The following is a 455,000-nucleotide window of genomic DNA, read 5'->3' on the forward strand; positions in this document are numbered from 1 at the left end:
ATTGACAGGAGGTAGGGACTCACACACCCACAAAAGGCTCAGCTCAATAGGCAACGGTGATAAGCACTCAGATTCGCTTAACAGAGAAAAGAGAAATAAGACAGCGCAGCCCAGCGTGCAGGTAGCCATGACTGGTAGTCACCAGTGACAGTGGCAAACGGGAAAGCAGTGGCAAGTGGCCTCAGGGGCCAGGTGAGGACAATTGCGTCGCTGTCTCAGGCCCAGGGATTCCTGTTCCTCAGGCTGCTGTAGCCCTCAGAGACATACGCACCAAAGTGGTGAAATAAAGAACTGTAATATTAAAAGTATCTGGTGGCTGTGGTGACCGTCTTCCCTCCAAGGACCCTGGAGTTATCCGGGCCCACTGTTTCACTATGAATGCAAAGAGTCGGGGTGAGGAGGGAAGTGGGTCCACAAATGCTGTAGATAGAAGTTGGGAATACACTCAAAACAGACTGCATGCCTTGCATGTGGGAGGAATCCAAAAAAAAAAAAAAAAAGCTGTAGAAACTGGAAGCTTGAAAACTAGGGACACAAAGGAAATCTGGGTCTTTGATTTTTGCCACGGGTCACTGCTAGTGGACTAGATATATTCATAGGCCCTGGGCTGCCATCTTTGCCAGTCTCGCCCCATCCACGTTGCGTGGCTGGTCGCTGTCGAGTGCAAGGCCACTGCCTCTGAAGGGTTGGACTCCTGCGGGCAGTGCCTTTCTGAGATAATGCCTGGACACAGGTCGGTTTCTCTCTAGGAAGCCCTGATGTTTACATTCCTCAGGGTCTTTCACTCAGCAAGGGCAAGCCATTCTATTTTAACTGGTCACCACTCAAGTCTGTTATTCTCGTCATCTAAATAGAATTTTAGAAAGGTCAACTGTATTTTGTTTTGGGGCCATACCCAATGGTGCTCAGGGACTACTCCTAGCTCTGAAATGTATTTTCAAGCATCAGCACAGAATTCAAGTTTAGTAATTATTTGTTCAGAGTAATATTTGCCATGAAATGTAGCCAGGGGGGCTGAAGCGATAGCGCAGCAGGTAGGGCGTTTGCCTTGCACGCGCCCGACCCGGGTTCGATTCCCAGCATCCCATATGGTCCCCTGAGCACCGCCAGGAGTAATTCCTGAGTGCAGAGCCAGGAGTAACCCCTGTGCATCGCCAGGTGTGACCCAAAAAGCAAAAAAAAAAAAAAAAAAAGAAATGTAGCCAGGGGAGGAGGGAACTGTAAAACTCCCTGCTAAAATTTAAAATCCTACTTAAATTATGATTATTTGGTTAATCCATTGTCTTGCTTGTCTTCATTATATTCTAAAATTTCAGCATAAAACTTGGCACACAGTAGGCATTCAATAAATATTTTTCCTCATAAAAGTCATTAATTCTGACCAGTTATATAAATCACAGAAAGTCAAATTGCAAACAATTAAAAGGATCATATCCTTATGGTCGCACTAAGTTAAAACTTTTGAGAATCTAGAATTCCTGAAAACTGAGTGGTAATTAGATGTAATTTGAATAGCTATTTTACATCTATGTCAAACGTTTAAGAGTCCCAAGTGATGTCAGCAAGCTGACAAAAGACACCGAATCCAAAGAATTTCACATTGCTATTACATACCTCTGGTCAGTTTGTTCTCAGAAATACATCTTTAAAAACTGCACATACTCAACCTAAAATGATGATTTATTTTTCAGGTTTAAAAAGCTTCAAGATATGTATATACAAGCCAAATAAAAAAATAATATTCAAAATCAAAGTAGAGCAGAATATATAATAAAGATGCTTTATAGGATACAAAAATTGTGGCATCAAAGAAAAACATTCAAGAAAGGTAGGCAAATCAGCCCACCTCGGGCTTGCCTGGTATACTATTGATCGAGTTTCAATTCTTGGCATGGCATTCAATCCCACAGTTCAATTCCTCTAGGCACCACCACAAGTGACCCCTGAGCACAGGGTCAGGAGTAAGACTCGAGTAACACTGAGTAGGAACCAGAGAAACAAAATCTAAATCCAAATAAACAAACAAACAAAAAACTGCCTTGACCCAAAAAAAAAAAATCTATTAACCAAGACCAGTCCTAAACATCAGGGCAAAATTTCTTTTCTGTGCTTCCAAGTTGTGTGGCTTTCCTTTTCAGTGCTGGGTTGTGTCCGCTGGAGCCATCGGTCTCTGACTCTGAGGGATGACCAGGCACCTCTTCCTCATCAACCTAAAAAAGAACAGAGCGTGCACAGTGCACCGGGACTCACGGAAGCCAGGACGGGGAGTAATAACGCACACTGTTATTCCCAAGTACTTCTTTGCCACTCTTGCAAATGATATCGCCTCCATAAACATCTTCTTCATGTTTTGTTTCAATTTTGAAATTTCTTTTCATGAATAGCATGTGACGAATTTAACTGGATGTTCTAACTCAGTGCGAGCCAGAATGTGCTAATCTCCATGTTACTGCAATTTGTATTATGTTACGCGAGGAAATTCTGTTAACTTCAAACTGGGGAAGTGTCTTCTTCACCCTTTTGCCAAGAACGTTCCCATAAGAAATGTCCGAGTCCCCCTCCCCTTCCTGTTTCCTATAAATAGTCATTCCAAATACAGTTCTTCTCAAATATAGTTCCTCCTCAGGGTTAAAAAAGAAATCTTAGGGAAAAAAAGAATCTGAGTCATCTCTTATATCCCCGTGCTCCCCTCAAGAACAAGAAAACTCAACCAGAGGCTGCCTGCCCTCTAGTGTTGACAACGGAGAACAACAGCCAGGAAAGCCCAGTTGCCTGAGTCACTAGGATATTTTGCTGGAGAGTTATTCAGCATGTTACGATAGGAGAAAAAGGTGTACATAAACTTGACAAGACGAATAAAAATACTTATACATACACAGAAAAGAGCACATTTAATAAACAACAGGATAAAAACCAGAGCTGCATAAACATACCTTCTGTCTCGCATGCTTCTCTGTCCACTCCCTGGCATTCTTGAGGAAGACTGGTTTATTATATTTAAATTCTGCAGACTAGACAAAATCAAAGAGTCAGTGGGAGAGAAAAACTGCCAGAGTAAGCTCCAGCTGCGAGAGCTCTCTTCACAGCCGGGGAGTCAGAGTTACAGAGAAAGCAGAACCTGTGTTGCAGGGGAAATAAGGTAACTTACTATATCAGCCATGAGTGGGTCATCAGGGTTGGGTTCTGACATGAGCAGCTGGATAGAAGTCAACAGAGTTGAAATGTTGAGGGACGGTCTCCAGGCACCCTACACACAGGCAGAAAGGCATTTTACAACAATGAGAATGTGATGCTTAATGAACGTTTTAGACAGGAGCTTAAGGACGGTGGAGAGGGTGTTTGCCCTGCATGCGGCTGACCCGGATTCAATCCCAGGCATCCTACATGGTCGCCTGAGCCCACCAGGAATGATGCATGAGTGCAGAGTCAGGAGAAAAGTCCTGAGCACTACCGAGTGTGATTCAAACAACAAAGAAAGAAAGAATATAAATTTACGCAGTCGTGCGACCTTTCCTGACATCCAAAGAAAACGCTCAGAAATGGCTCCGCCACCCCCGAGCCGCCATTATACCAGAGGTACAGAAACCCAGAGGCTGCTGGCAGCTACACTCGTGGACTTTGAACTAATCTACGGTCCCGTGCAGGCCTGGGAGGGAAAGGGTTTTGGTCCTGTCCTTTTCCCCTCTCGACAGCATGGCGACCGCCACCGTTTAGTGCCAATTGGACAGAGAGGTAGGAGCTTGCAATGATGGGACGCACGGGTATCTCATGATGGGGAGGGGCGCAGAATCAGCCCTGCTTCCTGTCCAAATGAGACCCCAACGGCCTCCCACGAAACAGCTCCCCCACTCCTGAACAGCCATGATCCCAGCGGCACACAAACCAATCTCGGAATGCAGCGGCTGCTGGCAGAAATACCTCTGGTCTTAATACCAGAATCCCAAAATTGGGCAGCCACTTTCACGACCATGCAACATCATATGCTCATTGTTATCAACAATAGAAAACGTACGATCTAATGATGCCATTCTGACAGGTCTGACTGTTGGGGGGAAAACTCCAAATAATGATAGTGAGTTTTCTGTCAAAAATTGAATGTTATCAAAGCTATGAGAGAGTTAACTGAAAATCATCTGCCACACAGGCAGAGGGGGAGAGGGAGGGGAGGGTGTCTCTGGGGTTCTTGGTAGAGGAACATGTGCACTGGTGAAGGGATGGGTGTTTGATCATTTATCAGACTGAGACTGGATCCTGAAAGCCCTGTAACTGTTCTTACGGTGTCTCAATTAAAAAGCATAAGATAAAATTTAAAAAATAAATGAATGTAATTAATGTCTTTTTTTTTTTTTTTTTTTTGCTTTTTGGGTCACACCCAGAGATGCTCAGGGGTTACTCCTGGCTTTGCACTCAGGAATTACTCCTGGTGGTGCTTGGGGGACCATATGGGATGCCGGGGATTGAACCCGGGTCGGCCGCGTGCAAGGCGAATGCCCTACTCACTGTGCTATCTCTCCGGCCCCCCTGACTGTAATTAATGTCTTATAGATGAAGACAGGGTATAGTTATTCCTTAACCCATGACTCACTTTTGGCGGCAACTTGAGAACATCAAGACAAATCCTTCCAGCAGAATCAATATTTGGATGGTAGATTGGAGTCAGAAATCGGATCTGAGGTGGTTCAAATGGATACCTTTGAAAGCACAGAACAACACAGAATTTTTATTATGTATTGCGTAATATATTATGTGCAGCCTCCGAGTGTGTAGCGGGGAAGAAAGCCTTTGGGAAAACAAGCTTCCTATTAATCCCAATTTTCATTATGAAAATTTACAAACAAAAGAAACATTCAAATAACACACCCATAAGCCCACCATCTAACGGGTGAAGTCACTTAACCCTCTAAATGTCGGCATGGCTCCTGAGAACACAGTCTGTTCCCTGTCAACTGCAGTATTATCAGAATACCTATTAAAGAAAAACTTGAATGACTCCTCAATATCATCTGCTACTGATATTTCCTCAATTGTTCCATGTCTTTTAGATGGGTTTTTCAAACTAGTCTCCGATGGAGACTTATACATTACTATTGATTATTAGATCTCTTGACTGAGACACAAGCCCTGGAAAACATCCAGTGTATTTGCAGAACTGACCTACTACTACGTTTCTCAAGAATTAAACAGTTTGAGTAAGTCAATTATCACATATTCATCTCTTCCCTTGCCCATTCTGCACAAAACTACTAGTATAACTCATTTGATATAAGCTTCAACAGAGCTGAGGATTTAAAGGGGCCATCACAGAGACAGGAGAATTGTAGTGGCCCAGGTACTGGAGGAAGGAAAACTGGAAGTTATAGTATAACAGGCATGGGGTTTCAGTTTGGGAAGATGAAAAATTCTGGGGATGATGGTGATGATTGTACAAATCGTGTGAGTATATTTAATGTCACTGAACCATAACATAGAGATTGTCAATTTGGGACTGGGAAGATCACTTTAAGGGCTAGAGCACATGTCTTGCATGCATGCCTAATAACCTGAGCACTATATTGTACCCCAAACACCTCCAAAAAGGGGCTTTAGGTATGATTCAACTAAATTTTTAGAGAATAAAACTGAACTTCAGAGAAAGAAAGTAACTGGCCCCAAACCACATTAAATCGAATTAAGACTAGAATTAAAACCCAGACCCTTTAACTCCCATATTTGATACTCTATTACATTATTGTCTTCCAATAACTGCTTTACCCTGTAGCTTAAAATCTAATTCATACTAACCTCTCAGGAACGTTGACTTCCAACTTGAAAACACCTTTTTCATAAGGTGTATTGATCCCACCTATTATTTCTTAAAAGAAAAATAAGAAAAATTAAAAGGGAATGGAATTATTTAAATTATCATTCTATATGTACCCAAGGAGGTCTATGCTCTTAACAGAGAAGCTGTATCTAAAGCAAGAATTCTCTCAGGGTTTTAATACGTCCTTATGCATGTTGCAATATACCCCAAAAGTTGATGGAGGCACATCAAAAACTGAAGTTGGAAAATTCTGGTCATAGATCAAATAAAACCAGCAGATTTTCCTTGCTTGAACTGCAGTATTCTAGTGTTCTAGTGTCCTAATGTCTGGTCTCAGATACTTGACAAGGTAATCTTTGGTTTAATAACTACTTCAGACCTTGGGCCAAAGTGACAGTACAACATTTACTTGCACGCAGCAGACCCAGTTCGATCCCTGGCATTCCACACTTTCCCAAGCACTGCCAGGAGTAATTCCTGAGATCAGAGCCAGAAGTAACCTGGGCATTGTCGCCAGGTGTAGCCCAAATACAAACAAAAACACCCCACTATTTCAGAGCTAATACCCAAATCTTTTTTATTTTGTTCTGTTGATACCCAGCTATGCTCAGGGGTTACTCCTGTGTGCACTTACTCCTGTCTGCACTCAAGAATTACTACTGATAGTGCTTGGAGGACCATATTCGATGCTAGAGAGTAAGCCCAGGTCAGCTGCATGCAAAGCCGGTGCCCTACCTGCTATACCATCTCTCTAGCCCCTAATAGCCAAATCTTGACTATAAATCCACACAGGTATAACAGAAGGTCAAAGAAAGGAAGTTAAAACTTTTATAAATTGGAACAAGTTTGGATAATAAGGACAGCATACTTTGACCATGAAAATGTTCCTAATTGAGCAGAATTGGAGCATTTAAAAAATGCTCAAGTTCCAACACAACCGCGAATAAGGTCAAAGCTCATCATGAGCATAATGTGCTACCTACGGGCTTGCAGATCATCCATCCGGTCCTTATTCTGCCAGCATGTGATGCCCGGGGGCGGCTCTGTGGCTAACAGGTTCAGCTCTCTCTTCAAACGTGACGCTCTCTGCATGATTCCCACGTGAATAAAACCACACACAGTTCACAAGAAAAGCTGGTGGGATGCGCTAGGGAGAAAAGGACAACCGTTAAATAGCAACAGTGACTTGAGTTTCAGCAGATGGCTTAAATTCAGTAAAGAACAAACGGATGCCCTGTATTAATTCATAGTAACAAGAGTCCAGGGGGTTTTCCATTTCCTTCTTTATCTAATCAAGCAAATAAAATTTTTAAAGTGTAAAAAATTCAGAAAGTTCTCTGAGCAACAGAAAACACACCATGTTTTAAATTAATTCTGTTTCCACTGATAAATTATAAAGTCATAAGGCACAGTCTGGGTTTAGTTTTGCTCTCCACACCATTCTTGGCCTGCCAGGCATGGAGAAGGGACTGACAAACATCAGCTGTGGGAGGAAGTCTACAGACAGTTCTCAAGGAGAGCAGATGAATGAGAGACACTGTCAGTACTGAGACATTTACACGCTAATGCCTAAAGCTTTCGTTTCCTCCATGCACAGATTCCACATTTCAGTTTTTCCAGGTCAATTATTAAAACCCTCTCCAGCATTTCTCAATTTTTTTCTTTTCTCCACCAACATTAAAATATACTCACACACCTCTCATTTATTTATTGATTTGGGGGCCACCTCCAGTAGGGCCCAGGGTTTACTCCTTGCTCTGTGCTCAGGGATCATTTCTGGCAGGGCTCAGAGGACCACACGGGGTGCTGGGAATCAAACCCGCAAGTTGGCTGCACGCAACACAGGTGCCTTACCCATCGTTTTACCCCTCTGACCTAAAACGTTATAATGTTTTAAAATATTTGCACTCCTATACGGATTACACCGTGTGGCCCTACAGTGCCAGTGTGGGGTAAGTGCACGGCTGGGGTTCGGCTCTGGGTTAGGGCCTGGCTCTGAAGGGTGGTGCTTAGGCGAATTGGCACGTGCTCGGGGGTGGCCAGTCACCCCTGGTGGTGCTAGGGAGTGCAGAGGACAATGCAGTCCCCAAACCGGACTCCGGGTCCCACAGAGCTAAGCACGTTCTTTACCTCTTCAGCTTTCTTCTTGGTCAAGCTTAAAAGGGTTTTGAAACATCACTGTATCACTGTCATCCCGTCGTTCATCGATTTGCTCGAACGGGCACCAGTAACGTTTCCATTGTGAGACTTGTTGTTGCTGTTTCTGGCGTATCGAATACACCACAGGTAGCTTGCCAGGCTCTGCTGTATGGGCAGGATACTCTCGGTAGCTTGCCGGGCTCTCCGAGAGGGGCAGAGGAATCCAACCCGGGTTGGCTGCGTGCAAGGCAAACGCCCTACCGCTATGCTATCGCTCCAGCCCTATTTGAAACATATTCTGAAATATTTTACAAAAAATTTGATTTTTACATTGAAGTCCTTTACATACTAAAAAATTTTATTTTTATAGGTACTGTTAAGTAGGACTTCAATTTTGAAAATTCTCCTGTAGCAACTCATCCAGTACCACTAATTGAAAAATCCATTCTTTCTTTACTATTGTCTTTAATTAAATTTTCCAATATATGTGGAGCTGTTTTGGGATTCTGTTCCATAGATTTGTTCCATAGACTTCTCCTTAAGTCAATACCCCACTGTTTTCATTGCTGTAGTTTATTAATAACACACAATAGATGGTGAATTCCTTCACCCTTACTTTTTTTCTTTAATAATGCCTTGGTTGAGGCTGGAGCAGTAGTATAGCAGGTAAGGCACTCGCCTTGCACATGACCAACCTGGGTTCAGTCCTCAGCACCCCATAAAGTCCCGAGAAGCACAAAGCCAGGAGTAAGCCTGAGTACTGTTGGATGTGCCTTCTCTACACACCACACAGAGAAAGGAATGTCGTGGTTATTGTATGTCCTCTACTATTCCATCTATTTTAGAACCACTTCATAAAAGTTTACAGTTACAGCTATACAAAAAAAAAAGTTTACAGTTACATCTATACAAAATCTATACACAGAGAATCTAAGTGTGAGCTTATAACTGCAGTGATTCTATAGATAAATCTGGTGATGAATGACATCTCTATTTAGATCCTATGGGAAAAAAATTTTTAAATTGGGTCAGAGGGATAGTCCAGCGAAGAGGGCATTTGCCCTGCATGCGGCTGATCCGGGTTCGATCCTCAGCATCCCTTATGGTCCCCCTGAGCACCACCAGGAGTAATTCTTGAGTGCAGAGCCAGTAGTAACCCCTGAGCATCAACAATGACCCCAAAAGCTAATAACAATAATAATTTAGTTTCTATGATCCGAGTTCTTTTTATTTTTTTTTTTGCTTTTTGGGGTCACACCCGGCGATGCACAGGGGTCACTCCTGGCTCATGCACTCAGGAATCACCCTGGCGGTGCTCAGGGGACCATATGGGATGTTGGGATTCGAACTCGGGTCGGCCTCGTGCAAGGCAAACGCCCTACCCGCTGTGCTATCACTCCAGCCCCCCGAGTTCTTTTTTAAATAGCTTTCAATTTTTCTCTACAAAGGCTTTATCTGACTTTTGTTAAGTTTATTCCTAGGCATTTTGGTTTTCTTATAACTATTTTCTATTTTTCCTATTATTGTATAAAATATAATGAGAGAAAAATTTTTTTAGGTGGCACAGTGGTACTTGGGCTTGTGACTATGCTTAGGAATCATTCCTGATGGTCTTTGGGGGAATTGGAGACTGAACTGGGGTGAGTGCACTAGCTCATCAGCCCCTGCATGTCTTTCTTTATCCCTTTATTTTTCCATTTTTCTAGAAGTACTTCTTCAATATATTAGAATTTTTAAATTCTCCAAGACTTTATCCTTGAATTGGCACATTTGCGTTTATCAATATATCAGTTATCTATGGCCCAAAAACCATTTATTTTGTGGGCCAGTAATTGGAGTTGGGTTCAACCAGAGCGCCCTCCTGTGGACCTGGCTGTGGTCAATGACAAGGTCACAGTCATCTGGAGGCATTACTAGCAGTAAGAGGCAACTTTAGGGTGCCTCAGCTCTCCTCTCTTTAATGGGGAGACTGGCAGAAATCACACTGCAAAGGGCCATACTGAGTTGAGAGAAAATATGGCCATCTTTGCATAATCATAAATTACATATTTAGCTGCATTCCTGCATTATTTTAAATTTTCCATCTAATACTATTTTTCCATTGTTTCTTTTCTTTTGGATTTTCTCATTTAATTTTCCTCCTTTACTAATCTGAGAGCTACAGTCATATTTATAATTGTCTTAAGAAAGTACCGTATATTGGGGCTGGAGCGATAGCACAGTGGGTAGGGTGTTTGCCTTGCACGCGGCCGACCCGGGTTCAATTCCCAGCATCCCATATGGTCCCCTGAGCACCGCCAGGAGTAATTCCTGAGTGCAAAGCCAGGAGTAACCCCTGAGCATTGCTGAGTGTGACCCAAAAAGAAAAAAAAAAAGTACCTTATAGAAACTGGGGGTTGGCACGGGTGCTAGATTCAAGCTTTGCACGCAGGAGCCCAGGGTTTGATCCCCTGCATGGCATGGCCCCCTAAACAGAGCCAGCAATGGCCTGCCCTCAGTATCTAATTGCTACCAGTATCTTTACCTTTCCCAACAATATACAGAGGTTAGTGATTTAACTCTAACCGTGACCCTCACACTTTTAACTCATAAGACTTCATATGTTTATTGTATTTCTTTAAACCTAATGAGGCATTGTTATTAAAAGTATAAGAAAATCTGGGTGGGTAGAGATGTGGCTCAGTGATAGAGTGTTTTTTTTCCCCAATTGTTTTTGGTTTGGGGGCCACACCCGCTGATGCTCAGGGCTCACTCTTAGCTCTGCACTCAGGAACCACTCCTGGTGGGCTCTGGGAACCATATGGGATGCCAGGGATTGAACCTGGGCAGGCCACATACAAAGCCAAGTACCCAGCCTGCTGTTCTACTGCTCTGGCCCCTACAATGTATGTTTTAGAGATATGAAGCTTTAGGTTTGATGACAAGTATAAACACACACAAAAAAGTAAAATTTACCAAATATAAAAAATTGGCGAGCGGCAAAGGAGGGGGCGGCTCCCATGTGGTTCTCGGGAGCTTCCAGCCCCTCCACCAGGGATTCCCGAGCAACCATGCGGGTGGTTCAGCGGAAGGGCCAAGGATGCTGCCATTCAGCAACGTAGAGACACAGGGGGTTCAGATAAAAAGCAGCAGGACACAAACAAGAAAACCCATACCTATGCATGTCAAACTAAAACTGTTAAAAAACAAAAATAAAGAAAATCACAAAGCAGCTAAAGGAAGGAAAAAATTTACTCAAGGTCCAGGGAGAGAGCTCAAAGGAGAAGCCTATGGTGTCCGATTATCAGGCTGGAAGCTGCCTTTGGGCACCAGAGGATGTGGCGGCAAAAGGAAACGAGGGCGGTATGTGCAGAGAGGTAGCTCATAGGCTCGGACACATGCTCTGCGTGGGGGACGCCTGAATTCAATCCCTGGCACGGCGAGGGTCCCTGAGCACTGCCTGGAACAACACCCCCCAAAACTCTTCCCACCACCCACCCACCTGGGAGCAGGCTGAGCAGAACCAGCGTGGCTCAAAAACAAAAACAAAACCAAAGAAACGTGGTTTCAGGGTTTTTAAGCTAAGAAGGCCCAGCATTTACCAATGAGTTTAAAGACCTAGGTAAACCAGATGCACATTCAGCTGGGGCTCAGAACTATAACTATAACATGGACTATAACAAAGATTTCTCAGACCTTTAAGCTTTCTCATCCTAAGCAATGTGGAAGACTTTAAAATGTTAAAATATCCAAAATTGGGGGGCCGAGGCAGCACAGTGGCTAGGGCACAAGCCTAGCGTGCACCCAACCCAGGTTCTCCGGCACCGCTTGGTACCACATTGTCCTCTCAGCGCACTGCTGGGTGCAGCACCTTCAGGAACAGCATCCTCGGCCGTTCCGCTGAACCACCAGCACGGCTGGTTAAGAACCCCCGGTGGAGGGGCTGGAATCTCCAGAGAAACACTAGAGAGTAGCCTCCCCCCTTTACCCCTCCCTCGCCAAAAAATATATATATATATATTTTGGCTATGGGAGCATCTGCTTCTACAAGTCAAATAGTGTATTTATATTTCTTTTATTACAGATCTGTGCAACAAGAATAAAGACGTGGGGGGCGGGAGCAGTAGTACAGCGGGGAGGGCGCTTGCACATCCTGGCCCGTGGGGGTTCCGATCCCGGGCGCCCCCTTCGGTGGGACCGCCAGGAGTAATCCCTGAGTGCAGCGCCAGGAGGAAGCGCTGAGCATCGCCGGGGGTGGCCCCCAAACAAACAAACAATAATAAAACTAACAACAACAACAACAAAACAATGACGTATAAAACGAAAACAAGTATGCGGTGGGCGGGGAATATAACGCAACCAGACTACACAAACAAGAAAACCGGAAAAAAGTTGCCCTCACTTTTTCACACCGATTGGGAAAAAAGGAAAAACTCAAAAAGAATGAACTGGCTCGATCTTGCTATTGACTCACTCTATCCTTTTTTTTTTTTTTTGCTTTTCGGGTCACATCCTGGCTCTGCACTCAGGAATTACCCCTGGCGGTGCTCAGGGGACCATATGGGATGCTGGGAATCGAACCCGGGTCGGCCGCCGCGTGCAAGGCAAATGCCCTACCCGCTGTGCTATCGCTCCAGCCCCTGACTCTATCCTTTTTTACACTAGGTTTTGGGCCAGTCCCGGCGGGGCGTGGGGGCCGAGGGAGATGCGGGGATGGCCGCGGGTGGGCGCCGGCAGGGGGACCACCCTCCCGCCGCGCGCTCTCCCGCCGGGACCACCCTCCCCGCGACCGGGGCCCCCTCGCCTTCCCGGTAAAAGCCCGAATTCCGCGCTGGGCAGCCCGCAGCGGGGGCGCATCAAGAACGCCGCCCGGGATCCGGGGCGGAGGGAGAAGGTCCAGGGCGTGCCGGGCACGCCCCCCGGGTACCCGGCCCTCGGGACTCGTCAGCAACGCCCCTGGCCAGGGCAGGGGGTGGCGGGGCGCCGGCCACTGACGGGGGGCCGGGAGGAGCCTCGCGGCGCCCAGCTCCGAGCCGAGGCTGACCCGCCGCGCTCCGAAATCCCCAACGCCCACGTGCGGCGCAAGCGGAAGCCCGACGCGCCGAGACCCACCGCGACGCCCGCCGGGAACGCGGGTCTCGGCCGGGCAGCCCCGACGCCCCGTCCCTTACCCGCGCCGCCGGCCTCAGCGCGCCGCGGCGTGCGCAGCAGCTGCTCCCCGCGTTTGAATACGCGCCTGGCGCGCGCCCACGCGACGGGCTTTGTTCCGCTTCCTGTTTCGGGAGGGCTTTGATTGGCTCGCAGCCCCACCCCCAGGAAGGAACGCGGCGCCTATTGGTCAGCGTTCCGAGCCCGGCTTCCGCGGGCGCCGCTTTCAAAAGGAGCGCGCGCCGGGCGCCGCCTCCTTCACTCATTCCGCGTTCGGAGTGGTTTGGGCCGCTTGGCCCGGGCGGCGGGGTGTGGCTGTAGGCGACCCGGCGGCTCGGGAGGACCGCTTGGTGGAAATCAGTTTATAGGAGGAATAGTGAAGTGAACCAGAAATATTTGATCTGAGAAGTCAAAAATACACGAGACTTGATTTGTTTTCAATATTGTTGCCGTCGGAAGTGGATGAAATCGACCTGGAAAGTTCTATCAACCCTTATGTATATTTGCATTAGCTCCAGTAACTGAGTTATGGAAATAACTAAAGTGCTCGTCAGTAGATAATTAGATAAAGATGTATGTTATTAACCTTTGGGAAAAAAATGAGAATTAGTCATTGGCAGCAAATTGGAAGAAACCAGAAGGGCGAGTATGTGCAGTAAAGCCAGGAGGAAAAGAAATAGCAGGTGATCTCACCTATGAGTACAATATAAAACTGATTAACAGAACAAAATAAAAATCAGTGGACATTGACATCAAAATTGAAGATTTGGGGGCCGGAGCGATAGTACAGTGGGTAGGGCGTTTGCCTTGCACTCGGCCGATCCCGGGCATCCCATATGGTTCCCTAAGCACTGCCAGGAGTAATTCCTGAGTGCAGAGCCAGGAGTAACCCCTGAGCATCGCTGGGTGTGACCCAAAAAACAAAGATGAAAAAAATTAAAGATTTGGTAATTTGAGAAGGTCTGAGAGAAAAAGTAGCTTATGGGAGGTTAGGATAGAGGGTCCTCCACGAAAGGGACGAATGGATACGTTACTGGCACCCACTCGAGGAAATAGAAGATCAACAGGATGACAAGTGATATAAGGATAGAGGGTTTTAATTTTTTCTTTTGCAAATATATGTATAGATACAGATACATAAAATTTCAAACAAAGATATTGCTGTTCAGAGGACAGTCTAAGACCAATGGAAGAAAGTAAACAGCATGCAAAGTTAGCTCAAAGCATTTTAATCACTAAAGAACAAAGTAGGTAAATTTGGAAGGTAGTCAATTCCTTCATCAGTGAAGTGTTCAAGTGAAGTAATCATTTATTAGAGATACGTAAATAGAATCCTTTCATTGGATAGACATTTAAAATACGTGACTTCCATTTTTCACAGACTTAAATATTCTATTTATTTTTTGGTTTGGGAGCCACACTGAGTTGTGTTCCGGGCTGACTCCTGACTCCCTGCTCAGGGATCACTCCTGGTGGGCTTACAGGACCTTATGAGGTGCCAGGGATCAAATCTAGGTTAGGTGTGTGCAAGGCAAGCGTCCCTCCTGCTGTACCAAAATACATGACTTTTAAGCATTCTTCTGAAGCTAAAGATAAGTTTCCACCCAAGAAAAGAGGGACTAGTTTATAAAGAAGCATCTTGATTTCTCAGAGATGTCAGTTCCAGAGGTGCATACTCCTTAAGAGCTTGTGGACCGCTCAGATGTCTATTGAATCTTAAAAATGTGGATGAAAATGGACTATTTTGGTGGAATAGTTTATGTGGGAGAGAACCCAAAAGCTAACCAAATCCTCTTGTCATTGCTCTCAATTCACTGGAAGGTTGTGAAATAGAGGTGGCTTAGGAGGAATGGTCAGTCTCTTTCTGAACTTATAAACCCACATAATTTAGATTTTTTGGGGGCCCCACCTGGAAAGGTTCAAAGGCTATTCCTGTATCCATGCTAGGGAACCAGGTGGTGCCAGGTATTGAACTGAGCCCACAGCATGCAAAAGCATACTTCAACCCACTTAGCTGTCTTTCTGCTTTCTGCCCATCCCCCACAGAAAATTTTGACCCTTGTAGTGAATTCTACATTTAATCCAAAGGGGGAGGCATGTGGTATGGGTGATTGAACTCAAAACTCAAAATATACAAGGTTTATGCTTTATATCTCAAACTAACCTGTTTCTGAGGTTTGGACTTTATTGTTCACATTTGCTCATTGTAATGAAATATTTTCTCTCATAAACCTGGAATTTGCTATTTAACTTACTGCAACATTGTAATCCCTTTATATCTTTTCTCTTCTACTCTAGCTGTAATTGTGTCTCATTAACAGTTCTGTCTTAAGAACTGAAATTGATTATTTCCTCTAGTGATTCTTTAAGACCTATGACCTTTAGGAAAAACAGTAACAACTGAATCTGGGGAAAGGAGAAAATGATACAGCAAGCAAATATACAATGGAATACCACTGAGCTGTAAGAAAAGGTTAAACCTTTCCTTTTGCTATATACATGTTGAAATGAGTCAGAGGGAGAAGCACAAATACAAGATTATCTCTCTCATTTGTGCCATAAAAAGATACAGTAACCAGTGATTACAAACGTTTGAGTATTGACTCCAAACTGAGATTGCTAAACCATTGAAGGATAGAAATGGAGAGATGGGAGTGAGGTAAGGGGAGGAAAAGGCAAACTTGAAGTGACGCAAGAACCACGGTGAGGAGACTTTGGCACTTTGCTGGTGGTACTGAGGCACTTTGTTGGTGATTCTGAAGTATACTTCATACACCCAAAGCATTAACATTGACACTATCGTAACTGTGGTACATCGGATACAAATAAATAACCCAGGAGTGATCCCTGAGCGCAGAGTCAAGAGTAAGTCCTGTGCACTACTGGGTGTGACCCAAAATTAAAAATAAATAAAATCTGGATTCTTATAGGAACTGGAATACTGATAATTTTTGTAGCATCAAGAGCCTATACTAGGTCTAGAGATAGCATCATCCCTTCTCCCAATCTAACCAGACTATTCCCAGAAGTCATCTTCAACCATTGAAAAGAATCACCTTTATGGGGCTGAGTGATAGAACAGTAAGTAGATGGGGGCTGGAGCGATAGCACAGCGGGTAGGGCGTTTGCCTTGCACGCGGCCGACCCGGGTTCAAATCCCAGCATCCCATATGGTCCCCTGAGCATGGCCAGGGGTAATTCCTGAGTGTAGAGCCAGGAGTAACCCCTGTGCATCACCGGGTGTGACCCAAAAAGCAAAACAAAAACAAAAACAGTAATAAGTCTCACAATGGAGACGTTAGTGGTGTCCGCACCCCCCACCCTGCCCTCGGTGGCAGGCACATCCCCTCTTACTCTCTCTCTCTCCTTCTGTATACCTGTTAACTCTTAAAGTACCTATCCACGGAAACAATGGCTCACCTGTGTGGAGGCTGGGAGCTAGCTGGGAGAGCAGAAACTGTATGTTCAAGAAATGGTGCAGACGGTTGAGACCGGCTCCCAACCTGCACAAGCCACAAAGTGTCTCATTCTTTGCGGCCGACCCTACCTGAACAGAGGTAGAATGAAGTGCCAATCTGACTGGCTTTACTGTGGCAAACTTTGGACAACCAAAATGAAATCAAGCTGAAAAGATTGGATAAAAAGGAAAATTAATTAATACCATGTGCTAAATGTACACCATTTGTCCACCAGAGGGGGTTATGGTAACCTGTAGGAAGAGAGACCAGGCAGGCGGAAAGATTGATGTGAAATGTATATAGTTGTCATTGCTTTTATTCATTTTTATTTATTCATTTTTTTGGGTCACACCTGTGATGCTCAGGACTTACTCCTGGCTCTTCACTCAGAAAGTACTCCTGACGGTGCTCAGGGGTCCATATAGGGTGTTGGGGATCGAACCCAGATCAACTGTGAGCAAAGCGAGCACCCTCCCCACTGTACTATGGCTCTGGTCCCGCCTTTAGGTTCTTAAGGAAGCATTTCCAAAATGCTTCCATCAATTTACATCCCAACTAACAGAACATGAGAAATTATTTTCTCTATATCTCTTATTAATTAAAATTACTTATTAATAAGTACTTATTATTGATGCTTTTGATGCAAGTCATTCTCATAAGGAATGAGATACTATTTCATTGTGATCTTAGTTTGAAGTTTTTTGCTAATCAATGATAAACATTTTAAAATATGCTTGCATTGGCCAAAATATTTTCTTTGATATAAAGTATTTATTAGTAAATACAAAACATCTACATATATTTTTTATTTTGCTTTTTTGATGCTTGGACTCAAACTTGGGACTTTACAAATGCAAGATACACTTACTACTACATTTCTAGTTTCATCATATAGTTAATGAGCTGATTGTTTAAGTTTATTATCAGATAACCTGATTAGGGAAGGATATTTTAGAAAAAAATGTTATTTTAAATGACTTTTTATAGTTTGGTTTTGGGTCATACCTACTGGTGCTTGGGGGCCCCAGCTTGGTGATCTTCGGGAGGGGGGGCTGCTCCAGGTAGTGTCGGGGGGTTGGGCGGCATGCGGTGCTGAGAATCAAATAAAATATTTTAAACCATTACACATAGATTGATTTTATTTTATTTTTTTGTGACATGACTGCTTTTGTCTGAGTCCAGTTTAGTTAAGTTATACTAATTGATTGCTCTCTATAAGCATATAGCAGACAGAGACATTCTTTGCCTTTCAAGTATACATTTATGGAAGAAGCTTCACTCATTTTATTTTTCTTTTAAAATTCCAGTAAAATAAAATATCTAAAGAAGGGATCTCTTGCCCGCACACCTGGTTGTCTTCCCCGGGGCCCCTCGGAGGGGGTGGGCTTCAGCTTCCCTCCCCACCCCGAGCAGAGCTCCCGGTGGCTGAAGACTTCCGGAGCCTAGCCACAGTCATGCTCAAGGCCCCTCTCTACACGTTCAGATGAGCCTCACGCATGAAGGAACCAGTAGAGGAACCCAGGTGTTTGGGACCCGGGGCTGAGACCTCCAAGCCTGCTCGGATCGGGACTCGGCCTCTTCTGCCCAGATTTCCCATTTTCCAGTAGCTAGGCGGTCACACCCAGGGACTGCCCCCAGCGCTGTGTAATCCTGTCAATGGCCAGCATCCAGAGATTTAAAAGCAAGCTCCCAGAAGCTTACAGTCTACTTCTCCCTCTGGGAGAACCTGGCAAACTACTGGGAGTTTCCTGCCCACATGGGAGAGCTTGGCAAGGTCCCCATGATGTATTAATATGCCAAAACCAGTAACAAGCTGGATCTCATTCCCCTGACCCTAAAAGAGCATCATTGGAAGGACAAGTAGAGAGAGGCTTCTAAAATCTCAGGGCTTGGACGAATGGAGATATTACTGAGACTGCTCGAGAAATTCGATGATCAACAGGATGATGATGATGAAGAAAGAAGGGATTAGACACTATCTCAAGAGAGGGGAATAAAGCAGGAGACCCAGGTTCAACCCCCAGCACTGCACTGTCCCCTCTGCATGCCTGGGAGCCTCTGGCCACCTATGTGGAAGGTCCAAAAGCAAATGAAAAACACAGGTGTTGGGGGTAGAGCACTAGTACAGCGGGCAGGGTGCTTGCCTTGCACACGACCGACCCAGGTTCCATCCCCACACCCTATATGGGCCCCCAGCCCACACCACTGGGTATAGCTCCAAAACAAACAAACAAACAAAACCCTTTTTTGTTTTAACCGTACAAGTTGGCACACATGCATACTATTTTATATTGAATTCAGCACAGTGTCATCTTAATCTTTTGCCTCCCTTTGAATATAAATTTCTTTCTCTCCTCTCCTCCCTTCATCTGCCCTCATTTCTCTTTTCTAGAGTAATTTACTGGTGCTGGGTACAAAAATCACAAGAGTGTAACAACAGATAAAAGAGCTGGACTGACATTAGCATCCTAGGACTAAAACTATATTCTGAAGGAAAAACCAGACATGTATTTCCATGCATCCTGTAAGGTTTACTTTCTAAAGTAAGCACTTGCTTCTTAGAATAGCCCAATAATTGGCTATTAGATTCACTTTAAGAGCTTGTATCTAGATTTAGAACATCCAAAATCATAACATAAGCACACCAAGATATATGCTAATAAGTAACCTTGCAAAATCAATAGAAGAAAGAACATTACAAACTTTTTAAAAGATTGAATTACAGTGAGATACACAGTTACAAAGTTGTCCACCATTGGGTTTCAATCATACAATGTTCCAACACCTGTCCCTTCAGCAGTGTACATTTCCCACTACCAATGTCTCCAGTTACTTCCCACCCCAAAACATGCTTTTTTGTTGTTCGGGTCACATGTGGAAATTCTCAGAGGCTATTCCTGGCTCAGAATCAGGGGTCACTCCCAGCAGTTCTAGAGAGACCTTAACTACTGCCGGGGATTAAATCCTGGCATCCAACTTGCAAAACATGCATATGCACTCGGCACATTTAGCAATCTCTCCTGCCCAAAATTAAAGTTTTAAAATATCACCTCCCCTCCCAGCCCCCCTCTCTAGTTTCTGGGTCACAGGTCCTGGCAGTGTTCAAGGGACCATATCCGGTGTAGGGGATCGAATCCTGGTGGGCTGTATTCAAGACAAGCGCCCTATTAGCTGTACTATTCCTCTGACATCTATGTTCCTTTTCATTACAAATAACACTATGTTTTGTCCATAACAAAGACCCTCCAGGGGAAAAGTTGATAAAAATTTTATTATCAATCTCACAGTGATTATGAAAATCTCTTTATTTGTATATTTATTTCTGGTGCTTGGGATTGAACACAAATACAAAAATGTCTCACTGCCATAGGAGTTAAATGCACTCCATAGTAGCTTTCCGTAGCTCTGGAGGGAAGAATCATGAAAGAGAAGACATCTGTCTTGTCTGCAAAGAATTTAACATTCAAGAAAGTAGAGGAGCAAGATGCAGAGAGTAGTTTATTCTGAGCTGATACGTGCCAGGGATAAGCAATAAGTATCTTGCATCCTTATTTAATTCCACCACTCCTTGTGAACTATTATTATTCCCATTTTCCACATAAGAAAATAGGCTCTGAGAAGCTAGGTGTGAATTACATTTGAATTCAAAGCTTTTACTTTCCCATTGTACCTGGAGTTCTTCAGAGTCTAGAAAAAAGAAAGTGTGATAATTGAGTTATTTGGATAAAATATATAATACTGTATGTCTATATGCATGCTCATCTTCATCATACACATTAATAATTACGGTAATTAATACATGTTACTATTTGTTATAATGTTAAGACTCAGAGTAGAACCGTGTATTTGAGTCAGTTACTTTATGTCTTGTATCCTCCAATAGAAAAACAGTGATAATTTCCGTCTTTTTTCCACTTGAAAAAACTTACATGGTTATCAGGGAGCCAAGATTAGTTGGGAGTCACAGAAAGAATGAACTACGACTCCCAACATGCCCAAGGGGCTAATGCCAGTCCGAGAAACACTTCCAGCTTTAGGGCAAAGGTGACCTCGCAGGGTCGGGCGGCCAAGTAGGGAGCCAGCGGTCCGCCTCTCTCTTCTGGTACCTTCTGGGATTTGTAGTTCTTTTGACGGCAGAGCGCGCGCGCCAGGGCAGCTCTCGAACTACGACTCCCGTGAACCCCCGGGGCGCGGGCAGCGCCTGCGTGCCGAAGCCGCACGAGCGTGCGGGCGGTGCTAGGGGCGGGAGGAGTAAAGATGGCGGCTCGGGGGTCTCCGCCTTCTGCTCCCGGCTGAGGCTCCGCGAGGGAGGCGGCGGCGGCGACCCGAGCGGCGACAGCGAGCGAGCGAGCGGCGGTAGTGCGTGCAGCTGCGTGCCGAGGCCGGAGCGATGGCGGAGTTGGAGCACATCGGCGGGAAGCGGGCAGAGTCGGCGCGGATGCGGCGGGCTGAGCAGCTGCGGCGCTGGCGGGGCTCGCTGACGGAACAGGAGCCCGCCGAGCGCCGGGGCGCGGGGCGGCAGTCGCCGTCGCGGCGCGGGAGCCCCCGGGTCCGCTTCGAGGACGGCGCCGTCTTCCTGGCCGCCTGCTCCAGCGGGGACACGGACGAGGTGAAGAAGCTGCTGAGCCGCGGCGCCGACATCAACACGGTCAACGTGGACGGCTTGACAGCCCTGCACCAGGTAACGGTCCTCGGCGGCGCCCCGGCCCCCGCGGCTCGGCCCCGGCCCCCCGCACGTCGCCGCACCCGGGGCCGCGGGCGTCGCGGCCAGCCCGTGCCGGGCACGCCGCTCCCGCGGGGCTCGTCCGCGTCCTCCCCGGGCGGCCGCTCCCGCCCCCCGGGGTCGCCGCCTGCAGGGAGAGTGTCCCCGTCCGCCGGGTCGGGGTTTGTATTTCCCTCCACCTCCCCGGGTTGTCATGGTTACCAGGGATCTGGTCCCCGGGGTGGTGCGTGCCGCGGAGCCTGTGCCCCGGGGTGCGCGCGCGCGCACGGACAGTGACCCCCCCTGCCCGGGCCCGTTCCGGAGAGCCCGTCAGTTCTGTGCGGGGGCCCGGTTCTGGAACGGGTCAGCCCTCCGCGAGGGCCGAGTTTTCCCAAGCCACATCGCTCCACACAAACGTCAGTGACTTGTCCGGACAGGAGCTCCTAGAACACCCCTGAGCCCGCTGTCTGGGGGCGGGGGGCTTCCGTTCATAGCAGGGGTGTCCCCACCCCTGCCCCCCATATGGACTCTTCCTCTAGAGAACCCAACCACGTTCGTTGGATGCCAGTGGTGTGGCCCTTTTCTCCAGCCGGCAGCCGTGGCTTTCTCTCTAACATCCTTGCTCCCCCCTAACTTATCCCCTCTCCCCCAACCCCGGTGTCTACAGCCAAGCGTGGGGGTCTGTGCACGAGCGGACAGCTCTGTCCTGGCCATCACAGCTGGCCTTCCCTCACCTTATGTAACGAGATTCTGTACAGACTGACTGTCCTAACTCTGCATCCTCCTCCCCAAATGGGAACTTCAGATATTTTGGTAAGCTGGGAGCTGGACACCCACTCTTAATCTTTCTTGTTTTGCTTGTGCCGTCTGTGCGAAGTGAATGTGTTGGCACGAGAATCCCCTTTTAAATATTAATTTGATGTCAAACCACTTTCCCGAATGTATCAGCCAAATCATTTGAGTTACTCCTCCGTTGTGATCGAAACCTTCTCCTTCAGATGGAAGGAACTTCCTCTGCTTTTCACCCTGTTTGTGTATCCATTTTCTTTTCTCTTTGTAACTTCCCTGCACCCGAGATAGCAGTCAGCACTGCTGGTTATTTTGTTTTCACCTCATGTAAATTTCAGCTGGGAGATGTGACAAGTGATTATTCCCATTTTACAGAGATCTAGAAGTCAGAAATTGTTGCCTGTGCAAAGTTGGAAAGGATTGAGAAGTTTCTCTTAGGCATAACTTTATCCAGATTTAAATTCCAGAGCTTTATATCCCATCTAATAAGGAGCTGAATGTAAACAAGATAGAAGCTAAGAGGGCCACCTTCATTATTTAAACGCTTTGAACGATCTGAGAGGTAACTTCTTATTTTTCAGATGTATTTGGGATGGAAAGGAGGTTGCAATTTGGATAGTAGAAGAAATCATTTAATGCTTCATTGAGGATAAAAGTATAGTAGAATGCAGCTAGTTTTCTTGTCTGTGTGTTGTTTCATTGATTCATTATTTCATTAAAGCACATTAAAGAGTTTTCTTACTCTCTTACTAGCGCTCTTTCTTTTAAGGTTGATTCTGGTCCTTAACATATATAATAACACTCCAAGGAAAGTAACTGCTCTGAGCTGACTCTAGGTAGATCTCCTTCCTTTAACTACTGTCTGATCCCTTCTCTGAGATTGATTGTATTTGTACTGTTTAGTCTCACTCCATTATTGTGAAATACAACTTCTCCTAGTTAACATACTTTTCACAGTTAGCAATCTCTTGAAATAGGAGAGGAAGGAGAGGAGAGCTATGGAGTTAAAAAAAAAAAGTCCTACAAATGCTTTGGGTATGCTTACTTTATACTTACAGGGTGTCAGTGAGTTGAGCTGACGAGGTACACTCAATACTAGATAAATTCAGGAAAAAAATCAAAGATTTGAACTTCAACAGCCTTCTGTTGAGAAACTGTCTTTGAATCAAGACTTTCATTGAGTCAGAAACTCCCACTTCATTTTCCTGAGTTAATATGTGTGGCCCGAAAGACTCAAAGTACACACAAGGTTATTTTCAAGATGTGAGCTGGAGCTGCTAATAAGCATGGCAGTGAGTCTCCTGTATAACTGATGTGTCTTTTGTGCAATGGAGATCTAAATTACTTAGTTTAAATACCTATCTGTTAGACAAGCATGATATAAATTGTCAGGGTAATTGCCCCTTTCTTTTGTTTTGGTCTCTTGACCAAACTCTTTTTTTTTTTTTTTGGGTCACACCTGGCGATGCACAGGGGTTACTCCTGGCTCTGCACTCAGGAATTATACCTGGCGGTGCTCAGGGGACCATATAGGATGCCGGGAATTGAACCCGGGTCGGCCTACCCGCTGTGCTATCACTCTAGCCCTTGACCAAACTCTTGACCAACTCTAGGTGATCATCTTGGCATGTAGAATGCCCCCTCCCGCCCCCCGCCCCCAGTCTTAGATCTTTCCCCCTGTTCTCCCCTATCCCTCTCTACCTCCATGAATTTTCTCCTCTTCCTACAAGGTCACAGTAGATGATTCGAGCTTCAGGTTGGGGTGCCTTGATGCTTCTTTTGACGTAGAGATCTTCCTTTCTTGGTTGCTTTTACTTAGACCACGAGGTCTTAAATCAAAGATAACATGCTCCAGGGAGTCTATTTATACTTGAAATAGACTGGAATAAGAAATACAAGTTAGACCAACTCTGATCAGTCTTGGAGAGTAAGTAAATTTGGGTGACTAAACTAAGATTTAGGGAGCATGCACTCAGCCTCCTAGAACCTTCAATGGAAACAATGTTGGTCTGTTTATCCTCCAAATCACTTGTTTGCTCACAAAGAAACTCTTGTTTAATTTATCTACATTATAGGGAATCAACTGGATTCATAATTCTTTGTGGATGATGCTGTACTTTTTTTTTTCCTCTTGGGTGGGAGAGATAGGCCAATGGGCTGAGTGCATGCTTTGCAGGTAGGAAGCAGGTTTCATACCTGGCAATCCATATGGTCCTCCCTAGCCAGAAATAGCCTCTGAGAACTTATATGTGTGACCCCCAAAGCAAGAATATTTAAGAAAATTCTTTCCTGTATTTGTTTTGCAAGTTGCTTATTAGCACCTATCTTGGTATGTTTGCATTATGATATTGGGGTTCTAAATCTAGATACAAGTTCTTAAAACATTCTACACAGTTATTGAACTACTATAAGAGACAAATGCTTGCTTTCGAAAGTAAACTTTTTGGGATGTTTATAAATGAATGTCTGCTTTTTCCTTCAGAATATATTGTTTTAGTGCCTGTGTCTGTGCTGGGTGTACTGTAGGATATTACTGTCAGCCCAGTTCTTTTATCTGTTGTTACTCCTGTGATTCTTGCACCTGCACCCAAAGGATTTTTCTGGAAAAGCAAAATAGGGACCAATGAGAGGAGGAGACAAAGAAATTTATATTCAAAGGAAGGCAAAAGATTAAGATTACACTGTGTTCAAGTCAATATCAAATATAGGAAAGAATTTTCTTAAATATTCTTGTTTTGGGGGGGTCACATATGTAAGTTCTCAGAGGCTATTTCTGGCTAGGGAGATGGAACTTGGATTGACTGTGTGCGAGGCATGTGCTACATTCTTTTTTGTCTGTTTTTTTTTTTCCACATTTTTATTGCATCATTGTGAGATCGACCCTTACAAATCTAACCCTGTTCATGATTAGATTTCGTATGGTATTCCAACACCGATCCCTCCAATAGTGCTCATTTTCCACCTGCTGTTCAGAGGCTCCCAGTGATGCTGAAGGGACCGTGCAGTGATGGGGTTGAACTTGGGCCTCCTGCATGCAGAGTATGAGCTCAGCCCTTTGAGCTATATCAGATCCACAACTTTTTTTTTTTTTGCATTTTGGGTCACACCCAGTGATGCTCAGGGGCTACTCCTGGCTCTGCATTCAGGAATTACTCTTGGCAGTGCTTGGGGAACCGTATGAGACTCTGGGGATTGAACCTGGGTTGGCCTCGTGCAAGACAAATGCCCTACCCACTGTACTGTATTTCTGGCACCCATAATTTGTTCTTAACCCATTTCCCTACACCAGTGAATTACTTACTACTCTTAAAGTTTTGTCTGTGAAATGGCTCTTGTGTTACCTATGTGTCAGTGAATTCTGTGTAGTGACAGGTCCCAAGGAAAATGGGATTTACGAGTGAAGAAAATCCTCTTGGTTTCTTCCTTACTGCAGAGCTGGGTAGTCATCTGGACTTATTTTAGTAGTTTGCCTCTTCAGACGGTTAATATGATGCATCAGACTATGTTGAGCACCTGGCTTCTTGCCTTATGGATATTACTCCCAAGTTTCCATGCCTTAGTGGGCCTCAAAGTCATATTTAGAAATTAGGCTTATTTTTATGATGTTTTTTGAAGTCCAGATACAAGTGACATTTTTATATATCTCCTGGCCAAATTTATCTCCCTCTTTCTTAAAGTCTTGTAGAATAGACATATGCCACCATTAGGGCTTTTAAAGTTTCGAGGGAGTTTTTTAAATAGGCAAGCTGAGTTATAAGTGTAGCAAGTTCTTGGGATGTGATTACAGCATAGTGTCTATATTTAACAATACTGTGTGGTATATCTGAAAGCTGTTAAGAGAATAGACCATAAAAGTTCTTATCACTGGGGAAAATTGACCAGTTTTTCTTTATGTTAACTGTGTAGTAATGGGGGTAAATAAAACTTATCACTTTGTAATCTATACATATGTAAAAATAATTATGATGTACATCCAAAATGAGTACAGTGTTATTTATCAATTATAACTCAATAAAAATTATGAAAAAGCAATAAAAAATTTTGAAAAATTTAGCTAAGTTGTCTGTGTTTGTATATTAAATAAAGTATTACTAAAGCTAGTTTACTGGCCAGGCCTTGTTGGGAAATTAAAATTAAGATGTCATTTTCATTTAATTAATTAATTAATTTATTGTTTGTTTGTATGTTTTTGGATCACACCCGACAGTGCTTGGAGGATACTCCTGGCTCTGCACTCGGGAATCACTCCTGGTAGGCTGGGGTCCATATGGGAGTGCGGGGCTTGAATCCAGTTCAGACTCGTGCAAGACAAGCGCCCTGTCCACTGTGCTTTCGCTTAGGCCCTTATTTTTATTTTAGAATATTTTGAATCTGGAGCCAGAGTGATAGTAAAGTGGGTAAGGTGCTGCCTTGCCACACAGCCTACCCAAGTTTGATCTCTGGCATCCCAAATAGTTCCCCAAGCCCGTCAGAGTGACGGGTGCACAGCCCGAGCACTGCTGGGTATGATCCAAAACAAAACAAAAAATTAAAAAAAATTAAGGCATATGATATATGCAGTAAAATTCACTTTTTAAAATGTAGAGTTTTCTGAATTTTGACAAATGCATAAATTGTTATTAAAATCAAGACAAATAACATTACCCTCAAGATTTGTGTTCCTTTGTAACCAAATCCTCTTCCCACTACTATTCCATCCCTTTCATGTTACCAGGTTTTTGTTTTTTTCCCCTATGTTCACTTTGCAAAATAGATGAATCATACAGTATGAAAAATTTGAATTTAGCTCTTTTCACTTGCTATGTTGCATTGAAATTTAATCATACTGTTACATTTGCCATTGGTTCATTGGTGGTATTTTGGGGGGCCCACAGTTGGTGGTGCTCAAAGGTGAGTGCTTGGGAGACCATACAGAGTGCGGGGGATCAAATCTGGCTTGGCTGCATGCAAAAAACTGTCCCACTGTTTCCCAGTATTTCCATTTTGTATTCTGTTGTTTCCATTTTGTGTTCTAGTTACTCATTTTCATCAGCACTTGGTATTATCTCTCTCTCAAAAATTTTTGGGCCATCCCGGGCAATACTCAGGGCTTATTCCTGCCTCTGCACTCAGGAATCACTCCTGGCAGTGCACCGGGGACCATATGGGATGCCGGGGATCAAACCCAGGTCTGCTGCATGCAAGAAAAGCACTTATCCACTGTACTATTGCTCCAATCCTTAACTTTTTGGTTTTTTCTTTTTTCTTTCTTTTTCTTTTGTTTTTGGGTCACACCCGGCGATGCACAGGAGTTACTCCTGGCTCTTCACTCAGGAATTATCCCTGGCGGTGCTCAGGGGACCATATGGGATGCTGGGATTAGAACCCGGCTCGGCCGCGTGCAAGGCAAACGCCCTACCCGCTGTGCCATCGCTCCAGCCCCCATTTTTTATTTTTTCTTGGGAGGCACTCAGGCTGTGCTCAGGGTTTAGGGGTGACTCTTGGTTAATGTAGCCAGCCGGGCCAGGTAGTTCAATGATAGGGCCCCTGAATGTGGTGTTGCTTGTGGCCTGTGGGCCAGGGACCACCAGGGCCATCCTGGCAGTACTGGGGTAGGGTATCAGAATAGTACTCAGCAGTGCTGGGGGGCCACAGGTTACACCTGGTCATGCTCTGGGGTCATACAGTTCCGGAGTTGACTGGGGGTCCTTTGCCCTGACTCCTGTGCATTCTCCCTGACCCTTTTTCTTCTTAGAGCTGTTTAAAAAATTTGTTTAGGTTTTGGGCCCACCCCCGGCAGTGCTTAGGGGATACTCCCAGCTTGGTGTTGCTCCTGAGAATGCTCGGGAGACCATGTATTCCTGGGGATTGCATGCAGCAGGTATGTTGAGCTATTCCTCCTGCCCTGTAAAGCCATTTAAACAGTTACTTTGTGGTAAGTTATTTTTTTTTAAATGACAGCAATAATACTAGTTAGCAATAGTAGCAGCAAGAGTAGTGGGTATAAGTAGTAATAGTAGCTGCTGCTTCCAGAGTGAGCCAAGCACTGTTTTAAGTTCTTTTTATTGTATTAACTTGTACGCAGTATCCAAAAGAACCATGAGTAGGTGCTTTTGTTATTGTGAGCATTCACAGAGTTGGGAAACCTGAGACACTGCCAGTCACACAGATATAGATCTCAGAGCTAAAATTTATCTAAGCCCAATGGTCTGTTAGGGAGGTCCATGTTCTTAACTTTCTTTTTTTTCTTTTTGCTTTCTGGGTTCGATTCCTCTGTCCTTCTTATATTTTTTATATATTATATATAAAATATATAGAATATATATTATATATATTCTTATATATTCCTCTGTCCTTCTTATATTTTCTTATATTGGAGAGCCTGGCAAACTACCGAGAGTATCCTGCCCTCACGGCAGAGCCTGGCAAACTACCCTTGGCATATTCGATATGCCAAAAACAGTAACAACAAGTCTCACAATGGAGATGTTACTGGTGCCTCCTTGAGCAAATCGATGAACAGGACAACAGTGCAACAGTGCTTTTTGTACACCCAGCACCCAGCGATGCTTAGGGGTTACTCCTGACTCTGCACTCCAGAATTACTCCTGGCAGTGCTTGGGGGACCATATGGGATGCCAGGGATTGAACCCGGGTCGGCTGCATGCAAGACAAACGCCCTACTCTCTGTGCTATCACTACGGCCCCATGTTCTTAACTTTCTGTTACCTCTTATAAGACTATTTCACCTCTCATCGTTAAAAAATTTTTTTAAAAGAAGAAGTTGAAAAGCATTTAAAAATCAAGCTGCTCAGATAATACCACTCGCATTTTATTTTATTTATTTATTTATTTTGGATCACACCTGGTGATGAAAAAGGGTTACTCCTGGTTCTGCACTCAGGAATTACCCCTGGTGGTGCTTAGGGGACCATGTGGGATGCTGGGAATTGAACCCGGTCGGTTATGTGCAAGGCAAACGCCCTACCCGCTGTGCTATCACTCCAACCCCACTACTCACATTTTAGTGTGCGTTCCTTTCAGATATTTCCCCCCCGTGGAAGTTCATCATATGAAGTTTTTTTTCATCTGTTCATCATTTTGTTCTCTGAAGATGTTCAGGTAGAAATATTCTGTTTTTTAAAAAACATGATTCAAATCTTATCATTTCCTTAAGTTGGTTCTGTTTTTCTCTTATTTATTTATTTAGGGTTTTTTTTTTTTTTTTTAGCCACATCTGGCAATTGTGGGGTTACTCCTGACTCTGCACTCAGGAATTACTCCTGTTAATGCTTCGGGCATCAAATGGGATGCTAGGGATGGAACCTGGGTTGGTCAGGAGCAAGGCAAGTGCCCTACGTGCTGTGTTATAGCTCTAGACCCCTGTTTTTCTTATATCTAAAATGAGAAACTTGATTGTCAGCATAAAAGTGAAAATTGAAGCAGTGAATATGGGAGGAAGGGAGCAAATATAAAAGAGGAGCAAAATCTCAGATAGGCTGAGGAAGAAGTTCAAATGAGAGTTACAGGTGTCTGTGGTATACTGAGTATTGTTTCAGAGTTGGCCACATCCTTATTCCTGGAACCTGTGAATATTACCTTACACAATAGAAAGGACTTTGCGATGTTGATTAATTTAAGATCTTGAGAAGAGTGGCCTGGATTACCCAGGTGAACACAGTATAGTCATATGAATTGTTATAGAAGGGAGGGAGGCTGGAGGAGAACAGAGTCGGCCTGTGATGGGATGATAAAAGCAAAATATTAGAACAATAGTGGAGGAAGGGGTCATGTGTGTGCCAAAGACTGTAGCCGATCCTTAAAAGCTAAAAAAGAGAGAGGAAATGAATTTGACCTTGTGAGCCTTGCTACACAACTTTAGCCCAGTGAGACGTGAGACTGATTTTAGACTTTTTTTCCGTGGGGCCACTGCCAGTGCACTGGGGGTGGGGATGCCCGGGGGCCACACTTTAGCAGTGCTCTGCCTGACTGTGACTGGAGTCCTGATGGGCTGCTTGGTGCCTGGGTCTGGTACTTGCTTAGGCCTGGGGTAAGCATCACCATGGTGCTTAGGGTGATTTCAGACTTCGAATTTTTAGATCTGTTAAATAATAAATATGTAGGGTTTGTTGTTGTTGTTGCTATTTGCTTTTGTTTTGTAGCCCTAGCAATGTTCAGGGGTCACTCCTGGCTCTGCACTCAGGAATTACACCTGGCGGAGCTTGGGGGACCATATAGGATGCTGGGAATCAAACCCAGGAGGGCTGCATGCAAGGCAAGTACCTTAGCTGCTGTACTAGCACTATAACTCCAAATGGTGTTTTTTTAAAAATTTGTTTCCAGTGCCACAGGTCAAACCAAGGGCTGAGCTACCACCGAATAAATGTACTGTTTTAAGCCACTAAGATTGTGGTAGTAAATTTTAGAGGAAGAGGAAACTAATATCTGTGACGAGAACTAAGCACAGCCATACTAGTCAGAACTGTGAAAATAAATGGAGGAGAAGGCCTTAAATAAAACTGCTGGTTTTTGGAATGGACTTAGAGGCAGTGTTTGCCTTGCATGTGTGATATCCTGGGTTTGATCCCTGGCACTGGATACACAAAATAAACAAAGGACTGTTGGATTCGATCCCTTATCACTTTCAAAGCAGCAGTTTTAGTAGGGAGAGGTTTTTTTTTTTTTGAGTTTCATGAATATGATGAGACTTTTTTCCAATTAAAAAAACTGTGCTATAGCTCACATAACATAGGTATATTCATGTTAATGTTTATGGTTTTGTTATACAAATTTATTGCACCTTCACCACCGCTAAAATACCCAAGACCCTCGTCTCTGCCCTCCAGTCACTTGATGTCTACCTCTTCCTTTTCTCCCCACCACCTCCACTGTTTGGTAACCTATTTTGTAATCAAAGTCCACGGGTTTGTTACCATCTGATAACTGTCTACTCCCTTTCTGTATACCACAGATGAGTGAGATAATTGGTATTTGTCCTTCTCCCTCTGACTGACTTTGCTTCATGGGCTGCCCTACGGCTCCATCCCAAGTTGTAGTCAGCTGTGAGATTTCATCTTTTCTTAAGGCTGAGTAGTTTTTCATTGTGTATATGCACCATAACTTCTTTATCTAGTCATCTGTTACACATTTGGATGATTTCCGTAGCCTGGCTATCATACTAAGCACTACAAAAAACATAGGTGTGCTTACATCTTCTTGAATTAATGTTTTTGTGTCTTGAGGGTAGAAGTTGAATCACTGTATCATATGGAAGCTTTATTCTTACTTTTGGAAGAAATGTCCATTCTGCCTTTCATGAATAACATTCTCACCAATTATGAATGAGGGTTTTTATCTCACTACATTCTCACCAACACTGCTTGCTTCTACTGTGTGTTTTCTTTAAAAATCTGTTTTTTTTTTTTCTTTTTGGGTCATACCCGGCAATGCACAGGGGTCACTCCTGGCTCTGCATTCAGGAATCACTCCTGGCGGTGCTCAGGGGACCATATGGGATTCTGGGAATTGAACCCGGGTCAGCCGTGTGCAAGGCAAACACCCTACCTGCTGTGCTATTGCTACAGCCCCCCCCATCTTAATTTGTATTAAAATTAAAAAAATTATATCACCATGATTTACCAAGTTGTTCAGTTGTTTCAGGCATTCAGTGTTTCATTACTAATCCCACCACTGGTATAACCTTCCCTCTACCTATGTGCCCAGTTTCCCGCCGAACTCCCAAGTCTGCCTCCTTAGCAGGCACAAACAAATTTACTTCATATTGTTTATTATGACATAAAGGCAAGTAGAATTTAAAAGAAGGTCAAAAAAAGTCAATTTGTGATAATTATTGTTATATCTCACTGTGGTATTACAAAATTCATTGAAGATTACTGGGCTGGTTGTTGCTAGTTGAGCCTTTTGTGTTACTGTTTTTGCTCTTTGAGGTTGGTGGACTTCTACCAACTTTCCCATCAGGTTTGATGTGGCCCTACTGGGTACTGTGAAATTGCCTCTAGTGTGTCTAATATATGCCATTCTCAGTGGTGTGAGATATCTCATTGTTGTTTTGATTTGCATTTCCCTGATATGATGATGGACACTGTTGCATATGTCTGTGTGCCTTCTTTGGGGAAATGTCTGTCCATTTCCTCTCCCTATTTTTCATGGAGTTAATTGGATTTTTGTTGTTTAGCTTTGTGTTTTTATGTACTTAGAATATGAGCCCTATGATGTAATATTTTCTTCCATTCAGTCGAGTGTCTTTATTTTTTTATTTTATTTTATTTTTTTTTTTGGTTTTTGGGTCACACCCAGCGATGCACAGGGGTTACTCCTGGCTCTGCACTCAGGAATTACCCCTGGCGGTGCTCAGGGGACCATATGGGATGCTGGGATTAGAACCCGGGTCGGCCGCGTGCAAGGCAAACGCCCTACCCGCTGTGCTATCGCTCCAGCCCCGAGTGTCTTTATATTTTAACCTAAATTTCTTTCACCATGTACAACAGTTTTAATTTGATTTAGTCCCATTTGTTTATTTTAGCTTTGTTATCTTTACCAGAAGAGGCAGATCATTGAAGAGAACGATGAGGTCCATGTACTGGAGAGTCCTGCTTATGTTTTCCAGACTGTGTTTTGTGTATTCTGGCTTCATCTCAAGGTCGTTCATCTACTTTTATTTAGCTTCTTGTGTATGGTACGAGACCGGGACCCAGTTTAGTTTTCTGCATGTGGCCATCCAGTTTTCCCAGCATCATTTGTTGAAGAAACTTTTCTTTCTCCATTTCATGAACCAGGCTTATTTGTCATAGATGAACTGAGGGGTTGTTTCTTGGCATTCAGTTTTGTTTATTTTTGTTTCTGGGCCACATTCAGTGGTGCTTAGGGGTTACTCCATGCCTGGTGGTGTTCAGGAGACCATAGGGAGTGTCGGGGATCAAACATGGGTTGGGCACATGCAAGGCAAATTCCCTGTCTATCTATCTCTCTAGCCCCATTGGCACTCAACTTTATACCATTGGCATGAGAGTCTGCCACACAGCTTTGATTACTTTAGCTTTGTAGTACATTTAAAGTCAGGAAATGCAATGCCTTCCGTTTTTCCTTTTTTTTCTTTTCGGAATAGCTTTGACTATTAGAAAGTTTTATAATTCCTTGCAAAGTTCAGTAGCATTTGTTTAAAGTCTTTCAAGAATTTCACCAGAATTTTGAGAGGGGTTGCGTGGGATCTGTTACTCCTTTGGGTAGAACAGGCATTTTGACCATGTTAATTATTTCAATCCATGAACAAAGATATTTTTCCATTTCTGGTGTTCTCTCTTTATTTCTATTGTGACTAATAGATCTTGATGTATGTCTTTCACATCTGACTTTACCCATTCCTGGTTACTTGATGTTTTTTGGACACTTATTCTAATATAAATATTAGATACACTTAAATATTATTAGAATTATTCCTGGTGGTGCTCAGGGGATCATATGGGATGCCAGGGATTGAACCCCAGTTGACAGTGTGCAAGGCAAATGCCCTGGACCCTCTTCCTTTCTTTCTTTTTCTTTTGATTTTTAGGCCCTGCTAGGCAGTGCTTAGGGCTTACTCCTGGCTCTGTGCTCATGGAACCATATAGGTGGAACTCAGAGACCTTATGTGTATTGAACCTTTGTCAGCTGGGTGCAAGGCAAGTGCCCTGCCTACAGTTCTGTCTCTCAAGCCCAGAGTCTAGTTTAGGATCTTCTATGTATATTATTTTGTTATCTGCAAATAGTGATGTTTAACTTCTTTTCAAATTTGGGTGCATTTTATTTCTTTTTATTTAGTACAGCAGAGAAAGTGAGCATACTTGCCTTGTGCCTAATCTTAGAGGAAAGGCTTTTGCTGTTGAGTAGATGTTGCTGTGGATTCAGTGTATTTGGCCATCTACCTTTTTTTTTTTTTTTTTTTTTTTTGCTTTTGCTTTTTGGGTCACACCGAGCAATGCACAGGGGTTATTCCTGGCTCATGCACTCAGGAATTACTCCTGGTGGTGCTTGGGGGACCATATGGGCTGGGAATTGAATCTGGGAATTGAACCTGCGTGGGCTGCATGCAAGGCAAACACCCTACCCGCTGTGCTGTCCCTCCAGCCCCTGGCCATCTATCTTGAGACATGCTCCTTCTGTACAGGCCTATTATGTTGAGGTTTTTTTTTTTCCCCCACGAATGGTGTGAAGCAAGAAAGTTTTTACTGAAACTTACTTGGAAGGATGTTAGGGAAGAGAAAGCGACAAGTACATGTTTGAGAGAACACAGGCTTCTCCAGTGTGGGAATAAGCAAACAAAGAAATAGGCAAGTTGGCAAAATACATGTGCAAGGGAGAACACTGGGCTTGAAGAGCAAGATCACTTGAGTTTTATCTTTGCTTTTGTTGATACATTGTATTACATTAATTGATATATATATATGTTGAGCCATCTTTGCATCCCTTTGTATCTTTTTGTTTGTTTGGTTTTTTTGTTTTTGGCCACACCCTGTGGGGCTTAGGGTTGCTCCTGGCTCTGCACTCAGGAATTACTCGGAATTACTCTTGGCGGTGCTTGAGGGACCATGTGAGATGCTGGGACTTAAACCTGTGTTGGTTACGTGTCAGGCAGGCACCCTACACACTGTACTATCTCACTGGGCCCCTTTGTATTTTTTTCTTCATGAGTCTATAAAGTTTTGTCAGGTTTTTTTTTTTTTTTTTTTTTGGTTTTTGGGTCACACCTGGCGATGCACAGGGGTTACTCCTGGCTCTGCACTCAGGAACCACTCCTGGCGGTGCTCAGGGGACCATATGGGATGCTGGGATTTGAACCCGGGTCGGCCGCGTGCAAGGCAAACTCCCTACCCTCTATGCTATCACTCCAGCCCAAGTTTTGTCAGTTTTATTATTATTACTATTTTTAAAAAGGGCTCCCAGTTTTATTTAACTTGTATTATTTTTTTGGTTTTCTATGTCATTGTCTTATGTACTAATTTTTATTATTTACTTCCTTCTACTTTGGGATTTATTTATTCTTTTTCTAGTTTCTCAGACTGTGAGGTTATTGACATGAACTTTTTTTCTTGTGTTCTTACATAAGTCTGTGTTCTTTCCCATAGACCTGATAAGTTTGTTTTCTTTAACATTTGTTTTAAGGAATATCTTTATATCTTATTTGATCTTTACTCTTTGACTCAGTAGTTATTTACCAAATTGTTGTTCCATTTCCAGATGTTGGAACTTTTTCTAACTTTCATTGTATGGTTAATTATCACTTTCATGCCATTCTTCTATGAAAAGATAACTTGATATGATTTCTATTTTTATATCCTTATGGACACAAGTTTTGCCACAGCATGTGCCTTATCCTGGAAAATGTTCTATGTGCATTGGAGAAGACTGTTTATTCCATTTTGTGGAGATGGGAGGTCCTCCACATGTCTTTAGTTAATTAATTCAAATTCTTAGAATTTTTCATTTCTTACTGTGGTTCTGTCGAATTGATCTGTCCAGAGACAAGAATGGGTTTGTTAAAGTCTCACTACTACTATGTTGCTCTTGATGTATCTCCTCAGATCTATTAGAAGTTGCTTGATAAACTTTTTTGACCCTTTGTTTGGTGCAAATTGTTGATAAGAATTAAGTTCTCATGTTCAGTTAATCCCTTATCCTCTATGAAATATTCTATCTCTTATTATTTTCTTTGTCTTAAATACTGTTTGATCAGATACAAGTGTGGCTAGCCCTGATTTTTATTTTATTTTATTTTATTTATTTATTTATTTATTTTTTGGTTTTTGGGTCACACTCGACGATGCACAGGGGTTATTCCTGGCTCTTCACTCAGGAATTACCCCTGGCGGTGCTCAGGGGACCATATGGGATGCTGGGATTAGAACCCGGGTCAGCCGCGTGCAAGGCGTTTAAACGCCCTACCCGCTGTGCTATCGCTCCAGCCCCTGATTTTTATTTTTATTATTTTGGCTTTTTGAGTCAAGCCTGGCGATGCTCAGGGTGTTCACTCAGGAATTACTCCTGGCATGTGTGGGGGGACCACAAGAGATGCTGGGAATTGAACCCAGGTCAGCTGTGTGCAAGGCAAACGCCCTACACACTGTACTGTTGCTCCAGCCCCCCCCCCCATCCCTGATTTTTTTTTAATGTACTGTTAACCTGATGATTGCTTTTTTATTTGTTTTGGGGTCATACCCAAATGTTTCAGCTGTTGTTTGAGAATGATACCATCAATCCTTCAAATCTTACTAATAGTCATGCAGGGTAGAGGATTATTGGTTGGAGATTCTTTTCATTTATTACTTTGATTATATCATTTCATTCCCTTCTTGTTCATAGACTTTCATTTTAGATATCTGTTATTAGTTTTATGTTGCTTCTCCCTTGTATTTGAGGCTTTGCTTCCCTTTTTTTTTTTTTTTAGGTGGTTTATCTCTCTTTGGTTCTTGTCATTCTGATTGTAGTATATCTTGGTGTATTTCTGTGTGCGGTATTTATTTCACTTATTTATTTAGGCCTTCCGGGTTAATGCACATTGTCTCTCCTTAAGGGGGGAGTTCTCAACTATTATCTCTTCTGCCAGCCACTCAGCACATTTCTTCTCCTTCTAGAATTCCTGTTTGGAAGTTGTTCCTTCTTCTGTTGCCCACTAAATATCTTAAATTATCTTCATTAAATTTGCACATAGTGGATTAGCATGTTAAGTGAAATGAGTCAGAAAGAGAGGAACAGACATAGAAAGATTGTACTCATATGTGAAATATAGAGTAACAGAATGGGAGACTAACACCCAAGAATAGTAGAGATAAGTACCAGGAAGATAAAGGGTGCTAGGAGGGCCCGCTCGGGATGGGAGATGCAGGCTGAAAGTAGACGATAGACCGAACATGATGGCCACTTAATGCTTCTCTTGCAAACCACAACACCCAAAAGGAGAGAGAGAGAGAGAGCGAGCAAAAGGGAATGCCCTGCCACAGAGGCAGGGTGGGGTGGAGGGGACGGGGTGGGGGTGGTGGGAGGGATGCTGGGACCATTGGTGGTGGAAAATGGGCACTGGGGGAGGGATGGGTATTCGATCATTGTATGACTGAAATGCAAACACGAAAGTTTGTGAGTCTGTAACTGTACCTCACAGTGATTCACTAATAAAAAATTAAAAAAATTGTCTTCATTAAATTATCTTCATTAAAAAATCTCTTCCATTTCCTGTCTTTATTGCTGATGTGTGTGCCTTGTCTTTGAGGTTACTCATTAGATTTTCTACTGCTTCCATTTTGCTGCTGAGTCTACTCCTATATTCTCTAGGTCCTTAGTTTCTGCTTAAATAAGTTAATTTAATTTTTTTTCATCAATCTTTCTTTGAGTTTACTGACTCTACCTTCCAATGGTTTTCTCACCCTTGAGAGAATCATTGTCCTGAAATTATCCTTGAGCAGTGTAAAAAGTTCTGATGTACTTGAGTTTCCTGGGCTTCTATCTCTATCTGTTAATGTAGATGAATTTCATTTAAAAATTATTCTGATGCTTTTTGCATACTAAGGGTGGAGCTCTGAGTTCTAAGTGGCTCGAGCAGTGACCACTGTGGTCGTATTTACAATACCAGGCTAATGCCTATAACTACTGATTTCTAGCAGTGTGAATCTTGTGAAGATTTCTTTTTCTTTTTTGGGGGAGGTAGCAGGGGAGGGGGGATGGGCGGTGAGGTCCACACCCGGTGGTGCTCAGGGTTTACTCCTGGTGAACTCGGGACCATTTAAGATGCTGGGGGTCAAATCCAGGTTGGCTGCATGCAAAGCAGCGGCCTCTCCTCTGTGCTGTCGCTCGGGCCCTGGTGAAGATTTCTTCAATGCTTACAAGATCAAACTGGTGCACCAGGTTGACAAGAGGGGATTTGTGGTATCCTGTAGCTGTTATAGCACCAGGTCTAGCTGGCCTGGGCCCTTCAATTGATGTAATGTCACAGTCTTCCTTGCTTGGGCAGTGATGAAGATTGCGGTCACTTCCACCCAATTACGGCTATTCAGGGAGCTGATATTTGTAGCTGTGAGGGGATCCTTGAGTTTGTCAGGTCTAGTTTGGGGAAAATTGCTCCGAATCATAGCCTGATGGGCGGACCTCACCTCTGCAGTATCTGCTGCCAGGGCCAACAGCTCCCCGTGCTTCCTTGGGAACAGCTGCTCGCAGCTGTGTCCTGGAGACAGCTGTGGTGTGTCTGTGCTGGGGACTGCCAGTTCCCAGTCTCTTCTGACAAATGGGCACAGGCACAAAACAGAACCTTCTGGAACCTTTGCACTCAGTGTCCTATGACTTAGGTGTTGGACTTGATATGCCCAGAGCTAGTTTTTGCTTTGGTGAGTGCTTGTGTATAATCGATGTTCTATAAGTCCTTTGCATTCAGCACCCCGCCTCACTCCCTCCTACTAGCTTGGTGTTTCCTGCCAGTCTCTGGGCTTCCCAGTTCCATTTTCCTTTTGGCCTCTCCTTAAATTCCCCCTGCCAGAGAACAGGTTCCTTTGCTCCGGATTGGCCTACAGTTCTTCCTTCTGCAGAGCTGAGGCTCCTAATGGTGATGGTGTTTTCTCCATTGAATTTTCTTAGCAGACGGGTTTGGGTGCAGTGCTCTGTTTAGTTTTTATGTAGATGAGGCTTGGTGTTGAAGCTGCATGAACGCTCAGCACTCTTTCTTCTTAGCCATATTGGCCCGACCTGGAGCTATTGCTTGTATTTCTTTTTGTTGGTATCATTTCTTTTGTTTTGGGGTCATATCCAACTTTGCTCAGGATTTACTCCTGGCTCTGTGCTCAGGAATCATTCATGGCAGGGTTCAGGGGACCCTATGTGATAATGAATATTGAACTCTAGTCGACTGCATGCAAGGCAAGTGCCCTCCTCACTGTACTATCACTCTGGCCCCTGTGGCTTATATACTTATATATCTATGTATTTATTTAAAGCTTTCATGTTTGAGTTTCAGTCATACAATGATCAAACACCCATCCCTCCCCCAGTGCACATTTTCCACCACCGATTTCCTCAGTATTGCCCCCCCCCCAGCTCTCCCCTGCCTCTATGGCAGACAATTTCCCCCATATTCTCTCTCTCTGCTTTTGGGCAATATGATTTGCAATATAGGTACTGAGAGGCTATCACGTTTGGTCCTTTATCTACTTTCAGCACACATCTCCCATCCTGAATGATTACTCTAACCATCTGAACAGTCAGAGCAAACACAGATTCAAAGCCAAAGGCAGGAAAACAATTCTACAGGCAAACAACTCCCTGATATATATTAACGTTAGATCTAAGAAATCATTGCCTTATCCAGAGTCATAAAACTTATCCATTTTCTTATAAGGGTTTCATAATTTTAGCTATTACATTTGGGTCTTTGATCAATTGTGAGTCAATTTTCATATTGCATGAGGTAGAGAGTCAACAAAAAAGAAATTTCCCTATCCCTAGTTTTTAAAAAGTTTTATATTTATTTTATCTTTCGAGACTGTCCCCAGCAGTGCTCAGGGGCCTGTGAGCTGCTTCCGGGAATACTCTACCCGTGGGTCTGACGGATTGGTGCTTGGGTAGTGATGTGACGCTCCTGGGTGCAGTGGGGCACATGGTGGTGCTTGGAGGCCAGGAAGTACTGTGGATTGAAGTTGGGGTCTTAAATATGCAAGGCATGCATTCCAGTACTTTGAACTTTAAAAATATTTTTTAATATTGAAATTTTTTTGGCAGCCTGGTTCGGCACTGAGATTTTAGCAACCCCTCCTTGCTCATCCTTCTCAACGCAGCTGTGTTGGGGGCTCTTCCAGGGTCAGGGGAATGAGGCCCATTTTGTTACTTTTTTTGGCATATCGAATACTCCACGGGTAGCTTGCCAGGCTCTGCCATGCGGGTGGCATGTTGTAACGATCAGCATGCCACACACCTTGTGCATGAATGTGCTGCTCATGTACAAAAAGTACTGGCCGGGTAGACACAGCGGATGCAAGGAGTCCAGCCCTGCATCTCTGGGCAGCACCTGTTGGTTCACTCTTCACTGGTTGGCACCGTTGCCACCCCCTCGACACGCTGAGGTGGTGAACCACCGAGGGGGAGGTTCACTGAGCAAGGAGAGGCTGCTAAAATCTCAGGGTCGAACTAGCCTGCCAAAAAAAAGAAGGACTAAAATGACTGTCTGCACTTTTAACGCACATACACTGGCATCAGAAGCATCCATAGAGGACCTGATGGTGCAAGCGCAGATCAAGTATGATGTCATTGGATTGACTGAGACGAGAAGGCACCGATCACGTCACGCCATTTCCAACATTGGGGAGGAACTGTTCCTCGGAACATGCAACAGTAGAAGCATCAATGGTGTCGGTATCCTTGTCAACATGAACTTGGCCATGAGCATTGATTTATTCGAATGCCTAACAACCCGAATTGGACATTTCCATTTGAATAGATGTGGCTCACTGCTGGCAGTTTCTATCTTCGTTGTCTGTGCACCAACATCCAACTATGACGAAGAAGAAATTGAGAAGTTCTACATGGAGCTGGAGAAGTTCTATAAAGAAGACCACATCTTCTGCAAGGTCATTGTTGGTGATTTTAATGCCAAGATAGGACCAAGAAGGTCACCCAAAGAACTTCACATCGGGACCCATGGCTTAGAATGGAGCGAACAGGGTGAGAGACTCATCATGTTGACCAAGACCATCCATGGTAACTCGAAGTTCCAAAAGGCCGAATCTAAATGTTGAACCTGGGAGTCTCCTGGTGGACAGTTCCACATGAAATTGACCACATCATATTCAGTCGATGGTTTTGCCTGACCGATGTTGCTGTTGTCCCGAAATTCTAAACAGGATCAGACCACGGTCTTCTTCATATGAAATTCTACTTCACGGAGTGGGGACAAAGGGCTGCAAAGTTTAAGAAGAGAACTCCCAGAACGACTACCAACTGGGAGCTCTTTGTCACTATTGTGACAATATGGAAAGATGCTGTCATTGACAAGATCAGCGAGGAATACAATCGACTGGTTCAGCACCTCCATGTGAGGAACGCCTAGAGAGAGAAAGCCACAAAAAGATGCCTGTCTTTGGAAACTTTCGAGCTCATTCGTCAACATGGTTTGGTGTGAGCCTCAGGCAATCACAAACTAACGTCCAAGCTCGCAAAGCTGTGCAGAGAAGCGATAAAGAAGGAACTTTATTCCTTCTTTAAAAAAAGAGAAGAGTAGCAGGTTTGGCTGATGTGGCAGAAGCCAGGAAAAATATTTGCAACGCCCGCCTGTTCTTCGCCAACTATAAGACCAAGATGACTGTCCTCCGACATCCTGATGGATCTATCACATCTTCCAGAAGGGCAATGGAAAAGGTTATCCACGACTTTTACACGGACCTCTTTGATAGCCACGTCAGCCTGCCCACATACCAAATTCCACAGGATGGATATGTCTTCCCAGTGTTCTCCCTTCCAAAATTCAACCCGCCATTTTGTCGGTAAAGACGCGTACAGCACTGGGTGGAGACAAGGTCAGACCTGAACGCCTGAAGAATCTGCCGCCAGTACTCGTCAATACACTGGATCGGCTCTTCACACACTACCTGTCTGAATGCAAGGTTCCGTCCCAATGGAAAACCAGCAGGACCATTGGTTATGTAATGTTCATTGATATAAAGAAGGCCTTTGATTCCCTTGAGACTGAAGCGATCATCAAAGCCCTAGCCAAACAGGGAGTTCAAACTCAGTACATCGGGATCCTCCTCAAGCTGTATTATGGGTTCACCACCAGGATCTCACCATTCTACAAGGAAGTGATCATCGACGTAAAGAGAGGGGTTTGGCAGGGTGATACCATTTCACTGAAACTCTTCAGTGCCACCCTTGAACATCATGCAATGACTGGAGTGGGAAGGAATGGGAGTGAAGATAGATGTCGGCAACTACACCACCTCCGATTCACTGATGGCATCATTCTAATAAGACCAAACATTAGCCAAATGGCATGAATGTTGGCTGACTTCGACCATGAGTATGGAAAGATCAGACTGAAGTTGAATCTCAGAAAGACAATGTTCATGATAAATGGACTAGTTCCTGACGTTCCATTTGCTCTCAATGGAACGAACATCTCCGAATGCAGCAATTATGTGTACCTGGGTCGAGAACTCAACGTGATGAACAACCTGGCACCTGAGCTGTGCAGGAGGAGGAGAGCAGCGTGAAATGCCTTCAAGAGCACTGAAGAAGTTGTTAAGAGGATGAAGAACCTCTAGTTCCGGGCACATCTTTTCGACTCTGCCGTTCTTCCTGCACTAACATATGCTTCAGAAACCTGGACCCTATGAAAATAGGATGAGAACGCTATTCAGGTCTCCCAAAGAGGAGTTGAAAGAGCTATGCTTGGAATATCATGTTTCACTCAAGTGAGAGAAGGAATCCGGAGTTCCAACCTCCGTCATGATCGAGAATCAGGGACACTATCTCATTTGCTAAGGCGTCAAAAGTCAGATGGGCTGGACACATAATGCGATTTAGAAATGACCACTGGACTAGAGCCATTACTGGATGAATTCTATGGGACATCAAAAGAATGCCTGGCTGCCCACCTATGAAATGGTCAGACTTCTTCGTCAAGACAAGACCCTGAACAAATGGTTTGAGGCTTTTTGTGTTTCTGGAGTGAGCATACACCATTGGGCTACACTAGCACAAGACAGGGACAAACGGAGATGTTATTGGCACCCACTCGAGTAAATCGATGAGCAATGGGATGACAGGTGATAACAAGGGATACAAGTGATTGAAATTTTTGATAAGCATTGAGTAAAGTGCAGAAATGTACAGATTTTTTTTAAAATGAACTAAAGACCTAGGTTACTATTGCTTTGATCACTGTAGCACTGTAGCACTGTCATTCCATTGTTAATCGACTTGCTCAAGCGGGCACCAGTAACATCTTCATTGTGAGACTTGTTACTGTTTTTGGCATATCGAATACACCACGGGTAGCTTGCCAGGCTCTGTTGTTCAGGAAGGATACTCTTGGTAGCTTGCTTTGATCAACAAATAAAAAATTATTTACTGTTATTATATCTCAAATAGTATGCCACTTAATAACCCTGGAAAGTTTAAAGGAATTAATGGCATGATTTTTCATATAAAGGACCTTAAATGTGCTAGTTATAGCTTGAACTGGGCAGTGAATCTGTTATTTTGTATTTCTAGGTAGATCTGTGACTTCTTGCAGGGGATGTTGGGCTACATCCAGCTGTGCCCACGTGTTAATTCCAGCTCTGTGCTGGGGTTAGATTATTTCTCCCAATAGTTCTCTGGGGGAATCATTTGGTGCTGGGGATCGAACCAGGATTGGCCGCATGCAAGGCAGGCACCCTACCCTTCTGTATTATCTCTCCAATCCTGGGAGATCTGTGTGTATCTTGAGTTTTAAAACTAGTGTACATCTGCATTATTGTGATCTGGCCTGGGGTGGCTCACAGACACCTCAAATTCAATGTGTTTCAGGGACAGAGAGATAGTTCATCTGGCTGAGTAAAGGCTTTGCATCCGGGAAGCCTGGGCTTGGTCCCTGGCACTGCATGGTCCCCTGACTACCACTGGCAGCTTCACTCAGGCACCACCAGTTGTGACATGATGCCCCCAGCCCCTGAAACAAACAAGCAAGCATTCAACATATTTTATATGAGTAACTTCATCTTGTGTGTGTGCTTTTCAACAAAGGACACCTTCTTCTCTCTAGTTATCATGTCAAACCTGGCTTGCATCTGTGATTCTATATTTTATGATTTTTTCAGTGGTGTTCTCCACATCCTCCACACCCTTTGTTGTTTGTTGACTTGAGTCTCACACTTGTTGCTTGTTTGCAGTGCTCACATGCTTGGCTGTGGTGCTTACACAGTTGGTTGTAGAGTTTACACACTTGCTTGTGGAGCTTGGGCCCTTGGTTGTGACACTCCTGAGAGACTATACTTAGGGGCTGCTGGGGGTCTCCTTGGCAGTGTCCACATCCCTGGGCTTTGGTCAGCAATACTGTTCAACACTGATTAGCACTGAGGAGGCAGGAGGGATCCAAACAGCAGTGGTCATTTTGTGGGATCACAGTCGCCAAATTTTGTGGATTCTACCTCCTGTCTCTCGAATCTGTTCTACTTTGATTTTTCCTTCGTCACCAGTCCTGTCATTCTCTCTCATGTAGTTCACAGAAGCAGTCAGTTGAGTAGCGTGCTTGCATCTGCTCTTGTCTTCTCCAGCCATTTCCCACATATTGGCCTACAAGATCTGAATATTACACTTTCCTTTAAAGATTTTCAGTGGTCTTCACTGCACTGCTCTCCAGTCTTGCATTTTGCCATTCCCAACTTCAAATTCTCTGCTTCACCTGTATCCATCAGTCTTTTATTTTCTCAGCTATGTCACATTTATTTCCAAGCTTTAGGACATTTTCTTTCTACCCCCACCCTTATTGGCTCTCTTCTTTGTCTGTTCATCTTTCTTTTGTTTGTTTGTTTGTTTGTTTTTTTTTTGGGGTCACACCCGGCGATGCACAGGGGTTATTCCTGGCTCTTTCACTCAGGAATTACCCCTGGCGGTGCTCAGGGGACCATATGGGATGCTGGGATTAGAACCTGGGTCGGCCGAGTGCAAGGCAAACGCCCTACCTGCTGTGCTATCGCTCCAGCCCCTGCCTGTTCATCTTTCATGCATCCCAGATTATTCTAATGTAGCTTTGCAATTTGGCACCTCTGACAGGCAAAGTGAAAAGTCCTTACCTGGCATCTAGGAAGCTTTCATCTTTGCCAGATGCTCTACCCCACTTCAAACACATTCACATTTCTGTATATTTGTTCCTTTTCATTTTGGAACACTCTTTGCCCACTCTAATCTTTCTGTCTAGGTTGACTCTTCTGCTCTGTTGTACCTGGTACAAACCCTCCCATTCTGGGCCGGCAAGGTAACCAGTGGGCTGGCGCGCAGCTGTGCACGTCAGAGGCCGGGGTAGATCTCCCACACTGCGTTTAGTCCCCCGAGCACTGCAAGAATGTCCCAGGAGCACTGAGCCAGATGTAGCCTCAGCACTGCCCTGTGTGGCCCACAGAGGCAAAGAAAGCAAAAAGAGAGCTCGTCCCTCTCCGAGGAGGCCCGAGGTCTCTCTGGCCAGAATTTCTTCATCCTTCCTTTCTCTCCTTGCTGCTTGTTTAGCAACTGCACATGCCAGTAAGTCACAGATTCACATTTTCGGAGAGTGTGTGGTTTCTCTTTCCTTGCTTTTTTTTTTTCTTTTTCTTTTAGCTTAGGTGGTAAAAGTTATGGAATGCCACCACCACCAAAATGCCCACAACCCTGCACCTCTGTCCCTGTGTCACTTCTTGCCCACCTTTTTGCCGTCTTCTCTCCTTCCCCGTGCTACTGTGCAAATTCTGTTTTAACTTCTTATTCTAGACTGTGGGTTCCTGTTAGCGGGAAGTAGGTCTCGGTTGTCTGTTTTCTCCTTAGTGCCCGGTGCACTGCTCGGATGTGTGTCAGTGCTCAGCCAAGTTCTGAAAGAAGATGGACTCTGTTCAGGAAGAGCAGGAGTCTGCAGTCTGACCCTTGAGGACTGTGCATATTTAGGAAGAGGAAGAGTTAACGTGATTAGACAGGAGAACTGAAGAACTAGTGTCTCAGGAAGGAGAGTTTGTACTTCATTTATCCCTCCATTTACCTGTGTAAATATTTATCGAGCATTTATTTTGTGTGAAACACTGTTAGGTATCAGAGAATGGTATATGTTGCAGAGTTTGGATGTGCATTTGGTTTTGGCTTTTGTTTCTTCTGGGGCCACACCCAGCTGTGCTCAGGGCTTACTTCTGGCTCTGTGTTCAGGGGACCATACATGGTGCCAGGATCAAACTTGGGTCAGGCAAGGTAAGCGGCCTGCCCGCTGTTGTTGCTCTGGTCCCTGGATGTGTATTTGTATCAAAAATGCACGGTAGCACTGTCCTCCCATTGCTCATCTATTTGCTCAAGCAAATAGTAACGTCTCCATTGTGAAACTTGTTGTTACTATTTTTGGCATATAGAATTTGCCATGGGTAGCTTGCCAGGCTCAGCCATGCGGGTGGGATATTCTCGGTAGCTTGCTGGGCTCTCCGAGAGGGGTGGAGGAATCAAACCCAGGTCGGCTGTGTGCAAGGCAAACGCCCTACCCACTGTGCTATCGCATCTAAAATAAATAAACAAAAAAATTATTTTTAAGTTTATTTTGTTTCTGGTGAGGGTTAGAATTGAGGTACATTCCTGTTTGGTTAGATATCTCCATCTCTTTGGGGAAAGAATACAATACATGATTGTCACTGTACCCAGTACAAGTTCTCAATAGAGCCTGCTCTGATGTTTTTTATCATTACCTAAGGATGTAAAGTCCATTAGTTATATGTTAAATAAAACTAGACCCCAGTTTTCTAAACAGCATAAAAAAAGATCATTAGTAGAATGTTCTTAAGTATTTGGAATAGCAAAATTACATGAAGTTAGGGGGATAAAGTCTGCTAAGATTCTTTAATCTGAAAAATGAAGAAAAAAATTTTGATGGGTACTTGAGAAAGAAACTAAATTGTGTGACAAAAGTTTAATTAGTCTGAGATGAGCATCTCATTCAGATTTTCTGGATATAGTTGCCAGTAATCAGACCAAAGTAATTATCTTTCTGTGGCATCTGTGTCTTAAGAGCACATCGATGAAACGTTTTCTCCTTTTCCAGATCCAGTAGTACTTGGAGAACGTTTGACTATGTCTGTTTTTTTTTTAACCCCCACCTACTATGTCTTGATAGAAAATTTTGACTGACATTGTTATGTTTTCTTGATTAATTGTTGTTGGATAAAGGTGAGGAATTCTACGCTTTCCTATGATTTATGATTTATGATTTTTATTTTTCATATTTCATGGTATTTAAGGCTATTCCTTATGGTTCTGTGCTCAGGGATCACTCCTGGTGGTGCTTGGGGGACCTTATGTGGTGCTCGGGACTGAACCAGGGATGACTGTGCTCAAGGCGGGTGCTTTAACTCCAGTACTATCTCTTTGGCCCTGACTGTTTCCTCCTTCTCCTCTCCCCCCTCTTCTTCCTCCTCCTCCTCCTCCTCCTCCTCCTCCTCCTCTTCATCTTCTTTTTCTTCCCTCTTCCTCTTTCTCTCCCTCTCTTTTCCTTCTTCTCCTTCTCCTTCTTCTTGTTTTGGGGCCACACCTGGCAGTGCTTAGAACTTCTGGCTCTGCTCAGGGATCACTCCCGGAGAAGTTTGGGAGCCAGATGGGATGCTGGGGACCTTGGTTGGCTAATACAAGACAAATGTCCTACCTGCTGTATTATATTTATCTAGCCCATGATTTAAACTTCTAGTGAGTTTTTTGTAATGTTTCTATAAAATTCCTATTTTGTGTCTGTTTATTTCCATTTTAAGGCAGTTTTATTAGGTTTTGTTTGTCCCGTGGTGCCATTGAGCCTCTTTTCTCCATGTGACTTTCTTAGATTTTATGTTATAAAATGAAAATGTGTTATATTTTAAATATTGGGGGAAATTTAGCAGTGGACTCTAAGTCAGCATTCAAGTGCACAAGTTTCTAAAATACTCAGTATGCTACTAGCAAGTTCAATTTAATAGTACATTAAAAGGATCATATACTATAACCAAGTGGAATTTACTCTGGGTTTTAGGGTAGTTCAACATGCACAAATCAATTACTATGATACGTTATACCAACAAAAGGAAGGACAAAAATAATGATCTCATTAATAAAAGCATTGAATCATACCAACTGAAAGCATTTGACAGCACTCAGCTCCCATTTATGATAAGTCTGGATAAAAGGAACATACTGTAACATAAATAGTATTGGGGAAACCTGGACTGCTACATGCAAAATGATGGAACTCGACCCCTTCTACACTACACATAGAAATTAATTTACAAATGATTAAAGACTAGAATGTAAGACCTAAGACCATAAAATCCCATGAGGGAAACAAAGATGATAAACTCAATAGCATTGGTCTTAGGGACTTTTTTTTTTGAATCTGACTCAAAGCTAAAGAAAAGAAAAACAAAAATAGGGGCTGGAGCAATAGCACAGCAGATAGGGCGTTTGCCTTGCACGTGGCTGACCCGAGTTCGATTCCCAGCATCCCATATGGTCCCCTGAGCACTGCCAGGAGTAGTTCTTGAATGCAGAGCCAGTAGTAACCCCTGTGCATCGCCAGGTGTGACCCTCCCCCCCAAAAAAAAGAAAAACAAAAATAAATGGAACTGCCACTGCATAATCCTTCTTATGTTTTATTATTTATTTATATTTTAAAATTTTAATGAATCTCTGTGAGGTATAGTTACAGACTTACAAGCTTTCGTGATTACATTTCAATCAAGTAGTGTTCGAGTACCCCTCCCTCCACCAGTGCCCATTCTCCACCACCAATGTTCCCAGTGCCCCTCCCGCCACCCCCACCCCTCTTCCTATATTTTAAACATGTATACATAAGTATTCTGTTCATCCCAGTGTTGCACCTAAAGCAGTTTAATATCAATGATTTTTGGGCCAGAGCAATAGTACAGTGGGTAGGGCACTTTCTTTGTATGCAGCTGACCTGGGTTCGGTCCCTGACATCCCATATTTGCCCTCGAGCACTGCCAGGAGTAATTCCTGAGTGCAGAGCCTCAGGAATAAGCCCTGAGCATCACCGGACGTGGCCCAGAAACAAAATGTAAAACAGAAAGATCCTAAAATAATACTGGTACAATTCTTTAATTTTTATTTTTTGGGGAGGGGCTCACCTGGCTGTGCTCAGGGCTTACTCCTGGTCTGTGCTTAGGGGTCACTCCTGTCAGCTAAATGCGAAGCGTCACCTAAGCCCTGTAATATATAACTTGCACAGTTCTTTTTGTTAAAAAGTTTTGTGTGTGTGTGTTTAAACTTTAAAAAACACTGTGATTTACGAAGTTGTTGATGATATACTTGTTGTGGATACTCATGTTCCACACCAGTTCCACACCAGAGTCACTTTTTCTCCACCACTGTTCCCATTTCCCCAACCACCCCCCAAGCCTGCCCTCTTAACAGGCACATGAGAATGTTTTTTATATTGTTTGTTACAACGAGTGGCTATGAAATTCTTAAAAATACTTCAGTAAAAGAAAATTTGTGAAAATTTTTCTATTTTCTATTACTGCTAAATCTTGCCTAAGGATTTACTAAGCTGTTTGCTGCAAGTTGAGCCTTTCATGTAGTTGTTTTTCTTTCCTTTTCCTTCTGTCTTACTTTCCCCCTCTAATTTGGTGTGCTCCTATTGGGATGTCAGTATTGTGGAAGTTGGAGGTATTAAAGAAAAACACCAAAAACAACATTTCTATGCAACAAACTTTGGTTTTACAATCAAGTTATAAACATGGACTGGAGTGATAGGGCAGCGGGGAGGGTGTTTGCCTTGCATGCAGACGACCCTGGTTCGATTCCTCCGTCCCTCTCAGAGAGCCTGGCAAGTTACCAGGAGTATCCTGCCTGCATGGCAGAGCCTGGCAAGCTATCTGTGGCGTATTTGATATGTCAAAAACAGTAACAAGTCTCACAATGGAGATGTTACTGGTGCAAATCGATGAACAACAGGGATGACAGTGCTATAGTGCTACAGTTATAAACACAGAAGTTGAAAAGCTCCCACTTTATATTATCATGTTAGTGTCAACCCTCACACTGTGATCAGAATCTGTCTTCATAGTCACGAGCTTTTATTTTGATAATTTGAAATTGCTTTGGAGAAATGCCGTTAAGTTACTTTGCAGTCTTTTCTGCCTCTAGCCTGTTTTTTCCAAGGGAAATACTTGGAAATACTCATTTTTGAGTATTTGTGAGACAGAATGCCAATACTGATTTAGCATTGCAGACGCAAGGGGACTTCTGTCTGGCACAGGGTCAGTTAAGCAGAGTGTCATAGCTTTCCTGGCAGAGGTCTAAGCAGGGGGGCAAAATACTCTGCCAGGCAGAGTGGCAAGAGTGGCATCAAGGGCTGCCTAGGTAACTTTGTTTTAGGTAGGATCCTAAATGGTTGAAAAACACAGACAGGCAGACAGACAGACAGACCCCCTCCCTGACACACACACACACTTCAACTGACTTGGTGAAATTCTTTGATGACTATTTCCTTCAGACAGACACCCGCACATACACACACATGCACATGCACACATATATACATACATATACACTTTTCAGTGGTGAATGCCTTTGGTCACTGCTTTCTTTTTTAAATTTGTTATTATTATTATTATTATTATTATTATTATTATTTTTATGGAATCACAGTTGCAAAGTTGTTCATGATTGGGTCTCAGTCAGTCAGATATCCGTCCCTTCACCAGTGTACATTTCCCATCCCCAATGTCCCCAGTTACCTTCCCGCCCCCGTCCTGTCCCCCTCCTGACTCTATGGTAGATACTTTCATCTCTCTCTCTCTCTCTCTGTCTCTCTCTCTCTCTGTCTCTTTCTCTCTCTCTGTCTCTCTGTCTCTCTCTCTCTCCCCTTTTGGGCATTATGATTTGCAGTACAGATATTGAAAAGTTAACATGAAATCCCTTTACCTACTTTTAGCACACTGACTGCTTTCTTCCCCCCCCAAGATTTTAAATATCTTTAATTTAATTTTTTTTAATGATATAGAAGCACTGCTATTTATTCAGCCATTGATTAAGCCCTGATTGAATTGGACATGAACTCTACAAACTGACTGCCTTCTTAAGACAGACAGACCCAGACAGATAGAAACATACACACATATACACACATCCATCTCTTTCCCCGTCCCTCCCCACCTCTCTTTAGTGGACTTGTTGAACCCCTTTGATCACTGACTCTTAAGAGGATCAGAGCGATAGTACAGGAGGTAGAGTTTTTTGACTTGCATGCGGCTGACCCTGGTTCAGTCCCTGGCATGACATATAGTTACTTGAGTTGCTAGGTGTGATACCTGAGCACAAAGCCAGGAGTAAACCCTGAGCATCGCTGGGTGTGACCCCCGGCTCCCCAAAGAAAATTGTCTAAGAGCAGAATGAGAAAAGGGCTCCTGTCCTATTAGCACATTGCTTTTTACCACATACGGTGTTATGTTGGTATAAATTTCAGATTTCAGTTTTAGTGCCCTCTTTTCCTTCTGACAGACACAGATTATTTTAAGTCAGTTAGGGAGTACTGGCTTTTAAATTATTAAAAGTGTGTGTTATTGTGATTATTGTTGTGTGCATTCTGAGACAAACTCTGACTGGTCACTGAATATTTCTATTGACAAATAATGACATTATTAATTATTTAAGGATAAGATATTAGAATTAAAAACATTTACAGTCACGTTTCTAATATAGCTGGGAGATTTCAATCCTAATTGTGCTTAATGTATTAGGTTATGTGCTGTCTTGTTAATAAAGCACGAGACAAATACATATTGAGTTCTTTCTGTATATAGTACACTATTCTAGGCCTGGGAATATCATTTGCAGCTCATAGTCTCTGTAAGGAGTTCAAAGTCTTATTAGGGAATGGAACTATTAAAAATAGCTGCAGTAAAATGCACTGCACTATAATTAATCCTTAGAAACACAGGTGGTGTTGGGATGGGAAGGACAGTCAAGGCAAGCTTCACAGAGGAGGTGATGTTTAAATAAAGTCATGGTGGCTGCACAGAAGCTCTCAGGAGGGAAGAGTAGATAAATGGTGTGTGTAAATGGATAGGAGTGTATGAAGGTGTGACCCATCTGGAGCATTGTTATGGGATTTATGGTGTATCTAGTAATAACAAATAGTAGACTCAACAGCGCAAAGACAAGCAAATGTTCTCTGTTAAGAGTCAGAAGGATTTGCAGTTTGGTTCCTGCGCTTACTCCATTTGGCCACTGTAGTGTGAAAAGCCTGTAGTGTGAAAAACTAGTGGAGCTTTGTTATAGGCATTATGGTGTATCTAGTAATAACACACATGAGCGGTCGTGCCAGTAACTGTCTCAACTGCCATATGCACATTAAGTCATATAATCTCTAGGACAACACCACCAGAAAAGTATTCTTGTTGTTCTCCTTGTAAAGATGACATAACTGAAGCAGAAAAAAACAATTAGCGATTTATCTAAAGCCATGTCGCCATTAAAGTTCCCCGCAACCTTTTGAACTCAGACTTTCTGCACAGTGCCGTGTGTAACGTGGGTGTCAGCAAACTAGATTTACCCACTCGAATCCAACCCATAGCTTGTTTTTGTACCACTTACAAACTTCAAATGATTTTCTAAAAAATTAGTTGATAAAAGAATATTTTGTGACATGTGGAGCTTATTCAAAGTCAGACGTCAGGTGCTGATGAGGTAAGTCAAGAGATCACTCATGCTTTGCATGTTGATACCTGGTCCTGTCCTCAGAGCTACATGGTCCCCAAGCACTGCCAGAAGTGACCCCTCTGCACACCGGGAGTGGCCCTAAGCACCTCTAGGTGTGGCACCACAGTAGCAACATTGAAACAGCCCAGTTTAATTGTACCTAATATTTTATTGGCACATAGCTGCATTCATTGTTTTCGTGTTCTCTTCGGTTTTTCACACTGCAGTGGCCAAGTGGAATAATTGCAGGGAACTGACCTGCAAATCTGTCTGACTCTTGACAGAGAATGTTTGCTTGTCTTTGCTCTGCCTAGTCTATTCGACTGCCTCATAGAGATGCTTCCTATTGTAGAAGAGCACAAAGAAGATCACATGTCAGCAACAGTACTTGGGCTATGCATTATTTATTTCTTTTGCGGGGTGGGGCGGGGAGAGGGGAATCAGAGGGGCATGGCACACCTAGCTGTGCTTAGGGCTTACTCCTGGCTCTGTGCTCAGGGACCACTCCTGGCTCTGCTCCAGAGATCATATGTGGTAGACTGGGGTTTGAACCGTGATTGGTGGCATGTGAGGCAGGTCCCTTATCTGCCGTGGTATCTCTTGACCCAGCATTACTTATTTTTTATAAAGTGTGTCTTCTTGAAATCTCTGGGCTCTCACTGAGTAGGGGATGGGCGACCTCCCCTCATCTCCCTGTGCTTCCCAGAGCCTGGCAGTCATGTCCATGAACTACCACTTAAGCTCATGAATGGCCATGATTCATAGACTCACAAATAAATCTCAGAAGAGATCAACAAGCTTCAGAGATGCCTCCATACCCCATGACAGACTGAGTCTCATTCAGGGCACCCCAGAGGGGGACAGGTGAACCCACTACCTGCCCAAACAGAGCCCTGGCAGCCCAAAACCTCCAGAACCCAGTTACCACCATGCTCACAGCCGATCTCTAGACGAGCCTCATCCATGAGTGAATCTATTGAAAAACTCAACTCCAGCTGTATCACCTTACTTAAAATTTTAGAATTCCTGGAACATGCAACTGTGACATCTCTTACTCTACGTTACTGGTGTACCAGGAGTAGCACACCACAAGGGATGGGGTGTAAAGTAGAAGGCAACCGATCTTGATCAGAAACAGAAATATTAGCACACAAGGCTGTAACAACATGTTTGTAGTCTTTTATTCAAGGGCTTAATGGCTCCCAGGTGATATAGATATATCTATATATCTTCACACACTTTCCTCTAAGGAAACTTTTTGCTAATTTTTAGCAGATTATTCATAACAAGCAATATAAAATAAATTATTTAGGGCCTGCTCTTGGGTCAGGCTTGGGTGGTGGTTGGGAAAATTCAGAATAATGGAGTTGGGAAGATATGATGGTAGTGGGGTTGGTGTTGGAATATTCAATGTAATGAATTATTGTGAACAACTTTATAAAAATAAAATAACATTTGGAAAACGTGTCTTCAGGTTAGTTATTGCACACGTTCTTAGCTCAAACCTGGAGTAAAAGGACATTGCACATGGTGTTCTCCGTCGCGTGGCTAGGAATCCTTCTGGTGGAAACACTGACTGGCCTGTGCTGTCGTATTAGAGTGAGACTCCTTTGAGCTCATGCAGTCACCCATAATGTCCCCCCTCTGTCCTGAAATTTGCCCTCTACCTCTGTCCTAGTGTCTCAGAGCTTGGGCCAAGGCCACTTCGTAAACGCGACAGTTGAGATAGATTGAAAAAGCAAGATAATACGTTTCCCTTAACCTTCAGCATCTCTGCTGCAGCAGTGTCTGAACTTCTCCGCCTTGGCACACTGCTCCCCGGTACACTGCGCATACTGCCAGAACAGGCTCCAGGAGGCTTGGACTTGATCACAGCAAGTAAGCACTTGTAATCAAAGGAGACACGGACCTCTCTCATTCTCATTTTGTAAAGGATGCCATTGCACTATCATGCTCTGTGTAAAGTCTTTTGATTTAACAGTCCTTTTTTTTTTTTTTTTTTTGCTCACACTCGGCTGGGCCAGACCTTACTCTTGTTTCTCTGCTCAGGAATCACACCTGGTGACACCTAGTGACACCATATGCGCTGGGGATTGAACCCAGGTTGGCCGCATGCGAGGCAAATGCCTTAACCCCTGTACTCTCTCTCTGGCCTCGAGAATGTCTTCTCTTAACAAGTAAATCGCAAGTGCTTTTTGCTTCTCTCGGCACTACCATTAAGTTGTTCAGGGAGAGTGAAGTCTAATTTTCTACATGTGACCTCAAGGGATGTTTGTATTATTTATTGTTTTGTAGTATTAATTCCACATCCTTACCTCTTGCACAAAGCAATCAGGCAGAATTCTAAGCCATTTTATGAGAAAAAAAAAAGAAAAAAAAGAACATTGGGTATAAATATACGTATTTCCTACGTATATGTGTTTATGTGTTATGAGGTCAAACTCAGGGCTTCCAAAGTGAGCAGGTAAGCATGCATTTGACTACTGAGCCACATCCCAGTCTTGGCAACATCTATATCTATATCTATATCTATATCTATATCTGTATCTATACACACATACATATGTGTGTATATATATATACATACATACATATCTTTTTTCTTTTCAAGTTAAATCACCATGAATTACAAAGTTTTTCATGATTGAGTTTCTTTTTTTGTTCAGTGCGCCAACACCAATTCCTCTGCCAATGTCCACTTCTCTCCACTGATGCCCCCAGTTTCCCTCCCGCTCCCAGCCTGCCTCCATGGCAGACACTTTTTTCTCTTCTGTTTGCTTTTTTTTTTTTTTCTATTGTGGGCAATACCCAATGATGCTCAGAGGTTGCTCCTGGCTCTCCACACAGGAATTACTCCTGGCAGTGCTTGGATGAATGTGTGGGGTGCCAGGGACCAAACCTGGGTTGACTGTGTGTAAGGCAGATTCCCGACCCACTTACTATCACTGTGGCCCAGCACTTTTTTTTTTTTTCAGGCACAGTACTGTTACTGATAGGGCACTTTACATACCATCTTACTGCCTTTCAGCACCCAGTCCTCATCCAGAGTCACCATTTCCCTCTCTCATTCTCTTAGTGGCTCCTTCCTGACCTGTTCCCCTCACCCACATGAAGAACTGCTCGTCATTGCTTTTGCCTTTGGGCATTAGTTATTCCCCTAGTATGTTTCTTTATATCCTAGAATGAGATCATAGAATAGAAGTCATAGAGTGAGATCATTCTGTGCCTGCTCCTTTCCCTCTGACTCATTTCACTCAGTATGATACTCTTCAGATTCATCCAGGTATCAACAAATTACATGACTTCATCCTTTCTCATGACTGAGTAGTATTCTATTGTGCCATCTGTTCCTGGGCACTTGGGTTGTTTCCAGATTTTGGCTATTGAGAATAATGCTGCAATGAGCATAGAAGTGTAGAGGTCTTTTCTGCATTTTGATTTTGAGCCCTTAGGATATATTCCCAGGAGTGGGATTGCTGGGTCATGTGGAAGTTCAGTTTCTAGTTTCTTGAGGAATGGTGGAAAGTTGGACCAGTCAACATTCCCACCAGCAGTGAATGAGGGTCCCTTATTCCCCACATCCACATCAGTACTGTTGGTTGTTCTTTTTGTTGTGTGCCAGTTCCTCTGGTATGATGACATCTCTTTGTTGTTTTGATTTGCATCTTCCTGATGATCAGTGATATAGATATAGAGCATGTTTTTACATATGCCGTTTGGCCATTTGTATTTCTTTGAGCAAGTTTCTGTTCATCTCATCTCCCCATTTTTTGATGGGGCTGGAATTTTCTTCTTGTAAAATTCTATTGGTGCCTTATATATCTTGGATATTAACTGCATCAGATGAGTGGTGGGCAAATACTTTCTTTCAATCTGTGAGCTGTCTTTGTATTCTGGTCAGCATATCCTGTGAGAGGTAGAAGCTTCTTAATAAAGTCCCATTTGTTTGTCTTTTCTCCCATTTGCTTGGTCAGTGTCAACCATATTTCTTAATGTTTTTGAAGTTGATATTTTCATCTTAACTACCAGTGTCTTCTCTTTCAGATTCACAGATTATAGTTGATAGGGAAAGTAAGTTGTCTCTGCACTTGGTCTGTTAGGCCTAGCAGTAATAAGGTGCTATCTTAAGAGAGGTCATCCCCGTTTCTGCTCATCGCCAGCATTTCCTGGACCACTGACAGTGCTGAGATCAGAGCAATGTAGGAAAACATTTCTCTGTCCCAGGGGTCAGATCAGGGACACAATTCAAATGTCTACAGCAATGGGTAACACAAGTGCGTCAAAACTCCGTTACTTTTCACCTCACTGGATGTAAAAGAATGTTGTGGACAAGTGTTAAATTCATGTTGCTGGTACACATAGGGAAATATTTGGGGAAATTATTTTTAATATCTGAAATGGGGTGGGTGGGCAAAGTGATGACTGTATGATCACTGTATCACTGTATCACTGTCATCCTGTTGCTCATTGATTTGCTCAAGCGGGCACCAGTAATGTCTCCATTGTGAGACTTGTTACTGTTTTTGGCATATCGAATATGCCATGGGTGGCTAGCAGGCGCTGCTGTGTGGGCCGATACTTTCGGTAGTTTTTGATGGGCTCTCCAAGAGGGATGGAAGGATCAAACCCGGGTTGGCCGCGTGCAAGGCAAATGCCAATACCTGCTATATTATCGCACCAGCCCGACTGTATGATAAGTAGGTATGTTGTTTAGATGGATTACATGTTCATGTGGGATTTTGGTATTCACTGGGAAATTCTTTCAACTTTTCTGTATGTTGGGATGTTTTCATAGAGGACTATTTGGGGGAAATAGCCAGAGGGGTTGGGTGGATAATATAAGATAGTGAAGCAGACGAGGTGGAGCAGTCGAGAATGTTGGCTGGGAGCATGGGGAATTGAGGGTCTCATGGTCTATAACTTACTGCTTATCTCTCACCAATGGTTATGTTTCAGGCAAGTGACCTTAGAGAAACCAGATATTCTACTTTTTTTATCAGCATATGAAATTTCCTAATATGAATAGTGTCTTAGCTTATTTTGAAAACTCCACACAAATCAAACAAGATGCTTTTGATTTGTCAATTGTTTTTCTCTCTGCAAACTTTGTATTTTGGAGGAAAGTGGGGGGGGGGTGTCCTTCTGAGTTGTAGTCACTGCGGTGATGATTGACAGAGATCTGAAAGCAATCGGAGTGTGGCTGAGACCTTACCCTATAACCTCAAGTCCCCTTCTCTGTGGGCTGCCGGACAGTGAGGCTTTGCCAGGGCTGTGCTCCAGTATTCATGACATGGACATGACCAGGGCTTTGCTCTGGGACAGGGAGCAGCTGGGAGGTTGGGCGGCTTGGCACACATTTTCCCGGACTCACGTTGGGATTGTTTCATGTAAAAAAGACAGCGGTGCCGGCAAGCTTGCTGCTCAGATATAGCTGCTGCATGTAAGTCACTCAGGCATTAAACAGAATTAGGAATAGATAGGATCGGAAGCAGATAAGACTTCTACAACATCCCCTGGATTCCCTGTTTGGCCTCAGGGGTGGCACACAGGCCATCCGGGGGCCGAAGCTCTTGTCCACGCCCCCCTCTGCCTCAGGAACACTTTTCAGATCCTATCCCTCCCCCCAAGACTTCATTTCCTCTAGTTCTAGTGGTGTTGCTGTCCTGAGTGTGCTCCACACCAGCTCATTACAGTTGTCATTGTGAGACACGCATTTAGTGGAACCACTCTCCGGTTTAAAAACCTCAGTTCCTGTCGTGCTGCCTTCAGGATTAGACTCATTGTCATGGACTTTTGGGGACCTCTCTGCTGTCAGTCCCAGCTAGCTTCTCTTCTTTCTGTTTCCTGTTAGCTTATGTAATCTTTTCATTCTTTCTTCCTTTTGGGCCACACCTGGCAATGCTCAAAGATTACTCATGGCTCTGCACTCAGGAATCACTCCTGGCAAGGTTCAGGGGACTACATGGGATGCTGGGCATCAGACCTTGGTCAGCCGTGTGCAAAGCAAGCATCCTACCCACTGTCCTGTGTATCCTATTCTGGCCACATCTGCCACACCTGAATTTGAGTAGAAGTGTGCAGAATTTCTCGTAACTTGAAACAACTCAGCTCTTCTTTTTCTCTCCTTCAGACTTTCGTTTATACATTTCCTCTTTTCTACAAATTCTCTTTAGCTTACTTTTTCTTTCTCTTCTTTTTTTAACCCACTGTAACTACTATCTTTCTAGCCCCCATCCCTAATTGTTCAACTAGTTATCTCTTTTCTCCTTTTAACTGAGGCTAGTCGTACCCATTCTGTGTAAATATTCCCTGTCATCCTCAGAGTTGGAGATTTCTTATTTTGTTCATTCTCTTCTTGCATGTTCAGTATGATTTCTGGTGTAGGCAGGATTTCTTTCTCTGCTTTTTTTCTTTCTGCTGCTAAATGGTTGTCATTTCTAAAAATTGAAGTAAAATTGGTTTAGAATACTGTATAAATATTATGAGTAGGTGCTCACACCTCTTCAGGTGTCCAAATTATCACACCACACCCACCAGCAAAGTACCAATAACCCTCTCCACCGTGCACTGGGGCCTCCTCTACCTTTTGCTCCCTCACCTCCTTTTCTGATACTTTCAGTTCAGTACTCAGGATCTAAGAGTTGATTTTGTTCTGTCAGTTCTTTTGCTTTGCTTCTTTAGATTCCTTAATGCAAGTGAAATCATCCTATATTTGCCTTTCTTCTTTTGATTTAGTTTTTGACGTCTTCCTTTTCTTTTCCCACCCACATTGTTGTAAATGGCAAAATTTCATCTTCTGGCCGAGTAGTATTCCATTGTATTTATGCATATGTGCGTATCTTCCTGCCTCTCCTCCTCTTGACCCATTCATCCTCGTGAGACACAGTTTGTTCCCCTACGTTGGCTGTTATAAGCTGTACATAGGAATATGCCTTTTTGAATGAGTGTTGCTAGTTTTTGGAGTCCTACCTAGGAGTGGAATTGCTGAATCATATGGTAGATCTATTTTCAATATTTTGAGGTCGTTATTAATACCGTTTTCCATAGCGCCTGCTCCAGTTTACATTTCCACCAACAGCGTACAAGGTTTTCTTTTTCCCCACACTGCTGCCAATACTTATTTCTGGTCTTTCTTGAGATTTTCACAGGTGGAAGGTGATAATCTTATTGGAGTTTTGGTTTTCATTTCCCTGGTAATAGTAACAATGAACTTTTTTTTTTTTCATCTTTTCCATCTGTACATCTTTTAAGGAGGAAGTGTCTGTTCAGATTTCATGCCCATGTTTGAATTAGGTTGTATTACGTGTGTGTTTCTCTGTTTGTGTGTGTGATGTGTGTGTTTTATATTGTTGTTGAGTTGTATGGATTCTTTATATATCTTAGATACAACTCCTGACTGTCAGAGATGTAGTGCAAATATTTTTTTCCCTATTTTGTAGACTGTCTTTTTGTTTTAATGAAGTGTCTTTCATTGTAAGATGCTTTTCAGTTTGATATAATCCCACTTATTTATTTTTGTTTTTGTTTTTCTTCTTGGGGTTAAATCCCCAAAGCATCATGGAAGCTAGTATTGTGGAGTGTACATTTTCTTCTATATATCTTATGGTTTCAGATATAACATCTAACTCTTTAATCCTAAACTACAAAGTGTGATTGTGTATGTGCATGCATGCTGGGGACTGAACCTTTGGCTTCACATGTTGATGGAAAATATTGACCCTGGGCTCCATGTATATTTGTTTTCTTCTATTTTTGATTTTGGGGCCACACTGAGCAGTCCTCAGGGGCTGCTCCTGGCAGTGCTCAGGAGGTTATGTGAAGGTAGGGATTAAACTGGCAAAGGCTGTATCCCAGCCCTTGGAGCCATCTTCTTGGCCCAGTGGCCCCAAGTCTTATTTATTTTTGATTCCTACAACTGAAGAATAGAAAATTAAATGTTTGGCAGTAGTATACTATTGCCTCAGTGAGTGTCTCCTACATGAATAAATGGAAAAGCACTTTACAGTCAAAGAACATATTACTAAGAGAAATTCTTAACCTTCTCTTTGGTAATGTGAGTCAGTGTCAGATCCGGAACTTAAATCTGCCTTCTCAGATTTTCTCCCTGTGCTAACAATAGACTTGACGGACCCTGATGCAGTCGGGGCCTCTGTTACGGTAAAACTTAGCCTGCAGCCCCTGGACTTCCTTTTCCAGTCACAGGAGTCATTCTTCCAGCCCTTCCATTTTGTCTCACCTTTCTTCTAATCTTAACTTTTAATTTCTTCTCATTCATAGAAAATGTAATCTGGAACTTGCATGGGTGTTTCAAATGTTTATTTAAAATACATAAAGTTTACTGTTTTGTGGAAAGAAGTGTTTCTGCTAGAGACCAATAGAGATATAATGATGATGATGATAATAATAATAAGAATAATAACAGTTGCTGTTTACATAGCATTTAACTATAAGCTAGGAACTAAGTGTTTTTATATATATGTTAAGGTTATGTGAAGGTTCAGTCTTAATCACTACTGAAACCCCATGAAGTAGGGTTTCTAAGACAGTGATACAGTGATACATCCTGTTGCTCATCAATTTGCTCGAGCGGGCACCAGTAACGTCTCCATTGTAAGACTTCTTATTACTGTTTTTGACATATCGAATATGCCACGGGTGGCTTGCCAGGCTCTGCCATGCAGATGGGATACTCTCAGTAGCTTGCCGGACTCTCCGAGAGGGATGGAAGAATCGAATCCGGGTTGGCCACATGCAAGGCTAATGCCCTACCCGCTGTGCTACTGCTCCAGTCCCATATAAATATATACTCACTCAAATAAGTATATATTTTTTCTAATTTTTGGTATCAAGTTTCCTCTATATACATGCCAGTAAGTGATATATATTAATCAATATTACTGGTTTTGCCTATGCAAAAAAATTGAGAAAAATTGCTGGGAAAATAATAGTCTTATGAGATTTCCTCTTACGGATAAAGTGTGGCATAATGATTGATACCTTCTGAGAACTGAATCGTCCATGATTTCTTTGTGACTTTTACTCCTTACCTAACCCACGTTTCAGAATTGCTTTTCTCTTTCCATGAGGCTTTCTTGACCGCCATGGAGTGTTGCCCAAGCCTTAACTTTCAGGCTGTACTCTTGTGGCTTGTGAAACACTTGTTTATGGGCACAGAGTGATCCTGAATTAAATAGAAAATCCCTCTCCATGGGACAGCAATTTATTCTACATGCCAAGTTGGCAGCAGAGTAGACCTATGGGGGGCTGTGGTTAAGACAGGTAGCCAAGAGATGAGAGCGGTTTCTAATCCAGTCTCATGCTAAGAAGCAGGGGTGGCCAAAACACTTTAATGGAATCCTTGTGTTTTGCATCTAGTGTGAGCAGAGGTGACCAACTCCATTCCACCAACTGGCCACATTTCACATGCAAGATTATTAGAGGGTGAGATTAATATCAGTTTGCCTTATATATGCTAAAGCAAAGTTATATTTAGGAAGATAGTATCAGGTATTAAAAATGTTCCATGAGCCAAGTGGTATCTTGAGCCTGGTCCATGGACTCTATTTTGGATACCTCTTAATTAGTAGGTAGAAAACACTCAGGTGGTTCTGTAACCTAACATGACCTCGACTAAGGCTCCGTAACTTTTCTAGGCCTACTTCTCCATCTGTAAAATGAAGACTCCTAGTATTTATTGCTATCGCTATAGCTTCCTTTCCTTTTCCCTTCCCTTTATCTTTCTGTTCCCTCCCCTCCCCTTCTCTCCTTTTCCTCCCCTAGTTAAAGAAATTTAGGCCCTCAATCCTGGAGGTCCTTGGGGGCTATTCCTGGCTTTGCTCTTGGGGATCACTCCCAGTAGTGCTGGGAGCACCATGAGGTGCTGGGCCTCCTGCATATTCTGCATATTCATTTTTTTCTGTTTTGGGCCATACCCAGCGGTGCACATCTGGCTCTGTGCTCGGCATCATCCCTGGTGGGGCTCAGGGGACCATATATGGTGCTGAATTTGAAATGAAGTTTGCCACATGAAAGCTGAGTGCCTTAACAAAAAACCCAGTACTTACCTCTCTGATCCCCTGTTTTTTAAAAGCAGTGTTAATGAGTCCAGGTCGACAGCATAAAGGGCTAGTGTCAGCGAAGCCTGGAAGACACCACAGCACTGGAGATCTCTCCAGGCCCCCATACTAGGCCAGTTTCACTGGGACACCCCAGATGGAGCGGGTGCAGTCTCCCCACCTACTCCAGATGGAATCACGGTGACCAAGAGCTTCCACAAGCAAGGCCCTTGGTATGCGGGTTCCAGGACTAAATTTCCATGACACCTGGTGGCAGAGGACCTGGGCTGTCCCTCCCCGGGTCTCCGCCTGCCCTGCAGACTGGTTGTCATGCCCACAATTTGCCTCTGGGCTCCATCTTAGTGCACCAATAGCCCTGGCCCAGAGACTCACAATCGAATCCCAAAATGGATTGGTGCCATACAGAGATGCCTCTGGAACCCAATCATTTACAGCTTAGAAATCTACATTTACAGTCGCGGCCATGCAAGCTCTCATGATAGTTAAAATGAGTAATGGAAAATAAATTATGTAGCGTATGCCCCTGGCAGGTAGGCTTGAATGGTGGTGGGAAATTCCAAGCAAAACATAATGCCTAAAGGGGCTGGAGAGATAGCACAGCGGGTAGGGCGTTTGCCTTGCACGAGGCCGACCCGGGTTCTAATCCCAGCATCCCATATGGTCCCCTGAGCAACGCCAGGGGTAATTCCTGAGTGAAGAGCCAGGAGTAACCCCTGTGCATCGCCGGGTGTGACCCAAAAACAAACAACAATAACAACAACAACAAAAACATAATGCCTAAAATTAGAGAGTATTGGGGAAATTGTCTGCCATAGAGGCAGGGTGAGGACTGGGATGTCGGTGGTGGAAAATGTGCACTGGTGGAGGGATGGGTGTTCCATCATTGTATGGCTGAATCTCAAACATGAAAGCTTTGTAACTTTATCTCATGGTGATACAATAAAAAATAAAAAGTAATAATGGAGTTCATGTCCAATTCAATCAGCTTAATCAATGGTTGAACAAATAGCAGTACTCCTATTGTACTGTAAAAAAACATAAAATTGAAGAAATAAAGGGCTAGTGTGCATACTTTACATGCAAGGAGATCCAGGTTTGATCCCTGGCACCACATTGTCCCCCAAGCAATGTGCTGCTAGTGCCCCATGGACCTCTGCACTACCCCCTGAACTGGTCCTCTTCCCACCCTTGGTCCCCTCAGTTCGGTTGTCAGACTTGAGGGGTTTGTTTTCATTTTTCATTCCCTGTCTTGGTTTTATTATATTCCTCTTAAAAGTGAGACCATCTGGCATTTGTCCTTCCTCAGACTTACTTCATTTACCATCAAATCCTCTAGTTCCATCCAAGTTGTAACGAAAGGCAGGCAGGGTTTCATCTTTCCTTGTAGATGAGTAGTGTATACATGTCAAAAATTATTTACGCACTCATCTAGTGTTGGGCACTTGGGTTCTTTCTAGTTCCTGGCTATTCTAAATAGTGGTTGAAATAATCTCAGGTGTGTTTACATCTTTTCAAAATAGCGTTTTTATATTCATAGGGTAGATGCCAAGGTGTGGAATTACTGAGTCATATGGTAGTTCTATTTTTAAATTTTTGAGAAGTCTCCATACTGTTTTCCCTGGCAGCCAAGCTTGATGACAGTGCCACCAATCATGAATATGGTTCCTTTTCCACCACATCCTTGCCAGCACTGGTCACTTCTGGACTTTTTTGATATAGGTCACTCTCACTGGTGTGAGATGATATTTCTTTGTCACTTTAATTTGCATTGCACTGATAATCACTGATGATGTACACTTTCAAATGCCTATTGAACATCTGGATATCTTTTTTTAATTATTAAAATTATAGTTTAGGTAATATGGTTATATTAGTGTTAAAGTTTATAGTATTGATGCACATTACTGCATGCTTCTATCACCCTTTGAGAAAGTGTCTGTTTGTCTCATTTTTGAATGGGTTGTTTGGGTTTTTATTGTCGTTGAGCTTTGTGAATTCCTTAGGTATGTCTTACCTATTATATTAGCCCAGATGTATGTTGTGTGACTATTTCTCATGTACATTACAGTATCTTTTTATTTAGCTATAATTTCTTTTTCAGTAAGAAGCCTTTCACTTTGATGTAGTCCCACATTTTTTATTTTTGCTCATTTTATTTGCCAATTGAATCACGTCATTAATGACAGCTCTGAAGTCAGTATTATGAAAAATTTTGTCAACATTTTTCTCAAGGTATTTTATGGATTTGGTTCTAGTATAGATTTTCAATCTCCTTTAAAATAACTTTTATATATGATAGGAGATAGGGATCCAATTTTATTTTGTTGTTGTTGTTTGTGGCTAAACAGTTTTTCTAACACCATTTGTTACAGAATCTTCCTTGTTCCACCTAATGCTGCTAACTCTGTTGTAAAAAACTCCTTATGCTTCTTTAATTCTCTTCCATTGGGTTGAGGGTCTGTTTTATTTATTTATTTATTTCCCAGGCAAGGGGTGTCCCACACCTGGCAATACTCAGGGGTTATTCCTGGCTCTGCACTCAGAAATTGCTCCTGACAGGGCTTGGGGGACCATATGGGATGCCAGGGCCTGAACCTGGGTCCATTGCATGCCAGGCAAGTGCTGTACTATCTCTCCAGCCCCAAGAGTGTGTTTTTATTCTAATACGGCACTACTCTGATACGATTGTTGGATAGTACATTGAAGTACAGGGAATTCAGGGACTCTCATCTTCTTTTTTTCTCATAATTACTTTGACTATTTAAATATTTTTTTTTTGTTCCTTAAAAATCTTAGCAGTATTTGTTATATATCACTGAAGAATGTCTTTGGAATTTGGTAGGGATTGCAGTGAATATGTATAATATTTTGGATAAGGAAGGACATTTTAACAATTAATTCTTCTAAGCCATTCACAAGGAATAGTTTTTATTTCCTTGTGTCCTCTTCCATTTCTTGTAATAGAGAAATAGTTTTCACTATGATTCTTAACTTTAACATCCTTTTTGAGCCATTCAGTTCAGGCAGCTGGTGGGCAGCTAGTAAGCTGTGTGTGTCTGTCCCATCATGTATCAAGCTGGACCACGTGATTTCATGGTCTTCAGGCCCAGACATTCTACAGGGGAAAAATAACTTGCTAATTGAATATATTGGCTTATGGTTTTTAAAACGTTTTTGGTGAAGTCTTTACAGTTTTCTATGTATAATATATTATTTGCAATTAGTGATTGTTGGCTTCTGTTTTTACAAGTATCATTTTTTATTTTGTTTCGAGGTTAGGAGGTAGGTGTTCTGGTGATGCACAGAAGACCAGGCAGTGCCAGAGATTGAACTGGAGCTGCCACATGTTAAGCATACACCCTAGCCCTTCAAGCCTACCCCCCTATCAGTTAGCATGCTCATCTTTAGCTGCAGGGTTCGTAAGAAGAATTTCTTATGTCCCTACAAGTATCAGAGGAGTGACTCAGCTATGTACAGTCTTTTGACCAGAGAGAAACTCCTAGTTTAGATTTTTGCCATTTATTATTTCTCAAAATCGGGATTGCCAATATGTAACAAAGTAGAGATGTAGAGTTATAACTGTAGAACTTCTCTTTGAAGTCTGACTGTAGACTTGGAGGAGCTGCGGCTTTTATTTCCTGAGCCCTTCTGCTTTGGTGACTGAAGTTAGATCAGATGTGTATAAACTTATACAGAATAAAAATGGATAGGAGAGTAGCTGTAAGACAGTGTAAAGGGCTTTCTTCATTTATGTGTATACATTCATGGAGAATAGAGAAAGGTGAGGGAAATATTATTTGAAGACTCAGGACTTGAGGTGTTTAGAGGAGTTCTTGATAGACCCAGACTATACATTTGTGAAATCTAAATATTGTCAGCCCACTATGATACTTGTTCCTAATGCAAAGAAGATGCGTTTATTTATTTATTTATTTTTGGCTCCAAATCATGGACATTTATAGTGTTGGATGTAATACCCTGAATCCAAAAATCTTAGCGAGTCACTCTATGGAAAATTCTTTACTTCTGCTGTCCCTCTTGGCTGTCCCTCCTGCAGGGCTACAGATCTGTGTCCAGAGCCTGCCTGAGCACTGAGGACATAATCAGATATAGTTGTCACCACGTGGGTGCCAAGTCTTCAGTGCCAGCAAGCTGTGAGTCTTTCACACAGGGCTAAAAGTTGCCGCAGTCACCTGTCGCGTTGGAGCAGACTGCTGGGATGCTTCTCCCTTGAGTGGTGGCTGTGCTCTCCTGACAGGAATGAAGAGGCAAGAACTTGGAAAGACTGACTAAGCATCAGATCGCAACTCTTATTATGTTTGCAACCTGACCTGAGACCAAGCTCTTCAAATGTGAGGGATCCTTTGTCGACCGTGATTGATTAGTATGAACTCTTGAGATGAGCAGGCTACCTTGTTGGAGCACGGAGTCTTGAGAGCTTAAGAATGTTGGGTTTTAAGAAAACCTGCTAGGTTTCCCAGCAGACTCACCAGTCAGTCCTGCCACCCTGGGTTTTCAGTTTCTGTCCTCAGCCGGAATACCTAATATACATTTGTGAACTATTGTCAGTCCTTATTCAATATAATACTTGTTCCTAACTCAAAGAAGATTTTTTTTTGTTTGTTTCAAGTTGTAGACATTTATAGTGTTGGATGTAATGTGCAGAATTTCAAAAATCTAATGTGAGACAATGGTCAAACCTTTCCACGCATTTGTTGTTTGGGCAAAAGGTTTGTTAAACCTTTTAAAAACTTTGCATTAAATGTCTTTTAAGGGACTGGAGCAATAGCACAGTGGGTAGGGCATTTGCCTTGCATGGGGCCGACCCGGGTTTGATTCCCAGCATCCCATATGGTCCCCTGAGCATCGCCAGGAGTAACTCCTGAGTGCAAAGCCAGGAGGTAACCCCTGTGCATTGCCGGGTGTGATCCAAAAAGCCAAAAAAAAAAAAAGTCTTTTAAAAGTGACACAGTATTGTTGTCTCTTTTAATCTGGCAAATATGAGATTAATCACTGATGGATTTTAATACCAAAGAGTAGAGGGCTCCAGTTTCTGACTTCCTGTTCTATGCTAGTTGCCTTTGTTTTCTGTTTTTTCCTTTTTCTTTATTTCCTTATTTCTCCCTTCTTCCTCTTCCTCCTCTTCTCTCCTTCTTTTCCTCCATCTCCTCCTTCTCCTCCTTTTCCTTTTCCTCCTTCTGCTTCTCCCTTCCTTCCCCTCCCCTTTTCTCCTTTCCCCTCCCCTCCTCTCCCCTCCCCTGCCTGTCCCTTTTCTTTTCTAAGAGGAGAACGTCTTCAATTATCTGAGTGAGACCTAAGGCCAGTGACCAGTGTCATATGGGCTGCTGGAGATTGAATGCACACAAAGCAGACATCTTGCTGTACTAGTGCTTCAGCCCTGTTTCCTGTATTTTCAGTAACAAATTACTCTAAGTGTGCTTTAAGACAGCAGAACTTTATTATCTCACTATGCATGAGGCTAAAAGTCTGAAATCAAGGTGCTGGGAAAGACGTACCCCCTTTGGAGACTGAGGTAAAAAGTTGTTGTTTTGACTTCTCCAACCTCCAGTGAGTACTGACATTCCTTGCCTTGTGGCTTCAAATATATTCTCCTCTTCTAGTGCCTGCTTCAATCTCCTCCTGTCCTTTCTCTTACGAGGACACTGGTCACTGGCTTGAGTTCTCGCTTGGATAATTGAGGATGTTCTCCTCTTAAAATCCTTATCTGTATCTGCAGAGATCTTCTTTTTCAAGTAAAGTACCTTCCCAGGTTCTGAGGGATTGGGTCCAACACTCTGTGCCATTGGAAAGGAAATGCACGGACAAAATTACAAAATGGACGGGAGGCAATGCACTGTTACAATGCCTTTGACCTGGCCCTGCCCCTGATCGTAATGCCTTCATGATTTGGATGGGATCAGTTACAAAGCTTGGAGAGAGGTCTTCGGCTGATTCTAGATAACTGAGAATCAAATGAATATCCAGAAAATAGTCCTTTCCATGTTTTTAAGTCTTCTTTTTAAACTTAACAAATATTTATCGACAAGTGTTGTTATAGGTGTTTGAGATTTGTCAATGAACAGATTAGCTCTAGTGGAATGTATTTCTTGCTTTGCCAGGAATGACTTGAGAAACCCATATAGGTGATTTAGGGATTAGGTATTTGTTTGATGAATGTTTGCCAAAAAGAAATTCTGTTCTTTGCTGTCATCAACAAGCTTTTTGGATATTCAACAGAGTTGAAAGGGTATATATTTTGAAGAATGTGTTTTTAATGAGAAGTCTCACAGTGGAGACGTTACTGGTGCCCACTCAAGCAAATCGATGAGCAACGGGATGACAGTGATACAGTGATGTTTTTAATGATAGTTTATATAAAATTATTCTTATTGAATTATGTAAGGGAAGGAAAAAGAACAAAATAATAAAAGCATAGCATGGGGATATTCCACAAACCTCTTTATATGCAGATACTTTTGTCAGCATGATTTGTTAAAATCCAGCCAAGCATGAGCTAAAAAATCCAAACAAGTTGGTGTTATGCTGTGCAAAACTCAGTTAGTTGTGTGTCATCTTCCTGCCCTGGGATTTGTGGGAGAGAGAGTTGATCTGGCCAGTGCAGGTAGCTTGAACGATATTCTGAGACCCAGCAGGAAGGTCAGCTCTTGCAGCCAGCCGCACTTGGTGGTGGTGACAGTTGCGGGCTATTTTGGGAGTGGAGGAGGCTTTGTTTTGTAAGGCCTTCTCTGTAACTCCCAGATTTAACTCTGGCACAGATCAGCTATCAGCTCCTTTTGCCTTTGATATGGTACAGTAGAGAGCATTTCATTGCTGTCTCCCCATTTCGTTGGTAAAATAAAGCATTTTGCTTTGGAAATTGCTTGTCATCGTCACACCGATTTTCAGAAGTTTTAGATGATTACCTGGCAGTTTTTCCAAATAGCTTTATAGAGTAATTAAGTCATACCACTTCTGCTTGAGGACCATTGTTACCACACTAGGAGTCCATGCTTCTGCGGCAATGCAGAACCAGAAGGAAATGGCAGAGCCGACTGCAGAAGGAGTTTGTGTGGGAGACAAAGAAGGAGAGTTTTTCCCTTGATGTCACAAGTGACATCAGAAACTTGTTTATGTTCCTTGGCCTGCTGAGAAAAAGGAAAGACCCTTCTCCCTGGAAGGTTCAGTACAGCAGGCTGGGCGGTGCTCATGACCTCAGACAGGTTTTATAAATGGGTGAATCTGCGCATTTTTGATGCTTCTGTTGTGAATAAGCCAGCAGTGCAACTGCAGAGGAGCATCTCATTTTAGTTGTTATTACTTGGGGTGTTAAGTCTCTCAGTGAGAGACGTTACTGGTGCCTGCTCGAGCAAATCGATGAGCAACGGGATGACAGTGACAGTGACATTACTTGAGGTGATTTTTCAGGGATGACAGTGACAGTGACATTACTTGAAGTGATTTTTCAGGGACAGCTTCTCCTCCATAGCTTTAGTCATGTTCCATCCTCTGGAAGAAAAAAGCAAAACAAGGAGTGAGACTGAGGGTCCCACAGCCCTGCTGATTGGTCTCCAAGGATGATTCCTTTCAAACCTTACCTGCAGTGCATTTCATTTCATTCACACAGTTCCCGACCTTAGAAATCCAGCAGATTCTGGACATTAGGTACTATTCTGAAGTCAGCCTGCATAACCTCCTGTCTCTTGCTTCACTATTGGCAGAGCTTTGTGCAAATCCAAGTCACCTGACTTCAAAACTGATGCTTTTAACACAATATTATCTTTCACTTCGTGGACAGTATAGGGAATAATTCTCACGGTCAGCCTCCTTTATTTTCTCTTTGATTTTTTCGTTTTGTTTTGTCTTTTGATTGATGCTGTGCCAAGTTACATTGCAGATTAGCTCATATTTTTATTGTCTCCTCAAACATATTCACAATGTCATTCTCATGAAAATACCGCACCAAGGGTGTGAGATTTATAGATGGTAGTGTCACAGGGCTGAAGATAAGAAGGTTTTGTTGGGGTGAAGGAGACTTTGAAGAGGAATGAATAAAAGTAAGATGGAAGGAAGAGTAAAGATGTTTTTCCACTGTGATACCTGTGCTAGCTGGGCTTATTTTAGTCTCTTTGGAATTTGGCTGCTGTCATCTTGAAAGGGCAAAGAATGATCTTGGGAATGTTGGCTTCCAAAAAGTCTGCCTCATGGTGGCATGGTTCTGGGAGCTAAGTTTTTAAACTGTTCTTTCAGAGCCAGAGAAATTTTGCAGCCACACAGGAAGGAGTTGACCAAGCCGTTCTGGCTCACACAGGTTAAGATGGCACATTTGACCTTCTTGATAAATGAGTTTATTGTTACATGGCAAAGGGTGTGTCTAACCTTCAAAATACTTTTGCCTTGAAATTGCAGTACCATTTTTGGTGGTGTTGTGGGGGGGGGGGCGCATGCCAAACAGTGCTCAGGACTTCCTCCTGGCTTTGTGCTCAGGGATCACTCTGGGCAGTGTTCAGGGTGCAAGCGATCAAACCTGGGTCAGCTGCGTGCACAGCAAGTGCTCTGCCTATTGTGCAATCACTTGCTTCTGGACTTGAATACTATATTGAAAAGAGTATTTTATTTTTTCACATAAAAAGTCTTTGTTAATTGTTTTTAGCAAGACACTGCACTGGGCTCAACCTTGTCATAGGTGATACAGACTTAAGTAAAAAATTTTTTTTTTCTTAAGAAAAAATTTTAAATGAGAAGGTTTTTTTTTTTGATAAACCTAAGAAGCATTATAGAGTAAATGCAGGGAGCTACTTGTTGGAAGAGACTGTTAGGAATACAAAAGTCACCTGACATCCAAGGGTAGTTTGGAGGAATATGTTATTAAATACGTCTAGGTTGATAATTTCAGTAACTGTGAATTTCAAGTTATTTGAATACAATTAACAACAATGCTTTTTTAGAATCAGAGTCACCTATTTTTTTCCTAATTAAATTTTTATCTAAATTGTGTAAATATACATATATACATATATATATATATATATATATATGTATTATCTATTTCCCTGCTTTTAGGCAGGATTCACTCAAGGTTATCTGGTTATCTGTAGAGGAAGTTCCCCTAAGTTCTCTAAACTTTGTGCTTGCTAAGTCCCATAGTTACCATGGTGAGTCCTCTGGAGTTCTACCTTGGATTCCCCCCCCCATAATCTTTTATTTTAACAGCTGCTTATTATTATTCCTTAGTATGCTTTGCCTATGTTCCACATGAGTAGAATTACAACAGTATTTATCTTTTTCCATCTGGCTTATTTCACAGACCATAAAACCTTCTAGTCCATCAGTACTGTGGCGAAGAGCAGAATTTTGTGCTTTCTTGCTAGTTGAATAATGTTCCTGCATGTATATGAGTGGCTGCATTGTGTGAACACGTTGTAGCCTCTTTCTCAAGTCTCTCAATTGGGAGGATTCTCAGTTCTCTCTCTCTCTAGATGCACACAGTTCTTGGCTGCTGTAATAATAAACAATGCTGCTGTCAACTTGGCAGTGTACTTATTTGCTCAAGGCAGGGTTTGAAAGAAAAATTCAAGTGGGGTAACTGGGTTTTGTAGAATTTTATTTTGTTTTATTTTATTTTTTGGTGGGCAACACATGCAGTGGTCCTCAGAAGTTGTACTAGGCTTGGTTGTTTGGGGTTTGTTCCTGGTGGCGCTCAGAGGACCGTGTGGTACCAGGGATTGAACCTGGGCCTCCTACATTCGAAGTATGCATTCAGCCCATTGAGCTATCTCTCTGGTCCCTATTTTTAATGTTTTGAGGAATCTCCATACGTCTTTCTGTAATGTCTGTGCCAATTTACACTCCACCCCCCAGTAGTATATAAGGGTTAGGAGCCCTAGAATCTCAGACTTACACATCCGACTGGAAAAATTATATTCACTCTTACGTGACTTTTATTTCCCAATTCATGAGCAAATCCATGTTTTCTAACATGCCCTGTTTTAAAAATAACAATAAAACAGGTCACCCATTTATGGTATGGTATAATCAATCACTTTTTCAGTTGATTGTAATGGTCTAAATAAGATTATATTATGACTGTTTCAGAGCTGATATAGAGAGGCATGTTCATTGAGAGGCCTGCACCGGATCTCAGAGCTTAATAGAAATGAACATCTCATTTCAACTGCTCTGTTGTTCGTGCCCAGAGAAGTCTAGCTTGTAGTAGAAATTAGTCCGGACTTGTTGAGTGAATGATTGGGCTTTTCATTTCAGGCCTGTATCGATGAAAATCTGGACATGGTGAAGTTCCTGGTGGAGAACAAAGCCAATATCAACCAGCAGGACAACGAGGGCTGGACCCCCCTCCACGCAGCTGCTTCCTGCGGCTACCTCAACATAGCAGAGTGAGTCTCTCTGGGGCTGGGTGATTTCTTGGAAGCCTTTGTGTCTCTTCAGCTCCCAAGGGCCTACACTTCACAGTATAATCTCTCTTTGTTACAAATGATAATGAATTATTATTTGGGGGGAGGCACACCTGGTGGTGCTAGGGGGGGTTACTCCGTCGTGGCTCTGCACTCAGGAATCACTCCTGATGATGCTCGGGGGACCATATGGGAAGTTGGGGATTGAACTACAGTCGGCTGCATGCACCACAAATGTCCTAGCCGCTGTACTATTGCTCTGGCCCCATGGAGGTGGAATTATTTTATGGGGAGTAACTTATGCTATCTTTTATGTGGTAGTTAACTGTAATCAGAAAACCAAACTTTTCACCCCTTCTATTCCCTGCTTTTTCTGTTGTGCTGACAGAATTCCCCCTCCCCTTTGGTTCTTGGACTCCTTCAGTTGTAATGTTTGTAGGGGGTTGCACTCCTGAGTTGTGAATTCTGGAGTTCCCACACATATGTCTGTGGTGCAGCTGGAAACTGTGTGGTACCAGGGATTTCAGTCAGCAGAGCCACATGGATAGCTCTGGGTACACATGGTGGCCTTGGGCATTGAACTGATAACTGGATGTTTGCAAGGCAAGTGTCCTAAGCCACTGGACCTCCCCCTGGGCCCTCGTTAGTGGTTTTAGTTGAAAAGTTTCATTTGTTTCTATTTCCCAATAATGCATATTCCTTGGGACATGCTGAGGTGTTTGCCATCTGCTGTACTGGGTTCACTTTTTGAGGAACCATTGGTAAGCACACATATGAGTAGGCCTAGGGATTTTTGTAAACTGATCCTATTGCTTTAAAAATCACTGGGGTACATCTGCACAATGGAATACTGTACAGCTGTTAGGGAAAAATGAGGTTGTGAAATTTGTCTCATACACAGCTGACTTGGATTCGAGACCCAGAACCCCATTTTGTCCCCTGAATCCTACCAGAAATGATCCCTGAGCACTGTCAGGTATGGCCCCCAAACCAAAACCAACCAACAACAACAACAACAACAACAACAACAAAATGAGGCCATTGAGTATTTCCTAGAAGAGGGTCAATTTTGACTGATAAGGCAAATTCCGTAAATAAAATGATGATATTGTAGGATCCTTTGAAAACCAGATTGCTTACTTCAGAGCACTTCTGTATATTTCTCTCTCAGCTACTGGCAGGGAAAATTGTTGGCAACTGTGCCCGGGCCTGGGATTGGATTTGTAGTTGGATTTGTACAGATTCCCTACAAATCTCCCTACAGGGAGAGCCTGTGCCACTGGTTTGCTCTAGAGCTGGGGATGTTCTGTCCCCAGGGACGGTCGGCAGGAGTCCTGGGGTTGATTGGCTGCTTGCTCTGAGACAGGGTCGACTGACAGGATGGGTCCTGAGGCCAGCAGAACCAGAACAGTGCAGTTTCCTTTGCTCTGGCACTCCTCTCCTGTAGTCTAGTAAGTCAGTTCCCGCTTCCTCCTAGGAAGGCTCTGATTCTCCTGCACCCACCAGTGCCGAGACATTCTGACGTCCGACAGATCAGGAGATTTCCATGGACTTCTGTTTTGCCTTTAAAACTAGTTTCATGTTTACAGACGTTGTTAGTCCCATTATATTTATATTTTACTGTCTGTCTCTGGTTTTTGTGCTGCCAAAGGATTTCAAGGATTTCCCTTTTTGTTTTTTTTTGTTTTTTTAACTATTGGAAAGCAACAAATAGAGCTCATGCTTAGAATGAGGATTGCTTATGTTGGCATTATCCACAAATGCTTCTTTTTTTTCTCCTTTTGTGAAGCTGAGTACAGAGAATGATTGTAAATGTGTTTTTACAGTGGTTTCTTTATTTCGCCTCACACTCCATTTTTGTGTGTGTGTGTGTGTGTGTGGAGGGGTGCATGGTGCGGGGATCAAATCCAGGGCTGCTCTACTGCTGAGCTGCATCCCTGCCTACATGGTTTCTTTTTGGCTTTTTAGGTCACACCCAGTGATGCTCAGGGGTTACTCCTGGCTCTGCACTCAGGAATCATTCCTGGTGCTGCTCAGTGGACCATATGGGATGCTGGGGGTTGACCCGGGTCAGTCACATGTAAGGCAAATGCTCTACCCACTGTACTATCGCTCCAACCCCCTACATAACATAGCAGAACACTTCATGACATTGAAACCAGAGATATTATCAGTGATTCAAAACCTTTGGCCAAGCAAACTGAAATAAGGATAAATAAATGCTTTTCTTCAGGGTTGCAAATAACATTTTAGAAGTTTGGTCCTTGGTCATTTCCTCCTTTTTCTTTTTGTAGCTTAAATATATATATATATATATATATATATATATATATATATATTTTCGGTCACCCGGTGACATTCAGAGGTTACTTCAGGCTCTGCACTCAAGAATTACTCCCGGCAGTGCTCAGGGGACCATATGGGATGCTAGGGATCAAACCCTGATTGACTGCATGCAGGGTAAATGCCCGACCCACTGTATATCACTCCAGCACCTGTAGCTTAAATATCTTAAACTCTATATTCTCATTCTCAGAATCATTAGGAACTCTGTATTTCTTTTTTTTTAAACTTTTTATTAAATCACCATGTGGAAAGTTACAAAGTTCTCAGCTTTATGTCTCAGTTATACAATATTCAAACACCCATCCCTTCACCAGTGCCCATATTCCACCACCAAAAACCCTGGTATACCCCCGCCCCCACCCCTTACCCCCTACTGTATAACTAATGAATTTCACTTCATTTTCTCTTTACCTTGATTACATTCCATATTTCAACACACAACTCACTATAGTTGTTGGAGTTTCCACCCAAGAGAGACAGACCTACTACCAAGGAAGCATTTGATAATTAGTTTTCCATTGCTGGGAATCAAGAGATATGGAGCCCCACTGCTACAAGTACATAACTCTTCTTTTTTTTTTTTCCTTTTTCCTTTTTCCTTTTTTTTTTTTTTTCACCCTCATCCCCCATCCCGCGCCTGGATGCCATGCCGCAATGGCCGGCGTGGGGCTTTTGCTTAGTTCACAGTCCAGAGAGCTGGCTGCTACATTAATAACCTTCAATATTTCAACAAAAACTTACTGTTATTATTTGGAGTTTCCCCCCCAAGTCAGACCTGTTCAAAAGGAACCGTTTCACGTAGCTGACAATAATAGATGTTAAGTCACGCGGACGCTACTGCGTCCACGTGGTTTTGGATTTCTGTCTAAAGTCCAGGGAAAATTCTACCAGAAATTGCATAGCCCAGTTCGCAGTCCCAGGGCATTGTTATTAGAAGCTGCGCTGGATGCCCGAAAGTGTTAGGTCTCTGGAATCTAAGTCTTTAGGCGCAGAGGGTCTGCTTCCCACTCAGCAGCTCCGAATTTATCTGGGCCGAGGGCGTGCCGGTTACACCCCCTTCCCATGAGTCCCTGGGAGCCCCAAGTGTAGAAATTGAGTACCTCTGGCTTAGGATTCTTAAGGATGGCGCCTGCCATGCGGTTGCCGCCGCCGCCGTTTTCCGTGAAGGAAGACAGGGTTGGGAGGATAAAAATCCACCCCCGGGCAGCACAGAGTTGAAGCCCAGTTCGCAGTCCCAGTGCATTGTTATTAGAAGCTGCACTGGATGCCCGAAAGTGTTAGGTCTCTGGAATCCAAGTCTTTAGGCGCAGAGGATCCCAGGAACTCTGTATTTCTTTATCTTTTTTTTTTTTAATTAGTAAATCACCGTGAGACAAAGTTACAGACTTACAGGTTTTCATGCTTACGTTTTAGTCATACAATGATCGAGTACCCATCCCTCCACCAGTGCCCATTTTCTACCACCAATGGTCCCAGCATCCCTCCCACCACCCTCACCCTGTCCTCTTCACCCCACCTTGCCTCTGTGGCAGGTAGGATTTTTTTATAAGTGAGTTTTCTTGATCATGGACTTGCTCGCTCTCTCTTTTTGGGTGTTGTGGTTTCCTACAGAGGTATTAAGTAGGCATCATGTTCGGTCTATAGTCTGTGTTCAGCCTGTATCTCCCATCCGTAGTGCGCCCGCCTAGCACCCTTTGCTTGGTTATCCCTTCTCTATCAGAGGAACTCTGTATTTCTAAGGAGTGGAAAGGAACAAAGAAAGACAAACTGTTTTTCTAGGAGTTCTAAGTATAATTTGACCTTCACATTTGAACTCAGTATGCCATATATATATATATATATATATATTTTTTTTTTTTTTTTTTTTTGCTTTTTGGGTCACACCCGGCAATGCACAGGGGTCATTCCTGGCTCATGCACTCAGGAATTACCCCTGGTGGTGCTCAGGGGACCATATGGGATGCTGGGATTCGAACCCCAGTCGGCCGCGTGCAAGGCAAACGCCCTACCCGCTGTGCTATCACTCCAGCCCCTCAGTATGACATTTTTTAAAAGAGGTTTGAGGTTATTTTCCCCCTCCCTTGAGTTTTTGCTTCATGCTAGCTATCTGAGTGTTTTGCGTTCTCTTTACCAATACATACTTGCCTTGTAAGCATCAGAGTGGTGCCAGGCTGCAGCATTTCATTTGGCTTTATTGTTTATTGGGAGGCTAATTTTCAAACACATTCCACTTTCTTCAGCCCTCCCTTAGAATAGTAACAAACCACAAAACAAGCACCATTTTTCTCAGATGCACAATAAGCTTAAAAGCTTTGACTTCTCCCCCTTCCCTTCCGTTGCTGTGATGACTGGAGGTTGTACGTGTGTGTGCTTTGTCATGGTGTTCGCACTCTTGGTTGTGGTGTGTACGCTCCAGGGCTCACATATCTGGGGCCTGTGCTCAATCATGGTGTGGGCCAGAGACCGCACACTTCACTTGCAGTGCTTGTTTGTTTTTTCAGTTGTGATGCTCCCAGCCATCCCGGCTATAGTGCTCCCCAGAGTCGCTGCCTCTCTCACTCCTTGGGAGGTCCCATTCCTGACTGCAGTACTTGGATGCCTTTCGTTGCATTGCGTGTTGGTGTCACACCCTTTAGTCACAGCGATGCACACGTTGGCTGGTGCCAGAGGTCGCCTGCTCGGTTGTGGTGCGGGCGCTCAGAGAGCAGGGCCACTGCTGTGCTTGGCACACCTGGATGGCACCAGGGACCCAGCTCCAGCCTCACGTTTTCAAGGCAGGTGCTTTTCGTTGGTAACCCACCCGGCCCCCACCCCTTTTTTAGTTTGTTGTTCATGTGTCAGGGCTCACACCCTGGGTTGTGGTGCTTGCACGCTCGACCATAGTGTGCTGGGGGTTGCCATGGTGGTGCCAGTGTCAATCAGCTGTGAGGGTTGGTGCCAGGATCAAACATGAGCCTCACCCTCGCAATGCAGTGGAACCCGAGTCTCAAAGGCTTTATACTTGGAAAGGACCTGATTATTGAGCAAGTAGGTATTGCTGAGTCGCTAGAGGTAAAACTGATATTAATTCAGAGGTGATGTTTATTATTGTCCAGGTAAAAGAATCAGACTAAAGAAAATTTATCTTTTGTTCTGTTTTTGGGCCACACCTGGTGATATTCAGGGCTTATTCCTGGCTCTGCACTCAAGAAGAGCTCCTGGCGGTACTCAGGGGTCCATATGGGATGCTGGGGGTCAGCTGCATGCAAGGCAAATGCCTTACCTGCTGTGTTTTTCACTCCAGCCCTCAGACTAAAGGAAACTAGACTTTCCCCCACTAATATGGTTTATGAAGGCAGTCTTCATTAGCAGTAATCTCCTTCTGATTCATGAAAAGCCAGATTATTTTAGAAAATGATTTTTTATAAGTGAGCTTTCTTGATCATGGACTTAAAAACATACTAGAAAAGGAATTCTAGGGGTCTCTGTAATCAAGTGGCATGACAGTTAGGATGGCCTAGATGGCAGAGTGGAGTGGTTGTTTAATTGATTCGCAGCAATATTTATGGAGTGCGGGAGAAAAGAGAAAGTGTCAGCTATCATGGCAGGGGTTGTGCTGAGAGAGACACACTTGTCCTCAGCTGGCCTTCAGCCTGGTTGCATAATGATACAGTGTGTATTATGATACAGTACATACTTCTGAGGTGCCCAGAATCAGTGTTGGTGAGGCATGGGGGTAGGGAAGGGAGAGGAAAAGGGGAGAGAAAAATCAGTTGGTGAAAACAAGTTAAGTCTTCTTCAAGGCAAATGTGTTTGAAATGAACCTTGACAGATAGGAGAGCTCTTGAAAGAAAAACGGGAAGGAAAGGGTGTTTCATCCAGTTCAAGGAAACAGTTGAGCTGGGAAACAGAGCTGAGAGTGGGAGGTGTGGGAACAGTGGTTCTGGTGCAGGATTTACAGTTCAAATCCACCAGATATTCACTGAGGATTAATGACATATATTACTTGTATTTTGATTTTTCAGGGCCGGGGAGTTGAATGTGAATTTGGCCTAAATAAGTATAGAGGATCTAGTGAATATGTGGAAATAGAGGGCTAACTGATGAATAGAAAACCCATATTTGGTAACATTAAGAGGACAGGGCTGGGGGCTGGAGAGATAGCACAGCGGGTAGGGCATTTGCCTTGCACATAGCCAACCTGGTTCGATTCCCAGCATCCCATATGGTTCCCTGAGCACCGCCAGGAGTAATTCCTGAGTGCAAAGCCAGGAATAACCCTTGTGCATCGCCAGGTGTGACCCAAAAAGCAAAAAAAAAAAAAAAGAGGACAGGGCTGGAGAGAGAGCACAGTGGGTAGGAATACCTGCCTTGCATGTTTCTGTTCCCAACACTGCATCCAGTACCCCAAGCACCTCCAAGAGTGATCCCCGAGCACAGAGCCAGGAGCAATCTCTGACACCTCCAGTTGTAGCCAAACAAACAAATAAGAATACAGATTAATAGGAGATTAAAAATAGGCTTGGAAACTACAATCAAAATTGACAGAAATTAACAATGTGGTAGGTAGGTAATATTTTAAAAAAAAAACTCAATTGAAGGTCTGAGCAGCAGAATAACAGGAAAAGATCAAGGAGCTCCAAGTTAAGATGCAGGAAACCTCTTTTTTTTTTTTTTTTAAAAAAAAAAGGACGATGAAAAAATATCTAAAAAGATATAAGCAGAACACCAGAGAAATATGGAATGGATTCAAGAGAGACAATATGCAAATTATTAAGAGTCTAGGTGACAGAGAGAATACTTCTGGCTCTGCACTCAGAGGTCACTTCTGGCAGAGCTTGGGGGAACCATATATAGTGACAGGGATCAAACCTGGGTCATCAGCTACATCTAAGGCAAGCACCCTACCCATTGTTCTATCACTCCTTCCAAAGAGTTTTTGGGAAAAAAATTTTTTTTGGTTAACTTATCATTGATTTACAATTTTGTGGAATTTCAGTAGTTTAGCTTTTTGCTTTGTTTTGTTTGGGCCACACCCAGCAGTGCTCAGGCCTTACTCTTGATTCTGTGCTCAGGGATCATGCCTGGTAGTGCGCAGGGGACCAATCAGGGATGCGGGGGACTGAACCTGGTTTGGCTGTGTGCAAGGCAAGTGCCCTGCCTGCTGTACTATGTCTTTGGACCGAGGTGTTTAGCTTTATTCATTTCTGTGTACATAGGAGTCACCACCTCCACAATAAATTTAAAAAATGCTTTCATATGTGGAATATAGAGTTCATAATAAGGGAACAGCAGGTAGCCAAAGTCATTGGAACTGGAGTTTTTGTCTATGGTTATATGGGATGAATGTGGCTGGGAAGGTCCCTTGGGACCCTGGTCGGGGATGTGGCACTCTGATGCTGTGCTGTGGGAATGATGTATGCAGGAGTGGTGGGTGAAAAGCATAATGGACAGTACTGTGGATCTCGATACCTCAATCAAATGGTTAAAAAATAAAATTAAAAAAGCCTTAGGATGAAAAGTGTCTCATCTTCCTCTGAGATTGTGAGGAAAGTTGAAAATTAGGTGAGTTATAAATGCCATTGCACTTGATATTGATATATAGAGAATTGATCTGTAAATCAAAAGCATTTATTAAGGCCCTATTTTTTTTTAACCAGGTTATTAGGCACTGAGAAAGCAGAACTTATGGTCTTAATCTAATGCTGGTTTACTTTTTTCTTCTGTGCCGATCCTTTGAATATAGTGGCCATTTATTATCTTTCAAAAAATCGCCTACAGTGTCTAAAATGTGTCACTTTGGGACTAGGAAGATAGCTCCAAGTGCTCTAGTACATGTCTGTCATGCATGAGGTCCCAAGTTTGATTCCCAGCACTTCATGTCTCATACACAAATACACACACACACACACATATTGCATTGAGTGGTCCCTAAACATGCTGGGGAAGTAAAATAAAATAATAGTATGTATCTTAAACATAATAGAGGACCAAAAAATACCTGTTGTATTGTTGAATGTTTGAATTCTAATTGAAATATTTTTTCTTCTTTGATACATATATTTGGTAGAATGCCCAGCATTATTGGGAAGTGATATTACACATTGATTACCCTATAAAATTATCTTATTTTGTTATTTTATATGAAAGCCCTTTGGGAAAAAAAATCCATGGAGCATAGTTGAGTGATCAAATATTTTTTTTCAGAGTCAAATGTTGTATTTAGATATAGAATCACTATCTGTAATTATTTCTTTAATAATTTAGTTTTATCCAACATCTGCACATGTATGTTCATCGCAGCACTGTTTACAATAGCCAGAATCTGGAAAAAACCCGAATGCCCCAGAACGGATGACTGGTTGAGGAAACTTTGGTACATCTATACAATGGAATACTATGCAGCTGTTAGAAAAAAGGAGGTCAAGAATTTTGTAGTCAAGTGGATGGGCATGAAAAGTTTCATGCTGAGTGAAATGAGTCAGAAAGAGAGAGACAGACATAGAAAGATTGCACTCATCTATGGTATATAGAATAACAGAGTGGGAGACTAACACCCAAGAACTGTAGAAATAAGTACCAGGAGGTTGACTCCATGGCTTCGAGGCTGGCCTCACGTTCTGGGGAAAGGTCAACTCAGAGAAGCGATCACCAACTACATTGTAGTCGAAGGCCATGTGGGGGAAGGGAGTTGCGGGCTGAATGAGGGCTAGAGACTGAGCACAGCGGCCACTCAACACCTTTATTGCAAACCACAACAGCTAATTAGAGAGAGAAAACAGAAGGGAATGCCTTGCCACAGTGGCAGGGTGGGGTGGGGGGGAGATGGGATTGGGGAGGGTGGGAGGGACACTGGGTTTACGGGTGGTGGAGAATGGGCACTGGTGAAGGGATGGGTTCCAAACTTTGTATGAGGGAAGTATAAGCACAAAAGTGTATAAATCTGTAACTGTACCCTCACGGTGATTCTCTAATTAAAAATAAATAAATTAAAAAAAATAATTTAGTTTTATCTAAGGGTACAGAATATTTCATGTAGATGGTGGGTTAGAGGGAGAGTTTGTTGGCATGATTTTGGCGGATCTGTGCAAATGTAACTCTAGTTTTATTCTCCTAATTTCATATCCCAGAACTATTTAACAATCTTTTATGGCACTGAGAATATTTTTGTGAGACTTAATCTCTTACTTATTCTCAATATTGTAGCATAGTGAGTCCTTTTGGGAATTGGGAATTCATGTTTTGCCCTGAGTGTGGGTGTGAGCTTTTCTGACTGCCTGCCTGCCTCCCTTGCTGTATTAAAAAAATCTCTGCTATCCACTGAGCATGAGTGACTTAGTAGTTAGAAATAATGAGTATAAGAAAAGGAACCACCATGTGATAGTTGGAAATGATCACTCTGGGTAAGAACTGAGTGCTGAAAGGAGGTAAAGGGATATACATGATAATCTCTCAGTACCTGTACCATAATGCCCGGGTGTCGGGGGTGGGGGTGGGAGGGGGGATGGAGAGACAAACAGCAAACAGACAGAGAAACAGAGAAAGAGGGGGAGGAGAGAGAGAGAGAGAGAGAGGAGAGAGAAGAAAAATGTCTGCTATAGAGGCAGGCTGGTGGTAGGTGGGAGGGAAACTGGGGACATTGATGGCGGGAAATGTAGGCTGGAAGGATGGTGTTGGAACATTATATGACAGAAACCAATCATGAACAATTTTGTAGCTATGTTTCTCATGGGGATTCAATTTTAAAAAAGGAATAAAGAAATTATGAACATAAAAGAAATCTAGTTTGTTGTTGTCACTGCTCTTTTTAGGAACTAGAGAAGCCTCCAGTCCTAATTTTTGAGGACTGATTAATGGAATTATAAATTAGCAGTGGATACTTTACCTGGGAGCATATCTTAACCTTTGCTTGCGTTGAGCCTCAGATGCATTAGTGTGGGTTGATTTTTGCCTGGTAGAGGCCGTGTTAATCCTGGATTTTTTCTGCACAGGTATTTCATTAACCAGGGAGCCAGCGTGGGCATGGTGAATAGTGAAGGGGAAGCCCCTTCTGACCTTGCGGAAGAGCCTGCCATGAAAGATCTTCTTCTGGAGCAAGTAAAGAAGCAAGGTAACTGAGGGATCGGAGAGGGTCAGGAGAGGCTCTTGAACACTGTCACTCAAGAATTGCTGTGTGTAGAATTTTTCATTGTCACATGGTAAGCGATTGGATCTGTCTGTGCAGCAGTAGCCAACCATATCAGTTACCACCGAGTATCCTCTTAATAACTCTCCCAGGTAGGTCAGATACCAGAGGGATGACCATTCCTGGTTTTTGACTCCCTAAGCTTGTATGGTTTTCATATCCTGTTGAAAAGCTTTGTGCTTAGTTTACTGTCTAGTTCTTTTCAGCAGTATCTCCCACAATTTGCATTGTAATATTTAAAAAATAACTTTTCAAACTAAGTTTAAAAAAATAGACTAGATTTGAGAAACAATCTTTCTGTGTTGAGTACTGACTCTTCAGCAAAGAAGTCCGCTTACGCGTCTGCTTAATTTTGCAATGCTGTTCACTCTTTGTGTGTGAAGTTTTGGTCTGTTCTAAATCATTTAGAGTTCTCATCCACTGCTGGTAGGAATGTTGTCTGGCACAACCCCTGTGGAAAATGATATGGAGAGTTTTCAGCAAACTTAGACTTGAACTGCCATATGAACCAGTAATTCCCCTTTGGGTGTCTACCTCCAGGACCTAAAAGCTCTCTGAAAAGAGAATCAACCTAGGTGTCCAGTGACAGATGAATGGATTCTGCGGATGTGGTGTGTATATACACAATGGAATATTATGCAGCTGCAAGGAATGATGAAATCATGCAGTTTGCTACATGGTGGGGACCGGAAGATATGTTGTGTGAAGTAAGCCAGAAGAAGAAAGACAAACACAGAATGTTCTCAATTGTCTGTGATATATCGAATACTGGACAAGTAAATATACTGAAATAAAAGGGGGATGCCTTGATCACCCTTGACCCCAATGTTTAGAAAGGAGAAGGACAGAGAAGGAAAGAAATCAAAGGGGGATGAAGAGAATGGGAAGGAATGGGTGAACAGGCATCCGGGCTTCAGTTATCCTGGTGATGTGGTGAGTGGTGTAGCCATATATCCAAAACACAGACTCAACAGAACTGAAAACAGGAGATCTAGGCTATAACCACTGAAAGTTTGTAGTGTGCCTGTCTAGTTGACAGGCAGGAATGGGATGGAGGCTGGGGTGGGGAGGAATATGGGAGCACTGGTGGAGGGAAGTTGACACAGGTGGTGGCATTGGTGTTGCAGTATTATATGCCTAAAACTCAACTGTCAATAACTCTGTAAATCACAGTTCTTTAATTTAAAAAAATGAAAAAAATTATTCTTTAAATTCATCAAAGGGATAATAGCAGTTGTAAATGTAGCACTGTAGCACTGTCGGCCCATTGTTCATCGATTTGCTTGAGTGGGCACCAGTACCTTCTCCATTGTGAGACTTGTTGTTACTGTTGTTGGCATATTGAATACACCACGGGGAGCTTGCCAGGCTCTGCTGTGCGGGCGGGATACTCTCGGTAGCTTGCCGGGCTCTCCGAGATGGGCGGAGGAATCGAACCCGGGTTGGCCGTGTGCAAGGCCCTATCTGCTGTGCTATTGCTCCACCAATTGTAAATGTATATGCAACAAACATCAAAATATCAACCATATCAAGTAAACACTAATAGGTAAGAATGGGAAAACAGACAACAACATAATAATAGGGAACTTAATTCCTCACTTTCAATAATGACTAGATCATTCAATTTTCTTATTAATAAAAAATTAATAAGAAAACTACTTTAGAGCAGACAGACCTGTTATACATTTGTAGATCAATTTGTCCAGTAACAGTAGAATTCACACTGGAGTGTTCATGAAAAATTGTAGATGCTAGATTGAATTTTATGGAACAAAAACAAATTTTATAAAACATACAAAGATTAAAATTATGCCATGTATCTTTCCTGACCACAGTTATATGAAACTAGAATTTTGTAACAAATAATGTGAAATTAAACAACATAGTGTAGAATAACCAAACAATATAGTGTAGAATAACCAATTTGGGTCAAAAGAAATTTAAAGAATCTTAAAACAAATGAAAATGAAGAATAGCTTACTAAAACTAATGGGTCACAATAAAAAAGTCCCAAGAGACAATTTTTATACCCAAAATACTTATGTTAAGGAAAAAGAATGGAGTCAGAGAGGTAGCTCAGCTGGCTAGAGCATTAAATGCAGGGGATCTGGTTTTATCCCTGAGACCTGCATAGTCCCCTGAATATCTTCAGGAGTGACACCAAACCTGGATTAGCTCCTGAGTACTGCTGCATGTGACCCCAAAACAAACAAAAAGAAAAAGAGTTATCTTAAATTAAAAACTTTATAACACAAGGAACTAGAAAAATGAAACCAAACTAAGTCCAAAGTTACCAAAAGGAAAGAAACAAAGAGTAGAGGAGAGATAATCGAAACTCTTACCCACCTCAATCCTAGTAAACTATAGAAGATAATACCTTTTCTAAAAAGATGCACAAGGATGGAGAGATAGTACAGTGAGTAGAGCACTTGCCTTGCAGTGGCCGACCTGGGTTGGACCCCTGGCATCCCATATAGTCCCTTATGCACCGCCAGGAGTGATTCCTGCATGCAGAGCCAGAAGTTACCCCTGAGCATCAGAAGGTGTGGCCCAAAAACCAAACTATAAGTAAATAAAAAAGATATGCATATTGATGTATCTTTAGTCAGAATAAGAATAACCCAAGATTCAAATACAGTTCAAATAAATAAAATGAGATTTGAAGGAGGAGAGTTTATAACTGATGACACAGAAATGAACCATAAGGAACTATCGTGAATAATGCCAACAAGTTATATAATCTAGGAAAAATGGATCAGTTCCCAGAAATATGCAACCTACCAATGTTGAATCAGGAAGGAATTAAAGATCTGAGGAAACTGATAAAAAGTTAGGAGATTGAATCAGTTGTCTGTCGAGAAAAGTCCAGGACCTGATGGTTTCACTGGGAAACTCTACCAAGTTTTTTTTTATTTTGTTTTTTTGGGGGGTCTGTATCCCATGGTGTTCAGGGGCTACTCCCAGCTCTGTGTTTGGGAGTTATTTCTTAACAGCGTTGGAGGAACAAGGGGTGAGAATCAAACCCACATCTTCCAAACTGTACACTCAATCCACTGAGCTCTGTCTCTGGCCCCTCTACAAAATATTTAAAGATGAATTAACAACAATCCTTCTCAGATGCATCCCAAAAAAATTAAAGAAGAGAAAATATTCCTTAGCTCATTTTATGAGTCAAGCATTTCCTTGATATCAAGCAAGATAAAAATTCTATAAGAAAACAAAGCTACAGGCTAATAGTTCTGATGACTATAGACACGAAACTTATCAGCAAAATATCAGCAAGCCATATTTTCTAGTAGATTAAAAAAGGATCATTTTATCATGATAAAATAGGATTTATGTGTGGGAGGCAAGGATGGGTTAAAATCAATACATGTGACACACCACATCATTAGACTGAAAGGGAAAAATCATGAGATCTTGGGATGCAGAAAAAGTATTTGACTATACAGAACATATTTTCATGAAAATAGTTAATAACAAGTTGGATTAAAACAGCCTCAACATAATGAAATCAAATTGGACAGGCCAACAGATAACATTTTGCTCAGTGCTGAAAGATGAAAACGCTTTTCTCTAAGATCAGGAACACAACAAAGTTACCTACTATTAACAGTTATATTCAGCATTGGACTGCATGTGGTCCCTCAAGCACTGCCGGCCGTGATTTTGAGCACAGAACCAGGAGTAAGCCCTGAGCACAAAACAAAACAAAAACATCAATATTAAAGGGAGTTAGAAGTTGATAACAACCCTCCAGAATGACTTTGAGGGGTTAGAGACTTTCTTGGAGGAGGTACCCACACATGTGGAAGTAGCAAGAGGACTAAAAGGGAAACCCGAGGAAGATGAGTCTAGTTGCTGTAATATCTTAGTAAAATAGCATGTGAGTACTTGCTTCTCAAGGATGAGCACAGAGAGCAGTTTCCTGAGGTGACATCTGTTTCTGCTGGAGACGCTGTGAACACTGGCAGTAACAGCAGGGAAAAAGTCACATAAACTTGGTGGATGAAGCAGTAGCAGGGTGGAGAGGATTGACTTCCGTTTGAAAGAAGTTCTCCTCTGGGTAAATGCAGTACTACAGAGAAAGGAAGAGTCGGCTAATGCAGCAAACTTGATCATGGCCAACTCCAGCTTTCAACCACCACCACCCTTGTCAGTCAGCAACCCTCAGCCTCGGAACAGCATCCTTCACCAGCAAAAGATTCTGGCTAGCTGAAGGCTCAGGTGATGGTTTGTGTTTCCTTTAGCAGTAAAATATTATTATTATTATTATTTTGCTTTTTGGGTCACACCTGGCGATGCACAGGGGTTACTCCTGGCTCTGCACTCAGGAATCACCCCTGGTGGTGCTCAGGGGACCATATGGGATGCTAGGAATCGAACCCGGGTCGCCCGCTTGCAAGGCAAACGCCCTACCCGCTGTGCTATGGCTCCAGCCCTAGCAGTAAAATATTTTTGATTAAAATTAAAATATTTAAAATTATTTGTTAAGTCATACATTTTTAGACATAGACTATCACATACTTAATAGACTTTGGTATAGTACAAATATAACTTTTATGTTTTGAGAAAGCAAAAAATTAGTATGACTTGCATTATTGCAATTTCATTTGATTGCAGTGGTTTGGAATTGTGCCTGCAATCTCTCTACTTATAGACTGTAGTCAATTGTATTTTTATACGCTGACAAATGGTCTGCACAAGAAATATAAAGAATTACATAATCAATAACATCGAAACCAGTAAGCATGTAGGAATAAATTTAACCAAGAAGGTGAAAGACGCATAAAGTGAAAACTCTAAGCTTTGATATAAGAATTTTGGGGAGAGGTTGTCACATCTGGAGTTCCTCTGGGGCTGTCCTGTCTCTGTGCTCAGGAGTGATGATTGGGGATTCAGGAAACCACCTGTGGTTCCAGGAATTGAACCAGGGTGGGCTTCTTGCAAGGCAAAGGTCTTCCCCGCTATATCTCCAGCCCTAAAAAGAGAATTTTTTAAATTTTTTTTTGTTTTTTATTAGTCACTGTGATGTATAGTTACAAACTTATGAACTTTTATGTTTGCATTTCACTCATACAGTGATCGATTACCCATCCCTCCACCAGTGCCCATTCACCTCCACCAATGATCCCAGTATCCCTCTCACCACCCCCACCCCATCCCCCCACCCTGCCTCCTAAAAAGAGAATTTTAAGGAGACAAATACAAGTAAGGTACTCTGTCTTCATGGATCAGAATACTCTTGTTAAATGTACGTTAGTCAGTGCAGTTCTCTCTGAGGTAGGAAAAGCCAATTCTAAAACTTGTATAGAACCACAAAGTACCCTGAAAATAGCCAAAACAGTCCTGAGCAAGAACAAATCTAGAGACATCACATTTTTGATTACAGATTTTACTAATTAAAGTAGCAGGGCACTGGCAGAAACGAACTTAAAATGAAATAAAGACTCAGACATAAAGCTTGGGGCTGGAGCGATAGCACAGCAGGTAGGGCGTTTGCCTTGCATGCGGCCGACCTGGGTTCGATCCCCAGCATCCCATATGGTCCCCTGAGCACTGCCAGGGGTGATTCCTGAGTGCATGAGCCAGGAGTAACCCCTGTGCATCGCCAGGTGTGACCCAAAAAGAAAAAAAAAAAGACTTAGGCGTAAAGCTTGAACTGAGAAACTCCTCAGAGAACCCATTGGGGACAGGCTGCGTGACTGATCTCAGCATAGACCTTTTGTATGTGACACTAAAAGCACAACCACAAAAACGAAAACAAGAAAATACACGAAGCTCTGAAACTACAGAGCAGAAGAAACTACACAAACTGAAAAGGCATCCTACTGAAAGGAGAAGGTAAATTTTCAGAACATATATCTAGTTAGGGGTCAGTTTCTAAAATAGAGCATAAAAGGAGCTAATTAAAAAATGGGAAGAGATTCATAAGTGGGGTTATTACTATCATACTGAAATTGCCACTGCAAAATTTCCCTCAAATACAGTTAGAGTCTGCTTATTCACTTTGAATTTGCTTATTCAAAAACAAAGTTTTGGGCTTTGTTTTCAAAAACTACCTTGAGATATTTCAAAGATATCCCAGCCCTTCTCCAGTGGCTTCTCAAAATAATTACTGGCTTCCCAATGGCAACTAGAAGTAAACCGCTTTTGGGGAAAAAAAATACTTTTCGAGAGAGAAGAGATGCAGAGGAACTAACTAAACAGATGTTTCTCTGATATAAATGACCACATGATACAGGGAGAGATGTATAACTTATTTAATCATCAGGCAGATGCAAATCAAAACCAACATTGAGTTCACATTTGTTGACTGCTCATGTGCCAAAAAGAAGGAATATGTTTATTGTAAAGATGTTGGGGCTGGAGCGATAGCACAGCGGGTAGGGCGTTTGCCTTGCACGCGGCCGACCCGGGTTCAAATTCCAGCATCCCATATGGTCCCCTGAGCACAGCCAGGGGTAATTCCTGAGTGCAGAGCCAGGAGTAACCCCTGTGCATCGCCAGGTGTGACCCAAAAAAAAAAGCAAAAAAAAAAAAAGATGTAGAGATAAGGGAGCCTTTGTCTGATGTTCGGATTATAAATGGTATAGCCACTATTGAAGACAATCTAGAGATTCCTCCCAAAATTACAGAACTGCAAAATGATCTAGCTGTTCAACTTCTGGGCATAAAATCCAAATGGAGGGGCCGGAGCGATAGCACAGCGGGTAGGGCGTTTGCCTTGCGCGCGGCCGACCCGGGTTCGATCCCCGGCATCCCATGTGGTCCCCCAAGCATCGCCAGGAGTAATTCCTGAGTGCAAAGCCAGGAGTAACCCCTGAGCATTGCTGGGTGTGACCCAAAAAGCAAAAAAAAAAAAAAAAATCCAAATGGAAAGAAATCAGAATCTCAACTGTAGCATAATTTACAATAGCTAAGAGAGGAAAACAGTATAACTATTAGTTTGTAGCTAATCTAAATGCGGATCTATGTAAATATTAAATATGTAAGAATCTATAACGATATTTTACATATATTGACATAACAAGGTAAAATCTATTATACTTAATTATGTATGATTATATATATTTTGCCTCATAAAGCCTTCCAAGGAATATAAAACCCCTGGAACAGGTATGCATGTTCTGGAGACACTCTGTTGTTCCATCTCACGGGGAACGCCCCACCTCCACTCCTTCTCATTGGCACAGATGGTGGAGCACTGTAGGCTGCAGGAAGGAGTCTTTGGAATTTCTCTAGGGTGCTTTCATTTCGAGGATGGGTGGGGGCAGTGTTTAAAAAATTATTATCGTAGTATAGGTAACATGTTGCCAGTAGTATTGACATTTCTGATCTCTTTCAATTAAAAAAAAAAATTTAGTCACCAAATTTGCAGTCCTGTTAATGTGTACAGTGTTCTAACCCTCCGCCCTCCACCAGAGTCTCCTGTTCCCGCCATTATTGTCTCGGGCCCCCCTTTCAGCCACTTCTCTTCTGCCACCCCCCACCTTGACGTCATGTATTTCAGTTGTTCTCAACACATGACATAAGGGTTACAGCCACAGACCAATCATATTTCTCATAGACTCTAGGATTTTTATCATTCTTATTTAAAAAATATTTATTTATGGGGGCCCAAGTGATATTACAGCAAGGAGGGCACTTGTCTTGCATGTGGATGATCCAGGTTCGATCGCCGGCACCCTATATGGTCCTCTGAGCATCGCCAGAAGTGGTTCCTGAGCACCGAGCCAGGAGTTGCCCCTGAGCATCTTTGGGTGTGGCCCCAAAGCAACAACAACAAAATTAAGAATATTTACTAAGAAATTGATTTATAGGATGTTAAGTTCTCAAGAACTTGCAATGATCTTTATTTTCATGTCAAGCAAATATTCGTTGTTGACCCATCGTGTGCAGTCACCAGGGATAAAGTAATGTGGACAAAGTCCCTGCTTAATGAGTAGTCACTTTCCTCATTTTTCATTTTAAATCTCCTTGATTTATAATAGTGTCCTTAGGACAGGGTGTCGTGCATAGTGTTCCAGCCCCTCACTCTCCGCAACCATACTCATGTGCTCTTGATTTGTTTGTTTGTTTGTTGTCTCCTGACCACTTCTAGTGGGGCTCCGGAGCGATACAGGGTGCCAGGAATCTAATCCAGGTCAGCCACACGCAAGGCAGACACCCTTGTGCGCTCTCTCCAGCCCCGTGGGCTTGACCTTGATGCCTCGTTGCCACACATGATTTTTTTAGAGCTCTGTTTTAATCATTGGGTTCATAATAGTCATTGAAAGCTCGTAGAACCTGTTTTCCAAAATAGCGACAGTTTGAGAGTATTTTTAAGAGTTGTTGTTACTGTTGTTCTTTTTAGATTTCAGCTGCTGGTGCTTGGGGTCAGCTTTCTCTTTAGTGCTCAGCATTGCATCCAGCGGTGCTCCGGGATCATGCAGGTGCCGGGATCAAACCCGGAACTCCCGCATGCAAAGCATACACTCTGCCTCCTACTGGGAGCCACCTTCCTCGTCCCCAGAATTGTTTTGCTGTTTTGTTTTAAAAATTAAATGTGAAGAAAACAGTCTAAAACATTTCCCAAATCATCTGCTGTTGTAAATGTATCAGGCATCCTCACCGGTGATTCCTAGCATCTGGAAAAATATTTTTTATGGACTTAATGGAATTTAACTAACACTGGAAGTGTTTCAGAAATATCTAAAATAAAACGATTTGTTTTTATATAATAATAAAGTATGTATACAATAATAAATATAAATAATAAAGAAGTATTATCTGTTATAGATGACAGTGTATGTATATTAAATAAATCTTATTAAAATGAGTCAAATTCTCTTGGAGAGAAATAAAAATTTTGGTGATTTTCCTCTTCAAGCTTATTCCCCTTAGTGTTTTGTTTCCTTCTGTTTCTATTTTTAAACTATAGTTTAGGTTACGTGTTTATAGTAATGTTGGTGTGTGTGTTCTTGGTGTACACACCTCACCTCACAGCCACTAGAGTGTCACTAGCCCCCACCCGTGCCCCCGAGTCGCCTCCTGCCCTGCTCCGCCCGGCACCTCCACCTGGTGCTTTCGTTTTGTTCTCTGTACCCGGGATCTGTAGTTGGTTGATGTTGTCAGTATCCTCCCTCGTCTTCTTTCCTTCCCTATAGTGCTTTAAAGAGAAAGTATCTACATTCCTTTGAAAATTTTAACTACACACCATCTCCTCACCTGCTGTAGATTATTTAGCTGCAAATCAGTGTTTCCATTAAAATTCACTTAAATCACTTAGAGGTTTTTTTTTTTAGTTTATGCAAGGTTTTGATAGCAGTCTATCATAAAGCGAGTTGAAAAGAGAGATGGAAAGACGGCTCAGAGTCATAGTACAGCGGGTAAGGTGTTTGCCTTGCGTATGGCTGACTCAGGTTCGATCCCCGGCATCCCAAATGGTTCCCCAGGCACCACCAGGAGTAATTTCTGAGTGCAGAGCCAGGAGTAACCATTGAGCATCACTGCCCTCTCCCCCAAAGGAAAAACAGAAAGAGACCTAGAATATCAGAGTTCTGGTAACCAGAACTAATTTTTTTTTTGTGATCTTGAGCATGATTTTTAACCTTCCTGTATTTTTTTCTCATCCATTCAGTGAGGATAGTAATGCCTATCTTATTTACCTCCAAAGGTAAATGAAAATGATATATGATATATTAAAAAAAAACCTTCAAAATGAATATTTTAAAACACATAACATAAAAAAAATCATCTTTGGTCTCTGTATTCTATTGAAAACAATGTTAGGTATGTTTCGTTAATGGATCTGCCGTCACATAATATTTAACACTGGTAAGATTATTAATATGGATAGAAATATCATTGCTCTTCTAAATGAGGAGTGTAGTTGATGACTATCCGGTGTGATGACTAATCTGTTGTTTGCGACTATTTTTATGTTTTGAATCTAAGGAAAATATACTGTCAGATATAAATGGACCTTTAGTAATGCTGCCTCTCTGGTATCTGGCTCCCGTAGGAGTTGATCTGGAGCAGTCAAGAAAAGAAGAAGAACAACAGATGTTGCAAGATGCCCGCCAGTGGCTCAACAGTGGGAAAATAGAGGATGTCAGGCAGGCGCGCTCAGGGGCCACAGCCCTCCATGTGGCTGCTGCCAAGGGCTACTCTGAGGTCCTCAGGTATTGTCCATTTACATCAATCAGGAGTTTGGTTGATTGGGTTGGGGAAAAAAGATGAATTGGGGGTTGAATTAAATTTCCAGCTATGGCATGTTTCTTATTGTTGGTTTCTTCTCTGGTTCTGTATAGTCTTTTCTCACCCTTTGCTAGTATTCATCCATGGATGGCTTCTCTCCCTTGTACAAACTCTCAGTGACATTTATGATCTACAACAGAGTTGAGATAGACTGACCTAGAAGCTGATGGCACTCAAGCCTTCCGGCTCTGTGATGATCATGAGTAGCCCTGCAGTCTCTCCTGGTGACGTAGAGTGCAGGGCAAACTTGTGGTCACTTTCATCTTCTTTGCACATAGTATCTTTGGACTTTTTGAATTGTGTAGATCTTGAGTGTACAGGGCCTAGCTAAGTAGGGCAGATAATAGGATATTATTCTAATCTCGATCTCTTTTGTTTTTATCCTTATGGTTGTCCATGATTTATATTTGCTTTTTTCTTTTTTTTCTTTATATTTTTTTTATTTTATTTTTAAACTTTTTATTAAATCACCATGTGGAAAGTTACAAAGTTCTCAGGTTTATGTCTCAGTTATACAATATTCATACACCCATCCCTTCACCAGTGCCCATATTCCACCACCAAAAACCCCAGTATACCCCCCGCCCCCACCCCCTACCCCCTACTGTATAACTAATGAATTTCACTTCATTTTCTCTTTACCTTGATTACATTCATAATTCAACACAAATTATGTTTGCTTTTTTCTGTTTTATTTTTGCGTGGGGGATCATACCCCGCAGTGGCGGGGGTGGGTGGGTAGTGTTGGGTGGCCACTCTGGGTGGTGCTTAGGGAACCATGCAGTGCTTGGGATCAAGCCTGGGAGATTCCAGTATCCGAAGCATGCAGTGTAAGCTTTTTGATCTGTCTCCCCACCTCCAAACATGGTTTCTGTAGGTCTTGCTACCTAATGTTGGTGGGCCCTCCACCAGTGCATGGGTCCTTAAAAGCACTTTATGTTTAGTTGTTGCTAGACCCTTTCAGTGCTTTATAGTCTACCTAGTAGGTATGACAGCATGTGCTGTTCTATTTCTGCCTGTGTGACATTCATACTCTCTTCACTTCTTGGAAGATGTCATGGAAACCCATGGAAATTGATCCAGCCCAGTGCCGTAGGGAGGCCCTAGGCTGGGGTGTGGGGTGGGGGTGGCAATGTCAGGGGCAGGGGGCCAGCGGAGGGCATACACTTCATTCTTCATGCAAAACACAGTAAGACCATAGCTTTATTGGTTACATAAATTCCCTACAGATGGTTTTAAAGAGTTGGACATATAAAAGTCTACATGAAGTAGATGATTTTCTAGAGAAACCAGATCAGAAAGCTTTTAAGTAAAATACTGGAAGAAAACCGAGTTATTTTATATATTATTTTCTCCTTACACTGGAAAATGGAAAGCACACTTTGTAACAGAGTTCTTTGATTCAGATAACTCAATTAGCCTTTGACTAATCTTAGACATCTTTCCTTACCCCTTCTTGTGTGGTGTAACATGCGTATTCCTATAGATACCATGTGGTCGTGTGGTATTGAGTGTAATTGGCTTTCCATGTAATAACTAAAACTGAGCTGTGCACTAGAGGTCAGAAATCACCTTAGGACCCTTGTGGTGCAGGTCCCAAATCTGACTTTATTGGGTGATCATGTACTTGGCAGGTAGCAGTAATGCAGAGGAAGTAAGGGTCTTGTTTGTGGCTTTCCCCCTAGACTTCTGATTCAGGCTGGGTATGAACTCAATGTTCAGGATCTTGATGGCTGGACCCCCCTCCATGCTGCTGCACACTGGGGCGTGAAAGAGGCTTGCTCCATCCTTGCAGAAGCACTCTGTGACATGGACATCAGAAACAAGCTGGTTAGTAAGCCCGGCCCTCTTAAGGGACGCTGAGTTTGGTGGCTGAGTGTGTAGAAGAAGAGGCTTAACTCTGTTGCTTGGCAAGGCAACAGCTGCCAGGGGAAACGACTCTGCTCATGGCCCAGACAGAGATGTTTGCTATGTCAAGTAGACTGCACTGTCATCACCTTCCTGATTTCATTCATGTTGAAGCCCCTTAAACCAGCTAGAAAAAAATTTGCCTTTGGAAAAATGAACACTAGGGAAGCCTAAGATGTCTGTGTTTATGGTAAAATACAAAATATTTTACCTGATGTACTTTAAATCAAGAACTTTCAATAGCAGAACTCATCACTGCTAGTAATTTAAAAATGACAGTTTCTTTCCTGTGAAGATAGTGGTAGTCAACCTCAGTCAAGCCACTCAGAAGCTCTTTCACATACATTTACTATATACATCTGCTGATTTCCAGGAATCCTCAGGCATGACTTTTTGCCAGAAAATGGAAACACAGAGACCAGTGATCTTAATCTGCCTCATATCTCTTCTGAACTTAGGTTACATTCTTAAATTATGGGCCAGGCTTTGCTGATGTTTCCTCCCTAAGGAAGATGACCTTTCTCTCACTTATAGGGAGATGACTCCTGTAACATCATCTTTAGAGCCTATGTGCCACCCACCTCTTTGTGAAAATTCTTTTTGAAAATTCAGACCCCTTATTGAATTTTCGTAGCAATTAAGCTCATTTAGAGCTCACAAATAGAGCTTTCAGTTACCATCATCATTACCATCATGGTTATTGTGACTTCCTTAATAATATTTTACCTAGCATAAAACTATATAATAAAAATTTTGCCTTTTTTCGGGTTTATGTTTCCTTGTAATTGATGAAGTTGTGGTGATAAAGCAGGGTAGATCATTTAGGAAAGCAAATGTGTTGTGTGGATCAAAAGTTTAAGTGGAATATTGATAGTGCTCTGGTAGGGTCAGGTAATCAATCACTGCTTCTGTTTTCTCTTGGTCATGGTATCCTTTTTCACTGCTAGGGCCAAACACCATTTGATGTTGCTGATGAGGGTCTTGTAGAACACTTGGAGATGCTCCAGAAGAAGCAGGATGTGGTAAGTCGCCAGTTGATGTTTTGCAAGCGTTTGTAGCAGTCCACACCTGGTGTCTTAATCACTTGCTTTAATTATATCTGCTGAGGGCTAAAATGGGCATATTTCCATTCCAGAGGTGATAATTGTTCCTTTTAGGCACTACTAATAGTCTGCTAGAAGAAAACAGCCCAGAAACTGTCATTTGTTCAAAGTTTCTCATTTCAGTCTCCAGGCAGCTGAAAGCTTAAAAGGACAACAAGCTAATAATTACCTGTGAGTTTTAGAAAATAAAATGTCATAGATTCAGATCAGTTATTTTTTTCCCCAATTAGGAACAATGACATCTCACAACATTTTTTTACCTTATTGACTAAAAGGGCATCTTTATTTAAAGTAAATTAATTGTAAAAAGGAATATGTGACTTTCTTAAAAAGCAAACATACCCACAAACTAAAACTGTCACTTGGCGCTGAAATTGGACTCAGTGGGTGAGTCACACTTATTCCAGATCTAGCAGCCATCCCGAATTTAGCCTCCACTCCCTCCTCCTTCATCTAAATCTTCTGTTGTTGGGTTGCAAGTGCCATTCTTCTTAGTGCTATGTATAGGAGGCTCACATAGGCATAGCGCCCATGTACACAGTGAAGAATGGAGAAAACTCCCCACTATTAGATAAGCAGTAAATACTTGAGTTTTCTACTTATAAGGTGGGTAAGTAGATTGGACATGGAGAATAAAAATGAGTTTGTGTTAGGGGTTAGAGAGTTTCCCATTTGAATAGGGTGGGAGAGGAAAAAATAACTGGCTTTGGGCCTGAGATGTGGTTCAAGTAGTAGAGAACATATGTAGTATGTGTGAAGCCCTGGGCTCAATCCCTAGCATGAACCCTGAGTACTGTCATGTTGTTGCCCCCACAAAAATCACTAGCTGTGTTGGTTTTGGTTTCTGGGTCACAGCCAGTGGTGCTCAGGGCTTACTCCTGGCTCTGTGCTATGGGTGCTCAGGGCTCTCCCATGGCAGGACTCTCCGAACTGTATAGGATGCTGGGGATTGAACCCAGGTCAGCCACACGCAAGGTAAATACCCTACCCCTGTACTATCTCTCCAGCTCCTAAGAAAAATCATTAGTTTTGGTTTTCCATTTGCGCAGACTATGAACTGTGCTGAGGACATGTGAGCTGAACTTTAGGACTAATATGAGAAATAGTAGTTGTGAATATAAGAACTATATATAGCTCAATACTGAGTACAAGCCAGCCATATCTATATCTAACCTCCTGGGTATATTCAGCGTCACATCTCGATGGGGAAAGTGAAGATACGCCTCAATTCAAGTGGGCAAGTCGCCTCTCTGAGCTCAGACAAACATTGCCTTCACTTTGTTTTCTTCAACAAACAGTTGGAACCACCAACCCCTGGAACTTTCTGATAGGGCATCAGTGCTATGTTTAGCAGTGACAGTCTCCCCAATGGCAGATGAACACTTTGCGTAGTTAGGGTTGCGTTTTTAAATTCCAAAATGGTTTTTAGACTCCTGTGGAAGTGCGTAAGTTTGAGCTTAGGGTCTATAAATAAGTTTTGTCTAAATACTGGACAAATTTTTCTAAGGGCCAATTTCCATTTGCTGCCTGTTCTTAATTTCTTTTTCTTTAGACCTACTGCCAACTAAATTCATATATGGATCATAAAGGCTTCTTTCAAAGTTTTTTTTTTATGACTATATGTACTATGTACCTATACGTGTGTATCTATAGCCATAGCTATCACTGTGCCTGTCTGTGTTTCTGTCTTGGTCATAGGCAACAGAGCTGGTTCTGTGGTGCATAGGCCAGTGGTGCTTGGGACCCTTAGGGCCATACCCCGTGGTATTGGGATCCAACAGACTCTGCCGGGGGCCGACTCAGGGCCTTACCGTGCTAGGTGTGTGTTCAGACACTGTCGTTCCAGAGACTACCCGACCACACCTGGTGATGTGCCAGGGTCTTCTTGATGCTGCTGGGGAAGCCGTGTGATTCTGGAGTTCAAACCCTGATCAGGCGCATGTCAGATCTGCACCCTCCCCGCTGGACTGTCTCCCCACCCGGATAGGACGGCTCTTCCCTTGCAGCTCGAAGACCAGGGTTTTTGTCTCTCACCTGGGATGGGGATTTTTCCTCGTCCTTGTCTCCTAAGGCAATCCATTTGCGGTTTCCGGTTTTGTCAGTTCTCTTCTTCCCTTCCAGTAGTGGTGCTGTCTGCCTTCTTTGGAGTGACAGAACCCTTTCCCGCCTTCCCTTCATGCTGGTTCCCGCCACGGTGGTGACCAGGGATCACATGCTCACTTGGCCTCGGTGCTTACACACTCGGCTGCCTCGGTGGCTGGGGGTTCTGCACGTTTTAGTTGAGATGTTTACAGGGACCACACTCTCTTCATTGTGCTACTTGCACGCATTCTGGCTCTTAGGCTTGCAGGGGGCCACTGTGGTGCTCACATTCGTGGTCCCAGGGGAGTCAACTCCTGGCCAGGCTTGCACACCCTTGAAGTGTGGTGTTGGCTGGGCCCCCCAGTTCAGGTGCAGTGCTTGTATTGCCCCTGGCTGTGGTGGGCGGGAGATTGCACACTCAGTCGCAGTCGCAGCTCTGGGGTCCCGGCTAGCAGAGCGCGACTGCCACTCAGCACATGTGGGTGGCACATTGAACTCGGGACCTCATTTTTGTGAGGCGGGGCCTATGTTTGTTTGGTTTTGGGGCCACACTGTGTGGTGCTCAGGGATTTCTCCCGGGACTGTGGTCAGGGATCACTCCTGGCGGGGTGTCGGAGGATGGAGCCCCGTTGACCATGTGTAGGCAAGCACCGTACCACTGGACTACTGCTCAGTCCCCTTGAGGCCCAGGAGGCCACCAAGTGACCTCCTCAGCCCCAGCAGTACCATTTTGAGTTCTTCTCATTGCTGCTGATTTTTACCAAACACCAACCCCCCCCCCCGTTCTTTTTTTTTTTTTGTCTCTTCAGCTTCGAAGTGAAAAGGAGACCCGGAATAAGCTCATTGAATCCGACCTGAACAGCAAGCTGCAGAGCGGACTCTTTAAGAAGTAAGATATTTGGGGCTTGAGAGATGTGATGAGCTCTGCTGTGTATGTGTATGCCACATATCTAGCCTGGGAATTTATAGTAAAGAAACTCCCGTTTTAGCCAAACGATCTTCAAACATATGGGAGTGCGTGAGGTGTGAGGAGGTGGCATAGACTGTGCGGGGGAGATTCCGAGGGTAGATGGACACGTTTTTAAACTTAGAAATCGACCGAGATGGCAACACTTCTATTTTTCCTAGCTTAGGGTTAAAAATTAGTTTTTGTTTTATTTAAACGCCCTGGTTTACAAAGTGGTTCATAATATAGTTGTTACGAGCATTCAGTGTTCCAGCACCAGTCCCCCCACCGGGCTGACCTTCCCGCCACCATGTTCCCATTTTCCCAGTCACTTCCCACACCTGTCCCCTTTGCTGGCACAAAGTCATTTACTTTCTGTTGCTTGTTGCAACTGAATGGCTAATAGAATTATATAAAAAAAAATACTATAGTAAAAGAAAATTTGTGGCAATTGTTATATCTCACCTTGGGGTCATTAAGTCCTCAGGGGAGGGTTTACTAAGCTGTTTGTTGTTAGTTGAGTCTTCTGTTTGTTTCAGTTTATTGGGCTTAGTTGGCCACTATGTTACTTTCTTATCTCACTTGTGCCCTCCTGCTGGGTTGTCAGTATTGTGGAAACTGGAGGATCTGTAGAGCTGAGCCCATGAGTTTACATGACAGTGGCTGGGGGGTGTGGGTGTGGCCGCCAGGGCTTCCTGAACTATCCGGTGAGTGGGGGTGGGAAAGGGAGAGATTGCTCTGCCCCACTGGAGACTCTAGAGTTCTTGCTAGCTTAGAGGCTCTTAATTAGCTAATAGTTAATATAACTTTCCTAAGGGACAACGCTGTACCTTACCATTGTGCTAGTACCTAACTTGATTTCTGGCATATATAATAAATACAGTTCATACTTATTAAATGATTGAAAACATACTTACTTTAGCATCATGAGACTTATAGCCATTCTTTTTTTTTTTTTTTTTGCTTTTTGGGTCACACCCAGCGATGCTCAGGGGTTACTCCTGGCTTTGCACTCAGGAATTACTCCTGGCAGTGCTTGGGGGACCATATGGGATGCCGGGGATCGAACCCGGGTCGGCCGCGTGCAAGGCGAACGCCCTACCCGCTGTGCTATGGCTCCGGCTCCCCATTCTTTTTCTTATGTGTTGAACAGGCCGATTGCTATAAATACTAAAGTCTAAAGCCTTAATCTTCAGAAACCTCAGATACAGAGACATGCCTCTGTAAAGGTTTACTTGAGTATATTTCTACCGTTAGTTCTACATGGATGCCTTTAGATTCATTTGTATTTTACCTCATTCTCACTGAACTTAAGAAGTGGTTTGTCATTTCTGAGTTGTACTTTATCATCTTTAATTTAGCAAAGAGAAGATGCTCTATGAGGAAGAGACACCAAAGTCCCAAGAAACGGAGGAAGAAAACAAAGAATCCAGCAGCTCCAGCTCTGAGGAAGAAGAAGGTGAAGATGAGGCTTCTGAGTCAGAAACTGAGAAGGATGCAGGTAAAGCACAGATGTTCAGCGCAGTGGTCTGTCCTTCCTTCCTTCCTTCCTTCCTTCCTTCCTTCCTTCCTTCCTTCCTTCCTTCCTTCCTTCCTTCCTTCCTTCCTTCCTTCCTTCCTCCCTCCCTCCCTCCCTCCCTCCCTCCCTCCCTCCCCCCTCTTTTTTCACTCTTTTTTCTTTCTTTCTTTCTTTCTTTCTTTCTTTCTTTCTTTCTTTCTTTCTTTCTTTCTTTCTTTCTTTCTTTCTTTCTTTCTTTCTTCCTTTTCTTTCTCTCTCTCTCTTTCTTTCCCTCTCTCTTTCTTTCTCTCTCTCTTTCTTTCTTGAAAGAAATTTAGAGCTGTAGTTGGGAAGAGAAGAGACAGACACAGAGACAGAGAGACAGACAGATATATTTAACAGAGAGCGCAGACTTCTTTAGAGCAGAAATATTAAAATGCACATATATAAGAAAGTCCACATCTCAGGCAGATGCAGGCCGAAGAGCCAAGGCAAGGCTAAGAAAGTATACACCTCTTGGGCCCGAGCTATATACATTACAGAGGGGGGGGCTTTAGCATTTCATTTGGCCGACCTGGGTTTGTTCCTTGGCACCCCATATAGTCTCCTGAGCACTGCCAGGAGTGATCTCTGAGTGTAGAGCCAGATGTATGTCCTGAGCTACTAAATGTGGTCCCAAACAAACAAACTCCAAAACCAGAAACCTCAGCCAACCAAAAAGACAGAAAGCACACACCTCAAGAGGAGATGTGGGCACGTGCCCCCTTGTTTCTGTTAAGGGAGGAGATCATTGCTTGTCAGAGAAGGTTTCCGAGTATCCTTGAAATATCAGTGAGTTTCATTTTCAAAGATACCAACCCCCTGGAGAATTTGACTGTAAAAGCTTGGAGATCATTAGAAAGTGTTCACTAGTTCCTATATTGCTGTGTGATAAGGCGCCCAAAGAATTCTTGTCGTAGGTAGGTGGTATAAAGATCAGACTCCAGAATTCTGTGTGTTAATAGTCAAGGGAGGTTAGATCCTGCAGAGGCAGTTTTGGTTAAGTACCTCTACAGCAGTAGAATAGTGGGTAGGGCGTTTGCCTTGCAGAGGCCGACCCGGATTTGATTCCTCCCTTCCTCTCAGAGAGCCCAGCAAGCTACTGAGAGTATCCTGCCCGCACAGCAGAGCCTGGCAAGCTACCTGTGGCATATTTGATATGCCAAAAACAGTAACAACAAGTCTCACAATGGAGACGTTACTGGTGCCTGCTCGAGCAAATCGATGAAGAACGGGATGACAGTGCTACAGTGCTACCTCTAGTCAAATGGTGAAAATCTGCATTGCTTTTTGAACAGAATCTCTAAAATCTTTTTTTAAAAAATACTTTCTTACTATGTCTAAGCTTCTTTTATTACTGAGTCAGAGATAGATGAAGAATTGAAGTCCTATAACTTTTATGGTTCCTACATCTAATATATACGTCATATGGGGCCTTGAATTTATTACAGGGCAAGATAGTTGCCCCACTGTCTGAGAGTAAGATATTCAGTATGGTCACACCAACTATAAACTATGCCATAGGTTTTTATATTTTGGCAGTGCTCAGGGCTTACTCCTACCTCTGCACTGAGATCGCTCCTGATGGGTTGGGGAGACCATATAGGGTGCCAGGGACAATCAGCCGTGTGCAAGGCAAATGCCCTTCCTGCTGTGCTCTCGCTGTGGCCCCAGTACAGCATCCCATAGACTTTGATATGTTACTTGACAAACACTGAGAAAAGAAATTCTGGGTTTTACTGAATAGAGGTTCAATACAGTTTCTCATGAATAATTGGGAATTCATGATAAATTAAGGCTTTAAAATATTGGTCTTGCATTCACTGGCGTATTTTCTCTCTAGATTTGAGTCTATAAAAAATGACACATTCTAACTGGAAGATTGTGTTAGAGGGGAGTGCATTATGTTCATAATGGAGTCTGTGTTTTTCTCTGAACTCTATCATGGCTGACAATATACAATGAAGATATTTAGTGGAAGATATTTAGTTCTTTCTGTGTCTCTCCCTCCCCCATATCTAGTGAGGTTTGGTGTTGTTGGTATGGTCTCATTCAGTTATAGGAGAACATTGCCTTTCTTCATGCCTAGATCTCTGAGGGTTATTGAGTATCCATAAAGGGGTTAGATACCATTGGTTCTATAGAGAACCCAGGCAATAGCTAAGTGTGTAGTACAAGAGGGAACCATTCTTTCATTGAAACTTGAATTTCTATGATTAAGTATGCACAGTTTGCTCTGGAAATGCTGACATAGTGAAGCTATCAAAATATAGAAATGTCTCTTTTAAAAATCTTCTCGTTAATTCCACTTGTTGTCTGGAATTAATATTTGAACTTGTTGCACACCAGATCACTTTGTTAGTTACCAAGTTTTGAAGAATTGAAGAGAGCTGCCTGAACTACTTTTAATTGCTTTATGACATGCACCTATGCTTTGAGTCTCTTGTTCCACAAAGCCCATTGCTACTGGTGTAAACTATCCATTGCACCTTATTTCCCATGCTGCGCCCTTGTTCAGAAATCTTTGATGACCACCTTCTCTGCTCTGTCTTTTCCTTCAGAGTAAATCTCAAGTGCTCTAGCTTGGCCTTCCAGTGCTATCCATAGGTAATGACATAAGTCACATACATAAAGTCTGTATCCTCAAACATGTCTGAAACTTTTCCTGTCCTTAAATATTTCTTTGTGTTTTAGAATTAATTTCTTTTTTATTTATTTATTTTTTTTTAAATTTTTTATTGAGTCACCATGTGGAAAGTTACAAAGTTTTCAGGTTTAAATCTCAGTTATACAATGCTCGAATACCCATCCCTTCACCAGTGCTCATATTCCACCACCAAGAATCCCAGTATAGCTCCACCCCGCCCCCTCACACCCCAAACCCCCCCACACCCCTAGCCCCCCACCCTTAGCCCCCCCCCCCGCCTGTGTAACTAATAAATTTCACTTTACTTTCACTTTGATTGCATACAATATTTCAACAAAACTCACTATTATTGTTTGGAGAGTCTCTCTAGAATTAATTTCTATCAAATGCTCAGTTGATGGATTTCTGCTAGAAGCAATGTGATCTAATTTACTGGATAGAAGAAGTCTTTCTTTTTTTAAATTGAATCAGAGTGAGATAAACAGTTACAAAGTTGTTATGATTGGGTTTCAGTCATACAATGTTCCAGATCCATCCGAAAGATGTCTTTCTTAAAGGTATTTTTATGTACAAGAAATTGAAAAATAATGGATCAGTTCACAGTTCTCGCACCCTGTGGTAGTTGTCTCCACATTTTCTCTCTCTCCAGTTCTGCATACTTATCTCTGTTGGAACAGGTATCATTTTGGCTGGGAACCCAAGGTTTATCCTTGTACTCAAATCTCAACACAATATTTGGCATATGACAAGCCCTTTATTTAGTAAATGCTTTTGGTTGTGTATTTCTAGAGAAAATATGGGATAGGAAAGGCATATACATGTGACTAAAATACATTTCACATGAGAAAGAAAAATGAAGTTCATGTTGTTCACTAGTAAAATTTACCTTGAATTCAAAGTATTAGTTTGAACTAATACTGTATGTATCCCTCTAGTCCTGGAGTGATAGCACAGTGGGAAGGGCGTTTACCTTGCATGGCCCGACCCGGGTTTGATTCCTCCGCCCCTCTTGGAGAGCCTGGCAAGCTACCAAGAGTATCCCACCTGCATGGCAGAGCCTGGCAAGCTCCCTGTGACGTATTCGATATGCCAACAACAGTAACAACAAGTCTCACAATGGAGACATTACTGGTGCCCACTCGAGCAAATAGATGAACAACGGGATGACAGTGCTACGGTGCTGTATGTTGAGTCCTTTGTATTGTACTATACGCTGAAACATTTTATTTAATCCTTATATTCCCATTCTGAGATACATAGTGTTATTCCCACTTTTCAGAAATGGCCGTGGCACAGTATGGGCTGAGGTGAATTAGGTTTTATAGCTGTTGATAGGTGTCTGTAGTGGCTTGTCTGAAATCCTGACCTTGGATTCCTCAGAGCAGCAGAGGAAGAGTGAAATTTGGAAATTTTCTGCCTAAGAAGTCAACGCTAAGGCTTTGTAAAGGATGAGATGTCCCATGGAAGAGATTTCCCATCGTAGAGCAAAGAGATACAAGGAAAGAGTCTTGGGGCACACAGATACTCAGGAAGTAAGTGGAATTAGTGAAGTCATTAAAGAAGGTGTGGCCAGAGAGGTAGAATGTGGGGAAAGCTTGGGTGTATATTTCTGCATCAGAAAACCGAAGCAGGATTAAGTGGGAGAATCAGCTAATATCCACATCTCACCGTGTTCCTGCTGCTTCGAGGACTCTGGTGTCAGGACTTCAGCTAGTGATAAGATAGCAGAGAGGCCATCAGCAGCAGCGCCGGCAGCCTGGAGTCCAGTGGAGATTTTATCCATGTGCCAGGGCCCAGCTCAGATCAGCTTCCTTTAGAAAATTTTACCGTCATAGGTACGAGTTCTTTTCTAGCTCTGACACTTACGGCTATTTGAGCCATGTTTGTATTAACGTATGCTGCTTGGTGGTAGTGTCATTTCTGTGTTGCTTCTTTCTTATCTCTGCTCATCACAAGCTTCAGAAGCACTGAAATATGATGCACCTCTTATTTATCTTTCTGCCTTTCATGATATCTAGCCAAAGGGCCTTTGACCAGCGAGGTGAAAGTAGATACATGTTGGAGAAATGGAAAAATGGGTCATATTTAAACCTCAGTGGTGCTCACCAGATATATGTGTGCTGAACGAATGTTTGTTAAATACAGGTGTCATATTTTTAAAGATACACAATACAACCTTATAGAATGATAGCTTTGATGTATGAATGTTGTGACAATTACTAATTATATTTGGAGGTGAATGTTAGCAGTTTGACTTAGATTTTTTTTTTCCATTTGTTTTATTCAGTGACCAAAACATTTGGTATGTTAGTGACCTTTTGCTACATTATAAGTCATCTTAAAATCAAGTGGGTCCAAAAAACAAGGTTATAGTTGTGTGAGTTGGCAATTGGGAAGGGCCCAACTTAACTGACTTCTCTCTCCTTCCTTAGGGTAATACACATACAGCAACAAACTCGTGTGTTGAGTCAGTTGGTAAGACAGCTAGAAGACAGATGATCTTACTTATATTTCTAACGTTTGGCAGGATGCTTGGTGCGAGGGGACTGTTTGCCCCTTGTTACCACAAGGTAGCTGGATTCCAGCATAGTTAGGGAAGACCCAGTCCATAGCTTTTTCCTAGTCTCAGCTTGTATTGTATTGGCTAGTGTTCTAGCAACTGTAGAAAGTCACGAGTTTAAGGTTGGGGATGGTGATGCCTCCCATCGTCTTTTTCCCAAGAATTGCTTTAGCTATCCGTGGGCGTTTGTGGTTCCATATGAATTTCAGGATTGCTTGATCCATTTCTTTGAAGAATGTCATGGGTATCCTTATAGGGATTGCGTTGAATCTGTATAATGCTTTGGGGAGTATCGCCATTTTGACAATGTTGATTCTCCCTATCCATGAGCAGGGGATGTTTCCATTTCCTCATGTCCTCTTTTATTTCATGGAGTAGTGTTTTATAGTTTTCTTTGTAGAGGTCCTTTATTTCCTTTGTTATATGTTCATCACAGCACTGTTTACAGTAGCCAGAATCTGGAAAAAACCCGAGTGCCCGAGAACAGATGACTGGTTAAAGAAACTTTGGTACATCTTCACAATGGAATACTATGCAGCTGTTAGAAAAGATAAAGTTATGAACTTTGCTTATAAGTGGATCAACATGGAAAGTATCATGCTAAGTGAAATGAGTCAGAAAGAGAGAGACAGACATAGAAAGATTGCACACATCTGTGGAATATAAAATAACAGAATAGGAGACTAACACCCAAGAATAGTAGAAATAAGTACCAGGAGGTTGGCTCTATGGCTTAGAAGCTGATCCCACATGCTGGGGGAAAAGGCAGCTCAGATAGAGAAGGGAATACCAAGTAAAGTGTGGTTAGAGGACCTGCTCAGGATGGGAGATGAGTGCCCAAAGTAGACTATAGATCAAACACAATGGCCACTCAGTACCCCTATTGCAAACCACAACACCCAAAAGCAGAGAGAGAACAAAAGGAAATGCCCTGCCACAGAGGCAGGGTGGGGTGGGGGGGATGGTATTGGGGGGTGGGAGGGATGTTGGGATTATCGGTGGTGGAGAATGGGCACTGGTGAAGGGATGAGTTCTCGGGCATTGTATGACTGAAACATAAGCACGAAAATATGTAAATCTGTAACTGTACCCTCACTATGATTCACTAATTAAAAAAAAGAAGAAAAAACTGTAGGAAGTCACACAGCCAAGTCCAGAGTCAGTATGTGCAAACCCCCCTCAGGGTGTGGTTCACTGGGAGTTACAACAGTCTGTCACATTTGGCAAGGCCGATTTCTTGTGGCTGGAGATACTCAGATAGTATTTAAAGAATGTGGTCAAGAGGATCTGGAGAGGTCGTAGAGGGGTTAAGGTAGTTAATGCTGATCCCTGGTACCACACAGAGAACCCTGCATAAGCAGGTTCCTGGGGGTTCCGAGAACTGATTGCCATGACCCTGGAGACCCCCTGCACTGCACCACAGGGTCTCAGCAGCACTCTGCCTTCGGGCACATTGTATATAATGTGAAAATTTTCTAGTCCTATATTTAGGAATTAGGGGTAAAGCTGGCATACCAGGACAAGAATTCCATTGCGTTAATTTTCTTATGGCTGTGGGTGTAGAGAGTCATCTTAGTTTGAGTAGAAGCATCACATGACGTTATTAAGGACTGGATTGACAATAAACTTTTTAGCAAAGGCATCTGTACATATAAAGATAAAAGTCTCATATTTATATTTGTGCTTCTCTTGTCTTAGCAGATAAGAAGTCAGAAGCGACTGTCAACCATTCCAGCTCTGAAAGCAAGAGGAGTGTTTCAGAGCAGACATCAACACCAGCTCAAAATACCTTCTCTGCCTCTTCTAGGAGAGTGAGTACTTGGAGTCCATTTGAACATTATATGTGCCCTGATCCACAGACAAACAATGAAAGCCTGAAAGAAACACTTTCGGGGTTTTGTGCGATAGTACAGGCTGTAAGACACTTTCCCTGCATGTGGCCAGTTTTGACCCAGTCCCCAGCACTATATATGGTCAAATACTTGAAAAACAATAAAGTAACATTTTCACTTGCCCAGTCTGCTCTGATGCTAAACAAAATACCACAGATTGGGTGGGCATAGGCGAAAGATACTTTTTGGAGGGAGGTGGTTCTATGCCACCCTGGGCAGTGCTCAGGGATTAATCCTGGCTCTCTGCTCAGGAATCACTTCTGCTGGTGCTCAGGGCAACATGTTCGGTGCCAGAGATCAAACCTGAGTTAGTTGCATGCAAGCCAAGCACCTTCATCCCTGTACTATAGAAAGATGCTTGAATCAAAAAAGCCGCCAAACTTCCTTGGGCATCTTTCAATAATAGAGAATGAGTTTTTCATAAGAACTCCGAGATCATGGGCCTCGCTGACCCGTATCTTGGTGAAGGCTCTTCTGGCTTGAAGGCAGCCTCCTCTCACATGTTTTCGCATTGTGAGAGAATAAACTTCCATGTTTGCTCCTCTTCTTGTAAGGGCAGTAGCCCTGTGGAGTAGGAGGCCCACAGAATGACTTAATTTAACTTTTATCACCTCCACATATAGCCATTCTGGGAGATAGACTATGAATGTGGACAGGAAAGGCACACACAAACATAGCATCTTTGACATTGTCCACCAAAGCCGTGGAACCATTCCTCACCAGGAAAAGGTGCCTAAAGTAAGTCTAGATGGCATAGGGGATAGTAGTCTGGGACCAAGAAATTTTGTCAGTTGCCTGTTTTCTTCGTATCTGAGGTTAAGTATGTGTCTTCCTGGGTTAGGAAGATACCTCACATCCAGGATTGCCTTGATGTGTACTGTCCTTCATGTTTAAAATTTTACTATTATGAATAAAGTCCTTACACCTTGTGATAGGTAGAAAGCAGAGAGGGAAGGAACTTGCTGAAATACCAGCCGAACCCCCTCCTGTAACGTTATTCAGGCCTCTTAGGGAGTTGTAGAGTTCAACTGTGTGAAGTTGAATGATAACCCGGTTGGCGAAAAGTCTAAAATTGAGGTTTAAGTTGATCTAAGTTCTTTGGAATGTAACTGTTGAAAAAGCCCTTCGGTCTGATAGATTTTAAGTTCGTGATCTAAGTGCCGTGACTTAGAAAGCCAGGCTTAGGATGTCATTGGGGAAGAAAGCAAAGAGGACCTGGCCACGTGTTTATTTCTAGGAACACTGGTAGGAATTCGTTAGGAGCAAATACAGTAGCCAGGCTTTTAGTTATATCCAAACACTCCCACGGCTTCTAGGTGTGATGAAATGTCTTCATTTAAAAATTAAATGCACATTTCTTTGTCTTTGCTGCAGTAATGTTGGGAAAGGCATTTGCCCCCTCAGAATCAGGGCTGAAAATAAAGAGCTGATATGACTGAATATCTAAAGCCAATAGAAATACATAAAAATTATGTACATTCAGGTGAGTGAGTAAAGATGAAAATCAGAATATCGGCTGGAGATAAGTGGTTTAATGTTTCTATTGCATTTCTGTTATCCAAGATAGTAAAAGTAGCCTGGTGCCTGGTGAAAGACCAAACCTTTCTTATAGAGTCCCCTCCCTCACCACCCCCCCCCAACCCTAGACCCCAGAAAGAGACTGTTGATTGATGTTCTGTACATTAGTTAACCCACTGACTGGTCTTTGGGCCAATTCTAGTCTATAATGGTTTCCATGATTTATGGCAAAATGAGTTCATTAAAGACAATGGAAGTTTCCCCTAAAACTTTTATTTTCTGGTGTTAGGATTTTCTAATATTAACTTAATCAGCTTGCCACTGCAAGTCTTATTATAGCACCTTAACTACTCTTAAGGACCAATTAAGCTCGTCACATGTTAAGACCTGGAGAAGTGAAGTTACCTTTTCATTACACAGTGAATCAAGAAAAAATATACATATCATTAGAACTCAGATAGTAAGTTCAGTCACTTACTTAGGTCAGTACACATTACACAGGGAAAGAAAAAGGTGTTTAATTTTTAACTTTAACTCTGCCAGATAGGAGCGTTGCATTAAGAATCCGAGGCTAAGGGAAAACAAGGGCTAGGGGAACTGGTCAGTGGTTGGAATCCACCACAAGTTTGTATGGGACGGAGGGTAGGAAAGATAGAGAAGGGACCAGTGTGACAATAATAGGTTGAAGTGGTCACTACTCTGGATAAGAACTGGGTGTTAAAAGTAGGTAAAGGGATATACATGACAATCTTTCAGTATCTGTAATTGCAAACCACAAAGCCCAAACCTGGGGTGGGGGAGGGGGAGGGAGAGACAGAGAGAGAGACAGAGAGAGACAGAGAGAGAGAGAGAGAGAGAGAGAGAGAGAGAGAGAGAGCTCTGCTATAGACACAGGGTGGGGTGGGAGTGATGGGAGGGGACCTGGGGACACTGGTGCTGCGAAAGGTGCACTGGTGGAAGAGAGATGGGTGTTGGAACACTGTATGACTGAAACCTAATCAGGAACAGCTTTGTAAGGGTCTGTCTCATCGTGATTCAGTTAAAAAAAATTGAGGCTGGGGGCTGAAGAAATAGAAGAGCAGGGAAGGCGCTTGCCTAGCATGCGACCGACCTGGGTTTGATCCCTGGCACCACATACAGTCCCCTGAGTCCTGCCAGGAGTGATCCCTGAGCACAGAGCTAGGGATAAGTCCTGAGCATTGCCAGGGGTGGCCCCCAAACCAGTCATAACAACAGTAATGATAATCTGAGGCTATTTCTGACGTAGGGAGAGAGGAAGCCTGGTGGCCGTTGGCATCTGCCAGGTGGGGAAGGGAACACGGGCAGAGAGTCTTGCCGTATGTTGCTTCACTGAACCTAAGGTGCAGAAAAGGCAAACAGGCTGGAGAAAGAATCACGAGGACCTGTCTTGGGTGTGTCCCTGTAGTACTCCTCCAGCCTTTTTAACAAGCCCGAAGAGCCCAAAGACGAATCTCCTGCTTCCTGGAGACTGGGCCTCAGGAAGACTGGCAGCCACAGCGCGCTGAGCGAGGCCGCCAACTCCAGAGACGCCCTGAGGGACCGAGGCTCCTCCATCTACCGCTCCTCGTCAAGCCCTCGGATTTCTGCTCTGCTGGACAACAAAGATAAGGTACGGTGTGGGCTGGCACGGGCGAGTTCCAAGGCGGATTCTAGTCATGAAAGTTTAATTTCAGGAACAAAACAAAATTTATATATATATATTTTTAAATTAAAAAAAATTATTTACTCACTGCGAGATAGTTACAAGCTTTCATGTTTGGGTTACAATTAGCTCCCTCCCTCCCTTCCTCCCTCCCTCCATCCCTCCCTCCCTTCCCTTCTTCCCGTCTTCCCCTCCCTCCCTCCCTCCCTTCCCTTCTTCCCATCTTCCCCTCCCTCCCTTCCTCCCTCCCTCCCTTCCTTCCTTCCTTCCTTCCTTCCTTCCTTCCTTCCTTCCTTCCTTCCTTCCTTCCTTCCTTCCTTCCTTCCTTCCTTCCTTCCTTCCTTCCTTCCTTCCTTCCTTCCTTCCTTCCTTCCTTCCTTCCTTCCCGGTCAAGAATCAAACCCAGGGCCTCTTACATGCAAGATAAAAGCTCTACTACTGGGCTGTATACCTGACCCACTGCCAAGTATTTAAAGGAAAATAGATATGTTGATAGTTAATCAAATAATTATTTGCCCTTTATTATTTGCTTGGCAGATGACCCACAAAACAAATCTTTTAAGAGGCCTTAGTTTATCCTTCCTATCATACTCCTTCTGTAAGGCAGAGAGCAGGAGCCAGCAACATGAAGTCTAAACCTGGCTGTAATTTATCCTTTTGCCAATCATGAGCACAGTTCATTAGTGGGTAGTTAGTCCTAGTGAAACTCACTTAGAAAAAAATTTAGTATCTTTTTTCTTTTTGTAGTAGTTTTGAGAGCAGATTAGCTTCATGGTTAGAATTTATCTACTCATTCATTCAGGATGATTTAGTTTTTCATTTCTTCACTTTGGCTCCAGATTTTATAGGCTTCTATTATTGCTCTTTTCTGGGATCAGGTCTTCCTTGCAATTTAGTACCCTTGCTTGATAAATGTGTTTCTTTAGACTATTCAAGTGGACACAGTGTTTTGGTTGGATCAACCCTCTGTGTGCGTATTCCTAAAGAAGCTGCATTTCAAGGAAAAGTTAGGTGGGACAAGAAGTGGTTAGTTTTTTTGCAGGGGTTGGGGGGAGGTTTATTTTTGTTTTTTGGTTTTGGGGCCACACCTGGCATGCTCAGGGGTTACTCCTGGATCTGCACTCAGGAATTACCACTGGCAGTGCTCAGGGGACCGTGTGGGATGACAGAGATGACCCTGGGCTGCACGCCTGCTATACTGTCACTCCAGCCCCAAATATGTTTTATTTTATTAAAATCTTGAGAGTGGAGCTTTCGATTTATGAGGCTCCCTCTCAGCAGCGCCACTGCCTTATATGTGTCTGTAGCTGTTTTATTTGATCAACCTGACATCTCTGTGAAAACCATTCCCCAGCTATTTTTTTCTCTTGTATGAAAAAATGTTCAGAATTAGTCTGTGAAAGCTCACCCCTTGTAATACCACTCAAATTGGAATTGCTATTGAATCTAGAGATAAGATTATCCAAGCATATTAAGTTCTGCTCTTTCACCCCAGGTGTTTCACACTGTGTCAGTATGGAACCTTCCCTATACTATATGTGTTTTGATTTTACAGGAGAAAGAAAACAAAAGCTATTTTAGTTCACTAGGACCCCGAAGGCTGAACAGCACAAGTGACATTGAAGAGAAGGAGAACAGGTAATCCTAATGCAGACCCAAAGGCGGTTCCCTTCCACACTGCTGGGAACTGTGATGTGGCCCTTTCTGGATCTCCCACAGAGAACTAGTGAGGACTGTAGAATGACCTCAGCACCTCAGTGTGAGTGGTGGGCCCTGTGTTTTCAGAGCTCCACCCAGCAAAGCAAAACTCCCTTGCTTTGCCCATTCCTTGCCCTTGGGATCTTAGTGATAGCTGTCTTAAGGCCTTCCTCTCTGGCTTGATTCAGTATGGGTTTATTTCTTCTTCTTTTTTATTATAATGTAGGGGTACTGCTGTTTAGTCAGCCATTGATTAAGCTGATTGCATTGGGCGTGAACTCCACATTACTTTTTTTAAAATTCAGAATGTTAATTTTATTTTATTATTATTCTCTCTCCCCACATTTTTTTTCATTCACCATGAGATACAGTTACAAAGCTTTCATGTTTGAGCTCCAGTCATACTATCATCAAACACCCATCCCCTCACCTCAGTGCACATTTTCCACCACCAAAATCCCCAATATTCCCCACCCCACCCCCATTCCAACCCTTCCCCTGCCTGTGTGGCAGACAATTTTCCCCATGCTCGCTCTCTACTTTGGTTACATTCGATATTTCAACACCAGTTCCACCACCACTCAAACCTGCTGAATAGGCAATGCTAGACGATTTGTTTCGTATTACTTGTTATGGGTAGAATATAATGTCAAGGATATTCTGTGTCGTTCTCTTCTGGGAATTTTAGTTTATAGTCTCTGGGCCTTGGCCGTTGATGAGATTACATGGTGCCAGGGGCAGTTTGTGGGTGTGACTGCCAAGATACTGGAAAACTGGGGACCTGGGGGGAGGAGACCCAGTTCCGATCCAATGGGCTTGGAAATCTCAGTCACAGGTTCCTGCATATCTGGGTTTTCCTGCCCATCCGCTCTCAGGTGAAGTTCATCCTGTCTTGGGTGAGGGTTTATTTCTTTATTTTGGAGGCTTGTACCACACATGGCAGTGATCAGGGGTTACTCCTAATTCTGTACTCAGGTATCCTTATTGGTAGGGATTGAGGGACTATATGGGGTGCTGGGGAATGAACCCAGCTCAGCCACGCGCAAGGTAAATACCTCACCAGTTGTACTGTTGCTCCAATATGTAAGGGTTTATTTTAGTCCACCAGGAAACTCTAAAAGAGAGTTTTATGACTGACTGGTTTCCCAGATCCTACCACATGGCAGGCATGAAAATTGTTTAATTGTATCAATCAATTTAAACTTTTAGGTGGATAAATTTCAGATCTTCTCAGTTCAAAATGAGTACACAGATTTTGAAGCATTACTGTATCTCACAGTAGAATCTGATATAGAACTTTGCTTTTTTGGGGGGGAGGGGAGGAGGGTCATACCTGGCGATGCTCAGGGGTTACTCCTGGCTCTGCACGTAGGAATTACTCCTGCTGGTCCCCTGGGGGACCATTTGGGGTGCTGGAGACCAAACCTGGGTCAGCTGCCTACAAGGCAAACGTCCTACCTGCTGTACATACTATCGCTCTGAAAAGCATTGCTTTTCAAGGTGTGATCCTGCAGCCGGTAGCATTGGTATCACCTAGGAGTCATTAGAAGCGCAGACTCACAAGCCCCATACCATATTTTATATATTTTTTAAAAATGTATTTATTTTATAAAGAAGTTCACAATATTTGATTACATTTAATATCCAAACACCAATCCCACCACCATGACACCTTCCCACCACCATACTTCCGGTGTTTCCATCCCAAACCCCAATCCCTGCCCCAAAGCAGAACCAAAATAATACATTTCCCTCTGAGGTTGGTAGCCTCCTACTTTGAATCCCGTGAAATGTTGTGCGGTACCCTTGGAGTGTGGGTACAGCGTGTGTTTCCTACGAAGTGTCCAGGGAAAGGTTCACTCGTGGGTGAGGCTCAGCCCGAGCACGTGGAGAGCGGCCGTGAGCATGGTGGTGGTTGAGTTCTGGAGGTTTTCGGCTGCCAGGGCTGGATCCGTTGGGGTGGGGAGGGGTCTCACCCACCCCCCTCTGGGGTGCCCTGGCGTGGGGTCCACAGGGGGGTTATGGTGAGTGTCATGTGGCTCCTTTCTGGGAGAGAAGGATGTGTGATCTGGTGACCGATGATGAGACTATCTGGCTCCGGTGAGGCACACTCGTATTTTAATTCACATTAAGCAGTTCCCTAGGATTTGTGACTCAATTAATTTTTTTTAATGTAGGAGTACTGCTATTTATTCAGCCACTGATTAAGCTGATTGAAGTGGGCATGAACTCCACATTACTTTTTCTTAAAATTTTTTTTTAAATTGAATATTTGTGAGATAGACCATTACAAAGCTGTTCATAATTGGGTGGGTTTCAGTCACACAATGATCTGGCATCCATCCTTCCACCAGTTACATTTCCCACAACCAGTGTCCCCTGGTTCCCCTCCCACCATCCCCCCAACACCCCACCCCCCACCCCTAGCCTCCCTCTATGGGAGGCACTTTCCTTCTTGTTCTCTCTTTCCTTTTCCTTTTGTGCATTATGGTTTTCAGTGCAAGTGCTAAGAGGTCATGGTGCTTGTTCAGGGCATTCAGTGTTTTTATCAGGACGGTAAGGCTGGAGTAGCTTTTAAACTGGGTGGCACTTTGGGGTGTGAATGTAACTGCTGAGGCTTCCAGAAGTACAGGGAGGTGGCGGGAGGCAGCCCATCCCAACCTTGAGAAAGCCTAGAGCTTTCAGTCACAAAAACCGCAGACCCAAAAATGTTCTATTTTCAGATTAGATCTTGGTGAGGTCCTTCCCAAGACAGTGGAGTCTGGACAGGGCCATGGCAGTGATTTTTTGGATTGTGGAAGCAAGTGGCTGCCAGGGGCTCTGTTTGGGTGGGCACCAGGCTGACCCGCCTCCCCCTTCGATTTACTCTGGTCTGTTCAGCCTTGCATGGTCCAAGATTAACTGGGGTTTTCGATCTCTTTTTTTTTTAAATTTATTTATTTTTTAAATTTTATTGAATCACTGTGAGATAGTTACAAGCTTTCGTGTTTGGGTTACAATCTCACAATGATCAAACACCCATCCCTCCAACAGTGCACATTCCCCACCACCAATATCCCAGGTATACCCTCCCTTTCCCATCCTCCCCTTGCCTCTAAGGCAGACAATATTCCCCATACTCTCTCTCTACTTTTGGGCATTATAGCTTGCAACACAGACACTGAGAGGTCATCATATTTGGTCCATTATCTACTTTTGGCATGCATCTCCCATCCCATCTGGTTCCTCCAGCTATCATTTTCTAGTGATCCCTTCTCTATTCCATCTGCTTCCTCCCGTCCACTCATGAAGCAGGCTTCCAGCTATGGGGAAATCCTCCTGGCCCTTGTATCTACCGTCCTTGGGGTTTTTGATCTCTTTCAAGATTTATTTATGGGTCTCTGAAATAAGGCCGGTAAATGAGCTTGTATAGCTGAGCCAGAGGTGGTTTGTGGGTGTGGCTCCCACATACCTAACTTTTGGCCATTTAACTTCTTGGTAAACTTGGTCCCAAGTTGCTGGGGTCTGGCCAAAGGCACAGTGGCAGTTTTGGGGTATCAGGAAGCCTGAAGGCCCCATCAGGCTGCTGATGCACTTGCCCCGCAGGAACAGGTTGACCTGATGGTGGCACCATACCCCCAGACTCAATTAGTTTTAAAAGAACAAAAAAAGGGTGGAGAGGTGGTGCATGGAGTAACCTAGCTTTAATCCTTGACACCTCGAGCCTACCAGGTGTGATCCAAGGAGTAAGCCCTGAGTTCTGTTGGGTGTGGTAAACAAGCAAACAAACAGGATCAGAAGTGATGTCTTAGTGTTACAAACTTTTAAGGCTTAGATTCCTAATAAATTGGCTTTAATATTTTTCTTCTTTTGTTTGGGAGACCTTGTCCTGGCAGTAGTTAGCAGCCGCTGGTGGTGTTGTGGGGAAAGAACCAAAAGCACCCTGCGGTTCCAGGGATCCATCTCGGAGTCTTTCATGTATTCGGGGCATATACATTCTGCCTCTTTGAGACATCTTCCCAGTTTACACAGCTTTGGAGTTGGTAAAAGCAAGCAGGTAGTAATACTCTCCCTCTCCATAGAAATCAGGCATATGAAACAGAGAATTACTTGGAAAATATGCCTTGAGGCTGGAGAGATAGGACAGCAGGTAGGGAGCTTGCCCTGCATGCAGCCGACCTGGGTTCAGTCCTCAGCACCCCATCTGGTTCCCTGAGACCCACCAGGAGTGATCCCTGAGCACAGAACCAGGAGCAAGCCTGAGCACTGCTGCCTGTGGCCTCCCTAAGAGCCCCCTTCCAAAACAAACATAAAAAGTCAATCTATCTTATTTCTTTAACCCTTAACCATATTTACAGCTTTCCTTATTGACTCTTCTCTCCCAGTTCGCATTGCATCAGGAAGATCAGCTAATGATAACCACTGCTGTTTTGTTTGTTTCTTCCCCATGCCTACACAGAGAATCAGCTGTTAATCTGGTGAGGAGCGGCTCCTATAACCGGCAGCTGTGGCGGGATGAAGCGAAGGGGAAGGAAACTCCGCAGACCGTCACTCCTTCCAGCTATGTATCAAGCTACTTGAAAAGGTACGTGTCCAGAGGGGTGGGAAATGATTTTCTTTCTCTCTGGCCATGGGGATTGGGTAATAAATGCATGCTCTGTTATATCCAGTTAGCGCCACAAAAATGAACCCAACTGGAATTCCTTTTAGATTTCTTGGGGTAAATGTACTGCCTAATCTCAAATTGAAATATAATTTTCTTAGCTGAATAAAGTGAGTTGATTTTAAATTCTCACGACAGATAGGAATTTTCCACCCTCGGTCCTCGTAACATCTTCACCTCAAAGTGATTTCTAATATTCTCTGAACAGGACTGAGTTGAACCTCCTGTGTCCAACTAGCTCTCCTCTTGTAGCTGTCTTCTCCCCACGTTTTCTTTTTTTGCGGGGGAGGAGGGTTGGGGTTCCTCTAGGGTGGTGAGTGGGAAGGGAAACGGGAATAGAGTTGTATTACATTGAAGTAGTTTTGTTTTGAGCCTGTTGTTAATTTAGGGACTTGAGTCTTGTTTTGTTTTTTTTATGACTTTAATGGCCCTCAGATTCATCAAGATGTGAAACTCGCAAGTTTGGTGCAGAGAAGGTACTTGGGTTTCCTCCCTTTTCTCATCTGTATTCTTCCTTTCCTGAAGTTATTTTCTTTGCCATGTGCCAGCCAGCAAACACAGCACCTTTGCCCAAGCCGTAAAGCTATAGAGTGTACTTGTTTCGTATTTGAATTCAATCTTTGCTTCTGATGTGGAAGAATCTGATTCTATCACTTACTGTGAATTCTCTCCTTCCAACTGTCTCTTTATGCTGTCATTAGACTTTTTGACAATTGATTGGCTACCCTTGAATCACACTTGGCCATGATCAACATGTTTGGGATCAAAACTTCATTTCTGCCTGCAAGGAACAATCTAATTAGCTAGTAAATGTAAAAATACAGAAAATAAAATAGCCGTTTTGCCTTTTAATGTGCTTAGAAAGGTCTCAACCTTGAGAGCAAGTGAAGTTCAGTGATGACACAAAAGTTTTCTTATACAAACCTGGTGTTTTTTTGATTAATTAGGCCTTCATCTGTTTTCAAGTCTAAAGCCTTTAGTCTCTCTCTAAACACACAAATGTTCCTTATGGGTGGATATAAGAATATGTTTCTAAGTAAACAGTGTTGTATCTCTAAGAAGTAGAGAAGTCTTCCAGTTAATTTTTAGGCATGTTGTTGTTTTGTGGCGGGGTTGTGATTTTTCATGATCGAAATCATCCACATGTGGGCTGACAGATGCTGATAGACCTCATTATGGTGAGCAGAGTGTAAAGGAACGGCTTCTGTCCCAGTGGAGCATACGTAACATTTTTTGAGCACATTTTTTGAGGAAAATGCTGAAACTTGCTTCAAGCTGCTCTTCTCTAATCCTAATGTACTTTTTGATTTCACAAAATCTCATGTTAATGACCTTTTGAAGAGAAATTTCTCATGGGCTGGAAAGAAAATATAGGGGTGAAGCTCATACCTTGTATGATCCAACCCTGATTTGATTCCTGATGCCAAATGGCCCCTGCAGCATTGCCAAATATAGCCCTGGACAGCCCCTGAGCACTGCCAGGGCTGTGGGCACAGTCCCCGGCAGCACAAGGCCACGCAGCACTGCACCCTCGGACCCTCATATTAAATTGCTGACTCAGCAGGCCATGAGTCTCTGAGAAGGATCCCTGTACCTCCTGATCACTGTTTGGGAGTCCCTCACTCCCCAAAGAAGATTTTTTTTTTCTTTTTGAGTCACACACAGCAATACACAGGGGTTACTCCTGGCTCATGCACTCAGGAATTACTCCTGGCGGTGCGTGGGGGACCATATGGGATGTTGGGAATCGAACCCGGGTCGGCCACGTGCAAGGCAAACACCCGACCCGCTATGCTATCGCTCCAGCCCCCCAAAGAAGATTTTAAGAGATGAATTATATGCCATCACTACTAAATAAAACAAGGTATGAATAGGTATTTGTTATTCTTGGGTCATGCCAAACCTCAGCATACTTCCCATATTCCGGCTCATCACTTCCCTATAGGCAAAAGTTTCTTTCAAGTAGTCCAATAGAATGTGTCTTTTCAGAAGACACTTCAGAGCTTCTTTAGGTAACAACACAGCTCCTACCCCCCAACACCATATGTCTTATTAGTATTATAGACAAGGGTGTCTTATACTCTAACCCTAATGATTTTTACTGCAATTCAGTTAGTTCTTATGTGTCCTTCATTGAATCAAAATATAAGTTGCTTTCTGATTCTCTCATACATTATTGCTTTCTTGACTTAAGACATAAATCCTCCCAAAGACGTTTTTGCTTTGGATTAAACCATTGTACTTCTCAAAGTAATTTTTTTCAGAATTTATTTTATACTCTTTTCTTCTTTTTCTCAATTTCTATTCCCAAATCTTTCTAAATTCTTGATCTCACCTTAGCTTTTGCTACTTCTGCATCAGATAGACATTTGAGGTTGCATGATTATTATTATTTTTTTTGCCTTGGGCTTTACTAGGAATTATTTTTTATATTTAGATTATTCTGTTCCAAGCATTTCCCTCTCTTGGGTTCTACTCACGCATTCACTCTTTCGCTTTCTCTTGCTATGTATCATTGCTCCTTTCTCCTATTCCTTCTCTCTTTCGGATGATTGACTCACGCCTGCTTGCTGCCAGTGACCCAGCTCCGGCTGGGTTTGGTCACCCCACTTCCCAGTTGTCATACCCTCTCTGTGGGCTCCATTCCTTTTAGGTGCACAATTTTGGTGGGAAGGTGGTGCTGGGAAGTGGTGGGTGGCACCATGTCCTGAAGAAAGTGACTGTGTGCTGTTTTGCAGTGCTTCATTTGGTAGACGTAGTGACCCCACAAGTCCCTACATTTCAGCCAATCGCATTCATCTTCTGCTACCTCACCCATTACCATTGGTTCATCCACCTCTCGGGGCAGCGAGTGGCAGCCTGCCTCTTCTTGCCCTGCACCAGTCAGTGCAGACACTACTGCATCTCTGCACCATGGCAGGTAAGGCTTCTTGGAGCCAGTATGAGTTCCAGTCACCAAAGCTAATGCCTCTGGAAACACATGGGAATGCTAACGCCAAGAGACTTTGTCACTGTAGACGTAGCTTGAATGACTATGAAGATTTTTTAACTTAGAGGGTATGCATTTGGTTTGACTTGTGTTAGATAGTCACCAGTTGCTTTCTGATTAATCATGAGGGATGTACCGCTGGGCTTGCTACTTAGGTGTCAAGTTAAGATGATGGCTTTGATCTTGCAAGAATCTTGCCAACTGAGTTACAGTTTAAGGGGCATTTTATTACGAAATGCCACCTGTGATACATACCCCACATATCACTTACTAACTTTTCAGTAGTTACAAAGATTAGGAAGAGTTTATATTGAGCCCTTAGGGAGGATGGCACAAAATCAAATCCAAAGGAAAATAAATTCTTGTTTCAAAAGCCTCCAGGAGCCTTTCTGAGGTTCCTAGCCAATAAGAACATTCTGCTGGATACGGCATGTTTTTACCAGTGTCGATGCAGGGGAAGGAGAGATCTGTGTCTGTCTGAATTCTGTACTGGGCATCATTGTCTTGGCTTACGGGTGTATCTCAGGAGTAGCACTGGCAAAGTGTGATATGAAAGTGCTGCAGGACGTTGGCTGGGATTTTAACATGTGGGCGTTTCTGGTGGGGCTCAGGTGCTCCCAGCCCATGGTTGGGGGCCGGGGCATTACCTACCAGTGATACTCAGCCAGCTGGGCTGGAGGGTTTAATTCTCTAGACTAGAGGCTGCAAGCACAGCTTGGCCTTTCCGATACCCCGAGAGCCACCAGGGCCACATACAGCAGTGCCAGGGGGCCATGCAGAGCTGGCATCAAGCAGGGAATTCTGTGCCCCTGACCCTTTCAGCGCCCTCATCCCCTGTATTTTTTTTTTTGAATAGGTTTCTCTTTATTTAATTTTTTTCTCCTTCCCCTCTCGCTATTTTTAGTATTTTGAGAAACATGGTTGCACATGTTTGATTATGGACACTGGGGATGGTCCATTTTTTGTGGTGCTAAGGATTGCAGACAGCAGTGCCACCCCGAGCACACTGAGCATGTGGGAGTGATGCAGGGATTGAACTCATAACCCGGTCCCTACAAGGCAGGCACTCTGCCATGGAGTTTAACTGTGTTTTAAAATTCTTTGCCTGTGGTCACACCAAGTTTGTCTGGGGCAATGGCAATAACAAGCTTTCTTTAATCTTGTTTTTTAGAAACAATATACCCCCCCAAAAAATAAAGGTTATTGTTGTAAGAACACCACTGGTAATGGTGCTTGATTAATATTTGTCAGTGTATTAAATTTTTTTTCCCTAAAATAAATGATCATGTATTTGACTAGGAGGGATAGACTTAGGATGGATTATTTATACTAATACCATGTAATTGTATAGCAATATACCATGTAACAGTCCAATTGCTTATGCAGAAGGACAGGTTTTTGATATATTATCAATAATAATTCAGTGTAATTGTATATAAATGTATTACATCTTCATAATAATCCATTTAGATAGGGAAAATATATCCTCAAATGGAAGAGTGGTTATGTGATTGACTATTCAGAGTTAAAACTGGGGGAAAGTATTGATTGCTCTCTCTCTCTTTCTCTCTCTCTCTCTCTCTCTGGCAATGCTTAGGGGTTATTCCTGGCTCTTCACTCAGGAATTACTCCTGGTGGACTCAGGGGATCATATAGAGTGTCAGGGATCAAAACCTGGCTCAGCTGCATGCAAGACAAATGTTCCACCCGCTGTACTGCTGCTCCAGCTCTGTTTTTTTTCTCTCTTTTAAGAAAATCCAGATTTTGGTTTTGTTTGTTTGTTTGTTTGTTTGTTTGGGGGCCACATCAGGCAATGCTCAAGACTTACTCCTGTCTCTGCGCTCAGTAATCACTCCTGGTGAGGCTGGTGAGCTGGACCATATGGGATGTCAGGGATTGAACCCAGGTCAGCCGTGTGCAAGGCAAGCTGTCCTATTTCTCTAGCCCCCAAAAGTCCAGAGTTAGGCAGACCAGATACACAGTTCAAAAGCACTGAAGGATACAGATTCCTTATGCTTTTCTGCTCATTACTTCCATTCCTTAGGTTTCTTTGGTTGAGAATAGCCGCTGAGGCACTGGCCACGGTGGCTGCAGTCATGGCAAGAAAGAAGAGGAGAGGGGGGCAATTTTCAGAGGGAATTTGAGCTGAGAGTTTTCTCAAAAGCTCTGATTTTCTTCTTTTATATTCCTGGCTACCACTAGTCAGCCAGGAAGACTTTGCAAAGTGGGGATTTTATTTTATTTTTTTATTATAAAATGTTATTTAGAGTCACTCCTAGCAGTGCTGGGGAACCATGCCGTGCTGGGGATTGGACATGATTTGACCCATGCAAAGGGCCTTAACCTTTTATCGCTCCAGTTCAGAGATTTTGTTTTTTTCAAATAGGTAAATTACTGTCGTCAGTGTAGCTGGGGTTTGTTAGGAGGGTAGAGAAGGAGATGAGTATAAATTAGACCGTTAACTATCTCAGCATGCATGCATAATACCCGGCCTCATGAAGAGCCATCCAGTGTATGAATTGTGACTCTCATTTTGTAGGTGAAGAAATTGAGACCAAAAGCTTAATTACCTCCCCCAAAGCCACACAGCTGGTGTAGAATCGCAGCAGACCAGAACCTAGATTTGTAGATGTAAAGGTCTTGTCTGTTTCATTATTTTATTGCCACTGTGTTCTTATGTTATCCTGGGCATTTTAGTTTGTGTCCTACATACGTTATTTTACCTGTCACCCTGAATTTTAAGTGTTATTATCCCCAGTTTACAAAAAAAAAAAAAAAAAAAAAACCAACCAAAAACAAACCAGATCAGAGAGGTGAAGCTGGCTTCTTCTTCTTTTTTTTTTTTCTTTTTGGGTCACACCCGGTGATGCACAGGGGTTACTCCTGGCTCATGCACTCAGGAATTACTCCTGGCGGTGCTGGGGAGACCATATGGGATGCCGGGGATTGAACCCAGGTCAATCAACGCAGGCGTGCAAGGCAAATGCCCTACCTGCTGTGCTATTGCTCCAGCCCCCAAAGCTGGCTTAGCTTCATCTGTTTCTGAAGACTCTAAGCCTAATTCTGGAACCTTTTCTGCTTCTAACAATCTACTTATAAAACCATACCACCCTTCAGAATAATAGTAAAAGTCCTCTTATGTATTACTGTATCACTGCCATCGATTTGTTCAAGCGGGCACCAGTAACATCTCCATTGTGAGGCTTGTTGTTACTGTTTTTGGCATATCAAATACGACATGGGTAGCTTACCGGGCTCTGCCATGGGGGTGAGAGACTCTCACTAGCTTGCCAGGCTCTCCGAGAAGGGCAGAAGAATCAAACCCAGGTTGGCTGCGTGCAAGACGAACACCCTACCCGCTGTGCTATGCACCAGCCCTCTTATGTAATTTAATAAGATAAAATCCCTGGCATACAGAGATCAAAATATGTTATTAACCCCCCAAAAAATTGGGGGGTAAGATTTTGATGTATTTTTTTTGTAGTTTATTTCTGGCTAATTTTATTATGACTCTGAGACTCATATATCTTGCATGTTTTGGGATTCACTCACCTTCATTTTTTAAAATTAAAGAATGAGTGTAAAAGTCACTCTTTAATGAATTAAGATTTATATCTTTTATGTGAGTCATTAATTGCTTCTTGAGATGTGGCTGTAATTTTTAGATCACATTTCAAACTGTTCTACTTATATATTTACTTCTAGGTACCATATTTAGACTTGTATGATCTGATTATTTCTTGCTGCTTTTGACAATATTATTATTTGGAAGTGACTTTATGATTAATTGTAAACAATTGTGAATATGTGAAAAACCCATATTTCCAGCAGTACTATTCATTGCCTTTCCCATCTCTGCAAGCATCAATTTTGGATCTCTGTTACCCCAGCAACAAACTGTGACGTCACGAGCGATAGCTTTTTGGGTGGAGAGCCAATGGTTGTTCTCAGGTCTCTGTTAAGAAACAAAGATCTTGTTTTCATGTAAAGGAGTCTGATCATCCACTAATTATCCAGCCTGCTGTCAGAAAGCCTGTGATTAAGCTTACATATATAAGTCTGCAAGTTTCATTTTTGTAGTTAGAAGTATAGACAATTGGGCATGTGGCCTAGGTGAGGGAGAACCAGACAGACTGAGGCTGCGTGTTTTTTATCAAATGTTTCTGGGTTACCCAAGAAGACGGACATCCAGTCTAGGCTGAGGATGACCCCAGAGCCTCAGAATTAAGGGGCAGGTGAAATCCAGCATCGTAAGTAACTTTAGTGTTGTTTTCATGTGTGGAGAGTCCTGCCTCTGTGTGCATGCGTGGAGACCAGATGGTATTTCAGAGTCACTTAAAGAACTCTCACATATGTCACTAGTAAATTTGCTTTGTGTAACAGCTTTTATTTGATTAAAAAAAAAAAAAAGCCCAGAGGAAAAAAAAATTTTCCTTGTAAATGTAACTCCTTAGCCAGAGTATGTTAGATTGAATGCTTAATTGTACTAGTCTATAAATTAAGGACTCTTTTTTTTTTCTTTCCTTTTTTTAAAATAAAAACTAGAACCTGCTAAAGAGAGAGCTAAGTGCATTTTTCCCCGTGCCAGAGACTCGGCTTCAGTCCCATGTTCTACCTGGTTCCCAGAGCCCTGCCAAAGGCAATCCCTGAAGCCCAGCTGTCGACCCCGCCCCAAATAAGAATAAAAACCCCAAACCAACCAATTCGGAATAAGCCAGGGCTCCAGTTAAATTTCTCCCGAGCGGTCTGCCGCTGCACCAGGGCTCTGTGGTATGGCTTGCCTGATCGTTCTCTTGCTTGTATCTTCCCCACCCCCGCCCCACCCCCTTCAGGACTCCTTACAAATCTCAGGCTGACTCAACTGCAGAAAGAACCGCAGACAATGTCTCTTCGAGCACCCCGCTCTGTGTGATCACCAATCGCCCTTCACCCAGCACTGCCAATGGGGTCACCACTGCCACCGCGCTCTCCACTCCTGGGACGGACTCTGCGGAGGCCAGGGAGAGGAGGAGGTATGTTCTGTGCTGATTTCACAGTCTGGTTTTGCTCTCAGGGTAGCAAAAAAAAAAAGGATGTGAAGTCTTTTCCTCCATCTCGAGTAAATTGCTGGAAAATGTCTTTACTCTTATGGTTTTGTACTTTTGGCAGAAATCTTCATTGCTCCTGGTTATTTTGACATAGACAGAACATTACCTTATGGATATAGGCAAGGACATTCATTTACCTTAGGGATATAGCTCTTTTCTCTTTGTCTCTTATCTGGCCTTTCCGAGGCACATTTCTCATCCGCAGTATTTGAATGAAATGACTGAAAGATGTTCATTTTGTTCTTGGTGGTCAGTGGCTTTCCCAGCAGTAAAGAAAGGCAATAGTGTGACAAAAAGTGCAGAGCGCCAGAACGAGGCAACACACCGCAGTTGATTTGAGAAGAATACCAGACAAGAAAGTGAACCGTAGGAGATGGTATGGTAGAGGAACAGGGACGGACTCTTCTGCAGGGTCTTTAAAGGGAGGTTGTGAGAGAGCACTCGGGACTTGATAAAGAAGAGACGGAAGGTAGAATCTAAGTTGGTTCTTTTTCATCGTCAGGGTTAAAAATCTTGGGAGATGTGACCAAGCCAAATGGGCCTTTTAATTTTTTTTTCTTCTTAAAGAATAGAGTAAATAGGATAGAAAAATAGAATATACTTCATTTGGGAGCTTTCAGTTTGTCTTAAAACCTGGACTGCTGAAACTTTGTGTTGTGCCTGTCAAGTTGACAGGTGGGATGGTGGGGGAGGGAATATGGGAACACTGATGGGGGGAGTTGATACTGCAGGTGGGACAGAGGTTGAAATGGTGCATGCCTAGAACTCCAATAACTTGTAAATCACAGCTCTTCAATTAAAAAAAAAAACAAAGAAAGAAACCAGGGCTATTGTTATCCTTCCCCGTACCTCACTTGTTTTTTTTTTAACAGTGTTTTTGAGCCTCATGGAGTGGTGCTCAGGGACTATTCCTTGAACAGTGTTAATATAACACAATAAATCTGCAAGATGCAGTGAGTCAAACCTTTTAGATCTTTGTTTATTGGGACCAGCTCTAAAACTTGCATTTGTGAAGAAATTGAAGGGAAATGTTATCAGCTGAAAATAGAATTTTCCCCTTTCTTTTTTTCCTTTCCTTTTCCCTCTTTTCACCTCTCTCTCTCTCTCTCTCTCTCTCTCTCTCTCTTTTGGGAGAAGGGGTTCTTGGGCCATACCTGGCTGTGCTTAGGGCTTACTCCTGGCTTTGTGCTCAGGAATCAGTCCTGGGGGACCATATGTGGTGACAGAAATCAAATCAGTCTCATGCAAGGCAAGCACCCTACCCCCTATACTATATACTATCTCTCTAGCCCTCTTTTTCATTTCTTTACCTAAGCATGGGCGGGGTGGGGGGAAACGACTGATTTCTAGGCAAACAGATCACAGAAACATTAGTTGTCACACTTCTTTTTTTTTAATTAAAAAATTTAAACTTATAACACTGTGATTTACCGGGTTGTTCATAATACAGTTGTTTCAGGCATTCACTATTCCAACATCAAGTTGTTACACTCTTTTAATTGGCTGTTACCCAAGAACAATTTTTTAAAATTCATCTTGTATATATGTTAATGCTAATACATTTAATTGCTCACAAGCCATTTAGGTTGTATTGGTTTTATCTAAAAGCTAAATGTAAAAGTAATCTTTTCATTAGCTGAATATATTCCCTTCGAAAAATCCTTCGCTCTGAGCTAAGTAAGACAAGTAAAATGAAATTTATCACTAAGAGGTGCAGGATCGTGACTCAGGGGGAGAACATGTCCCGGTGGGTGCAGGACCTGGGTTACACACCCAGGACCACATGCAGCCACACAGCACCCCTGGGTGTGGCCCCTATCACTGTAGCACTGTATCACTGTCATCTCATTGATCACCAATAACGTCTCCATTGTGAGACTTGTTCTTACTGTTTTTTGGCATATCGAATACGTCATGGGTAGCTTGCCAGGCTCTGCCATGTGGGCAGGATACTCTCAGTAGTTTGCCAGGCTCTCTGAGAGGGATGGAGGAATAGAACCTGGGTTGGCGGCACGCAAGGCAAACGCCCTACCCGCTGTGTTTAAAGAAAAAAATTCAAATAAGTTTATCATTAAGATTATGACCCCTGAAAGGATCAATAACTCAGGTAAGTCAGTATTTAACCAGACTGTATTATTATGTGCATAATTTCATGAATCATTAAAGAATACTATCAAGCCATTTACTATCTCCCTGGAGTTTTAGAACCCATGGTTAATAAGATGTCACTTTTCATAGATTTTGATTTTGTTCTGAAGTTTGATTTATTCCACAAGTGTTTATTGAGTACCTGCTATTCACCACGTACTTTATAAGGAGGCCCTATTTTCTCGGGGGACAGCAATAAATGAAGGTATTAAATCAGGATATTAATCACAATATGAGAGTTTTTTTTATCAGGATACATGCGTTTGGGGGGTGGCACAAGATAGAGTGATGTTAAATATTTATTGTATGATTAAACAAGGAGATGGCACAAGATATCAAAGAGCTGTTAGGCTGACTGACTTGTTCTGTACTATGATAAGCCCAGATCACACACCAGGCAAATACAATCGCATTTCTTGGGAAGTGAAGATAAAAAACAGAAAATCTCTGCTAGTAAAGGTGACAAAAAGAAAATCAATAATTGTATTTGTGATATATGCTAGGTGATATTATATATACATATCTGTATGTATGTATATGTGTGTGTGTATATATATCCATCTCCTGATGAGGTGTGTGCGTTATGGTCCTGTATTACAGGAGGCCTCCTTACAGCCTTCCCTTCCTCCTGGGGAATCGCTAAGAGGGTGATGCTAAAGCTGAGATCCGTAGAATAAATAATGGCTTCGTTAAAGAGAAAAGTGTGAGTGTTTCAGGCATAACATATGGCAATTAAAAAACACTGTGAAGGCAAGTTGTTTGATCCTTTGGAGAAACTGAAAGATGATATTGTGACTTCAGTTTTGAGGGTTAGGGTTAGAGTAGTTTAAGATGAGGCTCGCAAAATCGGTAGGAGCTGTGTAATGCAGGGTCTGAAAGCCAATGATAAGGCTTTTGAACTTATATGCTAAATTATATATAATGATGATCCATTGATAAATATTATGGTACTATCTTTATAGAGCTGTATGTCATATAATTCATATATGTGCCATATTACATTTTTATGTTGGGGGCCACACCCAGCGGTACTCAGGGGTAACTCCAGTCTCAATTCTCAGGAGGGAGTTACTCCTGGCAGTGCTCAGGGGAGCCATATGGGATGATGGGGATTGAACCAAGGTCAGCCTATATGCAAGGCAAACATCCTACCCACTGTACTATCACTCTGGTCTTAAGGGTAAAATTCAGTACGTTTTTTTCCTTAAGTCTCCCTGACAGTGCGCAGGGAGGCTGGGGGCCATTTCCAAATGCTTGTCAAATTCAGTGTTGGGACTTGGCAGTGCTGGAGGCCACGAAAGATCTGCCTGGCTGTGCTTCGGGCCCCCGTGTGGTCTGGGGCTCAGACTCAGAGAGAGGCATGCGCTCTGGTTACTGAACTAGCTCCCCAGCCCTACAGTTCAGTATTTTCAGGATTTCCAAAAATGTAAGCCTTTAACAAATGTCAGTTTTAGATAATCTCATCACCTTGAAAAGAAATTCCATACCCTTTAACTGCTTTCTTTCCCATTTCCCCATCCCCTTAGACCTGGCCAGCCGTGATCTTTCTGTCTCTGTAGAGGTGCCAGTTTTGGACCTGGTCGACAAATGAAACCAGCACGTGGCCTTTCACAACTGGCTCTTTGTCTTAATATAATGTTGTTACGATTCACTCATGCCTGCTGTAGTGTGTCTTAGTACTTCATCCTTTTTCATGGCCAAGTGCTATTCTGTTGTGTGGGCATCACTCATTTTGTTTGCCATTCTTAAATTGGTGGACACTTGAGTTTTCTCCCACCTTTGGACTACGATGAGTGACATTACTATACACATTTACATATGCGTTTTAGTGTAGAAATGTTTCTCTCTAGGTGAACATATCTGTTTCTCTAGGTAAACATACCTATTTCTCTTGGTTTATACCTACATACTGAGAGTACAATTGTTGGGCGATGTGCCACTGAAAGGTTTTTTGTTTGTTTGTTTTATTTGTTTGTTTGCTTGCTTGGACCATTCACCTGTGCCAGAGGCTTACTCCAGGCTCTGCACTCAGGGGTCACTCCTCGAAGTACTCAGAGGACCATATGTGGTTCTGGGGATTGAACTAATGATACCCATTCACAAGGCCAACTTTTCAAGTTGCAAGAGAGTAGTATCTTACCCTCTGTATTATCTCACTGGAAAACCTCTGGAAGATTTTAATCATAAGGTCTGAGTTACTTCATTAAAAAAAAATCTGGCTATTAAATTCCAGTTACAGCATTGCATATAAATTGACAGGTAAAAAACAGATACAAATGGGTATCACATGACCAGGACGGAGTCTGTTGCAGAAGGATGGCATATAGGAGAGAACTGGGGCTTGCACTGAGATATTGGTACTGGAGATGGACAAAATCAGGCTGTTATGTTTTTCAGAATGGTGGCCATGTGGTAGATGGAATTTACAAGAATCTCTTTCCCAATTTAAATGTATGAAAGTATAGTCGAGCTTAGAAAAAATAAAAGGGAATTTCTAGGTTACTCCCAAGAATAAAGATAACCCAAAGCCAAATTAGGCTGAGTTGCCAGCATTGGTATAAAACCTACACAATAGACATTAGAGTCCAGAAACACTCATTTTAATGCCATATGTGAGTGTAGGAAGCATGGTTGGGGACCGACCAAACTGGGAACTGTAACCAAGAATCTGCATAACATTGGAATTCTTGAAGGTCTTCTTAAAGTATCCAGCCATGAACAGGATACTTTGTCCAAAGAGGAGCTAAAGAAGTGGTGTTTGTCAAGAATTTGGTCAGGGACAGAGAAAACTCTTGTGGGAAGTTTTTATAGTATAGTTTGAGTATCCAAGGCAAACGTTTAACATAGAAAGTGGCTCTGTGCCCTTGAAACCCTGGAGCTAGAGCACAGCAAGTTCAGAATCCCCTTAATGAAAGTTATTCATGGATGCAAGCTAACATATAATAGAATTCTTATTTTTGTATTTTGGGCCCATCCCTAGCATAGCCCAGGGGGCCTGGGGCCTACTCCCAGTGATTCCCGGCCTAGCTGTGCAGACTGGGCCCTTCATTGTTTGGACTTGGTGATGCAGTGCTCCAGGACCCACAGGGCCACACCAGGCAGTGCCTGGGGATTATTAATTTGGTGCCAGGAACTGGTCCCAGGGCTTCCACATGATATCCATGTGCCCCATCCCGGAGTTATTTCCTTGGTCCCTTAAATGATCTTTTTTTAAAAAATGAGTTACCATTAGTTTACACTATTGTAGAATTTTAGGTGTAATATAACTTTTGAATGCATCACAAACCCCAAACTATTTAAATTGGTAACAGCAGTTAGAAGTAGTGAGCTATTCTAAATATAGGCCCGTCTATAGGATCATGTGAATTAATGAGGAATGGTCCTTAATTCATAAAATTTTGCAAATATAATATTGTAGCTAATGTGTAGAATCCTGCTTAAATGGGAACTCACATACATCGACCACCTAATAAGTCTTTTGAGACTGCTGTGTGCCAGACACAGAGGGTTTAAGGATAAAAGATCAAAGAAAAGCATTCTCTAGACCCTATAGAAGTTCTAGTGTATATGTTGTCGGAAGATGGACAAAGTAAATGTTAAAATTTTTATAAATTGAAAATTAACAATGAAGTGCAAATTGTTAAGGCTGGGCTGTAGCTCGGTGACCAGCCACTTGCCTTGCACGAGTGTCTTCCTAACTTTGATTCCCAGCACCACAAAAAAAATAGTAATTGCTTTGATAATTGTTAAGTGCCATGATAAATATTTGTATAGGTTGCTATGGGAGCGCAGAGGATAATCTAAACTCGACTGAGTAGGGTGACAGAGGGTGTACCACAGGCAGGGGCAGTGTTGGATTTTGAAAGGTAGCCAGAGGTTTTCTGTGAATATTAATACGGTGGTATTTTAGAGGTAGGGAACATAAGAGACAAGTTCCATATGCCCGAAGCTGGGAGGGGATATGGCGCTGGAGCACTTCTGCCGGCATCTTATGTGAAGTCAATTTAAATAAAGAAAAAGAAATAGATTAACTGTGGCCAGATGAGTTTGTGAAACTTCAGCCACTGGTCCCCAGATCATTGCTGGTCTGCAGAGAGCTTGAGAACCACTTTGTATAGCTGAAAGGACTACTAGGGTGCATACCTTGGTAAAAAAAAAAAAAAATTGTTGATCCATGGACCATTGTGCAGGCGAGGTGTTGGTGTGCAGGTGTAAAAAAAAAAGGCTGAAGAGGGCCGGAGCGATAGCACAGCCGGTGGGGCGTTTGCCTTGCATGCGGCCGACCCGGGTTCGATCCCCGGCATCCCATATGGTCCCCCAAGCACCGCCAGGAGTAATTCCTGAGTGCAAAGCCAGGAGTAACCCCTGAGCATCATTGGGTGTGACCCAAAAAGCAAAAAAAAAAAAAAAAAAAGGCTGAAGAATATTGAATCAAATTTAAATTATATGGGGTCATTCAAAAGCCTTTTCAGAGTCGTTTCTCAGAAGCTGGGGGTGGAGAGCCAGACGTGGGCCGTTCAAACTGACAGCATTTTTCAAATGTCTCTGTCCATGAAAAAGTTTTGCTTTGTTTTTATTTGTCACAGAAGACTCCTATTCCTCTAGGTATGCTTTGGAACTAATGGAGCGTGAGAATAGGGAGCTACGTAGTTGTGTGTCTGTGCTGTCTTCAGAAATGTGAGCTTCTGTGCTCTGAAGTACTTTCAGCTGGGGAATGACTTGATCAAATCAAATCTATCATTTAAGGCTTACAGAATGCAAACCATTTAGTTCTCTCTAGACAAACTTAAGCTGAAAGGGGGGGAAAATCACATGTTTTGCAAATAGCTGAATTTTCCTTCTGAAAGAGCAGCACTGGCTGCTAATTCTCTGGGAGCTAGAACTTTCGCTGTAACCAGCTGATTGTGGAAGCATTTCACTCCAGCTGGGAAATGGTGCTCGAGGTTTTAGGCCTCTGTTCACCTGGACCCTTGGGGTAAATGAGTCTTTGAGAATGGCCACAGGCACACCTCACCCAAAGGAAAGGCACCTCAGAAGCCAGCTCCGTTGACAGTGTCAGTCGAGCCTGTGGACTGACTGGTCAAGCACTTTCCTTTCCTGAGAACGTCTCATCCTGGGAGGGGATGAGTGGATGGGTGCATACCAGCTGGCCAGTGACTGGCCTCAGGCTTACACCCTGTGCTGCTAGTTCTTTCATTTTCTAGAGTTCTTGATTAGGGAAGAGGGCTTGATACAAAAGGAAACGTGTGACTCTAAATCATAAACAGGGACACATTGACACTTGATTTTTTGGGTGATTATGGAACATCTTCCCCGCCCCCTCTTTATTTTACAAAGTTCCAGGGTGATCAAGGATTAGCATCGGAATGGGGGTGTAGGAGATCTTGATTTAAAAAAACGTAAGTAGGGATCAACAGTCTCTTAGGATGTCTGTCTGTGAAGGCAGCCAGTCACTGAAGAGTCAAGTGAGCTTTTTAAGTAGGTCACAATCTTGGATTTGCAAAATTCCTTTTTATTCTTTGGGGGTGGGGGTGGGGGGTGCCACACCCAGTGATGCCCAAGGGCTTATTCCTGGTTCTGTGCAGCAGGATCCCTCCTGGCAGGTTCAGGGGCCCATATGGGGTGTTTGATTGAACCCGGGTCAGCTGCATGCAGGGCAAGTGCCTTGCCTGCTATAGTATATTTTAAAAAATTACTCTTTTTGTTCAGTTTTTGGGCCATGTATGGTGGTGCTGGGTTGGGGGACTGTCAGACTCTGTGCCCAGGGTCACTCCAGTACTACTCAGGAAGCAAGAACAGGCTTCTTGCATGCAAAGCATGCTTTGCACATGCCAGGTCCATTGGACTATCTTTCCAGCCCTTAAGTTCTTTACACGTTGGAAAGAAATAAGAGTTATTCTCCCTGTTTTACAAATGAAAGTGCTGAAGCCCTGAGAATAGATTTAGATTTGCTTAATATTACCTGGTGAGTGCATCGTGAAGCCGTCACCTAGGTCTCTCTTTTTTTTTTTTTTGCTTTTTGGGTCACACCTGGCGATGCACAGGGGTTACTCCTGGCTTTGCACTCAGGAATTACCCCTGGCGGTGCTCAGGGGACCATATGGGATGCTGGGATTCGAACTCGGGTCGGCCGCGTGCAAGGCAAACGCCCTACCCACTGTGCTCCAGTCCCCCCAGGTCTCTTTTTCCTCCTGGATTGAATTTACTAGTCCTTTTTTCTTTTGGACTTAAACTTATTTTTAAATCACATCACCTTGAGATACACAGTTACAAAGTTGTTCCCAGCTGGGTTTCAGTCGTCCAGTGGACCAACACCCATCCCTTCACCGATGTACACTTCCCGCCACCAGTGTCCCATTTCCCACTGGATTTAAACTTAAAGGTTTTCATTCAGGGGCCATTTCATCTTGATCGTGGCAGTCTCTGCCTTCCTGACACTCCAATCACTGCCGTCCTGTGGACTTCTCCTGAGGGCTGCAGAAGCCAGCAGGCTCAGCTGCCTGTAAAGGAGTGGGTCTGACTGGCAGACAGCAGAATGGCAATGGCAAGTGGCACGCAGTTGGCAGAGAGCTCCTCGGAGATATCAGAGCCGGGCAGCAGCTGTCACAATAAGGTGGTGGTCGGGCTCCTTTTCCAAAGCTTAGGTTTTCCTTAGCAACCAACTGGAAACAATTCTCTTGGCTAATAATAGAGTCTGGTAGTGGCTGCCTTTGATCCTCCTGCTCTCTTCTCTATGTTTCCCCCTTCCTGAAACCTGAAGTTTACATCTTAATTGTAGGGGGTGCCCTTTCACTTCTTTATAGTTCATTTGTTTTTCACCAGAAGCTAAAATTGTTTGTCTTTTCTCAGCAGTCCATATGCGACTGGTCGGGATGTAGGCAGCCCTGACGGTCTTATATTCTGTATACATCCGCCTTCTTTTACAAGAGAGACCGTTATTCCTGCTAGTGGGAAGCTGTTAGCAGATGAATTTGGCGTCATCTCTAGAATGTTGGAAATTAACTTTATTGATTGAAGTATGGTGATTACAGTATTGTTAGTGATGGCTCCCCTGTGCTTGTTCCAGCTGCACACATCACCAGTGTATCCACCTCCCTCCTGCCAGAATCACAATGCTCTTCCTTTTCAGGCGCCCCCCTACTGAGGCCCCCAGACTCAGTTGTGTGGATCCGTTCTCTTACTGTGCTGCCTCTGGCCCTTGTTGCTACCTCATGGTGTGTCTTTAAGCCCCACATGTGAGAGAGATCATTCTGATTCAACCCCTTTCATTCTAACCAACTTCACTCAGCATGATCTCTAGAATGTGGGACATTTATTTATGTAGAAGTATTGCTATTTTTTTCAGCCACTGATTAAGCTGATTTAAGCAGGTATGAACTCCGCATTACCTTTTTTTAATTTTTAAAAATTTTAAAAACTTTTCATAAATTTAACAATAATTATTTACATTCAATATTTCAACACCAATCCCACCACCATTACTTTGAATCTTACCACCACCACCCCAGCCTGGCCCTTAGGCAGATGCTAAATAATTTATTTTGCATTGCTTGCCATGAATAGTACGAGGTGTCATGTGGCCGCAAAAGTGGCCACATGCTCCTGGGATTCTGAAATTTTAAAATATTTGGGGTCTGGAGGCATCTCTGTGGCATGCTGCTCCCTTCCGAGATTCCCTTGTGAATCTCTGAATCATGGCCATTAATGCCCTTACACGATGCCCAGAGGCAGGGGACTGCCAGGAAACCAGAAGGGCAGGGAAATGGGGGAGGTCATCCATCCCCAACTCCATGAAGCCTGGAGTTTTCAGTCTCTGGTTCCGTGTACCTGGGCATTTTAGTGGATTCATTCTCACTTGTGGGGGGCTCAGGATGAGTCTGTGAAGGTTGGCCATGAACGTGGCTGTGATTGGGTTTTGGAGGTTTGCAACTGCTGGGGTTCATTTGGGGCAGGTGGAGGGACACATCTGGTCCCATCCAAGGTGCCCCAGTGAAATCAGCCTGGCGCAGGTGGGGAGACATCTCTGTGGTGTGTTGCTCTCCTCTAGGATTCATTTGTGAGTCTCTGAACTGTGGCCATTAATGCACTAAAATGGCCTGCTTTTGATTTCTTTCGAGATTTATCTATGGGTCTCTGAAGCAAGGCTGATAAATGAGCTTGTATAGCTGAGCTGGAGGTGGTTTGTGTGTGGGCCTGACTCCCACATACCTAACCTGCTGTTTAATTTCTCTGGACTCTTGGTCCCAAATTGTTGGGGTCCAACCAGAGGCACAGCAGCAGTTTGGGAGTGTCAGGAAGCCTGAAGGCCCCATCAGGTTGCTGATGCAATCTCCCCACAGGGACAGGTTGACCTGCTGGATGGTACTGTACCTCCGTGGAATGTGGGACATTTAAGCCAAGTATAAAACTCTTGAGTCATGGTTTTAAAAACTCACTTGACTCATCTTTCTTAAGCTAAAGGGGCTCTTGAGAAAAGTACGGCACAAGCTCCTCTAGTCTCTCAAATTTTGTTCAAAAATGAGTATTTTCTTCCCCTATCCAAAAGACCTAGCAATGCTGAACTTACCAAGTTTTTTTTTTTTCTCGATCTATATAAATAATGATCTTCCTAACATGGATATTGAACCAAGAATATTAAGCAGGAAAAGAGTGAACAATATCTAGGAGTAGGCATGTTTTCTAAGATACTGCAATTTCCGAGGCCTCTGGGTTACTTGCGTGACTAATTATTGCATTAACTTACTAGCTTATCTGACTCCTTTTATGCCTTCCGTAGTGCAGTCAGTTTCTGTCGTTTTGTAACCAGCGTACTCCACGCCGTGTGCAGTAGTGGATGTTGAATGCAGGGTGAATACTTTTCACATTTTAATATCTGGTGTATTGCTCATTGTGACTCCTACACCTGTGAATTTGGTTGTAGGTGTACATGTTGTTACTTCTGTTGAGTCATGCATATTGCTGGTACTCGGTGTGTCTTTAGTAAGGTGTAAACAGTCCCTTTCAGTAGCTGCAACCCTAGCTCAAATCCTGGTACCACATTTGGTCCCTCGGTGACTGCCAGGAGTGGCCCCTGAACATAGAGCCAGGAGTAACTCCTGAGCACTGTCATGTGTGGCTCCAAATAAATAAGCTATTAAATCAAGTGAGAAGGTGGGAGGGGGGGAGTGTGATTGGTAGTTTTCTTTTTTCAGCTTGGGTGAGGGGGGTACACCTGGTGGTGCTCGGGGCTTTCTCATGGTTGGGGGGCCACATGTGGTGCGAGGGATTGGATCCAGGTTGTCCATGTGCAAGTCAAGTGACTCACCGGCTCTATTCTCTCTTCTCTGGCCACAGTATAGCATTTTTCTTTTCTTGTGATAAGCAAAGTGGTGGTGCCCCTTACACTAGCAGGGCTTCAGAGTTGATAAATGTAATTGGTACTAATTAGACAGTGGGAACAATGCTATTAATATACATCTCAAAATGTGACTTGGGGCCAGAGCAATAGTATAGCAGGTAGGGCATTTAACTGACCTGGGTTCAAGCCCCAGCATCCCGTATGGTCCCCTGAGCACTGCCAGGAGTGATTCTTGAGTTTGGAGCCAGGAATAACTCCTAGGCACTCCTGAGTGTGGCCCCAAAAGAAAAAAAAAACAGCCACAAACAAAGAAAGGTGATGGAAATGTTTTAAAATAGCTTGTGATGATTGCATAATTTAGTAAATATATTAAAACCATTGAATGATACATGTGAGTGGGCATATGAATTAAATCTCAGGAAAGCTGTTTAAAAATACTACTACTGCTGGGGCTGGAGAGATAGTACAGCGGGTGGGACATTTGCCTTGCACATGACTGACATGGGTTCTATCGCCCACCACCCCATAGGGTTCCCTGAGCCACCAGGTATAATTCCTGAGTGCAGAGCCAGAAGTAAGCCCTGAGTATCGCTGGGTGTGGCCCCCAAACAACACAGAACAAAATCCTAGTACCATTTAGCCCCACTAAATAGCTTTGGGAGACAGTCTGAGTGATCCCTCTGTAGTACATTGTTATAATCAAATTTCAGGACCCTTCTCCAGAAAATCTAGTATCTTTCTTCTGTCCTGATGTCCAGCATGGCTACAGTGGTGCCAGTTAGTTCCTTTCCCACAGACAGGGCTCCTGTCACCCAAACACTTACCGGTGCAGAAGTGGGGCTTAGAACGTTTCCCTCTCTCCCTCTGGGCACACACTCCCAAAGCTCGGGCGGGAAGCCTGCTTCCCAGGCCTCTGGCGCTCTGTCCTCATTCCCCGGCTACTTCAGAGGGAAGCGAGCAGTCAGCCGACACCTGCCAGGCCATGTTTTTGTTGTTAATCTCCTTCTGATAAAGTGCTGCTTTTTTCAGAGCTGTGAGTGTTGGTGACCTGTGGGAGGGACAAAGATTCTGTGCCCTCACTCAGCATACTCCCCCCCCTCCACCATTCTATGTTCCCAAGTTAGCAAACGCCGGTTGCTTCCAGCAGCCTCAATCAATGATGGGCTGGGGCATTTCCTAAGGAAGAACAACCAGAGGAGGGGCCGCCTGTGGCGGGAGACCGGGCTCCTGGGAGAGCGGCTGTGCCTGCGGAGCAAGGTGTGTCCGAGGTAGCGTGCCCTGCTCTCATCCGGAATGGTTTGCTCTGGCCGTGCCCCTTCCGCTCTTCCTGCTTCTTTGGAAATCGGAGGCCCAGGAAGTCACCGTGTGTGTGCCGTGAGCCCAGCCTCTAAGCTGGCTCGGGGCTTTGGTGTTTGGGGGCTGACGGCGGGGTTCTGAGCTGAGACAGCAGCATGTTCTGGGCGTGCGGGAGCAGGGGCGGCAGGTAACGTTCCTCTGCCTGACGGCTCGGTAGACGCTGCTCCTCGAAGCCCTCTTCCCTTCTTGCTGGTTCACCTTGTTTGCATGGCGGTGTGGATCGGGGAGGGGGCGAAGGCGGTGTGGACCGAAGGGGGTGAAGGCGTATGAGTCATAGAAGGTTCTGAATGACCGGCTGGGAGCTTCCCTGGGAGTTCTGCATGTTCCTAATGGGTTTAAACCTGTGCTCAGACTTGAGGGTCGGTGCCGAGAGGTGAGCCCGGCCGGGGATGATTTGGAAGAGGAATTAGGAACGAGGTTTCTCTTTCAAGGGGAAACGTGTCGGCAGTGTTACTGGAAGTTGGATGCTAGTATACTGGTGGTGGTTGTATTCTCTCCCCATGCCATCTTTCTTTTCTTTTTTTCTTTTTTGCTGCGGTGCCTGAGATCAAACCCAGGGCCTTACCCAAATGGGCTGTTTTCTTTGTATTTTTTATCTTGTTTTATAAATTTTGAAGTAAATATGTCAGAAAAAAAAATTGTGCTTGTTTAGGAATTCAGGCAGAAGGAAAAGTAGCTTCTCTCTGAATTGATCTTTGGACAGGAAATTTTTATTTATATTTCTATTTGGGGGGTCTTTTAAGGGGCCACTTAGGAGGTCTGGGGGCCCCATCTGTGATTCTTGGCCAACCAGGCTAGAGGTTGCATCCAGGACCTGAGGATGTAGCAATGCCCTGGCTATCCGGGGCCAGGACTGCTGATGACCGGAGCCGCCCTGCCAGCGCTCAAGGGGGCTCCAGGGCTGCACCAGAGATGCTCAGGGACCATGTGGTACCAGGGAATTGAACCTGGGTTGGCCACTTGCAATACAGCATGTACCTTCATCCTTATAATTGTTTTTCCAGCATTAAACAGAAAATTTAAAAATCAACCCTCTTCATTGAGGCCTGGGTGGAAGTGGTTTGTTTACTCACTACAAACTGTATCATCAGATTGAGCCTTGATAGACGTCAGCAGTATTTTCTAATGCTTACAAAACACAGCAGTAGGGCGTTTGCCTTGCACGCAGCCAACCCAGGTTCGATTCTTCCACCTCTCTTGGAGAGCCTGGCAAGCTACGAAAGTATCTCGCCCGCACAGCAGAGCCTGGCAAGCTACCCGTGGCATATTTGACATGCCAAGAACACTTACAACAAGTATCACAATGTACACGTTACTGGTGCCCGCTTGAGCAAATCAATGAACAATGGGACAGCAGTGTTAAAATGTTACAAATGGCAAAATTTCTTAATTTATCTTGTGTGCTAAGAGGACCCATGTCTAGACAAAATTCACAATCTCGCTGAGTCAGTCAGTATAGAAAATCCCCCTGGTAGGTAAGGCCTTTTGGCCCCGTGGAGTAGCACTCTGTTAGAATCTTTAATTTGCTTTCTCTAGAACCTTCCTTTTTTTTCTACTCTTCAGTGTTTTCTGTATTTGGTCATTGCATCACTGGATCCCAGGTAGAAAAAAACCTTACATTTCCCGAATCTGGCTTACTTTCCTGCCTCTGTCTACACATGATGAATCTTTGAAGTCACATTGGACAAAATCCAGTTTATATTCTAAGAATCGCTGCTATTACCCCTCGCTGCCAGCTCCTTTCCCAGTGCCAGGCTCAAACCAGTAAGTTGTCATTAGCAATCTTTTAGGTCCTGTGCTTAGGACGGGTTTAAATCACGCAGCGATGTGGTCTTTATCACTGCGCTGTGAGCTGCCACTTTGTGGGCCTGCTGTACACACACAGAGCATGTGTACATGTGTACATGCCCTTGGTGCACGTGTACATGTTCATGTGTACATGCACGTTACATGCCCTTTGACTTTCTAGCAGGTGAGCTGCTTCTTTGATTGTTTTTGGTTTTTATTTTGTTTTGGGGCCACACCTGGCGATGCTTAGGGCTTACTCCTGGCTCTGCGCTCAGGAATCACTGCTAGTGGTGCTCAGGTGACCATATGGGATGCCGGAGATCGAACCCAGGCCAGCTGTCTGCAAGACAAATAATGCCCTACCAGCTAGCTGTAAAACAAAATGCTGTGCTTATTTCCCACCTGCCCTTCCTATTGCTGCTGTCGCTGTGGGGGCTCGAACACTTAGATCACACCCTTTGCTGTGCCGGGAACCCAGAGGGCCCCCATGCAGCTCACGTGGCCATGCCGGGCAGCCTGTGGCCTTCCCTGGGCCCCCATTAGGAATGTCTTGGTGGTCTTTCCTATCGGATTTTCTTCACACCACCGAGCCTGATGGTGTGGAGTCAGTGTTGGCTAAAATGTTTCTCAGGCACCGGAAGCCCCGATGTAGTGGCGCTCTGGGTCCAGGAGATGGCAGCAGAGGAATGCCGGTTGGTTGGCTTGCCGGCAGGCCCAGCCCTGCGATCCCCTCCCCAAAAAGCTTCTGTTTGATGTTTGGATCCGTTTGCAGATACGCATGTCTGCGCCATTCCGTTTTCTAAGTGTTCTAGCAGAGGGGGTGCAGGTGGTGTCTGGCGTGTGGAGGTGCTTTGTGAACGTCTACTCTGGTGATTCTTCACACGAGAACAGTCGCCCCGAGGTAAAAAGCTCTGGGTGGCAAGACAAGAGACACATTTCACCCTTCAGAGGAGCACGGTTTGTTCTCAGGCAAGCCATTTACCTTCTTTTACTCTCAGATTCTTCATTGGAGAATCAGGGGCATAGGGGATTTGCAGGTGATATTGTCTTCTGAAATCACAGGATTCTAACATCTCCAAAGGATTGTCTTACATTCCACGTGCTCGGTATTCGGCTACAAACTGTGTGTATCATAGGGCATGCGCCCTCAAGATGGAGGATGCTTCGTGAATGCACATATAGGCCATGCTTTTGGGTGGAAGCAGCGTAACTATGGGCGCAAAATTGTGTTCCGGTAAGTAGGTCAGGATTTCGGAGGTGTAGGAGGGTGCCATTAGGAAGAGCTTCCTGAAGCCAGTGGAAGTAGAATTTGAACTGACTTTTAAACCTATGAAAGGTCTTTCTTTCCTTCTTTCTTTGTTTTAAAAAACAGGTTGTGGGGCATAGCAACTAATGGTGCGAGGGCGGGGAGCGTGTGTGCCAGGGACAGAACCCAGGTTGTAGCACATGCCACATACCTGCCCTAAACACACAAGGGTTAAGTGGGTAAGAGAATTAATATCTTTGAAAGCTTATTAAAGTACCCTATATAGTTAACCCTCCAATGTTGTGAGCAAATAATATTTTTTGATGCATCTATGGAAAATAAGATTCTGATAGATTAGGTCACTGTCACTGTCATCCCATTGCTCATTGATTTGCTCGAGCAGGCACCAGTAACGTCTCCATGTGAGACTTGTTGTTACTGTTTTCGGCATATCGAATACGCCACGGGGAGCTTGCCAGGCTCTGCTGTGTGGGTGGAATACACTCGGTAGCTTGCTGGGCTCTCTGAGATGGATGGTGGAATCAATCCTGGGTCGGCTGCATGCAAGGCAAACGCCCTACCCGCTGTGCTATCGCTCCAGCCCAATAGATTAGATGTGAGTTTTAATTTCTAAATTAGCGGACCTGCCAGCAATTGCAGAACTAATAAATACAGAGGCAAGGAATTAAAACAAGGCCTGTAGACTGAGTACATAGCCAGGATATGGGACAAACTCATCTGTCAAATGACGGGGGCCGGAGCAATAGTATAGCAGGTAGGGCATTTGCCTTGCACGCGGCCGACCCCATTCAATCCCTGGCATCCCATATGGTCCCCCAAGAACCGCCAGGAGTAATTCCTGAGTGCAGAGCCAGAAGTAACCCCTGAACATTGCTGGGTGTGACCCAAAAAGCAAAAACAAAAACAAACAAACAAACCGACAGATGAATATATAAAGTCAGGGCAGCCCAGCGCAGTGGACTTACTATGCAGCTGTAAGAAAAGATGAAATCTTGCAGGTTTGCTGCAACTCAGGTGGAGTTGGAGGGTATCACATTAAATGAAATAAGTTGGAGGGGGAAGGACAAATGTCGAATGATCTCACTCATCCGGTATATGTAGAAACAAAATACGGGAGCAGACAGTATTGAAGTATTGGGTGATGACAGCCCCTTGGCCTTGGATCACAAAACTCAGGTCACTCAGTGTCGGAGAGACCAGCGAGGGGAGTGAAGGACGGGCTGGAGGACCTAAAGACGGTGGTGGAGGGTCTTGGAGACTGGCGGGGAGGCTGTGGCTGCGGTGAGGTACAGTAACTTTGTGCATGAAACCCTAAACGGCAACACTGTTGTAACCAGGTTACCTAAACTATGATAAAAATTTCTTTAAAAAAAATTATTTTAAACCAGACCTTTGGAACTTTACATTTCGTGCTTGCCTATAGATACCACTTAGACCACTTAGGTGTGCCCATGGTCCCCATGGTCAGTTCGAGACTTACTCCTCTGTGCCCTGCCTGCTTAAATGGTAGGCGTCTTTAAAACATTGCTTTACAGGAAAATTTCCTTATGATTCACTCAGTAAATGTTTTATTTGTCTACTTGTTTTCTTATTTTCTGGAGCGATAGCACAGTGGGTAGGGTGTTTACCTTGCACACAGACGACCCGGGTTTGATTCCTCCATCCCTCTTGGAGAGCCCGGCGAGCTACCGAGAGTATCCCACCCGCACAGCAGAGCCTGGCAAGCTACCTGTGGCGTACTTGATATGCCCAAAACAGTAACAACAAGTCTCACAATGGAGACATGACTGGTGCCCGCGCGAGCAGATGGATGAAAAATGGGCCGACAGTGCTACAGTGCTACTTATTTTCTATACCCATATACCCAGGGTCCCAAAAAAGTTTCTCAGGCCAAAAGAGGCTGCGAGTAGAATAAAGCATAAGAAGCCCAGATTTATACCATTGCACAGTAGTTAGTCTCTTTTTTGTTTGTTTTGTGTTTTTATTTTTTTGGAGGGTGGCATACCTGGTGGTGCTCAGGGCTTAGTCCTAACTGTGCTCAGGGATCACTCCTGATGGGTTGAGGGAGGGGGGGGGGACATGTGGGATCAATCCCGGGTCTGCCACATCCTAGGAAATGCCCTATCTGCTGTACTGTCACTCCAGCCCTGAGAATCTCTTGATACTTCTTTAAAGAGAAGATGAAATGCCTGGGAGGCTAGGATTTGTTTTGGGAGATACCACATCTGAAAACAAAGTAAATTAAAAACCTTCTATCCTGTCTGAAATTTAAATGGGAAATAAGGGTTTTTGGAAAACCAAATGAGAAGTTGTCTCCTCAAAAGGTTTGTACACTGTTTTATGAGGACACTGGGTATAAGTGTTTTACCTTTGGAGAATTCCAGGGCCAGGGCAGTCATATTTCTATTTTCAGAAGTACTTTTTAAAAATGGAATTGGCTGACAGCAGTTGCTTAAATGAGTCCTTGTTCCTGATCCTTCTTGAAGACTGTTTCTCCCTCTTTGTCAGAATCTCTTAGATAACCTTGGGTAGTGTACTGACCTAGATCATTTCTTAAACAAAACAAAATCTTAGACTTCTAACTTGAAAGGTGGAAACAGTGTAATTCACATTTTCCGTGCACCTATGCTGAAAATGGCTCCTTGACATGTAAATAAAATAGAGTGATAGCTCCAGGACCCATCAGGAACTAACTACATTGCTTTATAACAAAGCTATGTGTCTAGAAGAAACAGTACTTGGCACAAAAATTCATAAGATTGGGGAGCAGGACTGCAAGGTAAGCTCTATGACAAAAACGCATCTGCACGAAAGTCCATTTGTCCTTGACGGGTCTGTGTCTTTCCCGCTGGAATAGAACACGCCATTGGCACTGCAGCGTCCTTTAGAGTCGCCCCAGCTCACTGGAGTTTGCCTAGTACTCGTGAGAAACTTCTCATTTCCCTTTTTCATTTTTTTTTTTTTGAGTCACTCTTTACCTATTAAAGTAGAAATTCTGCCCCACTTTCTGGCCAGTGAATTTGCACTGGCAAAGTGCTTTATAGCTTTGCTAAGTATTGCTCAGTCGCTTCATCATTTACCTTGCTCTCTTGAGAGCGTTTTTACCGGCTGCCTGCTGCCGCCTTAGGTCTGTACTCTCTCTCTGCAATGCTGTAATTTCTCTTTGTTTGCTTGTGGGTCATACCGGGCAGTGCTCAAGGGACCATGAGGTATTAAGGATTGGCCCCGGGGCCCCTGTGTGCAGTTTGCTCCGAGCTCGGGTCTGTCTCTTCAGCCGTGACACCGTTCTTTCCCGCTCACTTCTGTGCTTTCACATTGATCCTTCCTTGTCTCCCTGGCTGCCCCTTTCTTCAGCAGGCCTCTTAAGTACTGTTCCTCAGACTGCTTTTCTCTTCCTAGCATCTGCAGAGTTGATACTGGTGTACCCCTTTTGTGCCAGCCATCACTTGGTCCTCTGTTCCCAGCCCCCACTTCTCTGCCTAGCTGCAGAAGGCCACAAGTATGACAGGTCTTTCTCAGAACCAGGCCTGGCTGCGACTGCCACCCGGAACCTAGTTCCCTTCCCCTCTTCATGTTTTAAAAGTGCTGTTACAGGTCTTTCTTTAAGTTCTCAAATCCTCTTCAGTCTAAACCAGCCCAACTACTCCCTCCCTTCTGACGTCCCAAAACAGACTAGAGAGGCCTGTTCTCATTTGTGATAGGGGGGCACACCAGTGGAACTCAGTCACTGCTCCTGGCTCTGTGCTCAGGATCGAGCCCATGGTGGACCATGTGTGAAGCAAGAGCCTTACTCCCCACCCCGTACTCTCTCCCTAGCTTCTTCATATTAGTAAGAAAAGTTAAAGTTGTCCTGCCTAAATATCACCCAATTTCACTATCATCCCGTTGCTCATCGATTTGTTCGAGCGGGCACCAGTAACGTCCCTCATTGTGAGACTTATTGTTACTGTTTTTGGCGTATCCAATACACCACGGGTAGCTTGCCAGGCTCTGCCGTGGGGGCACGATACTCTCGGTAGCTTGCCAGGCTCTCCGAGAGGGGAGGAGGAATCGAACATGGGTCGGCCTCATGAAAGGCGAACGCCCTTTGCTATCCACTATGCTAGCCATTACGCTATCGCTCCAGCCCATCACCCAATTTAGAACTTGAAATCAAACTCACTGCCGTCTCCTACAGTTTGCACCAGGTAATGACCAGCCTTCCCCTAAGACCTGTTGTTCCCTCAGGCCCTCTTGGGCCTTCCTCCCCTTGCACCCCCTCACCCAGCCCACCTCCCTCCTCTGCCTCGGTCATCTTCCTACTATGCAGACCTGCCGTCTCACTCTCCAGCTTTCAGTCCTAGAATGGCACCTTGAGCAATGCCGGCAGCCCCGCGTTTGCAGGAAGCTTCCCGTTCTCTTTAAATCTGCTCCAGTCACATTTCCCTAATTACTTTCGCTGACCTTCTTCAGCAGTACTCTGTCCCACCTCCTACCCAGAGTTCTTTATATATTAAGTTATCCCAGTAAACATGGTGCACCATTCCCACAAGAGCCTGCTGGAGATAGGCCTCATTCACTTGGGGGCAGCAGTGTGTTTTGGGGGGGTGGTGGAGGAGTGGAGGGAGAGACACTCCATAGTGCCTGGGGGGCTATTCCCAGTGGGGCTGGGGGGACCGAGAGGTGTTGGGGATCCCAGCCCAGCCCCCGGAGGTATCTCCCCAGCCCAGGCCCGTATTCATTTTGCTCTGCGTATCTGACACAGGTTCAGAAAAAGACCATGGTTGATTGAATGGAATGAAAAATACACGAGTCTTGACCAAACTATCAAGATAGTAAATAAATTATTGGGGAATTAAAGCCAGCCCGAAGAGAAAACTACGGTAATCCTAAGTCTGAATTTCATCCATTAATTGAATATAGTAATTTTAGAACACTTACAGGCTAGTCACAGGGCTAAATGTAGAAGACGTAAGAAAAATAAATAAACCCCATTTTTCTAAACCTTAGGGACTGAGTGGTTGTTAGCAGTGGTTAAAAATATAAGGCATCAGCTCACTTAGATCTTAAGCTCATTTCTTACTATAATCTGTAATGTGTGACTAACTTAATGACAAAGATGGTTTTTAATTACAAGGTGGGCAAAGTTGGCTAACATATTTCTTTTCAATATGCATTAAAAGGCCACTGTGGACTGGAGGGCTAGTACAGGGTTCAGGCACCTGTTGTTGTCTTCCTAATGCCTGGCCTGGGTTTGACGCCTGGGCACAGAGCCAGTTGTGGGTTCCCCTCTTCCTCCCCCCACCGAAAAGAACCCATGTGTCATTTCAGAAATGAGTTTTAGTGCTTTCTCTGTAATTAAAAGTAAAACCCTTTATTTTAATAAAGAGAAACTTCCCTTAGACTAGGCTGGTGTCGAGTTTGACCCCCCGGGGCTCCTCGATCATCGGGGAGTGCTGGAATTGTTCTCTGCCTTGGCTTCTCTGATGCTCCGCCATAGACCCGTGTGCTTCCAAGGGCAGATTTTACTGTGAATTTTACCTCAGGAAATCTGGCATTTTAGAAGTGCCCCCTGCGTCAAATTCCTGAAAGGAATTTGAGTCATCAGAAAAAGTGGGTAATTGATCTAGAAGAAAATAGATCTGTTTTATAGGCCTTCTCTCGGAAGTAAACCTAATTTTGGTTCTTTAAAGAGCTCCTTCATTGTAATCTTTCTCCCTCCCCTCCCTTTCCTGTGCTCCAGGGGTCACTCTTGGCTCTGTGCTCAGGAGTCACTCCCGGTGATGCTCAGGGGACCAGAGGTGTTGGGGCTGGAATCTGAGGCCTCCTGCATGCAGAGCCTGCTCTCAGCCCATTGACCTGTCTATCTGGCTGGTCCTGGCTCTTTTTTTTTTTGGTGGGGGGTAGATCACACCCAACAATGCACAAGGGTTATTCCTGGTTCATGCACTCAGGAATTGCTTCTGGCGGGGCTTGGGGAACCATATGGGATGCTGGGAGTCGAACCCAGGTCAGCCTCGTGCAAGGCAAACGTCCTACCCGCTGTGCTATCGCTCCAGCCCCTGGTCCTGGCTTTTCCTGAGCTTCGGGAAAGACCTTAAATTGTTAGTAAAGTTTTGTTATATGTAAGTGCTTTTATTTGGGGGAAGAGATTACAGTTTCCCTCTGATTGTGCAAGATCAGCGTGTAGACTAGAGGCTAAAAAGCATGGATCTGGTCCTCCCCAGATGAGCTCCCTCCCCCCACACAGGGCAGTGCCAGTGGTCATGGCAGTCACAGACCAGCTTCTAGAAGCAGTGAGAGGAGCGGGGGCTGTGAAGGCTCCACTCTCAGTGCTCAGGGCCCACCTGATGCTGACGTAGGCCTGTTCCTGGTTCCCTGAACAGCTTCAGGCCCCCTTTATGCCCCCCCCAAGGACCCTTATCCCACCCTCTCAGGGCTGGCGGGAAGTTCAGTGAGTTGGAATGCATGCTTTGCGGGCCGGCGGCCCAGGTCTCATCTCATGGCGCGACCCCCGAGCACTAGTCCCGACATATCCCTGAATGCCACCAGGGTGTGGTGCCCTGCCTCAACCCCGCAAGGAAAAAGAATAAAGCTCCCACACCTCTCAGGCCCAGGCTGATCAGAGGACATCGCTGCCCCCGCGCATTTAATCTCTTCAATATTAGCGCAGCCTAGAGAGTACCTGTACTTCTGTATCAGTGCTCTCCAGACTGTGGGAGAGGGATCTCTCTTTTGCGTCTTTTCTGGTTTAAGGCAGTACTTTCAGTATTACTTGCCTGTACCTAGACTTCACCCCCGCCCCTGACACCATGGTGCTTGTGGCGGACCTGAGTCCACTATTCCTGGATATATGTTATCTGTCTGGCCGTGCAAACCTGACTCTTTGGTACTTGGGGGGGGACTCTGGTACAGTGCCCTGACTCAGGCACTACTAAGGCCACTCTCAGCAATCACCAGGGGGCCATACGGAGCCAGGGATTACTCAGGGCCTCAGACATGCTTAGATGCGCCCTGCCACTTGCGCTATCTTCCAAATCCTGAACTTTATAAAGTTTGCCTTTGAAAAAAATGAAGATTGATTGGGGAGATGACTCGGAAGGACAGACTGGAAGTCCAGGACTTGGTCCCCAGTACCATAGGGTTCTCCAGCCCTGCTGGGAGTAGACCCCAAGTACCACTAGCTCTCAAAGAATCAAAACAAAATCACCTAAAAGCACTTCAAGTTTATAATTTTTATGCAGTAGACATATTTTAAGTAGAAAATGAGTTACACATAATCACACCAGTTAGTAATAGCCACTAACATTTTTATTCTATGTGTCTTGATACTCTGTATACTGTTTTCTCTGTAGAGTATTGCCGTGATGATAGAGGCAGGCTGGGTGGCAGGTGGGAAAGTGGGGACATTGGTGGAGGGAAGTAGGCACTGGTGAAGGGTTTGGTGTTGGAATATTGTGCGCCTGAAACTCCCTCATGAATAACTTCATGACTTTGTGATTCATGCTGATTAAATACTAATTTTTAGAATATTGCTGTTATAAGTATTTGCATTAAATATTACGAACAGCCAATATATGTTTCCCAGCTTGATTAAATCATTGCATTTTTGCAGATTGGCTTCAATTAAAAATATAGTTTAAACTCCTGTACGTGCCTCAGATCCATAGTTTGATTCCTTCTCTAGAGGTCATCACTCTCCTACTTGGTATTTGTCAATCTCAGCTTTTTATTAATGATGATTGCATGTTTGCCTATATATAATACATGTTCATATTTTTGTTCTTTATATGCATTCTGTGCACATTATTACAAAAGCTGCTGTTTTTACTCTGTGTTCTGTTCCTTCATTTAAAATGCCCATTTTTTGTGCATATACCATATATATATATATATATATATATATACATATTTTTCTTTTTGGGTCACTCCTGGCATTGCACAGGAGTTACTCCTGGCTCATGCACTCAGGAATTACTCCTGGCGGTGCTCGGGGGACCATATGGGTTGCTGGAAATCAAACCCGGGTTGACCTACCCGCTGTGCTATTGCTCCAGACACCCCCCCCTTTTTTTTTTTGCTGCCATATATATATATATATATTTTTTTTCTTTTTGGGTCACATCCGGCAATGCACAAGGGTTACTCCTGGCTCTTCACTCAGGAATTATTCCTGGCGGTGCTCAGGGGACCATATGGGATGCTGGTATTCGAACCCAGGTCGACCGCGTGCAAGGCAAAACGCCCTAACCGCTGTGCTATCACCCCAGCCCCCACATATATATTTTTTAACTAATGGGTCATGTCCTTTTGTTATTGATACAGTTGATGCTGCTATGTACATTCTTGTTCATGTTTCTGTATGTAAATGTCACGAGTGTACTTGTTGTAGAATGAATTTTGATACCTGGAGGTGAATGCGTCTCCACCTGAGCATGCCAGTCTGCTCTCCTGTCAGCCCCACTGTGTATGTGCGGGAGTTCAGTTCTTCATAGCCAGTGTGACACTTTGTGTATCACTGTGTGTTTGTTTTTGTGTGGAATCTTAAAATGATGAAATTGTTTTCCGTATTTTACTTTGCATTTTCTGGAAGATTAGTGACAAAAAAAAAAAGAATGTGTAGTTTTTTGGGGGGCTTTCTTTTTTCTAAATTCCTTCATCATAAGCTTTGTGAATATTTTTTTCAGCTGCATTTTTTGGTCCTATTTTTTGTTTGTTTAATGATTTCATCTCTTTACACATCTATCTATGGACAGACATCATTCTATTGACCAGTGGTTGAAAACCTTTGTTTTCAAGTTATGTGTCTTTTGCAAGTTATGTGTCTGTTGTAGTTTGTTTGTTTCCTAATGTCCACCTATTATTCTGTCACCTCTCAGCAGCGGTGTTCCATATTTTATTTAATCATTTTCCCTATTTGAGATTGAGATTTTTCCATCAATATTTTTGTGTTGATTTTCTTGAGTTTTCTTGCTTAAGGAAAAAACATCAGAGGTGGTACCGAGTTTGACCTTCTCCATCTTAAAGTCAGTGATAAATACTTGAGGCCATCGGCCAGGTCCAGTTGGTGCGGCATCTGGGTCTGAAATAAAGCGTCATTTGGCTTTACTGCTTGAGACCTCCAGCACCTGCGCTGATCGGTGCATTAACTGCATACCTGTGTAAATAAACCACTTGTGGAAGTGACTTTAGTCCTTTGTCTGGAGTATTTTTAAAGGATCAAGTGTTCAGGAGAGCAAGGATTCAAGATGATACAGCCCTTATTTAAAGCTGGTCATGGGAGCATCAGATTCATAAGTCTCAAACAGTGGCTTTAGACACCACCCATGGACCACTGCCAGTCTTCAGGTACAGGAAGGTTGGAATCCACTGGACCCTGATGCCAGAGCAGTTATCTGGGCCATTCGCCACGTAACTGGATCTAGATGCCTGATCCTCAGACCTTTTTCCGGCCATGATCCCCTTCCTCACTTGCTTCCTTCTTGTGTCCTACCAGGGAACCCATAGTCTTGTGCCATGGCCTCCGTATGTAATTTTTACCTGTGCCCCCCTTTGAATATCCTGGGGACTCGCAGGAGGCTGTATGGCCCCTGGTTGAGAAACAGTGGTCTGGCGTCAGGATCAGCATGCTTTTCCTCTCCTGTAGTTTGCAGGGGTTGGGGCGGGGTGGTGGGGTATTCAGAGCCCTGGTCAACTTTTGGCTCTGAGGAACTCGGGGTGCATACAGACACCCGGGGGCTGTGCCATGCTTGGACTGAACCCCGAACTTCAAACATGCCGGTGCACTGTCACTTGGCCCAGTTCCAGTTCCACCAAACTTTCACTAAATGGCCACGTCGCTAAGACTTGGTGGGTCCGTACTGCTTCTGTTGCATCTGCTCAGTTCTGCTGCTCTAGCATGGCCAACCCCAGCCTCCAGCCTGGCCTGTCGGCTTGCCCTGGTCTGTGACTGCTCTGGCATTACAGTAGAGTTGGTGAGGAGCCCTGCAAAGGCCCGGGAGATTCACTGTCTGTCCCTTAACAGCCAAGCTCTGCAAGCCCCCTTGCATTTTGGGACGGATAACTCGTTGTTGCCCCAGGGACATTTGATCCTATTGAGAACTAATCTGAAGGGTAGAGGAAATGATTCTTTTAATTAAGGACCTCCGCCCCCCCACACACACATATACACACTGCCCATTTGCTTTAAATAATTTTTTTTAGTGGAGTTGTAAGTTTGGCTCCTTGCTAAAACTTCGGCTCTTCTGTCAGTGTTGAATTAGAGGAGTTCGTAGGAAGCTGGAGCATTTGAATATTCTTCCTTGACGATAAGTTCAGGCCATATTCTGGTAGGTGACATAGTAAATCTTGAAATCTTCCAGATCTGTACTTAGCTTACCAGATGACACAATGCCACTCTCCCTTTAACTTTAACCCATTTGCACCAGGTCTGAAGTTTGTCCTTGCCTTTATGTCATGGATTCCTCGTTCGCTCTTCACGACAGTTGATGTAGCCGGTTGGCCGGTCCTCAGCTTCTCGGAAGCAGAATTTACAGCTCAGTCAGATGGATGCAGCAATTAGGGTAGCCCAAGGGCAAATGAAATAATATCCAAAAAAAAAAAAAAAACCCCACACCAAAACCTACCCCCAGAGTGCTGCCTCTCTCTGACGCTCTCTTCTTTCCCAGGAAGGAGAATCCCCCCTCCCCTACCACTCCCCATCTTCTGTGAAATGAGAGATAGTATTGATCAGTTTAGTACAGTGTATAAAATATGCATCTAATGGAATGGTATTTTGGGAGCTCAGCATTGGCTCTGTCGAGCCCCAAGATTTTGCCTTCCTCCCCTTTTCTCCTCCCCTTCCTTCTCCTCCTCCTTAGCAGCAGCTCCTTAGCAAATTACAAGCTTTGCCTGTGGCTCGCTGGATAGTAGTGGCAGTGGAAGCCTTTCCTAGTTTCCAAGGGAGACGGCTGCTGAGACTGCAGTCTTTCCCAGCAGCCTCTTACCTTTCTTGCTATTCTTCTCCACACATCCCTTGACCTTCATTCTGCTATGCAGGCCTGCGCAAGGAGGTAACGGTCGGTTTTCTCGGAGCTCTCTTTGTCACAGGGGGCAGAGGGAGAGCAGGGTGGGACGGGCGAGGTGTGGGGGGACAGCAGTGTGCAAATGCCGTGATTGGGAGGAAAGTAGTTCTGGAGTGCGCTGCGCGCGGCTCGCTTGTTCCTATTTGCTCTGTCTATAAATATCGCAGAGGTGGGGGCCCCCTCCCCATTGCCTCATACGACTCAGAGGTGCCACATGCGAAAATGCAGATTCACTGATAGTGCCTTCGAGAAGCGTAGAAAAGGGATGCATTTCTCTCGGAGAAAATAAAATCAGTTGTTTTTCAACTTAGTTGACTCACTGTATTCTTGGACAAAATTTGGTTAAGTTTGTTATACTAGCTGGATCTGGTTTTGGGGTTTAAGGACAAGGCTTGATCATATAATAATGAAAGTCATTGGTTCTCAGGACTGGTGCCGTCCAATATGATAGTTGGTCTTCGTTTGTGGCAACTTAGTCAAGTTATAAAATAATAAATTTTAAAAATTCAATTTCCTTCTTGTGTTAGCCATTTGGAGGTGGTGGGCGGGATGTTTGGACCACACGCATTGTTGCTGAGGGTCTGCTCCTGACTTGGTGCACGTGGGTCACACCCCCTGGTGCTGGGGAACTGTGTAAGGCTGAGAATCAATCCCAGGCCGCCTGTGTACAGAGCAGGTGATCCAGCCCTTTGAGCTATCTCTCCGTGTTTAAATACGCAAGTCACAAGTGACTAGTTACTACCCATATTAGATTGTGAAGGTGAATAACTTTTCCATATTTTACAAAATTCTGTAGAGGTGTGCAAAGGAAAGTGTCTAGGGGATATGGGAAATTTAGTATTTGACCAGAACCAATAAGTAGGCATTTTATCAAGAAGACTTAGTGGTCATTTGTACCAGATCAGCATAAATATGGATTGGCTATGGTTGGGCTAAAGCCAGATGGGACTTAAAAATACAGGCTGACTGCCCTTGTTTTATAAATGAAGAAAATAGATGCACACGAAATGACATGATTTTGTCAAACAAATAATGTCAAATGAGCTGAAATTAGACTCCTTGTGTGTGTTCTTTCCACTCTGCTACACTGTCACTCTCACACATACCAAGGAAAATGGGTGCTAATAACTGCCTGATACAGCCTGGTAACTGTAGAGAACTAGATCTCTCACAGAATATAGTCACGCGTTTTATGTCACTGTTGAGTTTGTTCATTATTGATGGCAGCCTCTCGGAAATTTAAGCCATTCTTTCCAGGGTAAAGAGTTGGTTATGGCAAATCTTGGGAAATGTCAGAGGCTGTGAGGAGTATTCTAATAGAAGGCACTTTTATCCACAAGTTTCTGTTACTGTTAGAGAAAGAAATTTCTTCCTCTGAAAATCCACAGTCAGGAAAGCCTGATTCTTGGTGGAAGGAAGTTTTCATCGTGGAACATGTGAGAAAAACTGCATGAAAGCAGAATGTTCAGAGGGCAAGTTGAGTGAAATAAATCTATTTTAAGTAGAAGGGTACGAGAGAAATGATTGTAACTTCCAAGGAGAGAACAAAGTTGTGTTCCCTAGAATAATGAGAGAATAAAATTTTTATATGGAATCACAGTAGGAAATTGACTTTTGAAATAGCTTTAAGGAGACCTTCATTTGATATATATGTATACTGGAGAGAAGGAGCTTAAATGATTAGCTTCAAACAGGGAAATAATTTTTAAAGATGGTTGTCTTATATTGCACTCAGTGCAAAAAAAAAATGCAATGCAGTAGTCATTAATTACCAAGCATCTAATGATCTGATTAAATGGTTTTTCTTTCTTTGAACTATGTGCTCTCATAAGGATGACTTATTCTTTGGTTTCAAGGAAACCAAAGAGAGCTTGATTTTAATTTAGAAGCATTTGTGAATCTCTGTGGGGAAGGGAAGAAACTTAGAAGAATACTAAAAACCATAGACCTATGATGAAAGACTTAATAACTTGAGGAACACACTTGAGATCAAATTCTGAGACTCCAATAGAGATAGTAAGATTATTTTTGTTTTACAGACAAGTTGGTCAAGGCCTACAGAAATATTCAAATACTTACCCAGCGTCTCAGTGATATTCTGCCACAGACCTGAAAGAACTAGTACGGTGGCGTCCTGTGTCACTACAGTCATTCTTAGCTGGTGGCACTCACTGCCGATGACAGCCAGAGCAGCTCATCGTCCAAGTGCATGCAGCAAAGGTTTCCCACTGGGTACTGCATTTCTGTCTCCGCAGGTCGTATCTGACCCCTGTCCGGGATGAGGAAGCCGAGTCTTTGCGGAAAGCGCGCTCCAGACAAGCTCGGCAGACCCGACGGTCTACTCAAGTAAGTGAGAACTCTTCTGATGCCAGTCATCTACCTTCCATTGGGGGGGGGGGGGAATACAGAAAGGAGGAAAAGAAGAGAGTTTCTTATTCAAACAGTGGTAGTGAAAGCTTTCGATCTTGTTCAACATAGAATCAAATTAATTTCTCCTTACCTTTACTCATTCTCAGTTCTGTTCCTCCTGATTCAGAGCTAATTTGTCTTCTTTTCTTTACATGGCTTATTCCACTTGTTTCAAGGAACCACATCATTGCGGGGGGGGGCAGGTGAGGGAGAGGGAGGGCACTCACTTAGCTGTGCTCAGGGCTTTCTTCTGGCTCTGTGCTCAGAGATCTCCCCTGGCAGTGCTCAGGGGACCATATGCAGAGATCAGTCAGGGTTCGGTCACGTCCTGTACCGTCTCTCCAGTCCCTAAGGGACCGCATCTTTGTTTTCCAGAGAAAATTTTGGTAGTTTGTCAGACATAGTGGGTAGCCCAGCACAGCTACTTTGGGATATATTCTCAGAGAAATGAAGACTTGTCTACAAGAAAAATAAGAAGTATTAATCACAGTCACCCAAACCACAAATTCATTGTCATCTCTGGGCAGAGTGTACTGATTATATAGACCTCTATTCTCCAACCCGTGATCAGGAACTTCCTAGTAGTCCCCTAAAAATGTTCCCCAGTTGGGACTGGAGAGACAGTCACAGTAGGGAGGGCCTGTGGCTTACAGGCAGCCAAGCCAGGTTTGACCCCCTGGACCCCATATGGTGCCTCCAAGTGTCCCCCTCACCCCCTACCAGGAGCAAACCCTGAGTACAGAGCCAGGAGTAAGCCCTCAGCACTGTTTTGTTTTGCCCCAAAACAAAACACACCCAAGACAACAAATTTTTGCTAGTCACATAGCAGCTACATGATTCAAGTGCCACATTGTTGCAGGGCCCAGGGGATTGTTTTTGCCTTCACTGCCAGCTTGTCTGAGAAATACTTCTCGTATTTTCCCTAGTCCGCAGGTGTGAAAATGTTGAAGGGTGCTGATATAGACCATACTGATGTGTAGAGCTGACAGACCTTCGGTGGTGTTGAGCTCGGGGCCTCGGAAGCAGCGTGGCTTAATGTGGGGATGGCTTTGTACCTCCACCATCCTCGACATGTCAGCGACTGCTAGCCTGTATGGCGTGGGAGGCCTGACGGTTTAGATCTGTGTGATCACGCTCACTGGGTTTGTACAGCTTCACACAGAAACCACCCAGCATCACACCCCGAGGAACAGATGCCATCTTTAAGCTCTCCTGGGCTCTCACCACGTCATGTTTATCCTTTGGGGGCAGTTGAACTGCTTCTGCCCTTTGGCTGGTATGAATCTTGCTGCTGTGAGTGAACATGGGATATAAATTCTCTTTCTAAGACCATGCTTTGAGTTCTTTGGGGTGTATATTTGGAAGTAGAATTTGCTGGATTTTTTTGTTTCTATATTCTTAGTTACATTTGTTTTCTTTTTTACTGTTACCTTTTTACTTAGTTTTTTTTTTTTACTTTTTACTTACTTTTTTACTTAGTTACTTTACTTAGTTACTTAGTTACTTTTACTGAGTTACTCTGTTTTGGCTCTGCACTCAGGAATCACTCCTAGTGGTGCTCTGGGGACCATATGGGACGCCAGGGATCGAACCCTGGCAAATGCCCTCTCCGCTGTACTGTTGTTCTGGCCCCACCTGTTTTTTTTTTTTTTAATCTTTTCCATGGGCTGGAATAATAGCACAGTGGGTAGGGAGTTTGCCTTGCATGCAGCCGACCCAGGTTTAATTCCACCGCCCCTCTTGGAGAACCCGGCAAGCTACTGAGAGTATCTTGCCCGCACAGCAGAGCCTGACAAGCTACCAGTGGCGTATTCCATATGCCAAAAACAGTAACAACAAATCTCACAATGGAGACATTACTGGTGCCCACTCAAGCAAACCAATGAGCAATGGGATGACGGTGACAGTGACAGTGAATCTTTTCCACTAGATTAAAAGAACTTTAGGGTCAGAATGATAGTACAATGGGCAAGGTGCTTGTAGTGGTCTTTAAATCCTCTGCAACACATATTGTCCCCTGAGCCCACCAGGAGTGATCCCTGAGCACAGGGGAGAGCCGGGAGTAAGACCTGAGCCCTTCCAGCAGGAAATGCCCCCCCAAAGAAAACCTTCTTAAAAAAAATTATGTGTATTTTTTTTTTTAGATAACTTGGTTAGCATAATGTTAATGTTTTTGGTTTTGGTATATAAAGTTACTGCTTCTTCACCCAAGACCTTCCACCACTGTCCCTGTGTTACCTCTAGTTCACCTCTTCCTTCCCCACCACTAATATCTGGAGTATAAAAGCGCTTGATTTGTCTGTCATTCCTGTGCTTAAAGACACTTAAGAGTTCTTTCTAGGCGAATGAGCAAGTACCTTAAAGAAGGGTAAATAAATAAAAGCTCCTTGTGGTTACAGTGCTGCTTTGCTGCATTCCAGCTTTGAACCTTCTCTTTTCTTCTGAAGACCAGAGTGCAAAACTTCTCCAATGAGGATCAGCTCCCTCCCTCCCTAACTCCCGCTTCCCAGCTCCAGATGTTTGCATACTTTGCCTTTCTCCAGTCCCTCTGCTGCTCTCACCCCGAGGGCCACCATTAATTGGTGGAATGTCCCTGTGTGATTCCTAGAGTTACTTGAGGAACGACGTTAGAGGAAGAACTAGTTTGGGGGCTGGGGGTGGTTCATTACTGTAGCCTGGCTCTGAATTTTCAGCCTTTTTGAGCCTGGTTTTTCTCCTCCGAGTACACATTTTTCTCATGTCTGCTATTGAGAGTATCTGTGGATGTACCGTCTGTTTGCTCCTGGGAGAGTAAAGGAGCTTTCCAATAAAGATGTCGTGAGCTTTATTTGGTATGAATTATTCTGTGAAGAAGAGCATCGACAATAGGCCGGTGTTGATGTTCACCTGTTCTCTGGAACTCAGATCGGAAAAGCTCGGTATCATGCTCGGGGCACGAAGCAGTAGGACAGCAGGTGGGGTGCTTGCCCTGCATGTGGCCAACCCAGGCTCAATCCCTGGCACCCCGTAGGATTCCCCAACCACCACAGAAGTGCTGCCAGAGTACAGAGCTAGGAGTAAGCCCCGAGCACTGCCAGGTATGCCCCCTCAAACCGAGAAGATAGAGTTCGTCTACACACTGGATAGAACAAGTGAAAAAAAGGAAATAAAAAGACCCAAGCCTTCGCTCCCCAGGGCATTTATGGTCATCACACACGGTCTGAAATGGTCTCCCGCCTTTGGGGAACTCCGCTGGGTGTTAGGGAGTTTCCTGCTTTTTCGTGAAGGGATAACCTGTGCTTTGAGTGACACTTCCCTGAACTTGGGATATTTTCTCAGGGAGTAACTCTGACAGACCTTCAAGAAGCCGAAAGAACTTTCAGCCGGTCGAGGGCGGAGCGGCAGGCCCAGGAGCAGCCGAGCCAGCAGCCCGCGGGCAGCGAGGAGCCGGAGGAGAGTGCTGAGAAGCATGAGGCCGCCGCCTCGGACGCCGAGGACGCCCCGCAGGCCCCTGACAGCAGTCGGGATGAGGAGGTGAGCCCGGTCCCTTGCCGTGCTGTGCTGGAGGGACACGGGGTCCTCTGTGGGGGGAGATCGCTCACGTGGCTGCTGCTCCCGGGTCAACACATAGGAAAACGCTTTATGTCTGTTGGCAAACTTGTGTGAGTGCAAGAGTTCAGAAGATGCTAATCCTGAACTAATCTTCACCTTCCAGCCGCTCAGAACTGAACAAATGCTTCCCCTCACGCCAGTCTGACTGTGATTTAATGGACCTGTAAGATGGTATCAGTTTTAGGGGCTGGAGCAATAGCACAGCGGTAGGGCATTTGCCTTGCACACGGCTGACCGGGGTTCGATTCCCAGCATACCATATGATCCCCTGAGCACCACCAGGAGTAATTCCTGAGTGCATGAGCCAGGAGTAACCCCTGTGCATCACCAGGTGTGACCCAAAAAGAAAAAAAAAAAAAGATGGTATTAGTTTTAGATGTACAACATAATGATTTGATTGATAAATGTATTTATTGTGCAGTGATTGCAATAGGCTTAGTTCACTAAATACATTTTACTTAATAATTTAGTGAAGTTGATCTTTTTAGATTATCTCTTTTCTTCTTTTGTATTTTCTTTTGTATTTTTGTTGTTGGTATTGTTGTATGACCAAGCCTGGCCGTGGTGCTCGAACACATGCCCGGGGGTCACGTCTTGGCTCTGACACTCATTTTTAAAAAATGATTTCTTTTTTTAAATTTTATTTTGGTATGATTTTTGTTTATTGTGGGGTTTCACCTGGCTGTACTCAGAGCTTGCTCCTGGCTCTGCATTCAGAGATCTGGCGAAATTGGGACTGTATGTGGTCCCCTGGATTGAACCCAGGTGTTCTGCACACAAGGCAGGTGCCCTCCCTGCTGTAATATCTTTCCAGCCCTTATTTCCCTTTTTTTCCTCCTAATTATTATTATTGACTAACATGGTGTTTGTGACAGTGCTTGCACCTCCACCAGAATATTTTTTGAAGCATTTTTTTGCAGACCTCCTACATGGCAAGGGATGTGCTTTACCACTGAGCCTCCTCCTTAACCACACACCATTTTAGTGGTGTGTGTGCTTGAAAGGGTCACACCCCCGTTTTGGTGCTTCCTCACACCTAGTTGTGGTGCTGCCAGGGTCTTGCTTGCTTCAAGTGGGACATGGGGGATTTGAACTCATGACCATATACTTGCAAGGCAGACTCTCTAAGCCACTGTGCTATACCTCCTCATAAAATATTTTCTATTCTTAAAAAAAAAAGAGTCTTCTATAATAAAATTCAAGTAGAAATATGAGCGCTTTTTGAATATTAACTTTATGCATGTATCATATCAACCATTTTGTAGTTTTTGTATTTATTAACTAGTTTAATCCTCAGATCAACTCTCAGTTCGATATTATCCTATTTTATTTATTTATTTATTTATTTATTTATTTATTTATTTATTTTGCTTTTTGAGTCACACCCGGCCATGCACGGTGGTTACTCCTGGCTCTGCACTCAGGAATTACTCCTGACGGTGCTCAGGGGACCATCTGGAATGCTGAGATTTGAACCCGGGTCGGCGGCGTGCAAGGCAAACGCCCTACCCGCTATGCTATCACTCCAGCTCCCCATCCTATTTTAAATATGAGAAAGCGTCAGGGAAGTAGCTCAAAGGTGGAGAGTGCATGCATACTGTGCCTGTGGTCGTCTCAGTTGAGTCCCGGCATAAATGGTGCTCAGAGCACCACTGGGTACGGGCCCAGGACCATACGCACGAAGCCACTGCAGCCCCAGCCCGATCACTGCACCATCCAGCCTGAGTGGCCAGGAGTGGACCCCAGTTCCCTGAGCACAGCTCAGGCCCTTCCTCCCCAGGATGAGACAATGGGGTTAAGAGACTTGCTCAGCATTTCGCATGCCAAGACATGGTAAGACAAATAACTGAAGCTCGACGGCCCAGCGCTGCGGTTAGCTTTCTTGGGCTTAGTAATGCCAGCAAGCCTAAATGTTTCCAAAGTGCCCCTTAACCCCATGCCACAAGATGTCACTATTGGGATGGGTTTGTTGGCTTAGGTACCCTTTCCCAGGTGGAGCTGGTTGTTAAGGGGGTGAATTCTTTTTAGAGTGAATGTCACTTCTGGTTTACCCAGGATGGTTCCAGTGATACCAATTATCCAATTACCTGTTGTCGTGCGTGTGTGGGGCTCAGCGCCACTCCTGTCACTCTCAGCAGCATCCAACTATGATGATCCGTTTTACAGTCTAGAGGTCTCGGCATCCGGAGACGATCCTTCCTTAGATCCTTCCTTATCTCTGAGTTGCCAGACCTTGGAAACTAACGGGAACTGTGGTGTTCGTTCTCTCAGTTGTTATTCATTGAGTGCTTAGTATCAGGTACTGTTCTGGGGCCCTAACATAAAGGGTCTCCTTTAGTGCTCCTTATTCTCACTGAGGAAATAGCATCCCATGGTCACATCTGAAGAAGCCCAAGCACCGAGGTGTTAAACACCATTTGAGGTTATTGCGCTAGTAAGTGTTGTAGTTAAAATTTAAACCAACTTCTGTCTGACATGAAAGCTTACAGTAGTTTGTCGGGTTTTCGGTTTGTTTTGTTTTTTGAGCCACATCCAGCAGTGCTCAGGGCTTACTCCCAGCTTTGTGCTCAGGGGTCATTCTTTGCAGGCTCCAGGGACCACATAGGATGCTGGGGATTAAACCCAGATTGACTGCATGCATGGCAAATACGCCTCCCAGCTATACTATTGCTCTAATACCCTATTTTTTTATATTTTTATAATTTTTAATATATATAATCACGTATGCATGTATATATATGTAAAATTTTATGTGAGGTAAGAATTTGTCTCTCACTGCATCTTCATTAAGCTGAATTAAGGCTTATTGTTGTCAGGTATTCTAACTTGTAGTGGGGGGGGGAGTTCCAGAAAAAAATTCAAAGGGGAAACTGGGAATTTTTAGAAAATTTCTATAAGCTAGTTTATGTAGCATTTTCAGAAATTAGTAGACTACTTCAGTTTGGTTTTTCTTTTCATATAAGACCTTCATGTTCTTGATTTTTTGGTTGTTGTTTGCTTATAGAAACCTTGACTTTCAGTTCTGTATCTTTCAAAGGTCATCATCCTTTCTATTTTCATTCCAAAACGAAATGATTTTTTACCAGCGAGGTACTACCTAGTGCCTTTCGGTCAGTTAGGAGTAATTTTCCTGAGAAGCTTGCGACATGATGGTATTTTCAGAATAGAAATCCAGAGGCTATTTCTTTACGGTTGATGAACTTTAATTCAACTCAGTAGCTACTGAATGAATTTCTGCTACCTTTTCCTTTACTCTTGGTGAAGGAGGAGTGCATTTTTAATTTTATTTATTTGAATTTGGGGGTCAAGTCTTGCTCTGCTCAGGGCTGTTTTGGCTCTGTGTGAGCTCAGTAGTGACCTGGGTGTGCTCAGGGGCTCCTACTGAAGGTGCCGGGAATTTGAACTGGCACGAGCTGCATACAAGGCAAGTGCCTTAGTCCTTGAGCTTTCTCCCTGGCCTTTATTTTGTTTCATCGAAGGGTGGGAAACCATATGTGGTACAGGAGCCATTTCTCAGTGCAGCCACATAGAAGGCGAATTGCCTTGACCACTACTATTTCTTTGACCCTCATTTTATTTCTTAATTTCTGCTGTTGTGGGGACAGGGGTGGGGACGATCCTGTTAGCATTTGGGGGTCACACAATACCAGGAATCAGCCTGCGACCTCTCACATGTGAGGCCAATTGAGCCCCAGCCCTAAAGGGTCCATTGTGAATGCTGACCTCCTCTGGTGGACCTGACTTCTTACATCTCCCCCTGTGGGTAATTTCCAGCCTGTCTATCGCCGTCTGAGGTGTTCAGCTCAGGCTGACAAATCCACGACGCCAGTGTCTCCTTCTGCGTCAAAACCCTCCCTCTACGCCCATCTGCGGACAAGCAGATATTCAGCCCCTGACTCTGAGAGTTCAGAGACGACCACAGACGCCGCAGCTGCCCCGGAAATGGACAAAAACGGTGCGTAGGAATACAGAAGGGGCGGGCTCCTCCTCGTGCACACACTCCAGATTCTCACAGGCCGGCCTGTGTTTTATCTTTGGCCAGAGAGAGAAGACGCAGATTTGGACGAGCAGTCCTCCAACAGGCTGTCCACCCGCGAGAGGAGACGGCCCAAGGAGCGGCGGAGAGGCACAGGCATTTGGATAACGGATGTAAGTGGGTGGATCAGTGCCGGGTCCCCTCGATCACCCTCGGCAGCCATCCTTTCTGTGGGGTTCGACCCATTTCAGCGAAGAGCTCCTCCGCACTGCCATGCATTTCGCTGTGAAGATGGCGTGACTATAGCACGACTGAGGGGAAGCACAAAGACACAGCTGGTCTGGGTTTCCTGAGTCTGTTCCCTCCAGATGCCCAGTAGTCAGGCAGTGGCAGGCCCACTGTAGGCAGGCAGCAAACAGCAGTGAAGCTGGAAATTTGCACAACCAGATAAACAGCAACAGAGCTGAGCAACTGTTGGCGGTGCATCCTGATATTCGCAGGGCAGCAGTATCTTTCTGCCCCACATCACCAGCAGAGATGCAAACCAGAGGATTTAGGATGGCTACACTATAGGAATCTCAAGGAAATCAAAATCTACAAGTAACATTTTTTTTTTGCCCTGGTTTTACTGTGGCAGGGAAAAGGGGCAAATAATACAAAAATAGATGAACTGTAACTTGCAAGTAAAGACAGATGCCCTTACACTTCTTTGCACACTCAGTACTTTAACTCACCCCCTTGTTCTATATCCTTTCCCTCAGATCTTGTTACTGGAGTGTACTTATTTATCTGTTGTTTTTTTTTTTTTGCTTTGGGACCATACCAGGCAGTGCTCAGGGCTTACTTCTGGCCCTGCGCTGAGGGATCACTTCTGGTAGTGCTCCGGGGACCATATGGAATGTCAAGGATTGAACCCTGGGTGGGCCACATGCAAGGCAAACACCCTCCCCACTATACTGCTGTTAACTATCACCAGCTCTGTGGAATTTTAAAAATCAAGTGGCCAGTAGTGAAGAAGTCCAGGGTTTTCACTGACTCATTGGAGTAAATAAGAAATAACAGCTTTTTAAAACAAAAAAAATCTAATAGCTTTTTATCTAAAGCTGTTGTCTAGACAAAAGCATTTCATTGTGATGGGGCCGGATACTCTGATAGCTGTTGGGGAGGATGAAAGAAAGTCTGGGGGCTGGAGTGATAGCACAGCCGGTAGGGTGTTTGCCTTGCACGTGGCCAACCCGGGTTCGAATCCCAGTATCCTATATGGTTCCCTGAGCACTGCCAGAGGTAATTCCTGAGTGCAGAGCCAGAAGTAACCCCTGTGCGTCGCCGGGTGTGACCCAAAAAGAAAAAAAAAAAAGAAAAGAAAAGAAAGAAAGTCTGTTTCTCACGAGGCCCCTTTTCCCACTATGGTTCACAAGACTTGATTTGTTTCTTGAACGCAGGTGACATTCCTAAGCTGCCCGTCCCTGGTGGCTGTTAAAGCAGCAGGAACAGCCTCTCTGGGCACCCACTGCCATTGCCCATGTTTGCGGTGTCAGGATGCATCAGGGTGGGAGCTGCCCCTGTTGCTTTCCAGGACCCCTGTGACCGTAATCCTCTCTCCATCCTTTTCAGGACGATGAAACCGGTGGCTCGGAAGAGGGGAAAGAGTCATGGGTAAGTGACAAGTCACCAAGGCACATCACTGCTGGGCCCTGCTGCTCCTGTGCGTGCAGGCTCTGCAGAGCAAAGCGCAGACCCAGTGCCAGCTCTGACTGAGGGGGAGTTTGGAACCGGACACTCCTCTGAGAGCTGCGGCCGGTGTTGTGGGTGCTGCTCTCCTGCATGTCGTAACAGTGCCCACGTTCTTGGACCAGTTTCCTATGATTTTTCTGTGCCCACTGTCAATCTCTAACACCGTGGGCAGTGTTACACAGGTACTAAGACAGCTATAGTAGCACTGTAGCACTGTCATCCTGTTGTTTGTCAGTTTGCTTGCGCGGGCACCAGTAACGTCTCCATTGTGAGACTTGTTACTGTGTTTGGCATATCGGATTTGCCACGGGGAGCTTGCCAGGCCCTGCCGTGTGGGCGGGATACTCTCAGTAGCTTGCCGGGCTCTCCGAGAGGGACAGAGGAATCGAACCCAGGTCGGCCGTGTCCAAGGCAAACGCCCTATCCACTGTGCTATGTCTCCAGTCCTCTTGCCTTTTTCTCTCTGCAAGCACATTATCGACGTGTATGAAGCACTCTGAAATCATGGGGAGAAATGTGAAGTGTTACTCTTTCTCTTAGCCGTCTACATTAATAGAAATGAACATACGTGTAGAGAATGTAAAACATCAGTCCAAAAATGATATATGTTTGACTTTGAAATAACGCTGGCTCCCTAGCTCTACGAAACCACAGACACTTTAAGGCCTGGCAGGAGCTGTCCTGCATCCAGCTCTCTTGATTCTCTTGGTGTGTGAATGCCAGTCACTCAGATGTGGTAAAAAGTGATTTTCTCCGTGGTTCCATTTATCAGGAAGCAAGTGATTTGGTTTTAACTAAGTTGAGACTATGTTTTGGTTAGAAGTGATGTGAAAATGGGCTGGAGCAATAGCACAGCGGGTAGGGCGTTTGCCATACACGCGGCCGATCCAGGTTCAATTCCCAGTATCCAGACATTTGGTGTATGTGCTTGGCTGAGGAGCCAATGGGGCGAAGCTACCATCTGTGGGATTATGACTGAACGCCTCTAAGTCAGAATCCTGCCCAGGCGGAACGATACGGCAGCGCCGAGGGAGCCTCGGTGGGCCCCGGCTAGCCGGTCCCCATATAGTCCCCTAGCACTGCCAGGGGTAATTCCTGAGTGCAGAGCCAGGAGTAACCCTTGTGCATTGCCGGGTGTGACCCAAAAAGAAAAAAAAAAGTGATGTGAAAAGAGGCTGTTTGTTGCCTACGGTTGGTAGTATGGCAGTGTGTTCTTAGAATATCAGCAATTAATGCATGTTTAACAGAAATACTGTTTTAATCATTGATGTACCTTTACTTCAGTCAAAATCCAAAGAGTCAGTAGTCACCAGAGGGCTGTGCCTATTATTTCTTGTGGTGGGTGACAAAGCAGAGAATTGCCTACCCTTGGTTGAAATGAGGGTTTCTTCACAAGAATAAGCTATGTCATGTGGAAGTAGCACAGAGACATTCACTTGGGCTGGTGTATGCATGCGTGCGCGCGCGCGCGCGCGCGCGCGTGTGTGTGTGCGCGCGCGCGCACGCGCATGCATACACGTATGCAGGCGTGCACATGTGCAAACAACTGAATTTCGAGAGGCTGGGGAAGCTTTTGGAGAGGAAGGCAGGGACAGTTGCTTTGGGGAATTCTAAAATAACCTAAAGAGAGAATCTGAGTAATAGATGACAAAGCATTGAAATGGACTGTAATCTCAAGAGAGCAGGAGAGGCCATTTCAGTGCTTAAGAGGAATTATAATAAGGGAGGCTTTGTTATAGGGGAATGCCTTTTTGCCTGTGAATCTTTGTGTCTATTTTTTAAAATTACTTTACACAGAACAATACTGACCTAGGGCTTCAAGCAAGGAAAACGAAGCTGTTCTAGATGCAGTGCTTCCCAGACAAGTTTATTTTAGGACCATTGACTTAAAATCTTAGGAAATGTTTCTGAAATGAGGGAAAGCAGAGACTGTTGAGGTTTGACATGAAATCTAATTGTCAGACTGGTAAAGATTCCATTCACCTGATCGCTTGAAGCATCTACTCGTTTTGACTGTGTGAATCTTATGAGAGTGAATAGCTCGCCGTGTCCAACCCAGTTAACTTTGATTGAGAATCTCTGCAATGCTATTTTAAGAGAATCAGTATTATCTTCTGATCATCCTCTCTCCTATACCCTGTGTCCTGCCATCAGACAGCAGAGTCCACTTGGCTGCAGCAGAGATGATCAGCCAGAGGGAAGGTCATTCTGTCTCAGTATCACTGGGCACTGGTCAGTTTGGAGACCTCTGGGAGAAACAAGGGAAGTTTGCTCTTGCCTTGGTTTGGGAATCAGTGACATCATATCAGCTGTGAAAGCATATCGACTTTCTTCTGTGCCTTAGTGTGCTTCCCCCAAGAGGAGTGGAATCTATTTTAAAATTAGAACTCTTCCGGGGGGTGCTGGAGAGATAATACCTTGTGAGGTGCTTGCCTTGTATGCAGCCCGGTGTCCCATAGGATCCCTTCTGTACCAGCAGGAGTGAGTACTGAGTACAGACCCAGGAGTAAACTTTGAACATTGCCATGTGGCCCCAAAAAACAAACAAAAAGCTAACTGTTCCTACGACTTTAGCATCTTTTTAAAAAATTTACAGTAGATAAATTTATTGCTTATAGATTCTTAAATGTACAATTTGAGTTTAAACAACTGTATCTGCTTAATCAATGACTGAATAAATAGCAGTACTCCCACATTATAAAAATAAATAAATAAATAAATAAATAAATGAAATAAACAACAGTATCTGCCCCAGAATGGCTCTATAAAAATATTGATGTCTTTACAGCTCCTTGACAAGGCAAGTCTGTTAGTTACATTAGGTCTGTAAGAGTCTCTGAAAGTCTTAATAAATCCTTTTTCTTGCTAAGGAAAAAAGTAACAATTCTAAATCTTAATATGAAGGTCATTTAAGTTGCGTGCCCAGAAGCCTTCCTGTTCAGGAGCATGCTTGCTCTCCAGTAGGGATCGAAGAGAAAGTTTGCTCCTTGTAACAGAGGCTCACACAGTGGTGATGACCTTCCCATCTCTCTTCACCTGAATCTCTGGCCTGCCTGCTTTTTGCTGCACAGGAAGTTCTACCTACTCCCTCCTTCCCCCACCCTTCCCCGACTCGGCTATTTCCTCCTCTGGAGCCAACTTTTTAAATCTAGTTCCGTTGTATAATTGAATTTCTCACTAGAGGGCACAAGTGGTCAGGAGAAAGGATGCGGTGAACACTCAGGATGGGCTGATGAGGCTGAGCCAGTCAGGCCGCTTTTGTTTTAAAGTAACCCTTGACGGACCCAGTTCAGTGTAGCGAGGGTCCTTGCACCCCAGGGCAGTAAGGGTGCTTGTAGTATCTTAGAACTGGAGAGAAATTTAGAGTAAGCCTAAGTTAGGAACTTCATTTCACAGTTAAGAAAACTGAGGCCCAGGGCCAGAGCGATACCGTACAGTGGTGGGTCAGGTGCTTGCCTGGCCCGACCTGGGTTCAATACCTGGCATCTCCTGTGATCCCATAAGTCTGCCAGGAATGAGCCCCGAGCACAACTGAGTGTGGCCACATTAAAAAAATAATAATAATTTAAAAAAAAAAAACCCTAAACTAAACAAATGAAGAAAACTGAGGCCCAGAGAAGTTAAAGCCTGTTCCAGTCCATGAAGTGTGAAGCTAAGGCCAGTGCCCGTACTTGAGTTCTCCACTGGATAAACGGCCTCAGGGAAACTATTGGACTGTAGTGAAGCAGCCAGCCTGAGTCACGGCGTATCTCCTTCTCCATTCCCTGTTCTTTTTAAAAATTTTAAAATTCAGGTTACATGTTTGATTTTGTTTAATTTTGCTTTTATTAAATTGACTTTGCTAGAAGTATCTTGCCTTTTTTTCAATGAAGGGATATCTTTCTTGATAGGCAACTTAGAAGAGTATTAAGATTCAGGGGTACAGCACGCCCAGTGGGCTGTGGACAGCCAATGAGAAGTATACATCTGTCTTGCAATGTCCAACGGCCAGACCATGTGATTTTGCAGGCCTGATATCGCCCACAGGCCAGACATTCCCTACCCCTGCTACATGCCAATAATACTTCAGTTGCTGTCAGTCGTTGTAAGGGCTTTTTCCTTTTTCACATATGTAAAGAATTTGCCTGACTACTGATCCAGGACTCTGCCTTTTTATGTGAATCAGTGAGTCGTCATAGTAGAGTTTCATATAGAGGAGTGATGCATTTATACTATTTTTAAAGGGTAATTACCTTAAGGAGATTTGGGTGGAAGCCAGGATATAAGGAAGAAATGGAGCGATAGCAGAGCGGGTAGGGCATTTGCCTTGCACACAGCCAACCTGGGTTTGATTCCTCCGTCCCTCTCGGAGAGCCTGGCAAGCTACCAAGAGTATCTCGCCCACACAACAGAGCCTGGCAAGCTACCCATGGCATATTTGATATACCAAAAGTAACAACAAGTCTCACAATAGAGACGTTACTGGTGCACACTCGAGCAAATCGATGAACAACGGGATGACAGTGCTACAGTGCTAATAATATAATAATTATTGCAACATTTCAGGGGAAAACTTAGTGGTTTGGACCAGCTTGAGGAGCAGGTACTGGGAGGCTGAGGTTTTATATTCAGGATCTGTTTGGAGGGAACCCCAACAAGATTTTCTCTGAGGTGAGAGAACCAGAAAAGAATCAAGGTTCACACCATAGCTTTTAGCTAAGGTAACCAAAAGGGTGGTTTTCATTACCGTGGTGGCATTGATCATGGAAGAAATAGACTGTTGGCGGCAAAGTCGGCTTTTGGTTTTGTTTTCAGAAGTGTTATATTTGATGGCTGATTGACGTTCACTTAGAAACATCTAGAGGAGAATTGGAGGTAGGAGTCTGGAGTTAAGTGAGTCTCTAGAGAGGATGTATAAACTTGGGCATCAGTAGACATATAAACTGTACTTAAAACCGTGAAATTGGATGAGATTACTAAGTAAAGGAATATCAACAGGGATGCGGTCCAGAGCTGTGGCCCAAGGGTCACTCCCAAGCTCAGTGGGAGAAGTGGCAGAAGAGGAGACTGGTCTCTGAGGATATGATGGTCAGTGGCCATTTCCCCCCTTCTCCAAACTGACCATCAAAGGCCAGTAGATGGCTTTGTTATTGCTGTCTCATCATTTTTTCCCTCCACCTAAGTGAGAATGCTCCCGTGAGCTCTGGTCCTTCTGTTGCTGGAGGTTGCCCGGTGGCGTGGCAGAGCTGGACGTCGAAGAGCATCCTGACATCTTTTAAGATCAAAGTGGTTGCTTCTCTGCACCAGACCTCGTCTGCAAGCCTTAGAAGTGCAGGCATGTGACAATATTGTTTCTGTTACCTTGGAGATCAATTAAAACCGTATTTACAAATATTCTTTTGAGTTGATTTAGGTTCTTATCTTCTTTGCTTTGGCTAATTTTCCTGAGCTTCATTACATGTTTGAACAACTAGCACTTTCATTTCACTTTAGATGAGGCTTTCTTTGCAGAAGTTATTTCTGCATGCTGTTGTACACTAACCTCTGATTTAGCTAGGATGGCTAGGACGACAATTACTATAGACTTTGCATTTTAGAGCTGAAAATGACTTTAAAGACCATCTAATTGAACTCATTTTAGAGATAACAGTTGAGGCCCGAAGAGATTAACTTGTCAGTATCACAGAGCTAAGTTCCTATTCTATGGCTCTCTACCTCCAGTTGAATTTTTGCCTCAGTTGTATAGCTTACGTGATACAGTATTAAGACTGGCAGTGCTGCTTAATCATTAATGATGCAGAGCCAGGAGCTAAGAGCTAAGTCACACAGCAGCCTGACCTCTTAACTCACTTGGCTAAGTTGCCAGTCTCTATGCTTCAATTTCCTCGTCTCTATAAAGTGGAATAATAATACCATCTACATCTTCAAATATGGAATGAAAATGAGTTAGAGTTGTGAAATAAAAATGAATCAATATTTGTGAAATGAAATGAGTTTGATAATTAAATAATAATTAATGATAATTAGATAATGATTGCGATCCATTCCAATTATTTTCCAAATCATTAGGTTCTTAATTCTGGGTGAGACTAAGGGTTTTTGTAATACTTTTATTGACCTTAGAATCATGTGATTTTTTTAATTTATTCATTGACTTGCCCAGAAAGAATGAATCATGAATAGCTAGTCAAAAAAAAAAAAATGTAGGGGCTGGAGCAATAGCACAGCGGGTAGGGCGCTTGCCTTGCACGCGGCCAACCCAGGCTGACCCAGGTTCGAATCCCAGCATCCCATATGGTCCCCTGAGCACCGCCAGGGGTAATTCCTGAGTGTAGAACCAGGAGTAACCCCTGTGCATTGCTGGGTGTGACCCAAAAAGCAAAAAAAAAAAAAAAAAAAAAAAATGTAGCCCAAACTCTTCAGTAATTTCAACACATTTCTGCGTTCTGAAACATACCTGCAGGTTTATTTTTGTCATTGTTATGTTTTGTTTGTGTGTGTGATAGGTTTTGGGGCCACACACCTAGAGGGACTTGGGCTTTAGGGCTTACTCTTGGCTCTGGATTCTCAGATCATTCCTGGTGGGGCTTGGGTATGGTGTGTTGGGATCGAACCTGGGTCAGCCATTTGCCAGGCAAGTGCCTACCCACAGTACTATCGCTCCAGCACACCTGTGGTATTTTAAGAGAGAATTTTGTTTTTTACTGTACTTGAACATGTGGTTTGCAAAGTTGTTAATAATACAGTTGTTAATGGCATTCAGTGTTCCAACACCAGTCCCACCACCAGTGTGACCGTCCCTCCACTCTTGTCCTCATTTTTCCAACCACTCCCCAGGCCTGCCCCCTTAGCAGGCGCAAAATAATTTATTTTATACTACTTGTTACAACTAAATGGCTAATGGAATTATGCAAAAAAAATCAGTAAAAGAAAATTTATGAAAATTGTTATATCATACCATGGGGTCATTAAGTCATTGTCTGAAGGTTTAGAAAACTCTTTGTTGCTAGTTGAGCCTTCTCCGTGCATAATGACTGTTTATTGAGCTTCATTGGCTTCTGTGCTACTTTCCCATCTGACTTGGTGTGTTCCCACTGGGATTTCAGTATTATGGAGTACACAGCCGTGAGCTCCAGGCTCTGTAGAACTGCGCCAGTGAATGAGTTTCCCTGGTGGTGGCCGTGGACTGTGGGTGTGAAAGGCAGGGAGAAAGGCAGCCTGCCCTCACTCAAGGAAGACCCCTGAGTTTTTCAGCCTGAAAACCGGTATACCTGGAACTTGCCTTGGTTTGGTGTCTCTGCAGAGATTATTTATGAAACATTGGAGTTGGGCGATGGGCATGGCGGCAGCTGTGGGGTGTGAGTGTGGCTACAGGGTTTTTGCAGGGGGGTGCTCAGCCCACCCCGCTCCTGAGGGGGCCCCAGGGTTTTCAGCTGAGAGACCTTGTCCCCATGAATTCTAGCAGCTTGGCTTGCGTCTCTTTCCAGATTTAGTCGTGATTCTATAAGCTGGGCTGATGGAGATGTGGGCGTGGCTGCCAGAACTTCCAGACGTGCAGTGGTGGGGGGAGAGTGCTGGTTCCCGCCCCAAGAAGGCCAGAGCTTTCAGCCTGGTAGTGGGAGTGCCTGGGATTTGTGCAGGTTTGTGGTCTCTACAGGGGCTAGGCATGAAGCGGTGGAGTTGGGCCGTTGGCGTGGAGGCAGCTGTGAGGTGTCAAGAGAGGGAACTTTCACAATTTATTTTTATTAAGACACCATGATTTACAAAACTGCTCACAATAGAGTTGTTTCAGGCACACAGTGTCCCAACACCAATCCTTCCGCCAGGGTGACCGTCCCGTCACCAGTGTCCCCAGGTTCCTCCCACCCTTCATCCTGCCCCCTTCGCATGCACGTACCACGGATTTCATATTGCTTGCTCTAACTACGTAAAGGCAAGGCAAATGGAATTTATCATGATTTTAATCCGTGTAAAAAAGCTCAAATCATTCCGTACGGCATAACATAATGCCTATTCTAAGAGGAATTTGGAAGGGGATTGCTAGTATAGGACGGAATAAATGAGGAGAAAGGGGAAGAATAAGGGCTGTTTTTCTTTTACTCAGAACCCTTTGAGCACCTTATCACATCAAGCCCCTGTGAAATTCTCTGTCAGTCAAGCAGGCTTTCTTCATGCCTAAATTACCACCCAGACCTTCCCGTCCCCCTTAAGTTTCTTTGCCAGCATTTCTAAAAACCACACTTTTTTACATCTTAGTTCCTTTACATATTTGCTCTAGTTTTTCACAACTTTGCTTAAATTATTAGCTGGGACTTTGCCCCTCTCTTGAGCAGTATTTTGTCTCTTAATCGATGTATCACTTCTTTACAGTACTGTAGAATTTCAGGAGCATAACTTCATACCTCTACAAGTGTACAGGATTTATACCAAACGACCTTATACTTACCTCAGCCACAACCACTGCACTGTCCCACCACTAAATGACACCTCTGCAACATCCCCACTCCTCCCCTCCAGTAACCAACCTAGTTTTCACCTAGTCTAGGAGTTGGTTTTGGTTTTTTCTAGAGTCAAGCAATATTTAAAATTGTGTTACTTAATCCTGTGACATCCCTCTCTCTGCTGTAGGGCACCCGTCTTCCTGTCCACTTCCTGTCCACTCTCTGCTCCTCAGGGCAGTCGTGCTGACATTCTTCTCTTGGGTAAAGGACAGGACTGTTCTGCGTTCCCCACTCTCCGGGGCCTGATTGCCTAATATGGTAAGGAATGTCCCGGCCAAGAGCGCTCTGTCGAGATAGAGCAACGGTTTGAACAAGTTTAAAGGCACGGAGGTGAACTACCAGGTCCTTATTTATGTACTGAAGTGGTGTTTTTCAGAGTATTGTAACCACTACCTTAAAAAAAAATAGTCTCTCTTCCTTTTTATAGAGGAAAAAGATGATGAAATAAATAGAATTTTTCTCCCTTCGCCTCGTTATCGGTAGCTAGAAAAGTAGAGGTAGGAGGAAGGGCAGTTGTTCCTATTGTAAGAGGATTTTAAAAGTCCTAGATGGTTTAATAATATATGCCATGTGAGTATAAAAAGTAAGGGGAGATTTAATAAGCAGTGGCTATTCTGAGCAGCCCTATCATTGCCCGCCTCTGAGCGTTGGTGTTCCACCTGTAGAAAGGCCGGATGTCCCGGCTGTGTGCCGTGGAAGAGAGTGGGTACCCAGGAAGGAGACTGAGAAATGATTGAGAAATGGCCGCAGAGCAGTTCTGTGGGTGGGCTACTTACCTCCTAGCCACTGTGTACTAAGTATTTGGTTCCACTGTAGTATGGCATGAGCTTTCCTTTCACTGTACGTCTGCTTTTGCCTTGCAGCTACAGTTAAAATACAGCACTTAAAATACAGCAGATGCGGTGATTTTCTATATAAGGGTCAGACTTGTGTGCCTTGTTCTTGCCCCAGCTCTCCGAACTATCTTAAGAACAAAGTTTCTCTTGGCATCTTCCATTTAAGGAGACTGATTTTTGGACCCTCTGTTCCTATTACATGGTGAATTCTGCTTAAGTTAGAAGTTTGTTTTGGGGGTAGAATAAGTTGAAGTTTCTCCTCTTCAAACATCCAAGGATGAGGATGGTTTATCAGCTACTAAGGATCTTATAGTTAACCTCTTGACCCTTTCTCTTTTAAATTTTCCCTCTGTCTGCCTTCAGGATATTAGTTTGTGTCAGTTATTTGGCCTTGTGTCTCTGTGAAGGAATTCTAATGAGCTTGAAATGCTGCTCACACGTTATTATTATAAAGAACATACATTTCATTATAGAAAAACATATGAACTGTAGAAAAGAATAAAACATTTTAGAAAAGAATAAAACCGTGGTTCACAAGCAGCAGGAACATTTGTAAAGGAAGTTCTAAAAACTCAGAGGGGTACTTTTAGGGATCAGACTGAATGAGGGATACTCTCTCATTCAGTATCAGAGGGGGAAAAGGCCAGAGATGCTACATACCCAGTGTGTCCCCTATAGCAAACAGTTATTCTGTTGTTTGCTTGGCCTTTTGTTTTCTCCCTGGACAGTTAAAGATAACAGCTTCTCTGGGGCTGGAGTGATAGCACAGCGGGTAGGGCGTTTGCCTTGCACGCAGCCGACCCAGGTTCGATTCCCAGCATCCCATATGGTCCCCTGAGCACCGCCAGGGATAATTCCTGAGTGCAGAGCCAGGAGTGATCCCTGTGCATCACCACGTCTGAACTAAAAGCAAAAAAAAAAGATAACAGCTTCTCCATCCATCACCTCAGTCCAAAACCACACTTGATTTGTATGTAAAGATTTAATTTTTACTTATTTATTTATTTATTTATTTTAGTGGAGGCAGTTCTGAAAATCCAAGCGCAATGATCCTGGTGAAAGGAAAACCTATATATAGTTTACTCCTCTGTGATGGCAGTGCCATTCGTATAATGCCGTCATCATACAACGCGGCCTACATGTCTGTGTTTGACTTCTGCCTTTGTGGGGGGGCTTCCTTCTAAGTTCAAGCCTCTACTTCCTGATGATATTTTGTAGTATTATACCAAGAATTTGCATATTGAAGTACATATTTAACTATAACTTTCTTTTTTATTCACGTTGCCAATTTTTAAAAAATAAGGTTTTTTCCACTAAGTTTTATATCTGTAAATTTAATCTCGGGGTAGTGAAGGTTGTAGGTGGAAATAGTAAAAAAATAGTGTATTATAAAAGGAGATTCTTTCTGCTATAAGGAAAAATTGCCCAAAGTCAAGCTACTCAGAAGGAAATATTGTTTAACATTCTGGTGAATTTACTGCTGGTATTTTTCCTAAGTTGTTTGTTTTAAACATACTCAAGACTAATGACATACTTTTCTGCCCCCCTGCTGGAGACAACTAATGACATTATTTGTTTTGTTTTGGGGGCAACACATTCTTAAGAAAATGATCATTTTCATCCTAAGCATTCCTGGGACCCCATCATTACCATGATAACAATTTTATAAGGTTGTCTTCAAAGCAGTTGGTTTCAACTCTTTTATCAAAGTAATCAGTCCTGTGATGGCTTTGATCATAGTTTCCAAAAATAATTGTTCCCCTTTCCACTGGAGTCTGAGGGTTACCTTACTTACAAGAGTATTCATTTCTTCTGTTGATAACATGGCTGCAAAGCTTGAACCATGGTCTGGGCTGAGCTAATGTCAGAGTTCTAGCCCAGTGATTGAGGGGGAATGCTTTAGTGTGGGATTTGCAGTTCTTTCTCAGCAAATGGAGTGTTTATGGAGTTCGCCCAGCAGGAATGTCGAGCTTGGGGGACTAACAGATGTTGCCTTTAGAAGTGTTATTTTGTTAGGACATTAAAGGTAGGTTAGTTGGGGTGAAAAATGTAAATATGAGAGATTGCAGTCTACCAGACTTCATTTTTTCTGTATAGCCAGTTTTTCATCAAGCATATTCAGACATCAAATAACAGCCACTTAGTGACATGACTTTCTTTTGCAGAAACCCACACTTCAGATCCAAATATGATTCTTGAAGATACATAATGTTCACCTGTGTGTACCGTAGCACAGTGTGTGTGCTGTTAGAATTTCTTTTCTAAAAGCTTTAATTTTGGTTTGTTTGTCTTTTCACACTCCTATTCTCCTTTCATCTTTGTTTTGGGGGTGACACGCCTGGTGGTGCTCAGTGGCCACTCATTGCTCTGTGCTCAGGAGCCATCCCTGGAGTTGCGCAGGGGCCCATGTGTGATGCTGGTGATCAAACTGGAGTCAGGACATGGACAAGCACCTGTGCTTTCCACCTGAGCCTCCTCTTACACCCTGAGCATCTGCCAGCGTTATTGACTACTGAGCATTAAAAAGGGCACATTTTTAAAAAATCCATTGACTAATTGCTTGAACTAAAATACTAGTTCAAAGAAGAACACTGGTATTCTGGGCTCTTAGCCTTCTGATTATTATTTTTTCCATATAATAGAAACATCTTAAGAGGAAAACAAAATGTTTGGATATTGCGTAGCCAAATCAAACATTTACATTTTCCTTCCTGACAGAGTGCTTTTCAGAAATGATCTCCGAAGTCGTGACTGGATGCTTTCTCACTTTTCCAGATGTCTAGTGGAGGTCCTTGCTGACTCTTGCAAAGGATCAACACTGCCCATCTGGGGCCCCTGGGGAGGGCAGTTTTTCCTTTCCTCCAGCAGTATGTGCTGGGGGAAGGACCATGGCAGCTCATCTGTAGCACATGATGCGCTGGGTCAGGGTTCAGCAAACTGTTTTGGCAAGGTCTTGTAAATCTTTTCTGTTGTGAGGCCGTGTGGTCTGTGGCAGCTCCTCAGCCTTGCCGTTAGAGTGGGAAAGCAGTCCTAGACAAGATGCAAATAAATGGAGGTGGTATGTTTGGGTAAAACTGTATTTATAAAAGCAAGCTGGTGGGCTGATTTCTTCTATGGGCCAGGCTTTTGATTTGTTTGGCTAATTCAAAAAAATATTTGCTGATGCCAGCACGATTCCAAATGTCATTTTTCTCTCCCCCGGAGTGCTTCTCTGATAATTCAGTTCTTTCCCAATTCCTCTGACTTAATCATATCACCCCATTTTGTGGGGTAAGGAGGAGTTACTATTTGCAAGGGTGCATACTAGTTGTCACTTGGATAAACATCCATAAATTTGGTCCTTCTGCAGGAAATAAGCTCTAAACCTTCCTGAATGGATTGAAGGAGGAAAGAGTTTCTTCTGTATTGTTTAACAGAGTTTCTTTGTTCTATTTCAGTTCATTACCATATGCAGAGAAAGTCTGAAGTGGATATATAGCCTAGTATATCCCTATCTGCTTTTCTCGTCTTATCCTTTTCTACCTCCTGTCTTTGAGGTTAGCTAAAATTATAGTTTGGGGATATATAATAACTTGACACTTGAAAAATTCCTTTATTTATAGTTATGTGACCAAAGTAAGTTTGCCTTTAAAGCTCAGAGATTCTTGGAGGCATGCCTGTCAGAAAATTGTTAATTGCTATCATTCACTTTAATTGCCAATTGTCACTTGAATTCCTTAATCAGGGGCAGATTATAAATTTATTCAACTTTTGGGAGGGCCTTGTTTTCCGTTTACAGAATATATGCAGTGAGAATTTGGCGAAGCACCAAAGCATTGGCCGTTAGCAGGCTTAAAATGATGGTTGAAAGGAGTGGCTGATAGGAAGGAGAAAGTAACATTCTGATTCTTCAACAGCTTTAAAGATAAATGTGCTGAAAGCTGACAGCGGTATGTCACAGCAGAGACTCAGTATCAGGAGGGAAGATTGATTTGTGGCATGGGTTGACACAATTTCGTGCTAAGGGGGTCAGAGATATGACTCAAAAGGGTGGAACTCATGCCTTGGGTCAAGCTCTAGGTTTGACCCCCCAGCACCGCTCCCCTTCATCTGGGGGTTGGGAAGGTCCCCTAGAAGTAAAATGTGCCAAATAAACAGACATCTCCAGCATGGATGTCAACCCAGTGCGTGGCATGTTAGAGCACTAGTGACCTCTAGTGCTCTGGAATAAAATTAATGAAGTACTAGGTGGACATCTTCTAAGTTTATTTCTGGAGGGCTCGGTTAGACCTGAGGCAAGTTTCGATGCTGCTGTTCAGTGAGTTGATAATATTCAGTGCTAATACCTAGTAGGCAAGAGTTTCTGCAGCCAGCTTCCTCTAGCTCGTCAGTGAGGATCACCAGCGTCACTTGTTTGTGAAATAGACTTGTAAGCCACTCCCTGTGAGATCCTGAATTAGTAGAGGGTGGAATAGCAGAGTGGAAAGCCTGGAAATCTGTTATTATAAAAGTCTCCCTGGTGATTCTTAACGGGCAAGTTTGATGAAACTATTCCTTGTGGTTTAGGGAGCACCAATATTCCAGGTGAGCACCATTGAAGAGTAGGATTAAGCTAATGAAGCTTTTGGACAGTTTCTTTTTCCTTTCCTCCTGAAATGTACATGAAGCCGACAGAGTCCCAAACTCTCAAAGGCTCTTCGGGACAGCCCTGTCCCGTACAGGAAATCTTGTCCACAAAGCAACATTTGATACTTATTAATGTAGATTTGGGTGCCACACCCAACAGTGCGCAGAACTTACTCCTGGCTCTGTTCTCAAAGATCACTCCTGGCAGTGCTCAGGGACCATATTCTGTGCCAGCGATCTAATTGGCATAGCTCACATGCAAGGCAAGTGCCTTCACCTCGTACTATTTCTCCAGTGAACGCAGATATTTATTGATTATCTCCAGTGCATCAGGCATTATGCATTAGGTTACAGAAATGTGTCAGCTGAAATGTGTTTCCATTGAAGATTGCATTTTAGGGGGCCTGCAGGTATCCTTAAACAAACAACTTGAGATAGTAAGTTGGTATGTAAATGTAGGAATTTAGTGTTCATGTGAGATATTAGAGCAAGAGATAAATAGTTGGGAGTTGGGACTTAGGAATGGTACTTAGAAAGAGTCACCGTGTGACATCTCTCAAAGTAGAATTAAAAAGGAATAGCAGTGTGGTGGGGAGAGAGGGTGGGTGGGGAGATGGGGGAACAATAGTACAGTAGGTGGGGCCCTGGCCTTGCATGCCCAGGTTCAATCCCTGGCACCCATATGATCCCTCAAGCACTGCCAGGAGTGATTCCTGAGTGCAGAGCCAAGCGTAACCCTGAGCTTTGTTGGGTGGGTCCCTGCCCCTCCTAAAGGGGGGGGGGGACTGATTTTTAACTGTGTCCTAACTGTCACCAGAACTAACCCTAGGTAAAACCAGGAGTATTTCTTTTTATTGTAATCAGGGAAAAATAGAGAAAATAGGCAAATCTCATGTTGGGGAAGATGAAGTAGTTCTGATCTGACACTTTTTTTTTTTGTGATTTATATGCATGTACACATTCTTTATGCTTAAAGAACAATTCAAGCCTTTTGGCATTGCAGGAGGATAATGAACTAAATCATTAGTGGCAGGTATGGATCTAATGCAATTTAAGAAATACGAAAGCTCAGCAGGATTTGGTATTTTACTGGATGTGGGAGGTAAGACTAAAGAGAGGATTAGTGATTGAGAAGATGTGTGGACTGGTAGAAACAGTTCAGGAGCCTGGAGATCTGGGTTCAAACTCAGTTCATAATTAGCTGAGGTTGGTGTCCGTTTCCTTCAGGAGGCCTCCTTTGGACCCTATTCCAGCCAGACTAGGTTTTCAGGGTCTTATAGACGATCCTTAATGGAGCTTATCATTACTACATTGCATTTAACAAAAAGAAAGAAAGAAAAGAAAGAAAGAAAGAAAGAAAGAAAGAAAGAAAGAAAGAAAGAAAGAAAGAAAGAAAGAGAGAGAGAGAAAGAAAGGAAGATAGATTGAATTTAACATACAATGAAAGAAAGAAAAGAGAGAAAGAAGGAAAGAGAAAGAAAGAAAGAAAGAAAGAAAGAAAGAAAGAAAGAAAGAAAGAAAGAAAGAAAGAAAGAAGGAAAGAAAGGAAAAAGAAAGCAAGCAAGAAAGATTGAATCACTGTGAGTGACAAAGGTGCAAGGTTATTTTGGATAGATCCAGGGATACAATGTTCTAACACCAGTCCCTTGACCCAGAGTCCACTTCCACCAGTGTTCCTAATTTCCTGCCTCCTCCCTCCGCCCCAGTTTGCCTCTGTAGCAGGCACTCTTCCCCCTCCTCTCCCCCGCCCCACCGTTAGGCACTGTTTACAGTACTGTTACTGATAGGGTATCATGCATACCCCCTTACCTCCTTTCAGAACCCCATCCTCCTACAGGGTGACCACTTCTCTGTACCGTTGTCATAGTATTCCCTTCCCTTCCCTATCCCGTCACCCCACCTTCACTGGAAAGCTTCCCATTGAAGACCAGCTTCATGTTCTTCATTTCTGTTGCCTTTGACATTTGTTATGTGTCGCTTTATGCCCTGCATATGAGAAGGACCATTCTGTGTCTGTCCATCCTATTAACCTTACTCAGTATGATACTTTCTCTAGATCCATCCATGTAGCAGAAAATTGCATAGTTTTATCTTTTCTTATGGCCAAATAATATTCCATTGTATATGTGTAACATTGTGTGTGTGGTTGTTTTGTTTTTTTTAATCCAATCATCTGTTTGGGGGCACTAGGGTTTTTTTTTCCAGATTTGAGCTGTTTTGAGCAGTGCTGCAGTGGGCATGGGGTGAAGATGTCTTTTCTGCTCTGTGTCTTTAGGACCTTGAGGTATCATCCAGGAAGTGGGATGGCTGGGTCATATGGCAGTTCAGTTCCTAGTTTCTTGAGAAATGACCAGAATGAAACTCTTTAAAGGCAAAGTCTGTCTCCTGATCATGTTTTCACTCCCAGGACCTAGCAGAATACCTAGTTTGTTAGGCGTTGTGTTTTCTATGAAAATTTGTTGGAAGTTCTGTTAGTGACATTTGCTTTTTTTCGTTTTGATGACTGCTTGGGGAAGCTGCCGTCAATGAGACTTGGAATTGAGGAGAACAAACATGTTTGTAGATGAAAATAGAGGTCTTGCTTTTGAACAAGTTGAATTGGAGGTATGCCTTTCAGCTGTGTCAAAGTAAACATCCTATAGGCAAATCAATACATGGCTCTGAAGTCGGGGGGATTCTGGGGCTAGAGACAGAAATTCAGAGACTCTGAGCCTGCTGGCAATCATGTTGAGCTATGAAAAGGAATCTTTCCCAAGAATAACTTGTAGATCACTTAGTTCTCAAGTTATCCTCCTTTCTCCCCTCCTGGGCAAGAGTTGTGGAGGTCTGGATGCATTCACATGCGTGGAGTGCATTTTCACAATGACGCTGAAGTAGAGACAGGCAAAGCAAGAGTATTCCCCAAGGAAGGCCTGTCAGCTGATTTGTAAGGAGGACCAGTGCTGTTCCAGAAAAAGGTGAGGGGGTGCTGGGAAAATCGCTCAAAGGGCTAGAGCACAGCTTTGCGAGCAGGACCCCTGGGCTCGGGAGCAGCTTCTGAGCACTGAGCCAGGAGTGACCCCTGAGGAGTGTTGCACGAAATGAAACAAAATGAGAGTAGACAGTTTAGAATCGAAAAGTGTCTGAGGAATAGGCAGAGAAGTGAGGTGCCCACGAAAGAAATCAGCACAGAAGTGGTCAGAGGAGGAGGAAAAGAACCAGGAAATAAAAATGTTCTTCCAACTAGGGAGTGAGGTGTTTCAAGGACTCTGGGTCACAGAACTTGAGCTTCATACTGCTCAAGCCAAGAGGCTTAGGTCACTGAAAAATGTGCGTATTGATCCTAGCATAGCTCAATACCACAGGCTGACACTTTGTCATCAGAACTCTGCCTTTTCTCTCGAGGCCACAGAGAAAGCATTGCTTTGTCTGTCCTCGTCTTCATATTTCCGGTTGATCTTGCTTGGGTCGGGTAAACGACCCTGATCCAATTTCTGTGGCCAGAGATGAGATGAGACAGAATTAGAGGGCAGCAAAGCACAGTAGTGAAGTTTCCTCTGGAACAGAAGTGTTTGCTCGGCCCTGGAGCCTGGTGATGGCTCAGTAGTAAACTCACCTGCCTCATAAATGTGAGGCCACATCCCTCGTGCCACCCACGTGTGCCAGGGATAGTCCTGGCAGCTCTTACCTAGGACCCAGGGTGCGTAGTCATGGTGTACTGTTACCCAACGAGAGATACAGTCACTGAAACCAAGAAGTCTGTGATCCCTGCTGGGCCACCCTGAGGGAGTGAGGGTGAGGGGTGGAGAGTGGGAGCCACATTTCAGGAACCATGCGGTGCTGAATCGTGAAGCCAAATTTGGCCAGAGGCAAGGCGAAGCCCTGTACTCCGACTCAGGCCATTTATTTAAATGAGATATGAATACATATGAAGAGGTTTATGAAAGGAAGAACTGTGTCAGCACATAGCAAGAGTTCAATAAACATCAGCCACAATGGTAGTGGTAGTGCTGGTAGTGATAAGGATGTTGCATCCGCTGCCACTTCCTGTAGGGATAGTTAGAAGACAGCCAGCCACATGGACTCGATTCCCCATAGGAAGTCAAGAGCGTTATCAAGAGAACTCTAAAGACAAACTACCAATCAAGATCCTGTGTCAGCGGCACCCGGTGTAAGTCTGTGGTGCAATGGTTTGCAAGCTCTGAAGCATTCAGAGGATTTGGCAGTAAGGGGACATTGCTACCTATGAGGTCTGGCAGAGTGGGTATTGGCGCTGGGTCACGGAATCCATACTAGTCTTTCCTTATATACATGTTGGGGCTTTGTTGAGTTTTCTGAGAGTTAATAGCATCTGATTCGTAGCCATTGGCTTAGCCAGGGGCAAAGTTCCAAGATTGTTTGCTATTTAAAAATAATCTTCAAAGCTTGAGGAGTTCAAACAGATCTAATCACCACGTCACTTGACGGTTTGTGGTGCCTGTGTGATTTCATATTGTCTTCTGAATTTCTTCCTCCCAATCGTTTTTCCACATTTCTGCTTTTTCTCCTTGTCTAGAACAGATGCTAGACCAACATTGTGTCTGCTCCTTCAAGGATCTTTTGAAGGAGGGAAAAGGAAACACCTCAGGCCAAAGCGTTAGTGCAGAGGGTAGGGCATTTGCCTTGTACACAGCTGACCTGGGTTCAGTCCCTGACACCCCATACAGTTCCCCGGAGTCCCCCAGGAGTGATCCCGGAGTATAGAGCCAGGAGTAAGCCCTGAGCACCACTTGATGTGACCAAAAGAACCCAAAAACCAAAAGAAAAAAAAGTAAACACCATTGTTTTAGAGGAGTATTTTCTACGTGTTATGCTAATCATGATAAAAAAAATAAGTTTATTGGATTAGTAAATTGTTATTGTTAGCTATTAATCAGGTTTTTATTATGAGTAATGTTGTCCAAAAGATTATCCTTCGCTAAAGAAGTTTTTATAGAGTAAGTTGTGGAAAATAGCTCTTAACCTTAGTGCTTTTAGGTAAATCGAGAATGGCTTCCTAAAAAAAAAAATAATAATAATATGGAAACCTTTTCCTCCCATCTTTCTCTCTCTTTGGTTACATTATCACACAGAAAAGTAATCACCAATAAAACAAAGCTGAGTGAAAGATAAATATCAGGGAAAAGTCAGAAACTGTGAGTTCTAGTTCCAGCTTCACCGTTAGGGCCAGGATAGCACAGCGGGTAAGGCACTGCTTGCCTTGCACATGGCTGACTCATATTTGATCCTCGGCACCCCTGTGGACCCCTGATTCCTGCCAGGAGTAATCCCTGAGCACTGACAGGAGTAGCACAAGCCAATCCCTCCCCCAAACAAAGACCAATTTCACCATGAATAAAAGTCTATTACTGCAAAACAAATTGCTCTATGAATAGGTAACTTCCCTAAAGAAACTCAGTAAATTCTTCCAGAATTTACTTCCTAGAACTATTTTTTTTACTGCACCCTAGAATGTTTCCAGAAATCAGTTTGCTTTAGACATGATTAGTAGAAACTGTTTCAGAATAACTAGTTAGCAAATGTAAGAGTAAGTTTATGACTTCAATGATATTTAGACTTTAAGTAAGAATTATAATGAAGTAGGATTTTTTCACAAACCAAAATTGACAGCAATTTTAGAAAGATATAAACCCAATTGAGATGAATATACAGTTTAGTGAACCCTTTACTGTTGGGAATGCAAGTCAGTACTTGCTTTTTAGAAAGCAAATTATTCGAACTATCAAACGCCTCAAATTGACCCATAATTTCTACTCTTAGAAACCTATCTCTAGGAAGCTGTCCTAAATATAAAGAGGGTGGGAAAATCCTGTGTACAGTGTGTATTATATGTAGTTGTATAAACATTCCTTCAGTAAGTGCTCAAGTATTATTACCTATTAATAATACAAGAGACTGTTAGATAGTATTGAACAAAACAGATGATTCTAGTTAGCTGTTATATAATAGTGGAAACATTGGGAACACCCTAAATGTCCAGTATTCTGGCAGCAGTTAAGTAAACTATGATTCATCCGTGTAATGGAATACTGAGAATCATAGTCTACTTTACCATTCTCTGACCACTGGCCACTTAAGGGTGTCTCTTCGCAGTGGATCACAGTATGAAGCAGCCATTTAAACGTTAGTTGCAAGATAGTACAGGAACCTGCATGAGTGTTTATGGTTCAGTTCTGTTGAGTGAATTAGATCAGCTGTTATCTATTCCTCGGGGTACACCAGCCCCAGTGAAAAGACCAGAGGGGCAGAGTCACTGAAATGCAGTTAGTGGCCAATTTCTGTGGTGACACTAAATAAGACCTGTGCTACATGACTTCCTGAATTTTCCGCTTTGAGACTCTGTTGTGTGGGTTTGTAGGGTGCAGTCTTAACTGCTTTGGCAACCAGCACAAACACAGAGACCCGAAGGCTGGCGTGAAAGTGAAACTGCTTGGTGCCCTGAACATGAACCAGCGGGGACTTTTGTCAGGGAGCTTCATTCCTCTCGTCTGACGAGAGGCCAGTGGCGGTGCTGGAAGTACCCGGGAGCAGATGGGAGTCGCAGGGTGCCTGTCCCTAGAAGGAGTCGTGTTTCTGCACTGGCGAAGCAGAAGTGATGTGCAGTGCCCCAGCTGCAGTCACGCGGATCCGAGGGCTTCTTTAGGGTATAATCTGGAGACTGCCTGGGATTTATGGCTGGCCAGCTCTCGCACAGACCGAGTCAGAACCAGCCAGGTGAAATATAATTGTTCTCATAAATTACATTGTCAGCACTTGGAGAAGCTTGGAGTTTGTTTTTCTTTTTTCTTGTTTTCTTTACACCCTTAATCCAAGTTTTTCCAAAGCCCGCTCTTTTCTTCTCTTCAGCAGAAACCCCAACTTTTCTCTTACCTTCCTCATCCTTCCCCCTACAATTCCACCCTGACAGGTCTGACTAAGATAGACCGTACAGTCTGCGGGGTCCCATCTCTCACATCCTATAGCTTGGTGGCGTGCCGTTAGGTTTTCTGTACCCAAGAAATCTGGTGGGTTTGGGCTTGGCTTTGGTGTTCCGTAAACGGTCACGGTGATAGACGTGTTTATGGGAACATCTTTTCCTTTCTCGTGTCCGTGTCTTACATGGAGGGTTTTTCTTTTGGTCTTGGCTTGCCCTTCTCAATTAAAAAAAAACTCTTGTCTACACCCACATCAGGTGTGGACTCTGCTGTTCTCAATTGAAAAACTCCGGCTACACCTACACGGGTGGGTAACTTGCAGCTACCAGGTGCCAGTAGCTATCCGTTTGCAAAGTGGTGATGAACAAGAGCGCGGGCTTTGTGAGTTCCGGCTGCTTTGGAAAATCATTTCAGGATAGATGGGTTTCTTCCCACACCTGGCAAGTCATTTACTCAGCAAAGTGGAGAATAGAGGACTCAGGCCTACTTCTCAAGTACCAAACTGCTGAGGTCACAGAAAATTATTTCTGGAATTTACTGTAGAAGCTGTTCCAGCCTGATTTCTCTTATTTTATGGACGACAAAAAAAAAAATTGTTTAAAGTGGGAGGAGAGGCAGGGGGCTTGGTGTGGGACCCCGGGAGCTTTGCATGTGTTCGGTCCTCAGTATCGCATGCTCCCTTGCTACCATCACCCAGCACCCGTAGGTCTGAGCAGTGCCACATTCCTGGGCCCTGGCATTGACTCGCATGGCCCAGTTTACGTATAACTGGCGGTGGCCCCCAGCTCCACTGGGTAGTGCTTGGGAGGCCCCCCCAGGAACAGCGGGCAGGGCACTGGGGGCATGTCTCAGTGGCAGTGGAACAGCAGCTTAGCGGTAGAGAATGAGCTCGAACAGTTCTGGGTTTCCAGACCAACGTTCTTGCCTCTCTTGACGGCCGTCGTCCAGTTGCGGGAGTGCAGGTTGGTGCTTTTTGTGGGAGCTGCTGACCGCCTCACGCTCTGGGAACCACTGTCCTCTTTTGCTCAGTCTGATTCCATTTATGGGAAACAGTGCAGCTCCCGATTGCACACAGGCTTCTAACGCAGTCTGCAGTCGCCTTCGTCTCTTGCCTCTTTAAACGGCATTTTTCTGCCATTTTTTAAATTTTCTAGTGTATCTGTTTTAGGGTGGTCTGTTTTGTTTCTGGTTTGAGTTTTTGGGTCCCGCCTGGCTCTGTACTCAGGAGTCACCCCTGGCAAGGCTCTGGGGGCCTTACGGGATGCTGGGATTGAAGCTTAGTCGGCTGTACTCAAGGCTAGTGCACTGTCCACTGTACTGCCTCTCCCAGCCCCCTCTTGTTTTGTTTTTTTTTTTCAAGTCAGGCAGTTTTGTGAATATATTTGCTAGTGTTGACAAACTGATGACGTTCAGAGATGAGAACTGTTATATGAAAGGAAAAGCCCACCTAGGACTTCCAGATTAGGGTGGTAGTGAGGGTGCTGGAGCCTGTGTCTCTCGCTCCAGATTTAAGAAACCACGGATGCACGGTCATACTAAGTCTTAGTTTGAGTCAATAATGGGGAGAGAAGCTACCGTGATAGGGAAGCTATGCATTGATACGGGCAATAAGGATCAGCTCTTTTTATTTGTTTAGCAAGAATTCTACCTACTCAGAACAGGAACCCAGAAACCAGGCAGTCATTCTACTCTCTGCAAAGGGGGGGTTGGGCTAATTCAACTCATCCCAGAAAATAGCTTGCTATAGGCAAGAAATAAAGGACAGACAGGAGTAAACAGATAAGCACAAAGACCCTGACAAGATAAAATTCAGATCCAGGTGACTTTGGGCTAGCAATCTAGAACAGGTCTACAAAGGTGGGGAGAGAATCCATGTAATCAACTATAGGTTGTTTCCAGATTCTAACTAATGTGAATAGTGTGTAACCAGAATATTAAAGTAAAAGAACAGTTAGACTGTGTGGTATATTTTTGCAACTTAAGAGAAAGTTTGCAAATTGGAAATTTAATCAGAGGAACTCTTTCATTTAGAAATCTTTTGATTTAGAAATCAAGTTAGGAAAAAATTGAAAGAAAAGACTTAGTACATGGTAATAATCAAAATCATAAGACATGTCTGGTATGCGGTAGTTTCACTTTTATAAATTATTGGTGTAATCATAATCAGATTCACCAAAGTTAAGGGTCCCCTAAAGCTTTGGGGGTTTTTTTTTTTTATAAATTTCAAAACTGAGGATTTTATTTGAGAAACAGTTGTCACTTACATTGTATGTCAGAGTTTTCAGTGGAATTTTTTATGATTTTAATAACATAAGACTGGAACTGTAGATACAATTCAGTGACAATCCATAAAACAGACACATACATGAGCACACATAAGAATAATAACAATCGGGGGCTACAGACCTAGTACAGTGGTAAGTCATTTTCCTTGCATGCAGCTGACTGAGGTTTGATCCCTAACATCATATAATCGCCCCCTGAGTCTCACCTGGAGTAAGCCTGAGAACCACCAGATATGGCCTTAAAAAAAAAAAAAAGAAGTAAACAAGAAAAAAACTTACAAACCCTTTCAGACAATAAAAAGAAGGAAATTAAAATTCATACTGATTTTGTCTTGGTTTCAACTTGTTTGGGAACAGCAAAAGAACTAACTTTAAAGAAAATATATTTTGATTATACTTTGAATGAAGGATTTTGGGTACTCTCATTCAAACTTACTAGGACCAAGAGGCCCCATAAATGTCATGTGTCTCTCTGTAAGATAACTGGTCACCATGGCATGGAAAGGCAGGGTATGTTCTGCTTTGTTCTAATATGTGCCAGCTAGACATACAGAGCAGTGTTCCCCAGAGTGAGAGTTACCACCCCAAGAGGCAGTGGGCCACAGGCCCATTATGGAGATTGACGCTGTGCTCTTAATTCCATTAACACATTGTTTTCACGTACCCACATCCCAAATGGATTAACCCAGATGAGTAGCATTATACACAGGGTTACTCCTGGCTCTGCACTCGGGAATTACTCCTGGTGGGGTTTGGGAGACCATATGGGATGCCAAGGGTCGAACCCTGGTCAGCTGCATGCAAGGCAAGTGCCCTACCTGCTGTAGTATCTGTAGTACCATACAGACTGCTTAGAACAATGCGTGGGCCACTCAGACATACTTGTTGGGGTGGGGGGGTGCAGGAAGAGGAGGGAGAGGTGCACCTGGCGGTGTTCAGGGCTTACTCGTGTGCACTGGAATTGGACCAGGGTCTGCCGCATGCCGTCCTGGCTTGCCTTTCAGCCAGATACTGGTTTTTATGTGCCTTTACACCCACAGAAAACAGCGTGTGGTTTTATGTATCCCAGTCAGTCATCAATAAAGCCAAGAGTTTGGGTGTGGGGGGGGGTTCTATATTGTATGCTAAACAGCAGACTCCAGGAAGCTAATTAATTGGATTCCCACAGTGAACCCGTTTGCCTCAAACATTGCTATACCTCATGAACCTCTCAAGTTGTGTTTCTGTGTTGCTTAGATAAATGTACCTGTAGCTCTTACTCAGCAAGTGTTTGCCTCAGCATAATTGTGTTCTTGTGGAATTACATTGGCATTGCATTGTGGGAATGGCAGAGTTGACAGGACTATTAAGTTGTGTGCCCTGGGGATTGCTCTCCTCCCCTCCCTCATGGGTAGCAGGCTTTCTTTCTGAATTATATTATGATATAGGAGCTGAAATGTGTTTATTTTTACATACTATACGGACTGCTTTACCTACCATGGGAGGGGGTGCGTGGGGGCCAGTCTATACAAACAACAGACATCAGCATTCTCCCCTGGAGATGGAAGGGATTTTTTTGTTCGATTTTTGGGTCACACCGGCGATGCTCAGAGGTTACTCCTGGCTCTGCACTCAGGAATTACTCCTGGTGGGGTTTGGGAGACCATATGGGATGCCAAGGGTTGAACCCTGGTCCGCTGCATGCAAGGCAAGTGCCCTGCCTGCTGTAGTATCTGTCTGGCCCATGCAATGTTTTATTTTTTTCAACCTTTTGTTGTATTTATATTTTTGTAGTTCTAGGGAGAAAGCCCAGCGCTCACACATATAAGGCAATCACTGTACCTCTGGGCCCCATCAGCTTTTTCTCTTTGAAGGACCTTATATAATAATCTTATTACATTTAATCTTATAGTATACACACATACACACACAGGGAGAAACCTTTTGTCTTATTCAAAATTGTAGCTGTGTTGTTTGGGTTTTATTTTAAAGAACCATAGTGTAAACTTCCCTCCCCCCGCCCCCCGCAGAATCCTAGTGCAGAAGATATATTGATATCCAGGAAAAATGAGAAAGGCAGAGAACTTTTCCTAAGTTGGATATTGAAGGATTCTGGTGGAAGGGGGAGGGGGGGGTGAGACATTTTGAGTATGAAAGAAATGAAGTGAGAGATTGGAAACAAAACCTGCTCGTGCACTGGCTTCTTACATCTTCATTGATCTTGGATTGTTTTAACGAGGATGTGGTGGCAAACAGACCGTGTATGGGTAGCACGTGTGCATCAGGCACATGCAGAAACACACTGTCTCGATGCCTCCGTAGCTGCAAAACTGAAAGGATTCAAGCCAGCGTAGCGTGCAGTGGGATGATCTTTTGTGCACTCTGCCATTATCTGCACTGTTACACGACGCGCGGCTGAGTTTCTAGCTACATTTTTAATGCTCAGGAGGGAGTGTGCTTAGTAAAACCAGTGAACGAAGCAGACTTTACTTCTGGTAAATTGACAGTTTTGGAGACTAGTTGGAGAATCCGTGAACTCTCTATTCACACATTGATTGCTTTTCTCGGTAAGAGTTTTTCCTTCAAACTCAGCAGTTACTAATGATGGGAAATGATTGCGTGCCCCTTCTTTCCCACCACCTAATAAAACACTTAGCTAAATTATAGGCTTTAAGGAAAATTACTAAATATTTAAAAACTAAATCAAATTGGTGACAGTTGGAAAACTTGCGGTCAGAACCCAAATGATGACTTTCGCTTGGAGCTCTCGACCAGCAAGCGCCAGCCCGTGAGTGCACCCTCTAGTGCCCTCCTGTTAGGGGCCCCCAGCCAGGAAGAGCCTAGAAGATGCTCTATGGCTTCAGAAGCGCCCAGAGGTAGCGTGAGATCATGAGTTCCACTCCAGTGACTCACGTGGCTGAGGCAGTCCTGATCACCCCACCGCCTGGGGTCTCTCGTAAGGGTGAAGACAGATGCTTGAACTTATCACAGAATTTCTGAGCCTTTGGGTTCCTGATTCATTTTAGTACAAGACTTCATCTTCAAGCTGAACCCAGCATTCTAAATACTTGAGCCTAAATTTTACATCTGTTACCACCAGCTGGTTGGACATTTTGCCTGATAGCCAGATTATTATAAGTACGATTTACATATCATAAATATCTAAATGTCGTAACAGATTTGTTTGTTTATTTTTTAATGAAGCAAGAAGTTTCTGTTGAACAAAATTTACTTAGAAAGGCATCAGGGAAGAGAAAGAAATGAAGTACGTGTTCGAGAGAGAACACAGGCTGGGGAGAATATGGGTTTGAGAGAACAAGGCTAACAGATTTCATTTTGAAGTTACATTAGTATATGGTTATTTCCTGGCATTATAAAAATGTGACTACTTGGCATCTTTTTCCGTGCTTTTATTTTTTGCTTTTATTTTGTGGTGCCAGTGTTCGCAAGACAAACACTTTCCCCTCTGAACTACATCATTGGCCCTCTCTTTGACTTTAAAACAACTTTATTGTGGGATCACGGATGTGACTCAGCTGTAAGAGCACTTGCTTTGCATGTGTTCAGTCCGAGTTCGATTCCCAGCACTGCCAAAAAAAAAAAAAAAAAAAGGAAAGGAAAAATAAAAATAAACCATCACATAAAACAACTTTATTGGGAATTTATGTATAGTGATTAATTTTTCCTTGACTTTTTTTATATATATATTTTTTATTTAACATTGTTTTACAAGACTTGTCTTTTTGGGACACAATTTTATACCTCTTCAAAACGTGTGTTACTACCTCCTGCTCACACCCACACGCATCCTTTCACCACTGCCCGTTGCACTCCTCTGCCATCTCAGCTGTCTCTCATCTCCCCTTGGGCGACCTCAGCTCTGCAGTCCGAGTCTGAGGGCTAATTTTCATTTGACTTTGTCTCTTCCCTTGCTTTGTCCTTTTCTACCCCCTGTTGAGATCATGCAGAAACTTTTCTCTCATCTTATCCACTGCAGTATCTCTCTGCTCCACCCGCCCCCCTCGTCTTTTTATTGTGGGCACAGTTTCTTTTTTTTTGGTTTTTGGTTTTTGGGTCACACCCGGCGATGCACAGGGGTTACTCCTGGCTCTTGACTCAGGAATTACCCTTGGTGGTGCTCAGGGGACCATATGGGATGCTGGGATTAGAACCCGGGTCGGCCGCGTGCAAGGCAAACGCCCTACCCGCTGTGCTATCGCTCCAGCCCCCGGGCACAGTTTCTTTGGTGGTGCAGAATCTTCTTAATTTGATGTAAACTTGTTTATCTCTGTTTCCATTTCATTTGCCTGGCTAATGTCACCGAGTCATTGAAGATGCCCCCAGACTCAGTATCACGCAGGGTTCTGCCTGTGTTTTCCTCAATATACTTTATGGATTCAGGTCTGATACTGAGCTCTTGAGTCCATTTTGAGCTGACTTTTGTGCATGATGTGAGAGAGCAGTCTTGGTTCATATTTCCACACGTGGCTGCCCAGTTTTCCCACCACCATTTGTTGCCAAGGCTCTCCTCGCTCCACTTTATACTTCCAGGTCCTTTGTCAAAGGTTAACTGCGTTTACCTGCATATCTGCCTGTGGAGTCTCAGTTCTCTTTTATTGGTCTGAGAATCTGTCCTGGTTCCAGTGCTCCACTATCTTGATTACTATGACTTTATAGAAAGGGTAGTTTTAAAAGTTGGGGAAAGAAAAGGGTCCCATCTTGCTTCCTAGAGTGTCTCTTAGGAGTAGGGGCATTTATTATTTCATCTGAATTTCAACATGTAGTTTTTGTTGTTGTTGTTGTCGTCGTCGTTGATTCTTTTGCTGTACAGAATTTACTTTTATGTAATCTTATTTAATTTTGCTTTGGCGGGGAGTGGGAAAGGCAGACTTCGCAGAGCTCCTATTTTTGCTTTCTAAATAGCATACTTTAAAGTATACTGGAATATGTATATCCCAGTGGAACTCTTTCCCCAAGTACGCCTGAAATATGTGTATACCAGTGGAACTGTTTCCCCAAATCCACCTTCATTCTTCATATATGAAGTTTCAGCAAACACTTCAGACAAGCCATGCTTTTTAAAGCTGTATGTCCCACATAACCTGCAGAGAGCTGTTTGGCCTACTTTTAAGCTGATAAAAAAGATTTGTCCTACTAATGCTTCTGATCAGTTCAAGCATTTTTTTCCTCATCGAAGCAATATGAATGTTTTGGTAGAATCGTTGTTATGTGGTCTCTTGGGGTATGTGCGGGCGCTCAGTGACCTTGGTCCTGGCCACCTAGTGCTAGTAGCACCAGCCAAGTACCGTGAGAACCAGTCCACCCATCCTTATGCTCACTTTATCCTTGAAAACCTCTGTCCAGTTCTGTGTTTCCCCTCCTAACTGGAGTGTGGTCTATTCATATAGAAAGGAGATCACTTCCGCTTCTGTTTGCCTTTTTTAAAAAAATCTGTTGTTGAATTTAATTGCAAAACGTTGAGCTATGAACCAGATATAAAGTATGATTTGTTCATGAAGAATCCTTAGCATTCCTTGCCCTTGTGAATTCCAGGGATTTGCCCTTTCATAATTTGGGGGCCTGATTATTTAAGTAGATGAAAGTGAGATTGGAAACATTTTGGATACTATAAGAATAAGTGGGGGGTGAGAAAATCCTTCAGTGGGCTGGAGTCATGCTTTGCATGCAAGAGCCCCAACTTTAATCCCTGGCACAGGTATACCCAGTGGGGTACCAAAACAAAGACAAAATTAGTAAGCTCCCTGATAGACATACTTTACTCTTGTAGTACTGCCTCAGACCTCAAGATAGAACTGTCTACTCCTTACCCCACCAGCCTACCATAGTGTGCAAAAGCCTTTTAAGGGATCCATTTGGTTGGACAGATTTTCAGCTTTTATTGCTTTTTCATAAAGAGCACATGTAATAAAAAAAAATCCCTTTGTGAAATGGAAAGAATTACTCGGCTTCTTTTTGCTCTGAGTTTCCTTACATATGGAACAGATGCCAACTCTATTCCAGAATGAATCATTTCAAAGAAGTTGAGGGTAAGAGCTTCATTTTGTGGCACCATACCATGTATGCCTGTCTCATTCCCGAGCATCTGTGTACGAATCATCAGTAGATGTCTTTGATTAGGGCTGGAGAGACATGCAGGGGTTAGGGTGCTTTTGTCTTGCATATAACTGACCTCGGGTCAGCCCCTGGCAGAAGGTCCCCCATGCTCTGCTGGGGCAACCCGGTCATCTATTAGTGGGCACTTTATTTGTCAGTCATCTGTTAGTGGGCATTTTATTTGCTTCCGTAATTTAGCTGTTATAAGTAATGCTTCAAGAAACATAGGGGTAGCGAATGCCCCAGAACGGATGACTGGTTGAGGAAACTTTGGTACATCTATACAATGGAATACTATGCAGCTGTTAGAAAAAAGGAGGTCAAGAATTTTGTAGTCAAGTGGATGGGCATGAAAAGTTTCATGCTGAGTGAAATGAGTCAGAAAGAGAGAGACAGACATAGAAAGATTGCACTCATCTATGGTATATAGAATAACAGAGTGGGAGACTAACACCCAAGAACTGTAGAAATAAGTACCAGGAGGTTGACTCCATGGCTTCGAGGCTGGCCTCACGTTCCGGGGAAAGGGCAACTCAGAGAAGCGATCACCAACTACATTGTAGTCGAAGGCCATGTGGGGGAAGGGAGTTGCGGGCTGAATGAGGGCTAGAGACTGAGCACAGCGGCCACTCAACACCTTTATTGCAAACCACAACAGCTAATTAGAGAGAGAAAACAGAAGGGAATGCCTTGCCACAGTGGCAGGGTGGGGTGGGGGGGAGATGGGATTGGGGAGGGTGGGAGGGACACTGGGTTTACGGGTGGTGGAGAATGGGCACTGGTGAAGGGATGGGTTCCCAAACTTTGTATGAGGGAAGTATAAGCACAAAAGTGTATAAATCTGTAACTGTACCCTCACGGTGATTCTCTAATTAAAAATAAATAAATTTAAAAAAATAAAATAAAATAAAAGCATAACATGTAGAAAATAAAAAAAAAAAAAAAGAAACATAGGGGTAGTTATAAACTTTCCTAGTAGTGTACTCATAGTCTCTGATCAGATACCAAAAGTGGAATTTCGAGATCATATAGTAGCTCTCTCTTTAGCTTTCTTCTTCTTTTTTCTTTTTTTTTTTTTTCAAGAAAAAATTTTGCTCCTTATTTGAGGATGTGAGGGTTGAGCCATTGCCAGTGATGCTCAGGGGTTACCTGTGACTCTGCCCTCAGGAATTACTGTGGCGCTCAGGGGACCAAATGAAATGCCGAGGATTGAACTCGGGTCAGCCGCATGTAAGACAAGAGCTCTACCTGCTGCATTATTGCCCCAGCCCCTACCTTTATCTTCTTAAAAAAGCTCCATCGCATTTTATAAGATAGTTGCACCAGTTTACTTTTCCATCAACGGTGCATGAAAGTTACTTTTCCTCCTTACCCTCTCCAATGCTTTCTGTTATTGTGCTTTTTTTATTTTTTATTTTTATTTTGTTGTTGTTGTTGTTTTTTGGCTTATACCTGATGACACACAGGGGTTACTTCTGGCTTATGCATTCAGGAATTACTCCTGGTAGTGCTCAGGGGACCATATGGGATGCTGGGAATCAAACCTGGGTTGGCCCTGTGCAAAGCAAACACCTTACCTGTGCTATCGCTCCAGCTTTTAGTGTGAGTCATTCTCACAGAGTGATCTCAATGTGCATTTCCCTAATTATACTCAGTTTTGTTTTTTCATAGAGCTGTTAGCTTCTGTATTTCTTCTTTGGAGAAGCGCTTATTCAAACTTCTGCTCATTTTCCAATTTCGTTGTTCTTGTTGTTGTTGTTAAAGCTATATGGGTTCCTTATATACCTTGGATATTAAACTTTTATGACTTGTAAATATCTTTTCCCGTTCAATAGGGTGTCCTTCGACTCTCAAAAAATTAGATATTGAATTCCCATTTGACCCAGCAATACCACTGCTGGGAATATATCCCAGAGAATCAAAAAAGTACAATCGAAACAACATCTGCACATGTATGTTCATCGCAGCACTGTTTACAATAGCCAGAATCTGGAAAAAACCCGAATGCCCCAGAATGGATGACTGGTTGAGGAAACTTTGGTACATCTATACAATGGAATACTATGCAGCTGTTAGAAAAAAGGAGGTCAAGAATTTTGTAGTTAAGTGGATGGGCATGAAAAGTTTCATGCTGAGTGAAATGAGTCAGAAAGAGAGAGACAGACATAGAAAGATTGCACTCATCTATGGTATATAGAATAACAGAGTGGGAGACTAACACCCAAGAACTGTAGAAATAAGTAACAGGAGGTTGACTCCATGGCTTCGAGGCTGGCCTCACGTTCCGGGGAAAGGTCAACTCAGAGAAGCGATCACCAACTACATTGCAGTCGAAGGCCATGTGGGGGAAGGGAGTTGCGGGCTGAATGAGGGCTAGAGACTGAGCACAGCGGCCACTCAACACCTTTGTTGCAAACCACAACAGCTAATTAGAGAGAGAAAGCAGAAGGGAATGCCTTGCCACAGTGGCAGGGTGGGGTGGGGGGGAGATGGGATTGGGGAGGGTGGGAGGGACACTGGGTTTACGGGTGGTGGAGAATGGGCACTGGTGAAGGGATGGGTTCCCAAACTTTGTATGAGGGAAGTGTGAGCACAGAAGTGTATAAATCTGTAACTGTACCCTCACGGTGATTCTCTAATTAAAAATAAATAAATTATAAAAAAAAAAAAAAATAGGGTGTCCTTTAGGGGAGCACACCTGGTGATGCTCAGGGGGTTAATCCTGGCTCTGCCTGTGCTCAGGGATCACTCCTGGCTCGGGGGACTGGAGGGGTGCTGGGGACCAAATCTTGGTTGGTCATGAGCCTTACCTACTGTGCTATTGCTCTGGCCCGAGGGTATCTTTTGTTTTGTGTAAACTTTTTGTCACTGTGACCCCTGATCCTTTTATTGGGGAGTGGCATTTAGAAATAAAGATGTTGGCTCTGGCCCCAGAGTGTCTTTTTGTCCTGTGTAAATTTTCTCTCACCATGACCCCTGTTTTATTGGCGAATGCATTTAGAAATAAAGATTCGGCTCTGTAAGCTAAATTCTTCTGCTCTTCCAAGCCTCTCTCACCGGACAGAGCTGTGCAGTATACAGATACACAGGCACATATGCTTTATCATCATTCTAACACTTTTTTGTTAATGGGATAGCACAGTTTTCATGGCTTTGGCGTACAGAGTCACTTCCCCTCCACCACCGCCACAGTGCCAGAGACTGTCACCAGTGTCCTTCTGTCACTTCTAGTCTGCCTCTCCTTCCCACTCCCTCTACCGCCCCACCTGCTTTGGTCACCTCAGGTCTGTTGTCAGAGTTCAAGGGCTTGTTTTCATCTGCCATGGTCCACTGACTTGTTTTCTTCATGCCACGTATGAGTGACATCACCCAGCGTCTGTCCTCCCTCTGACCTCTTCTACTGCACATAACACCCTCTCGCTCCTCCACATTGTAGTAGAAGGCCAGATTTCATCCTTCCCCAGAGCTTGGCAGTATCGCATTGTGCATAGATCCCATAACTTCTTTATCTGCTCATGTGTTATTGGGCACCTGGGTTGTGTTCAGATCTTGGCTATTTATAACAGTGGTGCAACAAACATCTGTGCATTTGTCCCTTCATAGTAATTTTGTGTGTCCTTTTGACCAATACCAAGACTCCCATATTCCCTGTTTGATCTTCTCTCGCTCTCTAGACTCGGGTAAGCTTCCTACTTAGAGAGTCGGCGATTCAACTTTCTAGCGTACAGAAAACACTCTTGCAGGGGCCAACATTGCGATTTGCTCATCTTCAGGAATGACACGTCATTGACATTGAACACAAGGTCCCCAGGGGCCCTGACTGAAGCATGTGTCTGGGCGTTGTTACCTTGAAGCTCTACGAGTGGGGAAATCTCCTTTCCCCATGTTGAGGAGCCAGTCCCTGGGACTGTCGCCTCCTCCGAGGCAGTGGACGCGGAAAGGTGGGTGGGTTTGCCTCGCCGCACGCCCCTGACCAGCCTCCCTTTATTCCTAGAAGCTGGCAGACTTGCTTTTCCTCCTACAAGTGGCAACTAGAACTCTGAGTTGAAAGTGAGTCTTTGCCCTTGGCTCCTGTCCAGCATTCCTTGCTGAGCGAATAGGGATTTGGAATGTCAGAAAATAGAAGAGGGGAGGGGAACGATTTGAATCTGACTGTGAGTGTTTATATGTAAAAGCAGATTCGTCCGCGAGAACTTGGGCAAACTTCCTCAGACTGCTTCCTTCTCCGAATCTTTAGGTTCCTTATTTATGTATTTTTGTTTTGATTTTTTTTATTTTTTCAAAGTTGTTTAGCCTGAATTCCATACCCGCCCAGTCCAGGGGAGGCAACGCAGGGAAGACAGCATGATTTCCAGAGAATTTATCTTTCTTCCCTGTGGCTAGAGGGACCAGGGTGTTCCCTGCTCGGCTCCAGCCGGATCCAAAGCCGTCGTTTCCGCTGGGATTTTATCTGGTGTCATCGGGACCTAGACTCAAGTTTTCACTGGGGGCACGTCTTAATACGAAGTGTCCTTTGGGGAGCATCCAAGACTCGTTCTAGGCAGAAAAGGTGTGACTCAGCACAGACCCGGCCACGGTGAGCTGCCAGTTCGGAGGAGCACTTGTGGTCGAAGCTCCGTTGAAACTATTGATAGGGCCACGCCTCTCCGACTCCGCTTAACCCAGGACTGGTTCTCAGCTCGAGACTGTAATTGCCAGGGTGGCTTTTCTCCTTGATTCAGTTCTAGCCAGAGTCGTCTTGCCTCAATGCAAACAGAGATCTGTGAGGGTGACCTACTGGGGCAACTTCCCAGCTTTCTGTGAAGAATCCGCGGGTTCCGCGTTGGGCTACATACCTCCTGAGGAACCATGTCCTCTTTATATACCCGAAGCAAAGAATTCACTCGGAGTAGGAAGTCTCAGTCTGACTCGCCCCCGGCATCTCCCTCCCCGACTGCCAAGACGTTCCGAGTAAGCAGCGTTTTTTTTTTTATTATTATTATTTGCATGTGTTCATAATTGTGTACAGGGGAGATAGTGTGCGTGGGGGTTGGGGGGTGGAGAGAGAGAGAGATGCATGTATGCATCTATCTGAAGTCTTGGGGGATCATGTTTAGAGCAAAATATCATTTCAGAGTCAAAGAAAACTTTGTCCGTAAAGATGCAGTTAGCCTCTCTGCCAGTTTCTTTGGTTCCTGACACTTAGCGTGGCCGTCAGAGCTGACTTCACCGTGTCAGACTGCAATTTCTGTCTTTAGCTTTCAACGGTCAGTCATAAAATGCTTGACAAGATTTTTAGTGTCCTTGTCTTACGGGGTTTTTCTTCATTTCTGTGGCTATATTTAGTTGCGCCCTTTCCTGTGTTTTATGGGTCAGTACGATGTTTCAAGAGAAAAACTCCCAAATGGCCGTGAAACCCTATACGTTAAACCTCAGTTATGTGCAAGTCCATTGGTGTATTCGTGTTGGTGAGCGAGCATATGTTTTTGCCTATGTTGTGTGTCTGCGAGGGAGGGGGAGAGAAGGGAGCAAAGGAGTTCCGGACGCCCGGAGCCTGAATCCTCCCTCAGTCACTGTCAGAGAGTTTTGTGCTTAAAAAGCCAGAGGAATATAACTCCTGGCTGTGACAAGCGTTTGTATGGAGGTAGTTCTGATGTCTTCGCAGATTCATTCCAGACTTGCCCCACTTCCTCCACTGGCTGTTTCTACTGAAGTGAGTTACATATGGGCATTTGTATCCCATTTAGGTCTCTGAAGAATCTGGCAAAAAGCAAGAACGGCTACCAATTGCAAGCAGAGAGACGGCCTGGTGGGCATATTAGGTAGCAAGCAGCTACCTACCTCTCCTTCTTAGGGAACGAAGTTGAGCTGGTACCACACATATAGAGTAGAAGCAGGGGTGCCCCGCGCTTCCTTATTTGGGGAGCTACAGGAGAGAAATCAGCAAGAAAACCCGAAGAGATTACTGCATTTCTCTGGGGCTCTTTTCCATCCATTTCCCATGGTTTTCTGACTGTGTAATTTACCATGGACTTAAATGTCATCTGTGGCTTCTTGATGTCGAGTGTCAGCCACGGGTGTTTAGTTATAAGAATACCAAAGCATTTTGTTATAAGGCCGCTTGATTCCTGGGATCTGTTTGTAGGAGGAATGAGGCAGGTGTCGGTGTATATGTCACCGTCATCAAGTTGCAGGTAGTTTCCTCAAGTCATAGATTGGTGCTTTCCTTCCTGAAGGCCACAGGATACTCTCCCCAGTAATACTGGGGTGTATTTTTGGCAGCGCCCAGTTGAAACATTGCACCTTTCCCTTTGTTCCCTTCTCTCACCACCCTCTACTACCTTTCGGTGTAGAGTTCTCTTGTTAACATTTGGGTTTGTTTGGTTTTAGTTTGGGGGCCGCATCTGTCAGCTCAGGGCTGATGCCCCACTCTGCACTCAGGGATCACTCCTGGCAGGGCTTGGGAGACCATATGAGGTGCCAAGAATTGAACCCAGGTCAGCCACGTGTAAGGCAGTTTGCCCTGTCCACTGTACTCTCTCTATCTAGTTGTCTTGTTGATGTTTGTTTGCCACTTTCACCACAGTATGGGTCCTGGTCAGTTCCCAGCGACGTATGTGCTGACGCCTCCCATTGAGCTTTGGCCTCCAGTTCTTCTTTAGAGTTAGGCATTTTTTTTTTTTTTGCCCATTCTAACAGCTGCCATCCATTCCTCTCACTCCTTATTCCACTGTATCCCCACCCCCAGCTTGTTCGATGGAGGTTACAGTGGGAGAGATTTTTGAGAATTTGGGTTACAGGAAACCCAAATGTGGATGGGTTTAGTAAGAGACTGCTTCCCAATTTAGTGGTCAGTGACAGTGGATTCCCACAGTCGCATCAGCTTACTGTGGCCAACCTCAAGCATCTGAATAGCTTGGACTGACCCCTAGAGTGCTAATTTTCATGTATCAGTCATGTACGCTTACGCCTTTAATGTCTCAGAGAGTGAAAGCAATGCAGGACTAATTTAAAGGCTGTCAGCACGAAGGATAGGATATAAAACTGAGATTTATCTCTGAAGAGTCCAATACAGCCGTTTGCTCTCACGTCGTGATTAATTAGGGAGCTCTCTGAAAACTAGTTTGGGGGATATGCTCTTTTAGCAGTTAATATTGTGATGGTGATGTTGTGATTGTGTGGCTTCTGGTTCCGGGTTGTATCTGCACAGGAAAGAAATCACTTAATTCAGCATTTAGCTAGGAAGAAGTAGAATCGGGTCTCTGATTCCCAAACTTGTCCCGTCCGCAGCACTGGAGCACATGCAAATGGGCTGGAAGGGAAAGGACTGGTAGCGTCAAAGGACAGTTAAGGGCTTGGGTAGCTGTGGGGGTCCAGAGTCAGACGTGAGGGGGAGACAATTTCACAGAATAAGATGGCAGGAAGGAAGAAGGCTGTGTTCATGGACAAGGAGGGGATTGACAAGCTGCTGAATCTCCCACACTTGACTCTCCAGATCCCAGTCAGAGCGTGAGTCCACGGACCCCAAAGAGCCTTGTGGGTGACAAAGTTTTCAGGTTATTTGTAGAAGTAGAAACGCTTGCTTAGACCTTTTAGGGTAAAGATGTCAGAAGATAAATGTGTGCAAGTCGAAGGTTAGATCAGAATAGTCTCTCGCTCCCCGCCTCTCCCTCTCTCCCTCCCTCTTTCTCCTTCCCCCCACCCTCTCTCCCTATCTGTCTCCCTCTCTCCCTCCCTCTCTCCCTCTCTCTCTCCCTCCCCCCACCCTATCTCTCTCCCTCTCTCCCTCTCCCTCTCTCTCTCCCTCCCCCCACCCTCTCTCCCTATCTCTCTCCCTCTCTCCCTCCCTCTCTCCCTCTCCCTCTCTCTCTCCCTCCCCCCACCCTCTCTCCCTATCTCTCTCCCTCCCTCTCTCCCTCTCCCTCTCTCTCTCCCTCCCCCCACCCTCTCTCCCTATCTCTCTCCCTCTCTCCCTCCCTCTCTCCCTCTCTCTCTTCCTCTCTCCCTGTCTTTCTACCTCTCTCTCTCCTCACCAACTTTATATGTGAGCACACACAGTGTTTTTTGTTAGAGATTACATAAAATCAAAGATATGTAGTTCCAAATGCCTCTGGAACCAGCGTTCATCACCACCAGGAGTTGCCTTGTCGAGCAAGCACATCAGCTTATTATTTTTTCTTGCTATTACCATAGGGCCAGATATTAAATGTTTCCTTACATGTAATATCCTCAAAAGGAAATTATAAAATCATGGTCATTCACATGGGAAAAGTATTTTGGGCACATCATTCCTAATCCAATGCTCCCAAAGTAGAAGAAGCAAACTGTCCTAACTCATGCAGATACTTTTTTTTAACTTGAGAAAATAAGCAATAGGGTGATTTTCAGTAACTAGATAATGTGGGCTAAAAACTATATGGGTTTTTTATTTGGTTTTGTTTGTGGGGTAGGGGAGGAGGTACACCCAGTGGTGCTCAGGGCTTTGGACTCGGGGATCTCCTGGCGATACACAGACCATATGTGGTGCCAGAGTCTAACTGGGGGCAGCTGCATGCCAGCGAGTGCCTTGGCCCCTGTGCTGCCTCTCCAGTCCCTAGAAACTGTCTTCTCTTAGTTTTACCTTTAAAATTCCCATATAGGGTGCTGGAGCAATAGCATAGCAGGTAGGGCATTTGCCTTGCACGCGGCCGACCCAGGTTTGATTCCCAGCATCCCATATGGTTCCCTGAGCACCACCAGGGTGATTCCTGAGTGCAGAGCCAGGAGTAACCCCTGTGCATCGCCGGGTGTGACCCAAAGAGCAAAAAAAAAAAAAAAAAAAGTAAAATCCCTATATATATATATGCACACATATATATAGCATCTGATACTTTTAATATTTTGCAATTCATTTAATAATGGGAACTCTGCTAACCTTTTTTAATATAAAAAGATGTAATGCTTACCTAGAGATTATTGCAACTGAAAATCTCTTGCATGCAGAATATAACACATGTCCTCACCAGCCAGGATCTTTGTTTACTCTCTCTAGTTTGTATTTTAAAAGTACTTTTATTCTCTAAACATGAAGTTATCCTCTTAAACGTGGCTTTTCAAGGGAAATGTCCATCCTCTCAGTATCCCCATGCCCCTCATGTTCCCATCAAAATGACTCTCCTGGGAGGGGCCCCTCATAGTGCTGCTTTTGCTTTCTTGACCCTGGATAAGAGAATAAGAGAACAATGTTTTTAATCACTTATTTTGACTTTCATGAACACTGGGGTCACGACAGCTTGACATCTCTTTGTGTCTAAAAGCCGAGCCCCTCTCGAGTAATAGATTCCTCACTGATTTCTTGTCTGAGGAAAGCAGAACAACTTTCAGATTGGCTCTTATTTCTGATGGGAACCACACCCATATTTATGAGAATTTGAACTCCCTGTCCTCACATTCTCGGGCAACTGCAACATGAAGGACCAAGTTCACATAATAAAGAGGAAACCTTCTTTTTGACATAATTTTCCAACATCAAAATTACACAACTCCAGAGTCGGAGCGGTAGTACAGCCTTGCATGCAGCTAACTTGGGTTCAATCCCCAGCATTCCATACCGTCCCCCCAAACACCATCAGGAATAATTCCTGAGTTCAGAGCCAGGAGTAACCCCTGAGCGTCACTGGGTGTAACCCAAAACCAAGAACAAAAATGCACGACTCCAGAGACATCAGACATCTCTAGCACTTGCTTTTAGCTAACATTTCCGCATTATTGTTGGGTTCAAGTGTATAGATTCTGCTCACTTCCCAGCTTGTCAGGCTAGATCATCGGTTTCTGACTGGCGCATTGTCCAGTGTCCGTTTGGAGGTGTGTAGGAAGGTTGAAAGCGCTTGGTTTAGATGAACATTTTTGAATCATCTTGATTTGCAAGAGCCAGCTTTTCCAAAGCATCCTTTGCTTATTTAACAAAATATTTTTCAGTACCAATGATTAAAAAAAAAAAAATCCTTCACAATGTTCCAAACTGGGGCCAGGGCTAGCTCAGCAGTGGACGGCTTGCTTTGCATGTGTGAGGCCCAGGGTTCAATTCCCAGCACTGGGGTGGGGGAAAATGCCCAAATTGTGGTGCTTACTTGATCTTTCAGTCTTCCAAAATGCTCTGAGGGAGGGGCTGGAAAGATAGTACAGCAGGTAGGGTACATGCCTTGCACCTGGCCAACATGGGTTCAATCCCTGGCACCCCATATGGACCTCTGAGCCCCACCAGGAGTGATCCCTGAGCACAGCACCAGGAATAAGCCCTGAGCACTGCTGTGTGACCCAAAAACTAAACAAACCCCCCAAAAAGTGCATTGATCTGGAAGGAAAAGTGCCATCAACTGAGCCCTGAAGACATTGTAATTGGATTTTCATAAGGTTGGTACTTATTGTACTAGGATTTGGCCTGCATCTATAAACCAATATTTATAGCATTTCTTATTCAACCCGGATTGTTTATGCTTTGGAGGAGAGCCCCAAATGGTGCCCAGGAGGCCCCAGGGACCCCACCAGCCATCTTCTGCCAAGTCGGTTATTGGCTCAGTGCAAAGGCTGATGATAAACTGTTGCTGGGCTTTGAGATGCTGGGGAGATCCCGCCACCCCAACAGTGCTGGGGTCCACCAGGGCAGACCCCAGTGATGCTCAGGGGACCATGTGCTCCCAGAGGTTAAACCCACATCAGGCTTACATGCTCCTGACCACAAGACTGTCTCCCAGCCCCTGGCTTGTTATTGTTTGTTCTTTCATAACAACAGAAAATATAAAGATTTCCTATATTTTCCACTCCCCCCCTCCCACCATTAATGTAAATAAGGAGAACAACTTTTTTGCTTTTTGTTTGTTTGTGTTTTGTTTCACTTTTTTTTTGTTTGCACTCAGGGATCACTCCTGGCAGGCTCAGGAGACCATATATAGTGCCAGGATCAAACTGGCCAGCAGCCGCGTGTGCAAGGCACCCTGCCCGCTATACTGTCACTCCAGCCTTCACTCATTGTGAATTGCAACCATCTCTACAAACCAATCAGCACTTTTGACAAACAACTACATGGCTCAGGGTTACCGCTCTCCTACGAGCTTGTCTGTGTGAAGACGCGGTCAGTGAGTAAGCCTTCTGCCACACAACTGTCTGGGTTCTTAGTGGCGAGTCTGGAACACCAGGAGTGTTGTTGCTCTTGTCCTCCTTGAGCTCTTGTCACAAGGACCAAATAGCTCTTCCATGTATCCTCTCATCCTTTATAGCTCCCAGGCTGCATTTGGGGCACTGCCAGCCTGGGATCCATTTGTGGCGGGACCTGCACCCAGCGGGCTCGGGGACCACTCCCAGTGGTGTTTGGGGCACTGCACAGTCCCGGGGAATGCCCAGGGCTCCAGCATGCAAAGCCTGAGCCATCTCTCCCTCCCTGGCCTGAATCCATCTGAATCCATTTTTTAATCCCTCTCTTTAATGTATTGTCATGGATCAAGAAGCTAATTAGCAAAAAAATCTGTAAATCATTTTTAAAGTGAAACCATAATATATAGGGTTGGGGTTTGTTTTTTGTTTTTTTTGTTTTTTTTTTTACTTTTACTCAAGAAAAGCCAATAAACATGAACTCTTTAGCCCACAGAATCACCTAAGCAGTAGTAGAAGAGGTAGGAATAAAGACAGTTTCACATTTGGAGCCATTTTCTGAATCCTAGATGGATACTGACCTAGTTAGCATCTGTCCTACTTAAAACTGAATTAGGCGGCATTAAAAATCTTGGTTTACTGTCCCAAGAGATTGGGAATTTCTAAGCATCCATATAGTTCCTGTGCTGAAGTTTCTAGGTGACAGCTAGAGATGTAAGCATTGTCCTGTCCTTGACCCTCAGATATTTTTTATTCCATTATAATAGGCATCTACCTGCCATAATTAGAGTACTCCCAATTAACATCAGGAGCCCCTGCTATTTACTAGGTCCTCTGCTAGACATTGAGATTCATAATTGAAATATATGTTCCTTGCCCAAAGAACTTGACAGTCTAACTGGGGAGAAAACCAGGGACAGGGAGAGAGGTCAAAGGGCAGACGCACGTGGTTTGCATTCTGGAGTCCTGGGATGGACCCCCAATACTGCAAGGTTCCAGGTGTGACCCAAAAACAAACACAAAACAGAAAATCAGCCTCAAGTTTGAACCAAATACAGTTCATGCACCCACCAGGCTCTCTGTAGCACCCACAGGATTGTCTCTGAGCACATCTTTCCTGTACCTGAGCAGTGCCCCAGGGCACAGTGGGCAGGATGCACACACAGCAAACAAAGGGAAAGAGAGAGTTCAAATAGCTGGAGCACATGCTTTGCATATGGGAGCCCCAGGCGTGTTCCCCGAGCATCATTGGGAGCACCTTACTACATCAGGAGAGGTCCCCAGGTACCGCTGGATGTGTTTTGGTGTGTGACCAAACCAAAATGAAATAATCATTTTGTTTTCTCAGTTTTTCTCAACTTCATATTTGGGTGGATTTACAATTACTTAGAAGAGTAAAGAGAAACCACTAGGGGGCAGAACAGTAGCACAGCGGGGAGGGTGTTTTGCCTTGCAAGTGGCCAACCCGGGTTTGATCCCCGGCATCCCATATGATCCCGCAAGCACCATTAGGAGTAATTCCTGAGTGCAGAGCCAGGAGTAAACCCTGAGCATCACTAGGTGTGACCCAAAAAGGCGAAGAGAGAGAGAGAGGGAGAGAGAGTGTTTCCACACGTTGGGTAGCGCTCATCCAGAGTGGGGCTTTCGTTCTCACATGGTCTAAAATTCAACAGCCTTTGCGGGTGACTCAAAACAGAAAGATTTGGGGTTATTTTTTGCGTTTTGGGTCACACCCGGCGATGTACAGGGGCTACTCCTGGCACATACTCTCCGGAATTACTGGCGGTGCTCGGGGAACCATATGGGATGCTGGGAATTGAACCCAGGTTGGCCGCCTGCAAGGCAGATGCCCTACCCGCTGTGCTATTGCTCCAGCCCTGTATGAGGGGGGGGTTGTTGGGGTTTTTTTGGTTTGGTTTTAACCTGTTAAAAGATCAGATAAAGTTTATCGATTGTGTCTAGATTCACCTTCTTTATGGTTCATTATGAATATAACATTTCTAAAAGTTGAGGTAACATTGTTTACAATTGTTTTGGGGATGAATTTTTGGGGGGTTTGGGTTTTTGGGGGGGAACACCCAGCAATGCCCACCCAGGGACGCCAGCTGTAAAAAACTAAAGCATGCCGATGGGCGTTTGCACTCATGGGCTCTCCGAGCGGCTCTGTCTCACCTCCTGTGTTCGGTGCTCTGGAACCACTGTGTGTAGCTGTTGGTCAAGGGCAGGCGATGGAAGGAAGAAGGCCAAACTGGTTGCTCGATCAGTTTATTTCATTCTCTCTCTATGCTTCTCTCCTGGCTCTGGATCTCCCCCCAATCCACTCTTATAGCCTAGTTAAATCCCCCTAGCATGAGGGGGTTAGGGCTTACACATAGGTGTGGTCACAATCAATAAGGGTAAGGTTCCTTTCCCTCAGGGGATGCTTCTCCTCGGACAGATTCTCTTTCAGCAGGAGATCCACCCAAGGGCGGAGTCCCATGAGTGTATTTCTCCTCTCCTCATCCAGCAAACATATAAGCATTCATAATATTAATCATTTTGTATGGACACAATAAGAAATGCATTAAAGCTTATAGAATTGCTCTCCTGGGGCCATCTTGATCTCAGACTACAGTGCTCAGGCCAGGTTAGTCTTTCCTATCCCTAGCAGGGTCCTAGTCTCATCGTTACCTTTGGATCATGACAGCATTTGTCCATGATCAAGCTCTTAACTTATAGTTAAGAATTAGGCACTTTGGCCAGGCCCACCTTGATGCCAGGGTAGCACATAACTCACCGCTTGCCCTGGATCCATCCCGTCCTTCGTCGGGACCCTGCTTTTGGTGTACTAGAAACTGAGGGCAACTGAGGCTTAAGTGGAGAAAGCAAATGCCCGGGAATGAATAACATTCGAAGCCAATTAAGTCCCAAGTTACAAAAGCATAATATTGTCTTCTTATGTCTATACAAAAAGGACATTGCTTTAAATTAAATTATTCAAAAGACATAAGGAGAGGAGAAAGGCAATATTAACTTATAAGTTCAGTGTCCTAGGAAGGTCTGACCTTACAAATTAGCAGAGTCAGATTAGGGGGAGAAGCTGATTAACTGTTTGGGGGAAGAGAGCATAGAGAAGTGATTACAGCTAAACAAAGGGATGGGAGTGACTCGGGAACACCTTGATGGGGTGACTGGGGTAAGCCTAAACTCCGGGATAAACCGGGATAAGCTCCTTATGGCAAGGGGGGAAAGGACAAAATAATGTCATCCTACATGGGTGAGTTTTTTGGGGGTTGGGTTTTTTTGGGGGGAACACCCAGCAATGCTCAGGGCTTACTTCTGGCTTTTGTGCTCAGGAATCCCTCCTGGTGAGACCATACGGGGTGTCATTGATCATGTCTGGTCAGCCACATGCAACACAAATGCTCTGCCTGCTGTGCTCTCTCTCTTTCTAGCTCATTTCCAGTAGTTTCGATACTTACGCTTTAGGTTTACAATCCGATGCACTAGGCCCACTGCCGGAGTGCCACTGTCCTTCACCACTGTTCCTCTATCCCTTTCCTGTCCTTCCACCACTGTTCCTCTATCCCTTTCCTGTCCTTCCACCACTGTTCTCTATCCCTTTCCTGTCCTCCACCACTGTTCTCTATCCCTTTCCTGTCCTTCCACCACTGTTCTCTATCCCTTTCCTGTCCTTCCACCACTGTTCCTCTATCCCTTTCCTGTCCTCCACCACTGTTCTCTATCCCTTTCCTGTCCTTCCACCACTGTTCCTCTATCCCTTTCCTGTCCTTCCACCACTGTTCTCTATCCCTTTCCTGTCCTCCACCACTGTTCTCTATCCCTTTCCTGTCCTTCCACCACTGTTCTCTATCCCTTTCCTGTCCTTCCACCACTGTTCTCTATCCCTTTCCTGTCCTTCCACCACTGTTCTCTATCCCTTTCCGTCTCACCCCACACCTCCCTGTTGACAGGATTTGAGGACTTGGATTTGTTGCCTATTACCTATTCCCTTGTTTGAAAATATTTTATGTAAGAGTTGTTACATCTTTGTGTTGATTTCCAAAATGAGTTTATCTTGATTGGTTGTCTCAGAAAATATACTGTAATATATCTGTATGACTGTATATATAGCTTTGCGTGTGTAACTATAATTGTCAAAAAGTAAACAAATGATCTTAAGTGCCTGTAGGTTTAGAAAGGAATAGTCTTAATAAATAAAACTCTACAAATAATCAGAACGTTTTACTTTAGTGCCAAGGGATTTATTGGAGCTTATTCCTCTGCAGCCAGAAATCATTGGCAGAGCCAAAGGAGAGGAGCATGAGACAATGGAAAAGTAAAGAATGATATATTGTAATAATACCAGTTGCAACTAATAAGACACTGACTATATGCCAGTTTCCGTGCCAGGAGCTTAAATTTATTTTCTCATTTCGTGTTTTTGATGACCTTTTGCACTAGGTAGCATTTCTCTGCCACCTCCACCATTTTGGCAGGGGATGGGGGGTGGAAAGGGGTGTTGGGTCATACCCAGAGTTTCTTGGGGCTTCTGACTCTGCTCAAAGGTCACTCCTGGCAGTACTTGGGGACCCATCATGGTGCCTTTAGTAGCCATATGCAAGACCAGTGCCTTGAACCCTGTACTAGCTCCCCAGCCCTCATTTTCCCATTTTACTGATGAGGACACTGAGGCACAAAGAAGTTAAATAATTATCTAAGGTCACCTCACAAGCAAATATGGCAGCCAGCATCATGGCTTCAGCTGAACCAGGAAGTCTTGTTTTTGTTTTGTTTTGTTTTGTTCTTTTTTGCTTTTTGGGTCACACCCGGCGATGCACAGGGGTCACTCCTGGCTCATGCACTCAGGAATTACTCCTGGTGGTGCTCAGGGGACCATATGGGATGCTGGGATTCGAACCCGGGTCACCATGTGCAAGGCAAATGCCCTACCTGCTGTGCTATCACTCCAGCCCCTGAACCAGGAAGTTTTGCAGCCAACCCAGTGACGCTTCTGCACTCATTAAATAGCTCCTAATTACTGTTTGTGCCCCAGACTATTGAGTCTGGTTTGAAAAAGGAGAGAGTAGTAATAAAACCTGAGGTGGTAATAATGAAACCTGTTTTAAAGGAGGAAAAAATTAGCAGAATGATTTAAGAAGGAATTAATCGATGTTGGTTGAAAGTTCATTTTATATCATGTTTAAGTGGGGATAAATATTGGCTAATAATTTTGTGATGGAAGAAAGATCTGCTATTCCCTGGAAGGTGGTAATCTGGATTCGTTTTTAGTTTGTATATTCTATGCAGTTACTCGAAAATCATTTGTAAGTGCTCAAAAACAAGTTCTTTAATTTAGGTGTATCTCTTTGTTTATAGTATTAATGTATTTTGAGTCCTTTTTGTTTGTTTGTTTTGGGACCACACCTGGGGGTGCTCAGAGCTTACTCCTGTCTATGTGCTCAGGGTTTAGTCCTTGCGGGACTCAGGAGACCAGATGGGATGTCAGGGGTTGAACACATGCAAGGCGAGCTCCCTACCCACTGTACTATCTGGCCCCTGTAAATAATTCTTACACAGAAGCCACCAAGGTATGTTACATCTGTCAGTTATAACAAGTTCTGAGTTAGAAAATTCTAACTTACAGGGTTTTTCTTATTGGAAGGGTCCGCCTGCTAAAAAGCAAACTACAAGTATATTTAGTCCCTTTCTTAAAAATTTTACATTTTAGGGGTTGGAGCGATAGCACAGCGGGTAGGGCGTTTGCCTTGCACGCAGCCGACCCGAGTTCGAATCCCAGCATCCCATATGGTCCCCTGAGCACCGCCAGGAGTAATTCCTGAGTATAGAACCAGGAGTAACCCCTGTGCATTGCCCCAGGTGTGACCCAAAAAAAGCAAAAAAAAAAAAAAAAAATTTTACATTTTGACATTAACCTACATTCTAACATTTTTTCTGGGGGAAAAAACATCAGCCCCCTAAATCCAAAGAATCTTATGCATCTGAAGATTTAAGGCCCATATTATTGCTCTGGCATGATACAACAACAGCTGGGAGGGCGCTTGCCTTGCACACAGCTCATCTAGATTTGACTCCCGGCATCCCATAGGCACCTTCCACCTGAGCACCACCGCCAGGAGTAATTACTGAGCACAGAGCCAGGAGTAACCCCTGAGCATCGCTGGGTGTGCCCCCCACCTCCTCCCACACACACACAAACACACACACAAGGCAACAGTAGCTCTTTGGGTCAACTGTGGTCCTCAAAATTTTCTATCTTGCACCAGATTTCTGAAAGTCCACGTGAGAGAGTCCTTCTTCATTGCAACCCTGTTTCTGTCTTCAAGCAGCCGCCATGGCAGGGCTGTTCCTTCAGAGAAGCCACCCCAGAAATCTCTCGAGGGGGGACGTTGCCCTTGACTGGTCGCCCTATCTGCTGTGTGTACATGATCATCTAGTATTTGATTATGTTCTTGCATCGCTCTCCCTGGTTTATGGGTGTGTTTATCTTTTCATCTTCAAATAAGAGTTCTTTGAGATCAGAGGACCGTGTCTTAGATCCGACAAATGTTCCTTTTCTTCCTCTCAGTGGCTCTCGCGCCACTGGGCACCAACACCCTGGCAGTGCGGGGAACGGGCACTGGCGCTTGCCTGAGATGCGAGCTCGTGGCTGCTCGCTCACCCCGTCACCTGCCAGGGAGACGGAGGCACCGGAGCCTCTTTCTGGATCGAAGTGACACGCTCTTCCCTTAGGCAACTTGGAATCCTGTTCATTGCAATTGCTCGTGTATTTACAAGTCTAGAATATGAATACCAACAGCTTGGTTTCTGTGGAGACAAAAAGAAAACAAGGGAATCTTTTGACCTTGCATGGAACCTACTTAGAAATATTAAAAATATTAAAATTCTACATAAGAACAATGGGGAGAGTCTTTGGCACTTGGTTGCTGTGGAGGTGCAGTAACATGGTAACACCAGTAACATAACAAATCACTGTCACTGCCACTGTCATCTCGTTGCTCATTGATTTGCTCAAGCGGGCACCAGTAACGTCTACATTGTGAGTCTTATTGTTACTGTTTTTGGCATATCGCATATGCCATGGGGAGCTTGCCAGGCTCTGCCGTGCGGGTAAGATAACTCTCAGTAACTTGCCAGGCTCTCCAAGAGGGGTGGAGGAATTGAACCCGGGTCAGCCGCATGCAAGGCAAACACCCTACCTGCTCCGCTATTGCTCCAGCCCAACATACCAAATACCCCCCTAAAAATCTAAGAGTTCTAAAACTGGGACTATCCCCAAAGAATAAGATATAGACCTGCATAGAAAATACAGGCTGTAACATTTACACCGCATGATCCATAGATAAAACAAATGACGAGTCTGGTTTTGTCATTTAATGAATTTAGATAGATTTATGTTAAATGTTATGTTTAAACTTTCCTTTAAATATAGTGAGTGAGGTATACTCGATTATGTGGCCTCGTTTCTATATGCACTATTGAATGCATAGGGTAGGTGCTGTCTGGCAAGGCGATTCTTCAGGAATATTTATTATACAAACTAAATGTCAGTACTGTATATCTTTCCTTTCCCGTTGGCTTTTGTTCCATATGCATTAAGTAATTATAAAGTCAAGCCAAGGAGTTTAACACGATGAGTTGCATATAATTTAGGACTTGCCTTTGAAAGCTGCACTTTGCTTGGGACTGTTCTGTCACACACACACACACACACACACACACACACACACACACACACACACACACACACATCTTCTGGCTCACGGGCGGGCTCAGCTCTCTCCAGCGCTAGACTGAGCTTCCTGCAGGATTCTGGTTCTGAACGTAGATAATAACCCTACTACAGCTGATTGGTCATGAACTGTGGATGGGTCTTACTTTGAGTAGTTTATCCATAATCTAGATCAGGTTTCCTGGAGCAGGGAGAGGTTGAGGGGGTGCCTTGGGGGCAGGGTGATTCCAGACCTTGTGATAGTCATAATTTCTACACTCTCTTCCCCAAGGATGTTGGAACTACTCTCCATTTATGGAAATGGGATGAGCAGTTCTCCCATTGTTCTTTTGTATGGCACAATTCACCTTAATGTAGGGAGGTTTTCCTAGGCCTAATTTATTTTTATGGGCTCTGAAAAGCAGTGAAGATGGGCCGAAGCAATAGTATAGTGGGTGTTAGCCTGAACTGCATGCCGCTGACCTGGGTTCGATCCCCAGCAGCCCCTGAAGTCCCCCACACCCTGCCACGAGTGAGCCTTGAGCACAGAGCCAGGAATAAGCCCTGAGCACAGCTGGGTTTGGTCCAAAAAAACAAAACAAAAAAGCAGTGAACTTTGTTGGCAGAGGCAGAAGAGAAATCTGGAGTGTGAAAGGTCTCACTGCACCACTGCTTCTCTCAAACGAGAAAGGGGGTCACGGATTGTTAGAAACTCCAAGGATTGTTGGAGTTTCTGCGAGCTGGAAGCGGTGAGCATTCCTCGGGGCCAGCTCGCCAGCTGAGAGCCAGCAGGAAAGCAGTTCCCTGACACCTCCATCCCCGGCGGACTAGAGCCCCTCATCAGCTCGGAGGGAGTTTATAGGCAGATCCGCCCTCCGGACCTTGCAGGACAGCGCCAGCCACCAGACACCCCACTTCTGCCCCGATGGGAAGCTGACCAGGATGCCCAGAGACAGAGGCTGGATTTCTGCGCTGCCAAGCTGCGGAAGGGAAGTAATTGGGGTGTCAACTCACCAAGGCTTATGGTAATTTATTAGAACAGGAGAAAGTGTAACAAATTGAAATTTCGTTATTAAGGAAAAATAACAAAACCCCCACTTAAAATCAGTCCTGTGATTACTGTCTTCTGCTGCCACATGCCCCCAGCTTGTGTTTCCAATTTGTCCGGGATCCCCGGGTCTGATCCCCGGACACAGATCAGTACAGACTCAGAAAGATTCATTTCAAAGTTCCTTGCCAGTCACCCTCCTTTAAAATATCCCGCGAACCCCCATCTATTTAAGTCGTGCAGGGGGCTTCCTTTATGTAAAAGGGAAATCAAATGATTCTTAAAATTTCAAAAGTTACAAAATTATGTTTCAGGTACAGGTAGGGCACTTGCCTTGCATGTGGCCACCCCAGGTTTAATCCCTGGCACCCCATATGGTCCCCCAGTACTGCCAAGCAGGATCCCTGAGTGTAGAGTCAGGAGTAAGCCCTGAGCACCGCTGGGTGTAGCCCAACAATAAAAAACACAAATTTATGTTTTAGTTAACCCAGATAATGGTTAGGTTTGCAGTGGTCCTGGCAGTCTGAGAGGCCTTCAGTTGCCACACTCATCTCCTTAGCTTGTTCGTTCTTGGTCATTAACTTGAGAACAGTGGAGAAAAGGCTGGTTCTCTGCACACCATCCGAGAATAACTCACATTGTTTCTCCTGGCCCAGCTCGTGCACAAAAATATGATATGAAATGTTCTTTCTGCTCCGTCCCTCTTCAGGGAAAATGTTGAATAGGAGGTTTTTTCCCATCACTGCAGGGTCAGGCCGTAACTCCAAAGGAACATGAGTTAAACCCATTTCAGGCTTGGCAGTAGACATGTGACTGGGTCTCATTCCCTTCCCTTGGGCCCCAGTTTCCAGAGCCACAATTTTATTTTAAACTTGGTCAAAAAAAGTTTGGTTTTAATTATGTGCCTTCCTGAACTCTCGATAACTTTTAAGTTAAAAGCTTTTGTGGGGATTTTTCTAAGTCAGTCTCTGGTGATTTGAGAGCTCTACACATTTCACAAATCAAAACCAGCCTGGTTCCTGCCCCTTTTCAGAATTGCCATCTGAATTCATGGTGATCTCTGCTCTGTACTTTTATTGGAAACAGGGCCCCGCCAGTGAGATTATCATGGGAGAATGGCAAGAACTATGAAAGCGAAGAACCTGCTTCTTGGTTTCAGAGCATTTATTGAGCTATGGTCTGGGCCAGAGTGATAGCACAGCGGGTAGGGCATTTGCCTTGAATGCACCCAGCCTGGGTTCGATCCTTGGCACCCTCGTGGTCCCCCAAACCCACCAGGAGTGATCCCTGAGTGCAGAGTCAGGAGTCAGCCCTGAGCATAGCCAGGTGTGGCCCAAGAACAAAACAAACACACAAAAACTATGATCTATTTATAGTTAATCATCCTTATGGTTCTACTTTCTGTATTCATGTTGGCTTCTAGTCTTTTCTACTCCAGAGTCCCATCCACAGACTCGGTTGTCCCTACTTGGGCCATAGAAACTGTGAAACTAATTCCTCCCCTTAAAAAAAAAAAATTTAGGGGGCTGGAGTGATAGCATAGCGGGTAGGGCGTTTGCCTTGCATGTGGCCGACCCGGGTTCAAATCCCAGCATCCCATATGGTCCCCTGAGCACTGCCAGGAGTAATTCCTGAGTGCAGAGCCAGGAGTAACCCCTGTGCATCGCCAGGTGTGACCCAAAAACCAAAAAAAAAAAAATTTAGTTCAGACACACTAGAGAGTCTCATCTCAATGGCCATCCCTCCTTTATCTCGAATAGAAAGCAGATCAACAGTCTTACATAAGTGCCTTCTAAGATTTCCTTAGGAGAAAAGATGGCGTAATGCATTTGTGTGTTAACCCAAATAGTGACTAGAAAGACTTAACACCTTTCAAAAAGAATAGCTGCCATCATGTAACAGGGCTAATCAGACCCTGCTCAGAGAATGGAAAGTAACTTTTACTTTTGTTTGGAGTGGGGTTTGAGACCACACTCAGCAGTACTTAGAGGTTATTCCCCACAAAGAGTGACCCCTCGCAGTGCTCAGGGGACCACGCGTGGGGCCAGGGATTCAACCCACGGTTACCACTGCCATAACCACTTGCAAGGCCTCCAACAATGCTGCATACATATTACCTCCTGTGCTATTTCTCTAGACCCTGGGTTTTTTTTTTTCTTTCTTTTCCCACATTTTTTTTTTAACACCATGGCTTACAAAGCTGTTCATGATTTGTCAGAAGCATTCAGTATTTCAACACCAATCCCGTCACCACCGTCCCCTTCCCTCCACCATTGTCCCTATCTTCCCAGCCACCCCTCAAGCCTGCCGCATAGCAGGCCCACAGGAATTTATATTATATTGTTTGTTACCATAAAATGCTGAATGGAATGATTAAAAAACTTGCAGCACTGTCATCCCGTTGTTCATCGATCTGCTCGAGCAGGCACCAGTAACATCTCATTGTGAGACTTGTTGTTACTGTTTTCGGCATACCGAATACTCCATGGGTAGCTTGCTAGGCTCTGCCATGCAGGTGGGATACTCTTGGTAGCTTGCCAGGCTCTCTCAGAGGGACGGAGGAATCAAACCCAGGTCGGCTGCATGCAAGGCTGGTGATTCTCTAATTAAAAATAAATAAATTTAAAAAATAAAAAAAGAAAAAAAAAAAGAAAAAAGAAAAAATTTTGAAAATCATTGTATCTCATCATGGGGACATTAAGTCCCTGTCTGAGGGTTCACTAAGCTTTTGTTACAAGTTAAGCTTTCTGTTGCCAAGACCAGTTGCCCTCTACGTTCTATTCCCATCCAATCTAGTGTTCTATTGGGGTGTTAGCATAGTAGAGCTTGGAGACGTTGCTCTAGAAGATGCAGGATATTTAACTGGGCCGTCTAGCGGGAGGCATGGCGGCAGCTGTCGGGGTGTGAGTGCGGCTGGCTAAGTTTGGTCGGGTGGAAAACTGGCTTGTGCTGCTCCCGAGGTCACCCCAGAGGTCTCAGCCGAGACTGGATACCCGAGAAATTTTTGTGGCTAGTTGATCCAAGATTTATTTATGAGTCTCTGGAACAAGACCAATGGATGAGTTTAAATGGCAGGGCCGGTGGGGGTGGGCCGTGGCTGCTGGGGCTTTTGGAAGTATGGGGAGGTGGGGGGAGATTGCCCACCCCAACCCCGAGAAGACCCAGAAAGAAAAAAAAGAAAAAAGAACCACACGGTATACCTGAAATTTTTCACAGTTAGCATCTCTGTGGAGCTCAATCTTGAGGTGGTGGAGTCCGCCAGCTTTGGTAGCACAGGCACTGCTCCCCTCCACCCCCAAGATAGCCCGGCCCGTCTCAGCTAGGACTGTGTATGCGAGAAATTTTTGCAACTAGTTGATCTCTTTGGAGTTTTCTTTATTGTCTCTGGAACAAGACCTGTACATGGCAGCAGTGGTGGGACATGAGCTGCCCCTGTTTTATTTTTGAAAGAGACAGCTGAGGAAAATTTAGCCATCCCCAGAATATAAGTAAAGTGGAACCCACTTTCATGGCCGCCAGAAGATCACAGATTTGACTGGGTGCCCAAACCCCACATTCTTGGATTTTTTATTTCCTGTCCATAAGACCAACCTCCTTGAATCTTCTGGGAGGACCTGCAGGGTCATTTTCCTCACCAGTGTTCTGCCTGCCTCGTGGGTGTCACTCCTGGTTCTCGTCTCCCAAGAGCTTGTGGAGAACTCCAGCTGGCCCGAGTCCCCCGTCTGTGCAAGGGAGAGTCGGCGCTTTAGAAGGAGGAGCCGTGTCGGCCAGCAGTGAAGCAGGCCTCGAGTGAGCGACGGCAGGATAAGGGGGGGAAATCCAAGTTAAGCCTCTGCCACCCGTTGAGCCACTTTTGCCCAAGAAACCCAAACTTTTCCCTCCCTGAATCTGACCACTCTTCTTCCATCAGCCCCAGACTCTCTGGGGCAGTAGCTGCCCGGCCAGGAACTAGTGGCTAGAGGTGGTCTACAGTGAAAAGCAAAACGTGGAATCTGAAAACTTAAGCTAGTTGATCAGAAACTAGCAGTTTGAACCCTAATCCCGCTTTACTTTTAAGGTTTTAGCTTGCAAGGTTTTAGCTTGCTGGGATTTCTAAGGGCCAGAGAGATGGCTTTGCCGGCTGAGCTCAGGCTTGGTAAACAGGAGCCCCTGGTCCAGGCCCCGGCCCTTAGCACGTTGTAGTTCCAAGAGTCAGATAGAAGAGGTATGAGGGGCAATCAAGGGTTAATGCAGAAGTCCTGTTTTCTCTGATACTGAATCTAGGTGAATTGTCTACTGTTCTGTCTGTCTGTTGAGTCATCACCTGCTCCTTTACAAAATGTGCACCCCAAAAGAGCATAGTGTCCCTTATCATTCTGTTTCAAAGATTGTGATACTGTCTAGGGTTCCTCCTGCAAGCAGACACGTGCTTGTCTTTCGGCTTCGGTGTCTTTAGGAAACCTCTGCAGTCGGCCTGTAGGGACAAGAGCTGGTGTAGTAATCTCAAATTTAAGCAGCATTCATATCCCCTTTCCCCCCATGCTGCTATTTGTGGAAAAATGAATTTAGGCCTCTCAGAAATCTGTGGAATATGTCTTTTCATAGTGGAGAATCTTGTGAACTTTTCTCTGCTTGCTACTAGGGTGTGCAGGCGCATGTGTGTGTATGTGTGTGTGTGTGTGTGTGTGTGTGTGTGCAAGCGTGCGCACGCGTGTCTGTGTGTGGTGTGTGTGTATGTGTCTGTGTTGTTGTATGTGTGTGTTTTGGGGACCATACCCGGTCGTTCTCAGGGCTTACTCCTGGCTCTGTGCTCAGGGATCACTACTGGTGGAGTTCAGGGGGATCGAATGGCTGCCAGGGATCTAACCCAGGTCAGCTGTATGCAAGGCAAGTGTCCTACCCACTGCAGTATCGCTCTGGTATGTGTGTTTTAAAGTTTTTCAGAGTTGTAGTTGCAGCATCCTCAGAGGAAGCCATATAGTATGCACAGCCATAGAACACTGTCATGTAAACACCTGAGAAGTTCTTGAGCATGATAACACATGAATGGCTTCATGACATTTCCAGAACTCTCTAAAGAAATGGGTTGATTATCTCTAGTTCTTTATTTTGTGTCGGTGTGGGTTGGGTGGTGAGAGGGGGTTGGGGCGACACCAGCTGCATTCAGGGTTTATTCTGTACCTAAGGACCATATACAATAACGGGGATGGCTGCTTGCAAGGCAGGTGCCCAAGCCCCTATGCTGTGTCTCCATTCCTAGGCATTCTTAGAGGAATAAATGAAGAGAAATGCTTTAATATATCTGATGGCTAAGATTCATACCTGGCAAAATTCTAATTCCCATTGAAAATAAAAGCAGGTTTTTTTCATATAGAACTACCTATCAGAATCTATACAGCATACTTCAAAGCAGAATTTCTAGCTAAAACCTTACACAACAAAGTAGATATTTATAAAGAGAAACACACATTTAAGTGGGGTCCCATGTTTTAAAGTAACAGCCAATGGGGCCAGAGTGATAGTACAGTGGCGAGAGCATTTGCCTTGCACACAACCAACCTGGGTTCGATCCCTAGCACCCCATCTGGTCCCCCAAGTTCTCCAGGAGTGATCATTGAGCACAGAGCCAGGAGCAAGCCCTCAGCATCACCAGGTGTGGCCCCCAAACCAAAAAATAAATAAATGAAACTAAAAACTAAAAATAATGTAGTGAATAAGTAGGCATGATTTATCAGTATCATCTCAGTCTGCGTACCGAGTAGAAACGGGCTTTTACTTGAATAATAAGAAAAAGGCCTGAAGCAGAGCGTTTTAATTATAAAAGGGTCATTATTTTATTCTGAGAGCGGGCAGGAAACATCTATCTTTGGAGACGTTGCCAGTGGTCCTGTCATTTGGGTGGGGTTGTTTGAAAAGCGCTGTTCTGCCTCCAAGCAGAGAGTAAGTGGTTTCATAAGGCATCATTTCATTTGCTTGTGCGTTCACTTCCCTGCCTCAACGGTCTGCAGCGAACTTGCTGCTCTAGCCAGCGGCAACAGCCTTCACAGTATTCCTAACAACTGAAAAATGAAATGGTGGCACATGGGGGAAAATTCACATGTGCAAAAACCTGCTTCCTGAAATTTTCCCCTTAAAAAAAAACATTTTTTTTTGGAGGGGGACAATCTACTGGTACTCAGGGGTTACTCCTGGCTCTGTGCTCAAGGATCACTGTTTGCAGAGCTCAGGGAACCATATGGGATGCCAGGGATCAAACCCAGGTCTGCCATGGACAAGGCTCTCTTACCTGCTGTACTATCACTCTGGCCCCTGGAGTTGTCCCCTTTAATTCTCACCATCAGAGTAAGCGGTGACTTGCTCCGGGTCACGTGTCTAGAGGATGTCAGAGTAGAAATCATAACCCCAGTGTGGCCGGAGCCGCCGCTCCTTCCCAGGGTATCGACAGTGCAGCTCAGCATTTTATTGAGCATTTAGGTTCTAGCAGTGCAGCACCGACGAAGTAAGTGGGACTAGGGCAGTGACTAGATCAGTCAGGGTTTTAGGAACTGTGTTGTTTCCCGTGCGATTGCCTGTATTTCTGTAGCATCCTCTTCTCGGAGCTCGTTTCCTTTATGAGCCCTTCCGTGGAGCCCACTGGTGAGCACGGCTACCTCTGGGCATGCCCCGGCTTCCGTGCTTGCCACATTGAGTGAGACGAGCCCACTCGTCACAGAGCACCTGGGGCCCTGCTTGGTGCCTTCATGCAGGGCTCTGCTCCCCGTGGCTCTTTAGTGAAGCCAGCCCGGGCGCTGGCCGATGGGGAGTTCATTCTGTTACCCGTCTCTTCAGCAGGGCACAGTGTGCAGTTTTCCTGGGTTATGACTGTGCATCCACCTAACTCTGAGTGGGTCTAGCCAAAAGCCAAGTCACTCCCTTCACGCGAGTGCTCTTGAAGCATTTTTATGTACCGTATTTCTCAGGAGGTGATTCAAACTTAGTTTCAGGGCTGGAGAGATAACTCAGCAGTCTGGAGCACACACATACTGTGCATGCCAGAGGCTGGGCTTGATCCTGTCACCTCAGGATTCCCCCACGTACTCAGGATGGTTCCCAAGCACTCAGAGATAGCACAGTGGGTAAAACACTTGCCTTGCATGTTGCCAACCTGGGGACGATTCCTAGCAACCCACCCAGTCCCTGAGCCATGCCACAAGTGACTCCTGAATACAAAGCAAGGAGTAAGCCCTGAGCATCACTGGGTATGACCCCAGAATTAAAACACACCGGGACACACACACACACACACACACACACACACACACACACACACACACACACCCCTGTGATTTAGGCCTGCGAGATTGTACAGAGCTCAAAGCTCTTGCCTTGTACACAGCCAGCTCTGCTTCAGTCCCTGTCACTGCACAGGTTGTCAGAGCATCGCCAGGCACAACTGCTGACTGAGCACAGAGCCAGGAGAAACCCGGGAGCACTGCTGTGTGTGGCCCAGAATCTTCCCCTCCCAAAACACCTGAGACGGCCCTGCTTGAGATCCACTGAAAAGAGACTATCCCAGAATGAGGGCAGGACGTGAACACACTGGAGAAACACACGAGACAATCCTGCGGTTATCCCTGACGTGAGGAGCCTTCCAGGGAGAAGAGCAGCTTTCAGCAGGGACCGTGCCACCCCTCCAGGGCAGCTATGGGCGGCGGGGCCTTGGGCCCTGGGCTCCGGGCCGGGGGGACCCTGGGCTCTGGGCCGGGGGGGCTGGGCTCTGGGCATGTGGGTTGTCCTGCAGCTTCCGGGAACTGCCTCATGCTTGAACAAAGCTATCATTGAGCAGCTCCCCAGTCATTCCAAGGCCCTTATTCATCTTGTACATTACTCTGCCCTTGTTTCTCTTCTTTCCGTTGCCCATCATTGGTCCTTGAGGGCTTTGCCAATCTTTCCCATCTAAAAAGAGAAAATACGTTATTTGTCTAGAGTCTGTTTAAAAACGGGGAAGAGAAAGTGGGGGCTAGAGAAAGTTCAAACAGCCGAACACAGGCTTGGGATGCGGGAAGCTGGGGTTCGACCCCTGGCATTGCATGGCCCACTTCTAGGTGTTGTACCGTCCCCCTCCCACCCCCGCCCCCCAAAGAAAACCAAACTAAAGGAGATAAGGCACTTGCATGTGGCATTCCCCAATTCAAATCCCCAGCACCTCATGTGGTTCCCCCCCCCCAGCACAGCCAGGTGTGAATAAACCAAATAAAACAAAACAAAAAAGGGATAAAGGTTCTGATTTACAGGCATAATTACTTTCCATTGTCTGTTTTCAATGACCAAGCTCGCAGCCTGCGTCTAGGAAACCTCAGCATACTTTCGTTCTCTTTTCCTTTGCACCAAGGGACAAGGCTGGGACTTTCCCCTCCCTCCACATCCTCTCCTCATGTTCTTCTCACTAGAGATCAGGGAGATGGTCAGGAACTGAGTGTTAGTATCTGTAATTTGTGGTATTCATTCAGAGTCTGTTTGGTGGTTTATGGACTGAAGGAAATTCATAGGATGCAGACTGGGATCCAGAGAAACCAAGTGTCACACAGAAAGTCTGTCACTTCTGGAACAGGAAAGATGGACTTTTTTTTTTTCTCTTTTTGGGTCACACCCAGCAATGCACAGGGGTTACTCCTGGCTCTGCACTCAAGAATTGCCCCTGGCGGTGCTCAGGTGACCATTGAGATGCTGGGAATCGAACTTGGGTCAGCCGCGTGCAAGGCAAACGCCCTACCTGCTGTGCTATTGCTCCAGCCCCAAGATGGACACTTTGTCGGGGTGGGGGTGGTTTTTGATCGCTTTCCAGTGTGCTAGCTGACTGCGCATTGAAAACGGTGCCCTCTCACACTCAGAGCTAGTAAGTCCTGGAGCCAGAAATGGGAGTTGGCACCAAGGAGTCTTTAGACAGTCCGTTTAATTGTTTTATGCTGTACTCCTGTCTCATGTGAAGTTGAGACATCAGCTTTGTAAAATATGTTCATAAATGAAAGTCATGAAACTTCGTCCCTTGCTAAATGCTGTTTTTTGTTTTTGTCTCCTTTCTCCAGCATGAAAGACTTTCTAGGTAAGCACATCCCTGTTTTTTGTGCATGCTTAATACTTGTAAATTAATGTGTGTCTAATTAAGCAGCTTTCTGTAGCTTAGTAATGCTTCACACAGCCTTTCCTCCCTTTTAATTTCCACAGCCACCGCAATCATCCAGGCTTTTATCATCTCCTGCCGAAAGTAATTCAGTTGCTTTTCAGCTTAACTTCCTGCCTCTTCTCTTTCTAATTTGTTTATATTTGACCGCATTCTACATGAATTTCCCTGAAGCATCAGGGTACCACCGAGCTCCCAGGCTGTATGCTAGATGCTGGGGAAACAACAGGAGTAGGACTCTGTCTTACCTTCCGCTATCCCCACCAAATCTCTGGTGAAACATAATTTCAATTGAATGTACTAATGCCAAGCTCATGAGAAGTCCCAGTCAAGGGTGTAACTGTCCTGCTGTGGGATTGAAGATGGGAGGTTAAAAAAACAGCTGTTTGGGCCCTGAGGTGGTACTCCTGAAGTGTATGGGATGCATCGAATCTACCAGAAATCTGAAAATCCTGAGTGCCATGCCCGTGGTGGTGCCAATCCTAGCTTTATTCGGCCTCCATCACCCATAATCAAGGCCATAGGTGACTGATTCACGGGAATCGTTTCCCAAGAGCCATTGAGCTCCAAGAAACTCACTTTTCAGAGCAAACTCACGGGGGCAGCTGTTTCATCCTCAACTTACTTGAAAAGCTCTGGCATATCCGTCAACACCTAGGTCCAGACCCACCCCCACTTCAAGTACGCTCCCCGGTTGGCAAGAAGGGCCACTTTCCCAAGCTGGGGGCATGTGCAGGAAGGAATGCCGGGCATTGTTCCTGGCCTGAGCGCGCCCACACTTCCTGGGAAAGGAGCAGAGGCCTTTCCCTCACTTCCGTGCTCTCAGCACCTGACCTTTCATCCGTCCCCTCCCCAGGTTGGAATCTGGAAGTAGTAATGCTCTCAGCAGCGACTCTTACAGCGACCGGGCGTCAGCGAGAGCCCGCCGGGAGGCCCGGGAGGCCCGGCTAGCCAGCCTGGCCAGCCGGGTGGAAGAGGACAGCAGCCGGGATTACAAAAAAGTAGGGTCTCTCCTCGGTCGCCTGACCTCGGGGTACAGCGCCTGAACCACTCGGTCCTTTCCCTGGGGGGTGGGGAAAGGGGGGAGGAGAGATGGCAGAACTCATCTCCCCTCCCCACACGGCGCCAGAGAAGGCGTGAGGAAGAGGAGCGAGGAACCCCCTTCCCCGCTTGGTTCACTCCGCTGCTCTGCCCACCAGACCCAGACCCCCCGCAGATAGCGCTGTCGTGTCTGGGCAGACATTGAGAGGTGCAGACCCCCCTATAAAAGAATGTAAGGATTCGGAATTGTAAGAGGGGGGCACAAAAGCCAGGCTGTGTAGTGATTCATTTGGAAGCCTCTCGTATTTTAAACACACCTGCTCTCAGTGAAGTCCTGCGCGTATCAGACACCCACTTCTTTGGCGGCTAATGATCACAGTCTGGGTGGGGTGAGCATTTCAGTCACTTTGCAGTTTATTTCCTTCAGTACCCAGCTCAGGGCCAACTTGAAAAACTTTACTCTTTGCCAGAGGTGGGGGGAGGAAATCTTTAAGAAAATGTTTATTTTGTTAATGTTTTGATAAGCGAAACGAGTATAACTAGCATATACACAATGGGTTGACTCGAGAATAAATATTTAGTGCTGGGAGGCAATACAGCAGTCAGGCTCAACCCCCGGGACCATATGGTCCCCTGAACCTCGTGGGGCGCCACCCGGGAGACTCCTAGTGTCCTCGTGCTCGGAGCCTTGCGGGCCCCCGGCACTGCAGGGCAGACAGTGTAACATCCTTGGGCCCTTGCATTGAACGAATGTCATTGGGCGCCCCCACTACCCCCAAATTTCTGTTTTGTTGGGGATACAATTTTCAAGCAGTGCAGTGCCCACGAGGAGAGTAAGGAATGACTGTTCCCCCACACACACACCGCCCTGAGAGTAACATTGCATTTGAGCGTCACCCTCTTCGTGTTCAGCTGGGACTTCCTTGGCTTTTCATCTGAGCAATTCTGTTTCCTCTCTGTTGGGCCCTCGGTGGTTGGGGGCAGGGAGCCTGAGGCATGCCCGGGTAACGAAATGCTGTGCCCAGCAGAGGACCCAGTTCTCTCTCTCCCTCTGCCGCAGCTCTACGAGAGCGCCCTGACTGAAAACCAGAAACTGAAATCAAAACTTCAGGAGGCTCAGCTCGAGCTGGCTGATGTCAAGTCCAAGCTTGAGAAGGTGGCGCAGGTGAGTGGGGGAGAGAGAGAAGACGGGGAGGCGGGGTGGGTTGAGGGGGGTGAGGGAGCCCGGGGGCTCTGGAGGCGGGTAGGAGGAAGCAGGAGAGAGCAAGGTGGCCCCTGCCAGCATCAGGGAGATGGGAGCCTCTTGGGTTTCATATTGGTATGGGGGTTCAACCAGCACTTATGTTCAAGTTGAAAATTGAGGGCTCAGAGATAACCGGCGCCTTGAGTTTGCCCCCGGCACCATGTGGCCCAACCAGCACCACTGGGTATAGCCCTCCAGCACTAGTGGGCAGCCCCCCACCACCACCCCACCCCACCCCAAAGAAAATGAAAATTGATTATTCTGTGTGTGATTCCGATGTTCTGAATGCTAATATTATGGACTATCTGCATGTTGATACCAGAGTCTAAACTGGTATTGCATAATTTATACCAGACATCACAAAGCCCTGTCTTTGGTCTGTTTCAGTTCCTTATCTACATGTCACTTCTCACCCAGGGATGATAAGCAAGACACACTTTTTTTTTTTTTTTTTTACTTTTTGGGTTACACCCAGCAATGCACAGGGGTTACTCCTGGCTCTGCACTCAGGAATTACTCCTGGCAGTGCTCAAGGGACCATATGGGATGCTGGGAATTGAACCCAGGTCGGCCGCCTGCAAGGCAAACACCCTACCCGCTGTGCTATCGCTCCAGGCTCAGCAAGACACACTTAAAAAAAAAAAAATGGAGGGAAGTTGACATTGGAGGGATTGTTGTTAAAATAACATATGCTTAAAATTCAACTATCTATAGCTTTGTAAATCACAGTTCTTTAGATTTAAAAAAAAATTGGGGGGGGCTGGAGCAGTAGCACAGTGGGTAGGGCGTTTGCCTTGTATGTGCCGACCCGGGTTCGATTCCCAGCGTCCCATATGGTCCCCTGAGCGCCGCCAGGGGTGATTTCTGAGTGCAGAGCCAGGAGTAACCCCTGTGCATTGCCGGGTGTGACCCAAAAGTAAAAAAATTATAATAATAATTTTTTTTTTCCATTTGGGTTCACACCTGGCAGGGGTGAGGCGGGAAGAGGGCGGCCAGCAAATAGTGCTGGGGACCAAAGCCAGAGCCTCGCATATGCTGGGCAGGTGCTATACCGCTCACCCTCTCTCCTCACCCAGCCCAGTAAGACCCCGTTAAGCCTAAGGCAGAGAGACTGCGAAACAGCTATGAAAGTAAGTCATCTGCTTAGGTCACAGCCTAAAGCGAGAGCCAGGCACTGTTAGAACATAGGCGAAAGCAAGCAAGGCTTCTGTCTCTGAGCCTTCGCTGTCTCTCAGCCTCAGAATAGGAAGCAGCAGCGGCCCAAGGACTAGCTAGACCTTTCCCTGTTGCTGCCAGCCCTGGTTTAATTTAGAGGCGGTTTAGAAGGTGCTGGCAGCAATCACCTCATCCCCGATGAACCAGACCTGCAGCTGAAAGCTAAAGCGAGTGCCTTCTTAGCTAGTTGCTGAGCTGACAGGAAGTCTATTGAGTTCTTGCCCTCCTGAAATGCCCAGGGACTAAGACTCTAAAAGCAGAACTGAATTACATATGGCTCTACCGGAAAGGAGGAAATGAAAGCCAGAGATGGCTGGTTGTTACGGCCACATGATATAACTCAGAAGCAAAGACTCAGACACTAGGATTATGCTGTCTGGGCACGGGGATCTGGGGGTGGGGGGAAGCAGGGATGGTTACAGGATGACCCTCTAGATGTCATCTTTTAACTCCTCTAGTATAGAATGAGTAAGGGGCTATTTATAATTGGGTGATGGCACCCCCCCCCAAAAAAAAAGTACATGGACTCCTAGCAGGAACCCCACACTCTCTGGAAAAAGGGTTGGTCCATACAAAACGGGGGCCTGCCTGTCGGAGGCAGCCCCTCTGCCTGGTTCAGAAAGCTGCACTTGACTCTTGTGCTGGGAATTCCCAAGACCCACTGCGTCACAGAGGACGCTGGCCCTCAAGTGGTTTAGTGGCACAAGAGGAGTAGGTCCCGTCTAAAGGAAAACACACGCACTTCGCTCTCCGCCTGGCTGGAGGTGGGCTGAGTACCCCTGAAGGGCTCTCCTGACCCAGCATTGCTGAGCAGGGCAAGATGCCTTAGTCCCGGCCCGGCAGAGCCTCAGAAGGTAGCCAAGACTCTTATTCTGAATAGTACCACCAGTGACTAGTAACCCAGATCCTTTACTGGGCTGTGTCACAGGGCCTGCTGCACCACCCACACCCCACTCCCTGTCAGAAGCTTCTGACAGCATTTACTTGACCTTTAGGGCTTTCCCACCATGCCGGGGGCGCAAAGCAGTCAGTCATGGGCTGGCAGCGCCTGGCACCACGGGCCCGGCAGACCGAATCTGCCTGCCCAGTCACTAGGGAGAAGCTTGGACTTCCTAGCCAACCGCTTTACTGGATGTGTCAGAATCCACTTTGTGTGCCAAAATACAAGTTATTGAAATCCAGAAGAAATAATGGTGCTGTGAATCGAGTTTTCTGCTATTTACCAAAAATGGAGTTTTTGGCACTGGAGAGAGGCGAGTCTGTCAGCCTCATACACTTGTATGGGGGTAGTTACCACATGGACACACATAATATATGATGTTTTTAATGTAGGAGAGCCCCAGACTCTGAGGGGTTAAGGTGTCATGTTAAAAAGAAAAAATATTTGTTCCTTGTGTGAGTGGGCAAGAACTAGCTAAGATTGATGAAAATAGTGAAGTCACAGAAAATAGTGAAGCTAAGAAGCTTCTCTGAATCTCAGGTTTAGGAAAGAGGAGCATAGGATAATATTTTTTAAAAATGGCAGGACCTACTTCAGCCTTTTTCCTTTTTCCTTCTGGGGACTCGGGGTCAAATCAGGCAGCCAGAACTTCAGAACAGAAAAACCCGGAAGGAGCCAGAAATACTAGCTTTATTATTAGTCCTGGCTATTTTTTAAGATTTGGGGGGAAGGATGCCTTCTCCCCTTCAGGAGGACCAGAACAATGTCTGCATCTATTAGCGTTTTGTACATAGTATTCAGCAAAATAAAAATAATCATCCTGGTTTGCTCTCTAAAGCCCGTGTTCCCTCTTGAACACATATGTATTCCTCTCTATCTCCTCACATCCTTTTTTTTTTCTTTTTGGATCACACCCAGCGATGCACAGGGGTTACTCCTGGCTCTGCACTCAGGAATCACTCCTGGCAGTGCTCAGGGGACAATATGGGATGCTGGGAATTGAACCCGGGTCAGCTGCGTGCAAGGCAAACACCCTACCCGCTATGGTATCACTCCAGCCCCCGCCTCACATCTTTTAAAGTATATTTTGTTCAATAAAAAAAAAAAGATCTTGCTTCACTAAAAAGATCATTATTATCATCACTCCGTATTTATTAAATATCTATTGAATATTAGAAATTCTCCACACTTAGGCAAAAGGAGGACCTGGAGTGATAGCACAGCGGGGAGGGCATTTGTCTTGCACACGGCTGACCTGGGTTCTATTCCCAGCATCCCATATGGTCCCCCGAGCACTTCCAGGAGTAACTTCTGTGCATTGCTGGTTGTGACCCAAAAAGCAAAAATATAAATAAAATAAAGGCAAAAGGAACTTAAGGGTTCACTTCTGCCTCCTGTTGAAGAGCCTTGCAGTGCTCCTACCTCCTAGCTGTGGTGCTGCGTGTTTTTAACCCCTCTGCGAAAATTGCGTTGCAAGTCAAGAAGCTGCAGGGTGTCGTGGGGCTTTGACACTCCAGCTCAGGTGCCTTGTAACAAAGAAGCCATTTTCATTTCGGGGGTCGGGGCCACAGAATAGTTGGAATCAAAGACGTAGCGAGCCTCTGTGTGTGTGCCGTGAGTGACGTCTTGGTATTTGGGATTCTTTTCCACTCGGGCAAACACTGCTCCTCTCTCCCCGCTCCCCGGTGAGGCTGGGGGGGCTGGTGGTCAGCCTGTTTGCTCAGGGCTGTGCTGAGCGGGATTCCGGGGGGTCTCGTGGTGCACACGAGCCAGGCTGGGCTGTGCACTGGCAGCAGCTGGTAACCACTGCTTGTTCTCCGTTGGCTCTAGCAGAAGCAGGAGAAGTCCTCCGACCGGTCGTCCATGCTGGAGGTAGAGAAGCGGGTACGTGTCCGTCTCTTCTTCCCTCTGCTTGGCCTCTTCTCTCTGAGTCTGTCTGACTTTGTTGTTCATGCCAGCAGGGGGAAAAAAAAAGTTCGTCTTAAGAAGGCAGGCGTTCTGCCACATTCCATTCCCAGCTTAATAATAAATTCTTTCGCTCTGACTCCGGACAGCATTTTGATCGCTATTCCTTTTGGCTACCCTCAGACAGTGGTCTCACGTTTTCCAGCCTTCGGGTGGGAGGGCCCTGGCAGGCCGCCCCCACGTGATCCTGCCACAGATAAAACTGCACACCCATCGGGGCTGGAGAGAGAGTGCAGCAGGGGAAGGCACCGGCCATGCACGTGGCAGACCCGGGTGCGATCCTTGGTACCCCATATGGTCCCCAGAGCCTGCCAGGGGAGAGCCTGACGCCAAGCCAGGAGTAAGCCCTGAGCGACACTGAGTGTGGCCAAACCAACAGGCAAAACTGCACGCGCATGTGCAGACACGCGCTCCGGTGTATTTGGTTTGCTGGGAAGCGGCAGACGCTTCCTCAGACCTGGTTCCAGGGTCTCTCTGGTCCCGGCCCCTCCAGCAGGCAGAGCGCTCCCCGCAGGGCCTTTCCCAGAGATTCCTCCCTCAGCACTTGAAACCTGAGCCCGCTCTCGGCTGCAGGGAGGGTGTCTGGGTCACTTGCTCCCCGCCACCTCGGCTGCATTTCAGAATACTCTTGGGGAATGTTAAACTCTTGGATGGGGGAAACTCGGCTTTATCGATGAACCTTAACTCTGATCGGACCCTAAGAGTAAGGTCTGTTCCCACTTCTCCTGTTCCTGTCTGTGGGACGCAGCAAGCTGTTGTTTTACTCCATTAACTCCCTGAACAAAATGTCTTTATATAGCCCACTGAGGCAAGGACTCGTCACCGAATTCAGCTAGGTCCTGGCAGCGGCGTTTGCTGTGTGAGAGAATGGAGAGTAGGGGAGGGGCGGCACTGTCCAGAGGCACTGATGTCCCCTCTGCCCTCTGCTCCCCGTCCCGAGAGAAGCAGTTGCTGAGGCACTCGGAGATGAGGCCTCCTCATTCATTAACAGACAGCCCGGGTCCTCCTCACTTGCAGTCATTTGAAATTCCTTGAAATCATCCACTTCCTCAGAATAGCTCAGCATGCCCTGTTCTGTTTTGTTTTGTTTGTTTGTTTGATTTTGGGTCACACCCAGCGATGCACAGGGGCTACTCCTGGCTCTGCACTCAGGAATTACCCCTGGCAGTGCTCAGGGGACCATATGGGATGCTGGGAATCGAACTTGGGTCGGCCGAGTGCAAGGCAAACGCCCTCCCCGCTGTGCTATCGCTCCAGCCCCAGCATGCCCTGTTCTGATTCCGGTTGCCCGTTAGCGAGCTGCGTCCCCATGTACCGTATACTGGGCCAATGGGCGCCTGAGAGGCTGTGGTTTTTCCTTTCTGAAGTTGGAGGGGCACATCCGGCAGTGCTCAGGGGACCCCACATTGCAGGGGGCTGAGGCCAGGCTCTCGCGTGCTTTGCAGCCAGCTGGCCACACCTCGTGGATGTGGTTCTACTGGGGAGTCAGCACCCTCCTGCCGTGGGGTGGGGTCAGCCCTTCTCCCAGCTGCGCCCGGCCATGGCCAACAGTCTCGTTGTTCTTCAACAGGAGAGGCGGGCCTTGGAGCGGAAAATGTCGGAGATGGAAGAAGAGATGAAGGTATGGACATTCGCTCTCGCGCTCTCTCTCTGTGGCTGTGCCTCCGATGCCGCCAGGCCTGACCCCCCAGCCCTCTCCGCTTGCCTCCCGCCCCTGATAGATGCCGTGTGAGGAGGCACGCTCTCCTTGGCCACGGCAGAGGTGCTCACATCACACGCGTGCCCTGTGGCCTCCCTCCAAGCCCTCCTGGGGACAGATGCTGTCTCGTTCCAAGGGAGCACTAATTCAGCCCGAAGCGGGGCTCCTCTTTGTCCTCTGAGCCATGGTACCACCCTCCAGGGACTTGGTGGAAAAGCTTAACACCGCGCCTAAGGAGGGCCCGGGGGTGTCAGGGCCAGCCAGAGAGTCTCCACCTGGGTCGGGACCCCTCCCTCCCTCATCCCTTTGCTGGAAGAAACGGAGTTTACGTCGTTCTGCAGCAGAATAAAAATTGATTCCCATTGATTTCCTACCCCAGGACATTTCCCCTGCAGTATCGGGTAACATAGGGAACGCACCCTTTAGCGTGAGCTCGTGCCAGCAGCCAGACTCCACGGCTCCCTCCACCAGGGCCTGCAGCGACCTTCAGCCCCGCTAACTAACTTCAGTGGGCAGTTTGGAGCGTGAGAATGTGTACCCAGAGGAGTCAGGGGGCTGCTGTGGAAGGGGGAACAGCCGCAGGGAGGAGAGCTGCACAGAACAATATCTGAGCCTCTGAGACCACTTGCCACAGTCCCTTTGCACTGGCTTAGCTCTCTTGCCTTCTCCAAGAATTGTGCCTCCTCCCTGGATGTAGGACAGGGAGCGTGTGGCTGGGGAAGCACAGGAAGAGCTTCTGTAAGCAAACAGCTCTCCTGGGCACCTGTTAGGAGAAACAGGACTGCAGTGGCCTAGACACACACACACACACACACACACACACACACACACACACACACACACCCCTTCAGAACCTCACAAGTCAAAGTTGGCCTGTCTCACACACACACACACACACACACACACACCCTTCAGAACCTCACAAGTCAAAGTTGGCCTGTCTCACACACACACACACACACACACATACACACACACACCCTTCAGAACCTCACAAGTCAAAGTTGGCCCATGACCAGGGCTTATTAATCCTGTTTCTCTGTCCTCCACATGCTAAGGCCAGGCTTGGTCGCTTTCACCCGGAAGTTCAAGTACTACCTGCTTAAATCTCGCACAGGGACACTTTATTTCAAGGCGATTAGAACCACAGGTAGAAATTGTGAACCGTCGATTTTCCTGAGAGGATAGGAATGATTCGGCCCGATCCCATTAGCCGCTCATCAGATACTCCGCACCTGCGCACAGCATTCACTTCTGCTAGGCCTGGCCCGTTCTTGGTGGATGAGCAGCCGCAGCTCGGGCTGCAGGGGGGCTGTTGCTGCCGTGTTGGACCACCCTTGAGCTTCAGCCCTGTGCTCTGCCCTTAGGCAGCCCTCAGAGATGCTCCTGAAGAAGGCGCCAGGGACCAGGGGTGTGGCTCAGTGGTAGGGCGCTTACCCTGTGTGTGTAAGGCCCTGGCTTCCATTCCCGGTATCTGATGGTCCCCCGAGCACCACCAGGAATGTGCCAGACAGGAAGTAGTCCCTGAGCACAGCCAGATGCTGCAGAAAAAGAGACATAGAGACAGTGCGTGCACGTGCACGCCTGGAGGCTAACCAGATCCCCCCATAAAAAGACCAGAAGTGGAGCAAGAGAGACTCTTCCCTGTCCCAAGTGGTGAGTTGGGACGCTCTGGAGGTGGCCCTCGGTTCTGTGAGTGGAGACGGGCTTACGTGTTTCTATCTCTGTGTCCTGTCAGACTGGACTTGTCTACACAAGGCCACGGGGTCTTTCCTTTCTTTGGTAGAGACACATGGAAGTCGAGCCTTCCGGTCCAGCCACTTCAGTCAGCAAGTGGGCCGGGTTGGACTAACCAGCAGGCCCCAAACTGGATTTGGCACTTAAAAATATATATACATCGTATTTCTATTGAGTCACTGTGGATGCCAAGATTATGCATGATGCATTTCAGGCATACAATGTCCCAACACCATTCCCGTCACCAGTGACCACTTCCCTCCACCAGTGTCCCCAGTTTCCCTCACCCCCCGTCCCTGCCTCAGTGTCAGGCACTTTTTTTCCTCTTCATGCGCTGTGGCTTACAATACCATTGCTGATAGGTACCAGGCATATCACTCTACCCCATTTCAGCACCCCCCCTCCTGCAGAGGGCCCTTCCATCCACCATGGTCTCAGCATCCCTCCCTGTCTCCCCTTCCCCCTTCCCACAGTGGCAAACCTCCTGTTGAAAGCCAGTTCCCATGTTCTTCGTGTATATCACCTTTGGACATTTGTTATTTCCCTACTTACGTCTTGATATCTCACAGATGAGAATGATCTCTCATATGCAGGAAACCTTTTTTATTGAAAAAGATGTACCCATTCAGTACCAATCCCAAATGGAGCAGAAAGGGCGCAGAGCCTAAAGCCCCTCGGGCACAGTCACACGAGTCCAGACCTGCTGCGGGTTCCAGAAGCTCCAGCTCCCCCGTGGACCAAGGGGGACTGCCAGGACCTCTCTGGTCATCATCAATGTTATATTTGTGTCATACCCCCTTTGAAGGGAAAAAAACCCTCAGATATACTAATACTCATTAGGCTAAATATGCTAAATAATCATAAAACTGGTGTGGCCCTAGAGGAGCCTCAGAGAATAGGAGCTTAGCTTTCCAGTCCTTCACCCAGCGACAGTTGGCGGTGACCGGTCATGACCATCTCTCCAGTGGCCAGTCCCAGGCCTCTTTGGCCTTAGTAGCAGCCGGCAGGGACAGGCAGCCCGCGTGTCCAGGTGCAGGGCCAGCCTTGCCTGCTGGCTCTGGTGGCTGCGTCATGTTCAGTGTGTACCGACGGTCCCGCCTGCTTGGAGCAATCCCAAGGGAGCCGGTAGTGCCCTGGGGTTCCCTGGAGACACCGAAGGGCAGACAGTGACTCCCATACCCGGTTTTCTGACTCTGGCAAAGTGGACAAAGGTCAAGTCAAATGGGAACCATGTGATGCGACCCCCCCATGCCCCCGTCCAGGGCTGCGGGCCTCTGTGACTCGGCTTGTGCCCATTTGGCCTTTTCTTGGGAAGGTAAGTAACTAGAAGTTCTCCCCGGGAGAGGTGCCACTCGGATCCTGGATTAGAGTAAAATTCGATGCCAACCTTTCCCGGGCTGCATGTCGGTGAGCGCTGTGCTGGGCCCGCGCTGTCCCCGGGCCATGCCCCCCGTTGCCTGCCGATGTCCCTCCTTCCCAGGCTGCCCGCCCGCCCCAACTGCTGCATGACAGGGCCCCAGCAGACAAGCCCCTTTCAGATTTGACTTGGACTTTATTTCACTTACCCCGGAAATATCACAAGGTGGTCCTGGCCCCTAAGTCCTGCCCGTGCCCATCCTGCTTTCTGGCCCGCTGCCCTTTCCATCCCGCCTTTACTCCAGTCCTGCTTCCTAGAGAACATTCCACCAGACTCTGTTTGGCTTCCCTCTCTTCCTCTCCGTCTCCCTCTCCTGCTAACTCCCAGATTCTTCCAGCCCCGTCTGCCTGCACTCACATGTTAGATTGACTCATTTTCATAATGAAGTCTTTAACGTTATTCCCTAGAAGGCAAGAGCTTCTTTATATAATGACAAGGATGTGTTGAAAGATTTGGTTCCATGTCAACACCAGACAAGGGTGAGACCCAGGGACTTTCCGTCGATTCTTGAGTCTGGTCCTTACCCATCTGTTTAACATCTGACCCCACCCGACCGCTCCATGACCTGGGGGCGTGCCTGGTCCCTGAGCCCCGCTGTGGCTGTGTGCCACCCCGCATTTTTTCCAAGGTGCTCATTCTCCCTCTTTGGGTGGGGGGAAGACATCTGCAGTTTGTCTCTACTTGTTTTTCCTTTTCCCTGTTTTCCACTTCATAGCCTTTCCTAGTCCTGCTGCCTCACCCCCGAGCAAGCCTAACTCCACTAACTTTCCATTCCCACCAGTTCACCCGTGCAGGTACCACAGAACTTTTCTCTGATACCTGGAGGCCTTTTTTTTTTGTAGTCAAAAGGCCTACAAACGGATTGTGTGTCTTCATCTCTGGGCTCCCGTTCATACGATACCATTCTCCTCTTCCCAGAGAGCTGCTGGTCTCCGTGGCAGGGCCCATGTGAAGCCCCGTAGGAAGGACGAGTCCCAGTAGGCAGAGCTGTAGTGAAAGCCCAGTTCCGAACAGCTTGTGACCCTTCCAGGCCGTGAGGTAGATCGGAAAATATCTGTGGACTGGTTATTCTGTTCTCTCTGCAACGCTGACGGATAACTGGGGCCAGACGGATCAGTTCAGCCCATTCCATGCCTGTTGGACATTTATGATCTCTCCAGCTTTGGCACACGGCTGTGATTTCCAGAGCACGAGTCTGCCTGTCAGCACCTTCGGCACAGCCCAGTTCACGAGCTGGAACAAAGAGAACGTAGCTAGTTGTGAACCAAGTGACGCAGATAATTGAATAGCGGGTCAAGACACCTGAGCTTGTCCTGGGTCCTAGAGCGTGCTTCCGGCTGCAGCGGAGCCCCAGGGGGGCAGCAGCTTCCGGCCACGCCGGCCAGAGGTCCCAGTTGGCTTCTCCTTGTGGTAGGTGGCCCCTGAGCCTCCTGTGCCGTGCACGCCTCCTGCAGAAGCTACTCACCCATCAGAACCCTCTTTTCTTTGCTCTCCCTCATTTTGTTTTAGACAATAAAAGTAAATGAGGTGAGAGAAGGAGCCAGAAAGAAATCGAATGGGAATGGGAGGACGGTGCTGAGGACTGAGCCGAGAGGGCGCAGCTAGATTTCGGAGGTCACAGCTGCATCTCGGAGGTCAGTTCCAGCTGCAGGGAGGAAGAGGAGGAGGAAGAAGAGGAAGGGTCAGCCATGTTAATTGAGTTCAGAAAGCTCAAGCCACGGGATGGGCTGTCGGAAAAGCAACCCAGATGCGCTTTCTGGGGGGTCTGGTGGCTCTGTTCGTGCAGCTGGCCTTAGCACAGCCAGGCCTCAGCCAGGAGTGGCAGCCGCAGCTCTCCCCCTCCCCGGCATCCTCCCCCCCACCCGCCCCCCACTCCTGCCTTTCTCATTTCCTTCCTTGCATGCAACTAAAAAAAAGAAAAAAAAAACACCAAAACCAAAAGTCATGTGATTTCTCTGTCCTCCCTTTATCTCCTTGGTCTGTCTTGTCTCTCTCTGTCCTGTCCGTCCGTGTCCTCCATGTCTCACTCTCTACAGAACCTCCACCAGCTAAAACAGATCCAAACCCTGAAGCAGATGAACGAGCAGCTGCAGGCTGAGAACAGGGCCCTGACCCGGGTTGTGGCCAGACTCATGGCGTCCATCGAGTCCTCGGAAAACCAGGAGCTCTAGTCCTTGCCCCTCTTCTCCACCTCACTTCCCTCCTCCGCCACTCCAGGCACGTTTGCGCTCCTCGCTGGGCCTCGGCGCTCTGGGCGCCCCCCACCCCACCCCCCACCCAGCAGAACGGGCCTAGGCAGGCTCCTGGGAAGGTTGGTCAGCCGGCACTGCCAGGAGCAGGGCTAGGGCCTGGCCCGGACGCCTGTCAGTTTCGGGGGCTCACCGCCTCACTTCCTCTGCGGGGGACTCTCGGGGTCTGCCCGCTGGGCTCCACACCCGTGTTGTGTGCACTCATCCATTCGGCAGGGCTGCTGCCAAACTGAGACCACCCTTAGCAGCCATCTAACGGCAGGAGGGTCCTTCAGAACCCCGCATCGGGGCTGGTCATGGATTCCAAGCTGTGGTTGGCTCGGGGTTAAGCAGGGGCAAGGCTGTCAGGGTGAGAAACAACACGGAAACACTAGTAACAGAGAGTGGCCGGGACCCCCTTGAGGCAGCAGGCGTCTGGGGCGAGACCCGAGCATTCAGCCTCATCCCACACTCCCTGCGCTTTCTTCTGGGGGAGCCCGGGTTAGGTCCCAGGCAGAACTGACTCCCCAGGTCTGCAGGAGAGGGAAGACTGGAACCCAGGGCTAAAGCCATGCATCGTCGGCTCCCCCAGCAGCAAAACCAGCGTCCGTCCCGACAGCAGAAGTGGACACGTGGCTGCCGCCTCCTCTCATAGCCCTCGGGAGCTTTCGTTGCCCCCCTCCCTGTCTCCTGGCTCTGCGGCGCTGAGCCCGCCTCCCCTCCCCCTGGGCCCTGCGAGGTGCAGCCGTGTCCAAGAGACCCTCTCTCCTCAGGCCTGCCTCCCGGGGCCCGTCGGCCACGGAGATGGCGGGCAGGCGGGGAGCCAAGAGCCAGACTTTGTGTTCCACTGAGAACCAAACAGAAAAGAACAAAGTGTGTGATCACCTGAGCAGGTCCCTGACGCCCTGTTTGCCCACCCGAGAGATGGCGAGGGCTCACCCCGCCAGTCAGCAGCTTAACTCTCTGAAGCGAGTCTTTCCTTGCCAGCCGTAATCTAATTAGCCCAGATGAAGGCCTGTTCCTTTCTAGCTGCCCATGAGCTCGTGCCTTCAGGGCCGGTAGCTGGTGGCTGACGCTCACCAGATCTGAAGCCCCCAGTGTCCCAAGACAGGCCGAGCTCACATCCCGCCGCTCTCACGCGCAGAGAACAGGGCAGTGCCACCGTGGCCTGGCGCGGGCTCTTGCCCTGCCGCTGAGTCTTCCTCCAGACTCGGTGCTCAAGCCTCAGCTGCAAGGTCCCTGAAGACTTCACATGGGGCGGGCGAGAGATGTCCTCGTTATGTCCAGCTTCCAAGGCCCAGTACTCAGAGGCTCTTTCTCACCCCCTGGGACCACCATTTTCGGTTTGGAAAAGGGAAGACATTTGCTCTCGGTGAGAGGAAGTGGTGCCACCAGAGCTCAAACCAAGTAGGTCGGGTTTCAGCACCTCAGCCCTTCCCCGCCGTGTGTGGCATGGGGCTTCGGCCATTCCTTAGGCATGCGGTCGACACGGTGCCAGAAGGCTCCGTGGGGTGGGCGAGAGCAGGCTGCTCCCACCACGCTCTGGCTTCTCGTGGGGAGCCGGTGCCGGCCTCCATTGCAGTCCAGGAGCCACGCAGAAAGCTTGCAGGCAGGCAGGGGTGTGGGGAAGGGGGAGTCTACAGAAGGACACTTCACGACATGCAAAAAGTCAAGCCTCAGAGTCAGATTTCAGTGTCCAAAATGTAAGTTTTATTGGCACTGGGCCATGCTCATTTGTGTGCATGTTACAACATGTGCGATGTGCCAGAGGAGGCCCCACAGACTTGCAGCTAATGCCCCCGGGTTTGCAGACCCTAAGATACTGACTGTCTGGCCTCGCGGGGGAGGGGGGAGGAAAACAGCAGGGCCCTGGCCCTGCTCGAGGGAAGGGTGAGATAATTAAGCCAAACAGTGTGGTCGGGAGAATGTGCCCTGCTGGCTTGTTTCTGTTTGTACTTTGGGCTTTTTATAACCACCCCCCCCCCCAAGAAGCATTTTCCTCTGTAACACAAGCCACTGACCCACAGTCTCTAAGCGGGAGACTTTCCCGCTTCCCAAGCCTCCGGGCCCCTCTCCCCAGCCTTCTGCTCCAGGGAGATGCCGTAGCACGTTCCTCACCCCAGGCTAGAGCAATATTTGAGAAAAGCCTCATCGTATCTACCCAGTACCCGAACACCAAACGCGCCACGGGAAATTTAAAACCCAGTCCAGCTGAGGTCCAGAGAGCTGGAATGGCAAAGCTTCGTTCAGCCCCAGACTTGTAGTATGTCCACAGATGTTCTTATTTAATCATTTTTATTCGGGCGAATATCAGATAACAGTGCTCATTTCCTCCTCTCTCTCTCTCTTGTGAGAGTCAAGTTTATGAGTCTTTCTTTGCCCGCCTTGATTTCTGCATTCCATTTCTTGTTCTCTTTGACACTCCCTTAAGATGTCAACTTGTAGCATGTTGCAGCTGGAGAATGCCCTTGTCCAATTTTTTTTTTTAATTTGAGTTTTTAATGTGGAAATAAATCATCAAGACTCCAATGAGTTGCTTGTCCTTTTTTTTTTTTTTTTTTAAGGCAGCTAAGTTCTGACTTGATGAGCTGCTAGCAGTGAAATGCACTCCATTGCCTTATATAGCTTCCTCCTCGCCTGTGGAATCCTATTTTGGAATATCCAAGATCTCCCTGGTCCCCAAGCTGCAGGCTTCGGAGAGGGGGGAGCAGCATGAAACCCTCTTGAGCTGGTTTTTCTTACGATCTTGAGATGAGTTTCTGAGCACTAGGGTCTGGTTACCAGGCCCACGGAGGCCCAAGAGGCCCCAGTCAAAGAACTAATATGATGTTTTTGCGTTTTCTGAGCAAAACCCTTCGTCATGTCTCTAGGTCACTTATGTGTCCTTGCCCATTTGAGGGGGGCATCTAGTGACGGGAGGAGGACTCTGCACCCGGAGTTTGCCAGCCCTCCTTTCACGTCCTGGGAGCCTCCCAGAACCCCTACTGGGGCAGGGGTGTCGTTCCTCCTTGGCTGCAGAGTGGAAACCAGTGCTGTGGAGCAGTTTGAGAAATATGCTGCAGATCATCTAGGACAGTGGCGGTGCCGAGGTTACAGATCATTAGACGTCCGTGTTCCATTCCCACCTTCATGCCGCCCGTGTGCTGGAGGGATGATTTTTGGATTCGGGCGTATGTAGATTCTGTGGTCAGCCTCGCCAGTTACCAGCCGGGGCCTTTGGTCTTGCTAGGAAGCTCTCCGGGGGCTCATTTCTAGACATCGGGATAACCCCCGAGCATAGACGCGTGGCGTGCTCCTGGGAGCCGGATGCCGAGGCACAGATAAGGCTTCCTTGCCGTCTCCGCACACATTTCTTCCGTCTCTGGAGTGCCTTCAGGAGAACCAGACAGGGGAGAAACCTGTTCTTTATAGACTCATTCCCTGAGTGGCCGTGGCAGAGCCAGAGCTAGGACTAAACACAGTGGTGACCTCGGAGCCCAGGCTGTCCTTCACGGGGGACATCACCTGCCCGTGGGCCTCACGTAGGTTTGAGGGACTGACCCATCAAAGGAATCTGCGTGGAGCCGAGGTAGGTGCGTGAAACGGGGGGTAGGCGCCTTCTTCCTGGAGGGCACTTACCCTCAGATCTCCATCTCCGCCACGAGCCGGTGCCACATGAACTGTCCCCTCTCCGCATCCCACTAGGCTGTTCCAGGCACACGCGTGCTTGAGGGCCTGGTCGTGTGAGGACTCAGACACCCAGGAGGGGCCGTGGAACTCTGTTTTCCCTCTACTGAGCAAGAGTGTGTGTGGCGGCCCGAGATGTCAGAACTCATCGGACTGACATCGGCCCCCCACCCGCGTGCAAAGCCTCTTGTTCCCGGAACCAGACCCCCTGAAGGTTCTGAGGAGGCCCCTGGCCTCCGAGCACTGCCCATGGGGAGAAGAGCCTGTGAGAACAGGAGCCCCTGGGACTGGACTTGAATGCGTGCAGCCTGTCTGTCAGCATCACAGAGGCCACCCAGAGAGGGACCCCGGAGTCGTCTTGTGTGGCCAGTGAGCCCATCCCACCCCCCTTCTCCCTCCGGTTCACCCTCGGGTGGAGCGATTTCCCCCCGCCGTTTTCACCCCTCTTCCCAGTATCCCTCTGGGGGTCTCTTCCGTGTGTCTGGCTCTGGCTCCCTTCCCAGAATTTCTTGGCTGGCAGTGAGTTCAGCGGGCAGGACCCTTGCACACGCACACGGGTGCGTGTGTACCGCTAGGGTGAAAGGCTGCACGGCGAGGGGCGTGGAGCCCCGTCCGCCAGCCCTCCAGCTCCGTGTACTTGTTCCCAAGGTGGAACATGCCCAGCTCAGTCCCTGGGGCCATCGGAGGGCTCTGCACGCCCGGGAGAAGGGGTGCATGGCGGAAGCCACGTCAGGAGCCTCTGCCCACGGGGCTGGCCTGGCCGGTCAGGGAGCAGGGACGGGGTCACCCAGGTTCTGACCATGCCATTCCCTCGTCCCCCTGCAGGTGTTAACAGAACTGAAGTCCGACAACCAGAGGCTGAAAGACGAAAACGGTGCCCTCATCCGAGTCATCAGCAAACTCTCCAAATAGACTGGCCTCCGGGTTTCCGGGGGAAAGAGCAGCCGCCCCCCGCCACCCCCTCTCCCAGCCATCGCCTTCCAGCCACACGAAGTGAACGTGTTGGTGGAAGGACTCTCCGCTCTGCCCCCCCGTCACCTCCTCTGCTCTGTACATTCTTCCCTGCACTCCCCACGCCCTGCTCTTCTGCCACCCCACCCGAGCGTGATGACAGCTGTCACTGAAGATGGTGATCCTTTGAGCCACTTGAGCCGTCTGGAGAAGGCGTGCAGGCGTGCACCGGGCCCGCCGGGGGCCTCCCGGTTCCTGCTGCTCAGCTCCTTGTCTGTGTCGGACGTGGCCCAAACCACTAACCCGCTGCCTTTTGCACTGACCCGTGTCTCCGATGCAGAGAAGTCCGGTGGCCACCGCAGGGGCCTGTCTGGGGGGCCGAGAGAAAGAGCAGAGGCCGCGGGCCTCATCTCGGGGCGCCCCTCCGCCCGTGTTGCTAGTCGATGCCAAGGGCACCGTGACTGCCGCCAGGGCCTCTGCCTCTCGTCACCTCTCAGGAACTGACCTCTCTCCAGCCGCTGGTGGCGAGATCTGTTTGCTCAGCAGCCCAGAAACACCCACTGACTAGTCTTAACCCCTCTGCCCCCTTCCTCCCTCGCCGTCCCCAGGGCTCAGGTGATCCGGACGTCCTTCGCTCCTCCCTCTTCTGTGCTGGCGCTCCTCTGAAAAGCCAGACCCAGACCGTGGCCTAAGTTTTCTCTCTCCCACTCTTCTCCCGACTCCTCTTCGCCCCCCCCCCCCGCATTCCCTTCCCCCGCACAGACTAGTTTTCTTGATCAGGAAATCCAGGCTCTGCTGGTCCTTTTGACCTCATCTCCCTCGCCCCGCTCAGAGTGAGGGTGTCATTGCAGGGGGGACCACAGTGGGGCTGAGGGGACAGGAATGGATGGAAAGGCACGGATGGTGCGGGCAGAGAGGCCTTGGCAGCTGTGTGCCATGATGGTGAGCTCCGCTCTTCCCAGTGGTTAGGTTTCGGGGAGAGACCTTAGTTTTTGTAGAAACGAGGGGCCGGAGTGATAGCACAGCGGGTAAAGCGTTTGCCTTGCACACGGCTGACCTGGGTTCAATCCCCGGCGTCCCAAATGGTCCCTTGAGCACCACTCAAGGGAGTAATTCCTGAGTGCAGAGCCAGGAATAACCCCTGAGCATCACCAAAAAGCCAAAAAGGAAAACGAACAGGAGAAATGACTTCTTCACAGGGCATTTGAAGGGGTGAAATATTTTCAAACCATTCGGGAAAGTCCCAAAAGCTTGGAGTTGCAAGGGCTAAAGGTCATCTGGTCCAGCTTTTCATTGTGGGTCACAGCAGATCCCTCCTCCCCCTGTCCAACCATCGGCCACAACTTCTGAGCCGCAGTCAGGTGCTGTCAGCAGTTATTCCTCAAAGGTTGGTCAACTCCAATAACCAGAAACGCTTTCCTAGTCTGAGCAGAGGACTGCCTGGGACTTCTTGCAAAAGTCTAGGTACAGTTTTAAATTACAGGGCCGGGAACCTTTGATCTGCCAGGGGCCATTTGGATATTTATAACACCGGCCTTCAAATACAGCCAGCAGGCCATGGGCAGCTAACAAGAAGCATCCGTGTCTGTCCCGTCATGCACCAAGGCAGACCACAGGATTTCACGGCCTTACACGGCCCACGGGCCAGATGTCCCCAGCCCTGCTTTGTAGTGACAGCTTTGGACGTGTGCTGCTGGTGAGACCCCCTTAATCTGGCTGATGTTCCCAGGTCCTTTAGCCATCCCTTCCCTGGAAAACGCTCATACCCGTCTACACCTGTTGTCCTTGAGCCAAAACGGTCGTTTTAGATATGCCCACACCTGAGCAGACGACTCTGTTAGTCCAGCACAAAGTAATCAAACCATAAGTGCTTGACCGGGCCCTCACAGTGGTACTTAAAAGTATTTTCTCTCCGTAGGAGTCTTCCCCCTTGTTTAGCGTGTGAGTGTGAAGGTCACTTGACTCGTCATTCTGGCGTTGCCAGTGCTTCAAGCGGTCGATTCTCCTAACTTAAATCTACCTCTGTCCAGTTTGTCTCCGTGGCAGGAAAGCCGCCCTGTACGTGCACGGCCTTCTGAAGTCTCTCGCGCCCTGTGAGCCAGCAGGAGGACCCCGGATCCGGGCCAGGAGCCCCTGGGCAGCCATTTTCCAGGAGGCGCTACAGCGATGAGCCTTGTGTTCGCGCGCGTGCTGCCAGCTGGGGTCTCAGGGACTGCGAGGCCTGAGGCAGGGTTTAATCTCCCACTGTCCGGGCTCCCTTATTCTGTGGGCTTCACAGCGGGGGGTCTCCTGGCACGTCTCAGAAGTGGGCGGTTGCTGCCTCTTTCTCAGAAAAAGAACATTTGGTTAGTAAGAAGCATCTTGAGCCCCTCACATCTGTCTGGGGCCTGCGGAAAGGAGGGACGAGCCCCCAGGATTCCCGGCCGGCCTGTCCTCTCCTGCAGCCTGTCCCGCTCTGGTGGCACAGCTCTCTCCTGCCAGCGGGTTGTCCCTGTGAGAAACGTCTCTGTGCTTTTCCGTCTCGGGGAGCTCGCCACCCATGCACTAGTTCGTGGTGTTGGGCAGAGTCTGGCTTCCCGTCCTTCTCGTCACCTGCACTGACCGTGGCCTCGAAGCCACTGCACTTAGGGTGCTGGATGACCCACCCGCCCGATTCTGTGATACTCGGTCAGGCCTGTGCCATCACAGCTGCAGGCCCCCAGTCCGCAGGAGTGGGCAGGGTGGCACGGGGACACCCCAGGGCCCAAGCCGAATGTGGTCCAGCTGTGCGCCTTGCACGTCTTCCCATGAAGCACCAGGAGAGGAAGGAGTGGCTGAGCTGTCCACCCTCCACGTCCATCATGTCCCTCAGTCAGGCTGCAGCCCCTGTGGGCGATGAGGTGGCCCTTCCAGACCTCCTCCGGCCAGCTTGGCCACTCACCCTGCTCGCCGCATAAGGGCTACTGATTCTTTCCCAGCAAACTCTTAAGACCCCCTGTCCCCTCGAGGGCTCTCGAGCAGCTGGGTCGGGCACATGATGAGACTGTTGCCGGGTGGTTGAGGGCGGTCTCGCCGCCCCCGGGTAGGCCCGGTCTCCCTGTGTCCCCACAGGGTGTTGTGCACGTGCCGGCTTCCTCGCCCGCCTCCCAGTGTGGGGGGGAGAAGCTTGGGTGGTTCCCTGAGGCCACTGTCAGTGGGGGATGCTGACCTCTGCTTGGGGTCATCCCCCACCCGCGCCCCAAACCCTGCCCTTGTCCCGAGTAACTTCTCTTCAACGGTCCCACTCAGGAAGCTAAGATGCTTGGTCCCTACCTCCTAGCCTGCAAATCCCCCACCCCTGCCCCCCACGAAATAGATGGGAACTGCTGACTCTGCTAGGGGCTGACGCTCAAAGCCCTGCCGTGAGTGACGTCTCTGGGTGAGGTCTCCTGCCCCGTGTGGCAGGAGCAGGAGAGCAGATGGCATGGAGAATAGCCAGTGGGTTTCCGTTCATTGCACTTCAAAGGGGAGAGCCCAAGAGCTCAACCCCTCAGCTTACGGGAAGGGGTTTTCCCGGCTTACCCCTGCTGTGACACGGACCAGGTCCTCCCAGACAGAACCAGGGGCCCGTCTGTGCCAGCATGCACCTAATGCGGTCCCAGGCCACCCGGGCCCACATCTGGGCCCAGTCGTGCTTGCAGCTCCTGGTCCCCAGGTTGGTTTTGAAAGCAGAAGAAGGAGAAGGAGGAAGTCCTGTTAGGTCAGCACGTCGGGGTTCCAGGCGGGGGCCCTGGTCAGCCTCCTGACCGGGGACGGTCGCCTGCCCCCGCTGAGAATGAGGTTGACTTGGATGGTCTTTCAGAGCCCTTCAGACTGAAGGGATCTCCGGGGAAGATCAGAGCGCTTCTTAAACTCAGAATTTTGCTTTAACTTTCCACATCCTTGTTTTCTTCTGGATTCCAGCTGTTTATCGCCAGCACGTCAAGGTTGGCTTCTCGTCGTCGTTGTTGGAAAGTGACTTGGATATTGACGGTAATTGAATGGTGGTGCGATTGCTTTTTCTCTCCTAATGGCTTGGTAAGAATATTAAAACCTGCAGAGGTGGAAATTGGAGCTCAGGGGGAAGTGGATAGAAAGCAATTTGTTGCAGGCAGCCTTTGGACAAATTGTTTTAATAGGAAATAGAGCTGTGCTCCGTAGACTCCTCCAGCTACCTCTCCTCGGCCCGCTCGTTGCAGGTTGCGTAGCACAACCTGGCCCAGAGTCTCGAGCTCTGCCTCAGAGCCGCAAAGGGGACTGTCCTCCCTCCCGGCCTCTACCTGCTGGCACGCTGGGCCCCGGGCTCTGAGGAGCAGGCAGTGCCCGTGCTGTTCGGGGCGCCCTACTTTTAGAAGGGGTCAGCCGTGGCGGCGCGGTACAGGAGGCCGGCGTGCTGCTGGCCAAAGAGCTGCACTCAGAGCCGCACTCAAGTCAGCAGGCCCTGGGCAGAACCAGGTGTGAGTGACAGTGGGACGCAGGGGCAGAGGGCCCGAGAGTGAGGAGGCCTGTGTGCCGTGGGGGGAGGGCCGAGTGCCGAGTGCCGCTCCCCAGGTGCCATCCAGGGGCAGAGAGTCCATCAGTGTCCCTCGTGGGTATGGTCAGCGCTCAGGGACAGCTGCTGATGGAGCTCGCGCCCTGATTAGGTTGGGAAACAGACCCTGTCTCGGCAGCCCGGGACCGCCCTTCCCGCAGTTCCTCGGGGAGGAGGCGCGTCCTCGGGGCAGCTTCTGAGCCCGCCTGCAGCTGCTGGGGAAGCAGAGGCCGGCCCCCAGCACAGTGGTCAGGGTCAGGGGGGGCCTGGACAGGACCTGCGTGGGGCCAGGAGCCTGGTTGGAAGCCCCCCCCAGCCCCCCAAGAAGAGAAGCAAATAGGTGGGTTTGTGTCTCGACCCGACAGAGGGATGTGGGGTCTGACCTCGGGAGGGTTCTCTTGGGCCCGAGGGGCAGAGCAGCAGGGAGGGCGTTGGCCTTGCACGCAGTTTGACGTCCCCGCCATCCCGTACGGTCCCCTGAGCACCGCCAGGAGGGATCTTGAGTTCAGAGCCAGCCCTGAGCATCGCCGGGTGTGACCCAAAACCAAAAAAAAGGAAAGGAAAGGTTCTCCCGGGCTGTGGGCTCACACGCCCATACTCCAGCAACGGGGTTCAGACGGAGCCTGCAGAGCCTCGGTTAGCCAGACACCCCCCCGCCATGTCTTCCTCGGATTCCTGTTTCCTGCTTTCCCGTTCCTTCCCGTCCCCCACCGCCTCCCCCGCCCCCGGGACCCCCTGAGCGCTCTCCACCCCATCTGTTTATCATTTTGGACCCTAGGCCTGCCAGAGCGATATTTTCTGTTCTTTCTCCTCCAAACTTTTCTCTGCCATTTCCATAAACTTTGTCGTGGGTGGCCCCTGAAGGTGACATCAGGATGCTCTGATGTCCTTCCAGCCCCAGCAGACGGGTCACCCCTCGCCTCCCTCTCCCCCTGCCCTCCGCAGTCTTTGCTCCTGGCTTTTCTCACGTGGAGCTGATGGAGAAGAGGATTCCCACACACCAGCCGGACTCCTGGGGGAGGTCCAGAAGCACCGTCGCCCGCCCCAGTTCCGTGCGGTGCTCCCAGCTGTGCTGACCAGCTCCTGGGGAGGAGGGTGAACGGCCAGGAGACCCCAAGACCCAGGGCAGTGCCCTGCTGTGTGCGGGACCCGTGTCTCAGATGCCCCTGCTCAGTGTGGGCGTTTCTGGCCCGGGGGTGCCCGACAGAAGACGGTGGAGGCTGCGGGGGCGGGGGGGAGGGGGGTTCTCAGAGAGCCTCAGTGCTCAAACCCAGCACTCCTACAGGGGCCTCTCACCTCCCCTTGCCTCCTCCGCTTGCTTCCCCTCCCCCCTGCAGGGCTTTTGGAGGGGTGGGGGCAGGGGGCATCCAGGCAAAGGGTCTGAAACACAGGAGAGGGGCCGGACAGAGCAGGGCCGTGGTGTGGGGGGGCCGCAGCAATCGCTCGAGCCCCTTTTCCAGCCTGTAGCCCACTGCCCACTGCCCTTTCCGGGCTGGGCCTGACCCCCGGAGAGAGAGGAGGCCCCCTGCTCCCCAGCTCTGGGGTCTTCGCCCTCTGCTCGCCCCGCTGCATCAGCACCGGGAGCCACTGCAGTGTCCATCCTCTCCGGTTCCCGGGGTGGCATTCTGGGAGCACCCTCACCCCCCCCCGCCCCGCCCCCGGCCCCTCCCGCCAGCACTGTTACCGCACCAGAGGTAATTCTTCAGCAGAGTTGTGGGATTGACTTCAGTTCGTTGTAAATACACCTGGGGCGGGCGGGGGCTCGGGGAGGGCGGCCGGCTCTGCTTTGTGAACCTGAATGTATTTTTATGCAATTTTGAGTGGCCTTTCAACCCTGAGATGAATGACTTCGTTTTACTGGTTGTTGTTATATAGTATTATTAAGCATTCTGTGTTTGAAAGTTTGGGAATAATAATATTCACATCTATATGATGCCTGGAAACACAACAGTATTTATAAATGAGTAAATAAAACTGTGTTTTAACTTTGTGACTGCCAGTCCGCTGTTTAGGAGACAGGTTTGCTGCAGTCAGCGCAGCGTGAGGGCCTTGTTGCCCGGGTCCGAGGACAGGTAGGGCGAGGGAGCGCCTCCGTTGAAGGTCTAAAAGGGACCCACGGAGGGCTGGAGAGTGCAGTGGGTAGGGCACTTGCCCTCACACGGCCAACCCTGGTTCCATCACCGGCACCCCACAGGGCCCCCCTTCCCTGCACCAGGAGTGATTCCCTGAGCACGGAAACAGGAGTGATTCCTGAGTCCCGCTGAGCGTGGCCCAAAAAAACAGGAAAAAAAAATTAATGGAACCACAAAAAATAGGTTGCCAACGCCCAGGAGCACGGCTGCCTCTGAGTCAGTCGGAACAGCGGCTGCGCGAGCGTGTTTGGACCCTGGGAAGATCTCCCTGTGCCCTGCTTCCCCGGGCAGGCGGGGGCCGCACACGGGGGGCCACGGGCAAGCTGATGAAGGAGCCGGGGTGCCTGGGTCTGGCCTTGCCCAGCCAGGATTCAGGGCTGGCTTCTGCGTCCTGGCAGAACCGACCTCAGCACCCTCACGGCCAGTGCTGCTGGCCATGCCCAGTCACCCGCTTGGCCCTGGACACAGGGAGGTGGGGGCGGGGGGACTCTTCCCCCCTGTCGTCAGCCCGCGGCACACAGGCATGATGTCATGGTCGAAGAGTGTGGGCCTGCCCTGGCGCCCCACGTGCTGGCCGAGGAGCGTGACTGATGGCAGGGTTCCCGGGCCCCCAAGGGCATCTGTCCGCGTCCCCTGGGCCACAGAGTCCAGCTGTCACCGACCGACAGCCAGAAGTCCCTGTGGCACGCAGGCCCCTGCCCCTTGCCCACCGCCCGGCCTCGCCCTACGGCCAGGGGCCTTTCAGGGCCGCAGGCACTTCCCCCACCCGGTGCTGGGATGGCCAGATAGGACAGACGGACACCCACCTGCGGGCCAGAGCTCCCGCACATGCCCACGCCCCCCGCAGTGCAGGCCCCGCTCAACAAACAGCCAAGGCCGCCCTCCTGGCCACTTCCGAGCAAGGCGGCTGGTCAGGTGGGCGGGGCAGCTGCGGGGGCGGGCAGAGCTGCCCCCCACAGCCTGATCCTTCCTTCACTTGACGGTCTTCGTTCAGGAGTCCGCTGAAGCAGCGGAGCACAGAGGACCCGGGTGGAACTTCCCCTCTGCCTCGCGTCCCCAGGGTCAGCAGCCCTGTCACCGGGCTCGGCCCACGCGGAGGGCCCGTCTCACAGGGACGTTCCCGGCCCCGTTGTCCACCTCCCTGCGGAAAAGCAAGCGTGCAGCATGCTGGGCTCGAGGCCGGAGGCCCAGCCACCCTGCCCAGCACCCTCCCCCGGGGCCCCCGCAAGAACCGAGACACCCCCCACCCCCAGTTTTCTTTCAGCTCAGTTTCTTTAATAAGGAGACGCAGCTCATTACAAAATAACAATTCGACAAGAGATCAGACGAGAACAACAGAGTCCACAGGAGGGGGTGGAGAGCGTTGCCAAGCGGTGCGGTGGGGCGGGGGCGGGGCGGGTTATACACGGTCCTTCCTGTGAAGACAGAGCGGGGCTCCGAGGGAGGCGCAGTGCGTTCCGGGGTCTGCCCGCGATCGGCTTTGGGAGGGTCAGACCCAGGGTTTCGGGAAGCGGCAAATCAAGCCCTTGGATAGGGGGCAGAAGCCGGCTGCTTGGCAGAGGGTCCAGGGAGGGCGGAGGCAGCGGGTGGAGACTCCAGTCCGGCCCACGCTCGGCGCTCACAGACCCACCTTGGCCCCTCCGGCCTCGGTTTCTGTCTCTGCTGCGGGTGTGCTGAGGGCAAGCCAAGGAGGGGCATGTCGTCCCCCTGCACTAAACTAGACCCTGGCACCGCGCACCCCACAGTGGAACCAGAGGGCAGCCCCCAGCCTTGCCGGCAGGACCCCACTCCGCAGGGGCCTGAGCCCCTCACGGAGCTGTGGGCGGGGCTGGGGGCTTTCGGGCCCCAGGTCTCTCTGCACCAACCAGGCCTTAGGGCCTTGAGAGCCCCCAGACCCCTCTCCCCCGTCTCACCCGGCTGGCGCTGAGGGTCCCGGGACTGTGGCCCGACAGCGCCTGCCTCCCTGGGTTGGGCCCGGCACCTCCCGCCGCCCTGCTCGGGTGCGGCTGCAGGCGGGAGGGAGTGGGAGCCCCAAGACCTCACAGTGGGGGACGGTTCTGTGGGCCAGTGGGAACCTGGGGAGACTGAGTCGCTGACCAGCTGCTCCTGAGAACCCCAGGCGCCTCCACAGCGCCCCCGGGAGAGGGGTCCAGAGTGACGGGCACACGGGGGAGACAGGGAGGGAGCCACCCCGACCCCCGTGGGAGCCACCCAATCATCTGGCCTCCTCCATCCTCATGACACGGGGGATGAGGGAGCAGGAGGGAGACCAGTGAGCCCTTGACAAGGGTTCGTGGGGAGCCAGTCAGAGGGACATGGGGGGCTCCTGGGAGGAGCCATCTCCAGCAGGAGGCCCCCTTATGGCTTTAGTTAATTCAAACAATGGGAGGAAGGAGCGCGCACAAACGCACACACACATGCACACATATGCACACGTGTGCATTCACATGTACACACATGCATGCACACATGAACACATATACACACTTTTGTGTTCACGTGTGCATGCACACATACATACATGCACACATATATGTGCATGCACATACATGTGCACGTGCGCACACGTGCACACTGTACATCCATACATGTGTGCACGCATGTGCATTCACACATGCATGCACACACATGTTCACATGTGTTCGCGCATTGCACACACGCATACACACATGTGCACACACATGTGCACACAGGGACCACAGAAGCTCCCGGGCACCGGTGGACACGGCCTGGGGTTGACTCTGCAGGCGGATGCATAGCAGGCAGCAGGGATGGGCCAGCAGACACCAGCGTCCTGGGTCCTCCAGCCTCTCCCCTGGCCAGGCTGGGCCAGAGCAGGACGCTGCCAGCTTCAGTCCCACAGAGGGGCACCCGGGGTGGGGGCGGGGGCAAGACAGGGGTGGGGAGACAAAGACTTTACTGACATACATCAAACGAGCAGCCTCAACGAGTCGTGTGAGATGGGGTTGGGCTGGCGTGGCCATGCGGCTATTGACGGGAAGTTCAAGGCATGCATCTCGCGTCAGAGGCCGGAGACGTGACCTTCGTAGAGCTAAACGCACATGGAGGGGGCAATGGGCTCAAATGGCTTCAGAAGGTTCTTGTTGCTTAAAAAATAAAGTAGATTTGTGTGTCTTCAAGTTGCAGCGTCCCCTTCTCAGTATTGCAGCTCGAAAACAGAGAAAATCCCCATGGCCAGTCCCTGGCCTCTCGGCACTGGGGGGTGGGGGGAGGAGTAAGTGGTCAGAAGGGGGTTGCCAGCCCAAACTCAAGTGCCCAGTTAAACCCGGACCTCAGGTCCACAGCAAATCTCTCAGTTTAGTGTGTCACGTATTTCGGTTGTCGATCTGGAATTCAGATTAAACTGGGCAGCCTGCTTTTATCTGCCCGGTGTGATGACCAGGTCATGGGGGTTCTGAGCCACCAAGATCAATCCTTGGGCCACTTCACTGTCTGCCAGCCCCCTGCCACCCGGCTGAGGGCACAGACTGGGGGACAGGGGCCATGCCAGACCCCACTGCTTTCTACCAGCTTGCTCCTAGTGAAACCGGGGTGGCCAGAATTGGACCTTAGCAGAACATGGACACACTCACGCCTGAGCTAGGGCAACTTCTCGACCATTCTGCAGCCCCAGGGCCGCCTGCATCCCCAAGGAGGAATCCCCGCTCTCTCCGGGGGCCCCTGGCCAGCAAAACCATCCTGGAGCGAACACAGGAACACAAGGCAGGGACTGATGGGGAGGAAGGGACCCCTCCCTGCTGACCCCCGCCAGGCCTGCCTGTGCTGAGGAACCCCAAGTCCCCTGTCCTCTTACTGCCTCCGGAAGTCGCTTCCAAAGCTGCCCCGTCTGCCAGTCGCCCCTGTGAGCAGGTCTAGCCAGACGAGGATTCGGGGAGGAAAGAGAACACTCGATTCTGGGGGCCTCCAGCCCCATTCGTGGGTGGGTCTGGGCCTGTCCTCTAAGGAGTCACGTCTCTACGACGTTCCCCCTGGGGAAGACTCTGGGGTGAGTGCTTGCTCTCGACACACCCCAGGACCCTGCTGCCAAGATGCGCAGACACCCCGCCTCAGGCCTCCTGCCTCCCAGCAGCAAGGGTCTGGGGTAACCCTCGGGGTAGAAAATTCACAAGCTCGAGTCCATTTCCCTTTCTCCTGCCGGGGCCCCAGGCAGTGCCTCTGGGCCTCTGGGCATCCCAGGCCAGCCGGACCCCGGAGGGGAAACTGCTCCCCAGCTTAGCTCTTCCCAGGCTGTCTCAGCAACCTGCACACACCCACCCCCGCCTCAAGGCTGCCCTCTGGAGGTGGGCCCAGGGTAAGACGCCCGCCCTGTCTGGGCACTGGGGCACTCCAGCAGTAAGGATGCCCACCCGCCCTTCCGTCCACCACGGAGGGGGCTTGTGGACTCTGGGAGGGCTGGCTGCAGGGCACGGGCTGAGAAGAGCCCCCGCAGAGGGTGGGCTGGGAGCAGGCCAGAGAATGAAAGGGCGCGGGATGAGCGTGAGGGAGACCTTCGGGAAGGCAGGTCTGGGGGCTGCTGTGAGGGGAATATGGGAAGACCCTGAGAAAGCACCAAAAGCCCACAGCTCTGCAGGCGGGAAAGAGCCAGAGACTCCTGCTGGCCACACCAGCACCTCCGCCACTGCAGACAGCCCCGTTCTGAAGGAGCCCACTGTCCCCAGCTCCCCCGCAGCCCAGCTCTGGTCTCAGAGACCCGAGCTCCATCCAAGTGGCTGTCAGAGCTCTGCGTTCCCTTCAGGCTGTGGCACAGGCGGGCACACAAAGGCAGACACACGTGCATGTGCACATGGGCATGCAGACACACGTGTGCACGCGTCCAGTACAAAACGCGTACTTTCCGGGCACCCTGGGCGGAGAGATGGCAGCTCTGAGCCCCCAGCCTCCGTGTGCCCTGCCCTGCCCCTACGGAGCCAGAAGGCCCTTCTTCCCCATCAAGAACACAGAGGACACTGCAGCATCTACATCACCGGCTCTTCAAAGGCCAAGTGTCCCCAGTGCTGTCCATCCGCCTCAGGTGCTCACAGCACACTGAGGCGGCCCAATGGGGCCAGACAGGATGTTCTACCATTTTTTTTTCTGCGGGGGGGGGGGGAAGAGAAAGAAAGAAGGGAGGAGACAGAGACAGAGACAAAGAGACAGAGAGAGAAAGACAGGGGGGAGGGAGAGAGAGGGAGAGGGAGGAGAGAGAGGGTGCCCCAGGCTCTTGGGGAAGCTGTGAGTTTTCTATGGTGACAGGTGGGCGGGGCCTGAGGGCCCGTGCATGAGAGAGGGGACAGGTGGGCCGCAGTGCCGGGCCTCCCGCTCAGGCTGAGGCTTGGAAGAGGACTCAGTGCAAACTTGACTGACATATATATGGCTTTTTACCAATGCTGGCGACGAAAGGTGACAGGGAATGGGACACAACAGAACACGGGGCGGGATTCCTTTCCCAGCAACCTGGAACGGAGGCCCTGCTCTGCGGGGGTCAGAGAAGCTGCTGATGAAGGGTGGGACGGGGCCTCCCCTCGGGGCTCCCTGGGCCGAGCTGCCCACCGGCCCGCCACAGTGGAGAGCAGTCGAGAGGGAGCTGGGGGAGCCCAGGGAGACCCGCACAGTCCGTGCCTCGTGTCCACGGTCCTCCCCTCCTGCCACTCCCTTCCCTTCTTACCTGGACCTCAGGGGGACTAAGTACACTCAAACCTTCCTTTCAAAGTTCTCTGGCTCTGTCTACACATTAATGTGGATTCCGCTAGCGCTGCTTGGCTTAAACGAAGAAGAGAAAAAACAGAAGCGAAGGCAGGCTGAGGAGCAAATGCAAATGAACCAGGGGGCAGATACTGTCGGGAAAGGGAGGAAGCGTCTGTTTCCCACGGGGAGGGGGCGGAGACCCAGGAGTCTCGGTTTGGTCTTCCTGGGGAAAGGGGTTTGTGTTTCTTGGGAATCTGATATTAACCGTCAAGGGCGGGAGGTCCCGGGACTGCTGGTTCGAGTTCGAGTCTGACCCATCGAGCGGAGAGTTCATTGTCACGAATGTCGAGCAAACCATGACTGGCAGGAGGAAGTTTGTGATGGGGGCAGGGGTTTGGTCCTAGTTCTGGGCAGATCCAGACTTCACAGCTTGTCTCTCCGAAACGGCCACCCACGCGGAGGGCGCTTCCAGAGTACGACCCGGCTCGGAACCCTCTCCCCCAGCGGGCAGAGGCGCTCCCACGGAGAGGGTCAGCTCGGCTCCGTTCCAGGGTCCCCACACAGAGCCTCCACACAGGGTCACTCACTGTCCACGGCTCTTTCCAGGGACCCAGAGCTGCTGGCGTGCATGCACGCCCGTTACGCACGCACGCACGCACACCTGTCCACGCATCTGCACGCACACGCACGCCGGGTCGCCTTCCACCTCGGGGAAACAGGAGGTGCCACCGTGGTGTGGGTCCAGAACACTCAGAGAGCAGGAACTGCGGCCGCTGTCTGCCGCCAGAGAGCTTCACTCAGGGGGTGGGGGCTTAAGTGAAGCGTCAGGGAGAGAGGGGAGAGTGGCATGCAGCAGGGAAGAGCCAGGCTTCTCTGGAACCTCGGGGGACTCTCCGACAGGGCCTTCGGAAGGAAGTGGGTCTTTCCAGAGGGAAGAGGGGAGGAAGAAACCGAGGACACCGCCACGAACGGATGGGAGAAGGAAGACCTGGAGGTTGCGGAACTGAGGTATCGGTCGCTCTGCATCTGCCAGTGTCCGAGGCGTCCCGGCCACTCCCGCCTACTTGTTCTTGCCCAGCAGCGCATCCACCTCCTCCTCGGGCTTGAGGGAGTGCCACTGTGCGATGGGCCTCCGGGGGTTGGCCAGCATGTCGGACCAGTGCCGCAGCTCCGTGCCCGTGGCGTTGCTGCCCACGAAGATCTTGCCGATGGCTTCGTTCTTGCCCAGCTTGTCGTAGTCCAGCACAGTGACCACGACCTGGACTTTCTGCAGCGGGAAGAAGGGAGGGAGTTGGCGCCAGAGGGTGGGGGACACCAGGGGCCAGATATCACCCCCTCCACCCGCCTCTGCTCCAAGCAAGGGGTCGAGGAAGGCCCCCCCCCCGACGTCTTATCTATGACGCCAACAAGATTCAGCTTTGACAACACGACGGTGGAATAAAGAATGCCCAAGGACAGTGCAAACAAGGGAGCTGGAATTCAGTAGGAAACAGCAGCTGCCGGGCATAGGGGGGGAGAGGGCAGGGAGGGGGCAATGTCCATGGTGGCGGGTCGTGCTCGGCCGGGGGGCAGAGGGGCGGGAGCGTTATGGATGAAACCCTATCAGCAAGGGTGCTGCAATAGTGCAAAAACTTATTTATGGCAAAAAAGCACCTCTGAAACCCCAGGCTTTCTCGGAGTGGGGGTGGGCGACCTCCCCCCACCTCCCTGTACTTCCAGAAGCCTCTGCAGCCACGTCCCATCCATGCCCCACACCGTCACCGCCGCCACGTAAGCTCATCTACCGGCCCTCTCCAGAGACTCATAAATAAATCTCAGGAGAGATCAACTAGCTGCAAATATTTCTCAGACAGCCCTTCCCAGCTGAGACCTCAGGGGTAATATCAAAGGCAGGGCGGGCCAGCTCCCACCCAAACAGAACCTCAGCAGCTGCTCCCACACCCCAAGCCTGCCGCCGTGCCTCCATCAGACTGCCCAGTCAAATATTCTGGATCTTCTGGAGCAACGTGTCCAAACTCACGTGCAAACATTTCACAACCCAGTAGTAGCACACCGGATTAGATGGGATGTAATGTAAGAAGCCTACCAGTCAAACTAACAAAAACAGTAACACAGAAGTCTTAACTTGTAACAACAGCTTAGTGACAGCGGAGTCCTTGCCTCAGACAAGGACTTACTGTCCCCCAATTAGAGAGAACAGTTTTCCACAAATTTTCTTCTACAGAGATACTCTTTGATCATTCCATTAGCCAGTCACTGGTAACAAGTACTATAAAATAAATGGCTGCAGGGCGCTACTGGGGCAGGCTTGAGGAAGCAGTTGGGAAGTCGAGGCCAATGGTCGGGAGAAGGTGACAATGGTGGGGAGCCTGGGGTGGGGACACTGGATGCCTGGAACAAGTACATCACGAACAACTGCGTAAACCAGTGTTTAAAGGGGGGGGGAGGGATGCCTCTCGAAGAAGCAGCCTGTGGCTGGGAGGCAAACGGGGGGTGGGGGGAGTGAGCAGGAAGAGCCTGGTGAAACATTGTGTGCCTGAAACCTAATTATGAATGACTTTATAATTCCGTGGTGACTAAGTAAAGAGATAATTTTTTTTCAAAGACTCAACTTGGGTGGGGGGAGGAGCATGTCTTCAGAAACAACCTTTGTTGCTCCCAAGTGGCATTTCTGGAGACTGTGCAAAGCCCAGGGTGCAGGCAGTGAGGAGAGGAGAAAAGATGCTTCTCCCTCGGCCTGGAGCGGCAGACATGCCCTCAGAGCCCGCCGGCGCCGAGCACCGTGGGGGAACTCAGAGGAGGCCCTGCTTCAGGGGGACCCCGGGGTGGAGGGGATGTGTCAGCGGGGAGGTGACGGATGCCGATTTCCCCAGAGAGAGACAAGAGCATGGCAGGAGGAGGACAGTGGTTTGTGTCTGGGAAACCCAAGCTGGGGCCACGGACGCAGAGGTGAGAAGCAGTGCGTCAGCAAGCAGGGGTCAGGAGCTTGCGCCCTCCCCTCCAGAGGGGCCTCCTGAAGCCTTGAGGGCAAAACAGTGACCCCCACCACTGGCTTGAAGGGGACAAAGGGAATGATGGGGGCTGGAGGGGAGGGCGGTGGATGCCTGAGCCTGAGCCCACAAGGCACGGGGGACTGAGGTGGGTCAGAGCAGCGTTCAGGGGACACAAACACACGGACACATGTCACCGTGTGACAGCTGGAGGGGCGGAGGGGACACTGGGTGCCCGGCCCCCCAGGGCGTCTGCCCTGCGGCACGAGTGCGGGGGGAGAGTGGGGTGAGGGCTGGGGTTCCTCGCGCACGGAGCAGAGGGTGCTGAGGGAGGGCGAAGGCCCGGCCGGGCCCAGGGCTCAGGCTTCTACCTCAGCGGAGCTCACGGGGCGGGGGCAGCCCTCTGTGGCTGGGGGGGGAGGGAGGGGCTCTCCAGAGGCCAGAGCAGCGCCACCAGGAGGGAGACGCGCTCTGAGCACAGCCACCAGACTGTGGGAGGGACCCTCAGGACTGCCCCCAGGACCTGACCCAGACCCGGAAACGCCCTCTCCAAGGCCTACAAAGGGGACCGTGGGGGGCCAGGAGGAAGGCGGCAGGTGAGGAGTGCAGAAGGGGCAGGGGCAGTGGGTGCCCACCTAAGGGGACCCAGAAGAGCAGGGCGCCGAGGCCAGGGGGCCTGGGAAGGACGGAGGAAACCCGAGGAGTCCTGCCTCCCCCCACCCCCAGCAGGGCAGACTGTCCTCCAATCCCACAGGGAAGGGGTCACAGGGCATCTAGAGCCGGGCTCCCGCCCCTCCCGCCACCCCACCCGTCAGAGGCCCGGGGCGGGGGGCACCTGGATCTGCTCAAAGGGGATCTCGAAGCTGAAGGACTCGTTGAAGTAGGGGTTCAGCGTCTTCTTCTTCACCGTCGTCTTCTTCTTCTTGAGCCTCTTGCCGTTCTGCATCAGGTGGATCTTCACGTAGGGGTCTGTGCGGGGACACGCCGGCCTGAGCCACTGCGCAGCTCGGACCCCCCGGGCCAGGCCGCCCAGTTCCAGGGCCCTCCTGAGCCTGAGCCAGGGCTGTCGGGAAGGGCGTGTGGGAGTGTGAGTGTGGGGTGGATGGGTATGGATATGTACAATAGTGTGGGAGTGTGCAGGAGTGTGCGGGTGGGTATGTGTATATGTGTGATAACGTGTATGCGAGTATGGGGGTGGATGTGTACCATTTGTGTGTGTGTGTGTGTGTGAGCAGGTGAATATGTATGTACATGAAATAGTGTATGTGAATGTGTGTGTGTGAGTTTGTGAGTGTGGGGGTGGATGTAAGTGGGTGATAGTGCGATAGTGTGAGTGTGTGTGAGTGTGTAGGTGGATGTATGTGCAATAGTGTGAGTGTGTGGTGTTTGTGGATGTGTACAGTTGTGTGTGAGTGTGTGGGGGTAGGTGTGTGTATATGTGCAATACTATGTGTGTGAATGTGTGTATGTATGTGCAATAGTGTGTGTAGATGTGGATGTGTGATAGTGTGTGAGTGTGGGGGGGTGGGTGTGTGTGGATGTGTACAATAGTGTGTGCGTGCGCGTATGTGCGTGTGGATATGTGTGTATATGCAATAGTGTATGTGAGTGTGTGTGTGTGCGACAGTGTGTGACTATGGGGGGTGGATGTGTGTGGATGTGTACAATAGTGTGTGCGCGTATGTGCGTGTGGATATGTGTGTTTGTGCAATAGTGTATGTGAGTGTGTGTGAGAGTGTGACTGTGCGTGCATGTATGGGTGTGTGTGTGCTGGTGGTGGTGGGATGCTTGCGGGTATCTGTCCAGGCAGGGCACAGAGAAAAACATTGGCCAGCCCCAGGTGCACTGAACCCTCCTGAGGTTGCAGAGGAGAAAGTGAAGCCCAGAGAGGGCACGCGGGCTGCCCCAGGTCACACAGAGGGACCAGCATGAGGCTGCCAGGGGAGCATGCCCGAGGCTGAGCAGAGAGTGGCAAAGGCAACGCTGCCAGAACCCACCAGAACCTACTTGAACCCACTACAAGCCTGGACCATGGGCCACCCCCTGCAGTGCCTGGCTCGCGCCCCTTCTGGCGGCTTCAGAGCTTCTGGGGGCCTGATTTGGGGGACACACGGGGAGGCCCGCCCTGGGAGTAACCCCCAGGTTCCTGAGCCAGCCTGCTGAGAAATCTCTGTTTCTGCCAGGGCTCATGGGCCGCAGGAAGGCAGGTCTGGGAGGGCGGACGCTCAGCAAGGGGGCGGGCACAGGAAGCCAGAGCCCCTCTCCCTGGCCTTGCGCCCGGCCTGCACCCCACCCTGGCCGAGGCGCGAGGGGCGACTCGCTGGTGCCACCCAGCGGCCGCGCGGAGCTCTGCACGTACCCGAGAGACCACCCACGTCCATCTTCTTCAGGTTCTTGGCCTCCAGGATGCAGACCGTGAGCTTCCCCGCCGTGGGCACGTAGCGCAGCGAGGTGCAGATGTCGCCCAGTTTCTCTGGCTGGCCAAGGGGACAGCGGGGCGGGGGGTCAGGGCGCGCGTCCCTGTGTCCTGGCGTGGCCGATGCCCGCCTTAGAGTGCCCAGCAGCGCTGGCTTGAGGCCCTCGCCCCCCACCCCCACCCGCCATGTCCTGGGGGCGCGTCTGCCGCGGCTCGGAAAGCACCTAGGAGTGAGAGCGGCGGGAGAGGTAGGTGACGTGGGGGCAGGCCTCAGGCGCCTGGCAAAGCCTCTGCGAGGTGAGAATGGGGGTGTGGTGCCAGCCCAGGGGCATTTCCAAAGGTGGGGCACTGCCCCCTCACCCCACACTGCCACCCCCTACCTGCAGGGACGGGTGGTTTTCAAAGCACTTTGTACCCCCCCTTTTTTTTAATTTTTGGGTCACACCAGCGATGCACAGGGGTTACTCCTGGCTCTGCACTCAGGAATCACCCCTGGCGGTGCTCAGGGGACCATATGGGATGCTGGGATTTGAACCCGGGTCGGCTGCGTGCAAGGCAAATGCCCTACCTGCTGTGCTATCACTCCAGCCCCTGTACCCCCTTTTTTTTTCCTTTTTTTGCTTTTTGGGTCACACCTGGCGATGCACAGGTGTTACTCCTGGCTCTGCACTCAGGAATTACCCCTGGCAGTGCTCAGGGGGCCCTATGGGATGCTGAGAATCGAACCCGGGTCACCATGTGCAAGGCAAACGCCCTACCCGCCGGGCTATCACTCCAGCTCCCTGTACCTCTTTTCTTAGGCGGCTGTCACTGTGCGCCCTTTCTGCAGACAGGGCCAGGGGGAGTGACCCTTGACTTAGCATGGCTGGGGGCAGGGGAGACCCCAGGGTCTGAGTCCTGTACGCCTATCCCAGCCCCAGGGGAGCTAGCCGGAGCCCCATGGGGAGGAGGAATGTCCTAGGGTGAATGGCAGAGGCTGGGGCAGGGTTGGACACACAAAGAGGCCCTGGCCAGGCTGAGTGGCCAGCACGAAGCTGTGCTGTGCATATAGCAGGTGCTCAATAAACAGCACAGGGAGAATAAGGCTCAGGCTGACTTCTTTAGAACAAACATGGGTTTTTCTGGGGTACAGTGAGCCAGTGAGAGGGGTGCATGGGCCCAGGGGACATCAGAATACGGGGAGCGCCTACCTGGTGAAGAAGAGCGGGACGTGTGGGGCGGGGCCTAACCTGGCCCAAGCCCTGCGCTGCCCTGCACTCACCTCCTCCTTCTCGCCGCCCTGCAGGTCCCTCCACTCCTCGATGGGCTGGCCCAGGTCCACCGTGTTCATGGGCACCTTCACCTCCCCGATGATGTCGTGCTTGGAGAAGCGGTCGAAGTCATAGATGGCCATCACCAGGGTCTTGCCCCCCAGCTCCTGGTAGGGCACCTGCGGACACGGACACAGCCGGTGAGGAGGGGGCGCAGGGCTGAAGAGACTGAGGCAGAAGAACTCCTCGGGGGGCCTGAGGGGTCAGAGTGCAGGGGTGGGCGGGTGGCACCAAACCCCACAGTCAGCGGCACCCCTGGTCCAGGCCAGGCTGGTTCCAGGGACCAAGGGCGCCAAGGGCCCCTGCAGAATGGGCAGAGCTGGGTGGGGCGCCCCGACCTCCTGCCCGCCCGCCCGCGTCACCTTGAAGGTGAAGGTCTCGTTGAAGGCGGGGTTCAGCGTCTTCCGGTGCACTTTCGTCTCGTATTTCTTTTTCTTGTCTGGAAGGAGGAAGACTTTGACGTAAGGGTCCGAGGTGCCTCCCATGTCCAGGGCGGGCAGCTCCGCGGCCTGCAGCACCCCCACGGTCAGCTGTGGAGAGAGCGGGGTGGGCACCTGAGTCCACGGCCAGGCCGGACGAGGACCGCGGAATCGGGCCCCTGCACCCCACGCTGCAGAGGTGGGCGCCCCTGCCCGCCCCCCATGGACAGAGCAGTGCCCAGAGGGCTCCGGGAGTTGCTCCTGGACCCCCTGGGCCCCGTACCTGGTTGGCCTGGAAGTCGTAGTCCAGAGAGAACTGCAGCTTGCCCAGGTTCTCAGGCTCCTCCTCGCCCTCGCCCTCGCCCTCGCCCTCCGTCAGGCCGGTCTCCGCATCGTCGTCATCCTGTGTGGACTGGGGGGGGGGGGGCAGCAGGGGCAGGCTGAGGGGGCAGGGCCTCAGGGCCGGATCCCGGCTCCTCTCCCCCCTCACCGGCTCTCGGCCTCTTGGGGCGCCTGTGGGACGCTGTTCCCTTTCAGCCCCCTCCCGAGACCCCCCTCCACCGCCCACTCTGGGCAAGACTTACCAGGGGCACAGCGCAGCCGTTCCCGCGAGGAGCCGGGCAGCCACCAAGGCGGGCGGAGAAGGAAGAAGGGGCCGTGAGAGGGCGTCCCGCAGCTCAGGCCAGCCCCTCCACTCAGACGCCAGCCTGGGTTCTCCCTGGGGTGTTCTTGGACACACATGTACACACAGGTACACATACGTGCCTGCAAACACTCTCAATGCACTCAGGCACATATATGGGCGCTCATGGATGCAGCCACACCTGCAAACACAGGCATGCACCCACGCAATCCATGCACACGCTCACTTTCACCCTCACACCTGCACGTGCATGCACACCCTCATACCTGCACATGCACATGCATGCACATGCATTCCCGTGTATGCACAAAGGCTCATATACGAGAATGCACATGTATATGCATATATATATGCCTGCGAATACATGCACACACAGGGGCACACATGCACACAGGCACCAACACACAAGCCTGCATGCACACACACAGACCACCCTCCTGAGACCGGGCTCTCTCTCCTTCCTCCCTCCAGACTGACTCCCAGGTGCTCTCAGAATAAGTGGGGTTTGGACCATGCACAGGGGCGTCTGGAGACTTGGAGGGAGAAGCCTGGGGACCTCGGGGACTTTTCCAAGAGGGCCGGCTCCCCTCCACACACACGGCCGAGTTAGCTGAAGGCTGTGGCAGGGGTGAGGGGAGCGCTGTCTTCTTGCTGCCTCTCCGCCCCCTCCCCAGCACACTGTCTCTGCAAACTACTGTCCCTCAGCCCCCGGCCCCCACGGGCCCCCAGAAACAGTGTCTTATGCGACAGGTTCCTCACTCAGCAGTGATCGCAAAAGCCCCTTTATGGGTCAGTATAAAATTCTTCCCAATGCCCCTGCAGGGGTGAGTCACTGCCGATTCGTGGACATGGGCTGATGAGTGGACATGAGAGCAGAGAAGCTGCCATGAAGCCTGAGGTGGCAGAAGGAGGCGCTGAAGGGGTGTGGGGCAGTTTAAGGCCGCGCTCTCCACTGGGGTGGGGTGATGGGGACGGCAGGGGTAAGGGGAGGATGTTGCAGGGCGATGGCCACTCTGGAGGGGGCAGTGCTTTTCACACTGTGCATGGACCCCTGTAACAGCACAGCAAGCCACAGTGACAAAAAAAGGGATAAGATGCCAGCTGGGCAGGGGGAGGGAAGTGGACACTGGTGAAGGGACAGCTGGGGACATTACATGCCTGAGACTCCGTCATGAACAAATCACAGTGCCTCACACCTCAACTGAATTGGAAATTAGTAAATATAGGGAAATGGAAGGAAGGAAAGAAGGAAAGAGTGAGGGAGGGTAGGAGGAAAGGAAGGAAGGAAGGAAGGAAGGAAGGAAGGAAGGAAGGAAGGAAGGAAGGAAGGAAGGAAGGAAGGAAGGAAGGAAGAAGGAAAGAAGGAAGGAAAGAAGGAAGGAAGGAAGGAAGGAAGGAAGGAAGGAAGGAAGGAAGGAAGGAAGGAAGGAAGGAAGGAAGGAAGGAAGGAGGGAGGGAGGGAGGGAAGGAGGGAAGAAAGGAAGGAAGGAAAAAAGGAAGGAAGGAAGGAAGGAAGGAAGGAAGGAAGGAAAGAAGGAAGGAAAGAAGGAAGGAAAGGATGGAGGGAGTGTGGGGTGCTGCAGGGGACGAATGGGGGACCAGCTGGGCGAGGATGATCTCCGAGACTTGACCCCAGTGGGCAAGCGGAGGCAGCCCCTCCCTGGCAGGGCCCCCTTCACTTCCCAGCAGTGACTCCTCCCTCCCTCCTCAAATGGCCAGACGCAATGTCCAGTCACTGTGTCTAAAACAAAACGTCAGGGACCACTGAGCAGGCTAACTGCCAGCCAGCCGGGAGAGCGAGGAGCCAGAGCACCCTGCCCGGCTGACTGCGGGCCTGGCGGGAACCTCCCCTGAGAGGGGCTCCTGCACTGCTCATCCTTTCCCTCAAGGTGTGGCAACCTAGGCCTGATGGCAAGAGTGAGTCTTCTCCCGGCAGAGGCTCCCGGAGCCCTTGGTTGTCACTGTCTGCCTGGTCTCTGTCCGTCTTATCTTTCCATACGGCTCTACATACTCATCCTCCCTCCGGGGGCTGTCCTCCTCCCTCCCTGTCTGGCACACAACGGGTGGGGTGGGCGGGCTGCCACGGCCCAGCGGCTCTCTAGCCAGTTCCCTGGACCCAGCGTGTCAGAATGACAAGGGAGGGAGGGAGAAAGGGAGGAAGAAAGGAAGGGAGGAAAGAAGAGAAGAAGGAAGGGAGGAAGGAAGGAAGGAAGGAAGGAAGGAAAGAAGGAAGGAAGGAAGCAAAGAAGGAAGGAAGGAAGGGAGGGAGGGAGGGAGGAAGGAAGGAAGGAAGGAAGGAAGGAAGGAAGGAAGGAAGGAAGGAAGGAAGGAAGGAAGGAAGGGAGGGAGGCAGGGAGGGAATGAGGGAGGGAGGGAGGGAAGGGAGGGAGGGAGGGAGGGAGGGAAGGAAGGAAGGAAGGAAGAAGGAAGGGAGGGAGGGAGGTGGGAAGGAGGGAGGAAGGAAGGAAGGGAGGAAGGAAGGAAGGAAGGAAGGGAGGGAGGGAGGAAGGAAGGAAGGAAGGGAGGGAGGGAGGAAGGAAGGAAGGGAGGGGAAGACAGGAGAAAGGGAAGGAAGGGAGGAGGGAAGGAGGGAGCAGGCCGGCCACATGTGACCCGCCTGCCGGAGTCCAGGCGGCCTGGGCCGGGTCTCGTCAGTGCCCGGCCCCCCCTGCCCCAGGGGGTCCTACCTGGCCGCCCTTCATGTCCTTCATGTTCATGGCGTTCTTCATGCCTTTGCCCTTCTCCTTCTTGTTCTTCTTCTTCTTGCAGCAGCACTTCTTGCAGATGCAGAAGCAGCAGGTGAGGACGAGGAGCCCGGCCACCACCGCGATGGCGATCAGCGCCCAGGGCGGCACTGCCGCAGGGGAGAAGGACGCTGTGGTCAGCAGTGCTGGCCTCGTGGCCCTCCCCCCCCACAGCAGAGAGCCCAGCCTGCGCCCAGGCGCGCCCCGAGTCCCGGGCGGGAAAGTCTCGGGGCCTGTGCTTTGGGCCTTGTTTACCGTTTTCCCTTCTCACCCACTCCCCTTCACTTGTGCTTTCTGGAGTGTTTTTCAGGGGGGTGTCCAGGCTTAGTCCTGACTCTGCACTAGGGGTCACGCCTGGTGGGGCTTGGGAGACCTTAGGGGATGGAACCTGAGTTGGCTGCATGCGAGGTGAGACCCTCCCCGCTGGCCCATCTCTCTGGCCCTCGTTCACTGCCCTTTGCGTCCTGCTCGCTAGCCACAGGCGAGACACACCTCGGTTGGGTCCTGCTGCATTTTGGCACATTTGCTCTCTGGAGAAAGGGCTCGCCCGAGAGAGGGGCGTGGGTCAGAGGAACCCCAGCTCCAGCCACACCCCCACTCTCAGTCTCGAGCCTCTGGCCCGGAGACAAGAGACAAGCCCCCGAGGACCCAGAGTCCTGTGTGTGTTTCAGGGTGGGGGGCAGGGGGTGCACCCTGGATGCTCGCCGTGGTCCTGACACCCTGCTCTCCAGAGCCAATGACAGCTCTGCCGTCTGCAGCCTTCGTGAGTTCAGGACACGGGGGCTTCTCTTTTCCACCTTCCAACGGACACGCATTTCTTTTTTTCTTTTTTTTTTTTTTGCTTTTTGGGTCACACCCAGCAACGTTCAGGGGTTACTCCTGGCTCTGCACTCAGGAATCACCCCTGGCAGTGCTCAGGGGACCATATGGAATGCTGGGAATTGAACCCGGACTGGCCGCGTGCAAGGCAAACGCCCTACCTGCTATGCTATTGCTCCAGCCCCCGGACACTCATTTCTGAGTGTCAGTGGACACACTGAATAGTGATTTTTATTTATTTATTTATTTATTTATTTATTTATTGCTTTTTGGGTCACACCCGGTGATGCTCAGGGGTTACTCCTGGCTCATACACTCAGGAATTACTCCTGGTGTTGCTTGGGAGACCCTATGGGATGCTGGGAATCGAACCTGGGTTGGCCGCATGCAAGGCAAAACGCCCTCCCCGCCGTATTATTACTCCAGCCCCTGAACAGTGATTTCTACAGCATCATTTTCCATCTTCTTTTGGTTCCATCCTTCTGCAGTTCTCCAAATGATAAGCAATGTTTTTGTCCCGGAGATTGGGGCACACAGGTCCCCTGGCCCCCCGCATCACTGTCAACCTGCCTCCCCCTTCCTGCTGTGGAGTCCGGCCCGGAGCTGGCCCCCAGGACCCTGCCCACCTCTACTCACAGGGGATCTTGTTTATCTCGTTGAAGAATTTGTCCTTCAGCTTGGCGAACATGTCCTCCTTGCTCTCCCCCGCGCCCCCGCTCTCCGTGGAGTTGTCTGCGGGCCCGATGGGCATGGCGGCGGTGGTGGTGGTGGCGGCAGTGCCGGCAGGAGCCACAACGGGCTCCTGGTTCCTCTTGAAGATGTTCCTCATGGTGGCAGAGGACACGGCTGCGGATGGGGAGGGAAGGGAAAGTTCTGTCCGAAGGATCCAAAACTCTTTCAAGAAACCCAAGACTAGGGCGGGAGTGATCACAGCAGGCAGGATGCCGGGCTTGCACGCGGCCAACCCGGGTTCAATCTTCCCGTATGCTCCCCCAAGCCACGCCAAGAGTGACCCCTGAGCATAGACCCAGGAGTAAGCCCTGAACACTGTCAGGTGTGGCCCCCACCACAAAAACCCACGATTGTAAGGAGTGGGGTTGTGGCTGGGTGAAAAGCACTCCCCTCGCATGCCTGAGGCCCGGGGTTGGATCCCAAACACCACAGACAATAAATAAATGAACACTATGAATAATAACCCCTTATAAATCAAAGTCATTTCCCATTATGTTAACAACTGAGGCAACATCTATGACAACACAAAAACATGGTTCAAAAAGACACAAGGCATGGGTCTCGAGCGATAGCACAGCGGTTGGGTGTTCGCCTTTCACGCGGCCGACCCCAGTTCGATTCTTCCGCCCCTCTCGGAGAGCCTGGCAAGCTACCGAGAGTACCGAGCCCGCACGGGAGAGCCTGGCAAGCTACCCGTGCATATTGGATATGCCAAAAACAGTAACAATAAGTCTCTCAGTGAGAGACGTTACTGGTGCCCGCTCGAACAAATCGATGAGCAACGGGATGACAGTGATATGACAGTGACAGTGATGTTAATCACAGAACACATGAGATATCTGAAAGAAATCACAGTAACCAAGGATGAAAAAATCCGAAGAAATGCAAGAACAGAACAAAAATAATAAATAATTTTAAAAAAAAGACACAGGCATGGGGGCTGGATCAATAGCACAGCGGGTACGGTGTTTGCCTTGCACATCGCTGACCCAGGTTCGATTCCCAGTATCCCATTAGGGTCCCCTGAGCATCGCCAGGGGTAACTCCTGAGTGCAGAGCCAGGAGTAACCCCTGTGCATCACTGGGTGTGACCCCCCACAAAAAAAAAGACACAGACACACCTAGGTTCACTGCAGCAATATTTACAGTGAGCAAGATCTGCAAACAACCCAAATGGCCAATGACAGACGGGTGGATAAAGAAGCTGAGGTGTACATGCATGATTAAATACTATTCAGCTACAGAAAGAGAGGAACTCTTGACTTTTATGACTGTGTGGTAGAACCAGAGGGTGTTATGTTAATCCAAATAAGGGAGTGGGGGACAAATACCCGATGATCTCACTCGGGTGGGACTACAGAGAAACCAGGCAAGGGAGTGGTGGTAACCGATGAAAACAGGCCCTTGAGCTTTGGCACCAGGGCTGAAGCAGCTGAGAGGGAGAGCCAGGGAGGGGGAGGAAGGGGTGACCTGAGAACAGTGCTGGAGGGGCTCTGGCACTCGGGTGGTGGTGGGGGTGCATCCATCGTATCCCCCCAACTGCTAACATTGGGCTGGCGTAAGAGCACAGCAGGTCGGGCGTTTGCCTTGCGTGCTGCCGAACTGGGTTCAAACTCCCAAGACCCATAGGTCCCCCGAACACCACCAGGAGCAATTTCTGAGGGCAGAGCCAGGAGTAACCCCTGAGCATCACCAGGTGCGGCCCCAAAACAAAACAAACAAACAACACCCCACTAACATTAACCCTGCTGTCACCATGCTACCCAAAATAATAATAATATCCAGTGGGCTGGAGAGATAAAATAGCAGAAAGGGCACCTGCTCTGCACCGTGGCCAACCCAGACTGAATCCCTGGTCCCCTGCATGGTCCCCTGGGCCCTGCCAGGAGTGATCCCTGAGTGCAGGGCTAGGAGTAAGCCACACCTGAGCACTGCCAGGTGCGGCCCCAAACAAAGCAATAAAAATACACGTGTTTAACTGGGATAGAACATAGTCACCAAGACGTTAGCACATGTTGGGCAGGTGCTATGCTGAGCCCCTTATCCAAGTCACCCTATTACTTCCTTTCACAGCTGCAGGGATGGAGGCGCAGATTCATGTGCCCTTTCTCCAAGGCCACGGGAGAGGAAGAAAGTAAGAGGGTGAATGGCGCCCGACTCCGTGGCCAGAAGCAGAATCGCTTGGTGCATCTCCTTTAACTCCAACCCTGCAGCCACTCAAGGAACAGCCGACGCTGCCATCTTCCCAGACTGACCTAAACCGTCTCCTCTCAGCCCTGCCCAGACTCTCCCCTTCTCTCCTCAGCCCTGCCTAGACTCTCCCTGTCTCTTCTCAGCCCTGCCCAGATGCTCCCCTCCCTTCAGTCCTGCGCAGTCTCTCCTCTCACCCCTCAGCCCTGCCCAGACTCTCCCCATCTCCCCTCAGCCCTGCCTAGTCTCTCCCCTCACCCCTCAGCCCTGCCCAGACTCTCCCCTCACCCCTCAGCCCTGCCCAGACTTTCCCCATCTCCCCTCTGCCCTGCCCAGGCTCTCCCCGTCTCCCCTCTGCCCTCTCCAGTCTCTTCCCTCTCCCCTCAGTCCTATCCAGTCTCTCCCCTCTCCCCTCCCAACCCTGCCCAAACTCTCCCCATCTCCCCTCAGTCCTGCCCAGACTCTCCCCATCTCTCCTCAGCCCTGCCCAGTCTCTCCCCAAATCCTCACCACACTTCCCCTCCCCAGTCTCTTCCCTCCTCAGCTCCTCCAGCCTTCGGGGTGCACCAAAGTCCCCTCAAGAAAGAGGGACCCAGGGCTAACTCCCTCGGCTCTGCTCCATGGGCCCTCGGTCTAGACAACCAGCTCTCACCTCGGGATGGGTGCCCGGCCCTGTCCCCACTCTCTCCTTGGCCACACGCGTCTGTTAGCAGCATGGGGGCCCTGGAGATGAGCCCTGGGCGTACAGAGCTGCCTCGCAAGGGTAAGGCCTGAAGTTCGATCCCTGGAGCTGACGCATACGCCCAGCAGGGTCCGGCAGCCGTATCCCCAATACTGACAGGGAGTCCCCGCCACACGGCAGCCGGTGTCGGGAGCGGCAGGGCAGTGTGTCCCCTGGAGAGCACTGTGGGAGCACCACTGCTGAGGACTGCACCCCAGAGAGTGTATGTGCAAGCACCTCAACTCCAGGAGTGCCTCTCGGGAGCACCACGACGAAATGTATCTGTGAGCCCCAGTCCCTGCGACAATGAGGGGCAGGAAAGGGAAGGGGGCAGGGGGAGGGAAACATTTTAAAATAACCCAGGGTGGAAAGAACGGGTGTTGAAACATCACATGAATGAAACCCAATCATGAATAAGTTTATAACTGTGAATCTCACTGTGGTTCAATATGAAAAATAATAAAATTTTAAAAATCCAGGATTGTTGTAGAAAATCTAGGGAGAGAAAAAATATTGAGAGAGAAACTCTCCATAATTCCACCATCCAGAAATCACTCAGGTTATTTTTGGGGGGCATTTTATAACACTTTCATTTTCTATGAATTTATATAACTGTAGCACTGTAGCACTGTCATCCTGTTGCTCATCGGTTTGCTCAAGTGGGCACAAGTAACATCTCCATTGTGAGACTTGTTGTTACTGTTTTTGGCATATCAGATATGCCACGGGTAGCTTGCCAGGCTCTGCCGTGCGGGCAGGATACTCTTGGTAGTGTACTGGGCTCTCCGAGAGGGGCGGAGAATTCGAACCCGGGTCAGCTATGTACAAGGCAAACGCCTTACTCACTGTTATGTAAATGAATTACAAATTCATTTTTCTATAAATTGAGACCCTATTGGATATAGTTTGGTATTCTGTCCATGGTAATATTAATTTATCATAAATATTTCCTTTCCATTAAGGGATTTCTTTAGTTTTAAGTAGCTAATGCCCACCACATGTGGTACCCGATTGGTAGAACTATTTCATCATTAGACATTTCGGTGCATCTTGACTCCTGCCGCTGAGTGGTATGGGTGCACGCTTCTCAGAGACCCCCACGAGGGCAGGCATGGGGTGGCAGTGACCTCCCTCTGTGTCAAGCACACAAGGGCACCAGGAGGCATTATTTTCTAGCATTGCCTCCATGACCGTGACCCAGAGTGGTCAGGACCCCTCCCAGAAGCAGCCATTTACTTACGGCAATTTCTAGTACTATTTCTTTTTTTTTTTTTAAACCAGCAATACTACATTCTGGATGCAAGTAGCACTTGAATTTAAAAGGTGACCGATGACATGCCCCCGGTGCGTGCTCAGGATGGGCTGATTCTCTGCTGACTCTCAGGCGGTTCTCGGAGGAAGCGTGAAGAGCTCTGGGGCACTGTCCCTTTCAAGGGAGCCGCACCGAGTGTCCTCAAGGGGCCAGGACCTCGCTCACAGCCACTCACCAAGTATCCGGAAACATTCCGCTCGCCCTGGCCTCAACCCCAAACTCGTCTCGAAAGGAAAATGAAGGAGACCCCTGGGGGTCAGACAGACACTCTGGCCATAGGACGATGACCTGAGACAGAGGAGAGTCCAGGCCTTCTGCTGCCTCGTCCTGTCCACCTGCCTCGATGCCCGGGACCCCCTGCCGCCTTGCCTTCAAGCAGCATTAGCGAGACAGAGGTCAGCCTTCCAAGGCCATGGCTTGCCAGCAGCTCCCAGAGTAGTGTGACCAGGACCACGTCTAATTCCAGAACATGTTTGCCACCTCCAGAGAAACCTGCCACCGTCATTGTTCTCGTTCCTCACCCCACTGAGTCTGTCTCATTTCTGACTCTCAGGGGTCTCTGAACTGGACAATGCGGATAAATGGATTGATGGGTGGACTGGGGATATGGCTAAGTGGGTAGATCACACGCCTTGTGTATGTGAGGTTCTGCGTTCGGTCCATGATATCACAAAAAAAAAAAAAAAGGAAAGAAAAAGAAAGAAGGGGTCCAGAAAGATAGCACAGTGGGTAGGGCATTTGCTTTGCATGTTGTGGACCCAGGTTTGATCCCCAGCATCCCAGACAGTCCCACACGCACCGCCAGGAATAATTCCTGAGTGCAGAGTCAGGAATAAAACCTGAGCACCACCAAGTGTGACCCAAAAAGAAAAAAACAAAAGGAAAGGACAAATAGGTAATGTGTGGAGTGGCCTTTGGGATGAGAACTCTTTCCCTCACATCTTCAAGGTTTATCCTCATTTCACAGTGGGTAGGGCATTTGCCTTACATGTGGGCAACCCGGGTTCGATTCCTCCGTCCCTCTGGGAGAGCTCGGCAAGTATCTGAGAGTATCCCGCCCGCACGGCAGAGCCTGGCAAGCTACCCGTGGTGTATTAGATATGCCAAAAAGAGTAACAAGTCTCACCATGGAGACGTTACTGGTGCCCGCACGAGCAAATCGATGAGCAATGGGATGACAGTGATACAGTGACAGTGATTTTATTCACATGTCACATTTCATCCTTTTTGTATGTTTGGCCATAACCAGTTATGCTCAGCGCTTACTCCTGGCTCTGTGTTCAGTGGTCACAGGCTCGGGGAACCATATGGAGTCCCCGGGATCAAACGCAGCTCAGCTGTGTGCAAGGCAAGCACCCCCCTGCTGGGCTCTCTCTCTCCCATCATTCCTTTGTACTTGCTAAGGTACATTCACGTATCCATCCATCCAATGCATGGACATTCGAGTTGTTTCCATTTGGGAGCTATTGCAAATAATACCGCTCAAACACCTAGTCCTGTTTTTGCAAGGACCGAGTTCCACCTCTTTTGGAAACACCCAAGACTGAGGTGGAGCTACTGAGTCCTGGGTAATGAATGATGTCCCCACTTTCCTTTCCCACTCCTGTTGCAGTGGCCCTGAGTTGCCACGTGGGGCGCTGTGGCGCCCGCACGGGGTGGCGATGGGGCTCACCTGGCTGAGATATTTGCATAGTTGATTTTCATTGGTTTATTTGTTTTTGGACCACATCCAGCGGTGCGTGCAGGTCACTCCTTGCAGTGCTGGTGCTGGCACCAAAGACGAAATCCAAGCCTCCAGCACGGGCTCCAGTCCACTGTGCCCTGTCCCCAACCCCGCTGGCTGAGTTTCTCATTGCAGCGCTCCGGGGGTGGCACCCTGCAGCCGCTGTGCTTACACGCACACACCTGGCCTCGGGTGAACTGGGGATGGCACATGGGCAGGGCACCAGGAACTGAATCCACAGCTTCCTGCCTAAAACACAGGCTCCTTTTTTGCCACGGAGCCTCTCAATCCCTTTATAGTAACTAAATTTGACCTTTGTTTTTGTTGATGTCTTCTGAGCCACACCCAGCAGTGCTCAAGAGCTACTCCTACTCTGTGCTCAGGGGACCACTCCTGGTTGAGTGGAGGGGACCATGTGGTGCAGGGGGAGGGGGAGGGAAATGGGTCTCCAGCATGCCAAGCTGTGGCCCTCCAGCTACTTCCTGCCTCTAAGGCCGACATTTGCAGGAGCTATCAAACCATTTCTCCAAAGTGATTGCACCAATTTCCACTCTGGCTGGCAGGGGCGAAGGTTCTAGGTTCTCATGTCCTGGACAATACCTATCACTGTGCCCATCTGAGGGAAGGGAAAGTGGCAGCTCACTGGGGTCTGAGTTTGTATTCCCTTGATGACAAATAAGGATGAGAATCTTTTAATGACTTACTGGTCATTCAGTGAGATGCCTACCCAAATCCCATGGTCACTTTGAAATGTGTTATTTGGGGGCTGAAGCAATAGCACAGTGGGTAGGGCCTTTGCCTTGCATGCGGCCGACCCAGGTTCGAATCCCAGCATCCCAATATGGTCCCCTGAGTACCACCAGGAGTAATTTCTGAGTGCATGAGCCAGGAGTAACCCCTGTGCATCGCTGGGTGTGACCCAAAAACAAAAACAAAAAAAAAAGAAATGTGTTATTTGGGGGTCAGCAGGATCACACAGCAGATAGAGTGCTTGCTTTGCAGGCAGCTGACCCAGGTTTGATTCCTGTCACCCCATATGGTCCCCCCAACCCCACTTGGAGTAATTCCTGAGTGCAGAGCCAGGAAAAATCCCTGAGCACTGGGGCTCGGTGTTGCCCAAAAACCAAATAAATAAATAAAACATGTCATTTGTCTTTTTATTATTGTGTTGGCAGAGCCCTTTATTATCCTGGAATTCAGTTTCTTGTCAGGTGTCTGTTTTCTAAATGCTCTTCTCCCATTCTGGCCTTGCATTCTCATTATTTTTGACAACGTTCTTTGAAGCACAAACGTTTAATTCTGGTAATGTCCAACCTGTCTATTTCATTCGTAGCTTGACTCTAGGTGCTGCAAGAAGCCCTCACATAACCCCGAAGCACGGAGATTTTCCACCTCTATTTTCTTTCAATTGCATGGCCTTAATGCTCATTAGGATCGTTGGTACATTTTGAGCTGATTTTTATGTATGGTATAAGGAACGGGTCCAAAGGCATTCTTTTGTGAGCAGCTATTACTTGACTCATGTATTTAAAAGACTATTCTTTTCCCACTAAATTATCTTAGTAAAAAAATATGAGGAACATGAGGGTTTATTTCTTGCCTCTCTGCAGCTGTGGTTCAGGGTCTGTTCCAATGCCCCAACCCTAGTCTTTTAGTAGGTTTTGGAGGCCAGTACATAAGATTATCTGCCCTGCTCCTTTCAGTTCTTGGCATTTCCCTATGAATTTTAAGATCAGCTTATTTGTTTCTAAAAAAATAAAAAATAAATAAAAATGCCAGCTTCGGGATTTCAAGGGGGAACGGCATTGCCTCTGTTGACTTCAGGGAGTTCTGCCATCTTAATATTAAGTTTTAAAATGCCTTTCCAGTCAGTTCATTTCTTTGAACATTGTTTTGTAGTTTTGGGTATATAAGCCGGGCAAGTCTTTTGTTAAGTTTATTTCTAAGCATTGTCGTGTGTGTGTGTGTGTGTGTGCGTGTGCGTGTGTGTGTGTTGTTATAAATGAAATTACTTTCTTAACTTCATTTTCAGATTGTTCATTTGCTAGGATATAAAAGTATAATAGATGCATGTATCTTGATCTTAAATCCTGCCACAATGCTAAAATGGCTTATTAGCGCGTTTTCTCTCTCTCCCTCTCTCTCTCTCTCTCTCTCTCTCTCTCTCTCTCTCTCTCTCTCTCTCTCTCTCTCTCTCTCTCTCTCTCTCTCTCTCTCTCCCCCTCTGTGTGCACACGTGCCCCGAAGATTATATGCAGGATCACATAAATGGAGACACCTTCATATCTCTCTTTCTAATGTAGATACCTTTTATTTCCTTTTCTTCTTTAATTGACCTGGCAAGAGCCTCTAGTTCATTGTTGAATAGAAAACTAAGAAGTCTTATCTTTTTCCTGATCTTGGAGAGAAACTTGCTATTCTCTCCGTAAGGACAAGGTTAGCTGTGGGCTTTTTATAGATGTCGTTGATAAGACTCGCTCAGCCCCTGTGGCCGTTCATTCGGATTCTGCCTCCTAACCACGTGCTGGGCTTGGCACGCCTCCTCCCCTTCCTGCACAGCATCTACCAGCCCCCCAATGCTCCCACCAGCCCCCAAATGGCTCCGGCGGCTCCTCCCAGCCCACCCACTCCCACGCATGCCCACCGCTTGCCAGATGCCTGCAAGCCAATCTCTTCCAGAAACTCGATTTCACCTCTAAAACCTGCAGAAGATCAGGCCTCCTTTTCAAAATGATTGCAAACACCGAAAGAGGAGGTTTGATTGTACCTGGCACGAGGTAAATACGGGCGGGCTCTGAAGCCAAGGAGCTGCTCACTGAGCCCCTCACACGCAGAGGCCACAGTTCACGCTGGGGGAATTGTCACTGAGCCCACACCCTCAAACCAGCAATAAAGGGGCTGAGGGACTGGAGGGGCGCGGGCGGGCGGGGGAAAAAAAAACCAGCAATAAAGAGCTGCTTGTTGCTGGGGGCGCGGAGGAGGGGTGCGCGAGGACTCAGGGGTCAGCGGGGTGAGGGGACCCAGAGCAGGCCGGCAACGTGGGGGACGCGCGGCAAGCTGCCACCAACCAACGAACTCGCGCCGGTTCCCCCAAAACTTCCAGGGAAGCGAATATCAAGTCAAACCAGAAAGAAGCACCCCCGGGGCGAGTCGCTGGTGGGGTGGGAGAGCAAGGAGGCTTTCCTGCGTATGCCAGGGTCGGTGCAGGTGGAGGGGGGCCACTGCAGGGACCGAGGTGGGGCGCCGTGGGCAGCGGACAGCGCCTGAGAGAGGAGTTGGGTGGCTGGAATAGGACAGAGGCTCCAAGGTGGCCGTGGCTCTGTCCTGGCCCGGGTAAAGTAGGACAGAGTGGGCGGGGCTGAGAAATGGACTGGGCCAGAGGTGGGCGGGGGTGTATGAGGTGGGCAGGGCTTCTGTTTGTGGGCGTGGTTGGGGCGGGGCCAGAGGGCGGGCAGGTTGAGGGGACAGGTGGGGCTGGCTGGTGGGCGAGGCTGGCGAGTTGGGCAGGGTTGAAAGATAGGCAGGACGGTTGGGTGGGCGGGGTTGAGGTGTGGGCGGAGCCAGAGGGTGGAGGGGGTTTGGCCAAGTTGGCTGGGCTGGTCGGATGAACGGGACAGATCCAGTGAGCAGTGCTCAGTAGAATATTACAGGGCACGGGGCTGGAACAGCAGCACAGCGGGTAAGGGCATTTGCGGCCGACCCGGGTTCGATTCCCAGCATCCCATATGGTCCCCTGAGCACCACCGGGAGTGATTCCTGAGTGCAGAGCCAGGAGTAACCCCTGAGCATTGCCAGGAGCATACCGAAAAGAAAAAGAAAATAGAATATTACAGGGCAGAGGAAGTTTCGCCTTGAGTCAGAGTCATGTGGTGCTGTTGGGAACTTTGAGCAAAGGGACAAACAAGGTCTACTACAGGCATGTTCCAGAACGTTCCCTTCAACCGTAGTAAGCTCAAATGGCTAGAAGGAAGCTGTGACTCCCGAGGGAGGGAAGAGGCTGGAAACAGTGTCTTGTCATCCCTGCCCTGAACGAAACCCGGGACAGGGTTTCCAGGCTTCTGTCACCAGGTGCTGGGCGGCACCAGAGGGCAAAGCATGACCCAGGGATGCTGGGAGGGGTTGCCAGAGCCACATCACAGATACCGAGAGTTCTGGGCCCCGGCCTGGATGACCCTTCAGTACTGCTTTCCCGCATCGTGCTGTCAAGGCTCAGGAGAGGCTAGTGAAGGAGGCGGAGGGAAAGGTGGTCCTCAGTGAGTCCTCCGCTCCCCACCCTCCACATCCACTCACAAACACCCCCACCCCTGTCCCACTCCTCCGCACCTCCTCTCAGCCGCTCTCAACCTTCCACTCATCTGCCCTGTCTGTCTCCATGTGCACCCCCCCGCCACCACACACACACACACACACACACACACACACACACACACACACGTCCTAGCTGCTCCCTGAAGTCTTTCCATCTGCTCTGCTCTTGGCCACCCAACTCCACGCCCACCCCCGGCACCAAGTCCTGCTCCTGGGATGTCTCCTTGGCCTGCCCTGTGCCCCCTACCCGCCCTGTCATCATGTCCTGCCAGGTCCGTCACGCCAACTTCACTCTCCATTCCCTCCATTATCCTGGTGGAGAAAGCCCCTGAGATTCATATGCTGGAATCTAATGTCCACTGTGCTCAGCGGCCTGTGGCCACTTTGCAGACACGATGGCTGGCGGGGCCTTGGGAAAGGGCGTGTACCCTGTAGCTTGTCCCTCTCCTCCCTGGCAGGACCAGGAGAGACTCCCCCTCCCCCCCGCCCATGCCGTCCCCCACCCCTCACACAGCAGCCCCGGGGCCCTGGGAGGTACCACCTGGTTTGTGGGGTTCTGCGGTAGCAGCTTTGTGAAGACACCCCCTTTCAGTCTGTCTCCATGACTGTGCTCAGACTGCCAGGCCGAGGGGCCTCATGGGAAGGGGAGGCACAGGCACCCCAACGTCAACTCTGCCCAGGGGAGTCCCTCATGACCCTGCTCTTCCTTTCACCCTCCCCCACACCCTGGCTGAGTCTGTGCCCTCCTAAGCGCCACTGACCAGCCAGCGAGGACCCCAACCCCCTGTCCTGCTCCATCTCCCTCTTCCGCCCCTCACAGCACAGCCTTTAGGTGAGCCCAACTTGGGGGACGTTTCCATATTGGAGGAACTTGGTCTCCCATCACTCCCCTGCACCCCCGGCTGTCCCCGTTTGCTCTCTTCAGGCTATGATGATCCCGGGGCCCCAAGAACACCCACCTCCAGCTCTGAGTCCATCGGCCCAGGTCCTGCTCCCCCCTCCTGCTTCTGTTCCCTTCCCTTCTGCACAGTCACCAAGTCAGCCTTTGTGCCAAGAGGAGCTAGCTGAGCACTGTGGCTAGGAGGCACCGGGTGGCCTTCAAGGCCCTCGTGCTCTGAACCCAGCCCCATCTGCCTCTCCCCTGCGCCCTCGAACACCGCCACACCTGCCTGCTTGTATCTCTCCCGCCTCCAGTCCCCACCCCGGGGTCTCTGCCCCACCTCCATCTGTCTGTCTGCAAGTCCTTCTCAGCTCAGTCCCAAGGAAACCTCCTCAAGGAAGCCTTCCGGACGGCCCCCCAGGCAGATGAGGTCCCCTGCCTCAGCTGTGGACAGCTCTGCCCTCGTCCTCGGGACACCACCCTGGGCTCGCGCTCTGCACCAGGTTGGGAGATCAGCGCCCACAGGTCACATCCAGCCCGCGCCTATCTTGTAAACACTTTTTCCTGGGACGCAACATGACTCATAGGCTAGTCCACTCTCCCGGGCTGGTCCACTCTCCGGGGTAACGGAGCAGAATGGTGCCAGGCGGTAGCGCTGCAGGCGCCCCTGGGGGCGCTCGGCGGGGACTGCGCCCCCTGCCGGGCAGGGAGAGTCCTGCAGCAGCCGGCGCGCTCCGGTGGATTGGAGAGGGTGCGTGCGTACGTGCGTGCGCTCCTCTGTGCGCGGGTGCGGAACGGACAGCGTGCGGCTCTGAGGAAGGACACTTCCTCTCTCGGAGCATGCCTTGGCCACGGCCAGACTTGCCCAGTCTGAAGCTTCCTGGGCCCAGCCTTGAGCCTGCTGCTCCTTCTGGGATGTGGCTCCCTGGCGCACAGCAATCACTGCGCTTCTCCCAGGCTGCACGAGACAGCGGAGCTTGGGGCACTGAGAAGAGCTCCTGGCCCCCCACTCGGGTGCCCCTTGCCTCCCTGCGGCACTCCTTCCTCATCACCTAGCGATCAGGTTTAAAAGCACAAAGAGTCGGGCCGGAGCGAAGTACAGCGGGCAGGGCGCTGGCCTTGCACGCAGCCAACTTGGGTTGAATCCCTGGCACCGACATGGTCCCCCTGAGCCCTGCCAGGAGAGATCTCTGAGAGTGAGCAGGGCCAGGAGTAACCTCTGTGCCAGGTGTGGCCCAAACACCAAAACCAAAATCAAATGTTCAGATTCCAAAGACCTGTTCTCAAGATTCCCGGAAAGGAGGCCCAGAGAAGTCAAGTGACTCATTTGAGAACACACATCACTGTGTTGCTGGGTCAGTGCTGGGCGCAGAATCTCAGTCTCTGTTCCGGTGATGCAGGCCTTCTTCCCTGCAGCAGGGCTGCTGCCGCTGGCTCAGGACTGTCCCCCACTTCTGGGGTGTGGCCAGGAGGGAAAGACAGTTCCATGGAGGCTAAGGGCTGCCTCCCCCTCACGGCTCTACTGCAGTGTTGGGGACGCAGCCAGCTGGAAGGGGTGAGGGTGACAAATGAATCGGGGCTCCCAGGACAGAAAGCTCTCGTCTGGTCAGAACTGCCCATGCAGGAAAACAGGAAATGGTACCGTCAGGCCACCTCCCGGCACTGCAGGGGGGCGGGGAGACGAGCCCTGCCTGCAGGGATGCACCAAGACTGGAAGAAAACTGAGGCCCGTCACGGCAGCAGAGGGGGTCTGGGGGTCTTGAGCATAACAAGCCACCCCAGAGACCTTGTGAAAATACAGGTGCCTTCCGGGTACCCGGTTCCCCGAACCTTATCCGGCCGAGTGGAGATGTGGTCCCGGGAGCTGGCACTGAACGTGGCCCAGATGCGTTGGGTCTGAGCAGGGTGGTCAGAGCAGGGTCTGATCCCCGCCCCATTGCCATCCAAGGTTTGGGGGAGCAGCGGGAGGAACTATAGGCATGCGGGTTTAGAACCTCAGCTCCGGGGCCAGATAGGTAGTACAGTGCGGAGGGTGCTTGCTCTGCACGCCACTGGCCCGGGTTTGATCCCCAGAACCCCACATGTCACCCCTGGCACTGCCAGGGTTCTGGCCCCGGATTCCTGAGTGCAGAGCCAGGAGTAAGCTCTGAGCACTGCCGGGATGCCCTAAACCAGAATGTGCACCCCCCATTCTCTCCCTCCTCACACCCCAGGCCCGGGAAATGGGGTCTTCTACCTTCTGTGAGCACCCCATTCAGCTGGCCCAGTGGAGAGAGCAGCGCTGACTCACGGCTACCCCCAGCTCCTCCACCTCTGTCTGCAGAGGCCTGGTGACGGCGCTGGCCAGCGGGATCGCTGCGCGTGAGACTCGGCACAGCAGACCAGGACACAGGGCACGTGCCGGCACCCCAGTCCCATGCAGGTCCTGGGGACAGGCAGCAGAGTAAAGGAGTATGTCCCCCAGGAACTGTGAGTCTTTGCCCCAGGAAATATGGGCCCGTCCCCTAGGACCTGCAGGCCAGGCCCTCGGGGACCCACAGGCTGTGGGAGCCGCTGATGAGCTTCCAGCTGTGCCCAGGCCACTGGCACGTCCCCTTTCCTCGGACCCTCCTCCACCCCCATGCCCTGGCCAGCCCCCATGCGCAGTGCTGGCGCCAGGAGGACTGAAGCACACCCAGACATTCGGCCCTGATGGGAGACGGGCCTCGCCGAGAACTCAACCCCACCCCCTCCTTCCCGGCCGCAGCTGCCAAGGCCCGGCTCCCTGGGAGGGGAATGGCATGTGGCCACCGACCCGCACTCGGACCCTCCGAGTGGTCCAGCCCCAAAGGAAACCGAGGCCGGGTTCTGGGGCAGACTGCTCGCCCGCCATGAGCAAGCCCCACCCAGGGGGCGGAGCATGTCCTGGGGCCAGGAGACGGAAGGGGGCGAGGGGCTACCCGGGGCAGAGGAGGGTAGGGTAGGTGCCACATCTCTGTCATCTCCTGCCTTGCAATGTGAGGCACACGGGTGCCAGGGGGCACAATTAGATCCCAGAAGGGAGCCAACAGACACGGGAGCCAGGGGCAGGCCGGGCCACCTCAACAGGCTGGAGGAGGGGTTTGGGGAGCACTCCCATCTGCTGCAAACGCCCCCATGGCTGCAAACCCAGAGGAGCAGGGGGAAGGACCAGCCCCAGAGAGAACCCCCCAACTGGCCCCACATGAGACCAGGTGCATCAGGCATAAGCCATGTTCCTGCAGGGCTCGAGGGGGGTCCCTGAAGGGGACCAGTGGACAGAGGAAGGGGACACCTCCTGTTCACCCTGGCAGACTCAGGGGTGCCCCCACCCTGCATCAGGCCGGTTGGGGTGGGAGGTACCTGTGCCTCTCAGAGCCACTGCCTGACCCACCCCCTGACCCCTCCTCCCCCAGGGCCCCCCACGCCCCCTCCCCCGCTGTCCTGCAGGAGACAGCTGCAGGGCTGGAGGTTGCAGAGGGCTGCGCCGGGCCTGAGACCTCTTCGCAGGCCGCTTGCTATGGGATCGGGTCGGGGGACAGCAGGCAGCAGTGGGCAGGCGTGTAGCCGAGGAGAGGGGTGCTTGGGGCTGTGGCTCTGGGATCCCCAGCTAAGAGATGGGGCAGCCACCCCAGACAGGGCACGATGCCAGAGAGCCGGCTAGAGCCCATATTTGCAGGGCTTGGCGGGTGGGGAGGGAAAATGTGGGGAGGTAGAAGGGGCGTGAAGAGAGATTCAGCACATACGAAGGGCCTGCTGTGGGGGCCACGGGTGTCTGGGGCCGGGCGTGTTCGGTGGTGTTTGCGCTAATGAGGGTGGTGCTTTACTGAATCCCCTCGATCGGGAAGCACAGGCGTGTGCAGGGCCGGATCCACAGCACAGCGGGGAGGGCGTTTGCCTTGCACGTGGCCAAACTGGGTTCGATCCCCGGCATCCCAGATGGGCCCCCCGAGCACGGCCAGGAGTAATTCCTGAGTGCAGGGCCAGAGTAAGTCTGGAATATGCATGGCCCCAAGACAAAACAAAAAATGGAAAAGACCTATGTGCAGAGAGGGGCCGGCGGCCTGCTCCGGCTGCATACAGGCGCTGGACTGGGCAGCGTGGCCCTCCCTGCCCGTGAGCACAGAGAGGCGGGAGCACCCCAGGGGGGACTTCCTGTGAGAGGGGCCTCAGTCAAGGGCTGGCCCAGACAAACTTCACAGCACCCTTTCCACCCTGTCTCCGGGCCCTGTGGGCACAGCAGCCCCTCCTGCCTGGGCTGGGGGGCGCCCCCTTTCGAACATGGTTCCTCTGGCGGCAATGGCTTTGGGGGGTAAAACACAAGCTCCAGGTGGGACGCACGCGTGCCCTGAGCAGGTGAAATGAGTCACCTAAGCAAAACGCTCTGAACAGACATGAAACTCAGGTTCTTTCTTGGAAGCGCTTCTGGTCCCCATAAAAGAAACTGAAGTCATTTTCCTGGAAATGGCCTGAGCTTAGAACCCTGAGCCCTCCCCACCATCTGGAATCTTCCTCCATGAGTCCCAGCCTCGCGCTGCTGCTGAGTCTGAAGAATCAAGTCTGGAAAGAGATGCCCTCAGGACACACAATTTCTTGCCTCAGTCGTTTTGCTTTAGTTTGGGGTTTTTTTCCCCCCCCTCTTCCTTTCCTTTCCTTTTCTTTTCTTTTTTCTTTTTCTTTTTGCATCTGGGTCACATCCAGCACAATGCTCAGGGGTTACTCCTGGTTCTACACCCAAGGATTATTCTTGGTAGTGCTCAGGAGACCATATGGGATGCTGGGGATCGAACCTGTGTGCAACGCAAACGCCCTACCCGCTGTGCTATAGTTCCAGCCCTGCGCTCCTTATTTCTGGCAGGGGTCAGGCAGGGATGGGGCAAGAGCGGAGGGGCTGGAGTAGGAGACTGATTCCCGAGGGCCTGGAGTGCCCCACCCAACCCACTGTGGCCACCTCCTATGAGTTGTGGGGTGCACGCGGATGTGGCCCAGTCCAGCGCCGGCCCCTTGAGTCGGGGGTCCGAGGGGCTGTGAGGGAAGTCAGCCTGGCTCAGCTCTCCGAGGCTCATTAGAGGAAGGTGAATGTTGAAGAATGTCAGAGCAGGCAGCTCATTAAGCCCACGGAACTTAAAAATAGTGAGGTGCTCACTCCGGGGGGCGGGGAGCTGGGGACTGGCATCCCAGCGCATCACCCCAGAGGCAGGAGCAGCCACCTGGGGCGTCCGTAGCCCCGGGAGGAGTGCTGCTTGGGGCTGCGCCAGGCAGTTTGGGGAGCAGGCACCGGGAGTGAAGGTGAAGGCAGGCGGGGAGGCATGGAGAGGCTGCGGGCCCCCGCCCAGCCTTGCCAGCGTGACTCGGTCTCTTCAGAGCCACCCTGGCTGTGCACTGAGGTATCCGACGCCCCGCAGCGTCCAGGACACACAGAGAAGACTGCGGTGGCTGCTTCCCGGACGTCACAGCACAGCAGGGCGAGCCCCGGCTGAAGGTCGGGCGAGCGCTGGGCCGGCTCCCACACCCGCAGCCTCAAGGGTGAGCCCAGGCCCTGCTGTCCAGCCCACGAGTGTCCCTGGATCACTGGATCACCGTCACTGTCATCCCGTTGCTCATTGATTTGCTCGAGCGGGCACCAGTAACGTCTCCATTGTGAGACTGTTGTTACTGTGTTTGGCATATCGAATACTACACGGGTAGCTTGCCAGGCTCTGCCCTGCAAGCAGGATACTCTCAGTAGCTTGCCAGGCTCTCCGAGAAGGGCAAAGGTATCGAACCCAGGTCGGCTGTGTGCAAGGCAAACGACCTACCCGCTGCACTATTGCTCCAGCCCAAGTCCAAGTCCCTGGATAAGGGATGAAATAGACCTGAACCCAGAGCCCCTCATCCCGAGAGCACAGAGATAATAGTGAAGGGCAGCTAGCCTCAGAAACACAGGGACCAGGGTTTAATTGGCGTTAACTCAGACAGCAAGGACGCTGGGGCCAGAGTGAGAGGACAGCGGGAAGGGTGTTGGCCTTGCATGCGGCTGATCTGGGTTAGATCCCCAGCACCTGATACGGTTCCCTGAGTCTGTTAGGAGGGACCCCTGAGCACAGAGCCAGGAGTAAGCCCTTAGCACTGCTGGGTGTGGCCCAAAAATGGAAAAGAGAAAGGAGGAGGGGGGAGAGGAGGAGGGGGGAGAGGAGGAGGGGGGAGAGGAGGAGAGGGGAAGGGAGGAGAGGGGAGCTCGCCACCCAAGAGGAAAGTTCAGCCGCTGGAGCACCTGCTTTACGTGCTGGGTCCCCAGGCTCCATCCCCAGCCCCACATGGTCCCCGGAACACGGCAGGGAGCAAGCCGCAAGCACAGAGGCAGGAGAAGCCCTTGCACACCCTGGGCTGTGTTCCAAAGCTCCATCACTAAGCATCCCTGGCCAGGGAGGCGGCTCAAAGGACTGCAGCATACTCCCAGCATGCTTGGGGTCTTGGGTTCGAGCCCTGACACCACAGGGTCCTTCAAGCACCACCGGCTCTGCTGGCTCCCATCACAGCATCCCCTGAGCATGAGAGAGCCAGGCCCTAGCCCCAAGGGTTCGATCTCCCCTCACGAGTCACTCCCAGGTCTGTACACACGAGAAACATCCTCTTGAGAAAGCTCTGAACGACGCTCATCCAGAGTTATCCAAGGAGGAAGAATCCCCAAGGTCCATCAACTGGTCAATGAACCAACCCGTGATCCACCTGCACAGGGGACTGTCACTCAGCAAGGAAGAGGACAGCAGAGCTCTGGTGCCTGCGACCACAGCCCATGCCATGAAGATATGACAGAAGCCCCCAAAGATCCATGTGCGTGGCCCCACTTTGACTCTCCGGAAGAGAGCAACCCGAGTCGGAGTCGCCAGGGGCGGAGGTGAAGCAGACTGAAATAGATTTCACTGTGGAGACACACTCGGGCACGGCTGGTGCCTGAATTTATGGCCCATGAACTATCTTTCCATGACGTTCTTTAAGTCAAAACTGTACAGTAAAGCGGCCATCTTGCTGGCAGAGAAATGGCCTAACGCCACTTCTCCGAAAGAACATGAGGGGCTGGAGTCACAGTACAGCGGGGAGGGCATTTGGCTTGCCTGTGACCAGCCTGGGTTTTATCCCCGGCATCCCATATGGTCCCCGTAGCACTGCCAGGAGGGATTCCTGAGTGCAGAGCCAGGAGTAACCCCTGAGCACCACCGGGTGTGAGGAGGAGGAGGAGGAGGAGAAGGAGAAGGAGAAGGAGAAGAAGGAGAAGGAGAAGGAGGAGGAGAAGGAGGAGGAGGAGGAGGAGGAGGAGGAGGAGGAGAAGGAGGAGGAGAAGGAGAAGGAGAAGGAGGAGGAGAAGGAGAAGGAGGAGGAGAAGGAGGAGGAGGAGGAGGAGGAGGAGGAGGAGGAGGAGGAGAAGGAGGAGGAGAAGGAGAAGGAGAAGGAGGAGGAGAAGGAGAAGGAGGAGGAGGAGGAGGAGGAGGAGGAGGAGGAGAAGGAGAAGGAGAAGGAGAAGGAGAAGGAGAAGGAGGAGGAGAAGGAGAAGGAGGAGGAGGAGGAGGAGGAGGAGGAGGAGAAGGAGGAGGAGAAGGAGAAGGAGAGGAAGGAGAAGGAGAAGGAGAAGGAGAAGGAGAAGGAGAAGGAGAAGGAGAAGGAGGAGGAGAAGGAGAAGGAGGAGGAGGAGGAGGAGGAGGAGGAGGAGGAGAAGGAGGAGGAGAAGGAGAAGGAGAGGAAGGAGAAGGAGAAGGAGAAGGAGAAGGAGAAGGAGAAGGAGAAGGAGGAGGAGGAGGAGGAGGAGGAGGAGGAGGAGAAGAAGGAGGAGAAGGAGAAGGAGAAGGAGAAGGAGAAGGAGGAGGAGAAGGAGGAGGAGGAGGAGGAGGAGGAGGAGGAGGAGGAGGAGGAGGAGGAGGAGGAGGAGGAGGAGGAGGAGGAGAATATGATATTGCCAAACCTTCCCAGGAGATCTCAGGGGTCTTCTCAAATAGGAGCGGGCAGGGTCCCCTTTCTTCCTGAAGGCCCAGAAACCTGTAGTCACACCCCACACCCTACAACACAGCAACAGCCCAGCTGCACAGCCGAACCTCATCAATCTGTCAAGCCACCAAACTGTTCCAGATCTACAGCTCCTGGACCATGCAGTCAATTTCGTAAGTATGAGACCTCCAAACTCAGAGTACCGCCAGGCCAGCAGGACCACCGCAGACCTGATGGGCAAGTTGTGTCGAGCACCAGACTCACGGGCCTCAACAGTCACACCGGAGGCCCAGGCGGCACCACCCAGCACAGCGGACCCGCAGGCAATGACCTCAGTGTCATGCGAGACACAGCAATGATCACAAGTTGACTTTTACTGATCTACGTTTTGATAATTCCGCCTGGCTTTGTGCTGTAACAAACAACGTGAAGTAAACTTCTTTGTGTCTGCAAGGGGGATAGACTGGGGTGCTGGGTAGGAAACTGGGGACACTGGTGGAAGGAAGGTCACTCCGGTGGGGCGATTGGTGTTGGAATATTGAACGCCTGAAACAACTATATTATGAGCAGCCCAGTAAATCATGGGATTATAATAAATATGTGTTTTTTAAATTATAAAGCAAGGGAGTGTCCATCGCCACTTCAAGATGAGGCAATGAGGGGCTGGAGCAATAGCACCTCGGGTAGGGCGTTTGCCTTGCATGCGGCTAACCCGGGTTCTATTCCCAGCATCCCATATGGTCCCCCGAGCACCCCCAGGAGTACTTCCTGAGTGCAGAGCCAGGAGTAACCCCTGAGCATCTCCGGGTGTGACCCAACAAGTAAAAACAAAACAAAACAAAACAAGATGAGGCAATGAGACACGGAGAGAGATGGGGCAAGTGTTCTGAGTCTGACTCGTAAAGGGCCTTGGGCTTGATTCTGGCCTTGGGCCTAAGTTTTTGTTCAATTTGAGGCTCAGGGCTCATTCCTGAAACTTCTTCAGAGACTCAATCTGTCTTAGACTGGTGGAGATCGGGCCAGTATTACAGGCGCTGCCACCCCCCACCCCCACACACACACCCCCCAAACCCCAAGGAGGCCACTGGGACTGTTCTACGTTTACCCAAGTCCTTCGAGCTCCCAGAAGGGTGAGATCTGAGGTTAAGGCCAAGGGCACAGAGCTGGCCACCACAGACTGGTGACCCACTCCTTCGGGAAGACAGGAATGGGCAGATGGGATGCAGTGGACTCGGGGCATGAGCTCATGGCCAAGTCTGAGGTGACCTTGGCAACCCCGCTGTGGGGCTCTTCGCACAGTGCCCTTTGGGAAGAGGCTCTGAGGAGGGTGTGAGCGGGGCAGTCTGACCCTGAGTCACTAGGAAGGAAAGTGGCATCCTTGGACTCCGCTGTCCTCCCTGTGACCAGCTCAGGACTCTGTGTCTCCGCATTCCTGGCGGAGGACCCGGATGCTATTCCCTGGAAGTCGTGGCCTAATTAGCAGCCCGGCACCATTAGCTGGTCAGCTGGCGTCACCGTCACCTCAGAAAGGAGGAGGAGAAGGGGAACAGCACTCCTTCTCCCCTAGGTTTTGACCACCGTGCGGGAAGGTCACAGGCTGAGGGGTCCCGTCTGGACCTCCCTGCATTGCAAACAGCCTGAGTCAGGCAGGGGAGGGGGGGCAGAGAGGCTCCCCTGTGTCTCCGAGGACGGTACACATCCCCATATATCCCACTTGGCGATGTTTTCTCACTGGCCCTCGGAGGACTACGGGGTGACCCAAAGCTACCATCCTTTTCCGGGCAACTGAGGAAACACAAACCCGAGAGACCCAGACATTGCCCAGAGGGACGCCGGCAGCAGACAGTCCTGCATTCAGCCGTTTGTGCAAAGTTCAATGCCAGACACCACCGCACTCAGCCAGCACACAGCCAAGGTGTGGCCCTGAGCAGGCCACCAGCAACCTCTTCTGTGCCCAGACGCTGTAGGTGAGGGCAAGGGGCATTGTCATTCTCCTCCTTTCAAAGAGACCACAAGGTTCAAAGATGGGGAGATCTATGGGCTGGAGGGGTAGCACAGTGGGTAGGGCGTTTGCCTTGCATGCAGCCGACCCAAGTTCGATTCCCAGCATCCCATATGGTCCCCTGAGCACCGCCAGGGGTAGTTCCTGAGTGCAGAGCCAGGAGTAACCCCTGTTCATTGCTGGGTGTGACCCAAAAAGCAAAGATGGGGAGACCTAGCTTACTTGGGGCAGGAACTTCATGGTGGTTCCAAGATTCTTATCAAACACAGCCAATGGGGGCAGGCAGTACAGTGGGGAGTGCACTTGCCTTGCTTGCAGCCCACCTGGGATCCATCCCTGGGTCCCCATATGGTTCCCTGAGCCCCACCAGAAGTGATCCTTGATGCAGAGCCGGGAGTAAGTCCTGAGCACAGGCCCAAATACAAAACATAGCCAAGCCTTGCCCCCTCCTCCTCCCAGGCTCGGGGGCTATTTCTTCACCTCCCTTTTAGCTTTTGTTGACTTATTTTTGTTTCTAGGTCACACCTGGCAGTGCTCAGGTGCTACACCCAACTCTGTGGGGGCGGGGGGAAGGGTGGATGGACGGGGGGTTGAAGTGCTCCATGAGGAACCAAACCCGGCACTCAAAGATGCAGAGTGAGTGGTCCAGCCCTCTGAGCCATCTCCTTGGCCCCCTTTCTATTTTAAGGAAGATCATAGAGCCAGAGGATGGGACAGCACGTAAGGGGCTTGCCTTGCATACAGCTGACCCCAGTTTGATCTGAGAACCATTTATGGTCCCTGAGCACCACCAGGACTGGTTCCTGAGTGCAGAGCCAGGAGTAACCCCTGAACACAGCCGGGTGTGGCCCAGGAATGGAAGGAAGGAAGGAAGGAAGGAAGGAAGGAAGGAAGGAAGGAAGGAAGGAAGGAAGGAAGGAGGGAGGGAGGGAGGGAGGGAGGGAGGGAGGGAGGGAGGGAGGGTGCCCCCAACTCCCAAGGGAGGGAGGGAGGCCATAATAACACTAGCTATGTCTCCTAAGGATTGTGTGCTCTTAGAGCTTTATAAATATATTAATACATTAAATCCTGATACCAACCCTATGGCATACAAACGTATTCCACTTAAAGATGAGGAAACAGTGAGACCAAGTGCTTAAATAACTTAGCCAAAGTCCCACAGGAATTGGGCTTTGCAGCAAGCAACGGCCCTGGCATCCTAGTGCCCCCACTCCCCACCCCATACACCAAGGTCCCCTGACACCCGCAGCTCAAAATACGGCAGGTGCCGGGGGTCAGCGGGCGGGGTGCGGGGCAGGGCCCAGGCTGCAGGCAGCCGATCCCTGAGGCACCAGCTGCCCACAGGTCCCGCCTCGGCCAAGCAGTGGGAGCCGCTTGCAGGCAGGGGCTGGAGGCGGGCAGCCTGGGCCCATGCCCGATGCGGGCAGAGCTCGGAGACACGCCGGCTGTGAGGCTGGCACCCCGGCAGCACCTTTCCTGGCCGGCTGAGCGGGGCTGAGCGGGGCCGAGCGGGGCCGAGTGGGTCGGCTCCGCATCGTCCTCGTCCTCTCTCCGTCCCCCCTAAAGGAGCAGCCTCCAGCCCAGCGTGGGGGACCCCCGCTCCTCCCCGGGGCAGCAGGCAGCCCTGACCCCCAGGAACACCACTGTGGGCTCCCTGGCGGCGGGCGGAGGATCCCCTCCTGAGGCCCACCCTGGTCCCCTGAGCACCACCAGCAGACCACCCTGCCGGTCGACAGCCCCCACGGGGGAAAGTCCTCCTCCACCTCACATGCCCCCCTTCCCACCACGGTGCAGCCCCCACCCCCACCTCAGTCCAGGGATGCTGGTGCCTCCAAAGGCACCTCTGGTTAAACAAGAATTCCATTCCCGTGGAGACCTCGGTCCTCCTCCTCCCAGAACCTCCAACCCTCTAATTACACACACACACACACACACACACACACACACACACCAGACACACACAAACACACAAGACACACACACCAGACACACACAAACACACAAGACACACACCAGACACACACAAACACACCAGACACACACACCAGACACACACAAACACACAAGACACATATACACACCAGACACACACAAACACACCAGACACACACACCAGACACACACAAACACACCAGACACACACAAACACACAAGACACACACAAACACACAAGACACACACCAGATACACACAAACACACCAGACACACACACCAGACACACACAAACACACAAGACACATATACACACCAGACACACACAAACACACCAGACACACACACCAGACACACACACCAGACACACACAAACACACAAGACACACATACACACCAGACACACACAAACACACAAGACACACATACACACCAGACACACACAAACACACCAAACACACACACCAGACACACACAAACACACAAGACACACACACCAGACACACATACACACCAGACACACACAAACACACAAGACATACACACACCAGACACACAAACACACAAGACACACACACACACACAAACACACACGCACACACCCCAGAGGACAGGGAGGAGGAAGAAGAGGAGCGGCCAAAGGGAGAGATAACAAAACAAAGGCCGGGAAATTTGCTCCCAGCCTCTCCTGACCTGCCAAGGACTCTCCACCTCTCCGCTGGGCTCCGGGCCCAGCTACGGAAGGAAGCTTCTCTCCCGGCTCCTGCCCAGCCCCGCCGGCTCTCTGCTCGGCCGGCCATCTGCTCCAAGGCCCTTCTGCAAAAGCGTCCAATGGCCCATTTCTCTAGGGAGCCGCAAGCTGGGGGTGGGGGTGGGGGAAACACTGAAAACAGGGGTCTGGGATGTCCCCATGACGCTCCCGCCAGGGTCCGTCACAGCAGGAACCCCAGGACCCTCTGCAAACCCCAAGCTCGCACCCCACCTGCCCGGCATCCCTCCCGCCTCCCCGACGTCAGCTCCCTCCTGGCTGTCGCTGTGTGGCCCGGCAGCGGGGCCTGAGGGGCCGCCACTGGCCTGGCCGCAGACCTGACCTTGCCGAGTTTGTGTCTTTGCGTTCTTCTCTCGCTGGCGGGCTGGCTGGGGGGGGCGGGGGGGCTGACCCAGGCTCCCAGCAAGGGCAGCGTGCAGAGCCCTGGGGATCCACGACCCTGACTCTGGACACCCCTCACGTGTTCCTTTCATTTCCCCAGACCTCAGTGTTGGGGTCAATACAATGGGAAGGTTGGGGGCAGTCTCCTGGCCAGATGGTCCTAGCCAGGACTGTGCTCTTTCTGCAGCCACCTAGGCACTGTGCCCAGGCTCAGGTGCGACTCCTTTTTGATCTAGTTCTTAGAAAATTAGGGGGGTAGGGGCGTCTGCCCACCCAGCCACGTCCTGGGGCCTGCCACGTCATTAGCTCACACAGAGTCGCTGTGGGGACCGAGAAAGGGGCTCGGCTCGGGCTCCCTTTGGGGTCTGGCCGTGACCTTAGCTTCATTTCTTTCACACACACCCTCCCGCCCCTGCCCCCCCTCACCCTGCCTCCTCTTATCGGCACTCACTGCTCAGCCTTTATTTTGCTGGGTATGTTTGTTCATCTATTTTCTGGCCTCTGGCATGCACACCAGTGAGCACTTGAATTCCAGATGGGGAGACTGCTCAGTGCTCGCGGGGACGGGAGGGGGGGAGCAGAGAGGCCGGAATAAGGGTCTGCGGATACAGGTGTCGCCCCATCTCTGGAGCTGTGGTGCTGTGTGAGCCTGGGCCAGGAGCTTCTCCTCTCTGAGCCTGAATTGGAATCAGTCACTGGGTGCGAAGGTCCCTAAGGCCCTGCCGGTGCCCGACGCTGGGTTCCGCCTGGCCCCTCTGTGTGCCTAGTCTCCAGGCCCTCCTGGGCAGCTTTCCTCCTGGCCCACGGGGCAGGAAGGCCGCCCCGGCTTCTCTCAGCTTCCCTGCCTTTCTCTGGCAGATTCCACTCAGCCTGCAGTGCCCAGCCCCCCGCCTGCCCCCTCTGCCGGCCCCAAGGAGCAGTGCATGCAAATTCCTGCGGCCCTAGCCAAGAAGAGGCTGCAAGTGGCCAGTGCTGTCTGGGAAACCTGAGCATGGGAGTGACCTCAGGGCTGGCGCTGACCCCACCTCTCCCCCAAGGAGACCCTCTGGAACGATGCAAAACCTCAGCAAGCTCTTCCCTTCTAATTTTCTTTCATTTTAATATTTTTAATTTGTTTATTGTTTGGGGGCCACACCCGCAGTGCTCAGGGCTGACTCCCGGCTCTGCACTTGGGAATGACTCCTGGCAGTGCTTGAGGGACCATAGAGGATGTCAGGATCAAACCCAGATCAGCTGCATGCAAGGCAAGTGTCCTACCCACTGTGCTATCTCTCTGGCCCCCACGCTCTTTCCTTGGCAACATCCCATTCACACTAGAAACTCTCCCAATTGTCAGGAGTTTTGCATCATTTATTCCCATGTGATCTTCATTAGGCCCCTGAGATGTCCATTGTATTATCCCCATTTGATGCGTGTGGAACGGCGAGGCTCAGAGAAGTTTAGCAATTTGCCCAATGTTACACAGCGAATAAGGAAAGAGTAGCAAGGGGGAACCTGGGTACCCTTGACTGAGAGACAGGGCTGATGGCCTTTCCCTCACCTGTCACAGGAGAGTGAACCCCAAAGGACTCCAATAAACTCAGACTCTCCACCCCCAGCCTCCACCCCCAGCCTCAGCGAGGGCACAATCCTCAGGACTGGGAAACAACGAGGCTTAAAGGGTCTTTTGTGCACAGAAATCAACCTTTTACCATGAGAAAACAGGCTGCTGGGGTACGACTTGCCTGAAGTCACACACGGAGCCAGGGCACCCCTCTGGCTGTGTCCCCCATGAGCCCTGGCTCTGGTGTGTGTGTGTGGGGGGGGGGGGTGAAGAGTCCCATCCTGAGCCAGGGTCCGGCCTCTCCTGCTGCCTCCTGTGTGGACCCGCAGGAGGGAGGCCCCTGGCTCTGGGAACCCCGTCTCACCCCTTGGAGCCAGCATCAGGCCCTGCAGGGGCAGACAGTGGGGAAGGGCCCCCGGCCTGGCCTGGGACGTCTGTGCTGCGTGTTGATGGGACTGTTGATGGACACGGGGGACGGGGCTCAGGCTGCTCCGAGACCTCAGTCCACCCTGCAAGCCCCTCCCTCATCTGTCCCTGCTCCCCCTGCACACGCTGCTGTCCCCTACCAGGGTCCTGTGTGCCCACCCTTCTCCATGGCACATACAGGCAGGGAAGAGGCAGGGAAAGTTCTCAAGGTCACAGGGCAGCGGGTTAGGAACCCACCCCCCCCCCCCCCGCCCCCGCCCCGCAGGGCGCCACATCCCATGGGATATTTTGTCTTCAGGTGTTTCCACTCTCGGGACTGGGGCTTGGAGAGGGGCCATGTCTCCTGGTAACTGAGATGGCAGCCCCCCGCCCATGCAGTCCCCTCCCCGGAGCCTCCCGCGCAGAGCTGAGGGGCTGCAGGGCTGGAAGTGCTGGAGTCCCGCCCTCTTCACCAGCTGGTGAGGAGGACACACAGCCCCTGGCCAAGGTCACACAAGGTCACACCTGGGGGCACAGAGCCAGGGACGCCTCTCAGTCTCCCCCAGGAAACCAGGACTCTCCCCGCCAGCCCCCTCCCGTGGCACCTCAAGAAGCTGTTCCCCCTCCTGGGGACAGAGTTGCCCCTCGCTCTGACATGGCCTGTGGGGCTGCAGGCTGAGGTGCTCTGGGGGCCTCGGGGAGATCCCTACAAACTCCCTGCCAGGGTCCCAACTGAGAACAGGCAACCCTGCCTGGGGGCAGGCCCTGGGGGCCCCTTGGCCCGACCTTCGGAGGTCCTTGGCACCCGCCCTCTGTCCCTGGGAACTTGGCGGCAGGAATGGCTCTGGCCCGTGCAAAGAGAACGCAGAGACTCAGAAAGCCAGGCCCTCGCCCCAGGCAGCAGGCATCCCCGGGCGCCAGGGGTCTCCGCCAGCCTGCGGTTTCCCCAGGGGCCCCATCACCGGAGAAACCAGCCGGTGAGGTGGAACCTCGTGGAACCGCACAACGGGCCTCCCCCGCAGGCCCAGGCCAGAATCTTCAGGAGCCCTAAGTTCCAGCCCCCCCATTTCCCAGATGAAACTGATGAGTCCAAGACGGAAGTGGACGGTCCAAGGTCATGGGCGGGGTCAGAGCGATAGATGCTTAGAAGCTTCCCGAATCCCGAATGCCAGCGCCTCTCTGCCAAGCGAACCCTGTGCTCCCTTCGAGAGGCCTTCGCTCAAAGACAGTGAATTCGGGTGCCCAGGCTCAGTGCCACGCGCCACTCGCTTCCCGCCGCCCCCTCCGCCCACACCACCCAGTCCCCATTCCCAAAGGGGCCACAAGGCCCCGGGTCCCCAGGTTCAGAGATCCGCAGCAGCTGGCCCAAGGTCACACAGCAAACTGAGCAGAGCATGCGCTCCACCGTCCGGGGTGGGGGGTGGGGGGCCTTGCCTGCGCCCCCAGCTGCGCCGCTTCCCGCACCCTCGGGGGGGGGGGGGGCCCGCTGCCCCTCCAAAGCGCCGAGCCGAGGCGCTTGTAGGAGTATGAAAAAGTTTCAGGGAGACGCAGGGGCGAAAGGTGGAGCTGCCCATCCCGGCCTGGACGGCTGCGACAGGGTGTGGGGGCGGGGGACTAGGGGGGCGCGGCTGGGAAGCGAGTTCCGAGCGCTCCACCCACGGCCCCCGCGCACCCCGCTCTGCGCCAAGGGCTCCTGAGCTTTCACGGGGGGCCTTCCCGCTCCCCCTCCCTCTGGAGGGCGCCCCGCACCCACTTTCCTCCGCGCACCCACTTCACCCGCCCGCCTCCTCGCCTCGCCCCACGGGGCCGGCCGCACGCGCTGGAGCTGCTGGGCGCGCCCCGGGGAGGTGGACCCAGCCCCGGCCTCTCAGCTGCTCCCCGCGCGGGTCCCCGTCTCTCGGCAGGAGAAAAGAGGTCGGGGGGTTCCCTGGAGAGCCGAGAGCACCCCCCGCTCCGCGCCGGGAACTCACCGGGTTATTCCGACGCAAGGCGGCTCTCGGGGTCCAGCGCCCCACCTCGGGCTCCGTCCCGCACTTTGTTCTACCAGCCCTGAGCGCCGAGCTCAGAAAGTCGGGGTGTCCCGGCTCGGCTCGGCTCTCCTGCGTGCGCCCGCGCGAGCCCAGGCCCTCGGGGTGGTCGCGGGGGCTCGAGGCGCGGCTTTGCTCGGGACGGGGCGTCCCTGGCCGGCCGCCCGCGCCGGGGGCTCCTCGGGGCCGGGGCGCAGGGCGAGGCGGGGCCGCCGCGGTCCGCTCCTGCACTCGCGGGCCGGCCGGCCGCTGCGGCTCCTCGCTCGCTCGCTCTCTCGCGCTCTCTCTCCCGCTCTCTCGCTCTCTCTCTCTCTCCCTCTCTCTCTCGCTCTCTCTCTGCAGTAGTAACAACCTGCTCCGCTCCCCCGCCCGCCGATTGACATGCGGCGCACATCCGCCTGCACACAGTGCGGGCCGGCCCCTCCGAGGGCGATCCCCGCAGAGCGCACGCAGCGCCCCCGCCCCCGCCAGCCCCGACGCGGGGGCACCGCGCGCGCCCCCCCTGCGCCCGTCCCGACGGCCGGTGGGGAGGGAAGGAGGCGGGAGAGAGAGGGGTGGCCGGGGAGGGGCCGGTGGGTGCGACAGGAACGCGGTGTGGGGGACACGGGGCGCAACCTATAGCCACCCTGGAGAAGTTTGGGGCGAGCCGGGCCGGGCCGGCGCCCCCGGAGTCCCACGGGGTTCCCGGGACGATGCGCAGGCGTCCCCGCCCGCTCGGTGTCCTCCTGCGACACTCCCCACCCTGCGCCACCCCCCAGCGCTTCCCGGGCCTCTGGGGCGGGGACTGGGGGGGAGGGGACCTCCCGGCGGTCGGTGGGTAGGAGGGGGCCGATTTGCTTCAGGGGAGACGGATGGTTTTCCTGAGTCGGGAAAGGAGAGAAAAGGGAGGGCGCCAAGGAGTGGTGGAGACAAAAGGCTGATGGGGAGAAGCTGGGCAGGGTGTGGAGCCCAGTGAGCGCCGCCCCCACTCCCGCTGTCCCGGGGGGCGGGGTCCCCCTCACCCTCAGCTTCTTGGGGAGGGAAGACAGCGGCGGGACCCAGGTCTGCGCGCCCAGATTCCGCGGACAGACCCTGGGATGCATCACAAGCTCGTTCTCAGGGCCGGGCCTGCACCACCTCGACCCCATCGCTCCCCTACCCGCCCCGCAGGCATGGAGGGGCAGGGGGGCTGCAAGCCCGGTCTCCCCGCCCCCCAGCCCCCACACCAGCAGGTTTCTGCTGGCCGTCCCAGGACAGCCCTCCCAGGCCTCGCCCCAGCGTCCCGACTCTCCGCACACTGCTTCCCCGCATGCTGGGAATCCAGGCGTGTTTGGGGTTCGTGCACAAAGTGATGCCAGCCCCTGAAACCTTCTGTGCGTGCGGAGAGAGCTTCCCGGGGGTTCCCGGGGCTCCCTGGTGATGCACTGAGTCTGGCGGGCCCCAGGAGTTCCGTACCTGGAGCAACGCCCCTCCACTCCCCACCCCGCCCCCACTGCGCCCCACTTTCCCCCTCACACTGCTGCACTCCCAGAGCGGCCACCGCAGTGCTGCAGCGCCCGCATCCCAGCCGCAGCGCGGGGCTGGAGCCGCTCTAAACGCAGCAGCGGCTCAGACTCTGCAGAAAACGCTGATTCAGGGATTTCCAGGCTGCAAGCCACGTGAGCCCGCGAGTGCTGTCCGCATACTGGCGGGCGTCTGGGAGGGTGGGTGTGCATGCATGCATGCCTGCGTGCGTGTGTATGCACGTGTACATTCATGTGTATGCATGTGTGCATGTGTGTGCACGTGTGCACGTGCGTGCACATGTGTGCATGCATGTACGTGTGATCACATGTGTGCATGTGCGTGCACATGTGTGCATGCATGTACGTGTGATCACATGTGTGCATGTGCGTGTCCAGGTCAAAGGACAGAACTGACTGCAGAGCCTCTAGCCTTAGTCAAATGGAAGAGAGGAGCAGGAGAGCAAGGTCAGGGGCTTCGGGGAGCCAGGGAATCCCCCTGCACACCCGGCTACCATACACCTGAGGAGACACCAGCTGGATGCCGAGTCTACCCAGGAGACCTGCCGCTTTGCTCCACATTTCCTCTTTCACCCTTTGGAAATCCTTGGGCCAGAAGGAGGGAGGTGGGAGGGAGAGGAGGGAGGGAGAAGAAGGAGGAGGGAGGGGGAAGAAGGAGAGAGGGAAGAGGGAGAAGAAGGAGGAGGAAGAAGAGGAGGGAGGGGAGAGGGAGAGGAGGAGGAGGAGGAGAGAGGAGAGAGGAAGAGGAGGAGGGAGGGGAGAGGGAGGGGAGAGGGAGGGGAAAAGGGAGGGGAGGGGGAGGGGAGAGGGAAGAAGGGAAGCAGGAGGAGGAGGGAGTAGGAGGGAGGGAGAGAGGTGGGAGGGGAAGAAGGGAGGGGGAAGGGGGAGAGGGCAGAGGCGGTCTGGAGGAGGAAGGCGGGAAAGGGGACTCAAGTTTAGCAGGATGGTTTCCCCTTGGACTTGAGACCAACTGAGCTGAGGGTCCCAGGACACCTGAACTGTGGGGGAGCTGAGTGACCGGACCCCAGCCCCGCCTCCTCCAGGACAGGAATCTGGCCTGGCCTTCCCCCAGCCACCAGCCAGCAGTTCTCACTAGGAGAGGCCCGTGGGTGCCCGGGAGCCTGTGCTCTGTCTCCCCCACGCTCCCTGCCACCCCTGCCTGCCCCTCCTCGGGGTCACTGGCAGGGACAGGGCCACATCCGGGAGGAGGAGGGAGCACTTTTTCAAGAGGCAGCTGTGGCTTGCTCAGAGCTCCAGGGAAACCCCTAAAATGGGCAGCGACCCCTGGACCTTGGATTTCACTTGCTGCCCCTCAGATGCTGTTGTCACCATGCCCAGGGCGGCGGGGGGGGGTAGGGGGACACACTGGGCTGCAGTGTCCCCAGATCACGCGGCGGGATCACACGCAGCAGTGCCAGCTAGCATCTGGCATGTGGGGCGGTGGCAGGGATTGGACTCGTGCCTCAAACCTTCAAGGCAGGTGCAGTACCCCTGAGCCACCCCAAGGCCCTTCACTTGCCTCCTCCCAACACCGCAGGAGACCGGGGCCGGGGGGAGGTGTGGCTTCTCACTCCCTGGAGCCTAGGAAGCCAGGGTGGGTGGCTCGCCCAGGGCCAGCCGTCAGAACTGGGCCCTGGACGCTGGGTGCTGACATCCCAGAGCGGACACGGGCTGGCCTGCATGCCCAGCTCCTCCTGTGTTGCTCTGCCGCCCGGGGTCGCCCCTCCTACCTGCCTTTGGTGCCCGCATTTCTCTGTGGTTGCTGTGTGCCCTCTGGATTCAGGTGGCACTGCCACTGCTCCTGCCCGTGGCCCCACTGTGCCCCTTCCCGCCACAGAGCCTTCCACTGGTTCGCCCCCCCCACCCTGTCCTGAGGACAGTTCCTACTCCTCTCCAGTGTGCCCTCCTCATTTCTTATTCTTATCTTTTCTCCCAGTGGACCCTGAACCCCAGGAGGGGAAGCCCCCCTTCCTCCCATTTGACCCCACGGCTGTCACTGTCACTGTCACTGTCATCCTGTTGCTCATCGATTTGCTCGAGCGGGCACCAGTAACATCTCCATTGTGAGACTTGTTACTGTTTTTGGTATATCGAATACACCACAGGGAGCTTGCCAGGCTCTGCCGTGCGGGCGAGATACTCTCGGTAGCTTGCCGGGCTCTCCGAGAGGGACGGAGAAATCGAACCTGGGCCAGCCGCATGTAAGGCGAACGCCCTACTCGCTGTGCTATCGCTCCAGCCCATGGCACAGACAAAAATCATAATCATGAAATCGTAGAGCTCCTGAGGCTCGGCGGCCTGGGCTCCTGGCAGTGCCACCTGAACGCTGTGTGATCAGGAAGGGCTCAGAGGAGCTCCTGACGCCGCCCGGGGCTCTCGGCATCCGCGGGGTCACTGGCCACGGCCCTCCGCCCCCCCCCACCAGCGCCCTCCAGCGGAGATCAGGCTGGACCCTGAGATGTCAGCAGCTCTGCTCTCTGCCTTCACCCCTACTCTCTCTCCGTCCCAACACTCCAACACCCTGCATTCTCTCCTCTCCTCGCACCCAGCGTTCTTCCCACCCAGGTGCCTCCTGACTCCTACCTTCCCGGGGCCCCCACAGGCGGGTGCCCCGTAACCGTGGGGCTCCTGCCCAGGCTTTGCCTCTTCAAGTCCAAAGAACAGTGGCCCAGAGAGGCCCCCAGCACAGGCCGCCCGCAGAGCTGGGAACACCAGCAGCTCCTCCCACAGACCAGGGCAGGACCCCACCCCGCTGCCCACTCCCCACCCCTGCCCCTGGGCACACCCCCAAACAACAAAAATCCCCTCCTACAGAGCTGGTGCCCTAGCATCCCGGCACACCCCCGCCCAGGCCCACCCTGGGAATCAGGGACGCTGGTGAAAGTGGGGACCACGCGGGGAAGGGAGCCTGGACATGGACAGGGCTGACTCCCTGTCCCGGGTCCTGCGGAGCCCTTGGACTGCTGCAGTGCCCCCCAGCCCTGCTCTAGCACGCCCCCTCTGTGCCTGCCCCAGAACAGAGCTCCAGCCCCTGCTGAGTGAGGGGGGGACGGAACAAGACAGAAGGGAGGGGCCGAGGAAAAGCCGAGAACAACTTCACCTTGACCGAGTTTCCTCCCCGCTTCAGGCCTGTCCACACAGAAAAATGACTCTGGGCCCTTCTCTTCCAGAAAGGCAGGGGCCGGGGCGCTGCTCAGGCCTGAACCCTGCCCTCTCGCAGGCCCCCATCAGTGCTGATGGATGCGGCTCCTCTCCCCCTCTGCCGACCCTCCCCCCTCCTCCGCATCTCTCCCCCACGCTGCCCTGCTCTGACCGCCCCTCCCCTCTCTGCTCTGCTGTGTCCTCCCCCCTCTCTTCTCCTCCTGAGTCCTCCTCCACCCTCCTCCCTGGGTCCTCCCTCCTCTCCCCTGGGTCCTTCTCTTCTCCTCCCCCACCCCTCCCCCCCTCCACTTCCCGGAGACTCAGACCAGCAGCCCTGATGCATCTTCAGAGCAGTCAGCGTGCATCCTGTCTCTGCCCCGCAGTGGTGGGATGGTCTTAGGCAGGTCCCGTCACCTCTCCATTCCCGTCTGTGAAATGGGAAGGAAAGTGCCCCTCACGCAGTGCCCGAGCCCTGACTACGGTGAGAGTCATCAGGCATGAACATCTGAGCACCCCTCAGGACCTGAGTGGCCGCCTGTGCAGGCTGGAGCTCCCTCAGTGCGGGTTGGGACGGCGGGTCCGTTGGCAGATGAGGAAACAGACAGAGAGCCCCCATTCCTCCCGAGCCTGAGCTCTGCGCCTTGAGCGGCAGCTTGCATCTGTTCGGTTTGGGGGGAGAAGTGGGCTGAGCTGAGACTGCCATGCAGGTGTCAGCCCTGAGGGCTATGCTGGCATCCTTCTTCCGGAGCGTTTCTTTACCCACAGGATTACACGGGGACTCGGCAAGGGTACCCTGAGAACAAATAAATTGAATGGTGCCTGCAGATCAACTCCAGGTATAATAAATGTACGGGGTGGTCTTTAAAGAGGTGGTTTTGGTGGCTAGAGACAGTGCAGGGGTAGGGTGCTTGCCTGGCATACAACTAACGCTCCAGAAGTGATTCCTGAGCAGTCGGGAATAAGCCATGAGCACTGCTGGGTGCAGCCAAGAAAACAATTAAAAAAAAAAAAAGGGTGGGAATTTTAAGAGAGGGCATTTGCCTTGCACGCGGCCGACCCAGGTTTAATCCCTGGGATCCCGTAGGGTCCCCCAGGCACTGCCAGGGGTAACTCCTGAGTGCAGAGCCAGGAGGAGCCCCTGAGCATCGCCCCCAAACAGAAAGCAAACAAATCAGCGGAGCAGGTTTCTGATCAGACACGTCAGCGGACAAACCCTTGGGCTTCAGCCCCGCCCCCCAGGTGGGGGCTCTGTCTTAGGCCGACTCTGCTCTCAGGGCTATGGAGTCCCAGTGCTGCTGAGACGCTCTCAAGAGCCCTCACTAAGCCTCACACTTGACGCTGGAAGGCTCACTCACGGCTGTGAGATCCTTAACGTGGCCTTCCCCAAAGCGGTGTGTGATGGGCAGTGTCGGTGGGGGGGACCCCCAGGGACCGCAGAGCCCAGGGTGCTGGGAAAATGGAGAACCGGGCGGGGGCAGGTGCACAGGCGGTGGCCCCCGCAGGGCAGCTGGGGACAGTGGGGGTGCCAGGAGCCAGTGCTGGAACCGTCAGCTGGAAACACAAGCCCGGGTGAAGCCGCACTTGCAAGTCAGCTGTGGGGGGCTCCCAGGGCATATGCCCGGGGGCACAGGGGAGAGGTTCTGTGCAGAAGCAGGAAGCTCGTTGGCGCTAATGAAGTTCGGGCACCAAAGTGAGGGTGAGGTGGCCAGGAAGCAGACAGACGGGGTCTACTGTTTGCTGTGTGCTGGGCACGCAGCCAGGGTCTGTGTGAGTTTACAGCTGGCATGACCAAAGCTGCAGGAGAGATTGTTGCTCTCTGCCTTTTTGTTTTTCTTTTTGTTTGGGGGCCACACCCGGTGTTGACTGGGGGTACTCCCAGCTCAGTGCTCATGGTCGCTCCCAGCAGTGCTCAGGGGACTTTGCGGTGTTGGGGATCAGTCCCGAGACTCCAGCCCGCTGAGGTAGCTCCCCACCCCACCCCGTTTCTTTCAGTGCCAGGCATGGAACCCAGAATCTCATGCGTGTGCGGCAAGTGTGCTAATGCCGAGCCACGTCCCTGCATCAGGCTTGTTCTCAGTCCCACTCCACAGGCAGGAAAACAAAGGTCGGGATGAGAATGGCTCCTGAGTCGGCACATCTACAGAGCAGCAGGTGCAGGACTTGAACTCTCCTGGTCATCGGCTCCAGGGGCAGACCCTCGAATCCTTGTGAGTCACCAACCAGTGTCAAAGGCAGGTCCTTCCATTCCTAACAAGCAATTGTAGAGAACTGAGGACCAGTAGTCCTTCCATCCCACCTTACATCATCTGCATTGGCCCCATTGCACAGACAAGCAAACTGAGGTGCAAACATGTAAATTCTATGCCCAAGCTCACAGCCTGGAAGCACCAGAATCCAGACCAAGCCCTGGGCTGAGGCTGACAGTTCACTCACCTCTGGAGGGGTGACGTGACTTACCCAAAGACCCTACAGTTACCATTAGACCCTCCCAGGCTGCTACGAATCCGGGGCAGGCCGTCTTCCCCGAGCGCAAGAACAGATCTGTTCTCTCTGTTCTGGGCCTTCTCGGCCCCTGTAGACCCAGGGCAGACTCACTGGTTAGAGGGAAAGGGAGTTGGCAAGTCTTCTCAGAAAATTCGAGAAGCCAAAGTCGTCATCATCTCCCAACAAGGGCGGGGGTGTAGAAACTGCAGCCTGTTTTCCTGTGTGAGCCTCGGGGCTCAGGTGAGCCAACCCACACCTGAGCCAGGACTCCAGCCCGTCCCAGGAGGCAGCTGCCTCAGGCTCCATCAGGAGCGCCACCAGGTGGCAGCTTCAGCGCCACCTACTGGTGAGGAGCATGCATGACAGGTGCGGCCGGCGTGGAGAGGGTGCTGCAGAAACCCAGGTCCAGCCGGGCTTCTGGTTCAAGATGGCCACATGGGAAGATCCTGGACTCATCTTCTCCCACCGGCACACTCAACCTACAGCCGCGTACAGGGCATTTTCCCCTGCGAGGCACAAACCCCACGGCAGGTCGGAGTTGGTGTGGTTGGGTAAGGCACTTGCACCTGACTGCGCGGGTTTGATTCTCGGCACTGCCAGGAGTAAGCCCTCAGCGCCGTTGGGGTTTGTGGTGGTGGCTGTTGTTTGGGGGCCACACCCAGCAGTGCTCAGGAGTCACTCCTGGATCAGCACTCAGGAGTCACTCCTGGCGGGCTCAGGGAACCCTATGGGGCGCTGGGGATCCAACCCAGGTTGGAGGTGTGCAAGGCAGACGCCCCACCCACTGTCCTGTCTCTCCGGTTCCAGCCACGAGCATCATTGCGCGTGGCCCAACTCCCCAACCTCCCCCAAAAGAAGATAGGGAAAAGAAACCTACGATGATTCCAAGGAAACTTTTCCATCAGAGACCCTCTTGCCATAATTCCCAGCCCAGCACATGGCCCCGCAATGGGGAGGAACATCAAACTCTGGAGTTTCTGCTTGAGTGAAGGGCTCATGCCCCACATCTAGCCCAGGCAGCTCAGTCTGTGCAGCGGCGAGTGAGAACCGGCTCGTCCATGAAAACAGCTCCCAGGGAGGCCAGACCGCAGCCTCTCTGCCCAGTGCCACAGTGGTTTAGGTGCCACAGGTTCACATGGGTGTGCATGTGGGGCTGGAGCAATAGCACAGCGGGTAGGGCATTTGCCTTGCACGTGGGTGACCCGGGATCGATTCCCAGCATCCCATATGGTCCCCCAAGCACTGCCAGGAGTGATTCCTAAGTGCATGAGCCAGGAGTAACCCCTGTGCAACGCCGGGTGTGACCCAAAAAGCAAAAAAAAAACCAAAAACCATGGGTGTGCATGTGGGAGTGTGTGTGAGAGAGTGGGTACGTGCATAGGTGCATAGGTGTGAGTATATGTGAGTGTGTGCATGCGTGTTGGTGTGGGGTGGCGCTAGGCCTCCCATGTGCAAGGCTTGAGCCCCTCTGCTGAGCTGCGCCCGGTGCTCTGTGTGACATGAGAGCTGAGACTTGACGAGTGAGGCTCTGTGGCCTGGACAGTGCAGCAGGGTCTTCCCCCCCCCCGCCCCGCGGCCCCCTCAGCAGCCCTTTCCCAGAGCTCCCATGTGGCCAGACCCTTCCAATGCTCCCTGGGAGCCACGGCCCTGCCTACACCCCACCTCCACCGCCAGCCATGCGCCCCTGACCCCAGCTCTCCCCTCCTCACCGACACCCCCCCCAATTCCCCGCCTTGCTCTTTTTACACGGAAAAGGGGCGAGAGGCCTGCTCTGCGCACGCGGCATATGTCACGTGGTCGAGTGCCTGCCCAGAGTGGCCCCCGTGAGCGGAGTGGGGGACTGCTGAAGCCACCCCGAACTCCGCCTCCATCTCCAGATGGGGAAACAGGTTGAACGGGGGAGAGGGATAGGGGGTGGGCACTCCACTCAACCAGCTACGCTCTGGGCAAGCCGGTCCCCCTGCCCTGGGGTTGTCGCCCACCCCTGTGATAGCCAAGGATCCCCCAGCCCGAGGAGTCTGACTTAGGGTCCCAGGTATGTTCCCAGATCAACTTGCAGTGTGACCTTGGCACTTCGACTCTGGTGGCACCTCAAAGTCTGAGAGCTTGTCATCCGAGAGCTTGTCGTCATCAGAAAGGCCAATGAGGTCATCAATGCCAGGTGACCTCAGGACTGACAGCTGACATTTTTTTTTGTGTGTGTGTGTGTGGGGGGGGGAGGCTCCAATGCAATGCTGCGAGGTCCTGGGAACCAATCCAAGTCCTTCTCAGCCGACTGGGCTAGGGGCTCAGGGGCGGGCCAGGACCTAGTGGTGTCAGGACCAAACGGGGCGGAGCACTCCAGGCCTGTTTCCTAAGCCACTCTCTCGCCCCAGCCCCCAACAGCCTACTTTGAACCAGCTCTCGCCCCAAGAGCCCCTCCCTGCCTCCCACTCCAGACCCCAAACGGGGGGAAATTAATTGAGTGTTTGAGTCTCTTCCCTTGCCCAGACACAACCGAGTTTACTGGGGAAATTAGGGTGACATTGGTGCAAATAATTGAGTGTCTTTCCCTGAACGGTCTGCAGGCCCCGTTGCCTTAACCGCTGCTTAAATGGATGAGCTAATTAACTGAACTAATTGCTCCTGGGGACTAATATTTCCACAGTCACGTGGCCCGAGAACCACGTTCTCCCAAGAAGGCCGCCCCCACTTCCTGTTGGACCAGGTTTCTGCTGAGCCCGTTCTCAGCCCCTGTGTCAGTGGGGGGTGTTGCAGATCCCCTTTCTCCAAGCTCCGTCCGCGTTCCAGCCCCACCGGTTCACTCAGCCACCCAGCAGCTGTGCCTGGGCACACACGCACTCCACGTGTCAAACGCTACTCTAGACTCGGGGCACCCAGCAGTGAGCAGAACCACAGAGACTTGGGCCGTTGTGGGGGTGCTGTGCGCGGAGGGAGATGGTCCCAACCCTGTGAATCCCCACCCCAAGAAGGGGTGAGGCCTGGTGCTACATACAGAACAGTCCGGGAGATCCTGGATGGCTTCCTGGAGAAAGTGGCACTGAATCAAGGGCTGGAGGCTGGACAGAAACCAAGCGGGCAGAGGGGAGGGGAGCGCAGCCCGGGAAGGCGAGAGAGGATCCTGGCTCCAGCACGGTGCTGGTGAGAGCGCGAGCAGGGCGGGAGGAAGGGACCCAGGGCTGACCGTGGGGGGCTCTGGCTGGCTGGGTGAGCTGAGGAGACCCGTGACTCAGCTGTCACGCGTAGGGTGCGGCCTTGCGGGTGGGCCCTGGGACCCTGGGCCAGCTCAGGGGTGCCGGAGCGCCGCCCTGCTGGACACCCCGTTTCACAGCCAGCCTGCTGCTGCTTTCGTGGCTGCACTTTGCTCTTTAGTTATGGGGCCTCCTCCAGTGGTACTCTTGGCTACTCCGGGCTCAGTGCTCGGGGCTGCTCCTGGAAGAGCTGGGGGGAGCTGTGTGTGTAGCCAAAGATCAAAGCTGGGGCTCCTGCATGCAAAGCGCATGTGCCAGGCGTTTGAGCTATGTCCCTGCCTGTTCTGCTTTTCGAGTTCAGTCACCCGAGTTCTTTCTGTCCCTTTCTCTCCTGTAAACCAACAGCTGATAAGTACCTGCGAATCTCCAGTGACAAGAGAGATTTTGATTCAGGCGCAAGGGACCGCTTGACAGTCAGCCGTGCTGTGCTCTTTCACGGTGTTTTAGTTGTTGGGCCCCTGTGAGACGGATGGGGGAGGAGCTCGGGGAAGGCAGGCAGGAGCCTGCCTCTGCGCACTGTCCTCCTGGCAGTGTCCTTCCAGGGGAACGAGTGTGCAGGAGGGGAGCAGGGAAGGAGCCAGAGACCCCAGGCAAGGCTCAAAGGATGGTTCCTCCTTGGTGCTATGGGGGCACGGTCAGGCAGAGAGGCCCAGGGCAGGGGGAAGTCAAGGAGGCCCTCTCTTGCGCAGCTGGGTGAAAGGTGGGGTGCAGGGAAGAGTGGGTGTGGCTTCCTGTGGGGGGGAGAATGGGTGTGGCTTCCTGGGGTGGAGAGTGGGTGTGACTTCCTGTAGGATGGGGAGAGTGGGTGTGGCTTCCTGGGGGAGAGAGTGGGTGTGACTTCCTGTGAGTGGGTGTGGCTTCCTGGGGGGGAGGGAGTGTGACTTCCTGGTGGAGGGGGAGTGGGTGTGACTTCCTGTGAGTGGGGAGAGTGGGTGTGGCTTCCTGGGAGGGGGAGAGTGGGTGTGATTTCCTGGGAGGGGGAGAGTGGGTATGACTTCCTGGGAGGGGGAGAGTGGGTGTGATTTCCTGGGAGGGGGAGAGTGGGTGTGACTTCCTGGGAGGGGGAGAGTGGGTGTGATTTCCTGGGAGGGGGAGAGTGGGTGTGACTTCCTGGGAGTGGGGAGAGTCACACACTGTGAGTGGACACTGACTTGCTGGTGGGAGCAGCAGGACAGGGCTAGGAGGTTTCCCGTCTATAGAGAAGGCTGAGCCGGGGAGAAGGGGCGGTGGATGAGTGTGGGGTGCACAGGAGAGGAGGGGCAGTTTGCGTGGACACCAGGGGGACTGGGATGAGAGAGTAAGAGGTGCTGATGGGAGAGAATTTGGAGCACACACATGACCATGCACATACACATGGGGACACACTCATTCACACACCTATACACACTCAACACACACTCATACACACACTCACACACGCATGGATTGAGGAGAAAGGCAGAATGGGCAGGTAGAGCCCTGATACCAGAAACGCTAGGGCCGATGTGGAAAGCCACTGAGGCAGAGGGCCTGTGACTGCTTTCTCTGCTCTTTTCAGAGGAAACATCCCTCGAGATAAGCCCATTACAAGGATGTTTGTCCCGGCATCCTGAGGCCCTCGGACGTATAAAAGTTTAGCTCGGATAGATTGGGTTAGGCAACTCACCAAAGAATGTTGTTCTTGTAATAACTCCTGGGTCTAAGCAATAAATCCTGAATGTGTCAGGCACTTGGGGGTCTCAGTCCACAAGGCTGCTAGCCCCTGACCACCACACTTCTCTCACATCTGTCTCTTTTCTTTAATTCTTGCTTCAACCCTGTTCACCGGGGTTGGTCTCTGGCATTCATGCACACATACCACATAGCAAGCACACACACATACATGCATACACCCCACACTCATCCATGCATACACCACATGCATGCACAGACAATACACACACACACATACACACACAAATACACCAGGACAGGCAACCCTGGGCAGCCTACTGGTCACTGCTTTAGGATTCCAAGTATACCTCATGGCCTCTCCCTGTTCCCAGGGACTTCTGGCCCTTCCTCCTTGGCTTTGCTGTTCTTTACTCATACCCAGAGTGGGAAGAGGGTGAGCTTCTGTCTGAGCATCAGACCCCTGCATCCTCCCACTGGCCCCTCAAGTCTGAAACTCAGTCAAGAGTAGTTGAGTGCAAAATCCAGGCTGCCTGCAGGCAGATAGGCCTGGTGCCAGTCACAATTGCTGCTCTCCATGGGATTTGGGGACATGCCTTGGGCCTTCTGGACTCACTCGTTCTTGCTAGCAGTACGAATAACACTGTTCTGGCAAGGATGGTTTGAGCGCTAACAACACAGTTAGATTGCATGAAAGCCAGCGCCAGAAAGGAAAGGTCTCTGTTTGTCTGCTGAGCTGTCCCCAGGCCATGCTGCAGTCCCTGTGGGCATTCCCTGGCTGGCCTCCTGAGGGCACCTCTCTCTTCAGCACCCAGCAGTCGGGAGACGCTCTCCTCTGTCTGGGCATCTGGGAGAGCAAGAGTTTGATTCTGTGCCTTGAACTGAAACTCTTCTTCTCCAGGGGCTTCTCCTGCTGGTCTTGTCCAGCCTCCTGGAAGCATTATGGTCTCTAGCTCTCTGAGAACAGCCACACTGACCTCCCTGGGCAGCCCTGCACAGGCCAAAGTGCTCCTCTCACTCTCATTCTGGAGTTTTCCCTTCTCTGTACCAGCAGAACCAGATTGTAGGCAAGACCTGTGTCCTTTCAGAAAAGGAATCCGGGGTCAACCCGTCCCGAGTCCAGGGGTAGGATGGTGGCGAGGCCAGTCATGCCGATATTGAGACACAGAAGCCTCACCCGGTTCCCCCTAAGCTGTGCCACCCACGGGGCCCGGTCCCAACCCACCGTCCCTCCCTCCCTGGTCAGGCCTGGAACCCAGTTCTTTGGAAGGTGAAGTTCAGGACCCTGGACAGAGATCCCACCAGCTCTTGTGGGAGACCGGGATCTCTTTCCAAGTGGGGGGCTTTGGGGCACAGGAAGGGAGCAGCAGAGAGCCCAGAGCACTCTGCATGGAGCTGGCCCGCCACATCTCCTCCTTCCCTCCAAAGTGCTCGAAGCTGCTTTTGGGCATCCTGGATGGACTGACCATGAGATGCTTCCTGCTGGATTCCGGCGGGGTACACTCAGAGCACACAAGGGCCCTGGGGCAGGAGGCCTCATTGTCCTTAATGGGGTCTTAGATGCAAACTGAAGGCAGCATTTGGGGTTTGGGAGAGGGCTTCTGCAGGGGTGGGGGGACAGTGGGAGACACAGCCTCATGGAGGAAGCACTGGGCAGTATGGGGCCCAGGCTGGCCCTGCCTGCGTCCCGCTCATTGTCCTCAACACCCACTGGTGGCCTTGCACAGCTGCTCCGGGGACACCTTCCTCAGGCCTCCGGGGACCTCTTGCTTGGTCTCGTGTGGCCTGTCCTCTCGGGGTGCTGCTGCAGGCCCAGCTCAGCCCAGCACCCTGGGTGTCCCTGAACCAGGCTCTGCCCTCAGCCTCTTTGTTCACAAAAGGATCAAACTGGTAGACAGCTGCGGTGCTCTCAGCTCGGAGGGTCATGTGGTCCCATCAGGGAGCCGGACACCTCTTTGGGAGGGAGAGGAGAGGTGACAGCAGCAATAGTGCCCACTGGGAGGTTTCTGGAAGGGGGTGTGCAGACCTCAGCTGCGCGTACACCCCCAGTGACGGAGATTGTGGGGGGGGGAGGGCCACTGGAGACACAGAGGCCTCCCAGCCTGTCCCCTGCTGTCTCTCACCTTTGCTCTGCGATCCCATCTTTGCCTGAATCCATACCTCTCAGCTCCTGCTGGACCCTCCTGGCTCTGGGGGGTGGTGTCACTGGTGCCACCATCTTCCCACTTTAGGCCCTCAGGGCTGCAGCAGCAGGTGCCAGAAGGGGTTTGGGCTGGGTACAGGACTGGGGGTGGGAAAGGCAGGGGCTGTTGGTTGACAATGGGCAAGGTAGGGTTGGGTGCAGGCGGGTGCATGGGCTGGGTATAGGCCAGGTGTGGGCTGGGTGCGGGCTGGGTGCGGGCGGGTGCATGGGCTGGGTGCGGGCCGGGCGCAGCCAACTGGTGTGGGCACCTTCTCCTCCCGAGTCCTGTGCCAGACTCAAAGGCACTGCAATGCAGTGGTTGGATTTTTATTGTTGTTGTTGTTTTTTTTTCCCCTAAGAGTCCTCATTTCCCAGGGAGATCTGTAGTGCTTCCAGAAAAGGGTGGCCAGCTTGTCTGGGGGTGGGCCAGCACCTTCTGCTGCAGCTGCCGGTGCAGCCGGGAGAGGGTGCAGGTGGAGGGGCCCGAGTGGCACCCTCCATCCCGAAACTCTTCACGAAGGGGTTGAACGGAAATTTCTGTCGAATTGGAGCAGTTCTCGGTCTCCTGTCCCCAGGGGATTCAATTCAGTCTCCTTCACACAGGCAGGGAAGCCTCTGCTTCCTCTCTCTCTCTCTCTCTCTCTCTCTCTCTCTCTCTCTCTCTCTCTCTCTCTCTCTCTTCTCTCTCTCTCTCCCCCTCCCTCCCTCGCTCCCTTTCCCCTCCCCTTCCCCCCCACTTGCTACCTTCCCCGGGAAAAGAGGACCACTACACTACAATCCCTTTGGAACATCTGACGTGCTCATGAACTTGAACCTCCCGCCTCGGACACCGCACCTCTGACCTCTGTCTTCTGTCCTGCGTCTCATTTTAAGGGAATGTTCCCATCCAGCTCTGCTTCACCAGGCAAAAACATTCAGGATTGAGTCAGCTCCCAGGACCACCCCAGCAGAGGGTGGAGCAGCTGCCCCTCTCCCCACCAAAGAGTCCCCCTGGGACGCCAATGCCTGCAGGGGTGCAGGGGACAGCGCAGCAGCAGGAGATGAAAGGGAGACGTGGGCAGGGGCACCTTTGCCTGTCAGGGGAGGGGGTGGTGAGACTTTGAAATTTCTTTCTGCTGCCCCTTCAGTGGTGCTGACTCTTGCAGCCCTGGGTGGGGGGCACCCCAGTACCCTAGGCTCTCCTGTCCTCCACCACCTCTCCTCGGATGTTGGGTCTTGCTCAGGCACAGATGGTCCTAGCTCAGGAGCGGCCAGCACCCAGCCGAGCCAAGCTGGGGCCAGCCCAGGCAGAGGGGCTGACAGTCTGCCCATCTGCCGAGCAGGTGGCAGGCTCTGGCATGTCGGTCGGGGGCAGGGCAGGCAGACAGGAGCCTTACTGGAACCCCACAACCCTCTGCCTTGGGTCACCTGACAGCCCATCTGACGCTTTCCTCCCCTGAGGTCAGGTGGGCTCTGGGACAGCCCTGAGGGACCGGGGTAGCCCCCAGGGGATCCCCCTACCGGGAAAGCAGAGGGAACCCCAGGAGGCACCCACTGGCCCCAGCCCTGCTGCCCGCTGCTGCTGGCCCCGTGACCTGGGTAAGCTCTCAAGCCCCTTGGGGTCCGGGTATGAGGTAGGAAAGAACAGTTACAGCTTGGGAGGTGGACGGAGGGTGCCCACAGCTGTCTCAGTCAGGAGCACTGCAGCTGTGTGACAGGAGGACCCTGAAGAACAGGAAGGGCCAAATATCTCAACCCCAGCAACCTGACCAAACGGCCACACCCAGCAGTGCTCAGGGCCTGCTCTGGCTTTGCCCTCAGGGGTCACTCCTGGCAATGCTCAGCCACCCTGTGCGGTGCCAGGGATGGAACCCGGGTCAGCCACGTGCAAGGCAAGTGCTGTCCCCATGGTACCATGACTCTAGTCTTCGTGATTTTAAGGTGCTTGAAAAACCTTCTGGAAACTTCCATCAGGGGCAAATTCCCAGACCCACCCCAGAGACTCTGATGGAGCACATTCGGTTCAGATCCCCTGGGAGGCAGTGCTCTGTGTGGGCCACCAACCACAGTTTGGGGAGCTTGGGGAGAGGAGAGCCGGGCTCAGGGCCGTGGGGTGCAAGGCTCTGCCAACGACCTCCTGTCCACGCACCAGCAAGCGAGGCTTTCAGTGCCCGCTCTGCCACCCCTGCGAGCTCTCACGCCCTGGTGCTCATGTTCCGAGTCAGCTCCTCATCAGCAGGTCTGCAGTGAGCTCTCAGGGGGGGTTCCAGGTGCTGGGGAGGAAGCCGGGGCACAGTATAGTACCCCTGCCCATAGGACCCACGAGATCCCAGGCTCAGCGACCTCCTCATTTAATAATCACACTGGGGGCACTCCACGGGTACCAAACACTGTGGTTGGCAAAACCCTGGTCAGAAAAAGGGCAAGAAGCCGGAGTGAGATCACAGCAGGGAGAGTGCCTCCTTGCACCTGACTGACCTGGGTTTGATCTCCGGCATCCCGTAGTAGGGTGCCCTGAGCCCACCAGGAGTGATCCCTGAGCACAGAGCCATGAGTAAGCCCTGAGCACCACTGGGTTAGCAAAAAAAAAAAAAATGGAGCAAGGAAGGCTCTTGGGACCACTTGCCTCGGGGAGTCATGTGCTTCAAACTTCAGTGCAGTGGGCATCTGGGTGCCACTCCTGGAGGGCCCCTGTCAGCACGGGCTCTCGCCCCCCAGGGTGAGCAGACCAGGGAGCCTCTGCAGGGCGACTGATGAGTCTCCTCCCTGCCAGGAAGCCGCCGGTTCTAGCCCTTTCTGCTCTGTTCCAGTCCTCAGCCTCCTAATTCTCCATGAGGATGGGCCACCCCCACCCCCCACCACACACACACACTCGCACACATGTGCACGCTGTCAGGCTATCGATAATGCTCCCTCGTGGCCGCGTACACTGCCTGCCAGCCCTCGAGCTGCCTGGCAGGGGGAGCTCAGCCCTTGGCCTCAATTTTTCATGCCAGCTCCACATCCATCATGGTCTGCCAGCTCCAGCCTCTGCTCCAAGGGGCAGGTGTTGGGAGCGAACACTCCAGGGGGACAGGCCCGCTCCCAGCGCCCACATCAGAAGCCCCTCAGGCCTTCAGGTCCCGACCGAATCACCTTCTCCTGCATTTGGAGTGACGGCGGGGCAGTACGGCCCGGATTTGCTCAGCCTGACTCCCAGAGTGATGTTTATTCTCTCCCTCCCCTCACTGAGCCATTCATTTATTCATTCACTCATTCATTCATGTGTCAAACATCTGGATCGGGCCATGTGCTTCCCTTCACAGAGGTGAGCTCTCCAGGTCATTGCCCAGCAGGGGTGAACAGACCAGAGAGAGAGCCTGGGACCCCCGTCTTTTCTGATCAAGGGGGGCCCATGCCCCCAGTATTCCCTGGGCACAGTCCAGGCTCTTTGAGAGGCAGGTAGCCGCGGGGACCCCAGCCTCTGAGCCCCTGGAGGGGCAACTGCATGGCTGAGTAATGTCCACATGAGGAGCAGAGGCTGGAACAGAAGCGGCTCCTGGTCGTCTGGGGGCGTGCAGGCAGTCAGGGGCAACGATGTGGAGAATGAAGGGAGACTGGAGGGAGAAACCAACTGGGGGAGTTTGGTTTGGATTTTATTTTACTTATTTATGTACTTTTTGCTGAGCAGAGAACAGCTGCAAGACAAGGCCCACGGTGCTGGCAGGGGCTTCCCACAGCCCGGAGTGAGCGGAACAGGCTTGCTCAGGGTACGGAGCCTAGCCCGCTGTCTTTGCCTTCGCAAGAGGGAGACAGTGCTAGTTGCTGGGGCTATCCTGCGAGTACCATGCTCAGTGCTCACTCGTGCATTCTGCACAGCTCAGCTCTGTCCCTGTCTCCGCTCCTCTTGCATTACCCAAGCCTGTCCCAGAGGCATTTTGCACCATGCATCTAAGAGGAGGGGTGGGCGTAAGGGGCTAAGAGTGGAACAAGGACCAGCCCCACTGGGGTCCAGAACCAGAACTCCAGCCACGCCTTGCCCTGGACCTGAAAGTCAGTTCTCTTCTGAAGCACTCGGGGCCCTGCCCCCACCCCTGCTCTCAAACTGTCACCTCCCACTCAGCGTGCAGCCTCTGTGGCCCCCATCTCCATTTGTCCCTATCTCTGTGGCCCTCATCTTAGCCTCCAAATACCCTCTTCCTGCTCAACTCCCCAGCTCCAGCCTCTTCCTTTACTGGAAGCCTTGGTGCAGCTTCTAAAAGCACTTAACTTTGACAGGTTCAAAGTTCTGCAGCAATACAAAGGAGAAGTGAAGACCCCTCAGCGCTCCCACCCCTCCCCAACAGCTACAGAGAGTTTGCAATTTTCTTGCTCTTGGTGTCCTCCTGCTATATCCCTGGTGTTTTAAAAACAAACAAACAAACAAACAAACAACCCAGAACCCAGCTCTGGGGCCAGAACCATAGCACAGCAAGGAGAATTAATTCTGGTGGTATTCAGGGAGCCATATGGGATGCTGGGAATTGAACCTGGGTCGGCTGCATGCAAGGCAGGTGTCCTGCCCACTGTACTATCTCTCTGGCCCCTCAACCACCTTCTGAAGTCAGTTTGTTGGCATGCACCCATTGAGGTTGCTTGTGTCACTATCACCTCCTCTTCCTTTCTCTTGTCACTGCCTCGTTGGCCAAGTCATCTTGCTGTGCCCCTGCTCATGTCCCACCCATACTCCGGGGTGGCTTCCTCCCCCAGGGGACACAGACCACCTTCCTCTGCACCCCTGTTTCTTGCAAACAAAGGGCTGGAGCACCAAGACTGCACAAAAACGCACAGTCACCTCTTCAGTCCACCTTCCACGCGCTTCCACCAGCTCAAACACCCGTTTCCCGCTACAACCTGCCTCGGACCCCCCCCCCCACCCCACACCCTCAGTCTACAGAGGCGGCTCCCTCCCACTCTCACCTCGCTCTGCTCGTCTTCAGCCCGGCTCGCTCTCGCCTCTTCCCTCGCTGGGATGTGGCCAAGTCGGGTTTCCCTTCTTCACTTTCGTCAGGGGTTCCATTCCGGCCCCCATGCCCCCGGCAGCATTTCCCTGGGACTCTCTCCCCACCCTCAGCCTGCTTCATTTACAACCAGCGTGCACGGCGTGCACATCAAGGTCCCTCTAGAGCAGCAAGAGGCAGCCCCCTTCCGTCCAGATGGGGTCCCCCCCGCACAGAGCACAGCCATAATGCACACCCCCCTTACTGCCCCTACGGCTGCCTTTTCCGATCTCTGCTAGCGAGGGGTCAGGGCCTATCCAAGGAATGCCATCTGTTCAAATCCAAGTACAGCTGGAGCCGTTGTTGCTCCATCTCCCCCCACCCTCAGGAGGACGCCCAACCCCCAGAGGTTTCCGTATGTTCTTGGCACTCAAGCCCCCAGCCCCAGGTCACTGCTGATTTGTTGGCCCTCTAGATTAGGGTCACTTGTGCCTCCTTCCTGTGGTGGTCCCGTGATACTCGTCTCTCCCTGACTGACATCACGGCTTTGAGGCTCGTCCCCATGCTGCAGATCACATAGCTCCTTACTTATTTTGAGTTATTATTTTTGAGGGTTTTTTGGGACAACAGCGGCATCAGTCAGGCAAAACCTTCGATTGAATATGATGTGGTCAATTTCGTTGTGGAACTGTCCACAGGGAAACTCCCAGGTCCAACGTTTAGATTCGGTCTTTTGGAACTGTGAGTTACCATCGATGGTCTTGGTCGACATGATGAACTCAGTCTCTCACCCTGATCGTTCCATTCTAGGCCATGGGTTCTGATGTGGAGTTCTTCGGGCGACCTTCTCGGTCCTATCTTGGCATTAAAATCACCGATAGTGATCTTGTAGAAGGTGTGGTCTTCTTTATAGAACTTCTCCAGCTCCATGTAGAACTTCTCAATTTCTTCTTCGTTGTAGTTGGATGTTGGTGCGTAGACCACGAAGATAGAAACTGCCAGCAGTGAGCCACATCTATTCAAGCGTAATCATCCGATTCGGGTTATTAAGCATTTGAATGAATCAATGCTCATGGCCAAGTTCGTGTTGACAAGGACACCGATGCCACCGAGCCTCTGTTTTTGCATGTTCCGAGAAACAGTTCTTCTCCAGTGTCAAAAATGGTGTGATGTGATTGATGCCTTCTCGTTTCGGTCAGACCAATGATGTCGTACTTGGTCTTCTGTACTCGCACCATCAGGTCCTCTATGGATGCTTCTGATGCCAGCATACGTGTGTTGAAAGTACAGACAGTCATTTTAGTCTTTCTTCACTTTCGCAGTCTAGTTCATCCCTAATTTTGTCAGCTTCTCCTTGCTCATCCTTCTTAACGCTGCCATATTGGGGTCTCTTTTGGTGTCAGATGAATGAGGCCCATTGTTGTTACTATTTTTGGCATATCGAACACACCATGGATAGCTTGCCAGCCTCTGCCATGTGGGTGGGGTACTCCTGGGGTACCCTTGGAAAGAGCTATACTTGGAACATCACGTTTCACTCAAGTGAGAGAAGGAATCCGGAGTTCCGACCTCCATCGATGATCAAGAATCAGGGACGCTGTCTCATTTGCCAAGTTGTCAAAAATCAGATGAGTCGGACATGTAATGCGATTCAGAGGCGACCGCTGGACTAGAGCTGTTACCAGCTGGATTCCACGGGACGTCAAAAGACCACGTGGCTGCCCACCTACGAGATGGTCAGACTTCTTCGTCAAAACCCTGAATGAGGGGCCGCTCTGGGGGGCACCGCCAGCTGGAGATTGCTCCGGACCCCAGACCGGGCCAACAACACCGGGGTGCCAGACGGAGAAGGTACAGCTGGCATGCCTTCTCCAGATGGAGCCTTGGCGACACTGAGCTTCTACTAACACGGCTCCGGTATGCGGGACTGGGACACCTCCAAACCACGCGCCCCCTTATGTGGCTGCACGACCTTTCCTGATATACAAAATATATGCTCAGGAATGCCTCCACCACCCCTGAGTGTCCATTATCCCAGAGGCATAGAAACCAATCTCAGAACGCAGCGGCTGCTGGCAGTTATACTCATTTTGGTACTGGCAGCTCCTTGCAGAATGTCTCCAGACTGAGAACTAAGCCTCGGCCCCATGCCTGCCCTGGAGGGGAAAGGTTTTTCTCTCTCGTCTTTTCCTTGCTGGAGAGGAAGGCGTGGCAACCGCCATACTATGAGGACCACTAATGAGAGATACAAGCTTGCAGTGATCCAATTTCTGGAAGAAATTTCCCTGGACTTAGTTGCTAAAATACAGAAATCCAAAACCACACGGCTGCTGTCGCGGTCGTGCGACCTCATATCTCTTCACAGCAGGTCTGTCTCTGGTGGGGAACTCCTAATAATAATAGTGAGTTTTTTTGTTGAAATATTGAATGTAACCAAAGTAAAGAGAAAGTAAAGTGAAATTTATCAGTTACACAGGTTGGGGGGAGGGATGGGAGGTATACTGGAGTTTTTTTGGTGGTGGAATATGTGCGCTGGTGAAGGGATGGTTGTTTCAGCATTGTATAACTGAGACTTAAGCCTGAAAGCATTGTAATTTTCCACATGGTGATTCAAAAAAAAATAATTACACTTTGAGCAATGATGACAATAGTCTCAATTAAGAAAAAACCCCTGAATGAATGGTTTGAGGCTCTTCCTCTTCCTGGAGTGAGCAGATACCATTGAGCTACACTAGCACACAACAGGGATGAATGGAGACATTACTGGTGCCCGCTCAAGCAAATTGGAGATCAATGGGATGACAAGTGATACAAGTGATTTTTGAGGTTTGGGGCCACCCCCAGCAACACTCAGGAGCTTCTCCCAGCTAAGTGCTCAGGAGTCACTGCCAGGGTGTTTAAGGAAGCACATGGCATGTGCAAAGTCTGAGCTCAGCCCGTGAGCCCCTGGGAGCCCCTTATTCATTCCTGTTTCTTAATGTCAGATGCATGGTGTGGGGTGTCCATTTAAATTAAAGTTTTCATTCCCATTTGCAACAATGTAACAGTTATTTCTGTATTTTATGCCCTTGGTCTCCCCAGCATCGCCCAGTCTAAGACACTTAGTTGCCTTCCAGAGGAGAGTGTGTTTGTCCCAGGGGCGGGAGAGTCACAACAGCAGCAGAGAAAGCCGTGGCTGGCTGCCCCCTCGGAGTACGGAGTCAGGAGAGGCTGAACCATGTTCTGCTCGTCTAGTGTTTGAAGTCCCTTTCCAGGACAGTCACCCCGGAAAGCCCCTCTCCCTTTCTCATGTCGCCTTCCTTGACCAAGTATCTGCTCTTCCCTAAGCCTTGGGCTGAAGCCCCAGGTCACAGCGCGCACCCTTATGAGCTTGTTGGAGAGACGACAGAGAAAGATGGGAGCATTCCTGCTTCCGGCTGGGCTGGGCTGAAGTGAGCAGGAGGGAAGCTCAGGGAGGGCCCGTTCTCAGGCCTCAGGCGGTCTGTGTCTGGGGCTGGGCACAACGCCAACAATGCCCCCTCTCGCCAGCTGAGGGGGGTCAGGGGCATGCCCAACGGGCCAACATACCGGCTCTGAGCAATAAACTGGAAGTAGTCCCAGAGTACCTCAGGGTATACCCATCCCTAAAAAAATTTAGCAGGAAACTAAAGAACTATAGAAAGTGCCATATGGAGGGCCAGAGAGACAGTATGATGGGTATGACACTTGATTTGCACGTGGTCAACTAAATTTGATCTCTGCCACCCCATAGGGTCCCCTAAATCCTGTCAGAGTGATTCCTAAGCACAAAGCCAGGAGCAAGCCCTGAGCACAGAACCAGGAGCAAGCCCTGAGCACCCTCAGGTGTGACCCTAAATCAAACAAACAAATAATCACTGTCACTCACTGTCACTCATTCCGTTGCTCATCAATTTCCTTAGGTGGGCACCAGTAACGTCTCCATTGTGAGACTTGTTACTGTTTTGGGCATATCGAATATGCCACGGGTGCGGGGAATGTGCACTGGTGGAGGGATGGGTGTTTGATCATTGTGAGATTGTAACCCAAACATGAAAGCCATGTGGGCTAGATACTCTCGGTAGCTTGCTGGGCTCTCCGAGAGGGGTGGAGGAATTGAACCTGGGTCGGCTGTGTGCAAGACAAGCACCCTACCTGCTGTGCTATCGCTCCAGCTCAAACAAATAATAAACAAACTAAAAAGAACTTCGCCGTGGAGCTAGAGAGGTGGTGTAGCTGGGAGGGTGTTTGCCTTACATGCAGCTGACCCAGGTTTAATGCCTGACACTGTATATGGTCCCTGGAGCCCCACCGGGAGTGATCCCTGGGCACAGACCCAGGAGTAAGCACCGAGCACCACCAACTAGGGGCCCCAAATCAAGCAAAAATAACTCAAACCTAGGGAAACTACAGAAAATGAAAGGTGAAAGTCTTAGAAAGTTGAAACCCCAGCAACCAAACCAGGGGTCCGAATGTGAGCTGCGTGTGGCCTCGATCCCCTGCTTGCTGATAAAGTTGAACAGGTGTTTTTCACTCTCACCTGCACATCTGGGCCAAGGAAAATCCCAGAGACGGAACCAAATTAAAGGCAGGCCTTAGTTTATCAAATGTGTTAACATCAACCAGAAGGGTAGGCATCCAAACCATTGGGTGATGACGAAGTATGAACGCCAGTAGAAAGTCAGTCTTCCTCAGAGAAGCCCAATAAGAAACCTTCTAGCACTGCAAGACAATCGCATATGAAAACATGTGGGAATACAGAAGTCAGAAGTCAGCAGGAATGACCCAGACCCCGATAAAATCACGGGCCTGGAACGTCAGCAACAACATGGACCAGAATCAGATTCAGTGATTAAACTGAAACAAACAAACCAAGAGCTATACCACTGCTGTGTTTCTCCATAAACAGTGCTCGGTGAGTTTTGGTCCAGCTTAGCATAGCTCCTCCTGGAATGGCTCCCGCGTCACCAAGACGTTGTCTCATCCCTATTCCAGGGGAGATCCAAAACTGAGACGACAGATGCCCCTGGGCAGGATGCCATGGTCTCCTGACCTCCAGGAGGCAGCCTCACCCCTACCCACCTCCCTCCCCAGCTCTGAGCAAGTGGGGTGCAGAACTCTTGGCACACCCCAGAGAAGATTTACTATTTGCTTCTCCCCTCCACCGTCTCCAGCCTTCTCTAGGTTTCCAGCCCTTAATGCATTTTCTACATCTCTACAAGATTTATTCGAGGCAGAGAGATTTATTTAGCACATTCATGCTCAACAGAGAGGACAATTCCTCATAGAGTTCTGATCTCATTTGCCACGGGAAGGCTGGATGAGCGCGCAGGGGGCTGGGGTGGCGAGAGTGGGCGGGACGGTGTGTGACACACCCAGGGGTGCGGGGCATCTGTGTGACTGACACAGGGGCAAGTGTGCACCCTGCCAGCACGTGCCAGTGGGTGGCTGCGTGAAGCAGGGGTGCAGGAGGATATCAACACACATGAGCCCAGGTCTTGCGTGTGTGGACGGATGTGAGGCCTCTGTACCGAAGGTGACATGTAACAGGACGTGTAGGGAGACGTGGCTCATGTAAAGGTGGGATTGAAAATTGACTCTCACACATGACTCGGCACCTCCATGCTGTTACGGAGGGAGCATGACCCGTTTCCACCCAGGACAGTTTCAGAGCAGTGAACCTCAGCCCGAAATGCTCCAACAGAGTTTTCTGACATCTCAGAGATCTTTCTCTAAATGACAGACGTGGCTGGCTCAAAGGCTGTGGTCCAGAGCCATTTTCGCTGGCTCTAAGTGGGGCGTCTGGAGCCAGAGGGAGCACACAGCTCTCCTTAAAACTGAAGTCATGGGGGCTGGAGCTGGTAGGATGCTCGCCCTGATCAAATAGGGGAGACCCCGTTTGACCCTTGGCATCCCATAGAGCCCCCTGAGCACCGCCAGAAGTTAGTCCTGAGTGCAGAGTAGGAGTCAGCCCTGAGCGTCTCCGTGTGTGGCTCAAAAACAAACAAAAAATTAGTGTTTATGCTTGGGATAAAACGGGATTCTATCTGGGAAAGAGAGGTGTTTATGTAAACAAAGCAAAGAACAACACTCGCTGAAAAATAAACTTTTTAAAAGAGAAGGTATATGTTAAAAATAAATAAACTCTCCAGGACTCGCCATGCCCAGAGTACGAAAATCCAGCTCCTTAACCTGAGCCCCGAAACCTCATGGCCTGGCCCTCCCTTCACCCTTCACCCTCCCCTTCACCCAAGCCACAGTTCTTCCTCCGTCACTCGTCACTCTCGTCACATCCAAACCCTCATGCAGAAAAGCTCAAGGACCCTCCCGGGGCTCTAAGAGCACTAACTCCACTCAGGAGGGCCGGTCCTTAGGACCCAAGTGCCTCCCAAAGGCCCCACCTCCAAGTACCAGCCCGCCGGGGCCAGGATTCAACAGAGCCTTTTGCGGGAGATGCAGACTCCAGACTCTCACACCAGCCTCAGCTCAAACGTCTCCTCCTCGGAGGGCCCATTCCTCATTCCTCCTCTCCGGGGCACCTTGCGCCGTCTGAAACCGGCCCCATCGTGCTGTCCTGCCTCGTTCTTTGTCTCTGTCTCCCACTAAAACATTAGCAGCAGCAGCTGGGCCGAAGCGATAGCACAGTGGGTAGGGCATTTGCCTTGCACACGACTGACCCGGGTTCGATTCCCAGTATCCCATATGATCCCCTGAGCACTGCCAGGGGTAATTCCTGAGTGCAGAGCCAGGAGTAAGTAGCCCCTGTGCAACACCGGGTGTGACCCAAAAAGCAAAAACAAGAAACAAAACAAAACAAAACAAAACAAATTAGCAGCCACTGTCTCCCCTTGTCCTTGCACACTCCAGCCCCTCCCCCCACAACATGGCATAGTACCTGCGGGAGGCCTCCTCTTTGTCTGCTGGATGAAGAACAGGGTGTGCCCCCAGCTGCTCCCTCTTAAGGAAAAGTGGAGCGCGTGAGCATTGTTGCATGTTGGGTTCATAGTAAGAGAAAGTGCGTAGAACAGACAGTCATTCATCCAACCTATGATATTCCCTACGCCCCGCCCCGACACTCCAGCAGGCCCCGGGGACATGCTAATGGGCTTTGCTCTCACTGTGCTCACAGCCTGGCAGGGGGAGAAAAACGGAAGATCATGCCAAGACTGTGATGGCAAAGCACAGGAACTGTGAGAGCCTCTGCCCTGGAGACATGGCGGAGCTGGGGTTGGCGGAGGCTTTCCTGGGGTGGGGGCTGAGCCACAGTGAGAGCCTCGGTGGCACTGCCAAGCTTCATTTGATTACTCCCGACACACACACACACACACACACACACAAAAACACACACACACAGAGTGTGTGTGGGCCTTTGCAACTGTTGCCAAATGCCTGGACACAGAGTAAAGCAGAACTTCCGGCCTCTCAGAATGAAACATCATGCAGGACACCCCAAAGACTTCTCTCTCATCTCCTGGCCGGCCTCCCTCCCTCTCTCCCCACTTCCTCTACCCGCTCCAGCCAGCCTCATCACAAACCTGACCCAGCCCCTCTGGGGCTAAGTTGAAACCCGTCAGGAGGCGCGAACCACTGCACCACTCTGCCCATAACCGTGGCTGCATTTCCTGCACCAGCTCAGGGGTTCAGTGTCTGCACAGTGCTAACTGCCGTGCAGTCTCTCCCGAGTCCCCAAGGCCCTGCGTGGGGGACCCCGCTTCTCCCTTTCCCCCACCCAGCGCAGAGTTGATTCAAGTCCGACTCTGGCACGCAGAGCACAGGCACTGCGCCATGCACCCTTCGGTGTTCAGAGGTGGGTGGAGGAGAACGGGTGTGGCCCGGAGCAGCCCCCAGACAGCATCTCCTCACGCCTGCTCTCTCAGCAGCACTGGTCCCCACCGCCACCGCCAGACACCCCCACTCGGCCCACAGAACTGCTTCCAGGCCTCCCGCAGTGGGCTACTGGCTTCCCGGGGGCGTGGACCCAGTCTTGCCTCTTGAGGCTCACACCCATCGGCACGCGGACCCACGCTCTGCTCAGATGCACGGATGATGTATCTCTCTGCCTTTCCTCGCTGAGGCTAATGGTTAAACAAATGGCATAAATCTTGCCTTTTACATCAGACAGCCAGACACAGCTTGGTGGGCCAGAAAAGATCTCATCAGAACAGACGCTTTTCACCAGGCTAGCTTTGGGCCACCACAACAGAAGGCTAAGCTGGAACCAAATCCCTTGAACTGTCAACAGCCCTTCCTCACCGCTGCACCTGGACCCCAGTCACCACAGGCCTACACAGGTACGTTCAGGGGCCAATGATAGAGGAGAGCGGGGAAGGCACTAGCCTTGCACACAGCCGACGTGGGCTTGATTCCTGAGCCATGAGCAAACCCTGAGCCCAGACAGCTGTGGTTCCCTGACACCCCACACCCCACAAAAACAAAAGCAAAGCTAAGTTCAGTTCTAAATTACACAATGTGTTACCCAGTGAGAAAAGTGAGTGAAAATATACCGGCTATGAAATTGTTTAGGTAGAAGTTTTGTTTAAAACACAAGAGGCAGAGGCTGACGCCATAGTACAGCAGGTAAACAGTTAAACACTGTGTAAACACAAAAAAGGGGCAGTGGCACTAAGTCTCTCCCGCCACCCAGTCTTGGGCTGCTTCAGCACCCCAGGAGGTCGATGGCGATGGGCAGGTGATGGAAGAAACGAGGGCCAGGGGCTGGAGTGATAGTCCAGTGTGTAGGGTGTTTGCCCTGCATGCGGCCTACCCTGATTCTATTCCCAGCATCCCATATGGTCTGCTGAGCATTGCCAGAGGTAATTCCTGAGTGCAGATCCAGGAGGAATCCCTGAGCATTGCCAGGTGGACCCAAAAAGTAAAAAAACCAAAAAAACCCCAAAAAACAAAGAAACAAGGGCCAGGCTGGTTGGTCTCAGTTGCAGTTTATTCCATTCCCATCTCCATTCTCCTCTGACTCTCCTCCTGCTTCTCCCTCCCCCATGCTACTTCATTCTCCTTCTCGATCGCTCATCAATCTCCTTCTGCCTCTCCTTCTCCTTCTCCTCCTGACTCTTGATCTGGAATCCCCAGCCCACTCTTACTGCCTAGTTAAATCCCCAAGCATGAAAGGTTGGGGATTATACATAGGTGTGGTCACAATCAATAGGGGTAAAGTCTTTCCCTCAGGGGATGCTGCTTCTAGGACAGATTCTCTTTCAGCAGGAAGACCCACCCAAGAGTGAAATCCCATGGGTGTGTTTCTCCTCTCCTTAGTCCAACAAACATATAAGCATTCATAATATTAATCATTTTGTATGGACATAGTAAGAGATACATTAAGCTTATAGAATTGCTCTCTTGGGGTCATCTCGATCTCAGACTACAGTGCTCAGGCCAGATTAATCTTTCCTATCCCTAGCAGGGTCCTAGTTTTATCGTTGCTTTTGGATCATGACAGCATTTGTCCATGATCAAGCTCTTAACTTATAGTTAAGAATCGTGGTGCTTTCCACACTGGTCAAGGAGGGGAAAGGTCCTTCTTTCTCAGTTTTTTTCCCTTTTCAGGGAAAAGCGGTGTGGCATCCACCATATTATGAGGACCATTAAGGAGGTACGTACTTGGTGGCGTGGGAAGGAAAAAAAAAAGAGGTATGAACTTGAAACAGCGGGATGTGTGGGCAGTCTCGGGCTGGGGACGATACTGGCGAGCGCTCTGCCGAGATTCGACCCGGGTGGCCACACGTTTGTGCGGCCACTCTGCTGCTGATCGACCATGATCCGGAGGCCAGCTAGACTACTTCTGGTACCAGCAACTGTTTGCAGCAATGTCTCTAGACTGTGAACTAAGCCATAGCCCCATGCTTCCCCAGGAAGGGAAATGATGCAATTTCTAACATAAATCTCCCTGGACTTAATTATGAAAATACTAAAATATAGAAATCCTAAACCTGTATAAGAGACTTCATATCTCTTCATTCTCAGCAATGGAAAACTAATTTTCAAATGCTTCCTTGTCAGCAGGGCTTTTTTTTGGGAGGAAACTCCAACAACAGCAGTGAGTTTTGTGTTGAAATATGGAATGTAATCAAGGTAAAGAGGAAATGAAGTGAAATTTATCAGCTACGTAGGGGGGGCGGGGGGATGGGGGTGGATGGGAGGTATACTGGGGTTTTTGGTGGTGGAATATGGGCACTGGTGAAAGGACAGGTATTTGAGTATTGTATAACTGAGACATAAGCCTGAAAACTTTGTAACTTTCCACATGGTGATTCAATAAAATAAATAATTTTAAAAAAAAAGAATTGTAGTGCTTTGGCCTGGCCCATATTGATGCCAGGGTAGCTCACAGCTTGCCCTGGGTCCTTTCAGTCCCTTGTCGGGACCCTGCTTTTGGGGTGCTAGGAACTAAGGGCAACTGAGGCTTAAGTCAAGAAAGCAGATGTCCGGAGGGAATAATATTCGAAGCCAATTAAGTCCCAAGTTACAAAAGCATAATATTAACTGTCTTCTTTAGTCTATACAAAAAGGACATTGCTTTAAACCAAACTATTCAAAAGACATAAGAAGAGGAGAAAAGCAATGTTTCACTCATACATATAAAATCATTGATTTCTAAGGAATCTGACCTTACAAGTTAACAGAATCTGATTGGGGGGAAAAGGTGATAGACTGGTTGGGGAAGAAAGCATAGAGAGGAGTTTACAGATAAACACAGTGGAATGGAAGTGCCTCAGGAGCACTGTGATAAACTTAAGCTTCCAGTGGCAAGGGGAACAGGACATACCAATGATGTCCTACAGGGCACTAGTCTTGCAGGCAGCCAACCCCGGTTTGATCCCTGGGTACCCCACCTGGACCTCAGAGTCCCACCAGGAATGATCCCTGAGTGCAAAGCCAGGAGTAAGCCCTGAGCACGGCTGGGTTTGACCCAAAAACCAAAATCAATAAATAAAGTGGCAGATCATCTCCCACCTAAACATGTTCTTACAATGTGGCCATCATCTTGACAGAGGAAGTCGCTGTTCCTTCCTCCCGAAGCTAGTTGAACTTGGTGACTGCTTTGGTTAATAATAACACTAGTGAGTAAGGCCAAAATCTCCTCTTTGCCCTTAGAACCCTCAGTGTTGGCCCTTGTCTCCATGCTCGAAGGGAGCTCAAGCGACACGAGGAGGGCAGATGGCCAGGAGTGGGGTTGCAGCACACAGCCTCTGTGGGAGCCCCACCAACGGCCAGCACCGAGTTGCCAGCCACAGAGGAAGCACCTAGGAAGTGGTGCAAATGGGCCCAGGGGGGTCGGAGGCACCATCTCTCCTGCTACTGCTCAAATGCCATCTGTCTAAGCAGAGAACCCTGCTGTTGTTTTGGAGTTGGTTTCTTGGGAGGTCATGTCTAGCACTGCTCGGTATTTACTCCTGGCTCTGTGCTCAGGGATCACTCCTGGTGGGGCCTAGGGGAACCTACGGGATGCTGGGGCTTGAACCCAGGTCAGCTGCATGCAAGGCTAGTTGCCCTCCCTGCTGTGCTATTGCTCCAGCCCTGAGCAAGGCTGTTTTAAGACACTCCTTTAATTTCAATGTTCTTTTTTTTTTAATTGAGACATCACAGCTTATAATGGTATCAATATTTTCAGCTTGGGATGCAGCTGCATGCAGAAACCCTAGCCTGTCCTGCCCCTGGGCCCCTCTGCGCCACCTCTGCTCTCGGCCCTGTGGTTAACAGCTCACGTAGGTGGTTTGTTATCGGGGTTTGATCAGTGTCACAGTGGTCACCAGTGTCACAGCACGCTCTGTGATGGCGTCTGTGACACCACCACGGCGCCTTGAGGACGGCCAGGAGGAAAGACTGGCGCCGGGCACAGGGATTCAGCTTTATGCCAGATGCCTCCCACCGTCGTATGTTTTCAAGTCAGCAGGTATGTGGGCTGGTGTCACTGTGTCGTCCTTAAATATAGGGAAAAGATTAGCAAAACATTAATCCTCATTCATTCTGTGAAAACGTCATGTTTGGTGAGCTTCCCTGCTGTTGCAGGAAAGGATCCAGTGGGGCTCAGCATGCTGCGTTGAGTCCTGGGTTCCATGCTCCACACAGACACACACACAGACACAGACACACGTACACACATGCACACACAAGTACACATACAGGCACACACACATAGACACATGCACGCACATGTACACACTCAGACATACGCACACATATGCTCATACTCAGGCACATGCACACACAGACACAGCACACACACACACACAGACACACACGCACACAGACAGACACATGGACACAAAGAGACACACACGCACACAGAGACACACACAGACACACACACAGACACATGCACACACAGACATGCACACAGACACACACAGATAGACACAGTACACACAGACACACGCACACACAGACACACACAGACAAACACATGTACACACAGACAGACAGATACACACACTGACAGACACACGCACACACAGACAGACACACACACAGACAGAAAGACACAGCACACACAGACACACACACAGACACACACATGCACACACAGACACACACATGCACACACATGCACACACAGACACACACATGCACACACAGACACACACATGCACACACAGACACACACATGCACACACATGCACACACAGACACACACATGCACACACAGACACACACACAAACACACACAGACAGACAGACACAGCATACACACAGGCACACACATACAGACATACACACACAGAGACACATACGCGCACACACACAGACACACACTGCCATTTTTCATACGGAACCTGTAAGCTTAGTCTGTGATCTGGACAAACCCGCCTGAGAGCCTGACTGGGGGCCGTGCCCCCTGCTCCCGCCCAGCTCCCACCCTCCTTCTTTCACCCACATTCCCACGAGCCCCTCCCCGCTTCCCTGGTCTCCTTTCAGCTCCTCTCTTCGGCATTTCCTCTTCTGGCATCCATCCCGTCTCCTTCCCAATCCTCGGGGGAGGGGGTCTGGCCGTGCTCCTGTGAGCCCCATGGGGGCCCGAGGCCCTTCACTCCACCCCTGCCTGCCAGGTGCTCCTGTCCCTCCCCCACTCGCTTTGTTCTGCAGACCAGCTCCCGCGTGCCCGTCTCTGAACCCACCAGCCCCAGTGGCCCGCGCGCAGCCCTTCCCCACAGAGATGCTGCCCCAGTCCCTGGGCACCGACACCCCTGGCTCTGGCCCTTCGGAGCCAGCATGCCCCTGGGCCCACGGCCGTGCAGTGCCGGTTCCCAGGGTCACTGCTAGCCTGGCCTTGAAGGCACTCATGACGGTCTCTGACGGTCTCTGCGCTGCAGACCGCCTTTGCTTTCAGACAGTCTCAGGCGGCCACACCTCCGCCCCCCCCCCCCCCCGTGAGGCTGAGTGGAGTCGGGGACAAGCTCTCCCCACTTCTGCCTGTGTCCCCTCCCTGCCCCATTTCTGCAACTCCATCAATGCCTGAGGATGCACCACGTCCCGACTCAAGGCATCCCAGCCCTCAGGCAGCACCAAGCATCCCCCCAGTCACTCACCCGCCTCAGCCTGGGGGGCCCGCCCAGCCCCTCCACCTCCTCTCAGGTCTGATGGGCTGCCAGGCTCGGGGCGTTCTTCCTAATTAGCTCTCAGCCGAAGACTCCAGCTCCCTGGGGGCCAGGCCCGCCTCTCTGCTCACCCAGATTCCACAACTGCCTCCCAGCTGCCTTCCCTGCCTCGGAGTCGCCCCCCGCAAGCCAGGCTCCGTCCCCGTGGGTCCCGCACAGTGCGGACCCCGCTCACAGCCTTGCACGGTGAGGCCCTGCCCCTTCCCACCTGTCCCGGTCTCGGCTCCCTTCCAGCCCCTCAGCCGTGCTGGGCAGCCCCCAGACCTTCCATGGGGCGAGGTCCACCCAGACGGGAAACTCCTGAGGGTTCTCAGAGGGTTCTCTCTGTGTGCCCACTGGAGGGTGACCAGGGCAGACTAACCGGTGTCTAAAGCAAGAGGGGCCTCAGGCGGTCCTTCTCCTCTCCCTGTGGGTCCAGCTGCCCATTCCAGAGCAGGGGCCAAGGTGGAGGAGGAGGGGCCGGGAGACGCCCAAGACAAGAAAGGGAAAGTTACCCCTACTCGCCATAACCACCCAGTCTGCCATGCCCACACCTTCCAGATGCTTCTTTACTTTTGTTTGTCTTATCATAGCACTGCAGTATGGTCATCCTGTTGTTCATAGATTTGCTCGAGTGGGCACCAGTAGCGTTGCCATTGTGAGAAGACTTGTTGTTACTCTTTTTGGCATATTGAATACGCCACGGGTAGCTTGCCAGGCTCTGCCCGGAGGGCGGGATACTCTCGGTAGCTTGCCGGGCTCTCCGAGAGGGACGGAGGAATCGAACCTGGGTTGGCCATATACAAGGCAAACGCCCTACCCGCTGTGCTATCGCTCCAGTCCATCCATGTCTTATCATAAAAATGTTTATCTCTTCTTTTAGTCACCGTGAGATGACGAAGTTGTTCATGATTGGGTTTCAGGCATCCATTCTTTCAACACTACTCCCTCCAACGGTGCTCACTTCCCTCCATCAATTTCCCACCTCCCCATTTGTCTCCCACGTACCACGTACCAGTCTGTCTCTAAAAGGGGCAATTTTTAAAAAATATATATGGCAGATGGAATAGAGAAGGGATCACTAAGAAAATGATGTCTGGAGGAATCACTCGGGATGGGAGATGCATGCCGAAAGTAGATGATGGACCAAACATGATGACCTCTCAGTGTCTGTGTTGCAAGCCATAATGCCCAAAAGTATAGAGAGAGTATGGGGAATATTGTCTGCCACTGAGGCAGGGGAAGGGTGGGAAAGGGGGAGTATACCGGGGATATTGGTGGTGGGGAATGTGCACTGGTGGAGAGATGGATGTTTGATCATTGCGTGATTATAACCCAAACATTAAAGCTTGTAACTATCACATGGTGATTCAATAAAATTAAAAATATATATATGGGGGCTGGAGCAATAGCACAGTGGGTAGGGCATTTGCCTTGCATGCGGCCAACCCGGGTTCAAATCCCAGCATCCCATATGGTCTCCTGAGCACCACCAGGGGTGGTAATTCCTGAGTAAAGAGCCAGGAGTAACCCCTGTGCATTGCCAGGTGTGACCCAAAAAGCAAAACACACACACATATAAATATTTGTGTGTTTTCATTGTGGTTTACACCAGCTGCTTCTTCTCTGCCTGCTTTCTCCACTTCAAAACCTCCCCAAAGAATGTAGAGTCAAAGGGTCTTCCCACTGCTGGTGGGAATGCACATTGGTTCTCCATGGAGAAGTATGACAGCATCTCAAATAATAAAACTAAATTAACCATATGACCCAAGACCCCACTTATGGGTCTCTACCCCAGGAAAAACACTCATTTGATTTGGAGGTTTCTACTGGGGATTGAACCCAGATACTCGTACACGCAAGGTAAGTCAAAATACCTAGCTGGAGGGGCTGGAACAATAGCACAGCAGGTAGGGTGTTTGCCTTGCATGCAGCCGACCTGGGTTCGATTCCCAGCATCCCATATGGTCCCCTGAGTACCATCAGGAGTGAGTCCTGAGTGCAGAGCCAAGAGTAACCCCTGTGCACTACCAGGTGGGACCCAAAAAGCAAAAAAAAAAAAAATCCTTAGCTGGATTCTACTCACTCCCTGCCACTGCATAGGGTGCCCGGAGCACTTCCAGGAGTGATCCCTGAGCAGAGAGCCAAGGGTAAATCCTGAACATAGTGTGGCCCATTTCACCTCCATCTCCCTCAAATAAAACCCATTAAGTTGTTTTTCTTAAAGGGGATCCACATCCTGCAATACTCAGGGGTTACTCCTAGGTCTGCATTCAGGAATTACTCCTGGCAGTACTCAGAGGACCAAATGGGATGATGGGATTGAACCCAGATCAGTGGTGTGCGAGGCAAGTGCCCTACAGACTGTACTATCACTCTGGCCCTTAAAAGTCACAATTTGAAAAGATATATTCAGACCTATGTGCATTAAGCTCCGGAGTGCAACAGCAGATAAGTGATTGAAGAAGTTGTGACAGGGCCAGAGAGAGAGAGTACAGCGGGGAGGGCATTTGCTCTGTGTATGGTCGGCCCAGGTTCGATCCTCTAAGCCCTACCAGGAGAGATTCCTGAGGGAAGAGGCAGGAGTAAGCCCTGAGCAATTTTAGGTGTAGCCTAAAAACTGAACAACAAAAAAATGTTGTGGTATGTATACACAATGGAATACTACTCAGCTATGAGAAAAAGATGAAATCTTGCTTTGAGTGACAATTTGGATGAAATTGGAGAGTACTGTGCTGAGCTAAGTGAGCCAGAAGAAGAAGGATAAGTACGGTGCTAGAGAGATAGTGCAGTGAAGAGGGCATCTGCCTTGCACACATTTGACTTGGGTTCAATCCCCACCATTCCATCTGGTCCCCCAAGCACCACCAGGAGTAATTCCTAAGTGCAGAGTCAGGAGTAGCCCTGAGCACCACTGGGTGTGGCAAAAAAAAAAAACAAACAGAGAATGGAGAAGGACCAATGGAAACAAACCTGTAGACTCTGACCATAAAAACTGAGATGAGGGGCCAGATAGATAACAGAGATAATACAGTGGGAAGGACATGTGTCTCCAACTCAGGCCACCCAGTTGGATCCCAGGCACCCCAGCTGGTCCCCTGAGCACCACCAGGAGTGATTCCTGAGTGCACAGCCAAGAGTAAGCATAGAGCATCACTAGGTATGGCTCCAAGACAAACAAGCAAAAAACAACTTAGATGAACCCAGGCAGGGTCGGAGGCAGAAGTGAAGGTTTCATTGTGGTAGAGGGTTATTGACTGTGGATAATAGACCCAATGTGGCCCCTAAAAAATTAAGTAAAAATATTCCCAGAGAACAGAAGCCCTGTTCTCATCAAACACACATGGTTATGCCCGTTAAGCTGCTTCTTGAGGACAAACCAGGGCCTGGAGCAAATACATGGGTTAAGACATTGGCCTTGAATGAGCCGACCCCAATTCAATCCCAGACACTACTTATCTCTCCTGAGCACGGCTAGGAGTGATTCCTAAGTACTGAGCCAGAAATAGCCCCCTGAGAACGACTGGGTGTGGCCCAGTGAGACAAAATTAAATAAATAAAACAAAAATGCTGAGGACAAACCAGTGCAGGGTCTAAGCAGCCAGAGTGGTGGAAGCTTCTGGATTTCTGGTGAATTTGCTATGCTCAACTGTCAGGTGTGGTCCCAGGTAAGAAGGACACAGGACAAGGCTCACAAGTGCTCTGAGGAGTGAGAGAGGAGCTCGTGGAAATACAGTGACTTCTCTGCCATGCTGGTGCCTGGTGCCCGCCAGTATGCCTCCAGTGTGCGCTCTGTCTGAGACCCCCCCAATTACACACCAATGGCACCACAAAGCCGACACAGTACATGGTGAGGGTAGACCCTTCCACACATTCCCGCAACCCAGACACGTCATACATGTGCATATATATGCATACACCTAGTGACACACGGCACCCGCAGATATTGCGCACATACTGGCTCCACCAGCACACATGTGCACACATAGGCACATCCAGCATACAGGAACACACTCAATTCCACATACACACACACTGTCACACACATACACATTGTCTCCAAAAGAAATTTGTGCAGAGGCGGGAGTGATAGGCCAGAGGGGAGGGCATCGCGCTGCGTGTGGCTGATCCAGGCTGGATTCCCAGCACCTCATGTGACTCCAGAGCACCACCAGGAGTGAGCCCTAACGCAGAGCCAGGAGTAAGCCCTGAGCACTGCCAGGTGTGGCACACACAATAAAAAACATACATCCAGTGTCACCCCCCCGTCCCCCCCCACACCCCATTCCCAGCCTCCGCCAAGTCCACCTCCTCTTGCTGCTTTACCCGAACCTCCTCGAGGATGCCGGTCTCTGTCACGTCAAGGCTGCCCACGGAACCTCCCTTGGGGAAGTGGCTTTGTGGAGGCAAAGGCAGAGTCCCAGGGCTGGATCTGACACAGAGAGGCCCTACACTCTGCCATGCGTCGTTTTTAAACAGCACAACCCCCAGAGCAGGGGCCTCAGCTCCCCGGGCGGCCGGCAGAGAGGGAGCACGCAGGACGGTAAGTGGCTCTCCCATCTCAGCGGCCGGTGAAGCCTTCCCGTCTCGGGGGCTGGGACAGGGCTCCAGCCCTGTGAGCAGGAGCTGAGCTGAGAGTACCAAGCCAGGTTCTGGGGGAGCAGGAGGGGGCACCATTCAAAGAACTGGGGGATCAAGGTGTGGCAGGGGGCCTGGGTCCTGGGAAGGGGCAGAGCAGGAACTCAGACGCCCCTTGACTGCTGTGCCCAGAGGCGGGAATGTGGGCCCCGAGCTCTCTCGCCAGTGAGAAGCTGAGAGCAGAGGAGGGGAGAGCCCCACGGGAGGTGGGAAGGGGGGTGCAGGGCGCAGAGGGCAGCTGTGGTGGGGGGGATTAGACATGAGCGCAGCGCCTCCTGGTGGGGTGGCACAGGCTCCCACGTGGGCACCCCAGACCACGCGCCATCTGTTTGCTGCCACTCTCATCATGTCTCCTACCCCCTCCCCCAACGAGGGTCTCGAGAGACTGAACTCAGGGTCGATACCGCTCACGGCTGCTCCCCTTCTGGGTGGCCTGTGCATGTGGGTCTGCAGGATGACAGGGGCCCAGGAGCCTAGGGCGTGTGACAAAGGCACCTGTGACCTGGCTTCTGGCACCCTCTCCCTCCCTGGCTCCAACCTGGCCTATGGTGTGCCCTGCACAGGGGGCCAGTGAAGCACTGTGTGTGGGGGAGGGGGGAGGGAGGCGGGCTGGAACTCTCAGGAAATAAGAGGGAGCCAAGGAGACCGGGGCACTGTCCATAAAACATGAGATCGGTGGTTCAAGGGGGCGCCAGCGAGCGGGCCCCACACCACCCTCCTGCAGGGGCTGGAGCTGGAAGAAGCTTCCAGAAGGGATTTCAAGTGGGGCTCAAGAGGTTCCTGGGGGAAGAACAGGGCAGAGCAGGAAGCCTGGGGTTTCCCACCCCACCCCTTCCCTCTTCACCTTCTCTCAAGAAGAATGAAGAGGGAGTTAATGACCCGTGGCGCCTACATGATGGAGCCGCCATAAAAATCCCCGGGAGAGGGGGTTCAGAGCGTTTCTGACGGAGGAGTCGGGGAGGCGCCCGCCCGCCCGCCCGCCTCACCCTGCTGGCCCTGCCATCTGGATGTTCATCTGTGGCCGTGATCAGATCCTTTTCGAACAAACCGGTAAGCCTGTTTCCCTGGGTCCTGGGAGCCGCGCTGGCCGAGCGGCTGAGCCCAGGAGCTGCTGGCCCTTTGATGCAGAGACCATCGGTCCAGAGCAGACTCGTGAGCGGCCGGAGCCATAAAACAGCGGGAGGGGTTTGCCTCACACACGGCCAACCCGGGTTCGATCCCCAGCATCCCATGTGGTCCCCTGAGCACTGCCAAGAGTGACCCCTGATTACAGAGCCAGGAGTAACCCCTGAGCATCACCACCAGGTATGGCCCCCAAAACAACAAACAAAAGCAACCGAAGAGGACTTGTGAGCGAGTCCTTGGGCAGGCGTGGTGCTGTCTCCGGCTGGACAGTCGGCATCGAGGGCCGGGCGCCCAGCCGGGGGTGCAGAGAATAGCTCAGTGTGTGGACAGCAAACTCCTCACCCCAAGATTCACAGCCAGAGTCTCAGAATGAGGGGCCGGAGCAACAGTACAAGGCACAGCGGGTGGGGCTTTTGCCTTGCATGCAGCTAACACAGGTGCGATCCCCAGCATCCCGTATGCCCCCCCCCGCCAGAGCACTGCCAGGAGTGATCCCTGAGTGCAGAGCCAGGACTAAGCCCTGAGCGTTGCTGGGTGTGGCCCCCAAACAAAAACAGCATCAGAATGAAGTACTGTGTTCAGATGTGCGGCTGACAGAGAAGAAAGACGCTGATGGGAGAACTGGGCCTTCTCTACTCGAGAAAGGAAAGGGTGGGAAGCCTTGTTATCACCCACCAAGTCAATGGGCGTTGAAAGGAGATGCCAAACTCATCTGGAGGCTCACGCTGAGAATCCCAAGAACAGGGCACAAGCAAGAACTCAGAGCTGGCCGCCATGGAACTCCTTAAGTCTTTTGGAAAATCCATGGCCTGCAGAGTCCTCCTAGTGCCCAGCTGACCGCAAGGCCAGGGATTATTTCCTGGGGTGCTGTACTTTGTGCACTCACAGCCACCCCCCAACACCCAACCAAATAGAACCCTGGAATGTCCACCATAGGAGGACGGACAAGGGGGCTGGTGGCATCAGCCTAGAGGAGCCTGACAGTGCCATGTGCCTTGGGTGCCACCAAAGCGCTAATGAAGGGGTGGCCAGTGGTTACCTTCCGAACTGGGCCACTCTAGTTCGGAACCAGGGGAAACGAAAGGTAGGGTTGGGAGCTGTGGTTGGGAAACTGAGGCATCTCCGTTCACCCAGCACCCCCGCCGCTCCAGGCACTGGTACGTCCTAGCCCCTGGGCAGGCTGAGGCTCTGTTCATGAGTATCCGTCACACCGTAGGCTCAAGACCGCACACGCCCTGTATCTATACTGCACACAGCCCGTTTCTGTGAACAGAGCAAATGCAGAGCCTGGCCGACGGCATCCCCGTCCCTGGCCACCCCCACCCCGCTTGGTTCCACTCTCTGGACTCTGCCGGCTCATGAATGACTTTCTCTGGCCCCTTCCACAGTGCTGGAGAAGGTCACTGTACTCTGACAAGACTTCCGCTGGGGGCCCTGGGAGATCGTTCTGCAGGAAAGCCACTTGCTTTGCCCTCTGCAATGCTGGCTCAATCCCTGCCCCTTGCATACGGCACCCACAGCCCCACCAGGAGTGATCCCTGAGCACAGAGCCAGAAATAAGCCCTGAGCACCACTAGGTGTGCCCCCCTCCCCCAGCCCAAATCAAATCAAAACAAAAACCCCACTGACTTCCCTTCAGGCGGCAAACCCACCTCCGCCCCTCGCCCTGGCTGCGTCTTTGACACCACATCCTGACCCCCCAGGAAACAGCATCCGAGCAGGGGTGAGGGCATCATATACCCAAGACATGCCTTGGAGGGAATGTAAATGTGGCTGTGATCAGTGGGCAGGCTGGGGCACCAGCAGGAACCCAGTGGTCCAGGACACTGGGCTAAACTAGGGAGAAGATGACCAAGCTGAGGGTAAGGGGAGGAGGCAGGCCTGGCAGCTCCGGGAGAAGGGCCGGGGGGCAGGGAGAGGACAGGGCTCCCTTCCAGGAGGAGACAGTCCTTGGCAGCATCCAGCTCCGGTCTCCTGGCAGACACAGCTGCTGGGGAAGCACCAGCCTGAACAAACAGTACTTTACCCGCCAAGGAGCCAAACAAAAGAAGCCCGTTGGCCGGGCCCTGCCTGTTCGGAGGTTATGAGAAATGGAGGCAGCAGGTGCGGGGGGTGAGCACCCCCTGCTACCACCCCACAGCTCACACCAACGGGAAATCCGCAGGTAGGTGGAGCGCAGAGGCCGTTCGTGACTCCGTCCGGGTCTGTGCCCGAGGCTCTGGCTTGCACATCCCCCCCCCCCAGACAGCCCTCGAGCCAGAGGTGTCCTGGGCTCTCAGGCCAAGCCTGCCCAGCACCCACCTCACCCACAGAAGGGGGTTCAGACAGGGGGGCGGAGGGCACGGCTGGGAGGTGCTTCGGGTAGAAGCTGCAGCAGTGGCTGAGAACTGGGGTTTGGCTTTGGCTTTGGGGTTCACCGCAGTGGTGCTCAGGGCTACTCCTGGCTCCGTGCAGAGTATGCCAGCCCTGCAGCATGGCCCAGTGCATGTTCCCTGGTGCCCTCTGGCTCCCCGTGAGGCAAGAGGGACCCAAGTCACTGGGAAGCAGCTCTGGTGCCAGGGACAGAGACGGGCACATCCCCAGAGAGAGGGACCAGCCCCGAGGGTCCCCCACAGTGGCCCACCTCTCCAACTATTTTCTCCTCGTCACCCCTTCCTTGGACAGGCACCAGCTCACAGATTCCCTCCTTCCTCCTTAAAGATGGGGTCCCGACCCCCTCCAGCAGCATGGTTGGAAGCTGGGGTTCCCCCCACTGACCGAGGACATCCGGGTCCCTGCTCCTTGCTTATGCACAGGCAGAGAACCAGGTGCTTGGTCTATTCCCATCATCTTTCCCCTCCCCCACCCCTCCTACCCTGGGCTGGTCCCAAGCTCTTTCCTCTCATTCCCTTTCATTTCTTTTTCCAAGTTGTTTGGTTACACCCAGCAATGCTCAGGGCTTACTCCTGGCTCTGCTCTCAAGGATCACTCCTGGGGCTGGAGCGATAGCACAGTGGGTAGGGCGTTTGCCTTGCACGTGCCCAACCTGGGTTGTTCAATTCCCAGCATCCCATATGGTCCCCTGAGCACTGCCAGGAGTAATTCCTGAGCACAAAGCCAGGAGTAACCCCTGTGCATTGCCAGGTGTGATCCAAAAAGAAAAGAAAAAGGATCACTCCTGATGGTGCTCAAGGGACCATATGGGGTGCTGGGGATTGAACCCAGATCAGCTGCGTGCAAGGCAAAATGCCCTTCTCACTATCACTCCAGTCCCTCATGTCCCCCTTGCAAACCCATCTCACCCTCTCAGAGGAGGGGTGCCCCCTGCAGGTCCACCCGGTCAGTTGCCACCCCCTCCCCCAGGCCTGACTGAGGCAGCGCCTGTCCCTGCAGCCCCATCTCGTCTCTCTGTGCTCCTTGGCCAGCATTTCTGCTGTCCATTCAGCACCTCAATGCCCACAATGGGAGGAGGGTCCTCACCTCTGAGTCTTCATTCTGGCACCCTCTCTGCTTGGAGGCTGTCTCCTACTTGGCTTGGGGAAAGAGCCTGGGACCAGAGCAGATTCATTCATGGGTAAGGCCTATGTCACTCTCTTCTTGGCCATTGATGAGTTTACATGGCACTGGGGGCAGTTTGTGAGTGTGACTGCCAAGCTACTGGAAAACTGGGGAGCTGGGGGGAGGAGGCCCAGTCCCGCTCTCAGGAGATTTTTCAATGTGTCCAGTTCAGCAGGCAAGATCAGCCCAGACCAGCTCTTCTGAGAAGCCAGTCCTGTTTTCCTGGGGGCCAGCAAGCTGGGAACGGCTTCCAACACAGATTGTGCATCAAGGCTGCACCCCTAACACCTGGCTGTCAGGGAAACTCCTGCTCTTTCTTGGAGCACCAGAACGGGCTGCCTCAGCTTCCCTATGGGGGTGCTGCCAGCAGCCCTCTTGCCACTGTGTCCTTTGCCGAGCCAGCACCAGCCTCTCTCCGTGCTGTGCTGGACGCTGGGCCGCTGGCATGCAGGGACTGTGGAAGCACCTGTGTCCTAGTGCACAGCAAGCATCTGGCTATTGGGAAGACCCGGCAGAGGCTTTGCTAACTAGTAGGTGCTGGGCCGGAGTGATAGTACAGCGGGGAGGGCGCTTGCCTTGCATGCAGCCAACGTGGGTTTGATCCTTGGCACCACACAGGGTCCCCCGAGCACATCCAGGAATAACTTCGGAATGCAGAGCCAGGAGTGAGCCCTGAGCATCACCAAGTGTGTCCCCCCCGCCACCACCAATAAAAATGTCAATTGTGATGCTCGTGGGTTCAAACTCCAGCAGTCAATGGGTTTCCTGACTCTCTCCCATTCCAGAAGACTCTATCCCTGGTATGGTGCCCCTCTATGCAGCCACCTCAGTTTCTTTATTTTGGCTGGTCTGAACCCCTGTCTTACTGCCCGAGGACAGAGGAGTTTCTGCTCTGTGGGTCCACCCAGACTGGCCCTGCACGGTGCTGTCCACCAGCCAAGCGGCCTGGGGGTGGAGAAGAGAGACAGGGTTAATTACCTCTTGACTGGACCCTGGTCTCCCTCCGAGGGAGACTGCCCAGTGAACAGGAGCCCTGCCGACTTGCCATCTGAGGAATAAGGCCTGTTCCATGCATGTTTTGTTTCGTCCATCCTGACCCGGGAGACACCAGCCTCTATATCCCTTCCCTCCTAGCACTGAACACTTGACTGAGGCCGAAATAAGCCAGAACAATCTTTCCAGCCTTCACCACTCTGAGCGCACAGTCGTGGAGGGGGCAGCGCCTTGAGGGCAGCATGGCCAGGCCAACAGCAGAGACCAAGAACGGACACCAGGCCGCCGGCACCTAGGTGCTGGGTGGTAATGGGGCACCAAACACACCCGTGTGCTTCCACCTGCAAGGTGAACGGCCACTAGACTCTCGGTCTCGGTCTCCCCACCTGTAAAATGGGAAAATGCAATGCACCATGGCTGCCTCAAAGGTGAAAAGGAATCCCGCCGACGGGGTCACTCGTTCCTGAGCAAGGACAGGCGGGGAGGACAAGGCCCTGCGGCTGCATGTGGCTGGGCTCGGGTCTGCAAGACGCTTTCATCTGTGCCCCTAGCATCGCTCAGGGCTGGAGCAGAGAAATGTGTCATGCTGGAAATGAGAGATAGCTGCAGAGGTTTGGCTCCGAACCTGAATCCTGAATTGCCTTTTCCCCTCCACTAAGCAGGCATTACTCATCAGCCGCCCACGCCCGCGACTTCTCCGAGACCTTGGAGGACGGCGGCAGACCCAAGGCACAGACGGGCGTATCCAGTGACCGAGGAAACTGGCCAGAGTTAAGGACTTTCTCCAGCAGAGATGGAGCCCAGGCAGTCAAGGGCTGGCTCTGCCCCCCCTCCGGGGCCCTCAGAGGGTCTGCCTCCCATGGTGCCCACCCACACCCATTTGACTGATGGTGCTGGGAGGGGACATTGCAGCCAAGGGGCAATCACAAGGGGTCAAGACAGGAGGGTTCTTCTGGGGTCTGGAGCCCTGGGCAAGGCTCAGTGCTGCAGGAGCAGCCCCCGTGCCCACGCTGGAGAGTGGACTCGGGCCAGCAGGGCGCCCTTCCACTGCCAGCCTGGCTCGCAACTGAGAATCCCCCAGTTCCTGAGGCCTCAGGGGTTCACTGTCCCCCACTGACTGACCAGCAGGTGCAGGGGTGGCTGCTCCCTCCAAGGAAGGGCAGGAGCAGCCTTCAGGGTCCTGAGCTTACAGCTGAAGCAGGCCCTCACATGTGAGCTTCCACATGCATGCACACACATGTATACATACACACATGCACACAGGGCCTTGGGCACACAGCTGAAGCAGGTCCTCACATGTGAGCTTCCACGTGCATGCACACATATGTATACACACATACATGTACACAGGGCCTTGAGCACACAGCTGAATCAGGTCCTCACGTGTGAGCTAACACACACATACACACATATATACATGCACACAGGCCCCTAAGCACACAGCTGAAGTTGGCACTCACATGTGAGCTTCCACACACACGCACATACATGCACAAATACATAAGTACTTATGCACAAATACATAAGTACACACACATACACACATGCACACAGACATACATGCATGCAAACCTGCATACATACACACAGGGCCCCATGGCACATGCCTGGGACAAGCTGGCACACAGAGAGGGTGAACTGCAGACTCGTCTCCTCTCTGTCTCTCCTTGCTCCGTCTCTCTCTCCCCTGCAGTGCCCCCACCCCCCAGGAGACCAGCCTGCCCTGAGACTCCCTGTGGCTGCAATTCTAGGCTAGGATTCCAATGACATCATTTCAGGGTGGGGTCAAAAGGGAGGGAGGGGGCAGGTGCCCAACCGGACCGTTCTTGCAGACAGGCTTAAAGGCCCTGGAGGAGGAGCCCAGAGCCCACCGCCCAGACCCACACCCCTTAGCCCTGGAGCCTTGTCTTCTGCAGAGCTCACTCAGAGCTTGCTTCACCACAGAGCTGAGGGGGATGGGGAGGCCCTGGGAAATGCCCTTCCCCCACAGCCCTGAGATCGGGGAACCCCAGAAGCCCCTCATCTTCAGGAGGGCAGGGGGAGACGTCTGGGTCCACAGGTCCCCCAGGGCCCTGCTGAACATTTCTTCCAGGAGTGAAGCTCCATTAGTCACCATCAATTATTCATCCCTGTCAGGGCCAGAGCCTGCGGGCAAGGGAGCAGCTGGCACCCGGACCCACACCCACTCTCCGGCCCCCTTGGAGGCAACCAACGGCCTCTCCCATCCCACCCACCCTGCCCTCCAGGCCCCACTGGCGCCCACCTCTGCAGAGTCAGGACCGGCTGCGGGCAGCCATCTGCAAAACACGGGCCACAGGAGCTGCACAGTGAGAGCTTCCGGGACCCACCGAATGGACGGGCTCACTCGGTCGTGCCCACAGACACCCTACAGCAGGAGGGTGAGGCTGGTGCCCGGCTAGGGACAGCGCAGAGTGGCCCTGAGAGGCTTCCCCCTGCAGGTCTAAGCCCAGCCTGAGGTGCCCTTTCCTCCAAAGAAGCCTGAGAATTGCCATGAGAAAAGGCCCTGGAGGGCTGTGGGGGTGGGGGGTGGGGGTGTTGCTCAGCAGGGAAGGCACTTGCCATGTCTGCAGCCCCGGGTTCCATCCCCCGGTGCCTGTGCTGCATATGGTCCCCCAGCACAGCCAGGGGTGACCCCCATGTGCAGAACAAAGAGTTAGCCCTGAGCACCACCAGGTGTGGCAAAACCAAAGAGGAAGGAAGAAAGGGAGGAGGGAGGGAGGGAGGGAGATGGAGGGGAGGAGGGAGGACAGAGAGGCCCTAGAGACCAAGCCAGAGGTGCTGTAGCGTCCTCAACAGCACAGCTGGTGGGTCTCCTGGCTCCAGGGTGGGCAGCCCAGGGCTCCTGCTCATGGGTCAGCAATACCCCTGACAGCGCCGGGCTGCCTGGGCCCCCACACTCACTGCTGGAACACACCCAGTGGCACCTGCTAGAAGCTTCTAAGAGCACTTCTGAATTATTCTCCCCGGGACCCCGAGTTGAGACAGAGGCCATCTGCTCTAATACTAAGGCCTCACCTCTCTGCAGGAAGACCGGGGAGCCAGCAGGACCCCCACCCCGGCCCAGGCCAGCCCTGGTCTCCGGAACCGCCTCGCCGTTTGCACAGCGGTGTGCAGGGATGCTCTGGAACTAGATGACGGGGCCCCATTCTCCTCCTCATGAGAACGTCAGACCCACATGTGCGTCAGGCCCACATGCCCTCACCCCGCTCCTCCAAATGGGCGAGGCGCACTGGGGAGGTGGGCAGGCAGTGGAGCCCGTGGACGAGGGCACAGAGAACTGACTCGAATGTCTCCCAACAGCCTCTGCCAAGCCCGCATGTGGCCATTGCTCACCGGCCCTTTGAGGCTGCGTCTTCAATGTGGAGACCCTTTCTGGTGGGGTGAATGCCTGGTTCGGTTGGGTGGGGGGCGGGGGGTGCAGGATAAACCACATGGGTGGTTCCCAAGCTGGGTGCAGAGGCCTGGGTGGGGATAGCAGAGGCAAGCAGGAGGGCACTTGGCTTCACTGAGGGGAGCTGGCAGGCCCTGGACTCTCCTTCCTGTGCTCAGTAAATGGGACAGGGTCCCGTGCACTCCACATGGAGCCTGACCTGCCTCGCTCATCGCCAAACAAAATGAGAGTCGTGGATGGGGCACTGGGTGGACTCGTGCGCTCAGTCCACTGAGACGTTCGGCGGCTGAGGAAGATCCATACCTGGGGGAGCACTGCAGGAGGAGGAACAGAAAGGAGAGGGCGGAGCTTCTAACCCCACCACGTCTCCGGGCTCTGGAAACGCAACCCTGTTCAGATGAGTAAGAGAGCAGGAAGCACCCAAGGACTCAGTCAGCTGGCACCGTGCCCACCCCTCAGGTCCCCCCCCAGCCCTAGAGAACTGCCACCCTCCCCTCACAGCTGGCCCAGGCCTGTGTACCCAGCCAGGGCTGCCCCCACTGCCGCCACCTCCCGGTGGGTGCATCAGGGAGAGGGTCCGTCCAACCCCGCCCCCGTGCTGCCTGCCAGGAGAAGCCCGAATTCTCTGCGCTGTTTCCGGGGATACTCCTTCCTCTCCAGGCAGCCAGCTCACCCCAGCCTCATTTGGGGCGCCCTGTCCCCACTTCCATGTTCCAGAGATCACTCCACCGAAACCCCCCTCCCACTAGCCCAGACCGATGTTGCACTTGAGTTAGTCGCGATGTGTGTGGGATCAAGACTATCCCAGGGGTGTTGGGGAGAGAGAGAGAGAGGGAGAGAGAGAACAAGAGAGAGCGAGAGAGAGAGAAAAAGAGAGCCTGCCATACAGGCAGGCAAGGGGTGGGGGTGAGGGGTGATGGGAGGGAACCTGGGGACATTGGTGCTGGGAAATGTACACTGGTGGAGGGATGGGTGTTGGAACACTGTGACTGAAATCTAATCATGAACAGCTTTGTAAGGGTCTATCTCATAATGATTCAATAAAAAGAAAATTTAAAATAAAGACTTCCGGGGAAGACCTTCCAGCTCTGAACACTGCAGCCAGTCACCGAGCTCGGAAGAGCTGAGTGAGTTCCAGGGCTGGAACCTGCATTCCCTCATCTACACAGGCCACTAGCCGCCCAGGCGCTGCAGGGGGAACTGCCCGCCAAGGCCTCCTGGGGGACGGGAGACATCTGGAGACGTCAGCTAGAGCCCGGAGTCTGTCCACTCCTCTGTACACAACTAAAGTGGGACCCAAGGAAAGCAAGCGTCGTAGCCAAGGTCCCATGGTATTGACTCAGAGTCCATGGGGAGAAACAACAATCCATAGTGCTGACTTTCGCATCCTTTCTGCCTGTCGCCAGCTGGCACCTCCTCCAGGGCCAAGGACCGCTCTGTCGGGTGCTGTCCATGGTGCTGAAAATTGTGTCAGCAGTTAAAGTTGCTTCTTCCTGCTGGGGACTACGGCTGCTGGGAGGTGATGCTGGGGGCTCAGAAGGAAGTGGATGTCCGTCTTCATAGGAAAAAGTGCAGAGACTAAATCCAAGGGGATAAGCAGGAATATCCAGCAGCTTATCCAGGGGAATATCCCTGGGAATATCCAGGGGAAGAGGACAGCAGACCCACCACATTCTTGCCTTTTCTCCTCACTGTGAACTCGCCTTGGACCCCCGACCCTAACATACCAAACCCCCATGGCCTTTAGAGATGCTGGATGTGAGAAAAGGACATGTCTCAGAACACACAGATGAAAGAAATGTTCTAGAGCTCCTAGAAAGGAAAGGCCAAAAAATAAAAAGGCTAGAAAGAAAATTCGAAGGGGAAGCCACGGGGAACTTAGAAGTTTCCACAGATAACTTGCAAAGATGTGGGGTGATTTAGACAGGACCAGATTGTGATGTGACCTTTCTGTGAGTCCACAGAAAAGTGACAAGGTGGGGGTGACATGCACTGTCCATTCCTCTTCTGCTAGCAGCACAGAAATCTGAATAAGGTGGATGCATTTTCTAGCATAATCCTGGAAACTTCTGGAATGACACAGGATTGTGCAGATGTGAAGGAGCCCACTCTATTCTGAGCCCAGGACTGGAGCCCCTGCTGCATTTTTTGCTTAGCCCCTGGCTCTCTGCTTCCTTCATTGCTGAAGCGGACGGAACATGGATTGTTGGCAAATATTCGGTACTGTTGGATGGACAAAGGCAGTGCTTTAGCAAGAGATGAATGTTGACCTGGGTAGATGAGGGCTGGGGCATGGGACAGGGGATACAGTGCTCACATTGTGTCCTGCCAACTCAGTTTATTTAAAAAATTTTTTTATTTGGGGCCAGAGCGATAGTATAGCAGGTAGGCCACTTGTTTTGCACGTAGCCAATCTGGTTTCAATTGCCAGCATTCCATAGGATCATCCAAGCCCTGCCAGGAGTTATCCCTGAGCACAGAGCCAGGAGTCAGCCCTGAACACTACCAGATGTGGTTCAAGATACAACAATTAAAATTAAAATTGTCGGGGCTGGAGCAATAGCACAGCGGGTAGGGCATTTGCCTTGCATGCGACCGACCCGGGTTTGATTCCCAGCATCCCATATGGTCCCCTGAGCACTGCCAGGAGTAATTTCTGAGTGCAGAGCCAGGAGTAACCCCTGTGCATCACCAGGTGTCACCCAAAAAGCAAAATAAATAAATAAATAAATAAAATTGTTTTGTATATTTGGTTTGGGGGAGTTGTTTGTTTGGGGGCCACACCTGGCAGTGCTCAGCAGTTATTCCTGGCTCTGCACTCAGGGATCACTCCTGGGAGGGCTTGGGCACCATATGGGGTGCTAGGGATCAAACCCTAGTTGGTTGTGTGCAAGATAATTGCCCTTTACCCTCTGCACTATCACTCCAGCCCCCCATCCACTTCAGTTTATTCCCTCGCACTTCATAAGGCCCCCAGAGTGCCCTGGCACAGGGCAGTCCCCACTACCACAGGGCCCTTGCACTGAAATGCCACCAGGTTGGCTGAGAGTCCCCAGGAGAAGCCTCCACACACTCCCCACCCCCCACCAAGCACTGCCTGGAAGGCCCCCCAAAGGGAAGGGTGAAATGGGCAGATGGTAGTGGGGGCAGCAGCATTCCTGATGCAAGACTGACTCATAACTCAGCCTCTTGATGCTGACCTCACATATGCCCCAAAGGAGGGGCGCTGGCCCCATTATGCCCCACCCAATTCTCTCCCCACTCCTGCCTCTCTCGTCTCCCCCGGCACTGTGATGCGCACACAGCCATCCCCTGCACGTCTGTCCTCACACTCACAAAGGCCCCAGGGTGCAGGGGATCTGGGTGTCTCTGTTGCAATGCCAGTCCTCTCCTGCTGAGGGGCCCACCTGTGTGACTTGCTGCCACCATGCCTGAGAGCGTTCCCTGTGCAGAAACGCCTCTTCTGTCAGGATGCAGGGGAATCCAGTGGCCGTTCTGACATCAGAGATAAGGCATGTCCTCCGCCCTATGGGTCAAATCGCCTTTCACAACCTGCAGGCAGAAAGCTGAAGGAGTGTGATACACACACACACACACACACACACACTTACACTCTCACACACCCCCACACATATTCATACACACACACTGACTCATACACACATTCACACTCACACACACATACTCATACACACAAACTCACACACACATGCACACTCATACACTCACACATACTGGTTCACACACAAATATTCACACTCACGCAGTTATGCACTCTCACATACACACACTCATACTCTCGGATACTCACACACATTCACACATACTCACACACTCGCACATGCACACATACCTTCACATATATACTATCTCTCTCTCTCTCTCTCTCTCTCTCTCTCTCACACACACACACACACACACACACACATACACACACAAAGAAGCTTCAGGCACAGACAACAGCAACACAGATGTCCAACCAAGGTCAGGAAGGGCCGTGGGGAGCCTCATGTTGTAGCCCGGTTCCGGAGCCAGCACAGTCTCCTGACCCTCCCCTCTGGCAGCCCTGCCTTGGTTCTGAAACATGGAAGCCCCGGGCTCTCTGAGCCCCACACCAGCCTCTCTGGGCCCACAGCTGTCACACTGCCCATCCCGAGAGTGTGTCTCATTTCCGTCAGAGCAGCAGAGAGCAAAGGGGTGCGGGGCCGGGCTTGATGGAGTGAGACAACTGGCCACTTAGCACACGTGTCATCGAGAAATGTGAGCTGCGGCGGTTTATGCTCGGAAATTTATTTCCAAGAGGACCTGACATCTCCTGCTCGCAGACACCCAGACAGCGCTGACAGCAGGGCCAAGGAGAGGCCCACGGCCTGTCCAGGCGGGGGAAGGTCACCCTCCACCCGCCACCACGCGCCCTCCACAAAGCTCTGCTCTGTCGTTCTGGAAACGTTTCTGTGTCACTCTCACTTCTCCCGCCGGACGTCTCCATCTTTAAGCAAGCGAACGCCGCCCACCCCACAGGCTCTGGCTTCAACTCTCAGTGCAGGGCCACCGTCAGGCCTGCCCTTGGGACACAGCTCACATGCTACCTCCCACCTCAGGGTTCTTCCCACGGGCCCCCTCTGCCAGCTGGGTGTGGCATGCGGGCACCATCCATGGCTGGGCAAGAGAGTGCCCAGGCATCTCCCAAGAAGGCCCAGGAGCCTGTGGTCCTTCCTTGGCCCATGAGTCCTGGAAGCAGCGTATCCACCACCCCCCGCTGGGGGCCTCGGAACACTGCGTTTCTCACCCGGCAGCAATGCCCACCCGGGGTGGGACTCCCTTAGTGAGTGCTTGCCAACCTCTGGCCAGAAAGGCCACCAGGGCAGGCACTGTCTGTTCTGTGTGTGTCACCAATGGAGTGTCAGAGTGCCTGCTGCATAAGGACGGATGGACGGACGGATGGATAAATGAATAGATGGGTGGATGGTGTGGATGGATAGATGGGCGGGGGGATGAATGCAAAGTGGCAGTGCCGTACATGTGAGTGAGAGGATGCAAGGCGAGGGGGTTCCAGACTCTCACCTTGGCCTCAACACTGAGAATGAGCAAGCAAGGTCACAGATTTTCCAGAACCTCCCTCGCCCCCATAGGGTGCATCTGAAGCAGCCCCTCATGGGTGATGGCAGCCTGTGGCAACGCAGTTTTCCTACCCTGCTCTCTCCCCCCAGGGCTGCAGCTGGTCCTCCAGGCCTGTCCCCTCTGCACAGTCTCATTCGCTCTCCCACCAACCCCCCTGCTTCTGAGACCCCCGCGCCCCATCAATGCTGCCTCCAGAGAGCTATATGCCAATGGTTCAGCTGAGGTTCCCTTCATCAGCACCTCATTTCAGGTGGCAGCTGCCAGAGGGACAGGGCACGTTTTGGGGAGAGACACACATGGCTACTGGACCCGGGTTAGGCCCTGCCCAGAGCAGGCCAGAGCTAAGCCAAGAGCAGGCACAGTGATGGGGGGAGGGTGCGGGGGAGACCACCACAGCCCTCTCCCACCCGGAGCACAGACTCAAGCACTACTTCCTTCCCCCGCCTTTAAGGAACATAAGCGGGGGGGGGGGGGGGGGGGGGCGGGGAGGGGAGGGGGGGGGAGGGGATAGGGGGGGGAGGAGGGGGCGGGGAGGCTCTGCCTGCAGGCAGCCTGCCCAGAGCAGCGCGTCAGCTGAAGCTGACAGACACCCCTGCCTCAAGTCAAGTGTCCTGAGGGGTCACTGCCCCAGGCAAGGGGGACATGCCCAGAGGAAGCAGGACCAGGAGACCCCGGGAGGAAACGACACCCCTCTGCCAGACAGAGAGGAGGACCCCGAGTGTGGGCATCAGGGGCCCAATCCCCAGGTTAGACGGATGACTCCCATGAGAAAACAGCCGAGGTTGGTTTCTGTGTGGGTGGCACCTTCCCAGCAAAGCTTGGGACCACCAATGCGATGCTCAGGTGGTCCCCGTGCGTGCCAGGAAGTTGTGCCAGCCCCATGTTCTCTCCTGGCCCAGTGTTCGTGTTTTATTTTTTTTAAAGTTTTATTGAATATCCAATAACAACAAGTCTCACAATGGAGATGTTACTGGTGCCCACTCGAGCAAATCGATGAACAATGGGACGACAGTGATACCATGACTGAATGTCCATGAGATACAACATTAAAAAGCTGTTCATGATTGGGTTTCAGTCATATGATGATCCAACACCCATCCCTCGACCAGTGTACATTTCCCACCACCAATGTCCCCGGTTTCCCTCCCACCATCCCCCACCATCCCCCTGCCCCAGCCTGCCTCTAGGTCTCTCTCTCTCTCTCTCTCTCTCTGTCTCTCTCTCTCTCTGTCTATCTCCCTCTCTGTCTCTCTCTGTCTCTCTCTCTATCTCCCTCTCTGTCTCTCTCTATCTTTGTGCATTATGGTTTTCAATACAGATAGATACTAAGAGGTTATCATGTTTATTCAGAGCATTCAGTAATTTTACCAAGACGGTAAAGCGTTCAGTAATTTTACCAAGACGGTTAAAGTTCAAGTAGCTTTTTAGCTGGTGGCTGTTGAAATATTTCCCCTTTTCCAGCTGCCTTCTGGAGTTTTGTCACAGAAACCTTTTGTCATAGAAACCTAGCTGATCTTTGACCCGCAGATCTAAGGTGCTAGCCAGGCTTGATTTGACATTGTAGATTCCAGGCTGCAGCCCAGCCTGGTCTTTGGGATGTAAATCCGAGTGCTTTCAGCCCAAAGAAGGCTTAGGTTTTGATTTTGTATCTTCTTTGGGGGGGGGGGCTAGATTAACTGCAGATACAAGAGAATTATGTTGCCTCAACGTTCTTCCTGTAAGATCTTTTGGTGCCTTTGGTGACGTCAATGTATTGCGCCCTTTGGAAGGGCCATGATCAATAAAAGGGGTTCGGAGAGAAGGGGAGGGGGTGGAAAGTAAAGTGGATAGAGGTGGGAAAGTGTATGGAGGGCAGAAAGTGTATAGAGGACGGAGAGTGTATAGAGGGAAGATTGGAATAAACTGCAAGTGAGACCAACCATCATGGCTCCGTTCCTTCCTTCGCCTGCCACATCTTCGCCATCAACCTCCCCGGGGTGGGGGAAGTGGCCGGAGGCTACCGAACTTGGGTGGCGGGAGAGACAGCTGCTGCCCTAGGCCCTGTGCCTGGGACGGTGCGGTGAGGCGTCCCTTCCCTCGCCCGCGCCTTTTCTTTTTATTTTTATACAGGTGGCAGCTTTGGGGTGTGGACGTGACAGCTGAGGGTTCTGGAAGTACAGGGAGGTGGGGGGGTAGCCCATCCCAGCCCCGAGAAAGCCTGAAGATTTCCGTCACAAAGCCTGCATACCTGAATTATCTCCGTGAGGTCCATTCCAAGACCTCACCAGGGCTGGCGACTGGCTGGGGGCATTACAGTGATTTGGAATTATGGAAGCACGTGGCTGCCAGGGACTCTGCTTGGGCGGGCACCAGGCTGACCTGGCCCACTCCGATTCATCCCAGTCTATTCAGCCTTGTGCGGGTCCGAGATTAACTGTGGCTTTTGATCTCTTTTGAGATTTATTTATGGGTCTCTGAAGCAAGACCAGTGAATGAGCTTGTATAGCTGAGTCGGAGGTGGTTTGTGAGCGTGAGTCCCACATACCTAACTTTTGGCCATTTAATTTCTCTGGAAACTTAGGTCCCGAATTTTTGGGGTCCAGCCAGAGGCACAACAGCAATTTTGGGGTATCAGGAGGCCTGAAGGCACCATCAGGTTGCTGATGCACTTGCCCCCGTGGATACAGGTTGACCTGCTAGCGGCACCGCAACCCCAGTGGTCGTGGCTTTGATGTGTCCCCCACCCCATCATGGAAAGGACAAGTTTCTCAGGTCACCCCTCTCAAACATCCCCCAACCCTGTCCTTAGGCTACACACCAGGGTGCTCAGGCTGACGCCGGGCTCTGCACTCAGGGATCTCTCCTGTATGCTTAGAGGATGGAGTGCCAGAGACCGAAACTGGTCAGCCACACGCAAGGCCAGTGCTCTATCCTCCGTGCCAGTCCCCCCTTCCAGACCCCCATCTTTTCCTACATCTGTTTCTCCCTTTCCTGAGTCTACACAGGAACTGAGCAGGGAGTGCAGGATCCTGGGTGCCCCACTCCCCTCTGGGACCCCACAGGAGCCTGAGGTGTCCCTCCCCACCCTGCCCTGCCCGAGAGCCCCGGACAGTGCCTGAGGCAGTGTGACCTCCGAGTGCAGAGATAGGGGTGCACAGTCCCACATGTCACGCACACCCTTCACAACTCTGAGGTCTCAGGGCCCTGCGGCTGGGCCCCAGGCCTGCCAAGGGGCGGGAGGGATGGCAAGAGGGAACAGTCAGGGGCTCACCGTGCTGAAGGCTGGGGGCTGTGTCACCAGGCAGGGCGGGAGAGGCAGCTGAGTGCTGCGAGAAGGAGCCCCAGCTCGGGCCTTGGCACCGCATGGTGCCCTGAGCACCACCAGGAAGGGCCTCTCTGCTGAACGCCCTGTCCGGAGGAACATCCAACACCACTGGCGTGACACAGTCAGCCAAAAAGGACGTAAAGATGACACTGCAGAGGTCTGTGGGTGAAATTTATTTACTTGGTTTGGGGACGACAACAGTGATACTCAGGGGTTACTCCTGGCTCTGTGCTCAGGGATCACTCCAGGATGCCGGGGACTGAATCTGGGTCAGCCGCGTGCAAGGCCAGTGCCCCGTCTGCTCTGCTCTTGCTTCAGCCCCTGTGAGATTTCGCTTTAGCAAGAGATTGAGGAACTCAATTTCGGCTGCAACCCCAGAAATGGGTGGAGGCGCCCAGCTGGTGCTCAGGCCCTGTGGGGGTGCAGCTGAGAGGGTGGCAGGGCTATGACCCTGCCCCAGCTGCAGCGTGAGCCGAGAGACCTCATTCGCTTGCCTGTATGCTGTCAGAGGGGCCATGAGATGGGTGCCCTGGGGAGCACCCACAGGTCGCCCCAGCTCTGCCCAGGGGTCTCTGATGGCCACTGGCACTTCATGCTCTGCTCGGTGCTCTCTGTGCAAGGGTGAGATGGGGGGCCCCGGGAAAGGACACTGTGCACCCCACTTTCAGCCACCCATCCCACCTCTGCTCATGCACAAGCAGACGTGAGACCCCAGCTGCTACCTTGAAGCGAGTTCTGACTCACTTAAGGACCCTGGGAAAGGCCCTGTGGCCCAGGGAACAGGCAGCACCACCGTTGGAGAGGCCTTGGCCAAGGTGATGCCTGCAGGGCCCAGCCCCGTGTCCAGAGGGCAGGGGCGCTCAGGGCTTCATGGGCCGGCCCAGGGGTATGCAGGGCCGGACATGGCGGTGGGGTTGACCCTGGGGCCTGACCCATGCAGGTCGCTGGGGTTCTCCCCGGCGGGTGTTGGGTGTCAGGTATCCTTCCACCTCCTCACCTCCCTGAACCCTTGGGGTCCAGTCTAACCCCAGCAGGAGCTAGACGACTCCCCCCTTCTCTGCGGTGGCGCCCTGGGCTCTGATATCCTGGGGTACTCCCAAGCTCCTCCAGTGCAGACCTGTCGGGGCGGGCCCTCCCCCCACCCCAGAGGCCTCAGAGCCTCCAGCACAGTTCCCAGCACCGAAGAGCTAATCGGATTTCTGGCGGAGCCTCTCACCTCCTGCACTGCCAAGATGGATCTGGAACGGGCGGCCTTATTACAGCAACGCTTTCTCCTCCGCGGGGAGCGTCAGCCTGGGGGAGGGGGCCTCGCCCCTCCCCTCAATGAACTCCACGCTTTCTGTGGTCACCAGTTCCAGCCATCACCCGCCGGAACTCTGGGGTTTTACCGCCAAAGGGTGTCTAGTGCTGAGACCTATCTCAGCCCGAGGCTTGGCCCCCGGCACCCCCAGCTCAGAGCCAGGAGCCAGTGGCGGTGCTCCCCTCCCTCCACCGGCTAAGGCAGGAGCAGGGCTCCCTGTCTCCCTCTCCTTCCAGCTCGCAGCTCCCCATCCAACCCTCCAGGGAGAAACTAGGGAACTCCCGGCTCAGAACAATGTATCCCAGATACCCACAGACCCGGTCTGTGACTTCAGTTCCTGAGTTGGCACAATAAGGGATCGCTGGAGGAGGGGGAGTAGAAAGAAGGGATGGAAAAGAAAAGGATTTTATAGCAGCGAGGGCGCGTGCCTCACAGGCAACTGACCCAGGTTCCATCCCCGGCACTACACGTGGTCCCCTGAACCCCATCGGGACTGATCCTGGGCACAGAACCTAGGTAAGCCCTGGGCGGAAAAGGGGCTAGGGTTAGAGTAGTGATTCACTCTGCACACGGAGATCCTGCTTTAATCCCCAACACCCCCTGTGATCCCCTGAGCTCCTGCCCGAGAGGTCTCTGAATGCAGAGCCGGGAGCAAACCCTGAGCACCATCGGAGCAGAGGGGAGGGGGGGGGAAGAAGAGGGGAAGGGGCAAGCTACTGTCTTCTTGCTCCCACACTCACATGGGTACATAAAGGACACAAACGTGAACACACACAGGTACACAGCAAGTACACAGCACGTGTGTGTGTTCATTATGCGCTCATACTCAGGTACACCTATAAATGCATGTGTCTCACACCTAAGCACTTCAAGTCACACCTATGCATGCATGCAAGGAAGCTCCTGTACATTACACACGTGCTTGGGTACATGTGTACAGACATGTGTATGCTTGAATGCACACATTGCAGCCGTTGGTCAAGACTCTGTTTCTCACAGCTGAGCAAGAAGCTGGTGTGGGCTCCCTTTTCCTTGCTCTCTAATTTGCTCTCTCTCCGCCGCCCCCCCACACCAGCCCACCCCACCCAGCCCCCTGCCAGACCCCACCCCCAGCTGGAGCAGCTGGTATACAGAGGTTCTTCCTGTTACAGGCTGCAGGACCTCACTTTCGGGGCCAGCTGCTGTCTCTGTGGCTCGGAAAGGGTGCGGGTCTCCCAGCCGGCCCCCACCTGCTTGGAGCCGTGGAGTCCCTCGTCCAGTGCCTCCATTCATTCCTCTCCCCACCTCCCTGGAGCCAGCGCAGAGTTACAACACTTGCACTGAGATGAAGATGCATGGAATACTAACGGGCGCGTTCCTCCTCTAATTGCGATATTCCCTAATTGCTAAATTCCGGAGCCTCGGCATCAGCCCAATTATGGAGACCGCTAGCAGGGTTCTCCATCACCTGCAGACTCCTTGTTCCACCCATACCTCGGGAGAGCTCCCCCTCCCCGCCCACCTGCCTTCCAACCCTGGGCCGCCCCAGCTTCCCTGCACGTGGGGCTCCAGGCAGGAGGAACCTGCTCCCACAGGCAGATCTCTGGAAGCCAGCGCTTCTGAGGAGAGAAGGAAGCTCACAGCCTGCAATGGGAGAACCGCGCCACTGTGAGCCCCCTTCAGCCCTGGTGCTCAGCCAGTGGAGGGGAAGTGGAAGGAGGGGGAGGAAGGGAGGAGCAGGGCACTTGGCTCAGAGGTGTCTGGGCTCCAGCTGCCCCCGCCTCTGAGGGCTCAGTCACACCAGAGCTGCACTGCCAGGCTGGGCTCTCAGGGAGATGCCACCAGACATCGCGAGATCCAGTCCCGTGCCCCTTCCCGAGACCCTGGGAACTCACACCCACATACACACACACTCAGACACTCATAGACACACAACCTGCACTCAGGCACAAACAAGCTCACACACAGGCACACAAGTACACACAACTCATAGCCACACGCCTGCTCTCATATAAACACAAGCACACTCGTAGATACATTCCACACAAACACTTACACATTGACACCTGCACTCTTAGGCACACACAGGCTCACACCCATAAACACAGAGGCGTACACAGACACACACATGCACACAGATAAACACATATGTGCAGGCACACACCTGCACTCCTAGGCACACACACGCTCACACACATGAATGCGCATAAATACACACAACTCATACCTCTATACCCATAGGCACACGGAGACTCACACACATATGCACTCACATAGACAAATACACACATACACGCACAGGCCTGCATTCTTGCGCACACACAGGCTCACAGACATGTTTTTAGAGAGGCTGCAGAGGCGGGGCAGTAGCCCACAGGCACCCCATCATTCGCTCTGCTCCCCCCGTGACTCCTCCATACTAAGGTCTGAGCTGAGTGGTGGCACAGCGGGCAGGCACTTGCCTTGCATGTGGTCAACCAGGGTTCAATTCCCGATATCCCACATGTTCCCAGGATCTCTCGACACAGGCCCCCAGCACAGCCGGGTGTGGCCCCAAAGTCCAAAGAAAGAGAAACAAGAGCCCCTCTGGCAATCCCCCAAAGGTAGAGCTGGTTCCATCCTAGATCATGCCCAGTTTGGCTCCCGCCCGCTGCTCAGTCCATCCACCTGCGGCAACAGGCCCTGCTGCTGAGAGGGCTGGAGGGGCACAGGCCGGCAGGCGCTCTGAACGCCCCAGCGTCTGTCCCCGTGTCTATCCCTGTGTCTGTCCCCGTGTCTGTCCCCATAACTGTCCCCGTGTCTGTTCCTGTGTCTGTCCCCATGTCTTTCCCTGTGTCTGTCCCTGTAACTATCCCTGTGTCTGTCCCCATGTCTGTCCCCGTGTCTGTCCCCATAACTGTCCCCGTGTTTGTTCCCATGTCTGTCCCCATGTCTGTCCCCGCGCCTGTCCCCGCGTCTGTCCCCATGTCTGTCCCCGCGCCTGTCCCCGCATCTGTCCCCATGTCTGTCCCCATGTCTGTTTCCGTGTCTGTCCCTGTGGCTGTCCCCGTGCCTGTCCCCGTGTCTGTTTCCATGTCTGTCCCCGTGACTGTCCCCATGTCTGTCCGAGTGTCTGTCCCCATGTCTGTCTTCGCGTCTGTCCCCGTAACTGTCCCCATAACTGTCCCCGTATCTGTCCCCGTGTCTGTCCCCATGCCTGTCCCGTGCCTGTCCCCGTGCCTGTCCCCATGTCTGTCCCTGTGCCTGTCCCCTTGTCTGTCCCCGTGTCTGTCCCTGTGTCTGTCTCCATGCCTGTCCCCATGTCTGTCCGAGTGTCTGTCCCCGCGCCTGTCGCTGTGCATGTCCATGAGCTGGAGCCATTCTCCGGTGGTGGGACTCAGGGGTCTGGGGGAGAATCCAGGTGGATCTGTGCCCTCTCACTGTCCCTTGGCTCTGTGCCTCCATTCTGGCCCAGCTCCTTCTTGGACCAGAGGGTGCTAGTAGCACCCAGGAGTGGGCCCCTGAGCCCCAACACAAAGTGATGTGGGAGGGGCTCTCGACTGAGCAGGTACAGCCGTGCACAGCTGACCCGGGTTCAATCCTGGCATCCCACGTGGACACTCCTGCATTGCTTGATCCTTGCAGGCTGTGCCCTCAGTGGCATTCAGCCCGGCTGAAGAGGGGACCTTTTGCAGGGGACCAGGCTGGCAGACAGGCTGCTCCCCTGCAGGCCAGACCCACTCGCCCTGCCGAATCAGTCCCCCATGCCTGGCTACGGTCTCGAACCAGCAGTGCCAGGGCTGGCAATAAGGGCTGACGGAGCAAATCCTTCCCAGAAATGAAGCGCTGGCAAGCGCGGCTCATTAGGCCTCGAGACTGCCTGGAAGCGGGAGAAACCAGCTCGGCTCCCGTGGCTCTCCCGCCAGGCTGCCGATGGACACATTCCACAGCAGCTGCCACGCGCACACAAGCCACTGAGCCACGCGTTCAGCCAACCCGCCCCAGACAATCCTCACCCTGCACAGAGTTTGGCTCCAACCTGCCCTCGGGAAGGCTGAAAGGCAGTTGGGTCCAATTGCCCAGAGTCGCTGTGAGGCTCAGACTCAGAGGAACCCAGGAAAACACAGTGACGGTCACTACACCGCCTCTTAGAAGTCCCCACACCCTCTGGGCCGTGACACTGACCCACGCGGGCTGCTAGGGGACCCCAGCATCCCCCGCTTCTTGGATAAATGTTGCCTGTAGAATGACTAATCACACAAAGCTTTAGAAATGTATCCACCCAGTGGGCAGTATTAATGGTTACCACCCATTTATCAGTTTTATGGTTTCATTAACACAACACAATTAACACCCACAAGCAGCCGATTCATTTTGTTCCTGCAGTCTGACACTGGGGGAGGTGGCTCTGGACTCCCTTATCTTTCGAGATGCGTCCCACTCTGGGGGATTTCTCCCTGTGTGGTAGACGGAACGCTCCATCTCACCCCGTCACACACTCAGAGCACCTGCTAAGCCTTCCTCACCCTCACAATTGCGTTATCTCTGTCATCGGGTCTGATTCTGTGTCATGAGGGCAGGCAGAACCCGGGTCTGTCTTATTTTCAAATCTCTGCTGCCAAGTGGTTTGGGAATAAAAATCACAGCTGCACTCACAGTTGTACTCGAGCATGCACTAGTGTCGAGGGGCCAAATAAGTCGCCCAGTCCTGCAGAATGACAAGTCTGCCACAGCGGGCCTCACAGGAGGCTAAATCCAAGAAGGAACGAAGTCATTTACCACCATCAGTGGCCGTGGCTGCCACACTGGGTGGGCACCAGGCACAGCGGAGGGGGCTGTCCGCACTCACTCTGGGGTGGTGCTCTGGACTCGGCATTTCTGGGGAACACCTTTTCTCAACCAGGCAGTACTCTGTTCTGCAGTGCTAGGTGGTTCCTATTATAACCATTCCCCCTGCACCCCGCACACATCTCGATCTGGGTGGTTTAATGAGAAGAAAACCCAGTTTCAGCCAGAACCAAGATCAGGAAAATTCAAAGAGCAAATCCCAAGGGTGGGGAGGCAGCATGCTAGATGAGGGGTGGTGAACTGGCTTCCAGGGCCCCCAGCACTTCCGGCTTCCGCTCCAGCCCCCAGCTGCCCTGCGGCCACTCTCTCCCCAGAGAGGGCTGGGCTGGCTGCCAAGGGAAGAGAGATGATAAGGCACAGGCCAGGTCTGAGCCGAGGCCAGGGGGCTGCTGGAGTCCAGGCCCGTCTGAGCTAGGGCATACGGGACCCAGGGAGCCCCAGCTCGGCCTTCGAGCATCCCAACCAAGCCCTAATCCTGCGTCATGCCCGAGGGGACCTCTGCCAGGAAGCTGCCTGAGCTCCCAGCCCCAACCCAGGAGAGTCCCCGGTCCCCACCAGATCCCATTGTACCCAGGTAGACCCAGTCTCATCCCAGAACCCCACCGGCAGCTGTCCAGATGCACCAGCTTCTCTCGGGGCTAGGCAGGGGGTGATCAGACCCAAGAGATTCGCCCCATCGGCTCGAGCAATGGCACAGTGGGGAGGGCACTTGGGGGCTGACCTGGGTTGCATTCCCCAGCATCCCACATGGTTCCCCAAGCACTGCCAGAAGTCCCGAGTGTGGCCCCCAAACCAAAAAAAAATTAAAAATTAAAATAAGGGACTTCCCAAAGAAAAAGTGGGCTGGTGGGAACATCCTGGATGCAAGAGGCAGGGAGTTGGGAACTGAGCAGGATGGGGGCACATTCTGGGCACAAGAGGCAGGGTGTGCAGGGAGGGGCAGGGGAGGGGCAAGGGAGGGGCAGGGTGGCAGGATGGCTGCAGTGTTCGAGGACCCCAGTGCTGACTCACCCCACTGTCCCTGCCACCAGCCTGTCTCTGCACAGAGGCACCTGCCCGTGCCCACCTTGGGCGCTGGGGCTCCTTGGCGCTCAGGGGATATTTCTGGGTACCAGCAGCGGGGAGGGTGGCCGGAAGGACAGAGGGCTGCCGCACTCCTCACCATGTGAGGGGTAGTTATCACACCCCCAAGGCGGACACCCCTCACACCCCTACCCCCAGCTTCTCCTGAAGCCCCCACCTCTGCCCTTCTGCGCGCTGCCCTTGGCAAGCGGCACACGCACACACACACACACCACATACACACACACACACACACACACACACACACACACACACACTGTCCCACAGGGAAGTGGGTTGCTATGGGGCAGCGGCAACCTGGGGGGGGGGGCGCAAGCTGGGGGGAGGGTAAGGGGGTCTTGGCGGCACCTGTGGAATGTGGGGGAGGGATGGGAAGGCAGAGGAGAAGAGGGGCTGGGTTGAGGACCCCCACCAGTCGGAAGGCTGGATGACGGGGCTCAGAGAGCACGGTGCCTCAGTCTGTAGGACCCGGTTGGGGCGGTCACTCCGGGGCAAGTTGAGTGGGGTGAGGCTGGTCGTGCTGAGTCATGAACTTGGGAGAGAAGGAGGGCGCCCCCACCCCTCTGGGGTCCGTCCCGGTTCCTCTTGGCTCCCCAGCTTCTCCCTGACCTCGAGTCTCTGCCGACGCTCAGCCCCCCACGACGGGACGGAGGGGCTGGGGTCCGACGCCCGCTGGGTGGGCGTGGGGGGAGTCGGGGGAGCGGCGGCAGCGGAAGGGGTCCCCCAGCAGCCCGGGAGCAGGTGTCGGAACCGGGTCACGGCGCGAAGACGGGGCGAGAGCAGGGGCGAAGAGGGGCGCGGCCCGGGGACGTCCACAGCTCGAGATCCGGCGGGGCCCCGGCGCCCCCGCGCCCCTTCCGTCGGGACGCGCGTCCCAGCTCCCCGCAGAGGGGCGCGCCCTGCCCGGAGCCTCCAACTTCCCGACCCCACCAGCCCCGGGCGCTCTCCCATCCGGGGGGGGGGGGCTTCGGCTCCGGAGCACAAAAAAAATAGAAGGAAAACGCGCCCTTAGAGGAGAAACTTTGGGGGCGGAGGTGGGGGTCTCCCCGCGGGCGCGGCACGGACTTACCGGGGCGCGAGCCCGAGTGGAACCAAGAGATCCGGGTCCCCAGGAGGGGGGCGACGGCCGAGCGGGGGCGCGCGTCCCCCAGAGTCCCCACTGCGCGCCGTCCCCAACTCGCTCCAAGTGCCTTTGCCGCAAGACTCCGGGGCCGACGGCGCCGCGGCGAGGGCGGGAGGGACGCGCTGCAGCGCGGGGAGGGGACGCGCGGAGCGGGGGGGCGCCCCGGGCGGAGCCGCCGCACCTGCCCCGCCGCGACCCGCGCCTGCTCAAGGTCACGCTCGCCCCGTCCACGCCGGGACGGCCGCTCCCAGCCCTCCCGCCGCACCCCCGGCCCACTTCGCTGGCTTTGGGGGGTCTCCTCCGGCTCCTCCACTCTCGAGCGGTCGGGGAGGCCGGGCAGGGGTCCAAGGTGCCTGGACCTATGAGAAAGTGGCGGGTGGCGGGTGGTCACCGGGGCGGGGAGGAGGAGAAGCCAAGGGGAAACTTGCATTTACTGAACCGCAGAGTTTTCCGCCCCGGCCAGGGCGCTGCACGCTCGGGACAGTCCCTGAAGGTGGGTACCGGGACACTTGGCAGCCGGGGAGCCGCAGGAAGTGGGACACGGAGGAAGAGCCTCGGGAGACGGAGTCTGTGGCCAGCCCCGGGCGGAGGGAGGGAACCGGAGGGAGGGAACGGGGCCAGGACGCGAGCGTGGCACTGCGGCACCCGCCCACCCCGGCCGCCAGCGGCTCCCTCAGGCTGGCAGTGCTCAGTGCGCATTCGCCAGGGGAAATGGGAAGCAGAGATGATGGACGGGGATGCAGGAGGACACGGGGCTTCGCGGGTGGGGAGCAGGGATGGGAGAGCGGGAGCAGCAGCTGTGGACGGGCTTCCTCCGCGCCTCTGCGGGTGATCTCAGCAGGGGCTCTCCTCAAAAGGGACAGTGGCTACTGTAAAAGAGGGGGCCCAGAACTGGGGGGGGGGTCCCAAAGGGTCTGGGCGCGCTGCGCACACCCTGAGGCATGGCCCAAGCTACAAGAAAGGGGCAGCCCTGGGGGGACTGTGCCATAGTTGGACCCCCAGCAGGGCAGACATTCCAACCCGCCTGGGGACCTGTGCTGTCTCCCCCCACCCCCACCCCCGTTTTCTCCTTCCTGTTCCACACCCCGGTAGGAAGCCAGGCCAGAGAGGCTGGCAGTCTCTCCACACAGATCTGGGTCCCTCTGCTCCAGGCCTGTGTCCACCCACCCGATTCTCGACCCCTCTTTCAGGCACTGGATGCCAGGCTGCCCCTGGCCAGGTCATGGGGCGTCCACGCTGTCATCAGTCTGGGTGGATGAAAAAGGTGGTGCCAAGCCACGCCTTCATGTGCTTTCAAAAAAATTCATCAGGCGCTGGAGCGATAGCACAGTGGGTAGGGCGTTTGCCTTGCACGCAGCCAACCTGGGTTCGATTCCCAGATCCCATATGGTCCCCTGAGCACTGCCAGGAGTAATTCCTGTGTGCAGAGCCAGGAGTAACCCCTGTGCATCGCCAGGTGTGACCCAAAAAGAAAAAAAAATTCATCAGCCCACTTGGGCCTGGGTTGTAAACCTGAGCCCAGCTCAGTGTGTCCCTCCCAGCTACTCGGCACAGGGTCAGGACCCAGGAAAGGAGAGACGGGAAGAGACAGCCACGGTCCCTACTCATCTCAGGCCGCCGAGATGCTCCTCAGCTGTGCTATGGGCCCTGAGCAGACAGTCTGGGCTCCTGGCACAGTGCTCAGAGGGGCAGGGAGGAGCCCCTCCCTCTCCAGCCCTGACCACCACCGTCTCCCCACTCCACCCGGCCTTCGGCAGCTTTTCCATTCTCTGGCTTTCCCCAGAGTGGACAGACCCAAACGGACAGGGCTGGGGGGTCGGGGGGAGCCGGCTCTCTTCACACACCCGCCAATGCACACTCAGCCCATAAGCCGGAGTTCCAGACCCCTCCCGTCTGCCCCCCCCCCCCATTTCTCTTCACCTACAGGCCCCACCGCTACCGACAGATAATGGCTAAACTCTCCACCTCCCTCGCTGGTGGCCACAGGATGTTTGTGTCATATATATTTTATATATTTTCTGGGGTGTGAGGGGCTCCCAAGGGCCCTGGGGACCACAGCAGCAGATCAATCTTCTGGCTGGAGACGCAATGCGGCAGAGGGCAGCAGTGTTGGGATCAAGCTCAGGGTATGCATGGCAGGAGGCCCGCCTTTAGTTCCTGGTCTCACATGGCCCCCAGAGCACTGCTGGGGAGCAGCTGTTGAGCACCAAGCCAGAAATAACTCCTGAGCAGCACAGAGTGTGGATGAACCCCAACTTTTCCCCAAAGGAAAACCAAGCTCAAATATGACAATGGAGAGGACAGAGAAAGAAGTGGCTCCATCTGTGGTGTTACACACCCAGAGGGGGACATTTGAAAGTTTTCAGAGCCAAAGCTGGCATATAAGAAGAAATTGTTTGAAGCCACACCTGGTAGTACTCAGGGCTTACAGGTCACTCCTGGTGATGCTCAGAGCAACAATCCCAGGTCAGCCCCATGCAAGGCGAGAGTCCCACCTGCTGTACTGTAACTCTGGCCCTAATCTGTCTCGAAGGGACCACCCTCAGCAGAATTGGGATGGGCAGCTGGTGTCCCACCTGCTTCTGGCCAGGTGGTGCCAGGGATGGAACCCGGGGCATCTAACATGCTAGGCATGTGCTCGGTCACTGGGCTAGTGCTGTTGCCCCCAATAATCTCAGAATTTTATCCTAGTCCAAGAACGAGTGGCTGGCATAAAGAACTCACTTTTTCATTCTCTTACCTCTAACTTGTTTCAAAGTAAAAACGGCCATTTTGGCATGCACGTTTGCCCTGACGGTACTCAGGGGACTGAAGTGCTCCAGGGGACTGACCCAGGATCTTCTGCCTGCATAACATGTGCTCAAGCTGTAAGCTAGCTCGCTGTCCTGAAAATGTTTTTTTCCCCTCTTTCTCAAATGCAGAGTATAACTGGTTGGGGGGGGGGGCGGGGGGCATGTTTGTTTCTGGTGGCAAAGCACCTGTCCTGCAGGTAAGAGGCCCTGGGTTGGATCCCCTGCCCTCATTCCCATCCCCGTGACAATAAAAAACACTTTGGTTTGAGACTGGAGCTATCTACACTTTCTTCCTCAACCAAGCATCACAGTTTGATGTCCCAGATAAGTTACTCTGAGCCTTAGTCTTCACTCTGAGAAGAGAGGGTTTATTCAGGCTTACTGTGCCCGGTCAACACTCCCCCTTGCCTTGTCACCTCCTCTATCAGTTTGGTGAATCCCAAAATGAGGAGCTGCTAAATGCAGGGAAATTTTTGTCTCAAGGAATGTGAGGTGGTGGGCCAGAACAACGGTACAGTTGGGGGGGGGGCGGGTTGGGGAGGGGGAGCCATTTTCCTTACACACAGCCGACCCAGGTTCAATCCCCAGCATCTCATATGGCCCCCCGAGCACTGCCAGGAGTGGTTCCTGAGTGAAGAGCCAGGAGTAACTCTTGAGCATTGCTGGGTGTAACCCCCCCGCCAAAAGAAAAGGAAAAAAATGTGGGGAACAGTGGCTCCAAGTTGGAAACCGACAGGGTACCAGGATGGCCAATCTCCCATTGGGCAGCTGATGCTCATCAGTGAGAAGACAGGATGCGAGTCAGCGGAAATGCCTTCTCAGCCCTAGATCCTGCCCACTGACTACCCGAGTGTCTATTCAAACCATCTGTAAGTCAAGGGCAGCCCTTGGACGATGCCCGAGCTGCACGCAGGGGACCAGGACCCAGAGAACAGGACACCTCAGGAAGCAGCCCTGGGAGACAGGGACATGCCTTAATCTGGGCATCTCAGGGCTACCTGCCTCCTTTCTCAGGTCCTTGAGCGCCATCTCTTATACCTCACTCTTCCATTACTCATCCTTCCTTGCAGCCAAATGTCATCGTCGACCTTTATATCACCCTGGCAGGGTAGAAGCATGCACGCACACGCAAACACACACACGCAAACACACACACACACACACACACACACACACACACACACGCACGCACGCACGCGCGCGCTAGGAACACAGGCAGAAAAATGACTGTCACCATGCACCAGGTGAGACTTGTTCTGGTAAGCCCAGTAAAGCCGGGGCAGGATGTCTGGCTGGGGTGTTCCTCTTTCTCAAATCCAAAGAGAGTAACTGTGGGGAGGAGGGACACGGCCCTGGTGCTAAGGCAGCTCCGCCCTCCGTGCACTGGCTTGGCCTTCCTGGTGGGCAGAGGTGACACTTTAGGTGGAGGCCAGGGAGCTGGTTACAGTGCTCAAGATTCTGGAGTCGGAAGCCACTTCTTGGCTGGAGACACAGCCCAGGGGGGCGGGCACTTGCCTTGCCCGAGCTGACCTGGGTCTGATCCCTGGCATCCGAGCACTGCCCAGAACACAGAGCCACGAGTAAGCCCTGAGCACCAGCAAGGGTGGCCCAGAAACCAGAAATAGAAAAGCTGCTTCTTAACCTCTCAAGTTCAACTTTCTAATCCGTGAAATGGGCACTGCGCCCTCTTCCTTTACTGATTTGGGGGAGTTCATGCCTATCCCAACTGGCAAGGGCTCCAGGGGAGACTCTTCACTGGCTGCCATGCTCTTCTGCTAAGGAAATGAAACCGCTCGGGCAGGTCCGCGGCAGAGGCCTGTCACGGGGTACTGGAGCCGCTGCTGGAGCTTTCTCCAGAAGGCAAACGAAACCACCAGAGACTTCTAGCACAGGATGGACTTGTTTTGGAAAAACAGGCGCAACGGGCGTTGGCCTAAGTTCCGTCCGTGCCCTGCTGGCTTCTCAGAGGGCCAGGCTTAGGCTCGGGCCCTGCCTACCTTAGCCAACCTCTCACAGCACCGAATATTCCAGACACTGAGATACAGAGACGTGGGTGGGTGGGGTCAGAGGTGGGCAGTGCAGGGCCTCGGATGCTGGAATGTTTGTGGCTCTGGGAGGCCTCACCCCATTCAATGGCTCCCCCCATCTGCCTCAGAGCTTGAGTGAGATTCCCAAGGAAATTGTGTGTGTGGGGGGGGGGGGGAGGGAGGTTGAGCCTACGGGGTGATTGGTTAAGTTCAGTCTGTGGCTCAGTTAGATGGCTCAAGAAGGACAAACTGGCTGGATAGTACAATGGGTAGAACATTTACCTTTTGGTGTGTTTTGTTTTGGGGGCTACATCTCTCGAGTTACTCCTGGTGGGCTTGAGGTACCAGATGGGATCCCAGGGACGGAACCCAGGTTGGCTGCGTACGAGGCAAGTGACTTATTCATTGCACCATTGTTTGACTCAGGGCACCTGCCCTGCGGGTGTCTTAGCATCCCATAAAGCCCCCTGAGTCACACCGGGAGAGACACCTGAGTACAGAGCGAGGAGCAAGCCCTGAGCACCCTGCGATGCAGCCCCAAAGCCAAATCGAACATCTGGAAGACAGCACTGTGTGACATGAGGCCCCGGGGTCTGCAGGGTCTTGTCTGGGAGGCGCCCCGCAAGTGTGTCCGGCCAGTACAAACTGCACGAGACAGCAGGGCCACAGCAGGCCCTGCAGCCCCGACTTCCTCTGCCCAGACAGGTGAGTCACCTTGAAGCGTTCCACCCTTTCGCTTATGCGGTATCTCCGCTGACGGTCATTTCTTCTGCTGACTTGCTCGAGGCCAAGTGCACATGGCCATGCCCCAGCCAGGGCGTCTGTTACTCGTGGTGAGAGGGGGTATAGGGCTAGGGCTCAGGGGAGCTGCTACATGCCCTCTAGGACACCCCACGGCAGCAGACCAAGGACCTCGAGGAAGCAGCTGAAATAATTCTCAACTGTTTGGAATCAAAAGCACATGCTCAGTCCTCTCTGGGCTTCTCGTCTCACCAGTGCCCAACCCCCAGGAACAGAACAGCCCCATCCTGGGGACCAGAGCTCTGGAAGGGTGTTAGGACGATGGTTATGCACTGCCAGAGCCCTGCTCGTGTCCGAAGGGCCCCGCCTGTGAGAGTTAAAGTCCTGGCTCGACAAAGGCTGCTCGCTTTCTCCCCTCCGTTTCTCAGCTGTGAGATGTGTCTGGCAGCAGCACCTTCGCCGGGATGCTGCAGAGATGGGCATTTGCAAAGTACTGGGCACACTGCTTGCCACTGACCACGGGTGGTGCTGACATTTGGACCTCTTTCCTGGCCTGCAGCGTCTTCTGTCTTCTTCCTCCGCTTGCCTTAGACATGGGTCCTTGCTCGGGCCACACCGAACAAAAGTGGCTGTTGGTTTGGTATTTGGACCGTACCTGGCTCTGCTCAGGGACTGAACCTGAGTTTCTGCATCTGCGCCTGCGCGCCCTCTGCCTCCTGGGCCCTTCCTTCAGCCCTTCCCCCACTCACGCATGCAGTTCCCCACTCCTGGGCCTCGGGGACACCACAACACGTCTGACCCCTGGTGGCTGCATGAATCAGGAGAGAGCGGCTAAGGGTCCTTCGGGATCCTGTCAACCAGCCTATTTGAAAGGTATTGATCGGGATTTATTTTCAGGCTGGCTGTGCCGATCCAATCGTGCATGCCCGCTTAAAGAAGAAACCCATCCACATAGTTCCCTGCTAACCTTTCATGGTGTCCCCGGGGGTCTCGGCCTCCTCTCCAGCTCTGGACCAGGAAAAGCCTCCTGATCCTGGGCCTCTGCTGCCCTCTTCTGTTCAAAGTTAGAAGTTCCTGCTGGCTGGATCCAGGACCTGGGAAATCCCCTCTGCTCCCCAACTCTTCTTACCCTGATGCTTTAGTGCATCCATGGGTTCATCTTAGTGCAATAATAAGTGGCAAGGAAGGAGGATCCCTTCCAGACTGGCTGGAGTTGAGACTAGGAAATCTCCTGACCAAAGGAGCTGTGGCATTGGGTAGGATTCTCCTTTTAGGAACGTTAGCAATTTCCCTTCCTCAAAGAACCTGACAGATAAGGAGCGAAAAAACATATCCCTTATTCCAAGGGCACAATTTTGCATCAGAATTCCATCTACCCACCTGCACCCAGAGAGAAATTCTAAAACAATAGGGGATGGGGCGGGAGTTCCAAAAGTTGGAGGCACGTGCTGTGTCACAGGCGCCCTGGCTGGGGCTCAAACACCCATCTCCACGCCCTACCTGCCCCCCATCTTTAGCTGGAGATGCAATACAGGTAGCATCCTAAGAATACTGACAGCACGGCAGACATATTCAGAGAAAAGTGATGTGGCAAAGGCTGGCCAGCAAGTGAAAAGAGTGGGGAAAGCGGGCCAGTGGGAGAGTACAGTGGGAGGGCGTCTGCCTTGCACACTGCTGACCCAGGCTGACCCCAGCACCCCACATAATCCCCACGCCCCCTCAGGAGTCCTGAGCTCAGAGCAAGAAGGAAGCCCTGAGCACAGCCAGGTGTAACCCCAAAACAAAAACGTGGGGAAAGCGTGGCCAAGAATTACAGGGCTGCAGTCTTGGTTTGAACCCCCCAGCACTGCCGCCTGCGACCCACCCCTTGCCCTCCCACTTTCCTATTAGAATGTGCTGGTCTCTGTGACCTTCCCCTCCTGTGCCCACCTGTCAGGACAGGTTTGTCTCTCACTGCACACTACCAGGGGAATGTGGGTGGAGCTCCCAGACACCTGACAAAGCCTGCTGCTGGGACAGGAAGGCGGCTTGGCAGGGTGGGCACTGGCTCTGAAAGCTGGAGGCGGCATCACCACCAGGAGCAACTCTCAGATGCAGAGCCAGGTCCCTCAGCACCACCAGGGGTGGCCCAGAAACCAAAAAACGAATTAGATTGTTGGGTATAGGTTAAAACTCTCGGACGACTGGCGAGAATGGGTGCTCAGGTCTAAGTCCCCTCAAACCAGCTAGCAGCCACCTGTGCCTTTCTGTTACTTGACTGCGGTGCCAGGAGCCAGACCCGCCGTCTCAGCTGTGATCAGCTCAGCGCCACCCCCAGCCTGCTTCAGCCACTGTAAAGGGAAGCCGAGCTGAAAGGCACCGACAGGGCATGCCACGATGAGCTAAGCCCCTTCCTCTAAGTGTTCTCAATTTTAAGATTGAATAGAAACACATGAATTAGGTTAAATGGAATTCATCCCTTTCATCCTTTAACTGACTTTTAAAAAAACTGTTAATCCGGGGCTGGAGCGATAGCACAGCAGGTAGGGTGTTTGCCTTGCACGTGGCCGACCCGGGTTCTAATCCCAGCTTCCCATATGGTCCCCTGAGCACCGCCAGGGGTAATTCCTGAGTGAAGAGCCAGGAGTAACCCCTGTGCATCGCCGGGCATGACCCAAAAACAAAACAAAAAAAACCCTGTCAATCCATCTTAATTAAATGCAAAAGCACTTTCTTAAATCTTCCACTCTGTATAGTCCTGCAAAAAAGTGTGATCATAAGGCCGGAAAGACTCCAGTACCCCGGAGAGTCCCCCCACACACCTTAAGCTCAAAGCCAGGAGTGAGCCTCGCCCCTCGCTGTGTGGCCCAAAACTTCCTCCCCTCAATCCCCCCTCCCTAAATTTAGTCAGAGCCAGAATCAGCGCTTGGAACTGCACTCCAGGGGCCGGGAAGACAGCCCGCAGGCACGGAACACTCCGTGTGCTCCCGCCCCCCCAACATGCACACGCACACACACTCACCCTAGTTCCCAGCTAGGTGAGTCTGCAGATCTCGATTTTCATAGGGAAGAGGATGTTGCTTGGCCATTTTGATTTCACAGAAAATCAATTTTTAATTTCTCTATTTTCCCATCCAAGGGAAAGCAGAATGGACAGTCTCTGGGGCCTGCACTTACCTGGAACAGATCAAATGACCACAGAATCCCATTCCCTATCACAGTGCTCAGTATCCTGAAAACAAGTAAGCACGCGCCGACTCCGCCCTCCTTGCACAATTCACCCAGAAGTGAAAACAGGAAGCTGGGAGCATCTATCTGCTGGCCACTGGCTCTCAATTTACCATTTAGAGGGATGGAAATGTAAACATATTCCTAGGTAAACAATTTTGAAACATGAAAACTGGTTTATATAAATTTGGAAGAAGTGAAATACACACTTTACAAATTGATTATGCTTTGAAAATAAATTTACAAACAGTGTCACGTTATACAAGTTCCTACTTTATACAATGTTTCATTTAGGCAGATTTTCAGTAACATTTCTCTTATACATTACACATGGAGCCCCTCCGAGAGAACTGAGGGGCATAACGGAACCCCACGCCGAGGTCTGCGCAGGCACAAGGCTGTCACTCTGGTGCTCAACTAGGAGCGGGGAGAGGAATCTGGTGCCCCTACGGACTGAGGCAAGGCACTGGGATACTCACTATCTTAGTTCTTCCCAAAGACAGTTTCATCAGCAGGGGACTGTGTTTATCATGATGCCCCCACCCCGAAAAAAAAATAAAACCAACCAAGCAAAACCTCTGTTAGTGTAGACTAACACAGAGTCAGTTTCCGAATAGCCAACAGGCAATGACAGCCACAATCCATTAGTCCAATTCTATCTCCTGTTACAGGTATAGAAGCATCTACACTCCATTCTGGTTGGTCTGTTTAATGGCTGGAAATCTTGAAGGGACTTAGCCCATAAAAATACATATGGGAACTAAAAACCAGTCAATACCCTATCCAGGCCAGAGCAGGTTTTAATCAAATGGCAAATATAAATGAAGAATGTATTGGGGGGGGGGCACTTAGAAATTGGGGGAGGGGAGGCGGATTCCACTGTGATGGGGCCTTCAGAGTGGAACAAGTAGGAAGAGACGCTGATCCCCTTCCCTGGGCATCGGGTATCTGCAGGACCCACGTGGCTGTTTATGGTGAGGTAGAGTGACACAGTACGTGCATCTCAAGCATTGCTGGCAAAATGTGGTCCCCAAACTTCAACATCTTTACATCTCTCAAGTTCTGCATAGTAAAGAGGGAAGAAATTCAGGTATTTTTTTTTGTTTGTTTTTTTGAACCAACACCATCAGAGGTGGCACCTCTGGACCACCCAGGCTGCTGAAATGAAGCTGTGCAGAAAGGTGACTGGGCCAAGGATGTGACCTGGGTTCAATCCCCACCACCAAAGAACAAGAAAAGAAAAAAGTGGGGAAATCCTACCACGACAGCCAATCCCGGGCAAGAGTTACATAATCATTCTTCAGCCTGGAGGCTATGAGCAAGTCCTTTACATAAGAAATTCCCTAGAGGCCAATTTAGAAGGGAGAAAAATAAATACCGGCCAAACAGCCCGAAGGGTGGCCACGGTGCTGAGTTGACTAGATTCTTTATTCGTGGTGCCAGGAACTGAACCCAGAGCCCGTTCTGCAAGGCGGGCACGACTCACCACCAGGCCTCCAGCGTCTCCTCACCGCCGGCTCTCCCTGGCTCGGGACCCGGTACACAGTCCCTTCTCTCACCAACTCACTACTTGCAGGACAGTGTGTGGTCCTACGGGCAGCGCGTCTCTCCCCCAGCTCAGAGAGCCCTCTGGGAGACGGGGGGCCTCCTCGGGAAGACACAATGAAGCGTGGCGCTGGGGTGCCATCACTCTGCCATCATCCGGGGCGACGAAGGGGATGACAGGGAGCAAACGTCCTGTGTTCAGAGAGCACGTGTCACTGTCCAGTACCTGGGGACACTCTGGGAGAGCTGAAGACAAGTCCAGGCTTCGTTCTTCTCCCCCAGCACGCGAGCATCTGGCGCCCGCGCTTCAGTGCCGTGGACGTCAGGAGACCAGGCTCTCTCCGGGGAGGGCGCAGCCCCGAGCCCCCACACTGGCCTTCCTTCCCACTCCCCCTCAGAGGGCCGAGAATCTACCTGACCAAGGCACTGTCGGGACTATGGGGACAGAACCTGGTGGCAGTGGGCGAACTCCGGACCGGAGACGCCAAGGAAGGCTTTCTGAATGCCAGCAGCTCGGCTACGACCTCAATGGAGCTGGCGAGACTGGCATCCTTGCACTAGAGTCAGGGGGCTCGAGGCATCAGGATATTTAAAAAGACCAAACCACTATCATTCCCGAGTGTACTCTGGACACTCTACTGTGTCCAGATTCTTCTCTATGGGCCCCAGAACCCCCGTCAGACAAGGAAAGATATCACAACTGTGGGAAAACTGCAGACAATTAGGAGTCATTCTTAAAGAGATTTAATTATTTTAATTGCAGAAAAGGGGATAATACATTTAAATCTCTGCTACATCACAAACTGCTGTTTTGTTGTTGTTGTTGTTGTTGTTGTTTTATTAAGAGACCCACTAGTTCTACCCATCTGTAGGCTTATGGCTATAGTGTGGGGAAAACAACTATTAGCAACAAAATAGGATAAAGCAAGCAAGAATCTGTTCACCAGAATGTCTTCTCCACTGCAGAAGAGGGTCCTTAGAAAGAGGAGGAAAAGCCGGGGACTGTCCACCACCAGGAATGACAACCAGAGCGACAAAGAGGGGAGAGAGATGGGAAGGCAGAACCTGGTGTGCACAAGTTTTCCTTTGCACACCTCACCCCTAAGCCAGATTCCCTGCCCATCCCAAAGGAATAAGGATATTCTTTGCCAAAGAGGGCTGATTGGAAGGCGGGCGTCATTTGCTATATTCTGAGAAAGCGTATGAAGACAGCATGGCTTTAGAGACAGGCTCCGGGTCCGCGGAAGATGGGGATGCGCGGGGCAGGGCGGGGCGCCGTCTATTCATGGGGACTGGAGCAGGAGACAAAGAATCCCCTAACGTGTGCAGGCTGACATCCGCGGCCACTGCAGCCTGGGCGGGCAGAAGCAAAGCCAGCGTTCCCCTCGGGCTCCTCGAGGCCACGGGAGGGGGGCAGAAGCAGCAGCACGATGCCTCTAACATAACCAGCGCTTAGTGTTCTATAGGACCGAGGATTTATTCCACAATATAAATGGCAACACTGGATACAAGCTACCAAAAAAACCAGGAAGGGGAGGGTGGGGCAGGGAAGCAGCGGGGAGCCACTGGGGTCACAGCGGGGCGGCCGCCAACAGAGCAGCCGCACGCGTCACGAGCCCCTCAGGGACTCGAGGGACCAGACAGTCGCCTTCTGCATATCAGACCAAATGCTAAAGCACCAACACACTGTTCGGAAGTTTGTTTTGTTTGCTTTAATTCCAGCCACTGAAACCAACATAGAAGTTATTGCTTAGATAAATAAACCTAGTCTACCAGGAAAAAGAAAAGTGGATAAGGAAACAAAAACCCCAAAATGAAAAAAGTAAGTTCCCCAATATGGTAACAGAGTAAACAAGAGAGAAGTTCCTCGAATGAGGATTTACTGGAATTTCTGGTGCCCTTCTGGGCACTGAAATTGAGTTGAACTCTTATGCCGGTAAATCCCAGTCAGAGGTCAGATTTTAATGCTATCCATGAGAAGGTGCACGCTCCAATGCCTTCCAAATTGGTGGAAACCCCTGCAAAAAACAGTCAGCATTTCAAACCTCAACAACCACAAACAGCTCTTAAGGAAAAAAATACAAAAAGTGTCAAAAATTTTTTTTAGTTGTTTTTTCTTTTTTTCAAAGAGTTCTGGAAAAATGATCCCATAAGGAGTAGAAATAGCACCTTTTACAGGCTGGATTAAAAGCCAGTCCTGTAGTTTTGCTGAGAAATTGAAGAAATCTTCTTGGTTGGAGTCCTGAATTACATTAGGTAAGGGTGTGTGTGTGTGTGTGTGTGTGTGTCTGTGTGTGTGTGTGTGTGTCTGTGTGTGTCTGTGTGTGCGCGGGTGTGTGCAGTGTGTCTATTTCCGGCTTGGTGCGTCCTTCACAGTGCAGCGCACACAGACGTAGTCTTCCTTCTCCGCCATCTCTGGAGAAACACCAACACAGACCTGATGAAACCACTGATTGCAGCTGCCATCACACTGGACCCAGTCCACCTGGTTACAAAGAGCAGGGAGATGGGGTTTTCAGAGGAAAAAATGTGATTCAAAATTGGGTCGGCCAGCCTCAAGATATTCAGGCCATTTGCCACTAATGGCCACTGACCCACCACTGGGGCCTCTGGCAAAACAGCTAAGCCAAGAGTGTGGCTGGCCCACCAGCCAAAGCAACCAAGTCAAAGCCATTCTTCAAGTCGTGACTGCTTTGGGGTTAAGACAGCGCCGCCCTGTGGTAAGTAAGCAAAAGGGCATTACATCAGCATCCCTCCCACCTTCTTAGCGCCGGGACGGTGAAAGCTGCAGAAGCAGGAAAAGGAGAAAGGGAAGCATGTTTTAAGAGTTTCTTCAGGAAAAGGGAGAAGACCCAGGAACGATGGTAAGAGCACAGGTATCAGTGGGGGAGGGCTGAGCAATCCATTCAGATCAGCTCAAAGCAGAGAAGCAGAAGAGAAAGGCCCAGCGAGATGAGGTCTAGCTTACAGGGTGTCTGAGCTAGGGGAAAGCACGTCCTCTACGGCCCACACCTCACTGACCTCATCTCCTTCTGGCTGCAGGCAGCTCACAGCTGGGCAGATGGCATCTTCGTCCTCAGACTCCTCCTGTTCAGAATAGGATGTATCTGAGGGCAGGGAATGAGTTTCAGCGCAACGAGCTGACTCATAGCTACGCTCTCTCTCTAACTTGAAACTGTTCATGTCCTTTGGGTGGCTCAGTTTGATTTTCTTCTTTTTGGGGTTCCGCATCTTCTGGGTTCGGTCCCACCGCTCACTGGAGAGGCCCTCTCTTTCCAGGCGTCTCTTCGCTTTTCTCTCCAGACTGTTGATTCCACCATCACGCTTCCCACGGCAGCAATCATTCTGGGCAGAAGACGGCAAACACAATTTTAGACTCGAGTCTGCTCAGTGAAGCCCAGAAGCTAAGTCATCGCCCTGTTCCGCACGCAGCACTGAGAATGACCCAGCCTCACCAGAGCCACCACCTCCCCTCACGCCTCTAGCACTCTGCAGGGCTTGGGTTCAACTTCTGCCCCACAGGTAACGCTATGAGAAGAATATTAGGAGAATATTAGGAAAAGAAAATGATAAAGATGAATTCAGTCTCCAAGCCGCCCAGTACCTCCGCTCAGTCCATAACCCAGTAACCAGTGATTATAGTATTTACCTAGAAATTAGGATCTGTACTCTGACAGACTCCTAAGGAACTATGTATCTCTTTAAGGACAAACATCCTCAGGGCCAGATAATCGGGCAGAGGGCAGAGGGCAGGGGAGAGGCACTTACTTTGCACACAGCCAAACCCAGTTCAAATACCAGCACAGCCAGCCAGGAGTATAGGATATAAGCCTTAAGGACGAGGTGTGGCTCCAAAACCATAAATAATCACTTCTACTCTCACCACACATGGGATAGGGTATGTTAACATAACCAATAATGGTGCTATACTATTTTTCATAGAAAAAGAAAAAAACTTAAATGTCAGTATCATTTCATTTTCTCTCTCTCTCTTTTTTTTTGACGGTGGTAGGGGGCGGGGTATACCCAGCAGTGCTCAAGGGTTACTCCTAGATCTGCACATGAATTATTACTGGTGATTGAGGACCAACATTAGGAGCTAGGGATTGACACAGGTTGACTGGCAAACGCCCACTCTAGCCCCAATGCCAGTACCATTTCTCATGCATTTTTCATGAAATTTATCCCACTCCTGTCTAGGAACCTTAAATGTCACAGGCTGGTTCCTTTACTGACATGAAGCAGTAGCAGGCCTTGAACAAGTCTAAGAAACAGGGATTTACTCCCCTCTCAAGCAAGTAGGCACAAAAGAACAGTCATCCTCAGTCTTGGGCACTGGGTTGTTCCCTGAGCTAGTGCAACAATGAATACAGGAGCAACAAAGTCTTCAAAAAAATTGCTTTAGGGCCCTTGAGGTATGTGGAAGGTCAATTCTTTTTTTTTTTGAGAAGAACGGTTTCCAACGACACTGCACCAGCTGCCATTCCCACCACCAGTGGATTTTCCCCTGCACCCACGCCGGCACTGATCCTTCTGATTTTTGTGCTATGTGGGCTGGCGCAATAGCGCAGTGGGTAGGGCGTCTGCCTTGCATACGGCAGACCTGGGTTTGATTCCTGTCCCTCTCGGAGAGCCCGGCAAGCTACTGAGAGCATCCCACCCGCATGGCAGAGCCTGGCAAGCTCCCCGTGGTATATTCGATATGCCAAGAACAGTAACAAGTCTCACAATGGAGACGTTACTGGTGCCCGCTCCAGCCAATCGATGGGCAACGGGACGACAGCGCCACAGTGGCAGTGCCACCGTGTGCATGTGCACGTGTGCACCCTGCTAGTAAGGTGTGATGTGCTCATGACTGTTCTGATTTGCATTTCCTCCATCAGTGATACTGAACAGTTTTTCATAAATTATCGATCATCGCATATCTTCTTAAATTCTTCTCTCCATTTTTTTGTTGAGGTTGTCTGTTTTTGCTTTGTGGGTGGAACACCTGGCTGTGTTCAGTGACCATCTTGGGTGCATGGATTGAACCCGGGTTGGCTGTGTGCAAGATGCAGTACCTCTCTCTGACCTGGCTGTTTGGGTTTCCTTTCACAAAGCTTCCCAAATGCTTCATACAGTTTGGATATTAACCCTTAGCTAATAATAATAATAATTATATTAATTATAATAATAATTTCATCGGCAGGTGTCTTTTGATTTCAGTCATTGTTTCTTTTTGGCACAGAAGCTTCTGAATTGGCTTCAGTTGTTGCTTGTCTGTTTGGCCAGTAGCACTGGTTACTGAAGACCCTGCAGTACTCCCTGTCATGAAGGGTCCGCCTATGCTCTCTCCTCAGTATAATCGACAAATCCAGGCCTGGTGTTGAGGTCTTCAATCCATTTTGAACTGAATTGCGTGTAAGGCGTGGGGAAGGAGTCTGAGTTTGGCCCTGTACATGTGGCTGACCAGCTTTCCTAAAACCACTTGTTGAAGAGGCTTCCCTTCTCTACCTCACACTCCTCACTCCTGTGCCCAAGACTGGCTGTCCACATACCTAAGGATCTATCTCTGGGCTCTTCGGTCCTGATTTTACTATAAAGGATTCATAGTAACATTTAGTCAAGGAAAGAGGAACTGGAACAATAGTTTTGCCTTGCACACAGACGTTCCCCAGCATTCCCGAGCACTACCAGGAGTAATTCCTGAGCACAGAGCCAGAGCATCGCCAGGTGTGGCCTAAAAAGCCAATCAATCAATCAAACTGAGAAAAGAAATGCCTTCCATCTTCCTTTGACTTAAGACTATAGTATATATACCCAATGGGTTATTATTCAGCTGTAAGAAATGATGTAGTCATGCAATTTGTGGCTACATGGATGACACTAGAGGCATGTCAGAGGAGAGGGACGGATACAGAATGATCTCTGTGGATGCGGAATATAAAGAAACAATGTAAGGTAATAAATGGTCAAAGGTGACAGACCCTGGGAGCAGGTCTCCAAAACTGAGCTCACCTAGTGCAGGGCAGAGTCCGTGGGACATTGGGAGAGGGAAGGGAACACTCTGACAGGGGGTGTGGGTACCAGAAACTTGTATGAATGAAACTTATTAAGTAATATTTTTTTCCTTTTGGGTCACACCCAGTGATGCACAGGGGTTACTCCTGGCTCTGCACTCAGGAATCACTCCTGGCAGTGCTCAGGGGACCACATGGGATGCTGGGAATCGAACCGAGGTTGGCCACATGCAAGGCAAACTCCCTACCCACTGTGCTATGACTCCAGCCCTTTTGGTTTTTTTGGGGTCACACCTGGCGATGCACAGGGATTACTGCTGGCTCTGCACTCATGAATCACTCCTGGTGGTGCTCAGGGGATGATATGGGATGGCGGGGATTGAATCTGGGTTGGCTGCATAAAAGATAAACACCCTCCCTGCTGGACTATCGCTTCAACCCCCTGAATAAACTTTTGGAATGGTATTGTGAACCATGGTACCTCAATAAAGTAGGGGTAGGGGAGAGAAGAAAATGGCCATCCTTTAAAAAAAAAAAAATACTCGACCTTGAGCAAGCCTCCACACAGTGACAGCCTGGGGTCAGGGCTATGGACTGGACATCTGCCCTCTTCTCTCTGCTGAGGACAATGCCACTGGAGACCCTCCCTGCCAGCCCCGCCGTCCAGCGCCCTCCAGGCACTCACCTTCTCAGTGCTGGGTCTGGCGGGGGAGCTCCGGTCCGTCTGCTGAGCGGGGCTTGGCTTTGTGAGTAGAGCCTGGTAAAGTTCCTGAATTTCAGGAAGGGATACCTGGAGCAGCTGGGCTTCCATCAACAGCTCATTCACTTCTGGGCTGATACCTATGGAAGAAGAGATCGTGAGAATGACAGCAAACAGTTCACACTGCCCCCCCCCCCCAGTTTAGTCCTGCTAGACACGTAGGTGACTCCAACATGTATCACTCCAACTCTGACCTTTGACAATCATGCTCAGATGAAAGAAGGTTCGCTTAATGTATCCTAAAGCCACAATACAGTAGCCCCAAACTAGATTTGCCCTGGGCTGTGATCATGAGCTAAGTATGAGTCCCACACTAGATCCCATCCCTTGTTTGCTGCTAGTGCAGGAGAAATAACACACGCTGCCCGGACAATCTCTAATAGCATCAAACTGCCCAGGGCATGAATCAAGGAGGAGACATACTCTGGTCTAGTTGCCCAGGGTGCTGTGTCTGGGGACAGCGGCAGCTCTAGGCGGAATGCCCAGGAAACTCATTTAGAGACCACTAGGGGGAAAGGAGCTTGTTCCCAAGTGTGCACAGTCACTACAATCTTCCATAAGAGCTTCAAGTACTGAAGTAACAAGGGAACTTAATATCTGACTTAATATTAATACTTAATATTTAGTCAACAAGATTAATTTTCACTCATGAAAGCAAAAAATGATTCCTCCCTGTATTTCTTTATGCTTATAAACCTTCCAACGTGATCCTTCATTTACTTTTGCAAATCTAACCGACATTTGGGGATAAACCCCTTTATAAAGTAGCTGATCAACAGTGGGCAGGGTGTTTGCCTTGCACGTGGCCGACCCGGGTTCAATTCCCAGCGTCCCATATGGTCCCCTGAGCACCACCAGGGGGTAATTCCTGAGGGCAGAGACAAGAGTAATCCTGTGCATCGCTGGATGTGACTCAAAAGGAAATAAATAAATAAATAAATAAATAAATAAATAAATAAGCAAATAAATAAAGTAGCTGATTATTTACAGCAGAAAGTCTATTGAAATATCTCTTGTTACTATCCAACCCTTAAATAATGCTTATTTCTTTCTTTATTTCTTTCATTCTTTATTTTGCTTTTTGCTCATGCACTCAGGAAATACTCCTGGCGGTGCTTGGGGGATCATATGGGATGCTGGGAATCAAACCTGGGTTGGCCGTGTGCAAGGCAAACACCCTACCCGCTGTGCTATCGCTCCAGCCCCAATAATACTTAATTTTTGTTTGGTGTGTTTGGGTCACAGCTGGCAGTGCTCAGGGCTTACTCCTGGTTCTGTGCCCAGGGATCGCTCTTGGCATGGCTCAAGAAGCCATATGACCTGGGTTGGCCACGTGCAAGCCAAGTGCCCTAACCTGCTGTACTATCTTTCCTCCTCTAAAAACCAAACAGTGTTACCCAACTACCAACCATGGAGAGGGATACGGCTCCGCACAGTCGAGAAGGGAGAGTGTGAATACGAGGTTCTGCTGTCCCGGTCACCAGGCAGAGCAAAGGACGCTGTGCCGGCGGGCTGAGAGACCTGGGAAACAAAGACAGGTGCGTGAGGACTTCTCAGGGTTGGGAGCACGCCCGCTGGCCGGGAGGGCACCCTGGGGAGAGGAGACTTGACTTCCCAAAGCCGAAAGGGAGGTTCCCTGGTATCTGAGATTTTGCCAGATCAATTGTCTCTGCCAAATCTTCATTTTTTTAAAAACTGGATCTGACTTCAGAAGAATGCCATTAGGCGAAAACGGAGCAAATTACATATTCTTTTATCCCTATGTCCTTCCCCCTGTGAAGAAACACACAAGGAACGTAGACATATCATATCCCGTTGTGTAACAAACTGAGGAAGTGCACAGTATCCTTCATCAGGGCAGCAAGGACGCTGTCATCTGGCCCGTGGGCTGCCTACACGGAGCCAGAGTTCACACGCGGGCACTCGCCCATCTGCCTGTCAGACACCGCCCAGGGCTACCCCAGCATCCAGGAGACACTGCTGGACCACAGTAACTGTGACTGCCAGTGCCACCATCAAGCACGATCCTCAACGCCATAATCCCAACAGAGGAAGCTGCGATAAACATTTCTATGACCATGGATGAGCAAGTCAGGATCTGTTCTATTCTTTTCTCTGACATCCTAATAACCAGAACTCATCAAAGCAACACAACTGGATCCATCATCGGCCAAGTGACAGTTTCTGCATTTCAGTATGGCCATGAGGAGACACATATGATTAATATCAGCTCCTTGTTATGATCTCTCACTTAACTCTTGTAATTGATGCTTGTGTGCGTATCTCCTCGACCTTTCTGCAGCCACCTCTCTGGAGGCAGAGAGTAGCCTGCCCACCTTAGCAACAGGAGGGGAGAAGCCTGGACTCTGAGGGATGGGGACACTGGCCAGGACTACTCAGAATACAGTGCCCGCCCTGGCTCAAAGGGCAGTGACAAACCCGTCCCCTTTCCTAGGAGTCCAAGCAGGGGGGAGATTTTCATCTAGCAAAACGAAAACTGAAATGTCTACGTATCAAAGACCTCTGTCCCCCGGGGCCAGGGCGGGAGAGGAGAGCAAGTGCTGACTCACCTTGGCGTCCTCTGGCCCCAGAGCCGCTGAGGCCTGCCCCCGGCTGGACGGTCCCGAGCCCACGCCGTCGTGCACGCACTTGAGGTTCCCCGAGGAGAGCAGCTGCTGGGCTCTGTGCTGCCAGCTCACGGTTCTTTCGATCATATACCGAAGTGCGTCGCCCTCGGGAAGGCGCACGCGGATGCGCTGCAGGGAGGCCAGCAGGGGCAGGATCTTCTCTAGCGGGGGCTTCTCCGACCTCCGACAATGAGGACAAAGCCACACCTGCAGGTCTTGTGTAACGCTGGGCACTGCCACACAGCTGGTGTGGAACGCATCCCTGCAGAGTTCACACTGGACCATGGGGGCGGCCGGGGCCTTCTGGCAGAGGCAGACTTTCAGGTCCGCGCCCGGAGCAGGCGACAGCACTTTCCCTTCGTTGGCTAGTCTGAGGGACTGCAAGGCTTCCATTTCTCTGAGGCGGGCTTCCCCGAGAGTCGCCATCTAAGGGGGGTGACAAGCAGACAGTGCAGTGAGAAAGCTAGCCCGCACCTCGTGGGCAAGGACATGCACTCTGGGCGGGACCGTGTCTGGGGAGAGAACTCTGACACGTGGAGGCCTTCGTGAAGAGGGGACAGACCGGCAAGTGTTCCGAAACATTAGTTACTTCCTGACTCTTCACCATGCTGGTGCACAACCCGGCATGGAGCGGAGGGGAGATGCCACCACGACACGTCTGACCCTCCACGTAGGAGCTGGGGAAGATACCTGACTGGACTTCTCACATTCTGCATCAATGCATGTCTCAAGTTCTCCCTCATTTTAAACTCCACTGGCACTTGTGCCCTTCTCTAGAAAGCCCCCTGATGGGAGTCTTCCAAAGCAGCCAGCGCACCGCGTCTTCCTGCCTCCTGTCTCTCGCTGCCGAGCACTGAGGCACGTGTGCGCGCTGGACCCGATGACAAAGTGGAAGGCCACTTTACCAGACTTTTCTTGCACACACTCACACATCCATGCTCGCATGCATGCACACACACAGTATCTTAAGAGGCATGTTCAAAGTGAGGTGCTTTTCTTGCAGAAAGTGGCAAGCGTGCTCATATAATAGAAAGACAGATCCAGGGAAGCTCTGAGTTCAATAAACCTGTATGAATGATCTGAAAACACAAATGAAATCAACTTCATGGTAAAAAGCAAAAGTGATACTAAGCATGTATCTCCCCTGAGCCATCTTCCATGCCCCAAACACACACTACCAGTATTTACAAACTGCTCCTTTGTAGAGCTTTTACAAAAATGCCTTAGCACCTTATACTGTATACATCAGCTATCCATTTCTCAACAGTGCAAGCTGAGTAGCGGGCCTAACTGCTGCCCCCCTGTTCCCGGGAGAGCTGTGCCCAGCCCTACGAGCCACTCGTTGGTCCATGACTTTGAAAATGTTCTTTCCTTTTCTTAAAATTTTTTTTTGCTTTTTTTGGGTCACACCCGGTGACGCACAGGAGTTACTCCTGGCTCTGCACTCAGGAATTATTCCTGGCGGTGCTCAGGGGTCCCTATGGGATGCTGGGAATTGAACCAGGGTTGGCTGCATGTAAGGTAAATGCCCTACCCGCTGTGCTACTGCTCCAGCCCCTCTCTCCTCTTTTCTTTAGAACTTGGGTGCCGTTAGAGGCTTTACCTTGTTCCAAAGATTTCGTCTGATTTTGTTTTGGGGTTATAGCTGGCGATGCTTAGGGGTTACTCCTGGCTCTGCACTCAGGGCGGGAGAGGACAGGCGAGCGTTCGGCGGGAGGGCGGGAGCACGTGCTCTGCAGCAGGAGACTCCTGGTGATGCTTGGGCGCCCATATGGGATGCCAGGGATCAAATCAGGATCTGCTATGTGCAAGGGCCCTACCTGCCGTACTAGGAACTACCTGAGGTGATGGGAGTAGACCCGGGTGGGTCACTGCCAGATGTGGCTCCAAAGAAAAAAGGCCAGACCACTAAAGCCCTCCTCCAGTACTGAATGGGAAAGCAAGGATTTTTAAACTGGGGTTTCCCAGCTAGGAACAAAAGTTAAAGATTGTAGGACCTGTTCCTTGTCCCAGTTCTGTTCCCAAAATCCTTAAAATGTTCGTTTGTAACAGTTAAAGACATCCCCAGTTACCACCACCTTTGCATCCTGATTCTCCAGATGAGACTCAGTCCTGAGGCCAGAAGGGACCTGCCACCAGTGGAATGAAGCAGCAGCATGTGAACAGGTGTGAGTATGTGTTTGGGAGGGGTTTTTGGCTTCTAAAAAGACAACACCTTGGGCAAGAGTGAGAGTACAGAGGACAGGGCGTTCGCCTTGCATACAGCCTACCCAGGCTTCCGTCCCTGGTACCCTTATGTTCCCCCATGCACAGCTTGGAGTAATCCCAAAGCAAAGAGCAGGAGCAGATCTGAGTGCAGCGAGGTACAGCCACTTTCTTCTGTAGATTAAAAAAAGGAGCAGAGTCTGGGCGGGAGAAGACAGGCGCGTGTTCGGCAGGAGGGCTGGAGCAAGTGCTCTGCAGCAGGAGACTGGAGTCCAGCCCAGAAGAGCACAGTCCTGAGAGCAGCTCCTGAGCACCACTGGGTAGTCCCCAAACCAAAAGAATAAAATATGAATCTAAATATACAAGCAATATTGTGGACTATGTGACAATAAAGTGTCTCTTATAATTTAAAAGGAGGAAGCCAGTGACTGGCTATTCAAAATTCTCTCAGCCAGGGGGCTGGAGAGAGAGGACAGTGGGCAGGGTGCTTGTTTTGCCAGGCTGACCCAGGTTTGACCCCCAGCACCCCAGATGGCTCCAACCCCCATCACAGATGGTCCCTGAGGGCAGAAACGGGAGTAACCTCTGAGCAGCACCAGGTGTGGACCCAAACCAAAACAAACAATTAGTTCTAATCAATAGGTAAAGCACTAAGTCTGTAAGTCAGCCTGTGAACAAAGACTATATGGGCACAGACTAGCTAAAAGATAAGACATGCAAATATCCAGATAAAACCAGGTAATACAAACACAAACCACACAGTTTCATGTTCAATAACCAAGATGGTGGTCCATTATGTACCATTAGAACCTGACTGTATGCACAGATAAATATGCCCAAAGAAAGGCATGTTACAGAGGCTGAGGGTATGGCTCAGGGGCAGAGCACATGCCTTGTGTGTTAAGGACCTGGGTCCAATCCCTGGCACATATCACAAAAACAAAACAAGACATAAAAGCATGTTTCAAAATACATATATGTTAAGACTGCCCCAGGTCAGGCCAGAGAGTGGCAGGCAGGAAGAATCGTGCTCCAGCCCGAGGAGGAGCCACATGTAAACTCCAACTCTAGAATGAGTGATGCTTTTGTGCCAGTAACAGCATCTAAATGGTCTTACAAAAAGTAGTCTTGGGGCAGGAGCGGTAACACAGCAGGTAGGGCATTTCATTTGCTTTGCACTCGGCCAACCCGGGTTCAATTCCCAGCATCCCATAGGGTCCCCTGAGCACCGCCAGGAGTAATTCCTAAGTGCAGAGCCAGAAGTAACCCCTGTGCATCGCCGGGTGTGAACCATAAAGCAAAAAAAAAAAAAAAAAACAAGTACAGTCTTCAGGGGCTGGAGAGATAGTATGTACAGTGGATTGGGCTCTGGTATTGCATGCTGTTGACATAGGTCCAATTCCCTGCGCCCCATATGGTTCCACAAGCCCTGCCAGGAGTCGACTTGAGCAAAGAGTAAGCCCAAGCACTACAGGGTATGGCCCCCAAACTACAACAACAGAAAAGGACAAACCTCTAGTTATGGAAAAAGTCCTATACTGTTTTATCTTCAATTTGGGGTGGGGAAGCCTCACTGAATGGTGTTTAGGGCTTACCCCTGGCTCTGCACTCAAGGATCATTCCTGCTGAGGCTCAGGGGATGACATGGGGTACAGAAAGTCACTTACCTGCGTACTCTCTCGCCCCTTTATCAGTAATAACACTAAAAAACTGTACCTGCATATCTGAAAGCAGTGAGATGAGTAAATGCTAACATACCTCAGCATAAGAAAAAGGTTTGAAATGACCGCAGGTGACAGAGCTCCACTTCCTGTGGTTATCACTTTATAATACATATACATTAACTCATACGTTGTACTAATAATGAGCATTAGTACATGTGAAAATAATATGTGTAAATTATGGTCCAATAAAACTCTTTTTTAAAAAGCATCCAAGTTACATAGCTACTGTCATTTGTCCCAATACTGAGTTCACTGAACATCAGCGGGTTGCGGCTTCACCTTGAAGATGGCAACATCCTCATCAACAGCGCTGACTCAAAAAGTATGTCAGACTAAACCACTCCAGCATGCTTTCAAGCGCAATAGTTACTGTAACACTGCCCTGTGCTGGCCTGGAAATCCCCTGTGCACCCGAACTAGCCCACGGCCTCTGCCAGACAGGAAGGCACTGGTTCCCTCAATCTTCTCCCCTTAACACATCTCCTGGCAAAACTTAGAGCTGACAGCTTTTACCAAGTCCTTCTGGGGAAACTTCTCTTCCACTTGCCCTCACACCCCTGTGGGCAGAGAAGGCTGAGAAGGCCCCTCTCACCACGCCCCGCCCCATGCGTACCGCAGAGGCTGTCTCCGGGCTCTCCGTCAACGCTCGCTCCAGGTCGCTCAGACTCTCTAATCTGGTGCTCTTCTTCTTCCCACTCGGCAAAGCCTCCTTCGCCTTTCTCTGCTTTCTTTTCAACCCCGAAGGGCCAATATCACATCGAGGGCACAGAACCTAGGGTGGGACAGAGCACAATCACCAGTGAAAGGACTTTAAGACTACGCATTGGAAGTCCCCCAAACAGACCTAAGCAGTGAGGTTGTAAATGCCTTGGTATTTAAATTTTAGCACAAAGGTCTCTACAAAGGAAGAGAGGACACAGAGGGCTAAGGAGGGAATAAGGAAAACTCAAAAGACTGGCTTGGATTCTAGACTTAGTAGAAATGTGATCTGTGTCAATTCAGTCGCAGTGTATCAGTTCATTAAGACACAGAACATGCAACTCTTGGCACTTTTATGAATGGCAGATGAGACTATGTATCAGGCTCTCATAGATGTATGCAATCTGAGGGTCCCAGGCCCTGGCTCAGGGGCAGAGCACTTGCCTACTGGGTGGAAGGCTGCAACCATCCCTAGCACTGTCCCACACACGGAGTCAATCCTGCATGCAACCATCTGCCACTTGCTATTACCTGGCCAAGAAAATGTACAGGATCCCCAGGGCACAGTGGCCAAGGTATGGCGCCAGGTCACAGCCACAACCAAAAAAGGGCAAAGGGTGGGGGTGGGGAGACTAGGCAACAGAAAAAGCATGGCCATGGCTAACAGTCCAATTTCAACAGGAGCTGCTTTTCCTTAGATACTGAGCACTACTCCCAAGCGTACCCAGGAAACACGTCCTTCTACTAGAAGCATGGAAGAATTGTCTAGCTCGACTAAAAAACAACTCAAAGGACATCAATGCCACCTGTGTAAGACTGCATATTTTTCACCTAAAACTTTACATATGGATGGTTGCAAACTTACCTCTAAGAGAGAATAGGAAGAATTCTCAGTCAAGAATGTGTTAGCAGCACATTCTTTCCAAGCCTGAACCTCAGCTACTAGCAACTCCAGCCTTGGCAGAGAATCCAGATGTACCGGGATAGCTCGACCTCGAGTGACAAGTTCTAGAAGTGTGTCCAATACTGGTACACGTCCTCCAACCTAGTAAATCAAGAGAAATTGCACCATAAGAACAAATACTAGTATGGGAGGTGAGGGAAACATACTTCAGGCTAAGTTTGTTCTATGATTTCACCATATGTTTTGTGATTCTACCACAGTATATTCTAAACAAGAGGGGCAGAGGTGTGGGTGACTTTGCATTCACTTGACAAAAACCCTGGAAGAATCTGGGGTCTGTGCTAGGCCCCCACACAAAGGGACAGTTGCTGTCCCAGTGTACTGACTATCTTTATTCCCTTCTAAATCTCCCTATCGTCTCGGTTCCAATAGACTAAAAAAGAAAACTTAACATCCATCCTGACTTTCATAAATTAACCAAAGGCATGGTACTCCAATCCACCTGATGATGAATTAAGCAGCTCAGCCTAAGCTGTCACAGGCACTAAAACAAAGTGAAAAGGCCTGCTGGCTCCACGCTAGCACTCGTAAGAGCCACACGGACAGCTCATTTGCACTGTGCTCTGGGCGCCAACCTCAGATATACTGATTCAGTTAAGAGTGTCTTCCTGAACTTGCATTTCTAACAAGCTTTCAGCTGCTGAGGGCTGGAGAATAAGGCCCCCAAAGAGTATACTAAGATAAAAATATAAGCATATCTAGGCTGGGGTCTGGGTAGGCATCCCATGTGGTACCCGAGTACCGCCATAATTCTGGAGCACAGAGCCATGGGTAATCCCTGAGGATTGCTGGGTGTGGTCTCAAACCCAAGACAAAACATTCAACATGAATAATAATAATAAAAAAATCACATAAAAATTTTATTTGTAAGTTTGATGGCCTCAACAACAACAACAAAATCTAAGACTTAATGCTGATATAAATAAAAATTTTAAGCTTAGTCTGTCCATTAAAATTTTTTTTTTTGGCTTTTTGGGTCACACCCGGTGATGCACAGGGGTTACTTCTGGCTCATACACTCAGGAATTACTCTTGGCAGTGCTCAGGGGACCATATGGGATGCTGGGAATCAAACCCGGGTCGGCCGCGTGGAAGGCAAACTCCCTACCCGCTGTGCTATTGCTCCAGCCCACTACATAAAATCTAGTTTTATGAATTAGAGAGATGAAGGATGACACCCCATACCACTACTGACTCACCAAGAGAAAGAGCAAAGCATCTTGATTTCTTTGTCCCCTGTCTACTGGCCTTTCAATACCAATGGTGCCATTCTTCTATAGATGGTGATGCCCAAAGTCAGTAAAGTCTCATGTTTTGTTTTTTCTCACAGCAAATAGCAAGACCAAACTTACTCATCAAATAACAAACTATCCAAATAACAAACTAACCACTACAGGCAAGAGGCTACTGTAGATGGGACAAATGGGTCCACTAGAAGTGGGTAAGAAGTGGGTGGCTCATTACATGGCACATCACCTGGCTCTCACTCTCTATCCATGTGCTGCAAGTGAGCTGGGCGAGATAGTGAGGCGATGCTCAGGGATTATTCCAGGCTCTGCACTCAAATTACTCCTGGCAGGGCCTGGGGGACCATATGGGACACTGCGAGTCAAATGCAGGTCAGCTGTTGCAAGGCAAATTCCTCCTCACTGTACCATGACTCTGGCTCCAGGGTTCAATTTTCTAATCCATCCTGCCTCTGTGTCTTTGAAAATGAGCAAGTTTGTACAGTTTCATGGTGCCATTTGACAGACATCAGAGCATACTACAAAGACTGCCCCCAGCCAGGGGCTACAATGAAACCAAAGCTGGAAGTGCTCCCTTTCCTAATGCTCACAACACCCATTCCACAGTAGCAAGAAATGTCTTGTACCTGACAAGCTCTCATCACTACTTTTCTCCTGAATACTGTTCTTATACTAAGAGTTGAAAGGTTTGGCTGTTTGGGCTGTTTGGGACTCCATTTTGTAGGGCTTCAAATTTGTCTTCTGAAATACCACAGCACAGTGCCAGAAAACACTGTGGACGCCCGTGACAGGACACGTGCACTGGAGAGGCAAGGCAACACTCCTGGCACTCAGTCTCATTCTGCAATAATGAAGTGCTCGGAGGAAATGGCAGGAGGTGGGGAGAGAAGACACTGCCAGGAAGCTGATTGTGGACCTCAAGACGAAGTCCTCATTTTCAGTTCTCTTTAGATATGGGCGCTCCCAAGTTCCCCAAAAGTTGACCGAGTATCTAAGCTTTGAATCTCGAGTCGACTGGTTGAGACAAATGTGAGAAATCCATCTCTAACAGCCAACCCCAATGCTGAACTGCAGCCCACAAGTCCTGCTTCAGGCTCCTCTCAGATGCACTCCAACCCCCAGGCTTCCACGGGAACCAACCTGCAGGGCCTCGACGTCCTGCAGCCAGTCTTTGGCTTTCTGCACGGAGTCTCGGAGAGCTACGCCACTAGGGAGATACGCGGGGATCTCCTCAATCTCCTTCACTGCAGTGGCAAGGCTGTTCAAAGAGTGCCGCGGTCTGTAAAAATGATTTGGTATCATGATTCCCTGTTCTTAAGGTTTACCAAATGAAAACAGCCCTCCTGGGGCAAGGGATATGGCTCAACTGCTATGTGGGAAGTCCTGGGCTCAATCCCTGGCACCCCATACTTCCTCTCAAGTACCGCTAGTGTGGTCCCACACACAAAATAAGATCATTTTCAAACACAGTTCATTATGTCAAATGAATTCATTATTTCAATCATTAAGGTCAGAATGGCTGCATCAAACGTAGGAACACTAGGCTACGGAGAGTCTAGCTTATGGACAGGAGGAAATCATTTGTATGCAGGAGCCCTAGGCTCAATTCCTAGCATCACATGGTCCCCTATAAACCAGAAATAAAAAGATTAAAAAAAAAAAAGGTTAAGCACATCTAAGATAAATTATGTCAAATCCCACTCATCACTGATTTTAGGATGGTGATAACACAAATTTACACTTGTGAAGGGTTGTTAGTGTTATGTGAAACTATACACTGCTGAAACTCAAAAACTTTAAGAAAATAAAAGTTCTCTAAGATATCAACACAGCTAGGGCCTGGTGATGCCCTGCATGCAGGAGGCCCAGGTCTGATGCCCAGTGCCAGCTCAGAAGTGACCCCTCAGCAGAGAGCTGGGACGGGCACTGAGCACTGCTGGGTGTGACCCCTCCCCAAGCCACAGGCAAACAAAATAAGCCAATAATGCACTAAAGCACTCTCTACTCAACCTTTGGATTATTAAAGTCTATGATTTTTTTTTTTTGGTAGTTTATGATGCTGACTGGACCAACACAGATCTATCGGGGTGAAAGCAGTATCAGCTCCAAATCCAATCAAATCTCTAACACTGGCAGAGTGTCCTGAATTACTTAATCAACCTCACGAATTTATAGTCCTAATCCACTGGAAGTTACTGGCACTCTCTTCATTTTACACAGCAGTGCCATCAGTCTTTCAAGTGACTTGATATCTTACTAAGTGCAATTTTACTGGGGAGTGGGAGAGGGCAGCGGACCCCAGTGGTGCTCAGAAGGCTGGGGGCTCCACAAACTAGGCCACGGTTCAGTGCGAGGGCCCAATAAATACTGTGGTGTTGCTTAGGTCCTGCAGTGCCGGGGATTACCCTGGCTACCCCAGCAGTGTTTAGGGGCCCCCAGAACTGCAGCCAGTCTTACTCAGGTGATCACGTAGTCCTGGGCATCAGACACCCCTGACCACAGGCCAATCACAGCCTTAGCCCCTGTACTGTCTGTCTGTCCCTTAACTGTGGCTTTCAATATTACTCGTGATATTTTTTCTTCCTTCTCTCAAAGATGGTACTATCAAGGTGGTTGCAGAAAACTTCCTTAAGCTGACTTGAAAAAAGGCACGCCCATTTCCATCATCTCATAACCAGCAGGTAACTTAGGAGTCTTCGGCTGAAATTCCAAACTAACCCCTACTACCTCATGGATTTCTCCGACCCCGCGCCTACTGTGCTCTGGACACATGGCAATGACCCATTTTCCCGAGCCCCAGAGGGGAGCGTGCCCTTTACCTGGCCTTGAGGAGACTCTTGGCTTTGTCATCCCAGTGCTCCGACACCGTGAGCAGCTCCTGAAGCCGGGCCATCGCCTTCTCCACCGCCGAGTAAGGGGCCAGGCCCACTCCCAGGTCTATGAGGCGTCTCATATCATCTAAAGTCAGGGAGGCGGGGTCCAGGCAGGCCTGCCGCACCTCTTCCAGCCAGCGCGCCTGCTCGAGGCGGGTGCGCATCTCGGCCAGCTGGGGCAGCTCGACATCGAAGTCGAAGCTGACGTCGAGCAGGTCCTGCAGCTTGGCGGCACTGGGCATCTCCTCGGAGAGCAGCTGCTGGCTGTGCTGCTGGAAGTCTTCCACGCGGTTCAGGAGATCCTGGGGAAACAGTGAAATATCAGAAAGCCACTGATTATTTCATCAAAATAGTACTTCCAGTGATTGTCTTATTTCATGCTCAGAACCTTCAAGGCCCCAATTCATGTAACAGTCTTCCGTGCCATAGGTAAGAAATGTGTCAGCAGACAGCTGACACAGGGACTGTCCCACAAACCCCGACCAGGGCCTGCAGCGACGGCACAGTGGGGAGGGCACTTGTCTTACAGGTGGCCAAACCGTGTTCAATCCCTGACAATTCTGACCTCTGCCAGGAGCGAACCCTGAGCACAGGGACAGGAGTGAGCCCTGAGCATCGCCAGGTACAGTGCAAAAAGAGAAAGAAAAGAGGGAAAAACCAGAAAAGATAAGCTCAATTACAAGTCACTAGTGGTCACTTTCAAAGCAAACTGTACAACTTTGTCCCTTGTCAGCCTGTGATCAGACTTAGTGCTCTGGTTAGGCTTTCAGATGATGTACTGGTGTGTCAAGTTTAGTGATGACATGAGGGTCACAGAGACTCTCCCCGCCCCGAGCTACCTTCAGCAAGGGCGTCTGGCTGAGGACGCAGGGAAGTGCGTAGAGCTGCGTCACGAACTGCCGGAGCTCATTCACTGTCAACTGGTTTTGGGATTTCCCCCCACCAGATCGGTACCTACAAAGAGAAGCCAGGGAGAGCCAGGTGAGAACACGGTCGCCATTCCCAGGAACGCAGGCCCGCGGGAAAACCCGTCACAACAGGTCTCAGAGTCTGGCCGAGACTCAGAAGCACACACCTCGTTTGCCGTTTGCCATTAAGCAGCTGCTGTGCAACAGAGGCGCATTTCTCTGCATCTTGTGTGACTAAGCGAAGGTGACGCAAAAGGTCATTGTCTGGGAATTTCTTCATTTCAGATTCTTCAATTAAAGCTTTAAAACTGACAAGACCTAGGGATAAAGAACAGATCATGTTTTGTCAGTGTTATATCACTACTACCAGTGACAAAATACAGAAAAGGTCTTTACTTTTCTAAATTCTTATCTGTAGATACCATTGTAAAAGGCCCATGAAAGTTGGGGTCGAGGAGATGGGTCAGTGTTGGGCACAGCAGCCCAGGCGCAGTTCCCAGGACCTAGCACTGCAGGTGCAGACCAGTGTTTAAGAAACAAAGTGTAGAGAAGATGTAAACAAGTGCCCAGAACTGGTCTTATGTGGGAATTATTAAAATACATAATTATTAAAATACACAAATGGAAAACTCATTTGTCTAAACAAAGTGAAAACATTTATATTGTGGTTTGAACCAATTCCTCTTGCAGTTTATCCTACAGCTGAGAAGAGTGCAGGATTACCTAGAAACTTACAAAGAGAAAGTAAGATACTTCAAAAGAGAAAGCAAGCAAGCCATGGCTTTCCTTGGCTTGGAGAGAAGAGGGTTTTAATTAATTGAAATGACTCAGCATTTCAGACACTTCTAGCTTAATGCCATTTGTCCTGAAACACAGTTCTGTCATCACTCTTAAAATTTTTCCAACATCATCTCACATCAGAGAGACTGGCACACATCAAAAAGAATCAACAACTAGTGTTGGCATGGATGCAGGGAGAAAGACTGTTGGTGGGAATGCTTACTGGTCCAGCCTTTTTGGAAAACAATATGGGCATTCCTCAAAAACACAGAAATTGAGGGGCTGGAGCAATAGTACAGGGTAGGGCATTTGCCTTGCACATGGCCGACCTGGGTTTGATTCCCAGCATCCCATATACCCATGCGGTCCCCTGAGCACCGCCAAGAGTAATTCCTAAGTGGATGAGCCAGGAATAACCCCCTGTGCATCGCTGGGTATGACCCAAAAAGCAAAAAAAAAAAAAAAAGAAGACTGCACTCATTTGTGGAATATAAAAAACTAGTAAGAGACTAATACCCAAGGCCAGAGGAAAAGAAGGGGCCAGGAGGACTAGTCAATGGTAGGAATCTTGACACAAGTGTGTGGGGACAAAAGGTAGTTAGGACAGAGAAGGGTCCAGTGTGACAATAGTTAGAAATGGATCACTCAATACAAGAACTGAGTATTGAAAGCAGGTAAAGGGATATATCTTTCAATATCTGTATTGAAGACCATAATGCCCAAAAGGGGGTGGAGGGGGAAGGGAGAGAGGGAAAAGAGAGAGAGAAAAAGAGAAAGAGAGAGGGTAAGGGGAGAGATAAAGGGGAGGAGAGCAAGAGAGAAGAAAGCCTGCCACAGAGGTGGGGACTAGTGATGGGACAGGTGTTGGAATACTCTATGACTGAACAACTTTGTAACTGTGCTTCTAACTGTGATTCAATTATATAAAAAAAAATTTAATAAATTTTTAAAATTTCAATGGGGGGGGGGGAAGTTTCCCTTAGAAGTCAGAGTGTTGGGACAACTATAGTTGCTGCCCTGCATACAGCTGATGTCACATACAGGACCTGGAGCACAAAGTAGAGCCCAAACAGCCCGAGGACCAGAGTGTGTCACAAACCTCACACCCCCCACCAACAAAAATTCTTTTTTTGACCTTAACTAGTGGTGCCTTACTCCTGGCTGTGCTCAGGGATCCCTCCTGGTGGGCCTCAGGGGACCATAGGGAGCGCGAACCCCAGGTGAGCAGCATGCAAGCAAGCTCTCCACCCACTGCACTATCACGCAGGCCCTCAAAAACATTTTTTTAATAGAAATTTTTTCTAAGGACTGTAGAGACAACGCAGTGGTAGGCATCACATATGGTCCCCTGAGCCAGGATTAAGTTCAAGTACTACCGTGTGGCCTTAAAACAAAAACAAATAAAAAAACAATAGTTTTTTTCTAAGGTTAAGTATAAAAGCTGAAATATTTTTGTTTCTGAGTAAAAGTATAAAGGTTGTTGTTTCCTGACAGGATCATCTCTGCTGAACATACAACTGTGCACAATACATACATCAAGACTTCACTCTGGCGGGAGGGACGTGCCGCATCCACCCTGGCCAGCCTCGGCACACTCGGCCGGACAGGAAAGTCAGCAGGCGACAGCGAGGTGGCGGCACGCACACAGAGATCCCCTCTAACGCTGTACAACCCAAGGAGGTGAGGCATGCACTGGGTTCTGGGCCAGGCTGCTTCACTCAGGGCGCCCCGGAGTGGGGTAGGTGAGCGCCCTCCCCGCCCCAAGGGACCCAGCCCGGGCAGCTGAAAACTTCCAGAACCCAACTGCCACCATGCTCAAGGCCGCTCGGGCCGAGCCTCACACATGAGTGAACCTATTTTTGGACGAGTGGCCGAGCGACACATCATAAGACACTCCCTACCCATTCTCCCTCAGTACCACACCACATGTGATGGGGTTCAGAGAGCAGGCAACAAATCATAGAGGGAAATATATATATATATATGAAAATATAAGTACATGCATATATATAATATATATGCATATACATGCATATTATATGCATATACATGCATATAATATATGCATGTACTTATATTTTCATATATACACGAAAGCTTGTATCACTCAACCTTTAACAACATGTGAAATCCTAAAGAATAACTTAATGGCCCCTGCCAAAATAGAATATTTTTCACACTGTTTCCTACATGAATACTTTTTTTGTAAGCATTTTCAGTGGTTCTTCATAACAGATAATACAAAATATATTATTTCGGTTGTCCTTTGGGACAGGGATCGCGGCTTGAGACAGAAACATGCCAGATTTGGTGGTGAGATTTGTGTTTGAATATTAAATGTATTCAAATCTTGCAAACTACCATATAAAATTTTTTGAGTTAAATAACCAACAAAGGAGGCTAGGCCCACTGTCAGGCTGCTGAGCGCCACCACAGGCAGAGCCGGCTGGCTGGCCCAGGGATCCAAGTCCAGCTGGACCACAGTCACGGACCCCGACCCAAAAGACAGATGCAAGAGCTCCAGGAGGCAGTGGACACCCCTTCTTCTTGTGAGGGATGGGGAACAGTGTGGCGAACAACAGTCACCCTGGCTCCGCGGGCATGAGGAGAAGAAAGAAAACCTTGGACAGAGCCAAGTTCTCTCAATTCCTCCTTTCACGGGTGGTTCTGATAATTATACCGCAGACCACTTCCCATCTGCCGGTGACACATGCTTGGTACCACCTACTTTTCTTTTTGTTGATTTTCGCTTCCAGAGCGTCATTCACATTCAAAGCCCATTCGTTGTAGGACTCGGCCCTCAGTTTCAGCGCATTCATCATGGGGTAGAGGTCGTCCAGAGTGTAGCGGTACCTGAGAGCAGAGCACAGGGAGTCGACGCCTCAGACTCGGCATTCAGGGACAGACAGCTGTGGCTCCGTGCCCCTCCTGCAGAGCCCTGTCCTACTCACCGCAGCTTATACTGGTACGGAGCACAGGAGCACAGTTCCTTCACGTGGTGCAGGCACACCAGCACTCCTGGCTTGCAGGAACAGGCAATGGCGGACATGAAGCAGGTGGTCTTGCATTTGATACACTGACGCTCATCATCTGGTAACAACTCGAAATCCATCCTCTCCGAATCAATTACTCCCTGAGACAAAGTGTACAATGAAGGCCTCCAAAGACATCATTCCCTCCTCCCCACAAAACAGACAACAGTTGAGTTTGAAAAAGGAAAGTGAGGGGCTGGAGCGATAGCACAGTGGGTAGGGTGTTTGCCTTGCACATGGCCAACCTGGGTTCGATCCTCGGCATCCCATATGGTCCCCCAAGCACCGCCAGGAGTAATTCCTGAGTGCAGAGCCAGGAGTAACCCCTGTGCATTGCTGTGTGTGACCCAAAAAGGATTAAAAAAAAAAAAAAAAGGAAAGTGAAGAAAAGAGCCGTAACAATGTAGCGGTGTGATGTAAAATGTGTGGGAGCCAAATGTCCCAGCAAATGATAGCAAGTGAACTAATCTACTGTCTACAAAGAACTCATTTGGGGACCTTGGTTTTTAGTGTCACACTTACGGTTTTGACACACAGTTATCATGCCTTACCACACCAAATTTCCCAAGACTCCTTCCACCAATGTCCTTGGTACTTCTGTTCTACTTCACAATCCCTCCCCTCGCCCCACCCCTTTACTTGGTACTCTGGTTCTGTAATCCAGGAACCCAGGGCTTGGTATCGTGTGCTACTGTGTCTTCCATTTGAAAAGAGCCAACTATGGGGGCAGGGCTGGCAGAGGGAGAAGTGGCAAAGGGCTGAAGTTCTGCATGCGGTTTGCTCCCCAGAACTACACGGCTCGCCAAGCCAAGGAGCACCCCAAAACAATAGAGTAACCCCTGAACACCACTCTTTAAAATATTTTTCAATATAAAAAATGACCATAGTGACGGTATAGTGAGCAGGGTGCTTGATGGAACCCCATATGCCCCCCCAAGCTGTGCCAGGAGAAATCCCTGAGCAGAGCTAGGAGACAGTCCTCAGGCCCCTCATCCCAAACCAAAACAAGACCCAAACAATGATTAGAGGCCAGGTAGACCGTGCAATGGGCCGAGATCATTCTTCGCCTTGGGAGGTTCTGATTCTATCTCTGGTACCGTATGATGGTCCTTAACACTGCTGGGAGCAATCCCCTGACACTGCAAGTGTGACCTCAAAAACAAAGGACAATAAAACTACTGAGATTAGCTGCTTATCACACTCTTAAATGGTCTATTTGGGGCATAAATAAAAGCAAGGTAATTGTATGTATTTTTCTCCTTCAGAGTAAATACTACATAGGACATCTGGGTAATATTACTAAAATCTACAAAAAGAATAAAAGTACACACAAGTTTAAAGAAGATGAAGCCAACGGGTCATTAATCAGGAGCAGTGGGGGCTCCTGCTCCCTAAGCGCGGAGATGGCGGCGCCTCAGGCGACTCCCAGTGGAGCCCCCCCCCTCCCCGGTCTTCTACCTCCCAAAACTGAGGAGGACGACAGGGGAAAACTTGAAATGAAATTATGAAAAAAATCTGTGGACTTTAGTTGTGAATAAACAAGTAAATTCACCAAACTTATTTTGCGAATTTCCATATCTGAGAAAAGCTACAAGTCCTCAAGATTCCCCAAATGAGTTACCATTACTAATGGCTTGGTGAGGCCCTTTTCAGCCCTCGGTGTTGTTTTTCCCACTGGTGAAATGCCAGGGGACAGGCAGTAAGTGGCGCTGACGCCAGCGAGCTGCAGGGCATATCTCAGACTCTGACTCAGAGACATCTCCTAAAAACTCAGTTTACAGAGCCGACAGACCGCGGAGGGATAAGGTGTGCAGCCAACCCCGGTTCCATCCCCGCCACAACATGGTGCCCCACCTCAAGCATCACTGGGTACTGCCCAAGAGGCCCCCGGTCACCACTGCACCCCTTCTCCCACAATGTCCAAGTGGCATAGGAGGGCCTCACAAACCCAAGCCCAGTTGGCAGGGAATCACTGAGAGTCCCCGGGGACGGAGACACAGACACACACAGACACACACCCTCTAATTTGCAGGTCACCCTCCCAAATGGTACTGAAATATCGAATGTACTCCATTATAGTGAACAACTTTACGAAAATGAAATGTGGGGAAAAACATGCTAGTAAAATGAGCAAGTGCATTTCACCAGCTACAAGACCAACAGCTAAAAAGTCTGCAGCGGTGGTTTTGGGGTGGCAGAGAGTCCCTGAGTGCTGCACCTGGGCACGCAATAGGCTACCAGCCCCGAGTACCAAACTCTAAACCCGAACTTCTGGGCCAGGTTTGCAGGGAGGGGCCCCTGACCAAGCCTATGTTAAAAAACTTACTTGGGACCAAAGATAGATTTTGTTTTTTTAAAAAAGTAGTAAAATTCTAGGGCCAGAGCGATAGCACAGCGGGTAGGGCGTTTGCCTTGCACGCGGCCAACCCCGGTTCGATTTCCATCATCCTATAGGGTCCTCTGTGCACCGCCAGGGGTAATTCCTGAGTGCATGAGCCAGGAGTAACCCCTTGTGCATCACCAGGTGTGACCCAAAAAGCAAAAAAAAAAAAAAAAAAAAAAGGTAGTAAAATTCAAGGAGAACTTAAAACTGCAGAATTCTATTTGACTAGTAGGAGAAAATCATTGAAAGTTTGAATTGATTAGGGCATATACGAAAGATCTAAGAGAAAAAACTGATAAACTGAACTTTATCAAAATCAAAAACTTATCTAATATCACCATGAAATATCCCCTCTCCCTCTCCCAAACAAACACACATTTTTTTTTTTTGCTTTTTTTTCTGGGTCACACCCAGCAATGCACAGGGGTCACTCCTGGCTCTCTGCACTCAGGAATTACCCCTGGCGGTGCTCAGGGGACCATATGGGATGCTGGGAAATGGACCCGGGTCGGCCCCATGTAAGGCAAACACCCTCTCTGCTGTGCTATCTCTCCAGCCCCCACAAACACACATCTTAAACAAAAGCTAAGATAACATTAAAGTGCGTGTCACTGTTCTTGGTGATACTCAATGGCTTGCAATGGAGATTCCAAAAACCTTACCAATTTACGGACAGTTTCTCTTAAAGCCTTTTCATCCTCAATCATAATTGCCATGTCTTTCTGGACAGTTGAAGCAACTACAACATCCAGAACATCAGCTTTGGAAGCCATCTTGCAAATCATCTCATCGTGGGAAAACACGCAATAGCGGTGAAGTAAGCGATAATGTTCCACGCACTGACGGCCTAATGGTAGCTGTGTGGCAGAGAGGAAAATACATGACATTAACCTTTCAACGTCATACTACACAAAGACTTTTATTATTAAATTAGAAAATATTATATCCCGGGCCACAATATATCATCTATCAATTCTAAAACTCAAACTTTAAAGATGACTAGAGCTGGTATATCTGAAAGATCTGGCATATTTAAGACACCTTAGTTAAAAAGTACCTTGGGCCAGGGGGAGCACAGAGAGGAGAGCATTTTCCGGGCACACAGCCAGCCTGGGTTCACTCCCTGGCACCCTCAGGATGGGTCCCTGAGACGAGGCAGGCCTAAGCCCTGAGTAGTGACAGGTGTGGGCCCTGCAACCCCTTCCCCACCAAAAAGTGATTAAAAAATCTAATGTAATTTCCTAACAACGGAGACTCCAGCTTCACATACGAAGGCGTGCGTGTTCTGGAACAAGAGCGCTGCACTGCAGTGACAACGGCCAGAACAAGGAGCTAGGATGCGTCCAGAATTCCCCAGCAGAAAATAACTCTAAACCAGGTGGTGCTGCACTTCAAAGTACTACTGCAATTCATTTGACTTAGTATCACAAATACATAAAACTAGACAATCTTTTGAAGTAAATGAAAAGTATTAAAAATTCAACTTTACAACTAAAATAAAACCCAGCATGTCATGAAAAATGACGGTGTTGAGGCACTGAAGCTGACGCAGAATAAAACGGCCTTCTAGTACCAGGCTGCAATTAAATGCTGAGTTTCATCCAAAATGTAAATCAACAGCTTTCTCCCTTTCTGGAAAAGCCGTGTTCCTTCTTTCTTTTGGTCTCTTCCTCTCTCCATCCCTCTCGCTGTCACTCCCCCCTCTTCAATTCTCTAAATTTTTTTCTCTCTTTTTTTTTTTTCAATTCTCTAAATTTTTTCTAAATTTTTTAAATAAAATTTTAAATTTTCCAATAAAAACTATTTGTCTAATTTAAAAAAATTTAAAAAACAAACCAAAACAAGAAACTATTGGCTGAACTACGCCGCGTGCTCAGTCAGGAGAGGCCTGACCTGAGTGCCTTCCATTCTCACTGTGGAAGGCGAACAATGTGTAGGCAGCTGTTAGGGCAGCCTTAAGGGTGAAAACCATACCATGACAGGACCATCACAGACCATTCTGCAGGAAAAGCATAAATCTGAAAAGGGCACCAGGCCCTAACCACATACCCAATCAACAGTACAGAAGTTAACAGCCTCAGCGAAATTGAAGCCCTGGTTAAAACCACTATGGTAGGCTCTCGGGAACGTGATCACGAACTCCCCAGCACACTGATTCGTTCGGTAAACCTATAAAATAGAAATGGAAGACATTCAGCTGCATTCTCACCAAAGACAATCCTAACATTGACTACTGGACCGCCCATGACTAAAGGCTGCTTCCAGCAACTGACCACCAAGGGGGAGAATAAAAACAACAGCAGGACATCATCTAGAGACACGTCTGTCAGAAGACAGAGTGGAACCCCAGACTACCATGAGTATCTCAACAGAAAACACCATCTGTAGCCTACGATACAGCTACACCCAAATTCAGGACGAGCTCTCTAAATATACTGACAGTTCGGAATACCCCGGTCGGCACAGGAGATTGGCCAGAAGGCCGTGCGTGTGGAGGCCCAGGTTTGGTTCCCGGAGCATCAATGGGAGCAACCCCCAAAAATACCCAGTCAGACGGAACCCAGAAAGTATGTTTCACATGCATATGGTATTAGAGTCAATATCCAGATTGAACCCATCCTTGTCCCACCAAAATAATCCTAGTATTGGGGCTGGAGTGATAGCACAGCGGGTAGGGCGTTTGCTTTGCACGCGGCCGACCCGGGTTCAAATCCCAGCATCCCATATGGTCCCCTGAGCACCGCCAGGGGTGATTCCTGAGTGCATGAGCCAGGAGTGACCCCTGTGCATTGCTGGGTGTGACCCAAAAAGAAAATAATAATAATAATAATAATAATAATAATAATAACAACAACAATAATAATAATAATAATAATCCTAGTATTGTTATCTCCTTACAACAATTACAGAAATCTAACACTATTTTAAGGCTCTTTTCTCTAAGCAAAGTTCTTCTTGATGGATATTCAAACTTAACTCCTATTAATAATTCCCCTCTGCCTAATAACAAGTTTTTCCCCAAAAAAGATGCTTATATTGCTCTAGACGCACAAATTCTCAAACTAAACTAGCAGTTGGTTTTTCAATAATTATCTGAGTCATGGTTCTTAGATGGCTCCAAATTGTGAATCCCAGACAAACAGCATCATTATCAACTACAAACCTGAAAATGTAAACCCGTGACCATCCCAAACCTACACAGGAAGGTGAGGTGTGGCCCTTTGTATTCTAGCAAGCCTTTCTGGGTGCTGACCAAGCCTGGCACCTCAGGCTGGGAGAAGCACAATCCCTTCGGCTAGGAGTCTCACCCCTCACTTCAAAGTCTTGGGAACTCCTGACTGATCAGGGTTCCAAGTCACAGTTCAACACCATAAACTGCAGAGTCAAAAGATCAGTCTCCCAGTCCATTATATATGCAAATATGATTTACCAAAAGGAACTGAGACCCTCATATTTCTTCGTTTATCTGTTGTGTCTGGAATCTAACCCCCTACGGTCTGCTACATTATTGAAGAACATGCCAATCAGAGGTCTCACAAAGGTAGAGCTACTCACAACAAACAATAAGTTCAATTAATAGGATACAGGCACATAAACCACGAAGAAAGTAACAGTAAGATGGGGTATTTTGGTATATATTTTTTAAACTGTGCCATAAATAATTCATAATCCCTCAAAGTCCATCTGCCTCCATTTTCTAGTTTATAGACCAAAAAATACATAATTTAGGTCACAGCAAGATCCAGAATTCACTTTAACATCTGCTTTTGGGGCAGGCTTTAGTGGTGGTGAGAAAATTCAAAATAATGGTGGAAGGAAGGGATAACAGTGGTGGGATTGGTGTTAAATATTGAATGTAATCAGTTACTGTGAACAACTTTAGAAAATAAAATTGAAAAATAAAAAAATAAAATAAAACAAAAAATAATTTGCTTTAAAATTACAAATGCAGCATTGACCAAAGCAATAGCACAGTGTGTAGGGTTTGCACACAGCCAACCCAGGTTCGATCTCCGGCATCCCATAGGATCCACCAAGCACTGCCAGGAGTAATTCCAGAGTGCAGAGCCAGGAGTAACACTTGAAAATTAATTTAAAAAGTTATAAATGTAGCATTTACATTTGATTTAGCTAAGACAAGTAAATCTTCAACTTAAATCTAAATTTGTATCAAAATCTGGCCTCAAAAAACATCCCCAGAGTAGTCTGGCTGCAAAGGTCTTGGGAACAAGCCAACGGTAACACTGCTCGTCCCAGAACACAGCCTCAAGAATCTGAAGTAGGGCCCGAACAATACTCCAGGCGGTAGGGCATTTGCCATGCCCATGGCTGACCCAGATTCGAACCCTGGCAACCCCTGCGGTCCTCCAAGCCCACAAGGAGTGATCCCTGAGCACAGAGCCAAGGATAAGCCCTGAGCACCACCAGGTGTTCCCCCAGCTCCCCAGAAAGGAGCCAGCCTCGACTCTGCCCTACAGCAGTCTGACCCCTCACATCACGGGAAGCCAGCCGGGCAGACCCTGAGCAGAGCCAGGGCAGCTCCCCAGCACCGGATGGCAAACTCGGTCAGGGATGGGAACTGAACTGTGACCAAGACCTCTCAAACATGCTCAGTACTAACGTGACTGAGATCATCTAGATTCAAGAAATTATTTTTGTAAATGGGAACGGAGTATGTTCCTAACACTAGAGTTCAGACTGAAAAACTGCAATTGAACGTAAATATTTTGCAGTAATTTAATTTACTTTACACAAGTAACATATGTGCTTTTTTTTCCCTTTTTTCTTTTCTTGGGGGGAGTAGGGGGTGGGCCACACTCAGCAGTGCTCAGGGCTTACTATTGGCTCTGCAATCAGAAATCACTCCTGGTGGGCTCGGGGGACCATATGGGATGCTGGGGATTAAACCCAGGTCAGCTGTGTGCAAGGCAAACACCCCATACAATGTATTACCACTCTGGCCCTGATGTCTTATTTTTTCACTTCTGCAGTGCAGGGGACAAACCCAGACCTTCACATAGGCAAGACAAGTGCGCTACTGCACCCTTGGGTCCACATGTTTATTTTTAACATGTTTTTGGTTTCTACATCCAAAATTTGAGGTTATAAACCAAAACAACAGCTTAAAAAGCATTAGTGAATGCTTGTGTCATCAGTACATACACTTGTGCTTACCAATCTAGAAACTAGCTGCAACAAACTAGCTTTCGTGGTTGCATAACAGAATATCCACATACCAAATCTGCCCACAGCTATGCCTACTCTCCAATTCCACCATGGGAGAACAAACAGATCAGCCTCGTGAGAACTATGCTAGCGAGGAAAGGGAAAGATGCAGTGAAGCCCAAGAGACAGGAGGTTGGCCTGGGACATACAGGCACTTCGTGGGTCATCAGGGTGTTGGGGTTCATGATGGTGACGAGCTGATGGAGGAGATCGGGCTGTGACACAAAGAGCTCCGGAGCCAATTTCTTCATGACATTCTCCAGGTGTTCGGCAGCATATCCTGGGACTCCATACCAGGTTTTTGGCTCACCCCTGGAAAGGTTATAAAAAGAAATCAATCTGCAGTACCGAAACATGCAACCGGTTAATCACTTCAGGTTTTTCAGATGCTGCTTTGTAACAGTACGCTACAAAGGCACGTTCAAACTAAAGACGCTTCCTCAGAAATGTGATGGGAACATATGTAACGCATTTTCCCCCTTCAAGTGTAAAGCTTCAACAAGGAGAGTTTCCAGCTGAGAATCCTCTCCTCCCTCCATTTGGTCTGACTCTAGAAAATGTAGGTAATTAAGATTCTCTGTGCATACAAGGCCTCCTATGCTCGACATGGGACATGTGGTCACCATCACATCCAACAGCCGGTTGACAGGGGATGGCAATCCTCTATCTTCAAATCAAAGACTAATAAGGATACTGGTATGTCTAAAGAGCTTTGATACTTCAAAGCACTTTGGGGATAGCAGATACACTCGGTGCTCAGGGGCATATGGTGCCAGGGATCCAACCCAAAGTCCAGTGCACACCAGGCACGCATGCTATCAGCCCAGTCCTTCAAAGCACTTTGGAACTGTCAAGCAATGAATCCGCGACAACCCTGTGAAGCATGGCGAGTTCAGCTCTGAGTCACAGCTGGGAAGGATTGTGTCTGTGGAAGAGAGCTGACACCCAAACATATAGGGCCAATTCCCTCTTTGTTGTGGCATATCCACAAACTCTTTGGGTGGGGATTTATATGAGTTACAAACCTTCAAACAAATCTCTTTGTGCTTAGGAAAGCAAAGGAAATGGGGAGAAGACATGTGGAAAAAAAATTAATGCCTTTTGTTGGAGCGTAACAAAGGAAAAAAAAATTCAAGTATCTCCATCTCCCCCACAGGTCCTGCATCACCCCCCACCGCCCCATGCAGTGATGTCGGGGTCCATCTCAACCCAACATCAGGCTGTAAGTCCCAAGGACAGAGAACAGCCTCACCATGGTACCCACAAACCCTCTCCTGTCTCTGGGCTACCCTGGCAATTGATGGCATGTTCCATAACAAAACGCTTAGTACTTTCTTGTGCGTGTGCATGTGTGTGTTTGTAGGTGCATGTGTGTGCACCTGGTGGTTAGTAGTGGTGGGCTCAGGGGCAGGGGGTCCCCCCTAGTGAGGCTCAGGGGGTTGAGGTTTTTCCCAGCAATTTCTGGCCAACTAGGCTAACTGTGCATGATGGGAGCTGAGAATGCCGCCTGGTGCCCAGCAAGGTCACCCAACAGTACTTGCCTGGACATGTGGGCAGGACACATTTGGGGTCAGGTGCAGGCAAGGCATGTGCCTAGCGCCCTCTACAATCCTCCCTCGTTTTGCCAATCTTTCTATGAGTAAAGTCTTCTCTAAAATGTAAAACCAAACCAAAACCATTTACACCCTCTGCAGAAATATGTCAGACTCAAAAATTTCTATGAGCAGAAAATCCTCTTAGGAGCCCTGGGGCTTCCTGCCCATCCCCTTCCGTCCTACTCTCTGAAATAAAATCTTTTTCTGAAAAAAAGCAAAAGCAAAAGAAAGACATATGTGTGTGCTGTCTCGGGCGATGCCTGCTCCCAGGAAACATCAAGAGCCATTTTTTGAATTTGTCAGGATGCTCCACTGCCACAATAGTGAAAAAAATTTAAGAAGAAAATAGAAATAGGTCATTACTCATCCACTTATGATAAGTCACTGATCAGAGTTAAAATATAGGAGATTAAAAAGCATTTATCACCCCAATCAACATACTATTCATGTGTGCTTATCTGGGTCTTCTTACCAGTGCAAATAGTTAATCGAATAGCTCCAGTGGTCTTCGATGTGCCAGCAGAATGAGGAGAAGCACATGCCCACATACAGCCATGGGAGCTTCATGCCACAGATGTCCGCAGTGATGTGGGCGAGCACAGACTGCTCCATCACCGGCATGTTGTTCAGGTTCCAGCCACTGTCCAGGTACTCCTACAGTTGTGGAGAGAAGACCTGTATAAAGGCTTGGCTATCCCACGCTCATATTTTAGACACTATTACAAGATGTGTGCTGTCCACTGCCTCCCTCAGATTAAATCCAACAGATGCAGAAGAAGTTACTATATTAATCTCAGGAATGTCCATAGATTAGTTTTTTCCAATGCTGAGCTTTATGTAAAGAGATTTGTGGTAATACTTTTAATTCTAAATTTCCCCCTACATACACCTTTTTTCTGTTACGAAGGAATACACATGGTATGAGTCCATTTACATAGATTTTTAAAACAGGAAAATGCATCTATGGTATTCAGGTCAGATTAGTAGTTATCCTGTGTAGTTGTCCTGGTAAAGGGAAAATAATGAAGGAGAAAGAACAAAAGAAGTTCTGGTAATAATCTAGTTTTTGTTCCAATGCTGGTTAACAGTATATTCTGATTTTAAAAATATACCAAGCTGTACACATATAATTATGTACACTTTCTTCTGCAAGTGTGTTAGATTTCAAAATAGTCATTTTGAAAAGTCTGACTCCCGGGGCCGGAGAGAGATTATACAGCGTATAGAGTACCTGTCTTGCACATGTCAGACCCAGGTTCAATTCCTGGCAGCACTTCTGGTTCCTGCCCTGCCAGAAGTGAATCCCTAAGCATTATTTTGGGTGTGGCCCCAAAATTAAATAATCCTTCTAACTAGGCAAGAAATAGAAAAATCCTCCCTAGGAGATACTATTAGCATGGGAAACAATACACTTAATAGCACTGAGTTCAAAGATAAATGGGTTTGATCCCAATTGCTCCTATTTTCTTCAGAAGGAACAAAATTACAGAATCTGAAGCCAAAGGGACTGAGCAATTCCGACACCGCGTCCCAATGGAATACAACAGAGGGGACTAGAATGTTTCAGTAGGATCTATTTTATTTTTGTAATTAAAATAAGTGGGATAATTAAGGATTTTCTGAAAGATAATCATTTCAAGTCAACCAAATAAAATTTAAATAACACGAATTTTTTTTATAAATATGCATACTTCTTGCAACAGGATTGAGTTTTTGATTAGAGTAACGATATCCTTCACCTCCCACCAACCCCCGCCCCCGTCCTGCCCCCCACGCCCCACTTCCCTTGGTCTGCTGGTGGGCTGACTAGGGCTTATTCCGGGCTCTGCACTCAGGGGTCACTAGTGGCTATATGGCTGGGTGGGCGGGCGGGTCGGGGGCACACCATATGGGAAGCTGGGGACAGAACCCATGTGAGCCAAGAGCAAGGTGAGCACCCTAGGCGCTGTGCTACGGCTGAGGCCCTGGCCTCCACGTCACTGTGCTGCCTGCACCACCCCGCAGTGCCCAGGAGATCATGCAAGGCTGAAGTGTCCTGGAGGGCAGGGCACCGGCACGAAGCTGGGGGAACTGGGATGGCACAGGCCTACCAGGGTAACACTGAGCCACCCCGTGCATCATGCTTGCCCCCAACTTAAGAGCAGGTCTCCTCCCCTCTACCTGCTCAGAATACAATCAACTCAAAGCTACTGCCTACCTCCTCCTCAGGAGAAAGTTTGAGTTTTCCATCGCGGACAGGGAAGCCACTGCCAAATTCCTTTGAGGCAATATCTGCTCCATATTCCACGGTGACATCCTCTTCGATGGTGCTTACCAGCCGCCAAAATTCCTTCTCAACCAGTTCTGTGGGTACCATCTGTGAAACAAAGCCTTGATGAAGAAGAGGGGCCAGAGTGATGGTTCAGCAGTACGGTGCTTGCTTAGCAAGCAGCTGACCCAGGTTCAATTACCAGCATCCCATACAGTCCCCTGAGCACAACCAGGAATAATTTCTGAGCGCAGAGCCAAGACCCCTGCTGTGGCACAAAAAACAAAAAAAGAAAAGAAAAATGCTGACATTGAGGAACTAGAGATGCCTTTCTGCTTTGAAAAATGTAGTCGTCAACTCCTTGCCCTCTAAGAGTGACTAATAGCTGTCTGAATGATGCCTTATCTTTCTGAACATAATACCTGAACCCATCCTTTCATTTTTTTCACTAGACCTAGCTTATATTAATGTAGAAAACCGTGATAAAAAAAAAAAAGATATAATCTGCACTCCTATGTTCACTGCAGCACTATTCACCATAGCCAGAATCTGGAAACAACCTGAGTGCCCAAGAACAGACGAACGGATAAAGAACTATGGCACATCTACACAAGGGAATACTATGGAGCTGTCAGGAAAAATGAAATCATAAAGTTTGCCTATAAATGGATGGACACAGAGACTACCATGCTGATTGAAATGAGACAGAAGGAGAGGAACAGATATAGAATGACTTCATTCATTTGTGGTATATAAATATATATATATGTGTGTGTATATATATAACATATATATACACACAGAATACACACACACACACACACACACACACACGTAGTAATATCCATGGCCAGAGGACTGATCAATGGTTGGATTTAGGGGCTGGAGTGATAGAATAGTGGGTAGGGCATCTGCCTTGCACGTGGCTAACCCAGATTTGATTTCCAGCATCCCATATGGTCCCCTGAGTAGCGCCAGGAGTAATTCCTGAGTGCATGAGCCAGGAGTAACCCCTGTGCATCACCGGTTATGACCCAAAAAGCAAAAAAAAAAAAAAGGTCGGATCTAACCACAAGTGTGTATGGGGCTAAGGGTAGGTAAGATAGAGAAGAGATCAGTATGACAATAATAGCTGGGAATGATCATACTGGACAAAAACTGAGTGTTAAAAGTAGATAAAGAAATATTCTATTTTTCTTTTTTAATTGAATCACTGTGAGATACACTTACAGACTTGGAAACATCATAGTTAAGTTTCAGACACACAATGATTGTGCACCATCCCTCCACCAGGGCCCATTCTCCACCACCAATGTTCCCAGAATCCCTCCCACCACCCCCACCTCCCACCTCTTCCCATCCCCTGCCTCTATGACAGGCATATTCCCTCTTTCTCTCTCTAAAGGGAATAATCTTCGTACTTTTGATTCGTATTCTTGATAACCTTTCAGCATCAATATTGCAAACCACAATGCCAAAAGGTGGGGGAAGGAGAAGGAGGAGGTGGAGACAGAAGCGCCTGTTATAGAAGCGGGGGGGGCAGGGGGAATCTGGGGACACTGGTACTAAGAAATATACACTGATGGGGGGGTGGGTGTGGGAATACTATGATTAAAATCCAATCATGAACAGCTTTGTAAGGGTCTATCTCATAGTGATTCAATAAGAAAGAAAGAAAAGGTATATGCCCTAGCCGCTGTACTACCACTCTGGTCCCCAATGCACTAAACTGTAATATAACTTGACTAGCATTAAACAAGACGAAGATTTAATAGTGCACAAAAATGATTGTTGGTGAGAGGTGCTAACTCAGATTTTAAAATAACTAATTCAAAAGAAACTTCTCCAGAAGTTTTAGAAATTCAAAACCAAAACGTAAGTATGAGCATACATGGACTGGCATGTTGAAGTAATCCGATTTGAATGCATCTGCCATTTCCCCAAAAGTACGAAGAGTATAGTCCCTGGCCGCTTGTTCAAAGCCGAATGCTTCTTGTGGCTTACTACACTCCTGCAAAATAAATAATGAAGAAGAAGAAGAAGAAATGTATTTATATAATCCACATTTAATCACACATAATTTTTTAAGCAGATTAGCATGGTTTATAAATGTACTGTTCACAGAAAGTCTGGATAAATGAAAGAACATACTTCAAAATGTTAGCATTGGTTATTTTTAAACTATAAAATCACAACTCTTTTCTAAGAGTTTAAGTTTTAGCTAAGAGGCTGCACTCTTTCTTTAAAACAGCTTTCTTGACAGGAAAGCTGTTTTAAAGAGTTTTCTTTTTCCTGCCCCATTGCTGCTTGCACGGCCACAGGCCCTCCCTTCTAACGTCCCTCCCAGGGAGGTCCACTCCCATTTCTTTTCCCATGGGCCTCATTACTACCCACTACCAAATCTAAAACCCAAAGACCAAAAAAAATTTAAAAATCATGTCCTGAGAAAGTTTCTGCTACTCCATCTGCTATTAATTCCTACCTGAGCCAAACACTTCGGACACCTCCAGTCTCCCTTGGGGACATCATGGAGCGGGGGGATCAGGCAGAAAGTGTGGTAGCTGTCATCGCAGCCATCGCACAGGAGAAGGCGGTCCTCATCGTTGCCACTGCCGCACAAGAGGCACACGTACAGGTCGACCTGCAACAAAGGCACGTGAGCCACCTGCGTTGTGAAATGAGACGGTGAGGGGCTCTCCTCTCCTCTGCCTGCTCCCAATAAAGTGTGCCACCCTCTATAAAGGACAGTTCACAGCAGCCGGATACGCTGACTATAAAGCGTTTACAGCTTTCTCAATTGGGTGTTTCTCAATTTCTATCTCAACTGAGAGAAAATTTCCCAATATTCTCCCACCTTTCTCAATTGTGGTTTTTTGTTTGTTATTTTGTGGGAGGGGGGTGGGGAGGGTGGGGGGAATGACACAGTGCTGCGGCCACTCTTGGTGAGGCTCAGGGGTTACTCCTGGTGCTCAAGGGACCCTATGGGATGCTGGGGACTGAACCGGGCCAGCCACTTGGAAGACAACATCCTACCAGCTACACTTCACTACAGCCCAATCAACTGTATGTCTTAAAGTTACTTACACATTCACCGTATGGTAAATTAGTGAAAACCAATCTAGAGATACAGCTCACTAGGCAATAATTATAACCTCCCCCACCCCAAATTGAAAATTGAAGCTGTCACATTTTAAAGAAAGTAATTAAGTTAATCCCACCGCTGCTTTATATTCTAGTCATGGTTAAGAAGTTTCTATCTTTGAAGAACTACACTGTATCCCACCACCATGCTCAAAACTTCACAGCCATGCCTCGGATACCATGCCAGGCTGTTACATTCGGGGAAACCGGGAGGGGGGGGGGCAGCCCCGGCAGGGGAGAACCTCCAGAACTCAAAAACGGCCGCGCTCTCAGTGGCTCTCCACACGCTCAGGAAGGGCCTCACCTATCCCTGGATTCCCCAGACGTGACATCTCATATTTTACACCACCAATCTACCAAGAGTAGCACAACACACTTGATTGGGAAGGAAACCAATCTTAGGGGGACATATACTGATACAGATACGGATAGAAGCACACAAGGTTCAACCTTTAACAACATGTATATAATCTCATATATAAGGGCTTACTGTCTCCTGGATGAAATACAACAGTCTTCAAACCTTCCTCTAAGAGACCTTTTTTCTCTCATTCTTAGTGGATCATTCATAACAAGCAATACAAAGTAAATTACTTTGGTTCTGCTTGGGGGGCAGGGCTTGGGGTTCAGGCTGGAAATGTGGTAGTGGGATTGGAATTGGAATTATTGGAATTGGAATTATTGGCATTGGAATTATTAAATGTAATCACATACTGTGAACAACTTTATAAAAATAAAATTTTAAAAAAATAGTAGGGGCTGGAGCAATAGCACAGCGGGTAGGGCGTTTGCCTTGCACGCGGCCGACCCGGGTTCAATTCCCAGCATCCCATATGGTCCCCTGAGCACTGCCAGGAGTAATTCCTGAGTGCAGAGCCAGGAGTAACCCCTGTGCATCGCCAGGTGTGACCCAAAAAAAAGCAAAAAAAAAAAAAAATTAAAAATAAAAAAATAAAAAAATAGTAAATCCTAACCCCTAATACCACCGAATGTAAATGCTGCAAAAGTAACTAGGGTCCATGCTTAGCATGTTCGGCACGTAAGGCCCAGTTCTGACCCGAGGCACTCAGGGAAACCTGCAGACAGACAGGAGAGACCCTGGGCATTCACCCAGGTATGGCCCCAAAGAAAATAAAACAAACAAAAACATAGGAATGTACCTGGAGACAACATCTTTAAGGAAGTGGTTAGGGCAGAGACAGACCCTCATGTGTACGGTTATCTAATCTTTGAAAAAAAGGAGCAAGGAAGCAAGGAAGATGACTTTAGCTAAGGAAGGGCTACACCAGAAAAACCAAACTTCCAACGTCTGACCTCAGATTTCCAAGCCTCCAGAACTACAGGAAATATCTTTTCTATTATATAAGTCACTCTATAGTAATTATTATTATGGCAGGCAGTCCTAGCAGACTAATGCATAAAGAAAGCACTAATAGAAAACTAATAATTAAAATGTTAAAAGAAAAAAATCTCATTTTTTCCATCAGCTAGCAAATGAAAGATTTCGTTTAAAAAAATTTTTTTTCAGGGGGCTGGAGCAATAGCACAGTGGGTAGGGCGTTTGCTTTACACGCGGCCGACCCGGGTTCGAATCCCAGCATCCCATATGGTCCCCTAGCACCACCAGGGGTAATTCCTGAGTGCAAAGCCAGGAGTAACCCCTGTGCATCGCCATGGGTGACCCAAAAAGAAAAAAAAAAAAAAGTTTTCATATGGTAATGGCTGGGTAATTAAATTTATCAAGAAAACAAATGGTGGGGCCAGAGAGACAGTACAGCGGGTAGGAGAATTGCCTTGCATGTAGCCAACCCGGTTCAATCCCCAGCATCCCATAGGGTTCCCTGAGTACTGTCAGCAATGATTCTTGAGTGTACTGCTAGGAGTAAGCCCTGAGCACCACCATGTGTGGCCCAAACACTAACCAAAAAAAGGGGGAGAGAGAGAAAAAAAATGAAATAATTTTTTATTTCAAGATTTATAAAAGCACTGTTATCAAGCTACTCCTTCAGTTTTCAAATGGAGTTAAGGACAAATAGCAAATTTCAAAATTTTCTGTGCTGCCAGTGCTGCCAGCCCCTCATCTAGTATTCCCCTCACCAACTAGTTTTGTTTCTTAATTTTATTTTATTTTATTTCTATAAAGTAGTTGACAATATTTGGTTACACCAATCCCAACACCATTACACCTTCCCATCACCATATTTTGGATGTTTCCATCCCAAACCCAAACTCTTGCCCCAAAGAAGAACCGAATTTTTTTTTTTCTTTTCTGGCTTTTTGGGTCACACCTGGCGAGGCACAGGGGTTACTCCTGGCTCTGCACTCAGGAATTACTCCTGGCGCTGCTCAGGGGACCATATGGGATGCTGGGAATTGAACCTGGGTTGGCCGCGTGCAAGGCAAACACCCTACCCGCTGTGCTATCACTCCAGTCCCAAGAACCAAAATAATTTATCTTGTATTGTTTGTTATGAATAAACTGCTGAAAATGATCCAAAAACGTTTCCTTAGAGGAAAGCGTTTGGAGATTGTTGTACTTCACCCAGGGCCCATTAAGCCCTTGTATAAGAGATTATTAACATGTTTCACCAACTACTTTCCCCTCTTCTTTCCTCTTCCTTGCAGGAAAATTAGAAAACATCGACTCAATATTTGATCTAGTATTCAGCTCATCTGTAGGTTCTGTAAAAAGTTTTATAAGACACTACTTCACTACTATTTAATGCTAAACTGAATGCACTGTAGTACCAAAAACAACAGCCTCCTTCCATCTTCATAATGCACTTGTGTATTTCCTAGTCTTAGAAACTGGCATGAGAGACCAGAAGAATAGTATAGCTGGCAGGGCATCTGCCTTGCATGCACCAGACCCAGACCTAATCCCCAGCATCCCCTGTGGTTCCCCTGAACTGGCCAGGAGTGATCAGGGGTGCAGACAGGAATACACCCTGAGCACACCTGGGTGAGGCCAAGAATAAAAACAACAACAAACAAACAAACAAGAAACTGGTATGAACTTCTCTGAAAAGACCTTGGGGCTGGAGAGATAGTACAGCCTGGAAGGCGCTTTGCCCTGCATACGGCAGGCCCAGGTTCTACCACCAGCACCCCATGTAAGCCCGAGAGCCAGGAGTGATCCATCGAGTGCAGAACAGGAGCAGGCCCTGAGAACAGCCAGGTGTGGCTCCAAAACAATAGCAAAAACCAGGAAAGGGAGGAAAGGGGGAGGTAGGGGAAGGGCAGGCCTACTCAAGGCCGGATACTCAACTGTTAGTCAAAAGCATACTCAGAGAGAGAGTGCTGAATGTGCCAACTCACAGCATTGGTGGTTTTTTTAGACCGACTCTTGGGCTTTTCCTTCTCACTTTCTACAATGTGGTCTTTCTTCTCAGTGGGCTCCTGCTTGATGCTGGTCTTCATCTCTTTCTCTGAAAGAGGCAATGATAGTGAGCTTTCTCTACTGTTCTTTTCTCAGCTTCCGCCTGCCCAAAGCATACCATTTGATACAAACAATTTGGCCTGAAGCAAACAATGTGATACAACTTCATACTTCTTTTCGGTTTAATAGTAGCTATTACTACACTCAAGAGCTCCTGCTGAATTAATCTATGATAAAATGTAGTCATATCATTTAAATGTCAAGATGTGGTTATGTTTGGTAATCTCCCTCAGGCTTGTATAAGACACAAGACTTTTGATGGAGGCAAGTTCCTCTTGATCTTGTCAGTAAGCAATTTTTTAATGCACCACATGTACGTCCTGCACGGTATACCTTACCCCTCATCCCTCATAATCCAGGATCACTCAGCCTCTCTGAACTCTCGACATAAAGACTGAAACTTTTAGACAATACACCAGCCACCATCTAATAATCTATCCTGATGAGCACTGCTAAATGCTTTCAAATTCATTTAATCCTTTGCAATAAAATCTTTTTCAAGGAAAGCTGATATTAACTATCGAAAGGGCAAGAGAGATAGTGCAGCAGAGTTTTTCCCTTACCAATGACAAGCCTGGGTTCAATGCCAGGCATGTCATAAGGTCCCCCTAATCCCGCTAGGAATAACCCCTGAGCACTGAACAAGGAGTAAGCCCTGAACGCTGCAGGATGTGGCTCAAAAACAAACCAAACAAACTTTTTAAGTAAATCAAGAAGTATCTCAAACTCATGAGTGCACACCAGGATGTTAATGGAGGAGGAGGAGATGCCGAGCTATGTTTCTTTTAAATCCGTGTTACAGACCACTACTTTCCCACTAAACGAACACTCAGTCAGCCACACCACATTACTTGTTGGTTTGTATGTTGTTCTATATGATACAGGACGGTATCTCTGAAGAATGACCTAAACCTCTCCAAGACTGACATCAAGCAAAAGTCAGGTAATCTGCTTAAAACTCAGATTTTTAAACATGTCTGGGCCTGGGAGAGCAATACAGTGGTTTGGATGCCTGCCTTGCAATCATGGATGGGCCCAGACATACCCCGGTGGGCAGGGCATCGCCTCTCGGGTCCCCTGAGCCTTACCAGGAGCAGTGCCCGAGCACACAGCCAGGTGTGGGCCCGCGCTCCCCAGAAAAAAAAAAAAAATGAGCAAGCTCCACAATCACAGCACTGTGAACCTCAGAGAACACCACTGCCAAGTGTGCAAGCACCAACCACGACCAACGTGGGAGATGCCCCTGACAAGCGCGTATAAAGCCCACTCGTCACAAAGACAAAGGGAAGGAGGATGGAAGGAATACAAATTATTTTCTAAAAAAAGTTTCACCATGCAGCTCTAAGAAAGAACCAAATCACGCAGTCTGCAGCAACTGGGTGGAGCTGGAGGGCACTGGGGGGGGGGGGGGGGCGTGGCGTGGGAAGCGGCAGACTCGCCCTCCACGGAGAAGGACCAGCAGGGCACCTCCAGGGGAGAGCTGCGTGCTTCCGAAGGAGGGAGCGAGTGCTTCATCCCTACTGACTGACGCTCTCTTACCATTCTCACATTTCGGAGCTGGACAGCCTGTTCGACGTCTTAGGTTATGAGTTCTGGCCTCTGATGTCTCTTCCGGTTCAATTTTAATATTCGTAGCCTTAAAGAAATTGTATCATACATGTGAACACTGTCTTTAAAAAGAAAGAAATCTACTGAATCTATTAAATCTTGGCGGGCCATAGGGAGAGCAGTGGGTGAGGCACTTGCCGTGCACACAGCTGACCCAAGTTCAAACCTCTGCAACCCACGTGCTCCTAGAGTTGACTCCTATGGGAATCACAAAATGACCGACTACAAGCTGTCTCCCCTCAATGGGCATCAAAACATGCTTCTCTGTCCCTTTAGAAACATCACATCCCTATCATTAGGAACAATCCAGGAACCTTAGAAGTTAAAAAAGTTATCTGGGCCAGAGAGACAATACAGCTGGGAGGGCATCTCCCATATGGCCTGGCACCCTTTGGTCCTCTGTGCCTGCCAGGGTGACCTCTGAGCACTGTCAAGAATGCCACCCATCAACACCTTCCCTCTCCCACCCCCCAAAAAGGGGAGCAGTTACTTTTTACCATGATAGGTAAGTGTGGAAAGGAAAGAATCAGGAACAAATTTGGGACATGGTCCTCCCCAAACTGGGACAGCCCTTATTTTCCTTCTCAAAGTCCTCTGCTCTCATCTACTTGAAGTTTTTTTAAAAAGTCATCATTAAGCCAAATGACTTACATCAAACATATCAAAAATGTCATTAGTATACGTTTTTGGCCTGTCATTTATTTATGAAAAATTTAGCTTTCAAAACAATCCTCTACTTATTTTATTAGTGAAAAACTATTAAAAACTACTCCTTCGAGATTGCTAAGCGGGGGCTGGGGAAAGTACAACAGAGCACTGGCCATGCACTCGGCCCACCCAGATTGAATCCCTGCACCCTATAGGGCCCCCTGTGCCCCACCAGGAAGGATCCTAACAGCCATGCAGGGTGTGGCCCAAACCAGCCCCCCAAGACATACTGCTAGATGAAATTCCCTTACCACTGATAGTACAAGAAGCAGGCTCAGTTTCATTTTTTTTGTTGAAGAGCTAGTATATTTACTGGTCAAAAACTAATCTTTGTGAGTAACACTAGAGGGTTTGTCAGAATGTATGTGAACCTCCCGCCCATATCTTCATTCAGGTATGCTGAAGACATCCATGGCCAACACAGATCTCTCCCACTGGGACGGGAGAGATAGCAGTGGGGAAGGCATTTGTCTTGCATGCTGCTGACCCAGATTCCATCCCCAGCATCACATATGGTCCCCCAAGCACCACCAGGAGTGATTCCGGAGCGCAGAGCCAAGAGTAACCCCTGAATTTCATCAGGTGTGGCCCCAAAACAAAATTCTCCCATATAGTGTCAAATCCAACACACTGCAGCCATCAGATCTAGGCTCCTTCAACTAAGGAGTATCTACTATTTTAAAGATCCATTTGTGCTCAAATGAGCACTGCTGATTAGTATGATTTAGGCTTTCTTGTGACCTCCAAGAAACAGTATTTTCCTATAGAAGGTGATCTCAACTCCTATTACCTAAATGAAAATTCTCTTATTTATGCGTGTATTTTGGGGGCCTTGGGAGGGGGAGGGCTGGGGGGTGTTTTAATTTTGGGACTACAATCAGCTGTGACCAAGGCTTACTCCTGGCTCTGCACTCAGTGATCACTCTTGGCAAAGCTCTGGGGACCATATGTGGTGCTGGGGATCAAACCCGGGGTGGCTGTCTACAAGGCAAGCTCCTTACATGCTGTACTAATTCTCCAGTTCAGAAAATGGACGGCAATATCAACTAATTATCAGCAATTAACAAAATCAATAATTAAGAATATCAACCAATAATTGAAGATTAATTCAGAAAACCTATAATGCCATATGTTATAAGGAGTCTTAACACTTAACCTGCCTAGATAAACAAAAATTGCAGTAATATTATTTTCAGGTGAAGCCTCTCAAGAGAAAACTCTAGTTTGGCTTTTTCATTCTTAATCCCTCCTGCTGGTCCCATAAGTCTCACTTTCATCTTATATATTAATAAAATGCTTTCCAACCATTTTATTACCACAAATAGGGGCCACTAATTCCAAAGTCTGTTTTCAAGTTCCCATGGGGAAAAAAGAAAAAGAAAGTTGCCATGGCTCGGAGGTGGCTCAGCTCAGAGAGCCCTGAGCGCACAGCCCGCTGGGGAAGCAGGCGGCCTGCGAATCAGAGACAATCCTCCCCAAAAGAGCTGTTTCCAGCAGGGAACCCCCTCTCTCAGCTCTGAGCCCAAATGACAATGAGCACTGCAGAGCTTCCTGGAGGAACTGAGCACCATCAGAATCAATACCAATTCTTCCAACTATTAAGCACATCTCACCAGAAAGCAGATTAGGAAAATAAAATTCCCTCAAGTCCCCAAGGCGGAGTGGCCTCTGCATGAGACACACGTGGTGGCAGGACTCACCTCCGCTCTCATGCGCTTCGCTCTCCGGGCCGGGGGGCACATCTCCGAGGGCTGCACAGACTGCCTCTGGGGAATATCATGGGGCTTGTACTCCTTGTCCTTGGTGTCTGTGGTCAGGTTTGGCTTCTGCAGACACTAGAAATAAAGCAATTATACTGAGAAATTCCTCCCTTCCATTTACAGAGAATCTGAAGGGACTTTTGCAAGGTATAGTAACAATTTCACAGCAGAGCCTGGCAAGCTACCCGTGGCATACTTGACATGCCAAAAACAGTAACAACAACCGTCTTCATTCCCCTGATCCTGAAAGAGCCCCCAATATGCCATCAGGCTACACTAGCACGTGACAGGGGCAAATGGAGGCGTTACTGGTGCCTGCTCGAGCAAATCGATGAACAATGGGATGACAGTGATACAGTGATAGAAACAATTTATACAGATACACAATAGGCCTATAATTTTAAAGTTCTAAATAAAAGCAAAGAAATGTATAAAACTACCAATAATAAGCACACGAATATATAGATATACTAACTTTGTAAAGATGTTTAGCAGAGCAGGGCTGGAGAGAGAGTACAGCAGGCAAGGTGCTTGCCTTGCAGGCACCCGACCCAGGTTGGACCCCTGAGATCATTATGATCTCCTGAGGGCAGAGGCAGGAGTAACCCCTGAGCATCACTGTAGCCTAAAATACAAACAACAAGAAGAGGGGCCATGTGTTCTGAGCATAGAGTGGAACCAACTCCCATACTGATGCTCAAGGGGCCAGAGGACAGTGAGCAGGTAGGGCATTTCCCTTGCGCGTGTCCAACCTGGGTTCAACCCCGGCATCCCAGATGTCCCGAGTCCCACCAGAAGCGATCTCTGAGTGCAGAGCCAGGAGTAATACCTGAGCACCAATGGGTGAGGCCCAAAAACTAAATAAATAAAATTAAAATGTTTAACAAATCATGCAACTACTAACTCATTAATCATTGTTATCATGTCACAACAATGCCGTAAGCAGGCCCAAGACCTTCCAATGGAGGACTGTGAGTATCCCTGTTCGTAACTTCAAAGGCCAAAACTGAGAGACCCCTTAAAAGCTCTTAAAACAAATTCCCTTACTCCACTAAGAATTATCTTATATTTTTAAGCTACTTAAAGTAGAAAAATAGAAGTATACAGTAGAAAAATAACCCTATGGCTTTTTCCAATTTTTATAATCTAAAGAATGATGAGCAATGTTCTGCTATCAGAAGGTATCATGAGAACTGAGGAAGTAGTACCGGACTATTCTCCCTGCTCGGCCTTCCATGTCTTCCAAGAACACACAAGGCCAAAATTAATGGGTAGTCATAGCAATAATTTTACTCCTGAGTAGAAAAGCATCTCTTCCTTTTTTTTCCTTTTTTTTGCTTTTTGGGTCACCTGACGATGCTCAGGGGTTACTCCTGGCTCTGCACTCAGGAGTTACTCCTGGCGGTGCTTGGGGGACCATATGGAATGCTGGGAATCAAACCCAGGTCGGCCGCATGCAAGGCAAATGCCCTATGTGCTGTGTTATCACTCTCTTCTCATTTTGACTTTTCTTGTTAGTTTGATTCTAAACCAGCTGAAAAAGGATATATACTACCAATAAAACAAAGTGACAATAAAATATTACCACCAAAAGTGGCTTTCAAGCACCACTCCCCATCCTAAGAGAATTCATAAATATCATAAAGGCATTTTCAAATGCAGGTTTCAGTACCAAATGAACTGCAAAGAGATGTACTAAAATAATGGCATTCTAGAATTCTTGGTTCTACAAATAAGTTTACTATCAGTCTCACTAACAAAAAGGTCTTCCTCTGACATCTGCAGGGAGAGGGCTAGAGAATAGTGCAGCGGGCAGGACACTTGCCTTGCACACGGTCGACCTGGGTTCAGTCCCTGGCACCCCATAGAGTCCCCCCCAAGCCCGCCAGGTGTGAGCCCTAAGGACATTCTTGGAAGGAAGGAGAGGAGGGAAGGAGGGAGGGAGAGAGGGAGGAATAGGAAAAAGAAAAAAGAAAACAGAGCAGCCATCTAGCAAAACCTACTTCTAACATTTTAGAAATATGAGCTACAAAAGAATACTTACTGTTACATATACTTTGAAACTATGAACACATAAATGAATCTACCTGGAAAAATTAAATATTCTGAGATTTCTCTAAAAATGTAACAAAAGAGGAAAACCCACAAAACAAAATAATGACTTACACACAAAATCCAGAACTTTTCCTGCTCAAACACAATGTCTCAATGTAGAGTGTAAGAAAGCAGTTTACGGCTAGCCGCAAATACTCACTCTTAGACTGTCTCCAGACAGAAATAGGTTGTAGGGATTGAGGATTCTCTCGTAATGCCCTCTGATATGGGAGCCCACAGCTTTGCCAGGGGCAAAGCCCATCTTGGTGGCAATTTTGGTCCATTTTCTATCCTTGCAGACAACTGCAAACCCGCCTTCTTCTGCAACTAACTGTTAAGTAATAAAAGCAAAAGGGTTATTAAGTACCTGTTTGGAAATCATTCCTACTTCCCTTATGTCTGGCAGGACAGATGTTCTCAGCTGTGCAAACCTTAATTTTTTTAAATTTCTGGGCAGAGAGAGAACAGCAGGCAGATCACTGACCTCACAAGCAGCGGGCTAGGTTCAATCCCAGCACCACACACGATACGGTCACCCGAGTGCCACTGGAGCGATCTCTAAGCCCAGAGTCAGGAGTAAGCCCTGAGCTCCACCAGGTGTCACACCACACATGATACGGTCACCCGAGTGCCACTGGAGCCATCTCTAAGCCCAGAGTCAGGGGTAAGCCCTGACTCCACCAGGTGTCACACCTCCCACCCCCAACCCCCACAATAAAACATAGATAGATTTTCCAGGACCAAGGAGATAACTTAAGAGACAGTGAACATGCCAGAACCAAGCTCAATGGCATGGTCTCCCGAGCACTGCTGGGAGCACCAGGCATCAGCGCCTGCACACATGCACCGCCTTTCTAGTTAGGGAAGCGACTTGAAAAGCCGCAGCACATGTTTGCACACCAAGTGCAGGTTCAATCCCTAGGCCACATCCTGGAGCACCACTAGGACCAGCTCCGAAAGGAGGCAGGCAGACAGGCCCGCAACAATAAAACAGAAAATAAATTTTCAGGGGCACATGGCACATGGCCAGTGGTAAGAAGCCTGTATTACATGTAAGGCCCGGCTCAATCCCAGGTACCGCAAAGATAAATGCATGTGGCTTCTTGTTGCTGTTGTTGACTTTGTGTCCCCCCTCTCCCCCGCCACCACTACTCTCTGCCACACCTGGTAACGCCTACTCAAGCTCTGAGCTCAGAGTATCAACTACTAGGGAGAAGCGGAGGATCACACGTGATGCCAGGGACTGACTCTGGGTCAGTCACATGCAAGGTTAAGTTCCTTAACCCCTGTACCACGGTTATGACTCATATATATTACCTAAGTCAAAAGAAAATATACATCTAATATTCTTTTTTGAGGGGGCTAGGGAGAAGGGGAGGTTTAGGCCACACCCAGCAGTGCTCAGGGAGTCCTCCTGGCAGGCTCAAGGGACCATACAAGGTGCTGGGGACACAACCTGAGGTGGCCATGTGCAAGAAAGTGTCATACCTGCTTACTATGGCTCCAGGCCCCACAATACTCAATTTAAGCTAGAAAAGTAAAACACTGCATCTGAAAAAACAGTACACAAATCTCTTTGTACCCCCAAAAAAGATACTTCTCAGCTCCTGAAGCATCCAATATTTTTCTGGGAAGAAAAACACATATAAATAATGAACTGCCAAGAAAGACAGTCTAGCACTTGATTCTACTTCTTGGCCTGTAAAACTGTATCACGAATACTAAGCTGTGAGCACAGCAGCAAGCTTGGTACAAGAATACAAACTCCAAGGTAAATGAAACTATGTTTAAGGGAACATTTGTTTGGAGGGGAAGATGCTTTTTGACACACCCAGTGGTGCTCAAGGTTCACTCCTGAGCTCACTGGCTGAGCTCAGGGATCGCCCCTGAGGCTACGAGGACAATGTGCAGTGCTGGGGACGGAACCCAGGTCGGGCAGGTGCAAGGCAAGAGCCCAACCCACTCTACTGTAATACCTCTCCAGCCTCCCTCTTCATTCAACTTTAATTTGATCTTGTTAGTTTGGTCAAAATTCTCCCCATGACTAAGTTTTCTCAAATTTTGTAACACAAAAGAAATTCCTTCTAAGGAATTAAAAATTAAGTTTAAAATGACAAACAGGAGGCAGGCAAAAGAAAATCCAGTTCTCAAAACTGGAGCAGCGCCTGATCAGCCAACTGAACTGAGTACCTTATATTAATATTTTAAACAATAACCCCCTTTTAAGGTAATAATCAAGTTCACACTGTCAGACACAGTATTAAACAAGAAAGATGATTATTTTCTCCTTACCTTATTGAGCTGAAACAAGTCCAAAATCTTCCTCTCCACATGTGGAATTTTCAGCGTACTTCCCTGCAACTCCCAATACTTTGCAATCTGGTCCAAGAAATTTAATTTTACACGCGTTTGAGCCTAAATAACAAAAAATGGAGTTTGAATGCTGAACTCATTTTAGCCCTATTGCCTGAGTTAAATGATTATACAGTAAAAACAAAACTCTGATTCAGTCCCTCCCATGTGCAGACAAGGGGCTCTGCGACCCCCAGAAGGCCCTCCCACAACGACCTCAGAGGGCATTCTGAAAGGGGCTGCACTTACAGGCGCAAATATCATGATTCTTCTTTAATTGTACAAATTTATGACAAGTAAATTTCTCACTTTTCTTAGGGGGGTGGGAGGTGGTGATGTCCAGAGGTTACTCCTGGCTCTGCACTAAAGAATTACTCCTGGTGATGCGCAGGGAACCAGGTGATATGCCGGGGATTGAACATCGGGTCGGTGTATGCAAGCCCCATATATCACTCTGGCGCCTGACAAGTAAGCTTCTATATACCTCTTGGTCTTTTCTAAATTTAGGTATCTGTTGGGGAGGGGGCCACCCTGCAGTGTTCAGGTCACTCCAGCCCCATATTAGGTATTTTTAAATTCTCTTTAGGTCCTAATTTTCTATTTGCTTACATCAATTTCAAAACAGATTCATAATAGTGATTCTTAATTTTACCAAGTCCTGATAACATAAAAGTAAAAGATAGCCAGGGAAACATCCTTAAATATCATTCCTTTAACAAATTTCACCACTGCCTACAAGTAATTTCTTAAAATCTTTCTCATTTTTCTTTGTCCTACTTGTAAAAAGAATCCAGGCAGTTTTAGGGCTTTTATCTTGCTCTGGAATGAATAAAAGGGAAGTCAATGCACAAATGTCCCAGACCCTGAGAGCTCAGTTAGTCCCTATCTCCTGCCTCTCCAGCTCAACTTGAAAACACACTGAAATACTTGGACACCCGCACACCCCAGCCGTGTCATCTACACTTGTCCATCCACCCAGTTCTACAGATTCAAGACTTGGTCTTGGACGGGATGCAAGCGAAGCTGCTAAACTCACGGGAACAAGGGTCTCCTGGGGGAACACTCTGGGGCGCCCGAGGGAGGAGGCCGGCTGGGTCCCTGCCCTGAAGCTGGGCAGCTGCCGCAGGCCAAGAGCCCAGGTCCACTGCTCCATGGCTTATCTCTGCAGAGCCACCAGACTGACAAAAACTCCGGGTACACCAGTTTTCAAGCTGAGAACTCTGAATTCTTCTTGTAAAGGGGGCAGACGACCACCCCTCCTTCCGGAAGCCCCACAGCCAGCCCCCGGGTAAGCTCACTGGCGCAGCTCTACAGAGCCTGAGCTCCTGGGTGAGGCTGTGGGGCACCTCCATATTCCTGGAGGCTGGCATGGAGGGAGGAGCACACAAAATTCATGGGAAAGTAACAAAGGCCAAATAAGCTCAACAGGAGTAAAACAAAACAGATGCTCAACTAGCAACAAAGAGCTTAGTAAACCCTCAGGCAGGGCCCTAATGACCCTGTGCCCTGTGGTGAAGTAAAACAATTTTCAAAAGTTTTCACTTATTGGAGTATTTTTTGAGAATTTTGAATCATTTATTTGTAATAAGCAATATAAAATAATTTATTTTGTGCCTGCTAAGAGGACAGGCATGAGGGGTGGCTGAGGAAAATAGGGACATGATAGGAAAAAGTCTGCAGGTTGAGCCTTAGGTTGCCTCTCCCTGCACATGGCCAACCTGGGTTGATCCTCACACCCGATGTGGTCCCCCAAACCTGCAAGGAGTGAGCCCTGAGTGCCCCGAGCATCGTCAGGGATGGCCCTAAAAACATAAAAATGATGTTTCTTTTTAATGAAATGTTCTCTTTAAAATGAAATTTAGCTTTCTGTAAAGGCTTTTCCACTTGTTTTACAGTGATTAACTACTGGTCCATATTCTCATTCACAAACATTTCATTTGGGGTAGAGCCTCTTCAAAAGAAACATTCCTAGAAGGCAGGCTATCAGAACAGCTGCTCAGAAACTACCTCGAGGGGCGTGGGGGCGACAGATCAAGGGATCAGAGTGCATGCATCCCTAGACTCAATCCCTGGCACCAGCATGCTACCCTGAACACAGCCTAGTTGTGGGCCTCTCCCCAAAAATATATATACTACCTCCAATTCATTCAGCCTCTGGATACGTGGAGTAAAATGAAGTTTATCGACATCACATGCAAATGGTGGCTGCCAATCCTAGGGAAGAAGCAAAGGCATTTTATTAGAAGAATGTATAATTCTGACATTGAAAAATTTGTTTAGAATGAAAATCCAAAATTAAGTAAAACAGAACATATCAATCTAACAGTTCTCAGTCACACTTCCACAGAAACAGCACAACAGGTATGAATACCTACCCCCGTTTTCTATATTCTACACACTTCCCTACTCACACTCTTCCAAATGAGCAATGTCAGTAAGACTCAGTCACTTGCCTTGTGTTAGTCTGATCCCCAGGAAAAAATATCTTTTTTAATTCAAAATTAAAATATGAGGAAAGCTGGAGAGATAGTACACGGTTAAGGCACCTGCCTTGCTCGTAGCCAACCGTGGTTCAATGGCATCATATGGATGGCCCCCAACCCCCAGGGAGCAGGGATCCCTGAGTACAGACCAGGTATAGCCTGACTCCGCTGGGTGTGGCCCAGCCCCACCTGACCGCACAGAAGGGCATACAGTTGGACGAACAGGAGTCCTAGGGTGGGGCAGGGTGCTTGATGGCTGTACCAGACAACCACTCAAACCCAGTCCCAGAGGTCTAGGGGTAGCCTAGTGAAGCATTCCTCTTACAAGCATAAGGCTGCGTGTTCAACCTCCAGCACCGTCCGACATGCACTGAGCATGATCCAGGCATTACTGCTGTTTGGAATCCCCAACACCACTGCCATATGTAATCTCTAGTCATGGCAACAGTAACAGAAAGAGGAAAAGGGGAATTTATAATAGAAACAAAATTTTAAAAAAATACAGTGCCAAATGCACATTCTGGTTATTTTCCTGAGACAGCCAGAAACACGACCACAGCACTTTTCAAGTGCTGTGAGCTCTATCAATCAAACACAGCAATCAGAAATAATTACACTCACGGGACTTCAATCCACCGCCAGCAGAGCTAGCCAATTCAATGTTCTAAACTCAGATTTTTTTTTGGTGGGGGTTGGGAGGGTTTAACTCTTGCCTCTGTGCTCAGAGATCACTCCCAGCAGGTATGGGACCATATGGGGTGCAAAGGATTGAACATGGGTCAGCAAAGCAAACACCCTACCCTCTATACTACTAATCAGGACCCAGATTCTTAGTTTGTAAGTTACTGACAGTAACGCAAAATTGCTACATAAAATCTTAAAGGTCCTGGGCACTTTCTCTAAGAGAATTTTTAGAGTGCCGAAGAGCTAATATAGAGTTCAGCCTGAAGCCTCTTAAGCCTACCTTGCGGTGCCGTCAACCCCAGTTCAATCCCTGACCCTGTGGATGGTCGCCTGAGTCAAAACCAGAGAGCCAGAAGTAGTCTCGCTGAGTAGCTGAGTACTGCTGGGTGTGGCCCCCAAAATTTCTAAGTAGTTTAAAAGGCATGTCAAAGTAAATTGGGCATGACAAAATTAACAAATTGTATAAAGACTTCAATGCCACCTACGTGAAAAGCACTGAGAATACTTTTTGTTCAGTCCACGGGATGTGCTAGGACACTCACCTGTGCCGCTGCAAGCGAGAGCCAGGCCCATCACAAGCATTACGCAAGCCTCATTTATAAGTGACAAAGCAAGCAAGGCTGCTATTTACATGCTCCAACATGGAATCCAGTGGGCAGTCACTGCCAGGTGCCCACCAGGCATGCTTTGTCATACAAGGAGTGCACGCACAGTCCTCCAACAGAAATGAAATGTGTTAGGTAATGCTGCTCTTGCTTCCTCGGGCACCCATCTGTTCAGCCTCTGAGGATCTCCGACCCACTGCAACCAAGTTTTCCAGTACTGCCACTAAGTATGTGAATTCCAGACACAGCAACAATGGAAAAATGAACTATCACCAAAAATATTATCACCAAATATTGTATTACATTAAGTTCTGGCCTGAATCTTACTCTAGGAAAAAGTCACAACAATCTCAATCTCAACTTTTAAAGATGCTCAACTTCGGAATATTCATAACAAGCAATACAAAAGTGTTTCAGTTCTGCTTTGGGGGCACCATTTGGGATTGGGGATGGAAACATTCGGAATATGGTGGTGGGAAGGTACAATGGTGGTGGAATTGGTGTTTGTAAAGTAAATGTAATGAATTATTGTGAACAACTTTATGAAAAAGAAAATTTTAAATAAAATAAAATAAAAAATAAAGATGCTAAACTTTACCATTAAGGGTTTTATATTCTTTCAACTCAACTCTTGCTTCCAGAATATTTCACCATAGCAATTTCAACACAAGTGGAAGGCTCCTTCTATTTTCTTCCCTGCAATTTCTCCAATATTCCTTATGGGGGGCAGAAGGTGCTCAGGAGGCCTCAGTGCTCCTCCCAGCAATTCTGGGCCAATAAGCCCCTACAGTGCTGCTCCCAGAGATGCTCAAGGGACCAGTATATCGGGGATCAAATCGGGGGCCTCTGACAGCATGCACTCTGACCCCCAATATTCGTCTTCTTTCCCCCTTCAGTGCTGTCAGCACCTCACACCTCTGAGTGTTGCTCACGGAGGCTGCACATCAAACTGCAGAACTAGCAGGTTCAGTCAGCAGTTACGGCACTCACGCATTTTCCTAGCATCTTTTTTTGTAGTTGTGGCGCTGGTGTGGTGGTGTGCTTTTCGTTAGTTTTTGCCCAGAGACTGCATGAATGCAGGGGACCTCTGGGAGCAGAGTCACGGGAACTGCTCTCAGCATGTACAGCATGACCTCTGAGGATCACACACTCGACCTTACACTTGCTGGCTGCCATGCCACCGAGGCCCAGAGGTGGGGCCTTCATCCACTACTCATCCAATAGTGGACCAGAGAGAGAGCTAACTGGGCATGTGGGAGGCCTAGGTTTGAACACCCAAATCTCTTGGTCCCCTGAGCATCATGCCATAGTAGCTCCTAATTAACTCTTTTTTTTTTTCTTTTTGCTTTTTGGGTCACACCTGGCGATGCACAGTGGTCACTCCTGGTTCTGCACTCAGGAACTACCCCTGGCCGTGCTCAGGGGACCATATGGGATGCTGGGACTTGAACCCGGGTCGGCCGTGTGCAAGGCAAACGCCCCACCCGCTGTGCTATCTCTCCAGCCCTCCTAATTAACTCTTAAGCAGCCCAGCAACATCTTTAAAAAGCACCATGTCACTTTTTCCTTTTTCATATAAAGTTGAACAAATGCTGATGAGAACAGGATCTGAACCCAGCCAGGAGTTACTGCGTTCAGAGGCAGGCTCTACTCTGTCTTCTGGAAAACACGCTCTGACGGCCCAGGATTGACTCCCAGCACCTGATGGTCCCCTGGAGCACCACCAGGAACTATCCTGAGCACTCATCCGGAGTAGTCTCTGCACACTTTAGGGTGTGACCCTGAATCCAAAATCAAGCACAGCAAAATCTTACAGTGCCTGATGTTTACAAAGTAAATGTTCAACAAACCATTACCTATTAGGAAATGCACATGTTTTAAAGCTTAAGCTTCCAAGATATCAAATCCAACTTTTCTCTTTCTTTTTGGGGCTGGGGGATGGGGGAGGAGGGTAAGGCATTGGTTATATAAGTTTCAATTCTCTATCTTCACATAAAATTATATGAAATGGAACCCACAAACTAGTATATAACATACAAGACCAATCAGCGTGCTTTTTGTTTTTTAACTTTTATTTTTCAATGGGCCCAGAGAGCGGTATGGCAGGCAGGGCCCTTTCCTTGCACCAGGGTTCAAAAGCACCCCACATGGTACCCCGAACCCCACTAGAGTGATCCTCAGCAGAGCACCAGTAGTAAGCCCTGAGCACTGTCAAATGTGGCCCAAAACAAAGAGAAAGAAGGAAAGAAGAAGGAAAGAAAGAAAGAAAGAAAGAAAGAAAGAAAGAAAGAAAGAAAGAAAGAAAGAAAGAAAGAAAGAAAGAAAGAAAGAAAGAAAGAAAGAAAGAGGGAGAGAGGGGGAGGGAGAGAGAGAGAGAGGGAGGGAGGGAGGGAGGGAGGGAGGGAGGGAGAGAGAGAGAGAGAGAGAGAGAGAAGAGAGAGAGAGAGAGAGAGAGAGAGAGAGAGATGCTGCCTGCTCTTCAGGCCTGCGTTCTATGTTTCCTACATGCCCGCCAGCTTCTCCCGCCCTGGAGAAGTCTGTATTTCCTCTCTTTCTCTCCCCTTTCTAAGTAAGTTTGTTCAATAAAACTATCTTGTTTCAAACAAAGCAATGGCTTCCTCAGGTCAGAGCTGTGGCATGGAGGTGGAGTGCATACTCTGCGTAAATACGGCCCTGAGCATTGACAATTCCTGACTCTGCAAGAATAAATGGGAATAAAATCATTTCCCTAGCACAACAGTAAAGCTTATTGTGAGAATTTCAGAAATGACATATAGTGAAAAAAGAAAAATTATACACAATCCCAGAGAAAGTCTGTTACACTGTGCTATTATACAACCTTCTGGTGTTTTTATTTTTCCCCCCTAAAACACTTCCATTTAAATATTCAAAATATGGTGGTGGGAAGATGTAATGGTGGTGGGATTGGTCCTTAAATATTAAATGTAATAAATTATTATGAACAACCTTACAAAAATTAATTTTCATTTTACAAATTTAAAAATAAAAATAAATTGAAAATCAGGGCTGAGCTTAAACACTTATTTTATATACAAGAGCTCCAGGTTCAATGCCTGGTGCCAATGGTCCAACAACAAATAAAAACAAATTTTTTAACAAAAAAGTTGCATTGTTTTTTACTGTACACACCTAGTATTTCATTCTATAATACTTCATAAATATTCTAATCACATTTAGGGATTTATTTTCCAATGTTATCTATCGTAAACAAAACACTCTTCTTCTAGGAAGCATGTTTTAGCCTCAATGATCATATTTCAGAGGCTGCATTTTCGAGAAAAAAAGAAAGAAAACAACTTGATTGTAGATCTAGCAACAGCCTGAGAGCAGACATCTTACAAACACTCAGAACTCAGTCACACGTGTCAGAGCCATCAAAGGTCAGGTGACAGAGAGCTCGCACGGCTAAGAACCCTGAACACGCCTGGCAGCTGTGAGGTGATGTCCAGGATGGGATCCTGAGCCGCAACATTCAGCCACAACTAAGGAAATCTCAATACAGTGCAGACCCAAGTTAGTTAGCAACACGTCTAACACGAAGCAGTATGAAAGGGGGAGTGGTAATGGTGTTAACTTCACTATTCCCGTTTATTTTGGTAATCTAACAAAGGTCTAAGATAAAGACTATTTGTGTTTGTTTTGGAGTCACTCCTAGCTCTGTGCTCAGGATCACTCCTGGCTCAGCACTCTACCCACTGTACTATCTCACCAGTCCGATTTGTATAAACTTTCACTGGCTAGAAGCAGAGTGGTGAAGTAAGTGAAATCTTTACTAAACTAGCCCTCCACTGGTTTTGTAATGCCTTCAAAGGAGGAGCACAGAGAGAAACCTCTTACCTACAGAGAACACATATACTCCTACTTAAGGTTTTATAGGCAACACCAGGTGTGCTCAGGGCTTACTTTTGGCTCTGAGCACAAGAATCATTCCTGGTGGGCACAGAGGACCTTATGGGGTGCCCCTGATAGAACCTAAATTACCAAGAAGGACAAATAAATCCAAAACCCTCCTGAACTCAGGCTTCCAGCCTGAACAATTGTAATAAATGTTTATTGATAATAAGAAGAAAGAAATCCAAAACCCTAAAACAGCATTATCACCCAACTACCATCTTAGGAATGAGAATAATAACAAGTGTTTATAAATAGTTCCCTGGGGAGGGGGGAAACTGGGTATACTGGTGGAGAGAAGGTGATACAGGTGGTGTTGGAACACAAAGTGCTTGAAACGACTGTGTAATGAACAACTTTGTAAGTCAGTTTTTAATAAAAATCAATTTGAAAAAAACGTTTCCTTTGGGGAAAAACTGGCAGAATTCAGTTTTCATACCTGATCCTGTATGAAATGATATCAGCACACTGAAGTGATTTACACTCCCTATAGGACAGAAAGATCAGAAATTTCTCATGTCAATTCAGTAACTTCTATACCATAAGGTCTGAGTCAGTGACCTAAGAAGTTATGCTCTCCCATCTACGGTGTCAGCACACTTGAATGGAAGGTGCGGGTTAAGAAAAGACATTTTTTAAAAGCATCTAGGGACCCGAGCATACCACAGCAGGGAGGGCGTTGCCTTGCACACAGCCAACCTGGTTCAATCCCTGGCATCCCATATGGCTCCCCAAGCACCACCAGGAGTAATTCCTGAGTGCAGAGCCAGGAGTAACCCCTGAGCATTGCTGGGTGCGACCCAAAAAGAAAAAAAAATCATCCAAATCTGATTTTTTTTTTATCTGGGAAAGGGTGTGAGAAAAAAAGAGACAAACTGTCTCGATGTTCTGCCCCAAACGCCCGGGGCAGAGGTCAGCTAGCCCCGACCCTGCCGCTCAGGCCTCCTTCCAGCCAGACCACATGCTCCACCTCTTGGACCATGCAGACCTGTCACTCGGGACAGTCACTAGAGACTCTGCTTCCACTGATGTCCTCCCTAAAAGCCTGTTTGCAGGCTAGAGGGATGGGAAGGGGGTCAAGGCACTTGCCTGCTTGTGTCACTCCAAGTCAGTGGCCAGCACCCTGCAGGGGTCGTGACCCCTGAGCAGGGCCAGGCTTAGGCCGGAGCCTGGCAATTGTGGCTCAAATTGCCAAACTGCCAACTGTGGCTCAAACACTAAGAAAAGAAAAACATCAATGAGACTAAGAAACAAATAAGCCCTATCTTACAGGATGCACATATTTAACTCCACTATAATATACACTAAATATGAGCCTAATACTTAAAGTGGAAAAAAATTTAAAGCACACCTGATCCACAATATTCATATCTGAAGGGAAAACTAAAGACTGGGGTTATGGCAGAAGTGACAGAACAGCTGCCAGTGGGCAGCTCCCACACAGCTAGCCCTGGTTCTACCCCCAGCATCCCGTATTGCCCAAAACAAAGCCAATCAATCATGAAAGACTGGGACTGGAGAGACAGTACAGGGAACAAGGCATGTGTGGGCCCTACAGAGATCTGAGCACAGGGTGTGGCCCAAATCTTCCCTTCCCATACCCCCTAAAAATAAGCCTGAAGATTAAACCTGAGGGAATTGCTGGAAAGCTGCTATGTTTATCCCCCTGCCAGGTCACTTAATATTTCCACAAGGATAATGTGCCAGCCCAATCAATATGCCATAATTCTGGTCATACTTTATTTAATAAGGCCAAATCTGTGGCCAAGAAATAAGGATGCACTAAAACACAAGCATAAGATCCAAAATAAATGGGTCTTATGATACATCAGACCAAATACTGTGGTGCTGCAGACTCGCCCCCTCAACTGGTTTTCACAAGCTTTACTGCGTCACTGAATACTGCTGCAGTCTCATTTTAAAGGATAACCTATTTTAACCTAAAGGAGAAGCTGCAGGGCCAGAGAGATAGTACAGCAGGTAGGATAGGGTGCAGGCCTTGCATGTGGCCAGCCCCAATTCGATCCTAGCACCACACAGGCTACTCTGAGCACTGCCAGAAATGACCCCTGAGCACAAGCAGTGTGTTCCAAAAATAAAAAAAAAAAGAGGGCGAGGGGAGTAGATGCAGCCTGAGAGAAGAATTAGTGCTCCATGGAAGCAAGAATTAACCACTGTTAACAGAGACATGCAATCTGCTGGGAAAACTACTATCTACTTTTCCTGTACATTGAGATTGGTAGCTCTGTCTAGAGTTGACAAGAAAATCATCACCATAAAGTCATATTTGGGGCTGTAGAATGGAAAACTAATTATCAAATGCTTCCTTGTCAGCAGGGCTGTTTTTTGAGGGGGGAAACTCAAACAACAATAGTGAGTTTTGTGTTGAAATATGGAATGCAATCAAGGTAAAGAGAAAATGAAGTGAAATTTATCAGCTACGAAGTCGAGGGTGGGAGGTATACTGGGGTTTTTGACGGTGGAATATGGGCACTGGTGAAGGGACAGGTGTTCGAGCGTTGTATAACTGAGATATAAGCCTGAGAACTTTGTAACTTTCCACATGGTGATTCAATAAAAAAAAAAAAAAAAAAAAGACTGGGGCTGGAGTGTAGTAGACTGGGTAGTTTGCCTTTCACGTGGCCAACTGAGGTTCAATCCTGACATCACATATGGTCCCCTGAGTACCACCAGGAGTAATTCCTGAGCATCACTGGGTACCACACACCCCTCCCCCGCAAAATAAAAGACTGAACTATTGAGGGGCTAGAGAGTCAGCACAGAAGGTACAGTGCTCGTGTTGCTGAGACCACACAGGTTCCAACTGCAGCATCTCTTAGAGCCCACGAGCTCCAGGAGTGACCCTTGAGCGAGGAGCTTGGAGTGAAGGCCACGTGTAGGGCCCTCCTCCACAAAAGGAAGACTGGAACACTGACTAAAAACACTCTTCCCCCCGTATGTTAACTGAGTCCCTGACCAGTAGATCTTCCTTCCTTAAGTAAATTGGTGTTGCTGGGGTGCTATCACGACCCTCATTTTCACTCACCCTCCCTCTTCCTCCCTGAGTCTGCCCTAACCCCAAGCCTTCCCAGAGACCACAGGCAGCCCCTCCTGCCCCCAACTCCCCCGCGACACTCCTACTCCCCGCACACATCAGGCAGTGCGGCGGGGGCTGCAGACCGTCCCCGCCAACACCCGGGGCTCCTTTCGTGGAAGCTGTTGGACTCATTCCTGAACCAACAGAACCTTGCCCAGTGCCTGGCACGGAGTACACAGTAATCATTAACTGAACCGAATCTGCAACCAACCCCAAAGACCCAGTGCCTTTCTTCACTCACCAGAGCTGATAAAAGGATTCCCTGATTTCTGGAAATAAGAGAATTTGTCGATTCCATAGGTAACAGGAAGGGACCAAAGAGAGAGTGCAGTGGAGGAGATGCTTGTGTTTTGATGCAAGCAGTGACTCGGGTTCAATCTTAGCACCATATATGGTCCCCCAAGCACCACCAGGAATGACCTGTGAGAATTGCCAGGTGTGGCCCCCAAACAAAGCAAAACAAAAACCAAAGGTAACAGTTAAGAGAATTCCTTCTATTAACCACTGTCTCGCCTCCATCGAGGGACTCTTGCCCAATGATTCTCAACCCCGCTGAGTTTTACAAGGGAGGAGTTGCTTAAAATTCAAACTCGTGGGCACCACATGAAACTAGTTCAGCTTTTACCTTCTTATTGTAGGAGCCAGTGAAACAGTACAAAAAATTTTTTAACAGCCCAGAGGGATAATACAGCTAGTAAGGCACTTGCCTTGCAGAGAGCTAATCAGATTCTATCCCAGGCACCCCATATGGTCCCCTGAGCCCTGCCAGGAATTATTTCTGAGCACAGACCCAGAAGTAATCCCTGAGGGCTGCCAGGTATAGCACCCAATTTTTAATTTTTCTTTTCTGAGAGCTGGAACTGAACAGGGTACACACCTCCATGTTGGTCCCCAGTATTCCATATGGTCGACTGAGCCCTGTTAAGAGTGATCTCTGAGTGCCCCAAGCACCACCAGGTGTGGCCAGAAAAATAAAACAAAACAAAAACAAACAAAAAACACCAAATTTATTTTATTATATTGTCCAGTGACAGTAATGCAGTCAAACCTGACTCAGTTCTCAGCACCACACCTGCTCCCAAACACCAATGGTGTGAACACCCCCTCAAAAAAATACTGTAGCTTAGGTAACATAAGGTTATAAACAGTATTGCAACATTTATGGTTTTGATGTAAGCAGTTACTGCCCTTCACGCTAAAGGAATTCCTAAGACCCTCCCTACTTTCTTTTTGAAAAAAATCTAGGCACCATGCTTTACAAAGCTGCTAAGGAGAGTTTCGGGAATACAATGTTTCAACTCCAACTGCCCCCCCCCCCAGCAATACCCCCAAAAGTTACTCTATAGAAACCCTTCAAGCTATCCTCCCACTGGAAACGTTGGCAGTGTCTCCCTTGGTCCAGAATGCACGGTCACAGCAGCTGAGGTGCGCGGGAGAGGAGGGCTGTGCTGGGCAGACGGGACTTCACAGACTCGACGGCAACTACAACAAATCTCCTCACAGACCCTTCTCCTCTGACCCACCAATTAAAAAGTATACCAGAGCTCAGACCCTGAGATTCTTCCTGTTCTGTCTCTCCCCTCTCAGCTTGAGCCCAGGAAGATATTACCATCTGGCTTAAATATCACCAAGTGATGAACTAGCACAACCACACAAAAAGTAAGGAGCTCAAGCCTTAAAAACCTTGCAATTATGTGGTTTGAGTTGGGATTTGTTCTTTGTTTCTTGAGTTAGGAGATTAGAGAAATAGGGTAATGTTTTGGTATCTGTCTTCTGGAGTATGCGTGCTTCAAAAGAATGTGTGTTTAATAAAAGTACTCAGGGGGCTGGAGCGACAGTACAGCAGGCAGGGCATTTGCCTTGCACCGCCAACCTGGGTTTGATCCCCAGCATCCCATGACCCCCCAAGCCCCGCCAGGAGTAATTCCTGAGTACTGATTACTCAAGCAGAGCCAGGAGTAACCTCTGAGCATCGCTGGGTATGACCCAAAAAGGAAAAAAAAAAAAGTGCTCAGGCCGCCAGAAAAAAAGGCACCCTGAGAAAGGCGCTTGCCTTGAACACGACCAACCTGGGTTTGATCCCCTAAGGCCTACCAGAACCGACCCCTGAGCAAAGAGCCAGGAGTAAGTCTTGAGCACCATCCAGGGGTATTACCTCCCCTATAAAAAAGTGCTCAAAGACTGTAGAGTTAGCTCAAAGAGCTTTTCGAGCAGGACATGTGTGTTTACTCCCCAGAACCACATGTGTCCCTGAATCCCACCAGTAGTGACTCTCTCAACCCCCGAAGATCAGAAGATCTACCTGGGCACTACAAAATGTTTGTTTTTAAGAACGTAATTAAGGGCCTGTGCAATCGTACAGCAGTTTGCCTTGCATACATTTGTCAACCTAGGTTCTATCTCTGCTACCATATACGATCCCGGAGCCCACCAGAAGTGATTCCTAAATGCAGAGCCAGGAATAAGCCCGGTTCTCACCACCAGATGTGACCCCAAAACAAAACACACACACACACAGAGGAAAAGAACACAAGTGCTCAAAATCACTGTGCATTGGACTAACTACTCTGAATATTACAGTTGGTCAAATCAGTGAGCTGGGAAGAATTAACACAGGAATCCATTAAAATCCTCAAAGAAACACATAACTATTTAGGTATCTGAGTGGGGAAACCTTGGCCTGCCTGCATGTTTACAATTAACATTTTTTTTTCAGGACTGGAGAGACAGTACAGGGTAGGGCATTTGTCTGGCATGCAGCCTACCTAGGTTCAATCCCCATTACCCTATATGGTCCCCTGAACCCTGCGGAAAGCTCAAATAATTCCTGAGTACTGCCAGATGTGCCCACCAAAATAAAGAGCATGCTTTGCATGCATGGGACCTGTGTTCAATCCTTGACATCGTCATTTAAAAAAAAAAAATCCCTATTAAAGAAAATAAAATGTGATCTTGCTGTCCTGATGATTGAATTGTTTTACTACCACCTCTTCTACTTTTTAACCCCTCTCTGCAACAAAGATAATAGTATCGCTGTATCACTGTCATCCAGCTGTTCATCGATTTACTCAAGTGGGCGCTAGTAATGTCTCCATCCGTCCCAGCCCTGAGATTTTAGCAGCCTCTCCTTACTTGTTTTTCCCAATGATTGGAGGGTCTTTTCAGGGTCAGGGGAATGAAACCTGTTGTTACTATATTTGGCATATCGAATACACCACGGGGAGCTTGCCAGGCTCTTCCGTGCGAACAGGATACTCTCGGTAGCTTGCCAGGCTCTTCGAGAGGCATATATATATGTGTATATATATATATATGTGTGTGTGTGTATATATATATATATGTACATGTGTGTGTGTGTGTATATATATATATATATATTTCCCTTTATGATGAGGTGTCATGCGGCCGCAGGAATATGTTCATTCATGCGTGAGGTTCGGTCAAGCATGTGGAAAATGGCCTGGATCGCGGCGGCAGTAGGGAAGTGGAGGTCAGCTGCCGGGGCTGGGTCCTTTGGGGCAGGGAGGGCTCTCACCCGCCCCCGTCTGGGGCACCACTGGTGCAGAGTCCGTTTGGCATGGTTATGGGAGCCTCATTTTATGCTCCCTTCTGAAGAAGCAGCCATGAGTTCTGGAGGGTGGCCAATGAGGAGATTATCTGGCCGGCAGGAAGTGGTTTATGGGTGTGACCTCTGGGTGGCCAGAGACTGAGGGAAAGGCAGAGGATCTCTGCTCCCGGGTCCCATTGAGCCCAGAGTCCAAGATCACAAAGTTCCGCATTACCAGGTAATAAAAATATAATAAAAAATTTTAAAAAATAAATGGCCTTGCTTAATCACTGCAAGGCCTTGACTATGTGCAACCAACCACAGGGAGAATCCCAGTACCAGTTCCCAAGCCCTCAAGCCAGGTTTGATCCCTTAGCACAGAGCCAGGAGGAAGCCCTGAGCACTGTGGAGTGTGGTCCAAAAGCAAAAACAAAAAGTCCATGCCTGGGTTGGAAATACAGTCCAGGGGTTAAGAGGCACTAGCCAACTCAGGTTCGATCCTCAGCACCCCACCTGGTCCTCGAGAGCCTGCGGTGCCACTCCTGGATACAGAGCCACGAGTAACCTCTGAGCCAAAAAAGTGTTATCTAACCCGGAAGAATTACACTCTATGTCTCTAGTTCTGGTGCTGGGCATTTTTTTTTTCCCCAAACCTTTACTAAGTCATTAGTTTAGTTATAGACATTCAATACTCCAACACCAACACCACCACCGTTATACCTTCCCACCACCATTATTTCCAAATTTCCCAGCCACTCCTTGAGCCTGCCCCCACAGCAGGCCCAAAATAACTTATTTTATGTTGCCTATTACAAATAATTTGCTAAAAGGATGATCAAAAACTTTATTAGGAGTGAGTGAAGATTGTTGTATCTCACCCTGGGGCCCTTGTACAAGAGATTACTAAAATGTTGTTACAGGTTAAGCCTCTATGTATATAATTTGTTAATAGACACTGGTTGCCTTCTACGTTACATTCCATCCTATCGGGTGTGCTACTCCTGGTTTATCAGTGTTAGGGGGTTTGAGATGTCACTCCAGGAGTCCAAAATTTTTAATGGGGTGATACAGCTGGAGTTAAATTCTTAACTGGGTGGTAGCTCTGGGGTGTGTGCGTGACTGCCAGGGGTTCCTGGGGGGAGGTAGCCCATCCTCAACTCTATGAAACGTTTCAGTCACAAAACCTGCATACCTGAGTTTTTCAACAAACTGATTTCTGGATGAGGCTCATCCGAGCAGTGGAGTCCAGCCAGGAGCATGGAGTGTGGAGGTTCTCAGCTGCCGGGGCTCTGTTTGAGCAGGCATGGGTGCTCACCCAGCCCACTCCTGGTGCCCCGGATAACTCGGGCCTTGTGCAAGATCCGGGAGAAATTCTGCCACCTGCTGATCTTTTTCGAGACTTATTTCTGAGTCTGAATCATAGCTAGTGAGAGAGCTTATATGGAGCTGGAGACTGGGCTTTTGATTTTAAAGTTTCACTATTTTTGGAGGGAGGAGGTGCCCCACACCTTGCTTTGGTGCTAAGGGTTGAACCCAGGTCAGCTGTGTGAAAAAGTGCCTTACCCACTATACTATCTCTCCAACCTCTAAAGCTCCACTGTTTCACTGGAGGGGAAAATAAGGGATACGCTATCACCATTCCTTGTCCAATTTAATCTATTACCAGACCCTTCTTAGCAAATGAAGCTCTGGGATTTTCAACTCCCTGTAATCTAGTAGTCAATCTGAACCAAGGTCATATCAGATCCCTTCCTAGATGAGAAGAAAACAGTGGGGGAAAATGACTGTCCAAGATCATTACAGAACTACATTCAAGCTCTACTCACTCTTAAGAATCTAGAAATACAGACTCTTTAGACATGAGGGGACTGAGTATGAAAGCAGTAAGGCCTCTGCACATGGGAGGCCGGGTCTGATTTCTGGCACCCCGTGGTACTGAGTACTGGGTGCAGTTGGCCCTGGCCATCCCCTATCCCCCATGAGATGTGACCCCACACACATCAAAAAGAAGGCAACAGGGGCTAGAGCGACAGCACAGCAGGTAGGGCATTTGGGTTAGATTCCCAGCATCCCATATGGTCCCCCGGGCACCGCCAGGAGTTAATTCCTGAGTGCAGAGCCAGGAGTAAGCCCTGAGCATCGCGGGTGTGACCCAAAAAGCAAAGAAAAAGAAGGAAAAAGAAAAAGCAACAGAAATGTACTCATTTTCCTAGATGTTTGCTTTCTCCTACATTTTTTTTCTTATATTTTACAGCTCTTTAGAAATAGCACCACATGAAATGGGGATCAACAACAACCAAAAAATATATCATGATACCATCACATGCATATAACTAATCTCCTGTAGTTTAAGGGGCAGGGATAAATTTCAAAGAGGGATAGCCGACCTCACACGTACAGCATGGACCTGGCCTGGGGAACCCCTGCTCCAGTCCCCAAATTTTCCACTGACTGATCTTCATGCATCTCCGACATCTGAGAGCACACACACTTTAATACTTACTGGTAAATGTAATGACGATATATTTGAATACTGTTCATAAAAACGGACTTTTATTATACATATAAAACAAATATAACTGCTGAAATAAACTGTAAAATAAAACTACCTTTGAGAAACTATTCAAAGTAAATTGTTTCATTTGGAAAATATGAGAAGTGACAACCATTCTTGACAGAAAAGTGAACATAATAACCCCCAGACCATTAACTCCTAGACCTTTAAGTTTACAGTTTCCAAAGCTCCTTTTCTAGTGTGGGATTTCATTAGTGCGTACCTCCCATCCCTACTAACAGAAAGCCGAGCAAATAAGAAAACGGAGAATAAAATGCTGCTGACTAAGAAAGTCCTCTGGGCATCACCACCAGGCCCAGACCTCGGTGCCTCGGGATGGTCGCACTGTGTAAGGACAAAGCACAGCAGAGAAAGAAGCAGAGACACCGTCCCCATGTCCACTGGGAACCATGCCCATCACTCACCAGTGGGTGTGAGAACCCTCACTTCCAAATGCCCCCATCTGACAAATACTGTGAATGAGACAAAATTCTAAGTTGCTATCTACAACCAAAAGTCATTGTTTTCCCAACCAACACTGCTCTTCAAATCCAGGAAAGCAAAACAGTTAATATTATGTATTGTTTTACATATGGTTCAATAGTCTCATAATAAAAATTTGTACTCTGGAAGTTAAAAGATTCTGGCAAAGCAAAGTGCCCAGTATTTATGATAAGCCCAGTTCAGCGGCCAGAGCAATAGTATTGCAAGTAAGACATTTGCCTTGCTCGCAGCTGACCCATGCTCAGTGCCAGGTCCCCAGACGGCCCCCAGACGGTCCCCCAGGCGAGTCAGAAGTGACTCCAGAGCACAACACCAGGACTAAGCCCTCAGCATACAGACAAGTGTGACTCAAAAAAAAAAAAAAAAAACAAGATAAAAGAAAAAGAGAAATCAAGCTTAAATGTTTTTTTTTTTAATGTCTAACTCTAAGTATTTCTAAAGATATACAACAATGGCAATTTAAGAGAAATAACTGGTCTACAATTAAAATTATTTATTTTTGGTTTGGGGCCATACCCAGTGATACTCAGAGACTCCCCCTAAGGGCTCGCTGCTTGGGGATCCCTCCCTGTGGTGCCCAGAGGAGGAGGAGGTGCTGGGGGGTGGAAACCAAATCCTCCTGATACAAAGTATGTGCCTCTGCCTGCTGAACTCTCTGGCACCTACAGTTAATTTTTTTCATTTGTTTAAAAAACTTAAGGCATTAAATCAAATTTCACAGTGATGTTCCAAGCATCTTATAATTATGAACAGAAATGTCACATTGCCCTACAAGCATCTTTTCTTCATTAATCTGGTCATAATCTTGGCAAAATAAAAAGCAAATTCACCCCAGAACTCACTTGAGAGTTAACAGAATAGCAGAGGGCAGAGGGGAGTGACAGTAGAGTGGGTAAGGCGTTTGCTTTACATATAGTCTGATCCCAGGCACCACACAGGGTCCCCTGGGCACCACCAGCAATGATCCCTGAGCACAACCAGATGTAGCATTCCCCCCCCCCAAAAAAAAGAAGTTAATGGCAGAAAGCAACTTGGGCGGGGGGGGGGGGGGGGTGTTACAAAAATAAAATACCAGGGACCAGAAACAGCACTAGAGGTAGGTAGGGGCTTGCCTTGTAGGTAGCTGACCCAGGCACCCCCTATATGATCCTGAGTTACCCCCAGGAGTGAGTCCTGGAGCAGTCAGGTGTGGCCCCACACCCACCACCACCACCAGAGAAAAGTTAACATGTAATCTCTTGCCAGGACCTAAAGGCTGATAAAAGTTGAAGAAATCCTTGGTATACTGAATACAGTGTCTCAAGTCTGAAACTTCAGTTTCTTGCAACATTGTTATTTTTCTGAACTTAAAGGATCCCAGTGAGTGACAGAATCTCCAAAGTACCCTCTACTGACTACAGCTCCCAAGGGGAAGCTCCCACCTACGCCTGCCAGCTGTCCTGCAGGGGAGCCAACGGGAGCCCACAGACAAGGGCAGAGCTAGTCCAGTACGCAGGGTACTCGCTGTGCATGCTGCCAACCAGGCTCAATCCCTGAGCACCGCCAAGAGTGACCCCAGGAGTGATGGAGTGCAGTCAGTAGAGTAAACGCTGAGTACCACTGGGTGTGGCCCCAAAACAAATGAAAACAAAAACAAATTTCAAGGCAAAGTATAAACAGGCTCTGTCCCAGCATTTACCCCCATCTGATTTTAATCTTTTTCTTTTTCCTTTGGCTTCTGGTTCTTGGGCCCCACCCTGCAATACTCAGGACTTATTCCTAGCTCTGCCCTCAGGGACCAGTCCTGGTGGGCTCAGGGGACTATACTGGGGTGCCAGGGATTGACTCCAGGTCGGCTCCATGCAAGGCAAACGCCCTCCCCACTGTACTATCACTCCTTCCCAATCTTCGAGTGAAGAGTGATCAGTGCATTTACAACTGGTATATAAGCATAATCTTCAGAATTATTTCTCTTAGATAAGAATCAAACAGGGACTGGAGGATAGTACAGCGGGTAGGCTGTGATTCGGGTAGGGTGTGATTCCCGGCATCCCACCAGGAGTGATTCCTGAGTGCAGTCAGGAGTTAACCCCTGAGCACCGCTGAGTGTGCTCCCCACGACCAAAATAAAAATTAAAGTTAAAAAAAAAATCAAACAACAATCTCAAAACCAAGCTAAAAGGATTATGGCAAGGAGGAAAGTTATGTTTTTTTCCGGGTAACTCATTTTTGTTTGGTTTGCTTTGGGGACCACAATCAGCTGCAAAGGCAAGCAAGTATACCTGCTGTACTCTGGCCCTGGATAACTGGATTTTAAACTTGTGGCTGCCTCTGGAAAAGAGGTAGACAATTAGGCTTCCTGGAGCCTAATTAGCACTTTTATTTTGAGAGGCAAAAGGTCTCCCTTAACCTTTTCCACAGTCCATTTTAATGTGGTCCAATCAAGACAAGAGGTTACAGAAGCCTGTAGAAAAATCCTGCGTGTATATAGCACCTGAGATTCAGTAATTTTTAATCTCACGGTTGGGAGTGGGGGCACATGCTCACGACCAGTGCCAGGGATAGAAACCCATCTTCACACAGGCTGTGCTCTACCAACTGAGGCACTCCCATGACCTCACCCCATTACTTTTTATTTTGGGGCCAAATCCAGGGGTATCCTGGGCATCAGCAACTGAAATGGGGGTAGGGGTCACTCAGGAGATGCTCAGGGACCATGCAATTCCTAGAATCAAACCCCAGAAATCACACATCCAAGAGTCACATCCCTGACCCAGATTCTTTTTATTTTTTTAAGTTTTGGGGCCACACCAGGCAGTGCTCAGGGATTCCTCCCAACTCTGTGCTCAACAATCACTCCTGGTAGGACCTGGGGTACCATGAGGTACCAGGGATCAAACCCAGGTCGGCAGTGTGCAAGGCAAGTGCCCTCCCTGCCCACTGTACTATCTCTCCAGCTCCAGTTTCAAAAATTTTTAATCAAATATTTTACAATTATGTTTTGCCTCTTAAAAAAAAAATTCTGATGTTTGTGATTATATTAAGGGACCTTACACAACATACAAGTTTCCCGCTAATCAACCACAGTACTTTGAGAAGGAGGTTCTCAACGTACTTGGCTTACCATTCCCATTTCAGAAACAGAATCACTCAGCATCCCCCAAATTTACCTTCTTTAAGGGGACTAAGTTCCCAGTTGTACCAGAGGCAACTGCTGTCCCCCACACCCAATCACATATCGAGTACCACCCCAGGAATATAAACCCAACTTTGGGAAACACTGGTCTAGGCAATATGACAAAAGTGAAGAAAGTTAAGCAGCTTACAAAGGATCAAATTAAAATGAACAATTTTCCCTTATCAACAAGTCAATAAAGAATCCAAACACAGCTTTATACAGAAATTCATGAACACTTTTCAAAGATAACTCTCTATTTAAAGACTCCTTACAAAGGTTTGGATTGCACATTTAAAAACAATGGGGGGGGGGGAATCCTGGCAGCCAGAGATATAGTACAGTGGGTAAAGTATCTCCTTGCATGTGACCAATCTGGGTTCAATCCCCAGCATCCCGTATGTTCTCCCAGCCCCACCAGGAGTAATCTTTGAGTGTAGAGCCAGGAGTAACTCCTCAGCACTGCCAGGTATGCCTCCCCACCTCCCAAAAAAAGAAAGAACAAATCCTATTATTATAGTAAGGAATATGTATCCAGTGGAGACGGGGCTGGAATATTTAGCTGCCTATGTGTAGTATCCTTCACAGTCTACTCTGAAACTGGGGACCATGAATTACAACTAAATGGATGTCTGTGGCTCCCAGTGTGAGATCTACCACTGCTCAAGTCAAATCCAGCACCCGCTCAAAGGCAACACAATCAAAGGCAACACAAGACCGTTTATTTCTGCTTTGCTTTTGCTTTACAATTCAATATAAGGGATTGACTACAGGACCTTACATATGCAAAACAAATCTCTACCGTGAACTATACCCCGACAACTATTTTTAAAAGGCAGAAGCCTTTTTGGGGGGGGCTGGGGACCACACCAGGCAGCAAATTGCAGCAAATCCCTCTGCAAGTGCTCATAGAGGTGTTCTGGGGACCACATATGTGGTGCTGTGGATCAATTCCAGCTGCCCTCTGCCCAAGCAGATACTTCTGACACAGAACTGTAGGAGTTAAGTGAGAAAAAGAAATTATTTAATTTCAGGGCACTCTAGTCCTAAATTTGTCTTCAAAGGGAATTCCATGGGGTCCAGTAGATGGCTTCAGTGAAAGTGCTGTCTTACATGCATGAGAACAAGAGTTTGATCCCAGTGCCATGCACCATTCGAGGCTCAGATCCCACATGCTCAGTTGCCACTGCAGAGTAGAGGGTCTCTGACTCACCCAGCCAGAAGCAGAACCTATGGAAAGCATGTGTGCATGACTTACACCAACCCTAGTACACACAACAAAAACACACACCCTCTCATAACCCCCCCACCTCAGGTGAGCTCATGCGCAAGAACCCCACCTAGAAGTGCTGGGCCCTGGGCTGGAGAGAGCCACAGGCCACAGGACAGGATTTGCATGCAGGAGTCCCCATCCAATGCCTGTCCCCACAGGGTCTCCTAAGTATTCCTGGGGCAACCCTGAGCACTGAGCTGGATTAGTGCCTGAGCACTGCCAGGTATGGTCCAAAAAGAGTTCAAGTCTGGGGCCGGAGCGATAGCACAGCGGGTAGGGTGTTTGCCTTGCACGCGGCCGACCCGGGTTCGATCCCCGGCATCCCATATGGTCCCCCAAGCACCGCCAGGAGTAATTCCTGAGTGCAAAGCCAGGAGTAACGCCTGAGCATCGCTGGGTGTGACCCAAAAAGCAAAAAAAAAAAAAAAGAGTTCAAGTCTAAGCATTGCAAAGAAGCAAGGCGGGGAGAGAAGGGGATTAGGTAAAAGAGAGACTGAGGGGGCCGGATAGATAGCACAGTGGGTAGGGCATTTGCCTTGATGACCCGGGTTCAATCCCCGGCATCCCATATGGTCCCCCAAGCACTGTCAGGAGTAATTCCTGAGTGCAAAGCCAGGAGTAACCCCTGAGCACTGCTGGGTGTGACCCAAAAAGCGGGAAAAAAAAAAAAAAGAGAGACTGAGTTTCTTTGGCAGAGATAAAATGTTTGATGTTCCAATAACCTAATGATGGCAGTATAACTAAAGTCTAAAACCCTGGGGCTGGAGCAAGAGCACAGCGGGTAGGGCGGGTAGGGCGGGTAGGGCGTTTGCCTTGCACAAGGTGACTGGATTCCATTCCCAGCATCCCATGTGGTCCTCTGAGCACCGCCAGGGGTGATTCCTGAGTGCAGAGCTAGGAGTAATCCCTATGCATTGCCAGGTGTGACCCAAAAAGCAATAAATAAATAAGCAAATAAAGTTTAAAACCCACTAGATCACACACTTGATCTTGGTGAATCTTATATGAATCATACCTAAATCCTGTCATCAAGAGTGTTTCAGGGCCCAGGGGCTGGAGCAATAGCACAGCGGGTAGGGCGTTTGCCTTGCACGCGGCCAACCCGGGTTCGAATCCCAGCATCCCATATGGTCCCCTGAGCACCGTCAGGGGTGATTCCTGAGTGCATGAGCCAGGAGTGATCCCTGTGCATCGCCAGGTGTGACCCAAAAAGAAAAAAAAAAAAAAGAGAGTGTTTCAGGGCCCAGAGAAGCAGTCCAATGGGTAAGGTGTTTGCCTTGCACACAGCCAACCTGAGCTCAATCCCTCCCACTATAATCGGTCAGCCCTGCCCACAAAAGTGACCCTCAGCAGAGGCAGGAGTAAGTTCTAAGCACAGCTGGGAGTGGCCCGGACCCTCCAACTCAAAAAGTGTTTCAATTGATAAGCCTTTTTTTCCCCAAATGTTACATATTAGAGGTTCCCAAACTTATCTGATCTTCTGCCCCATTAAAAAAAAAAAAAATCAGGGTCAGGAGTTAAGTACAGCAGCACATATAGTACAGCATTAAGGTGCTTGCTTGCCTTGTGGTGGCAGGTCCAGGTTCAATCCCCAGCACCAAACGGTCTCCCAAGCCCTGAGCAAAGAGCCAGAAGTCTTGATTACCACACCAGGTGTGCCCCCTACCCACCCGTAAAAAAACCAAAAACACCCTACTCAGCACCCCCTTAGCCCCACAATCTCAAGCTTTCCTTGGGGGCTGGAGATACGGCACGGCACGGTAGGGCACCTGCCTCACATGCTGCCAGCCCAGGGTCCATGCCCAGCCCCAGCATCCCAGCTGGTCCCCAAACCGCCAGGTATCATTTCTGAGCACAGAGCTAGGAGTAACCCCTGAATACTGCTAGTGTGATTCAAAAACCTAAAAGATAAAGAATAAAGTGCTCCCCCATCTGCCCACTGCCCCCAGCATCACTTGATCTGGGAACTATTGCTCAAGATTTTAAATGGTCTAAGAATCACAAGCAGTGAAAGCGTTCACAAAGCCACAGAAGTCAGGAAAACAAGGTCAAACTCAAAGTGAGAGTCTGAGATGATGGGAGAGTCAATGAGAACGGCAGGTTTGTGCATTTCAAGTTCCCCCTTTCTTCGGGGAGGACCCGCTGTGCTCATCAAGGCCACTGAGAGTTCTAAAACTTAAAAGTTTTATACTGACTCTAAAGATGAAGGGATCAAACCAGTGATGACAGGAGCTGGGGGCAGGGGGAGGGGGAGTATGTCACTAGGCTTTGACTTAAATCCCTAACTTTCCAGTCTGGTAAAGTTTGGACTCTGCCCACATGTAGTCAAATGTTCAAGGTCTGATGGTAACAAAGTTATTAAAGTAGTCAAATATATTACAATGAAAGGTGCCGTAAATCTAAATAAATACTAAGTAGCCCATCTATTTTCTACTTAGTCCACTAAAATGTATCAGCTCCAAACACCAAACTGACCTTAAAAAAAAAATAGTAATTTTGAACATTCCAAGTATTGAGGTTTAAAATGTGTAACAAAATCAAAAAGCCTTCTGATTTTGCCTACTGCTACAAAATGCAATCTGAACAAAGGTTTAAGTCAGGATTTGGCTATACTCCCCTAGAACTGTTACCTGTTCATATGCTTCTTGTCATATGGCATTTTCACAAATTTCTGGGAACCCCCATTTTCAGTCACCCAACAGGTTTTCCGGACCCTCACTGAGAAAGGAGTTATAAAATGAGCTATGTAAGTACCATTACTTAAAGAAACAAAGGTGAAGAACAAAAGAGGAAAGCAGCTTTATAATTCTCTTTACCGTCCCCCCCCCCCCCACAACAAGTGAAATGTTAAGAACCCAACCCCCACTGTTATAGCTACTGGTACTCCAAAATTCAACAGTGAACAACAACAACAAAAAATCTAGAAACACCTAGTATATAAAGTTATGCCAAAGAAAATCTCTCTCACACCTTCCTTGGGGCTTGCTGTTGATTTCAACTCTATGAAACCACTTGATCCGAGTTAGCCTCCTAAACAAAAGTGTTCCTAAAACAAAGACTGTCTGCACTAGCCTTTGTTCTACAAGGCCTTCCGAGAGCTCCAACTTCTGCGAAGATTTGCCTCCATGCAGCAATATCAACAACCAAGTATTTCTAAACTCTTCCATCTGGCACAGGAGAGCAAGAAAGGCAAGAGCTGAGCCCCCCCACCCCCTCCCACGAAGGAAGGCTCCAGGAACAGAGCCGGGCTCTGCCTCGCCCTGTCCCCGCATCCAGAATGGGCTCCACTCACTGCGAAATGGTGGCCACCACCTCTGTGGCAATGCAGGGCAAGGGGAGGCAGTGAGATCACCCATTTTGCAAAGTTCACCATTAATATGTGAACCAGCAAGAGAGACTGGGCCGCAACGCCTAACCAGAACACTCTCCTTCCGGGGGGGGGGGGAGAACCCCCTCAAAGGGAGAGAAGAAAGGACGAGAAGGGCCTAGAGACGCCCCGGGTCCCACCGTGCCAGCACAGAGGGCGCCTCCCAGCACCCCACTCCACAGCTGGCTCCCAAGAACTCCTGGGCCTGGGGCGGCGCTGGTGGCTCGCGGATGCTACCCCCATTCACCTTCGCGGCCCAGGACGGACGCGAGAACTTCCACTGCCAAGTGTCTCGAATACTGGCCAGCTTCAGGACTGAAATCCTCGGTTCCCAGACCCAGGGTCTAACTTCTGCTCTGCGCCACAAAAGCGACGGCCTTCCCCTAAACGCCAAGAAGGGGCCTTGGCCAGTCCTGCAGACGAAACGCCCCGTTACAGACACCTCGCCCCCTCGCCCCCAAGCAGAACACCCTGGCATTTTCCAAGTCCCGCACTTCCAACTTCATCTCCAAGTACACTCACCCACCCACCCACCCACCCACCCAAATAGTAAAGTGCGGGGTCCCATGTTTTCATCTGGAGTTGGGTGGGGGGTGGGGTGGGGGGGCGCCTTCGGAACTGCCAACTCGCCCGGGTCCCCGCAGCTCCCACGTCACTACAAAGAGCGGAGAGAGGGGCCGGCTCGGCCCCCGCAGGCTGGGGGGAGGGGGAGGGGGCGGCGGTTAACCCTCCTCCCAACGGTCGCAGCGGCCAACCGTCTCCGGCCCGACTCGCTCAGACCCCGGCCCGCCGGGGTGGCCTGGGAAGGGGGTCCGTCGGGGGCAGTGGGGGGGGGGGCAGGGGGCGCCTCCCGCGAGAGGGAGGCGGGGCGGGGGCGCCTGGGTCCCCCCGCCCCCATCCCGGCGGACGTTGCAGCCGTTACCGAGGCTCCGTGACACCCGCCGCGCTGCCCACGGGGCCCGGGCGGCGCGGGGGAGCCGCGGGGGGCGCGAGGGGGCGGCGGAAACGCGCCTTCCCATCTCCCCGGGGCGCTCCTGACGTCTCCCCCGACCGCGCCGCCTCGGCCCGCCGCCCCCACCCCGCACGGCCCGGCGCTCGCCGCCGCAGCCGCCGCGCCGGGGGACCCCCTGGCCCGAGGGGGCCCCCGCGTTCCGGGCACGCCGCGGCCCGCGCCCCCCAGAGCGCCCCCCGGCCGCCGGCCGCCCCCCGGCACGGCTGGGCTCGCAGGCCCGACAGGCGGCTCCTCCCGCCGCGCCCCGCGCCCCGCGCCCCCGGCCGGCGCCCGGCCCGCCCCCGGGGCGCGCGGGGGGCTTGGGGCGCGGGGGGCGCGCAGGTGAGGCGCCCGGCGCCGCCGCCGCCACACAAAGGAGCGGGGCGCCCGCCGCCATATTGAAGCCCGGCCGGCGCTCGGCGAGCCCGGCCCCCGCCCCCGCCGCACACGCCCCCGCGCCGCGCCCGCGCCGCCGCCCGGGACCCCGCGCCGCGCGCCACACTCACCGGCGGCGGCCGCACCTTGCAGATCCCCGTCTGCTCGGCGATGGGGCGGATCTTGTGGATGAAGGCGAAGGGGTCGGCGAACTCCTCCCAGCTGGGCTCGAAGACCGGGCACTCGGGCGGCGGCAGGAACTCGCCCAGCGGGCCCGGGCCCCCCAGGGGCAGCGCGGCGGCGGGCTCCATCCCCGCGGGGGGCTCCGCTCGGCCCCGGGCCTGTGCGGACGCGGCGCGGGCGACGGCGAGTGCCACCGGGGCCGGCAACGGCAGCACCTCGGGCTCTCCGGGCTCCCGGCGCCGACGTCTGGGCGCGGGCCCGCGCCGTGCGCCTCCGCCGCCACGGCGAGGAAAAAGAGTCCCGCCCCGCCCCCACCGCCTCCCCCCCACCCCACCCCCGGCGCCCGGCCCGGCTCCGCCCCCGAACCGGGCGGGGCCCGGCCTCGGGCCTGGGAACCCCGGGGGTCCCTGGGTAAACTGAGCCCACCTTTACTGACCCCTTGCTACGGGCCCGTCCCTGCCCACGGAAGTTAAAGGCCTGGTGGAGCGGATTAGGCACGCGGCCCACCCTCGTGCAATGCTGCTGGGCTGCAAGTCTACACCCAAGTAAGCCCCTGGGCCGGGCACGAAGCCCCGCGACGGAGGCGGGTTGTCCCCGTCCCGAAAACAGAGTTGGTCATCTGACCACCCCCTCCCCGCGCCCTGAGCGCGCCTGCGGGAGTCAGCCCGTGAACTCCACGACCACCCTACGGCGCGGCCACTTTTATTTCCTGATGGAGCCGTCTGGCCCGATTCACACAGCTCCGGAAGGGAGAGCTTATGGTGAAGGGGTGCTGCAGGGAAGCCAGGGTCCACTAGCAAGATGGCTGCCCGGTGGGCAGGGAGAGAGCCCGGACAGAAGGACGGAGTGACCCCCTGGAGAGCGGGCGGCTGCCCTAGACGAAGGCGGGGTGCTAGCGATTAGGCGGCCGGTGCGAATGGCACGTACAGTTAGCACCTAGCGAGGAACTGCTCCCCAGGGGGACAGGCAGGTAGCCTGGAGGGCTCCGGAGGCCTGGGCACCTGCTGAGGGCATTGTCAGCCTTTCCGGTCCCCGAAGCGGGTTTATAAAGGGGAGGACCGTCTGGGGCGGGCGCTGCTGCCTTCCCAGCGGCGCCAAGTGGGTCTGAGACGTTTAGGCAGAAATCCCGAGACCATGGGTCCCACCAAGGAGAGATTAGAACAGGGCCTGGAAACCTGAGCCCCGGCCTCATGTGTGGCGTGAGCTTTCTCTGCAGTCGAGTGGCGCATGGAATCCTCGCAGCCCACCTCCCGGAGAGCGCACACACCTGCCTGCCCGCATGCAAGGAGCAGCAGAGAGGGTGTCTGGGGGCAGGGTGTGCCAAGATCCCGGCAGCAGCAAACCAAGGAAGCGCTGTTTGGGCTCTCGCCCTGCTTGTGAAGTCCTGGGGCAAGAACCCATTATTCCTTGTGTTCTTCAGCTGTAAGAGGGAAATGTGCCTGCTGGGGGCGGGGGGTGGGGGGCTCCTTTCCCATAAGTGCCAGCGTTGCTTGGCTCCCACTAGAGATCAGAAGGGTTTCTGGGATGTTTTCGCTTCTTGGGCTTTGTGGACCTCTGCGCGCGAGGCCTTGCCAAGTGACGCAAGCTGGGTGGGAAAATGGACCACGGTGGGATCTCGATGCGGGGGGTGTGGAGGGATTGGCTGGGGAAGGGGAAAAGCGCTCCCCGGCAACAGGGAGAGGAAAATCTCTTTGGGCCTGGGGCTGCCTGTGCCGTTGAGGAGTGCATTTCTTGCCGGGTGTCAGTTTCTGGGACAGCCCCCCGGACATTCTTCCCGCTGAACACCGGTGATCTTCAGCCAGGGGTGCGCAGGAAGCGGCCGCCGAGGGAAAAACCCTTCCCACTTCCCAACTGCGCCCTCGGTCTCCCTTCGAGCCCTCCCAGCCTCGCGGCCTCCATTTCCGGTGGTGGCCCAGCGAGGCGATGCTGCTGTTCCCAGCCCGGGCAGCAGCTGTTGGGCTCCCCGCGGCCCCGCGGTGACGTCGCGGGCGGGGCGGTTGCCGGGGCCGTGGGGGGCCCGGGGGCCGGGAGGCGCTCGGGCAGGACAGTTCCCCGCCCCCCGGAGACGCTGCCTTGCCCTTTATGATGTGTGTTTACATGGGCGGAGGGATCCCTCGCCAGCTGACAGCCACACCGCGGCCGGCACTTCTTTTTTTAAAGAGCCTGGCCACGGGCGGTGATTGGCTGCGTCGGCCTCCGGGGGCGGGGCCGGGGCCGCATTGTCTCGCTTGGGGCCGGCCGGACACCCCAGGGGCCGACCTGGGCCACCTGGGCCCGCAGGTCTCGCACCGGCGGCTCCCGGACGGCTGGAGCGAGGCCTGGGCGCGGTCGGAGTCGGGTTCCTGGAGGAAAGCGGGCCCGGAGCCCCGGCGCCGAGCGGAACCCAGCCCAGCTCCCAGTGCCACGTCTCCAGGAACCCCCTCCTTATTCTTGGACAACACTCCGCCCCGCCCGGGACTCGGTCCTCCAAACCGCCCCCGTCAGTGCGGCCCAGACGCGCTGCCAGGGGTCTTCATCCATATCCGGCGCTCAGTTCCGGCACAAACAGCCTGCCCCATCCCCACCCCCACCCCACCGCCCGATCCCATCCCCCCTGCACCCCGACCTCTGCAGGCTTTGCCTCTAGATCCACCGGCCTGGACGTGCTCCCGGCGTTCCTTCCGGTCGCCAGGATACGAAGACCACGCTCGCTCCGTGGAACCAAACTGGGGAGAGCCTCTCCGGCCCACGTGTGCACCCATCCTACTCGCGGGGCACTGGTGCGGGCTGTGGGTGAGCTGGGACCCGCGGCCAGACAGCAGCCCGGGCCGTGCCTCCGGCACGTAGGCACTTGAAGGCGCTGCTCTGCCCGCGTTCCGGGTGCAGCCCGAATCACTCGGGAGGCCTGTGTCCCCACCCAGCTGTCCCACTGCCCTGTGGATCCCTCTGCTTTCCCGAAGGACCCCCCAGCACCGGCCCTTCCCGGGCCTCCATCTTCTCCGTGTCAGGGTCTCCCCACCTCTTGGTGCCCTGCGATGTTGGGTGTCAGATGTCCCCTGTGGAAACCCAGGAACTCAGAGATCTCTAGATGAACTGCAGCCCTCTTACCCTCCCCCTTCCTAACGTTCTCCTACAATGTCCTCAGGTTAACCGGGCCCGTCGCTGCTATCAGGACTTCCTCTGGGGCCCTGCTCTGCCCGCAGTGGTGTCCGAGTACAAGATAGCAGCAAGAAATGAGCTCAGGGGCTGGAGTGATAGCACAGTGGGGAGGGCGTTTGCCTTGCATGCGGCCGAGCCGGGTTCGAATCCCAGCATCCCATATGGTCCCCTGAGCACCGCCAGGGGTGATTCCTGAGTGCATGAGCCAGGAGTAACCCCTGTGCATCGCCGGGTGTGACCCAAAAAGCAAAAAAAAAAGAAAAAAAAAAAAGAGCTCAGCAAGGAGGCCACAAGGATCTGTGCCAGGAAGGGGAGGTGGCCTCAGTGTCTGGACTCTGCGTACTTGAGGATGGGGCTTTGGGGAGGACACGAAGGAGAATCAGTGTCACAGCAGAGCAGGTTATCCTCAGCAGATGAGTGCCCAGCTAGAGGCATGGCACCAGGGTGCTTGTCTTGAATACAGACAACCCGGACTGGATCCCCAACACCACATACATTTCCCCACGCTCAGCCAGGAGTGACTGCTGAGCACAGAGGCAGGAGTAAGCCCTGAGGACCCTGGGGTGTGACCCAAAGTACAAAAGAAAGACAAGGATGACCGCGGGCGTGTTCTGAGGCCCACACAAGCCCCCAGTCTCCTGCAGGCTCGTCAGGAAACCAGCCCCTTTCCTCTCCTCTGGGGTCTGTGTAGGATTGCCCAGTGCTCTGTTTGGCCTGTCCCCTTAGAGGGGACCTGTCCTGGGGATCATTCCCGGGCTGTGTCTGGTCCTGGGGACTGGCCATTAATACTAAAACATGTGCCCCCTCTCTTAGGTGTCGGCTCCAGGGGTCCAGGTTAAGGCCCAAACCTTGTCCTATGTCTTAATCTTCTCTCCACAGAGTCTCCAAGACACTGGCAAAAGGTACTTTCCCACGGTTGCCAGCCCTGCCCCTGGGGTGGAGGAGGCCGAGTCACCACCCTCCGTGGAGGTTTGCTTCGGGCTGTGGGGCTGTGCTTCCGCCCTTTCCGGTTGGGCCACTTTAGAGGCCCAGACTCCCAAGAAGCAACCTTGTGGCCCAGAGCAGGTCTGAGAGACCGTGAGGGGTGCTCGTGCTCCCTTTCACAGGCCTCACCCTCACTCAGATCTGGGCTAGGTGGCCCCTTGCAGCTGTCCAAAGGCCCTAAATACTGGCAATGTTTTTGTTGGGGGAAAGAGGGAATCAGGTGGGCATACCCGGCGGTGCTCAGGGGTCACTCCTGGCTCTGCTCTCAGGAATTAATCCTGCCGGGTCTTGGGACACCATATGGGATGTCGGGGAGGGTCAAACCCGGGGTCAACCGTGTGCAAAGCAAACTCCCTATCTGCTGTACTAAAACTCCAGCCCCAGTCCTGGCAATGTTTGAGATTCAGATTCACTTTTTTTGGCACAAAAATCTCCAGGTGGAAGGAACCAACCTTGGCCGATTATGTCAGGGCTCAGAGAGCACTTTTTGAATCCCACACGCTTGCGTGTACTGCAGTGGGCAAGGCTGTGGTGGCGAGTGTGCCTCCTGGCTCTGACACAAGAAGTGCTTCCTGGGAGTTCCGTGTCCTCTGACCTGGCAGGGTGGGGTGATGCAAGCAATGAGAAGGGCTGCACCAACATCAAGGACAGGGCCAGCGGCAAAGCGTCTGCAGACGTGGGCCCTGTGAAGTAGGTGGGCAGCAGTATCACCATTTTTCAGATGGAGAAGTGGAGACTCAGAAATGCCAATTAGCCAGAGTCACCGCGCTAATAACAGCACTGGGCCTGGAATGCTGGATCCTGCGCCTTTGATCTTCCCCAGCCGCCAGGCTGACTCCTGTAAAGGCAGGGGTGGGGGATCAAGCGCCCCTTCTCAGCTCCCCCTGACTCTACTGATCTGTATCCACTTGAGGTCAGATTGGGCTCTGTGAAGCCCCCACAGACTAGTGGCAGAAATCTCAATCTCTGGGATGAAGGAGGGTTGCCAAGGAGGCTCTAGAGCCAGCATTCAGAAAGGCTGGAGTGAGGGCGAGAGAGAGAGTACAGTGGGTAGAGTGCTTGCCTTGCACATGCCTGACTGGGTTCAATCCCCAGCACCCTAAGAACTGCTAGGAGTAAGCCCTGAGCACTGGCAAGGTGTGGCCCAAAACACAGAAGGGAAGCAAGGAAGGAAGGAAAGGAGGAAGTAAGGCAGGGAGACAGGTTGGAGTATGGTGAGTTCCTGTCCTGGCCACTTTCTGGCCCCACTTTTTTTTTTTTTTTTTTTTGCTTTTTGGGTCACACCCAGCGATGCACAGGGGTTACTCCTGGCTCTGCACTCAGGAATTACTCCTGGCGGTGCTAGGAGACCATATGGGATGCTGGGAATCGAACCCGGGTTGGCCGTGTGCAAGGCAAACGCCCTACCTGCCGTGCTGCCCCCTCTGTCCAGCCCCCTCTGGCCCTACTTTAAGCTCCTCAACTCAAGCAGAACTTGGGCCCACATCCTAGACATGAGGACATGTCCCTGTAGCGATGTCATCAGTGGCCTCTACCCAACTGCAGTGCTAATGCCAAAGTCAGGTGTTGAAAGACTTATTTTCCCTCTAGTTTTGTCTTCGCTAGTTTCTTCCTTTCTTCCTTTTCTTTCTTCCTTTTCTTTCTTCCCTTTCTTTCTTTCTCTTTCTTCCCTTTCTTTCTTTCTTTCTTTCTTTCTTTCTTTCTTTCTTTCTTTCTTTCTTTCTTTCTTCCTTCCTTCCTTTCTTTCTTTCTTCCTTCCTTCCTTTCTTTTAGTTTTGGGGCCACCCCTAGTGGTACTCAGTGCTTATTCTTGCTCTGCACTCAGTAATTACTCCTGGCGTGGGGTTCAGGGAAACTTATAGGGTTCCAGGAATTGTACTTAGGTTGGGTGTGTGCAAAACAAGTGCCTTGCCTACTGTACTATCTCTCCAACCCCAAGTTTTGTCTTCTCTGAAGCCCTTTGAGAAATACTAATCAGCTGCCTAGATACTAAGAGGATCTCAGACAACAACCCTGTGGATCTGTGGGGGGAAAATTTTTTTTTTTGTCTTTTAGAGTCACACCCAGCAAAACTCAGGGGTTAGTCCTGGCTCTGCACTCATATGATCTCCTGGCAGTGCTCAGGAGATCATATGAGATGCTGGGGATCAAACCCTGGTTGGCCGAGTGCAAGGCAAATGCCCCACCAGTATAAATAGCTGTACTATCACTCTGGCCCCTGTGGAAATTTGTAGAAGGTTAAAATGAGAGTGGGGGTTGGGGAATCAAGAGAAATGAAACTCTCAATGTGCGTGGAGAGAAAGTGGTGCTGGACTTTGTGGTTGAAAACAGTGCTTGCTCCTTTTAATCAGAGACCTGGCATTAAATGCTTATAAGACCCGAGGCATAATTGAGTGAGCTCTTTACCTCCTCACAAATACCTGTCATTATCTTCCTTTCCTGGGTGAGGAACTGGAGTTCAGCGTGGCTGAGTCATTTGACCATGGCCATATGGAAAATAAGATTAGCAGAACCAGATTCTGGCCCAGGCTATTTAACCATCATTCAGTGGTAAACGGTTCAATCCCCCGGCCCTGCTCTATTACCCTGGTACTAGCATGGTATTTGCTGGATGACCACTCAACATTGTGACACAGTCCCCAATAAGTCATTTAATAGCTGCTGCTTGAGCTGGAGCAATAGCACAGCGGTTTAGGTGTTTGCCTTGCACATGGCCAACCCAGGTTCTATCCCCAGCATCCCATATGGTCCTCCAGCACTGCCAGAATAATTCCTGAGTTCAGAGCCAGGAATAACCCCTGAGCATTGCTGGATGTGGCCCCCAAGCAAACAAAAATAGATTCTGTTGAACATTTTCTCTATACCAGATATTAGGTAAAGTTCTAGAGATGGAACATTGAATAAGACAAAAAAAAAAAAAACCCTGTGCCTTATATCTTAGTCTAGAGGACACATACACTGAAGAGAAAAAGACCATTTCTGGTACAAATATCGCTAAGGAAAAAATGCATAATAAGAGTCATGGGATCGTGGAATAGGAGGGCTGGTGATGGATTATTTTAGCTGTGATGCCCAATGGAGGAAAAACATGAGCTTAGGTTTGAATGTTGAGATGGAAATTGGAAATCCTCTATGGAGATTTTTTTAATTATTTATTTTTGTTTGGGAGTCACACCTAGCGATGCTCAGGTCTCACTCCTGGCTCTGTGCTCAGGCCTCCTGGCGATGCTCAGGGGACCATATAGGGTGCCAGGAATCCAGGAATTGAACCCAGTCAGCCTCATGTAAGGCAAGCACCCTACCTAGTCCTTTATGGAGATTTCTAAAAAGAGGAGTAACATGCAAAGAACCTGAATCAAGGAAGAACTTGGCATATGTTCAAGGGATGCCACCACCTGCCCATTTAAAAGGGAGGGAGATGACAATAAAGACAGAAAGATGGGGCTGGAGCGATAGTATAGCGGGTAGGGTGTTTTTCTTGCACGCGACCAACCTGGGGTTGATTCCCAGCATCCCTTAGCAGGCCTCTCTTTTCTGAGTAGGTGGTCAGTGTTAGCCTAAGTGCTGCCTCCCCCAGTTCCTGTGTTATTAGAGTGGGTGCAGCTGATCTGGCTTCACGTCCCCAGACTGGGCTCTCCAGGGCTGCACGGGCCAGCACAGGCCACTATAACAGGTGGCTCTGGAGAAACGTCCCTCCTCTGGGTCAAAGCCTGGTAGAGGTGGAAGGCACACAGCTCCAGGCCCGGGGAGAGAGTATAGGGATTAAAGCGTTTGCCTGGCATCTGCCGACACTGGTTTGAATCCTGACATCACCAGAAATGCTCTTTAAGCACAGGGTGCTAAAAGGGACCAAGTGGGAGTGGTCCACCCACAAACCGTCCCCTAAAGATTATACTTCTGATTTCAGAGACTTATTAGAATGCACACAAAGAATGTTGAGTGTCTATTAATTTTTATTTTTGTTTTTTACTTTGGGGCCACAGCTGATGGTACTCGGGGGTTCCTCCTGGCTCTGCACTCAGGAATCACTCCTAGTGGGCTCAGGGGACCATATGAGATGCTGGGGATCAAACCCAGGTTGGCTGCGTGCAAACCAAGTGCCTTACCCGCTGGACTATCTCTCCAGCCCTGAGTGTCTATTAATTTTCAAAATAATTTTAAAAATAGTATTATTTTACAGCTGTGCTCTGGGGGCTGGAGCGATACCACAGAGGGTAGGGCATTTGCCTTGCACGTGGCTGACCTGGGTTTGATTCCCAGCATCTCATATGGTCCCCTGAGCACTGCCAGTAGTAATTCCTGAGTGCATGACCGGGAAGCAAAAAAAAAAAAAAAGCTGTGCTCTGGGTGCCATAGTAACGCTTGGCTTTGGAGAAGCATTTCAGCCTCTACTGTGAACCAATCACTACAGGAGAATGGTCTGAGGTAAACTGACCTGTGAATGCAGAAGGCTATCCCATCTCTGGAGAGGGATTCACTGAGCGTCAGTGAAAGCTTCTAGGTGAGAAGGTGTCTGTGGGAGTTCTCTTACTCAATCACCTGAGAGGTTACCTCAGGGGTAGGATAAGGGCGTCTGCTTTGAACTCTGCTGCAGGCAGCAAAAACGTTTTTGTTGGTGCAGGGTCCACAGATCCGAGTTGCTCATTAATTAACAATCCAAACATGATGGATGAGAGCTGTCCATGCTGACCTTGTCCTCCCTTGGTTAAGATGCGTGGGTCCTCAATCTTTGGAGGAACAGCACCCAGGAGCCCGAGAAAGGGGAGTAGGTGAGGAGATGAGACGGTTACCCTGACTGCTGTGATGGGCGCTGTCCTTGGACTGAAGGACTCAGAGGTCAGTCGTGAGGAGGGTGTCATCGTCGTCTAAACACAGGTGATGGCCGTTGCTGGCCGCGCCGTCCTGTAGGGCAGCGCTAAGGTGGTTCCCTTGATCTCTGGCTGCTCCTGTTCCCATCCAGGGCGACACACCTGAGCCCCTGCCCGTGAGGGTGAGTGGCCCCTGCAAATGGCTTCTAATGAATAGAATGTTGCAACCAGTGGGGGGTGTTGTATGAACGACTTTTTGGGAGGCTGGGGGCCTCTTCTTTCTCCTTCTCTAGCTTTGAGAGAGTCAGTGGCCGTCTCCTTAGTGGGCAGAGTCCCAAGACACAGAAATGAAAAGCAGCCTCCTCCGGCAGCTGGCAGAGAAACCATAACTCTTGATCCTTGCCCAGTCCAGCCTCCATAGGCAAACACTGTTATGGCAGAAATCTTTTTTTTTTCCCTCTCTCTTCTAAGATTTATTTGTGAGCCTCTGGTTCATGGCAGTTACTGAGCTTATATGGTGCCAGAGGCAGTTCATGGGCATGACTGCCAGGCTCCTGGAAGAACAGGGAGATGGGGGGAGGTCTCCCATTTCTGACTCTGTCGATGCTGGAGATTTCAGTCACAAAACCCGTGTGCCTGGGTTTTGCAGCAGATTCATCCTTATGTGTGAGGGGCTCATTCAGAGCCCGTGGAGACTAGCCATGAGCATGGCAGTGATTGGGTTCTGGAGGTTTTTGGCTGCCAGGTCTCTGTTGGGGTGGGTCTTGGGCTCACCCGCTCCCCTCCGAGGTACCCCAGTACTGGTGGAAATCTTGATTACAGTTTTGCAGAGGATTCGGCTAAAACTGCACCTGGACTCCTGACACAGAGAAATGGGCGACAAATAAATGTGTGTTGTCCCACAAAGTTTGTGGCAGTGTTGTTACACAGCATTAGGTCACTAATTCGATCAAGTCTGAGTGGCATATGCTCCATTTGATTCTCAGCAGGATTCAGAGACACCTTCTAGAGTTGTTCCCATTTTATTGACTGGCAGCGAGTATCGAGACACTCCCGGGACTCAGAAAACACAGAATCTCTCCATAAGTTAAAGAGAGAGAGAGGGAGAGGAGAGAGAAGGAGAGAGAGAGAGAGAGAGAGAGAGAGAGAGAGAAGAGAGGAGAGACCAATTTCGGTCATTGATTGGCTGTCATGCATATTTCCAATCAATCTCAAATCTTAATGATTTCTTGTTCCTTGAAGAATCTTAACTACATGGAATGAAAATTGGGGACAGCATCTCAGATAAATGACCTTTTTATTACTGCTGCAAGCACGTTTTCACTTGAGAAAGGAAAGGGAGCTGGGAATTGGGTTCCTGCAGGCATGAAACATTTCTTTTTAAAGTCGGCTTTTTCGACCCTGCTAATAGGAGCAGAGAGAAAACTTGTCCAGAAGAGTGATTGTCTTTTTTTTTTTTTGGCTTTTTGGGTCACACCCTGCGATGCACAGGGGTTACTCCTGGCTCTGCACTCAGGAATTACCCCTGGTAGTGCTCAGGGGACCATATGGGATGCTGGGAATAGAACCCGGGTTGGCCATGTGCAAGACAAACGCCCTACCCGCTGTGCTATCACTCCAGGCCCCAAGAGTGATTGTCTTCAAACCACATCACTCCTTAACGAGAGAGCTCAGTTCTAAAAATATGCCACGGTCCATACATACAGAAGGAAGAACGCCTTAATGGTAGAGGAAAATCTTTATGCCCAGGAAAAATTGGTCCCATTAAGGCATTGTCCTGCTTTTGTGTGCATCAAACACAAATCTGTTGATGCCTCAATCTGTTGTTGTTCTTTTCGCAAAGGTTTTATCCTAAATCACAGCAAACTGTGGGAGTTTAAAAAATCAATTTGCGGGGCCGGAGCGATAGCACAGCGGGTAGGGCGTTTGCCTTGCACGCGGCCGACCCGGGTTCGATCCCCGGCATCCCATATGGTCCCCTGAGCACCGCCAGGAGTAATTCCTGAGTGCAA

At 49.0% G+C, this 455,000-nt stretch overlaps 4 protein-coding genes across 15 annotated transcripts; 1 reads left to right on the forward strand and 3 right to left on the reverse strand.

Annotated features, from left to right (window-relative positions):
* Positions 1-1,692: 1,692 nt before the first annotated feature.
* UBE2T (ubiquitin conjugating enzyme E2 T) lies at positions 1,693-13,184 on the reverse strand. The gene is made up of 7 exons (XM_004610159.2): positions 13,093-13,184; positions 6,787-6,950; positions 5,782-5,851; positions 4,586-4,691; positions 3,149-3,247; positions 2,934-3,011; positions 1,693-2,210 (listed from the first exon to the last, which is right to left on the reverse strand). Exons 2-7 carry the CDS (start codon positions 6,893-6,895, stop codon positions 2,079-2,081), a joined length of 594 nt encoding a protein of 197 aa, XP_004610216.1. The 5' UTR covers positions 6,896-6,950; positions 13,093-13,184; the 3' UTR covers positions 1,693-2,078.
* Positions 13,185-20,211: 7,027 nt separating this feature from the next.
* PPP1R12B (protein phosphatase 1 regulatory subunit 12B) lies at positions 20,212-247,420 on the forward strand. 8 transcript variants are annotated; one of them, XM_055144257.1, is made up of 25 exons: positions 20,212-21,208; positions 72,745-72,875; positions 83,210-83,328; positions 93,410-93,569; positions 95,331-95,475; positions 96,501-96,575; positions 99,548-99,627; positions 101,046-101,185; positions 108,127-108,239; positions 111,265-111,468; positions 113,057-113,139; positions 117,638-117,763; positions 125,663-125,842; positions 155,111-155,201; positions 158,583-158,777; positions 162,630-162,810; positions 162,898-163,004; positions 164,446-164,487; positions 222,706-222,722; positions 223,657-223,801; positions 224,902-225,006; positions 229,073-229,123; positions 230,775-230,825; positions 236,094-236,274; positions 240,777-247,420. In XM_055144257.1, the coding sequence occupies exons 1-24, from the start codon at positions 20,918-20,920 to the stop codon at positions 236,226-236,228; spliced, it is 2,967 nt and encodes a 988-aa protein (XP_055000232.1). In that variant the 5' UTR covers positions 20,212-20,917; the 3' UTR covers positions 236,229-236,274; positions 240,777-247,420. The 8 variants fall into 8 exon arrangements, with proteins under 8 accessions (XP_055000232.1, XP_055000230.1, XP_055000233.1 ...); XM_055144255.1 differs by having other exon boundaries at positions 20,213-21,208; positions 229,070-229,123; XM_055144258.1 differs by having other exon boundaries at positions 20,213-21,208; positions 108,130-108,239.
* Positions 247,421-248,815: 1,395 nt separating this feature from the next.
* Positions 248,816-357,090, reverse strand: SYT2 (synaptotagmin 2). Of its 3 annotated transcripts, none has more exons than XM_055144265.1 (9): positions 357,074-357,090; positions 265,225-265,434; positions 263,713-263,879; positions 260,666-260,785; positions 260,326-260,493; positions 259,915-260,082; positions 258,597-258,714; positions 257,073-257,206; positions 248,816-254,514 (listed from the first exon to the last, which is right to left on the reverse strand). In XM_055144265.1, exons 2-9 carry the CDS (start codon positions 265,415-265,417, stop codon positions 254,308-254,310), a joined length of 1,275 nt encoding a protein of 424 aa, XP_055000240.1. In that variant the 5' UTR covers positions 265,418-265,434; positions 357,074-357,090; the 3' UTR covers positions 248,816-254,307. The 3 variants fall into 3 exon arrangements, with proteins under 3 accessions (XP_055000240.1, XP_055000239.1, XP_055000238.1); XM_055144264.1 differs by lacking the exon at positions 357,074-357,090 and adding an exon at positions 356,592-356,749; XM_055144263.1 differs by lacking the exon at positions 357,074-357,090 and adding an exon at positions 293,414-293,930.
* A 10,595-nt stretch (positions 357,091-367,685) lies between these two features.
* KDM5B (lysine demethylase 5B) lies at positions 367,686-444,328 on the reverse strand. Of its 3 annotated transcripts, none has more exons than XM_055144375.1 (27): positions 444,022-444,328; positions 419,466-419,543; positions 417,270-417,392; positions 415,138-415,308; positions 412,824-412,958; positions 410,347-410,443; positions 408,687-408,796; positions 404,710-404,868; positions 404,119-404,238; positions 402,177-402,335; positions 400,452-400,633; positions 398,534-398,696; positions 395,208-395,327; positions 393,821-394,015; positions 390,695-390,876; positions 390,472-390,596; positions 387,131-387,281; positions 386,895-387,009; positions 386,002-386,357; positions 384,323-384,461; positions 381,837-382,016; positions 380,886-381,044; positions 376,287-376,769; positions 375,126-375,237; positions 373,642-373,796; positions 369,979-370,302; positions 367,686-369,442 (listed from the first exon to the last, which is right to left on the reverse strand). In XM_055144375.1, exons 1-27 carry the CDS (start codon positions 444,184-444,186, stop codon positions 369,305-369,307), a joined length of 4,596 nt encoding a protein of 1,531 aa, XP_055000350.1. In that variant the 5' UTR covers positions 444,187-444,328; the 3' UTR covers positions 367,686-369,304. The 3 variants fall into 3 exon arrangements, with proteins under 3 accessions (XP_055000350.1, XP_055000349.1, XP_055000348.1); XM_055144374.1 differs by having other exon boundaries at positions 444,007-444,328; XM_055144373.1 differs by lacking the exon at positions 444,022-444,328 and adding an exon at positions 442,757-443,030.
* Between the last annotated feature and the right edge of the window lie 10,672 nt (positions 444,329-455,000).

Source organism: Sorex araneus, chromosome 7 (genome assembly GCF_027595985.1).
Source record: "Sorex araneus isolate mSorAra2 chromosome 7, mSorAra2.pri, whole genome shotgun sequence".
NCBI classification, from domain to species: domain Eukaryota; kingdom Metazoa; phylum Chordata; class Mammalia; order Eulipotyphla; family Soricidae; genus Sorex; species Sorex araneus.

What these genes read in the sequence shown, in the direction of transcription:
- KDM5B (XM_055144373.1), bottom strand. Translation starts at nt 442,987, where the DNA reads ATGCCAGGGTGTTCTGCTTGGGGGCGAGGGGGCGAGGTGTCTGTAACG. An exon ending in AGAGGCTGAATGAATTGGAG is followed by an intron (nt 417,393 to 419,465) that starts GTAGTATATATA and finishes TTTGTTATTTAG; the next exon opens with GCTCAAACGCGTGTAAAATT. An exon ending in TGATGACCCACGAAGTGCCT is followed by an intron (nt 395,328 to 398,533) that starts GTATGTCCCAGG and finishes TCTATTTTATAG; the next exon opens with GTTTACCGAACGAATCAGTG.
- UBE2T (XM_004610159.2), bottom strand. Translation starts at nt 6,895, where the DNA reads ATGCAGAGAGCGTCACGTTTGAAGAGAGAGCTGAACCTGTTAGCCACA. An exon ending in GAAGTCAACGTTCCTGAGAG is followed by an intron (nt 4,692 to 5,781) that starts GTTAGTATGAAT and finishes GTGCTTTCAAAG; the next exon opens with GTATCCATTTGAACCACCTC. An exon ending in AGAAGCATGCGAGACAGAAG is followed by an intron (nt 2,211 to 2,933) that starts GTATGTTTATGC and finishes GTTCTTTTTTAG; the next exon opens with GTTGATGAGGAAGAGGTGCC.
- SYT2 (XM_055144265.1), bottom strand. Translation starts at nt 265,417, where the DNA reads ATGAGGAACATCTTCAAGAGGAACCAGGAGCCCGTTGTGGCTCCTGCC. An exon ending in ACGAGACCTTCACCTTCAAG is followed by an intron (nt 260,083 to 260,325) that starts GTGACGCGGGCG and finishes CCGTGTCCGCAG; the next exon opens with GTGCCCTACCAGGAGCTGGG. An exon ending in TCCCCTTTGAGCAGATCCAG is followed by an intron (nt 254,515 to 257,072) that starts GTGCCCCCCGCC and finishes TTCCCGCTGCAG; the next exon opens with AAAGTCCAGGTCGTGGTCAC.
- PPP1R12B (XM_055144255.1), top strand. Translation starts at nt 20,918, where the DNA reads ATGGCGGAGTTGGAGCACATCGGCGGGAAGCGGGCAGAGTCGGCGCGG. An exon ending in GGCTACCTCAACATAGCAGA is followed by an intron (nt 72,876 to 83,209) that starts GTGAGTCTCTCT and finishes TTTTCTGCACAG; the next exon opens with GTATTTCATTAACCAGGGAG. An exon ending in GGCTACTCTGAGGTCCTCAG is followed by an intron (nt 93,570 to 95,330) that starts GTATTGTCCATT and finishes CTTTCCCCCTAG; the next exon opens with ACTTCTGATTCAGGCTGGGT.